At 52.7% G+C, this 503,679-nt stretch overlaps 4 protein-coding genes, 4 long non-coding RNA genes and 1 other non-coding gene across 31 annotated transcripts; 4 read left to right on the top strand and 5 right to left on the bottom strand.

Moving 5' to 3' along the window:
* The first annotated feature begins 17,610 nt into the window (after positions 1-17,610).
* LOC138847280 (uncharacterized) lies at positions 17,611-30,066 on the top strand. Of its 2 annotated transcripts, XR_011385015.1 has the most exons (3): positions 17,611-21,193; positions 23,783-23,946; positions 25,776-30,066. It is a non-coding gene; the product is annotated as an uncharacterized lncRNA (long non-coding RNA). The 2 variants fall into 2 exon arrangements; XR_011385014.1 differs by having other exon boundaries at positions 17,611-23,946.
* A 6,692-nt stretch (positions 30,067-36,758) lies between these two features.
* TTC7B (tetratricopeptide repeat domain 7B) lies at positions 36,759-280,358 on the top strand. Of its 16 annotated transcripts, none has more exons than XM_070065533.1 (23): positions 36,759-37,041; positions 55,987-56,141; positions 61,019-61,187; positions 102,162-102,292; positions 117,238-117,359; positions 118,363-118,386; positions 149,068-149,146; positions 154,886-155,058; positions 160,032-160,095; positions 164,247-164,384; positions 180,836-180,919; positions 181,605-181,709; positions 185,082-185,199; positions 186,999-187,056; positions 193,686-193,758; positions 196,268-196,428; positions 214,917-215,033; positions 222,195-222,292; positions 226,462-226,626; positions 228,748-228,798; positions 236,760-236,900; positions 248,002-248,204; positions 260,077-260,458. In XM_070065533.1, exons 1-23 carry the CDS (start codon positions 36,921-36,923, stop codon positions 260,377-260,379), a joined length of 2,853 nt encoding a protein of 950 aa, XP_069921634.1. In that variant the 5' UTR covers positions 36,759-36,920; the 3' UTR covers positions 260,380-260,458. The 16 variants fall into 16 exon arrangements, with proteins under 16 accessions (XP_069921634.1, XP_069921633.1, XP_051682099.2 ...); XM_070065534.1 differs by lacking the exon at positions 260,077-260,458 and adding an exon at positions 279,445-280,358 and having other exon boundaries at positions 36,835-37,041; XM_070065532.1 differs by lacking the exon at positions 228,748-228,798 and having other exon boundaries at positions 36,833-37,041; positions 260,077-260,457.
* LOC108178639 (uncharacterized) lies at positions 76,909-80,924 on the bottom strand. The gene is made up of 3 exons (XR_011385013.1): positions 80,624-80,924; positions 80,125-80,277; positions 76,909-77,148 (listed from the first exon to the last, which is right to left on the bottom strand). It is a non-coding gene; the product is annotated as an uncharacterized lncRNA (long non-coding RNA).
* Positions 80,117-80,280, top strand: LOC127484670 (U1 spliceosomal RNA). Its single transcript, XR_007911839.2, has one exon. It is a non-coding gene; the product is annotated as a U1 spliceosomal RNA (small nuclear RNA).
* Positions 280,359-292,501: 12,143 nt separating the features above from the next.
* LOC103351668 (uncharacterized) lies at positions 292,502-313,930 on the bottom strand. Of its 2 annotated transcripts, XR_011385069.1 has the most exons (5): positions 313,750-313,930; positions 309,536-309,692; positions 308,034-308,238; positions 293,051-293,247; positions 292,502-292,831 (listed from the first exon to the last, which is right to left on the bottom strand). It is a non-coding gene; the product is annotated as an uncharacterized lncRNA (long non-coding RNA). The 2 variants fall into 2 exon arrangements; XR_011385068.1 differs by having other exon boundaries at positions 292,514-293,247.
* Positions 313,931-369,691: 55,761 nt separating this feature from the next.
* Positions 369,692-379,172, bottom strand: CALM1 (calmodulin 1). Its single transcript, XM_051826152.2, has 6 exons — positions 378,953-379,172; positions 376,641-376,671; positions 375,655-375,798; positions 373,794-373,900; positions 373,288-373,423; positions 369,692-373,119 (listed from the first exon to the last, which is right to left on the bottom strand). Exons 1-6 carry the CDS (start codon positions 378,953-378,955, stop codon positions 373,091-373,093), a joined length of 450 nt encoding a protein of 149 aa, XP_051682112.2. The 5' UTR covers positions 378,956-379,172; the 3' UTR covers positions 369,692-373,090.
* Positions 379,173-394,390: 15,218 nt separating this feature from the next.
* Positions 394,391-478,216, top strand: NRDE2 (NRDE-2, necessary for RNA interference, domain containing). 4 transcript variants are annotated; one of them, XM_070065525.1, is made up of 21 exons: positions 394,391-394,913; positions 397,287-397,398; positions 415,925-416,040; positions 420,564-420,618; positions 422,817-423,343; positions 435,346-435,454; positions 437,135-437,359; positions 440,649-440,798; positions 447,552-448,002; positions 448,791-449,196; positions 450,775-450,908; positions 453,829-453,949; positions 458,563-458,738; positions 460,632-461,018; positions 462,047-462,981; positions 464,394-464,532; positions 470,726-470,797; positions 471,117-471,237; positions 471,561-471,776; positions 474,712-474,767; positions 478,156-478,216. In XM_070065525.1, exons 5-19 carry the CDS (start codon positions 423,280-423,282, stop codon positions 471,569-471,571), a joined length of 3,501 nt encoding a protein of 1,166 aa, XP_069921626.1. In that variant the 5' UTR covers positions 394,391-394,913; positions 397,287-397,398; positions 415,925-416,040; positions 420,564-420,618; positions 422,817-423,279; the 3' UTR covers positions 471,572-471,776; positions 474,712-474,767; positions 478,156-478,216. The 4 variants fall into 4 exon arrangements, with proteins under 4 accessions (XP_069921626.1, XP_069921629.1, XP_069921627.1 ...); XM_070065528.1 differs by lacking the exons at positions 471,561-471,776; positions 474,712-474,767; positions 478,156-478,216 and having other exon boundaries at positions 464,399-464,532; positions 471,117-471,422; XM_070065526.1 differs by lacking the exons at positions 471,561-471,776; positions 474,712-474,767; positions 478,156-478,216 and having other exon boundaries at positions 471,117-471,422.
* Positions 430,869-435,307, bottom strand: LOC138847279 (uncharacterized). The gene is made up of 2 exons (XR_011385011.1): positions 432,194-435,307; positions 430,869-432,036 (listed from the first exon to the last, which is right to left on the bottom strand). It is a non-coding gene; the product is annotated as an uncharacterized lncRNA (long non-coding RNA).
* On the bottom strand, positions 476,125-492,081 carry PSMC1 (proteasome 26S subunit, ATPase 1). Of its 3 annotated transcripts, none has more exons than XM_008271926.4 (11): positions 491,472-492,081; positions 488,515-488,568; positions 484,628-484,724; positions 482,846-482,970; positions 482,511-482,696; positions 482,264-482,392; positions 481,102-481,198; positions 479,171-479,360; positions 478,347-478,498; positions 477,769-477,923; positions 476,125-476,451 (listed from the first exon to the last, which is right to left on the bottom strand). In XM_008271926.4, exons 1-11 carry the CDS (start codon positions 491,472-491,474, stop codon positions 476,317-476,319), a joined length of 1,323 nt encoding a protein of 440 aa, XP_008270148.1. In that variant the 5' UTR covers positions 491,475-492,081; the 3' UTR covers positions 476,125-476,316. The 3 variants fall into 3 exon arrangements, with proteins under 3 accessions (XP_008270148.1, XP_069921631.1, XP_069921632.1); XM_070065530.1 differs by lacking the exon at positions 491,472-492,081 and adding an exon at positions 491,187-491,469; XM_070065531.1 differs by lacking the exon at positions 484,628-484,724 and having other exon boundaries at positions 491,472-491,524.
* Positions 492,082-503,679: the final 11,598 nt, after the last annotated feature.

The following is a 503,679-nucleotide window of genomic DNA, read 5'->3' as shown; positions in this document are numbered from 1 at the left end:
TTGGGTCTCCTACTGGGGCACTTGACAGTGAAGCTGTAGGAAGGCAGCAGAGTGGGAGGGGCAGGTGAGGCCACTGGACCGAGGGGCCCGCCTGGGTAATCCAGAAAGCCCCCAGGGAACACTCAGTGCGCCTCGCTTTGTCAGGTGCCCTCGCAGAAAACCAGAAAGACGCCCTCTGCTGTGCGTCGCGGCGGCCAAGTCGTGTGCGGTCTCTAAGACTCACCAAGCTCTTCATTTAGTCACATCAGAAATAAACACTGAAAAATACTGATTATCAAAGTGTCGCATGAAAGGACTCTTTATTGCTATAAGTAGTAAAATGAAGTAGATGTAACGAAAATAAATACAACACTGAATTCTCTTTATGACATTAATTTCAGGGCTTCCTCCCTTCTTGATGAGATTAGATACAGTTTTCATACCAACGTAAATTCTGATTTTGTAATTACTTATGCCTAATACATTGAGAGTCAAGAATAAGAAAATGAAGACAATAGAGGAAACAAATTAAGAAAGACCAGTTTCTTCTAATTAGTAACCCGGATTCTGGCTGAATGAGGTAAATTCACTATTTTGAAATTCAGTAATTTTTCCAAACCTCTATAAAATAAGAAATCACAGAACTACTAGAATAGAAAAAATCAGTCTTCTGAGTTAATTTAAGCATACAGGTCTCTCTTGGAGTCACAGATTTCATTTATCCATCCAAGACTGCTTCTTGTTTTTTGTTTTTGTTTTTGTTTTTGTTTTTACATTGCAGCTGATTTCTTAAGTATGTAAATGGCTGCATTTTAAATATAAGGTAAATTATTTTAAAGAAGCCTACTAGGATAGCATTGGGGACTTTTTTTAAAAAAAGATACAAACCCTACTGTATCTCACTTTATTTTTTTAATAGTATATTCTCAAATACTTTATGGAAGTATTTGTTTTATTATCTAGTTTTTCATCGTGCCCCATTTCAGACACCTGTTTTTGTCATATTTATTAAGGACAGAGTGCTTTGCAATGTTGAAAATTTCTAAATTACTGATTCTACAAGTATGCATGACTTTCAACATTTTTGGCACCAAAATAAACATTTTAATTCCATTTTCCACAAACTGTGAAGTACCCTCATACGTATGCCTTAGAGCACTTGATGTATAACCTTGGGGTTCTCCCAGTGGTCCAGGCTGAGTATCTTTATCCAAAATACTTGGGACCAGAAATGTTCTGGATTTTAGATTTTTTTTCAGAGTTTGGAATATTTGCATATATGTGAGATATTTTGGGAGTGGCACCCAAATCTAAACAGAGAATTCATTTTTGTTTCATATGTATCTTACACACATAGTCTAAAGGTAATTTTATACGGCACTTCCAGTGTGTCTGCATTTTGACTGCAACCCATTACGAGAGGTCAGCTGTGGAATTTTCTAGTTGTGGATCATGTTGATCCTCAAAAAGTTGTGGATTTTGGAACTTCTCAGAGTTTGGATGATCAGATTAAGGATGTTCAGCTAGTAGCACGATTTGAGTGGTAACACTTGCAGTATTTCTTGATATCTAAGTAAGTTAAATCCAGAAATGCCATTTACATGATGTCAAAATAGTTGTCTTTTAAGTAAATTACCATAATGAGGTATCTTAAAATGTCTTTGAACTATCTGACACCCTAACACCCCAGTTTCTGGTCTTCAGTTAGTTGTATCCCCCACGTTAGTGGCCATCAACACTTGATACCTTTGTCTGTCACTGAAATGAATGGGAGAGGCTCTAGTGAAATTTGGAATTCAAATGTAAAATTATTGTAAAACCCAAGAATGAAACAAAAACTTAGATCAACAGAGGAAGTATGTATCAAGTATTTTAAATGGAAACGACTGAAAGATAATTGCAACTCCAGCAATATAAACTTTTATTAGCTGTCTTGTTAGGGAGCGCCACTCCAAATTGTGACGTTCTTCAGAGAGAATATTTTATGTAATTGTGGTTTTTAGGGGAAAAGGATATTTTCAAAGAGGTAACATCTTCTTAACATTTTATAAGTCTCACTCCAGTCTTCAGCTTCAGCACTGCTTACTTTTGGGTTTTCTAAACTATTTCTTCTGTGCTCTTGGCGTTGTGTGCCCAGCGCCCTGATACATCCGGTAAGCAGTCGCTGGCTGTTCCCAAAGCTCTGCCACCCACGGCTGCTGTTTCTTGACTGAACCAAGCAATGCCATTGCTGAAATGTTTTCCTTAGGTGAAAGGAGGAAGAAACTGCCGTGGCTGCCTAATGTCTGTGTCTTAGCGTCTTCCTAGGGGTGAACAACGGGTGCTAGTTGTTGCCAGCTGTGTCCTGTTCCTTATTACTTCTAACCACAGGGCAAAACGCTGATATTTCGTGTTTGGAAAGAGACTTCTATTACAAGACAACAGTCTTGTACTAAATAATAAGGTTACCCATCAGGCTTGATTCTCCTGGTGTGTTTCTGCTGGGATAGACAGAGGGACAGATGGTCGTGCTTTGCTGGTTTCAGTGCTACTTGAGTGACGAAAGCTACTGTGTAACGCGGTGGCTGCTGCTGAGAGCCAGGAAAGTGGGACAGTGTGTTGCACTGTGTTTCCTTTCCATTCGTTTCTGTTGTATAACACTTTTCATTTGTATTGTCTCATAAAATTTGTCCCTTAAACAGTCCAGTTTCATTTTTGTTCCTTTCATATGTTGAGCAGTTTCTAAATCTCATTTATATTTTGAAGTCCTCCTAACTTCAAAAAAGAACAAAACAGAAATAATAAATGTCATGACTTAAAAAAGGAAATTTAAGTTATATTAGTAGAATGCCGTGGTTTCATTCCCTAGCGGTTTCTACTTAGAGACAGACTGAACAAGTCATTTCTCTTTGCTTTATTTTAAAATCCAGTAAGAGGAAACCGGCCTGCAGTTTTAAAGTGCAGTTCTGTTAGTAACTGTACGAGGCTGGCCCCGTTCAGTGTGCCTCGCTGTGTTGGAAGGGGTCTGTGACAGTTACCACTAAAGACCTGTTGCTGGGGGTGACGTTTGGCCTCGTTGTTAAGACACCCACATCTCTTACCGGAGTTGCCTGTGTTTGAGCCCCGGGTCCAACTGCCAATGCCAGCTTCGTGTTAGCATAGAACCTGGGAGGCAACAGTGATGGCCAAAGCAGTTGGGTTCCTGCCCGGCGACAGGGAAGACATGGATTGGGTTCCTGGCCCAGCTGTGCTGTGGAGAGTGCATCTGGAGAGTGAACCAGCAGTAGATGGGGGCTCTGTCTCTGCTCCTTAACAACAACAATGAGCTACTGCTATGGTGGACCTTCGAGTATGCAGAGTAGGTTTTTCATTTTAGAAAGTTTTTATTTATTTGAGATGCAGAGGGAGACAAAGAGCTCCCGTCTCTGGTTCACTCCCCACATGCCGGTAACAGGACTGGGACTGAAGCTGAAGCCTGGACCTTGGTCCGGGTCTCTGACGTGGGTGGCAGGCGCTCAGGCACTTGTGCCATCACTGCTGGCTCCAAGGTCTTGGTACTGTACCACTATCCCATTGGCTAAAATTACAAATCCCAGTACGAGGAATGACTGAATATACAATAATTCTCATTCTTTGGTGAGTAAGAAAGGAAGCATAGGGTGCTTTATCACATAAAACGTTAATGCTTCAGTACTAACAGTTTGAAAAGAATCCCTAATAACTGATAACTTGACTGGCATGGGTTGTTGAAACGAAGAGGGAAACACATACACATAGCTAGAGGAATTTCTGCCATTTTACTATGTAGCTGGTAGATATACTTCTGTCTAAAATGATAGGCATCCTTAGGTGTGGAATTGAAATCTGGTTGAAAGTAATTTAAGCTGCAACAATCTAAGTAGCTGTTCTTCCACAGCTTTACAGACATAAGAATTTGTCTTCCTGGAAAGCATATGGAAGATGAAAAACGCTATTTGTTTTGTTCTCTGTGGACAGTCGAGTAAAAAGATCATCAAGCTTCAGCTCCAGGGAACGCCGTCCCCGTCCCCTGCGTGTGGGTTTTGTTCCTTGACCACGTCTGCGGAGTCCACATTCAGTGCGTGCCTCTTGCGTGAACTTTGCTTTGCTGTAGTGGTCCACACACATCCACGTAAACCCACGCTGAGTACTTCTGCGAGTCTCCAGTCTGATGTACATGGATAGACTGTAATTAAAATCAGAGACACAAAGACTTGATTGGGACAGAGAACAGGAATGTGAGATGATTGGGACAGAGAACAGGAACGTGAGATGAGGGGCTGGCATTACGGTGTAGCAAGCTAAGCTGCTGCCTGTGACTCAGCATCCCATATGGGCACTGGTTCATATCCTGGCTGCTCTGCTTCCCATCCAGCTCCCTGCTAATGCACCTGGGAAAGCAGCAGAAGGTGGTCCAGGTGCTTGGTCCTTGGCCACTCACATGGGAGACATGGAGGAAGCTCCTGGCTCAGCACTGGCCATACAGGCATTTAGGGAATGAAACAATGGATGGGAGAGCTTTCTCCCTCTGTGTCTTTCCTCCTCTCTCTAACCCTGCCTTTCAAATAGATAAATAAATCTTTAAAAATAAGAAAAACGTGGGATGAAAATCATTTAGGAATAAGGAAATACGGTGCTGTTGTGAGATGAAATGAGTGGCTTTAACTCTAAGATATGAAAATGCGATTCCAGTGGCTATATTTTTTAAAATGTTGTCTACTCTGGGAGTGAGGGAACATGTTGGGTTTTTTTAAATTACTATAAAGAGAATGATTTTGTTGCATTCCATGGGGGCAGTTCCAAGAAGACAACCACAGTTCCTTCACTCCCTTTCTCCTCCCAATCTCCATCCCTCTCTCCATCAGTTTTGCAGACACATAACTTCAATCCATGCTGTATTCACATGCTTAATTTGCTACTAATCCTGTATTCAAGCAGTAAAAAGTAAGACTGTGTTCCACAGGAGTAGTAACACGAGCTGAAAATGACAGTTGTATCCCAAAGTGACCATTTCATTCCTGTACATTTTTCTGTATTCCATATTAGTTGCCACTTACCAGAGAAAATATGATATCTGCCTTTTTGAGACTGGCTTATTTCACTAAGTGTAATGGCTTCCAGTTGCATCAATTTTGTTGCAAAACAGAGTATTCATTTTTATGGCTGAGTAGTATTCCGTAGTGTATATATACCACATTTCTTCATCCAGCCATCGGTTGATGGACATCTGAGTTGATTCCATATCTTAGCTGTTGTGAGTTGAGCTGCAGTAAACGTGGGAGTGCAAAATAACTCTTTCACATGCTGACTTAATTCCCTTTGGGAAAGTTCCCAGGAGTAGGATGGCTGCGTCTTACAGTCGATCTGTTTCAGATCTCTGAGAAATCTCCATACAGTCTTGAAGGAACTTGTTTAACGTGTCCACATGGGCTGTCTCAGGAGGTCCTTTTCTCCCAGGAGGCGCATGTGGTAACTTTCTCCTCTTTGCTTCCCCAACTCCCCCAACTTTTTCCAGTGTTCCATGCCCTGACCATGGACACTGCATGGCCAGAGATCAGTCCAAATAAAGGACTAAGGCTTCATTAGCTAGTGATCATATTTTTGTAAATTCATTGTAATATGGCATGTAATGTGCCCAGGTCTCAGGCACCTGGCGACCTGGCGTGGTGAGTTTCTACACATGGATCCGCCCGTCCACCCAGTTCCTGAATCAGGAGGAGGCTGCCGCTCCCTACCCAGACGGGGCCCGAACTCTGACTTCTGTCGCTGGGCTTGTTTCCTGTCAATGGAAGTAGCAGCCTGCAGTATTTTGTATTTGGGTTTATTTCATCAGCATCATATCTGTGAAATTCTTTGTTATTGCATGTGTTGTCTTAATTGCTCTTTCTCATTGCTGTGTAGCGTTCCGTCAGATGGATATATTGCAGTTTATTTATCCTGTTGATGAGCATTGGGGTCATGTATCATTTTGGGTTGCCATGAGCATTCTTGGACATGTCTTTTAATGGACATGAATGCTTGTTTCTCTTGCTTTAGCCATAGGAGTGAAGCTACTGAGTCATGAGATGAATGTTTATTTAGCTAGAAGATGTTACTTAATAGGTTTCAACATTGGCTGTACAAATTTACACTCTTACCAAGAGTGTCTGTGAGGTCCAGTTGTTTCAAATCATCAATATTTAGTACTACCAGCCTTAGTAGATTTAGCAAGTGTATTTTTCATTGTGGTTGTCAAATCCTGTCAAATCCACTTCAGAGTGGTTTTAGCCATTCTGGCAAGGGTTTATCTGTGGTTTTAGTGGTATTTCCCTGATAAGTAATGATATGTGAAGCACCCTTTATATTTCTGCTAACCATTTGGGTACCCTCATTTATCGTGTGCCTGTTCAAGTCATTTGTTCACATTTATTGGGTTTTCTTACTGATTTTCAAGGGCCCTTTATGATTCATGGGTATGAGGGGTATTTTCCCTGATATATTGTTATAGATACCTTGTTTTTGGTTTTTGCTTTTCCACTTTCCTAAATGGTTTCCTTTGGTGACCAAAAATTGTATCAAGTCTAATAGGCCAATCTTTAACTTAATGGTTTATGGGTTTTATACCCTAACTTGATAAATATTTATCCTGAGATTATATTCTTATTTTCTTTTTATTTATTTATTTATTTATTGTTTATTTAATTAATTTTTTGACAGGCAGAGTTAGTGAAAGAGAGAGACAGAAAAGGCTTCCTTCCGTTGGTTCACTCCCCTGATGGCCACCACGGCCTGCGCACTGCACCGATCCAAAGCCAGGAGCCAGGTGCCTCCTCCCGGTCTCCCATGTATGTGCAGGACCCAAGCGCTTGGGCCATCCTCCACTGTACTCCCGGGCCACAGCAGAGAGCTGGACTGGAAGAGGAGCAACCGGGACAGAATCCAGCGCCCCGACCGGGACTAGAACCTGGGGTGCTGGTGCTGCAGGCGGAGGATTAGCCTAGTGAGCTGCGGCGCCAGCCGTTCTTATTTTCTTTTAAAAAGCCTTATTTGTTACTGTTCACTTTAGGCCTGGGATCCACCTACTGAAATCGGTGTCTGGAGTGAAATAGTAGCCAATGTCTATTGACCCAGCAAATACATGGAAAAGCCCAGGATTTTTACAGTCTTCGTATCTGATAGTGTAAGACATCTCCTTTAGGTTTTCTCCCAAATATTTTTGGTTATTCTTAATACTTTGCACTTCCATGTATGCATTTTAGAGTAAGTTTGTCGGTTTCCTCAGGTTGAATGTTTGGGTTTGATCAGTGTTGAATTAAATATACAGATCGAATTTAAGAGAATATATCGTTGGAATTTTGTGTTTTCTAATCCAAAGACATGGTGTATTCCTATATTTATTTAGGTCTTTGCTTTGTCTTAGCAATATTTTATAAATTTATATGTAGAACTAAGATTTATTTCTAGGATTTTGATGTTTTATTTATTATTTAATTCTTCTCTGGTGTGTAAAAATATAATTGATTTTTGTATGTTGTCCTTACATCTTGTCCTTGCTAAATCCACTTTTTAATTCCAATACTGTGTAGATTCTTTAGAATTTCTTCATGTATACAGTCACATACTTTGCAACTAATGATAATTTCATTTCTCTTTCCAATTTTTATTTTTTTTTTTTTTTATTTTTTGCCTTATTGAGCTGACCAGGATCTCCTGTAAAATGATTAACAGAAGTAGTGATAAGGGACTTCTTTGACTTGTTCTTGAACTAAAAAAAAAAAAAATCAATATTTCACCATTCAGTTTGGTGTTTGCTGCATGTTTTATAGGTATCATTTATCAGATTTTTTCTTTTATTCCTAGTTTTCTGAGAGTTTTTTACTAATGCTTTTTCTGCCTCAGTAGAGGTGATCCTTTGGTTTTTTCTCCTTTATTCTATAACAGTGATAAATTATATGTGTTGATTTTCAAAGATTGTGCACTTGGAATTAACCCCACTTGCTCAGATACATCATTCGATTCAACTTGCCAATCTTTTGCCTGAGACTTCTTCATAAGAAGGATAGACCTGTAATTTTTTCTTTCCTTATTAACTTTGTCAAGTTTTGGTATCAGCATTATTCTGGTCTCATAAAACAATTTGGTGGAGTGTTTCCTCTTTTTCCATACTCTGAAAGAGTTTGTAGCTGGTGTTATTTTTTCTTAGGTTTATAGTACTTCACCATTAAAGCCACCTGAATGAGACGTTGTCTTTGTGGGAAAGTTTCTTTAATTGGAGTATCTAGTCCATTTGGTTAGTGTGATTGGTGATTACTGTCTCTCTTTTTTTTTCCGTTAAGATGTATTTTATTTACTTGAGAGGGTTACAGAGAGAGAGAGAGAGAAGGAGAAATAGAGAGGTCTTCCATCCATTGATTCACTCCCCCAAATGGCTTGCAACAGCTGGGGCTGGGCCAGGCTGAAGCCAGGAGCCGGGAGCCTCTTCCAGGTCTCCCATGTGGGTGCAGGAGCCCAAGTACTTGGCCATTTTCCACTGCCTTCCCAGGGACGTTAGCAGGATGCTGGACCGGAAGTGGACTTGAACCAACACCCATATGGAATGCCAGCACTGCAGGTGGTAGCTCAACCCACTAAGCCATAGCACCAGTCCCGATTACTGGTGTTAAGTCTACCATCTTACAGTTTGTTCACCATTGTCCTGTTTCCTCTTTGCTCCTGTATTTCTCTTTTTCTCTCTTCTTTAGCATAAACCAAGTATTTTTCTATTGTCTGTTTTTCCTCCTGTGTTAGTTTGTTGGAGATTTTTAGAAATTCAGTTAGCAGTTACCTTAAAGATTACAACATGCATCTTACCACAGTCTGCCTTAAATCGGTACATTATTATTTCCCAACCTTGGAAATACTTCACTACAATTTAAATCTGTTTACCTCCTCCTTCCTTTTATGTTATTAGTGTCATATGTTTTTACTTATACATTCTAAATGTACTTATATTTTAACCTTTACAAGACATTAATTTTAATGTTAGTATAGTAGTTCTATAGGTTGAGAATCCTTTATCCAAAATGCCTGAGACCAGAAGGGCTTTGGATCAGAGTTTTTGAATATTTGCATGGACTTTTTCAGTTGAATGTACCTAATGTGAAAAATCTGAAATCCAGAGTTCTCCAGCATTCAAAAGTGTTTGTGCATCGTTGTCAGCTCTCAAAAATTTCAGATTTGGAAGCCTTTCCAATTCAGATATTTTAATTAAGGATGCTCTGTACTGCTACAAGGGTCTGTATTCAGATTTGTTTATCCACATATTTACATTTTCTAGTGTTTTTCATTCCTCCTGTCATTTCTTACTTCCATCTGTTATTGTTTTTCTTCTGCCTGGAGAATTCTCTTTACTATTTATTTTAGTGCCAACTCTGCTGTCAGTGAATTCTCAGCTTTGTTGTATGAAACCTTCTTTTGCCTTTACTTTTTGCGAACACCTTTATTGAGGTAAAATTCATGCATCATAACATCCACCCACTTGGAGTGTACCAGTCATTTTTGCCTCTATTTCTGACGAGTGTGTTTGCCCGGTGTGAAATTCTGGGGTCATGGTTTGAGGACGTCATCCCATTCCTTGTGCTCTGTGAAGTCTTCCTTGACATGTCTAACGATTCGCTCATCTGTTCTGCTAGGTCTAATGGGTCTTAAATATATTTTCAGTTCCAAAATATGAATTGACTGTTTTTTATCATCTCCAGGTCTCAGTCTTCTCCTCTCTCTTCTTGAGCATATGAATCAGAATAACTTTGCAACTCTTGTCTGAGAAATCCGGAGTCTGCACTGCTGTCACCTGATTGTTTCTCTGGTGTGCATTTTCTCCTGGTTTTCAGTTGTTTGTTCCTGAGCTTGGCTCAATGCCATACAGTGTGTATTAAAGATTGTAGAGGCTGTGGGTGATGTTATCTTCCCCTAAGATGCTTATGTTTTCTTCAGGAAGAGAGGTAAAGAACAGGTGGTCACTGTAATCCCACTGAAGCTTGATTGTAGGCTTTGTTAGGGCTTGTATATTTCAGTTTTGCTCTTACTCTTAAAACATAGCCTGCTTGGGGTCTCAGCTGGAATCGGGGGTGTTTAGCAAGGCTTCCCCTTGGTGGCCTTGAATCCAGCCTCTGTCTCCTTAGCGTCCAGAGCTGCTGAAACCTCGGCTTAGTTCTGCAGCGTCCCAGCTGCTGCTGTTCTGCTGGGTTTCCTGAGGTCCCCACTGTGCACCTGAGTGGAGGATGGGTCAGCAACACCTCTAGGGTTGAACTGGGAAGTGGGTTGATTGAAGCAGCCTTTTGGGTGCAAGTCTCTTGAGGTTTGTTCTTCTCTGGGATTCTGGCACCAGGTCCTGGCTACTTTCACAACCCAAACACCAGCTTCTGTGTCTTCGGCCAAGCGGGCCTTCTGCTTCGGCGAGGCCCTGGGTTGCCTGTGCTCTGACCACACTGCCCTCAGGGGACTCAGGGTGAGGGTGGAGCCTGCTTCAGGGGCTTCCCGTCAGGAACTGTCACTCAAGTCCTAGCTGCTCTGCTTTGCCCGATGTCTAAAAGATGGCATGTGTTTCACTGAGCTTTCATAGGTGTTTTGAACGAAAGGAAGTTTCAGTCCGGTTACCAGCCCGCTCTGTGGTGGCCACATGCAGCAGTAGGGTCCCAGCCGTTTCAGTCACCATGGTGGTTCCCACGTTGGCGTCTGGCAGCGATCGCTAGGCTGTCAGGAATTCATGGGAGGGCACCAGGTTCATTCATTTGTTGCCTCAACCACTGAAGGTTTTTAACTGACGTTTCTCTCTCAGGCCAGGTGCTGTTCCAGACATAGGCGGTATAGCAGTACTTAAGATCAGACCTCTGCCTCTTTGGGACTTAGAGCCTATTTTTAAATATCTGTTTATTTATGTTTCATCTACTTGAAAGGCAGAACAGCAGCGGGAGAGAGGTGGAAGGGTGAGGAGAGATCTTGTCCCTCACTGGATCACTACCCAGCTGTTATTCTTACAGATAGGTTACCTAGTGATTTCTGAGACCTACTTGCAGTAATTAAATGTAGACTTTTCTTATGGAAGGAGGGTGAGAGGGTAAAACAGACCTTTTGGATGACTGTATCTTCCTTTAGGTATTTTTAGCCTTTTTTTTTTTTTTTGACAGGCAGAGTGGACAGTGAGAGAGAGAGAGAGAGAAAGGTCTTCCTTTACCATTGGTTCACCCTCCAGTGGCCGCCGCGGCTGGTGCACTGCGGCCTGCGCACCACGCTGATCTGAAGGCAGGAGCCAGGTGCTTCTCCTGGTCTCCCATGGGGTGCAGGGCCCAAGCACCTGGGCCATCCTCCACTGCACTCCTGGGCCACAGCAGAGAGCTGGCCTGGAAGAGGGGCAACCGGGACAGAATCCGGCGCCCCGACCGGGACTAGAACCCGGTGTGCCGGCGCCGCAAGGTGGAGGATTAGCCTAGTGAGCTGCGGCGCCGGCCAGCCTTTTTTAAAATGTAGCAATCAACCCATTTCACAGTTCACTCCTTCTCCATAATATTTGGCTCCCCTTTTGAAAGCTAAAAGTGATGCTTAATTCCCTGTCTGTGAGTTTGTACAGCACACACGCTAGGCAAACAGGAAAAACTCAACTCGGAGCAGGCATTTGACAATTGGAGTTAAAATTCTTGAAGCTGATTTATGGAGAACAAACTTAGGTCTTAATTTTTACATGTGTCAACTCCAGAGCTCATAAAGAATCAGCCTCCTTGTGGTTTCCCATTTTAACTTCAGTTTTTGAAAAACATTTCACATGCAACTAAGCACTTATTAAATACTTTGCAATAATAAAAAATGGCTTGATGTTCTCAATCTTCCAGAATAGCTTAAATGTCAGTGTTACCAAGAGAAAACTACTACTGCATGCATGTGACTGTGAACATATTAGAGGCAAATCAGAACTTTGACTCTTCTCTCTTTCCCATTCCCTGTGATGGGTAGCGTTTGGATAGAGCGAAGTGGTGACCACCTCCAGCTGTTGTTACTTTCCTCTCTGCTTTAAAGGTTGGGCCTTACTCTCGGTCTCACTGACTTGGTGGCACTTCTGGGCTCTTTCACGTACGTTTTCTTCAGTAAGTGCTTTTCTAAAGTCTTGCTTTTGGACAGTTATTGAAAATTCTGTTTTCTATTCGAGCAGTCATTTGAATAAGTGTCTTTTCATCACACAACGCCCTTGAAATGTCAGGAAATTAGTACAACTCAGGATTCTGCCATTTTGCTAAAGTCAGTGGCTGTATTATCTCCCTAAACCGACTGTATACATGTAGAGTGTCCTTATCTTTGACCACTTGCATTCATTGGATGCAAAAGTTGTATCAACATGAGAGCGAACTTATGCCTTTTATCCATTGACGCATGAGTTTGAGAATTCCAACACCTAATTAGTAAGACCCATTTCTGACGTTGACCCTCTGCCCTGCCGGTGATACTACTCGTACTGAAGTACTCTAACAATGATCAGTCAGCCAAAAGGGTGTGAGAAACTGTGTTCATTTCTTAAATGAAGGCTGTAGGTACAAAGAGTGCCAACTAGTGACACCACATTGGTTTCCTGAAGACCTCATAGAGCTGTAACAGGTGCTGACATTCCAGAGTTCTAGGATTATTTGAGCTTAGCGTCACAGGCAGTTTGGAATTTGATTAAAACAGACCTCAGAGTATTTAAAACATCCACAGGTAGTAGGTACTTTGTTTTAAGTAAGGAATGCTTTTTATTTACTTGGCTGGTTTTATCTACACATTATTAATAGATTGCTTATTTTTTTATTGACCACTTCATTGTTAATATCTTTTTTGAAAGGTTTATTTATTTATTTGAAAGGCAGAGACAGAGATCTTCAATCTTCTGGTTCACTCCCCAAATGGCCACAATGGCCAGGGTTAGGCCAGGCTGAAACCAGGAGCCAGTAGCTTCATCCAGGTCTACCACATGGTGCCGGGGCCCAAACACTGTGTCATCTTGCACGGCTTTCCCAGGCACATTAGCTGGATTGGAAGTGGAGCAGTCAGGACTTTAACTGGTGCCGTGTGGGACGTGGGCGTCACAGGTGGCAGCTTTACTCACTGTGCCACAGTGCCGGCCCCCACTGTTAATATTTTAATAAGAAAGTTATTAGTCTACTCATTTTGCTAAGTCTGGGAGTTTGTTTTGTTTTGGGGGGCAATAACCTGATAAATATCTAACCTTTGAAAATATCATGAAAATGCCTTTGTCCCTTAAAAAGGTGTTAAAGCAGTTTTTCAAAGCCTATGTTGGGAGATCGGCAAATGAACAAATTGGCGAATTCTTTTTCCACAGTGGGCTCGTGTTACCTACGGCATGACAAGCACAGCTGGCACTCCTCACTAACACGGTGGGCCGCTGTCTGTGACTCCTCTGCAGACGAATGTTCTCCCCAGCAGAGGAGGACGGAAATTCACTTTTGTTTGAAGATAAATATTTTTAACATGCAGAAAGTGAAAGTGTATACTCGCCTCTTGTGGCACCCTCTAAATTAGCAGTTCCCTGGGGCGGCATCAGACACCGTAAACTGTATCAGAGCACGCAGACGTAGGGTGCTGATTTCGTTTTTTATTATTATACTTAGCACTTGACATGGAAAGTGTTTTCAAGGCAGATCTTATTCTGGAGAGTTTCACACAGTTGCACTAAGACATAAATATTTGCTTCCTTTGAAGGCATTTAGACATTGGAATCAGTGGCTTGTTTATGAGCCATAGATTGAGGAACCAGTGAGATGAAGTTTGCATTTTACAAACGTGCAGAAAGGAGGCAGGAATGCAGTTATGTGCTGTGCATCCAGACTGACCAGTTGGTGACTGAGCGCGTCACTCAGCCTCTCTGGGCCTCCAGTTCTTTGGGTCAAGTAGCCTGACTCCCTGCCTGGGTACTGGAGGGAAAACAAAGAGGAGGAGAACCCGTACGCTGTGTTGGTCCCAAGGACGGGCAGATATCGGTGCAGCGGAGACTTACTAATGAAGACTTCTGTTGTATAGCAGTTCAATTAAAAATGTCTGCTCTTGATTCTGTGTAGTGAATATTCACTAGCATTGGAAGTAGAAGCTGAGAGTAAGGTATGTGTCTGTTACAGATTTTTGATATTATCCTATTGGTCTAGGTATGGGTTTAAAATAGATCCCTGCACTTAGCTATTTTGTAGGATGTCCTGCTGTGTGAGCCGGCTTCACTTCAGAGGGCCACATAGATGATCAGATTGAACCGTGGTCATGGGGCTGCTGTGGCACAGTGAGTTGAGCCACTGGCTGCAATGCCGATGTCCCACGTTGGAGCACTGGTTCAAGTCCAGCTGCTCTGCTTTGCAACCAGCTTCCCTGCACCTGGGAAGGTCGCAGAGGATGACCCAAGCATCTGGGCTCCTGCTACCCACGTGGGAGACATGGATGGAGTTCCTGGCCCCTGGCTTTGACTCGGCCATTGAGGCCATATGGGGAGTGAACCAAGTAGAAGATTTCTCTCTCTTTCCCTCTGTCACTCCCTGCCTTTCAAATAAATAAATCTAAACAAACAAATAGAAAGCGGTCGTCATGGCAGGATTTGAGCAGATCGCAGCAGCTGGAGTCCGGGAGCTCCGCACTGCCCAGTGTAGTTCCCAGCAGAAGCGAGGCTCCCCCTTGGCGACCCCACACTCACTTCCGCTTGCACAGCTCACCTGCAGCCTGCTCTGGAAAGGTGGGGCTGATGCCTTGCTGCTTTGATGTGCATCTTTTGTGCTGGGACGTCCTAGACTTGGAGCTGCTCATGTGTTGTTTTAGAACATGGGGGCACTTTCGGCTTTGGCGTGAACACCATCCTATTTAAGTGGCCAGGCTATGTAATGTTTTCTGGGTTCCTTCCCCCACTTTGGCTTCCCTCACTGATTAGGTTGTTTTCTCCTTTTTCTTAATAATTTGAAAATACTTCTTTCTCTTTTTATCTCTTCTCCTATTTAGTATTTATGGAAGCAAGAAAGAAAAGTGTCAGTGTTTAAAATAGACAGCAGTCGTGACTTTGGTTCTTGTCCCAGCGACAGCAGCTAGGTTGATTTATGGTCCTTAAAAATGGGGAGAAGGAGTTCATGTCAGGTCAGTGCCTGGGGGAGTGCAAGCTCAGGGCATCCCAGAGGCAGGCATCAAGGCTGTGGCTCCCTTGTAGGAAGCCCGCAGAGGACCAGCTCTTCCAGAGTACAGCCGAGTGTCAGAAGGTCTGGAACCTCCTCCTGCAGAGGACAATGGTCTAGTGTATGCCAGCGTAAGACGATGTGCACTGTGTCCTGGGGCAGCTTTGGGGACGTCACCCAGCGCTGACACAGAACTCCACCTTCTGTTCCATCAAGGGGAAATGTTTTTGTCCCAAATTAACATCCATAAGTAAATTGTCTTCAACGTCTCCTCTCTTTTGGTCTATACATCTCTCTCTCTCTCTCTCTCTCTCTCTCTCTCTCTCTCTCTCTCTCTCTCACATACACACACACACACACACACCCTGGTATTCCTTCTTTCTTCCACTTACAGGAATCTGCTTGCTCTCGCTGCATCCAGATTACCATGTTACTGTGTGAAGAGGAGCCGTAAACACCACATCTTTTAGCCACGGTTGTCTTGTGTGCAGCCGCCACAGTAACTGATTTGGACAGCTAGAAACAGCTGTTTGCTGTCCAGTCGCATCAGTACGTGGCAGTCCGAGGTGGCCTGTCAGGCAGAAGAATCACCAGTCTGAGTGGCTCTGTTTATAAAATAAAGATCAGTAGTCGGTGCCCTGCTTTCAGGCTTTGTCTTAGACCCGGGACTGTGGGTCCATCTCTGGCAGAACTTCGCTTCCGGTGTCCCAGGGCTGGTTCTCGGGGTCCGCGCAGCCTTCTTGCTGCTGTGTGGGGCGGCTGATGCGCAGTGGCTGATTTGTTCTCATCCATCAGGTTGAGACCAGCGAGCCACCCGGCACACACGTCCTCCTGGGCAGCAGGGGTCCAGCCCACGCGGCGGCGTGAACTCCTCAGGCTGACGGTCACTCACCTTTTCTTGGGCTGTTCCTGCCGTGCTCTGCCTGGCTTCCTGGGGTTCCTCACCTGTGTGTCTCCCTGCTTCCACCTTCCTCCTGCTTGTCCTCTCAGATGCCGAAAGTGTTGTTAAAGTGTCTGTGGGACAACAGAATGAAAGGACATGTTTATTTTGGTGCAAAAAATTTTTGAAATCCATGCATAGTTTTTTTAATTTATTTATTTATTTTTTTTTTTTTTTGACAGGCAGAGTGGACAGTGAGAGAGAGAGAGACAGAGTGAAAGGTCTTCCTTTTGCCGTTGGTTCACCCTCCAGTGGCCGCCGCGGCCGGCGCACCGCGCTGATCTGATGGCAGGAGCCAGGTACTTCTCCTGGTCTCCCATGGGGTGCAGGGCCCAAGCACTTGGGCCATCCTCCACTGCACTCCCGGGCCACAGCAGAGAGCTGGCCGGGAAGAGGGGCAACTGGGACAGAATCCGGCACCCCGACCGGGACTAGAACCCGGTGTGCCAGCGCCGCAAGGCGGAGGATTAACCTATTGAGCCGCGGCACCGGCCGCATAGTTTTTACTAATACCACTTCCCATGAACTTTTTGAAGACCCTTTATACACACAGATTTCAAAAACTGCCCATAGCAACGTGTCTTTTAATTCTCTTTTTCCACAAGTTGAAGTGTGAGACTGGGAAGTCCATAGACAGAGCTTGCCTTGGGAGCCGATGATGTCATCTTATTTGGGTGTAGACATCAATTTGGGTGGCGATTGAGCAGGTCTGCAGCACCTCGGGAAAGCCCCCTGGGCCCAACCTGGCACCAGGCCCCTGCTGGCATGGGATCCGATTGGCGTGCCTGGCCTTCTTGCCAAGTCTGTCTAGAACTCAAAGCGTTCTAAAAATGCAAGAAATGCGGTGAATCTCACACCAAGAACCAAGTCTGTTGTGCCACCTTCTGTGCTGTTTACTAGCCTTAATTCCCGAAAGGAGTGACTTTTTAAATTTTGTTTGCCTTGATGCCCCTGCATTTTGTAAGGAAGAGATTTTCATTACCTGCTTTCCTGAATTCCATATTTATGAATTTCATGGCAATTCTATTTTGGAAGTTGATTGATTCTAGCTGCACTAGAACCTTCAAGTATTGATTTATAGTGAACTTTCCTTCTTGGATTATTCAGGAAAACTAAATGGTACATATTATTTTTGTTGCTGTAGATATGCAAGGTCATTTTAATGTTCTTTGAATGCTTTATCCTGATGATAATTGGCACTGCCTTTGATTAAAGGTAAGCTATGTGGAGTTAATCATTTTTATACTGTGAGTTACTTACTGCTTGTCTGACAGTTACCAGAGGTGTGCATTTTTCCCTGAGTGGTCTTCATGCTGATTTTCCCTTGTTCAGGCAGGTCTGAATGAGTTACAGCATCTTGAAGACACACGTGAGTGAAAAGAAGTGCGTGTGTTTTAGGATTGTGGGGTTTTCTTGCTTCAAGAGTTTAGCCAGAAAGCTTTGTGTATGGGTTTAATTTTTAACAAAGCAGTAAGGGCTTACTTTTTACCAGTTTGTGTGTGTATAAAGTTGTATTTGTTCAAGCTTTAAGAAAAGAATAAACCTCTCAATGTGTAAATACCTGATACTTGATTTGGATTTATGGGCTTTTTTCCTGGGGATGGGGAGTGGAGGAGAAGGGCTTCTGTTGGTTGTTCTTCAGTCCCGTAAGATCGTGAGGGGTCATTGTTGTCGCGCAGTGAGTTGAGCTGTTGCAGTCGGGCGTCCTCTATGGGAGTACTGGTTTGAGTCCCAGCTGCTCTGCTTCTGATCCAGCTCCCTGCCAATGTGCCTGGAGAAGCAACAGAAGATGGTCCCGGTGCTTGGGCCCCTGCACCCACGTGGGAGACCAGGCTGGAGTTCTTGGTGCCTGGCTTTCGCCTAGCCAGGCCCCAGTCGTTGAGCCATTTGGGGAGTGAACTAGTAAATGGAAGATCTCTCCTTCTCTCTCTCTGTCCCCACCCCCATGCTCTGCCTTTTAAATAAATAAATGAATAAAGTTTAAAAAAAAGAGTGTTAAAGAAGCAGCACAGTACACATCAGCAGTTCTCCATGTCAGCAGCCCGGACTGACTGGTAGTGGAACTCTAGCTGTGTGCAGACCGCTGAGGGCAGAGCCCTGACTGGAGAGGGGAGCCAGCCCCTGCCCAGTGTGCTCCAGGGCCCGCTCCTTGCTCTCTCACAGAAGCCCTGCTGGGCTTGCACGGCCTGAGGACCCCAAAGGGAACAAGCCCCTGAGCCAGTCTTCAAGGGAGGGAGCTTCCCCAAGCTCCCTGAGAAATCGTTACATCAGCTGAGGATTGTGGAGGCAGTGTCCGCTGACAGAATGAGTCCAGGCTCAGAGCTGCGTGAGGTGCCCATTGCTGTGTGCAGATGACCCCCCGTGTTCGTGGCTTACAGCAGTAGGCGTTTGGAGCAGCTGAGCTGGGCAGTTCTGCTGGGTCACTCAAGCCTGCGGTCTAGATGAGGTGTGGCCCAGGCTGCCGGCATTCAGGGGCTTGCCTGGGGCAGCTGGATCCGCTTCCAAGGCTCACCTGGGAGGGAGCTGCCCCCCCCCCCCAGGCCTCTCAGGAGGGTTGCTTGAGTGTCCTGACAATACGAGGAGACTTCAAAGAGTTCATGGAAAAACAGAGTCCAAAAGTAAGTTATTTTGGTGTCCCCTCCAAACTTACAATCCATGCGTAATCTGTTCATAGTAAGCACTTTCCGTGAACGTGTGAAGACCCTGTAGAGCAGCCAGTTCCCCTCAAGCTAAGGATCTGCTGCCGGGCCTGTTTCGCAGGGCAGAGGCTCCACACTGGGTTGCAAGTCCAGAAGACCTGAGCCTGCGGCCCCTGCCACTGTCCCCTGCAGGCACTCGGCTCTGAAAGCAGGAATGTCACTCGGAGGGAAGCATGCCATTGTCCCCAGCCCCAGATGCGTGGTCACCCAGGACTGAGGGACTTGGGAGAATGAGGGATGATTGCTAAAGGGCATACGGCTTCTTTCTGAAGTAATGAAAATACTCCAAAACTAGAGGTGTTCGTGTGTATCTGTGACTGTTCTAAAAACCATTGAATTGTACACTTTGTATGGGGAATTATGTGGTGTGAATTATATCTCCAAATATCTGTTTGCTAAAGAGAGCTAGTAAAAACATAGCTATGTTGTTGCAAGCCGGGGAGTTGGTGGTGCCGTGTTAGGTACCCCCATCCCGTCCCCACCACCCCTGGATTTCCAGTGAGGTGGCTGCTGGCCTCGCTGCTTGATTCCTCACTGTGTCCTATCTCTTAGAACTTGCTTTTCCGCTCCTCAGCAGGGCCTGGCTTTGTGGGGAGACAGGCGTTACTTCACACCTAGCTGACTACAACACGAACATTACTCCTCCCCCAGCAGGGACCAGAGGGTGCCCTTCAGTGGGCAAATCTCCCCGCCTGCCCTCCTTTCGAAGTGGCAGTGCTGAGCACGAGGCCCGAGAGCTTTGCTCCAGACATGTTGATCCTTAGCCCAGCAGCTAACAGGAGAACTGCAGAGTGAAGTCAGCGTGCCCTCGACCAGCAGGCGAGTCTCTGTGTGGCCCAAGAGGAAGGTCTCGTTTGTGTACCAGCTAGGTCTGGCCTCCCTGCAGCTGGGCCTTGCGCAGTGCATGTATTTGTTTGTATTTTGCCTCCAGTTTGAAATGTCAGAGCATCTTTCCTGCAGCTTTGTTTTAAACTGGATACATGCAGAAGACTGTGGGCTCCCCAGACTTGCCAAGGAAGAGGCTGGCGCAGCAATCGCTCACAAGGGCCTGGCGTGGTCCTTTCTGCACACTTCGGTTTTTTTAGTTCTTGGAAATTATCGTCCAGGCTCCTGCTTCTGGGATGAAGCTCCTGATTCCTGTCCCATTCTCCTCCCTCTCTCTAGGCCCTCAAGTCTCCTGACTAAATGGAAGAAGTTTACTTTTGCCACAAAGAATTGCCAGCGAAGGTGCAGTCTTCCACAGCACAGGGGACTGTGGCCCGGGGCGATTAGAGCTTAGCGCAAGCAGGGTTGCACCGCCAGGGCTGTTCGCAGGCTGCATCCTTTGATCAATTCTCTGAGCCAACCGCACGCTCAAAACTGGGCCTCCACTTCGCATTTTGTGCTTCTTTGGCTTTGGTCAGCTACGCTGTGTTCCTCCCACTGAGGTGGACCTGATTCCACAGCCAGAGAGCCAGCCCCATTAATAGCTCACCCACGCACATGTCTGATTATTTTTTCTAGAAAGTTTTATTTTATTTTATTTTTGACAGGCAGAGTTAGACAGTGAGAGAGACAGAGAGAAAGGTCTTCTTTCTGTTGGTTCACCCCCCAAATGGCCGGCGCTGCGCCAGTCCGAAGCCAGGAGCCAGGTGCTTCCTCCTGGTCTCCCATGCGGGTGCAGGGCCCAAGCACTTGGGCCATCCTCCACTGCCTTCCCGGGCCACAGCAGAGAGCTGGCCTGGAAGAGGAGCAACCAGGACAGAATCTGGTGCCCTAACTGGGACTAGAACCTGGGGTGCTGGTGCCTCAGGCAGAGGATTAGCCTAGTGAGCCGCAGCGCCGGCCAAAAGTTGTATTTTTTGAAAAGATTTATTTTATTTATTTGAAAGACAGAGTTAGAGAGAGAGGTAGAAACAGAGAAAGTGGTCTTCCATTCGTTGGTCCACTCCCCCAAATGGCCACAGCAGCCACAGCTGAGCTGATCTGAAGCCAGAAGCCAGGAACTTCTTCTGGGTCTCCCATATGGGTACAGGGACCCAAGGAGTTAGGCCATCTTCCAATGCTTTCCCAGGCTCATTAGCACGGATCTGGATCTGAAGTGGAGCAGCTGGGACTTGAACCGACTCATATGGGATGCTGGCGCTGCTGGCAGGGGCTTTAACCCACTGTGCCACAGCACCCGACCCTGTCTGATGATTTATAATGCAAAGATGCTGCAATCCTAAGGTTGAAACAACCAAAGGCCAAACACTGAGCTGCCATCCAGAGGTGACAGGGCTAACCTCAGACCCTCTGATTGCCTGCAGAGGGGTAGCCCTGGCCTGCTGCCGTCCCCATCTCTGTGTTTACATTGCAGAACGTTGAAGTGGCAGGAAAACAGCCACCTGCTCAGCCTGAGTCCAGAACCTCACTTCTGTGCCATTGTACTGACTAGAACACACCCATGGATGTTTCTGGTAAATACTATCAGTGTTTATTCTCTCCAACCTGCATAGTCACAGATGAAAACCACCAGTATGTTCCCCATTATGCCCTGGTGGAGGTTTGAGGTTCCGCCTGGTGTTGACGTGTGCATTGAGAACTCACCGAAAACACCCATCGAGGCCACCTGGCTTTCTCCATCAAGCAAGTAGCTAAAGAACAACCAGAACAATGCTTGAACCTGCCTAGCAAAAGCAAGGCTCAGCCTAGGGTGGCGGAAGGCCTGGAAAGAGCCCTGCCTGGAAACCTCACTTTCTCAGCAAGTTCAATAGCACCTGTAATATTGGCTGATTTCCACTGGAGAGTCAAACCTTTCTGGGCCTCAGTTTCCTTAGCTGTAAAGTGGGGGTAATAGTATTACCCATTAGTCTCTCTCCAACAGGCCCTTGTGCTGTAGAAGACTGACGCACTCTCTGGAGTACATAATTGAAAGCAGAGTGTCAGCAAGAGACGGAGGGGGTCAGAGAGAGAGAGAGAGCACTTCCCTCTACTGGGCTGTTCCCCAAATGGCTGCAACGCCTAGGGCTGGGCCAGGCTGAAGCCAGGAACCAAGAACTCCATCCAGGTTACCCATGTGGGTGTCAGGGGCTCAGTTACTTGGGTCACCTTCCTCTGCTTTGAACAGGGAGCTGGGTCAGAAGTGGAGCTGCCAGGACTTAAATCCACACTGATACGGGATGCTGGCATTGCAAGTGGTAGCTTAACCCGCTGTGTCTTAGCATTAGTCCCAGTGATTTTTAATTTCATTTTATTTGACAGGCAGAGAGAGAGATACTGTCTGTCTCCTGGTTCACTTCCCAAAGGCCACAATAGCCAGGCTAGACCAGGCCAGAACCAGAAGGCCAAGCCCCAGTCAGGGTCGCCCATGTCAGTGGCGGGGACCCAGTTATCTGAGCCACCACCTGCTGCCTCACTGGTTTGCAGGAAGATGGAATCAGGCAGAGCGTGGACCCAGTCCAGGAGCTCCCGCGGGGGATGTGGCTGTCCCAGCGGCGTCAGGTGCTGTGCCATACGCCTTCCCCTGGAGCAGTTCCTTATAGTGTAAAGACTGCATACACAAAGTAGCTAATCCATTTGGGGTGCTCCAGAATCATAGATCACAAATATTAAGAGAGAGTCTAAAGCCGGCGACACCCACTACAGTCCTGATGGGGAGCCTAAAGCTGGAAGAGCCAGCACGGCCCACAGGTGTGGGGCGTGGCGGCCCTGCAGGAGGTGTGGACAGAAGGGAAGTTGTGGGCCTGAAGCAAACAGCACAATTTGAACCTGAGTGTTCACCTTGACTGTGGTTATCATGAGGCTGAGTGGGGGGTGCAGTAGGCTGCAGCAGAATCCTCCGCTCCACACGCAGGGCTCCCTGTGTCGCTGCCGATGACCCATTTTGGATGCAGGGAAATCAGGTCGCAGTGAACAGTGTCAGCAACTTTAAAGTCCCATAGCAACTGGCCAGTGTCTCACCAGAGCGCACGCACACCCTGTGTTTACTTGTGGCCTGCCGAGGGTCGCCAGTGATCCCGTATAGATGAGCAAGTTACGAGGCTCCAGCATACAGCTTGGGGCTCTTTAAATAGATTTTTTGCACTGGGGACTCCAGCCATATTTCTTATTTTGGTTTATTTATGTTATTCATTTAAAAGGCAGAGAGAGCTCCCAACTGCTGGTTCGCTCCCACATGCCCACGGCAGCCAGGGCAGAGCTCCGCCGAAGCCTGGAGCCTGGAACTCCACCCAGCTGTCCAGTGTGGGTAGAAGGGACGCAGGCACTTGAGCCGTCACCCCTGCCACCTAGGGAGCAGAGCCAGCACGAAAACCGGGCACTCCGATACGGAACGCGGGCATCTCAAGCAGTCTTCACCACGGTGCCAGACGGCTGCCCACAGCTGCATGTGTGAAGTTTTATTTCTCGAGCTTAGTGGTAGCTCACAGATGCTCATTACAGGAGTCCTTTTGCCTTTCCGCGTGTCTGAAATAGTTCATGATGACTGTCAAGGACAACATAGGCCTAGGTCCCCTCAGCAACTAGCAGCCTGAGCTTGCTTCCAGCAGGGCTGCAACAAAAGGATAAGCAACAGAGTTGTGTGCCAGCGGTCTGTCCACACCAGCTCCCTGAGCAACTGGAGAGGGGCCAGTCCGCCCTGAGCACGCTGAATGGCCAGAGAGGCCGCCAGAGGATGAACAGTTTAGCCCAGATGATCCCGGGGCGCCTGACAGATTGTACGAAGTTCAGTTCAAGCAGCTGTGTGTGCTCACCCGTGCAGGCCCTTGGGGCACAGGGTCTGGCAGAATGAGTGACCCCTGGAGCTAACCAGTCCACAGGCCCACGCTGAGCAGTGAAGGCGTAGGGGACGCCTGACAGTAAACATGAGGGTGTGGTGAGGGGCAGGGGTGTCAGGTCCCGGGCCTGAGGCGGAGCACATGGGTTCCTCGCTCTCCACGTTCAGGGCAGTTTTGCTTCTGTTCTCACGGCTCCCAGTGCCAGGGCTGGCACCGCTCCGCCTGGGTCTGGGCTCTGGTTAGCTCTGTCCCTCTCCCCGAGTGCCGGTTTTGTTCGCTGATCTCTTCCAGGTCTGAAGGCCACCAACATCACTCACCACTCAAGTTCTGTGTTGGAAAGCAACAAAAACCACCTCTGAGGAACCTGAGCCACGGGGCTGGGTGACAGTAATGGAGGAGGCGGGACCGCAAAGCAGTAGACAGCCAGGCTTGGGAAGAGCAGGCTGGGCTCCCAGGTCTGGGGACAAATGTGACGAGTCTCGGCAGTGCTCCGCGCGCACACACACTTCCCCCAGTGTGCGCGGGCCATGGGGCTGGGGCTAGGAGGAGTGGGGGTAGGGAAAGGGTCCCTCCCTCGGTGTCCCTCCTGGCAAGCCTGAAATCCCTGGGCATAAGGGACATGCCTGCCCCCTGAGTCACAGGCCTACCCTTGGCTGGAGGGGCCAGGGCACTCTCCTCCTTGGCAGGTGCTAGCAAAATGGAAGCCTCACCAGAAGCCAAGCAACTAGAAGCTGGACAGAAACACCAATGGCCAGTGCCTCAGGTGTTCTGGTCTGCCTTGGTTTCACCCTGGCCTTTTGTTTGTTTGTTTGTTTTTGTTTTTGTTTTTGTTTTTGACAGGCAGAATGGACAGTGAGAGAGAGAGAGAGACAGAGAGAAAGGTCTTCCTTTACCATTGGTTCACCCTCCAATGGCCGCCGCGGCCGGCGCGCTGTGGCCAGCACACCGTGCTGATCCGAAGCCAGGAACCAGGCGCCTCTCCTGGTCTCCCATGGGGTGCAGGGCCCAAGCACCTGGGCCATCCTCCACTGCACTCCTGGGCCACAGCAGAGAGCTGGCCTGGAAGAGGGGCAACCGGGACAGAATCCGGCGCCCCGACCGGGACTAGAACCCGGTGTGCCGGCGCCGCAAGGTGGAGGATTAGCCTAGTGAGCTGAGGGGCCGGCCTCAACCTGGCCTTCTTTTTTTTTTTTTTTTTTTTTTTTGATAGGCAGAGTGGACAGTGAGAGAGAGAGACAGAGAGAGAAAGGTCTTCCTTTTGCCGTTGGTTCACCCTCCAATGGCCGCCGCTGCAGCTGGCGCACCGCGCTGATCCGATGGCAGGAGCCAGGAGCCAGGTGCTTATCCTGGTCTCCCATGGGGTGCAGGGCCCAAGCACCTGGGCCATCCTCCACTGCACTCCCTGGCCATAGCAGAGAGCTGGCCTGGAAGAGGGGCAACCGGGACAGAATCCGGCGCCCCGACCGGGACTAGAACCCGGTGTGCCGGCGCCGCAAGGTGGAGGATTAGCCTAGTGAGCCACGGCGCCGGCTCCAACCTGGCCTTCTTAACAAAGCATCTGTCACCCCAGTCCAAAGCCGGGAGCCAGGAATTCAACCCAGGTCTGCCATGGGAGTGGCAGAGACCCAACTACTTGAGCCATCACCTACTGCCTCCCAGGATGCACATTATCTGGAAGCCATATCAGAAGCAGAGGAGGGCCGGCGCCGTGGCTCACTAGGCTAATCCTCCACCTGCAGCGCCGGCACCCCAGGTTCTAGTCCTGGTTGGGGTGCCGGATTCTGTCCTGGTTGCTCCTCTTCCAGTCCAGCTCTCTGTTGTGGCCTGGGAAGGCAGTGTAGGATGGCCCAAGTGCTTGGGCCCTGCACCTGCATGGCAGACCAGGAGAAGCACCTGGCTTCTGGCTTCGGATTGGCGCAGCGCCGGCCATTTGGGGGGTGAACCAACAGAAGACCTTTTTCTCTGTCTCTCTCACTGTCTAACTCTGCCTGTCAAAAAAAAAAAAAAAAAAAAAAAAAAAAAAAAAAAAAAAAAGGTGGAGGAGCCCAGACTGGAAGCAGACACTCCAGTGTGGGATGCAGGCTTAACCTCCACCCCAGATGGCTGCCTAAGGCTTTTAGAAGCGAGAGTGCCTTCAGCAGGCAAAGGCAGTCTGTCCTTGCTGCTCGGACCCCCTGTGGACCCGCTGCGCCTGGGGTGACGCCCAGGGCTCTCTGGTCTTCTCACCTCTCTCCCTGCCCACCGAGCTAGCTTCCCTTCTCACCCTTCTCCCTGTGCCCTGCAGCCTCTCGGGGAGCCAGGGGGAAGAGCCCCATCTCGGCACCCCGTCTTCAAGAAATGATTCTGTAACTAAGGAATACGTTTCTTCCCGCACTGAGCTGTCAGCTCCCCCTGCATGTCCCCAGCACCACAGTCGACACTGGTACGTACCTGATGGGCAGCTGCGTGGATAGAGGGCAGGGAGGCAGGAGTCCTGGGCTCTGGGGCCCTCTCTGGCCACAGGCTTACGCCCAGGCTGCAGACGGTCCCTCTAATGCCCTCACCCGTTCCATCCCTCCGGTCCTCTCTGCTCTCTGCAGCCCGGCCAAGTCCAGGCCTGGTCTTGGAAAACTCAGGACCGCAGCGAAGCTCTCGGCAGGGCCCTTCCTCACCTCCCTCTCCTCTCGCTTCCTCGCTTCTCTCCCAGCTGCCTGCGGGACCTCACTGGGCAGGAGCAGCTCCCTGCCCGTGGCAAGGGAAAGCAGCACAGGAAAGAATCCGAGCTCGGCAGACAGTGGCTTCAGCTGTCGTCTAAAGACACCTTGGTGTGTGGGCAGCCCCTGCCCAAGGCTGGAAGCGCGAAGGACAGCGGGGCTGTTGGAGGAGAAGGGTGAGGCTATTGGGTGGAAGACTTGATGCTTCCAACAGGCCTCGAGGGTCAGTTTGCCTGGACGACTTGATTGCGCAACCAAAATGTTTGAGGCCTGTGAGTAGGAGGAGGCCTGTGAATGGCGCTGTTAGTGTGGGGATCACCTGCTCCTCAGGCCTGGGAGGTGGCATCAGGTCAGGGCCAGGATCCCCGGAGTGAGGCAGGAGGTGATCCTGCGGGGAGCGGAGCTGGATCCTCACGGTGCTGGGGGGGAAGCAGATCTCTGCTGCAGGACCCACTGCTCCGGGCCACCGGGATCCTGCGAGCCGGGCTCCTTTGCCGCTTTGGGACAGTGGAGCTCTGCAGAGACGAGAAAGGAGGAGAAGCAGGCAGGGTGGGACTTAATGTTCTTGTGCTTTTTCCCACGTGGACGGGCAGACTCCACACAGTCCTGGCCAAAGCCCAGCTGCTGCTGTTTCCAGAGGCTGACAAACTTACCTAGGTGCTGGTATGGAAGTAGAGGAATTCCAGATAGTCACAGCAATGGTGGGACACAGGAGTGACGTTCAGAACTCATGTTTCCCAGTTTCAGTTAATACAGAGCTACAGCATCAAGACGGTGCAGGCCAACAGGATAAGATTCAGAGCTGACGACGGAGCTCATCCAGTGAGGATCAGGTGACCTGAGAGGGTGCCAAGATCATTCGGTAAGGGAAAGAATCGGTTTTCAGTAATTGGTGCTGACCAAAACATGGGTGCCATGTGCAAATAAATGACACTGGAGCCCTTCTTCAGACCAGATACGCAATGTGAATTCAACGGATCCGAGGCCTCATCGTCAGACCAGATACACAATGTGAATTCAACGGGATCCGAGGCCTCATTGTCAGACCAGATACGCAATGTGAGTTCAACGGGATCCGAGGCCTCATCGTCAGACCAGATACGCAATGTGAATTCAACGGGATCCGAGGCCTCATCGTCAGCGCTGACACTGCAGGCATCTTAACAGAGGCCTCAGTCACAACCTTGAAGCAGGCAGTAGTGTCTTAAGTACCACACCAGAAGCATAAGGGACAGAAAAATGAGGTGAACTGAGATGTATCCAAGATAAAAACATTTGCATCTCAAAGGAAACTGCAAAAAAAGTGGAAAGATAACCCAGAGAGTGGGGGAAAATATTTGCAAATTACATATCTAGTAACGGATGTCTAGAAATATAATGAATACTTATGACTCAATAATGAAAAGAGTCCAGTTTAAAAATGGGGTGGAGTTGGAATTCTCCAGAGGCAGACGGCCAGCAGGCACGTGAAAGTTGTTCAGCATCATTGGCCATCAAGACAAGACAGATCATAACCTCAGTACGGTGCGCGTCACACACAGGATGACCAGGGTCACAACTGTTGTGGAGGAGGGCCCGGGCGGGAAGCCTCGCACACTGCTGGTGAGAGTGTGAAACGGTAAACATCCTGACAGCTCCTCAGCGTGTAGGCCCGGAGTGACCACTTGACCCAGCAAGTCTAGGTCCACACCCACGCAAATGGAAATGAATGCCCACGCAGCAGCTGGACACACACGAACACAGCAGCACCGCTCAGCCCAGCAGCTGGTGAGTGGATGAACGCCCACGGTGGCGTGGTATTTGGCCGTGAAACCGACTGGAGTGCTGATACGGGCTACGCACGGAGAAGGCACCTGGCACAGCAGCTTCCACAGTGCGGGCTGAGATGCATCAACAAGACGGGATGAGCTCCCCAAGTCACCGCGAAGCACCACAAAAGGCCGCTCTTCGCCCGTGAGTAAGAGACTGACCCTGTCCTGCTGCTGCCTGTCTTCCCTGGCCAGCACAGGCCTACCGGCAGCCATAAACACCACATCCAGACCTGCCGGGCCCCACGCTGAGTGCAAGGCTCCCACTTCTTGAGAAAGGAGTGTTCAGCCCACAGAGCTTTCAGTCGTCATTTCTCTGGGCAAAGGTGAGCGTGCTTGGAGTGGAATAAAATGGAGGTCTTGGGTACATCTTTGAAAACAGTTCTGGGGGCTGTCATTCTGGCGTAGCGGGTAGAGCTGCCATCAGCGATGCTGGCATCTCATATGGGAGCCAGTTCATGTCCCGGCTGCTCCTCTTCTGATCCAGCTCCCTGCTCATGCGCCTGGGAGAGCAGTGGAAGGTGGCCAAGATACTTGGGTCCTTGCACCCATGTGGGAGACCCAGAAGAAGCTCCCGGCTCCTGGCTCCTGCCTGGCCCTGGCCATTTCCTTCATCTGGGGAGTAAACCAGTAGATGGAGGAGATCTCTCTCTCTCTCTCTCTCTCTCTCTCTCTCTCTCTCTCTCCCTCCTCCTCTCTCTCCTAGTCTTTCAAATAAATAATTTCAAAAAAGAGAAAGAGAAAGAGCAGTCGGCGGGGCGGGGCCAGTGAGATACCGGCTATGCTCCTTCAGCCGCAGACATCCAATCACCCACTCCCCTGCAGGGCATCAGAAAGTAACCCCTCCGGGAGGGAGACACATCTTTCTACTTTGAAAAGGCCCCTGACTTGTTTAAAGCTCACAGCCGTGCTTGATGGCTTTGCTGGTCGGGGGAGCCTGGGCTGTGGCCCAAGGTCATGAGGGTCAAGTCCCCTGGGGACGCAGAGTCTCCCCCTGGCCGCATAATGGGGCAAGTGTCTTCGGTCTCAGCTCCCTTGTGTGGAAAACGTGAGCAAACAGGTGGTGTGGCCACCTGGGGCAGGGGCCCCGCCTAGCAGGAAAGAGGCCCGTGAAGACGGCAGCATCCGGATCGCAGGGCCCGGCTTGCACCCCAGTGCTGGCGCCGGACTCCTGCTGTCCGGGACTGCACACCCTGGGAGGCTGCCCGGGACCGACCCCACCTGTCGCAGGCATGGGGGCGGGGTGCGAGCCCGCAGATGAGCGCTCTGGCTGTGTCCCTGCTTCTCTGCCCTTCCAAACGTAACCATCTTACAAAGTGACCGGCCAACGCACGTTTAACAACGCCCTAGCTGGAGTGTCATTAACCCGCGTGTCCGGATGAACGCGCGACAGTCCGCTCCGGCACTTTGCCCCACTCCGCCCCGCGAATGAGTGAACGCAGACTCGGGTGGTGAAGGCTCGTTTTCCCGGGCATTTTATGCCTCCCCGGGGGCAGGCCGCGCTGCGCGCGCTCGGGGTTCCCCTGAGGGGGCACGCGTGACCCGCGCTCCCGCCCGCGCGCGCGCGCCGGCCGCCTCCCGCCGCAGCGCCCCGGCCAATGAAACGCCGCGGAGCTCAGTGAGCTCATCAGCACACGCGCTCATTGGCTGCGGCCGCGCCGCCCGCACCCCCCCGCCCCAGGCCGCGGGAGCTGGACCCGGGTCCGCGCGCCTCGGGCTTCTCTGGGAGCGCCGTCGCCTGTCTCACAAAGGCCTGAGCGTCCTCGGGCTCCGGCCCGAGCGCCGCTTTCCCCTGCTGCCCGCGTGGCTGCTGTGTCGCTGGGACAGCTCTCTTACCCTAACCGTGTTCTCACGGTGCCGAGAGCACTCACCCCCGTGCCCAACACGTGTAACGGGGCGCCATCACCCCTCACACACGCACGCACACGTGTAACTGGCACGATCACCCCCCCCCACACGCACACGTGTAACCCGGGCGCAATCACTCCCGCACACTCACACACACATGTAACCGGGGTGCGATCACCACCCCACACACGCACACGTGTAACGGCACAACCACCCCCGCACACACGTGTAACCCGGGCGCAATCACTCCCGCACACTCACACACACGTGTAACCGGGGTGCGATCACCACCCCACACACGCACACGTGTAACTGGGGCACAATCATCCCCGCACACATGCACGCACACGTGTAACCGGGGCACAGTCACCCCCACACACGCGCACACACGCAGATGTGTAACCGCGGCACAGTCACCCCCACACACGTGCACACACGTGTAACCGGGGTGCGATCACCACCCCACACACGCACACGTGTAACTGGGGCACAATCATCCCCGCACACACGCACGCACACGTGTAACCGGGGCACAGTCACCCCCGCACACGTGCACACACAAGTGTAACCAGGGCGCTCACCGACATGGGAGCTGTGGCCCGGAGCCTTCGCCTGCTGGGAGATCCTGGGTACCAACAAGGGAAGCACCGGGGTCCCTGCGCTTTCCAGGCGTCCCCGCAGTGCCAGGACATAATCCCGGAGGGCGCGGCAGGCATTTGGTTTGAGAGACCCCCCCCCCAAGTGTCTGTCTGCTGCCGGCCAGCCAGCAGGTGGATAAGCTTCATCCCCAGCCCTCCAATCAGCTGGAGCTTTGTGGGGAGGGGAAGGGGGGGAGCACCTCACAGTGGGGGTGGTCTAGGGCTGGATGGTCTGAACTCCAACCCTATTTTGAGCCCAGCACTGCTGAAAATTTAATACTACCGTTAGATGGTGACTGAGCACACACTACCAAGACCTTGGAATTCTTTTCCAAAGCTTGGCTCAGAGACCACCTCCTCCAGGAAGGCTTCCTGGAACACCCCTAGCTAATCTCCAGTGCTTCGCTCAGTCAACTGGCAGAGCTGTCGCTCTTTTGTCTCTTTTCCCCACTAAGCTGTGAGTTCCTTGGGGGATGGGACCACGCCCCATCCCGCCGTGTGTTGTCTCCTCAAGGCCTAACCTTGTGTCTGGCATGCAGTAGGTGCTCAATAATTGCTTGTTGACTGGAGCAGTGGAGCCTCAGCACCCTGGTGGCCGTGTGCAGGGGCCCAGACTCCCGAGTGTCTGTGAAGCCCCTTCACACAAAATGAGGATTTCTGGAACCAAAGTGTTGGAGTGAACACTTTAGAACCATTTGCTGATAGAACCCCCTAGAAACAGCCTGGCCCCCTGCGCCTCCCTGGTTCCTGGATTCTCTGCACAACCCCGGGTGCGTGGGTTGGTCGGAGCATTCAAAGTAAGCGTCCCCGTGTGTTTCGCCCTGCACTGCTCGGATGCTCGGATGCTCAGACAGCAGTCGCGTCTCGCTCTGGGTGTCAGCCCCTCCCTGTCGGCCAGTACAGCGTCCTCTCCTGTCCCTCATGCTCATTGACACGTGCATGTAGGTATTTTATCAGAGGCTCCCTCTTTTTTATTTTAAATTTATTTTATTTATTTGAAAGAGTTTTAGAGAGGTAGAGACAGAGAGGTCTTCCACCCACTGCTTCACTCCCCAAATGGCCGCAACGGCCGGAGCTGCACCGATCCGAAGCCAGGAGCCAGGAGCTTCTTCCAGGTCCCCCATACGGGTGCAGGGGCCCAAGCACTTGGGCCATCTTCTACTGCTTTCCCAGGCCACAGCAGAGAGCTGGATCAGAAGTGGAGCAGCCGGGACTAGAACCGGTGCCCATATGGGATGCCGATGCTTCAGGCCAGGACTTTAACCCACTGTGCCACAGCACCAGCCCCAGAGGGTCACTCTTTGAGAAAAGGTAGGACAGGAAAGTATTCTGAGTGTGAGAAAAACACTCACAAAGACTCCTATTACAAGCATTACTACAAGGTTTATTATTAAGAAGAATTCCTACTACCCAGGCTTAAACCGCAGTTAGCTAGATTGCTATGGCATCTGGAGCTTAGGTGGGTCGAGGAGAAAACGCCCAGGGCTGCTGCGGCCTCATCGTGGGCGGGGGGACACAGACAGGGGACATGACAGCCCAGAGAGGGGACCGACATGGCGCTCGGGGATCTTCCAGGGTTACGTGATGAGTTTTCTGAGGCTTTTCCCACTCTGAGTCCATACTCGCTAGGCACGGCAGTATTAGCTAAGATCCATTTCGGCGGGGCGTGCGTGCTGGCACTGGGAGTGGGGGCCCTGGGTGTGGGACGCTGGAAGTGGCTTCCAGTGTAGTTGAGAGTGAGTGTGGAGCTTAGCGCTGGTCTCTGGCAGGCTTCATTATGGGGGTTAGCGGAGCACCCTGCAGCGCCAACCTACAGTATGTCTACACTCATAAAGCGGAAGTCACCCCCAGACCACAGCTTGCACACGGCTCTGGCCGTGCTGGGGCTCGCCCCGAGCTGCCGGCCAGCCAGCCGGCCTCCTGCGCCTGGCTGTGCCTCTTGAGTGGGTGGCGCCGGATGGTAACTTAGAAATAGCAACTCCAGTGCCACTGCAGAAACCCAGCGGGTTTCCCGCTGACTTGTCCCCTAGTGGCGGCCATGGTTCTGGGCAGCTGCAGGTGACCCTCGGGGAACCCCAGCAGGAGTGGCACAGAGTCCTGTTGAACCCGTCCTCAGAACCCCTGCTCAAAAACAGCCTGAGACAGCTTTGGCGAATGGCCGCCTCGTTCCTACAAGCACACGTGGGCACTGGGGGGGTCGATAATCCACAGGTGGCCGGCAGGCTGTGGGACATCACACGCCAGAGGGGAGGAGGAGACACAGTCACGCACAACCACAGATAGAGCCGGAAACGCGATGAGCCCGGGAGGAAGCTGCATTTGCAGAAGGCCAAGCCTGCGATAGCACGCGGATGAGAAGTGGCGGTCAGTCTAGCGGTCAGACAGTTGGAAGAGGAAGCCGGGCTGCGATGGCACAAGGCTCAGGAGATGGTTCCGCCAGGACGGCTGGGCTCTTCACTGGTGCGCACTGATCATCTTACTAGACAGATGCATCGTGGTGAAATCCAAGCCCAGCCAAGGGCACTACCGTTCCCAGTGCCTTGTGCCGGCAGGCCTGCAGGCTACCCTGGAGCACTGCCGTGGCGACCGCCCAGGGCACCCACTGGGGATGGCGCGTCCCTCCCACGGTCCCGAGCAGCTTCTCCTTGGTGCTGGCAGCCAGCTGACCGGGCTGCTGCCGCGGCAGGGTGAGCTCCAAGGTCAGGAGGGGTGGTTCCGTTAGCACGCTGAGGCCCTGTTTCTGGGTTTCCAGATCCTTCTTAGAGCTGCACCACTGGCGTCAGTAACTGCATTCCCACTCCCCTCTGGGTCTTTACGTTGGGATGCTCAGGCCTGGGGTGCACCTGTGCAACCGCAGTCTCACCACCTTCCTTCTACTCCTGTATTCAACAGCGATTTACTGAGCAATTACTACGTGCCAGGCACGGCTGCCAGTGCTGGGGACACCGCAGTGCACAAAACCACACAGAAATCCCTGTCCCGAAGGCGCTTACGTTTTTGTGAGGGTTCAGTGGTATCAAGAAGAGAACTGTGGCACAGCAAGGTGGTGGGGAGAGGATGGCGGAGGCGGATTCGGATCAGGTGGTCTCAGGATATGAGCTGGGGCAGAGGTCTCGAGGCAGGGAGGGTCCACGGAAGAGCCTCACAGGCCAGGCCAAAGGAGCAGTGGGGGAATGAAGGCCGTGGCACTCTCCTCTCACTGGGACTCCTTCCAGTGAGGTCCCCCAGTCCCCCCAGCCCCGTCCCCAGCCCTGCCCAGAGTCTCTCTTGCACTCTGTTCACCCCCTCCCCTGTGCTGGTGGTGCAGGGAACCAGGCATCCAGGGGAAGAGGACTGGGAGGTCTGCAGACCACCCAGGTCCCCCGCTGGCACTGCCCTTTGGCCCAAGCCTGCAGCCCACCTCTGCTGCTCCTGGCCACCCAGCCTTCCTCACTGGGCTTCTTTCCTGCCAGGCACGGCCAGACCTCTGGGTTGGATCTGGCCCACGGGCTGTGATTTTTCACATCCTTGTCAAACCTGTCATACCTGAATGCCTGGTGGAAAAAAGATACTGGCTTAATTGCTGTGATTTGCATGAGTGCCACCCGCAGGTAAACTCACGTGAAAACCACTGGGACTTCCCCGTGCGGATCACACCTGCCCGGGGCAGAGGCCTGCAGAGGTCGCAGGCCCAGTGGTCTCCCTCCCACACAGCGCAGAAGGCTCCTCCGGCTGGGTCAGGCTGACCGTGTGTGTCATCTTTTGCTCCCAAGCCGTGTCCCCAGCGACCTCAACGCTCAAGCACATGGGTCCGGGAGCACTCGGATGGGTGTGGGCTGCTCAGGGGGCCTGGAATGTGGTCCCTGTGTTTGCTGTGTTGTACACGAAAGCCCTGCATTGCGGACTGCCGCCAGGGGCTTAGCTCATTCACACTCCTGCCCTCCAGAGGTAGGGAGACCCAGGAGAGCTGACGTGTGTTACTTTGTATCAGTGCACACTAACCTTCTAGTGCTTCCCTGTCTCCCCTCATTCAACACTGATCTACATTTTTACTTATTTATTTTCCTTTTATTTGAAAGGCAGAAAAAGAGAAAGAAAAAAAGAAAGGATAAAAAGAGAGAGAAACAGAGATTTTTCATCCTCTGCTTCACTCCCCAAATGCTCACAACAGCCAGGGCTGGGCCAGGCTGAAGACGGCAGCCCATAGTTCAGCCTGGGTCTCCCACATGGGTGGCAGGAACCCAGGTTCTTGAGCTGTCACCTGTTCCTTCCCAGATTGCGTGAGAGCAGGAAGCCAGATCAGAAGTGGAGGAGCCGGGTGCCCCCAACAGGCCCCCAGGAAGTGAGCTTTTGGGCTCTGGGGCAGTGAGGACGGAAACCCCAACCTCACGGCGCGGCGGCGGAGGCGGCCCGAGGCTGGTCACCGCTTGGCGGCGCGAGGGGCGCCGGGTGACCTGAAAGAATGAAGGGGGGTTTTTACCTCCTTGACCAGAGCGGGGAGAACATTCCAGGCAAACGTCTGGAGAGACAGACGTCTGTGCTGGGGTTAGGAGGAAAGCAGCAGGGCCTGGGGGGGTGGGGAGGGGTTCTCTCTTGCAAAGACCTCGCTCTGGCCCTGCCTGTTCCCTCTCCGTGGAAGCGAAGGCACCAGGGAAGCTAAGGGCTGCCTGCTGAAATCCCGACACCCCGGGGCCCGCCCCGTGCCTGAGGCTGGCACTCAATTTCCCTCACCTCCGCGGGCCCTTGGGTGCCTGCAAGGTGAGCTGCTCCCCACAGAAAACATCTCCTCGCCCCTTCTCACAGCTCTCCATGTCTGGTTCAGGCTCCTCGTAAACTGAGATCCACAACGATCATTTCTACCTTTCTTTATTTGAAAGGTGGAGAGATAGGGAGAGATCTCCCCTCCACAGGTTCACTCCCCAAATGCTCACAATGGCCTGGTCACCCAGAGCTTGGAACTCAATCCGGGTCTCCCACGTGGGTGTGAGGGACCCAAGGACTTGAGCCATCACTGCCGCACTAGCAGGAAGCTGGCCTCGGGGGTGAGCTGGGACTTAAACCAGGACATCCCAAGTGGGGTCTTAACCCCATACCAAGGCTCAACCTCAACGCTGCGAGGGGAAACCCACAGGGAGGCTCCGGGACAGCCAGCACAGAAGCCGCTCCGGCCCGAAGGCTTCCCTCGCACACGACAGACGTGCAGGACGCGGAATCCAGCACCCTCACCACCACCCAGACATGTCCCTGGCCCAGCCCGGCCGCCTCTGGGCTGAAGGAGACGCAGCATTCTCAGCCCCGCGCCACAGTGCGGTCCCTAAATGTGGGTCGGATGACGACACCCCCTGTTTCAGAGTAAAAGCGGGGCAGGAAGGCCACCCCCACCCCCGACCCGGTCTCTCTGAGCACAGCTCCTGCTTGCCCCCCCCCCCCGCCCCCACTGCAACTGCTCTGGCCTCTTGGCTGTTTCTGGGACTCACCACATACACGCTAGTACCAGCGCCCGTGCACTTCCTGCCTGCCAAATGTCACCCCAGGGAGGCTGACCCTGGCCATTCACGGACAACCCCAGCATCCGCACCCCCTCAGCTCTGTCCTCCCCACTGGACCCTGTGTCTCCAAACGGTGGCGTCCACCCTCTCGGCGCCTGCGTTGGTCGGCCTGCTCTTCCCTAGGGAGGAATTCTGTTCCCAGTTGTGCCTCCAGCACCTGCCACACTGCCCAGCGAGGCAGGTGAGAGAAGGCACAGCTCAGACCCCTGCCCGCCCCGCTCTCCATCTACAAGGCCCACACACCGAGACCCCTGCGGTCTCCTCAGAGGGCCTGGGGCTGGCACCCGAGTTCCCAGCGGGCTCTGGCCGGCCCCATTCCCACGGATGCCTCTGGAACCCCCGCAGGTGTCTGCCCCTGAGTGGCTCCTCCCGGGCCCGGAGCAATACCAGGACAACCCGGGGCGGCAGCACTGGCCCAGGGAGGCCCCGGCCCCGCACCGCAGCACACCGGTCCCGAGCCCACTCGTGTCGCCCGGCCGGGGACCTTCCCCGGGGCGCTGCCCTTGTGCGTGGCCTTTATTCCCGAAGGCCCGCCGCGCTCCGCGCCCGCACCCCGCCGGACCCTTCCTCACGTCCTCTGCCGCCCCAGCTGCCCTATTCCCCTCGCCCCGGCCCCCGCCCCGGCCCCGGCCCCGGCCCGCGCTGCCGCTCCGGCCCTGGCCGGCAGGGGCCGCTCCTCGCGGCGCCCGGGGCCCCGCCGCGCCCGCCGCCGCCGCCGCCGCCGCCTCCCGCCTCCCCGCCCCTTCCCCGGCCGGCGCTCCCGTTACGCCGCGGAGCCGGGAGCCCGAGCCCGAGCCCGCGGCGGCAGCGGGAGGCGGCGAGGGGGCGCCCCGGCGGCGGCGGCGGCGGCGGCGGCGGGGCCTGCGGGGCCTGCGGGGCCTGCAGGCGGGCGGGCCGGGCCCGGCCAGGCCGCGATGGCGACCAAGAAGGCGGGCTCGCGGCTGGAGACGGAGATCGAGCGCTGCCGCTCCGAGTGCCAATGGGAGCGGATCCCCGAGCTCGTCAAGCAGCTGTCGGCCAAGCTCATCGCCAACGGTACGCGCCGGGCGGCCGCCTGGGCGGCTGGGGGCGCCGCGGCCTCCGCCCGCCGCGGGCAGGGCCCGAGGCGCGGGGCGCCGGCAGGGGCGCGGCCGGGCCACGGGGGCGCCGCGGCCCGGGGGATGTGCGCGGGGCGGGGGTCCTGGGCAGCCCGGTGTCCCGGGAGTCCTGCGTGTGGGGCCCCCGGGGGCCCAGGGGTTGTGCCCGCGTCTGGGCTGGGACTTGCAGGGCGGGCTTCTGTGGAGTCCGGGGTGCAGGGGCTCACGGTGTCAGCTGCAGCGCCGGGCCCCCAGGTGCTCTGGGGCTGGCCTTGGGCTTCTGAGAAGTTGGAGGTGCTGTGCTGTAGGAGCGCCGGCAGGACATGGGCGCCAGTGAGTGGAGGGAGTCCAGAGGCCATGCGCGGTGTGCCCGGGCGTCAGGGTGTCTATATGGAGATGTTGAACAGAGACCCCTGGGCAATAGGGTTTGTAAACAGAGTGGACAAGGGGTCCCGGGGGAAGCTCCAGCGGGGGGTGTGTGGGAAAGCAGGTTGGGGTTCAGGTGTCCTGGGGTTCAGGTTGCACACCTGGAGAGGCCAAGTTGAGAATCCAGGGGAAGCAGAGTCAAACGGGAGGGTATGGTGCAGAGAGCTGGGAGCGTGGTTGAAGAATGCTGGACTTGGAGTTGGGTAATGGGGGGGCCTGGGGCCTGCAGGTGCCTCTGAGCAGGAGTCTGGAGTTGGTCCATGACCCCGTTGACTGAATTGGTTCTTGCACCCAATCGAATCAAAATTGCATCCACAATCCCATTCCAGAGCACAGCTCCACGTGGCCTTATTTGTTTTGGAAGCAAGTACCGTTAATATTTGCTTGTCTTTTAGTACCCGCCAAAACCGCAGCCACCAGTAGACGGGTGGGAAGACTGAGGGCTTGTCCTGTGTCACCCCTGGCTTCCCCGGGGCCTGGGTGAGCACATGCTGGCTGAACAAGTGAATGAATGGGTGGCACTGCCCATTCAAGCAAGGACTCCAACTCTGTTTTTAACCTTCTCGCTGCACACTACCCAGGAATGGAGAAGGATGCGTGCGCGTCTTCTGTGGTGGTAGTGCCTCGGAATAGGAACTTGGTTCTCGGTACTCCCCGCTGTGGTACTTGCTTGGGGCAGGTGTTTCTCGGCCGTGATGGTGCCGGGGCGTGGAGGAGGCACAGCCCCTGGCTGGCTCAGCTTGGTGGGAAGTGTCGGCTCCTCTCAGTTAAACCAGCATCTGAGGGAGGGGTCCCTGGGCCCCCAGAGGCAGCCTGCCCTGCCCACCCACCCCCGTCAGGTTCCTTGGCTCGTGTTCTTGATTCTCACCTGCAGCCTTTTCTCTCTCTCCTTGGAGTCGGATGGCCCTGGGTTTACTCTGTTGCTTCCCAGCTGTGTGGGCATAGTGATGCCTTCTGTGTGGGCTGATGCGAGGATCTGATGGGCTCATTTGTGAGGCTCCTGTCTTTTCTCTTCCAAGTCCACTTGTTTCCTTCTCTCTGCTCGTTCAAACAACCCATGTTTACACGCCCACCTGTGCCAGCCGCAGTAAGTGGGGAACAGCACTGACCAAGCCCTTGCCCGCGTGCCCTTACCCTCCTCTGAGAAGGAGACAGAGGAGAAGCAGATAGGAAATAAACAGCATAGCTCCAGACACTGGATGGGGATTTAACAATTCAGAGAGTCAATGTGATGAGAAGAAAGGGGTCTCGGGTCGCAGTAGACTCCGGCAGGAGAGGCAGCTGGGCTCTTGGTGGCCTGGGCCTGCCTCGCTCACCGTCACAGCTCCTGCAGGGCCCAGCTCTCCTCCCATGGACTGCTTCCTGTGACCTAGGCTCATGCAGTCATGAGCGGGCCTGGGGGGCGTGAGGTGTGCAGGGCACTGTGGCTCCTGGGTCTGTGTGCAGGTTTGGTTTTGGGAAACTCCAGATCTCATGCCATATGAAGTTTTGTCCCGAAGACCCACATGCTGAGCAGCAGCCGCGTATGACAAAAGGTCACCCAGGCTTGAGAAGGTCGAAGAGATTGCTCAGGAAGATAAAAAAAAAGCAAAGGAGGCTGGCTCTGCGGCTCACTAGGCTAATCCTCCGCCTTGCGGCACCGGCACACCGGGTTCTAGTCCCGGTCGGGGCGCCGGATTCTGTCCCAGTTGCCCCTCTTCCAGGCCAGCTCTCTGCTGTGGCCCGGGAGTGCAGTGGAGGATGGCCCAAGTGCTTGGGCCCTGCACCTGCATGGGAGACCAGGAGAAGCACCTGGCTCCTGCCATCGGATCAGCACGGTGCGCCGGCCGCGGCGGCCATTGGAGGGTGAACCAACAGCAAAGGAAGACCTTTCTCTCTGTCTCTCTCACTGTCCACTCTGCCTGTCAAAAAAAAAAAAAAAAAAAAAGCAAAGGAAAAGATGAACGAAAACCCAGAGAAAACCCAGAATTATTATGGCCCTCTGTGGGGGTTCAGAGACGTGTTTGAAGATGCTTCCTCCCCTTTCTTTGGCTGGTGGGAGCTGGTGGTGGGACATCGCCCTGGCTTTGGGGACACTGGTTCCCCTTAGGCCTCGTGGCTGCACCAGCACGGGGCAGACCTGCTTGGAGAGAGGAAAGCCAGTGAGCGCATGTTTGTCACACTGACAGCTGCTCTGAAGGCTGCCTCGGGCAGGAGGAGCGCAGTCTTTAAAGCTGCCCGGGGTCTGGTCCCCGGCTCCGCCACTTCTCGACTTTGTGACTTTGGCTCTATCATTTGCCTCAGTTTCCTCCTTTTAGGATGGGATTGTAAGACTTACCTGTGGGGGTTGTTGTGAGGGCTAAAGGAGCTAGTGTCGCCCAGGGCTGGCCACGGAGCCTGACATCCCAGTAGGCAGGCCATGCGTTTATTATTCATTGCACAACTATTTAGTACCTGCTGTATGCTTGCTGTTTAGACACTGGGGCTATTCCTGTGCATGCAACAGACGGAAGCAACACAAATTTCTGTCGTGTTGAAGCCCACACTCCAGGGGAGGGAAAGGTGGGGAGACAGACAGGAAGCCAAGACCTTGAATGGAACGCACGGGCTGTCCTGTGGCGGTAAGGGCTCTCAGAAGAATACGGAGGCGAAGGGGAGGGGGCTGCGGTGGGGGCACAGGGACTTCTAGTTTGCACCAGGTGGTCCAGGAAGGCCACACGCAGAGGGCAGCACCTGAGCTAAGATGCAGGAGACAGACGTGTGTTCCGGCAGGGAACTGGATCTGGGCGGTCTCGTAGGCCAGGGTGCAGGCTTTGGCTTTCCTCAGAGCGAGCTGGGGGCCACGGGAGGGCTGTGAGCAGAGGAGTCGCTGGTTCTGAGCCGCTGCTTGCAGAGGGCCTCCGTGCCCAGCAGCCGGAGCCCCCTGTGGGAAGGCGGCTGGCGGCCCTTCCTCTCTGCCCGGCCCCTGGGATACCCAGTGGTTTGAACGCTTTCCCAGAGGAGAAGGAAGTAAAGAGCAACCAAGTTGAAGACAGGACCCAGAAGTCCGTCTCCTGCCTCATCCCCCCCCCCCCACTGTTACCGTTTTAATCACCCGTCTCAAAAACCAGGTGGCGTGAGCGCCAGCCCTGCGCCAGGCCCTGACGAGTCCCAGCAAGAGGGCAGCATCGTGTCGCCCGCCCTCCCTCCCTGAAGCGCGTCCAGGCCAGCAGCGTGGACACCAGCGAGAACGTGAGACACTGTGAACTCTCGGCCCAGAGGGGGGGGCAGAGGGCATATGGTGGCTGCTGCTGGCTCCACGCCGCCCTGGCCCCTGGGAGCACAGCGCCAGCTGTCCCCTCTGCCCGAATGTCACCCTCCAGCCCGAGTGGCGATCGTTTGACACTGCTGTGTGTGATCACGCGGATACCGGGACCTTATCCGTAGCCGGCTCGGCGACCTCTCAGAACCCACCCTTCCTCACGGGTAAGAGAGGGCCCAGAATCCGTGTGCCTTCAGTGTGGCTGGGCAGTCCGTGGGTGACATATGCAACCTCTGCACATGGGAGCTACAGGGGGCCTTCTAGAGTGTGTGGGAAAATGGAATTAAAACATTAATTTTGGTGCAGGTTTTTCCTAACCTGCATTTTCCAGGACCTTTGGCATTGCCCTTGAACAGGTACCATTTCTGCAGCTGTCTCCGTGTAACCCCCGGGCACGGTGGGCGGAGTCCGGGTGCCACCCTGGCTGGGCAAGAAGGGAGTGGGAGGCCTGGAAAGGACACAGTGCAGCTGGCGCCTGGTCCAGACTCCCTGTGTAGGTCAGTGTCCGAAGCGGGCATTTCGAGGCCTGCGCCAGCCCCGGCGCACAACCTCCCTTCCGAGGCGTGCGGGCCTCTCCTGCTCTCCCCCTGGCAGCCGACCCTCTCAGGGAGCTCAGAACTCTTAGGCACCGAATGGCGGTTTCTGCTTCAAGGGACCATGGTCCATCCGACTCAGATCTGGAGCCATCTGAGTTGTTTCTTAGTGATGGGTCGGTGAGGAGATGGTGGCTCAAACAGGCCATCGGGGCAAAGCTGCTTACTGAATGTGTCTGGGCCGCAAGGTGGGAGAGAGGCCGCAGTCCTTGTTGGAAGCAGGGCGGGTTTGGCATGGTGGCTTCCCCTTCTGGGGCGGGACTGCTCGTGCCTTTGCAGTCTGCCCCGAGCGGTGACATGTCGGTGGTGCGTGAGGGTCCTCTGTGGAAGCAAGGCCTGGGTTCTGCCGTGGGTTCCCCTGTGAGGTGAGGAGGTGGCTTGTTGGTTGGCTCTGGCTTCTTGGCCCCTTCTTGGGGCACGCAGACCCCAGGGAGTCAAACTGCTCCAAAAAGTGGGGAGGACACCCGTGGGACCCCAGTCACCTCCATCCTGGCCTTCCTGGGTCGCACCTTGGGGGAAGGCCATGTGTCCTACTCTTTGGATTCAAAAGGGTCATTCATTCCGTTGAACTGAGCACGGCGGTCAGGGCAAAGGACGTTGACTTCCGAGAGCTGCAGGCAGGGGGGCAGGACTGCCCGGCCGCCCGCTGGCCTCAGGCTCTTCTTGCCCGGGGCAGCCTGTCCAGCACATGTTCCCTCCCCCAGAGAGTGGGGCCTCCTGGACCCTCCTACGCTCCTTGCTGTCTTCCTCCCAGCCTTGCTCACGCTGCCTGATCAAAACCTTACCCATCTGCCAAGGTCTGCCTCAACTTCTGCCCACCGTCCCTGCGTCCCTCCACCGTCCCTGCGTCCCTCCACCGTCCCTGCGTCCCTCGGTCACAAGACAATGCACGGGGTCAGGACCACTGGGGGCCCCAGAGGATGCTGTGGGGGCCCCGCGGGAAACAGAGTGGGCGCGCTTCGACGTCTGAGGGTTTCCTCTGAAACAAGGCCCAAGATAGTGAAGAAGATAACAACCGAAGGCCAGAAGCCTCAGAAACCCATCGGACGGCGGGGCTTCCCGGAAGCCCCCAGCCAGCGAGTGGCAGAAGCCTGCAGAAGAGCTGGGTGCGGAGCTGCTGGTGCTGAGGGTGAGGGCCACTTGGCCTTGCGGAGCCCGGCGGTGACGTGGCGGCACGCACGCAGAATGCGTTCTCTGCGGTGTGCCCCGGGGCGGTGCGGTTGTCAGCCTGTGGGACACTCGCGGCGCGCCCGGGGCCACCAGCGGCTCCGCATCGGCGGGGACCGTGCACCGGCAGTAGCCCTGCACCACCTCAGCCCAGCAAGTGAGCCACAGCAGAGCTCTGGGCTTCCGAAATGTCAGATGAAGCATCAGAAACCCCGAGAGCGGCGCCCAGCCAGTCAGGAGGACGTCGGGGCCAAGCGAGGAGGAGAACCAGACTCTGACGGTGGAAGCGCGTGGGCGCCGCCGGCCGCCTGGCCTGCGCCCCGGCCCGCCCCGCCGGCGATCCTAGCAGCCCAGGGGGCCTGGGGGAGCACTCCTGAGAAGCAGCCTCCCTCCAGCCCCACGTGTGCCCTTGGGCCTGCGGGGTCACGGGAGATGGGAGCCGGCGCCAGCCAGAGGCTCCCGGGGTGGAGTCGCCACGGCCCTCCTCACGCCAGCGCGTGCTGCGCCATCTTTCCCGAGCGCCACACAGCCCAGGCCTGGCCCGCCCTCAGCGGCTCTGCTTGCCGCGTGCTCCCGGGAGGGCGGAAGCCCCTGGTCATTCGCTGGTCTGTGATTGGCTGGGCCTGAGCATGTGACTTCGTTGTGCCCAATGAGACATCGAGGGCGTTTGCGCTGTGATGGGCGTTGGCAGTCATGTCCCTGGCCCAAAGGGAGCAAGGGGCTTTCTTCTCTTCCGGGAACTTGTTTTGTTGACGTCGAGTGACCATGCGAGCCCCTGGCCCTCCGGTAGGCCGGGCCGTGGAGGGAGGCAGGCCCAGGCCCCGGGTGGCGTCGTTGAGCAGCCCTTCCTGGACTTCCTGTTCTGTGAGAAGGCGTCGGCCGCGCCGCTCCGGTTGTCGCCGGCTGCTGCCGGTCCTACAGCACCCCCCGGGCCAGCTTGACACAGGGCACCCAGGAACGGCCTCTGCTGGGGTTCCCATCAGCCTCGTGTGGGTGGGCCCTGCCCTGCTGGGTGGCCTTGTGTGTGGCAGGTGGTGGAGGACTGCGAGCCTTGGACGTGGGTGTCAGTGGTGTTTCCCAGCTGGGCAGCCCAGGCAGAGTCGGGGGTACTCGGAGACCTGTCAGAACCATCCCCCCAGCCCTCGAGTCGGGAGTGTGTAGACGGCCCTAGGACGCGGCGCTGCCACCCTCAGGGTCTGTCTGTAGTGTGTCGGTGGCGAAGGTGCCGGAACTGGGCAGAGCAGACCGGTTGGGTTTTCGGAGGGCTGGGATCTGGATCCTCATGCGCGTGCCCTCCTGCGGCCTTGGGCGTGTTCCTGACTCCAGGAGGTGAGGGAGAGCAGCGCTGTTCCCGGGGCTTCCGTGAGCCAGGTTCCGGGCGGGGCTTCCCTGTGGCCCCAGTTCATCCTCACGGGGTCCTGATCCTCACGCAGAACGAGTAGACCGAGGCTCGGAGGTGTGACCCGAGCTGGGGTCCAGCAGCCCATTTCTGACCGGCAACGTTGTTCTAGCGCACTTGTGTTTTCCTACGCTGGTGGCATCAGAGCTTCGCTGAGATGGCCTCTCAGGTTCCAGGTCGTGAGCCCCGCTCCCTGAGGCCCTGCCGCAGCAGTGGGCCTGGGGCTCTGCATTCCTAGGAAGCCCCAGGTGCTGGCTGCGATGAGGGGCCATGACACACTTTGAGTAGCGCTGAACTGTGGGTTCTTGGACCCAAGGCCTGGAAGTCTGCATTTTCACCTGAGCTGTCTGTCGGTGCCCTGAGCTGTCAGCCTGTCGTGAGCACCCGCTGTGTTTTAGCAAAGGGGAGAGGAAGCCTGGTGCAGGAGAGAGCCACGGGCTATGCTCGGTCAGGCCTGATTCAGATCCTGGTTCCGGCTCTTCCTGCTTGCTGGCCTTGGTAACTGTGGGGTCTCCAGCCTCTCCCTTCATCCCAGTGGTGGTTTTGAGGAGAGGATGAGGTAATGCAGTTTTACACCAGCATCATCTGACTGCAGCCCTGGCCGAGTATCTGATGTGGAAGCAGCAGGACGGAAGGGTCCAGATGCGTGCTTCTTTGTTTAAGAAAAGAAAAGAGGTTTAGTTTGAAAGGCAGAGTTAGAGAGGGAGAGACAGACAGAGCCTCCATCCACTGGTCCTCTACCCAAATGACTGCAATGGCCAGGACTGGGCCAGGATGAAGCCAGGAGCCTGGAGCTCCATCCAGGTCTTCCACATGGGTGACAGGGTGCCAGTTACCTGGGCCATCTTCCACTGCTTTCCCAGGCGCGTTAGCAGGGGGCCGGGACGTGAGCCCTCGCTCATGTGAGATGCTGGCATTGCAGGTGGCTTAACCTGCTTCTTTACGGAGAGCATCCAGGGCAGGAAGGAGTGTGACAAGAACCGCAGTTGCAGGCATGGACGGGGGCGGGGTGGGGAGGGTGCTTTTCTTGTGTGGAATCAGCATTGTGGTGTTAGCCAGGCTACAGAACTGGGGCTGGAGCCTACATCTGAGGACTCCACGGCCCCCACTTGCAGCCGTCCATTGGGCACTTGGGAGCGGACATGGGATGTGGGGGTGCCGCGTGTGTAACGGGGCAGCAGAGCTGAATGTGACGGCTGCTGCCAGCTCCCAAGGCTGGGGCTTGGCTGTGTTCTAAGTTTGTATAGTATGCAGTCGGCGCTCAACCAATGAGTAAAGACCAGCTTGGCCCCTGCCCGTGAGCGACGTACTTGGAGTATTTACTCACAGACACTTTCTGATTTCCGACTGTGTGCAAGCCCCCGTCCCGAGTGAGCTCGGCTCCAGCACAGCGTGGAGAGACTTAGACTTAGAGGATGAGGGCTGTGGAGGCCCCGGGAAGGAGTGTCCACCTGCCACCCGGCCCCACCCCCAAGACTGCTGGGAAAGTGATTCTCTGAGACACTTGGCAGCTGGCCCAGGCCCTGTGGAACCCCCCTTCCTGCCTCTGTCCCACCGCACTCACAACCGGGTCGAGTCTCCTTCCTGCCTGCAGCTGCACTTGGAGAAATCCTGCCTCCCTTGAAGCTCCTGGGCCCTGTCTCTGACCTCGCTTGCTCCTGACCTCCTCGGAGTCGCCGTGGGGTGGCCCCACCATGGTCCCTGTCTCCCAGCAGACCCTGCCCCTTGCAGACAAGGCCCGGGCTGGGCTTGGCTCTCCAGGAGGTGCCTGCTGCTCCGTGTGGGTAGGGTGGGTGTTGAACTTGTCTGCGGAGCTGGCTTCCTGAGAGAGCGTTTCTACGGCTTCTGGGCTGGCCTGATAACACCCCCTGCCCCTGTGGTCACTTCCTGCCCTGTTGAGCTCTGGGGACAGGCAACCAGCTCTGAGATAATGACTTTCACAGCACCCTTGCTGTCCTCACTGCGGGTTCTCTGGGAGGTGTGTGTGTGAGCCCAGCGCACGTGCCCATTCAGCCAGCGTCACAGAAGCGCGGTCTTTGTCCCTGCGTTTTCCTCTCCCATCCTGTCCTTCCAGCTTCTGCGCTGTGTGTGGACGTAGGGAGGGACTTTGGCATGAAGCCTGGACTCCAACAACCAAGATCTTCCGTAGATGGTTTCTGCCAACTGCTCTTGGGTTCCTTAATCTTTGACTTTTGCCATCTTTGCTTTTCAGTCAAGAGGTCCAAGTAGCCAGGCATCCATATAGGGCCACAGTTGAAACAAGGACAGTCAGGGAAGCAGGGAGGACCCCGCGGGAGCCCTGAGTAGGGCTTGGAAGGCCTGGTGCTCGTGGCCGGCCTGGCCTGGGCCACCCTGTTCCAGCCGAGTCTTGTGAGACCAGGGCTCTTGGGTGGGCCCAGGCCATGAAAGGGAGGCATGATTGACTGGTTGTCCAAGCGCAGGGGCAGAGCATGAACGTGAGAGGGCTCGGATGGAGATGGGAGCTGGGATGGTGGGATTTGACCTTCAACACGCTGTGTGTGTGTGTGTCGGGGGGGAGGTGGCAGGGTGACGCTCTGAAACAGGCAGGGGCAGCCAAGCCTGTGTGCCCCTGTCTCATGGGCTCGCTGCTTAGCAGAGCCCGGCCTTGGTCCCCACCCCGCTGCTGGGGTGGCCCGCCTCTGCCGACATGCACCGCTGATGGCCCGAGGGCCCCGGCACTCCTCAGTGGGCCAGCGTCCTGCTTCCCAGCGAACAAGCCACAAGCTCTTTTCTCCTCTTCCTCTGGCGGCCACCCGTCCGTGACCTTGCCGTATGCTTCATGGAGGACAGACAGCGCCTGGGAAGCTCGTTGCTGCCCGGAGTCTGCCCGCTTTCCGTGCTGCTTGGGAGTGAGGCTCCTTCCCGGCCAGCAGCCCCTCGCCTTCGCTCTGAAGCCCTGTGTCCTCACCTCCTCAGGCCGTTCTCTCCTGGGCGCTGGCCCTGCTGGACTGCCCTGCTGAAAGCTCCGTGGCCCCGTGTGGTCTCAGTACCGCCCGGCTCTCCGTGCCTTTTCACAGCAGGCCAGCTCCCACGGGGCCTGGCTCCTGACACCACTCCGCCAAGGTCACCTTGGTGTTGCCAAATCCTGTGGCTGTGTTGGTGCTCTTATCTCACTTGATGTTCCGGCTGCTTTTAGCCTACTTGGCCCCTCCCTCTTCCCGGAAACGCTCCCTAATCCCCGTGTCAGTAACCTTCATGGTCCTGGTTTCTTTCTCAGGGCCTTCTTGTTCCACAGCCTGGGCTGGGCCAGGCCAAAGTCGGGAGCCCACGGCTCCACCAGGGTCCCACGGTCTCCACCGGCTCTGCTCTGGACCTGAGTTCTTGCTTGGATATTACCCGTCCTCTCACCCTGAGCTGGGTTTTATTCCTCCTCACCCCATCACTGGCCTGCGGTACCAGTACCCACTCTATTGTGCAGTAATCTAAGATCTAGGATATGCCTTCAGTTCCTCTCCTTATCCATCGTGTGTTAGTTTTCTGTGGCTGTTGCAACAAATGATCACCCATTTTCTGGCTCAAAACGCACCTGTATTCTCTGAGAGATCTGGAGGCTGGGAGTCACATGTGGACCTCCCTGGGCTGAAGCCAGGTGTCAGCAGGGCTGGGGACAAGTCTATCTCTCACCTGTTCCAGGTTTTCACGGCTGCCTGTGTTGCCTGACTTGAACTCTCTTTTCTTTCTTCGAAGCCAGAGGTTTAACCTCCTCTGGTCTCCCCACATCTCCTCCTCTGACCCTGACCCTCTGCTGCCCTCTTCTAAGAACCCAGAGGGGCCCACCCAGCTAATCCAGGATAATCGAGATCCTTCCCGTTCATCGCATCTGCAAAGTCCCCTTTACCGTGCAAGGTGCGTGTTCACAGGTCCAGAGGTGAAGGCGTGCACGATTTGGGGCCGTCTCTCAGCCAGTCTTGCTGATTTTATTTCACACCGTGACCTCGCTCAGCCAGTTCCGCCCTTCCAGCACCGTTTCTCACCTTGCCTGTGTCCACGTCGCAGCCACCTGTCGCCTGACTGCTGCAGCCACCTGTAACCACTTCTGTACTTGCCTCTGCTCCTCCCCACCTGCGTCTGTTTTCCACACAGAACAGAGGGAGCTTTGGAACTTAAATCAGAGCATGTCATCCCTGTTTACAAACCCCGTTTACAAACCCCGTTTACAAACCCCGTTTACGAAGTCTGCTGGTTGCACTTAGAACACACGGCAGGCTCTCAGCAGGCTGCCCACGGCCTGCTCCTCTGTCCTGGCCACCCGGCCTTGCCGCACTGAGAGCATGCCAGCTTCCCCTGCAGGCCATTCCCAAGCCCTTCCCTCTCCTGGACTCCCCTCTCAGATCTTCCTCTCAGTCGCTCTGTCCCTGGACAGTCTCTCTCAGATCTAAGGAGCCACCAGGCACTCCTGTGCCAGCCCGTGTTCGTCCTCTGCACGTCTGAGCGCTGTCTGTTTCATCTGCCTGCCTCGTCCAGATTGTGAGCTCCTTGCAGGCGGAGGCCTCTTCTACGCGCCTTTTGCTGGCAGGTGCCAAACAAATGCTGGTGATGTGTGAGTGTGCACAGTGTTTGAGCAGCATGGTTAGCTCAGCCCAGGGAGCTGGAGGAAGGCGCTCCTGGCTGACCTGGGGTTGTCTTTGAGGATGCCTGGGATTTGGGCAGGAGAGAGGAGGGAGGCACAGCATGTCCAGCACCCTCGAGTGGACAGATGGCCAAGGCCTTGCAGGACACTGAGGACCCAGAGCACGCGCGTGCAAGAGGCTGGTGGCCCAGGGAGAGCGGGAGGTGATCCCCTGGGAGTGACGCTGTTTGTAGCACTCCCTCCCTGGGCCCTGAGATGCTGGGTGAGGCTTGGAGCTCCTCTGGGTGGCCAGGCCGGACCCCTGAGATTCAGAGTGCAGCAGCACGGCGTGGGCATCTTTCTTGTTAGATGAACTGGCTGATGTTCCGTGTAGGTAATAGATGTCGACGGTAGCAAAAGTCAGATAAGCAGAAGGGCAGCAGATGCTCTTTGACTTGGGAGGGGCTACGTCCTGATAAATGGACAGTATCTGAGGTTGAAGTGCGTTGAATACTCCTAACATGCTGATCATCATAGCTGGGCCTCGCCTGCCTCACACCTGCCCAGACATTTCTCTTAGCCTACAGTTGGGCAAAGTCACCTAACACAATGCCTACTTTACATATGGTGACTTGTGATGGCGAAGACCTGCCATACCCAGCCTCGTAAGAGAGCACCATACCGTGTGGTGCTGGCCTGGAAAAAGTTCAGGCTAATCTGAAGTATGGTTTCTATTCAGTAAGCACTACTTTTATTTATTTGAAAGGCAGAGTTTTAGAGAGGCAGAAAGAAAGAGAAAGATCTTCATCTACTAGTTCACTCCTCAGATGGCCACAGTGGCTGGAGCTGTGCTGATCTGAAGCCAGGAGCTTCTTCTGGGTCTCCCATGTGGGTGTAGGGACCCAAGGACTTTGACCATCCTCTACTGCTTTCCCAGTAGAGAGCTGGATCAGAAGTGGAGCAGCTAGGACTTGAACTGACACTCATATGGGATGCCAGCACTGCAGGTGGTGGCTTTACCCACCATGCCACAGCACCAGCCCCAAACATTACTTTTATAGCATTGTGAAGTCTAAAGCATCGTAAGTTGAGAACCACTATTTCTATAGAGAAAAATACTCCTTCCTATATTGTCTGCATGTCCCTTGCTCCCTTCCACAGAAACACCCAATCTTAGGAATTTCTTTTTTTTTTTTTTTTCGACAGGCAGAGTGGACAGTGAGAGAGAGAGAGACAGAGTGAACGGTCTTCCTTTGCCGTTGGTTCACTCCCCAATGGCCACTGCTGGATCTTTTTTGAAATATTCTCTTTGTATAGTTGTAAGAAAGTATGTTGTCTTTTAGATATGATTTCTTTTCCTTATTTATTTGAGAGGCAGAGGAGGAGGAGGAGGAGGAGGAGGAGGAGAGAGAGAGAGAGAATGCTTCCATCTGCTGTTTCACTCTCCAAGTGCCTGCAATAGCTGGGACTCAGTGGGTTGAAGCCTTGAGCTGGGAACTCGATCCAGGTCTCCATATGGGTGGTAGGGACCTAACTACCTGAGTCATCGCCTGCTGCTTCCCAGAATCTGCCGGAGTCAGGAGCCAGGAACTGAACCCATGCACTCTGATGTAAGCATCCTAGCAGTTTCCTAATCTCTAGGCCAAATGCCCTCCCCTGTTACTGTTTTCATGCCCAGAAATGACATATGATATACCTTCTTTTGTATCTTGAATTTACTGGTTATTACTGTGTAATAAACTATCCCAAACCTTAGTGCCTTAAATAGCCATTGTTATAAGGTTTATTTTATTTTATTTATCTGAAAGAGTTAGAGAGAGAGGTAGAGAGAGAGAGAGAGAGAGAGAGGTCTTCCATCTGCTGGTTCACTCCCCAGATGCCTCCAATGGCTGGAGCTGAGCCGATCCGAAGCCAGGAGCCAAAAGCTTCTTCCAGTCTTCCCTGTGAGTGCAGGGTCCCAAGCACTTGGGCCATCCTCTGCTGCTTCCCCAGGTCACAGCAGAGAGCTGGATCGGAAGTGGAGCAGCCAGGACTCAAACCAGCACCCATATGGGATGCCAGCACTGCAGGTGGCGGTTTTACCTACTATGCCACAGTTTTATTTATTTATTTACACGGCCCCAAGATTTATTTATTTATTTGAAAGCCTAAGTTACACAGAGAGAGGGAGAGAGAGACAAGACTTCCATATGTTGGTTCACCCCCCAGATGGCCACAATGGTTGGGACTGGCCTAGGCCAAAGCCAGGAGCCAGGTGCTTCACCCAGGTCTCCCACAGGGATTGCAGGGGTCCAAACATTTTGGCTATCTTCTGCTGCTTTTCCCTGGCCATGAGCAGGGATCTGGGTTGAAAGTGGAGCAACTGGAACACAAAGCAGCACCCATATGGGATGCCGGCTGCACCAGAGGCGGCAGCATTAGCTACTACGCCACAGCGCTGGCCCCTGATTTATTTATTTGAAAAGCAATGAGAGAGCGAAAGCGAGAGAGGTCTTCAGTCTACTGATTCACTCCCCAGATGCCCATAACAGCCAGGGCTAGGCCAGTCTGCAGCTAGGAGCCAGGAACTCCATCCTGATCTCCCATGTGGGCAGCAGGAGCCCACTTGGGCCATTATCTGCTGTCTCCTGGGTATTAGAAGAGAGCTGAATTGGAACTGCAGAGTAGCCAGAACTTGAACTAGGCACTCTGATGCGGATGCAGGCGTTCCAGGCTGCAGCTTAGCCTGATGTGCCCTAGTGCCTGCTTCCAAATCCTGCCTTCTGCTGTTTGTGACTCTGGGCTTGCTGGGGCTTGCTGATGCGTCTGTGGCTAGCCGTGGGCCATGGGGTCACCTCGGCAGGGCTCTCTGACTGAGCTCTGCTGCACGCATGTAGCCTTCCAGAGGGTTGGCCGGGCTTGGTCCAGGCTGGCCCAGGCATGTCTCACGGTGCTCACAGACAAGCAAAGGGAAAAAGTAGTGAGAAGCCCCTTTCAAAGCCTCTGTGTCCATCAGGGTGGCTACTGCCCTGTTGGCCAGAGCAGGTGCTGTGGCTCAGTCCAGGGTGTGTGAGAGAGGCCATGAAGTGGGCGGACTGTGGAAGCAGGAAGACATGGCCGGCTGCCATGGCTTTGTGTTGAGCCCTGTTCCCTGTGTTGTTTTCAGTGAGAGCGTGGTCTCCCAGAGCATGGCGGATGCGGATGTCATTCATCCAACAGGTCCTCTGTCAAGGACACCCAGCGTGGTTTTCCACCCTGTGCTGTTGCCAGTCGGGCTGTATGTGCCTACAAACTGGTCCCCAAGAGTGCCTGTGTCTCTGGGCTCAGTCCCTACAGCCGCCATCTGTGGGGCAGGTGGGACACATGGTACAGTGTATGAGTTGTTTTACGGATAGTGCTCACCTGGTCCCACAGACCCTGCTCACACCCCATGGCAGTGTGCTTTCCTGTCGCCATTCTGCAGGGGCAGGGCTGGGCCGCAGTTCCTTGTGAGGGTTTGGTTACCTGGGACGGACAAGAAGCCCAGTCAACAAGGAAGTAGAGTCCACGTGAGACCGAAGGAAATGGAGAACGTGGCTGGCTGTGCCGCGGGACTGAGGGTGTGGAAGAACCAGCTCCTGCCTGAACAGGGCTTTGTTTTCTCCTTGGACACCAGTCACGGCGGCCAGGGCTTGAACAGGAGCAGGCTGAGCAGGCGGCAAGGGCGGACGCAGGAGGGGCTGAGACTAACACGGTATCAGGTTCTCCCTAGAAACCCCGGGAACAGAGGAAGAGCGAAGAAACCCTGTGTTTTCTCTTTGCCATCTGATCACATCTCTGCCTGTCAGCTGCTTATCCTGCAAGGAAGAAATGGAGGAAGGGGCAGCACTGCCACAGGCCACGGCCACAGCCCTGCCTCCCTGGGGGCGTCAGGGAGGCCCAGTGGGGCCAGTTCCCCGTCCCCTTCCCCTTCGTGGTGAGGGCTCTTACGAGCGAGCGGTCTGTTTGGCTTCGGGCTGAATCTCTTTATAGGTCACTGGGGGAACTGGTTCCTGCAGCCTCATTTAACACTGCCCCCCAAATCCTGCCAAATGCCAGTGGGAAAGGGGAAACCAGCCCAGGGTACCCTAGCCCCTCCTCACTGCGGTCCCCCAAGCATCCCAACACCTGGAGCAGGAAGGGAACTGCGAAACCACCTGTGCAGCCCTGAGCAGCGGCAGCAGGGTTGAGGGCTCGGCCGGGGTCACACTGCTGACTGACAGGGAAGTGGGGCCCTGCTGAATGCTGTTGTCCAGATGCTTTGTGCCTGGAGGGCAGTGGAGACAAAGAAGGGCGACTGCATGGGTTCAAATCCCAGCTCCAGGACAAACAGGCTCTGTGCCCTTTGGCATGTGGCTTCCTCTCTTGTGGCTGCTTCCCTGTCTGTGGGGTGGAGATTCATATTCCCAGCATCACATTGCTGCTTGCGGATTCTCCAAGTCACGGGAGCTGCTTCGCGCCGCCTGGCGCTTAGGAGGTGCCCATGTGCCTAGGCGGCTGGACTTGAGCATTGCACGGCGTCTGTCTCCCCCTACTAAGTGCAGGCCTGAGCACAGGGCTCACGTCCCACAGCACTTCCTGGCCCTGCAGGATCCCACATCACCTGGTAGCCAGCTTTTCCTGAGTGGAGTGGAGCCCCGCAGGAGGGTTTATTTTTGGCTCATGGTGTGGAGGCTCACAGCCCAGGGCTGGGCACTGGCATCTGAGGCAGGTGGAACGTGTGGGGGAGGGTCAGGTGCGCGCCTGGGAGCAATGGAGCTTGGCCAAACTCTGCTTAAATGACCACTCTTGTGAGAAATGCCTTCCCGGGGCACTGCTGCAATGACCTAAAGACCTCCCACTGGACCCACCTCCCAGATGCCGTGATTGGACAGCTCTGCTCTTAGTTCATCAGCCACTCAAGTTACTCCATTAACCATTGACACAAGGCTTTGGGCTTTAAGCACGTCCGTCAAAGCATAGAGATAACTGTTCTGGGCAATGGCAGATCCCAGCAAGTGCAGGAAAATAACTGCAGTACAGCTGCTGTTTTTTGGTACCTGCTTCATGCTGTGTACATTACACACTTGTACACCGTCTCTAATCCTTGCATTGGCCGGGTGAGGAGGCAGGTTCAGAGAGGGTTAGCATGTTGCCGGCTGCCATGCAGCTGCAGGCGAGGGGGCTGGGATCAAGCCCAGGGCTCTTCCCTCCACGTGGAGCTTCCAGGGCTTCTCTACTCTGCAAGCCTCATGCCCAGCCCCACACTGCAGGCCTGCTGTCCCACCTGCAGCTGTGGGACAGCAGCTGTGCGCCGCTGTGCCTGGCGAGGGTGGACGCACTCAGATCTCGGTCTTCGGTGCACAGAATTCTGCTGCAAGGCCTCAGTGCAGGAGTGGGATGGGGCCACTCCAAGGGCAGTTGTGGGGCTCCCCTGTCTGTCACCCAGTTCTCAGGACCCACTGTCCTTTCCTGCTGTTGCCCAGTGCCCTGGAAGCTGTTCTTTCCCACAATTCACCCTGCTGTGTGCCTGTTTCAGATGGGAGGATAAATTCGGCCCTTGCCGAAAATTCTTTGATCCATCTGGAATTAATTTTCTTATGTTCCTTGGGGACCCGTTTCCTTCCTGCCTCACTGTCATGGTGTGTACCTGGATATGTTATTAGGCACTGAAAGCTGGTTAGGTGACAGCTGTTCCTTTTCTTGCTCATGGCTTCCGGATTGGGACCCCATGGGGTCCCGAGTAAGTGCCAGACCACCCAGAGGCCCCCATCACTTGTGAGGGGCCTTGCAGCCTCTGTGTGGTTTCTCTGACATGAGCCCTCCCAGCCAGGAATTCACCTTTTATGATGGGGAGCCAAGAAGACGTAATTTGCTTGGGAGATTACACTGGAACCTAGGGGTTTTTCAGAATTTCAGATAAGCGTTTTGAAGCCAGCATGCTGTTTCCAGTCAGACCGTGAGCCGCCTGTGCAGAGGAGCCGGCGGCTGATCCTTGCCCGCCTGGCCAGGAGCTCCCTGCCCGTCCCTGCTTCCTCTCCCAGCACTGCCTGACTCGCTCCTAACAGCCCTCTTAGAGTTCCTCCAATAGGCTGGGCCTTGTCATGGCTTTGCACACTCTGCTCCTCCTGCCTGGAATGCCTGTCCCCCCATTTCGGAACTTGGGAATCCTGCTCCCCAGGAAGAACACGAGTGTCAGGGACAGCCAGCAGACTGTGGCCCAGGCAGCCACATGCCTGAATCTGGAGGCTCTGTCGTGGACTTCGCTCACCATTTACTGGCCAGGCACTGTGCTCGGCCTGGGGTTCAGAGATAGACGGCACACGGGTTCCTCCTTCAGGCATCAGCCTTCTGTGCCTGGACGGCTAGGGGAGGTTTGGGCCAGGGCTGGGCCAGGAGCCAGGAACTCACTCCAGGTCTCCCTTGTGAGTGGCAGAAACCTGATCATTCGAGTCATTATCTGCTGCCTCCCAGGTTTCGTGTCATCAGGAAGCTGAAGTCAGGAGCTGGAGCTGGGTGCCAAACCCAGGCACTCTAATGTGGGACGTGGCATCTTCACCGCTAGGCCTGGGCTCTGAGAGGAGACCATGGTGCCTGGAAGCCCCTCCCGATTTTTGATACGTTGCTCTTTTCACATTGTGTTGGTTGCTAGTGTCCACGTCCTGTTCCGTGACCGTAATTGCCACAGGCATGTCGCCTTCTGTTTATCCATGAGTGCCTGGTGTCCGGCAGGCCTTTGCCCCCCGGCCTTCGCTCATGGCTCCTGCAGGGCTCTCTTGGTGCGCTGGCTCTCCTCTGCACGATGGGCTCCTGTTTCTGGGAGGTTCCGCACGGCGCCCTGCTCCCTGACTGCCACGTTGGCTGCTTCTATGTTCGGGGCTCGCACTCTGGGTCCCCGGGCACCCTGGGCATCGTTGCATCATCTCCTGGCACTGATGCCGCCACGGGCCCACCTGGTTTTCTTCCCATCTCGCAGGAGATTGGCTTTTTCTTCTCGGGCACCTAAAGAATTCTTGCGTCCAGTAACTTGGCTCCTCCCGGGACTCCAGGGCTCCTCTTGGGAGAGTATTTGAGGCTTCTCAGAGCACAAGGCAGGAGCACTGCAGGGACCGGGAGATGTCCCCTTCGGGGCTGCCCGATCCTAGAACGTGGAAGAGGCTCTCTGGCCAGCTCTGGGCCGTTGGTGAGCCTAGCCTGCCACCCAGAACGTCAGCAGGTCCCGCTGAATGCATCATAAGGCAGCCCTGCTTTTTCCTGCTGACCTGCCATCTCCATGTGAATACTATTCATCTTTCTGGATCCAGTGAGTGCTGAGCCAACACCCACCGTGTGCATTCCTTCTCATGATCAGAATTCACGCCCAGACGGTGCCCACTTAGATCCTGTCTAAGGTTGTGAAGTTCCGAGGGGGCCTTGCTGGGGGCCTGGGGCCTCGGGGCTCCGGCACACAGACCCCTGTGTGTGCCACTGAGCGCCTCGCTTTGTGTTCACAGATGACATGGCCGAGCTCCTCCTCGGGGAGTCGAAGCTGGAGCAGTTCCTGAAGGAGCACCCTCTGCGGCAGGGGGCCAGCCCCCGGGGCCCCCGGCCGCAGCTGACTGAGGTCCGCAAGCATCTGACCGCTGCCCTGGACCGAGGGAACCTCAAGGTACCCGTGGGCCTCTGGGTCGGGGGAGGGGGCAGATGGTGGGGGGATGCTGGCCTCCCCTCCTCCGGGCTGGGTGTGGGCGGGAAGGAGGCCCGGGGACCAAACGGGCAGTGTTTGGGGCACCATGAAGTGCCCTCTGAGAAGCAGGCCAGCCCCCGAGCTGCCCATGTGTCCCCCGAGGCTGGCTCACCACCACGAGGCTCTCTCTGATGCATTGTTCTGCACGACGGCGCTGACCTCCCCACGTCTTGAAATCAACTTTCACGTAGGGCCCGGAGCTCAGTGGGGCTCCGGCAGAGACAGGCCTGTCGGGGAGAGGGCAGCACACAGCTCCCTGCCCAAGCCGTGTGCGTGTGACGGCCCCTCGGGCCCAGAGCTCTGTGAGCTCTTGTACTGGTGCCCCAGCGTGGGCAGGAACCAGGAGCTAAGCTCTACCCCAGCAAGGACCCCCTTCCTGGCCCCCGTCTACATGCTGTGCTCTCTGGTCTCCATTAACACTCAGATTTCTGTCCCTGCTCACGTATCTTTCCTCCTTTGTCTCTCTGAAGCCTCTATACCCACTTCTGCTTTACACAAGGGCCTCCTTTGCCTGCCCCGCCCCCTCACCCACTTAAGTCAGGTTTGCTGGCTCCGGACACCTCCCCACCCTGAGGTCCTGCTTTTCTGGTCTCTCTGCAGGCAGTGCACTCAGCCCCGGCCTGCTCATCCTGTAGGGCCCTTTGTATCCCAGGATGTGTTTTCCACAAGGACACGAGTGTTCCATGAACGACAAAGCTCTGACGTCTTTTTCCTTTTAACCTGGACAATTTCTGCTTCGCTTTTCTCCTCTTCCAGTCTCAGAATCCTCCTTCGGCCTTTACTGTTGTGTCTGTGTGCATTTCTGTGCTTTCCCTTTCTCCTCTGCATTGGGAACTTGGGCCTGTGAGGGGCTGCCTGCCTCTGGGAGGCTCCCTGGACCCCTGCCCCACCGCAGCCCAGGGCTTGGGCCACAGGTGGTACGTCGACCTGTCTTCATGTCTGCCAGTTGTGAAGCCGCTGGCTTCTGGAAACCCTGACCCAGCTGCCTTCCAGTGATCTGTGTGTGTCTGCACTGGCCCAGCGCCGGCCGGGAGGCGGCCAAGTGTCCCTGCGCCGTGGGCAGGGTGGCCTGCCGTCTTCAGGATTCGCTGCTGCGTGTGGGCCTTGACACCCCGTACTCCACTCTCCTTGCTCTGTCTCTTCCTGAAGCCCGCGCCGCACACGGGCTCGAAGCTGGGGAACAGTTGTCCCCACATCCACGGGTGCTGCAGGGTTGGGGTGGGGGCAGGCGGGCAGCCGGCACACGGGGCTCACGGTGATGGCTGCGGGGTTCACATGTCCTCCAGGAGGTGTGCGGTGTGACTGGGTCTCGCTCATCCCTTTCCCACGTGTGAGCCCGTTTATTGTACCGGATGCTGGTAGCTTTTTGCTCCGCCCCCTCTACAGCCCGGTGTGGCAGAAAGAACACTGGAGTTCAGGCGTCCACCGGCGAAGCCGTGTGAGCTGGGAAGCTGCTCAGCCTCCCAGGCTTCACGCTTCCCTGTGTGCTTAGCTCGAAGCTGATTCGGGCAGTTTTTTCAAAAGTGAGCAGCGCTAGCGGCTAGCGGCGGGTCGTTTACTGCTGCCTTACTGGTTCTGCCTGGAGAGCCCCCCGCCCTTGCCGTTTTTCCCGCCTCGTGCACAGTCGCCCGCTGTGGCGTGGGGTGTGCCCCGCTGGCACCAGTGCTTGAGGAACTTCCTCTCTCCTGGCACCTGAGTCCCGTGCGTTTCAGCTGGGCTGGGGCTGGAAGAGCAGAGCCAGAGCAAGAAGTCTGACTGAGGCCGGCGCCGCGGCTCACTAGGCTAATCCTCCGCCTTGCGGCGCCGGCACACCAGGTTCTAGTCCCGGTCGGGGCGCCGGATTCTGTCCCGGTTGCCCCTCTTCCAGGCCAGCCCTCTGCTGTGGCCCGGGAGTGCAGTGGAGGATGGCCCAGGTGCTTGGGCCCTGCACCCCATGGGAGACCAGGAAAAGCACCTGGCTCCTGGCTCCTGCCATCGGATCAGCGCGGTGCGCCGGCCGCAGCGCGCCGGCCGCGGCGGCCATTGGAGGGTGAACCAACGGCAAAGGAAGACCTTTCTCTCTGTCTCTCTCTCTCACTGTCCACTCTGCCTGTCAAAAAAAAAAAAAAAAAAAAAAAAAAGAAGTCTGACTGAGAGCGCCCCGGTCCGGGTCAGATCCCTGCTTCTGAGTGAAGGCAAGAAAACCCTGCGTGAGCACGGCGGCCGCTGGCAGGCTGGAGCCCTGCTCGCGCCTCAGGCAGCTGAGTGACCTCGGCCGCACAACACCAGGGCGGCTCACCAGCGGGGCTCGCCGTGTCTCCCCTGTGCCTCTAGGCTGGCAATTTTCTTCAAGCTTACTTTCCACCTGGCCCTTCAGTTTGCTTTGTTTAAAGATTTTTTTCTTATGCTAAAACATACATAAAATTTAACAATATAATCATTTAAAATGTCATTTATTTTTTATGATTTCTCTTTTTTGCTTATTTGAAAGGCAGAGCAGGAGAGGGAGAGGGAGAGGGAGAGGGAGAGGGAGAGGGAGAGGGAGAGGGAGAGGGAGATGTCTTCCATCTGGTTTACCACCCAAAGGCATGCAATAGCTAGGGCTGGGCCAGGCTGAAACCAAGAACCTCGAACTCCATCCAGGTCTCCCATGTGCATAGCAGGAGCAGAAGCTCTTGGGCTGTTATCAGCTGTCTTTCCAGGCACATTAGCAGGGAGCTGGATTGGATGTGGAGCATCCAGGACTCTAACTGGTACTTTGATTTGGGATGCCAGTGTTGTAAGGGGTGGTTTACCCTTGCAACACAACACTGGCCCTTGACCTTTCCTTCCTTCCTCCCTCCCTTCCTTCTTTCCTTCCTTCCTTCCTTCCTTCATTGATATTTGAATGAGAAGGAGAGATCAACAGAGACATCCCTTTTGCTGGTTCACTCCTCAAATGTCTGGTTATGCCAGGCTGAAGTCAGGAGCCAGGAACTCGATCTACGTGAATGACAGGGACCCAGCCTTTTGAGGCATCACTCTGCTTCCGAGAGTGCACATAAGCAAGAAGCTGGACTCAGACTGGGGTTGGAACTCGAACTCACACACTCCAGGATGGCAGGTGCACCCTGAGCAGCGTCTTAACCGCTACACCAAGTGACTGCACACTCAGCGATTTCCGAGTGTCCCGTTCCCCGCTCTGTGGCACCAGGTGCATTCCTCGTGCTGTGCAGCTGTCACCACCATCCCTGTCCAGAAAGTTGGTGTCTTCCCCATCTGAACCTCCCCATGCACTGCCTCCGCTCATTTTGCCTTGAATCTCCTGGGAAACCTTCCCAAAATTCCCAGGCCTGGCCTGGCCTCACCTGGTGGAGGCCCTCTGTGGTGGGTGCTTCCCCCCACCCCATAGCTTTTTTTTCTGTCCTCTTAAGTCTGCTCTGATTTGTGTCCACAAATGTAATTTTAATTCTTGCAAATGGACCTCTGCCTTGGGCCACTAACAAACCCCTTTTGCTTTCTTCAGCTCCTTTTGTCTGTCCTGCTGCTCTGCCCAGTTCCACCTGTTGTCCCTGCCCCTTTGCAAGAAGTGCCCCGAAGCTGACCCCTGGGGAAACAGCTGCCCGCCTGTGAGAGCTGTGGTTTACACACAGCACAGCTCCGCGGTGCGCTTCTGCAGAGTGAGAAACCCAGCCTGCGACAGCCTGGGGTCCGAGGAGAAGCAAAATGAGTGGCCTCCTCTGTGCCCAGCTGACGAGGGGGGGAGAGGGAAGGGCGGAGATGGGCCTGTCGGGATGAGAGCATTGGAGCCATGACGGCCTCAGCCTCCCGGAGGGCTGGATCTGTGACCTCAGCTCCCCAAGTTTGCATGTCTCTGGAAAGAAAACAAGTCCTGATTTTTGCACCATTTGGCAAGTGTTTACTTGGATTATTTGGGCTATAGTCCAGGGCCAGGACTCCTGTGCTGTGGACAGAACCCGCCAGGGTGTCCAGGCAGCTTCCTTTGTGAGACAGGCGCACCTGTGTTTTCACTAGGAATCGGTCCTTCTGTCCTGGGCCCAGCCCAGCCCACAGCACCAGGGGAAGCCGTGGGGTTTGTGGGTTTTTTTTTTTCCACATCAGCTTTTTGGAATATCCTTTACCCAGAATGCTTCGGGCCAGAAGTGTTTTTGATTTATGTTTTTCTGATTTTGGAACATTTGCATAGGCCTTGCTGGTCAGGCACCTTTAATCCGAAAATCTAAAATCCAAACGCTCCAGTGCTGAACAACTTTTGGGTTTTGGAGCATGTTGGATTTCAGGTTTCAGATCAAGGACGCCCAGTCTGTATAATGCACATAACGTACAATTTACCCAGCTAAAGTAGGTGATTCAGTGGTTTTTTAATATATTCACAATTGTGTAATCATCACCAATTCTAGAGCATTTTTATCACCCCAGAAAGAAATCCTGTAACTGTTAGTAGTCACGGCCTGTTCTTCTAGTTCCCCAGTCCTAGGCAAACGCTTGTCTTTTTTTGTGGCTAAATAGGGTGGACCACTCTGGATATCTCATATAAATGGAGTCTAGTAGTATGTGACCTTTTGTGATCGGCTTTTTCACTTGGCGTGATGTTTTTGGGTTCATGCACATGGGGTCTCTATATTTATTATGACCGAGTGGTATTCCACGTGGTAGCTGGCCCACATGTTGCTGTGTGCAGGGGCCATGGCCCTCTCCGGCTGTAGTGAACAGTGCTGTGTGAACAGCCATGTTTGGGTGTCTGTCCAGGGTGCTGGGGGCTTCACAGCGGGGCCCACGCCAGGGTAGGAAGACATTTGTGTCTCTGTTTTTCCTTCTAGTCAGAATTCCTACAAGAATCCAGTCTGATCATGGCCAAGCTGAATTACGTGGAAGGCGATTATAAGGAAGCCCTGAACATTTACGCACAAGTGGGCCTGGATGACCTGCCGCTCACGGCGGCGCCTCCGTACCGGCTGCGGGTGATCGCTGAGGCCTACGCTACCAAAGGTGAGGCCTTGCCTTCCCCTGCCTCGTCCTGCTCTGTGGAGCCAGCTGGGCCCTGGAGCCTCCTGTGGGTCCCCGTGCCCCTGGCTAGGGATGGACTCGGCAGCCGCCAGCACTGTGTGCCCTGGGTCACGGTAAGCCCACAGCCTGGTGCTTCTCAGAGCCTCAGTCCTTCGTTACCTGGAAGGAAACGCGTGGTGGTAAAGGTTCTTCCTAGCTATCGTGTGACATAAGAGCGGCTGTTGGTGGCAGCTAATCAGTGTACCACACATGCAGGGGCTCCCATCCAGCCGTCAGCGGGCCGGCGGCTGGCTGGGTTTTTATCTCTTCATTCCACCTCTGGGTTAGGACGGGTGATTGGTTGAGGTGTGGCAGTCACCGTATCCATCAATCCTGCAGGGGCTACCGTGGTCCCTACGCAGGGGCAGGACATATGGCTCTGCCTGAAGGAGTGGGGAGCTGGGGTGAGCGGATGCAGTCCCGTGGAGAGAAAGCCAAAGAAGGGCCTGAAGCTGCTGCTGCGTCATCTGTAATGGGCATCATGACAGCCTCCTCAGAGAGTTGCTAAGAGGATTAAGTCAAATCATGCGTGCAGTGCACTTACTTAGGACCTGGTGTACGCTAAAATGCCTAGTAAATGATTTTTTCCAAATGTCAGCACAAATGAGGCAGCAAATGGTGAAAGTCAGTAGTGGGTCACAGCTTTTCAGAGGCCAGTGGGGCCAGGAAAGCTTCCTGGAGGAGGAGGGACACTTTACACCAGACTGACTGACGCAGCTCCTCTCCTTCCTGCCACCTGCCGTCCCAGTCACGCATTGTGCCTGACCACGGCTGGCCCCAAGGCCAGGGCCCTTGGTGGCTTGGCCTGTGCAACAGCAGTGAGCTGGCCACCCCTGTGCTGTCCACATTTTGTGGCTGAGTCGTGGGCGGCCAATGGCCCAGCCTGTCAGGCTCCATGGTCCCGTGCAGTCTTGAAAAACCAGGGATGTGACAGGGATGATGTGCTCATCCTTTCCCTGGGGTGGGGGAGGGGTGGTCCTCAGGATCAGCCAGGTTCATCTGATTAATCCTCTACATGTCCTTGTGGGCTGTGAAAGCGTGCTGTGGCCCTTGACTGGCTACTCTTGGTTTTTTGAGGCCGTTTCTGGGGTCCTGAGAGTGCCTGCCTGTGGGGTGTCCTGGGGCCTGTGCCACAGCTGCCCTGTCTCTCTCTGGTTCTCACTCAGCTATCCATGTGACTGAGGCTTCTGGGAGGTGTGTGTGTGTGTGTGTGTGTGTGTGTGTGAGAGAGAGAGAGAGAGAGAGAGAGAGAGAGAGAGACTGATTGATCGATTGACTGATTTGGGGCCAGGAATGATATTTTGGAATGAGGACAAATCCTCATCTGGGGGCAGGTGTTGTGGTGCAGTGGGTTAGGCTGCCACTTGACATGCCCACATTCCATATCTGAGTGCCACCCCGAGTCCTGGCTACACTGTGCTCCTAATCCAGCTTCTGGAGGCACTGCGTGATGGCCCGCGCACTTGGTTCCTGCCACCCGTGTTGGAGACCTGGATGGGGTTCTTGTCTCCTGGCTTCTGTCTGGCCTAGCCTCAGCTATTGCAGGCATTTGGGAGGGAAATGGATGGAAGAACTGTCTCTCTATCCTTCTCTCTCTGCCTTTCAAATAAATAAATACATTTCCAGTCACTTGGTTGAGCTGATGCCTGGTGGCGTGTAGCCAGACTTGGTTTGTTGGGGGAAGGAGTTGGCTCTGGGGTCTTCATTTTGGCTCAGCAACAGAATGGAGGCTGACTGTCTGCAGGTGACTCTCATGCCTGGCCCTGGGTGGTTAGCCGTGGGCTCCCAGCTGTGACGCCGTGGCACTTGGCTCTTGGGACGCTGGCTCACTTGTGGGAGACCTGGCTCTGGCTAGTTTCTGCCCAGAGGAAGTGGCTGGTGGTTCCAGGAGACCCAGGATCCTGAGAGCCAGGTTGGCCAGGTGAGAGGCAGTGGCGTGATGGTTATAAGCACCCTAGATGAACCTCGCTCAAGTCCGTTTCTGCCATGCACTGGCTGTGTGGCATTGTGCCTGTGAACTCTTTGTGCCTCAGTTTCTGCATCTGTCACGCTTCCGTTGGGTTTTCCTGAGATAGTAGCTGTAAAATGCATACAACAGTGCCTGGCACAGAGGGAGTGTGACGGAGACGTTAGGGCATCAGGGGGACTGGAAGTGACATTCACAGAGATGTCCAAAGACAGGCCAGTTCTCTGTGAGGCAGTTAGGAGGCTTTCGGTCCTAGCTCTCTGTAGGCAGATGCTTGGTGTATCTTTGTTTACTGAGGTCTTAAGAATGTTCAAGGGGATGGGGACGGACCTTGTAGTGCAGTGGGTCAATCCGCCACCTGCAATACCAGCATCCCATATGGGCGCCAGTTCAAGTGCCGGCTGCTCTACTTCTGATCCAGCTCCCTGCTACTGTCCTGGGAAAGCAATGGAAGATGTCTCAAGTCCTTGGGGCCCTGCACCCCTGTGGGAGACCCAGATGAAGCTCCTGGCTTCAGCCTGGTCTAGCCCTGGCCATTGCAGCCATTTGGAGAGTGAACCAGTGGATGGAAGATTTTTCTCTCTTTCTCTGTCTCTCCCTCTGTGTCTCTAATTCTGTCTTTAAAATAAATAAAATCTTTCTAAAAAAAAAAAAGTAGAAGTTTCAAGGGGAGATTGCCAACAAGAATGCATGGGTGTGGGTGGACAGGGTGCCCCTGAATCAAAGCTGTGCACTGCTGGCCCGCAGGCTGCCTGAGATGGGCTTGGCTCAGCACGTTCAGTGCCTTTGAGAGCGTCGCTGACATTTCAAAATCGGGGCCATCAGTTAACACTTGACTCTCTGCCTTCTTTGGGAAGAAGAAAGGAACTATCTCCTCATTTCCCAGGGCAAGATCAGGTCAGAGCTGAGTGGCAGCTGTCCCCAGCCCATGTCCTTCCTCTGTGCCACCTGCACACTGCTGTAGGAATTCGTCTTCCACGGTGACCAGACCCTGCGACTGCACTGGACTCCACATCTGCTTTTCCAGCCACAGCCTGGAGCTCTTGGCCCAGCCAGGGCACGTTGGCCTGGGCTCGCTGGGAATCGGTTACTCAGAACCCCTGAAGGGCCAGCACCGTGCCAGGGGCTTTCCTGTCTCTCGACTCCTCTAAACCCCTCATTTACAGACAGGAGAAACGAGCCTGGGTGAGGTTGCCAGGGTAACAGTGGCCCAGGTAGACTGTGAGATTCCTGTGTGCATCGTGCCCCCACACCCTTTGAGTACCCCACTCAGTCTTCACAGTCATCCTATGGGGCAAGCCCTGGTTTTTCTATTTTACTAACAAAGAAAATGGGCCCAGGGAGGTTAGATGGGCTTGCCCAGGTTCCTACAGCTGGGATGCGGTCCAGCTAGGGCTGGGCCCTCTAGACGGTTCCGAGCCCGTGCTGTCACCCTGAGTGGCGGAGGGGACTCAGAGTGAGTACTGTTTAACTCCAAAGCTGTGCTCCTAACACCTTGCTCTGCTGGCACATGGGCCGGGGCACACCTGGGCCAGGGAACAGTTCCTCAGCGACAGCACGGGGGTCCCGAGGTTTGCATCTGCACCTTCTCAGCACCGCCCCCGGTTCCTTTGCCTTAGCTCTCGCCCTTGCCTGGGTTTCATCCTGCGAATTCTGACCTTCAAATCACTTGTCTTGTCTGCTCTGAAGCCCTCTGAGACGCACCCATCATATTCGGGGCTGCCAGGGCACAGAGCCTCAGGATTGCATGGGGAATAGGCTAGATTAGTGGTAACGGCATCAGGTGCCCCTGCCAGTCTGAGCTCCCGCAAAGAGGCAGCTCTGCCCCGACCACTTGCCATCCCGGGGACACAGCCCGGTGCCTCGCACCTAGCTGCTGTTCGAGATTACTGAACGCAGTTTGTGGAGGTCCCCTGCTTGCGTTTCTGCCTGAACGCCCACTGCCCCACCTAGGTCAGGCTGTTCTGGTGCCTTTGCTCCGAGCACGTCATGCTCACATGTTTTCTTTGCCTGTAGGTAACACACTGACTCAGCCTTCCTGCTGGTTCTGCGAGCACCTGTAGGAGCCTGCTGACCTCATGCCCTAACAATCTGCCATGGGCCCCTTCCCAAAGCCTGCACGTTGCCGTTCATTGCCCCCCCGGGGGGCTCCTGTGCCGGCCTCCCCGCTCTCCCCCGTCTCTTCAACCTGAGCAGATGACAGAGGATGGGGACGGAAGCAGTGCGGCAGCTCTGCAGCTCGCGGTGGTGCTGGGTGCTGGAGCGAGCGGAGGCCCCTGCTCTGCTACACACTGGGGAGATCTCAGGCACACTGATGTTCTCATGAGGGGGAGGGAGGCTGGGGACAGCGGGCAGGTGTCCGCCTCCACATTGAGCCCTGGACTACCGCAGCAGGCGTCCTTCTCTAGCGAGGACAGTGGGGGCTGGAAGAGGCCAGACTCCCTCCAGACAGCCTTTCTCAGCTGCCCTGGGCTGTGCCTCGCCACGGTAAAGGGACTGCAGACACCTCAGCCAACGTGAGGAGGTCTTGACAGCGAGCGGGTCTAGGCGGGCAGGGCAGCTCAGCCCCCTGAGGCCCTTGTCCCTCCTGGCCCTTAGGGTGCAGTGCACATCTGCAGGCTGGAGCCCGACTGCTGGCGTGCTGCAGCTCATGGAAAGGGGAGGAGAGAGACGTCAGGGGTGAGCGGAAGCCACACACAGGCCCTGCTGACAGCCAGTCTGTCGGTAAGAATGACTCCTGGGAGTGTGGCCACCGGACACCAGGGGACAAGGAGGAAGAGGTCGGGGCAGGCAAGCCTCGTGCTACACTTGTTTTTTGGGGCCTAGGAGAGAGGTCGCTTGCACTCAGGAAAAAGAATGGGGCACCGAGGACCACGGGACTGGACGGGGCTTGGTTCCCGCCAGGAGGAAATCACGGCGCTGGAAGCAGCAGGTGCTGCTCAGCTTCCTCTCCGGCTGCCTGGGGGCACAGCAGAGAGCTGCCCCGAGCAGACGGGGTCTTCCCTACCGTCGTGCACACCAGCGTTGTCTTTCCTACTAGGGAGACTGCCAGGGAGGGGACGGGACCTGCCTGCATCCCGCATCAAGCCAGGGACAGGGCTGGGACTAAGGGAGGTTTCTTGGTAGAAAACCTGCCAAGCTCAGGAGCTCTGTGCCAGGTTCGAAGGTAGTACCACGTGGGGAGCTCTGCAGGGCCCCCTTCTCTGCTCCTCTGTTGTCCTGGGCCTGGCGTCTCCCTTCATGCAGTGACCAAGGGCAGGGGGCCTTCGAGCCCTATTGCCCACGTCTGGTCACTGACTTTGTCACTTATTAGCTAAAGGATCTTGGGCAGAATATTTGCCCCTGGGGTGTGGCACCAGATGGATAGATTCTCCAGATGCCCCAGGAGCAGCCGGTTGTGGCGAGAGGGGCGAGGCTGCCTTTCTTCCACGAACTTGTCCATGGTCTTGCTGTCTGGCAGCTGGTCTGGCTGTTGAGCTGTGAGACCTGGATCAGTAAGTTTAGAGGGCAATCTTTAGGGAGGATCAAGGACACCCCTGGGGCCTAGAGAGCTGCCTAGGGAAGGGAGAGTTGGTGGTGGTGCTGAAGGATGACTCAGGGGTCGGGGGCAGCTGGAGGTGACCCTGATGGGACTGCTTGAGGGTGGGGCTGACTCCTGTGTCATGCACTTCACCAGTCTTGCCCAGGGCTGTCCAGGGAGCTTAGAAGTCTGGAGTTGGGCCATGTTAATGATTTTGTCACAAAAGGCTGCTCACATTGGGAGGGACCAGTTGGTTCCTGCTGTGTTCCTTTAAGAGGCCAGAACAACTCACACAACCGTCAGACGCTGGTTTGTCTGCATCCAGAAGTTTGGCAAGAGGAGCCCTCAGGGGAGGAGAAGCCATTTCTGGATCTGGGAGCCGGGGGCTCATCCTGCAAGGCCACGCCTCTGCAGTGTGCTGGGTGTGGTGGGAACAGCAGCCGGAAGTGGGCACAGATCACTTAATGACCTCCCCTGGGGCTTCTCTCATTGCCTGAAGGTGGCTCAGGCACTCTCTCTGGACCACCCAAGGATGGAGTCCCTGCCTCTGCAGCAGGCAGCCCCAAACCCTGAGAGCGGTCCCCCAAAGCTGCTGTGCTCTCTCAATATTTACAGAAAGTTTGGATCTCAGGAGCCCGTAGACCTCAGCTTAGTGCCATCCACCTTCAGGCTCATGGCCAGAGACTGTTCTCCAGTGAGATGTTTTGGGTTAAGGTGCCTGGGACCTGCTCACTGCCTTCTCTGGGCCCTGTGGATAAATTGACCAGAAACAACCCCTGAGGATTGATTTCCTGTGTTTTTCCACCACACTTGCTCAGTCCTGGGCACAGGGGTTGTCTAAAAAAAAAATTTGGGACAAGATGACTTGGAATTCTGCAGAGAGCAGTGGCTTTGACTTGAGGATTGTGGTGCTCCCAAAACGCTGTGCCATCCTGGGAGCGCAGCGAAGGCTGTGGAAGACAGCAGAACGAGGGTGGGTCTGCTCCTGCTCCTGCGGGCTGATTCCAGCTGCATCGGGGGAGGTGGGCCCCCGACTGCCTGACCTGGGGATGAGTGTCCTGAACATGCTTTCCTTTGCTGCTTCAAAGCTCCTTTTTCTGTCTTGAAATGAAAAAAAAAAAAAAGAGTTATTTATTTTATTTGAAAGGCAGAGTTACAGAGAGGCAGAGGCAGAGAGAGAGAGAAGTCTTCCATTTGCTGGTTCACTTCCCAGTTGGCTGCAGCAGCCGGAGCTGCGCCGATCCAAAGCTAGGAATCAGGAGCTTCCTCCAGGTCTCCCACGTGGGTGCAGGGGCCCAAGCACTTGGGCCATCCTCCACTGCCCTCTCAGGCCACAGCAGAGAGCTGGACTGGAAGAGGAGCAGCCTGGACCCAAACTGGTGCCCATATGGGGCAGGTGGCAGCTTTGCCCACCATGCCACAGCACCGGCCCCTGTCTTGAAATATTGAATACAGGCAGCAGCCCCAGGGCTAGTACCGAGAGGACCTGAGGCCGTGTTTGGATGTGGTGGGAGAGGGTGCTGCAAGAGAGGTGTGATGGCGGCCGGTGACAGGTCGGGAAGGTGGACAGGCCCTGCCAAGCCCTCTGCCCAGCCCAGCCATCTGCTTGGCAGATGGAGTAAAGGGGAGAGGTGGATGGTGCCAATCCAGTCTGCAACTCAGACTCCATCCTCCAGGGCCCTCCAGGGAGGGCCACAGCTGCTGGCTTGGGCACACGCAGAGGGGAACCATGTGCGGAGAGGGGACCCAACCCAAGTCAAAGCTCTTTTTCAAGGTGGGGGTGAAAACCCAACCACACCGACTCCTGCGGCCCTGGGTCCAGGACTCAATATGTGGTTCTGTTTCTTGGGCCACCTTCCCTCCGGGCTCTAGACCCTGGTTCTCTGAGGTGTGATGCTCCAGAATCTCAGCCAGATTGTCCTTGTGTCACGGAGGCCCCGGCTGGCTCATGGCCGGCACTGGCTTGGCCCAGCAGGGCTGTGGAGGAGAGGGCTGGCCCCACTAGGGGAACCCCAAGGAGGGCAAATCCCTCTGACAGATGTCCGCAACCGTGGCTCCTCAGAGAGGAGGCCTCTGCTCAAACAGGCTGTGCCCTTCAGCCCCGGATTCCTACAGGGCAGCCACTGCCCTATAGGAGGAACAAAGGGCACTTGGGACAGCCAGGGGACTGCTCTGAGTCTCTGCCGCCTGGAGATGGCCAGGGGACCTGACTGTGTCGGGCAGGTGAATGCTTCAGGATTGGGGCTAGGGGAGAGGTCGCCAGGAAGGAGGAGCCGGCCATGTGTTTGGAGGGCTCCTCGCAGGAAGCAAGGCTCCTGTGTCCTGACCTCAAGGATAGGGAGAGCCGGGTGGTGGAAGCTGCCCCACGTCCAGTGTGAGTCCACCTCTGGAAGGATCCCTAGCCTGCCCCGGTGCCCCAGGGTTGGGCTGCTCGGTGAGGTGAGGGTTCCTGTGGATCAGCGTTCGTGGAGACCTACCTGCAAGCCAGGTGTAGCGCTGGGTGACTTACTGGGTTGAGTGTGCTCTCCCTGAGAGCAGTCCCCCACCTCGGGATTTCCATTCCCTGCAGAGGAGTTGAGAAGCCGTATGTCGGGGGGGGGGGGTTCACAGCAAGCCCTGGGGACTCTAGAAGCCATGCTGTCCCCACGATCGAGCTGCCTCAGTGGGAGCAAACCCCCTTATTTGCGGCGGGGTGTTGTTGCTGAGGCTTGTATCGGAGAGCCTGCCAACCCCGGGTGCTGGTCATATTCATCGTTTAAGGCTCACTTTCTTGTCTACATGGTGGGGCCCATGATACTGTTACAAGAATACTGAGCAGACCGATGAGACCAAAGGGGAAGAGTCTGACATGCATAAATGTGAGGTCAGAGGAGACTTGTGAGTCTGACCCACCTGTACCTGAGTTGGCAGCAGCAGGTTGCTGTGAAAATCATACCCTCTCCAACTCGGGTCCCCGAAGGTACCTCTAGCTGTCCCTGGTTGGACTGCTTGTCCCTTCTCTTACAATTTTATTTCATTTTTCTTAATACACACAAAAGACATGTCTGAAGAACAACAACAAAATGCATTGCTCTGTCTGCCCAGTGAGTTAGCTTCTGCATCTTCCACTCACGTACTTGAGATTTTTTTTTTTTTTTTTTTTTTTTTTTAGTAAAAATGGGGTTTTGTCACATGTAGCTTTGTGACCTGCTTTTTCCTCTTCCCTATGATCATGAACACTTGCCAGGACAGCCGATGTATCTCTGCATCATTTTAGCTGCTGTGTAACATGACTGTGTGGATGAGGTATAGTCTCTGTTTGGACATAGAGGTTGCTTTCAGCTTTTCCCTGTTAACCCCCAGGCTGTGAGGACCACCCTCGGACCTAAAGAGAGCTTTCCAGAGGTGGAGTTTCTGGGGCAAAAGAGAACTCTTTCCAGACGGCCCTGGGGCATGGCTGTGGCTGTGTGCTGCACCCCTGCAGTGCAGTGGCCAGCACCTCCCTTCTGAGGGGACCCCTTGGACTGCGTATGGACCTTTATTCACCAGTTGTGTGTTGAGTGTAGACTACTTGGCAAATAAAAGAAACACATACATAATGTATAATTAAATCCTATTTATATCTATTTAAAATATTTTTAAAAGATTTATTTATTCATTTGAAAGATAGTTACAGAGAGAGAGAGAGAGAGAGAGAGAGAGACGGAGAGATAGAGAGATATCATCCATCCACTGGTTCACCCCCAGATGGCCGTAATGGCTGAAGCTGCGCCGATCTGAAGCCAGGAACCTGGAGCTTCCTCTGGGTCTCTCACTTGCGTGCAGGGGCCCAAGGTCTTGGCCCATCTTTCACTGCTTTCCCAGGCCACAGTAGAAAACTGGATTGGAAATAGAGCAACCAGGACTTGAACCAGTGCCCATATGGGATGCCAGCACTACAGATGGCGGCTTTACCTGTTATGCCACAGGGCCGGCCACTTTCTGTGTTTTTTTTTAATAGCTGTGCAATGGTGTGCCTTGTGGCTATATCTTCTTCTTATTATTTTTTAAAAAGATTTATTTATTTAGGAGGCAGGTGGAGAGAGAGGTCTTCCATCTGCTGGTTCACTCTCCAGATGGCCAGAGCTGGGCTGATCTGAAGCCAGGAGCCAGGAGCTTCCTTCTAGTCTCCCAAGTGGGTGCAGGGGCCCAAGCACTTGGACCATCTTCTACTGCTTTCCAAATCACATTAGCAGGGAGCTGGATTGGATCTGGAGCAGCTGAGACTTGAACCTCTGCCCATAAGGGATGCCAGTGCTGTAGGCCATGGCTTAATCTGTTGCACTACAGCACTGGCACCCTGTTTGTTCTCATATAATTAATGTGCTCTGTAGCTTTTTTGTTCTCCCAATTTTTTTAAATTGTGGTAAAATACACATATAACACCCCCCAACCTTGGGGGTCTAGTGTTGCTCAGCGGGTTAAGATACCGCCTGTGACACTAGATTCCCATATGAGCACTGGTTCAAGTCTTGGCTGCTCAACTTCTGATCCAGCTTCCTGCTACTGTGCCTGGGAAAGCAGTGGAGGATGGCCTAAGTTCTTGGGCCGCTGCACCCACATGGGAGACCCAGGTGGAGTTCTAGGCTCTCGGCTTTGGCCTGGTGTCGCTCCCCCTCTTCGCAGAGGAACGACACAGGACCCTGCGCTGTTCTTTTGTATGCTCGGCCCTTCCCGGGTTTGCTGCTGGTTCTTCCCGGGTTGGCTACCGTCCCTTCCACCTCCGTGGAGGGGCGGCTCCCCCTGCCACTTTCCCCACTTCCGCGGAGAAGCGGCACACCGTCGGCCGGCTCTCTCGGGGGCTGCACAGGTGTTCCTTCAGATGTTCCCCGGTACATGTTGTCTCTCTCCTCCTTTATAGTCCTCTTCCACCAATCCCAACTCTGCTGCCCACATGCCGAGCACGCTGCTCTCCTCCAATCAGGAGCAGCATCAGCTCCTGCAGCTCATCAGTCAAATTGGCGAGAGGCAGCTGCGTAGAAGCTGTTTTCTCCTCTCCCAGCGCCATATTGTGGGAGAGCAGATGCATAGAATAAGTCTTAATTCCAGTAACTTAGTCTAGTCTCAGTTGCTCCCCACAGCCTGGCCCAGACCTAACCCAACTGTTGCAGCCATCTGGGGGAGTAAATCAGCAGATAGAGATCTCTCTCTCTCTCTCTCTCTGTCTCCCCCTCTCTGTCTCTGTAACTCTGCCTTTCAAGTAAATAAATAAACACATCTTTTAAAAAAACTTACCATCTTGACCATTTTTAAGTATACAACTCAGTAATATTAAATATTTCACAAGTTTGTACAGTGATTGCTACCATCCATATCTAGAACTCTTCCATCTTTTAAAACTGAAATTTTTGCCTGTCAAAGACTCCCCAATACCTTCTCTACCCTTCTCCACCCATCCCCCACAACCATTCTACTTTCTGTGTCTCTGTCTGGCCACTATATTTGACCTCATATAAATTGAGTCAGATGATATTTGTCTTTGTGTGTCTGGCTGATTTCATGTAACATAATGTCCTCAAGCTTCATCCATGCTATCGGCATGTGTCAGGATTTCCTTCCTTTTCAGGCTGAATAATATTCCAGTGTATGTGTGTGCCACATTTTAGCTGAATCTGTGGCCTAACATATGACCCATCCTGCACAGTGTCCCATGTGCCCCTGAGAAGAACATGTGTGCTATTGTTGGGTAGAGTGGCTGTGATGTGTCTGTTAGATATAGTGGGTTTATTGTGTTGTTTAATCTTCTGTTTCCTCACTCATCTTCATTACAGTTGTTCTATCCATTATTGAGAGAGGGGTACTGAGGTCTCCAACTATGATTAAGGAACTGTCCTCTATTCTGTTTTTCCTTCATATATATGTGTGTGTGTGTGTGTGTGTGTGTGTGTGTGTATATATATATATATATATATGAGAAAGGCAAGAGAGAAAAGAGCGCTGACTCCCCTTTGTGTAATGGACCCATTCCTGCAGTAACTAACCCACTCACACACTGATGGTGTTCATCACTCACTATGCCTTGATGGCCTAATCACCTCTCCTCAGGCCCCACTTTCCAACACCGTTGCATGGGGATCAAGCCTCCTTGACATTTTGGGGGGACACATCCAAACCACAATGTTCAGACTTAAACATTGTCGCTCCCCCTCTTCGTGGAGGAACGACACAGGACCCTGCGCTGTTCTTTTGTCTGCTCGGCCCTCCCCGGGTTTGCTGCTGGTTCTTCCCGGGTTGGCTACCGTCCCTTCCACCTCCGTGGAAGGGCGGTTCCCCCTGCCACATTCCCCACTTCCGCGGGGGAGCAGCACACCGCCGGCCGGCTCTCTCGGGGGCTGCACAGGTGTTCCTTCAGATAGATGTTCCTGGTGCATATTGTCTCTCTCCTCCTTTATAGTCCTCTTCCACCAATCCCAACTCGGCTGCCCACACGCCGAGCACGCTGCTCTCCTCCAATCAGGAGCAGGATCAGCTCCTGGAGGTCATCACTCAAGTTGGCAAGAGGCAGCTGCGTAGAAGCTGTTTTCTCCTCTCCCAGCGCCATATTGTGGGAGAGCAGATGCATAGAACAAGTCTTAATTCCAGTAACTCAGTCTAGTCTGAGTTGCTCCCAGTTGCTCCCCACAAACATTTCCATTATTTTCTCTGAGTTCACTGAGTCTTTCTCTTCCCTGCCTGACTTAACCTCGGACACCCCCTTGTGAGATTTTCATTTCAGTTACTGTATTTTCCAGCTCCAGGATTTCTCTTTAGTCTTCCCATCCGTTTACTGATTTTCCATTTTGACCGGTCTGTATTTTCTCGGCCTTCACGTCTTCCTTTGGTTTACAGAGAATCTTTTTTTTTTTTTTTAATTTTTATTTATTTGACAGATAGAGTTAGACAGTGAGAGAGAGACAGAGAGAAAGGTCTTCCCTCCGTTGGTTCACCCCCCAAATGGCTGCTACAGCAGGTGCTGCATGAATCTGAAGCCAGGAGCCAGGTGCTTCTTCCTGGTCTCCCATGCGGGTACAGGCGCCCAAGCACTAGGCCATCCTCCACTGCACTCCTGGGCCACAGTAGAGAGCTAGACTAGAAGAGGAGCAACTGGGACTAGAACCCAGTGCCCACATGGGATGCCAGTACCGCAGGTGGAGGATTAACCTAGTAAGCCATGGTGCCGCCCCCTCACTGAGCATCTTTAAGCACAGTTGTTTTAAAGTCTTTGTCTAGTGGATCTGCCATCAAATCTTTTTCAAGGACAGTTTCTGCTTTCCTTTCAGTGGTTCATACTTTCCGCTTTCTTTGTATGCTTGGTGATTTGTTGTTGTTGAAAACTGGACATTTGAAACTAATAACGTGATAACTGTAGGAATTAGACTTTTCCTCTTCTCATGATATACTGTTTGGGTTGTTGTTGTTGTTGTTGTTAATGCTTTTTTTTATTTTTATTTTTTTTATTGTTGGTTGTGTACCAAGGATCAGCCTGAGAGGTAGAGATCTTCTCAGGTTTTTTCAGACTGCCTGCCTATCCTCCCCACCGCCCCTGCCATATATAGTTGGAACATCCTAGTCTCTAATGAATGGTTCCAAAATACAGAGAGTGAGTGAACAGAGAGAGAGAGAGTGAGAGAGAGGTGAGCTGGGATGGGGGTAGGGGAGGCATTGGCCCTTTAAATCCTTGGGAAGTCACTTCAGCTTGAGGGAGAGGGGCTTGCAACAGTGAAGGGCTGGTTCAACTCTCAGGGCTCCTGTCTCTCTGTCTCCACCTCTGTGACCAGAAGCAGCAATTGGAGATCAGAACACAGACTCCCGGTGTTTATAGGGCAGGTATTCCTTGCCCACCCTGGCTCCCACATGCCGCATGTTGGCTGTTCCAGGAACATGTGCACAGCAATTTGCTAAGAGCTGAGAACGACTGTGATTTACCATCCAGTTTTCCTGGGAAGCTGCACGCCTCCAATAGACGGTAGAGCACCAACATAGTTACACCAGACAGATAATGCCAGTGCAACTGTTCTGTGTGGGGAAACAGATTCCTGGTGCTTCCTACAATACCTTCCCAGAATCCTGTTTATAGCTTTTTAAAACATTTACACATTTATTGATGCATAGATCACACCCTGTAGCATGAAATCTGACCTTTTAAAATGTATTCAGAGTTGTGTAACTATCACCACAGTTTTAGGAAATCATCACCCCAAAGACACCTGTACGCATTGCAGTCATTTCGCATTTCCCAAACCCAGTGCTTAACCAAAGCCCTAGTCCACACTAATCTGCATTGTCTTTACAGATTTCCCCGTTCTGAACATTTTTATATAAATGGAGTCATGCAATATTTGACTTCGGCTTCTTTTTTAAATTTATTTATTTTTATTTATCTATTTTTTATTTGACAGGTAGAGTTATAGACAGTGAGAGAGAGAGACAGAGAGAAAGGTCTTCCTTCCGTTGGTTCACTCCCCTAATGGCCGCTACGGCCAGCGCTGCGCCGATCCGAAGCCAGGAGCCAAGTGCTTCCTCCCGGTCTCCCATGTGGGTACAGGACCCAAGCACTTGGGCCATCCTCCACTGCCCTTGCAGGCCACAGCAGAGAGCTGGACTGGAAGAGGAGCAACCGGGACTGGTACCTGGCGCCCTGACCGGGACTAGAACCCGGGGTGCCGGCGCCGCGGGTGGAGGATTAGCCATGTGAGCCGCGGCGCCGGCCTGACTTTGGCTTCTTTCACTCAGCATGTGTTCAAGGTTTTTAAACGTTAAAGCCATGATTGATTCCTGTTTATGGCTGATTAATATTCCAGGTATGAATATACCACATGTGAGACATTTTGTTAATCCTTTCATCAGTTGATGGACAGTGGGCTGTTTTCACTGTTAGGCTACTATGAGCATTATTGTACAAGATTTGGAGTAGATGTATGCCTTTGTTTCTCTTGAATATATACATGGGAGTGGAACTGCTAACTCATGTGGTAACTCGTGAGGAACTGGAAACCGTTTTCCGGAGTTGTCAGAAGTTAGGAACTTGAAAATAAGACAAAAGGCAGATCACAAACTCACCAGCCTGAACAGAGACAAACCCGAGAGGGACTCACTACTGGCAGGAATAGACAGTGCTGTTCTTGTACAGACTAGGTTTTCATATAGTCAGAGTTACTCCTTCCTCTTAACTGCTGGGTGAGCGGGCGACAGGCAGGGTTAAGCTGACTTGCCTGGGCTCTGGGGGTTTTGGGTGGGGTTGTGTTAACTGCTGACTCAACCATCCTAAGACGGCAGTGTGGCTGTAAGATGGCAGTACTCCTGTTCACAACCCATCACGGAGCAGCCTCAAGTCCTCAACCCCTGGAGGCTTCCCGTCTCTCCACATCCTGTCAACACCTGGTACTGTCTTTCCTTGGATGAGCGCCATTCCACAGTGTGTGAAGTGCAGCCTGCGACTTGTATTTGCCTTTCCCTATTGATACTGAGCAGTGTTTCTTGTGCTTATTGGCCATTTGCTTATCTTCCGTGCTGAAATACCTATTCAAATTATTTGGCAATTTTTAAAATGGGATCCTTTGTATTATTGAATTGTAATTATTTATTTATTTATTTAAAAAGCAGAGTTACAGAGAGGCAGAGGCAGAGAGAAAGAGATCTTCTATCTGTGGTTCACTCCCCAAATGGCTGCAACAGCTAGAGCTGCGCCAGTCTGAAGCCAGGAGCTTCTTCTGGGTCTCCTGTGCAGGTGCAAGGGGCCCAAGGACTTGGGCCGTCCTCCACTGCTTTCCCAGGCCATTTGCAGAGCGCTGGATTGGAAGTGAAGCAGTCCAGTCTTGAACTGGTGCCCATATGGGATGCTGGCACTGCAGGCGGAGGCTTGACCCACTATGCCACAGTGCTGGCCCCTGTAATAGTTCTTTATATATTCTAAATGCAAGTTATTATACAGATATTTGGTTTGTAAATATTTTCTCCCATTCTATAGGTTGTCTTTTCATCTTATTAATGATGTCCTTTGAATATAAAACTTCTTAATCTTGATTGAGTCCAATTTATGTATTTTCTTCCTTTTGTTATTTTTGTGTTTGTGGTTTTATGTCTAAGAAACCACTGCCTAATCAGTATTATGGAGATTGACTCCCAGGGCTGAGAATTTTATAGTTTTAACTTTTAAATTTATGTCACTGACACATTTTGAGTTGATTTTTTAAAAAAATATTTATTTATTTATTTGAAAGGCAGAGTTACAGAGAGGCAGAGAGAGAGAGGGAGAGAGAGAGAGAGATATCTTCCATCTGCTGGTTCACTCCTCAAATGGCCATAATGGCCAAAGCTGGGCAGATCCGACACCAGGAGCTTCTTCCGGGTATCCCATTTGGGTGCAGGGGCCAAGTGCTTGGGCCATCTTCCACCACTTTCCCAGGTGAATTAGCAGGGAGCTAGATTGGAAGAGGAGCTGCCTGGACTCAGACTGGCACTGCAGGTGGTGGCTTTACCTGCTACACCACAGCCCCAACCCCTTGAGTTGATTTTTGTGAGGCTGGGGTTCAACTTCATTCTTTCACATCTGGATCTCCATTTATTCCAGCAGTGTTTGTTGAAAAGACTATTATTTCCCCACTGTATTCTGCAACTTTGCTGAGCTCACTAATTAGCTCTCATAATATTTTGGGAATTCATGGAGAATCTCATATATAAGATTGTGGCATTTGCAAATAATAATAGTTTGTTTCTTCCTTTCCAACCCAGATGTCTTTGTTTCTTTCTGTTGCATAGTTATAGTGGCTGGTACTTCCATTACAATATTGAAGTAACCAGAATGTACAGTCTTATTTTAGGGGTAAATCAGTTTTCACCATTAAATATGATGTTAGCTGTGACTTTCTCATAGACTATCTTTATCAACTTGAAGAATTTCTTCTATTTCTAGTTTATAAGTGTTTTTATCATTAAAAGATGTTACATATTGCTAAATTCTTTTTCTATGGAGATGTTCATATAATTTTTGTGCTTTTTCATTTAATATGGTGCTTTACCTTGATTTTCATATACTAAATCAACCCTGCATTTATGGGATGAATCTCATTTGGGTGTGGTATGTAATCATTTCTATATGTAGCTGGGTTTGGTGTGCTAATATTTTGTTGAGGATTGTAACATCTGTATTTGTAAAGGATACTGACGGATTTTTGGTGAAGTCTTCAGTTTTGGTATCAATGTGCTACTGGTACCATTGGGTGAGTTGTGACATTGTGACACGTTCCCCCTCTTCTACTTTCTGGAAGGGCTGTGAAGGATTAGTGTTAATTCTTTAGGAGTTTTATAAAGTTCACCAACAAAGCCCTCTGACCTGGGCTTTTCTTTTCATTCTGAGTCTTTCGGTTACTCACTGAATCTTGCTCCTCTATTGTTGTAGTAGGTTTAAACAGCCTCCCCTTGCTCCCCACATCCTTCTGTATGGCATATTCCACTGGCTCACTGAGCCCTTCATCATGGCCATCAGCGCTGGTCAGAAAGTAGCTGTCTTCAGCGAGTTTCCAGTTTCATGGTTGATGAATTTGAAGTCTCCATTCTGTTTTTTGGTAATACTTTGAGCAGTAGTTTATCTCATGTTATGGAGCAAACCTAGTACTTTTATAGCCAAGTGAAGTAGCACTTCCTTTATTTGTAAGTGACTGACAAAATCACCCTGGTGGATAAGTCCTATTTTTTTTTCTTGCCAGGAAACTTCTAGCTGCTGCCAGGTTTTAAGCAGGAGGAATGACTTAGTTAAGTTTATATGCAAGAAAGATCTTTCTGGCATAGAGTGGAGAACAGATTAGAAGGAATGAGAGATTATAGGGATGGAGACTGGTTTATATATATGGAGAGGCAGGGGGCTGGCTCTGGGCCCTTCCTCTGTTGTTCTGCCTGTCGGGGGCCTAACTTCTACAGGCTGTTTCCCAGGTGCCCAAGTCCGGCGATTTTGATGGGCTTGGCCAGCAGGAGGCACTAGCAGGGAATTAGGGGGCAGGAGGAGCGTCAAGCCCGGTTATGTCCCCATCTGCTTCAGGCAGCACTTTCGGCAGCAGTTCTGTCTCTTTGGTTCCTCCAGCCCTGTTGGTTGTAGCTCCCATCTTACTGGCCCCGGCATCCTGCATCAAAACTCCACCTCCTCCCCCTGTTCTTTCCAGCCCTCAGGATGTTGGTGGCTTCCTGCTGTAGCTGGGCTCTGGGATGCAAAACCATCCTATGTGGCTTCTTAACTCTTTCATCTCCTATACAGACAACTCCACACATTCAGTCCCTTTTACCTGGGAGAACTAAGAGTGCTTCCTTTGTCCTCGCTGGGGCCTGACAGATGTCAGATACTGCAGAAACCTAGACTCTAGGTACAAAGGGGTGAACCCAGGTGGAGCAGAGTCAGCATCAAGAGTATTTAGAAGAGATTCAGGCAGTGTGTGTTGGGCAGCTGGTGTGGACAGGTGGCTGAAGGAGGCATCAAGGCAACTGAGATTTTCAGCTGAGCTCAGTGGACAGGTAGTGATGTTAAACCAGGAGGAGGGGCCATTTTCCTGGGAGAGTTGGGGAAGAGACTGGATTGGAGTTGAATATGGTGAAATCTCTGTGTCCACCAGGGGGTGCTGTCCAGAGACCCACCGGAATTCTGGATGGCTGCTCTGCCTAAGTGTTTCTGGGCTGTTGGTTTTGGGGGTCAGGATTCAGGGAATCCCTGTCTATAGGCGTAGGATGTGCTTACAGCCCAGGAAGGTCTTCAGAAGACAGAGCGAGAGGGCAGGAACTGAGCCTGCAGCCCTGTGAGCCCCAGCAAGTAACAGGGCCCAGCAAGGCTCAGGGCTAATGGAGGGGGAGGCACCCAGATGATACAGAGCCTTCACCGGGAGTTTGCGGTGCCCAAGACACACGAGCAATGGAACACTTGTGGTAGATTAATAGTCTCAGGGTGACATTGAATGTGGCCAGGGCAGCAAGTAGACTATGGCCTGAGTGTCAGGACAAGTCAGTCTGAGGTTTAAATGTACCATGGAAAAATCCACACCAGATTAATCAAGAGTTGATCCAAAAAGTCATCTCAGGTTCTCCCTGAGTTCTCCTACCAACCATGGCAAGTCCAGACCCAGCCATGATGTCTCTGGATTCCAGACCGTATGTAGTCTTGGGGCTGGCTGGCCACGTGTCCTGCTGTGCCTCACCCATGCTCACCACTGCTGCCTGTGCTAGCTCCCCACTCAGGGACACCTGCTGTCGTATGCAGACCTCTGCAGCTCTGTTGGTCCACACGTCTCACTTTCCTCTGGTTCCACCCCTATTTATAGTTAGTACCATCTAATCTGGCATCCCGTCTGATTATCTCACACCCGCCACTTGCCTCTTAAGCTAGACTGTGTAATTATCAAATCAGCAAATATACTTACCTGGCAGGGGAGACACCACGATCAGGCAGGTGCTTTTCCCAGGGCTAGGCTCTTCCATTGCACTGCGGGAGTGCTGACCCCTGCGATTTCCCCACATGTGGGAAACTCGACTGCATAATTTGTGGTAGTGGGGGACTGCATGCACGCTCTTCCCTGAAAAGAAAAGAAAAAAATGAATCAGCAGATATGTGGGTACATGTCCTGGGCTGGGCACTGAGGCCGTGTCACATCTAAGCTGCTCGCCGCCTCCCTGCCTTGGCGCCAGGCACACTGCCTGCCACAGAGGACTGTCTGCGGTGGACCATTCTTTAGACATTTCACCCCGCAGTCAGAGGCGCACTGTTGAAGACAAACCCTTGCTGAGTGGCATGCGGAACGTATATTCAAAAGTACACCACTTTCCACGTTTGCTGAAGTGCTTTCCATTCTAGATGTCAGATTTGGAGCCTGACACACAACAAATAACCTTGCCTCTGACTCCTCCTGGACGCACGCTCACCTTCAGCTTGGACCACCCCGGGCTGCGGGCTGTCTGTCTCCGCAGCTCGTCTTTCTTGAAAGCCGGTGGCTCCCTGGCTTCCTTCCTGCAGGTCTCTCCTCTGCCCTGTGCTATCGGCTGCAGTTTGGGTTTTTAGGATTTGGGTCCTTCCTTGGGGTCTAGGCCTGCACAGAGCTGGCCAGGTTAGGAGAGGTGCTAGTTTGGACAAGCAGGACACCTGACTCCCGGAACTGGCTTGTTCTGCCGCCACCACTGCTCGGCTTCTATCATTTGCAAACCAGGTCGGGTGTTCATTTTCATCTCCCAAATGTTCCTGCCGCTTTGGGAATGAAAAAAGCCTCCATATTTGGAAAGCTCTGAGCTCTCTGGGGGCGGGAGCAGAGCACGGACTGTTCTGTGGAGAGAGGCGGGGTGGCAGAGTGTGGCTCCTGGCGTGGCTCTCCCGAGTGGGCTGGGAGCCACGGGGGTCCTGGCTGGGCCTCCCTGCACTGCCTGGCAGGTGGGGGTGAGCCGGCAGCGGCGGGCAGCCGTGGGCAGCTGCGCTCAGGCCACAGGGCAGCCTGCCAGCCAGAAGGGCTGGGCTTTGTGGAATGCCTACCGTGTGCCGCATCTGGGAGCAACGGTAGTAAATAACAACCACAGCATTTAAACAGTGTTCTAAGCACCTGCCCTTAACTTCCTTCGCCTTCACAACCACCCGAGAGACAGACGCGGCCCTCGGCCCTCCCGGCCCGTGCGGCCAAGTGCTTGTCTCCCCCTCTGGCGCTGGCTGGCCCCTTGTGCGGGACCTCCGGGGCAGGCGCCGCCGACCCCGGCCCGAGGGAGGCCCAGGCCGTCCTGGGTGCGTGGCTCTAGAGCCAGTGTGGACGCTGCGGGCCATGGAAAAGACGCTTTCTTACAGCGTAGACGCCCCTCGGGCTGCTTTAACAGCAGGGCACTGCGGTCCTCTGCGCGCGCTGGGAGGCCGAAGCCCACCGAGGGCTCGGAGGCGACGCGCCCCACGCGCTGTCCAGGGGCCCCAACCCGCCGCTCGCCGCCGCCCCGGGCGTCCCGCAGCGCCACCGCACCGCGGCGGCTGCCGCCAGGGGGCGCGGGAGCCCTGTCTTCGCCCGGCGCGCGCCACGGCCGCGCACGCGCAGAGCCGCGCCTCGCGTCCTCGGCCCGCTGTCCCCCCGCACCCCGGGGCCCTGCCCCCTGCTGCCCGCCCGCCTCAGGGCTGGGGCTGCCGCGGTCGGCGGGAGCTGGCCTCGCGGGGCCGGTGTGTGGTACAGCTCAAGGCAGGCGGGAGGAGGAAGGTGCGCCTGGCAGCCGTCCTGCCTGACCTTGAGTTCAGGAGAAGCGCGGGCTGAGCGGGAATGGCGGGCGGGCTGTCCCGGTGGGGCTGGGCCTTTGCCCCTTGCCGCTGTCCCCGACTCTGCCCGCGCGGTCGCTGAGAGGCCGTGTCCAGGTGCGGGAGAGAAGAGCGCCCTCTTTCTTCCTGCTGCAGGACTGCGGGAGCCCGGGCGGAGTTCTCCCGCGGGTTGAATGCAACAGAATCTGGTCCCAGCCCTTGGGACTGGGTATTTGCGGTGTCGTCGTGGGGCTGCGGGGCAGACAGGGAACGGCTGACCGGATCGGGGCGGCCTCTGTGAGTGTGGGCAGGTGCCCGACTTTCTCACCTGCAGAGGGGAAGCAGAGAAGGCCGGGGACGAGAACTGCTCTCCAGTGTTCGAAGCTTTGAGGCCCCTCCGGTGCGGTGGAAAAGTGGCTTTATCACAGGTCCACCCGTGGAGGGGAGGGCGGCGCGCCAGGGGAGCCCCGGCCCAAGGCCTGGCTTCTGCCTTGTGTGCCAGGCCCAGAACATCCCCGGGCACTCAACTGAGGGTAGAGCTGTGTGCTCGTTTGCTTGATGAGGAGCCAGCGGTGCTAGGAAGTCACGGAGCCGGGCAACGAAGGAGCCAGGGGCTGCGGGAGGGACGCTGGGGGCCGTGGGGCACAGGGGTCCGCCCGGAAGCCTTGCTGGCCGCTTCTCGGACTCTGATCTGGAGTTAGTGGCCGGCCGGTGGTGGGAGGTGTGCTGTGCTGCACGTGGCCCTCCTCTCGGGTTGCTGGTCAGCCTGCCTGTTTATATCTAGACGGTGTAAGGGGAGTAGGAGCCCTCTGTTGCCACTGCCCCACATTCGTGTTGGTTGTTTGTGTCAGGGCTCATCACTGGAGCTTCTGGTGAGGGTGGGCCGAGCACCTGGCCTGGCCCCTCTGGTATGGGGTGTCCATGGTCACTGCCTGCGTGTGCAGTGTCGTGTCTTGTCCTTCTCCTCCACTTCCCTGTGCCCAGCCCCAGCACTGCACACAGTGGGGGCTCAGTGAGAATCAGGCTGCTCTCTCCTTGCTAGAGAGGGTGTCCAGGGGCTACACTTGCTCTGTAGGACCTCGTGGTTTGCTGACTCTGCTCTTGCCAGGGAGGGGCCGAGAGCCAGGACCACAGCTGCACCACGCCGTGGGTCGCTGCCGTGTGGGTCTGTGCCACAGTGTGTTTGCTTCTGCGCTTCTTTCCGATGCTTTTCTGCAGTTTTTCAGAACCCTTTAAAATTGGAGGAAGATTGTCGTTGTCCCCAAGGGTGGTTTCTGTTACTGAGTGTTTGCCACTTGTCAGCACTGCGCCAGGCCCCAGAACAGTTGAAGCAAGTGCCCTGTGCTCATTTGCTCGGTGAAGGACCAGAGGCCCCAGGGGTTGAGCAGCTGGTGAATGGGGGAGTGAGGATCTTACTCCAGGTCTACGTAGGCGCCCATGTGTTTTCACTTCCTGTAAGTTCACCCAGCAGTTTTGGTGTTAAGTAATAGATGTGATTTTTAGAAGATTAAGAATAATGCAGCATAGCACGGGGCTCCCAGATGATCCACCAGTTTCATTGCTGGGGAAACAGCTGAGAGAACTGAAGCCGGTGTCCATACAAGAACACGCGTGTTCCCCGCAGCAGTGCTCATAAACCCCCAGAGAGGGAGCCACTCCGTCACCTGCTGACAAATGAGTAAAATGTGGGACTTCCGTACAGCGGAATAGTCAGCGAGAAAAAGGAACCACGCGCCGGAACAAGATGCACATGCTGATATGCTGTTATGAGTGTGCTACATGACGCTGAATTATTAGTTTTAAATGATTGATTTTTGTGTGTGTTTAACCTCATTTTTTTTTAAAAAAACGGAATGCAGTTCTGATGCTTGTATGACAGCAGAACCTGAAAACATTATGCTGAGTCAAAGAAGCCACACACACAAGCTCACATACTGCGGTATTCCGTTTATATGAAATGTCCACAACAGGCAAAGCCACAGACACAGCAAGTAGATGGTGGTTGCCAGGGCCTGGGAGGAGGGCACCATGGGGAATAATAGCAAAATGACTCGGGGTTTCTTTTGAGGTGTTGAGAATGTTCTGGAGTTAGCTGATGGTTTCACAGCTATGTGAATATACTGAAACCGCTGCATTGTGCACTTGAAGTGCATACACTTTTTTAAAAAGATGTATCCATTGATTTGAAAGTTAGAGTTACATAGAGAGAAAGAGAGACGGAGATTTTCCATCTGCTGGTTCATTCCCCAGATGGCCACAACAGCCAGTTCTGGACCAGGCCAAAGCCAGGAGCTGCATCTGGGTCTCCCACGTGAGTGGCAGGGGACTAAACACTTTGGCCACTTTCTGTGCTTTCCTCAGGCCGTTAGCAGGGAGCTGGATCAGAAGTGGAGCAGCCGGGCACAAACTGGTGCTCTTATGGGCTGCTGGTGTTGCAGGTGGCAGCTTTACATGTTACACCACGGCGGTGGCCCCAAATGTGTGAATTTAATGGTATGTGAGTAATATGTCAGTAAAGCTGTCACTTCAATATCTATAAAAATAGCAGAACAGGAGTAAAATGCTGCCACTTGGAGACTTTCCAGACTATTGTTGCCTGAGGATGATAGTGATGCAAGTAGTACTCACGGTTGTCAGTTTCTGGTTGTGGAGTGCCAGGCACTGTTCCAAGCACGTAGTGTTCTTCACATGCAGCCAGCGGTGGATTCAAAGGCAGGAGGCTGCTTCAGAGCCCACGTTCTCCACTTCCATTATCCTGCTGCATGTGTGGAGACACCCAGGTCCAAGATACGAGACAGGGAAACATAGAGGCCAGAAACAAGACCGTCCGCTTTGGACCCGGCTCTGCTGCTGTCCCCGAGGTGCTATCTTGGATGATACTTAACAGCTCGGAGACCTGGCTCCTTCCCCTCTGATCTGGGGATGGCAGCAAGTGCTCCCTGCTAGGGTTTTTGTGAGAGTTAGATAAAAAGGACACCCAACTCTGCGAAGGGGTGTAGTGTGGAGCCAGCACCTGTACCCATTACTGTAGTACCCATGGTGTGGAACCAGCACCTGTACAGGTTACTGTTGCTCCCATGGTGTGGGACCAGCACCTGTACCCGTTACTGTAGTCCCCATGGTGTGGAACCAGCACCTGTACCCGTTACTGTTGTCCTCGTGGCGTGGAAGCAGCACCTGTACTGGTTACTATAGTCCCTGTGGTGTGGGACCAGCACCTGTACCCATTACTGTAGTCCCCATGGCGTGGGACCAGCACCTGTACCAGTTATTGTTGCTCCCATGGCGTGGGACCAGCACCTGTACTGGTTACTGTAGTCACCATGGCGTGGGACCAGCACCTGTACCAGTTACTGTAGTCCCCGTGGTGTGGGACCAGCACCTGTACTGGTTACTGTAGTCACCATGGCGTGGGACCAGCACCTGTACCAGTTACTGTAGTCCCCGTGGTGTGGGACCAGCACCTGTACCGGTTACTGTAGTGCCCGTGGTGTGGGACCAGCACCTGTACTGGTTACTGTAGTCACCGTGGCGTGGGACCAGCACCTGTACCGGTTACTGTAGTCCCCGTGGTGTGGGACCAGCACCTTCACTGGTTACTGTAGTCCCCATGGCATGGGACCAGCACCTGTACCGGTTGTTGTTGCTCCCATGGCATGGGACCAGCACCTGTACCAGTTACTGTTGCTCCCATGGTGTGGAACCAGCACCTGTACCCGTTACTGTAGTCCCCATGGTGTGGGACCAGCACCTGTACCCGTTACTGTTGTCCTCGTGGCGTGGAAGCAGCACCTGTACTGGTTACTATAGTCCCTGTGGTGTGGGACCAGCACCTGTACCGGTTACTGTAGTCCTCATGGTGTGGGACCAGCTCCTGTACCGGTTACTGTTGTTCCCATGACGTGGGACCAGCACCTGTACCGGTTACTGTAGTCACCATGGTGTAGAAAGCACCTGTACCGGTTACTGTAGTCACCATGGTGTGGGACCAGCTCCTGTACCGGTTACTGTTGCTCCCATGGCGTGGGACCAGCACCTGGTTACTATGTGGCATGGTGTCTTCTCACACATCCCAGTTGCAGAGTCTGCTTTAGTCACAATTTCAGGTTGAATGATAGTATCTCATTTGCTCACTGAGGCATTGAGCTGGAGTGGATTTTCAAAGATCCTTGCTGTGGCAGGTGTCTAATCCAAGGCATGACATCTTTTGTGAGGGTGTGTTTGTGTGTGTGTGTGTGTACTCATACCTCCCAAGAAGAATATACCGACTCCCAGAGGAAACTGCCATTCCGCCAAGGGACCAACCATGGCTCCCAGCCCAAGATTCAGATAGAAATCACAGAAGCTCTGGATTGCCAGGGACCTCACAGGTGATCTGGGCCAGCTCCGCCCACCTACCTCTCTGCACACCTGCCCGGGGCCTTGTCCTCCCTTTGACACCTGTGGGAGCTCAGCCATTCTGGAGGTGGGACTGCAAGGACAGCGGTCCGAGGCTGCCTCTGCCAGGGATGGGCTTTGTGTTTCTTGAATCTCTTTCCTGAATTTCTTTTTGGCCTTGGAAATGGAGATCCCTGGAAATTGCCTTGTTGCCTGTGAAACCTGCGCTGCTACCTGCTACCGTAAGGCTTTCCTGTGCTCCAATTAGAAACTCTCTCGTGGGTCACATTACAGCATCAGGATGCGGCTCTCCAGGGCGTGGCTTCCAGAGGTGCGGTGAAGGTAAACGAGGCAGCAGTGCCAGTGTTGCACTGTGTTACAGCGTTCCTGCCATTATATTTTATAGCCATTGACTGCAGTGCGTAACTTTATAGGAAATTAACTTCCTGTTCAATGTGACTTAAAAATATCAAAATATCTGCTGTGCCTGTTAGTGTTTTAGAGGCACGCACTCGGCCTGGCGTCTGACGTGATTTCTCAGCAGCCCCACTCTGTGTGACACAGATGAGGAACAGGAGGCCTGGCCGTGGGGGGGTGGGGGGTTGCCCAGGGCGATGCAGCTCTTGGTGCAAGAGAAAATCATACCCTAGGCTCTTCTGGACTTCGATTTCTATGCCTTTACAATTTGTCATTCATTTTTATTGTCATTGCTGTTATCGGGCACTGAGAATGCTGCTGTCAGCAGCTCCGAGAGACAGGACGTTGTGACCAGAGCTTGGTAGGCACTTAGACCGGGTGGAGGCCTGGCTTGATTGTTTCCTGGCTGTGCATCCCCGGGTTCACGCTGATCTGCAGGGCGCGGTGACACCTTTGTTGCAGGGCGGCTGTGGGGGTTAGAAGCTGTGCACAGCGAACCCCAGGCACAGGGCTGGGTGCCCAGTGGGGCTTTGACAAAGGAACCTTTATGATTATTCAAGCTATTCTGTCTCTCGTGTGCATGGGAGGCTTCTCCGTGAGAGATCTCAGAGGTAGACAGAGCTGAGAGAATGTGGGGTGCTCACGGCCCAGCGACACTGGATTTTCTGGCACTGAGATGTGTAGCTCCCCACCGTCTCAGCCCGGCCTCCAGGAATCAGCACCCCTTGGGGAAGTACAGTGCAGATCCCCGTCAGAGGCTGTGGATGTGTGATGTGGAGAGGAACAGGCCGCGGACTCCGGTTTGTCGTAGGGTGCTCTGCAGGTCACGTCCAGGTTGGGTCATGCAGAGGCTAGTCGTGCTTGAGGCTTTAAAAGTGCAGAGAGGCCCTCAGCCTGCCTCTCAGCTGCCCAGAGCCTGCCGACTGTGACCCACCGACTCCTGGTGTGCGTGAAGCACCTCTGCTTTCTCCTGCTTTCTCTGCTTTCTCTGCTTTCTCCTGTGGCCTCTTTCGGGACTGCACCGAGGGCAGGATGCACTGGTCCCGGCTCACAGGCTGCCTTGTGATTTCCAGTTCTGGCTCCAGCACAGAGCTGGGACAAGTCACCCAGCTTCCCTGCGACTCTGTGTCTTTTCTCACAAGGTTGGGATGGTGCTGAGACAAACAGTGTGAGGCCAGGGAAGAGCTTGGAGAGCAGCTGAGTGTAATGAAAACGGTGTTATCGTTGCTAATTTATTTAAACTATGTTACCTTTTTTTTTAGAAAGCTTTTATTTAATAAATATAAATTTCATAGGTACAACTTTTGGATTATGGTGGTTCTTCTCCCCATACCTGCTCTCTCACCCCCACTCCCCTCACACCTCCTACTCCCTCTCCCGTCCCATTCTTCATTGAGATTAAATTTAATTATTTTTACATATAGAAGATCAACTTTATACTAAGTAAAGATTTCAACAGTTTGCACCACAAAGTATAAAGTACTGTTTGAAACTGTTGAAATCCTTACTTAATGTATACTAAGCTGATCTTCTGTATATTAAGATAATTGAAAATGAATCTTGATGTGAATGGAAGGGGAGAGGGAGTGGGAAAGGGGAGGGTTGTGGGTGGGAGGGACGGTATGGGGGGAAGCCATTGTAATCCATAAGTCGTACTTCGGAAATTTATATTCATTAAATAAAAGTTAAAAAAAAAGTACTGTTTGAAGACAAGTTTTAATGTTAATTCTCATAGTACAACTCATTAAGGACAGAGTTCCTACATGGGGAGCAAGTGCATAGTGACTCCTGTTGTTGACTTAACAAATTTATGATGTGAGTGACCACCCGAGGCTCTTGTCATGAGCTGCCAAAGCTATGTAGGCCTTTTGAGTCCGCAGACTCTGACATTATTTATACAGGGCCATAATCAAAGTGGAAGTTCTTTCCTCCCTTCAGAGAAAGGTACCTTCTTCTTTGAGGTCTCTTCTTTCCACTAGGATCTCACTCACAGAGATCTTTCATGTAGGATATTTTTTTGTCACAGTGTCTTGGCTTTCCATGCCTGAAATGCTCTCATGGGCTTTTTACCCAGATCTGAATGCCTTAGGGACTGATTCTGAGGCCAGAGTGCTGTTTAGGGCATTTGGCATTCTATGAGTCTGCTGTGTGGCCTGCTTCCCATGTCAGATCATTCTCTCCTTTTAATTCTATCAATTATTATTAGCAGACACTTGGTCTTATTTATGTGATCCCTTTGACACTTATTCTTATATTTATGATCAGTTATGCACTTAAAATGATCACTTTAATTAGTAAGATGGCACTGGTACCTGCCAACTTAATGGGATTTGGAGTCCCATGGCAAGTTTTAGCTTCACTGTGCTACCGTACATAGAAAGTTATTCTCTCCTGTGGCAGTAAGATAAATTTGGGATCCCAAGGCTCCTCTGCATTCTTAGAGTCACACAGCATGGCCCACTGACCACTTTTATTGCTTGTGCTTTCAACCTGGCGTTGATGAGTCAGCATTTAATCGCCACTCTTTCTGCACACAGCTTTGATTTTGGAAATGCAGGTTTTATTGAGATATTTATATTTACTGGGCAATGCATTGCTGTTTATCAAGTCTGTTTTTTCACTTTTGTCTTTGTCATGTATTTCTGTGGAAGAAGAGAGTAACAAAAAACATTGTTGATGATGTCTTTCCAACTTGCAAGGCATCATCTGACATTTTTTTAAAGACTTATTTATTTATTTGAAAGTCAGAGTTACAGAGAGAAAAGGAGAGGCAGAGAGAGAGAGACAGACAGACAGAGAGAAAGGTCTTCCATTCACCGGTTTACTCTCCAATTATCCGCAATGGCCAGAGCTGCGCCGATCCAAAGCCAGGAGCCTCTTCCCGGTCTCCCATGCGGATGCAGGAGACCAAGCACTTAGACCATCTTCTACTGCTTTTCCCGGCCACAGCAGAGAGCTGGATTGGAAGTGGAGCAGCCGGGACTTGAACCGGTGCCCATATGGGATGCCAGCACTGTGGGCGGTGGCTTTATCCACTATACCACAGCGCTGGCCCCATCTGACATTTTAATGGCCAGTTTGGGCTGTGGCCTCAGGACCCTGCTTCTCAGTCTGTGTTGATGCGATTGCAGATCCTTGTAAACTTCTCCCCTTGTCCCAAGGGCCTGTAAGTGGCTTTGGACAGAGAGCTAAACATGGTAGAACCCAGCTGCCTCGGCACGGATTCACCATGATAAGTCAGTTCTGACTCAGCCTGCTGTCATTCCGACCTGTGCACAGGGGCACATCGATGGATTCCCCAGCCTGGGGAGAAGGAAAGGACAACACTTAATTCATTTAGTGCCACACAGGGCCTCCTGAGCAAGAACGGACTCCTTGGGGCCAGGGGGAGCCCAAAGTCCAGACCTTGAGGGTCTACATCTAGAACCCTCCTAATTAGAACATGACCCGCAGGGTCTGAATACCCATGGCCCTAGGTGGCAGATACTTGAACTCAGTAAAATACATACAATAGTTAGACTGTATTGAAGTAGATTCGATTGTTCTTTGATTCAGTGGGCTGGGCAGATCTCTGAGGGCCATGGTCATCTTCACGAGCGTTGGTGGCCGGAGTCCAGGCTGCAGTGGTACAAATTGCTTGAGAGTAGACCCAGTTTTTCTGGACCTTTGACATACTCTGGGTGTCGCTCCCCCTCTTCGCGGAGGAACGACACAGGACCCTGCGTTGTTCTTTTGTCTGCTTGGCCCTCCCCGGGTTTGCTGCTGGTTCTTCCCGGGTTGGCTACCGACCTTTCCACCTCCGTGGAAGGGCGGTTCCCCCTGCCACTTTCCCCACTTCCGCGGGGAAGCGGCACACCACCGGCCGGCTCTCTCGGGGGCTGCTCAGATGTTCCTCAGGTGTTCCTCTTAGATGTTCCTGTTGCATGTTGTCTCTCTCCTCCTTTATAGTCCTCTTCCACCAATCCCAACTCTGCTACCCACACGCTGAGTACGCTGCTCTCCTCCAATCAGGAGCAGGATCAGCTCCTGCAGGTTACTGGTTGAACTGGAGGCAGCTGTGTAAAAGTTGTTTTTACTCCTCTCCCAGCGCCATATTGTGGGAGAGCAGATGCATAGAATAAGTCTTAATTCCAGTAACTTAGTCTAGTCCGAGTTGCTCCCCACACTGGGGAATTCATTTTCTTCATATTAAGTCCTGGATACCAATTTATGCATTGTTTGGTTATTTACCATGCACACAAAGGGAAGATTATAATAAAGCTTATCTGTTTTTGTTTTTGTTTTCTCTGGTGGCTTTAATTGTGTCTAAGTGAATTCTTAAAGCACATTTAAGAAACTAATCTAAAGTGCTTGCTTTTGAGGAGTTGTGGAGCAATTGTGCCAAGTGGTGAATTTATTCAGTTTTTCTCATATTTTTTTAAAAAAGATTTATTTATTTATTTGAAAATCAGAGTTAGAGAGGAGAGGCAGAGAGAGAGAGAGAGAGAGGTCTTCCATCTGATGATCTGATGGTTCACTCCCCAATTGGCCGCGACAGCTGGAGCTGTGCCAATCTGGATCTGAAGCCAGGAGCTTCTTTCAGGTCTCCCACGTGGGTGCAGGGGTCCAAGGACTTGGGCCATCTTCTACTGCTTTCCCAGGCCATAGCAGAGAGCTGGATCAGAAGTGGAGCAGCCAGGTCTTGAACCGGTGCCCATATGGGATGCCAGTGCTTCAGGCCAGGGTATTAACCCTCTGCGCCTCAGCGCTGGCCCCTAGTTTGTCTCATATTATCCTTCAAAGACAATTTTTACAACATCTTTTATTTATTTATTTGAGAGGCAGAGTTACAGACAGTAAGAGGGAGAGACAGAGAGAAAGACCTTCTAACCCCTGGTTCACTCCCCAAATGGCCACAACGGCCGGAGCTGGGCCAATCTGAAGCCAGGAGCCAGGAGCTTCTTCCAGATCTCTCACATGGGTGCAGGAGCCCAAGCACTTGGGCCATCTTCCACTGTTTTCCCAGGCGATAGCAGAGAGCTGGATCAGAAAAAGGAGCAGCCAAGACTAGAACTGGCGCCCATATGGGATGCCAGTGCCGCAGGTGGAGGATTAACCTACTGCACCGCAGCACTGGCCCCTGAATTTGTTTTTAAAAAATGTTTATTTACTTGAGAGGCAAAGATGCATGCGCGTGCACACACTGCTTTCCTCCATCGGTTAACTCTTAGAATCCCCACAATGACTGAGGCTGAGCTGGAGCTCCCATGGGAGGTGAGGGCTCCACCCAGGTCTCCCACACGGTGGCAGGAGCCCAAGTAATGGAGGCATCACCGCTGCCTCCTCGGGCCTGCATTAGCAGGAAGCTGGAGTCAGGAGTCAGAGCCAGGGATGGGACCCAGAGACTTCCATGTGGGGCACAGGCATCTTAACCACTAGACTGCAAGGCTAGTGAATTTGGAGATGTAACAACAGAAATTATGCAAAATGAAAAAGTAGAAAGAACATAACTGAACTGTATGATGATTGAAAACCATAAAGTGTTAGATCTAGGAAGCTGAGTGAAGTCTATATACTTCGTAATCCAGACAGCTCACAACCAGTGGTGAAGAGGAAATCGTCAGGGCCAGTGTTGTGGCACAATGGGTTTAGCCACCACTTGGCAGTGCTGGCATCCCATATGGGCAGTGGTTCTAGTCCTGGCTGCTCCTCTTCCAATCCAGCTCTTTGCTATGGCCTGGAAAAGCAGTGGAAGATGGCCCAAGTACTTGAGCTCCTGCACCCACGTGGGAGACTTGGATGAAGCTCCTGGCTCCTGGCTTCAGCCTGGCCCAACCACAGCTGTTGTGGCCATTTGAGGAGTGAACCAGCAGTTGGGAGAGTTTCTCTTTCTCTCTCTCTCTCTCTCCTTCCCTCCCTGCCTGCCTTTCAAATAAATAAAATATATAATTTTTTTTAAAACAGAGGAAATCTTAAATACATCATTAAATACAAATGAACCAACACAAGGGTGACAGCAGATGTGTCATCAGAGACTATGCAAGTGAGAGTCCAGCAAGCAGAACCTTTACAGTGAAGGGGAGGGTAGGTGGTGAAGGTACACAAGGCCAGCATTGTGGTGTAGCAGCTGAAGCCACCGCCCGAGACTCTGACGTCTCGTGTGGGCTCTAGTTTGTGTCCTAGCTGCTCTATTAACAACCCAGCTCCACGCTAATGGCCTGAGAAAAGCAACAGAAGACAGCCCAAGTGTTTGGGCCCTGCAACCCATGTAGGAAACCCAGATGAAGCTCTTGGCTTTGGTCTGGCCCAGCCCTGGCCATTGCAGTCATCTGGAGAATGAACCATTGGATGTAAGATTGTTTCTCTCTCTCTCTCTCTCTCTCTCTCTCTCTCTCTCTCTCTGTGTGTGTGTGTGTGTCCTCTCTTCCCCCTCTGAAACTCTTTCAAATAAATAAATCTTTAAAAAAATGATGGGGGGTGTGGGGAGCAACTCGGACTATACTGTTACTGGAATTAAGACTTATTCTATGCATCTGCTCTCCCACTGTGGGGAGCAACTCGGACTATATTGTTACTGGAATTAAGACTTATTCTATGCATCTGCTCTCCCACAATATGGCACTGGGAGAGAAGAAAGAGGCTTCTACACAGCTGCCTCCAGTTCAACCAAGGAACTGTAGGACTTGCTCCTGATTGGAGGAGAGCAGCGTACTCGGTGTGTGGGCAGCCGAGTTAGGATTGGCGGAGGAGGACTATAAAGGAGGAGAGAGACGGCATGCACCAGGAACATCTAAGGGGAACATCTAGCTGGAGGAACACCTGTGCAGCCCCCGAGAGAGCCAGCCGGCGGTGTGCCGCTCCCCTGCGGAAGTGGGGAATGCGGCCAGGGGGAACTGCCCTTCCACGGAGGTGGAAGGGATAGTAGCCAACCCGGGAAGAACCAGCAGCAAACCCGGGGAGGGCCGAGCAGACGAAAGAACAGCGCAGGGTCCTGTGTTGCTCCTCCACGAAGAGGGGGAGCGACATAATGGTGCCGTGACTCGGATAGGAAACCTAGCTCGGATAGGAAACCTGACTCGGATAGGAAACCTAGCTCGGATAGGAAACCTGACTCGGATAGGAAACTTAGGAGGGAAGAAACGGGAAGAAGTGGGAAAATACCGGAGAGAGAGACTAGCAAAGAGCCTAGGTGCCGGAAGAAGCTATTGAAAGCCTAGGCATAGACTCGGATATGGACTGTGGGAAAGAAGTTAGGATTGAAAGCGAAAGTGAAAGCTTTCATAGACTCGGATGCGGACTATGGCGGGGAAGCTAGGAGATTGAAAGCGAAAGTGAAACCTGGAGGAGGCTTGGACTCGGATATGGACTGTGGGAAAGAAGTTAGGATTTAAAGTGAAAGCAAGAAGAAACTCAGATACGGACTGCAGGTTGAAAGTGAAAGTGAAACCTATAAGAAACTTAGACTTGGATACGGACTGTGGGGAGAGGCCAGGAGAAATGAGGGAGGAGTATTGTTGGAAGAAAACTTAGGGAAACACACCGGGTAGAGAAAAATGTTAGGGAGGATGAAGCCGCGAGTGCAGGCCAAGCCATCTTGGAATTCTTCAAGTCACCCCGGGGAGCAAGAGGCGAAGATCTGGAACCAGAGGCAGAGACGTGGGCCGCCAGGATTCGCCAGGTTAGTCCGGGGAACTTGGACTGAATGCCGGTAGTGGCGGAAACATTCGCGGAAGCCGCCGCGTGCAGAGAGAGCACGGGGCGTTGGCGCGAGGCCGTGGTGCGGGCGCGAAGTGCGTGGAGACCGCGGAGCGTGCGCGCAGAGCCGGGAACCTGCCGGCGGGGCGAGGCGCCAGGAAGCCGCGCAGAGCTGTGAAGCCACCGCGGGGCGGGCGCCGGCGGGGCGAGGCGCCGGGAAGCCGCGCAAAGCCGTGAAGCTGCCGCGGGGCGAGGTGCCGAGAAGCAGCCTCGGGGCGGGCTCAGCCGGGAAGCCGCCGAGAAGTAGCCTCGGGGCGGGCAGCGAGAAGCTGCGGGGATAAGAGAAACAGAAGTTTAGAAGTAAAAGAGAAATAGGAATGCTGGAAGATAGAAGTAAAATGGGAGAAATAGGAATGCCCGGAGATAGAGAAATAGAGAAATAGAAAGGCCTCCCCTCATCATGGCAGTGAGAAAGCTTGGATTCGGTCTGCCCAATTAAGTGAGGCGATGAGCACCTGCGGGCAGCTAGCAGCTTATGCGCCGCAGGTCACCGAAGACAGGCACGAATTAACATCAGTAAGGCTTCCCCACAATACAACAATGAGAAAGCTTGGATTCGGTCTGCCTAATTAAGGCGATAAGCGCCAGCAAGCAGCTCGACCAGAGTATGAGCTGCAGGTCACCGAAGATAGGCACAAACCAACACTAATAAGTCTCCCCCACAATACGGCAATGAGAAGGCTTGGATTCGGTTTGCCTGATAGGTTTTGTAAGCACCTGCGGGCAGTTCTAGCAGAGTAGAGCATGCGCTGCAGGGCACCGAACACAGGCACGCATCAGCGCCTAAAAACCTCCTCACAACATGGCGAAGAGAGGACCCGGATTCGGTTTGCCTGATTGATAGGACTTGTAAGAGCCTGTGGCAACTCTAGCAAGTAGAGCAGAGTGTGTGCCGCGGGACACCGAAGACAGGCGTGTATCAACGCCAAAAATAAAAAGAAAGGGGGATCTGTGGGGAGCAACTCGGACTATACTGTTACTGGAATTAAGACTTATTCTATGCATCTGCTCTCCCACTGTGGGGAGCAACTCGGACTATATTGTTACTGGAATTAAGACTTATTCTATGCATCTGCTCTCCCACAATATGGCACTGGGAGAGAAGAAAGAGGCTTCTACACAGCTGCCTCCAGTTCAACCAAGGAACTGTAGGACTTGCTCCTGATTGGAGGAGAGCAGCGTACTCGGTGTGTGGGCAGCCGAGTTAGGATTGGCGGAGGAGGACTATAAAGGAGGAGAGAGACGGCATGCACCAGGAACATCTAAGGGGAACATCTAGCTGGAGGAACACCTGTGCAGCCCCCGAGAGAGCCAGCCGGCGGTGTGCCGCTCCCCTGCGGAAGTGGGGAATGCGGCCAGGGGGAACTGCCCTTCCACGGAGGTGGAAGGGATAGTAGCCAACCCGGGAAGAACCAGCAGCAAACCCGGGGAGGGCCGAGCAGACGAAAGAACAGCGCAGGGTCCTGTGTCGTTCCTCCACGAAGAGGGGGAGCGACAGGGGGAAGCAAATTATCAACCCCCAATTCTGTGCTCAATGAAAATCTCCCTGAAATGAAGGCCAAATAAAGCACTCCTCAGGAATACAGTAGCTGAAAGAAGCAACCAGCAGCAGAATTACCCCGGAAGAAATGCTAAAGGAGTTCCTTTAGGCAGCAGGAGAACACTTCTAGAAGGAAATGTGAATCTGCCAAGGAATAAAGGACAAGGAAATCATAGCTGTACTGGTATATACGGAAGAGTTCTTCCTTGTGACTTAAATGCCTTTAAATGGTAGCTAATTTGATTTTTTTTTAATTTGAGAGACAAAGAGACACACACAGAGAGATGTATAAATAGACATTGAGAGAGCTCCCACCCATTGGTTCACTCCCCAAATGCCCACAATGGCTGGGCATGGGCCAGGCTGAAGCCAGGAGCCTGGAATCGATTCAGATCTCCCACGTAGGTCACAGGGACCCAACTACTGGGTCCCTGGGTGTGCATTAGCAGAAGGCTGGAATTGGAAGAAAAGCCAGGGCTCAAACCCAGGTACTGTGAAATGGAATCTGGGTGTCTGAATCACCAGGCGAAATGCCTGCCTTTACAAGTTTATATTTTAAAATACATGAAACAGAAGCTGATATAATTTCAAAGAGCAATCGGCAAGTGCGCAGTAATGCTTGGAGACTTCAGTGCGCCTGTTCCAATAGATGGTAGAACAGGTTGACAGATGATCGGTAAAGATCCAGAGGCTTGGAGCACCACAATCTACCAGGTCGACTTCATTGACATTTCTACGACATTCTACCCAACAACAGCAGAATACACATTCTTTTCCAGTATAACATTTACCAAGATTGGTCCTATTCTGGGCCAGAAACAAGTTTTAGCAAAATTCAGAGGATTCAGGTGTGTTCTCTGATCTGTGTCAGAGGTCCCCAAGACCACCCTCAGGCCACTGATTCATGAGAACGTCTCCCATATCTCAAAAAAAAAAAAACCTGCCCAGCACATAGTTATGGTGTCTTGGAGCAAGGGATCACAGAATAAAACCAGTAAAGACACAGAACAGAGTTCAGGAGGGTCTGGGCTAGACTTCCAGTTGTCTTTTCCCACTGGAATCCTGTGGCTCATGCTTAGTTTTCCCAGCAGCAGTGTGTGGCGGCACATGTGGAGCCCTGCCAATCAAGGAAGCCCACCCGAGCCGCCCTGGGTGCAGGGATGTTGTTGGGGTCAGTCACAGGGGAAGGCGCACTCGGTGAGTTGATTCTCAGTCTCCAGCCCCTCTGGAGGTCAAGCTGGCAGAGCACAGCCCAGTCCACGGTAGTTCACAGGGTCAGCATAAACCTGAGGCCCCAGATAAACAGAGATGTTCCTTTCTATGTTTCTGGGAACATACTATATGTGAAAATTAAAGCTGTGCTAGGGGCTGGTGCTGTGGCATAGCAGGTAAAGCCACCGCCTGCCGTGCCAGCATCCCATATAGGCGCTGGTTTGAGTCCATGCTGCTCCTCTTGATCCAGCTCCCTGCTAATTTTCCAGGTCCTTGGGCCTCTGACTCATGTGGGAGACCCAGAAGAAGCTCCTGGCTCCTGGCTTCAGATCAGCCCAGCTCTGGCTGTTGCAGCCATTTGGGAAGTGGACCAGGGGATGGAAGATCTCTCTCTGCCTCTGCCTCTGCCTCTGCCTCTGCCTCTGCCTCTGCCTCTCTGTAACTCTGCCTTTTTTTTTCCCCAAGATTTATTTATTTATTTGAAAGTCAGGATTACACAGAGAGAGGAGAGGCAGAGAGAGAGAGAGAGAGAGAGAGGTCTTCCATCCACTGGTTTACTCCCCCAATTGGCTGCAATGGCCAGAGCTGCGCCAATCCAAAGCCAGGAGCCAGGAACTTCTTCTGGGTCTCCCACATGGGTGCAGGGGCCCAAGGACTTGGGCCATCCTGTACTGCTTTCCCAGGCCACAGCAGAGAGCTGGATTGGAAGTGGAGCAGCAAGGTCTCGAACTAGCGCCTGTATGGGATGCTGGCACTTCAGGCCAGGGCATTAACCCACTGCACCACAGTGCCAGCCCCTGTAACTCTGCCTTTCAAATAAATAAATAAATCTTTTTAAAAAGCTCTAACAGTTCTGGAAGAATACATAGGATAAAACCTTTGCAACCTTAGGTTAGGCAAATATTTCTTAGATAAAAACCCAGAAGTGGGGGCCAGCATTGTAGTATAGCCACTGCCTTCGATGCCAGCATCCCCTATGGGTGCCAGTAAGAGTCCCAGCTGTTCCACTTCCAGTCCAGCTCCCTGCTAATGCACTTGGGAAAGCAGCAGCAGATGGCCCAAGTGCTTGGGCCCCTGCACCCACATAAGACACCTGGATGAAGCTTCTGACTCCTGGCTTTGGTCTGCCCAGTCCTAGTCATTTGGGGATTGAAACAGCAGATGGAGGATCTCCCTCTCTCTCTTTCTCTGTTTCTCCCCCTCTATGTAACTCTGCCTTTCAACTATATAAAATAAATCATAAAAAGGAAAAAAAAAAAAAGCACAGTCCACAAAATAGAACATTAATAAATTTCTCTTCATCAAAATGTAAAGTTAATGATTTTCTAAAAGATATGTTAAGAAAAAGAAAAAAACATGAAGTAAAAGGAAGAATTTGCAGATCATAGACCTGAGGATTTGTATCAAGAATATATAAAGAACTGTCAAAACTCAGCAAGAAGACAACTGTACAAAAATGGGTGAAAGATTTTACTGGGTGAATCTTCAAAGACGACATATAGATAGCAAGTAAACAAATAAAGATTATGGAAATTCAAATCAAAACCACCATATTTCATATCCACAAGGATGTGATAATTAAAAAGGATAAAAAGTGTTGGTGAGTATGTGGAGAAATGAGCCATTAAACATTGCTAATAACAGAGAACATAAAAAGGTGCAGTTTCATTAGAAAGCAATTTGGCAATTTCTTAAAATATTAAAAATAAAGTTACCACCTAATCTACAAGTCGATTCCCAGGTATCTACTTCTGAGAAGAACGCTTGTCCACACACACACACACACACACACACAGTTGTCTGTGCTGACACACACAGCTGTCCTCTTCATAATAGCCACAGTGGACACAACCCACAGGTCTGTAACTGGCAAAGGGGTAGAAAAGATATAGCATATCCACACAGCAGTAAAAAGAAATGGAGACCTGGTAGATGCTATGGCATGGATGAACCATTAAAGTATTATGCAAAGTGGACAAGATAAGACCACCTAGCCCATGATTCCATCTGGATGAAGTGTCCCGAAGGTAAACCTACACACAGAAAGTAGGTTAGTGGTTGCCCGAGCTGATAGTGGGAAAAGGGTTAATTTTATTAGTGTAGAAAGGTTCACATGAGGATGATGGAAATGTTCTAAACTTGAATTGTGGTGAATTTATTAAAATTGTTAAATTGCACACATAAAGTGGGTGAGTTTTATGACATGTAAATTATACCCCAATAGAGCTGTTAAAAATGATACACAGTAATTAGGACGTTGTCATATTGGCCACAAAAACTGACAAGTAGATCAGTGGAACAGAATGTAGAGCCCAGAAGTGGAGCCACTCAAATGCAGTCAACTGACTTGACAAAGGAGAAAAGAATTGAGTGGAGAAAGGATAGTGCTTTCAATGAATAATGCTGGAACAACTAGATAGCCATGGCGGGGCTGGAGAAATCTAAACACAGACATCGTACCTCTCCCCAAACTCAAAAAGGATCATTGACTTAAAATGTAAAATGCAAAACTTGAAAACTCCTATGAGATAACATAGGAGAAAATCCATGTGACCTTGAGTTTGACAATAAGGTTTAGATACAACACTAAAAGCATGATCCATGAAAGAAAAAAATTTGCTAATTTGGAATTTTTAAAAACTTAATGCTCTGGGAAAGACTTTTAAGAGAATGTAAGCAGAAGTCACAGACTTAGGGAAAAGATTTGAAAAATAGTTATCTGTGATAAAGGACTTCATCTGAAATATGCAAAGAACTCTTAAAGCTCAACACTAAAAAAAAGTGATCCATTTGAAAAAAGGACAAAAGATCCGACTGGACACTTCACTAAAGAAAGATTTGAAGGTGGCAAATAAGCATACAAAAAGATGCTCAACATCGTATGTCACTGGGAAGTGCTAAATAAAACAATGAGATACCACTGTATACCTATTAGAATGACTAAACAATAACACAGACACCACCAGATGCTGGCAAGGATGTGGAGCAACAAAAATTGTCATCCACTGCTGGTGGGCGTGCACGATGGACCTTGAAAGACAATGTGGCAGATTTTTACAGTGCTGAACTTCCCATTCTTACAAAGCTATTCTAAATAAAAATGTATTTAGCTATTTCTTAGAAACATAAATCTACTCTTACCAAACAATCCGGCAAGTGCACTTCGTGACATTTACCAAATTGATTTGAAAACTTATATCCACAAAAGCTTGGCCCATGAGTGGTTGTTATAGCTTGATTCATAATTACCAAAACTTAGGAGCAACTGAGATACCCTCCAGTAGATATATTAATAAATAGAGTATTATTTAGCAACTGAAAGAAATGAGCTATCAAGCCATGAAAAGACATGAAGGGACCTTAATTGCACATTGCTGAGTGAAAGAAGCCAGCATGATTCCAGCTGTTTGACTGTCTAGAAGAGAAAAGCAATAGAGACAGCAATGGGATTAGTAGTTGCTGGGGTTCAGGGAGTACTAGGTGGAGCTCGGGGCACTTTTAGGGTGGTGTATCTACTCTGCTGTACCTTGGTGTGTCGCTCCCCCTCTTCGTGGAGGAACGACACAGGACCCTGCGCTGTTCTTTCGTCTGCTCGGCCCTCCCCGGGTTTGCTGCTGGTTCTTCCCGGGTTGGCTACTATCCCTTCCACCTCCGTGGAAGGGCAGTTCCCCCTGGCCACATTCCCCACTTCCGCAGGGGAGCGGCACACCGCCAGCCGGCTCTCTCGGGGGCTGCACAGGTGTTCCCCTTAGATGTTCCTCTTAGATGTTCCTGGTGCATGCCGTCTCTCTCCTCCTTTATAGTCCTCCTCTGCCAATCCCAACTCGGCTGCCCACACGCCGAGTACGCTGCTCTCCTCCAATCAGGAGCAAGTCCTACAGTTTATTGGTTGAACTGGAGGCAGCTGTGCAGAAGCTGTTTTCTTCTCTCCCAGCGCCATATTGTGGGAGAGCAGATGCATAGAATAAGTCTTAATTCCAGTAACTCAGTCTAGTCCGGATTGCTCCCCACATTGGTGGTGGATACATGATGTGATGCATTTGTCAAAACCCTGAAAATGTATACCACAAAGAATAAACCCCAATGTATGGACTTTAGTAAATAGTAAATAAAACAACAACAAAAGCCCTATCACAATGAAATAGTGCAAGAATATACGGTTTATAGACCTATTTTACCCCAAGCTGCTTAAAAAGTAACAAAATCTTTGGCAGAGCCACTCCTGTGATGAAAGGGTGACCGCTGGGCTCCCAGCATGCAGTCGCGGGCTCCTTGCCGTAGCAGCGGCTTCTCCTCTGTGGCACCTGCTCTATCCCCACCTCTTGTGGTTTCCACAGCCTGCAGGGACTTCTGCTGTTTTCCAAGGGCAACGTGGCTGCAACTGTTACCAATTGGTGCACGTGAGGGGAAGGATTGTTCCCTGGTATGTGTTTGATCCCACCACTTGAGTGGTGTCCACTCTTGAAAATATTAACTTACATCTTGGCTGTGGGTTGGGAGGCCGTTAACTGTCAGATTCGGGCAGCTCCCTTCATCTATCACAGAAGAGCTCAGCTTGTTCGTCTCTAAATGAGCGGGTTGGACTAAGGAATCGCTCTGGCCTCTTCCAATTCCAGGCCTATTCTGTTGCTGTTCTACCTTCTCCCACTGTTCAGCAGAGTGGACCGCGTGTGAGGTGTGCGTCCACACACCACAGGGTGCTTGATGCAGCAGTAGCCATTCTGGGGAGAGAGACGCTCACCGGAGGTCCCCCTGCCGAGTCTCCTTGGTCCTCATCTCAGCCCTGGAATCCCTGTTGTCAAAGAATATCTGCTTCTCTAGTAGCCTGTGAATATCCCAAGACCATCTTCTGTCCTCTGGAGCGAAGTTGCAAAATTAAGCCCTGTTAACAAACCACTCACCCTGTTTGTGTGTTTGCTTGTCTCTAGGACTGTGTTTAGAGAAGCTGCCTATCTCGTCTTCTACCAGTAACCTCCACGTGGACCGGGAGCAGGATGTCATCACCTGTTACGAGAAAGCGGGGGACATCGCCCTCCTGTACCTCCAGGAGATAGAGAGGGTAAGTGAGGGCCGTTGTGTTCCAGCTGGTAACGTTTCCCCCCAAGTCAGATTGGGGACAGCTGTGGTCAGCCTCTGGGAAGCCTTCAGCTTGCTGCATCTGGGTACAGAGCGTGACTCAATGCTGAGGAGAGGATGGTGGAGGATGTGGTACCTTGTTAAAAACAAAACAAAACAGGTGCTTCCTTGAGGCACTTGGGCCTCCTCTGAGCAGAGGTGACAGCAGGCATCTGGTGACACCCTCAGCACCCTGGAGCTGGTGTCATTCCTGTTTCACGCAGAATCCGTCCTTGTGTGGACTGTGCGCCAGCCAGTGTCCAGCTGTAGCCTGGGAGGCTTTGCCTCCGTGGGTAAAGCAGAGATCTGAAGACTGCAGCCAGCCTGCTTGGAGCAGGTGTGCTTCTCCGAGGCCATCTGGGGTCATCCTCTTCCAGAGGTCCGTGGTCTGGAAGGCAAAGCTGACAAGAGAGCTGAGACGGAGTGAGCAAGAGACCCTGAGCTCATAGGCAAATGAGGCCAGAAGGCCAGTTGGGTGAGTTAGGGGTGGGCATCTTGTCTGTTTAGAAAGATCCTTATCTTGGTTCTGCTCTTAATTAAGTACTTTTCATTCTCAGCCTTGATGTTTCCATCCACAAAGAGTGTAGTAAGAATTCCTGCTTCATGGAGCTCCTGTGGGGATTATATAAGGTCATGCAAACAAGGCACTTAGCCCAGATTTGAGAACATAGTGCGTTCTTGGTAAATGGTACTTGTTTTTGTTGATACAATACCTCCTGGCAGTGCCTGCTGCTTGCAGACTCTCCTGGAGTTCTAACCAAGGCAGGACACTGACACCAACCCCTTCAGACCCAGAGATGTGAGGTTGTTAGAGGGGATCAGAAGTCCTCAAAATAATGAGAAGTCCTGCTTTTTATCAATTTTCTGGGCTCTCTGTTTCCATACAGATTAAAGCAGAGAGAGACTAGCAGAGTGTCTTGCGAGTTTTTGTTCTGTTCTGTCACGGGTCTCTGCAGTGTGTTGGCGTGTGCAGTGAGGACCAGAATTGCCTTCTAGGAGGCAGGGGAGCAGAGTGAGGATCCCAGAAGAAGAGGAGGAGGAGAGAGCGGTGGGAGCAGTGTTTGACCTGACCTTAACCACAGCATCTGGGAATCCAGGAAGATATTTGATTGTCTTTAGAAAAACGTTGTTCTGTCACAAAGTTGCTATGACAAGGGCTTTTTCTTGCTGTTAATCAGAATGTGTGATGTGCTCTTTAGGGAAATGAACGTGCAGACTGCTTTCAAAGCCCACGTTACTTCTGCTGAATCCTCCTCATTGGCTGGTGCTTGAGCGTGGACACGTCCATTGTCCCAGCTAAGCTGTTGTAGGTGACTACACAGCCATGGCCACGTAGGGGCCCTTATTATGCACTTTACTCTCCAAATGTCAGCTGGCTCTAGCAGGTTGGAACTGTCTTCTCGTGGCTGGGAGAAGAGGTCGTCTGCTGTGTGTCCGTGCTGATGGAGGATTGGCATATTTGCATGTACTTCTGCTGTATTCATTCCTAACTCCCCATTTGCTAGGAGGTTCTTCAGCCAGACCTTGAAGGAGACTCATATAATCAAAGAATTTGAAAGAAACATGATTTCTATATTAAAAAAAGTAGTTCTGTACATTGATAACAAAAGCTAGCTAGAGACTCTAGTGATTTTTTTTAAGATTTACTTATTTATTTGAAAGGCAGAGTTACAGAGAGAGAGAGAGAGAGAGGGAGAGAGGAAGAGATATCTTCCATCCCCTGGTTCACTCCTCAAATGGCTGCAATGACTGGAGTTGGGCCAGACCAAAGCCAGGAGCCTAGAGTTTCATCCCAGTCTCCCACGTGGGTGCAGGGGCCCAAGGACTTGGGCCATCCTCCACTGCTTTCTCAGGCACACTATCAGGGAGCTGGATTGGAAGTGGAGCAGCCAGTACTCGAACTGGCATCCATATGGGAGGCTTAACCCACTATACCACAGTCCCAGCCCCTCCCTGTCTCCTTTAAATATATGTTTTTTGGTTGGGACAAATGAAGGTCCTAGGATGTTAGATCTGAGAAGAAAACTGAAGTCCAGAGAGGGAGATCCCGGAGGGACACGGGACCTCTGGCCAAAGCTTGCAGTCCGACCCAGCTCTCCCGACAGCTGGCTCAGTTCCTTCTCCCAGGCATCTTTAACGGGCACAGAGCCTCACTGACAGGAAGCGCTCTAAAAGATTTGACCCTGGCGAGCTGTGGCTTCTAGTAGCACAGGGAGCAGCCTCCTGGCCTGGGGTTCAATCTCAGCATGTGTAGACTTTCAGGTTTCTGGCTGCTTTTTCAGGATGAGTTTCCTTTAGGGAAAAACCACCTGGGGCCTCCCCAGATCTCAGCATGCTGGGGTGTCAGCGATGAGAGACTGAAAGCAGCAGATCTCCGTTCTGACTGCAGCAGGTACTCGGGAAGTTCTCTGCTGGTCACTCAGGAGTCTGTGTGGAAAGTGGCCCCTCCCTGAGTGTGGTCTGTGGGCCTGGGGAAAGGCCAAGTTTTTTTTTTTTTTTTTAATTATTATTATTTTTTTTTTTGACAGGCAGAGTGGACAGTGAGAGAGAGAGAGACAGAGAGAAAGGTCTTCCTTTTGCCGTTGGTTCACCCTCTAATGGCCGCCGCGGCTAGCGCGCTGCGGCCAGCGCACCATGCTGATCCGATGGCAGGAGCCAGGTACTTCTCCTGGTCTCCCATGGGGTGCAGGGCCCAAGCACTTGGGCCATCCTCCACTGCGCTCCCTGGCCACAGCAGAGAGCTGGCCTGGAAGAGGGGCAACCGGGACAGAATCCGGCACCCCGACCGGGACTAGAACCCTGTGTGCCGGCGCCGCAAGGCGGAGGATTAGCCTAGGGAGCTGCGGCGCCGGCCAAGGCCAAGGTTTTTACGTTGTCGTGGGCAGGATAGTTACACGCTGCGCAGAACTTACATGAGGAGCCCCTTTCTTATCGAGAATGTTGAACTCAAGGTGATTTACACTCACTTAAAACAGAAACATTCGAGAAGCAGAAATAAAAGCCTTGCTGTCTGAGCTGCCCCAGGAAGCAGAAACCCCGTGAACTGACCCCACGCTTGTGCTGCTGCCCGGAGCACTTCCCGGCCGTTCCCCAGCAGGCACTGCTGCGTGCCGGGCCTTCTGGTGGGAGGATGTGATGTGTTGGTCCTGGCGGGTGGTTCCCCGCACTGGCGAGAATCAACTTTGGGAACACCTTGGAGGCCAGTCTGGAGTGTCACTTCCAGTGCTCTACACGGCTGGAACCCCTGGGTTTCTTTAACAGCGGGTGCGGGCAGTGGTCAGTGACGCTGAGAGACTCTAACAACAGTGAGGTCTCTGATGCTTTGCTTGTGTGTTCCCTGCCGTGCGTGCCTGAGCGTCCCCTCATGTCAGCTGACCTCAGCTGTGAGAGGCAGCAGAGCGTGGAGGAAAGTGGCCACTGCTGGCGGAGTCCCGGCCCTGCCACCGCTCAGCTGTGGCGCTTGGGGCAGGCTACTCAACCTGTCTGGGGCTCAAGAGCCACATCTCTACAATAGTGCTGATGGTTGCAGTGTGGCTGTTGTGAGGATAAAGCGGTTAACTGCTGTCCTTCGCAGCAAGCTGTTGGCACGCGTCAGCATGGTGTCTCTTCTTCTGTCACCCAGCCACGGAATCTCTTCTTCCTCTTCTTCTTCTTTTTTTTTTTTTTTTTTTTTTTTTTTGACAGGCAGAGTTAGAGAGAGAGAGAGAGAGACAGAGAGGAGAGACAAAGAGAAAGGTCTTCCTTTTTCCGTTGGTTCACCCCCCCAAATGGCTGCCATGGCCAGCGCGCTGTGCCGATCCGAAGCCAGGAGCCAGGTGCTTCCTCCTGGTCTCCCATTCGGGTGCAGGCGCCCAAGCGCTTGGGCCATCCTCCACTGCACTCCCGGGCCACAGCAGAGAGCTGGACTGGAAGAGGAGCAACCGGGACAGAATCCGACGCCCCGACCAGGACTAGAACCTGGGGTGCCAGCGCCGCAGGTGGAGGATTAGCCTAGTGAGCCGTGGCGCTGGCTTCGGAATCTCTTCTAACCTTAGAATATTTCAGACATTCAGATACATGTCTGGACTGTACAGACCTGCTGTTTTACTAGGAATGTTCGAGAATTTTCAGAGCAGTGTTTCAGGAAAGCTTGGTTTTTCTCTTGTACTAAAGCTCCTGGAACCGCATTTTGCCTGGAGTCTTCCCATCTGGGCTCTGGACTTGGGCGTAGCCCTGTTCGCCCTTGGCCCAGTCGTTTCCACGTGCCCCAGCTGCCTGACTTCACAGCGGGCTGCTTCTGCATGGCCTGAGTCCGTGGGCGCGAGAACCAGCGTCTGCTGAGGTTGGCGTGGGTCCTGGCAGGCCGCCAGCAGCTTGCTACGAGCTCTGCTTCCCCCTGGTTCCAAACACAGAATCAGGGCCAAAGAAAATGTGAACACATGGAGGCCGTGTGCAGGAAATACCTGTGTAGTGTTGTCCTTATTCCCTTAGACTCACAGAGACAAAGACTAATAGTAATAATGCTTCCACTGTTTGTTTTCTGAAGGAGAATAAAAGATGCATCTAAAATTGTGCACATCGGATGATTTAATCAAGCAAATCAAATTAGAGCCGAAAGAACCAGAGATGAGGTGGGTGGCCTTGATCAGTTTAGCTTAAGTGATGGCATCATGCCAGCAGTGAGGAGAAGTTTCTTCTCATGGTACAGTGATGGGAATAACGATGACTTCATCCCTGCTCTCCTAACACGAGCCCAGCGTTTGGCGAGCGCGGCCGACCTGCCTCTGTCCTTTGCAGGCAGCAGCCGGCTGGTCACGGCTTTCTTGAGCCGGGCAGTGCCAGGGTGGAACTTTACCTTCTGCTGACCGCTCATTTCTTTACCAACTGGTTTAGAAAACACGGTCAAGTGAAATTAAGGGGCGTCCACCACTGTCCCCCGGCTGCTTCAGTGCTCAGCTTTCAAGCAGCAACACCAGGTCCCTGAGTTGTGTCATGGCCAGCGTGGCTTTCCTCTGCCCACCCAGGGATCGGTCACTGGGCAGCACGGTCACACCTCAAGTTCATGATCCTGTCCTCCCTGCAGGAGGGACTGGCAGGGACATAGCCGAGGTGTCGGTCCCCAGCGGGATTAGATTAGGCTTACTGTGTGTCTTCAGTTCAAACCTGGTGTCCCGAGGACCTCAGTGCAGTGCAGCTGACGGGAACAGTGCTGGGGGCACGCCCAAGGTCCGCAGCGCCACACTTTTGGCTTCAGAATGTGAGGCAATGGGGGAAAGGACAGATCCTTCCTCCCCGCCTTCTCCAGCCCCTGACTGTTCACTCAGGCCACAGCAGCCTTGTCGGAACCGTGTGGTGCACCTGCGTAGCTGCTGCCTTACAGAAATGTCTGGAAACTGAGCAGCCCGGCCGTGGCTTCTCCCCGGTGCCTCTGACCCGCCGCCGTCTTGGACGGGTTGAGCTGGGAGCTGCGATGTGCCTCAGGCTGTCAGCAAAGCCCACAAAGCAGGAGAGAGCACGTGCTTGGCTCTATTTCTGTGTACTTCCTGTCAGTGTTTGCAGCTTTGAGGGGGGTTATGTCTGTCACAGCGTTTTCGTGGTTGTGCGGTATTTCAGGTGGAAGGCCTCTGTGGTGTAATTAGCCTATTATTGGGCATGGCCTGTTGTTATAAATAACATGGCCATGCCAGCTTCCCTCAGGTGGCTCTTCCTGTTGCTTTCTATTATTTCCCAAGGGCCGAGTCCCAGCATGGGAGTATGTTTCCCATTAAAAGTGTTTTTTATATATGTGCCCGAGAGGCGTAGAGACAGAGAACGCTCCTGTCCACTGGCTCATTCCTCAAATACCGTGATGACCAGGGCCAGGCTGAGCCACTGCAAAGCTGGGATCTGAGCACCCAGTCCAGGTCTCCCATGTGGGTGTCAGGGACCTGCTGCCTCCCTGAGTGTGTATTAGCGGGAAGCTGGGGTCAGGAGCTGGAGGCAGCTGTTGAAATCAGGTGCTCCTTCAGAGTGGGGCATGGGCGTGTTACCTGCTAGGCCGAATGGCCACACGAATGTCTTCTACTCTTGGCAGTGCAGGGGAGCAGTGGTGGTTTTGTGATGTTGACAAGGTTGCTATTGTATGGTACTCGTTTGGTTTGCTAGGGGTAAAGTGTACTATGTACCTTTAGTTTGTATCTTGTTTTCTGACTAGTTAAATTTCTTTCTGTTTGCAGCAAGCATTTGGCCTAGTGGTTTTAGATGCTGCTTGGGATACCCATATCCCATATTGGAGTGCCTGGGTTCAAGTCCCAGTTCTGTTCCCAGTTCCAGCTTCCTGCAAATGCATACCCTGGGAGGCAGCAGGTGATGGCTCAAGTACTTGGGTTCCTGCCACCCATGTGGGAAATCCAGATGGAGTTCCCAGCTCCTGGCATTGGCCTGACCAGCCCTGGCAATTACAGGCTTTTGGGGGAGTGAACCAGTGTATGAGAGATTGTTCTGTGTCTGGTTCTCTTCCATTCAAATAAATAAATGAACACAATTTTTATTAAAAAATAAAAAGTTATTTTGAAAAATGTAACATTGAGATATGTCACAAATTACCTACTTAAATTATACAATTCAGTGGTTAATATATTTGCAGAATTATATCACTACTACCATTTAATTTCAGAAGACTTTTATCACTTCCAAAGGAAGTCTTGCTCCCATTAGCAGTCACTCCCCTTGCACATCCCGCTTCCCCACCTCTGACAGCAGCTAATCTAAGTTCTGCTCCTATGATTTGCGCATTCTAGATGTCCTATAGAGAAAGCATACAATGTGTGATCTTTCACGACCAGCCCCTTTGACACAACGTAGTATTCTCAAGACTCATCAGTGTTATAGTGTGTATCAGAACATGGCTTCATCTTATTGCTAAATAGCATTCTCTTGTATGGCTATACTAGATAGTATTTTTCCATTCACCAATTGATAGACATTTGGATTGTTTTTCACTTTTGGCTGTGATGAGTATGCTGCCATAAATATTCCTATACAAGTTCTTGTTTGGACAAGTGTTTTCATTTTTCAAGAGTGTATTCCTGGGAGTGAAATTGCTGGGCCATATGGTAACTTAGTTAAATTCTTTTTTGTCCATTTTATGTCCAGTTTTTAGAAGTACTGCTTTTCTTACAGTTTGAACAGACTATTAACCTTTTATCATATTCAATGTGACTATTTTGTCAGTAATTTTCCATTTTTAAGTTGGTCATGAATTTTGGATCCGTATTTGGTTGAATCTGATTGTCTTTTTATTATATTTCATTTTATTTTTGGAGCTTGAATGTTGAGATAAATACCTTCTAAGATTTGACAACTTTTCAACCATCTTCCATGTTTGATTTTATTTATTTATTTAAGAGGCAGAGTTACAGAGAGAGCAAGAGAGAGAAAGGTCTTCCATCCACTGGTTCACTTCCCAAATGGCCACAATGGCTGGAGCTGGACCAATCTGAAGCCAGGAGCCAGGAGCTTCTTCTGGGTCTCCCACGTGGATGCAGGGGCCCAAGCACTTGGACCATCTCCCACTGCTTTCCCAGGTGCATTAGCAGGGAGCTAGATCAGAAGAGGCGCATCTGGGACACGATCTGGTGCCCATATGGGATGCTGGCGTCGCAGGCGAAGGCTTAGCCTTCTACATCACAGCCTACTACACCAGCCCCTTCCATGTTTTTTAAAAATAACTTTTAATTCCCAGATTTGTGTGGATTTTTTTGGTGTATGACATTGGATATGACTCTAAATTAATTTTTCCCAAATTTCAGTGCCACTTTAAGTTGATTGCATCTTCTCTTTTCATAATTTCCATTATTTATTTTTAGTGACTCGATAAAATTTTTGATACCACAGTAATTTATAACTTTTCTCTTTTATTCTACTAGTATTGTATTACACTTTTGTGATATTGTTTAATGAGTACTTCTCTATGACATGTTTTATTATCTGAAGGATTAGTAACTACTTATTACTTTTAGTTTTCAGAAAATCTATTGTTCGGTTTTTATACTTCCTATGAATTGTGGAATAATTTTGTTGCATTCAAGAAAAATTCTGCTGAGATTTTGTTGACTTTTTATTAATTACCTTATTGATTCAGAAAATTATATTTAGTCTTCTCCCTTCTCTCTTTCCATTTTATCAAGATTTTTTGTTTTGTTTCCAGATCTTTTTCATTTTTATTTTGCTTTGTGAATAGGATCAGTTTTCATTACATGTTCACATTTAAAAAGCCTTATGATTTTTAATTCACGTACACAAACATTTATGGAGTACTTTCTGTGTTCTGAACACTGTGCTTAACTCCAAGGGCTCCAGAATGAGTAAGTACAGAGCCTGTCTCGTGAAGACACAGGTCCAGGCCGGTGTGGGTGCTTTGGTTGGGAGTCCTCTGGAGCTCTGTGAACCCAGAGGGGAGCTCAGACTAGTGAGCAAGCTCTGGGACAGCTCCTGGAGGAACAGCACCTGAGTGGAGCCTGGCAGGATGGCAGGAATAGCAATGTAGGGTCACTGACTGCAGCACTGAGCTCTTATCTTCCTTCCTTTCTTTTTCTTTTAATCTGAAATCTGAGAGAGAGAGAGAGAGAGAGAGAGAGAGAGAAATATTTTCCATCTGCGGGTATTCTCATTTTCCTAAGAATACCCATTATGGCAGAGAAATAGTTTCAGTTGTACTTTCTTCCTTTCCAATATTTTTCCATCTTCTTTCTCCATTATGCCTTATTGCAAGAATTTCTAGATCAGTGTTGAGAAATAGAGGTGGTCCTGTTTGAAGGTCACTCTTTATGTCTTCATTAAGATTTATAATGTTTATATGCTCATTTTATTGGCATGTATATATTTGTAATCCAACCAGCCATGTGAGGTAGGTATTGTTATCTCCATTATACAGATGAGGACAGAGTAGGCTGCAAGATCAGAGAAGTTACCCTAAATCCACAGGAGTGTCAAACTGGATCTTGGACCTGAGCCTCAGACCAGAGTCTCGTGGTGGAGGGTGGAGGGTGGAGGGTGGGAGTGCGGTGTATCTTCCCAGAATGGAGTCTCGGGTGCTCCAGCATGGAGTCCCTACTGTCTAGGTGTTGAACATGGAGTCCCTACTGTCTAGGTGTTGAACATGGAGTCCCTACTGTCTAGGTGTTGCTTCAAGGTCTTTGGCCCCTTCCCCAGGGCTGCCCTGCTTCCTTATTTGCTGGGTGGGGCTTTTGCCAACAGGGCAGGCTGCACCTTCAAGGACACCTGTTGGTAGTTTTCTCATGGGGAAGCGTTTCTCTACAGAGCAGGTGGTGACCTCAAGACTGCCAGAAGTGCTGCTGCCGTGTGGGCTCTCTGCAAGGAAGGGGTTAAGTTAAAGAGAAACGCTGAGCCATGCAGTTCCTCTGCTTCACCTCTTGCATCTTTCCTGTGTGTTATGGTTCAGGTAATAGTTGGGTGTCCCTAAAGGCCAATGTGTTGGAGGCTTGATCCCCAGAGTTTTTGTTAATGGATTAAGGATAGAAATGAACCCAGTTATGGTGCCTGAAGATGGGCCTTGGAAAGGCATTGGATTAGGTGGATTAGGCTGTTGGGATGCCAGCCCTGTGATCGAGTCATGGTGACTTTATAAGGAGGGGCAACACGGAAGGCAAGTGTGCCCCATGTCTCCCTCCTCACACTGCCACCCCCACTGCCTTCATCAGACAACAGAATGATGGGGCCTCCTGGTGTTGAACTGTGAACCTGCACAGCCCTGAGCCAAAACACAACTCGAAATGCCCAAAGTAACAAAACATGGCAGACTGCACACAGGGAAGAAAAAAACATTTCTGTTGAAGATCAGCCAAGTGAAATTATTCAGATGGAAACACAAAAATTTTTTTTTTAGAGAGGAGGTGGGGGAGAAACAGAGCAAAGCATCTAGTAGTTGTGGGAAAATTCCATGTGTGTCCTTGGAGTCCCAAAAGAAGAAGAGAGAGAAAGTGGGACAGAAAAAAACATGAAGAGGAAATGGCCAAAAAAGAAGCACAGCAATGTGCCATACACAAGAATCTCAGAGAACCCTGGTGGGATGAATACAGGCTCGCACCTAGATGGGCAAACTCAAAACACAAGACGAAATTTCAAAGGTAACCAGAGAGAAATAAACTTTACATACAGAGGCGTGAAGATAAGAGTGACAATAGAAGCCCGGAGGCAGTGGAGTGACACTTTCAAATACCAGAAGAAAAGCTCTAAGACATTTTAAAAACAAAATGAAGTCTTTTTGTATTTTTAGGACAAAACAAATTGAGAGAACTTGCTGCCAGCAGACCTACACAAGACACATTAAACAAAGAAAACTGTGTGGCCCTTCGTGCTGTCCACTCCCTTCCAGGCAAGGTCATGCTCCAGGTCCTGCTTGGGTTTGCTTTTGGCAACATGGTTAGACTGTATCTGGCTTAACTGTGCCACTTGGCTAAAAGCTGGAAGAAATTAAAAAGGACTTGGATGCCAAGGAGAAACCCCTGAGTTGTGAGACGGATGCCAGCCAGCTCTGCCTTCTGGATACAATGATTCTGTCTCCACCACCTGATCCCAGGCAACCTTGGTGATTTTCTTCTTTGCCTAGACCCTGTGTTGCCTCAGAAAAGGTGGGGCCCCGAGTTCAGAACTACCCTTGCATTCCCAGCACCCTGGCCTTTCCCAGTTCCTCCTTCCAGCTGCTCTGGAGGTCCTAAGGCTGGAATTGTGTGCCAGGTTAGTCAACACGACCTTTAATGGGTAATCTCTCCCTTATTCTTTGTGATTTCTACTACCTTTTGTCAAAGGAAAAATGGATGAGTTTTGTATAGCTGATAAGTTAGATATAAATAATACTTATTTTATAGTTTGGCAGTGATAATGGGTGCTTTTTAAGCATTCGTTAGTAAATTTTGTTGTTTTGAAGTAATTAATATCTAGAAGCCAGTTTTTGATTCATTTATTTTATATTGTCAGGAAGCTCCATAGTTGCTAATTTAGCCAGTAAATTAATTTACTTTTCATTAACGGAGAAACTATATTCTAAGAATCCTGCCAGGAATATGCAGAATAGTAGTCTTTGTCTCAGAGTTCACAGTTTATTTATCATGCATGTTTTCCTTAATGATGTATTTGATCTGACTTGTCTCTCAAAAGAATCATACTTGGGGTTGCAGGTGCACTTGACATTACGTGATAGATAAGTGAGAAATTGTCTATACAGGAAATTTTATGCATTTTCATGTTATAAAAAAGTATGAGTACATTATAACTTCATAGTGATTATTATAACAAAAACAGGGTCCAAACATACAATAAAACCAGCCTGTCAAGAAGAATTTCTGTTTCTCTACAGTTGCTGTTTTATTCTCAAATCAGAAGTTACCCTTGTGGTTTGTCAAATATCAAGTCATCAGTCCTTTTTTTTAATTAAAAATATTTGAATAGTTAACTTTTCCCATGGGTCGAGATACAAAATTTGGTTCCTGGTTCCTAGCTCCTCTTCCTCAGGCAGGCACTGGTAGCAGTTTGCCATGTGCTTCTGAGAAACGGCCTTGCCTAAACAAGTGGTACAGCCATGCACAGAGGTCTGGCCCTCGCCTTGTTATTTTTAATGGACATCATCCCAGGTCAGCATATAAGGAACAAGAACCCTCAGCCTTTGTTGGCTGCAGTAGGTTCTGTTGAATAGGCACCCCACAGATTGTTCAGCCTGCTGCTGGTGAATGTTTTGGTTGTTCTTTTGCTCTTACAATGATAACCTTAAACTTACTGTTAGTATAGATATCAATACAAGGGCATACCTACAAGATAAAGTCTAATGTTCGCATTAAATATAAATGCCCCTTTCATGAGGTGCTTTGTTTCAGAGGGCTTATTGGGCAGCTCACTGATAATGCCATTTCTGGAGTATCAACAATCTGCAAGAATTATTTAGAGACAACCCCTCCTTTTTAAATCCAAACAGAGATGACACTGATTCTATATGTGATTATAAAATAAAGGATTTTGTTTCTCTTTGAAATCATTGATCTCTCATATATGGAGATAAATTTTATCCCTGTCATGGTTGTCTTTATGTGTTCAACAGATTAGGATAAAATTATGGTTTGGCTTCTTACTTAACAGTATGAAATTAGGCAAATGGCTTATTTTTTCTGAAACTCTTAAGTTATCTGTAAGATGTAGGTATAATACTTACTTACCTCATTAGGGTTTTCATGGGAAATAATTGAGGTAATGTATGTGATATGTTGCTTTGCATATTTTCCAATAAAAATAGATACTCAAAAAAATAAAATTTGTATCCACATAATGATATAAAGATCATCACAAATGGTGACTTTCTTATTTTGAATGTCTTTAAAAGGTAATTAACTACTTAAATAAAATGTAGTAGCAATGTATAAAAGGATTTATAACATAGACATACACCGTGTGATGAATATAGCACAAAGCAAAGCAAGGGGAAGAAAGTGGGTGTATATTGTCAAAAAGTGCACATGAACTATTGTGGTGTTATATGAGGACAGACTATGCTAAGCTAAATATCTGTGTTATAAATCCCAGGGCAGCCCCCCCTTGCCCCAACACACACACATACGCACAAATACACATATACACAAAAGAGAGAAAAAGCCATAATTAAACAGCTAGTAGTGGAAATTAAATGGCATTATCAATCCAAAAGTAAGCAGAATTAGAGGTTAAAAAAAAGAACAAGGAACAGATGGGACAATTGAAAAAAACTTAGCAACATAGTTCCAGTCATGTCAATAATTATGCTAAATGTAAATGGCCTAACTACCTTAATTTAAAAGGCAAAGATTTTCAGATTGGGCAAAGCCATATAATCTGTACCAGAAAACCACTTTAAATGTTAATATAGAAGTAAGCAAACAGCAAATGTAAATACCATGCCCATGATAATAATAAAAAAAAAAACTAGAGTTTCTATATTATATTGGAAAGTAGATTTAGAATCAAAGAATGTTACAGTGTACAAAAGAAAACATTTTATAATGAAACGAGTCAATTCATCAATAACCCAGCATGAGTACTTAGTAGTAGGACTTTTAAACATACAAAACCAAATGTAGCACTAGACATTGTGATGCCATGGCTGAAGCTGACCCTGGGACACCTACATCTCAAGTCCGAGTACTTTGGATCAAGTCCTGCCTGTTTCTCATCTAGTTTTGTGCTAATGTGCCTGGGGGGTAGCAGATGATGGCTCAAGTACTTGGGTTCCTGCTATGCACATGGCAAGGATAATGGCTCCTGGCTTTGGACTGACCCAGTCCTGCATGTTGTAGCCTGGCCCAGTGCTGGCTCTGTGGGCATCGCAAGTTGAGGGACATCTGTTGAAAAGATCAGACGCCATGATGAAGAGAAAGTCCTTTCAGGAATGCAAAACTGTGACATAGCATTTATTAGTATAATGAAGAAAGAAATCATATTATCTCACTAGATGCAGAGAAATAATTTGATAAAATCTAGCACTCATTCATGATTTAAAAAAAGATACAATAAACTAGAAATAGAAAGGAACTTTAGCTTTTTCAACCCAATACTGGGCATCTATGAAAAACCCACATCTAACAACATACATAATGGTAGAAGACTAAATTCCTTCCTCCTGAGATTAGAAACAAAATGAGCATTTCTGCCGTTGCCACCTCTCAGTACTGAATATATAGAATACTAGGCATTCTAACCAGTGCAGTTAGGTGAGAAATAAAAGGCATCAAGATTGGACAGGGAGAGAAAGGAAACCTGCCTAGGATAGTGCTCTGTCCAGCTTCAACACTGAGATACCCTGGAGGAGAGGTATGCCGTGGTTTGGTCCCAGAGAGGAGGGATGCCTGGACAGTGCCAAGTTGGGAAGGAACCCTGGAGTTTCACTAAGATGCTGGGTTGTGGACCAAATGCAGGCATCGTTCACCTGGATGCATCCTCGGTGTCTTGTTCACTGTGTGCCGTCCTCTCTTCTACTCTGCAAGCTCACAGCTTGGAGAACCAGCAGTTTAGCTTCACCTCCACTTAGAGAATACTTTCAAGACTTCTGGGATATTTGGAATTTGGCTAACAACTGGGTCTTTTGAAGAGCTGCTCACTCACAGCAAACGTGAACAGCATGTTTGCAGAACACTTGTGTGGTTTTTAAATGGGCTGCAGTGGGTTTCCCCTTGACGAATGCTTTCTTTGACTCATGAGTTTAAGGGAGCAGCATATGTGTGCTTGCCCTCTGCTGGAACCAACCCAAGTGCAGGACTTTCTCCTGGTTGCTTGGCAGTGTTTCTTGTAGGGCTGGGCAGTTAGGCCTTTAAAGCCCTGACAACTGTTGACAAGAGGCCAAGTTTGATGAGAGAGGGGGCTTCGGTGGTTCTTCTTAGGTCTCCCGCTGAGAACAGATGACTGCTGCTCAGCCTGCAGGCCTCAGCTTTGCATCCTGGGCCGTGAGCCCCCTCCGGTTAATCCTAGCGCGGTGCTCAGCCTGTGTCGGAGCTCATCAAGCCCACGGAGGATGGAGGCCGTAGTCTGCCTGAACCCTTGGCACCCGATGACTCTCCTACCCTTTGCTGGGACCTGCTGCTGAGTCACTCAGCCTCCCTGTCCTGTTCTGGCACTCAGCAGAGCCACTCGGCTTCCAACACTTCTCCTGGCTCCATCCCTCACTGTGCCCTTCACCCCTCAGCTCCCAGTGATGGGAGGGGTGCATGTCCCTGGGTGGCTTGGTTGCTCCCTGTCCTGTAGACGCCATTCTCTCTGCTCTTGTGTTGCCTGTGCCGGTGCACAGATGTCTGTGTAAGGTAGACGGTTCTTGAAGTCGTGCCTTTAGAGCTAGGGATTGGAGGAAGTGGGCTTGGATGTGGATCTGATTAGTTTTCCCGTTTTCTCCCCTTCTAGGTAATACTTTCTAATATTCAGAACAGAAGCCCCAAGCCTGGCCCTGCTCCCCACGATCAAGAACTAGGGTTTTTCCTAGAAACAGGACTTCAGAGAGCCCATGTCCTCTATTTCAAAAATGGGTAAGCTTTCTTCATTTTTATTAAGCACTTCCTAAAGAAGGAAAGTAGAGCCTTGGAATGCTGTCTCCAGTTTAGTTATGATGATAAAGCAACTTTAAAGATGAGCTACAATTGAAACTCTTTTTTAGAAAAGAATGAGCATTGAGTCTATTTGTCTCTTTCTCCACCTGTTTGTCTTGCCTTCCCATGAGATTTGAAAGTGGGAGAAGGGGGTGGGGGAGGCACCCACATGAGTATGAGTCGTAAGCGTGGGACACCGAGACCAGGCAGGCGAATCTGTTGGGTACCATGCCTGCCCTCCATGGGAGGGCACTGTACAGGTCTCCCCATTTGGCTGAAGAAAAGTCTGATGAGCTGGAAACCCTGGCCCACAGGAGCCTCTTCCTTTTAGAGGCTGGTCTGGTCACAGAATTGGATTCGCCACGTGTCAGATGACCTTTATAAAAGTGAGTGTGGCTGTGGTGCCACACAGAACATTGTATTTCTTTATGTTTTAAAAAGATTTATTTATTTATTTATTTGAAAGGCAGAGGAGAGGGAGGAGAGGCAGAGGGAGGGAGAGACAGAGACAGAGAGAAAGATCGATCTTCCATCCGCTGGTTCAGTCCCAAAATGACTGCAATAGCTGGGGCTGGGCCAGACCAAAGCCAGGAAGCAGGAGCTTCCTCTGGTCTCCCACATGGACGCAGGGGCCCAAGCACTTGAGCCATCTTCCAGGGATTTCCTGGGGGCATTAGCCGGGAGCTGGATGGGAAGTGGAGCGGCTGGGTCTTGAACTGGTAACCATATAGGTTGCGGCCGCTGTAGGTGGCAGCTTAACCCACTGCACCGTGCCGGCCCCAGAAATATTTTCTATTTGAGAAGGGTTCCAGAACATGAATGGAAGGCATAGGTCTGTAACGCATTCAATGTGTATTTTCCTGTTTGTGTCGCTCTTGTGGGAAATGTGCTGGTTCCTTTGCAGACCTTCTCATTTGTGCCTTGTTTTGACTTTGTGCTGCAGGATAGCCGTGCCTGAAGACCAACAGTAGGTGCCTGGTTCCCTGTAGCTCCTCCTAGGCTTTACGGGGAGGCCCTTAGGGGCCTGTTCCCCTTCTTCTAGGAATAGAACAGTAGTGCTGTGAGTGGTAGATAGCACACAAATCCCAACCTTTGAGTGAATGAACAGTGGCATTGTTCCCTCTTCATTTTCAAGTTTTGCAAACCTTGGGGTGTAGCTCATGCAAGTGGTGCCTAGAGCCACCTGTATCCATTTTCCATTTCTCGAGAATAAATACTCATTGCCCACATCCTGTTAAATTCCATGTGAGAGGGGCCTGCGTGAGCTTGTGAATGAAGCTCCATGTGGCCTCAGAGGCCCAGGATGAACACCCCAAGGTTCAGACGTGGGTTGGAAGCCTTGACACGAAGCTGCCACTCAAGCTGCATCTCAGCGGCCATTGACTGAGACCCCCTGAGCGATGGCACACGTCCCCTGAGCCGAGACTGACTGCCTTTTCCTTGCTGTTATAAACAGCGGGCGAGAACTCAGAGTATCTGTCTAGTGACCTGGTGTTCAGAGGGACCGTCCCTTGCTCACCCCCCCCCCCCCCAGCTGCAGGTGTGCATGTCTGGAGACAGCAGTGAATTCTCCTGGGGCTTCCTAGGTGACAAACCAGTGCCTGCCACTGAAAATGCTTTCTGTGAGAGTCATCAGGGTGGGCTGCAGGGCTTGTGCTGATGTGTGAAGCCTGTTCCTGAAGGAGGAGGGAGTGGAACTCTTGGGCTCTGACCTCACCTTGAGGAGCACTGGTGGCCTACTGGAATCGAGCAGCTTGTGCTGGATGATGGATCACAAGCAGTTTTGCTTGCTGACTCATTTCTCATTTTATGTCCCCAAGCCCAAGGAAATGTCCATTGAGACAGCCTCAGGGACCACCTAACTTTGCAGCCTTTTCTCTTCTCTTATCCTCTCTGGGTGGGCTCTGAAGACCAGTGATTGGATTGGGCCAGGTACTCTCAAAGGTGCAGGTGGAGGTGAGGGCCAGGAGGGCCAGTTTTGAGAATGCAAAGCTTGGACAGAGGAGATAAAACAGTGGAGGGGGTGGGGTTGGAACATGCTGTGTCCCTCAGGCTGCCTGACTCACACTGGGAGGTTTACTCTGGGCCTGAGAGCACTGGGAGGGGTGGGGGCGGTCATTGGTCAGTGGACTCCCACAGTGAATACCTCTGCAGATCAAGTTGGCTATAGGGGACAGAATGGAGGTAGCTGCCGTCCCCAAGCCCCAGTGGCTTCCTGCAGTTGCATCTTCTGATGTGTTTGCACTTTGTTGTCTCACTTCTGCTTTCCCGTCTTCATTATTCTGTGTTTCTGCAAGGATGTGATGGACAGCACGGACTGATGTTCAGTGCTAGGAAAATGCAGCGTAGACCAGCTTAGCTGTAGGGAGGGCAATGGTGAAAGCCCATGTTCTTCCCGTAGGGACGCACCTACGTATGTACTCTGCGGCTTGGCTGTCATCATCAAGAATCGAATTGTGTAATGCGTCTCACTCTACCATAACGCTCCCATCTTTTTCGGAGGTGGCTGCCAAACGGATGGTCTTGGGCATCTCGCTCAGAGAACCTGGAACCAGCGAGACTGTTCTGTGCACCCAGTGTTCTGACATCTTCATTGGTGCTCACAACATCAGCTCTGTCTTCCCCGTGCCCACCCCGGGAAGTGGACAGTGTTTGAAGAGGTGTCCCTGTGTGCAGAGTCTGAATCAGAGGGGCAGTAACTTGCTGCAGGTCACACAGCAGGTCTCACCTGGATTCCAGGTGCCTGGCTTCAGTCCTGTCACCTCTGTGGACTGCCAGAGAAGTGCTGTTACTCCGCATGGAAGGACTTGGTTAGGCCCTCACATGGTGTCCTTTACTCTGCCTCTGTGAGAGAGCACTTTTCTCAAGTATTTATTTATTTATTTATTTGAAAGTCAAAGCTATATTTATAGAGACAGACAAAGACAGAGACACAGAGGTCTTCCTTCTGCTGGTTCACTCCCCAAATGGCCGGAAAGGCCAGAGCTGTGCCAGGCTGAAGCAAGAAGCCAGGAGCTTCATCTGGTCTCACACATGGTGCAGGGACCTACTTGAGCCACCTTCCTCTGCTCCCAGGCCATTAGCAGGGAGCTGAATCAGAGGCAGAGTAGCCAGGACACGAACCAGAGCACATATGGGAGTCCCATGTCTGTGTCCCAGGCGGTGGCTTAATCTGCTGTGCCACAAGGCCGGCTCCTGTGAGGCAGCTCTTGACCTCCAGAACTATACATTGCAGGTGGTGGATCCCAGCTCTGCTGGTGTGGTACCTCTCTGCAGGCTGTTCTCCTGTCTCACCTCCAGCGGGTCACCGAGCAGGAAGTTGGGTGGAGGTGGTTTGGACTATAGGCTCCCCCGAGGTATGTGCAGCCATGTCAGTCAAGGAGGTGTTGAGGAAGGACTTTGGGAGTCCTGTCATTACAGTCAAACAGATAGGCCTCTCTTCACCACTGTGCGTTGACTTCAGAGAGTTTTTCACTTTCCCAGATAATCTTGTTGGCCTTTTCAGCTGTTCATCCCTGCTCAGTGTAGCCCAGACTGAGAAGGCAGAAAAAGGGGCCACGAAGCCCAGCATACCCTGTGGGCTGCCAAGAAGGGGTGCTTCCTGGGTTGATAGCCTTGGAGACAGCAATGGCAGACAGGCACCTACTGCCCATGTGATCATGGGGAGTGGGCCAACCTGTTGACACGCTGGTCTCCCTGGGCGCCAGAGCAACTTGATCTTTGCGTTCTAGCACTCAGGTCATCCTCCCCTTTGCTGTGGTAAGTTTTCATTTCTTAAACCACACACTACTTTTGCCATCACTGCCAATGCAGTGAATGTGAGAGAATTCAGACATGTTTCCTGCGGGCACTAATAAATACCAATTTGTTATGCATGAAACTCTGTAGGAGATACGGAGATGAAAAAGAAAGGACATTGCCCTCTGGGAGATGGTGGGGAAAAAAGAAAAACAGGACACATAGACATTAGTAACTTTAAAGATTTTAATATGGTTCTTTTTTAAAAGATTTATTTATTTGAAATGCAAAGTGACAGAGAGAAAAGGTGGGGGGATCTTCTGTCCGCTGATTTACTCCCCAAATGGCTGCAATGGCTGGGACTGGGCCTCCTATGTGGGTTGTTGCAGGGGCCCAAGTATTTGGGTCATCCTCTGCTGCTTTTCTAGGCACGTTATCAGGGAGCTGGAGCAGCCAGGACTTGAACCAGTGCTCCAGTATGGGATGCTGGCTTTGCAAGCGGCAGCTTAACTTGCTGTATTACATTGCCAGCCCCTATATTATGGTTCTATAAAATAATGAACAGTGAAAAAACAACTAATCACTTCAGATGAGCTGAAGTGTCCAGGCCTGTTTATTCATTCCATAAGGTCATTTGTTCATTGAATGATGATTGATTGTGTATCTTTTAGATGCCAAGTGTTTGTTAGTGGGTGAAGAGGAAGGACAAAGTGCCTGTCCTCCTAGAACTCATGGAAAATTAAGTCTCCTGGGGAATTAAGAATTAAAACAAGCCATTTGGGGGGTAATCTGTTTATGTTGTGAGAAAGACAGACCAGGTTGCCATAGAAGCAGATAAGGTGACTACCATGCTGGGGTGGCCACATGGTTTGGAAAGGGGGACACGTATTTGAAGAAGTGGGCTTGAAATGGGATAGATGCACACATCCTGGGGAGAGCCAGGGGCACATCTGCATGATTGGTGGATTGTGGAGCCAGGTGTGTTTCAGTGTCGTGTGTATTCTGCAGGGTATACATTGACCAGACTGAGTGGAATGAGGGTGTACAGAGAGACTTTCAACACAGAATCTGTTGTCTAACAGTGTTCACTGAGTTCTGTTCTGTGCTAAGCACTGTCCTTAGTACCAGTGTGCACTGACCAGTGTACAAGACAAGTCCAGGCTCTCTGTGAGGAAACTTAATGTAATATAGAGAAGAAGATAGCTTAAAGAAATGAAAACAATTGAGGGCATGAATGAGGGATTTACTAAGGAGATAGAAATCATTATAAAGAACCAAACAAATTTTGGAGCTGAAAACTTCAACCAACGAAATAAAAAATTACCATTGAGGCCGGCGCCACAGCTCACTAGGCTAATCCTCCGCCTTGCAGCGACGGCACACCGGGTTCTAGTCCCGGTCGGGGCGCCGGATCCTGTCCCGGTTGCCCCTCTTCCAGGCCAGCTCTCTGCTGTGGCCAGGGAGTCCAGTGGAGGATGGCCCAGGTCCTTGGGCCCTGCACCCCATGGGAGACCAGGATAAGTACCTGGCTCCTGCCATCGGATCAGCGCGGTGCGCCGGCCGCAGCGCACTGGCCGTGGCGGCCATTGGAGGGTGAACCAACGGCAAAGGAAGACCTTTCTCTCTGTCTCTCTCTCTCTCACTGTCCACTCTGCCTGTCAAAAAAAAAATTACCATTGAGAGGTCAAAAGCAGAAAAGACCATGTGGAGGAAAGAGTTTCTGCTCAGGGGGTGACCTTGAGATGAGACCGAGACCTGAAGGATGAGAAGGAACCAACCAGGCCAAGAGCAGGGATGGAGTATTCCCAGGAGAGGACCCCAAATATGCAGTGATCTTGACCCAGGGGAGAGGCTGATGTATTCAAGAATCTGAAAAGAGTGTGGGTAGCTAGAGTGTAGTTAGAAGACGGAGAGTCACAGACCTTCTTTGTCTGCCTTCTCCTGAAGAAGAGAAGTCCACCATGGTAGTGCGAGATGGGAGTGTGGTGATTCCCCAAGGGAAGGTCTCAAAGTCACCATGCCCAAGGGAAGATGCTTGCAGGTGGTTGGCCATGAAGGCTCACCTTGAGGGTGGCAGTGGGTGGTAGAGACGTGGTTGGAGTTGTGTTAGAAGAACTTGTGTTAGGACCTGCTGATGATTGGATCTGGGGTCCCAGGGTCAGGGAAATGGAGGAATCAGAGGAGATTCCCAGTTTCCATCTGGAAAAATTGGTTAGATGGGGTAGGGACACGTTTTAGGGGTCAGTTTTGGAAAAGAATTGGCCTGAGTACATGTTATATTTGAGATCTCTGTGAGACATCCAGTTAGGAAGATATTTGTGCACAGAGGGGGCTTTGAGTGTGTGACGGGGAGTTTGAGTGTAGTGATTCTGTCTAAAGTCCTGGGACTGGATGCGGCCGTGAGGGGCAGAGTGTGAAAAGAAGACAGTCCCAGGCCCTGTGTGGAGATCTGCAGGAGCTGGGAAGAGGAGCGCCAGTGGTAGGAGGGAAGCCACGAGGGTGTGTCCTTCTGAAAGCCAAAAGTGGACGTGTGCAGGGAAGGGGAAAGTGGCCACCTGAATGTTCCTGAGGTGTTAATAAAAGAGCCCAAAGCGTGGACATTGGGTTGGACAACACAGAAGACACCTGTGACCCCAAGAACACTTCTGCTGGGGTGATAAACGCAGAGGGTAGATTGTGGATGGCGAGGAACCACTGATACCTGAGGGACTCTGTAGGCCACTTTCACTTTCTTTCCCAGGTTACAGTTCATGCTGGAAGGATGGATAGTAGGAAGATGGTGAACTATTCAGTAACAGGCTAAAGAGTAAGGAATTTATACTCCAAGTGTGGAGAAGCCATTGTGCTACCAGAGATGGCTGCTCCAAGATTCTTTTCATCACGAAAGGAAGAATTCAGATATGAGACAGAGAATAGTGGTAAGCAAGGTGGCAAAGTTCAATGAAGAGAAATACACCTGACAGGCCAGGTGGGCATCTCGGGGATGCAGACTGGAGTTTTTATGGATATAAGTGTGGATCCCTCCATTTTTCCTACCCTCCTCCCTCTCCTGGGAAATTGTGGGGTGGAAGGCCTTATGGGCGTGGAGTTCCCCGAAACCCCGCAGGACCTCCTCAGCACAGTGAGATGAGACCTAACAACCTGTGGGTGCGGGGTGGGGAAAGAGTCCCCCAAGCTGCCACCGGGGAGGGACTGGAAGCCACCTAAGAGGGAAGGAGCAAGAGCAAGACTTCAGATGTGTAACTGCCGACCTGCGCTCACGCCTGCTTCTGCGTCTGTCCCCGTTCCACCACACAAAAATTCTCATTTTCTTTAAAAAGCCCCACTTTCTTTGGCCTTTCTTATACACATAGGGTAATATCTACCTAGCTACCTAACAGCTGGACCACAAGGGTGGGGAAGAGTTAGGAGTCCAGTGCCACCCGGCCCGCGTCCCCCATTTCAGTTAGACTTGGCTCATTTACTTGGCTTTGTGAACACCAGCCACGTTGTAACTGCAGTGGGAACGATGGTAGGATGGTGGAGGTGACTGACGGTGTGAGGAAGAGGGGGGATTCCCTTCTACAGCCGCAGAGCAGCGTGAGGTAGAGGCTGCAGCCTGGGCCACCTTGGGAATGCCGCGCATTGCTGCAGCGCACACGGGTCTGGGACTTGACTAACCCAGCTCACTGTATCATTTCACTCTGAAGTCGAGCTGATGATGTGGTGTCGATCCCAACCATCCTGGAGCTCCCCTGGCCACTGGAAAGCATCTCTCTGCTTCTTGTGGTGAGATCCAGAGAAAGCCAGTTAGGTAATCATCCAACAAACATTCATCGAGACCCTTACTCGGTTACTCACTAGAGCCAAACACCGTTCTGCATGAACAAGTCAGATTTAATCCCTGCCTTTGTGCAGTGTGCGTTTTATTCAGGGTCACCCAGCTGGCTGGTGGCAGAGCCAGGACCTGCTGCTCCTGACACCCAGTCCTATCACGTTGCTGCTTGGACCACACTGACCATGCCCAGTCAGCACCGTCGTCTTGAAAGTGGGGCTTCGAGCAGCATAGCTCAGTGGGGTGCATCACACATAGTAAGACCAGTGTAACTGTAATTATCTATGTGACAAAAAGCGTTAGCCAGGTATTCCCTGTTTCATTTAAATGGGAGCAAGATCTGTCTCGTCCCTTAATGCCTCAGTATAAAACAAAGGCATCGTCTTCAACTTTGATTATGAAGCCCCAAGGCTACTTTTTTCAGTGGAGGATTTATAGGAGAAAGATCATTGCTTTCCATATACTATTTTTTTTAAAGATTTATTTTATTTATTTGAAAGGCAGAATTACAGAGAGAGAAAGGAAGAGACAGAGATATTTCATTTGCTAGTTCTCTCCCTAAATGGCCTCAATGGCCAGGCTGAAGCCGGGAGCCAGGGACTCTACCCAGGTCTCCCACATGGCTGGTGACTTGGGCCATCGTCTGCTACTTTCCCAGGTGCATTAGCAGAGAGCTGGTTGGGAAGTGGAGCAGCCGGGACTCAAACCGCTGCTCATATGAGATGCTGGCATCACAGGCGGTGGCTTAACCCACCAGGCCACAATGCTGGCCTCTTTCCATGTACTTGAGCATCCAGAACTTGTGCCATCTGAACACTTTTCACAACATTCAACAAGGTAGATACATCCGGCTTGCCTGCCCTTGGCTTCAAAAGAATGGGGTAGGTCAACACAGGCCTCCAAAGTGGGCGTGTTTAGTGAACAAATTGTCAGTTTAATTGCATCTCACAAAGGACCCTCCTCACATGGTTTTACCCAACTCTATGCTCTTGGAAGGCCCACTATAATTCCTTTAATCAACATTAAGGAACTGGAATTCCCTGACCTGGGAATTTTTCTAGAGTAGTGATTTTCAACTTTAATGGAGATGAAATGGGAGGGGAAGGTGTTTCACTTGTTTCCTTATTCGTTCATTTATTTAGTCATCTGTCAATATTTGTGTGCGAGGACTAGGGTCAATTGATCTCTGTGGAATTGCCAGTCCAGCAGGAAAATAAATAATTACAAGGGGGCTGAGCCTTTTAGCCTTTTTTTTTTTTTTTTTTTTTTTTTTTTTGGCATGCCTTAGCTTTTCACCTTGCAGTCCTTTCTTTTAAAAAGGTGGTTATATAATGTAGTGTCTAAAAGTGAGAGTTAGCTTAATATTTTTTAGCATTTCCCAATGAGTCTAATATAACCAGACTGATTCCCTGGGAACTGCTGGTTCAAGACCTTACCAGGTGAGAGTATTCGCAGATGAAAGCTCGGCCGTGCTTTGGATGGGAGTGTCGTGAATGGACATGCACTGCAGACACACCGTGTGGCCCCAGGGAAGCAGCCCACCACTGCTTTCTAATGACACACCAAACACCCCATGAATAGTGTCTGAGAGCGATCTTCTTAAGTAGGATTAAACACTCTTTTTAAAAAAACAAACAAAAAAGACCGATTTATTTATTTTTTTTGCGAGAGAGACTTTCCATTCACTGATTGACTCCCTAAATGGCCAGAAGAGCCAGGACTGGGCCAGGCTGAAGCTAACTCCATCCTGATCTCTCTCCCACTTGGATGGCAGGGACTTAAGTACTTGAGCCGTCATCTGTTGCTTCATAGACACAGTGGCAGGGAGCTGGGTTGGAAGTGGAATAACCAGGACCAAACCAGCACTCCCATATGGGATGCAAGTGTCCCAGAGGTGGCTCACCTCACTGCAGCACAGCACCTGCCCCTCGGCTAACCATGCTTACAACAGTTTCCTAGGCCACACTCTGCACTCGTCTGGTAGGAAGATGCAGAACCGAGCCACCAGTCACCAGCAGGGCAGTGTGTTCTTAGCAGTCATATGGTCCCCAGGAACTTTTCTCTGTGTCCTCCCTGCCTGGAGTGACAGCTCAGAGCTAGGGAATGGGACGCACGTGGACAGATATGCAACTCTGACCCGGGATCTTATGCGCCAAATTTTCAGGACCTCCCAAAGGCTCTGCTCGGTTTGGAGTCATCACACTCGAGGCAGCCCAAAGCCATGATGTCCCTGTTAGGTATTTATAGTTCCTCCCAGTCCAGATGCAAGTGATCAATCAGGGGTCATCTTTCTCATGAGCTCTGCTGCCCAGTAACATAACTGACGTTTTATCTCAGTAGGTTTCCAAGGGAACAGAACTGGAAAGTTAACCTCAGGTCATATTCTCAAATGGAGGAGAAAAGGAAATTGTTAACCCTTTGCCCATATTGTTTTTTGTTTTTTCCTACTTGTTTACCTCTGTTCCTGTCCCTGAGAGGTAAACTCCACTTGGGTAGGAGTTTACGTCTGCTTTGTGTGGGGATTGGAGCTGTGCCTTGGTCAGTACCAGGTATACACGTGGCTGTGTATATGTGAATGAGTGAGTGAATGCACTTCTCATTTTTGGCTGAGATGACTGTGGCTCGTAGATGCCTACTGACGGTGTATATGTTCTATAAAATTAATTCGCTCTGCATATGTTTAAAGCTTTATTTATTTAAAAGGCAAAGTGGCAGAGAGAGACAGAGAGAGGATTTTCCATCTGCTGGTTCACTTCCCACATGGCTGCTATAGCCGGGGTTGAGCCAGGCCAGAGTCAGGAGGCCGGAACTCCTCGTGGGTCTCCACAATGTGGGATGCCAGCTTACCCCGCTGCACCACATCTCTGGCCACTGTGCAGCACAGCACACGTTTGTTGGAAGCCAAGTGTGCTGAGCACTGTGTTGGGTGCCAAACAAGACAACCTGGCCCGGCTTCCTGGAACTCACTGCTGTCCCCATGCAAGTCTTCCTGGGTGCGACCTCATTGTGTTAAAGGAGCCTACAGGGGTCAGGAGTCAGACCTCGCTGAGACATGGTCTGTCCTGGAAAGATCACAGGGGCCTCTGCTTTCTGCTCTGTCTCTGAGATTAAAAAGAAATTCCCTGAACAGGCCCTGCCCAAGTCTTTATTCCCAAGAAATTCCTCACTTGGAGGTATTTTGGCGCTTGTAGGCCTCCTTACTCACGCCCAGCTTGCACAGCTGGATTGGGAAGAGAGCTGTCATCTTCCCTGGTTTGGCGGAGAACGTTTGATCCCCCTGCCTCCCAGAGCTGAGTTAAGGCTTCAGGTGTGTGGCCCTTTGGGGCTGAAGCCTCACGGGGGGCCTTTGGATGCAGGAGGAGGGGAGAGTGTTTAAGCTGAGCCTCTGCAGGCAGCCCCTTGGGCACAGACCTTTGAAGTGACACATGTGTGTGGAGAAAGAGGAGTTCACATCCTCTCTGGGCCTCAAGGAAGCCAAGTGTCACCCTCCCTGCGCCTGGCAGACCGTGGGGAGCTGTCTTGGAAAGTCGGTGACGTCTGCGTCCAGCTGTATCCACGCAGGAAGGAGAGCGTGTGGGAGCAGCTGCGCCCCTCTTCTGGCAATGGCTCCGTGCAAAGCTCGCTCGCCTGCCTCTTCCCTCTGCTGGCTCAGGGGCAAGCACGGTCGTGTTTTATGTGAGGGTGGCTGGCGGTGGAGACCCCTGGCTCTTCTTAAGGGGTATTTCCTGCCTGCTTTTAACAACCATCCTTTTTCTCTCCGTTCTCCCTCTGCGGAGAGCTGCTTCTAGTCAGCTCTCAGAGGCGATTGCAGGGAGATTGAACGAAAGCCCAGAAAATGATGAGACACGCTGGGCGAACGTGTGACTTTCCTTGGGCATGACTGCAGCCTTCTAGGGGGAGAGAGGGGCTGCCGCTTCTCCCTCGGAAACCTCCCTCTCCGCGTGGCACTGCCTGCCTGAGATCTGCCCACCAGGAAGGAAATCTTGAATCTGACTCCGTGTGCTCTGGGCCAACTCCTGTATTCAGCGACAGCATTTTTAAAAATCAATTATTTTTCTCAATTGACATTTGGCTTTCCCGCCTTCCTCTCTGATTTGGGTTTACATTTTTACTTTCTCCTCCCAAGTGCCTTTGGTGGCGATCGTCTGGGTTCGGCAGGAACACACTGTACCTTTCTGCTGCCAGCTCTTTCTGCCTGCCCTCCGCGTAATCTGCGTGCTCCCTGCCTCTGTGCGGCTGATGACAGTGGAGGAGGCTGGTTCTCCTTTGAGTCTCCCTGACAAATTAGCATCAGACCCAGCACCCCTGTGTGCTGGAAACAAGTACCAGGAAGGACCCAAAGCCGTGTTTCTTCTGAAGAATACCCAAAAAACTCATTAGCCAGACTGAGAAAAGTCTGAATTTCAGATGTTTTTAAAAAGGTGCAATTATATTGCTTTCAAGTACATTTTGAACCAGTAGATTAAATAGCAAAAAAAACAACTCTTGCCTACTCAAACACATGAATGTCTATTGCAAGCCTGCTGAGTAAGCCGTGGGAATATGAGATGAATAAAAGTGTCCTCTGAGCTTACGGGGAAGATGAGCCTGTCAGCGGACAACGTAACACACCATGGGAAGCACAATAATGAAGGGTTGTGCTGGCCAGGAGGGTGGGGAAATGGAGCTGATTGCTTGGGGAGTTCATCAGGTGTCCTAAAGAGCTGACATTTGTACTTGTTCTTGGAAGGAAGCTGAAGGAGAGGGGAGGTGGGCTGGTGATCGTGGCTGAATGCTGGGTCGACCAGGCAGGTGCACTACGTGTGACTTTGAGGGGTAGCATGGTCCATCGTCCATCCTCACTCTCCCGTTTACTGGTGAATGACCTTGACAAGTTACTTGGTTCTCTGCTTCAGTTTCTTCATCTGTAATGGGGTATAATAACAAAGCCCACTTCAAAGGGCCATTGGGTAGCTTGAGTGAGTGGGTAATTGTAACATGGTTGGACAGTATCTGGCACAGAGTGAGGGCCATATGCATTGAATGAATGAATGAATGAATGCCCCACAGGGTATTCACATGTCCTCTGTGTCCCCATGAACAATATGAACAACAACACTACATGACAGGGTATCCTCATGAACCCCAAAATTCAAGCTGAGGGGGACAAATTGCCAAGAACTGCATACCTGGCATGTCTTGTGGGTTTATATGGGAAGAAGCAACAGGGCAGCCGAGGGACCTGACAACAGGAAATACATGGTAGCACAGAGTGCTTTGCAAGAAATCTAGGCTGGCCAATTGGAAATCGGTGGCTCAAAAGGAGGAGCTTTGCCAGTGAGGCAGAGGGGAGCAGAGCAGCCCGCCCTCCTGAGGACTCGAGACGAGCCCACTGTTGTCTCCCTTTGCTGTCTAAAGATTGACACAAAAGGTGACAGAGGCTGAGCCTGCTGTCTTTGATAAAACCCAGAGTCAGGCGGCCGATCTCCTAGTGTACTTCCAGCGTGCTGACTCGCTCGTCTTCAGCCTGAGCGGTACAGCAGGCGTCAACGTTCCTCCTTCCTGGGCAGGAGAGCCTGAGGGGAGGTGTTGGTGGAGAGCCTCAGAGCCTTGTTCTTGCACATTATTTTAAAATATCAGTTGTCATGACAATTTAGAAACCTGAGATACTGCAAATTATGAACAATTTCACATAAAGATAGAAATGAACAAAGCAAGCATAAGAAGAAAGGTGTTAATAGATCTATAGCAAGAAAAGAGATTCAATTAAAATTTTTCCTGTAAGTAATATCCTGGATCCAAGTGGCACCCTTGATGTGTTCTGACTTGGGCCCCTTTATGAGGAGAAACTACCTGGAGTGGGATAAAAACTGACCAAGAAGTTAATGCAAGAGGCAGAAAAAAGAGAAGGTAGAGACGAGAGTGGGAGAAGAGGATACAGTCATAAAGCAAGCTGTTTTCAGGTATAACATGTATAAAAATCACCTTTTATAATTGTAGATAAGTAATTTTAAATAAATTTCCACAATTCAGGTTTAGAACATTTCCATCCATCTAAAATATTCCTTGTGTCTGTTTCCAATTAATCTCCACTCTCACCTCCAGCCCCAGGCAACCACCTTGCTGTCCATCTCTCTAGATTTACCTTCTCTAAAAATGTCACATAAATGTAACCACAGAACATGTACCCCACCGTGTCTCACCTCCTTCACTGAGCTTCGTGTTTTTGAGGTTCACGTACATTGTGGCGTGTCAGTGAGTTTTCCCCGTTTGTTGCTATGCAGTTATGCTCATTGTATGGACATGCCACATCTCATGCATCAATTCCCCAATGGATGGACAGCTGGATGGTTCCTACTTTTGGACTATTATGGATAATATATCCTTGGATATATTATAATAATAAATTCCCATGCATATCTTTCTGTAGATGTTTTTTTATTTCTCTAGGGTAGATTCAGAGGTGTGGGATCGATGGGTCATGTGGTAAGTTTATGTTAACTTTTTAAGAAACTGTCTGGCTGTTTTCCAAAGTGGCTATAACATTCTACATTTCTACCAGCCAGGTATAAGGATTTGAGCTTTTTTCTGTTCTCTTCAACACTGGCTATTGTCAGTTTTTCAAATTAGAGCCTTTCTAGTGAGTTTGTAGTAGTACTCCATTGTGGTTTTAATTTGTGTTTCCTGATGATTAATAATATTTAGCAGCATTTAAAAAATGTGCTTATTAGCTATTCTGTGTCTTCTGTGACAAATGTCTATTCAGGTCTTCTGCCCTGTTTTCACTTGGATTGTTTTCTTATTATTGAGTTGCAAGAGTTCTTTATATATCCTGGATACAAGTGTTTTACTAGGAATATGTTTGGAGAATATTTTTTGCTGCTTGTGTTTTATGTTTTCATTTTTAATACGGTATTATTTAAAGAAGGAAAGTTTTTCATTTCGATGAAGTCCAGTTTATCAACTTTTCCTTTTATAGATCATCCTTTTGGTCTCATAGCTAAGAAGAATTTGCCTAATCTGAAACCACAAAGATTTAATCTCATGTTTAATTCCAGAGGTTTTGCAGTTTTGGCCTTTGCATTTATATCTCTAATCTGTTTTGTGTTAATGTTTGTATATAGCATGAGATAAAGGCTAAGTTAAAGCTGGCGCCATGGCTCACCTGGTTAATCCTCCACCTGTGATGCTGGCATCTCATATGGGCACTGGGTTCTAGTCCCAGCTGCCCCTCTTCCAGTCCAGCTCTCTGCTGTGGCCCAGGAGGGCAGTGGAGGATGGCCCAAGTGCTTGGGCCCCTGCACCCACATGGGAGACCAGGAGAAAGCACCTGGCTCCTGGCTTCAGATCAGCGCAGCGCCAGCCGTAGTGGCCATTTAGGGGGTGAACCAAAGGAAGGAAGACCTTTCTTTCTCTGTCTCTAACTCTATCTGTCAAATAAAAAAAAAAAAAAGGCTAAGTTAATTTTCTGAGTATAGGTATCCAGTTGCTTAAGCAGCATTCATTGAAAAATCTACTCTTTGCCCTTTCAGTTGCCTTGTGTTATTAATGTCTTCATGTTATAAGTACAATAATGCTTGTACCAGTTTTTCTTTATCAAAATTGAGCATAAATGTAAAGATTTATTTCTTGGATCTCTATTTTATCTTACGGATACACATGTCTATCCTTAAATCAACACCTTTATGCCTTAGAAACTGTAGCTTTGTATTGTTTTGAAATTAGATAGTATAAGACTTCCACCCTTGTTTGTTTGTTTTTTTTTTTTTTTTTTTTTTTTTGACAGGCAGAGTGGACAGTGAGAGAGAGAGAGACAGAGAGAAAGGTCTTCCTTTTGCTGATGGCCGCTGCGGCTGGCACACTGCAGCCGGCGCACCACGCTGATCCGAAGCCAGGAGCCAGGTGCTTCTCCTGGTCTCCCATGGGGTGCAGGGCCCAAGGACCTGGGCCATCCTCCACTGCACTCCCTGGCCACAGCAGAGAGCTGGCCTGGAAGAGGGGCAACCGGGACAGAATCCGGCACCCCGACCGGGACTAGAACCCGGTGTGCCGGTGCCACAGGCGGAGGATTAGCCTAGTGAGCCGCGGCACCCGCCCACCCTTGTTCTTTTTCAAAATTATTTTGGCTATGTTCTGTCTTTGAAATTTTCATGTCAATTTGAGAATCAGCTTGTCAGTTTTTACCCAGAAAAAGCCTGCCAGGGTTCTGATAAACATGGCAGTGAATCACAAGATCAGTTTGGGGAGGTCGCAGTAGAGAAGCTTTCTATCGGCATCTCTCCATTTGTTTACATCTTTTATTTCTCTCAGAAATGGCCTGTAGTTTTTAGAGTGTGGGTTTCCTGTGTTTTATTAAACGTATCTTTAAGTGTTTTATGCTATTATGAACAGAATTGTTTCTTAACTTCACTCTCAGTTTATTCCTTGTTATCATACAGAGATTCTGTTGGTTGTTATACGTGACCTTGCTAATCTCATCACTTCATTGTTGTAACTTTAGTGGATGACTTAAGATTTCTACGTAGAGGATCATGACATCCATGAATATAAGCGGTTTACGTCCCCCGTTCCAATCTGGGTGCCTTGTCTTTCTGTTTGTTGCCTACTGCTCGGGCAGGCACCTCCCGCCCCATGGCAAATAGCAGTGCTGAGAGCAGGCATCCTTGTCTTCCTCCTGATCTCACCCTTGATGTTAGCTGTAGGCTTTTGGTAGGTACTCCTCCATCACTATAATATTTCTGAACTTGAAGTCTTTCTCATCTGATGTTAATATAGACATTCCATCTCCGTTATGGATGCTGTTTACTTAGTACTATATATTTTTCATTCTTTGACTGTCAGCCTGTTTATCTTTGAATGAGTGACTCTGCAACTCTGAGGACATGTAGTTGGATCTTGCTTTTGTCTCTCACATAGAATTTTTGATTTTGAAATCATATATATTTAGTTAACTATTGATATGATTGGATTTACATCTGCTACTTTGCTCTTTATTTCTATATCTTTCTCATGTGTTTTTCATTCTTCATTCCTTTCCTAGCACTTTCTTTTTTGTTTAAAAATACTTATTATTATTCCTTTTAATTTCTGTCTTATATTTTTTAAACTATTTTTTTTTATTTTATTTATTTATTTTGACAGGCAGAGTGGACAGTGAGAGAGAGAGAGACAGAGAGAAAGGTCTTCCTTTTGCCGTTGGTTCACCCTCCAATGGCCGCCGCTGCAGCTGGCGCACCGCGCTGATCCGATGGCAGGAGCCAGGAGCCAGGTGCTTTTCCTGGTCTCCCATGGGGTGCAGGGCCCAAGCACCTGGGCCATCCTCCACTGCACTCCCTGGCCACAGCAGAGGGCTGGCCTGGAAGAGGGGCAACCGGGACAGAATCCGGCGCCCCGACCGGGACTAGAACCCGGTGTGCCGGCGCCGCTAGGCGGAGGATTAGCCTAGTGAGCCGCGGCGCCGGCCTAAACTATTTTTTTTTAAAGTTGCTGCTAGGGCCCACAATGTAGCATAGCAGGTTAAGCCGCTGCCTGTGTTGCTGCATCCCATAGGAGCACCTGTTCGAGTTCCAGCTGCTCCACTTCCAGTCCAGCTCCCTGTGAATATTCCTGGGAAAGCAATAGAAGGTGGCCCCTGCCACCCACTTGCGAGAACCTGGTGAAGTTCCTGGCTCCTGACTTATTGTAGACATTTGGGGAATGGCAAATGGAAGATCTCTGTGTCTCTCCCTCTCTGTAACTCTTTCCCTTCCGATAAATAAATACATCTTTTTAAAAAAAAATGTTGCTTCTTTTTCTGTGGACTACAATCTGCATTTTAATGATCACAATTAATTTAGGATTAATACTAATTGAATGTCAATAAAATATAGCGACTTTGTTCCCACGTAGCTTCGTTTCTTCCCCTCTTGTGTTATTAATGTTTTTGTTAGAAATACAAAAATGCCATATAATAATTTCATTTTATATAAGCTCATTTTTTACAAAAGCTATAAGAAGAAAAGATAAAATATTTATATAGGCTTCTGTATTATCCTTTTTTATGTTTCTGGTACTCATTACTTTTTTCCTATGGATTCATATAATGCTCTGGTACATTTTCTTGTAACTTGAAAACTTCATTGAAATTTTATACGGGGTAGGCCTACCGTGAATTCTTTCACTTTTTTTTTTTTTTTTTTTTGTAATCTGAGCTTATCCTTATTTTGCCTTCATTTTTGAAGGATAGTTTTATCGGCTTTAAAACTTAATAGGCAGTTTCTTCTTTCTCCTCCCACTTTGTATAACTTCCCCTGGGCCTCATGAGAAGTTACGGTGAGTCTTATTGTTTCTCTGCGTATAAATAATTATTTTGGAGTTGTTGTTTTCGAGATTTTGTTTTTGCCTTTTCCTTGCTACAGCTTTATTAGCACGCATTTCTGTTCGTTTTTCTTCAATCTGTTTGCTCTCTTTTCTTCGGATGGTGTAATTTTTATTCACGTGGCTTTTCCACCATCTGGAAGTTGCCGTTGAGCCCATTTAGGGTATTTTTTGGTTTTAGTTATACTTTCAACTCTGTAATTCCCATTTGGTTGACTTTTGTATTTTCTGTTTCTCTGTTGGCAGTCCTGTTTGTAAAGTCATTGTCATCTTATTTTTTTTAACGTTTAAGCATAGTTTGCTTTCGTCTGATCATAGTTAAAGTCGATTCTGTGAAGTCCCGAACTTGCACCACTTGGAATGGGTTTCTATTGACCACTCTTTGAGCAGGGTCATGGTTTCCTGTCTTCTCATATCTTTTTTTTTTTTTTTTTTTTTTTAATAGGCAGAGTGGACAGTGAGAGAGAGAGAGAGAGAGAGAGAAAGGTCTTCCTTTGCCTTTGGTTCACCCTCCAATGGCCGCCGCTGCAGCCGGCGCACCGCCCTGATCCGATGGCAGGAGCCAGGATCCAGGTGCTTTTCCTGGTCTCCCATGGGGTGCAGGGCCCAAGCACCTGGGCCATCCTCCACTGCACTCCCTGGCCACAGCAGAGAGCTGGCCTGGAAGAGGGGCAACCGGGACAGAATCCGGCGCCCCGACCGGGACTAGAACCCGGTGTGCCGGCACCGCAAGGTGGAGGATTAGCCTATTGAGCCACGGCGCCGGCTCGTCTTCTCATATCTCATAACATGCGTGGTACAAAATGGAAGCACATGTAGTACGTGAATTAAAAATGGAAGGATACCGTTGATAGCAGATGTAGAAAACATGTTTTTTATTTGTTATTTTTTAAAAGATTTATATGTTTATTTGAAAGGCAAAGTTAGGGAGAGGGAGAGACAGAGAAAAAGAGATCTTCCATCTGCTGATCACGCCTCAGATGGCTACAATGGCCAGGACTGGGCCAGGCCAAAGCCAAGATATTCATCTAGTTCTCCCAAGTGGGTGGCCAAGCACTTGGGCCATCCTCCGCTGCCTTCCCCAGGCACATTAATAGGGAACTGGATGGAAAGTGGAGCAGCCAGGCCACCACCCAGTGCCTTTATAGAACACCAGCATTGCAGGTTGCGGCTTAACCTGTGCCACAACACTGGCCCCCAGAAGCTTTTTTTTTTTGCTTGACATGGAATATAGCAATTGAATGATTATGGAATGTTCTGTCATTTTCTGTATCCTTGAGACTCGGACTCTTAGTATGGGAGGAAGACAAAACAGATTTGGGACAAAAGAAGCCAAGGAAACACTTCAGTCCTGATTTTGAATGATTGAGTTGGTGATCTGGGGTATCTGTGTGTAAGCATGCATGCATGCATGTATGTAAAATATGCGCTCTGTGCATACACATGAATATGCTGGGGAGTGGGGCGGGTAAGAGACAGAGAGAGAAGTCTGGCTGCAGTGATTGACTCATTAGCAATGAACCTCCCTAGCTCCTAGACTGTGATTTTGAAATGTCATTTTCCAATAAAAGAAACTTCATCCTAGTTCTGGGACAGGAAATGTGTAAGATGAGCCTGGAACATCTTTACATGCATCCAAGTAACCAGGAAACTCTCAGAGACTTCTGTGTCATGTTAAAAGGACAGGCCAAATATGGGCAATTTGAATTTTAAGAAGTATAAAAATTGCAAAAGAGTCATCAAATGTATTTAAATTTATGAGTTCTAATTCAGTATCTTGAAAACTAAGTAAATGAAAGAATGAAACATTTTACTCATGCCAAACAGAAAGCCAAGTAGTAGATGAAAGGGAGCTCCTTCCTGTGAAATCATTCCAGCTAACGAAGGAAGACTCAGTGAGAGAATCGGGCTCTCCCCGTCGGGGAGCTCCCAGGGGCCGACGCCTCCGAGCAGTGACACCGCAGACCCCGCACACGCTGCTGCCAGCGCCTGGCCAGAGGGCTGGACCTTGAACTGAGGGGTGGTCAGGACCCAGCTGCCCACGGTGGAACTGCAGAGAACATAGGTGTACTGAACTGACCCGCGAGCGTGCAGGTTTTCCAGAAACCACAGGTCAAACCGTGCAGATCTGTCGCGGATGAGTAGGAAGGGAAAGAAAGAGGTCAAGGTGGAGAGATTTTAAAGAATCATCAAGTACTTTAACAAGTGAGCAAGACTGAAGTATACCTTTAGGGATGCGTACGTGAGTAATTGACCCAAGGAAACAATCCACTTTGGATAGAGGGGCCTGTTAATTCCCGCGGGTTGAGTGGCAATAGTCTTTTCTTTCACTTGGATGGTGGTCACAAGGGTATTTATCTTACAATGATCCCTTAAATATGTTGGTTTTAGATAGTGTTCTATACCTATATGTTATGCAATGAAAAGGTTAAGAAAGAAATGAGAAGCCAGTGAAAGATGGGCTGGAGCAGTGCCCTGTGCTGGGCAGGGCAGGGAGCCCTGGCCGGGGAACCCGGAGTCCTGCTCTGCATCACCCGCCCAGCTCTTGGGCTCACCTCCTTCTCTCCTCTGTGGGACTCAGTTTCCCTCCTTGCTGAGGGTCATGTATTCCTGCCTGCCATTTACAGTAACCGATTGCGGGTGGTGTCTCGCAGAAAGAGGGAGAAATGCTGACCAGTGTTTGCTGAGCAGTGGCCGTTATCTGCTGCCGGCTCCCCATGGCCCTGTAAGGTGGTTTGCACGAGGGTCTTCCTCTGTCCCAGCACGTGGGAACCCACTCTGGGTCCTGAAGGAACCCAAAGTCTTATGGAGATGGGGATTTTGTTGACAAGAGAGTGGAATAAAGGGCTGGCCTTCTGGTTGCTTGGAAGCAAATGAAATATTCCCCTCACTGAGCACATAGGGCCTGCTCGTATGCTTAAAAAGGCTTGTTTTTTTCAGGGGGGGGGGACTTGGGGGAGACAGCGTTGTGGTGTAGCCAGCCAGTTAAGCTACCACTTAAGCCAGCATCCCATATGGGTGCCGGTTCATGTCCCAGCTGCTGCTCCACTTCTGATCCAGCTCCCTACTAATGCACCTGGGGAAAATAGCAAAAGATGGTCTGAGTGCTTGGGCCCCTGCCACCTATGTGGGTGATCTGGAAGAATCTTCTAGATCCTGGCTTCAGCCTTGGCCCAGCTCTGGCCATTGTGGCCACTGGGAAGTGAACCAGTGAATGGACCATCTCTCTCTGTCTCTGTCTCTCTCTCCCTCTCCCTCTTCCTCTCCCCCTTCCTCCCTCCTTCCCTCCCTCCTTCGTTCCCTCTTCCTCTCCCTCTCTCTCTGTAACTCAACCTTTCAAACAATAAATATTTTTTTAAAGAGAAACTTTTTTCTTTCCTTTTTTAAATATGGACAGTGTTCAGGTGAACTTGAGTCCACTGCCTGGGTGAGTGATGGTGTATTCCTACTGGGAAGAGCCAGATACCCATGGTGCTGTGTGGTGGAAGAACCCGGTTTAGGAGCTTGTCCTGCTGACCTGTGGGCAGGCCCACTTCCGTGTTAGCATTATCTCGTCAACAGCAGTGTCTTCGGTAGTCACCCTCTTGCTTCCTGCAGAAATTCTCACCTCCAGGGAGGGGTCCATGGATCCCCCCCATCTTTGGACCAAGTGCTCCCGGGCACGGAGCTGTGCTCTGGCCTGCGCTGCTCCTGGCTGCCCTCCTGCCGCTGGGATGCCTTTGCTGGTGTGCCGTGGAGCCAGTCTCCCCGCCAGTTCCTTCGCCAGCTTCTGCTCAGCAGGGATCGCCGTCGCCTTCTCTGGGCCCTGGCATCAGGTGGGGCAGGGTTCAGCCCGCAGCTCTCACACGTGGGCCGCAGGGTCCTGGGAACGTCACCTAGCCCTTCTGAGCCCCTGATTCCTCAAGTGCAAAACCACGAACGGGAAGGAAGCTGTGGCAGGGTATGTCTAGAGACCAGAGCGGATTTTGCACTGTCCTGTGTCAAACCAAAGATGGCCCTCTCACCACTGGCTGCTTTAGGCTTTCGTCCAGCAGACGTTTATATGTGGAGTGAAAGGCCGGATGGTGGGGGTGGTGAGGGGCTGGGAGGGGGAGAGTTGACTGGGTTTCGAGCACCAGGTCAGGCACTTTCCAGTTGCCCCCTCGTTCACACATCAGGTAGGCATTGGTCCACTGCATGATGGGGACAGGCCAGGGGAAGCCGGAGGCCCCGCTCTGCCCTTCCCGGCGTGAGCCCAGCATCAGAGACCTGTTCCCTCCGCCAGGCTCCGTTGTCTCACGTTCCACCCTCTGTGATCACCCTGACCTCTACCCTTTTCTTCTCCAGCGCGTAAGCCTTTCCCAGGCCCGGGTCAGTGATGTGGTGTGACTCACAGGATGTGTGAGAATCCCATACAGCACCATGCTGCCACCAGCCAAGCAGTGCCGCTTCGTTTGTTTCCTTAAGAAAAATATGGGCAGCTTCTGTCTACCAATTCAATGGCAAGGATCCTTCCTGCCCTGCTGCATTGGCCTTTATGGCTTCGAGTTAGATACCTGTGGGCCAGGCCAGGCCCTGAGTGCCCCAAGTTACCGCCTCTTCCTGGGGTCTCACAGCCCCCCATACTTGCCCATGCTACCGGCTCGCTCCTCGTGCCGTTTGGAGCAGCGAACAGAGGTCTTTTCTTTCAGTTGATTCCCTTGGAGTTTTTTCTCACTTGTCATAGCTTTACAATACCCCGAGGCGTTTTGGAAATGCAGTTCTCCTGTTTTCTGCTCACTGAAACAGAAGAGAACACTGTGCTCTCACTGTCCATGTGAACTTTCAGCCTGGAGACTTGTGATGCATGGGCACGGGCCCTCCTCCCCTGACACCCCTGCTGCCTGCCTCCCTCTCCACAACCCTGTGGGCTGCGTGCGAGACCAGGATGACTGAAAGTCCTTTTTCTGTGTGACTTTCTTGCCTAGAATTAATTGATGTTTGAAGTCCTATCATTAACAGAACAGTTCTATGCTCTAGATTACCACTCTGCTACACTGTTTCTGACTTTTTAAATGAATACCAGATTGGCCTGGTGCTGGTCAGTGCTCTGTGTAATTGACCAAACCCCATCTGAGGAGGTGGGCTTGGTCTGGTGGAAGTAAACTACACCTGTGCTCAGCTTTCTGTCTCTAGCTCTGTATTTCAGACTCATAGAGTCTTGGTGGCTCGCCACTCAAATTCACATTTTTCAGTTTGGTCTGGCTCATTTTTTTTTAATAAATATTTTGTATTCATTTGAAAGACAGAGTTAAGGAAAGAGGAGAAGAGAGAAAGAGAAAGAGATCTTCCATCCAGTGGTTCACTCTCCAAATGGCTGCAATGGCCAGAGCTGAGCCAGGCTGAATTTCTTCTGGATCTTCACGTAGGTGTAGGGGCCCAAGAACTTGGGCCATCAGCTGCCGCTTTCCAGGCACACAAGCAGGGAGCTGGATCGGAAGTGGAGCAGCAGCGGCCCTGGAACCGGTGCTCATGTGGGATGCCAGCATCGCAGGCAGAAGCTTAACCTGCTTTGCTGCAGTACTGGCCCCAGCCTGGCCCTTCTTGATTCACTCAGGATATTCTTTGAGTGTTTCCTGTGCTGGCTGACACGGCACAGTGAGGAATCACTTGCCACCGACTCCCATGCCTCTCTTGGTCAGCACTGCATTGGCCCTGCCCTGCCCTGCCCCTGTAGCACTGGGTGGAAACTCTTAAGAGATATCACCGTCATCTCCAGGAGGGTGATGATGGGGTCCAAGAGAAAGAGTTTTTAACTATCACCTGACATCCATTGTCTTTTTTTTTTTTTAAGATTTATTTATTTTATTTGGAAGGCAGAGCTACAGAGAGGCAGAGGCAGAGAGAGAGGGAGAGAGAGAGAGGTCTTCCATCCTGTGGTTCACTCCCCAGATGGCTGCAACAACCAGAGCTACACCAATCCGAAGCCAGGAGCCAGGAGCTTCTTCCAGGTCTCCCACGTGGGTGCAGGGGCCCAAGCACTTGGGCCATCTTCCACTGCTTTCCCAGGCCACAGCAGAGAGCTGGATCTGAAGTGGAGCAGCCAGGACTAGAACTGGCACCTATACAGGATGCCAGTGCGGCAGGTGTCAGCTTTACCCACTAACACCAGGGTGCCGGCCCCATGATATCCAATGTCTTTTGTCATTGTGGCCCAAACCTGTGCATTAGCTAGGGGTTTTTTTGGACATAGTAGGCTTTCAATAAATAGCAAAGTGAATGAATGAATTAAGCTGGAAATTATCTTTTTTCTCCTTAAAAATTAAATGACACCAAAGAAGTAAAATAGGTTTCCATGTGCTGTAAATTGATTGGAAATCTAAAAGTCTCTTGAATGATGGCACTACATGAGAATCACGGACCAATGGCTTAAATTCTTAACAATACTTAAAATACTTACTTTACAATACTTAAAATGTGCTTCCTATATCCATTAACTCGTTTGATTCTTACAACAAGCCAGTTAGGTGGGCCAGTGGCTATTTCCATTTTGCAGATGAGAAACTGAGGCACAGGCACTTGCCCAAGGTCAACAAGTTGTAAGCTTGGATTGGAACCTGCACCGTCTGGCTCCGGAGTCTGTCCCTCTAAGTTTAAGTCCACAGATAAGTCCATGGTTCCCCAGGGGAATGCTCTGAAGCACAATCCTCATGCAATACACAAGTTTTGGTTCATTTATTAAAAGCAGTGTTAGACCAAGGAGTCCAAGAGTGCGCTGGATCCTGTTGGGCTTCTGGGATTAAACCGAACATAAAAATTCAGGTTCAAGAGGGACCACACCTGCTGCCTGGCTTGCTGCTGCACTCCCTGTGGCTGACCCCTTTCCTGCACATAGTAGGCACTCAGCTCATGCGTTTCTTGGGAATGAGCATCATTGTTCTTTGAGTTATCCCCAGAGGTTAAAGGGAAGAAGGACATGGGATGGGGCAAGACTTTCCATATTCCTGTTTCCTCGGAGACTCGGGCTTGGGGCGTGGAGAGGAACTGGCAGAAGGATGGATTATTCTTTCAACTCCTTCTGAGCTCCTGGGACAGCTGCATGCCTCTCATTTGTAGGCGTCCGCGTGCCTTGTTGGAAGGACTTGTTTATGTGTCCCTGCCCTGACCCACTAAGCAGGAACTCTTAGAAGCTGTTCTCCGTGCCTGCCGAGGTGCTGGTATGTCACTGCCTACTCAGTGCACTGCGTGCTGCCTGGCCAGCTGACCAAATGGCTAATTTATTCCACTTTGTCACAAGGATGCCTTCATCGCTAAAGAAATCCAAGAAATGTTGTTAAGCCTCGTACATCTCTCATTAGGTTTGAAACGAGAGCTCTGGAAGCTGCGCCTGCTTGTTCACATCCCAGCATGGATGGCTGTAACACCCTGTGCCACTAGATGCAGGCAGCAGCTGGCTTGCTGCATTGGTCAGAGAGAGAGTCCTCTGCTAAGGAGGCCAAGGTTGCAGGTTTGATCCCTGGCCCCTAACGGCAGCAGCCATCTGTCTTCACGAATGTGTGTCACTGCATCTGAGGCAAACAGTGCATGCAGCGGAAAATCAGAACCCGTTCTGGGAAAAACCCCCGACAGCCGGCCACAAGTGTCCTTTTGGATCACAAAGGGTGTCTTTTTCTTCTCCCGCTTTCCGGATCTGGGTATCTGGTTCTGATTGCAGACATTTTTTTCTTCTTTTTTTCTTTTTTATTTTTTTTTATTTATTGACAGGCAGAGTGGACAGTGAGAGAGAGAGAGACAGAGAGAAAGGTCTTCCTTTTGCCGTTGGTTCACCCTCCAATGGCCGCTGCGGCCAGTGCGCTGCAGCCGGCGCACCGTGCTGATCCGATGGCAGGAGCCAGGTACTTATCCTGGTCTCCCATGGGGTGGTGCTTGGGCCATCCTCCACTGCACTCCCTGGCCACAGCAGAGAGCTGGCCTGAAAGAGGGGCAACCGCGACAGAATCCGGCGCCCCAACCGGGACTAGAACCCGGTGTGCTGGCGCCGCAAGGCGGAGGATTAGCCTAGTGAGCCACAGCGCCGGCCTGATTGCAGACATTTTCAAAAGAAATCATACCAAGGGTTACGTAACTGAAGCAGTTGCAAGCCAAGAACTAACAAACAGCAGTGGCCCTAGAAGATAAACGGTGTATTTCTGTTCTAGTATTGTGTGGAGAATGCCCAGAGTACACGGGCTGCATCTCCTGACGGAAGGCGTGTCTGCTTTTAGTGGTCTCTCTTGTAAGCAAGTAAGCTCCTTTCAGCAAGGAGATGGGAAAGGGATTTCAGAGCCCAAGTTGGCGTCAAAGCTCCCTGGACGGCAGAATGAGAGTTTCCTGAAGCCCTCTTGCGTAGGAGTGCGCTCACTCTGGTCTCTTTTGGGGTCCCCTGGCCTGGCCTGTGTGGTGTCTGAGGCAGCTGGGACCAGGAGAGGTGGACCCAGTGAGGATCTCTGTCCTGAAGACGATGGCAGACAGACACACAGCAAGGTCGGTGTGCAGACTTGGGAGCATGCGGGAAGCTGTGCCTGACTCCTGGGGAGGCTGGGGATCTCCCGTGGGTGGCCTTGGCCCCGTGAAGGAGGACAAGGAGAGTTCCTGGGAGCCTGCTGACAGAGGGAGCAGTGGGTGTGGAGGTGCCGGAGCAGGGGAGTTTCCTGTACTGCCTGAAGCTCTCAGTCCTCGTTATCCACACGGCGCTCTGGGCGCTGTCGGGCCAGGTGCACCCGGCTACCGTGTAGTGCGGGAGGAGCGCACCCTACGGCCCTGCGCTATAAGGAATGCTGCTGCGGGCAGAAGAGATGCGTCCTAGTTGAGGGCGTGGCACTTGGCTGCCTGCTCCTCTGTGCTTTGTGGGAAAGAAAGGGAGAGAGAAGAGGTGGAAAACACATTCCCTGTGGTCTTGGTTGACTCAGCTCATGGTGATTCTCACTTTCATTCATTCAGCAAATATCTGAGTGCCTCCTGTATGCCAGGCAAGTGGCGTGGGGTACGCTGGTGAAGCCCACCCCAAGGTCTCTGTCTCAGAAGCGCCTGCATTCCTTGGCGGGGGGCGTCGGGGGAGGGGAGATGCAAGGCTCTCTGGGCTCCCAGAGGCAGGCAGGTGCCCCTTGTTCAGCAGTGTGTCCTCAGGGGCCAGCCTGGAACCTGATAGCTAATGTTGCACAATAATTATTGGAACAACCTGCTGCGTAAGTGTTTCAGAAGTGCTAGCTGGTAAGAAGGAAGGTGGAGAAAGCCAAGCAGTTTCTCTGCTCTGAGAGATCTGTTGGGTTGATTTGTTCTGCAGTTGATTTTTAGTTACAACATTCTCAGCCACCGAGGAGGGAGCATACTGGGTTCACTCTGGCAAGGCTGCTTTTTCCTTATTGCCAAAGAACTTGGCATCTGATGTGCAAGGTCCTTCCTTCACATCACAACAGTGGCGGGTGGTGTTGCATGTAAGCGTACTAGTGGCTTGGCTCAAACTTTGCAGTCAGAAGATGCTTCGGAAGGGCAAGTTTAAAGGGGAGAGTTGTCTTTCCCCACGCTCCTGCCAAACACACGTGCTGAGCTTGGCGTTCAAGCAGCCACCCTGACCCCGCTGAAATGGTTCTCAGGTCCTTAAGCTTCCCCGGCTTTCGGTACCCACTTCGATTCTGCAGCTCTGGCTTCTGTTCTGCGTGCATTTCCTCATTGGTTTGGTAGCGCAGAGGGGCCGGTGACAATATCAAAGAACTGAAACTGTTCCCACTTGTAAAACAGAGCAAGACAGAGTTGGATGCTGTGTATGTCAGAGTGTGGACGTGGTGGTCTGGCCTTGGAAAATGCTGCTGCAGGGCCCGAGGGGCACTGGAGCCTGTCCCAAGGATGGAGAGTCGAAAGGGGAAGGCCAAGTGCTGGGGTCTTAATGCCCTTCCTGGGGGTTCCTATGGCCCCTGGGAGCCAGCACTGATCCTCAGGACATCATATGTTTGAGCTCCGATAATGGCAGCAGACAGGCCTCGGGAGGAGGAAGAACAGATAGAAAAGGGCGGAGAGAATTGAAAATGGAAGTAGGTTGCAGGAGGAGCAGGCTGTGTACCAGGAAAGGTGGTGGGCTTTCCGGCCAAGCAGAGAACAAAGATTTGACCAGGAAGCAGGCCTGAGCTCTGATCAGGAAGCCGGGAGCTGACAGCGGTGGGGGCGTGTGCAGACAGGATTCGCTTGCTCGTCTGGCTGAACAGGCAGCCGGCCCCGGGGAAGCTCGCCGGCCCTTTCCGCCTTGGGAATGGCCAAGCAGCTGGGAGGGAAACGCACAAGCTCAGGAAGCTTCCTGAAGCAGAATGCAGGGGCTGAACCCGAGCTCTGGCAGCCTGCCGGAGTGCCTGCTGCTGGAAGCCTGGCGGGAGCACTCGCCTTCAGAGGAGTCTGCCATCCTGATTCTGACATCACCGCGCTGTCTCAGTCAAGGGCGCTGAAGCGGAATAAGCAGCCGCATGTCCAGGGTGTGCAGAACCCTGAAAACCAGGGCGCTTCCTCGCCTCTCTCGTCTGGGTTTGGAGTCAAGGTTTTAAGCAACAGCTCACGCTGAAGTTTAATGGAGCTCAACATTTTAAGAATAAACTAATATTTTAGAAACATGTGGGTTTTGTTTATGTCCCTCAAGTTGGGTTATTTTGTAGCATTTAAAATGTAATTCTTGCAAGTTAATTTCCCTTTTTTGTTCCTTTCCATCTGGCTAGAAAAAAAAATTGTTTCCTGCTCTGATGGCACCCATGGAGATGACTGGTTAAATAACGCGATTAAAAATATTTGAGTACTATGGGATCTGCCAAGAATTGTGTGCTCACACACTTGGGACACTTTGAGCCTTTTCTTGTATGAAAATGTGCCGTCTTCCACCTCCCACCCTTTGCTTGGGTCGGATTGATCAAGGTCGTCCTCTCTGCCTTCCTCTGAGTGAGCCACAGCTCAGGCCTCCTGCACCCCTGCCCACCGTGGAGTCCTCGTTGAACCCTAACTTCTCACCAGGAATAAGCCCAAACCGTTAGGGAAAACTCATTTCTCCTTCAGAGGCTTCACTGGGGAGCCACGCCCCCTGGCTGGCTTTGCTGCTGACGTCAGGCGTGGCATCCTTCAGCCACGGAGACTCCCTCTGTACCTCCAGCAGAGGGCCTCGGTCCTGCGCGGGACACAGCACAGCACCCAAAGAGGAGCTGCGTTTCCCTGCCCCTCGTTAATCTCTTGAGGCCGCCGAGGCCGTTCCCCTCAGGCACCGGACTTCTTCACCTGGGTCAACGGTTTTGCTTTCCAATTTTGAGTCAGTTCATAGAGTATCTCGTTACCCGTCATCACTGGAACACACAGAATTTATTTTAAATAGATATAAAGTTCATGGAAAGTGAGATTAAATTTTAAGTGTTTATTTTGGTGCCAAAAATTTAAAAGCCACACATATGAAGGATCTTCAAAAAAATAATGAAATGAATATTATGAAACAATTGCATTGATTTTCATCTTTTTTGCACCAAGGTAAATGTTTTAATCTCATTTTCCATGAGCTTTTTGAAGTGCCTGTACACACATTTATATACACACACACACACACACACGCATTCAGTAATTTGAACACTAGTGGCACTAAATATGCACCTGAGCTCTTGAGTTCACATTCTGTTCACCTGGAGTTACATTTCTGTTCTATGGCTTCCACTTCTTATGCCCAGTAAGACAGCAGAAAATGATAGGAAGCTCCCAGCCCGCTCTGTACCAGGCTTGTGAACCCTAGCAAGCCCCTTCACTGCTGTGCCATCATGGACTGAATTGTGTTGGGTCATTTTCACCTAGAAAGTTCTGTGCTTCTGTTACCATGTAAGTAGCCCATCTGCACGGAAGGCACAGGAAACATCCGAACAACCCATTCCCACGTGGGGTCTTCCTGAGTTACGGTGTTTAGATCTGGCCCTGCCATGCAAGGGTAATTTCCACCATGGGAAAGCAGCCCTTTCTTCCAGGGTCTCCAATTCACACTGCCTCAGTCACACCCTTTGTTCACACATTCAAAATGCCATTCCTTTTGCACATGGGAAGAGCTTAATCAGTGATCCTGGAATAAAATTAGACCTCCCTGTCCATACCCACCCCTTTTTTAGCTGTAGCTTAAGAGAACCGAGCTTCAGTCCAAAGCAAATGTACTTTGTTGCCTGTGAACACAGATCCTATAAAAACAAATGAAGGAGAACATGGAGTGAATTGCATGTCCCCGGCCTGTTCTCTAATCTGTATTCATGTCTGTGTTAGATTTCCTTCAGTGCTGCTTGGCGTCCTGAGCACAAGCTTCTCTTTTTACGCCACCATAAAGCTTCTGCTCTGATATCATCTGCTACGTGTGGGTGAGAGGAATATGGAGTATTTATGTACCTGTGCCAATAAAGCATTCCCTCAAAGCTCTGAGGCTGGTCTTGTGGAAGAGAACCCTGGAGATGTCAGGCAGGCATAAGATACAAATTAATAGCCCTCATGAGTGCTTGTAACTTAGAGAACACACATTTTGATTTAATACCTTTGTATGATTTAAAATGTCATCCAAGAAGACAGCTTAATACCTAGAGCACCTGCTGCAGCCCACAGAGCCTGGCTGACCTGCTCTGTGGCTTTTTGGAAAGATGAGATGTGTCCTAATGAGCAGGTTATAAATATCCCTGAGTTATGTCATAGGAGGTGGCAGCACTCAATGTAAAGGGACTGGCTGGGAGGTGTTCCCGGCTGAACAGACCAAGCACAGCTTTCAGTGAGAACAATATGTGCCTCTGTGTGTATGTGTGTGTGTGTGTGTGTGTGATATTATTTATTTCATTTGAAAGATGGAGCAAGAGAAACCAGGACACAACAACCAGGCACGGACCAAGTTGAAGCCAGAAACTCGATCCAGATTCCCACATGAATGGCAGGGTCACCTGCTGCCTCCCAGGATGTGCTTTAGTGGGAAGCCAGAATCAGAAGCAGATTTGAACCCAGGCATTCTGATATGGGATGAAGGTGTCCCAGGTGACATCTTGGCCACTATGCTGAAAGGCCTGCCCCAGGCCCGGATATGTTGACCGGTTGTTATTAAAGAAGTACTCATCCCCTAATGAAATGTGTCAGCAAACATGTCCCTGTGGGGTGTGCTGGGGATGAGATGAGATGTGGTCCCACTCAGGAGTCCCCAGATCCCAGCTGTCACACCTGTGCTCTCAGGGGGACTTTGATCCTTTCGCATGTTTTTGTCAGCGCAGGGCTGGGAGGGGAGCTGGCTTGATGGATTTACTGGCCAGTGACTTCCATTTGGAAAGACCCAGAATGGTCGCTCAGTTTTCCTCCCTCTTATCTTTGTCCCGCCCATAAAAGTTGCTACAAGCAGCCTCTGTCCTCATGGCTGGTGATGCCTGGGTCTCCGTGCCGGTGTCGCCACTCGCCTTGTGAACGGAAATGCAGCTTTGCAGGCCACTCTGGCAGCGCTGCTGTAAGCTTGAAGACACCGCCATCTTGCTTTTCTCTCCTCTTTCTTCTGTTTCTTAGTGAACTTAGAACTGATTTTCGGGTTTTGTTTTCTTGAGAAGATGTGATTGGGGTTAGGGAGTACAAAAGAGCATCAATCTTAGATCACAGTTTTCAGAGTTGACCAAAGATGGATGCATGTGCGGGAAAATAGCTTAAAAACTAGCCAGCATCCTTCATGTAGACAAAAATGCATTAAAAGACGTGTATAAAATATGTGATGTTAACACAGTCCAGATGGAAACCCTGTCAAATTCTTTGTGCACACAGGAACTTGACGAGAGGAGTCGGGAGATTCAGAGAGATCCTCAGAGCAGTCGAAACAAGGACCACTCAAAACCTGCGAATGGTGAGTGTGTCCCATACCCAGCTGGGGCAGCAGGGCACCTGTTTCATGTGCGTGTCTTTACATTTAACATATATGTAAATGTATGTATACACACATAGCTATTCACCCATTTAAAGTATACAATTCCATGATTTCCAGTATATTCAAAGAGTTGTTCAGCTATCACTAATATTTAGCCTTTGAATATTTTTAGCATAAATCAAAGAAATCTTATACTCATTCATAGTTAGTTCCCAATGTCTCCTTCCCTCAGCTCCTCGAAACCACTCATTTATGTTCTGTCTTAATGGATTTGCCTATTTTGGACATTTTGCATTAGGGGAATCTTGTAACATGTGGTCTTTTATGCCTGGCTTCCTTGCTTTCAAGAGTCCTTCGTGTTACAGCACATATCAGTGTTCTTTCTTTCCAGATAATACTCCTTTGTGTAAATACACCGCATTTACGTGTGTATTTGTCAGCTAAGTCATTTGTTTCCACTTGGTTGTTCAGTGACACGCTCTGAACCCTCACATGCAAGTTTTTCTCTCTACTTACGTGTTCTTTTCTCTTGGGTCTATACCTAGGATTGCAATCACTGGGTCCTATGGCAACTCTATGTTACCATTCTGGGAAGCTGCCATACTGTTTCCCAAAGGCAGCAGACGTGCTGAGGGTCCTGATTTCTCCACCCCCTCCCCAAAATATGCCGTTGTCTTAGCTGCAGCCATAGTCGTGGGTGTGCCGTGCTACGTCACTTGCATTTTCCCGAGGACCAGTGATGTGCGCATCTTGTTCTGTGCCTGTTGGCAGTGCTCTCCTGGGACATAAATGGTATCCTGAAAGGTAGACAGAACATAGACCCTCGGGATGCCAGTGTGTGTTGAAGCGGGGGTTGTGTTCTTATGATTCATACAAAAACTCAGAGCAAGGCAGGTGTTAGATCCTGGAGGGTAATACTGTTTGGGTATTAAGCTTAGAAGAGAAATATAAAAGATGGTTAAGTTAGCTGGTTGATCAGTAACTTAGCTCTCCTGTTGACTTGAATGTTCTGACTTCCTTTTTAATGCTTTCACTTTCCTGGAGCATTCATTAATTGTACATTTGCAGGTTGCCCCGTGGAGCCGTAGCTCTCGGATGTTTAGGTGAAGGCCTGAGGCTTACTAGAACCTGCACAGATGCCACGTGTCATATTTGATGTGGCAGCGCCATATAAGAAAGCCGTTTCTTCTGTCTTTTGTCATCCATGCTGCTTGTCTCCCTTTTATTATGAATCCCATAAGTCCTATGAGAAAACATTCATTTGGACAAGACTAAGAGATTCTTGTCATGAGAAAGGAAGCTATAGCTTTGGTGGACATCTCCAGAGTTTTAGGACATAGCTGTATAACTCGTGGGGCCAGGGCTGGACCAGGGCTGAGGCTGGGAGCTGGGGACTCACCCAGGTCTCCCACATCAGTGCAGGAACCCAGTTACGGAAGCCGTGACCGCTTCCTCCCAGGATCTGCGTTGGCAAGAAGCTGGAGTCAGGAGCTGGAGCCAGGAATCAACCCCAGGTCCCCTGCTAGGCTAAGGGCCTGCTCCCTTAGGGTCCTCTAAGGGGAAACAGCCTGCGACAGTATGCGTTCAAGTTGTGCCGGGCTTTTCTCTCAAACTGACCTCCTGCCAGCATTGCACAGCACTTCTCAGCTGGTCAGTATGAACAGCTTCTTCCAAGCTTGGAAGCACAGTGAAAGAAACTGATTAAATTGCCAAGTGTTTCATAACCATTTTAAAAGCAAATTGAAAAGGCCAGCCTCCAAAATCGTTTAAATACAGCGCATTTGTTCATTGCCCTCTCTCAAGAGGATCTATTTTATTAAGGAAATGCATGGTTTCCCCATGGAGAGGTCTGAGCACACCGAATCGCTGCGGGAGCCTGCCTGGGGCTCGCCTCCATGATATTTGCATGAATTATAGAACATCTTCTATTGGCTGGGGGTTTGGATTTTCAGATCAATGTATTGTAGCTTTTAGAAACCCTGTGAGGTACAGTTGTGAAGCAGATATGTTAGGAAGGAGAGGGGAGGGGAGGAGTCTCCTTAGGATTTTTCTTTTTTTCAGAGAATGTAGGTGAAGAGGACCCCAGAGAGCACTGGGGAGGCGGGAGCTGCCTGGACAGCTGGCTGTGAGCCGGCTGGTCAGTGCACACGGGGCACTTCCTATCTAGGTCACTCACACCTGTGGTCTCGCTGATGACTATCAAGTGACTAAAGTTAACTGTTTCTGATGTTTTGAGTACATCACAGGAACTTTGGACAAATTTACATCCCTGTGTCTGGCCCCAGAAATTCCAGGGGGACGGCCTGGGGCAGGGTCTGAAGTGCTGTCTGAGGTCTCCACAGATGGTTCTTTGCCCACCCTCGTTGAGAAGCACACCTGGGGTCTCGCTCACTGGTGCCTTGGTTTTGGACATCAGAAAGCTGCTCTGAGGCACTCAGGAGACAGTTTTTCCCCAGCCTTCATGACTGTAGATTCTTTTTAGGTTAGCTGATAGTAACTAATGTATGATATTCTTCCGAGATGGAAAAGTCCCTTTGTAAATTTTGTCTGGTGCAAGGCTGTAGCAGAAAAGGATTTGGAAATACATCTCCAGAACTTCTACTCTTAGATATATACCCCAAAGAGCTGAAAGTAGACATTCAAGCAACAATATGCAGGGAGTATTGTAGCAGCGCTGTTTACAGTAGCTGAATAATTCTGTGAACTGATGAGTGCATGACAAAGTGTGGTATTGTCAATGCGAAGGGATTTGCCATACAGCCACAAAAAGGAGAGAGAGCATAAACTTTCTATTAAGTGAAGGAAACCAGTGGGAAAGATGCGTATTGTATACTTCCCTTGCTGTGAAATTCCAAAATAGGAAAACCCATGGAGGCAGCAAGTCCACAAGTTGTTCCCAGGACCTGGAAGGAAGGGACTGGGGAGTGACAGCTTAAAGGGTGGGGTTTCCTCTTGCGGTCATGGAAACATTCTGGAAGCTGTTGGTGGTGATGGCTGTGCCACATGGTGAATGGACTAAATGCCATTGGACTGTGCCCTTTAAAAGGGTTTAACATGGTGAATTCCACCAAAAGGGTTTTTTTTTTTTAACACACACACTGCACTTAATGATGAGTGTGTCCATGAACACCCAGGACGGACCACAGGCTCGCTTCCTCCCCTTGACTCCAAGTTTGATAGCCGTTGATAATGTTTAAGCAATCAAACGACGAGCTAAACAGAGACTGAGCGAGCTCGTTGGCAGCTGTGTTGCCCTCCCTTTCTGAGCCTCGTCTGATCCTCAGCAGACAGGGCCGGGTGTCCTTCCCAGCCCCAGGTGTGGAGGAAGTGATGCCTGATGCGCAGTCACACCAGAGTCCCTTTTAAAGCCCCACGCCCACCCCTGGAAGCCGACCCCCGAGGGAAAACGGCACCTGGCGTGAGCTGTCCAGCAGCGCTCAAGCAAGTAACAAGGAACAGAAATGAAGCTTCACGATTCGGAGTGCCTCTATGCCAGCTAAAGCCAGAAAATGTACTTTCTGGTGTTCGTTAGTTTTTCCTTGAAGATTTATTTCTCAGCTACAGTGAGTGGAAGTTATTTTTGCCCGTTGAAGTTTCCAGCAGAAGTCATTAGCTTATATAGCTGCAATGAGATCAAAATGAAACTATAATGAAAGGTTTAAGAAAACAGCTCAGAAATTGTTTAGGTCCTGAAAATCGTGTTCTTATGAGATCTTTACAGATGGCTCAGTTGGGGATGATCAGAGTGCATTTAATTCCCCAGTTTTATAGACATTGAAAGCCAGTGGGTCTTGCCTGGGAGTAATCAAGAAAATTTGCCTCCACCCAGTGCTTATCAGAAGCCACCAAGCTAGTGATTTGGTTGCATTTCATTTTCCTTGTGGTGTTGTAAGAGATTGCCCATGGAGGAGAGTCTAGCAGCATTCTCTTCTGGAACATGCTGATTTTAAGAAAGCCTCCATCTCGGGGAAGATCAGCACTCTTTGTCTACATGTTGCAGAGCCTGGGAAAGCCTGGTGGAACCTCTGCTGGGTGCCGTTGCTATCCCTGACCTGTCCTGGGCAGCCTGAACTGCCCAGGGCTGCGTATGTCTCTGGGGGGATTTTTTTTTTTTTTTTAACTTCTGTTCTTTCTCCCTGGAAGAGGATGAGCTAAATGAACTCACATCAGTGAGTCAATCAATAAAATCTTTCCTAGTACACCCCCGCCCCATGCAGTCTACACGTACTGCTCCAGGCGGTGGGGTTACCGAGTGCTTGGGGAAGCCTGGCAGTCTGCATCTGATCCAGGAGCTCAAGAGCTGGAGGCTTCTGGGTTCTCCCAGCGAGGAAGGAGGTACCCATCCAGCTCTGGGACAAGATCTTTCTCAAGCCGGCGCCACGGCTCACTAGGCTAATCCTACACCTATGGTGCCGGCACCCGGGTTCTAGTCCCGGTCGGGGCGCCAGATTCTGTCCTGGTTGCTCCTCTTCTAGTCCAGCTCTCTGCTGTGTCCCGGGAGTGCAGTGGAGGATGGCCCAAGTGCTTGGGCCCTGCACCCCATGGGAGACCAGGAGAAGCACCTGGCTCCTGCCTTCAGATCGGCGCAGCGCCGGCCGTGGCAGCCATTTTGGGGGTGAAACAACAGAAGGAAGACCTTTCTCCCTCCCTCCCTCTCTCTCTCTCTCTCTCTCACTGTCTAACTCTGCCTGTCCCCCCCCCCCAAAAAAAATCTTTCTCAGTCAGGAGCCGTAGTCCCACCTTTGCGCTTCTCTCCTGCACGAAGCCGGGGATGCACTGAGAACAGGACACTCAGGTGCTGAGTCCCCAGGTGGGATCGTGCGGGGCTGACCCTTGGTGCTTCTGGGAAGGAGGACACGGGAAAGAGCTACAGCGGCCATCTATTGTCAGTGAAGAGATTCTTCAGGGATGGCCTGAGCTTAGCTGAGTACTGGCTTTTGCCAGGTTTGAGCTGGAGCAGGCATCAGCTAGGAGGTTATGAAAATACCTGGGGGCCAGCACTGTGACATGGCGGGTAAAGCCACCACCTGCAGTGCTGGCATCCCATATGGGTACTGGTTCAAGTCCTGGCTGCTCCGTTTCTAATCCAGTTCCCTGCTAATGTGCCTGGAGAGCAGCAGAAGATGGCTCAAGTCCTTGGGCACCTGCCACCCATGTGGGAGACCCAGCAGAATCTCCTGGCTCCTGGCTTCAGCTGGGCCCAGCTCTACCCTGGCCAATGCAGCCAGTTAGAGAATGAACCAGCAAATGGAAGACCCCTCTCCCTCCCTCTCTCTCTGTCTCTGCCTCTGCCTCTCTGTAACTCTGACTTTCAAGTAAAACAGGTAAATCTTTAAAAAAAAAAACAAAATGAAATAAAATAAAAATCTCTGCAGGTCACCTGGAATTCCCAAGAGCTCTTGGGAAAGGGTTTAGCTTAAAATTCAGTTGTTTCGGATGGGAAACGTGTTCCAGAGTATAACAGAGACAGAGCAGCATAGAAAGTACATGAACCTTCGTTAAAAAAAAAAAAAAAAAAAAAAAAAAAGTTTGGGCATCTTAATGTATCATTTTATCTTTTTGTCATAAACTGGTATAATTGTCCTCCCAGAAGTAAACTTTCTAATTACGAGTCTTGGAATAGTACCTCGCATAAAATGATGGCCGAGACACATTTGTCAAACGGATGCCCAAAGGACACGAGAGAGATTCACTGCTGCGCTGCTCCCTCTCTTGCAGACGATAGCCAGGCAGCTGGCCGAGATCCTGCTGCGGGGCATGTGTGAGCAGAGCTACTGGAACCCCCTGGAGAGCCCGCCCTGCCAGTCGCCTCTGGACGACCCTCTCCGGAAAGGAGCCAACACGAAAACCTACACCCTCACCCGCAGAGCCCGTGTCTACGCAGGAGAGAAGTATGGGGGTTGATGTCCTGACTTGTAGTTTAGGGCACAGGAACACGGGGCAGAGGTCCCACGTGCAGGGCAGTAGGGAAACCTCATGGCTCATGGAGCAGGTGTCTGCGTGCTGCGGGGGACATTTGAAGTGGGAGCATGGCCCTCTCGGCCAGCGCTGCTGGGGTTGGGGATTCTCAGAACCCCGGCACCTCGCAGCACTCAGGGCAGAGCTGTTTGTAGGCCAGAGCTCACGTTTTTTCTTTTCTTTAGCAGTGGCTGATCCTTTTATTTACAATCTTGTTCTAGACGGAATTGGACGTAAGGGGGAGATTGAAGTAATTTGCAAGTGATTGGAAATATCTCTTTAGAACTTGTTTATCCTTGTAGGATTTGAGTTATGACGGGGACCCAGAGCCTCTACACTCTCAGTCTCAGTCGGGGCGGGAGAGGGGAAGAGGAGGAGACAGGAGGAGAGAGAGGAGAAGGGCTGGGAGCGCGGTGGCTGACTCTCCCCGACTTCTGCCATCGGAGTGCCTGTGCCTGCAGGGACAGGCGTGCTGGCTCCTCCAGATCCCTAGTTAGGCAGAGGAGAGTGTGCCTGCGTGAGTGCAGAGAACCTCTTTGGTGTTACTGAGTTGTACAAATGGCTGCAAGACCCAGGCTGCTGCTTCGGAAGTCCCAGGGAAGGCACCGATGGAGACGGGGCCCCAGGGAACGCCACACTGACGTCCCAGACGAATGTGGCGACCTCCAGGGGGACGGCTGCCTCCGCATTGTCTTGAGCCGACCCCGACGTCTGTCCCCCTCACCGCTTCTGCTTCCGTTGCGGATTTAGACGAGGAAGCAAATCCTTAGCTTTCCCTGGGCTTTATTTTAGCTTCGTGTGCACACCCCTCTTCCACGCCCTGTTGAACCAGGAGTTTGTGTCATCCCCAGCCTGTGTTTACTCCTTGGTCCTTCTCTGAATTCCTAAGACATCTGTTCCAGCGATTCCCAAACTCGCACTGTAAAAAGCTGACCTCCCATTGCGAACTGTGGAGACGTGGGTTTGGAATTCACTGTTTCAGAGACACTTAGGTTTTCAAAAATAGACTCTAGATTTGTTTTCCTGTTTTAGATCCTTCCTAATAACCAAGAGGCCAGGAACATTAAGGAGCCCATCTCTCACTCCCTCCCCAGTGCCCGGGACGTTAGGGGGGTGTTGTTGGGGTCAGTGCTGCTGTGAGCCTTCCTGCGCGTGTTTCTTCACACATTGCAGTCAGCTGTGCGAGGCTGCTGCAGGAAGCTCATGGGAAAATTGAATTAGAAGTTAAATTTATTTGGGTGCAAAAAACCCAATGTGAAACCTTTGAATAGTTTTTTCATAATATACACTTTCCATGAACTTTTTGAAAGGCCCTCATATTTCTCCTTTCATTTTATTCCTCCCTGGTAAGACATGTCTGAGGTGGCTTAGAAAATGAAATTCATCTAGATGAGATAATTAGCAGAAAGCCAAGCAGGAGATTAAAAACCACTGCCGTGCCAGAGAGTGGATGATGAAAAGATGTCTTGAATGCTGGTGCATGCCAGGCTAAACTCCTTTGCAGGCACAGAAGGTGAAAATAATCCTCATGAAATACTCCGTGTGGGTCTGAGCCCCCGTAGCCGGTGCAGCAGCTTTTGGTAAGACAGAAAGATGAGGGTTGTTGGAGGCAAGCTGACTTCCCGCTGGCAGCAGAGAAGCCGCATGAACAGCCAGCTGCACCGCCAGTGGTGCACCAGCCCCCCTCCGAGTCGTCCTGTGGGGCCTGCCCTCTTGCCAGGAGCGGCAAGCCCTTGTGCAAGCTGCCATGCCCTGTGGAGTCACCGGGTCCACCCCACAAGCACAGCTCAGTGGGCCTGGGTGCATCCGCTGAAAGTCCCTTCTTGCTCTGTCATGAGGGGCACTTTTGCCCCACATGCATTGACACGACAGGGAAAGTGGTGGGAGGGCCTAGGTGGTCCTCGGAGTAGACCAGCTAGTCTCCAGTCATCACGAGGCCCCCTTGATGTTTAGTTGAAATTCCTTCCCCTTCCACATCCTTCCGCGCGGACGGTGATTCTGTCTCTGCATGGGTAGCAGACGTGTGACTGCAGCTGCGGTCTGGCCGTGGGCCAGAGGCTGCTTTTCTCCAGGAATTTCCCCAGTGCCCATCCAGGCACAGTCAAGCGACAAAAGGAGCCATCCCTAGACCATTGGGTTGACGTTGTCGTCATTGACAAACCGACCTTTGTGAGCTGGCCGTGCCCAAGGACTTGTGTGCACAGAGCAAAGCTGCTTCCACTCCCAGGGGTGCCACTGGCCTTTAGACGTCCATCTCAGCACTGGGCGCGCAGTGGCCTCAGATGACAGAAATAAAAGAGTTGGCTTCTTTTGTGTAATTGTTTCTGTCATATACAACCTATCTGGAGAATACTCTAAGAAAGCCATTATCAGAGCGCCCTGGCAAACCTTGATTGCTATTTATACATGAGAATTCTCACCCTCGTTCCCTGCGGCTTCTGTAGGATCACGTCATGAGTTGGCAAATGCATCCCAAGTCAGGAAGTGAGCAGCTGGCTGCAAGGCAGCCCTGCGTGCACACGTGGCTGGGTGAGCAGGCAGCCCTCCCAGCCTTAGCCCAGCAGCCCGGCCACCACCTCGTTGCTAGCTGCCAGCCCTGGGGAGCTCGTCCTCACCGCCTGCCGCTCCCATTGATCTCCCAGCTTGCCCTGCAGCCTCAGACCTCAAAGAGAAGAGCGTCAGGAAAGGAAGCCCAGCCATGTTGAACATCTCCCACTGGGCTCCCACCGCGCTGAGCAAGCAGGGGGGCGGAGCGGCCAGAGAGGAGTCTAGAGAATTCAGAACCATGACGAGGAGGCATGCCAGTATGGTTCTTCAGGCACGGCTCTTAAAACCAGCCCTTCTGGGGCTGGTGTTGTGGTGTAGTGAGTTAAACCATCGCCTGAGATGTCAGCATCCCACATGGATTCTTGTACGAGTCCTGGCTGCTTCACTTCCAATCCAGCTCCCTGCTGATGCACCTGGGAAGGCAGCAGAGGACGGCCCAAGTGCTTGGGCCCCTGCATCCATATGGGAGATTCAGAAGATATTCCTGGCTTGGGGAGTGAAACAATGGATGGTAGATGGATTGATCGCTCTCTCTCTCCCTCCCTCTTTCCCTCCCTTTCTCCCCCTCTCCCTCTCCTTTTTCTTTTCCCTCTCCCTCTCTCTGTAGCTTCAATTTTCAAGTAAATAAATAAATCTTAAAAAAAAAAAAAAAAAAAAACAGCCCTCTCCCGGTACCGCCCCCACCTCTCCCCGCCAGCCCTGGGAGCTTTGCAGTGCTCCTGGGCACCCATCTCCCCTCCCACAATAGGGAGGGGGAGAGGAAGTGGAATTAGAATTAGTTAATGTGCCACTTGTTAGCAACACTGGTAAAAATAACACAACCTAGCATTTAAGCAGGCCGATGGCTCAAATGGAATTTGGAGATTATCCATGGGCTGAATTGGCTGGTGTTAAGTCACAATTAGCGTGGGCTCTCTGCCTTTTCAATTAGTCCGGACAATGCAGAACTGGCTGGCCATGAAAGAGTAATGAAGGTTACTGCTTTATTTGCCAGGTCCAATTGCATGGAAGCACAAGCCAGGATATCAGGAAATGATTGCTGGATACACACAGACACAGGGTGGTGGGAGGCACTGCTGGAGCCTTTAGATTCTGCTTCTGAGTTTAAAGGCAAAGGAATGTTCTGTCTTCTGAAAAACCCAAATCCCCCCAAGCCAGTGCCTTAAGGCGGTCACTGCAAATCCAGGAGTCTTTGCTCCTGGTTCCTAGGCCAGCCTTGTTGTAAACCCACAGCCCTGGAAGAGCAGCCCAAACCTTCTCAGAGAGGTTTCCCTACCTCTAGTGATGCTGGGGTTGGAAAAGGGGATCAGGTCCTGTACTTGGTCTGGCTTGTTCTTATCCTCTTTGATGCAGTACAGAAATTTCCAGCACTTCAAAGAGCAAGTATTTATAATTATTTGGAAAATGGGATGGGGTTTTTTTTGGCCTTGTAGGAGGGAAATCTTTTAAATTAAATGATCATATTGTTACTCCTGGAAGATGGAAAATTTTTCATCTTCAACGTATTCAGGAGCCTTTTAAAACAAAATCATTTTTATTTATTGTGAACTCTTCCATTCCATAAAAACATAGTGAGTTTGGTCCAATTCATGGTAACATTGACAATTCTACTCCAAGGATTCTAGGGCTTTAGAACAGGCAAAAGAAAGAAAGAGGGAAGACAGAGAGAGAGAAGGAAAGATGCTGCACGGCTTTAAAAGTGCCCACAGTATAAAAAAAATAGGATATAGAGAATACAGACTGGGGTTATGCTTGGGTTTTTATTGTTCTGTAATCCTGAGCAACATTGAGCTTAAAAGCTTTTTTTTTTTAATCCAAGATTCCAGAGTTCAGCCAAGTTCCATAAACTAGACCAAGGAGGCAGCACTTGCACGCCGCCCCTTAGGAAAGCATGTGGGCTTAGGTCAGACGGCTCATTGAATTCTTATCGCGACTCTGCTCAGACTCTGGCCTCGCCTGCGGGCTCTTCACCCGGCTAAGTGACAATGCCAGTGCGCGGGTGAGGAGCAGGAAGAGCACAGCTGAGCGGGGTGAGCAGAGGGCTTGTGGGGTTGAGCGACTGTCAGGTGCGCTGGTCGGAATCTGCCTCCATCGTAGTGCTCTGTTCTTTGGGCTGATAACCTGAGGCTTACAGCTTGCTTTCACCCGTTTGCCTGCCATTCAACTGTGTAGCTAACATGTATTAGTTCCATGGTTTATCATAGAAATGAGCAAATCAGTTCAAATGTCAAGTTATACAGTATTTTTAAGGGGTTCTGGTAAAAATCTAGATGTTTTTAGCATTCAGTTCCGCTCATCCATCGTGTATTTTGTGTCGTTTTGAAGCTGCCTTGGATCAAAGTTGGTTTTCTTTTTACAGCATTTTTTGTCCTCAAGAAAACACTGAAGAAGCCCTGTTGTTACTGCTGATTAGTGAATCAATGGTGAGTGGAATGTGGTTTTCCGTCATTCCTTCCTCTGTCCCTGTTGTCCAGGGTTGGATGAGTGGTGGGGGAAAGCAGGAGAGCTTTAAAATGAGAGAGGTTTGCTAATTCTTGGACAAGCCAGCAACATCCCTTGGTCAGCTTGGAGCTTCTCTTCCCTTAGCAACTAAGGTACCTTACTTCCTTTGTCCATCAAGTATCGACGGACTGCTAACATGATTGCGTGTCAGTGGACTGCAGCTAAATGTCCATCCAGGGGGTGACTTTGCCCCGAAGGGAGGGAGAACTGGGAGCCGCGTACTTGCAGGGGTGAGTATATGAGCCTCTGGTCCTTGTGGCAGAAGCCTGGTGAGACAGCCAGTCGTCTCCCGAGCTCCCACCTGTTCCCAGGCTGTGCGCAGTCCCTGTGTGGGAGAGCTCCCTCCTGCTACCTGGCTCTGCAGCTGCTTGGTCAGTGTCACACGTTCTCACCTGACTGACATGAGGAAGTAGAGGGGACAGGACAGAAATTTAGTTTCAGCCCTGCCCTGTGCATTAGCAGATGCAGCCTTTTCTAAAAAGTCTACTGAGGTCTGCAAACCACATGGTGTCTGAATCCTTCTGGAAGCCATACCTCCATGAAATCCAGGGAATAGACCATTTGCAGAATAGAACTGGACCAGAAAACCAAAGATCAGAACCAGAGAAACACATGGGTCCTGAGGAAGTCTAGGCCAGGGGTGTCGGCAGAGCCAGTGTGGAGGCTCCTGCCCGACTGCTGCGGAAGCGTGCTGGTGAGCATCGCTGTCCTTGGAATCCTTTCTCACGTGTTTCTTTGGGAAAATGGCGACATTGGCTGGGACGTGAGAGAGTTTGGTCCAGACCATCAGATTCCTTTGAAGCATTTTTTAAATGTTTGACCAGGATATCAAAATTTGTTTCTAAAATTGCATTACTCATCATGTACTGGGTGTTTGGCACTAGGCATCACGGCCCTGGCTGGAAGCCTGCAGCAGTGAGGTCCGCTGTAGTAATTAGCACCTTAGCAGGAGGAGGATATGTGCTGAGCACCTGAGCTGGGATTCAGAAGGACCCGGAGTTGGGGGGAGCTAGGTGCATTCCTTCCTTTTCCAGGTGAGGAGCCTGGGGCCCAGTGCAGGGCCCACCTCTTTCACCCCACCAGGCAGGCAGGAGAGAAAAAGATTCATAACCCCCTTTGCCTCCTCAGACACACAGTTAAGTTGGAGGTGTGAAAAAGACCTCAACATGGATCGCAGGAAGAAGGGCCGCGTGCTGTGAGCAGGGGACCAGAGGGGCCGGGATCCAACAGGGAGGGTAGCTTGCTCACCTCTGCTTGAAACTTAAAATCCACGAAATGGCTTGGAGATGTTTACAAGAGCCAGGGCACTCGAGTTACTGCTGCTTCTTATTTGGAAGCCGTTTGACGTCATTGGGCTCACTTCCTCTCCAGGAAACAGGTTGCCCCCTTGGCTCATCTTTCCACGTCAGCTGCTAACTGAGGATGGTGTCGTTTACGTTCTTCTCCGCCTGGGCATCCAGGTGGCCAGGCTGGCCCTCGGTGGCACTCAGTTCCTGCTTTTCAAGTGAGCAAGTCTCACCTTGCGTTGCCACCAACTTGTCAAAGGGGGCCAGCTCATGGTGGCCTCCCCGCAGACAGCCCCTTGTCCCAAGCTGGACTTTTCACAGCTTGGCAGGTGGTTTCCTGTGGACAAACGTTGGTTATAGAGCAAAATTCTGGGAGTGATGACCACACATTTTTAGATTACTTGGACAACTGCGATTGAACATGTTGTGTTCTGCCATCAGATCACATGATCCAGTGTGGAATTTGGAAAATATGGCCACATCTCTAAAATACCCCTCTTCGTGTGGCGTGAATGTCTTTGGAATGCTACTGCCACCTCGCCTGTCCTTAACTGAAGTGCTAGACACTGACAATCCTCAAAGGTTGAGATCCCTGGAAGACATTCTGGTTTGGCTCTGTGGTATTTAGTTCCAGAAGAACCTCTTCGGGGGATGGTGACACCCAGTGGCATCATCAGTGAATATGAGGGACCAGGTTTCCAGCCATGATGGCTGTGTCCCTCATGGATGTCATTCCATAATCATGGAGGCAGAAATCTAACCCAGTGACCCATGGCAGCCTTTTTGAAAATTATCCTTGGACTGATTTTTCTGAGACAGAAAATGACTGCTTGACATTGCATGTGTTTTGGGATGTCTGAGAAGAGGGTATTCTTCACTCGTTCTGATGTCACCTTAGAAACATAAACTTGTCCAGTCGGTCCACCTGCAAGAAATCATGCGGAGTTGTGTGCACTGCTTTCCCACCACACATGAAAGTGCTTTTTCCCAGGAGAGGGAGCGCCAGAATTATATTTGCACACCTACCGCCCAGACGATTTCCTGGGATATTCGCTGCTTGTGGGTCTGTTTCAGGTGCTATATTATATTTTTTAACCAAAAGAGACTCATACTTTCTCTAATAAAAATAATTTAAAAAGGAATACATTTAGTGCAACTCGAAAATCTCTCCTAAATAGTATTTTGGGTATTTGTTGTTGTTCTCTTCCAGGCATTGGTCTCAGTGTGAACAGTTATAGCAAATTAAAAAAATGAGACTTTTTTTAAAAAGTGTATTTATTTACTTGAAAGTCAGAGTTTTGAAAAGAGAGAAACAGGGATCTTTCATTGCTAGTTCACTCCCCAGATGGCCACAATGGCCAGGGCTGGGCCAGGCCACAATCAGAAGCCTGGAGCTTCATCTGGATCTCCCATGTGGGTGGCAGGGGCCCAAACACTTGGCCCAACCTTTGCTGTTTCTCCCAGGCCATTAGCAGGGACCTGGATTGGAAGTGGAGCAGCTGGAACATGAACCGGCACCCATATGAGATGCCCATACCTGCTTGCCACTACGCCAGCCCCATAACGAGACCATTTACAGAAAGCTCTGTTTCCTTCAATGCTTCTTTTGTTGGGCTCCAAAGACACTCAACAAGAAAACTTAGAATGAAATCTTCCAAAGCAGCCTCGTTTCCCTGAGATGATGCACTTTGCAGGAAGTGGCCTGTCTAAAATATTCTCATTTGTCTTTGACATTTCAGAGCAAGGAGTTTTAGAGTAAGTGAGTACTGACGGGTGACTAAAGGCAAATGCCTTGGACTCACACACACAGAAAGCACTATTAGCGAGAGGGGGAGTGTGTATGCATGTGGCCTTTCCCGGCGTCGGGCGGGAAGGTGGACGAGTGACCCTGGAACCTCGTGGGCCACATTCACAGGAAAGCCAGAGGGACCACTGCTCTGCTCCTGGGACAGATGGGTCTGGAGTCATGTGTTAGTTAGCAGGGAGGAAGAGGCAGGCGAAATCAGGTATGGATGCTGAACTCTGCTCGCGCCGCGTCCCTAACGCACATGCTGTGTGTGGGGAGTCGGCAGAGACACTGAGTCTCAGAAGTGATGAAAACAAGCTGCAGTCAGGAGCCCCTGGTGTCTGGGTAGATGGGATTCAGCAGCTCGGATCAGCCTGATGCCCTTCCGCGGTAAGCAGTAGAGATGGGAAATCAGCAAGGTGCTCTCTGGGGCCCTCGGGGGTTAACATTCAGACAACCCGCTTGCTTCTGGCTTTCTCTGCACTTCCCTGAACGAGATGGATTTGGCCTCTGTGGCTTGTCCTACTGACGATGTCACATGGGGACCTTAGCGTTGCTTGGGGAGAGAGCAGAAGAGTGCTGTGTCTCTGAGTTACCACAGGTGATGGGAAGTCCGTGGTGGGGGATTTCCCCCGCTCTCTGACAGGGAGTAGGAGCAGGACCACAAGACAGGTGCAGCAGAGCCTCAGACGACAGATGCCCAGAGTGCCGCATGAACCCCAGCCCAGAGAACTTTCCCTCTTTTCTCAGCTCCTGAAGCTTCCTCCAAACACCTGCCAACAGGTCTCACCTCCAGGACCTCCATGTTTGGATCACACCACCTGCCCTGGGCTATAGTGGTTGGGGGATTTTAGATAAATGACCCAAGGTGCCAGGTTCTGTAGTCCCTCCTGCCCTAGTCTCCTGCCCCTCAGCAAACTGGCTGGGGCAGGAGGGCCCAGGCAGGGCTGCAGGCATGGGCTGGCTCACCACCTGCTTCCCTCTTCCCCTTTGTTTCCAGGCCAACCGGGACGCTGTGCTGAGCAGGATCCCCGAGCACAAGAGTGACCGCCTCATCAGCCTGCAGAGCGCGTCTGTGGTCTATGACTTACTGACCATTGCTCTGGGAAGAAGAGGCCAGTATGAGATGCTGTCGGAGGTACAGCCGCTGCGTCCGTGTGGCTTCCGGGGCTGGCTGGGGGGCAGGAGGGAGTGGCTGGGGGCAGCGGCAGGTTGAACTTGGCAAAGAGCTACACGACCTGGTCCTGTGCCCCCTCCATCACTGGCAGCCACGTGACCTTGGGCCAGTCATTTCATTTTGGCAAAAAGGGAGTTGAGCTAAATGACTGGGTAGGGGGGTTGATGAGTGGTCTCTTACTGCACGTGGTCCATGAGGCCCCAGGCTGTGAGTCCGTGTGTGAGCAAAGGCAGGCATGTCTCAAGCCCCTTCTCTTTCAGGGTAACGTCCATGCAGGCAGAGCCTCCCAGCTGTGATGTTAAGGTCCTTCTACAACAGGGCCCGTCTGCGGTATCAGTGCGTGACTCCTGGAGACCTGGCAGCCTCAGGCAGGGTGGATCGTCAGGCTGTTAGAGCTAGAATTAGTCCTATGAGCTGGAATTAGAGACGAGCAGCTTTCACTGGTTCAGAAGGGGCCCTGGTAGACTCCAGACTCTGGTCTTCTCATTCCCTCAGCTTCTGAGAAACACTGAGAACGGAAGCTTGCCTGTCGCCTGCTTTCAGAAGAAGCTGCTTCATCTCAGGCTGCGGTGGTGCTGTATTATTGAGTCGCTGCCCAGAATGACAAATTCCACCATGGGAGGGCTAAATAAACAACGAGATCATTTCATCTTTCCTTTGGCAGAATAAAAAGATTGAGGTTAGAGAGAGCGCTTATTTGGTTAAAACGAACGTTTCTATGTGATTTATCTTTCTCTTTCTAAATTTATACCCATTGCAACAGCCCCTGGGCACGAGGACAGGGAACAAAATGCGGTCACAGACTGGCTGAAATCAGATAAGTGCCCGGCTGCCTGCCTGCCGGTGCCTCTGCACGTTGGGCAGGAACCTTGGGGAACAGATGAGCCTGTGTGGCCGCGTCTGTTTTTAGTCTTTGGTTTGGTGACTCTGCAGGGCAGTGGTTACTCAGCCTTCAAAACAGCCCCTCACGCCCCCGCTGTGTAAAGCCACGCCAGATGCCACCCCCACCCCTGTATCTTTGGCAGGTGCGCCGGGATCAGGGGTGGTCTGGGCTGTTCATGGCTGAGTAGTTCGAGCCCTGTCCAGGTACCTTCTCCCCTGGACCTGTCTTCCCTACCAGCTTAGTTGCTGTCAGTCAGCTGTGTCCAGTGGGTCGACTGGGGACGGTTGTGGGGACAGTGCCACCCAGCTTGCAGTCCCGTTCTTTTGAGGTAAACTTCTTGCCTCCAGACAAACCACTTGCCACCCACCCTGGGCCCAAGGCTGAGGAGGGTTGTGTCTCTGCTCTCCCCAGCTTGAAAGTTGCCTGTGTCCTGAACAGGTGCAAGGAGCCCTGGGTGGCCGGCTCGGTTGACAGGCTGGATGCCCCCACCCTGGGCTTCTTGTCATTCCTTGAATGGCTCCAGGGGGACGGCTGTCACCTCAGCACCATTCCTCTGCCAGCCGGCAGCCCGGTGGCATGTGCCTCCTCCCGGCCCAGAATACCCAGGCCTTGTTTTCACCCAGATGGCTTTCATCCCCATATCCCTTGTGGCGGTGCCCTAACGCTTGCACCTCCGGATGGTCTGGTCGCCTGGGGCCTTGCAGCTCAAACTTTCACCCTGCAAGCCACATTTAAAATGGTAGAGACAGGGCTGGCGCCGTGGCTTACTTGGTTAATCCTCCGCCTGCAGCACCGGCATCCTATGTGGGCGCCAGGTTCTAGTCCCAGCTGCTCCTCTTCCAGTCCAGCTCTCTGCTGTGGCCCGGGAAGGCAGTGGAGGATGGCCCAAGTGCTTGGGCCCCTGCACCCACATGGGAGACTGGGAAGAAGGACCTGTCTCCTGGCTTCGGATCGGTGCAGTGCCAGCCACGGCGGCCATTTGGGGAGTGAACCAATGGAAGGAAAACTTTTCTCTGTGTCTCTCTCTCTCACTGTCTGTAACTCTACCTGTCAAATAAATAAATAAATCTTTTTAAAAAAATGGTAGAGACTGAGCCAAAGCTTAGACAGATGGGGGACAGGGAGACATACCATGGAGTATCTCTTGGAGCCCCTTGGGTTTTTGTATCATATCTGTGTGTTATCTATTAAAATACAAGCCAAGTTATCAGATATATCAAGTGGTGGAGAGCATTTACTTCCTGAGCGCCTGCAGATGCTGTCACATGCTTCATGCCAGGGGCCGTAACGAAGGCCAGGGAAGCAGCCATGAGCCAGGCGTGGCCCCTGCCACGGGGACCAGGGAGGGCACAGCGCAGGCCGGGCGTCTGGCAGCTTCAGCTCCCTTGCTCTGTCTCCTCGGGCAGTTGAGCTTCCCCCAGCAGACATCTGACACCCATGCTGTCTCAGATGTGGCTCGAGAGAGACGCAGGCTCGCAGGGTCTTGAGGCCGCCTGGGCCATCCCCGGGTAGCTCAGTTCCTGGACACTGGGCCCGGCCCACCCTCTGCTGAGTGTGGCCTGCTCCCCCTTGCTCCCGGGCCACACGTGGGTCCTACTTTCCTTGTGTCCTCCGAGACTGGCCTTTTCTTGAATCCATTCAACCGTGTTTTCCTCATCTGCCCTTGTATTCTGGACTCTACATGAAGACTTGTACACTTGGATTTGTTTTTAATTGAGGTAAAATTCATGTAATAACATCTTAAAGTATATAATTTGGTGGCACTTGCTACATGCACACTGTTGTGCAGCTGTCCTATCTAATCGCGAAGGTTTCTATCACTGCCCAAGGAGACCCCGTGCTGTCACCCCCACCCTCACACCCCCTCCTCTTGAAGGTTTCTATCACTGCCCAAGGAGACCCCGTGCTGTCACCCCCACCCTCACACCCCCACCTCTTGAAGGTTTCTATCACTGCCCAAGGAGACCCCGTGCTGTCACCCCTACCCCCACCCCCCCACCTCTGTTGACTGCTGCTCTCCGTGGGCCCCACCAGCGGTTGCTGTCGCTGTCATTCGGCGCCGCGGTGTATTATGGCTTCCGGTCTTCACCTCCCGTGCCGTCCCGAGGGTGATCTTTCCCAAGCCGGGAATGAGTACATCACCCTTCCATGCCGAAGCACTCCGTGGCTCCTCCTTCTTTGCTTTCTCTTTAATTTGTGTTCTTTCCTTTTCCTCTCCTCATGGAACCGACTTCATCGTTTACCTTTCTGCCACAGGCAGCAGCCGTGCGTGCTGCTCGAGGAATCGGAGAATCGGATGGCGACAGCAAGCAGGCGCGCGTCGCTTGGAACCCAGCTGTCCTCATGGTTCTCCCATGTCTTCCGCAATGGCGCATGCGCATTCTGTGCATTTCAGGAAGGCTTTCCACGCTTTCAGTTGCCCACAGCCAACCACAGCCTAAAAATATTAGGTGGAAAATTCCAGAAGTTGAGTGTCATTCTGGGTGGTGTGATGAAGTCTCATGCCGTCCCACCTAGGCCGTGAATCACCTGTTTGCCCGGCGTGCCCATGCTGCATACCCTGCCCACCTGTAGTCACTCAGTAGCCATCTTGGGTATCAGATCCTATTTCGGAGCTTGTGTGCAGGTGGCCCTTATTTAACTTCCTAACAGCCCCGGAGCACAAGAGCAGTGGTGCACAGGAGGCACTGGGGCACACCCGGGGAAGGACATCAGCTCCGGTGCTGGGGGGGAACGCCGCAGGGCATGTAGGGAACACCTGGCTAAGTACAGGGTTTGGTACTGTCTGTGTTTGCAAACATCCATGGGGGTCTTAGAACATATCTCCCAAAGGTAGGTGGGGGAGACGCCCTTCCTCTTCCAGTTTGCAGAGGTAGGTAGACAGTAGGCCTGAGGGACAGGGAACCCAGGGCTCACTCTCGGGAACCTTAGGGGGAGGAGGAGTTGGAGAGAAAGGCTGGGGCCAGACTGCTGAGTACCTGGCCTGGCTTCAGGCTGTGCTTGCGCCCCTGCTGCTGGGACCCAGCCACGTCACCTGGCGGGTGGCCTGGGAGCGGGTCCTGTTTGCCTCGGAAACATTGCGTAGATGTCACTTGATGCAGGTGAAACTTCCCATGGAACACCCACAGGGCTCACCCCGTCCTGGCCCCTTCCTTCCTTCCTTCCTTCCTTCCTTCCTTCCTTCCTTCCTTCCTTCCTTCCTTCCTTCCTTCCTTCCTTCCTTCCTTCTCGTGTCCCCACCCACCATCCACACCTCCACTGCAAGACACAACATGTTTTCCTTCTCCCTGGCTCCTCTCCCTGGCTGGCCTGGGCCCATAGGCCCCAGAAAGGGAAGCGGTGTGCCTCTGCTGCGCCTGCCAGCACGCCTTCTTTCCTGCTGTCCTCGGAGCCCTGAGCACGGGGCAGACCCAGCCCTTGAAGACCTGGTCCTCCCTCTGCCACCTTCCTGCCTGCTCTTTCAAGACCGGGGCTGCTTTCCCATCTCAGGCCTGGCTGCCGTGCTGTCTGCACACATCACGTCTTCCGTCTCTTCAGGGCAGATACCGGGTTGTACAGAGGAGACGCAACCCCAAAGCCCACAGCCTTGTCCTGACAGGTTTAAATATAAGCACGATGTTTACCATATCTCCAGTGCTAGTTTTCATGGTTTTTGGCTTTTTTTTTTTTTTAAAGACTAGCTGTGAGCCCTGCTGAAAGGTTTGTGTAGGAAGGAGCACTTCTTTTTTCCCCTTCAATTTAAACAGCAGCCCTGGTTGCCATGACAACCCGCGCTATTAAAAGTGAAGCAGCCAGTGCTTCTTCCTCTCTTTTTCAGAATGAACCCGGGCTGCCGAGGGGATGTTTCTTGAACCTGGCTGCTAATGGCTCCGTTTCGACAGCATGTTGTGGGGTCCTGGGTGAAGGCTGCGTGTGTGTCCCCCTACCTAGATGGGCAGCTTTAAAGTCAGAGGTGGTGTTTTTGTCTTTCCTGCTGAACTCGCGTTCATTCGCTTGTGGTGAACCCAGCAACAAGGCGATTCTCTGGGTAGAGCTGTGTGGCTACTGGCTGGACCTCTAACCAAAATAACGACTCAGCAGGGGGCCTCTGTGAAGCGCAGGGCACCGTTTGTTAGTTTACCTTAGAGTCGGGCCTCTCATGCAGAAACCCTGTCTCCAACTGCCAAGGTCTCTAGCGGGCAGCAGTGGGCGTGAGTGACATGAATGGAGCCGAGGCAGAGTGCATGGCTCACGGCTGGTGCTCAGTCAAAACTTGCTGACCACACCAGGCTGCCCGAGCCAGGGCGTGCTGGCCTCCGGCCCCCCTCTTTGCATTTAGAGGTGAACTGTCCCCGAATGTGCCTGGGTTTGTCTTCCCCAGGCAGGGCCTGCAGCCAAAGGTCATTTAATGGGAATTAGACAGTGGAGGAAGAGTGGGCCCAGCCAGGGCAGTGTCCCTGGGCTGATCCCCGCCCAGCTCTGCCAGTCAGCCCGGCAGGACCGATGATGTGTTTGTGTGACAGCCTCCCCTGAAGACCAGCAGCCCTGACAGGGCCACTGGCATCCCCCTTCCCACCATCCTTCCTTTGAATGAAGCTCTTCTTGCGGCCCGCAGTGAAAATGCTGGTGGCTGTGGGAAGAACAGGCTGGTTTAAATCCTTGAGAGAGATTTAGTGCAGAGAAACAGGTATCTAGATATTTAATCATGTTTTTGTTCTTATGTTTTGCTTTAATTTAAAAAAAAAACACAAACCTCTTTTCAACCTTTTCTAAAGTGTACAGGTCCGTGGCGTTTAATGACATTCCCAGCGTTGTACAGCCACCGTCCCTGTTTCTAAATTCTTCCATCATGCCACGTAGGAACCCTGTGCCCACTAAGCAGTAACTCCCAGTCCTCTCCTTCCCCCACACCTCTGTAACCTCTAGCCTACTTTCTACCTCTGTGAATTTGTCGATGCTTAGGAACTTGGTATGAATGGAATCATGCTGTACTTATGCCCCCTTAATGCCCTCTGTGTCTGGCTTAGTTCATTCAGCCTAACATTTTCAAGGTTTGGCCGTGTTGTGATGATATATCTGATAGTGTCTCACAACTTTACTCCTTTTATGGCGGCTGAGCAGTTCATTGTACATATATGCCACATTGTATGTATCTAAATCCCTTGCTCATTTTTAAATTGGGTTATCTCTTTGTTGTTGAGTTACAGTTGTTTATTTATTGTGGATAATAAATCTGATCAGATACATGACTTGCAAATATTTTCTGCCATTGTATAGGTTGTCAGTTCAGTTTCTCTATAAAAAATACAACAATGTTTATGTATTTATTCTACTTGAAAGGCAGAGCAACAGAGAAAGACAGAGACAGATCATCCATCCATTGGTTCACTCCCCAAATGTCTGCTGTAGCCAGGCCTCGGCCAAGTTGGAAGCCAGGATCCAGGAACTCGTCCAGGTTGCCCACATGGGAGGCAGGGACCCAAGCACCTGCTCCTTCCGGGATGCATCAGCAGCAAGCTGCATTTGAAGCAGATTCTCTGGGACTTGAGCCAGCACCCCAGCATGGGATGCAGGTGTCATAGCTGGCATCTGAACCCACCGCACCAGAGTGCCCACCCCCACCCCTACTTTCTGAATGATGCCCTTCGACGTTATCCGAAGGTTTTGATTTTGGTTAAATCTAGTGTACCTGTTTTTTTTCTTTTGTTGCTCATGCTGTTGGTGTCATGAAGATTGATCCCTGTGTTTTCTTTCTATGAGTGTCACAGAAGTATTTCTCTTATATAAGTATTTAAGCTATTGATCCATTTGAATTAATTTTCATAAATGATTTGAGGTAGGGGACCAACACCATTTGTTGAAGAAACTATTCTTTTCCCTATAGGGTGACATGGCACCCTTGTAAAAAAAATAAATCAGCCATACATGCATGGGTTTTGTTCCTACACACTTAATTCTGTTTCATTGCCTGTATGTTTATCCTTGTGCAGTATTGTACTGTTCTCACTTCTGTAGCTTTTCAGTAATCTTTGAAATCAGGAAATATGAGTGTTCCTTTGTCCTTTTTAAGATATTTTGGTTATTTGAGGGCCCTTATAATTCTATATAAATTTGAGGATTTGCTTTTCTTTCTGAAAAAATTAGATTACTGGAATTTTTGTAGAGATTGCACTGAATCTCTAGCTCACTTTGGCTAACGTTGCCATCTTAACTGTGACTTGTGTTCTGCTGATTTGAGTTTGCATCTGAGTTCTGCTTTCCCTACTATGCATTCCTTTACTTCTCCTACTTGTCCTCTTATAGGGAAACCAGGGCAAATTAGAATCCACCCTCAAGGATTACTGTGAGGACTGAGAGCACGTGGAGTTCCTGCTTCTCTTGCTGGTGGTGTCAATAATCTTTCTATTGGAAAAATCCCCTCTGTAATGACCTTGTGGGGAATCTCTGACCCTCTGTGAGGAAGTGTCCGTTGTATAATGAAAGTCTCAGCTTTGGAGCCGGGCAGATCTGGGCTCCGATGCTGGCTCTACCCTCTCCGGATATGAGACTTCAGGGAAGATGCTTGGCCACTCTGAGCACAAGGCTCAGCAGGCACAGTGGGTGTGAAGTGGCCAGCACACCCAGTTTGTAACACATACCATTCCATCCCCTTTGGGTTCTAAGGGAGGATCCATCTGAACTTTGTCTCTCTGGAACTAAAGGGCTCCTCAGTAACAGCCCTCAAATTTCAGAAGACGGTTGTCACATTGTCCCTTTTCCCAGTATCAGGTGCCACCATTCCTTATTCCAGGGCTCAGCAAACATTCTGCATAGAGAATCAGATAATAAGTATTTTAGCCTTTGAAGGCCAAGGGGCAAAATCAAGGACAATGTGTATGTATAAGAGAGAGAGCAAATCTCCCTGAAGGTTTGATTGATAAACTTCAAAATTTGAGTGCCGTTTTCATGAAAAGAATGAGGTTGTTTGCACGACACGGGGGATGACATTTCAGTTCAAAGTTCCTCTCACCAAGCTGATGGCCGATGTTCATCCATAAGAACCATTCTCCGCTCTGAGAAACAGGCGGTAACTCAGATGAGGCCCTCAGGCCGTGGCACAGTGACCTCTGCCCTGGTCTGTTCTGATTGGCTGCCATCCACAGACTCTTTGTGATTCACCCCCGTGGCCCTCCTTCAAGGACAGTCAAAACATTGGATCTTGACCCAATCTGTATGGATCCCTTCATGCGAGCACTTAGTGGGCACTTGCGTGTTTTGTACACAACAAACAGCCCATGTGTCCTGCGCTCAGCTCCTTCCTTCTCTTTGTAGTCTTTGCCGGGGAAGCTACAGCACAGGTGAAGGGCAGATGGGTGGAGACACGATGATCAAAGGTGAGAGGCATTTGAGGAGGGGTGGGATAGGAATGGAATGCCCATTTCTTGGACTTAGTGCGTTTTCCAAGAATAACAAGGAGCAGCCACTTCAGCGGAGTAGCAGGTGGCGTTGTGTTTGAGTAGGGCCCTGGAGCCCCCTGCTCACCCCACAGACATGGTCAGGTCCTCGCAGATTCCACGAGAGAAGGGCGTGTGGGCAGGCGGCATCCAGCGTCCACCTTCTATAATAGAATCTGTGACCTTTGAAGAACAACCCCCTCTCTCCTCCTCCACCACAGCCAGAGGCAATGCTATCCTTTAATTTAAGTGTTTGCCAATGCAGTGAACCCCTGTGACTCCTCTTTCTGAAGCAGTCTTGCTGTTCTAAAGGAAAGAGAAAAAGGGGGAAGAATGAGGTACAGACTTTGCTCTGTTTTGTTTCCACTGTGAGGGGAGAACACTTGAGCATGCCTTGACGCTGACTGTGTTTGCGCACAGCCCGGTGAGGGCAGGGGTAGGGTCTTGTGTCTGTAGCTGAGAGTCCCAAAAGCTCAGCAGACCCTGTAGAGCAGGTCTCTCCCACCCCATTTGAATTTGTGCTTTGATGTTCAGCTCATTAAGAAATCAGAACTCAGAACTGCGCAGAGCTGAGACTGGGTCTGCCCCCTGATGACCCTGTCTGCGTTCTGGGTCTTCGTTTCCACACCTGTCAATTAAGACGGGCCTAGATGAGCCAGCGCCCACTGAGACGTCTCAGCAGCTTGGAGAGCTTCCACTGCTGAAACACGGAGACAGGAGCCATTAGCCATGCACCGCGTGAAGCTTAAAGAAAAACATGGTCCACAGCCTCCCAGGGTCACATCCGTCAGCCCGAGTGCTGTGGTGTGGGGCACAGGCCATCCTGAAGCCTCGGAGGGTCTGTGGGGGCTCCAGGGTCCAGCCATGCTGTCCCCACGCGTGAAGTGTGGAGCCAGCTCGCTGTGTCATTTGCTCCCTTCCTAGTGACAAAGTTTGACCTGGGCTTCTGGCTGTGTGAGGGGCTCTGGTTGTTTTCTTATTGCCCCTTCCCCCATGGGTTTTGGACGCTGAATCTCACTCTGAAGCTCCAAAACCAGACTTTGGCAGCTCCGTGCCTGTGGTGCCGTGCAGCTGTCGCTGCCACGCACTCAGTGTGTGTAGCCAGGCTTGGCACACGGGAAGGCGACTGTGGAGTCCCCTTCTCGCGCGCTCTTGTTCCTGGAGCCCCTCCGAGCGGCCGTGTACAAGAGGCTGCAAAAAGAGACTGAGGCATTTTCGCGAGTGACATTTTGCCTGCCACTCAAGTGATGAGGATGCCATTTAGGGCCTAATTATTGCTCTGCCAGATAGTCATGGTGTTACACGAGTGCTCTGTGGCGTTCAGAGAAGGAGGCAGTGGTGTGGTTACAGCAATGGACCTATCTTTCCTGGTAGAAATAACACTGCTACCAAATCCGTCGTCTTGTCTTGCGAGGGAGGTGAGTCAGAGATGTCACCTGCTGCTCTGTGTGGGTGACTCAGGGATCTGAGCTGTGCATCATTTCCCCCTTCCCGGCCTGCACTGCCCTCAGCACGAGTGCACCCGGACCAGGACCTCGCCCTCTTCCCCGCCCCCTTCGCCATCTGCCGGGGTCCCTGCCCCCTTCCCAGGGGCTCTCCTCCCACCTTCCGTCGGATCCTGCAAGAGCTGCTCCTGCGGACTCTCTGGAAAGCAGCTCGGCTTCTAGAATGCTGGTGCCTTCAGTCTGCGCCAGACTTCTGGTGAGCATTTCCCAGGTGTTTCCTCACTTGCCCCTGGAACCACCCTGAGCCCGCGACTGGGCTCCCCATCAGCACGCTCTGCCATGCTGGCCTGGTGATGCCGCAGCCTCTCACCCAGCCCCGTGCGCCAGACAGGACCGTCTCAGGAAAGCCCATAGTCAGCAGTGCCCCTCCCTCTCTCCAACTGTTGTCCAAAGGGGGTAGGGGGATGCTTTCGTTTTACTGCTTGTGTTCCTGTTTCCAACCTCCCAACAGCCTTAACACCGGGCGTTTTCACTCTGACACATGCAGATAGGACTTAGGGTTCTTAAAAGGGCAGCCAAAAGGAATCGGTGAGCAGACAACCCATGTTAGGGGTGGGGAGCCAGGTAGCAGGTGTTCCTAGGGAGAAGCCAGCCTTTATCCTCAGTGCGCTCACCTGGGGCGTCTGCCTCTAGACAGAGGGATGGAGCAGCTTAGGGCGTCAATCCTCTTGATGTTTGGGAAACCTAGGGGAGGACAGGTTACAGATCCACGCACCACGCATGATGACGGGCATCAAGATTTCGGGAACATCTGGAGCTCCCTGGGCGCTTTTTCAGAGCCAGTGTGTGTTGCCGTGTGTCTTAAGATGCCTGGAGCCCACACAAGGCTCCTTGGGGCCAGTGTTGTGGCCTGGCAGGCTAAGCCACCTCCTGCAATGCCGGCATCCCAGGTGGGTGCAGATTTGAGTCCCAGCTGCTCCACTTCTGATTAAGCTCCCTGCTGTTGTGCCTGGGAAAGCAGCTAAAGATGGCTCAAGCGTGTGGGCCCCTGCACCCATGTGGGAGACCTGGGTGGAGTTCTTGGCTCCTGGCTTTGGCTTAGCCCAGCCCCCACTGTTGCAGTCATTTGAGGGAGTGAACCAGTAGATGGAACTCTCTCTCTCTCTCTCTCTTTTTTGTAACTGCATTTCAAGTAAATAAATCTTAAAAAAAAAAAAAAAAAAAGGACAAAAACCCTCATTTGAACTGGACTAAAGGCCTAATTGGTACAAGGCAATTTTTAGAAAAGTTCATGGAAAAAAAGTTCATTATTAAAAAAAAAAAAAAAAACTGCCCATGGCTTGCAAAGACTTTTTGTACCAAAATAGAGTATCTTTTAATTTCACTTTTCCATGAGCTTTTTAAAATACTCTTTATAATTATTGACTCAGATGTTTTAACTCTATGACACGCCATGGATTTCTGTGGGATGTTGGTTTTTATTTGTTTGTTTTAAGATTTATTTATTTATTTGAAAGTCAGATTTACACAGAGAGAAGGAGAGGCAGAGAGAGAGAGAGAGAGAGAGAGAGAGATGGAGATCTTCCATCTGCTGATTCACTCTCCAGTTGGCCGCAATGGCCAGAGCTGTGCCCATCCGAAGCCAGGAGCCAGGAGTTTCTTCCGGGTCTCTCATGCAGGTGTAGGGGCCCAAGCACTTGGGCCATCTTCCCCTGCTTTCCCAGGCCATAGCAGAGAGCTGGATCGGAAGGGGAATGACTGGGACTCAAACCGGCGCCCATACGGGAGGCCAACACTGCAGGCAGTGGCTTACCCACTATGCCACAGCGCTAGCACCAGGGCATTGGTTGTTAAAGTGAGGAGAGAGAGGTCCAGACTGGGGGGATGTGAACTGTGAATGAGGCTGCAGAGTGTGGAGGACAAGCCCGCCCTGCCTCAGCCTGGCTCCAGTGGGAGATGGGCTGTGTGTGCCGCCGGCCGCCCGGTGCTGGAAGGTTCTGCAAGCCAGAGGGACCCCCATCCTTCCCAGCCTCAGGTTCCCAAACAGGCCGCAGGAACAGGGGCCCCATAGGCAGTGGCAGTATCGCTGAGTCTCAGAACTAGTTTGGGGAACACGTGGCCCCTTGAGGAGCCTGTCTTAGCTGTCGGCAGCCTGAGCGGGCCTGGTAAGGGGGTGTGCAGAGGCAGCAGGGGTGCTGGTAGACATGCACACTCCAGAACTGCACTGCCCCGGCTGCATCTGGCTTTGCCACTGCTTGCTGAGGCCTGTGGGGTCGCTGAAGCCTCTGTGCTCGCGTGTCCTCACTGTGCGTGGGGGGCGATCCCCCACCTGCCTTGACCCTGGCCTCTCATGCGGGTGCCCGTATGCCGCAGTACTTGTAAGTCGAGCCTGGCTACAGATGCAGTGTTCCCCACAAGCCTGTTAGAGAAGTAAACAGACACATGCATTCTCACCCAGTTCTGTGCATTTGTGCCCTGTTTTCAGGGCTCTCAGATGGAATCCTTTTCTAAAGCGAAGCAACGTTCTGCGAAAGGAAGAGTCATTTCTGACCCAGTAAACGTGAGGGTTCACGCACTGGGTGTTGTTACGCGGGTGTTGTTTTCTTTCTGATCACAAGAAGGCAAACATGACTGGAAGCGGTGATGGCTAGCCTTGACTTAGCGCTTCCAGGCCCACACCTGAGGCACGGCGGGAGCACACGCAGCCCTACAGGTCGGGAAATGCTGGAGCAGAAGCTGTGTGGCTCCTTGTTGGGGGCTGGAAGGTAGGGGTTGTTGGGAGAGGGGCTTAGGCGTTTGCTCAGGGAACCAGCAGGGAGGAGAGGAACGTGTGGATCTGCCCGCTCGGCTCACGGCACCCACCTGGCGTGCAGGCTGCAGCAGACACCCAGGAGGCCAGGCCCTGCCTGCTGGAAGCCCTCCTCAGGCCTGACCACCGGAGTGACATCCGCAGCCCCTCCCCTTCCTCCCTGCTCCCAGGTTCAGGGCCTGGCAGGTGTGTGACACACCCCTGCTGCTGCCCTTCTATCTGGGCGCCCCTCTGCCCTTACAAAATTGGGAGGGTTTTGGAGAGATAGCAGCCAAAATGGCAAAGGTCTTCTTGGGGTGCTCAACTGGGTGCTCCCGACATCCCCACTGGCCCTGTGTTCTGTGATTCCACTGTTGGCGAGGGCGAGGGCCACCCCTTGGTACTCTCCTTCTGCACCGGGATGGACGTATCCCAGCTTTCTCCCGTGGGCTTTCTCCCCTGTGGGATAATGAGCGTGCTAGCCTTTGGCAGGCAAGGAAATAGGATGCGCTCTTATTTATAGCATCCGGCTTTCTGATTCTGAAGACAGCTTCAGCTGCTGAGCTCCTCTGTTTACCAGGAAAACAGTTGAGATTTTTCATTCCTCTTGGCAAAAGGAGGAGAAAAAGGCACCTGAACACTGCCGTGTCTGGGTGTGCGTTGAATTCCTAGTGGTTGTGCTGTCTTAAGTAGTTGAGTGCAGCTCCCGGAACCACCCCCATCTTTGGTGGCTCCGTTGCCTGATTTCAGCCGCGGTGACATCATTCTTCCTTCCTCTCCTCCATCATCCACCATTGCTTGCCTTCCTCTTCCTAATCCCTGTCCTTCCTGCTCATCCCAGCCGGGCCACCTCTGACCTGCACCAGCTACCCCCAATCCCTCCTTGCCATCCTCCCCCCTTCCCCTACCACCCCAGGTGCTTCCTCAAGGCACAAAGCAGCTGCTTGTCACTTGTCACTGTAGCAGCAGGAGTCAGGTCGGATCCCAGCCCCACCACTCCGTGTCCGTCCTTTTTGGGGGGGGTGGGTGTCCAGATGGTATGAACAAAGCCAGGAGGTTGCAGCTTAACCACATACGAGTTGATTTTGTAGCCCCTACAAGAAATCTGGTGGGTGGTGGCAGTTCGAGGCCTGAGTGGCAGCCTCAGCTCTCTGGCATCAGAGGCCAGGCACTTCCTGTTTCTGCCACATCATTCTGGATGCTTGTGATAAGAGAGAGTTAGCCTAGGACCACGAAACTGGAGGTACAATCACAGGCCCCCACCCCATGTAAATTCTAGCTGTCTGCTTGTCGGTCAAGCCACTCCCATCCTGGGATGTATTTCCATATTCTCTCACCTGGGACTGGGTAGGGGTGGTGGTGGTGCCGTGTAGCCATTCTCCTCCTGACCTCATAAGAGGCTGGCAATTAGGAAGGGCCTTTTTCTTTCTGCAGGCCAGGAGCAGATGGGGTGCTGAAGGGGCTCTCTCTCTACCTCCCCTTCCCACCCCTTCCCCACTCCTCATCTGTGCCCACACGTATGTGTGTGTGTGTGTGTTTGCTTTCTCACCTTTTAAATAAACCTTATCACTTTGTGCACCGCATGTATGCCTATACTTCTAGTGCTTCTCCAGGTAGAAGGCATAGACCTAGAACAAAAGTTAGACCCCACTTCAGTTGTCCACAAGCTTGTCCCTCCTGGCAGCCTCACCTTGCTGCTCCAAAGGCAGGGCTGGGGCCGAGCGTGTGCTGGCCGAGGGCGCGTTTCTCTGCAGGGCTCTCCTGGGAGCCTCACCCGGAAGCTTCTGGCTGCTCCCCAGTGCTCAGCGTGGAGTTCCGGGACTGCCCCTGTTGTTGGCTCATGCTGTTGTCCGTGTTGCTTGTGATCTGTAGATACCCGTCCTGAACCATCACCAGGCGTGCAGTAGGTGCTTATCCCCTGCTTGTCGCTTCAATTCTGGGTGGATTCTTACTAGGACAGATTTTCACAGGAAACCAACCAGCACACCGTGTCCTGTGATTTTTTTGTGTGTGTTAAAGATCATTTAAAATTTTGGAATTTTCTCTTGTCTCTGACTACCTCGCTTTACTGTTGTCCTGCCGCCTGTTCCCTGGCCCTCCCTCCTTGACCTTCCGTATCCTTGAATCCTGACAGCCCCACCTGCACCCTCCTCTGCTGGGGCTGGTGTCAGATCATCACAGAGAGAAGGCAGCGGGGCCCACCCGCACCAGTGTCTGAGGGGACCCCGCAGTGCGCCTCTGTCCCATGCCCCCGCGGCTCTGGTTGTCATGTAAACCTTTCCAGTTCTCTGTTTAAACTCCCAGCCCTGCTCTTTGCCTCCCACCCCCTCCCCACCCCCCGACAGGGAGAGCAGTGCTAGGCGAGGGGCTGATGGCAGGGTACCTCTCAGGGACCTGCTCTGTCCACTCCGTGAGCCGATTTCCCACCTCAGTCTCCGCTCTCTGCTAGAAGGACAGGGCTGACGTCCCTACATAGGACCAGGGACTCCAGGCTGTTGCATCAGTGAAGGGCTCAGGAGGACAGGAACAAGGGGTTCCCCCACCCCACGCCCCACCTTACCGTTCACCCCAACTCATCTGCTCATCAGCCTAGAGCCCCGGCACACCCCTCCTGCCCCTCCCCGAGCTCCATCCCCGGTGACCTCTGTTGTGACACCCCTGGTCCATCCCCTTCCATAGAGATGACGCCCAAGGTTCTGGCCTGGTGGCATTCTCTCGGGAGCTCCGGGGGTGTGGGGTAGAAAGGGGGGTTTGTTCTCTTCCAGTAGCTCCCCCACTTTTCTCAAGTGTGTGCCTAGATTGTCGCTGCTCGTCTCCAGTCCTTCCACCTGGCATTTCACACTCTTCCCTCTCGCAAACACACGCAAGGCCTTCTGTGCCATGGGTTTCTCCCAGGTGTGCAGGCAAGAAACTGGGGGGCCTCCTTCAGCCCCTCTGCTCACCAGTGCCCCCTTCCCCCCACAAAGACCTCCTGTCCTTGATTCTAACTTGGACATATTTCTTGGTTCTAGAGCCCCTGACCATTCTCTCCACCTTGTCCCTGGCCTGCCTTCATTGCAGCTTTAAACCTCACCACAGTCCTTATGATCTTTCTACAGCTCTGACGGGACCGCATCACCCTCTGTGCAGGGACCAGAGGCTCCTCCCTGGGCAAGCTCAGTGCCAGCACCAGGGAGACAAAGAAGCTGTGATTTAGTGGCTTCTGGCAGTGGGGCAGGGCTGCAGCAGGAGGGTGAAGGCATGACCTTCACAGGGGGTTGTGGTGGTGAGAGGTGCGGGGGCACGGAGCAGGGAGAACCAAAGCTGGGGGAGGGAGTGAGATGGGACAGCGTTGAGACAGAGCTGCCATAACGTGCCCTGGGACACGGCTCTGCCTGTGCCCTCCAGCCTGGTTTTCTGTGGCACCACCAGCCACAGCCAAGTCAAAGCCAGTGAAAGCTCGCCCTTCGTGCCCTCGCGTCTCTGTGCCGCCTCTCTTCCTGCAGCTCTGCTTCAGTCAGTCAGGGCCCAGCTCCGCTTCCCTTTTCCCTGGGTGCCGTTCCCGACTCCTGGGGTCCCTCCCATGGCGCTTGCTGTGTCTCACCCTCGAGTCCCTGAGCAGTTCTGGCCTGTTTGAGTTGTTGCATGCCTGCCTCTTTCCCTGTACCAGACAGCTACCTGAGATCAGGGACTGGGTTTTGGTGGAGTGAGTGTTGTCTGGCCTCGGGCAGGGTGCACGGTCCACGTGCAGATTCCTTGGCAGGAGGGGCAGGTGGAGGGTTACAGTGTAAGCGTTCAAGGGCAGGGGATCTTGTAGGATTCTCTTAGTGTGTACACGCACGAATCCACACTGTCCAGTTGAGACAACTCTTAGATGTCTGTGTTTGTTTTTCTTCCCAAACCAGTGCTTAGAAAGAGCCATGAAGTTTGCCTTCGAGGAGTTCCACCTCTGGTACCAGTTTGCTCTCTCGCTAATGGCTGCTGGGAAAGTAAGTGGTCCTGGGCAATGTGCTTTTCTTTATGTCCGTGGCTGTCATTGGCTTTCCTGGAATGATACAAGCCACGCGGAAGGCTGACCCACCGTGTGCAGCTCTCCCGGCCTGCTTTCTTCATGAGCCGTCAAACTGAGTTGTCTGGGGGCCGAGAGGACATGTCACTAAGAACAATTCTGAAACATTTGCCTTTTTCTAGCCCCTGTAACTTTGTCTGGGCCTGATCTAAAGCTTGGTCTCCAGGCTGACCCCGTCTCACTTGCAAATGTTAATGTATTCCTGAAGGAGACACTTTGATTATATTTGGCAATACAGTGTATTGGGCCACATGTGACACTGGTTGGAAGTGTGGGCTGGGAGCCCAAATGGACGTCTTATCTTTTATGATCACAGAAGCACCCACTGTCTGTTTTTTCTTATTGGTACAAGGGCTTCACCTGAAAGGAGCAAAGTTAAGGCAATGCCAGGGGGCACCTCCACTTGCTCAATGCATAGTTTACTCCCTGGTCACTCAGAAGCCCCAGGCTCTGGTCCTCACTGTCCCCAGGCCCCTGCTGGGTCAGGCTCACAGTTGGGAAACCTTATTCAGAGGGCACCTGCCCACGCACCCTTCTGGGAAGGTGCTAGTATTTGGTTCTATCGACAATTCTGAGTTTCACAGAAATAATCTCCTCTTGCCAAGTCCGCCCGAGCCGTGAAGGTGCTGAAGGAGTGCATCCGCCTGAAGCCCGACGACGCCACCATCCCTCTGCTCGCCGCCAAGCTGTGCATGGGCTCCCTGCACTGGGTGAGTCGGGCCATGGCCTCCAGGGCAGCTGCCGACCTTCGTCACATCAAGGCACAGAGAGATAGTGACAGGCATCCTTCAGCAACCCAGAGACCAAGCTGCCTCGGGCCCCAGAATGTGGCCCCCTGGACTCCTCAGGCCTCCCACCCCACACTGAGGCGACTGATATGTGGGCCACTCTGGGTTTTTCTTTTTCATGAGAATGTGCTTTAGAAGTAGCAATGGGGCGAGAGTGTGGCTCCCTGGGCAAAGATGCTACTTGCCACACCAGCATCCATTATTGGAGCACCAGCTTGAGTCTTGGCTGCTCTGCTTCTGATCCAGCTCCCTGCTAATATGCTAGGAAGACAGCAGAAGATGGCCCAAATACTGAGGTCCTTGCCATTCATGCGGGATGGAGTTCCTGGCTCCTGGCCTTGCCCTGGCTCAGACCTGGCTGTTGCTTGCATTCACAAGGTGAATGCAAGATCTCCTCCCTCCCTCCCTCCCTCCCTCCCTCTCTCTCTCTCTCCCTTTCTTTGTGTCACTCAACCTTTCAAATAAATAAATGTCTTTTTTTTACATAGTAGCATTGGTGAGATAGAATTGGAATTCACACTCAGATCCATCTCTGCAAGGATTGCAGGCCCAGGAAGCTGTGCTCCTCGGATTGTTCTCCGTTGTCCAAGCCTGGGTGTTGCTATAAGGTAGAAGCACCCAACCATCTTCATTCCAGTCCCTCACACACCTTCTTCCTCAAATACTCTTGATCAAGCTTGATTTTGGCATTAACCTGACTTGTAACCATTCTGATACCTACCTCAAAAATCTGAGTAAGAAATAGAAAGCTCAGAGCAGTCACTGAGCCAGTGCTGTAGGTAACTGCCGCATAGGATGGAGTTTTAATTATGTCCTCTGATTTCATATCAAGATGAGTGACAGGAAGAATGTGCTCCCTGCTCACTTGGGTTTCTCCCAGTCAGGGGCCTGCTGCTTGCTTTTTTCCCACGTGTGCTCACCTTGCAGGGGATAAGCCTTGTGAAGAAAGTGCTTCGTTTTTGTTCAGTTTTGCTTGGGAAAATGTAGAAAGAAAAAAGACATCTTGAGAGAGCAGACTGTCACCTGACAGTCAGGGAGTCGGGTGTGGCCCTGTAGGTTTTGACAGTCTGCACATTGTCAAAGCAGAGGGCCCAACTCGAGACTTCCAAGAGTGGGTGGAGGAGTGGACCCTGCCTTTGGGTTTGGAACTGGCCGTATCCAACAGCGACTCTGCTGCCCTCTGTCCAGCCAGGGTTGCTTTATTACTATAACCTATGCAGCCCTACGTGTCCAAAATAAAACTGTTTTTAAAAAACATTTATTTATTTGAAAGGCAGAGAGACACAGTTCTTCCATCTACTGGTTCACTCCCTAAATGTCTGCAACAGCCAGGGTTGGGCCGAGCTGAAGGCAAGAGCCAAGAGTTCCATCTAGGTCTCCCATGAGGGTAGCAGGGACCCAAGTACTCGAGTCATCATTTGCTGCCCCCAGGGGCATTGGCAAAAGCTAGACTGGAAGCACTGAGCAGCTGGGACTCAAGCCAGCACTCAGTTTGGGATACAGTGTCCCATACTGCGGCACAACCCACTGCACCGTAATACCTGCCCCAACTTCTTCTTTATTTTTCCTAAAGATCCAAGTACCAAGCCTTGTGTGTATTTTTTCTTACATTTTTGCTATTAGCAGTTTCATGTATTGAAACATCACATAGTATCCCATTAATATGTACAATTCGTATATGACTGTTGAAATTTTTTAAATGAAATTATTAAAGATGGGAAAAAACCAAGACTTTCCAAAAGCCATCACATGTTGAAATCTTGCTAATTTTAAAGCTAAGGAATTGAGCAAGAGGTCTTGTCATGGGTAAAGTTCACAACATGTACATTTCCTCACTAGAATCTGCTGGTGCAAGGTCCATGTGTTGTGTGTTATAAAACAAATAGGTAAAGCTTTGAAATTTTTTTATTAAAGGTTTGTTTATTTGAAAGGCAGAGTGAGAGAGAGAGAGAGAGCACTTCCATCTACTGGTTCATTCCCCAAATGCCCACAATAACCAGGGCGGGGCCAGGCAGAAGCCGGGAACCAGGAACCCCTCTGAGTCTCCTAGGTGGTGGCAGTGGCCCCAGTACTTGAGGTACTGGTACCATGTGCCACCTTCCAGGTTCAACAGCAGGAAGCTGGGTTGGAAGTGGAGCAGCCAGGACTCCAGCTGGCACTCCGATATGAGATGTGTGCATCCAAGTGGCTGCTTATCCCACTGTGCCACAACAGCTACCCCCTAGTTTTGTAACTACTTGTCACAAAAAGAATCCAAACCTACTTGCATCCTTAATATCATTTTCTTAAAAGGCCAAAGCATAAAACACCACCCAAGAACTTTATTCTTTTTTTTAAAAAAAGCTTTATTTATTTTATTTGAAAGACAGAGTTGCAGAGGCAGAGACAGAGACAGAGAGGTCCTCCATCCGCTTGTTCACTCCCTAAATGGCCACAACAGCCAGAGCTGGACCGATCCGAAGCCAGGAGCCTGGAGCTTCTTCCAGGTCTCCCATGCAGATGCAGAGGCCCAAGGACTTAGGCCATCTTCTACTGCTTTCCCAGGCCATGTAGAGAGCTGGATTGAAAGTGGGGCAGCAGGGACTCAAACCAGTGCCCACATAGGATGCCGGCACTGCAGGTGGTGGCTTTACCCCCTACGCCACAGTGCTGACCCCAGGAACTTTTTTTTTATATGACAGGTAGAGTTATAGACAGAGAGAGAGAGAGAAAGGTTTTCCTTCCATTGGTTCACTCCCCTAATGGCCACCACGGCCAGTGCTGCGCCGATCTGAAGCCAGGAGCCAGGTGCTTCTTCCTGGTCTCCCATGCGGGTGCAGGGCCCAAGCACTTGGGCCATCCTCCACTGTACCCCCTGGGGCCACAGCAGAGAGCTGGAATGGAAGAGGAGCAGCTGGGACTAGAACCCGGCGCCCATATGGGATTCTGGCACCGCAGGTGGAGGATTAACCAAGTGAGCCACGGTGCCGGCCCAGCCCCAAGAACTTTATCCTTACAAAATATATTTAATTCTGCTTTTTAGTAGCTAGTACAACTTCATCACAGAACCAATCCATAAACAATAAAGATGGAAAGAAACAAAAAGCATGAGCATGACTTTGGAAAAGAAGGCAAAAGAATGATTAGGGAAACTTTAAGGGGCAGAGGGCAGGTGGGCATCCTGAGGAGGCTCAGTGGGAAGTCGTCCTCAGAGAGGCACATCAGAAATCCTTCTTTGGCAGGAGATGCTTATGGGAACTGATGCTAGGAATTCTGCAGGTTTTGTTGTTGTTTTTAACTTGTCTCATTTTTCAGCTGGAAGAAGCTGAAAATTTTGCCAAAACTGTTGTCGATGTGGGAGAGAAAACATCCGAGTTCAAGGCCAAAGGCTACTTAGCTCTGGGACTCACGTACAGCCTGCAGGCCACTGATGGTGAGAGAAGCCCCGCCCCCGGGGGGCCCATGTCTGCTCGGCAGGACCCCACCGTCCCCTTCTGCCTTAGGAGAGTGCAAAGGATCATCCTGAGGCACCAGCAGAGAGATGGTTCTCTCAGCCCAGCCTTGCACCTGTCCCAGCCTAGTTCCTGGCCCACGCCATCCCATGTGAAGGGGCATTAAATCTTAGGAAGAGGTGCATAGCAGAGTTCAAGGGCAAACACTCCCACATGGCTTCCCTTAACTCCCTAACTGGATGGAAGCAGCGTTGTCCCCCTTCTCACACCTCCATTCACACACGCGTGCAAGTGGGGCGTCTCCCCAAACAGCTAGGCTCTGAGGTGCTATGCTTCATACCCCTCGCATGTGCTTAGAGCTGTGTTGTAAGGGCTTCTGTCTAAAAGCCAGATCTTAATTATAGTTTGCTTGATGAAGTTTCAGCCATATGTTTACAGGAAATACAGATTGTTTTTCTGATTTCTTATTATTTGAACATGTTGTTAAATATAGCACAAATACCGAAAAAAAAAATCTCTGAAACAAATGTATAACAACGAATGAGTATGAAGCAAAATACCCTGCTCAAGAGCTCGAACCCCGCTGGCCACCCAGGGAGGCCGCCTCCTGTTCCTCCCATTGCAAGCCTGCCTCCCCACTTTAGGGAAAGTACCATGCACACTTCTGCAGTACTTCCTTCTTTTTATTTACTTTGTAGTTTTGGAATCTATTTAACAAATTACTTCGGTCCTTTCCCCAGGTCCTAAAATATCAAAGACCCTGGGGAATCTGAGCATTGCAATTACCTTTGGGGGCTGAATCTCTGACTAAGTTTCCACATTCATAGGCCTCATTGGCCGTACACAAACCTTGCTTCAAATGTGGTAGACTTCCAATGAAGAGAGACTTTAGTGTCATGGATTTGTCTCTGTACAATATTCTTAGTTCAGAGCATACCCCTAATGGGCCCTGGAACTTTGGGAGGGTCACTTGGCCCCACTGGGTCTCCTCTTGAACTCGTGGTTCAGTTGAGTAGCCCTGCCGTTCCCTCCTGCGGTCACTGTTGTTCTGTGTTGGGCCTGGGCGGTAGCCGTGCAGGGCTCTTGGTCCCATGTCAGACTGGGAGCTGCCAGGCTGGAGTTATTGGACAAGCGCCTCGTGTGGCTTGACCACAAACAGGTTCCTCCAGGACCTTTCTTCTTGCCCCTTTTCCTTCCTAGGCAGGCTGAAGACTCTCACATGCCCTGCAGGGGGATAGTGTCAGCTCACAGCCAGGGGCCTCACAGTGTGGAGCTGATTTCCCAGTACCAGTGTTGGATATGCCTGCTCCTTCCATGTGTGCTCACCAGAGTATCAGTGGGCCTGGCCATTGCCCAATTGGGAATTAAACTGGTGTTTCATAGCATCAAGCTGGTGCTGTTGGCCCAGGGTCATCACTTGCTGGTGGTCTTGATCCAGCCCCACAAGGGCCACGCCTACACTCAGAAGGACAGACATGCCTCCTGGGGTTCCCAGCTGGTCTTTGGAAGATGCCCCCATAAGCCTGAGGCTGCAGAGAGTGACTTCCAGCTCCCACTGTCCCCTTGGCATGGTTCATGTGATAGCCACCAAGTGCAGGTCTCTCTGGGGCGGGATCGGGCTTCATGTCCTGTCTTCTACAGTGCCTGCTCTAGGACTGGGCACAGGGAATCTTAGAACTTGTTGTCTTTAAGCCAGTTGCATGTGTAATTTTTGTGATGGCTTATTTGTCAAAAACTCCCTGATCTCCCATGCTCCTGACTAACTGAGACTTTTTCTTAGCTTCTTTGCGAGGGATGCAGGAGGTCCTGCAGAGAAAGGCGCTGCTCGCGTTTCAGAGGTGAGTGGGAGTTCATCTTCTCACTCGGCTACACACCATGACACCAAGTATGATAAGCATAAAAAGCAGAGATATTTATAAAGATTATGCAAACAGTGTGTTACCCCTGGGAGGCTTTGTCTTGAGCACTGAACGTGCATTATCAGAGCTTGCTAGATCACTTGTTGCCACATAAATCTGCCTTCTTAAGCTGTTTATCCATTTGGGGGTATTTTATTCACCCCAATAAAGCAATTCCAGCCTGAGAAAGATAGACGCTTTGTATGTCTAGAGAGATGATTCCTTTATTAAAGACATTCATCGTCATCTAGCAAAGGGCTCATTCCTTTATTCCTTTCTAGCTTTTTTTTTTTTTTAACATGCCAAGCTGTAGGTTTTTGAGTTAAGAAATGGAAAAGCCAGATATTGGAAGCTGAATTGCTGTTAGGTCAGCCCAGAGAGCCTCTCACCCTCCACCACACCTTATGCTTCTCTCTTGTCATGCTTTCTGAAATAAGGATGCTTTATAATTACAAACAGTGCTCTTTCACGTCCTCGTTAATTTGCCCCTCACCCCACACAGGTAGACAGGACCAGCAGAGAGACGCAGAAGCTGAAGGCGTTACCAGTCAGGGAGATATCGAGGCCAAGGTAGAATCAGTGGTTCCCGACTCTGACCCACCACACTGTACTGCCCTAGTTATTTTCCTCTGAAAGATATCATGAACCATTAAAATGAACTCGCTGCCTGAAAGCATAGCTCCTTGATGTGAAGTCTAGACTTGGTACTGATCCTGCCACCTTAAATCTATCTGAATTTCCTTGATTTCTTTTTTTTAAGGTTTTTTATTTTATTTATTTGACAGGTAGAGTTACAGACAGTGAGAGTGAGAGACAGAGAGAAAGGTCTTCCTTCCATTGGTTCACCCCTCAAATGGCCGCTACGGCCAGTGTACTGTGGCTGGCGCGCTGCGTCGATCCAAAGCCAGGAGCCAGGTGCTTCCTCCTGGTCTCCCATGTGGGTGCAGGGCCCAAGCACTTGGGCCATCCTCCACTGCTCTCCCGGGCCACAGCAGAGAGCTGGACTGGAAGAGGAGCAACCAGGACTAGAACCAGGAACCCATATGGGATGCCAGCGCCACAGGTGGAGGATTAGCCAAGTGAGCCATAGCACCAGCCCCGAATTTCCTTGATTTCTTGGAATCTTGTTGGAAACTTAGTTATTAAAAAGTTTCATGAAGTCCCTTGATGCGCGATGCCCTTTATTAGATTCTTTCCTCAGTGCTGGGGTTGCCGTCACTCCCATCGAGGTGTCCTTGCACCTCTTGTTCCCTGGTTTGGGTTTGTCCGCGGCTCTCTCATCTCGTTCCCATCTGTTTTCTGTCAGCCTTGTGCACAGCTTCCTCTCTCTAGCCGGCCTCTGTCTGGTTGATGACACAGGCACCAGCCGACACCTGCAGACAGACCTCCTGTCTGCCTGCGGCTCCTGTTGACGTTCTTCAGCCAGGAGTGTAGAAAGCATTTCCATTTCAAATGATGGCGAGTTTTGAATTCTGCAGTCCTCCTCTGTAGAGCCCACACAAGGATGCCCAAGAAAGCAGTCACTGCATCTGCTTCGCGTTCCTGCGATGAGCACGTCCTGCGGCTCTCTCAGAACAGCCGGGCGGTGGTCTGCCGGGAGCTGCCAGCGTCCCTTTGCATTGTGTGACAGCTGTTCCCTTGGCCCGATTTCCCTTTTCTCTCTCTTTTTAGCTGAGGTCTCAATTCAAAGAGATTTTTTTTTCAAATATTAGAATAAGGAGTAATAAAAGCCCACTGACCCAACTGATTATATGGTGGAAGGCAAACCTGAATTGAAAAAGAATGTTTTCAAAGGAATAAAATTATTTTGGTTCAATCATACATTAATTAACTAGGACTATCCTAGTGAATTGCAGTCCTAACAAAAATCTTTAAGGGAAATATTTTAAGTAAATAACAATGATTTTAATTACTTTTTAAATGGAAGTGCATAATTTAAAACTAGTAGGATGATAAATACTTTTTCTACTATGTATTTTGAATATTCTCCCCACAATTCTGCTGATACTATTGTTTTGCATTTTTTAATTTAAAAAGAATAATGCAACTCAAAAGGAATGGAATCACAGATCCAGCAGGTGAAAAGTAACTCTCCATTATGACTGCAGCCAGGATGCAGACGATTTTCTTTCTAGTGAACTCAGAGGTGATTTTTGAAGACATCCAAATTGCATGGCTGAGTCTTATTATGATAATGTCAGCTGTTCTTACAGAAACTGAACCCAAGCAACTGCACCACTTCCTTTGTGCTGTACAAAAGTATGGTGTAGAGAAACAATGTCGCCCAGCTTTGTGGAGGTGATGCAGTGGGTCTCAGTGGCCGCTCCTGTGGGCTCTCATGGCCCGCTGAGCACAGCAGGCCCCAAAACAGGTGCATCAGTCTGCAGTGCACAGAAAGCCGGGGCCTCTCCCCCAGGAAGAGGCGGCATGATGTCATTCGTGTTTGTCACTCACGGTGGCAGTCACACTTTGCTGTCCCCTGTCCCTCCTCACTTCAGTTTGCTTTGGTTGTGTGGTATACTTTGTGTGTGGAGGGTGACAAACCATTCCGATCTGTCAGAGACTGAGCAGCTTCCCAGAATGTGGGACATTCGGTGCTAAACCAAGAAAGTCCTGGGAAATCCGGACAAACTGGTCACCCTCTGTGTGTAACTAACGGCAGGTTCCTGAGAATTCTATCTAACCAGATTTGCAAGTTTCCTTTGTTAATTCATATGCTAACCCCACATCTGCTGCACTCAGGACTAAAGGACACCTCAGGGAGACGCGGCTGAGCGAGGTACACTGCACAAAATCCAGGCCTTGGAACGACACATGCTACATTCCGCTCCATCTCCACCACCTCTTTTGCTGTCTGGTCTTGGCAAAATGCTATGTAGTAGAGAAGTCAGGGATTGTAGTTGTTGTTAGAAAATGCCTGATGGACCAGGGTCTAAGGGATCAGCCTTCTCCATACTCTGGGTTCATTTCCACAGAAATTTGGAGCTTGAGTCCAGGAGAGTGCTGGGCTGGACCTCGCAGCATCTGGTATCTAGCCAGGTGTTCTGGCGGCCTCATCCCATGCCCCCACCAGCGGCCCAGCATGCTGCTCCCTGGGCTCTGCTGCCACTGCACTGTGGTGACCACTTTGGGTCTCCCCTCAAGAAAAGGCACTTGTATGATCATCTGCAGGCTCCCTGGAGGCTGACATAGTGCCTGTTATCCTAGTAGACACGGCATCATGTAGACAGATGTGCTTATGGTTGGGTGGATGGGTGGATAGATAGGGTGGCCTCTTCTTCACAGGAGAGAACTTGAATTAATGGGCACGGAAGTGCTTTGACAAGGGACGCATTTTGTGAGCATCTTTGTGACATGCTTAAGTCTCTGGACTTCTCACAGCAGCCTGGCCAGGTGCCCGCTGTGTGCGAATGGAGCGTTTGGGCTGCTTAGATCCCCATGCAGAGTTCGGCAGGCACAGCCTGCATCACTTGATGGCTCTGCCCGTGACACTCCAGAGGACCTTTGTCACAGGAAGCCTTGCTGTGGAAGGAGTTGCACGTGACTGACACGCGTTTTCCGAGCCTTCTCGGCATCGCTCACAGCACTCTGTCAGGCTTGGTTTGCCATGCCCCTTGTTTTCTTTTCTCCTGCATGGACAAAAGTGGTCAGTTAAATTCATTAGCCAAATTAGCAAAGTAAGGTTTTTAAAATGTTGAAGTTGGGCCTCACTAGGAACCTGGCAATGGGATGTGCAATGTTAGCCAAGTTGGAAGTCCTTCAGATCTTGCCCTGACGCATTCCAGAGACGCCAGGGTCTCCAGCACTTCTGGATGCTGTCTCACAGTGCAGGGTGGGCAGGCCCTCAGCCACACCCACAGCTCGCCAGGCCACCACGCAGGTTAGCCTTGTCTGCTGGCAACCGTGATTTGATTTTGCTTTATTTGTAGAAAACATGAATAAGGCTGAGAAAATCAGAGCTCTGAGAAATATTGTTGAGGATTCTGGAAACCTGGCTTCGTTATTTGTTTAAGAAGACAAGATAAAATAGATTATTCCAACTAATTCAAAATCTCTTCTTATTGAATTTTGTATGCATGTTCCCTGAGTAATGGGGAGAGACAGAAGCCGTGACATTCCAATCTCAGTCATTATGAACACCAAAGAAAAAGATTCTTTGATGTACAAATTCATGAAAAATAATGAAAGCTGGAACATACTAAGTAGGGCTTTGATAGAAATGAGATGCTTAAAAGGGCCACACAGGCAAACATAGTCGTCCCTCAGTATCTGTGGGGGGCAGGGGCATTAATGCTAAGGCCACCACCTCCAGGATGTCCAAATCCTCAGATGCTCAAGTCCCTTACACAAGAGGCGGTGGTGTTTGCGTGTAAACTATGCACACCCTCCCACATACTTTAAATCATCTCTAGGTGACTTACAACACCCAAAACCATGTAAATGCTATGGGGAGAGTCGTTCTGTTGTATTAGGGAAGGATGTCAAGGTAAAAACTGTGCACATGTTCAGTACAGACATAATTTTTTAGAAGATTTATTTACTTGGCTGGCGCCATGGCTCACTTGGCTAATCCTCCGCCTGTGGCGCCGGCACCCCGGATTCTAGTCCTGGTTGGGGCACCGGGTTCTAGTCCTGGTTGCTCCTCTTTCAGTCCAGCTCTCTGCTGTGGCCTGGGAGGGCAGCGGAGGATAGCCCAGGTGCTTGGGCCCTGCGCCCGCATGGGAGACTGAGAGGAAGCACCTGGCTCCTGGCTTCAGATCAGCGCAGCACCGGCCGTGGCGGCCATTAGGGGAGTGAACCAACAGAAGGAAGACCTTTCTCTCTGTCTCTCTCTCACTGTCTCTCTCTCTCTCTCTCTCTCTCTCACTGTCTAACTCTGCCTGTCAAAAAAAAAAAAAAGAGATCTATTTACTTGAAAGGCGGTTATACAGAGGGAAAGGGAGAAAGAGAGCGTGTGCATGTGAGAACAAGAGAGCGAGAATGAATCTTCCATCCACTGGTTCACTCCCCAAATGGCCACAATAGACAAGGCTGGGCCAAGCTGAAGCCAGGAGCCAGGAGCCAGGAGCTCCTTCCTGGTCTCCCACATGGGTTCAGGGGCCCAAGCACTTGGGCCATTCTCCACTGCTTTCCCAGGCTCATTAGCAGGGAGTTGGATCAGAAGTGGAGCAACCAGGACTCGGACTGGCACCCATATGGGATGCTGGCATCACAGGCAGTGGCTTAACCCATTGTGCTACAACACTGGCCTCTAGACACAATTTTTCAAAATATATTTTCCATCCATAGCTGGTGAATCCATGGACATGGAACTCATGGATATGGAGGACCACTGTACTCAGCCTCAGACCCTTAAACTAGGGGGAAAAAGTCGCACAGCCATGCAGGGGCCCCATTCTGGTCGTGAAGGGCAGAGGCTGGCATCCGCTGCACTGCAGTCCTGCACAGGAGCTACCACACTTGCCCAGGCCGTGCCTCCCCACAGTGGGCTTGGCACGCTTTCTGATGACAAATCCTGGGAGACCTCCTGTCTCCCGTCCCCACATCAGACAGGCGAGTTAACTCCAAGGCCCGGTTCCTGCAGAGAGCCCTCCTTGGCACGTTTGCCACAGTTGAATCCATACTGATTTGGTTTTCTTTTTTATCTTGGATTTGCATTATGCTCATGGAAGACACTCTTGTAGTCCCAGAATGTTGACACATCAACATGATGGTGTGTTTACGATCTGGGCCCCACCGTTCGTAATTAGTCTGCTCCACGGTGCCTTTTAAAGAAAGTAAAAGTTTGTTTTTCTCTTCCCACCAGACTGCTAAACTCAGAATTATGTCTTGGACATAGGCACGTTTTGAATGGCTCGTACTGAAATTCAGTTCACTTGCATGTAAAGGCGAAGGGGATCATGTTTGCCTCAGGAGGCCATGGCAGCCTCGTCCCTCTCAGTGTCAGTGGCCAGTTAGTAAAACCCAGCCTAGTGGCTGGCCACAGAGTCTCACACATTACAGTTACGTAGACAGAGTTAGCCGACTGCATGCAGTCCAACAGCTTCAAAAGACTGAGCGACTGTCCTTCTCTCCCCTCGTAGTTCATCAAAACCAAAGCCCCATTTTACAAGCAAAGCTGGAGCTTTGATTTTCATATGGGTTCTCTGAAATCCAGAAATTTGGATGAAGTAGCGTAAAAGCCATGCCAGATTTAACCAAAGCAGCCTTGCCAAGGGCACACACGGCTTCACCAGAGTCCCAGCGAGGCACCTGGGCTCCGCCTGCTCAACCCCAGGGAAGTGACTCCTGGGGAAGTCAGACCTCAGGGCCTGGGGCTTCTCCCCGCCAGGCCCCTGCTCAAAGCCTGCAAGCTTCAAGGCTGTCATTTTGGATGCTAGACAGGACTCAGAGACATGTGCCTGCCTGATGCTGTGCCGTGGGGAGAGGAGCAACGCTTCCCGTTCGTTAACGGACAAAGGAGAGAACATGAGTGGGCTGGGTATAGACGCAAATGTGAACAAGACTGGTTTGATGGGGGAGGTGAAAATGGCCTCTCCCCCATACTGATTACCATCCATGCCTTGCAGGGCCCACAGCCTGTCGCCTACAGATCACCAGGCCGCCTTCTACCTGGCTCTGCAGCTTGCCATCTCCAGGCAGGTCAGTCCCCGAAGTGTCCCCTGCCCGTGACTGCTTCTGCTGCCCGGATGGAGGAGCGCTCACCAGAGGTTGGCTGGCAGCCGGAGGTCCTCCGAGGTTGCCGACCCCTCTCCGCTGTGTCGGGGAGGCTCAAGCATTGGCTGTGAAGACACAGGGGCTCCAGCCTCCGCTTTTGCATCTTACGTCCAGAACTGGGTGGGCCCAACCTGGGGTCAGCTGGCGACAGGGAGGGCAGCGCAGGAGCTATCCACCAGCCTTTGTCCCCCCCAACAGGAGTGGGGGAGCAGAGCCCATTGCTGAGGTACAAGGTGGGGATTTAGTCACTGGTTGGGGCCTGGCTGTCGTCAGGGTATTAGTAATTGACTGAAGATGCCAGTGGGTACAGACAGAAGAAATCAGGCTCTTTACAGTCCACAGAACACAGGAACAAAGTCACACACAGTGGCCATGTGAGGTAGGAGACTCAAGGAGTATTCTCCTTGCTGGAAGGACAGCTTTGCTGGACTTCATCGTCCCCCAGGAAACTTCCGGAAGCTGCCTTGGCCATTCTTGAACAGTCCTGTGCACTCTCAGCTGTTTTGGAAGTCCAGCCACTTGGCCTGCCCACCAGGTGCAAGACACTGGTGGTGACCCCAGCATCGTCCAGAATGCTGAGCAAGAGGGTGACTCAGAGGTCAGCTCCTCAGACGAGCCATTTCCTGGCAGCACTGGGCCACAGCGTGAGTCTGACTTCCAGCTGCTGGGAGTGGTAGGGAGAGTGGCTCCCACTGGCAGGCTGGGCACTGAAGAAACCAAGATGCCTTCCCCCCTCGGAAGTGCTCAGCTGCATGGGCTGGTCAGGAGCTTCAGCGGCAACAGGTGTGGGCTGACGGCTCCCCTCTGGGCCCTTCACTGGGAACTTTGCTCCCCTCGTCCCTGAAGGGCCTTCTGGTGGCAGCCTGGACTCCCCCTGCCCTTATTCAGCTCTGTGCAGGGTCCGCCTTGCTCCCTGGGCTTGGGGAGCCCTGGTCATCACTTTGCCCTGGCACTTGGAACACTGTCTGACGTGTGGTCAGCATTCAGTAGCACTCACTGAATGGGGGAACCAGCTTCAAATTCCTTCAAGTCAGCTGTCCCTTCCAGATACCATTTTGAGCTCCGTATCAGTTTGTCCCTGATTGCTCTGGCCATCCCTGCCTTCAAACCTTCTCCGTGACAGCCCGCTGAGTGCCATCCACGCGGCCGCTCGTCTCCCTGGGGCGTGGATAAACTGGTGGAGCCTTGTCAGTGCAGCCACGGCCTTTACGGCATCAGAACGGCAGAGCTCTGAGCAGTGTTCCCGGTGGACCCGGGCAGAGGCTGTGACCCTCTTGTCCTCGGAGCCTTTGCATTTGACCAGCAGAGCACAGGGAGGAGCTCAAGATCCGGAGTCGCACTTGGTGGCTGGGTGGCCCTGCACCTCTGCACTTCCGCTTCCTCTCTGTAAACCAAGAGTGGGGCCAGATCATCTCGCTTCCGGCTCTGATCAGGACTTGGTGGTTCAAAACAGAAAGCCCCCGTAGGCAGCATTTATAACCCAAATCCATCAAGAGGGAGCGAAAACTATAGGAAAGGGGAAGAGAAGTCACATCTTTCTACAAAAGGGGACAGTTACTGAGGGTTTGGGAAAATGCCAGAGAGCTAAGAGGCCCCTTGCACAGGGCTGGAGTTGGAGGCGAGACAGGAAGGGGTGAGTTCTGATTCTCCTTCGTCACTGTCAAGCCTGCAGGGCCCCAGGGTTATCAGCCCTGTGCATGGGTGACTTTGAAGAGTTTTACATTGTAAGGTTCAGATGTATCCGTTCCTACCTGAATTTGGGGACATCCCTTTTATATGTAACATTTCAGTTTGTTCCAAAGTCTAAGTTATTTTGGGTTGTGGTTTGGAAATGTGGGATTTATTTGCTTATTTTGATGTCTAATGCAGACCCAGGACAAAGGAACCAAGAAAGAACCTGGGGCTCTGATGGTTTGGAGAGCTGTGTTGAAGGCTTTGTGACTTATTGAGCACTTTAATTTCAGTAATGCTTTGAAAAAAAATGAGAAGAGTTCAGCTAAGGCAGCTTCATTCCCCTAAAAACCCCTGGCAAGTTCTGTGCATCTCCATATGCAGTGAAACCATCTTGGGCATAATCAAAAGTAGATCCGTTTTTGGAAAAAATGAGAAATGTTTATTTGGGAAGAAAAAGGAGGTCTGGTGTTGGCAGTTATATAGAGAAAGGGGTCTCTCCTATCACTTCATCCGTCAGAGGCTCCGAGCAGACGAGCAGGCGACTGTTTTCCTGTTTGTGGTGAAAGTCCTGGGGCTGCCATAAAGGCTTGGCTTCCGAAGCCAATGTGTCACAATGTGAAACAAACTCTTGGTGCTTACAGAGAGTCCCGAATCCAAAGGATGAGTGCTTCCTTGTGTTTCTGTGGCTGCAATTGTGTGTGTGTGTGTGTGTGTGTGTTGTGTTTTCAAATTCTTTTTTTGTGCTTTCATTCTAATTCAGATACCGGAGGCTTTGGGGTACGTCCGCCAAGCTCTTCAACTTCAGGGGGATGATGCCAACTCCCTGCACCTGCTCGCCCTCCTCCTGTCAGCACAAAAACACTACCACGACGCTCTGAACATCATCGACATGGCCCTGAGCGAATATCCAGAAAATTTCATGTGAGTGACCCTGAGCTTTTATCTTCCGTAGCTGGGAAGTTGCTTCTCCCTTCCTCCTCGCCGCCCCCTGCCCCCCATCCTCTCCAATCTAGTTTAAATCCTTCATGAACAGCCTCTTTCCTCCTCGTTTTTTCCTGATATTGAAAAACAGACTCACTCTGCTAGGTCATCTTTGTGGAGTTAAAATACTCCATCCACTCCTTCCCCATGGGAACTCGTGGGACACATGAGACGATTTTAGATGGATTGTGGGTGAACATTTTTATTTTAGTTGTGAAAAAAAAAACGCATATCAACAGTGCATGTAACAATGTATTGCTTGGGAGAGGCTTAAGACTTTTTAGAATGAGTTGTTTTCATGTCAGTTTAAAGAAAAACATGAAGTAAATGCTAATTCCCATATAGTTGGAGATGGCAAAAGTGATGTGAAACCATGCCAGTGGCTTAAACATGGAGCGTGTTGTTCTGTAGCTTGTGTGTCTGGTGTTACCAAGGCTTTCACGGGCTCTGGGTGATTATTCTGTTTTAGGCCGCTTTCAGCAACAGACTTTACTGCTTTGTGCGTTAGTTTAATTCTCTGGGAGGTGGGATTCCTTACTTTAACCTCTATTTGCATATAGCGTTGCAATGATCATTGTCGGCTGTCATATGCTTGACTTGTCTACTATTCGTCACATCGGTCCTCTGAGTCACATTTTGATTGAATCCATGAATTTGGAATTTGCTAGGCTTTTTTGAGTACTTTGTCTTTTGGGCTTCTGGGCTACCATTTGATCTTCAGCAGTAGTAGCTTAGTAACCAGTACACAATGGCCAGAAATAGGAAACACTCCTGAGGACTGGAAGCTTCTAATTGTCTGCATAGCTGCAGGGTCAGTAATGAGGCAGGGGAGGCTTGGGGCACAGGACGAGGGAAGGAATGCAGAAGGTGGCCGTGGCAACCTCCGAGTGGATAGGCTCTGGATCAGCTCTGGCTCGCTTGCTCTCTGCCTTGTCAGCTCACTGCGGTTGTAATCAGTGCTTGGAAAAGTGGTTCACACATTCTGTTACAGACATCTCTTTGTCTTCAAATGAAATGCTCAGAACCCTTGTGAAGGTGCAGGAGCCCCCTGGCTTGGGTTCAGCTGTTAATGCAGAGTGAATTCAAGAGCTTTCCTGCAGTGCTTTCCCCCTTGCAGATCTCAAACTTGCTCATTGGCTCACACGCACACGAATACGCTTTCCCAGCTCTGCAGCCCCCAGAACCTTACATTGGTTAAAACACTTTTAAATATTTGGGGTTTGTTTGGTTTTTTTTTTTTTTTTTAACCTTTCAGGAAGTGCAGCCGATAGAATTGAAGTCAGTTTCTCCCATCAGTACTTATGATAAAGTGCTCTTCCCGCTTCCTACCACACAGCACACACACCTTTGTTGGGGGTTAGACCTCAGCCTGTGGTTTCTGCTGCCGTAGCCCAGGGCGGCCTCAGAGGAAGCTTCCTAGAGGAATAGCCACCCCACGCAGGAGCCGTAGAGAGTGGTGGCTGATACGGTAACGCCTCCGAGTGACAGCGGCTGACAGCCTTTTCCTGCAGTGGAAGGAGGACCAGCAGCAGAGACGTTGTGAGGCACGGAGCCTGTTGTTTTCATGTTACGGCAGAAGCACAAGGCAGCAGGTCTGAGAGCCGCCCATGGCTTGTGTGCTCTTCACGTATTTGCGTTTCTTCCTCTGTGATGAGACACTTCTTCTGAGGCATCCTTCAGTAAAAGTGGTCCCCAGATCCCATGGTCTCTTACCTGTCAACACCAGCCTAAACTTGGGCGACTGCTGGGTTGTGTTGTCTGTGACAAGCCCGTCTCCTGCAGACTACACCCCATGTGTCCCCCAGCCACACCCACCACGGCCGAGCACGTGGTCAGTGTTGCTGCAGGACCTGCTAACTAGCAGCAAAAACCCTTTGCCGTTAGGGTCAGTGCCGCCCACCTGTTGAACAGTTTTCAGACAGCTCAAGGCCCTCTTGGAGTGGCTGGTCCCTCCAGCACCTCTCGTCCTGCTGTCACCGTGGGATGAATAAAAATGTCAATGTAGAAGTCCTTTGAAAAAGCCCACCAGGGCGCAAGCAGTTCTGAGCTCAGAGGCGCCTTCTCAGCTCTTCCGTCCCCCTCAGCCCTCAGGAAGCACTTCCGAACCGTAGGGATCCTGTCTGCGGGGAACGCGGGACTAAGCTCACTGCTCTGGGGAAGCAGCCGGTGTCTGGGGTGTTCTGGGCTCAGTTCTGCACGGGAGGAAGGACCAGGGACTGGTGAAGAGCCGGGCCCTAGATTCAGACAGACCTGGTGCGGTCTCCAGATTGTCCAGACCAGCCGCTGACCCCCGAGTCTCCTCGGCTCATCTGCAGACTCTGAATGATGACATACCTATCTCAGAGGGTGCTGGTAAGAATTGATTTAGCTCATGTCCTTGAAAGCATTCGTTCCTGGTACTCACTCAGTGATTGGTAGGAATTCATATTACTACTACGGTAGTGTTTTCAAATACATGATATTTTAGCATCCATTAAAATTATTATTTTTAAATATTGACTAGAAACAAAAGAATGGGTTTTTTATAGCTGCTTTATGTAGCTCTGTATTCATAGCCTGATTTTTTTTTAAGATATTTTTTATTTATTTACTTGAGAGGTAGAGTCAGACAGAGGAGAGACAGAGAGAAAGGTCTTCCATCCACTTGATTCACTCCCCAAATTTCCACAATGGCTAGAGCTGGGCACATCTGAAGCCAGGAGCCAGGAGCCTCCTCCAGATCTCCCACGTGGGTGCAGGGGCCCAAGCACTTGGGCCATCCTCCACTGCTATCCCAGGCCACAGCAGAGAGCTGGATCGGAAGAGGAGCAGCCGGGACCAGAATCAGCGCTCATTTGAGATGCCAGCGCTGCAGGAGGAGGCTTAGCCCGCTGCACCCCAGCCCCCACCCCAAGAATGTCTGTTACATACATATAAAACAGAGAGTGGACTTTCCCTCCAGCAGCTAAGACACCCACGTCCCACGTTAGAGGGCCTGGGGTCGACTCCCAGCCTCGGTCCCTTCCTCCAGCTAATGCAGGCCCACCACAGGCAAGGCTGATAGCCCAGGCGACTGAGTTCCTGCCACCCCCTGGGGAGACCTGGACCGCCTCCTGGCCCCACCCTCAGCCCCTGCCCCGCCCAGTGCCAGCCTTGTTCCAACCCCAGCCATCTGGAGAGTGGGCATTTAGACAGTGAACTAGTGGATGGTAATGTAATCATGCTCTCTCTCTCTCTCTGCCTCATAAATGCTTAAAACGTCAATAATACAACTAAGAATGTATACCTAATTCTTAGCTTAAGAAAAAACATTAATATTGCTTATGAATTTTCTGTGTATATTTATATGTATACAATTCATGTGTGTTTATATATTTTCCTGTGTATATTTCTTTCTACATGTTCATATATATATGTGTGTTTTCTGTATAATTCTATTAATTTCTTCCCTATCTTTGTCCCTTTGTCTCTCACCTGACAGGTTAATCACCCTTCTAAGTTTGGTAGTGATCACTCTCACTCTCATATTTCTATAGCATATATGTTTGTACACCTAAAAAAATTGAATTTTACATAATTTTTAATTGTAAATTTTTAAGTTAAATTTTTAAAATTAAATTAAGTTAAAATATGTAAATTTTACATATTTTTTAACAATAAGTCTTTCTATGACTTGCTTTCATTGCTCAACATGACGTTCCTGAGGTTCATCCCTGTTGCTCACAGCAGTTCGCTCATTCATTCACACTAGAGAGTAGTGTTTGATTATTTTAATATCCTAGACCCAGCTGTCTTCAGGTCTGGGCTGTTATGAAAAATGCTGCTGTAAATATTCTTGCTAGGTCTTCTGGACATGTTGGAGAATTTCTCCAGGTGTATGTCTAGGAGTGAAATTGTTAGGTCATAGGATATGTGCATGTCAACTTTATCCAGTCCTTCCAAACTGTTTCCCAAAACACTTGTATCAGTCTGCACTCCCACCAGCAGAGCCAGAGCCCCTGTGGCCCCATGGAACAATTCTTAGGGTTGCCACGTTGACCACGTGGTTGCAGGCTGATACCACCTTGTGAGCTAGAGTTGCATGTCCCTCATTACTAATAAGGATTTGTTTCCTGGCTATGTAGTTTTTCTCTTTTCTGAGTATGTGTAGAGGTCCTTCCTCTTTTCTAATTGAGTCGTCTTTTTCTTACTAATTTCTAAGATTCCTTTATATGCTGTGGCTACAAGTCCTTTTGTTGGTTGTATATATTGCAAGATTCTTCTCCCAAGTTGTGGTCTGTCTTTGCTTTCTTTGAACGCTGTCTTTTGATGAATAAAAGTTCCCCACTTTAAAGCACTTGATTTGTCATTCACTTCCTCTACGGATGGCACGTTCTGTGTCTGGTTTAGGAAACCTTTTCCTTTCCAAAAGTTATGAAGATCATCACCCCATTCACCTTTTAAAGGCTCGCATGTGTTCTCTTCCAAACTTGGATCTGGGAGTCCACCTGGAGTCCATTGCTTGGGGTGTGTTTGGTGGGCAGGATCCATCATAAACCAACCCCCATCTCCACCACCATGCACGGATACCCAGCATCCCATAATTAAGAAGCTTTCTGCTTGGCTCCGTTGATCCTGGTGCCCGTTCTTGTACGACTGCCACACTTTGGTCCCCTAGCAGCTGTCTCACATGGGAGCCCCTCCCTGGATCTGATTCTTCAAGAGTGCATGGCTAATCTCAGGTCATTCACATAAATTTTCAAGTCAGTCTGTCAGATTCCATCAAAAAATTAAAACCTCTTAAGATTTTGGCTGAAATTATACTTAATGTAATACCTTAATTCGGGAGAATTGTATATTTATGACAGTGGGTTTTCTAATTCTCTCTGGCTGCAAGGATTACAGTTTCAAAAAGTATTTTTATGAAGTTTCACAGTTTCTGTGAAGGTTTTGCTTGTTTATTTTACCAAATTTCATATGGAGTCAATTTACTAATTTTTAAATAGAATTTTGCATTGATGTTCGTGTGTGAAATACATCTGCAATTTTCCTTTCTCTTTATATTCTTACCAGACTTTGGCATCAAGGTTAGGCCTGTTTCATAAAATGAGTTGAAATGGTTCTTTCTTTCTTTTCATGCTTCGAAATAATTTGTGTAATGACAGAATTAGTCCTAGAATACTACGTTTTAGTAGAATTCACCAATAGAACCATGTGGGGCTGTTCTTTTTTCTTGGGAAAAAGTTCTGCTGCTTTTTAAAAAATTATTGTAGGATATGCAAGTTTTCTGTTTCTCATTTTAGTAAGCTAACTATATGCATATGTAAACCATAATATATAATATCTGTTTTTATATATGATCTGTTCATCCCATCTAAATTTAAACATTTATTGACATAAAATTGTTCATAAAATGTTTTATTTGTTGTCACACATCATCTATTGTTAAGCCTTTTCATTCCTAATAGGGTTTAATGTGCCTTTTCTTTTCTTGAACAGCCTTGACAGAGAATTGTTGCACTGATCTTACCAAATCACTTTTTTTTTTGGTCATCTCAATTGTATATTTTCTCTTTCCTAAATTTCTGTTCTTATTTCCACTCCCTGTCTTTGTTTGCTTTGTTTTATTTTGTTTACCTTCTTAATCTCTGACGTTGGGTGTTTGGTTCATTAGTTTTTTTGCCTTTCTTATTTTCTGACATTAGTGTTTTAAGACTAAAAATTTCCCTCTCTAAGTACTGCTTTGGCTGTAAACCCCAATTTCAATATGTGATGTTTTATTGTTTAGTTCTAAATATTTTTAAATTTCTATTATTCTTTTTTGGCCCATTAGTTGTTGTAGAATGTTTTGTGATTGTCAAATATATGAGTTGTTTCAACTTGTCTTTTGTTACAGATATTTAACTTCATGGACTTGTATTAGACTTGTAATATACATAAATTTGAAATTGAATTTGTTTTATGGCTCAGCATGTGGCAGTTCTTGTAAATATTCTATTAGTGCTTAAAAAAAATGTCTTATGCGTTTGTTGGGTAATTTTTTTATGTGTTTTGTTAGTTTAAGCTATTTTAACTATGCTTTTTAGATCTACATTCTTACTGATGTTTTTCATCTCCTTAATTTATCAGTTGTTGAGAGGAGGAATAGTGAAATCTACCAATAGGAGGGCACACGGGCCCATTTCACCACATATTTATAGCAACTTTTCTTTGTATATTTTAAAGCTATGTTATTAGATACATATAAATGTTGAATGCTAAGTCTTCCTGTTGTATTCTACCCCTCAACAATATAAGGTATACAGTGAATTTAGGTTCAGTCTATACAGGATATACACATGGACTATATCTGTAAATATGTGCACACATACTATAAGTATATACAAATGCTTTTGTGTGCTCACATATATAAGCTGAGAATGTTTTTCCCATTCTCCTTCAACTCTTTTCTGTGTTTTAGATAACTCTTGTGCTCATTCTGAATAGCCGATTGCTTTTTTAAATGCAGGATACTGGTCTTATCTGGAACATTGAGTGTATGTTCATGTCCTCTAACTACTGCCATGTCTTTCTCAATGTCTACCATCTAATTTGTGTTTTCTCTTTGGCTTTTTTCGTATGTTATTCTTTCCTTCCCTACCTTCTAGATTGATTATGTTTTTATTAAATATTTTTTCTTTACTAATATGGAAAAGAATATTTCTCTTTCAGTTGTGTTTAAGTGAGTGCCCTACGAATTGTAGTGAGTGTCTGTTGCTAACAAACTTTCCCAGTTGGTAGCTAAAGGTTTATTTGGCTTTATTCTCAGAAGAGATTTCCAAGCTGGACATACAACTCCGGGCCTGCACATCTCGTGGCACAGTGATCTTGCTCCTTCCATAGTTGTTGAGCACATGGTTCATTTTCCTCTGGGCTGTTTTTACTTTCATAGCTGAGATTTTGCATTTTCACTGTGATGCATCAAAAGGTAGATTCTGCTCAGGACTCCTTGGGCTTTTAAAACTAGGTTGATGTTTATTTTCTTTATCATGTCTAGAAAGTTCTCATCCACTGTTTCTTCAGCTGTTACTTCTCTTCTTATAGAGAGCGTGTTGTACTTTTTGTCTCAGTGTTTTGTCTATTCACAGTTAGTATCTTTAGTGGTGTGGTGGGTCTCACATTGCCATTTCCATGCCTGTCTTGTATTTTGTTGTTATTCCCTCTAAACTGCCTTCTTTTCCTGTTGAAAAAAAAATGTGCTTTAAAATTTTCCAACTATTAGATACCTAAACAAAAGGATGACCAGTTAATATTAACTCATTAGATATTGATTGTCTCTGACATACTGCAAATTTTTCCCAAAATAAAATTTAACAATGTGAACATTTTTGTAATGAACAGTGCTCATGTATTCTGATAGATTCACTGTCTACTATATTTGGTATGAGAGCCCTGATCTTGCTTCCTTTGAAATACAACTTTGCAGAAATTCCCTTTGATTTACATATTTTACTTAGTGATTTTCCTTATTGGCCCAAGAAGGTAGAAGCAGATGCCAAGTAATATTTAGAACGATCATCCCTCCTAAAGACAGTGAGGTAGTCTGGGGTCTAGGCTTTGGGGAGGCCCTTACACTGTATTCCTTTCTCTCTCTCTCTCTCTCTCTCTCTCTCTCTGTCTCTCTCCAATTTATTAATTTTATTTATTTGAAAAATAGAGAGATATAGAGAAATAGAGATCTCCTATCCTCTGGTTCACCCCCTAAATGCCCATAATAGTCAGAGCTGGGCCAGGCCAAAGCCCAGAGCCTAGAACTCAGTTTGGATCTCCCGAGTGGGTGGCAGGGACCCGAGCACCTGAGCCATCGCCTGCTGCCTCCCAGAGTGTGCATTAACAGGAAGCTGGGATTAGGAGCTGAACCAGGGCTTTGAACCTGGGCACTCGAATTCAGACATGGTGCTTCTACCACTGAAATTTACTTTTAGATAAAATATTGAGGTGAGACTGACAATTCATTATTTTTGGTCTTTGGAAGATGTGTCAGCTAACATCATGCTTAGTTTGCATTTGCACACCTTGGTGTTAACAAAATGTTAGTGTTCTGACTCAGCAAGCTCAGACTGGCTGCCAAGGCCAGGGGTGCAGCTCCTTGCCCTGAGACACATTGAGGGAGAGTTACACAGACAGAAGGAGAGGGGGAGGGGGAGGGGGAGAGGGAGGGAGGGAGGGAGAGAGAGAGAGTTCTTCCATCTGCTGATTCACTCCCCAGATGGCCACAACAGCCAGAGCAGAGCCAGGCCAAAGCCAGGAATCAGGAGCTTCTTCCAGGTCTCCCACATGGGTGAGGGTCCCAAGCACTCAGGTTGTTTTCTGCTGCTTTCCCAGGCACATTAGCAGGGAGCTGGATTGGAAGTGAAGCAGCCAGGATACGAACCAGCACCCATATAGGATGCCAGTGTCGCAGATGGTGGCTTTACCACTATGCCACAATGCTGGCTCCTTCAACAGATTGTGAATTGATTTGAATGCTTGTTTTTTTCCTGTTTAAATAAAATACACCCTCACCCCATTCCTGTGCTGGCAGAGAGGTCATCACATCAATAGCAGACTCAAGAGACGTCAGATGTCACCACCAAGCCAAAGAAAGTGACTCTGAAACCACTGGAGATGGCTCTGGTGCGGGAGAGCCCTGGGGAGTGCGTTCTGGTCCATAGCCGTGACCCGAGGACGGTGACCCGACCCTCACTCAGCTCCCCCACAGTTCTGCTGCTGTGTGCGAGCTCCGCTGCTCTCCTTCATGGGGAAGCAGATTTTGTCAGACGATCCCACTTCTTCTTTCCCCACTGGAAACTAACTGTACAGACGGAAGTCAACATGTGTAACACTCATTCCCTCAGTCACTCATTTAGCATAACATCCACTAACATTTGTACATTGCCTTGTGGCAGGCACTCTTAATAACAGTTCACACATTTTTAACTAATTCTCATGTGAACCATCTGAGGGAGGTACTGTTATTATTCCCATTTTACAGATAAGAAAACTGAGGCGCAGAGAGATTAAGTAATCCATCCACCAGTGAGAACCCAGTAAGTGGCAGAGCCATAATCTGTACCCAGGCAGTTTGGTCTCAAAGGTGCCAGTCAGGCGTCAGGAAGCGATTTCTGCTCTCTCAGAGCTCACCACCCAGATGAACAGCATTTGTATGCTACCCCGCCTCCCCCGTTGAACTCATTAATAAACTGAAAAACACAGGATCATTCTTTATGTGACTGGAATGTGTGAGTTTAAAATGATCAACACTTAGCCGATGAGACAGGATCTTTCTTAGTCTGTCCTACTCCCACGCACACACACTCAGAGAAATTAAGTTCCAGCTGAAACATTGTAGTGAGCACTGCTTTGATTAGTGAGGGCTCAGAGGGCAGATATTGAGGGCTATTTTTATTCCTAGCTGAGTGGTAAAGTAATGAATTTGCCCATTAAATTTGTACTTGATGATATAAGTCTGACCACAAGGAAAGAGGTTGTTCATGTCATTAATAGTGGAGAAGCGATCTCTAATTCCCAGAGGCTGTCTGGGAGGGAGGAGCACGGGGTCACCGACCCAGGGAGGCCAGGCCCTCAGAGGCACTCTGGGAAGGGGGTCTTTGTCCGAAGGAGAGTGGGTGGCAGCCTAGAAGACTTGTGGAATGGGAGTGGTGCAGTCGCTTATTTAAAATCACAATAACAACAAAAAACAGATTTAAAAAAACGGGCCAAGGAGTTGAATAGATGTTTCCCCAAAGAGGATATACAATAGCCACCACACGCGTGGTAGGACTCTCAGCATCACTAGTCATTAGGCAGTGCAGATCAAAGCCACACAGCGATACAACATCTTGCCCGTTAAGATGACTGCCATCAAAAATCAAGGTCCTGAGCACTGCAAGAAGGTGGAGGAGGTAGAACCCTTGTGCAGCCTCTAAGGAGAGCAGCAAGCTGCCTCCTCCAAAAGTTAAAAACAAAGCTGCCGTATGATCCAGCAGCCCCACTTTGGGGCAAGGTCTTGAACTAATGCCGTGTGCGTATTCACAGTAACCCCAAGGTAGAGCTGACTCACGCGACCATCAGTGAGTGAACACTGCTGCACTCACAGACACAGCCACTTGAATAGCACACACACTGGAATATTATTCAGCTTTAAAAAAGACGCTTCTGGCATATGCACCAGCGTAGATGAGCATTGGGGACATTTTGCCAAGTGAAATAAGCCATTCACAAAAGGGCGAAGAGTTTACGATTCCGCTTACAAGAGGTACCTGGAGTGGTCGAATGGAAAAAGGGTGAGACAAAAATAGGATGGTGGTTGCCGGAGCTGGGAGAGAAGGAATAGGGAGTGGTTGTTTAATGGTCCAGAATTCCGATTTTGCGAGATGAAAAGGGCCGAGAGAGAGATGGCGGTGAGGGTTAGGTGGCAGCACGGGTGTACCTGTCACCACTGAACTGCACGCCTAAACATGGCTGAAATGGTATTTTATGACTTGGTTATGACGGCAGCCTCCTGTCCTCTGGTTATCAATGCATCCTGCATTCTTGGAAGATGGAGGAGGTGAGATTGTTGGAGACCCTTCGGCCTTTGACTCTCGGGCTCTGGGTCATTGAGCCTGCGCCCTTCTGGGATGGACTTGCTGGCTCAAGGAAGCACCCGCCATCGCCCACAGGCAGCTGTGTGAGCTTCCCTGGAGGCCACAGGTGTGTGGTTTGGCTGCAGTCAGCACAGATGCTTGTCCAGAGACAGAACCCAAAGGCAGTGCACAGTGGCGTGGAAATGGAAAATTGGCTTTACGAGGCACAGGGAGAAGACCTGGAAGATGGAGAGGTGTGGCTGAAGCCAGTATGTTGGGGGTGGGATCGGGCCATTGGGGACCCTTTTCTCTTCAGAACTAGAAACAGCCATGGCCTGAGATCAGGAGTGGAGCTGGCCCAGATCCCTTGCCGCACACTGTGGTGACCAGGACCAGGCGCGTGTGTGGCTGTTTGTCCCCAGGTGAAAATTCTCATGGAGCATCCTGCTGGAGAGAGAGCCTTCAGGGCATGCAGTCTGCCCGTTGGGCGGAGGGGGCTCAGGTGGAGCAGCTGGGGCAGGAGGGGCCCGCACCACGCCATGGCTCCAGGAGGCCCCTTTATGCTGGAGCCAAGTTCTCTGCATATCAGCCAGCAAGTCAAGGTCTAGAGGATCGTCTTGGGGATTCACGCAGGGTTTCCTGGAGAACTCGGGGTCCCCAGGACCTCACCAGCACTCAGCATGCTGCAGACCTGTCTGTGTCCATGCCACGAGTGGCTGGAGCCAGCAGCCCTGTCGGGGAGCCTGCACCCTGGCTCAGAGCTGGGCACATGTCTGCTTGTGCGGCTGCACTTGTCCACTTTGGATTTCCCTCTGACCGGCTGTCCTGCCTGCGCCAAAGGTTCTCCCTCGCTACCTCCCAGCCTCCCACCACACTGAGTCCCCCGATTGGTGTTGCCACTGTTGCTGCCATGCCCTTCTTTAAAATGCCACCCTCAGGGGGTCGGAGGCAGCCACCCGGCCAAGTCATTGCCAGTGCAGGTGCCACCTCCAGGATGCTCTTGAGAGTTGAGAGAATGGCTGAGGCGGGAGGGGGAAAGAAAAGCCAAACTGGGGTTTCTTGAGGTTATTTATTCCGGCTCAATATGTCAGTTGTTTGTTTGTTCTAAAAATACCACCAGAAAGATGGGGGAGAATGCCAGACTGTTGGCACTCTGACTGAAATGAGAGGCAAAGTGTAAGTGATACGGGCTCTGACAGGAGTTTCTGCCTGTCAGAAAGAGAAGGCAGGGTTAGGAGAGCAAGTGGTGTGCCCGGCTCATCAGACCTGGCCGTGGGTGCGTCCCCAGCCCTGGGCCCCGTGGGCAGCCTCCCAGCCCAGGGTGAGGTACTGCTCAGCTTTGAAGCGTCCCCCCTAGTACTTGGGCCCCCAGAAGCTGTTTTGCTAAATACCTGTGGCTGTGTCATTTCCCCAGAACAGCAGGTCCTGGAGTCTGGATTGGGAAAACATCACACACATGCACACACACACACACACACACACACACACCGATGAGGGAGGCCAGGGGGCGCGAATGGCGAGTGAGCTCCCCAGGTGTCCCCTTCCCCAGCACCCTGGGCCCCAGAAGCAGTCACGTTTCTAGAGCTTCCTTGTTGGTTGAGTAACTCCCAGACAGCAGTCTGGAGGGGCAGGGTCACCCAGGCCACTGGCTCACCGGGGCTTTGTTCTTGGGCAAGGCAGATGGGCTATGAGAAGGAGCACCCTCCTGGGAGCCCTCTCTGGGGGGTTCTGTGGGCTGACCGTGACCTTTCGCTAGGCAGTCATGATTCCCAACACTCCGTGAAGCCCTGAGCCCAGCGCCTCTTTACCTGTCTGTTCTGGAGGTCGGGTATGTGAGGAGCCACAGGGGCCGGGGGGTGCCGCTCCGTGTTCTGCAGACCCCCGGACATGCCCTCCGTGTGGGTGACACCGTGAGTGGTGCCCTCTGGGCTGCTGTGCTGTGGCCGCCCTTACAGACCCTCACTGGGGACATTGGAGGCCCTAGGCAAGGTCACAGCCCAGGCTGCAAAGAGATCCAGGCAGCCCCTCCTGAAGGCAGGCACCGGCTTCGTCGGAATGCTCTCTCAGAGTCCCCACTGAACTTAAGGACAGAGTGGACCTCCTGTGTTCCAGAAATTCGTACTGGAATGAAGTATCAACACAGGAGAGTTTAAGTGCAGGGGTCGTAGGAACGCGTTTCGCTGGAGATCGGCTCTCCCTCCCTTCCTCTCCCTTTCTTTGTGAAATTAAACTACTGAAGCTGAGGATGGAGAGTAAAGAACTGGGGTGATGCGCACACATCACCTGGGTGTCTGGTTGCCCACAGACCCCGATCCTGTGAGTGGCAGAGACAGAGGTTCTGTTTCCCATCATCCCCGGGGGATTCGGCGCTACCTGCCCCAGCTCTCGCTCTGAGCAGCCCCGTGTCAGGGGACCTCCCGTGGCCCTTTCCACTTCGGGATTAATTGGAGAAATCTGTTTTTCCTAACGAACCTATGACCAGTGTGTCCATATAGCAATTAGGTAAGCCAGGAGATCTAAGAAGTTGTGTATTTCCTGTGTAACAGTTGAGTAATTAGATCATTCATTCAAGTGACATTTATGGGGCATTTGCCATTCGTGAGGCTCTGAGCAGTACTTGATACCTGGCGAGAACGCGGTGGGAGCCAGCTCTACCCCTCCGCAGCCCTCCTAGCTGTTGTCAGAGGGTAGGGTGAGGTCTCTGAGCTCTAGCACCTGCCCAGCTGTAAAATGAGAAAACCCCACTGCGCTGTGTCCGGCCAGGCCTGGTGTGACACCAGTGACAGTGACAGCCTGGCCCACAGGTTGCTTGCTGCAGAAGCACCACCTACCAGGATTGGCCCGCTTAGGGAACCCAGCCAGGAGGGCCGAGGCATCAAAGCCCAGCAGAAATGTCGGTGTCGGTGCATTGAGATGGGTTTCCTTTAAGCCACACTGAGACCTAAAAGAAACCGTGGCCAGCTCTGCGGGGTCGGTTGGATGGATTTGCTGGCGTATGCCTCCTCGCATGGCGCTGGGCTGCACACAGCCTGTTCTCCCTGCCTTTCAGACTGTCTGTTCCCAGCTGACTCATCTGGCTTCAAATTTCCATCCCTTTCCTCGTCACCACATGCTTCTTGCACATCGCTTTTGACTTCTCTTAACGCTCTGATCTGTCGGCTGCCAAACGTTCTTCCCAGCTTAAAATTTCATCTCAACGTCCTTGCCCCCCGCCCACCCACCTCTGCCTGCTCTGTTCTTTCTTTTACCTGGTGACAGATGCTCCCCGTCCTCCGTGTGGTTGGCAGCCAGCCCCTCCCCAGCTCTCCCAGCAGGCTCCCTGGCAGCGAGAGATGAGGAAGGTATTCAGGCCCCCCCCCCCCCTTGGCAGTGTCCCACGTGCTTTTCTGCACAGCTGTTTTGAACCCTTGCCTGCGTTCGGCAGGTCAGCAAAGAGCAGGTCCCCGGAAGGCTGAACCCAAGTGCTCACAACAGATAGCAGCTCCAAATGCCACGTGCTGCAGGCTCCCAGGATTTCATTTCTAAGATCAGCTCGTGAGCGAGGGTCTGGCGTACTCGCAGGCGTGTTTCCTGCCTGGCGGGCTCCTGGAGCGCTTTTTTCAGTACTGCCGAAGAAGGCGGGAGCGAGGGGTTACTTCAGTGGGTCTCCAAACTGGGCCGATTTGTCTTCACTGAGAGTTCTCTGAATTTACATGTCCAGAAATTAGTAATATCCGCCTTCGTAGCTGTATCTCAGAGTCTGAGACTCATGGGGGCAGGGCCCCCGCATAGGACTGAACTAGAGGGAGGTGCCAGAGGCATTCTGCAGCTGGGTGGGGGCAGTGCCCAGGGAATCGGGATGCCTTCCCGTGGTGGCCACCGCGCATGAGCCCCAGCCCTGATAGGTGGCGCTTTGATTCATCCCACGGCAAGCAGGGAAGTCACAGTGCCCCAGCCCCCAGAGCCTCACCAGGGACACTGGTGGCTTCTTTCTAAGCTCAACGCTGAGCCAACCATAGTTGTTGTTTCAAGAATTATCTTGGGATTTCTTAAAAATAAAATCCCCCAGATAAGGCAAAACATTATTTTGGTTAGTCTTAATGAAAAGTAAAATTTTTAATAACTGAGTCCTTCAAACAATTTGAGTTTTGTATGCAGCAGGCTTTTGGGTGGAAGGCAGTTCACACACACACACACACACACACACAGCTGAGATCATTCTTTAGGGAACAGTGTGTGATACGTCCCAGAAGCAGCACAGTACACTATCCAGTTTCAGGGCTGTAGTTTTGCCCTAAGCTGGAGATCCAGCCTCACGTTGGTGGCCTTTCTGATTGGACTGGACGCTCCTTGCGGGCAAGGGGCTGTGTTTTATTTCCTCTTGTGTTCCACACAGCCTCTCACAGCAAGACTTGCACATCATAGGGCAGCCATTTGGCTGTTTCCCGCTCCACGTTTGTGTCTGTTCTCTCAGTCCCTCACTAGTGGCATGAACTGGGGCAGTTCACTCATTTCCAGGGATTTGTAAGGATCAGTGACTGAAGTGGCTGCCGCTGTTGGTATTGCTTACTTGCCTTGCAAGCTTACTTGGCTTGCAGCTGATCCTTCCCTAGATCGAGCTCCCGTTTCCTACCAATGCGTTTCCATTTGGAAGGCTTACTCTGTGTACCGAGGGGGCACTGTTTGCTCTGAATCTTGAAGGATGAGCACGTGCTTAAAAGACAGAAATGTTGGAAAAGGCGTTTCACAAAGAGGAAGCAGCATGTGCAAAGACCAGGGGCACAGAGGCAAGTGGCGGTGGCGGTGGGGGTGGGGGTTGAGGACCGCAGCTCCAGTGGGGGACGTGTGTGACCCCTCAGTGGCTGGGCATGTAGCCAGTGGCATATCACGAAAGGCATCACGCAGGTAACATGTAGGTTTCTGTCAACACCAAGTTGGTGTTTTGGAGTCAAGTTGGTATTTTGGCAAGATCTTTCTATTTGTCATTAACTTTCTATAAGTTTTCCATGAGTCTCTGAACAAAAATATTTCTTTTGGAAAAATTGGTTTATGGACTTTGAGGCAGGTGTAAGGGGCGAGTACCCAACACTCACTGAGCCTGTGACTTGTGACTGTGCTTGGAGGCACAGCTGACTGGAGTCAGGGCTGGACCTGGCCATGCGGCCAGCGCACGGCCTCGCCTGGCGGGCGCCCCCCCCCCCCCATCAGGATGACAGTGACGCGTAGTGAAGCGTTTCCGACGCTGCCAGTTTGTCCCAGGCTTTCCCCTCCCTTGTTTCGTTGCCTCAGGGCTCCTCAGCAGATTGAATCGACAGCATCTTTGGACATCAGCTGCAGCCAGCTAGCACTCGTTGTTTGAGTGCTGTTTGTTGCTGTGCTAATGTGCCACATGCCCGGCCGGAGAGAACGGTGCTAAAACATTTCCCATTCTGGGGAAATGGTGGAAAAGCCACGCCCCCTTTTCCTGCTTTTCCTGGGATACCCAGGGAGAGTCAGAGCCAGGCCAGGCCGCAGTGGGGCCACCACCTGCCCATGATGGGTGCCCTCTGCCTCCTGTCCTCTGTCTGCCCGTCCATCATTTGTGCTCAGCAGTTCTGCGTTGCTTTCCCTGTCGGGCCCCCTTAGATCCAGCCACACCTTTTCAGCTCCGTATCCTGAGTCAAGTGTTTGAAAGCTGTTATTTCATGATAATTAGAAGTTCTTTTTCCAACCGAAAAGCCTTGCACAGAGCTCTTCCCCCCATACTGAGGCTTGGGGATGCACTCTGGCGCCCTGTCCTTGGGTACAGCCGCAGGAGTCCTGCCTCATTGCCGTTAGAGCCACGCTGCTGCCTGCTGGCAGGAACCCTTCCTCCTGCCCCCACGGCCCTCCATGGGGCAGGCCAGCTCTGAGCTCCCCACAGCCAAAGTTGCTTGGCAGCCAACCCTCATCCAAGAGTCTCTGGGCCTCTGAACAGGTGTCCACTGAACGCGGACTGATGACCGTTCGACTGCTCCTCCTCCTTCCTCCGTGTCTCATCTCTCAGCTGACCCGGGATCTGGTGGGAAAGTGCCTCCACCCCGGTCAGGCCTGCTGTAGCCTTCGGCTGCAGCTGTGGCTCCGTGTGGCTGGTCCTGGTAAGGCTTCAGGAGTTTGAGGGCAGAAGCCAAGCCCTGTTCTCACACCTGGCCTTGCTCTGTGCCCACCTGCTTGGAAATTGGGGACCGTACCACTCCTATTACCTGGCCTGTCACCCATCATTGCAGGTTTCTGAAAACCAGGGCTGGGGAGGCTATAGCCCTGACCCTGCGGGAGCCACCAGCATACCCTTGGCTTCTGTTGTTCTGTGTGGAGGCCATGGTTGGCGCTAGCCCACTGCTGAGCTCGGTGGCCATGGCTTAGGACCCGTCATGCCGTCTGTCACAGGGGAAAAACACTGTGGTCTGCTAGGTGCTTTTGAGTGGGGGCATCACCTCCTGCACAGTTGAGAAATTCTGAATGCTACCCTAAATCACAACAGTTACCTTTTCCTTATCTTCCACGGCTCACGGAGAAAGTAACCAGCAAGCAATGCTTATTAAGGTCAACTCAACACAACTGGACAACTGGAGGTACTGGGGGAGTGAGGCCAGAGAGGGAGCGCGAGGGAATGTATGGCAGGAAGTCACATCCGGAGAAGCTGGAGGTTGCTGGGGTAAAGCCCCCGGCCCCTGCGTGACCAACACCACCCCCCAGGAGGGCTGGGTAGGCACATGACATGGACAGCATTTGTCAAGGGCCAAACACAAGGCCCTTTGATAAACGGGAGCTCCTCCCTCTCTTCTTGTCTTTCTTGGCCACAAACTCTGGCGCAGGTGGTCCCTACTGAGCAGAGGATGAAAGTGGTAGCAGTGGAAGACTTCTCTGGTGAGGTGAGGTGAGCTTTAGCTGCACTGGGGAAGCAGTACAGGGATCAGGTGAGTAGAGATTAAGATTGGGACACGGCGCAGATCGCCGTCGAGCTGTGAAAGGAGCGGCCGTTGTCCAGCGCCTTATGTTTGTAGGAGTGAAGGGTCCAGCGGGGTGCACAGCACGGAATAGGGTGGGGAGATCGAGAGCGAGGTGGAGGTCCCGACTTTTGTGTTGTGAGTGGTAAGGCATCATGAGCGTTTCTCAAGCTGGCAATGAGAACGGTTTCTGGAGACGTCGATCAGGAGCTTTCTGGGAGCTGGGAAGTCGGAGGACAGGGCTGAATCTAGGGGGGTGGTGACGAGTCCGCGGACCCAGACAGCTGACGTCGGCAGAGGGGCCAGGTGGGCTCTGGGAATGGGCCACAAAGGAAAGAGGGTTCTAAGCTTAGCCCTCAGATGGTCTGCGTGGAGGGTCACAAAAGTAGGGATGGTGATGGTGGAGGGAGTAGGGGAGTCCTAGGCCTTCCCTGGCAGGGCTGGGGCGGCTCGGAGGGGAGGCCTGAGCCAGCGGCCCTCTCTTCATGTGCCTTGAATGCAACTTTCTGGAGCGGAGGAGGTGCTGAGCGCCATCGCGGAAGCTGACCCGTGTGTGTTTAGGTCAGCTGAGTCTTGTTCCCCATGTGAGCGTGTCAGTAAGGTTCACTTTTAATGAATTTTTCAAAATCTCACAAATAAATTGGTGTTGTCCTGAAAAGCATTCTCTTTGTAAAACCCCTGTGTTCGGGTACAGCGGGCCCCCCTGAGGCCTTAGGCCTGAGCACAAGGGCCCTGTTGTTCCGCGTCTGCCTCAGCAGTGAGACCGCACGGCCTCACCTTGAGCTGGGGCCCCGCAGACCCTGCTTCCCTGGGAGCGGGCGCCGGACGCCCCCCTCCTAGCCGAGTAGGGACACCCCCACCCCGGGCCTGAGCCCTGAGCCCACCCCTTTGTCCTGGTGGGGCTGCGACTCTGGCCTGAGCTGTTTTCTGCTCTCCACAGACTGCTGTTCTCCAAAGTGAAGTTGGAGTCGCTCTGCCGGGGCCCGGATGAGGCGCTCCTCACCTGTAAGCACATGTTACAAATATGGAAATCCTGCTACAACCTCACCAACCCCAGGTAAGAGGCCGGCCGTGCCTGTTTTGCGTGATTTTTGCATGGGCCCCTGCCTGTCAGGGCCGCCTCTGCTTGCCATTTGCAGGTGCTGACTCTGTCACCCCTGTGCACCCCCAGGTCCCCACGAGGGGCAGAGCGTGGAGCTTCACACTCCACTTATGGGAGGCTCAGAAGCAGCCACTGGAGCCCCCGGTGGTGCCATGGGGACCAACGAGACCCAACTCTGATGTCTCTCTGCTGGCCGTTTGCCTGCCTCCTTTACAAGCCAGCACTTGTTCTGTGACTGTGCAGATGGCGCACAGGTTCCTGCGATCATGTTAAAGACCTGGGTAGTTGGAGCAAAGGGTTTTCTGCAATCATGTTAAAGACCTGGGTAGGCACCGCGCTGCATCCTACTAAGAAGAGAGACGAGATGGCCATTACCAGGAAAAAGTGTCATTGTCAAAAGGTTAAAAATCATGACTCAGACAGATCAAATCAGATTTTACTTAGCTCACTTCCTAAGGGGGAGCCAGCAAAATGTTAAGACTTGATCAGAGCATTTGGAAAACAGGTGTGTGTAGGCAGGAACACGGAAATGGTTCGGCAGGTGGGTGTCAAAACAGTGTCCTATGCGGCAGTGGAATGCATAGCTTGGGGTCATCGCTTCTGGGCGGCAGAAATGAATTGCATGCCTACCCAGCAGAATTCATGTTAGCTTCTGCCCTTACAGAGCCATGCCATCACCAAGCCAGCAGGGAGGCAGTCAGGGGGGACCCACCCTGGGCTCCCACAACGCGGGGAAGGCAGGCTGGCAGAGGCCAGTACCCCCGACACACCAGAACCTCTTTGCCCGCTTTCAAGTCCTGGCCGGTTTTTCCTGATGGAAGCTAAGGTGGCGCGTGTGCCTCCTGTGAAGGCAGTGAGTTGTGAGAGGGAGCTAAGGAGCCCAGGGGGCTCTCAGGTGTGATCGGGGATCAGCCAGCTGGGGGTTCCGACAGCCCACCCTAGGCTCCTGAGAGTCTAGAGCCTACAGATGTGTCACTCAGTGGTAAATGGTCCTAAGGGCACAGCCTGCCCAGGAAGAGGCGGGCAAGTGCGCTGTGGGGGCTGGGGCGCGGGAATGCAGGCTGGGCCCCTGTGAAGTGACACTGAGCAGACCTGGGACCCCTGTGGGCCGTGCAGCTGGAAGGGAGGGAGTGAGCCTGGAAGAAGCCAGTCCACACCCGGCAGGGAGCCACACACAGGACCCCTTGCAGCATTTCGTTGGGGGACCCCCTTGGGTGCAGGGTGCTCCCCTTCCCCTAGGTGAAAAGTAACCATGAGACCTTTCAAGGGTTTCTTCTAAGAGTCAGTATCATTTAAATGAAAAGACAAGATTCCACCCTTTTCTAAAAGTACACACAAAAACCAGAAAGTGCCTGTATTCTCTTCCCCCCAGCCCCGAGGCCCCCCGTGCTGGCCTGTCAAGTGCGCCGGGACAGGGGTCCTCCTTCCTCCCAGCCTCAAGGTGGGGCCCATTCCTCTGCCTGTCCCCCCTTCAGAGAACAGAAACCCATCAGCGCCGCGGCTGCTGCCAGCTCTCGCTCCGCTCTCCACACCTCTCCCACCTCCCCACGTTCCCTCCCACTTAGCAACCAAGAATATTGAATGTGAGGAGAAAAAAATAGCAGAATTGGGAAGCTTTTTAAAAATACCTAACCAAATGCCTGGGCTGTCGGTCCTTCCTCCGTTTCCTGAAGGAGCTTTCAGGGCCAGCACCGGCAGGAACCCGGCCCCAGGCCCTGGGGGAGGTGGGACGGAGGTGCCCCCCAGCCAGGGGCAGTGATGGAGCAGCACCTTGGTAAGGAGCTGCCTGGTGGTCTCTGTAAACTGTATTTTCTCTGGGATATAAATAAATGTTTCCCCCACCGCCCTTACCATTGTACAAATTTAGACATCCCCTCCTGTCTGCTGGGGTAAGCAGTGACCCTGGCGACAGAATACAGCCTCAAGGAGGAAGGGCGGTGGGCTCAGGGGCCCCAGGTGGGGGCGTCTGTGGGTGCCACACCTGCAGCGTACTCTCAGGCCACACCGGGCTCTAGAAGAGGATGGAATGGCAGGAACAAGCGTCACGCACAACAATAAAGCAAAAAAGGAACAGAACGCATTTTGGCAGGAGGCGGTTGGTTTCTACCCGGATTAGTCCCCTGCCAACTTCCTGGCTCCGGGTCCCCTTTTTCTGAGCACGCTCGGTTGTGGTGGGACCTTTGCTCCACCTGCCAGCATCTCCCAGTCTCCCCCACCCCCTTCCCAATCCGTCCTCATCTGCATAGGCCTCCAGGGCAGGAAGACAGCAAGGCCAGAGGCCGGGAGGAAGTCGTGGGCAGCACCAGGCAGCTGGTGACCAGACTGAGGTCAGCCCCTAGCTGCAGTGTCCCCGGCAGCTGATTCCCTCGTCTTTATTTCTGCTTGAAGGAAAAACCAGGCTGTGAGCTGGTGGCTGAGCTGAGCCTTGGGAGGCTTGCGGCTGGCGTTCCACCTGCACCTGGAGAAGGCTGGCCTCGCTGTGAGCAGAGTGGTGGGCGGCGCTCTCTAGAGTGCGCATTTGGCGAGGTGTTTGTCATTTCAGAAGCCTGGATTGTATTTCCCTAGGTCTGCAGTCTTGCTCGCACTGAGGACAGAGATCTGCCTCGTGTGAGAAGCAGCAGGCTCCCTCCGTTCTTGCGCCACTCAGGACAGTGTGAGCTCCCACCAGAGCCTCCCCAGCAGGCCCCTGAGCTGCAGCGTCTCGGCAAGGCACGCTAACAGCCACGCTGATCGAAAGTTCCCTGTGCCAGCCTGTCCTCGGCCATCTGAGCGTGACCTCCGGTCCCTGGCAAGGGAGCCACTGCTCTTTCCATTTTGTAGAAAGGGAAAGTGAAGCCAGAGGCGGCTAAATCACTCGCCTGAGTTTTCCCAGTGAAATATGTAAAGGAGCAGTGATTCAAGCCCAGTTCTGTCTCACATCAAAGCTTCTTCCGTGACAGCACGGGGCTCTCTCCCGCCGACGGCCAGGTTCTTTGCCGTCCTTTTTGTTTTTTATTTTTAACCATGTCTCTCCCCCTCTTGTCACTGCTACTTGAACCATCCCCATAATCAGCCACAGGTTGTTGACGTGACCAACTGACGGGGAGAAGGTTTCTTCTTTCTAAGTCCTATTTTAATCACTCACCAGCACATTGCATTGAAAGTTCACTCAGCACACGCACACGCACACGCACACTTCCTCTGCTCTAAGCTCAGTTGGAAGCTGGAGACCCCATTTCATACTAACAGGCACCAGTGTTTTCGTGGCGCGTCTCTTTATAAAGCATGTTCTCATTTCTTCTCAAAAGTGTCTCCACATTACTGGCAAATGTCATGTTATACCCATTTTTCTGATAAGAAAATTGAGGCTTGGAGCTATTAGGAACCTCCATTGCTTTTTTTTTTTCTTTAAATTCATGAGGCAGAGAGGCAGACAAAAAGAGCTCCCATCAGCTCCAGTGCCTGGGAGAAAGGGAGTGGTAAAGGTGAGAGACCAGAAGCCAGCTAGGAGCCAGGGACTCAGTCTGGGTCTCCCAGGTGGGTGGCAGAGACCCAGCTACTTGAGCTATCACCTGCTGCCTCCCAGGACCTGCAGTGGCCGGAGACCAGAGTGGAGAACAGGACCGGGATCCACCCAGGGCACTCCAGTGTGGGATCCAGGCATCCGCATCAGCATCTGAACTGCTAGGCTGGGCGTCTGCCTCACCTTGCTCCTTACAAACCAGGCCGGGGAGGCCCGGAGAGAAGCAGGAGTGCTTGTCCCACCTGCCCGCTCTGGTTCCCACCCAGGGCCCCTCTGAGCCGACGCTCGGTGTGTGCCATTGTTCCAACATTCCCGGAGCTGGGAAGGGGCAGAGCTGTGACCAGAACTCGGGTTCTGGCTCTAGTTGACCACTGCCTGCTGCCTCTTCTCAACCTCGGTGTGGCTCTAGAAGACGGGATTTCCAAGGGAAGCCTCCCATTTCCAGGGCAGCTTCCACCTTCGTTATCGTTTGCTCCGAGTCTTCTGCTCTCATAGGCCACAGAGTTCCCAGGTGTGGACACTTGCACACGTCTGGACCTGCAGCATCTGGACCATGGATCAGGGTCTTTCCAGTGTCCTCCTCCCAACCCCTCTGCTAGCACCCTGCCCGGGAATGGTTTTCTCCCTTCCTGCCCTCCGCCAAGCAGTGCTCCTGGCAGACAGAGGAGAGGTGAGGGAATGGGTGTCCCAGAGCAGAAAGGGAGGCAACCTTAAAACTCACACGAGGGAGGCCGGCTGGGGGGAAGAGTTACAGAGACTCAGGCTGGCCCAGGCTGGCCCAGGCTGGCCCCTGGCCCTCCTGCCACACTCCGTGGGTTAGACCCTGCACCATGAATGTGAAGAAGTAACAATTGCTTGAAGCATCCAGAAAAGTTCTCAATCAGTCATAAACCCTGATTATTTTTAGAGAGAAAGCATTCAGTGTGGAAACAAAGCCTATCCATTCTGAGTGGTTCATTGTTGCTTGTGCACTGTTTCCAGAAGGAGGGGAGAAGACAAACTAATGAACGTAACCCAGGGTAGCGTCTCAGCCAGCGGAGGGCAAATAGATCCTACGTCGCTGTAAGTGGGTGAGGCTCACGCATTAAGAGCATTGGTTTAGGCCGGCGCCGTGGCTCACTAGGCTAATCCTCCACCTAGCAGCGCTGGCACACCGGGTTCTAGTCCTGGTCCAGGCGCCAGATTCTGTCCCGGTTGCCCCTCTTCCAGGCCAGCTCTCTGCTTTGGCCCGGGAGTGCAGTGGAGGATGGGCCAAGTGCTTGGGCCCTGCACCCCATGGGAGACCAGGAGAAGCACCTGGCTCCTGCCTTCTTATCAGCACGGTGCGCCGGCTGCAGCGCGCCAGTCGTGGCAGCCATTGGAAGGTGAACCAACGGCTAAGGAAGACCTTTCTCTCTGTCTCTCTCTCTCACTGTCCACTCTGCCTGTCAAAAAAAAAAAAAGAGCATTGGTTTAGTTGGGGTTTGTTTTGTTATTATTTATTTGAAAGGCAAAGTGACAAAAAGAGAGGGAGAGACCGAGAGAAATATCTTCTGTCTGCTGATTCACTCCTCAAATGGCCACAACAGCTGAGGCCTGGCAAACCAGGCATGAGGTGCCAGGAGCCAGGAACTCCATCCTGATCCCCCTCCCAGAGGGAGGGTCCCGAGTACTTGGGCCATCCTCCAGCCTCTTCCCAGATGCGTTAGCAGGAGGATGGACTGGAAGTAGAATATGCAGGATCCCAAGTGGTGGCTTCGCCTGCTGTGCCGCAACGCCGGTCCCAGGGTTTCCGACCTTTGGAGTAGATGGTCCTTAATTCACCCCCCACACCTCCTACAGTTGTGTCACACGGCCAGGAGTCAGCCAGCCATGGGTTGTTGGGGCTGTACTGACAGAGACCCCTGCAGTGGCCAGGAGTTGTGACTCTTCACAACACTCCATCTGCAGACAGTCCTAATCCTCAGAGGGCCGAGGCAGCAACAGAGGCACAGGGAAAGTGGCCTTTGCCCAAGTGTCCCACTTGTTAGTGACAGGTTAGGATGAGAGACCAGAGGCCCACCAGGCTTCCAGGACCCTGGTTTCTGGGTCCTTCCCAAAGCCTCACGCACGGCGGCCACGCCTGTGCCCTGAAACCGGATGTGGCGGGCAGCCTGGCTCTGTCCTCCAGATCTTCCTCTGCAAAGCCACTGCTCGTTGTACACCCCGTGATTCACGGCGCTGAAGGTGTCACTGTGCTGCCAGGCAGAGCCCGCGCAAGACTCCCAGGTGGTGAACCATGGCAGTATTCAGATAATTAACTCTTGGTAACAACCACAGTGAAGAGGCTGCACGGACAGGCCGAGGCTCGAGAGCGTCCGTTATCCTGACTGATGAAAATGTGCGTGTACTTGAATGGTTTTTCCTGCTCAGAGACACTTACTGTTTCTCAGTAGTGGAAATAATTGCTAAAGCAGCCCCCAGAAGCACGTGTGTGGGGTGACGTCACAAGCGTAGGCTGACAAGGCCTCTGTGCCGAAGGAGGCCCGAGTTTCCCGAGGTTCCTCCAACCGCCTTGCTGGAGTGGAGATGGCAGCCATGCTGAGTTCCGTGCCAGATCTTGTTTGTACCCCTTTCAAGCAGCAGCTGCAAGGAGGAAGGAAATGGGGTACTTTTATTGTAAAACCTGAACTTCTTCACAACACGAAAAATCACTTGTAGCACCCCCCTCCCCCCAGGACTCAGAGAAACGCATTAAAGACTCCAACATCCAGGAACGAGTGGGGATCGTTTTAGAGCTGCTATGGCAGAATGTCATAATAGAAGGGGGAAAAGCAAGAGTTAAAAAAAAAGAGCAAGAATAAAAAGGAAGTCTGCCCGCCTGTTTCCTTCCCAGGGAGGCCTGATGTGGTCTCTGTGTGGCATTGCCAAGTGGATGGTGCCAAGCATGGCAGGGAGGCGCAGGCTGGAGAGGGGGCCTCCGGGAAGGTGGGCCGTGCAGGAAGCCAGTGGCAGTGACGGTCTGGGGCTGGCACCCAAGTCTGCTCTGTTCTCTCCAAGTCCCTCCATGTCCCCTCGGGCCAGCTTCTCCAGCTGGGGAACACCAGACAGGATGGTGGCTCCCGTGCCACCCTGTACTACACCTCCCTCAACCATGAAATGGAGTAACGTGCCAAAGGCTGGCTCTGGGGACCCAAACGAGGTTGTCACTGTGATGGCCCATTTCAAAATAGGGGCCTTAGAACCATCTGGAAAGCGTTGAAAAACGCAGCCTGCCCCAGCAACGCTGGTGGATGCAATGTGAAGCAGGCTGCCCGCCTGGGTGACTGGCAGAGGCTGCCTCACAGACAGCCTGGAGGACTGTCGGGGCTCCCTGGGTTCTAAGCCTTCCCCAACACAGAAAGCCAGCCCATGAGAACCTGGCTTCAAGTTTTCATCCTTGTATCTTAAGACTGGGGCAAGGGCCTGTGAGTGCGGCATGGCGGAAGGGACGTTGGTGATGTGGGCAGGAAGCAGGACGCCTCCTGAGCAGGACAGGAGGAGAGGCACTGAGGGCCGTCCCAGGGCGCGTGCCCTGCACTGGGGGAGCTGCTCTGCTGCCTCTCCGTCCCTCCCTCCCTGCCTGCCCGGGGTCTGACCGGAGCTGTGTTTTGCAGTGATTCGGGACGAGGGAGCAGCCTCTTGGATCGGACCATCGCAGACAGACGGCAGCTGAACACCATCACTTTGCCAGACTTCAGCGATCCCGAGACAGGTGAGAATCCGAGGCACAGGGCCAGGTGGTGACCAGCAGAGTGCCACGGGGCTGCCAGGCTCGGGGCTGGGAGAGTTCCTTATGCCGCTAGGTTAGACGCTCGGTCGAGGTGCGCTTTCTGCAGTCTCTTTCTGCAGTGGGGGAAGTGATACTGTTTGCCCCACACGGCTCTCTGAAATCTGTTCTCCCCTGGCCCTGAGAGCCTAGAGATTCAAGCGAAGATCAGACGGTTCCGTCCCCGTCAGGTTCCCTTCAGCTTTTCCGTGTCTCCTCCACTCTAAGTTTCGGTTTCTAATCAAGGTTTCAATTTCTAATCAGCTGCATGTGAACACACACACACACACACACACACGCACACACGCCAAGCAGGAAAACCCCATAGGGTGGCGGCAGGCTCTGCGCTGCCAGTTCTACTGTCCCCACGTTGAAGCCCAGGCACCTGCTGACTCCGAGCGAACATTCACCATGCCGGCTGCTAGCAACGACCCGCGGGACTCGGCAGACCCACACGCCACGTTGAACTTCACTCTGAGTCTTAAAGATAACTCTAGAGCCTCCTGGGACGCCTGCTCTTGTTGCTCGCTCTCCTCCCTCAGGAGACCCTGTAGGTTGACGGGCTGGCCGGCTTCATGAAAAGAGCCCCAACCCCAACGTCCTTTTCCAATCCCGAGCCACGTGCTGTCCTCTGACAGAGCCCTTCCAAGGCAAGCTGAGAGCAGCCCTGAGCCAGGCCTCACCTGCACCTGTGCCCTGGACACCTGTCCCCAGGTGGGAAGGGAGGACTCAGCCCAGCTGCCCTCACACCTGCCCACCTAGCACCCTTGCATTCCTGCACTAGGCCCCCTTGCACCAAATTCAAAGTCCACTTGAGAAATCTGATCCAAGGGCCCCAGGGCCGCTAAGTCAAGCAATTGTTGGATATTAGAACTGGAGCAAATGGTCAGTTAGAGCAGTTTCACCTGGCTGGCAGCCATTGCTCTAAATGCAGAGTGACCAAATCACCTTACCCCCAGAGGCCTGAGCCCTGGATTGGTCAGCAGGCACTGGTGGGCTTAGCCTGCAGACGAGGCAGAGCCCTGGCTGGTGCGGCACAGTGAAACTGCCTCGGGGGCCCAGTCCTGAGAGAGGGCCCTGCCGGGAACGGAGGGTCGGGCTGCTGGCACCGGGCACTGCAAGGTGAGGCCAGCGCGGGGAGAAGAGCAGGAGGTGAACCGCGTTCTGGCCCGGGCAGGGATTTGCGCTGATCCAGAACGGTTGCCGCAGCTGCCCCGCCGCCTCCTCACGCCCTGTGTGGACAGGTGTGCTGAGTCCTGACCCCCTTTCCTTCCAGCTGGCCCGGCATTAATTTCCCTAGAGGTCTCTCCCTCCATCACATGGCAAACAGCAAGTGGCAAAAAATAAAGGAGGCCCTTGCTATTCTGTGGCCCCTTGGAACATTTTTCCTGGCACCCCCAGGAGCCGTGCAGGCCAGGTGTGACTGGGTTCTGCCCAGCCCTCCCCCCCCTCTTTGCCCACTGGCATAGAGGCAGCCATGCTCTGGGGAGATGGGAGAGGTGCCCACGCACTCCCCCAGGGAGTCTGGCCTGCTGGTTCCTGTGCCCTTCATGAACAACAGGGGAAAGCCACAGCCTTGCAGGCCCGGCCAGGCCATTTGCTGTTACTGTAGAACACACAGGAATCCTCCCGATGCCTTCCACCGGCCTCGCTCCCAGGGCTGTGAACGGGGCAGGGAGACAGACGACGAAGGCCGAGTTCTAGGCCTTCCTGACTGCAGGTGATTTGTAAACGAGGGTGGAACGTGCTGAAATGGCTGTGTAAGTCAGAGACTTGAAAAGTAGGCAGGCCTGCCCTAGACGGCGCAGTTTTGTGTAACCGCTCGTCGTGTGGTCACAGGAGGGCGGCGCCTCTCTCACTCACACAGCTACGTGGACGGCTGCCTATGAGCCACCCACGGAGTTTATTTCCCTCATCTTGATTTCTTTGCAAGAGGAAGTACATTTATGTAATTTACCAGCCGAGACTCTTAACTTCAGACGGGGCCCTAGAGAAGTTGGGCTCCCGTCACGGACCCTCCGTCCGGACGGACCCTCCGTCCTGACGTTCCCTGGAGGTGACCATGCTCGTTGGCTTTCTGTTCCCTGTCCCCGGTCTTCGCAGCATTTGGCATTCTCCCTGCCCCTTCCGTAAGCAGGCACACGTGACAGACGCTGTCCAGCACCAGACCCCGCTCACTGAGGGTGCCTCCCCATCTGTCCCTGGAGAATGTTCCATGACCCCCATATTGCACACTCCAGGTTCCTTCCCATCCGGCGAGGTCTCAGCCACTTTCCTCTCCTTTGTCATGCTTCCAGCTCACGTGGTACCGAAGGGCAGTGGCTAATTTTGAATATCCAACACTGCTCATTCCGAAAAGCAACTGAGCTGTAGAGACCAGAACAGGAACCTTCTCCAAGGTCAGCCTGGTCCTGAATCAAACACAAGTGACCTGAGATTGGAGTCCGTCTGGGAGACCCCAGCCCTGGCAGGGGCAGCGTGTCCATAGCCCTGGTCCAGGCCACGCCCCGTGTTTCACTGCATTTCTAAATCCCCTCCACAGGGCACCGGCATCTGAGGGCAAAGCCAGACAGTGTCAGCATCAGGAAGGGTCATGGCCAAAGCGAGGTGAAATCCACTCTCATGTTCCTGCCAGCTCTGGGCCCCTGGGCCCAGAATCCCCTGTTGTGTGGACCCCTTTGTGAGGCCACAGGCCCCCTGGGAGCAGTTCTGGGTTTCCCCAGAACTAAGTTTATTTCCTCTTATTTGTTATTTCTGGAGAATTTTCACACATGCCAGAATAAAGGGGCTCACGCGGTAAATTCCTGCTACCCGGCCACACTCCAACAAGCAGCGCCCTGTTCTGTCCTGCTCTCCTGTCGTGTGACTTGGCTTTTGCAGGATATTTTACTGCAAATCCAAGACATCACGTTCTGCTTGTTAAAGTTTCAGGGTCTGTGTCTAATAGATAAGGATTTCTTTTAAGACTTACTTTATTACGAATTTTTAGATTGTACCATTATCATGCACCACGAGGTCCACAGCTCAGGTCCCATGTTCCCGACTCTGGAAGAGGCTGACTAACTGGAATATGGCTTCCCACCTCTGAAGCTGTCCCCATGCAGACCTGTGCAGTGACACGAAGCAGCAGCCACGTCCGCAGCTTGGGACCCGCCAAGTCCGCTGCGGCCAGCAGAGTGGGATTCTGCTTCATTAATTAGACGGATGTGTCACGCTGAAAAAGCCCCCTTTGCTGAGCATGATTTCCCTTCTGATGTCACCTCTGGCTTCACTTCCCACCCCCACCTCTGCCATTCTCAAAGCCCCAGCCGGTGAGAAAGAGGAATCCAGTGGAGTGACAGTCTACTTTGAAGCTGTGAGTCATTGTCTTTGATTTGGAATAAGTTAGTAGTTCCTTAAATAGAGGATGAAAAAAATTTTTTTCTTCCTTTTGCCTTCAAAACAGGATGTAGGGTAAGGGGATTTGTCTTTAGTCATTGGTAGGTATTACCGGACAGCCACCAAGAGCAGGGCAGTTGTTCTCACTTGCAAGGTTGACCCATTGTATTTGGGAAGGGGTCTCACCGGAGCTGTGGTGGTCTTCACTGTTGCCAGGTGTGCAGGGGACAGCACCAGCTTCCTTTACAAAGTACCCAGCCAGCACCCCCAGTGTAGACCCCTGGGAAAGCCTAGCACCCCATCACTCTCACTGCACCTTGGATCACCTTGGTTCATATGAGTGCTTCTCACAAAAAACAAATCCATGGAAATTCACATCCTAACGCTCTCCAGCTAAAAGGCAAATAGTGTTCTCTAGAATGTTCTGGGTATTGTAGGTTAAGGATACATTACTTCAGTGGATCACCCTGCTGAATCTGTGCCCAGGTGAATCTGAGTTATTTTTATTCCATGGTGTTATTGCAGAACAGTTAAATAACCAGCAGAAAAACAAATTTGTTTTCTTCGAAAAGCACTTGTATTTTCATGTAGAAGAATGATTGTGTATTACATGACCTCATTTTCTTTGCAGCTTTATGTGAGTATATTAAAAGCTCATTGATTTTTTTTTCTTTGTTTCTAAAGGTTTTTTTTTTTTTTGCTTTTACCTTTTTTTTCTCTCTCTCTTGCTTTTTTAGTGTCAGATTCCTCCTCCTCCTCCTCTTCTCTCTCAAGAACCGAGTCTTCCCTCCACCTGTTTGTGTCTTCTCATCTTCATTCTCATCCCAAACCCGACACCTTTGTGTGGCCCCCTGCAGCTCATGCAGTCAGTGACTCTGGTCCCCGCCGGGAGCCCTCTCTCTGTAAACATGGTTTTTCCTTTTTTGTTCGACCTGCTTCATGCCTGATGTTTTGTTTGCTGATAATCTTCCTAACTGATAAGCTGGACTGGAAACTCCAACAAACTCCTTAGAGAGAAAACCTTGCAAACTGGAAAACACCGAAGCTGTTTGGGGCAGAGGGAAACCTGAGAGTCCCCGCCCCCTGCTGGGAGCAGCGCCACCAGGGGCTTCTCTGCTTCCCTGGAGTTGATGTAAACACATAGAAGTTAATCCCATTGACATTTAGAAATCACAATGTCACCCTAAACATTTCTAGGTTTCCATTTAGACGTTCATTCAAAAATTGATTTTAATTTAGAAATTAATCTATGTCAACCAGCCTATAGTAGTCCAGGCTGTAATCTGGAGATAAGGACTGTGTGTCTTTTACATGTGTAGTTGGCAAACTTTACTGTGCATCTAAAGCACTTGAGAAGTTCTGGAAGTCACCGCTGCCCAACCCATAATCCCACTGGCCTGGGTGGAGCCCCGGGGTCGGGATTTGCACCCTGACCCCCGTGATCCCAGCGCCCCTGGGTCTTGGGTCGCGTTCTGTGACAGAGTGCTTGCACTGTTTTCCATTTGCAAGGAAGGGAGTTGTAGAGCTTGTGTTATGAAACAGTGTGGGGAAATTGGACAGCATTTTAGTCTAATCTTGCTTTTAAATAATACGGAAATTTTGAAAGTCTGCTTTAGCGAGCTCTAGGACCTGTCAATTAAAAAAAAAAAAAGATCCCTGTATTAAAATGCAAGCCTGGTTGGTAAGTCCTTAAATGGGACCTAAATGAGCCTCACCGGGCAAGTCCATCCTGATTCCCTTTCCCTCATTTATTTAATGTTCAATTTGCTGCCAGCACTGCCGGAAAATCTGCCCTCTGTGATTTGTAAGGGCTCGTCTTGTTCCAATGCTCAGTTACGTGCCACACAGAAGCTCCTAGGGGGAAGGGAGCTACAGGGAGCTCCTTCCTCCCAGGTGCTCATCCTCAGGTGGCAGCCGCTGCCCTGAACACACCCACAAAGTGGGCGGAAGTGGGGCTGTCACTCAAACAAACCATACCAAGAAACATACCAACCCCGCCTCTCCGCTTGTTACAGGATCCAAACGCTGCTTTGAAGGCAACCCCCAGCTTCACACAGTGTCCTTTTTAGTTTGCTTCTTAAAAATAGGCCTGTTCCCTTAATGCAGTGCCCAGGGGCTATTGGCAGCTTTGTTTTTTACAGAACAATTGATTTTTCCATTGACTTCTGCTGCGCTCATTGTATTCCAACGGCCTCTTACAGTTGTGGCGTGGCACTGGGTCTTTTCTGTTGCTTCCTGGCGGGCCCTGTGTTCCTTCAAACCTCTGAAGATGGGAGTCCCGGCTCTCCCAGTGAGGCACTGGGGATTGGTTGCTTTAGTAAGTGGGTGTGGCCAGGAGCGCCCGTGGGCCATCTGCCGGATGCAGCCCGTGCATCCCAAGCAGAGCTGACTGCTTAATTTAGGAAGCTGTGATTCACCTGCCTCCCCTCGGTGAGTGCCTAACCAGTAACCAGGTATCTTCAAGAAGCCCGAGCACCCAAGAATCCCTTCTCTTTTGCTATAGATTGCACAGTAGTTGGAGAGGGAGCAGACATCTGACAAACACAGAATTTCCTGGTTTAAATTGCAGCGAATTTGAACCCCAGACCTTCCACCAAGACAAGCAGATCTCCAAGGCCTGCTGCCCCGGCCCTCCCAACTGCTGGGATCCTGATGAGGGTTAACGTGTGGAAGGATCTGAAACCTGCCGGCTGGATTATTTTTTCCCTTCCCTTTGGAATTTCCTGCTCTGGGAACAAAACACGTTACACAGATTGGCTGGCTCCTGTGTGCTGGGTGAATGCTGGCGTGTGGAGGGGAATGCCCAGTCGGCCTTCCTTTGGTTTAGGAAAAAAAAAAAAAGAAAGAAAACCATTGTTAGTGGGAAAATGTCGGTCATTCTTGAAGTGAAGCCTGAGTCCTGACAGCCAGACTTAACAGTTGGAAGGTTATTAGAACTCTGTTTGCTTTCCTTAGCCTTGACTTTGATTTCCCAAATGTTTTGTTTCTCGGTTTTAATTTTTGGTTTGATTTGTTGTTCCAAGGCAGCTCACCAGAAGCATACTTTCATGGTTTTCCCTCCCTCTTTTCAGTTAGTAAGTAGCTTGCCGACTCGTTCACCCTTCCGAGCTCCCCAGAAGCACACTGCCCTCCACCGTGGAATGTGCACTGTGGTTGTTGAGTGTTGGGGATGCTGAGATGGTGTGGACGTCCCGCTGCCGCCTGCCTGCCCACTCCCGCCCGCTCCGCCTCCTGGGGCCCGGCTTTCCTGAGATTCCAATGCATTCTGCCACAGCTGGGGTTCCATTGCCGAGGAGGGAGGCAGTACTGGTCCAGGGAGGACTACAGCAAAGGCAGTGTACCGCCCACCCAAAGAGGGGAACTGAGGGGAGGGCTGCCACCCTCGGAAACTCTAGGCAGAGGGAACCCACTGCCTCTTGCCATCCCTATCCAGGGCAGCCATGACCAATGCACACAAGAGCAGTCGTAGCCATCAGTTTTCCTGGAACAAGCTAAGTAGGCCTCATAAAACTTAAAACTGCATCTGCCAAGATTTCAAGGAGACTGCACATTCCCTTGCAGGTAGGAGCCGTGCTTTGCATGGTGGTTTGAAGCCATTGGTAAATTGTCACATTTCCCAAAGACTAGCTCTTGGACCGCCGATTCTTCTTGTCTGATATTTTGGGGCAGTAGTCGTCTCCCGCCTAGAGGTTCACAGTGCTCATAACACATTAGGGGCACCAAGAAGCCCTGAGATGGAAAGAATCCAAGACTCTGTTTGACCTAATGTTTCCAAGCTAATTCCATTGCTCCTCTCCCCACTCCACCATGACTGCGTTTTGGGAAATGCTGATAATGTACATGGGAATCCAGTGCACACTTGAACCATCTGAACCTTCTGCTTGTGGTCTCAAGAGCTGGTTCCCCTGCTCAGACTAGATGTGCCTTTATTTCTGGCTCAAAAACATCCCTTAATGGAAGAGATCTGTTCAGTATTAGCGTCTCACTCAGATTCTTCATAAAGAAAGATTTCACTGCCAAGTTCCTTTCACTGTCATCAAAAACACTTGCTTTTTGGAAAGATGGGCTCCTTGGAAATCTTCAAGCAGCCCTTGCTGGTTAAAGGGAGACCTGATAGGTTTATGTGAGGGACTTCAGTACTTTCCGAAGAAACAGCTGCATCACTCTGAAAGGCCAGGACCCGGAGCCCAGGGCCAGTCCTGGAGGGGCCCAGGCACCTCCTTTAAACTCCTGGGACTTTAGTTCCCGTGTCTGTCAAATTGCAGGTTTGACTACAGTTCCGTGAACACACACCTGCAGGAACTGAGCCTGACCTTCGGCGCCATCAGGTGCCTTCTCCCTGAGTGGCAGCCAGGATGGAAAGCAGGGACGTTGGTGAGCAGGCCTTGAACCAGTCACTTATTTGAAAGGCAAAGCGACAGAGAGACAGGGAGAGACAGAAAGACATCTTCCATCTGTGGGTTCATCCCCAGCATGGCTAAAACAGTCAGGGCCGAGCCAGGCCAAAGACAGGAGCCTGGAACTCCATCCGGGTCCCCAACGTGGGTGGCAGGGGCCCAAGGACTTGGGCCATCTTCTGCTGCTTTCCCAGACCATAGCAGGGAGCTGGATCAGAAGTGGAGCAGCCAGAACTTGAACAGCTGCTCCGATATGGGATGTCAGCATCGCAGGCGGCAATTTCACCTCCTGCACCACAGTGCCAGCCCCAGTAGCCCCATTCTGGAGTGCTCCCACAGTTGTCATTTTAGAGAGAAATGTGTGTTGATGTTTTATTCTCCTCTGCAAGCACACGCTAAAACCAAGATTGCAACTAGGTTTTTGGCTCAGTTTTTCCCATCGCTGATTCTGGTAAAAGTGCTGCTCCCTTCGGCAATCAATCACCAGGAGAAGAGAATGAACAGATCAGTGAAAGACACACCTCTCAAGTGAGCGCAGATTTAGAGGCCAGTTCAAGACAGGGGTGTTTTTCTTTCCATGTGGTTAGCACTTTATTACTGACTGTATTTTCTAATGTCCAGGAAGTGACTAGTCAGGTAGCATATTTCACCCCCTGCTCCTGCTAAGTAGAATCAAGTGGTTTAAAAAAAAAAATCCATGTACATGTGAAAACATTACTCACCATGTTTGAGGGCTGGCAGTTTTTAAATTTCAGCCCTAATATATATAACCTTTTTAAACATAACCTTTTCTTGCTATTTCAATCCAATTTAAATTAATATAGTTCTCCTTAATTAGTTCTGTGGTGCCTTTGTTTAAATAAGATTGAATGGAATTATAGGAGATTGACAAGTCAACCATCAGTAGCACTCAGCCTCTCATGGATGTTGTGGCGTGTGTGTCTGGAATTAGAATTCCATCATCCCCGTGGCACGGCACTCAAAGCCTCGTGACCGTGTAGGGAGAGGAGGGTTTAGGTAGAGACGGAGCATCTGCCCCGTGTAGTCCTCCAGAAGGTACTATCTCCAGCTTCGACAGCTGGTGTCTCCCCCCACGCTTGTGCACGGCTTCCTCCCACGCTTCCGTGTGTGTGACCACCTGCCGGCAGCATGCGTGCTGGCCCCTGCATGGCTTCTGGGGACGACGTGGCTCCGTCCCTCCTGCCTCCATGGGATCCCTCCCTATAGCTTTCCCTGGGAACAGTTCTCCCCTCCATCCAGGAGATGACCCGTCCTGGGAGGTTTCAGCTGTGATGGGCATTCTGTTCAAGTCATTTGGGAGTGGGATCTCGTCCATTGCCCTGGGGAGTGTGTACTTAGAATTGTGAGTGAGAAGAACCCACAGCAGGAGACACCACTATCAGTGGGACTGGGTGGAAGGCAGCGGGGGCCAAGCCACCATCAGACACGCCACCGAGAGGGGCATGGGCGCTGTCACAGAAGTGGAAATATAGAAGGGAGACATGGGCTGGTGCAGTGTGAACACACACACACAACCAGCCTCTTCAGCAAGAGAACCACCTACAGCAAAGATGGGAGTGGTCCCAATTCCTAGGGAAGGGTCACCAAAATTCTTAATTTTTTTTAAGCACAGAGGAAATATGGCTAACTGAGCACTGAGATGAGAGTACTCTCCTATGCCTTCCTCTCCCTTCAAAGAAGAGACGACCGTTGCCCCTCTCCGGGCCCCCGCGCAGCACCGTCAGCCTGGTTCTTCCAGCGCAGGCAGCAGGTGTGCAGAGGGCGCTGGGCTGCCAGCTGCCTGCACTGCTGCACCACTCCATTCCCAAGCCCTGTGTTGAGACACAGAAATTCTTTTCCTGGTAAAAGTGAAATGTCTCGAGCCAGGCCCACCGGCAGAATGCTGAGTCATTGAGACCGCTGTTCAGTGCTCAGCGTCTTCAGGAGACGAGCGGCTGCTTTTCCCTTCTTCGTGTAACCAGAGGGCACGGCTTCTAAGAACTGGAAGCTGCATGCATGCTATTGGCAGGTGCCGTCTGGGGACTGAGGGCTACAGCAGAGTGGTTTCTGCATGCCCCGCCCAGGAGCGGCTCAGTGTCTTCAAAATCTGTGGCGAGGTCAGGTATCTGCTGCGGGGGCCTCAGGCAGAAAGCACGTGGGGGACTGAGATGGTACTTGGGGTGCGCGCATGTGTGCATCTGTCCCCCATGTGCGTGCACGGGAGGTGAGTTACTCCTCCAGGGCTGGGGAGCACAGAGCCTCCCAGAAGCCTGGGCAGCCACTGGAGCAATGTGTCTGCGGATTCTTTCCCCATCCCAGTTGTCCCTGGCTCCTGGCACACGGGATGTGCACCGAACCACTAGGTGGGCAGGGTTCATCTGAGATCTGGTTCCTCTTCTACAAGCCGTGAAGGCCCGAGGGGAGAGGCCGTTCCGTGCCACAGGACAGTAAGGGGCCGCCGGAGTAGGAGCGGAGCCTGTAGTCAAAGTACAGTTGAGCAAGCACAGCCAAGCCACTCCCTGACGGTGACGCTTTGCCGAACAGAACCATTCACTCTGCGATCCTGGTGAATGGTGAAATGTTGTTGCCCTGTCAGGGGCTGGGTGAAACTGACCACAGGTGCCTTTCTCCACATGTGGGAAAGCGTTTTTGGAAAGGCTTCGGCTGCAGAGGCACCAGTGTGCCGCTGGGGGCAGCTTTCGCTGCAGCCTTGGTTCTTGGTCCTCTGGGCCATGGAGAAAAGGCATTGCACCCAGGTCCCAGGGCCTCTGCAGCTCCCCCAGTCCCGCTCTGTCACCCACAGAGGTAGTCCAGAGAGAGCCAGGATCCCTCTGCTCCATGGCCTCATGTGCCCTTGGGCAGTTCAGCCACAGACTTGAGTTCATGCTCTTCCCTGCCTGCAGCGGCGCGGCTGGTGTGGCAGTGGCTTTTCCAAGGCACGGTGTCCTGTGCCGCATTTTCTCCCTGGGGGAGCACCGCCCGGCCCGCAGCCGTCAGCTACAGCAGGGATACGGCACCTCGAATGAGCCCACACCCTGTCCCTGCATCACCTGTTGAACCTGGTTGCTTGGAAGCTTATTTCTGCAGAGTCTTGGATTCCAAGTTGGGATGCGTCCTGGCGTCTTCCCTCTGATTGCTTTCTCGGGCCCCCGTTTGTCCATGCCCCCCTGCCGTCAGAAGTGTCCCTCATCCCCATGCCCTTTGCCTCGGCGAGAATGAAAAAGGCTCTGTAAAACTACAAGGGGTCTTCAGAAATGCCATGGAAAGTGAGGACTGGGAGAAAACCTTACGTGGATTTTCAATTTTTAAAAAACGATTTATTTTATTTATTTGAAAGCTAGAGTTACAGGGAGACAGCGGAAGAAGCAGGGATATCTTCCATCCACTGGTTCACTCCCCAAATGCCTGCGGTGGTCTGGGCTGAGCCAGGGAGCTTCATCAGGATCTCACACGTGGGTGGCAGGGACCCAACTGCTTGAGTTATCACCAGCTGCCTCCCAGCGAATGGACAAGCAGGAAGCTAGAACTGAGGGTGGAACGAGGACTCAAACCCTGCTATGGATGCAGACGTTCCAACAGGCAGCTTAACCGCTAGGCCACATGCCCACCTGTGTTACTTTTAAGTGAATAAATAACTAAATATTTTAAACATGTCTCAGTTTTAATATTGTGCATGTCAACATATATATAACCCACATAAACAATTTTTCGGAGTCCAGGGGATTCTGAGATGAAGAAATCTGAGACAGGGGCAGGTGTTGTGGTGCAGCAGGCTAAGCCGCCACTTGGGACGCAAGTGTCACGTATCAGAGGGCCAGTTTGAGCCCTGGCTACTTTGCTTCTGATTCAGCTCCCTGCTAACGCACCTGGGAGGGCAGCAGAGGATGGTCCGAGTGCTTGGATTCCAGCACCCATGTGGGAGACCCCAGTGGAGTTCCTGACTGCTCGTTTCCACGGTTGCAGGCGTGTGTGGAGAGGACCAATGGATGGAAGATTCTATCTATCTATCTATCTATCTATCTATCACTCTGCCTTTTAAATAAAAGTTAATAAAATTTTTAAAAAGCACCCACCCAGATGCACTGTCCTTGACAACAGGGTCTTCCCGGGCTCTGCTCCCCAGATGACCGTTGGGCCCGGGAATAGTAGAAGAGTCCAGGCTGGCTGGGCTGGTTTTGTAGGCTTCTCTTGACCAGGTCTTAGTGACTGCAGTCCCTGTCCCTCCGGGGAAGTGGTTCTTAGTCTTGGCTGCACACCAGAGTCACATCAGGGAGTTAACAGACAGATGCCCAGCCCCACTCCTGGAGTTGGTGATTGACTTGGTCTGGGGTGGAGCTGTGACATCATGATTTTTTAAGATTTTTATTTATTTATTCGAGTGATAGAGTTATAGAGAGAGGTAGAGACAGAGAGAAAGATCTTCCATCCACTGGTTCACTCCCCAAAAGGCCACAATGACCGGAGCTGGGGCTATCTGAAGCCAGGAGCCATGAGCTTCATCCGGATCTCCCATGCAGGTGCAGGGGCCCAAGGACTTGGGGCATCTTCCACTGCTTTCCCAGGCCACAGCAGAGAGCTGGATCGGAAGAGGAGCAGCCAGGACACGAACCAGTGCCCATAAGGGATGCTGGCACTGCAGGTGGAGGCTTGGCCTACTGTACCCCAGTGCCAGCCCCAACGTCATGATTTTTTAAATGCCCAGGTGATTATGATGTGATGTCAAGGTTGAGAACCACTGTTCGGGTAGTCAGTGAGAAGGTGATGATTCTATTTATTTATTTATTTATTTTTTTGACAGGCAGAGTGGACAGTGAGAGAGAGAGACAGAGAGAAAGGTCTTCCTTTGCCGTTGGTTCACCCTCCAATGGCCGCCACGGCTGGCATACCGCGCTGATCCGAAGCCAGGAGCCAGGGGCTTCTCCTGGTCTCCCATGGGGTGCAGGGCCCAAGTACTTGGGCTATCCTCCACCGCACTCCCAGGCCACAGCAGAGAGCTGGCCTGGAAGAGGGGCAACCAGGACAGAATCCGGCGCCCCGACCGGGACTAGAACCCGGTGTGCCGGTGCCGCAAGGCGGAGGATTAGCCTAGTGAGCCGTGGCGCCGGCGGTGATGATTCTATTTAAGTAATCCTTGCAGCTAAAAACAAAAGCTCAGGAAAACTACATCAAGTCCTGTAACCAAAGTCAAAATGTCATTTTCCATAAAAAGGTTAAAAATAACATAAACCTAGAAATATCAGTGGCTGCTTAAACATTTTGCTGTTTCGTGTTTTGAAAATGAGTAATTGGACGCACGTGGCCTAAAGCAGAGTGGATTCTCAGCCGGACTTCAGGTTCCCCTCGTGCCGCCGGTTAGAATCCTTCCACTCTGCCTCAAGACCGCTCTTGTCTCACACATCCTCGCAGGCTGTGTCTGAATTACTGGGGAAGGTGGATTTCCACCTGCCAGACCCCCCTGAAGGATTTGAGGGTACTGAGGGGAAGGGCTGTTCCTGTCCTACGAGGCAGTCAGGACACAGTGGGGAGGACCGGCCCGTTGCTGCCAGTACGCTTCAGGTGAATTCGCAGTGCTGCACTCCCACCCCCACTGAAGTCACACTCGTGCCCATCGTCTTTGCGTCACCCGCAGGATAAGCGCCAGGAGTTTCTGCACACTGGGCATTTCCCTTTGTGAACAGTCACCATTTTAAACTCCCCAGTTAGTTGATAGTTACCGCTCGCCATGCCAGAGCATTCGTCTCCATGGCAAACTCAGGCGATCACAAGTATGAACAGTTTTGAGACAGAGAATCCTGCTGTCAGCTCCGAAGCCCCACGTCCAAGAGGGCAGTTTGAACGGGTGAGCAACATGCCCGTGTTTCAGGGGTGATCTCTGGTCCTCAGCCCGCTGCAAGGTCAACACGAAGAGATGCAGGCTTTGCCGCATGCACTGCACCTGCTCCCTGGACGGGCACATGTGCTCAGTCCCCTCCCTTAGCCTGTGAGGACAGCGGGTCTACGGAGAAGCCAGGCAGGTGCGTCTTCTGAGCTCCAAGTGTCTTTGGTAGAACTCCCCCCTCCCTGGTGGCCTGGTGTTAGCCCCAAGAATGGACTTCTGCTTAGCCCCAAGGCAAAAGCGTGTTCTCCCTGCAGTTTGTAACTCGTGTTCCTGATCCTGGGGTGTGACAAGCTGCACCCAGGGAGGGGGCAGTCGCCGGGCTTGTCTTGGCCACGGCCAGTCCCTCTTCTCCACATACAACCCCAGGAGGCACACGTGACCCTCCCTGCTGTGGAGCGTCTAGGCAGGGGTGCTTTGCAAGGTCCCTTTTGTTAGCCCTTGTCTCACAGCTGTGTCTGTAGCTCTCCCCCTGCTGGCCCCCGACACGCGCACGGTGCCAGACTGAGCTCCTGGAGGGAGCACGTCGCCTAGCATGTGCTCTGTGTGTTGACTAGATTAGCTACAACAGCAGGATGGAAACCCAGGTTCCAGGCAGGAATGGTCGTCCACATCTCTTACGGACACGAAATCTCAGGAACGTGCCGGGGCAGGGGTGCGTGTGTACGTGTGCACCTGTGTCTGTGTGTGGGAGGAGGTGGTTTCGTGGTTGGCTGGGTGACCGTTTCCCTCCTGATTCTGTCTTCTCCAAAACCTCCCACAGGCTCTGTCCACGCCACGTCAGTAGCAGCCTCCAGGGTGGAGCAGGCTCTGTCAGAAGTGGCCTCGTCTCTGCAGAGCAGCGCCCCCAAGCAGGGCCCACTACACCCCTGGATGACACTGGCACAGATCTGGCTCCACGCAGGTACCACCCCACCCCACCCTGCCCGTGGGCCCCTCGACCCCCACTGCCGGGCCTGGGGCTGCAGGACCCTCTAACCCAGGACCCCTGCTGCCTCGGCAGCCACGCACCCCGCTGGGAGGCTCTCCGTGCTGGGACCGTGAATTGCTGGGCAGCTGCCTGGCCCTCCCCTGCCTCAGCATCCTGACCCAGAGCCTAGCACACAGTGGCATCCGGGGAGGAGGTTCCAGTGGGGGTTGGGGGTGGGGCTGGTGAGGGTACATGGTTGAGGGGCTAGCGGGCTACGCCCCAGACTGGCTGCCACTAGCCAGCGGCACAGACCAGAGTTCTGGAGTTCCCTGTCTACCTCTGAGTTTCCATTTCTTATCTGTACCGTGGGGTTGAGGATAGCCCCTGTCTCCAAGGGTTGACGTATCTGTACAGTGGGGTTGAGGATAGCCCCTGTCTCCAAGGGTTGACGGGCACTGGGCCTGGCGCATCTTGCCAGGAAGTCTTAGAGTCTCTCGGAGACACATGGGCCCCACTCACTGTTCTGGTTGCACTCCTCGTCATCCACAGAGGGGAGGCAGGTAGAAGCAGCTGCTGACCTGGGCATCAGCCCAGGGCAGGGGGTGGGCACGCTTCCCCTGCCCCAGTCACACGTGGACGTCCACTCATTTATGCCCCAGGGCTTTTGTGTAGCTGGGGATCCCAGCATGCATTATCCGGGCAGTGCGTACCTCTCCGTACAGAGCCTCCTGGCCAAATAATGGCTGTTGATTCACGGACATACTTAGATCTCTCCATAAAAGGTGGCTTCTCTTCCTCCCATTCTGTGCCTTGGTCTGCACAGCCCCGGCTGGGCCTCCTGGGCCTGGACTCTCAGGGTGTGGGGAAAGCCCAGATTTGGCTGAGAGCAGTGCTCATTATGCCCTGGTAGCCCATCTGTGTGCTCCATGCTTGCCAAGGCTGACCGCGTGATGTCCAGCCTTGCTGCACACGACAGAGGACCTTCATGTAGGAAAACACGATAGGATTTGCCCGGCTTGGGCATGGAACAAAGCCACAGCCAGTCAGCCTTTCCTGTCATCCTTACCTGAGCCCTGACAGCTACCGTAATTTCTGAAAAGGAGAGCTGGGCCGTGAGCGTGCGATTGTTCCTCCCTGCTGCAGACTGCACTGGGCCTCTGGCAAAGAGAGGTCCCAGACAGGCTGCCTCCAGGCCAGGGGGCCGCGGGCATGCCTGTCCGCAGCTCAGGCTTCTGGCCCTGTCCTGCACAGTCACCTCCACGGACCGCAGCTCAGAGAGCAGAAAGGAAGGGAACCCAGCTTCGCGAGTGGCCCCCGTGAGCCTGGCTGGGCCGGCAGGGCCGGTGTAGGGAGCACGGTTGTCTCTCAGATCCGGCTGCAAGATGAGTTTTTGAAAAGGCTGAAGTCTAAAACCCCGGAGGGCTGGGGTCCTCCTTCTAGCTCCCTGACCTGACGTCGGTGCTTCTCAGAAAGCACGTGGCCTGATGGCCCCCAGGCCCTGGAGAGCTCCCTGGAGAGCGTTCCTCCCCACCATGGCCCTTGGGGAAGAAATCCTGTAGCTGCTTTTGGAACACTGAAGAACTCCGTGGCTGAAACTGTTAGGAGCAATCCTTGGATTTTTCTATAATCACATAAGACCCATCTCTCATGACCTTGGCCTCTGGGTCAGAAAAGTCTTCATTTGCCAGTTAAGGCAAACAGGCTACAGTGCCTGTACCATTCTACAGGCTGCTGGCATTCAGGTGTGGGAAGCGGCTTTCCGCGTGGGCCCTGGGTAAAATGCGCCTGGTGTGTGCAGTTGACGTGTGGCATGAATGAATGGAGTCGGCCAGAATCTTCTCTTGGAGGGATGACTTTGTCTGAGTCAAGACCTTTTCTTTGAAAGGTAATTTCAGGAGAAAACAGCTTCCACGGACTCACAAGTTTTACCACATGTGGTTTGAGCTCATCTGCTCTGAGAGGCGAAAGAGAGGTGACTGCACCTTTTGATGAGTCATGGAAACCAGATAACTGGTGCCCTGTGTCCACCATTGGCGCCAGCAGCGCTTCCAGATTCCCTGGACTTTGCAAAGCTGTAGGAGAAGTTAGTGGGATCGAGGCCTCACGCCCCCAGGCCCTGGGTTCCGGTGGCCCTGTGGATCCCCTTTCTCTTGGTGCTTTTTTCTGGGGCTCTGAGTGTTGAGGGAGCTCACGGTGGGGCCACATAGTGGAGAGGGCCCCAGATTGGAGCCTTGCAGGGGCGCTGTCTCTAAGACAACCTCACATTTCCAGCCGGTTGTATCCAAGGGTCTCTGGGCCGCTTGTGCAAGCACGTGAAAGACAAGGAGATCATAAGCAGACCGCCTGAGGCTCCGCTGCTGTGAGGGGCAGGCCGGGGCCCAGCTGGGAGCACGGACCATGGAAGGACAGCTGTGAGCACCTCCTCTTCTGTCCTGACACCCCTGGCCCCAGAGCTGCAGAGTCTTTCATCAGGACCCACTCGGGGTGTCCATGTTGGTCCTTTGGTTTGTCTGGACCTATGTCACAAGTTGTTTTCAAGTGACACAGGCACGTGGCACACCAAGAGGTAGGACTGACATAAAGCGAAGAGGCTCCATCCACCCCTGAGCTTCATCACCCTCCCAGCAGACACCTCTGCCAACCGTGCTGTGCGCCTTCCAGTCCTACTTCCCTGTGCCTTGTCCCCACCAGCCATCCCTGGAGCCTCAGGGTTGCTCACACGTCCACACCTGGAAGGCTGTGGAGTGTAAGCGGGCCGTGTGTCATATCCAGCCCCCAGCGGACAGGCCGTGTGTCATATCCAGCCCCCCGCGGACCCGTGTCCAGCTCGTCTCTAGTGTTTTGCCACTGCAGACCTGGCTTCGGGAAGTCCCCCTGGATGTGTAAGGCAGACTCCACGGGTCAGAGGCTGTGCACTCCTTAGCTGTGGTGAACTTTGTCGCGTTACCTTCCTCGGAGTTGTGCCTGTTCACACTCCAGTCAACAAGGCGCGCCTGTCCATATCTCACATTCTTGCCACACCAGGAATGATCACATCCTAGCGCTGTGCGGCCCCACATGTAGAAGCCGGTGTTTCCATTGTCCATGCCTGGCTTTCATCCAGTTGTCTTCTTAGATACCGAGCTTCTCTTTTTCCATTCGTAAGCATTTATTAGTGTCCATAGGAATTTGCCTTGAGCCTATGATAAGCGCTGTAAATATTTCCCCCAGTTTTGTTTTGTCTTTTTTTATGCTCACTTTCCTGAAAGTTTGAAATATCTCCGGTGCCATTTGTATGTGCATTCTTTTTTTAAAAAAAAATAAGATGTATTTGTTTATTTGAAAGGGAGAGCCATAGAGAGAGAGAGAGAGAGAGAGAGAGAGAGAAATCTTCCATCTGCTGGTTCACTCCCCAAATGGCCTGAACAGCCAGGGCTGGGCCAGGCTGAAGCCAGGAGCCCAGAACTCCATCTGGGTCTCCCACATGGGTGGCCAGGGTCCAAGTCCTAGGGCCTTCCAGGCACATTAGCAGGGGAGCTGGATGAGAATTAGAGCAGCCAGAATGCGAACCCGCACCAGTGTGGGATGCCGTTGTCACAGGTGGCGGCTGCACTCTCTCATAATGGAAGTCTGGGGAGGCTTTTCCCCCACTGCGCAGTAGGGACCCAGGCTGGCAGAAGTGGGTGCCTTTGCAGTCTCTCTGGGGCAGAAGTGAGGGGAGCTCCGTTAGAACATCTGATGTCACAGCTCTGAGACACCCACAGGTGCCCTGGGGAACGCAGGCCCTCCTGCCGGCCATGCAAACCCACCGTCACAGCAGCTCAGAGCCGAGCCAGAGCCTTCCCGGTGCCCGTCTTTCCACCTCCACATTGGGATGGCAGCTAAAAATGACTTTGCGGGAGGTGGCTAACTCCTGCCTGTCACTTGCTAATAGTTACAGCGTTGGCTTTGGCACCTCTCTCAGTTGAAACCAGCAGCTATTCTTAGATGTGCAAGATCAACTTTTCTGATTCCTGCTGGGGATGTAAAGCTATGATACTGTCACAGTCCCTTGCCCCTGGCACAGCCTGTGCCCTCCTCCCGCCCCTCCCGGGCCCCACCCCAGCACTGGGAGGTGGCATCAGCAGCAGGGTGGTGGGCGAATCCTGTGACCTGACCACCGTGCAGAGAGACAGCTCCCAGGAGTGCTTGGAGCAGGAGCAGGCTGTCCCAGGGCCAGGCCTGCCCAGAGGTGGGGCCAGTCTGGATGAGTCCACTCTGCCACACCTGCCCATTCTCCTTCCCTGGAGAGTTCTGATGAATGGTTAAACTTGCAGGTCGCTGTGTGTGTCACATGTTATTCCAAGGACTTTGTGTGTCTGACCATGTGTAGTCCTTATAACCTTATGAGGTTTATTTATTAATTTTTTTTGAAAGACAGATCTTTTATCCATTGGTTCACTCCCCAAATGCCCACAACAGCCAGGACTGGACCAGGAACTCAATACAGGTCTCCCATGTGTGTGACAGGGACCCAAGTACTTGAGCTTCCACCTGCTGCCCCACCCCCACCCCACCCTGCCAGAGTGTGCATTACAAGAAGCTGGAATCAGGAGCAAAACCAGGACTCAAAGCCTGCCGCTCCGCTGTGACATCCCCGAACATCTACCCCTCAGGTTTAAATAACCTTATTCACCCCTTTTTGCAGATGAGAAGCTGAGACTCTTATCTAGGGTAACATGACTAAGAGGCTGGGAAGCCAAGATTCAGACCCAGCTGGTGTGGCCCCAGCAGGCACTTAGTGGGGCTGCACTCCGCCCGTGGGCACCTCCCACACGCTGGCATCCAGCTGGGCAGACTCCCGCCCCCCTGGGGTTCACAGGAGCTGACTGGTCCCCTCCCAGGGAGCCACTGAGAACTGAAAGCCTCCCCCAGGCACATGAGAACAGAGGCCTGAACAGAGGTCAGCTCTTGACGGGAGGCACAGAGGAAGGCCTCGCGGCCGCGCGAGCACTGAGAAGTGGCAGGGACCCTGCGCTGGAAGCCTGAAGAGCGAGCAGCGAAGGGGGCGGAGGAGAGGCCAGGAAGGAGCGTGCCCCTGGGGGCCAGGGTGAGAGCTTCGACCTTGACCCCCACAGCATGGAAGAGCTCTGGGAGGGCTGCAGGCAGAGCAGGAGAGAGTCAGGCTGAGCGCTGTGGAGTGGTCTCTCCAGCTAAGTGGTGAGCCGAGTGAAGGAGCAGAGGAAAGCTGGGAGCAGGTGCCAGAGGAGGGCGGCGTCGGTGCCTGCGTGGCGTTTCTGAGGTCGAACTGTCGGGAGTGGAGCCAGATGCAGGGGAGGGGGACAGGGACAGAAAGAAGAATCCTGCACTGGGCCTGAGCTGGGGGTGACAGGTGACACTGCTTGCGTGGGGCAGCCTGGGAGAGGAACTGACTGCTCGGTCAGGGAGCTGGAGAGTCCAGCGCCTCGGGTCCTCGGGCTGTGCTGGTGACGATGCCACGCAGGCGCCTGCGTCCTCAGGCCCCCACATCCCACCTGGGCGGGAAGCAGTGAGGTCAGAGGGGCCTGTGGCCCTGAGCAGCCCCTTCCCTTCCATCAGAGGCTGTCAGCATTTTTGTGCCTGCGCCGTTTGCAGAGAGCGGCCTTTCGGAGCCCACCCTGTCGCCGGGCTCTGCTCTCGTGCCCAAGTGCGTTCTTACTGCTGGCTGGTCTGCTGTGTGCTTCCAGAGCCCACTTCCCTCTGCTACAAGTTCCCGCAGCCCCGAGTAGGTTTACAGGGCCCTGCGTTTCACTGTGTAAATGCCCCTGGAAGAAGGGACTGGAAGAAGGGACGGGGACCCGCCGCTTGTGCTGCGCCCCTCGGTGGAGCTGTGCACAGAAACCACGCCCCGACTCCGCCCCTCGCTTTGCATTTATGCATCTGCAGACTTTTCCTGAGCACCGCTCAGTGCTAGAGCCTCTGCTAGGAGCCGCCTCTAGGTCGGCAGGCAGCACAGTCCAGGCCATGTGTTTGGAGGCTTTGGGGAGCTCAGAACAATCCCCCTTCGCTCAGCTCCTGAGCTCGGAACCAGCTAAGACAAAGGAGGCAGCTGGAGTGCAAAGACCTGCCGCGTCCCAGGGGAGACTGACGTCACAGCTGGGTGGGAGACCCCATCCCCGCCTGCTGGCCTGCCGCTGCAGGGGCAGAGCCCGGGGTGGCCTGCAGGAGGGACAAGGCACTCAGTGACTGCACACAGGAAGAGCAGGCCCGAGTCCTCCCCGAATCTCCCGTCCAGTGGAAGCAGGAAGGGGCCTGGGGAGGGCCCAGGCCCCTGCCAGAGACAAGGAGCAAGGACTGGTGCATCCTCTAGCGCAGTGATGTGACCGCGGTGGTGACAGAGGCCATACCAGGTGCCGGGGGAGCACAGAGGCGGCAGGGTGCCGAATCGCAAAGCCCTCTTCTGGGGGGTCCTGGGCTTTGAGCCGGGGACTCCCGGCGAGGGAAGCTTCGGAACGGCGCAGGCTCACAGGAAGTACCACCTGGCCTCCTTATGTTCTGGGGCCCAGCACAGTGCTGTGCACAGAAGGCTATGTGCAGGGGTGGTCTCAGGGGCTTCCCTTCTCTTCCTCAACCCCATCCCAGACTCCTTGATTGGATCAGGAAGTCCCACCACCAAGGCCTCCTTCCTGGGGCCTGAGGCACTGTGTCCGGGAAGCTGTGGCTTCCTTCAGAGAGGAGTCACTGTTCCTTGTCATTGTCTTAAAGGAGCTGTGATAAAATGTAGGCTGGGCCTGGCTCCGCCTACTGTCCTGAGACTCCCTGTACCTCGTGCACCTGTCTTCTCTTGCAGCCTCCAGGAGCAGCGTCCTTGCCCTGGCTTGATGCCACTCAGGGCTCGCAGCCTCCGCTGGCTGGGTTAACCCTTAGCACTGCCCTTGGAGGGTGGAGGCAGGATCTGCCCCCGTCTCACAGCTGAGCAGGCCTGGAGCAGCTGGCAGGCGAGCTCAGGGATACTCTCGGGACGCTGTAGCTTGCAGACTGGAAGCCATAGCTACAGGCAGGGGGAGGGAGATGAACCCAGAGGGGACCCATGCTGCCTGCTCTTGGGAATCGTTTTGTAGATTTCCAGAAATACTTCTGGGGAAAAAAAAAAGAGAGAGAGAGACTCCATTGGCAAAGATGGTTTGAAAATCACTGCAGAACTTTGTGCCCTGTCTCCTGCCCTTGTTTTTTGTTTGTTTGGATTTTTTTTTTTAAGATTTATTTGTTTATTTAAAAGTTAAAGAGTGACAGCGAAGAAAAGAGAGAGGGAAAGTTTCCATCTGCTCGTTTAATCCCCAAATGGCTGCAAACAGCCAAGGCTGAGCCAGGATGACGCGAGGAGCCGGGGGCTCTAGTGGGTCTCCCACAGGGGGACAGGGGACTCAGACCATCTTCCACTGCCTCCAAGGGTTCATATGAGGAAGTGGAGTCAGAAGCAGAGCAGGGGCCTGTGCTGCGGCTTGGTGGGCTAAGCACTGGCCTTCCGCACAGGCCATGGTTTGTATCCCGGCCACTCCTCTCTGATCCAGCTCTCTGCTGTGGCCTGGAAAAGCAGCAGAAGGTGGCCCCAGTCCTTGGGCCCCTGCACCCACATGGGAGACCTGGAAGAAGCTCCTGGCTCTGGATTGGCCCAGCTCTGGCTGTTGCAGCCATTAGGGGAGTGAACCAGCGGATAGAAGACCTCTCTCTCTCTCTCCCTCTTTCTCTCTCTGCCTGTAACTCTACCTCTCAAGTAAATAAATAAATCTTTAAAAAAAAAAAAAAAAAGGTGGAGCCCTCTGAAATGGGCTGCCCACCTCACAGGCAGCAGCTTAGTCCCCTGCACCACAACGCTGACCTGTGTCTCAGCTCTTGAGCTTGAGAGGAAGGGCGCGGGTCCGTGCGACTGCCTCGGGAGCCCGGGCCTAGACAGCCGCACAGGTTTCCTCCCTCAGCCTCCAGGGCCCTGGAAACGAGTCCGGAGGCGGATCTCTCCCAGCTTTGCGGCCCCGACGTGAGTCCATGGGCCACTTCCACTTCCTCACCCCGAGAAGGGCGCCTGAGGACACGGTGATAGATGAGCCACTCGGCATCGCGTTTGGTCTCCCAGAGGCCCCTCCTGGAGCAAGCCTTATGTGTCCTGTGCCATGCTGGTAATTAAGGCTCCTCCCCACCTCGACTCCCGTGACAAGAATTCTGGGAGCCTGCGTCCCGGCTCCCCCAAAGCAGCCTTTCTGTCACAGTGACCTGGGCGTGTGCCCTAAGGTAGCTGCAGGCCTGGAGAGCTCGTGAATGCACACAGCCGCTCATCCCCAGTGTGGCAGCAGGTGTCAGGGACAGGGACGTTCTGTACAGCCCTCCCGAGTGGCCACCGCGCTCAGGTAACCCAAAACCGCAGCAGGTCCCTGTTGGACTCTCTGGCGAGAGCTTCGGGAGAATTATGTTACTGAAGGCAACAGGCATTCCTGACTGTGTCGTTATGAGGGTTGTTTATCTCCCAGGAGGGACAAGGCCTGGCCCGGCCCATAATGAGGGCCAGAGAAACGCCCTTTGATGGTCCTGCGGTTCCCTTGGGGGGCGCAGGTGCTCAGCAAGGACCTCTGGAGTCGAGTCTCGTGAGAGGCATCGCCCCCGTAGGACCCAGGAAATTGTGTGGGGTGGCCCGAGTTTCTGTGTCTGCAAGGGTGGCTTGGGTCCCTCGGTGTCCCTGGGCCGGTTTGTCATTTCCCTGTGCTCCTGTTAGGAGGGCCCTGGCGGGCAGGAGGACAGACAAGGTGCAGGCTGGGCCTGTGCCAGGCTCTGGCCTGGCCTGGGGAGCCAGTCTTTGCTATGAATAGGATCGTCAGGGAAGAGGAGGTGGCTGTGGAGGGGACCATCCCAGGCGAGTGAGGTCAGGAGGTCAGCAGAGGGAACGCACCTGCCCTCACGCAGCCCCCGGCTCAGTGCTGGAGAGGAGCACTGGCTGTCCGGGAGCACGCCCAGGACCCCTCAGCCAGAGAGCTGCAGGGCTGGGGAGGGGTCAGGTCAGAGAAGGCAGAAAGGCCTTGAAGAGGGCTGGGGGTCAGGGAGGCAGGCAGAAGCCACAGAACGGACAAAATCCAGAGCCGAAACACCTGCCGTGTGTGGGGGCAGCACTCAGTGCCGACAGGCCCTGGTGGTGCGGGGAAGCAGCTGAAAGGTCACAGGTCAGGGAGGGCAAGGGAGCCTGTCGCCACGGGTGCCCAGTGCCAGGCAGAGGGATCTGGTGTACTTGGGCAGAGGAGATGTGCGCTCCATAGAGGCCTCAGGCAGAGGCTCCAGGCCAGGCTGCCTGTGTGCTGCTCTGGCTCTGCCTCTAGGTTGTCATTTTGCTCTACCCTGGGACGGTGGGTGAGTCAGCCTCTCTGGGCCTCAGTTTCTTCATCTGTACAATGGGGATAAAGCAGTATTTCGATTGGATCACTGTGCAGACTAAACAGGAAATGAGAAGACTTCCTGGTTCCAGGTGCACTTTTTTTTAAAGGTTTATTTACTTATTTATTTACTTGAAAGGCAGAGTTACAGAGAGAAAGGGAGAGAGCTTCTGTCCACTGGTTCACTCCCCAGGTAGGGACAACAGCTGGGGCTGGGACTGAGGCAGGCCAAAGCCAGAGGCCAAGAGCTTCATCTAGGTCTCCCCTGTGGGTGCAGTGGCCCAAGTACTTGGGCCATATTGTACAGCTTTCCCAGGCACATTAGCAGGGAGCTGGATCGGAAGTAGAGCAACCGGGACTCGAACCCGTGCCCATGTGGGATGCCAGCGCTGCAGGCAGCGGCCTTTCTATGCCACAGCGCCGGCCCCTGTCAGGTGCATGTTACTGAGTGTCAGCTGTTGTCATTACTGCTGTTATCCACCATTCAGCAACCACATACTGCGTCCCAACTCCACGCCAGACTCTGTTCTCAGCACAGTAGTCTGGGGCATGGGACACACAGGTGGGAGGACCAGGAAGGAAACAGAATGGCTCGTGCTGGGGGAGGGGAGGGGCAGTGGTGTCAGGAGATGGCCACACAAGGCCTCCTGGGAACAAAGACTGGAAGGCTTCCTGGAAGGGGTGTGAACAGGCACCAGGCCTCTGCCCCAGGGCTGGCTGGCCAGAGGCTGAGAGTTCACAAAGCGGACTCCAGGAGGCAACTAGGTGAGGCCTGTGAGAGAGCTGGTGAGACGTTCCCATTCTGCATTGTCATGTTCTGACATTGCTGCTTCTGAGTGTTCTGGTTTGTGCTGTCATGCACGCTCTCCGTATGCGTATGTACAGAACTCGGAGAGACCGGCACGGGAGTCTTTCACTGCCAGAGTGAGGCGGGGGGCCCAGGCGACAGTGATGAGATGGGCTCAGTGACCCCAACAGGGCAGCCTGTGAGTAAGGGCAGAGCAATGGAGCTGACCGCTGTGGCTGCAGAGGGGAGAGAGGACTCAGACGCGAAATGCTCCCAGCCTGGGGCCCCTGGAGTGCGTGAGGGGTTCCTGGGGGAGGCCAGGGCTGCAGGGCCGCTGGGGCGCCCCGCGGAGAGCCTGAGCCTGGCAGGAAGGTCACTGCCCTGCTCGTTTGGAAAGTGGCGGCCTGGTATTGCAGAGGGTTCTGCTGGTGTGGCGCAGTTAAGAGTCTCCAGGGTGCTGTCACTTGCCCTGGTAGGGCCTGTGTCAGATGGAGCAGCCGTTTCACTTCCTCCTGTAAATGCGTGAGCTGCGGCCTTGCCGTGCTGCCTGGCGTCAGGAGAGCAGGCCCGGGGGCAGAGCCGTAGCCCTGCAGGGCCCTGCATCTCTGGTGGGCTTGTCCCTGTGCTCACCCGGCCCTTCCTCTGTGGTTGTTGGAGCCGAGGGCAGGGCTGGGCCAGCCTGTGTCCAGACACAGAGGCGCCCCGGGTGGGCCCTGGGGGTGGGAGTGCCACTGTGCCCTCTGCTCGGGGATGACCTGTGCCACAGCAGGTGGAACCTTCGACAGCAGCCGGCATGAGGGAAATGTCAGCCTGCGCTGTTCCCGCAACGGGTTGCATCAGCCAGCTCTGGGCCCTGCTCGATACTCACAGGGGCAGGCAAATGTCCCCAGCCAGGCTCATGGCGCCTCAGAAGGGCAGTGAACCAAGAAGGCCTCTTCTCTCTGCTCTCCCCCAACAGCGGAAGTCTACATCGGCATCGGGAAGCCCGCGGAAGCCACCGCCTGCACCCAGGAAGCTGCCAACCTCTTCCCAATGTCCCACAACGTGCTGTACATGCGGGGCCAGGTCGCTGAGCTCCGCGGCCACCTGGAGGAAGCCCAGCGCTGGTATGAGGAAGCCTTGTCCATCAGCCCCACCCACGTGAAGAGCATGCAGCGACTGGTGAGTGTGAGGGCCGGGCAGGGACCCCACTCTTCTGTGGGGGCTCCCCCTGGAAGCAGCAGGAGGCTCGTGACCCTCAAACCCTCTGCTTCCAAAGGCCGCTGCACCTGACTGGCCAAGCTGTCACAGGGCACACAGCCAGCACGCCGTTCGGCTTGCCGTCGGTGCACGTAACACCCCAGGAGTCGGCAGCGGCTGACCTAGCGTCCCACGGGAGAGCTTTGGGTCAGTGGGCTCTGGCCCAAGCCACCCTGTGGCCCAGGGTCTGATAAAGGCCCTCTGTGGCCTAGGGACTGTCACGGTCATCTTGGGCTCTGCACGGCTCACAGCAGCCACCTCAGGGGCGTGCACACCCCCAGGGATGTCAGTACCAAGGTCAGAGCACTCTGTAAACGGGGGGCCTGGGTAGCTTGGCCTGGGCCCCTGCTCAGTCACTGCGGTTTCCGTACTGCTAGCCCTGTGGCCCCAGAAATGCACATGGCCCTCTTCTGGACGCCCGGACAGAACCTGGGGTTGTCCCGCCGCCCCCTCACTGAGGACCACCTTTGAGAGGTCCTGGAGTGGCCGCCCCGCTGTCTCAGTGAGCCGGGAGCAGCCTGGTCTCAGGAGAGCTGCGTCTGTCTCCGGAGTGCAGCGCCGCACAAGCCCCGGGCCCCCTGTCTTCCCTCAGAGTCTGAGTTGGTGCCCACAACATCAGCCAGGTCCGAGGGCTGGAGAGGAGCCGCCCTGCCCACTCTGGGCCTGCACGCTCGGCCTCGGGGCTGAATTCCTGTTTTATTCTTAGCGGTAGGACGTCTCTGGTGTGGAAAGGAAAGTCTCATAATGGAATTGGGGTGCCCTCCACGTTGCCGGCCCGGGAGCCCTGCACCCGTGATCTCCAGTGTGTGACAGAGCGCGAGCACCGCACAGGGGCCCAGGGGCGGCGCGCGGTCCCTGTGCGGTCGGCCGCTTGCTCTTCAGCCTCAGGCGGGGCGAGTGCGTGTCCATGGTTTCCTACTGAGCAGTGAAATACTGCAAGCCAGGGCAGAGGCTAAGCCGCAGGACCGCTCCTGGGGGCCGGGCAGGCGGCTCTAATTTAGACCTGCGCTCCCCTGGCCTTGGGCCCCAGCCTCCCTCCAGGAGCCTTGGGTCCCTGTGAGCTGGGCCAGTTCTTCCCCTGCTGTGCTGTTGCGGGAAATGCTTTCCCTAGCGGGGAGCTGAGCGGAGTTCCTGGCACCCACTGGGTGCTTATCAAATACAAAGCCAAGGCAGTCCTTTTCAGTTGTAAAGATAAATTAGACCCTATAGTACTCACAGCTACTCCCTCCCCCATTTCCTTTTATGAGCATTCTGTAGCCCCATACGGCTTTATAAATAATTTTACGTATTACCCAAACATTAGTGTGTTTGATTAAAAATATTACCTGGGCTTTTAATTTTTGTCTCCCTATTGTAAGAGGAATTTGTAAAGAGCTTTTCGGATCTCCGGGCTTTGTCTGGAGCTTGGGGAAGAGCTATAATCAACGCCAGGAGCCCAGCCTTTGTGTTAAATAGAGGCAGCGGGTTTCCACCCCAGGGCCTATGAATCATTCAGAGAAGCGGTTCTTGTTCATCCGCAGGGGGAACACAGGAGACAAAACACCGCAGAGGAAAATGGCACCGCGAGAGTTTTCTGTTTCACCTTGGAGCTTTTCAGGACACCTGAGCTCCCTGACAAATGCCAGCCACTTTCCTTTCTGAGAGGGGCAAGCAGGGCCTGGCGAGCGCGGGCCCAGGCTGGTGGCAGGGCCATGCCTGCTGGCACCTGGGCAAGCCGCGGCCTGAGCCCCTCCAGGCCCAGACACGTAGGCCTTGGGAGATCTTGCTGGTGGGAAAGCGGAGTAGTGGTAGACTTTGAGACCCTGCCCCTGCGCTCTGATATGGTGAAACCCCTTCCTGACCGCAGGCAGGCTGAGAGCAGTGTGCCTGCCCAGCTCAGATTCCTGCCGTCAGACATACGCCCAGTGACTGCGGCCGGGGTGATGGCCAAGGGGGCCTGGAGCGGTGTTTCTTGGGAAGCTTATGAATGATGCACTATGACCTGTGTCCTCCCCAGCCTGCCCCCTGGGACCCAGCCCATAGCTGGGGGAGCCCTGCTGCAGTGCAGGGGAGGGGGTCCCCATCCTGCTGGCACTGCTCGGCCTGCCGGGCCCAGGAAGGGGCAGCCCCTGGTCTCCCCTGGTTCTTTGGCCCTGAGCTGGCATGACCCCTCCCTTGCCTATGTGTGTTTTTGTGACCCTGGGGGGTCACAACAAAGGGGGTGGGAGGAAGGGAGGCAGGGAAGACACCCTGAGGCAGAATCCCCCTCTGAGCCTCGGTCCTGTGGACAGGCGGGTGTTAGCACCGAGATGTCCCAGAGACAAAGTAAACATGAGAGCTGAAGTCTCTTGCCAGTGACACCAGGACTTGTCTATCCTCCCGGAAACCAGACTGCATGCAGGCCCCCAAGTGGACAGGAAGGAAGGGACGGGGGTGAGGGGGAGCTCTCCACAGGGAGATGAGGTCAAGTCCAGGCCAGAGGCAGGGCACCAGGCCCCGAGGTGGCAGAGGGAGACAGGGGCAGCCATGTGCATCAGGGAAGCGTATGTGAGTGAGCAAGGGGGTGGCCTGCCCAAGCCAGGCTGAGCGAGGGCCGGGTATCAAGACTGGAAAGATTCTGAAAACGTGGCACCAGACACCAACAAAGAACCAACCAAGGAGGCCTCATGGGAAGGAACCAAGTGTGAGGCAGAATTTGGGCCCTGGAAGAAAACCCCAGGAGGCAGGCGCTTCTGCAGTGGTCTTAACTCTCAGAGAGGAAGGCGAGCCCGAGGGTCAGTGCTGGGCAGGGCCGGGGCAGGCCGGGGGTGGCAGTGAAGACGGGAGGGAAGGAGCTGTCCGGCACAGCAGTCACAGCGGGGGACTTCAGAGAATTGCAGAGGAAGGTCCACGCTGGGCTTGCTCCATGGAGAACACTTGTGAACTTCTCAGCTCGTAAGTGCAGGACATGCCCCAGTCACGTGGTCACAAAGCCGTGGTGATGGAGGGTGGGGTCCAGGGACATATGGTAGTCATGAAAGCAAATCAAAGGTCAGCCCTTGGCCAGAGAAACATAAATTAAACCCCAGGGAAACTGACACTTGTCTAATAGCTTTAGCATATTGTGTGTGTGTGTGTGTGTGTGTGTGTGTGTGTGTGTGTGAACAGTCCCACACAGTGAGAAGGGAGAAGAGAAATCGTATGTTTAGTGACAATGGTGAGTCAGGACAAGGCCAGGGGAGCCCCAGGGTGCCAAGTGTGGGCAGCTGTGAGGGGGGCAGTGCGCTGACGAGGGGGCAAGTTACAAAGTCACGTTGTTGGCAAGGGGAGGAGTCTTTTCCAAGAAAATAAAAGCCTATTTTCATTTTATTTTTGCCTAAGTATATATATTTACATTTAACTACCTGCTCTGTTAAAAAGCCTTTAGCGCCCAGTGCCCAAAGTGAATTACTGAAATCCAAGCAATTTTTTTTTCCAAATCAGTTCCTGCATTCCGAAGTTGGGGGATGGGGTGTGGCAGTCCAAGGCAGGCTGGGGGCCCAAGGACCTGCATGCTGGGTGCCCCTTCCCAGGCCAAGGGCAGGTGCAGAGGCTCCGTGTAGCCGAGGACAAAGTCACCAGGGCGGAGACAGACTGGTTGCCCTCCGATAAAGTCAGTCTGAACTCTGGAGGGCAATGCTGAGACTGGAAGGTGGGAAAGGAACCAGGGCTTTCGGCAGCGAGAAGGTGGCCGGGAGCCAGGAGAGCTGCAGGGCAGGCCGTGCACTAGCAGGACACTCGGATCTGCCCGCCACGCATCTGACAGGTTGCGAAGAGTGCAGAACAGAAGCAGATGGCCAAGGTCAGCACGGTTTGGAGAGGGGACGGCACAGGAAGAGAGGATAGGAGCCCCCAGGCGGCCTTGAGGAGGCCTGGAAGCTGGAAAGGCCCTGTGCAGAGAACCACGGCAGGGGCAGCAGGGGCGCCTGTGAGACAGGTGCCCCACCCCACAGCCAGGGGAGGAGGGGGATGCGTCCCCTGCGGGGCGGGGGACCCCACCCTGCCCCTGCCAAGCCTGGGGACTAAACCATGGAATTTCAGAACCAGTGTCAGTCCGTCAATGAGAAAAATCTGGATTCGAAGTGCAGAGAGGCCACCTCCCAGGCGCTGATGTTCCCAGGATGAGGCTGGGGCCCGTGAAGGGGGCAGCGGGAAGTCCAGGGCTGCTGAGCTTCAAGCCGCCTCCAGAGGAAGCGGGGTTCCAGAGCGTTCAGGGAGTGTGGGGTGGGGCCCCGCCCTGGCTCCCAGGAGTGTGGCTGGAGGAATGGCCTCCATGTCGAGGGGTCCTGGGGATGGCATGCAGCCTGGGGGAGGGTGTATAGGAAGATACATCCTTGTGCCTGGGAGCGTGTTTTGCCGATAGAACACGTTTGTCAAGTCTCCATCAGGGGTGTCTAAGAACCGATGCAGCTTTCTGTGCGGGGCGTGGGGGCCCTAAAAGAGCTTGCACGTGTTCTGTGGATAGACTGGAAGCCAGCAGACCTCTCACAAGCTGGAGGGCTTCAGGCTGGGGGTTCACGTGCAGACTGCCTTCCAGGGCTTTCTCCAGGATCTGAGGTTTTTGGAAACATCAGAAACCCAGAGCGACACCAAATACAAAACCTTGAGAAGTGGCACTGCCATTCTGTCCCAGGGGACTGCAGCAGCAGAGGACGGCAGAGGTGGGCTGAGCTGAGAAGGCACTGGTGGAGGGGGCTTCAGCAGCACCAGGGCGTGGGGTGCAGTGGGGTGCCTGTGACGGCTTAGTTGCTGCAACAGCTCTGCAGGCTGACCCGACAAAGCAAGGCCTGCCGTGGGAGCGGCCTTTACCCTGCCTCCCGGCTGGCGCGGCTATTCACCGTGTGAACACACATGCAGGGTGGCAGCCAGGGCTTTCCCAGGGTCAAAGAGGAGCACTTCCGCTCCACTCCGGCAGCTCACGTGGCCCAGCCATGAGGCTCGCTGTCCCTCTGTTCGGTGAGACTTGGCAGGGAACTGCTGGGTCCCACATCTCATTGGTTGGCTGTGCGTTGTCCAACCTGTGCCCTATTGGGGGTGAGAACAGCGTGAAAATGTGTTTCTCCAGAATCAGGCAGCCTGCATCTGTGCGTCTGTCAGGGGACCAGGGCCCAGCACACGGGACAGCTTCCCGGCCAGTGCCTCTCGAACCGTCCCTGGGAGAAACAGGTCTTCTGTCCCTGCTGTTCCCCTGGGAAGACCCAGGCACACTGAGGCAGGGTCGGTGCGCCCTTGCTGATCTCAGGAGAGGATCTCTTCCATCCAAAGTGTCAGTTTCCTCCGGGACGTGGAAAGAGCGACTGGCAGGAGACAGAACTCCGTGACAGGCCATTGAGGGGGCTCCATCCACTACCGATTGCGTTTTCTTTCAGAAATGAAAACCGCCCTTAAAATTAAGCCGTACAACCTTTTCCCTGAAGAAAAGGCTTAGGAAGCATTTGGGTGTCCCCAGCCTGTGCACCTGCGGGCTGGCCGATCATACAACAGCCTCGGTCCGTGCCGCCGTTACTTGCTGTGATTGGGGTTCAAACTCGCAGTGGAGAGGAAAGAGCAGTGTTTCCTGGCAGGTGTGTCAGCCTTCGCTGCTGGTTCCATCTTCCCTCCCTCTCCCTAATGGCACACACTGGCGCCTTTGATGGTTTGATGTCCTTTCAACAATTATCAGCGCTTGGCACAAACACGGCTTTTTATCTGCAATGACACCTGAAACCTCAGACAACCCTGTCTGCACGTTTGTTCTTAAGCTGTGCGGCGAGAGGGGGAGTTTCTTGTTTGCCGATGGAGGAACCTGCCTTGGTGACCTGCCCCGGGTCAGAGCCTTAGTCAGCGGCTGAACCAGCACAGGGAGGGAGTCAGGCTGTGTCAGCGAAGCCACTTGAGAGTGCAGGACTTCGGGGACAAGACAGCGTGGAGGTTAAGAGCGCTGGGGCCAGCCTGCATGGGTTCAAGTCCCAGCGCTGTCGCGTGCTAACGGTGTGACCTGGAATGAGTTCTTAATCCTGCTGGACTTCCGTTTGCTTGGCAGTAAAACGGGGATGATGATGGTGTCCCTGACGGTGTTACTGTGTGGGTTAACCCGTCAGCTCGAGTGTTACTGTTGTGCACTACAGGTGGGGTCACACCCAGGGTGGACGCTCCTTTGTATCACCTGACACCTTTGGGACAGGAATGGCTGAGTTTCATTGGCTGGAGGAGGAAGACTTGCCCTTGACCTGGTGTTGGCCCAAGGCTTCTCAGTATCCCTGGATGAATGTTCTAGGGCGCCTGGAGCCCAGGCTGCCAAGGCTGAAAGGAGTCCAGGGCAGGGTGGAGGCCCCGCTGGCATGGGGGGTCCTCAGGAAGAGACTTCTGGCTGCTCTCACCGGGGGCCGGGCCGGGCCTCTGTGCTGCACCGTCCCCTCTGGGCCACCCCAGGGTTGCCACAGAAGACATCCCCACACAGGTCAGGCCCTGGAGGGCAGCCTGGCTCAGAACACATGTCCGCTGAGGACCTCTGCCCCAGTCTGTTCACTGTTCACTGATCTGTCCATGCCTGGACAGCACGGTGGCCGGCGCAGACCAGGTGTGGGAGTGGCTGGGGATCAGGAGCCAGAAGCTGGGTGGGCATCATCAGAAAATACCATTTTTAAAAAATTTATTTTATTTTTCTTTTCAAGATGGGGGAGTGGAATCTTCCATCCTCTGGTTTACTCCCCAAATGGCTGCAATTGCCAGGACTGAGCCAGGCTGCAGACCAGAGCCAGGAGCTTCACCTGAGTCTCCCATGTGGGTAGCAGGGGCCCAAGTACTTAGACCACCATCTGCTGCTTTCCCAAGCACACAGCAAGTAGCTGGATTGAATATGGAGCACCCAGCTCTTGAACCAGCACCCATATGGGGTGCTGACGTCATAGGCCACACCTTAAATCCACTGCACCATGTTTACATGGCATTTTTTAAAGATTTATTTATTTATTTGAAAGTCAGAGTTACTCAGAGAGGCAGAGAGAGAGAGAGGTCTTCCATCCACTGGTTCACTCCCCAAATGGCCGCCAACGGCCAGAGCTGTGCCAGTCTGAAGCCAGGAACCAGGAGCTTCTTCTGGGTCTTCCACATGGGCACAGGGGCCCAAGGACTTGGGCCATCTTCTACTGCTTTCCAAGGCCATAGCAGAGAGCTGGATTGGAAGTGGAGCAGCCGGGACACGAACTGGCACGCTCATGGGATGCCAGCACTGCAGGCGGTGGCTTTACCTGCTACACCACAGCGCCGGCCCCTACATGGTGTTTCAAATAGCCAGGTTAACTCTCCTGGTGTGCAAAGAGCTCTGGGTATCTGTGCTTTGGCCCTGGCACTGTCTTCTCTGGCCATGAAGACAGGAAAGACCCTGAGGCTGAGCTGGAGGGTGCAACCACGTGGTTCCACGTGAGACCACAGACCCCTCTAGTGCCGTGGGCTGTCAGTGTGTTCACAGCTGGATCTCAGGAGTACCTGTTGGGCTGTGGGGCAGGGCTTTTGCCAGGTGTGTGTGGCACAGCCAGATCCCCAGCTAGTGCACAGCGCCTGCTGCAGGGCCCGAGCCTGGGAGAAGACAGTGACTGCCCCCCAACGTCCTATCCTGATGTCCCCAAGCACATGCCTCCTTGTCACATTTGGGAAGTGTAGTGGAGACTGCCGTGGGACAGTGTCCCAGGGGCCCCGCAGTGGTCTGCCCAGGCTCCTTGCTCTCTGGCCCCGTGGGTGGCCTTCAGCCAAGGGCAGCCTGCCACCTCGTGGGCCTCCAAGCCCAGCCTGCAGCTCAGTTCAGATGGGGTCACACTCTGCGGAGTTGCTCAGAGCACTAATGCTCATGAGAGACTCGGGGCCGCCCAGCCCCCAGAATGCTCACCTAGAGGAAGGACACATTCCTGTGCCACCTGTGCATGCCCTCCCCACAGGAGCCCTCCCCTGGGGCCAGATGCCAGTCCCCGGGCCTGCCCCACAGGGAAGTTACCTGGGAAGCTGAAGTGGCCTGTGGCCCCATTGGGTGGCTGGAGGCACTGAGTCGCACGTGTTGGTGTGGCAGCCTTCAGGGGTCCAGGCCACGCAGCTGCAGTTACACCCCCTCCTCTGCTGTAGCTGACGTCCGTGTTTCCACGGCACCAAGACCGTCGTTTCACATCCGGGTCAGAGGGTGGACCACGCTGGCCACTGGATGATCGCGGTAGCCATGACCAGACTCAGGCAGTGGGGGAGGCTGCAGTCAGGGGTGCAAACCCAGCAAAGAGGACTGAGCGGGAGGCACTGGCAGCCGCCTGGGGTAGAACGGGTCACTTCTGCCGTAGCACCTCGCATCCTTTTGAAACTGCCTGTTTGTACCTTGGCGCTCTCTTCTGGTTGCTGGGTACGTGTGTCCTCCTTGCAGCAGAAAGCACATCCCTGGGGGTGGAGGACTTGGCTCTGCAGCCACGTGACCGTTGCTCGGCTGTGGCTCCTGTGCGTGCCCCCTCCTGCACTGTGGGGCTGCTCCCGGCAGCTGCTTCTCCTTGGCTTGGGCATCCCTCTGCCGCCAAACTTGTCTCTGTGCTGGGCAGGGAGGCATCGGCCACTCTGCTCTCGCCAGGACAGACGCACAGACGCCGTCAGGCCCCGCAGCACAAGCCCCATGGCGCCTGGTATCACCAGGCGTTCCTTTCCCTGCAGCCTAAAGACAGAATGATTTCTGTGTTTATTTCATTTTCGGTTTTGGAGTCTTGGATGCCTAATTATGGGCTGTGCAGTTCAGTCTCTCATTAGTAATTATTATCTAAAATCATTGAAGAATCTGACCTACTCTATCCAAGCCATTTATCCTTAGAAAATCTGCCCCACGATTCCAGCCGGAGCTGACACTTGGGCTCTGCCATGGTCCGTGCTCCCTGGATTGGATCTGGCTGCTAGGTTTCACTTTCCTGGGTTTTCTGTGTCTCAGACCCGGAAGGTTGCAGATTCCTCTTCCGCTGTGCCCCTCCCTGGCTTCCCCAGCAGCCTCTGACCTCAGCCAGCCTGGAAAGGTGGCATGTGGGGCCCACCTGGCCTACAGGTTCAGCCCATCTCACATCTCGATTGCTTTCCCATCACTGAGAGCTGGTCCCAGAAGACCTCGCCTACTCTCTGTCTCTACCTCTCTCTGTAACTCTGCCTGTCAAATAAATAAAATAAATATTAAAAAAAAAAAAAAGATGCAGATGGAAATCCTCAGGCCTAATGCTCGCCAGGTGTTGTGGGTTTAGAATCCCATTTTAATTCCCTAACCAAGCACTCCTTTTTTTAATTTACTTTTTTTTTTTATTTGAAAGGCAGAGTTACAGAAGCAGAGGCACAGAGAAGTCTTCTATCTGCTGGTTCACTCCCCAAATGGCCACAAAGGCCGGAGCTGAGCCAATCCAAAGCCAGGAGCCAGGAGCTTCTTCTAGGTCTTGCACACGGATGTAGGGGCCCAAGGACTTGGGCCATCCACTATTGCTTTCCTAGGCCATAGCAGAGAGCTGGATCTGAAGCGGAGCAGCCAGAACTCGAACCAGCCCGTATGGGACGCTGGCACTGCAGGCAGCGGCTCTACCCACTACACCACAGTGCCACTCCTCAAGCACTCCTTTTGCAGATGGGGAAACTGAGGCTAGACAGGGGAAGGAAAGACCCACGTGAACCCCTGACTCTCAGTTTTGAAGGTTCCATGCCTGTGAAATGGGGCAGTAGCAGTGGCTTCATGAGGTGGATGTGAAAGAGCTCTCTGGACTGCTGCAGGGCAGACCCTGCCCCCACCCGGGACTGGCCCCCTGCTGTGATGGGGGACAGGACTTCTCAGGGGCCCCTCCCCAGGCAGCGCCTGCTGGGCCCCGCCCCATCCTCCTGGGAGAAGTCTGTCCTCCTGCCTCTCTGCCGACCTGGAAGTCTCCCTCCTGCCATGCTGATTTCTGAGCGCAGACGCAGTCCCCAAGCTCACCCGGGGCACCCTTCCTATTGCCAAGGGGTAGGGCCAGGTCTTCTGAGGGAGGAAGGAACAACAGATGTGCCCAGATCACTGAGTGTCCAACCTCTGGGCCCCCGGCAGGTCCTAACAGAGCCAAGGCAGGAACGCCTTGGGAGCATTTCCGAACGTCACGGATCAGTCCTGCGCAAGGCTGGGCGTGAGCACCTGTGTGGTGGCAGTGCTGTTCCCGCTCCCCCTCCAAGCGCGGTCCTTCAGTCCCTCGCTGCTGACTCAGGGAGCCTGTCTCCTGCTGAGCGTGGAAGGATTAACGCGACGGTACAGGCAGGCGGCGGGGGCCTCATTGTGTGCTGGGTGCCAGACTCGGTGCTGGGGACACAGACGTGACCCTGGCCTCCCCTCTGGCACTGCCTTGCCGTCCAGAGGGAGGGGCAGGAGCTCCCATAAGCTGGGGGCTCTGACAGGCAGCTGGTGCAGCGCACGCGTGACCGGAGCTTGCGGGCCGTGTTCTAGCAACACAGTGCGGGTTCAGGCTCTCGTTCAAGTCCAGGGACAGATGAATGTGAAGTAATAAGCCAGCTGTCGGCGAGACCACGCACGGCTGGAGACATGAGCTGGCGACAGGTGGCAGATGGTGGCATGGAAGTCCTGCTTGGTGTCTAGCTGTGCTATGGCGCCGTGGTTGGGTGAGAAAACGTCCTTAGTTGAAGTACTCCGGGGTAAAACCTCCCATGCCTGTAAACTGCTGTGAGCACGCTGACCCTCACCCCCAACGCTGACGACACAGAGAGGACAGAGGTTCACGGTTGCCATGCTGCGGGGATGAGTGTGCACAGCTGTCCGTGGTGTTAGCCTTGCTTCTTGGCTGCAGGCTTGAGGTTTTTCATGATCAAGTTTAAACCAGTAAGTTGATGCGATCAGCCTCGCGTTTGGGAGAGCTCGCTCTGGAAGCTTTGGAGGGCAGACTGAGGGGCTTGTGCGACCTGCCGAGGGCTCTGCTACAGGAAACGTGTGGGCCGCCCACGCTTGGCAAGGGGAGTGAAGGGCTGGAGGCTGACCCAGGCCTCAGCTTTAGTGCCTGGGCAGACAAGATGCCTTCAGCCAGAGGGGCACAGGAGGAGGGCCGGCTCTGGGATGGATACTGGGAGGCCTGAGTGGTCGTGCTGAGAGGGGTGACCTGGGCCGGCCTGGAAGAGATGGCCCACGGCATGTGGCCACGTGGGCTGGGGGGCGGGGGAAGCAGCATCCACCAGTGGCAGCAGAGGGGAGACGAGAGTGCCTGGGATATAAATCCCAGAGAAGAAGAAAAGAAAGGAGGCCGAGGCCAGTAGCCCAGGGAGAGCAGCCGATGTTCAGGTTCTGATCTTGGGAGCAGGTTTCTACATCCAGCTGCGGCTGGGCTGGGGCCTGGCTCTGCCACACGTGTAACAGCCCACTCTGCCCCCGGCCTGCGGCTGCAGCAGGCCCTGTTCCCAGCAGCGACTTCCGTGGTGTCCACAAAGCCACCTGCAGAAGAGTGCCGGAGGCAGGGAGGGGCTGTGGGGCATGTGCTGCGCTTTGCTGAGCCTGGCTTCTTCCCAGTGAGAGGGGACGTCGGCGTCCACCCCCTCCCCAGCCAGCCCTGCCTACTGGGGGTGGGGCCTGGCTGAGAGCACAGGTTTGGGTGTAGGTGTGGGCATGTGTATGAGCCCCAGGGAGTTCGCAGGTGTACAGGGCGCATGCCGTGCCCTGGCTCCTGGAGGAAGGATTCTCTCAGCAGCTGTAACAGCAGTGACAGGTTCTGACGCATGTACAATAAGTCTGGCTTCCAGCCTCGCCAAGAGGTCAGTGGTCATCAGTCCTTCACTGAAATGCTGGCCATCGCCCTTCCAGATGAAGCTGCTGGCCTGCCCCGTGGGGGAGCCCGTGTGTCTCTCCAGACACAGAGGAGCCGAGCTGCAGGGACGCAGGGCCCCGCAGGGTCGCTCATCCTCAGCACCCGCTGCTGGATCCAGACAGATGCCTGGGGCTGGAACCAACGTGCAAGCGAGCCACCCCTGCAGCAATCTCCCAGAACAAACCAGAAGCAAAACCGGCCTCCTCCTAAGGACAGTGTGTTTCTCCAGGCCTCTCAAAGCAAGGCAGGTCAATGGAGTTATAATTGGCTCTCTAATTAGAACTCCCACAAGCTGTTAAGTTCTTTACCTGCTGCCTGGCATCTCACACAAAGGTGACAAATCTGCCTCTGCCTGGCAATGATTAAAGGAAGCCAGCTCCAGTCCCACCCCTCTTGCCGACAGCAGCCCCCTCCAGCTCCTTGCTCCCGCCCACACACCCACCAGCAAGCATGACAGGGGACACAGGCTGGCTTACAGGAAAATCGGCTGTAGGGAAATGGGCTCCGAGAGCGGGGCTGCTGGGTGAGCTTTGGAGACTGAATGGGAGGAGGCCAAGCCCTCGTCCCCGACTCGCAGGTGTGGCAAGTGTTCTGAGGGTGTCTCAAGAACGCATTAAGTCTCCCACAACGAGTCGCACCCCTCCTCTCCCTCCCTGTGTCCTCAACACAGCACTGTCAGGACCGCGGTGTGCTTTGTGTGACAGGGCCGGGTCTGTCGCCGCCCCAGCATCTCCTGTGCCCGCTCTGTCCCTTTGCTCCGGGGCTGGCGCCTCGCCATCCCTGGCAGCCAGCAGATGCAGCGGTGCACGCCGGAGCCAGCAGCCCCGTCTGCTCAGCCCTCCGCAGCCCCACCTGCAGTGGCTCCCCTTGGCAGGTTCACATCAGCCGTGGGAGGGGCATGTGGATGGTGGAAAGACAAGTGCTGCCGACCAGGGCGTTTTTCCCTCAGGGAGCCCTGCATCCAAAGGGTGGGAGGGGAGGCAGAGCCAGGGGGCGCGGCGGACACGAGCAGAGGACCCCCACCCCCACCCCAGCCCTGACTCCCGGGACAGAGGGCGCTGGCCGTGCACAGATCTGAGGGAGCTCGCCTGCCATCCAGGAGGAGACGGAGCAGCTGCAGAGCGGGGGAGGCAGCACAGCTCAGGGTGCCCAGGCCAGGGAGGGGGAGAGCCGAGCTTGAGTTGTGCCCTCACCAGACACTGGCAGTGGGGGTGACTCGGCTCTCTCACTTAATCTCTGTAGCACAGAAGTGAACATTCCCACCTCGCAGGTTCGCCCAGGGGCCACACGTGGCCCTCAGCACTTGCCCTGCCCAGGAGCTTCGCCTGGAGCCCCTGTGCCTCCCTCCCCCTGGCACAGAGTGGCTGTGAGAATCGTGTGTGGAGTGGAGAGGCCTCAGGGGCCGACGAGGAGGGGTGTGGGCACCCCCGTGGGCCTGTCCCTCCCCTCCCCTTGAGAGAAACCAAAGCAAAGCAGGGAAGGGTCCCCATGGGCTTCCGGGGTGCTGAACCCCTCAGCTCCGGGGGACAGCCAGAGCTCGCAGGACAGGTCACCTCTGGCTGTCGGCAGGCGCTGTGTGGGCCCCGGTGCCTGCAGTAGGAGCCGGAGAGCAGGTGGCCACAGGAGCAGTATCTGCAGGTGCCTTCCAGTGTCTCTGTCTCCTCCAAGTCATTGTTTAAGCCCCCAGGGACCGTTTCCGAGCTCCCTGCCTGGGGATCTGGCTCCTGGGAAAGCTAAGGATGCGCTCGTTAGCCGTGAACCATTGCACGGTAGGCGGCCTCGCGTATTACTCAGCTCGGCGCAGAGGAGCGGCCGCTTGGTGGGGCTCATCCCCGCGGCGCTGACTCGCGGCTTGGAGGGAACGGCTCTAATCTCGATGCTGATTTATTCCACGTTGAGTGGCAAATGATAGGCACGCAACCGTGTGGGGGAGAATGTGCCAGGCTGGGCCTCCGCTCCTGCCCAGGGCTCCAGCCTCAGGAGTGCATCCATTTCTGCACCGCCACACGGTTCCCCAGCCCGCATCTGGGGGCCCTGAGGAGAGAGCTCCCGGAGCAAGAGGCCCAGTTTCTGAGCGAAGGGCCTGCTTCTCTCGCCCTCGCTGGATCGCAGCCTTGGCTGTGCTGGTGCATCCGGGACTGCTGTGCGGTGTGTGCAGGAAGTGGCCAAGGCCATCGGCAGGGCTGCTGGCCTGTGAGGTCCCTGACCCCACCTCCCACCCAGACTTGGTTCTTTGCATTCCAGCCCTCCCTTTGTTGCAGAGTGTCTTGTCACTTCTGGTTGTGCCACCTGCAGCGCACCAGGATGACCCCACCCACGGTGGCAGGATTCAGGCCCCGGGGTTGTCCAGAGAACTGCTCCCTCCAGCTGCAGCAGGGGTGGAGCAGGAGGGCCTAGGGTGTGCAGCTCCAGCAGGGCCCATCCTCCTCCTTTCTGGGGAGGCTCGGGCTGTGGGGAGTGCTGTGGCCGGCCTGGCGTCGTCCCGGCAGCTGCTCGGCGTCCGGCATTCACCAGTGGAGTCCAGATGCAGGCTGCATCCCTCGGTGGCCTCAGGGGTGCCGCCTGGAAGCCGTGCCTGCTGTCCTGGCTAGGGGAGCACCCTCATTCCCACCGCCCCCACAGCCCTTCCGCAGTGGGCCCAGAGGTAGTTTCCACGCTGGTTCTCAGGGTAGATTCTGGGCTGAACAGAGGAGGCGGCTGGGGCAGGCCTGGGAGCTGACACCCACTCCACATCAGCTGAGTGCCCCCAGGATGTGCCAGGGGCTGGAGTGACTTGCATTAGTGAGTATGCCTGCCAGGTCCCAGGGACCACCAGGTGTCAGGGAGGCAGAGATGAGCCCCACAGCCCCTGCCTCCAGGGGCCTGAGCCGTCTCCGGCCAGCAGCCGCGAGTGCTCCTTGCACCGAGCTTTCCCGAGCTCCCTGTAAACCCCACAGCCCTCTTGTGGCTCCACTCCACTGCTTCCTTTCATTTTTGTTTTCTTTTTTAAAAAACATTATTTGGAAAGTCAAGTTACAGAGAGAGAGGGAGGGACAGACAGAAAGAGAGAGATCTTCCATCCACTGGTTCTTTCCTACAATGGCCCCAACAGCCAGCACTGGGCCAAGGAGCCAGGAGCCAGGAGCTTCTTCCAGGTACCGGGGCCCAAGCATTTGGGCTATTCTTCACTGCCTTCCCAGGCCATTAGCAGGGAGCTGGATCAGAAGTGGAGTAGCTGGGACTCGAACCAGCACCCATATGGGAGCCAGCATTTCAGGTAGTGGCTTTACCTGCTATGCCATAACACAACTCCCTCCTCCCCCGTTTTTAATTTTTTACTGGAAAGGCAGAGAGACAGAGAAAGAGACATTTGCTCTCAGTGTTGAGTGATAAGCGGTCAGCCCCAGAACAGAGAGCACCTCCCACAGTTGCACCCTACCCCACCTAGGGACAGGCTGAAGCTGAGGCCAGATGAGGGTGTGTCAGCGTCAGGGGGGAGGGATCCCAGCCGCCGAGCCTCAGGACCTCAGCTGTGGTCCCCAGACCCCACACCCCCCGGGCCTGGTGCTCTCAGGGTTCCCCTCAGGGCAGCTCCATGGTGGTTACATGTGAAGGATTTCTTTGACTGTAGGGACCCACAGGGAGCCCATCCGACCCTCCCCCCATCAGAGCCCTGCAGTCGTGCCCCCTCCCTCGTGTCCCCACCCTCTGCCTGGGCCTGCGGCTCTCACCTGTGCATGCAGGGCCCCCCCCACCCAGCCCCTAGAAGCCTGGGCCTGAGGCAGGGCCAGGGTCACCCAGAGCCTCCTAAGTGCCTCCACTTCCCAGCCAGCGCTCATGCCTGGGGAGCAGCTGCCTCCCCTGGAGGTGGGGAGGGCTCCCCAGGAGGGTGATTAGCACCAAACTTTCCGCTGTGTAGATGTCGGGGCCGTGGGGAAGCGCTGACTTCCAGGCCACGCTGGGCTGTTACTGGGGAATAAGTCAGCCAGGGAGATGTGGGAGCGAGGCAACAGGCGTTCCTGCTGGCTGCCAGTGGAAAAGTGCGGGCAGGGGAGCCCCCGGGCAGGCGCGGCAGGTCCCAGGGCATTGCACGGGCTCTCCTAGGAGCTGGCAGCCCCGCCTCGGAGCCACTGCAGTGGCAACAAAGCCAGGTTGGGGGCGGGGAGGCCAACTAAAACTTACCAGCCAGGGCCCCTTTGGGGGACCCCAAGGCTTGCTCCTCCCAGGGACCCCACACACGCAGGCACACACAGCAGGCCTGGGTCCCTGCTCACCAATTGTCATGGGCTGCTCCAGGGGCCTCGCTGGCCTGACCTCTCTCAGTTAGGGCCCTGCAGCCTGCAGTGCAGGTGCCTGTGCTGGTGCTTCCAGTGTGCTCATTGCATTAGCGAGAGCCACGCCCCAGGCTGCAGCCAGCAGGGAGCTTGCTCAGACCTGGGGCCCTGGAGCGCCTGCCCCCTCCCCGCCTGGGTGTCCACAGACTCTGTCTGTGGCAGCATCTGGTACCCAGGTGCTGGAATGTGGGATGACCTGTGACTCTGGCAGGCTGGAGCGGGACAGCCCCGGGCTTGCCTCTGTTCTCTTGTCCAGTCTTTGCAGCTCTGAAGTCCAAGCAGACCTATGGCTGCTGCCATGAAATCATCCGACACTATCGAAACCATCTCTCCCTCTCACTGTCCCGACCATTCAAGGGCCAGTGAGGGGATTCTGAGTTCTTGGACAGGTGGGTTGTGGCTGGGGCACAGACAGCCCCATGGCCTAGATCCTTGGGTGGCAGTGATGCACAGCTCCCATACCTCGTGCATGACTGGGTATCTGCATGAGCTCATCACCCAGCAGAGAAAACAGAATTGGGGGAGGGGGTGTACTCTCGGCCCCAGGCAGACGCTGCCAGGGCGAGCTGCAGGGGAGGGAAGTGGCGGCCCGCGCCCCATCCTGCTGCTCTGTCTGGCGGCACCCAGACTGTGAGGCTGAAGGGGCTGCCCTGCGGGTGGCCCTCCTGGCCCCTGGCGGGTGAAGTGGGCGTGCTTCAGGCTGCCCAGATAGGGACATCACCATCAACCGCCCCACCCCAGGTCCTCTGAGTGACCTTGGGTCCCGAGAGCCCATGGCCTGGTTCTCCTGGAACCTGGCACCGTGTGTGGAGAAAGGACTCGTGGGGCCCGGACGGACCAGCAGGGCACCAGCGCGCCTAGCACTCTGCGCCAGGAGGATCCCTCCCTGGGCAGCACCAGCCGTACAGGGAACCTTGGCCCGTGGCGCCCAGAGCCAGCTGAGCCATCAGAGAAGGCGCCGGGCTGCATCCCTGCACCGCCTGGGTGCCTGACTGCCCTCCTAGAGATCCTGGGAGTCTGACCCAGAGCAGCGGGCCCTGACCTGGGCCTCAGGAAGCCTGGGTTCCGAGAGCCACCTCTCCTCTGCCTGGCCAGGGACCTGAGCCCGTGCTTTCCCTCCCAGGAATGAGATGCATCACTTCCGGGCCCCTCCCTGGCCCTGCCCGTTCAGCTGTGAACGCCGAGGGGCAGCTGCTGCCGGAGGACTTGGGCACGCAGGGCCCGGCGTTCAGGGTGCTTCTAGGGCAGGAGCGGCAGCTCCCACTCGGGTTCCAGGTCTCCACTAGAGCCGTCTGGCCATGAAGCAGCCACCCCCACCCAGAGCCTCACACTTCCCAGTCACTGTGGGAAGCACAGGAGTGTGGCTTTATTTCTGGAAGGTCCTCCCCTACCTCCCCTCTACCTCCCCTACCTCCCCTCTACCTGCCCTACCTCCCCTACCTCCCCCCTACCTCCCCTACCTCCTCTACCTCCCCTACCTCCCCTACCTCCCCTCTACCTCCCCTACCTCCCCTCTACCTCCCCTACCTCCCCCCTACCTCCCCTACCTCCCCTCTACCTCCCCTACCTCCCCTCTACCTACCCTACCTCCCCTACCTCCCCTCTACCTCCCCTACCTCCTCTACCTCCCCTCTACCTCCCCTACCTCCCCTACCTCCCCTCTACCTCCCCTACCTCCCCTACCTCCCCTACCTCCCCTACCTCCCCTCTACCTCCCCTACCTCCTCTACCTCCCCTCTACCTCCCCTACCTCCTCTACCTCCCCTCTACCTCCCCTCTACCTCCCCTCTACCTCCCCTACCTCCCCTCTACCTCCCCTACCTCCCCTACCTCCCCTCTACCTCCCCTACCCCCTCTACCTCCCCTCTACCTCCCCTACCCCCTCTACCTCCCCTCTACCTCCCCTACCTCCCCTCTACCTCCCCTCTACCTCCCCTCTACCTCCCCTACCTCCCCTACCTCCCCTCTACCTCCCCTACCTCCCATACCTCCCCTACCCCTACCTCCCCTACCCCTAACTCCCCTCTATCTCCCCTACCTCCCCTCTACCTCCCCTCTACCTCCTCTCTACCTCCCCTACCTCCCCTACCTCCCCTACCTCCTCTACCTCCTCTACCTCCCCTACCTCCCCTTTACCTCCCCTTTACCTCCCCTACCTCCCCTACCTCCCCTACCTCCCCTCTACCTCCTCTACCTCCCCTCTACCTCCCCTACCTCCCCTACCTCCCCTCTACCTCCCCTACCTCCCCTACCTCCCCTCAACCTCCTCTACCTCCCCTCTACCTCCCCTACCTCCTCTACCTCCCCTACCTCCCCTCTACCTCCTCTACCTCCCCTCTACCTCCCCTACCTCCTCTACCTCCCCTCTACCTCCCCTACCTCCCCTACCCCTAACTCCCCTCTACCTCCCCTACCTCCCCTCTACCTCCCCTCTACCTCCTCTCTACCTCCCCTACCTCCCCTACCTCCCCTACCTCCCCTACCTCCTCTACCTCCTCTACCTCCCCTACCTCCCCTTTACCTCCCCTTTACCTCCCCTACCTCCCCTACCTCCCCTACCTCCCCTCTACCTCCTCTACCTCCCCTCTACCTCCCCTACCTCCCCTACCTCCCCTCTACCTCCCCTACCTCCCCTCAACCTCCTCTACCTCCCCTCTACCTCCCCTACCTCCTCTACCTCCCCTACCTCCCCTCTACCTCCTCTACCTCCCCTCTACCTCCCCTACCTCCTCTACCTCCCCTACCTCCCCTCTACCTCCTCTACCTCCCCTCTACCTCCCCTACCTCCTCTACCTCCCCTCTACCTCCCCTACCTCCCCTACCTCCCCTCTACCTCCCCTACCTCCTCTACCTCCTCTACCTCCCCTCTACCTCCCCTACCTCCCCTACCTCCCCTCTACCTCCCCTACCTCCTCTACCTCCCCTCTACCTCCCCTACCTCCCCTACCCCTAACTCCCCTCTACCTCCCCTACCTCCCCTCTACCTCCCCTCTACCTCCTCTCTACCTCCCCTACCTCCCCTACCTCCCCTACCTCCCCTACCTCCTCTACCTCCTCTACCTCCCCTACCTCCCCTTTACCTCCCCTTTACCTCCCCTACCTCCCCTACCTCCCCTACCTCCCCTCTACCTCCTCTACCTCCCCTCTACCTCCCCTACCTCCCCTACCTCCCCTCTACCTCCCCTACCTCCCCTCAACCTCCTCTACCTCCCCTCTACCTCCCCTACCTCCTCTACCTCCCCTACCTCCCCTCTACCTCCTCTACCTCCCCTCTACCTCCCCTACCTCCTCTACCTCCCCTCTACCTCCCCTACCTCCTCTACCTCCCCTCTACCTCCCCTACCTCCCCTACCTCCCCTCTACCTCCCCTACCTCCCCTACCTCCCCTCAACCTCCTCTACCTCCCCTCTACCTCCCCTACCTCCTCTACCTCCCCTCTACCTCCCCTACCTCCTCTACCTCCCCTACCTCCCCTCTACCTCCTCTACCTCCTCTACCTCCCCTACCTCCCCTCTACCTCCCCTACCTCCCCTACCTCCCCTACCTCCCCTCTACCTCCCCTCTACCTCCTCTCTACCTCCCCTACCTCCCCTACCTCCCCTACCTCCTCTACCTCCTCTACCTCCCCTACCTCCCCTTTACCTCCCCTTTACCTCCCCTACCTCCCCTACCTCCCCTACCTCCCCTACCTCCCCTCTACCTCCTCTACCTCCCCTCTACCTCCCCTACCTCCCCTACCTCCCCTACCTCCCCTCTACCTCCCCTACCTCCCCTACCTCCCCTCAACCTCCTCTACCTCCCCTCTACCTCCCCTACCTCCTCTACCTCCCCTACCTCCCCTCTACCTCCTCTACCTCCCCTCTACCTCTCCTACCTCCTCTACCTCCCCTCTACCTCCCCTACCTCCCCTACCTCCCCTCTACCTCCCCTACCTCCCCTCAACCTCCTCTACCTCCCCTCTACCTCCCCTCTACCTCCCCTACCTCCTCTACCTCCCCTCTACCTCCCCTACCTCCTCTACCTCCCCTACCTCCCCTCTACCTCCTCTACCTCCCCTCTACCTCCCCTACCTCCTCTACCTCCCCTCTACCTCCCCTACCTCCCCTACCTCCCCTCTACCTCCCCTCTACCTCCCCTACCTCCCCTCAACCTCCTCTACCTCCCCTCTACCTCCCCTACCTCCTCTACCTCCCCTCTACCTCCCCTACCTCCTCTACCTCCCCTACCTCCCCTCTACCTCCTCTACCTCCCCTACCTCCCCTCTACCTCCTCTACCTCCCCTACCTCCCCTACCTCCCCTCTACCTCCCCTCTACCTCCCCTATCTCCCCTACCTCCCCTACCTCCTCTACCTCCCCTCTACGTCCCCTACCTCCCCTACCCCTACCTCCCCTACCTCCCCTACCTCCCCTCTACATCCCCTACCTCCCCTTCCTCCCCTACCTCCTCTACCTCCCCTACCTCCCCTACCTCCTCTACCTCCCCTACCTCCCCTACCTCCTCTACCTCCCCTACCTCCCCTACCTCCCCTACCTCCCCTCTACCTCCCCTACCCCCCCACCCCTACCTCCCCTCTACCTCCCCTCTACCTCCCCTACCTCCTCTACCTCCCCTACCTCCTCTACCTCCCCTACCTCCTCTACCTCCTCTACCTCCCCTACCTCTCCTCTACCTCCCCTACCTCCCCTACCCCTACCTCCCCTACCTCCCCTCTACCTCCCCTATCTCCCCTACCTCCCCTACCTCCTCTACCTCCCCTACCTCCCCTCTACGTCCCCTACCTCCCCTACCTCCCCTCTACCTCCCCTATCTCCCCTATCTCCCCTACCTCCCCTACCTCCCCTCTACATCCCCTACCTCCCCTTCCTCCCCTACCTCCTCTACCTCCCCTACCTCCCCTACCTCCCCTCTACCTCCCCTCTACATCACCTACCTCCTCTACCTCCCCTACCTCCCCTCTACCTCCCCTACCTCCCCTATCCCCCTACCCCTACCTCCCCTACCTCCCCTTGCTCTCTGGCGGATGCTGGGACTGCACCCACCAAAGACACAGCCCCTGCCCAGCTCAGGGAGCATCGGGGCAGATGACAGCCTGTGTCCCTGAGTCCCTAGTACCCAGTACCAAGACACCCACAATGCTCAACAAGCATTTGTAGCAAGAAGGGAAAGAACCACAAATGGCTTTGGTTGGGCTCATTGTGTGGGCTCCGTTTGCCCCGGCCCTGTAGGGAATGCTCACTCACTGCACTCTCCCACCCCCTGCCCCTCTGGACACCTGCACAGACAAGGGCAAGCCTCGGGGCTTGGGAGCTGTTGGCACCTTGGCTGTGGTCCTCCTCCCCTAAGTGTCCCCCACCCATTGCTAGCGACTGTCCGCTGACAGCCATCACGACCTGTGGGTGTTTTGGCACCAACACTAAAGTCCTCAGTTTTAAAGAAATGAGACCAGAGGGAGTTCAGGGCTAGGTCTGCAAAACCCACTGGAGGCTGGCCAAGCCCTTGGCTTCCAGCCAGGCTACCTTCATCCTGGCTGCTGGGGTTTGCACCAGCAGGGTAAGTGCCTCCAGAATATTCCAGACCATTCTAGAAGCAAGCAGCTTCAGAAGTTTCTGCCAGCTGGATGCTGTAAAAAGGAAGAGCCGTGCTCACCTTTTCCTGGGCTTTCCGGTGCCGTGCGCTGAACCCGTAGCAAGGCCTGCTTTGGGGGACTGCGAGAAGCAGCAGCACTCAGAGCCGGGAGGTCTGCCGCTCCGTTCCTCTGAAACCCCAGAGGAGAGCGGTCTGTCCGGGAAGCCGCCGCGTCCTCGAGGGCCCCAGAGAACACGAGGGGTCAGAGCCCACGCGAGCTCCGCGTTTTCAGCTGGCATGCATGCCGCCCGGGGAGGTAGCAGGCTTCTGCAGGCCGGCCAGCTGGCTAGCAGCAGCAATGGGGACCTGGGCATCCCCTCCCAGGCCCCGGGATGTGTGCCTGCAGCCTGCGGCTTCTGTCTCAAGGAGATAAGAGGCTTTGGAAACACTGAGTTCTGTTTCCTTCTGCGTGGTGCTCAGCGCTGCAAAGGCCCGGCCCCCAACAAGCACCTGTCTTCAACCCCTGACCTGGAAAGGGGCCTTATCAGCTGTGTCTGTGGCCCCCAGGGTGGGCATGGGGCTGGGGTCTTCCTGAGATGCACAGCCCAGGCTGAGGAGGAAGAGGCGCCTCCCCTGCCCCACGCTCCCTAGTGGGTCCACGGGGCTCTGAGTCGGGGCGTCTGTGTCCGTTAACCGGAAGGAGAGCGAGGGAGGAGCCGGCCCACGCTTTGGTTGACACTGGAGCAGGGAGACTGGGGGACGTTGGCCTGCCCAGCCCCATCCTAGATGGAGGGGGCCATTTAGTGCAGGAACCGGGCTCCCACTCACCGCCTCAGTGCCCGTCCCCAGGGGGCGGCAGCCTTTGTCCCTGCCGCCTCTGCCCTTCAGCCCGGGTTCCTGCAGCAGGACACGAGCTGCCTTTGTTACCCTGAAGGGTGAGTGGCCGCAGGAATGTTCTGTCCCGGCTGGGGGCCTGGCGTGGGAGTGGAGGGGCTCAGAGGGCGGGGATGGCTGCAGCAGCCGCGTGAGGCGCAGGGGCCGCGTGCAAAGTGGGGCGTTGCTAGTTCTTTCCCTCCTTGCCACAAACACTCGCTGAGTGCCGTGGGCACCTCAGCGCCACTGTGCCACTGCGCCACTGCGCCGGGTCCTGGGGAGCTCCTGCCGTGTGTGGCTGAGATGGAGACGAGGTTGCTGGCTGCAGGGGGACTGCGTCAAAACTGGGTGAAATGGCCTGAATAAGAAGCCAGTGTCGCCTGTCCCACTGAGGAAAGGGTGGAGTCACCTGACTGCCAGAGGGTCCTGCTCCAGGGAGGCCCCACTCAACCCTAGCCTGGCCTGGGAGGGGCTGAGCGGCAGCACATGGGTCCCACTCTGGTGGGCGAGAGCCATGCAAGACGTTGGGGGAGCCTTGGAGCCCCTGGCCTGGGGAGGGTGGCCTTCCAGGCTGGCACAGGGCCCAGGACACACACAGGCCCCCAACCCTTCCCTGGCAAGCCAGCGCCATTTCTGAATGCTCAGAACAGAAACGAAACACAAAACAGAACCCCGTGGAGAGCAGGCCTCGCCGTAGCTGCTGGAACCCACGTAGAGCAGCCGGCCCAGCCGCCAACCCCACCTCACCCATGTGTTTCCAGAGCTTTCTCAAGGTCATGGTGGAAACAGGGTGGGACTGGGGGCTGGCCCCTCAGCGGTGCCCACGAAATGCCTGTGCACAGAACTCGCAGTGCCTTTGACGCTTGCCAGGGAAGCAGGTGCCTCCCTGGGCTCTGCGCTCCCACACAGCCCCCAAGGCATCCCTTCAAAGCTGTCGTCTCCAGTGGTCCCCCTTTGGCAAAGAGGAGCACCCCCATCCCGACCCGTAAAGCTTAACCTCAGCCAGCTGTACCAGCTGCTGGCCCACGAACACGTGTGAAACCCTTCAGCCAGAGTCTCTGTGTGGGGCTGTAGTGGGCCACAGCACGCCCTGCGCTGGGCAGACTTGCACTTGGTCAGTGGTGGCTTTGAACGGTGTTCTGTCTCTCAGAGCGCCAGGAGCAATTCATTTATCCCGCTCTAATTTCTGGCCTCCCGCTCAGGGTCCAGCCTGGTGGTGCAGAGGTTGGCACGGCTCACCCAGGCCCTGCCCTCCAGGCGCTCGGAGCAGAGCCCCGTGGGTTCACAGAGCTGCCGCCAGGCCCCTGTGATGAATGCTGCACGGGACAGTTAGGAAGGCCCTCTGTGACCGGTGGAGGGTGCGGGTGACACGCATGCACACGCGCACGTCGGCAGCCTATGTCTTGCAGGCTCCTTGTATTTGGGGAAGACCCCGGGCAACGCTGCGGTGAGCCACCCCTGTGATGGTGGCGTTTCTGACCCAGGAGTAGGCAAGGAGAGCCTGGAGTGCTCCTGCCCCACCTGTGACACCAGAGCCCTCCCCCATCCCTGGCCCAGAAGCCCCTGCAAAACCCAGGCTGGCTCTGACATGGCCAGGGCAGTTCCTGCCCAGAGAAACTGTGTGCGAGGCTAGGGGTAGGGGGTCTGCAGCATCAGCCAGGCCCTGGCAGCAGAAGCACCTGGGGGACCCCACCCCACCCCTGCACCCGAATGCTTGTTCTCCAAAAGGCTGTGCCCGGGGAAAAGCCACAGCCGCCCGAGGGACGGCCTGGCCCCCAGCAGGGGCCGAGCCACGTGCCTCTGTTTTAGCCATGGCTTCTCTTTGGGAAAGAGGCTTTCTTCTGAGGATATTATCTCCCTGTCCCTGTACCCTAGGGACAAGCATGGTCCGTGACATGCCCCTGAGCCCAGCTGAGGGCCCACTTTGCTCCGGGGCCGAGCCCCAAGGGGATGTCCAGGCGCTCCCGAGGGCTTCTGTGCTGCTAACTTCTGACTTGGAGCCGATGCAGGCCCTGCCGCTGGCCCGCCGCCCTAGGGCTTCGATGCTTCCAGAGCCAGGGCTGTGGGCCCGGCAGCCCTCCCGGGAGCCCCCACGTGTGCCCTCAGCCTGCTGCGAGCTGTTTGGTCCTCGGGCAGTAATTACCACGGCAACAAATGAGAGTGAGGAAGATGCTGATTGCCCTCAAACTAGCCAAGTCCGTTTTGTCTCATTTGAAATCATGGGTTTAATTTAATCCCTTATTTCCAATTTGGTGCCTCACCGAGGTCTTATTTCTACAAAACACCTGATTATAATAATTACAGGCTTGGAAAGCCGTCTTCATCTGCGCCTGATGAGACAGCTTAAAAGTTACCTCCCCAGCGACTCCCTCTTCCCGCTGCAGGCCGGCCCCGGCTGGCTCCAGAGGGGCCAGGGCTGGGACAGATGGGGGCTGTTTCCACGCCCCTCTGGAGAGGAGAGAGGGCCTGGCATGAGGGCACACGTGGCACGGGTTCAGGTCTCAGCTCTGCCATTCATTGCCTGTGCAGGTCTTCCTGTCTATGAAGCTGAGCCAGACAGCACCCGCTCCTGGAGGTGGGCGTGGTGGACACAGAACCCAGCGGCAGGCGTATTCCAAACTGCTTGGTGTCCTTAGTGATTTTCACTGGGCCCTGAGCCCTCCAGGAGCTTCCTACCCTCTGTGTTGTCACAGCCGCTCTGGGCCATCACTTGGTGGCTTTGTGTTGGTTTTGATACAGAGGTGGGAGTGGCAGGTTACATGGTCGTGAGACAAGTCAGCTATCGGTATCGGTATCTCTGCCTCCTGCCAGGCTGGGAGCCACGTGCCTCTGCGTAGCACTGCCTGTTGGGGGAGCGGAATGTATTGTGGCCTGGGCTCCTGGGGACATAGGAGGCTCAGGGTCTAGGGCAGAGAGCTCTGGCAGGAAGGGCCAGGCTGACTAAGGTGAGGGAGACTGGGGGGTCGAGGGATGCTGGGGGCTGCATCCTGCAGCAGTGCATCGGCTGCACCAGCGGGAGGGTGAGCCCAGCTGGCCGTGAGAACAGCTAACTGCCAGCCTCAGGAGCCAGGAGAAGCGGGGAGACAGGCCTGAGGCCTGGAGACTGGGAAGCTCTTCTGTAGTGCAGAGGTGCTGGTGGCTGCCAGGGAGGGGGGAGGGCAGGCCCCTGGCCGGCACGGAGGGGTCTCGGTGCTGTGTCACTCCTGGCAGCAGACACGTCCAGTCCCAGCCCAGCCCTGGCCGACCTCCTAGCAATACTGGCTCCAGGCAGCGGCCCAGCCCCCTGGTCCTGGTGGTTCCCGTCGTGTGACTGATCTCCAAGCTGCTCTCGGTTCACTGGGGAGAGGCCTGTTTTCCTTTCGCATGCCAAGCCCACGCTGGCAGCCCCTGGCACGTCTGCGAAGCCTGCCTGAGAAGCCCCAGTGTCAGGAATTAATTCCACTGAACAGATTGCTCAGGAAGCTTCAAGGTCGCCTGGACACAGCAGCCTGTTCTGCGTCAGGAATGCAAATCCAGGTGCATGCGCTGGACATTTCCAAGCCCTGGGAACCCTGGCACGCTGGAGAACAGCCAGGGCTCCGAGCTGCCCTGCTCAGAGCGTGACGGGGCAGGTGGGCTCATCAGGCTGGTCTCTGCAGGGCTCTTGGGGGCAGGCGGACGCGCCCCTGCTCCGGACCCCAGCGCAGACTGTGCCCAGATTCAGCAGCCCAAACAGAACTCCCAGCAGAGGGTCTGTGGGCTCTGCCCAATCCCAGCAGAGTGGAGCAGCCCCTGCTCCGGGAGCTGTGGCCCCCGCCTCTTCCTGGGCCGAGGCGCTGGTGCTCTCAGGTCTCCGCAGCTCCCTGGTCCACTTTCTGGCTAATAAATGCCCTGTCCTTTGGCACTTGCGACTGTCCCCACGCCTCCAGATCACAGCCAACTGTGGGCTGCCAAAGGGCGACACGCAGCCCTCCATGAGCCGAGTGCGGGATGCTCCCAAGCAGCAGGCAGGAGCCAGGAACGCGGAGCCGTGGAGAGGAGCCACTGCCCGCCATCGCATGGGAAGGAGCAATAAAGTCAGCAGTTAGTGGTGGGAGAGACGGAAGGCGCCGCGTGGCGGATGCCCATTCGCTGCTGCCTGCTGTAACTAGGTGACTGCCTGAGCGCACTGGGGCGAGAGCCATGCAGAGCTCTCCTCCAGGGTCCACGGGCTGCCTCTTAAAGCAACAGAGGCCCCAGGCATGTGGCGGGAAGAACAGGTGTCTTTGGCATCAGTCGGGCCCAGGCTGGCCTGCAACTCAGTGTTCACCAGCGCTGTGACCTTGGGCAAGAACTTGGTCCCCCTGCATGTTGTCTCCTCCTCTCTAGAGCAGTGGGAAGGGGAGATGAGCCTAGCAGGGTGCCTGCCAGGGAGGAAGGAAGCAGCACGGGGCTGAGTGGACAGTGGCAGAGCCCAGCGGACCCGGGTCCTAGTCTCCACCTGCAGCCGAGCCAGCAGGGACACCTCCCCCGGTTTCCCACGCTGGCTCGCCCCTCACCACCATCTGCCAAAAGCCTGTAGGGTGTGTCTTCCTGGTGGGGTCTTCTCTGAGGGCTGTCTTTGCTGTCCTGATGGCCTGGAAGGGACGGCTGCTGCCAGGGCTCCCTGCCACACCCAGGCCCCTCCCCACCCTCACCCGGCTCCTCTGTCCGTGATGTTGGAATGCTCTGGGGCGAGCTGGGGCAGGTGCCTTCCCCCGGAGGGGAGTGCAGCCTGCTCTGCCTGGCCCCTGAGGTCGGGAGGGGAGGGTGGAGCGTCAGGTTTCTCCCTCGGCAGTGTGGGTCTGGTACGGGGGCTCACTGTTGGGACATCTGCATCCCCATATCACAGTGCCTGAGCTTGGGTCGCAGCTCCTCCGCTGCAGACTCAGCTTCCTGCTAATGAGAGGCAGCAGGTGGTGGCCCGAGGACCTGGGAGACCCGGATGGAGCTCTGGGTTCCTGGCTTCAGCGGACCCAGCCCTAGATGGTGCAGGCATTTGGAGAGTGAACCAGTAGATGGAAGATCTTCCTCTACCCATATCTATCTCCGTATTCCTTTCAAATAAAGTGAAAAAATGTTTTTAAAAAATCCTCCCAAGGAGTCCAAGGTGGTGAGTGTACTCCCCACCCAGAGGATTTCCAGTTGCGGGCCTGGGGGCAGGAGGCGGGGCCTCAGGACCCGAGTGGGGGTAGGAGCACCCAGTGTGTGGGGCCTCCACAGCTGGGACTCTCTTCGGAAGCACTAGAGACAGGCCTTGCCCCCTACGGGTGTCCTGGCTGTGCCCTTGGGAAATTGCTCTGGGAGTCCCCCCTGAGTTAAATGCACAAACCTACACAAGCACTCGCCTGCTGCCTAGGAGCCTTCGCTTCAGCACAGGCGCTCCTTGACTTTGGCGGTTACGTCCTGTAAACCCCCACATAAATGGAAAATACCGGAAGTCGAGTGCATCCTAGCTCCGCGAGGCAGCGCGGTGGAGAGCCCCAGTGGCCTGCCCTCGAGACCAAGACCACGGGGCTGACCGGGGAGCTGCCCTTGCTGCCGCCGTAGAAAGCGGCAGATGCTTAGCATGAGCCCCTGGAAGGATCCAATTTAAAATCCCAGATACAGCACGGGAGGAAAAGAAATCACAACTCAGAATATGAAGTGTAGTATGGGAGATTAGTTTACAATTCAGCCTACAGTCTCCTCTGCATCCATTTCACTTTTTCTCTTTTAAGATGTATTTATTTATTTATTTATTTATTTAAAAGAGCAACAGAGAAGAAGGGAGACAGAGATTTTCCATCCATTGGTTCATTTTCCCAAATGGCCACAGCAGCCAGGGCTGGGCCAGGCTGAAGCCAGGAGCCGGGAGCTTCTTCCTGGACGCCCGTGTGGGTGGCAGGGGTCTCAGCACTTGCGCCATCTTCCGCTGCCTTCCCAGGTGCAGTAGCAGGGAGCTGGAAGGTGAGTGGAGCAGCCGGGACTTCAGCTGGCGCTGTGATCTGGGATGCCAGGGGCACCACGGCCCCAGGCTGATTGGGTTTCCCTCTGGTGCTACTGTGCAGTCAGCTCAGTGGGACCGGGGACACTGTGGTCGGGGTGTGGGGTCCTGTGCTGTCAGGAAGCAGGGTCCCAGGTTTGTCCCCTGTCACACCCAGTTAGTTCCCTGCTTCTCCCGCAGAGAGATGGGGTGGGGGGTGGCACGAGGAGCAGACCTATAGAGAGGGGAATGGGTCTCGTGGACCGAGACCCTGTGCACTGCGGCCCAGCCAGCCTTGGGAAGCAGTGAAACACGTGCACATTTCAGAAGCCAAGGCGAAACCCACCTCCCTCCCCCCACCATCCCCCACCCCCACCCCCCACTGATCCTAGGTCTCTTCCCCAGGAGGGCTCCCTGAACTGCCTTCCCCTCCCAGAGCTGGGGTCCCTCCCCAGCTCCGCGGGCCGTGGGTCTCCTTAGCTGTCACTCACTGACCACAAGCCCCCCCCAGGCAGCGTCCCAGCTCCTGTGCCCGGTGCTCATGGGTGCAGGCGACCCCCGCGGGCCAGCCTTTCTGAAAGCGCGCACTAACCCCCCCTGAACCTTCCTGAGCCGCCTCCTTGTTATTCTCCTGCCATTTCTTCTCTCACCTCCTCTTCAACGCTGCGTTCCTGCTCCTATTCCATCACGGAAAAGTCATCAAATACGGGGTCTGAGTTTTACTAAACGTGGTCACGTGGCTCAAGATGATAGTTAAGGCAAATTACAAAGAATGGAACTGAGCGTGTGTGCCTTTATGAAAGGGTAACTTCCTAAGCTTGGAAGTAACAAAATCACCAAATACCAACTAATTTAATTTTTTAAACCAAAAAGACATTTTTAAAGAAAAAAAAAGTCAAAAAGTCCAATGACCGGACTAGATAATTATGATAGCAGGTAAGTATTAATTAATCTTCCTAAGCAAAAGCACAGAAAATGTTTAACCTCAAATGCTGTTCAAGAGATGTCAGTTTCAGCAGGGAGTTACATCCTGCACTCGGGCATCAGCAAAAACAGAAAGCAGTGAGAGGGGCCAGCACTGGTGCAGCGGGTTAAAGCCCCGGCTTTAGTTCGAGTCCCAGCTGCTCCACTTCCGATCCAGCTGTCTGCTATGGCCTGGGAAAGCCGTGGAAGATGGCCCAAGCCCTTGGGCCCCTGCACCCACGTGGGAGACCTGGAGGAAGCTCCTGGCTTTGGATCAGCTCAGCTCTGGCTGTTGCAACCATATTGGGAGTGAACCTATGGATGGAAGATCTCTCTCTCTCTCTCTCTCTCTCTCTCTCTCTCTCTCTGTCTCTCTGTCTCTACCTCTCTCTGTAACTCTCTTTAAAATAAATAAATAAATCTTAAAAAAAAAAAAAAGCAGTGGGGATAGGAGAATCATCAGCCCAACCCCTGACTCTGCCAGTGGCTGAGGCACTGAGGCAAGCCTTTGGGAATGAAATTGGCAAGGTGTTTGGGGAACCCTAAAACGTCACACCTCTTACCCCAACCCCACGCTGGCGGAACCTGCCCTAAACAGAGGATCTCCACAGGATGATCTATCGGAGTCTTTTTTTTTTTTTTTTAGATTTATTTATTTGAATGCCAGAGAGAGAGAGAGAGAGAGAGAGAGTGTCTTCCATCTACTGGTTCACTCCCCCAAATGGCTGCAACAGCCAGAACTGCACCAATCTGGTGCCAGGAGCCAGGAGCTTCTCCGGGTCTCCCACGTGGGTGCAGGGGCCCAAGGACTTGGGCCATCTTCTGCTTTCCCAGGCCATAGCAGAGAGCTGACCAGAAGTGGAGCAGCTGGGACTCAAACCAGCGCCCGTATGGGATGCTGGCACTGCGGGCGGCAGCTTTACCCGCTACGCCACAGCGCCAGCCCCTGTCTATTGGATTCACTGAGCCTCCCACTGGCCACCGAGGGGGGGGGGGGACATTGGGCTCCCCGCCCCCACTGACCTACGCCCAGAGCAGTTCCCTTGTGCCTGTTTAATACACAGACTGTGTAAGTATTCTCAGCAAGATTTCATCTAGCCGAAGGTTTCCACGTCTATAAAGGAGATTTGAAATCCATTGATCTAAAAGAACAGAGCGCACTGTCTGAGAAGATGTCCATCACAGTGTGACTACAGCAAGGGCGAGCCTGGGCTGAGGGGACGCCCACTGCAGACGTGCCCAGATGCCTCATGGGAGTGAGCGCGTGTGTGGGGGCCAGCCCTGCAGCACAGCTGACACCGCGCGGTGACGGCTCTGCGGGGCGGCGCTCCAGGCCAGCAGGGGCGTGGTCAGGGTGGAGGGTGCCAGCCGCTTCACAAAAATCCATTACAGCATCAGAATACCAAGACCACAAACGGCGTTTCTATAGGCTGCGCAAAAGGGATGGCAGGTGCCCCTCCACGCAGGCAGGCGTCAGCGGGCCATGGGGGGCGGAGCCAGTGCAGCCCGGGGCCTTCTGATTGGTTTACTCCTTGTTAAGTTCTCAGATGAACCCCGGGGTTCGCGGGACTGAGCAGCACCTGAGAGCCTCCTGTGTGCCCCGCCCAGCGGAGGTGCTTTTCCCCCAGGAGAGGTAGCGCCCAGAGCCCCTCGATCTGATTGTCTGTCTGTCTGCACTGCCTGCAGGCCCTGATCCTGCACCAGCTGGGCCGCTACAGCCTGGCGGAGAAGATCCTCCGGGACGCGGTGCAGGTGAACTCCACGGCCCACGAGGTCTGGAACGGGCTGGGCGAGGTCCTCCAAGCGCAGGGCAACGACGCGGCCGCCACCGAGTGCTTCCTGACCGCCCTGGAGCTGGAGGCCAGCAGCCCCGCCGTGCCCTTCACCATCATCCCCCGCGTGCTGTGAGCGTCCTGCCGCCCCGAGGGCGCACGTCTGCCACACTGAGGCCCCGTGGGTGCCCCAGGGACCGCAGTGAAGGAACCAAACCGACCCCGCTGTGTCCACACGCACCTCCCTGTCCTTTGCCAGCCCGGCGATCGTTTCTGAACCAACACGTTGTGCTCAGTGGATGATGTGCCATATTTTGTCAGCTAGCATCGAGTTTTCAGTAAAAAAAAAAAGATGATGGAATTAATCAGCACATGTAGGAGAATCTATTCCAAGTGGAAGGCGAGTGGCAGAGCAGATATTTTTATCAGAGCTGTCCCCTCCTGCCCACCCCCGCTCCTGCCCCAGCGCGGCCCAGAAACCAATGTGAATTTTCTGTTCCCCACCTCAGCACTAGTCTATGCCGGGACACCAGCTGACAACTTCTTGGTTTTATTGTCAATGATTGTACCACGTGATGAATTACTGTCCTCACTTAGAACAAAGCGCGAGTCCAAGAATATTTATATTTTACCAATATATGCCTGTTACGAGAGAAGGAAATATGAGTTATTTAAGTTTAACTTTTTTATGTGAATTCAGAGTTTATTTATCGATGGAAATATGTACAAAGAAGCTGCAAATGGAATATTTACCGACATTCCTTATACATGACAGACACTTGGCTAAATGGGAAGATGATGTTAATAATAAAATGATTTTTAAATGGACCCCTGGCCCGTGTCATCCATAAAAGCTCGCAGACCAGCGGGAGGTCGTGGCTTTGTTCCCCGATGGGGGGAGCTGCCCGAGCCTGGGTGCCCGCCCTGGACAGGTCAGCCTGGGCATGAGGGGGCCCAGCAGGCTGGGGAGGACCCTACACGGGGGTGGGCCAGTGAGGCAGCTGCAAAGCAAGCCCTAGGCCTGGGCCTGGCTCCATCTCTCCCGACCGGAGCCGGCCCGGCTGGCTCGAGACTTCTTTCATCCAAGCCTCTCTGCCTCCTGTTTGCAGCAACAAGCCTGGTTTGGGTTTGGGAATTCTCCTTTCCCGACTCTCCCCATGTTGTCTGGATGGGGCTTTGGGATTGGAGCATATGGCTTGAGCCTGGCCAATCAGCATCCTGCATTCACGGGCACGGAGGTTCAGAAATGAGCATGTGACCTCGAGTGGTCCAATCAGGATGGGAGCTGCAAGGACAGGCACCTGCTGCTTCCTGCTGGCCCTGAAGCTCCCAGGTGAGGCTAAGAACACGGCAGCCCTCCTGCCGCCGTGATGGGAGGACGCCGAGGTGTGGGAGCCAAAGACGGTGTCCAGCAAAGTGGACAGCAAGACCAGGAACCCCGGAGAAGCTGAGCAGGCTTCTGTAACCCCGGAGCTGTCGGCTGAGCGCTGAAGGGCTGCCCCGCCAGGGCGGTGTGCACATTTAGGTACCCTGAAGCCTCGGAGACCCCGTCACAGCCCCTCCGACACCGAGGCAGGCAGGCGAGGGGTAGCTGAGCTCTGAGGAGGGACAGCCATTGTGGGTGTGGCGGGTTGGCACCCCAGCCTCAGCCCGGACCCTGTCGGGCAGTAGCTGGGGCTTTGGGAGGTCAGGAGTCATGGAATTGTCAGTTAGACCCTGACAGGAAAGTGCAGGTGCACCGTGTGGGGTGGCCTGCTCCGGGTGGAGGTCCAGGGCCCAGCCATGCCATCCACGCAGATCAGAATCAGGCAGGCAGGAAGTTGCCCCCCACCCCGGCTGGTGAAATCCTGCACACATCAGCCCCTGCAGGGCGCTGGGGACGGGTCCCAGTCACCTGCCTGACATCTGTCCCCTCTGTAGCATCCCGCGTCCCTCAGAAGGGCATCTCTCTCTGACTCTGCACCCACATGGCTCAAGGGTGGCCATGGGGGCATGGCCTTGGCCACCAGAGCCCTACACCCCGCTCCAAGTTCCATGACGGGTTCAGGTGTACATCTGTAACCCATGCTCAGCTAGTGAGAGGCCCTGGTGGGAACTGGTTTGGGAAATGTTAGAGAGCTCTTCCTGCAGAGTGTGCTCGCCTAGTGTCACGTCAGGTGGGGCTGCTGGTGATTGTTTGGCACCAAGTGGGACAACCTGCCTGCGAGTGATGCCAGTTTGGGAAACGAGGAGAAGGAGCAGGAGTCACCGTCGGAGCCCTGGAGCCCGAAATTTTCCCATCGTCCTGTGAGGCCGCACAGCCCCTGCTTTGCCTACAGCGAGCCTGAGTGGGCTTCTAGCACTGAGCCCCAGAAAGATGCCTGAGAATTGCAGGGGCTCCCTCTCCCCCACCTGGGAACCCCTCCAAACGCCTTGGCCCACTTCCTTAATCCCACGCACTCCCAATTCTGCATTCCAGTTTTTTCCACTCAAACTCAGCCTCTCCGCCTCGCTCCCCAGCACCCCGGCCCAGCCCCCACCTCACTGGCCCTGGCCGTGCTGTCCCCACTTCTGCCCTGACCCCCCTCAAGTGCTGTGTGGAGAGCTGGATAGGGTCTCCGTCCTCTGCATCCCTTGCTAATCTCTTGCCTGGAACCAGACTCCGTGTCCCGGCGCCCTGGGGAGCCTGGCCCGGCTGCATCTCCCCCAACATTCTCGCTGTTCTACCTACCCTTCTGGTCTCCAGTGTGCTGAGCCTCCTGGCTGATGGCACGCATGCATCCACCCATTCATTCAAAGCGAGAGAGCAGCCCAGGCCCCCCGCAGGGCCTCTCGGGTGGAGCCAGCTAACTGTTTGCGGGTTACGGAGATCAGGACGCCAGCGGCGTCTTCAGGGGTGAGGGCCACATGATTCTGCTGTCCACAGGGTGGAACCTGGGAGACGGGGGCCGCTGCGTGTGGGCAGCCACAGTAGGCGGCCGAGTGGAGAAAGTGCTGAGGCGTGGTGGGCGGCAGTGCCGTGAGGACAGAGCCGGGGGCTCTGCCCACAGCGGGAGGCTGCGTGTGAGGGGAGGTCCAGGGTGAGGGGAGGAGGGAGCTGTCGGGTGCAGAGAGGGGCCAGGTTCCTCCCAGGAGAGACCCCAGGGTGCAAGCCAGGGCAGCTCTCAGTAGTGGGGACCCCGAGTCAGTGAGCAGGCGCTGCCCCCCACCAGACCCCCAAAGCCGTGAGAAAGATGTCCCCACTGTTTGGTTAGGGCAGCCCAGGCTGACTGAGCCCAGGGTACAGGCAGCCGAGAGTGGGATCAGGAGAAAAAGAAATGGGAGGGGTTGGCACTGAGACACCACCTTCTAGAACCTTCCTGCAGAGAGGCACAGAGAGCCCCCATGGGGAGCAGGCGAGGCAGGGGCTGTGTCTGAAAGCACCCGCCGAGGACACTGGGGTGAAGGGAGGGTGCTGGCAGGGCGACCCAGGGACGGGAAGCTGGGGGGAGGCCAGGCGAGCCTGGAGGTGAGGGTGGGCGGAGCCCTGGGGACCCCAGGGGAGAGGAGGCCCCTCTTTAGGGCCAGGGCAGGCCCCACCTGGCTGCCTCCCTCGGGCCGTGGGCCTGGGCATGGCTGGGGCTCTCAGACACTCGGGGCTGGGAGAGGTGGAAGCGCAGCACCTCCCCAGGTGTCGGGAGACCAGACCTCCTGTCCTGTGTGCCCGAGGGAGGGCGTGCATGGACATGTGTGTGCATGTGGACATGCATTGGATACGTGTGACTGTGTGTGTGTGCGTGTATGGATACATGTGTGCACCTGTGGACATGCGTGTGCAAGTCCAATCTGGGACCAGCGGCAGCCACGCACGGTCCTCCTCGATGCCCCCTCCCATCTGCCCACCAAGGCAGCCCCAGCCTTTGCCAGGCTCCCCACATCTCAGGAGTCCTCCGCCCCCGCCCCCAGTACAGGCTGCTGGTCACACGCTGAAGACTTGGGGGCCGCAGAGGGAGCACCAGGGCAGGGGCGGCCCCCCAGGGCACCCTCAGCTCCCTCTCTCTCGGGGGCTCCACCTGCCTCCGTCCTGCCCTTCCCTGCCTCCTCCCCATGCCAGCAGGGGGATGGTTGCCCAACATAGGGCCGCACTGGTGTGGCATTGCAGCGAACAGCCTGGCCACCGCCCCTCTGCAGGCTGCTCTCATTGCACACCCCCCCCCCCAGGATTCTCCCCCAGGCCCCCTCTCCCTGGCTCCTCTCCCGCTCCCTCCTGCCCACATGACCACAAACCCTAGAGACCTGGTTTGAGTCCTGTCAAGGGGAGGCAGCAGGGGGCAGGCCGTGCAGGCTGCCAGGACCCTCAGGGCTGCCCCCACCTCCACCGCCAGCAGTCACTCATTTCCGGGGTGGGGCAGACAGGACTGGGCCCGGGACCTCCCAGTCCTGGCTCTGACAGGCGTGGGCCCCTGCAGGGTCTTCTGAGGGCCAAGCTGAGGCTGGGAGACTATGTCGGCACTGTGCCTTCCGGGGAGCAGGGGGGTCCTGACCAGTACCTGGCCCACTCTGGCAGTCTCCTGGGCTGAGGCGTGAGCCAGCGGACGTCAGGGGCGGCGGGCTACCAGGCAAGGGCCTCAGAGCCAGATGATCTGGCTTGAAGTGGGGGTGGCCATGGGGGCAGGGATGGGGGGGCAGGAAGGTGGGGAGGTGGCTTCTGCAGGTCCGCCTCGGGCCCGGAGCCCCAGCTGGCGTCTGGGCTGCCCACAGCCTGCGAACGCCTCGGCTTCTCTGACCACTACTGTGCGGCACCTGACCCCTGACCACAGCGGGCTTTCCTGCTGACCTCTGGGCTGTGGGTCGAGCAGACCTGGCTGGAATCCCAGCTCTGTCTGGTCCCGCGACTTTGGGCCTAGAAGGCATCTCAGGGAGTGGCAGGGTGAGTGTGCCACATGTGGGGTGTGTGGCCCACAGGGTGAGTGTGCAATGTGTGAGGTGAGTGTCCTGCAGGGTGAGTGAGCCACGTGTGGGGTGTGTTGTCCACAGGGTGAGTGAGCCACGTGTGGGGTGTGTTGTCCACAGGGTGTGTGCCACGTGTGGGGTGCGTGGTCCGCAGGGTGAGTGTGCCACGTGTGGGGTGCGTGGCCCGCAGGGTGGGTGAGCCACGTGTGGGGTGTGTTGTCCGTAGGGTGAGTGTGCCACGTGTGGGGTGAGTGTCCTGCAGGGTGAGTGTGCCACGTGTGGGGTGTGTTGTCCGCAGGGTGAGTGTGTCACGTATGGGGTGCGTGGCCTGCAGGGTGAGTGTGTCACGTGTGGGGTGAGTGTCCTGCAGGGTGAGTGAGCCACGTGTGGGGTGTGTTGTCCGCAGGGTGAGTGAGCCACGTGTGGGGTGCGTGGCCCGCAGGGTGCGTGGCCAGGGACCAAGGGGCCCTGGAGCGGGACAGAGAGGGGAACTGCTCTCCCCCTCCCCCCACCCCACAGTGGTTTTCTGCAGAGATGCGAATGGAGGAGCTGAGGGTCGGGTGGGGCTGGGGTGCACCTGGCCCACCCTGCCTGCAGTGCCAGCGCAGCGGGGCACGGCCGGGGGCCTCTCCTCATCTTGGCTGCCTTGGCCTGGGAGAGTCATCTTGGCCTGGGGCCACATGAGGCTGAGGGGGCAGTGCAGGGCAGCCCCGCACGCCCGCACCACCTGAGGCTGCAGCTGGGCGAGCTGAGGGCGCAGAACTGGGGCCACCTGGGCTGGGGCTCGACTCGGGGCCGGGCCACCTTCTCTAACGAACCTCAGCTGAGTCACGCGTATCTGTGGGTCTCAGTTCCCCTCCCTGTGGACGGGGAAAACACGGTCGCTGGAAAGATCCAGAGTGTGTACAGCGCAAGCACAAGGTAGGGCATCCAGCGTGTTCTCAGTCAGGGAGCCTGCTGCGCTGTTGTTGCTGTGTATTTGAAAGGCCGAGAGACAGAGAGGGAGAGAGAGGGAGAGAGAGAGAGATCTCCCATCTGCTGGTTCAGCCCTCAAATCCCACTAAAGCCAGGGCTAAGGCAGGCCGGAGCCAGGAGCCTGGGAGCCCCGTGCAGGTCCCCGTGTGAGTGTCAGGGACCCGTGTGCTTGAGCTGTCACCTTCTGCTTCCCAGGAAGCACATTTGCAGGAAGCTGGAACTGGAAGCAGAGCTGGGACTCGAACCCAGGCACTCCGATCTGGGAGGCTGGCATCTTCACCACTGCCCCAAATGCCAGCCCCTGGAGCCGGCTCCCAAGTGCCTTTCCCAGCAGTGTGTTGGGGTTGTGTCAGGCTGGAGCCCAGCCTTACCCTCTCATGCAGCACCACCGGTGATCCACTCCCCAGACCACACAGGAAGCCGGGGGTTCCAGCCTGGGCCGCAGCCCCCTCCCCACCCCACCCTGCCCACCACCACCAGGAGAGCATGGCTACTGTACAGGTGGACTCCCCGGACCCACCCCAGCTTCTGGGGCACCTGGCCCAGCCAGGCCGTCCTTCCTGTGTACCCAGCAGACTCTGGCCAGGCACAGCGACCTTGACCTCAGCAGCCGGTGGTCTAGCTGGGAGCTGGGAGCCAGGCAGCCAGCAGTAGCTGAATAAGCCAATAAGTAAGGCCATTGGGAGAGAGGTGACATGGGTAGGGACAGCTGGAAGTGATGCGTAGGAGGCTCCCTGAGGTCCCAGCAGCCACCTCGGTGAGGCTGTGACACCGAGTGGCAAGGTGTCCCCCGCAGAGGAGCCTGGGTGCTGCCCGTGGGAGGGGCTGTGAGCTGACCTCCCAGAAGTGAGGTTCTGCCGCTTTGGCCTGCCTGACTGGGCCCGGCCAGTTAGCAAAAGGCCTGACGCGTCCTCCAACCAGCAGCAGGGACGCCACCACGAGAAGAGGAAAAGGCCACAGTGTCCACACTGGGACTGTGGCCACCTTAAAATCCTCTCTAGAGGCTGGCTTGCTTTACTTTAGACACAGTGGTCCAAGGATAGCTACATTCATTTTTGCAAATATTTTTATGTAACCAAGAGTCGTTTTAAAAGCAGTAAAGTTAAATAACAATAAGTACAGCTCAAAAACAATGAGACTTTTCAGCAGAAGTGTCTTCGAATTCCCTGGCTTGCTGCTCTACAAAGTTTACAAATTAAAAGTCCTTGTTTTAACATTTTGTAGGATTTATTTATTTGAAAGGCAGAGCAACAGAGAGAAAAAGAGAGGGAGGGAGGGAGGGAGGGAGAGAATTCACTCCCCAAATAGCACAACAGCCAGGTCTCTGGTTCAGGCCCAGGCCGGGAACCAAGAACTCCGTGTGGCTGGCAGCGGCCCAGATACTGGGCCTGCATTGGCTGGTTTCCCAGCTGCATTAGGAGGGAGCTGGGTCAGAAACAGAGCAGCCAGGGCTTCAACTTGCGCTCCAGTACGGGACGCGGGCTCTGCAGCTGACAGCGTAATCTGCTGCGCCCTACACCGGCCCCTGAGTATTTTTTTAAAATATTACACTAGCCGGCGCCGCGGCTCACTAGGCTAATCCTCCGCCTTGCGGCGCCGGCACACCGGGTTCTAGTCCCGGTCGGGGCGCCGGATTCTGTCCCGGTTGTCCCTCTTCCAGGCCAGCCCTCTGCTGTGGCCAGGGAGTGCAGTGGAGGATGGCCCAGGTGCTTGGGCCCTGCACCCCATGGGAGACCAGGAAAAGCACCTGGCTCTTGGCTCCTGCCATCGGATCAGCGCGGTGCGCCGGCCGCAGCGCGCCGGCCGCGGCGGCCATTAGAGGGTGAACCAACGGCAAAGGAAGACCTTTCTCTCTGTCTCTCTCTCTCACTGTCCACTCTGCCTGTCAAAAAAAATAAATAAATTAATTAATTAATTAAAAAAAATATTACACTAAACATTTGTTCCCTGTGTGATTTTTTTTTTTTTAGTTTTTTTAAAAGATTAATTTATCTACTTGAAAGGCAGTTACACACACACACACACACACACACACGGCAGAGAGAGAGAGAGAGAGAATCTTCCATCTGCTGATTCACTCCCCTAATGGCCACAACGGCCGGGACTGGGCCAGACTGAACCCAAGAGTTTCTCCCAGGTCTTCCACACGGGTGGCAGGGACCCAAGCCCTTGAGCCATCTTCCACTGCTTTCCCAGGCACATTGTAGGAAGTGGAGCAGCCAGGACTCAAAACAACACCCATACCGGATGCCGGTGTCGCAAGTGGAGGGTTTACCCACTAGGCCACAACCCTGCCCCTGGTGTGTTTTTAATGAAGTCCTACTGTCTATATAACACTTGGTGGGCCTTTCCACTTAAGTCCTCTGTCGTGAGACTCTTTATAGACGAGGCAAAGACTGCACAACCGTGGGTCACAGGCGCCCGCAGAGCATCTCACCCACGGCTTACGTCAGCCACCCACGTGCTTCACGTGGAGTCGGTGGTGCAAGCTCACGTTGGCTGAGCACGCTTATGCAGCCGGCCTCGCTCTAAGCGTCCTGCATGGATGACCACACCTAACCCTCACGGCAGTCCCGAGACAGGACTGATGGGAAATGAAGTCTTCCTCACAAGATAATCCAACTTCGCCCAAGGTTGGGTGATCAGTACCATGAGGGTCTTTCATTAAGTTCGTGGCGGGCCACGCTGTGGCATAGTAGGCTAAGCCTCCACCTGCAGTGCCAGCATCCCACAGGGGCGCCAGTTCGTGTCCCGGCTGCTCCTCTTCCTATCCAGCTCTCTGCTATGGCCAGGGAGAAGCCGTGGAAGATGGCCCGAGTGCTTTGACCCCTGCTGTCACGTGGGAGACCCAAAGAAGCTCCTGAATCCTGGATTAGGATGGGTGCAGCTCCAGCTATTGCAGCCGTTTGGGTGTGAACCAGCAGGTGGAACACCTCCCTCTGTCTCTCCCTCTCTCTCTGTAACTCTGCCTATCAAATAAACAAATCTCTTAAAAAAAACTTAATGGAAAATGAAATTAGATGGTAAGTTTGGGGCAGACACCCCTTGGAACGCCCACGTCCCATACTGCACCACCTGCTCAGGACCTGGCTCCACTTGTGATGCCAGCTTCCTGCTCTGCACACCCTGGGAGGCGCAGTGGTGGCTCAAGTACTGCGATCCCTGTCATCCTGGCCTGGACGGAGTTCCAGGCCCCTGGCTCCTGCGTGGCCCCGCCCTGGCTGTTACAGGCATTTGGAAGTGAACCGGCCAATGGCAGCTCCCTCTCTCGGTGTCTCTCCCTCACAAATTAGAAACATAACAAGTGCATCTGAGTGCACACAATTTTGAAATCCATGCTTCTTTTCACAATACACATTTTCCACAAACTTACTTTCTTTTTATTTTTTAAAGATTTATTTTATTTGAAAGACTTCCACCTGCTGGTTCACTCCCCAGTTGGCTGCAATGGCCAGAGCTGTGCTGATCGGAAGCCAGGAGCCAGGAGATTCTTCTGGGTCTCCCACACAGGTGCAGGGGCCCAAGGTCTTGGGTCATCTTCCACTGCTTTTCCAGGCCATAACAGAGCTGGATCGGAAGATGAGAAGCCGGGACTCGATCTGCTACCCCTGGGATACCAGTGCTTCAGACCAGGGCTTTAACCCACTGTGCCACAGTGCGGGCCCCTCCACAAACTTTCTGAAAACCCCTCGTCCATAGGGTTTGAACCCAGGTCACCCGACCCCAGAAGGCACACGCTCAGCCACTTGTCTCTCTCCAGCATCTCTGCTTGTCCGTCTCAGGACAGGCTTCCAGGGAGAGTCCTGGTTCATTGGCTTTCACTCACCGAAGGCTCAGCGCGTGCACGTCCCGTGGCTCATCTCACTCCTCCCAACTCCACGCAACTGAGCAGTACACTGGCTGCTTGGTGTGAGCGGGTGGGGTCTGCGTGGCGGCCATGCGTGGCTGCCAGTCATTCCCGCTAGAGAGGGGAGGGAGGGCTGTAGGCTCCTCCCCACAGGCTCAGCTCCCGGGCGGCTGGTGCTCCAGGGAGCGGGAGGTACAGCCTCCCGCCAGTGAGCAGGTGCGCGTCCTGGCAGGGCAGGGACCCAGCTTGTGTGCTCACAGGGTCCACACTGGAGGCTGAAGGCTCAGGATGCTGCTGGCAGGATTCAGGGTTCAGATCCCTCCCTGGTCAGGTCAGGCAGCAAAGTGTTCACAGGGTTGTAGGCCCAGGACAAAGACCCTGGGGCCTGGAGCCTCGCTGGGGGCTGCTGGAGGCACATGCGTGGTGTCGCTGGCCGTCCTGGCCCATCGCGCAGCCGGAACACCACAGAGCCGGCCCTTTACAAGGAGCGGAAGCGGCTTGGCTTATGGTTGGAGGCGGGATGGCCGGAGCCAGGGGCTGGCACCTGCAAAGGCCCTCTTGCTGTGTCATCCCAAGGCTGACGGTCAAGAGACAGGGCAGGAGAGAGGAAGAGGGGCCCGGCAGTGATAATGAGCCCTGGGTACTCCCGCCATAAAAGTGTCAGTCCACTCACACGGGCAGAGCCCTCGTGGCCTACACATTCTGAGAGCCCCCGCCTCTTGATGTCATTACAGTGGCAGGTACTTTTCTTTTCTTTTCTTTTTAAGAGTTCTTTATTTACTTGAGAGGCAGAGTTATGACTGAGAGAGAGGTCTTCCATCCACTGGGTCACTCCCCAAATGGCTACAATGTCTGGAGCTGGGCCAATCTGAAGGCTGGAACCAGGAGCTTCTTCCTGGTCTCCCACGTGAGTGCAGGGGCCCAAGCACTTGGGTCATTTTGCACTGCTTTCTCAGGCCATCAGCCGGGAGCTGGATCAGAAGTGGAGCAGCCTGGACTTGAACCAGCGCCCATATGGGATGTGGTACAAGGCGGAGGCTTAGCTCACTACGCCACATCCAGCCCAGGCAGGTACATTTCTAACACATGTTTCTGGGGAGACAGATTTAGACCACAGCCCCACCCAGTCAGTGTACACACCCATGACCCCGTAACTTCACACACACACACACACACACACACACGGCCTGAGGGGATAGCGCCGCCTCCAGCCCCAGGGCTTTGGCGGGGTCCTTTGAGATGCTGCCTCACTGGCCCTGGGCGGTGGCGTCTCCCCGAAAGGCCAACCCCTCACCCCTCGATGACACTGAACTAGACACACAGATGCATTGCACCGTCCTTGCCAAAGTCTGTCCAAGAAACTGAAGACAACTGGAAAGGGGGACCCATTGTGCAGCCTGGCAAGCTGAGACGCAGAGCGAGGAGGTGACCTGGCAAAGAGAACAACTGCGTTCCATCCAGGACCCACCTGCTTCCACCCTGACCTCCCTGTGGGAGCCCTTCACATTGCGAACGCCTTCATCCGAATCACTACATCGTCCTGGCCTTCCGCTCCCACCTACCGGGTGCAAGTGTGTCCGCCCAGAAGGGCCCTAGCTCCTGACTGGCCCCTTGGAGGGCCATTGTAGCCACGGGAGATCTGGACTCCAGCTTCCCTGGGGGCTCCCAGCAGGGGTGTGGGCCCGTCTGCCTTTGGGCATAGCCCATGTGTGCAGGGAACGGGCAGGCAGCAGGTGGCCCACACAGTGTCCACATTGTCCACAGCGAAACCTTATTAGATACAGAAGTCTGTCATTCACTCAACACTGCTGACCTCCTGGGGCAAGCCACACCCACTGAGCATCGGCCTGGGCGTCCCCCCAGATCTCTGCCCTGCGCCAGTGCCCCGAGCCGTTCTCCTGTCTTGTTCCGACACAGGGTCGCCTGGCTCCGGGCCTCAAAGACCTCCTCTGGAAACACGGGGAAGGAGGGTTTCCACTCAGCGACCCTTGGGCCTTTGTCGCTGCGATATGGCCGCGGTTAGACTGCTGGAGCCTGCCCCGAGGGACTGAGGTAGGGCCAGGGATCAAGTGAAATGTCAGCGTGGACTGCCTGCTGTAGAAGTCTCAAGTGACAGCTAGGCCAGGCTTAACCACGAGAGGGTGGGCGGGTCTTAGTGACTGGCACCTGTAGCGCCCTGTTAGACAGGGGAACGGGCGTGGCCTCCCAGCGAGCGGCCCGCCAGGCAGGTGCTAAGAGACTGGCGAGCAAGGCGCATCCTCCGGCCCAGCGCCCCGCCCACCATGAGAAGAATTGACCAAACCAAACCCAGGAACTCGCCCTGAAACCAACCAGCTCTCTCCAAAACTACTCAGAGTGTGAACAACAAAGAAAGGTCCAATGCCCAGCAGGGAGGCCTGCGGAGAGGCAGCAGCCTACCACGGTGAGGCCGGTTAGCGACCGACATGGAGACAGCTGGGTGAAGCCTGGGGCTCAGTTGTCGGCGACGGGCCAGTGTGACGGATGCACCAGCCTGTCTGAGGGCAACCACAAGGCGCACCAAGGGACGAACTCACGGGAGCCCTGCCGTCCTTTGCAATTCTGCGGTGCATTTAAATTTTTCTAAAACTAAAAGTCTATTTTAAAAAGAAAGAAAGAAAAGCAGAGTGAGGTCTGGGCCAACGAGCCTATGAAAAACCACTTACTGTCCTGGGTCACCAGGGAGATGCAAGGTCAAAACCACACACAGTGAGAACAGCGAGACTGCACTGCACACCCCCACCCCACCCCCACTGTCTGCAATCCGAACAGCTTGGAGCCGGCAGGGCTGTAAGACAGTACCGCCACTTGGAGGACATTTTGGCAAGTCTTAAACAGTTAAACGTAGAGGTACCAGGGAATCGCTTTCCTACTATTCCCCCAAAGAAAATAATGTCTAGGGGCTGGTGTTGGGGCCCAGAGCTTACGCAACTCAGGCGGGGCCGGCATCCCGGATTCCAGTCCCCGCTATTCCGCTTTGACCCAGCTCCCTGCTAACGTGCCTGGGAAGGCGGTGGAAGATGGTCCCAGTGTTTGTTCCCTGCCACCCGCGTGGGAGACCTGGACGGAGTTCTGTCTCCTGTCTTCAGTCCAGACCCGGCTGTTTAGAGAGTGAGCCAGTGGATGGAAGGTATCCCCCCCCCACTTCTTTCATTCTTTCATCTGACTTTCAAATAAATAAATAAATCTTTTAAAAAAAAAATACAAGTCTACATGAAGATTTGTACAATAATGTTCACAGTAGCTTTATTTATAATGTCTCCACGCTGGAAAGCAATGCAAATGTCCATCACAGAAGCGTGGGTAAGCGGGCGCCCTGAATCCTAACCGTGGTGCTCCCTGGGACACAGCCCGCACCTCCCCGCACTGCCGCCCGGCGCTGTCTCTCTTGGAGAACAGGGTGTCTTAGGCGGAAGCTCCTCCCGGGCCAGCTGGTTGGAATGAGTGAGATCCCAGACAGCCGCCAACATGTCCTCCAGTAGACCTCATTTCCAGGCTAAAACTCAATCCTACCGACAGTTGACAGTCGTCATGACAACCAGCGGAGACTCTGAAAGGACAAAAAGAAGGCAGCTCCGGGGCTCAGAGAATTACGAAGCCCCTCTCCCAGGAAATCCACAAGTACCCCTCCCGCTAATTAGCATGCCCCTCCCCCTCATCCCTGCGGCCCCATATCCGGGGCTCCGCGGCCCAGCAGGTGGAGAAGTGGACGCCCTAGCTGGGCCCCGCTGCTCCACGCCTTGGAGCTGGGTAAGCCCATGCTGTTTACGCTCAGCTTCGGTCTCATCGCTGGCTCCAGGACGCGACGTGGGGGCCACGATGGGCTACCGCTCGGCGAGGGGAGGCATGAACTGTTGGCAGGTGCAGCAGCCTGCGTGAATCGCAGCCCAAGGCGGTGAGGTCTCAGGGCCAGGCAGGAGCGCTCGCGCTGTGATGGCGTGGACAGGAGACGGCAGGCAGCGAGACCTGCAGGGACAGGAGAGGGCAGATCCGTGGCTGCCTGGGGGTAGGGGGCAGGAGGAAGGGGCTGCATAGGTCACGTGGAAACTGGGGGTGATGTGTGGAACTGGGTGAGGGCTCCATGGGGGTACACTTGTGTCAGAGCACATCAAACCACACACCTTATGTATGCGCCCTTGTTACATGGAGACCTACACACACACGTGTATACACACATACAGCAGTCTCCTCGCTGCAATACGGGGGGTCCCCACGTGCCTCACACCCCCTACCCCAGTGGCTCCAGGCTGGCCAGAAGCCCTCAGCCCCTAAAGCCCTGGGGCCCAACTCCTGCCCCTCCACGACAGTAGATGGGGGCTCCCCCCGGGGGCATGACCCGCGGGTGCGGGGAGTCCATGTACTCCCCGTCTTTCTTCTTCCTCAGGAAAAAAGCCTACTTGATGCTCCGCACAATTGTCTAAAAATAGCCCGGGTCACCACGGCCCGATTCCTTTTTAGGAAGGGTTTCGGCAGCCCGACCCGGCCTGGCCGCTGCCTCAGGAAGTGGTGGAGGCTCGGTCCAGTGGGGCTTTGGGCAGGGGCCGGGGACGAGGGCCATGAGGACCGTCCCTTGCTCCGGCCAGGCTCCCCCGCCCCTGTCTCCGTTCTCACCGAGAGCCAGGCTGCCGGCAGCACGGGAGCAGGCCGTGGCCTCCATGTGCTCGCGCCTGGGCCGGGCCTGCAGCCCCGGGGGGACTCAGCCCTACCAGCGCCGGGGGCCTCAGCGGCCTCAGCGGCCCCAGCGGGGAGGTGGAGCTCTCTGCTCCCTTGCACTGCCCACTCCCGAGCAGGGACAGGCCTTGGAAAGCACAGAGCGCCAAGCCCTGTGTGCGGATTATGGAATCCACCGACCGCGTTAGCCAGGGCCCACTGGTTTCCACTGAGGAGGGGTTCGAGAGGCAGCTGGCACCCATCCGAGTCACTGTCCTTCCTGGGAGAAGTGTCCAGGCATCCCGGGCCACTCTGCCACCTCCCTGTCCCCCCCAGACCTCCGGACCCAGAGAGAGAAAGGACACAGCAAGTCCGGACTCCCAGGGCCCAGCAGCGGCCTGCTCAAGCCGGCTCCCCTGCCACCTGTGGCCATCACGGGGCAAAGCAGACGGGAACCCTGAAGGCAGGGCCCGCGCGCGGCCTCCTCGCTCTCCGGTTCTGGTTGCCAAGCAGAGCCTGGGGGCTGGGGCCTTTCCCAGAGGCTCCTGCGGCCTCCACGCCACACGGCCCGTGGCAGAGCCTGGACGGGGTCAGAGCGCCTTCTCTCAGCACCTGTGTTGCTCTTCTTAACCTGAGTGCTGAGGGTGTTTTTTTTTTTTTTAATCTATTTGATTTTTAGTAAATTTATTTATTTTTACTGAATGCCTGCAACAGCTGGGGCTCGGCCAGACTAAAGCCAGGAGCCAGGAACTCCCTCTGGGTGGCGGGGGCCCGGGTACTTGGGCCATCACCTGCTGATGAGCCAAGTGAGCTCAGAGCGACTCAGCGCCTCGCCCGTCTGCCAGGCCCCAGCGCCCAGCCACCCCACCTCCCCTGCCCCTCCTGCGGGGAGCCCTCCTCTCCCGCAGGGCAGGCCGGGAGGGAGGCGTCTCTGACCGCAGGGCTCTCTGGCTGTCTGGGAATAGCGGGGACCTGCCCATCCCCCAGAGGAGCCCCAGCTGAGAGGGGCGAGGGGGGATTTCAGCGTCCCTGTAACCTGACAGCCCATGCCTTTTCCCACCTTTAAAATTTCAAAGCGTGCCTTTGCTATACCCATGGAGAAGCGCTCTGGAACGCAGCCCCTCGAGCCTGGGCCCTCTGCACCCTGCCCCCTCAGTTGGGAGGGTGGGCACACCCCAGCCAGGGCCCCCCCTGAGCCAGGCACTGGGCTCTGCACCCTGTGTTTCTGGGGGGACCCGTGCACCCCCGAGGTGTGTAGCACCCGGTACAGCTGGCCCGGCGGCTATGTTTCACAGTGAACCATCCTCATGAGAAAGCTACGAGACAATGCCTAGCTTGTTTCCCATCCCTGTAACCCTCGTCCGTGGAAGTCCCGAGTGTGACTGTGTGCAGACAGGGCCTTTTCAGGGGGGGCGGGAGGGAGTGAAGTGAGGCCAGCGACTGGCAACCGTAGGAGGAGATGAGGACACACACAGGGACCACGCGAGACACAGGACACGGGCTTCCCAAGACGTCCACTCTGTTGTCTCCTGAGGCTCAGCGTTCCACCCTCCGGAACCGTGGACTCGCGTGGCTGATGGCGTGGCCACCGTGTCAGTCTTGGTGAAGCCGCCCTCAGCGGCGAACGCCTGCCCCACTGCAGACACAAACACTGAGGCCTCGCAGAGCGGTTCAGAAACTGATCCAGGACCACCCAGCCACGAGTGGCAGGAGCAGGCTTGGCAGCCAGGTCGTCTGTCCCCGGAGCTCTTCCCATCGAGTTCCCTCCGTGCCTCCAAGGCTCACTGGCCCTGCCGGCTCCTGGGCTGGGTCCGGCGTCCCCGCGCGCACACAGCCCCAGGCACACAGCTCCCCTTCGAGCCCCTTCGCACCCCACCTCCCGCCTCCTCGCAGCTGTCAGGGTGCCTGCCACGGGCTGCTGTTGCCCAGGCAACCACCACAGGCCCAGGGCCTGGAGCCAGAGTGCCAAGTCCCCCATCACCCAACCCAAGAGCCACACAGACAGGGCGCCTCTCAGAGGACTCACGAGGGCAGGGCAGGGCGCGGGGCGGGGCCCAGCTGTGGCTGCACTGAGCCGGGGGTCAGGGAGGAGGCTGCCCTGCCCTAACTCCCTCTGAGAACATCCACCTCCCCGGAGAGACCCCGGGGCACAGGCATGCTCGTGGTACAGGGGCTCCGGAGGCCAGGGAGAGAGGACGGCCCCTCCTCGGTCTCCACCATGCCCACCCCCAGGGCCGGGTGCTGGAGACCGCAGCCCCTCAGCCCCCACCCTGTGGCTTCTCCCACTGCTTCTGGCCGGTTTACCTGCAAGCGTGGCCCCGCGCTGCCTGCCCCAGGCAACCACAAGGACACGGGTGCAGAATTTGCCCTGCCCGTGCCCACGCCACAAGCCGTGCCCGGCTGCCGGCTCAGGGAAGGCCCTTGAGCCTCTTCGGTTTCCTCCATGGGAAGGCGCAGGCCAGCGCCACGCTCACCTGGCACCAGCCACGCCCTGAGCACGCAGAAGGGACTCAGCAGGTGGCCCTCCCAGACCCCCGCCTCCCAGGCCTGGGCTTCCATCCGAACTCTGCTGTGTGACCTTGGCCCTGTCCCTTGCCCCCTTGATGCCCCTCCTTCCTCCGCAGCGACTGAGGGTAGTAAAGGCGCCTGCCTGATGGGGTTTGGGTGAAAGCCCAACATGGTTGGGGACAGGAAGCCCAGAGCCTCCACGCTGCACGCATCCGCTGTTGAAGCCGGGGTGGGGCTCCGTGCAGACAGGGGTTGGGGGCCAGCTCCTGGTCCCCTTTCAGCCGTCGAGGGCCCGTCCGCTTTCCCACCCCGGCCTCAGTTTCCCCAGTGGGTTGCAGCGAGGGTGAGGGTCTCCACGGATGCTGCCTCGCTGCTGCCACCTCTGTTGCAGCCCCGAGTGACCACGTGATGCCAGCAGGTGCCCGGCCCCTGCTCGGTGCCCTGACCTACGAGGGGCTCAGGCTGGCCCTGGTCCCTCCCGAACACCTCTGTGAGTGCGGGGAACAGATCCTGCCAGCTGGGGCCCGCTCCGAGCCAGGCCTCCACGGCCCCTGCCCTTGCAACGTCACCGTCCCCAAGGGCTGGACGCCCACCCGGGCCCCGGGGATAAAGAAGCTGCGATCAGTCCCGAGGCCCCCATGGCCACCCCCAGCCCTGCCCCAGAGGTTCCTGGTGGCTGTGTGACTTGCTCCTGGCAGGGGAACAATTTCCCCTCTCCTCCGCCACTCTTTGTTTTAATGACCTCTTGGCTCAGGGCTCAGGCTGGGTCAAAGACTCCCTGGGGACGAGGACGGCAGGTTTGGTCGTGCAGGGGAGGCCTGAGGCTCCCCCGGCAGGTGCAGCTTCCGCAGGCCCCAGCAGACTCCGCAGCCTCCACTCCGTCGGCCAGAGATGCAGGAGAGGAGGGGAGGGCCGGGAGCACCAGGAGGAGAAGGGAGGCTTCCCCTGGGGCGTCTGCCGCGGCGGGACGACCTCTGGAAGGAGCCCGAGGTCTCCAGGGAAGAGCGTGGCCGTGGGGCCCGGAGCCTGGGCACTGCCTTCCGCCGCCTCCCCCTGTTGCAGGTCCCCTGTCGACCCCCAGGCCGGGCCCAGCGGGAGAAGCCCAGAGGCGCCGTGAACATGGGCACAGGGAGAGGGAAGCTTCCGGGGGAGCAGCTGGACCAGGGCTGCAGCTCGGAGACCGGTGGGGGCTGATGGGGGCCTGGGAGCTGCACCTGCTGGCGGCAGCCAGGAGCCTCCCGCGTGGTAAACAGGAGCGCGGCCGCTCTCCCTCCTCCCCTGGGGCTGTTGCCCATGCGACTGCGGGTTGGAGAAGGGAGCGGAGGGCACCAGTGCCGCCCTGGGGCCCCGGGGAGCCGGAGGGAGCAGAGGAGTCTGGGAGAGTGGGGGGGGGGGAGGGCGGGGGCAAGAGAGGCCCACCCGCATCTTGGGGGCAAAAGAGAAACTCCCTGGGAACACGGTGGCCGGGGTTTGTCCCAGTGGGCTCGGGTTCAAACACACAGGTCGAAGTGACTGTGACACACACACACCCTGCACACGCACACGCGTCCCTGTAGGTATACACGGCCCTGCACCCCGGCACACAGCCCTGCCACACACACACCAGATGGTACTCACGGCCAGGCTGTATCAAGGGCCCACCCTGCCCAGGCCGGCACCACACTAAGGGCTGCACATGGGCTCACACTGAGCGCCTCCCCCTCAGGGCCCCACAGATGTTTTTGGTGGCAGGAATAGAATCCAACTAACCCGCAAACACAGTGATTGCTTGTTTCGTCAGACCCTCGGCACGGGCAGCCTCGGGTGAGATCCTCCAGTACCCAGGTTCTTCCATCTCTCTGCCCACCATCAGCACAACCAGGGCCTCATGGTTGCAGGACGGCTGCTGCAGCACCAGATATCATGTCTGCACTCCAACATGAAAACCAGGGACAAACAGCCTAAGAGAACTTTCCTTTCATGCCCATTTTCTTTACGAAGCCTGCCATAGATGCCCGAACGTTTTCCCTTACACGTCATTGCCTGAAATTGAGTCAGTGGCTGCCCCCCTTTGCAAAGGAGGCTGAGAAAGGGCAGGGCTGGCAGAGGGGCACGGGGCCTCCACGACTGACTTAGGCTGTGTCCCCCGGGGCTGGGCACCAGCTGCCCTGTAGGAAATCAGGAAGAGGCGGGGAAGCCCCTGAGCGCCCTTCACCATCCCTCCTGCAGGGGGCAGTGTGAGGGCAGAAGTCGGAGAAGGCACCAGGCCCTGAACTCCCTGGGGAGGGGGCAGGGCGCGCCCCCCCCCCAAATCCCAGTGCCCCAAGGCCTGGGGCCCACTGGGCGGGTCCTGCATTCCCCCTACCCAAGCTCAAGACATCTGGCGCTGTGGCCACCCCCTGGCTCGTTCTCCGGGGTCCTTTTTTGCTGTCCAGGCCTCCCGGACACACACCTGGCCACCCAGCTCTTATCATGAGGGCAGCCTTGCTGATGGGGTCATGGCCACCTCACTCCGGGAGTCCTGGAGCCCGCCCAGAGCCCCTTGGGGGGCACTGGAGAAGGTGACCTGTGGACCGTGGCTGGCCGGACGTCCTGGGATGAAAATGGGTGGCTAACCCTCCCCGGGGACTGTGCCCCCACTTGGATTTGCCCCAGAGCTCCCTCTTGGGGCTCTGCCCGTGCCCTGCGCGGGCCCTGGGAGCTCCTGGTCCCGGCCGCGGGTGCTGGCGGGAGCCCTGCGGGAGGCAAGGCCCCATCTCTGTGTGCACAACCTTCAGTGTCTCCGGGGCCAGCAAATGTTCTGAGTTCTCTTCCGGGCTGGCCCCGGCCCGGCAGCTGTCAGGGAAGCCGACTTCCTCCAACGTGCTCGGCCCGCCTGGCACGGCTTCTGGCCGCGTCCCCTGCCGTCACCTGACCCGGCCAGGGCGAGCACCTCCAGTGCCCTTCCTGGGGGCTGTCGCTCCCCGGGTGAGTGTGGCCGTACACCCAGGAATGTGTGTGCAGGGGCGTGGGGGGCGGGGAGAGGAAGTCCTCGCAGGTGTGCAAGTAGGGTTGTGGGGGAGGGGGAGTCAGACGTCTAAGGTTACTGAAGGTCATTGCTCTCAAAGGATTTGGCTTTTTGCCTGCAGGTGACTTGGAGCCCTGAGCTGGGGGAGGTGGGAGGACCCAGTGGGGTGCTCAGCTCATCTGCCTGGCCCTGGGCAAGAGCTGCCCACCCTGCAGAGAGGGAGGGAAGGGGTCGGGTGAGCCCAGCTTCCCATTCAGCCACTCACAAGCTGCTTGGGGCCCTACTGTGTGCCCAGCCTGTGCTGGAGACGGGCTGGTGGCATCGCGCGTCACCATCATGGCGCCCCGGTTCCCACTCGCCGGGTGCGACTGTGCCCTCCCCGGGGCCTTTGGCGATGGCTAGAGGCCTTCCGGTGGACAGCTGGCAGGGGTGCCCGGCATCCGTGTGTGGAGGTGCTGCCAAAGTTCCTACCACGCCCAGGACATGAAGCCACCCAACACCCCCCAAGGTCAGTGGTCACCTCTGGGCCCAGCGAGCTGCTGAGGGCTAGCGTCTGCCTGGTCGAGTCACGGCCCAAAGCTGGGGGTAGCAGGAAGCGGATGAGCACAGGGACCGGAGTGTGCAGCCACCCGTCAGACCCCGTGGGGACGGACTGGGCAGCTGTGGAGCAGGGCATGCGGTCTGTGGCTCTGGGGTGGCCAGAGCCCGCTGGCCGTGCGTCAACGGATGCGTGGGGACCGCCGGTCACGGAGGGTCCCAAGGTCGCCAGGCCCTCCGGGAGCCTCCGCAGGCTCCAACAGGGAGGATTTGTTCATGCGTGAACGTCCAGCTGCCTCCCCTGCCGGTCGCCTTCAGAGAGCAGGTGGGAGGCCCGGCCTGCGCCCCCCCCCCCATGCCTTTCCTAACCACAGCAGTGAGGCCCAGCAGAAGGCAAGGGGCCAGAGCAGAGCCCACCCTCGTCCCAACCCCCCGGAACCTTCCAGCTAAAGCTCACGCCCTGCACCTGGCCTTCGGATCGCTTGGCCTTGCCTCAGCTGCTTTTTTTTTTTTTTTTTTTTTTTGACAGGCAGAGTTAGACAGTGAGAGAGAGACAGAGAGAAAGGTCTTCCTTCCGTTGGTTCACCCCCCCAAATGGCGCGCTGCACCGATCCGAAGCCAGGAGTCATTCCTCCTGGTTTCCATGCTGGTGCAGGGCCCAAGCACTTGGGCCATCCTCCACTGCACTCCCTGGCCACAGCAGAGAGCTGGATTGGAAGGGGAGCAGCCAGGACAGAACCGGCACCCCAACCGGGACTAGAACCTGGGGTGCCGGCGCCGTAGGCAGAGGATTAGCCTAGTGAGCCATGGCACTGGCTGCCTCAGCTGCTTTTCTAACCACACCCCCGGAAGTCTCTCTTGCATCCCTAGACTCCTCGGGGGCCTGTCTGTGCAGGAGTCCAGGCCTCTCCCCGAGTGCTCCATCTGCTGGCGCCCCCTCTGCCAGCCCCTGCCAGCCTCCCCACCCGCAAGGTCACTGGGATTCCCATATCCAGGTCTGCCTGTTCCCGCTCCGTGCCCCAGGGCTCCCACTTCCAGACGCAGGCCCTAGTGAACTGGACTTTATTGTAAGTGAAAACGAGTTTGTAGATTGTGTTTGTTTAAGTAGCACAGAAAGGGACCCAGCGTTGTGGTGCCGTGGGCTAAGCTGCCACCTGCCACGCTGGCATCCCACATGGGAGCACTGGTTTACGTCACAGCTGCTCCACTTTTTTTTTTTTTAAAGATTTTTATTTATTTATTTATTTGAAAGGTAGAGTTACATTCAGAGAGAGGCAGAGACAAAGAGAAAGGTCTTCCATCCACTGGTTCACTCCCCAGGTGGCTACCAGTGGCTGGAGCTGGGCCCATTTGAAGCCAGGAGCTTCTTCCCATCCTCCACTGCTTTCTCAGGCCACAGCAGAGAGCTCTATCGGAAAAGGAGCAGCCAGGACTTGAACTGGCGCCCATATAGGATGCCGGCACCGCAGGCAGAAGCTCAGCCCACTACGCCACTGTGCCAGCCCGCTGCTCCACTTCTGATCCAGCCTCCTGCTAATGCCCCGAATGGAGTTCCTGGCTCCTGGCTTTGGCCTGGCCATTGCAGGCATTTGGGGAGTCAACCAGCAGATGGACAATCCCTCTCTCTCTCTCTCTCTCTCTCTCTCACTCTGCCTTTCAAATAAATAAATTTTTAAAAAATAGCACAGAAGATGTCAGGAAGAAACCAGAGCCGTCTTAGCTTCACTCAGAAAGTCCCGCGCAGTGGAGAACCCTCTGGGGGCCTCCCTGCCCGCGTCCGGGTGCGCGCGTGCACTGACCCGCCTGTGGCACGGCTCCACGGAAATGGGACGGCTCTGTGGGTCCGCTGCCCTCTCATCTGTCCACGTGACACGCAGAGCTTTCCAGGTCCCCACGAGCAGCTCTGCCCGAGCTGACTCGAGCTGCTGGAAAGTATTCCACTGGAAAGAGGAACAAAAATCCGATGGCCCAGTTCCCCACCCACGGACACGTGCTTGTCTCCGAGCCGTGCTGTTAGCTGGCGAGCGCCTGCGGGAGGCACTTCGCACACCTGTCCGATTATTTCCGCACGGCTGGAACAGGTGGGACACCGGCCCCACGTCAGCTTTTGGAAGGGCAGTGCCACTTTGTACTTGGAGCCAACAGTAAGAACACAAGTTAATAATGGCCACTGTGCATTTGCGCCTTTTAGGTGCAACGACTCGGATAATCCTCCCCACCAACCTACAGGGTGGCCGCTCTCACTGCCCATTTTACAGACGAGAAAACTGAGGCACGGCTGTCTGCAGGAGGTCACAAGCTAGTGAGTGGCAGAATGCCTGTTAGCAACTCGCCCACACTGGGGAAAACGCTTCTGAGCTTTGGCGCATCCAACAGGAGGGGGAGGTTTCCCGGCTCGTGTCTCCATTTGTGCCCAGGGCCAGGGGCGCCTTGGCCGTGGGCATCCGTTCCTTTATCAATGGCTTTTCCTTGTTTCTTCACTGTTCTGTCGATGGGGAGTAGCGCCTCACACACACACACACACACACACACACACACACGACTCAGCCAGGCCTGGGGGGGGGGGGCGGGGGCGGTGCAGGGAGGTCCCACGCTCAGGTTCCCAGGCTCAGCCCGGCCTGGAGCACGTGTCCCACAGCAGGGGGCTCTGGGGAATGAGACCCTTGTGTGAGAAGGGACCCTGGAACCCGTGGCACTCTGCAGGGGCACAGCTAAGTCATCGGTGACTGGGACCGCAGTCCGCCCTCTCGGTCTGAAGTAACAGCTCCTTGTTTGCCCAGGCTTATCGTTTACCACGTGAAAGGCCTCACACATCCATTGGATTTGAAGCCCAGGTGGCCCGGCCCTTGTTACAAACGAAGAAACCGGGATTTATAACAGAACACACAGGAAGTGTCCCGGCCAGGACAGGCATGGAACCGCACCTGCTCCGCCTGATTGACAAGGTCAGCTCAGAACCCTCCCTCTCAGCCTCGGTTTACTGATCCAGAGAACGGGAGAATTTCCTACCTGTAGAGGCCAGGGGCCGCCACGTGCCTGGCTCCCCAGCATGCCCCAGAGCCAGGCACACGGCAGGCCTTGCCCTCACCCCCCTCTCCCCTTCCCCCGCGCAGGCCCTGGGCCAGGTGGCCCTGCCTGCCAGAGAGCTCCCAGCCGGGCTGAGCTTGGGGAGGGCGCCCAGGGAGCAGCGGGCGGGCGGCACAAGGGCTCCTTTGTGCCGGTTGCTAGGGGCCCGGCTGTATTTACTCAGCCTTGGTAAACAGGAGGTGCCCGGAGGCCCCGCTCTGTTGTGACAACTCCTGGAGCATTTGCTTCCCTCCCAAGGTGCCAGCTCCGGGTGCTGTAGGTGAGCCCCACCATCCCACCACGCGGCGGCTTCCTCCGGGCTGGAGGGCGGGCCAGCACCACCATCGTCGCCACTCAGCGCAGCCCTTGTGGCTCAGAGTGGGGGGCCAGGGCTGGCGGCGGAGGGTCCCTAACCCAAGGTCACAGAGCGGGGACTGGCGGAGACCGGCCAGACCGCAGAGCTGCCCGGGGAGCTGTCGCCCTTGCTTGGCTCTCACGTGCTGCTCGCCAGCCGTGCCCAAGTCCCCGTGCCATTCCCGGAGATCCACCCCGCCCACTTCCACTGAGCAGGGCCTAGAACCAGCAGGTTGTGGAACAACGAGAGCCACGGCCAAACAAGGGGCTCACCAAACAAGACACACGGAGAGAGGTTGTAAAAGCCCTGGCGTTTCTTTGTAACGCTTGGAGTGAACACAGGACCACTCCTAACTGCCGCCCCAAGGTGGAGGCAGGACAGGGCCAGGGGTGCTGTGAAGGCCCTCTCCACTGTGCCTGGGGCCGGAGCCTCCTTCCAGGGACGGTCGAATGCTACCCTGCAGTCCCCAACGTACCAGAGGCCTCCGGTGACAGGCCCAGGCCAAGGTGGCCAGCAGCCAGGGCCCCTGCGTGCCCTCCAGTCTGTGTCCTCCCCCAGCGCCCTTCCCCTCAGGGAAGGACAAGCCATGCTCTGGGCCCACCTCATCCCCCCCTGGGGCTCGGGAGGGCTGGGAACTGGTTTCTGAGAAGAGCCATGGCCCCTGAGCAGGTGCCCGCCAGGTGCAGCCTGGGTGGGGTGTGTCTCCTGGCCCGGACCCCGCCCTGTCCTTGCTGCACACCCCGGAGTCCACAAACAAAGGCTCTGTGTACCTTGGCCCAACCTGCACTTGCTGCAGGGAATCCTCTGCTGTGTGCACTTCCGCAAAGGTGGGGGCCGGCCACATGGGGAGGCCTCCTGACCCCAGGGTCACCCTATCCTGGCAAGCAGCCCACAGCTCAGGGCCGGAGGTTACCAGGCTCCTGCCCTGGCGCTCAGCCTGGCAGAGGAGGGTCGGGGCGCGCAGGCCCCCGCACCTGGGGAGGCATACCCAGGGAGAATGTGCTTCCTGGAAGGGGGACTCCTACTGGCCCTGCTCGCCCCGCCCCCTGCCCACCTCCAGCACCCTGTTGTAAGAAGATCCTGTTGGCCTCAGCCAGATGGTGGGTAGGAAGGAGGGAGGGGAGCGGGCCTCCTCCCCTGTGCGACACCCCACCCCTGAGAGCTGGCCATTGCCCTCACCTACAGTCAGGAACGGCGATGCACGAGGTGCTGTCGGTGTGCAGGGCTGCTGACCGGACAGTGTGGCCCACATTCTCCCGCAGCTGCCTTGCAGAAGAAAGCAGAGTCTCTTTTGTCCCATTAAGCCGGGGACATCCAGGGCAATGCAACCCCCCTGGGCCTCGGGGCTAACAAACAGTCCCCAGCCTGCAGGACTCTCGTAGCAAACGCATCCGGGCGTCTAGAGTGCCTCAATAGCGCCTGGTGTATCACAGTCACAGCGTGAGTTTGTCAGATAAAAGTCAAACATGGTAATGGGATGATGACAATGAGAATGACAAAGATTACAGGATGAATCTGCCGCGGGACAAGCAAAACGGCTCAGGCCTGTGGGTTCCTCAGAATCCTGCAGCTGACACCTGTCCAAAGTCCCTGGGTTCTGGACAGGGCAGTTAGTCACTCTGAGTCATGCTGCCTGAAGGTCCAGCCTGTCCTGGTCCCTGGACAACTGCCTAAGAACGCTCCAAAGGCCGGGTGAGCTCAGGTAAGTGCCGAGCGCGCCTCCTCGGCCCTCCCTGCCCCTGCCTGGTGACTCACTCAGGCTTTTTAATCCTGGGCGTTCAATCCCAGCTGCAGGTGTGAGAGCGCAAACCCATCACCATCAGCTGATGTCATTAATACAAGTTGGCTCTGTGCAGGGTGCATACACGTGGGAGGGTCCAGCCCCCCAGGTCCTCACAGGTGAAGGAAAGACCCGTGAGCTCATCACCATCCTGGGACATCCGTGTGGCAGGGCCTGCGAGGGGCTAGGGGCTTCCTCACGCCATGACGGCTGTGTTCCCAGGGTGGGCATCCCGAGACCGAACAGAAGCTGTGTCACCCTTTATGGCAGTCTCAGAAGTCAAATACCCTCACTTGCGACATGATCATGGGCCCACCAGGATTCGAGGGGAGAGAAAAAGACCCCACTTCGCAACGGGAGGAGTATGGGCACCACACTGGAGAAGAGCAAGTCTTTCGAAGCACAACTTCCGTATCTAGGAAACAATTATTGTGCACCTGCTATGAGCCCAGCACCAAATACTGGGGGTATAGCAGTGGTCAAGGAGACAAAAGCCCCCGCCCCATGGAGCTGACACTCCAGTTGGGCAGTGAGGTCATCAACCAAGTCAGCAAGCAAGCTGATGACGCCTTCAGTGAAGGTGCGTTGGGAGACAGAAAGCCGAGAGGCAGGTGGAGGGCCAGTGCACATGCGCACAGGGCGGCGTGAGGATGGGCCGTGGAGAGCTCTGGGGTCAAGATTCCAGGGAGGTATCAGCTGAACCAGAGGCACGGAGGAGGCGTGAGGGGGGCACCCATCAGGGGACTCAAGACACAGCCCAGTGGCCAAGGGGCTGGAGTTCAGAGAGGGAGGGAGTGAGAGGCAAGGAGAGTTGAACCTCCAGGCCAATTTCTCCCAACTCCTCGTCTCTGTTCCCACACCTCTAAGAACGTGGCACTCACCCTTCTGTGGCTCATGGGTTTTCTCCTTGTCATGAAGGATAACGAGCCTCCTTGTAACCTCCTCCCCATGATGGCTCGACCCTGCAACCACTGAGTGGCCCCCATCATCCGGTCATGTTCTGGGGGGTTGCCTAACTCCCTGTGTCTTCTCCACACTAAACCCCACCCCATTCTTCCCGCAATCGGTATCCACTTCAACCTCGCCCACCCTCACCATGCCAGTCATTTGCATCTGTGCCAAACCACAGCCCAGGGGCCGAACCTGGCCCACGGCCTGTTGCCATAAATAAAGTTTTATTGGCACAGAGCCACACCCACTCATTTGCTGTTGTCCCTGGCTACTTCTGCGCTGTCGTGGCAGGTCTGAGTCGCCGCGGCGCAGACCGGATGACTCACAGAGTGTGAAACACGGACTCTGGCCCTGGACAAGGACAGCTCTCTGTGCCTTAAGTTTCTGGCTGCTTGGCAGAACATACACTGTAAGGGGGAGGAGCAGAGGCAGAGGCCCGTCAGGAGGCTCCACCCCCTTAAAGACATACCATAATAAAATCCCAAAATGTGGTATTTTCACACTTTCGCTACACATGCACAATTCAAGTGTTAATCTACACAAGCACGCATGTTTTAATTAGACTTTGGAGGAAGGCAGCCTTCCCAGCAGGTAAGACACTACTTGAGACGCCTGCATCCCGTACTGGAGTGCTGGGTTTAAGTTCTGACTGTGCCCCCAACTCTAGCTTCCAGCTAATGAGCACCCTGGGCAGGTGATGGTTCACGTGGCTGAGTCCCTGCCACCCACGTGAGAGACCCAGACCGAGTTCCTGGCTCCTAGCTCTGGCCTGGCCCAGCCCTGGCTGTTGCGGGCATTTAGGGAAAAAATGGATGGATGGGAGATTCTCTCTCTCTCTCTCTCTCTCCATCTTTCAAATAAATAATTTGTAAATGAAACAATGAGTTTGACTTGACCCTCGAGCTCTTGGGAAGGATTTCAGGCCACGTCTCTACTTGAGCCGATGCAGGCTTCCTTGTGTGTCCATGAATGACCAACACACAGGGCCTGCGCTCTGCCCTGAATCCCCCCCTCCCACCTGCCCGGAGAGCCACTGGATGGGAACAGAGCAGGGCAGCATCCGGAGTGAACATGAAAACCGCAGATTCTTAACTCTGCAGAATGCAGCTGCTAAGAACCGCAGGAGCCGCAAGGCCCTCAAAGGGCAGGGTGCTGAGCCGGCTGGCAGGGACCGGCCGTCGCGTCCACACCGAAGAAAGCGACAAACTAGCACCCTACCCACCCAGCCAGCCAGGCCGGCCTCCCTTGGAAACTCGGGCTCTCCCCCAGCTTTCCAAAGCAGTTTTTTTAAATTGTCACTATGGTCATGAGGCATGAAAAGAAAGCCCTGGATTGTTTTCAAGGGAGAAAAGGCGTAGAGCGTTGCGATTTCAAGCATGCGCACTCGGTCCCGGGCCCGCGGTAGGGGGAGCACGCGGTAGAACTCACCCGCTTCACCTTGACCTCCTTGGATGGTACCTCCCAGAGCCTGTGCCTCTCCGCAACTAGACCTGGCCTCTTTGCCCTGGACCTGGGCCTGTGCATGTACAACGGAAATTCCAGGCCCCTCCATGCAAAGGCTGCTAGAAGGCTCCATGGGACGGTGGAGGGGGAAGCTCAGGACAAGCACCGCCCGTGTCCCAGCGCAGGGCCGTGTGCAGAAGGAGATCGTGGAAAGAGACAGCCGGCGTCCTAGGCACGGCGCTCCTGGGTCACAGCCGCCCACACCGGGAGAGAGGGACGGTGGGCGCTGGGTGGGTGCCACAGGTGTGCCAGCACCTTTGCAAAGCTCCGTGAATGAAGCCCACGGGTGAAGAGCTAAGAAAGAGAGCGGGGAACGCTACCTGGGGAGGGTCAGCCTCTGCTCCTTGGCCACAGAGTGCGGATGGGAGCAAAAGGACCCCCTGCTCCCCGGGGGGCGCCCTGACCTCCCTACTCACCTCCCCCGAGGTTCTCCGAGAGCTCAGACCTCGTGCATTTTCTGTGTCTTGGGCCTGGCAGGGTGCCTGGATGCTGGTTCTGAGCCAAATTTGCTTCCACCTGCTCAGGAATGTGCCCAGGGCCACATCGGCGTGGGGAGGCGGCTGGCCCTGCCTGGCCCCTCCTTGGCTTCCACCTTGGGTTGAGGTCATTTCCCCTTCTCATCTGTTCCATGAAGAAAAAAAAATCACCAAGTTAATGGACAGACACACACTGGGCAGAACGAGGCTCCACAGAGATTTGGACAAACCCAAGGGCAGCATGCTGAGCTCTGGGTGGGGTTTAAGTAGCCAAGGTCAAGTTGGGGTCTGGCGATGACCTAGGCAGCTTCCTTAGAAACCTCTGAGCCCCACTTCCTCTGAAACTCCCTGAGCACCAGTATTTGAGGGCTTCTTCGTAACCACAGACAGATGACTGGTTTACTGTCTAAGGTCAAAACAAGCAATATAGACAAGGTCAAGCAGCTGGGACCAGCAGCAGCAGGTGCCCCCTGGGAGCCCCAGACTCCCTGTGAGAGCGCTGACCAGCTCAGGGGGAGTGAAAACCCAAGCACGTCTCTCCGGGAATCCAGCCACCCGTTCACCCATCCTCCTGTTTTTCCTCCTGTCTGCCCTCACATCCATCCGTCACTTCATCCCTTCTTGTTTCCTTTAGTCCTACCATTCTGCCATCCAATCCAACTCTTTACGTCTGGTCGCCCCTTCTCCCTTCCTTCCTTTCTTCCATTTTTCTATCCTTTGTTCCACCCATCCACACTTCAGTCTTTCCTTTATCCACCCACCCACCTATCCATCCATCCACCCACCCACCCACTCATCATCCATCATCCATCCACCCATCCATCCTCTATCCATCCATCCATCCATCCATCCATGCACCCATCCATCCCCCCATCCACTCACCCATCCATCCATCCACCCATCCACTCACCCATCCATCCACCCACCCATCCTCTATCCATCCACCCATCCATCCATCCCCCCATCCACTCACCCATCCATCCATCCACCCATCCACTCACCCATCCATCCATCCACCCATCCATCTATCCATCCATCCATCCATCCATCCATCCTCTATCCACCCCCTTCCATTCAGGACCCATCCATCTTTCTGTTCTTCCATTCACATGCCCTTCTTTCCTTCCATCTCCATTGTGCACTACGTTGTCTAACCATACATCAGTCTTCCCTCTCTCCTTCCTTCCATGTGCCCATCATTCTGTCATCCAATCTCCCATCCTCCCATTTGTCCCCTTTTCCTCTCCATCCATCAGTGTGCTCACTGACTACATATACATCAGCCTCTACTTGAGTTGCATACTGCTTATCCCTAAATAGGCACATCTATATTCATGTCTAAAATTTTCAATCTGAATAAACCATGAGTATATTCTAGAAATATCTCATAGGGAAGAGAGACTCAAAATGCTTTAGAGATGCAATATAATACATGCACTCACCAGAGCTAGTGCAAGCCAGCAGGGGCGCTCCAGCACTGTTTCCCTGGGTGCTGTTGAGGGATTTGAGGAGAAGGTGCGCATCACGCAGACAAGGAAGGCACTCCAGTTCAGAGGGAATGGGCAAAGGCACAGAGGCAGGGAAGGATCAGGGAGGTTCCTGAAACACGAAGGAGAGTGTGCAACTGGAGCACGGGAGTGTGGGGAGGGAGGAGCCTGGGGAGACGAGTGGGAGTCCCTCCAAGGGCCATGCAGGCCACGTGGAGACATCTGGACTTTGTCCCAGGGACAATAGGAGCCCCAGAAGAAAGACCCATCTGGCTGCAGAGGGGAAGTGGAGTGAGGGTGTGAAGGGGACTGACCACTGGTAATCTGGAAGGTCCCTCGGGTAAGGAGCAGGGGAGAGGGGATGTGGTCTGGCCAGGTGCCTTCTGAGCACCAGGTCCTGACTCCACTGTAGGCCCAGAGATAACACAGCAAGCAAGTCACTGATGGCCCTGGCTTCCTGCGACCTGGCAGTTCCCACTGGGCAGGTGAGGTACCTGAGGCTGAAAGAGGCGAAGCCACCAGCCCCAGGATGCACAGGGCACTGGTGGCCGGGCACGAATGGAGCTGAGGCTCCAGGGAGCTGCTGGGCACTAAAGTGGAACTAAGCAGGGGCTCGGGGAGCTTGAGGAAGCTTGGGAACCATCCCAGCTGTTGGGTGACTCAGCAAAATTGCTCTTCTGGGTGACTCAGCAAAATGGCTTTTCTGCTGGGTGACTCAGCAAATAGCTCTTCTCTTACAGCCCAAGACCGAAAGCCGAGGTGGGAGAGGCGTGTGAGACCATCTGGGTAGCCAGCTGTCCATGGCAGGGCTGCCCCTGCCCTTCCATAGGGCTGGTCAGCATCCCCACCCTCTTCCTGCTGGAACCTACCTGCCTCTCTGTGACCCCACAGAACCCCGCCTGCCTCCTCTGCTCCCTGCTCCCTCCCTAAGTTCCCACCACAGCTCCACTGGGTCCCTGGGCAGCTGCCTCTCCCCTCAACCAGCCCCTGGACCTCTGGCTGAGCTCGCCCTGGACCAGCTGTGGGGTCAGACCTGCCCTATGACCATCTGAGCTCATGGACTGGAGTAGGCTTTGTGACCCTGGGCCGGCCTGTCGGAGCTTGCTGAGCCCAGCGTGGGTCAGCCTGACTGTGATGATGATGGTGATGTGTCTTGGGGGTCCAGACTCTCCAGGGGTCAGCACACATCCCCTTCACAATAAGTCTCCAAAGTGGGTCCTGTTACTCTCCCCTCATCTGGAGCTGAGGAACAGAACAGCAAGGGGGTCAGTCACTTGCCCAAGGTCACACAGCTAGGAAGTTCTGGGACTTGGGTCTGAATTCAGACTATGTGGCTCCAGTCTCCACAGCCCCAGTGCTGCCACCACCAAGCCTACCTTGCGTGTGCCCAGCCCCTCTTATCCTGCTAGCCTTCTTCCTTTTACCCCACACTCTGACCACTTTTAATCTACTATAGAATTTTAGATTATGTTGTCTCCACTTTATTGACTATACATTCTCTGGGGCCATTCTCTGGCTATTTTTTCTGCTCACTGATGAACCCTAAACATCTACGACAGGGACTGACACAATACAGACGCTCAATGCAGGTGATGAGGGAGGCACGGAGCTGCAAGCCAGGAGCCAAGGGCCTGGGGATACCCCAGCAGCTGGCCAGGAAATGGAGTCCCCCAGGGGCTGGCTTCCTACTCAGTGTAAGGGATCCAGGCAAACTCAATCCAGTTTCTGCCTCCTCCTCTCCTACCCTCCCCACTCTCAGGCAGAGTGGTTATACCTTGGAGGGGACATTCCTCACTATACCCATGTGCACAAGCATTCCAAGAACCTCTGGAATTATACCAGAACTTTGGGGTCACTTGTTTTTTAGGGAGAGGAGGAGGTTTTTCTTTTTCCCACAGCATCTATTGCCTTCTGATGTGCTATATAAGGGACTTACATCTGTAGTGTTTCTGCATTTATTATGTATTATTCCCCAGGTTATCGAAGGGCTTTCTGATCTCAAGCAGGAGGGAGCCGCTTGTATCAACCAACCCACTGCTTTCCTTCAGTCTGCAGGGTTCCTCGTGTTGCTCACCTGGCTCCCCTTGGGCCTGTGACTGCAGCCTTCTCCCAGGTGCAGAGGTGGGGGTCAGCATCGGGAACCTCAGCCAACCCCCACAGACTGCCCTGCCTAGGCTCCTAGTGCAGCGGTTTCTCCACCCCACCCCACCCTTCCATGTCTCAGCCTTCGCCTGGGCTGCACTCTTGGGGTTAGCAAGAGCAGGTGGCCACCATGTCACTGTGGTGCTCTCCGTGGTCCTGAACCGCCCTGCGGGTCTCTGCTGGGGTAAGGTGGTTTCTTGGTGAAACAGATATGGAGGAGGGGATCACATGAGCCCCTCCAGGTGGTTCTTCTCTCCTTCTACTTCCTGGAACTCTAATCCTACTTCTTTTGTTTCCGTTCGATCTTCATATCTCTGAGGTCTTGACTGAATCAGCACCTTCTCAAGGAAGATTTCTTGGGTTCTATGAAACTGAGGTGCCCACGGGGCTCTGCGCCCTGTGCTTCCCACATTCTGGTGCGTGGTGATCACCTGTCCTATCCCACCACTCTGTCCCCCTCACTGCTGGGTCCTCTGCATAGAGATGATGACAGTGCATCTTGGTTGAACAAGTGCATGAATTCATGAGCGAAATGAGTACATGCTGGATCACCTGACGGTTTGCTTCTACCCTATGATGAGGACAGGACTACTCTTCCAGGTTCTGTGCTAGGAACATGGGAGAGAAACAAGAGTTTGGCATGGTCCTTCTCCTAAGACGTAAAAAACTGTTGGAGGAATTTACAGTAGTTGATCACCCAAGCTCCATTTTACAGATGGGAAGACTGAGGCTCAGGGAAGTGGTGTGATTTGTCTGTCATTGCATAGCTTGGGAGTAACAGGGATGGGACTTGACACCCTTCCCTACCCTTTGACTCTGGACCTTGTCCCTATCCCTTGCTTGTGCCATCATTTCCCTCTCTCTAGACATTGAGTAATGAAGGCATGGGGCTAGATCTATCTCGAGGGGAACATCTAAACCCCAAGACTCCATGGAAAATTAGGACCCTTGGGCCAAGGCTCTATTTTCAGGGTAATAGCAGGGAAGGCCCTTGGCTCCCAGTGAGTCCCCTACAGACCAAGTTTTATCTTGGGAAACTGGATGGGAGGCCCCTTCTTTCCAAGAGCTGCATTCTTGGCAAGAACCATAATGATCTTTCATACTCCCAAAATGTCTGGACAGTGGAGTCTTGCAGGAGGTTAAGGTCAGAGCTCCTGAGACAGCCCCTGTCCCATCCCCTGGTGGGCCCGTGGGCCATGGGGGAAGTTTCTTTGGTCTCTACCTGGAAACCTTCACCTGCAATGTTCTGACAGGTGGGGAATGTAGGCCCAGAGCTAGCATCGGTGTCCAAATGAGGGAACTGTCCCAGGTGGCCATCACACAACCATGAAAGTCCCAGAAGAGTCTCATGTCTGCCTCTGGGGCAGTCAGCATTGGCTTCAGTGGTCAAAACTGGCCCAGTGTATATGCAGTTACTGAACCAAGGTTGTTGGCTCAAAGGACGAAGGGTTAGACAATATGGCGTCTCAGTCCATTTGAGCTGGTTTAACAAAATATCATAGCCTGGCTGTTTATGAACAAGAAAACTCTCTCGCCATCCTGCAAGTTGAGAAGTCCAGTAGCAGGTGTCAGCATGGCCAGGTTCTAGTAAGGGCTCTTCTTCTGGTTTGCAGACAATGCCTTCTTGCTGTGTCTACACCAGTGAAGAGAGAGATCATTCTTCTAAGGGAGCAAATCCCAACTTGGGGGCTCCACTCACCACTTAATCACCTCCAGAAGACCCCGTCTCTGAGTCCCAGCACAGTAGGGGCGAGGGGGTCCACCTATGAATTCTGGGGGGGGGACACAAAAGTTCCATCTGTAGCCCCCCTCCACTGCTGCATCTGGGGGCGGGGAGCAGAAGGCCGAAATGGTCTCCCTGGGGAACTTCTGCTTCTCTGCATCCCCCCTGGCTTTCAGCAGCTGGCCTGCTTCTGTTGGTGACGCCCCCGGATGCACCACACCCACAAGACTCACAGCCAAGCCCAGGAGAGAGACCTCAGGGGATTCGGGAGCTGTGAACTGAGGGACTGCGGGCCCAATCCCACCTGTAAAATGGGGTGGGCTGCATGCTCTGCAGAGGCCCTGGCTTCCATCCCAGGTCCCGCGGGGGCAGGGCTGGGGCTCCACAGAAAGTGGCGCTGGCCCCGAATCCTGGAAGCAGTCGGAGCTGGCCGCCCACGCTCCGGCAGGCAGGAGGCCGGGTGCTGCAGCCTCGTTGCCAAGAGCACAGAGAACTTTCCACTGAGTCCAGGTTTCCATCACCATGGCAACAGCTGGGGGGGTGGAAGCGAATTCCTCAGAATTCCTGGGAGCTTTATAGGGGGGAGGAAGAACAAGAGAGGGAGCCCTGAGCCAGCCCTGGGAGGTCAAGGGCAGCACCCAGTGGACCCCACACTTCCCCTCTGCCATGCTTGTTCTCTCCCCTGTAGTCTTTGTTGTGTCTCCTCTGCTCCCCTCTCCGTATCCCTCTTGGCTTTCTCCCTTCCTCACACCCTCCCTCATGGGAGCCATAGCTAATACTCTAATTACAGACAAGTGCTATGCCCCGGGCATCGTTCCCAGGGCCTCGTACCTGCAAACTCGTCCTCTCAGCCCTGTGAGGTAGGCACAGGACCAGCCCCACTTTGTGGATGAGAAAGTGGAGGCCCACAGAGGTCTAGTGACTTGCTCAGCTCACACAGTACGTGGTGGGCTCAGGAGTGCACTTGGATTCCAATGGCCTCAGCCTCAGCCACTCTTGGGCCAGGAGAACCAGGGGCATAGGAGGGGCGTAGGAGGGGTGTAGGAGGCGCAGTCCACGCTCTGCAGTCTCCCCAGAGCCTCCCTACATCCCCATTCCCTGTGCACCCCACACCAGCAAGGGCAAGGGCAGAGGGCGAGCTGGGCTTCCCGCACCTGGCCAACGCCTCATGTTGGCTGCTGGATGCTCTCATTCAGGTCCTGGAGGCTCCGGAGCTTAGCAGTGGCATTGGGAACTCTGGGAGGCTACAGACATGAACACCATCACTGCACCGCCCCGACCACCAGCCTGGGGAGACACAGGCTGACCCAGGGAGCCCGGTCGATGCTACCCCATCTTTAAGATTCTGGGGGTTCCCTACTCCCTTCAAAGACCCTCAAGTAATGGGGAGGGGCTGGTGGGAATCAGAGACCCCAGCGTTGTGGGGACAGCAAGGATAGCAACTCAATCATGCCGGTCACTTGGTCCGACCTCCACAGTGAGCCATACAGCCAGGTGAACAAAGACCAGAACCAGCAGGGGACTGGGAAAGATCTGTGTCACCCTGGGGACACAGGATCTGCTCTTATGACTTTGCTGATGGCCGACTCAGGGCCCACGTTGTGGAGGAGTAGGTAAAGCTGCCACCTGCGATGCCAGTAACCCACATAAGCATAGGTTCGAATCCCAGATGCTCCACTTCCAGTCTGGCTCCCTGCTCTTGGCCTGAGAAAAACAGTGGCAGATGGCCCAGGTGCTCGGGCCACCCATGTAGGAGACCTAGTTGAAGCTCCTGGCTCCTGGCTTTGGCCTGGCCCGGCCCGGCACTGGCCGTTGCAGCCATCTGGTGAGTAAACCAGTAGAGAGAAGGTCTCTCTCCCCCACTCTCTGTAACTCTACCCTTCAAATAAATCAATCTTTAAAAACAAAGAAATAGAGATGGCCGACTCCCTTGCAGCCTGGCTCTGCCTGTTCCGCACTCCCTCCTGGTTTCTGTGTCTTGAGGCTGTTGCTACCCTGTGCACTGCGTGCCATGTGTGTTTGTCTTCTGCGCCTCTGCAGACTGCCCGTACTTCCAGATCTCTTGCTCAAATTCCCAAGATAGAGAGCCAGCCTGGACATTTTCGTTACTGGCACCATGATTGGGCAGCACCTCCCCTCCAGGCCATCCCATTGGCTGCTTGCCAGGCTACTGATTGGCTGCCCGTGGTCAGGTGTTCCTCTCTGTTCCAATCCACTGTGGCCAGGGAGGCAAGATCTCATGTTACTAAGTATTGTTGCTAAGGTAATAGAGAATAGTTCCTCATGGGGGAAGCCGTTTGGAGTTGGGGGTTGTTCGACCTGAGGATCCACCATGCCAACTTACAGCTGGGCCCTATGCCCACTCTTGGTGTTGAGTCTGTCACTTGTCTACATCGGTGTGGCCGGTCATGTGGGATTTCCATGATCTGTAACCAGAGCTCTGTGGCTGGGTGCCCATTTCACAGGTTCATTGCAAGACTGCATGACTCATAACCCACTTCAAGCTTTGTCATGACCTTACAGAGTTGAGGTGAGGGGAACCAGACGTAGCCCCAAGAAGCCCTAAGGTCCCACCAGCAAAATGTGCCTTGAAAGGCTCGCGCTGCATCTGCAGTTGGTGGTGGCTACTCCAGGTCCAAGGGCCAAGGCTGGAAGGGCCCAGACATCAGCTCATCCAGCCCCCTCCCACCATTTGCAATAGAGGAGGACCCCAAGCACATGCCAGGCTCTGAGAGCCCGGTCCTGAGCCGGGGCCCCCATGAGGAGTCTGCTTGCCGTCACCCACGTGGGGGGCCGGCTCTGCCATCAGAGGCCTCCCTCGCCCCACGGGGCTTTTGCCACACTCTCCCATCAAGCCAGCCCTGCAGCTGTCTCCCCGCTCCTGGAGTCTCATGATCAAAGGAGCTGAGGCTGCATCCCCAATGTACTATTTGTGCCTCGCCGTGTGGGCAGGGTGTACCAGCTCCGCGCCAGGACGGGAAGGGTGGGAAGACACGGCTGTCGCGGGAGGCGGAGGACATCTTGCTCCAAAGGGGGACTACATCGAGCGCCCAGCCCGACTTCCCCGCCCCCCAGACTCCGACGATGCAGAATCCCCGCTTTGGTCTAGGCCGGGGTCCTCCTCAGCAGGAATGAAAACAAACCTGCTTGCATGTTCCTGCCCCCCAGCTCTCCGGGACCGCGGAACGGGCCTGCATGACTTTCCACACTGAGCTCCACCCAATCTTTCACCCACCCAGGTGTGTCTCAACCTCGAGAACCTTCACCGGTTCTCGATGCCTGTCCTGTTCGTCTAAAGTAGGGGCAGTCGACAGCCCAAAACCAGCCAAAGCTGGCTTACCACCTCTGTCTTTTTTAAATAAAGTTTTATTGGAACACAGACATACTCATTTGCTTACTGTTATCTGCAGTCGCTTTTGAACTACAAAGCCCAGGTTAAAAGGTTGCCTACCTGGCTCTTGGCAGAGCAGGTCTCCTTGCCCTTGTTCTGAAGCCCCCGTGCTCCCCTAGGGGGTACAGGAGACCCGAGGCAGGACTGTTTATGGGGGGTACTTCCTCGCTCTCCTTGAGCCCCACATGTAGCCCTTGGTGTGGCCTCAGAGGCTGTGCCCAGTATGGACTCCCAGAAAATGTGTGTTCAACAAAACTGCCGGGTCACGTTCGCACAGCCTGTTGCTAGGGCCTGTCGCCAAGACAAACTCCCTCGGTGCATGTATCTTGGTTCCGTTTCCCTTTGCTGCCTTGTCCCAACTTCTTGCCCAGAAGAGATGACTTGGAAGGGCGGCTCTCTCATCCATCTCTGAGCTGGCCATCCTGGCTTGGTGTTTTCCATATATTTTCTCAACTGATTTTCTGGGTGTTCATCCAAGCTGTCAACTTTAGAAGAGCCCTGTGGCCTGTCACCGGAGACCTCCACGCCAGGGTGTTATTGATCGGCTCATCAATGCTCCTTGATCGCCATCACTCAGCCTGCTGTGACCCGTTTCCGCCTGCAGCATCCAAGGGGCCATGTTGCCTTCTTGTCATTGTGTCAAAGACCAGACTGGGTTCCTCTCCCAAATCCAGGGGCCGCCTGTTAGAAAATGGGACCGCAGACTAAAGGGGATTTAATAGCAACCTAATTGATGTTATTTTCTTACGGAGGGCAGGGGACTAACTAAGTCCAGGAGAGTGCTGGTCCAGGATGACGGGGGAATTGGCGGGAGCGCCAGGAGGGGGCGCTCTTCACAGACATCCTGACATTGCAGATGGCGCATTGGGTAGGGTTGCTAATCGCCACAGCCAACAGGCCCAGACACGCCGCAGATGCCTGCCATAGTTAGTCCCCACTCCCACCAGTCCTGGGGAGGTGTTCAGAGTCAGGGGGGCCAGCTGTCCATTGGTGACCCAGTGACCCTCCTATGGCTTGGCCATCCTGTAAGGGCCTCTTCCACCAGCTGACTGAAGAACTCACAGCCCTGGACCACACAGGAAATCCACTTCCACTTCAATGAAAACCTAAAGGACCCTTTCCTGGCTTTCACTGCCTGCTCCTCCTCTTGCCCTTGACCATGCCTCCAGGCTCAGCCTTGGTTCCCCTGGTCACGTGCACAGCCTCTCTGTGCACCCAAGGGCCTGGTCTGGGGTCTTGGCTGCCGTCCACATCACCCAGCACAGGGAGGCAGAGCCCCTGTGCAGCTGGTGTGCGCCCCATCATCCTCCCGTCTGCGAGGAGGTGGGCGTTGTCCCCCAACCCCATCCTGTGTCGCGAGAGAGCAGGAAGCAGCAGCTGGCAAGCTCACAATTGGAGTCTGCCCACACAGAATCACAAATCCCTCGCTCAGAATTTAAATGTGCCCAGCACCATGGAGAAGGCAGCCAGTCCCACCGTGGAGAGGAATCCATCAGACTACGGGAGCTGCAAGCCAGGTCCCATGAGGGGCTGAGGCTGAACACTGGCAACCTTGGCTCCTCTTGGATCTTCCCTGTGAGCGGTTTTCTTGGAATCTGTGTTGGCAGTTTGTGCTCCTGCTCCTGGCATCCAAGGCCTTCGCCTTCGAGCCCACCCCTATCTTGGTTCTCTCTAGCAACTCCTGGAGTCACGCTCTTCCCTGAGACGAGGTCACGTAGGGTCCCTGCTCAGCAATATGAGCTGGGGCAAGCTCTCTGTGACTCCAGTCTCTATCCGTGTGCGACAGAGCTGGGCATCACCAGTTAGCCAGGGTGTCGCGTGGATAACGCGGCGTGACCTGCTCCAGAAACGCTCACTCCCGCTGAGTCTTCCCCTTTCCCACCTGGGTTCTTTCTCGCAGCCCCCCCCCCCCCCCACCAGACCTCTTTGCCAGGGTGCCATTCAGTGAGGGAGAAGCGCCTATTTGTGATCTGGGTAAAATGCAAGGCTCCATGTAAATTTCTCTTTGCATGAAGCTGCAAGACTCAGCCCAAAAGTCAGCTCAAGGAGATGCCTCCTCCTGACTTCCGACTGGAGAAAACAAATCAAAATCCTCACCCTCAGCAGACTTCTCACAACGGCTTGGCTGCCCCAGCTTCTCGCACGCCCTGAAGCTGCAGCCCTCCCCACCCTGCAAGCCCACCCCGGCAGCATTGCTGGGAGGAGTGGGGCGCTGACCACGCCCAACTGCTACATCTGCTCCTCAAGCCCTTACCTCTACGGGGGGCTTCCCATGGGTCTCTGGCCCCCTAAGCAGAAGGCACTGTAGATGGGGGGGCGGGGTTGACTGCTTACTTTATACGATTTCAAACGGACAGAAAATGCACAAGAACAGTACAAGCAGTTCTCTCATATCCTTGACCCAGATTCACTAACTGCTCACTTTCTTGCCCCATGTGCTTTCTCTCTCCTGCTATACATGTGTAAATATATAGTACACATATTCTATTGCTATGTAGTAAACATATTTACAGCACATATTGTAATTCTTAGATATGCATTACCCTCGTACATGTAACTTTTTCCTGAAAAAAAAAATACATGCAAAGAAGTTGGAGCTATCGTGTCCTTTATTCCTAAAATTTCCATGGGAATTTCCAAAGCAAAAGACCATTCTCTTATAGAACCACAGCCCAGTTATCAAAGTCAGGAAGTTAAGCATTCTAGCAGCGCATCATCATCCAGTCCTCAGACCACAGTAAATGGCGTGAACTGTCCCAAGGCTATGCATTGCTGTTTTCCCAGTTCAAGACCCAGTTTGTGGTTTTGAATTGTATTTAGCTGTCATATTTCTCTAGGAGGAAATATTTTATATTTTGGGTTACTTGTCGACATCCTTACCCCCACCCAGAAGTGCCTAGAGCAACACTGCGAACTGAATAACTCAGTAAACATTTGGCCTGAATTGTAAACCAAAGGTTTAAACGTAATAATTGCATGGGACTGGCACTGTCGTGCGATAGATTAATCCTCCTCCTGCGGTGCCAGCATTCCATATGGGCACTGGTGCTAGTCCTGGCTGGTCCTCTTCCAACCCATCTCTCTGCTGTGGCCTGGGAAAGCAGTGGAAGACGGCCAAGGTGCTTGGGCCCCTGTACCCTCATGGGAGACCGGCTCCTGGGTTTGGCTTGTCGCGGCTCCAGCCGTTTTGGCCATTTGGGGAGTGAACCAATGGAAGGAAGACCTTTCTCTCTGTCTCTCCCTCTCACTGTCTGGAACTCTACCTCTCAAATAAATAAATAAAAATCTTTTAAAAAAAAAGGTAATAATTGTGGATTCTCATACTGCATAGCACACACTGTTGGTTATGTCCTTCATAGTGGTTCCTCCTGGATTGATGGGGATGCAGGGGGTTGGATGAAAGGATGGGTGCATGGATGAGTTACAGGTCAGGGATGGGCAGTGTGGGGCTAACTGGGTGAATATGGAACAGCTGGATAGAGGGAGGAAAGGCTGCATGGATAGGTGGTTGGACGATGGATGGATGGATGGATGGGTGCATGCATGCATGGATGGGTGGGTGCATGGATGGGTGGGTGCATGGATGGGTGGGTGCATGGATGGGTGGATGCATGGATGCACAGATGGATGAATGGATGGCGGATGGGCAGGCCAATGGGATGGGTTCAATGGATGGAGAAAGGCAGGAACTTGTGGATATGCGGATGGGTGGTTGAGGGGGTGCGTGGTTAAATGAGAGGAAGTAGTGGGTGGAATTCTGTGTGCCTGATGTTCACAGTGGTTCAGTAAATGCGGTATTCGTTCAGGCACCAACTCCGCGTCCTTCCAGCTTGGACACTTGGAGAGTCCCTACCCCACTGGGGACTCCACAGTGCTCTCTGTGAAATGACCGGCCAGCCTTCTTCGTCTCTTCATCTCTTCCTGCTTGGACCAACTCTCGTCTCAGAAACATGAAGTGACTTCCCCAAGATTGTGACAGAGTCCAGATTTGAATCCAAGCAATCTGGTTCTAAATCAACTGGTTTTTTTGTTTGTTTGTTTGTTTTTACTATTTTCCTTAACTGCCACTTTTGGGACGGAAAAAAAAAAAAAAAAAAAAAACAGCTTTTGGGGCTGGTGCTGTGGCACCACAATGGTCACCAGGTTCAAGTCCCAGCTGCTCCACTTCTGATCCAGCTCCCTAGTAATGCACCTGGGAAAGAAGTGGAGAATGGCCCAAGTGCTTGGGCCCCTGCACCCACATGGGAGATCTAGAAGAAGCTGCTGGCTCCTGGCTCCTGGCTCCTGGCTCCTGGATTCAGCCTGGCCCAGCCTCAGTCATTGCGGCCATCTGGTGCCAAGTCCTCCACTCTCCACACCCTCAAGCCACTGCCCAGCCAACCACTCTGAGGCCCCCAACCCCAGGAAGCACCTGGGCTTGTTCCACAATTTTCTGCCTTCCCCCAGAGCCGGAGAGATGATGCAAGAGGCATTTTCCACGGGCCCCTCCCTGCTCACTGTCCTCGTAGCTCAGTCTCCATCCCTGCCTGTCCCTGTCCCCAGTGCCCTCTGGCACACCTCACCCCCACATGCAGGGCAGTGTGCAGGACCACCTGCCTCCTGCATACGCTGCAGGGAGCAGGAAAGGTACTGCAGCCCAGAGGCCCGGCCACCTTCCAGCCTCGTGGGAGGGAAGTGTGTGCACCTGCCACACGGCCAGGCCTTGGGCTCCACTCCCACGGGTCTCAGGGACGCGAGATCTCCCAGGTGTGCTCAGATGAGTGTCACTTGCCCCCTGGATGCTGCGACAGGGATGCTTACCCCCCTGAAGATGGCAGCAAACAGGGCCACTGGAAATAAACGAGGAGAAATGAAAAACGGTTTTAAAAAGATTTGATATTTAATGTTGCAGAAGCACTGTCAAAGTAACAGTCATGAAAATTCAGCTGGACCGGGGTCTTCCGGGCATGGCACTGTTTCAGTTTTGCATGGTGTGGGGAGGGTGCTGGAATCCCTTTGAAATGTAGGGGCCCAGAAAGTCTTCACGTAGGGCTGCCTTGGGGAGCTGGTAATAGCTTGGCTGACGGGCCTGAGCCGCCTGGGGCAGGTAGAGCCAAGGCCGGGGTGGGGGGGCCCCTGCTTCAGGGGTTCCAGTGCCTGCTGTGACAGCCACACCCACATGGGGCTTCAAAGAAGTCCAAGGGCTGCTCCCCCCCCTTCAGTTCCCTACAGCTTAGCCTGGCTAAGGGCACCCCCTGGTCAGGAGTGGGCTCACCCCCCACCCCGCCCCCAACAATTCACAGCTCTCTGAACCAGACAGGGCTGCCAGGCCCAAGACCCTGAAAGAGCTGAGCCAGGAACTGCACGCGCCGTAGGAAGTGAAGAGCCTGTGAAAGCCAACCTACGTCACTTGTTCCAATGCGGAACCAGGAGCCTCTGCTAAGAGCTGTCTTTGGCAGTGACCCAGAGCTGTCGCTAGGCCAGGAGTTCGCTTTGAGATTGGAAGTTGGAAGAGCCGGTTGCTGTGCTACCGCTGAACACTTCTGCAGACATGTATCCAGGGCGTGAGCTCAGTGCACCCTCATACTGCATCCCCCAGCTGAGCTCCTGCTCAGGGCGGACAGCCTGCCATGGCAAGAAGAGGTGTAAACAGAGAATGCACACCCTTGTGTGCGGCCGGGAAGAGCTTGTACTAGATGCCCTGGAAACAGAAGACAGATGGCGCCTTCTCCCCCCCCGCCCCCCGGGGAGGTTGGAGTCTCAGCAGGGAGCTGGCATCTTGAGATGGGCTGGCATCTTGAGAAGAGGGAGGAGTGGGAGGGAGAAGTCGTGATTCATGAACTTGGTATTCCTCAGGGTAATGCTAGTTGCTGCAACAAGCAAACCCTGAAAAGGACAAGGGGTCAAACACGATAGAAGATTTATTGTTTATCCATGGGAAATCCAAAACCACGATCCTGATTGGCAGGTGACTCTCTCCACGTGCTGACACGGGACCCCCCCTCCCTTGCATACTGTGACCCATGGTCTCCACCTTGTTCTTCTGCATAAGAAACAAAAGGCATGTGGGAGACGGCTCAGGGAGGTTGGTCATGAGTCAGCCAGAAGTGGCACACGCCACTGTGGTCATGTCCCTTTGGCCAGCACACTGCAGGTACCTGGGCACACCCAGCTGCATGAAAGGGTGGGAAATGCTAAGTTTATCCTCAGGAAGACGAGACGGGTTCAGTGAGCATCTCTCTCTCTTCAGTGCTGGTACCCTCATCAGCAGTCCCGTGGAATAAAACACTATCACCATCTCCATTTTACAGGAGAGAAAGCTGAGGCTTCGAAAGGTCCTGCAGTCTGCCGGAAGCCCCAGAACTGGCAAGGGTGGAGCTGTGATCGCACATCAGGTCTGTCTGTGCGGGTCCAAGTCCTCCCACTTCGCTGTTTATCAGGATTCATAGATCCTCGGGAAGAACACGGGCGACTCACCGACCAAGGGAGGGTGAGCCAGGAAGGAGCAAGGACGGATGAAGAAGCGAGGGCAGGAGATGAAGTCCCCGAGGTCTTTGCGGTTTGTGCTGTCACCCCTGCTTGAGTCATGGCTGCATGACCACATACAGGCTGCAGACAGGCCCCACCCGTCTCACTTGTGAACACAGGTCGAGAAACCTTCAATAAAAGACTAATAAAAGTAATAGCAAGCGAACACCAACAGCAATTAAAAAGTAGCATATCATGACTATGTAGCATATGTTGGAGGTGTTAGCCAAAGCAGTTAGACAAGAGAAAGCAAATAGAGGTGTAAGAAATACAAATCTCTATTTGCAGATCATATGATTAAATATATTGGAAAAAGCTGAAACAATATGGAAAAACTACTGCAAGCAATGAAAATTTACTAAAGTAGTAAACTATAAAATTAATAAGAAACTGAAACTAAACAAATACAAAAGATTAGCAATTAGAAAAACTAATGGAAGTACATACTCCAATTATAATAGCAAAAATCAAAATAAAATATTCACACATATACTTAATGAGAAACTTACAAAGTCTATAAGAAGAAAACTAAAAAAGATTCTAAAAGACACAGATGTGCACTTAAACAAATTGATCTATCTACTATGATCTTGGGGGAAAGTGGATGGAAAAAAATCAACATCATAAAAAAAGTAAGTACCACAAGTAAACTTCTAAATTTAATAAGAAATCTCCATCCCCCCATCCTGAAGCAGTAGAGGTTGATTATAAAATTTACATGGAAGAAAACTGGTAGGAGTAGCCAGAAAAAAGTAGCTAAAAATGAAGAGCAACCAGGGGTCTTAGCATTGTAAGATATTAAACACGTATTTTCCACCTCTATAATTATAACTCTGTATAAATACAAATCAACCTATTTATGGTACATAGATTCAAAATCCAGGGATGGCTCCGTATACACATGGAGATTTAATATGTGAATAAGGCAGCATTTCATGACAGTGAGAAAAAAGATTTTAGTAAGTCTCATTGGGACAACTAGATAGCCACACAGGAAAAGAAAAAAAAATCTTGACTCCCATCCTCACACTACACACCAGGATAAATTCCATGTGAATCATAGACGTGATTGTAAAAACTAAAGCAATACAAATACAAATAATAAAGCAACTACAACTAAACATCCAGAAACATTTTCAAAGTCTTCATTTTTAAAAGTTGTAAACACAGTGAAATATCACTGAAAAGAACTCATTAGGAAAATAGAAAAAAAGACATGAATATATAGTTCCCAGGAAAAATGCAAATGGCTCTTAAACCTATGAAAAATAGAGAAACCCAGATACCGCATCACACTGGCAAAATTCCAAAATTTGACAACATGCTCTTATATTGGAGAAGCAGGCACTCTCACACATGTTGGTAGGGAAGCAGAAATAAGCGACTTGGGAATATCTAACAAAAGCACATAGCCAGTTACTTTTTGATCCAGAAATTAATTCCATTTCTAGGGTTCTATCCCAAAAGCACACTGAAAATGATACAAAATTATGTAGGCATTCTTCAAAGCATTATTTGTAGCAAAATACAATAAATGATCTATATATGTCTCAACCAAGAATCAGCTGAATAGACAATGCACATCCATACCGTAGACTACTATAAAATAGAGGAGTTATATAAAATAATGAGGACTATCTCCAAATAAAGCTACGACACAATTTTCAAGACGTAGGAAGAAGCAGGGTGTGGAGTCGGGTGCAGAGTCCGCTTGTTATTGTGTACAAACAGGGAGAAATACACACTCACACACACTTGTATTTGGTAATATTTGCAAAAAGAAATGATTAAAGGAATTCCAAAACTAATGAAAACAAAGGAAGCAAACTTAGCTACAAGCACACATTCCTGAATGGACCTTGCTTAATAGTTTTGTCTTGGGATCAAGTGGGAAGAAGCAGTCACCAAAGAAGGAGGTACCTTTCTCTGAAGGGAGGACAGAACTTCCACTTTGTTAGGGCCTAAATACTCATGGAGTCTGTGGATTCAAAAGGCTTCCATAGCCTTGGCAGCTCATGTCAAGAGCTCCGGGTGATCATTGACATCATACATAAGAGTGTTAATTGTTAAATTAACAATAGGAGTCATTGTGCACTTACTTCCCATGCAGGACCTCTGTCCTCAGAGAGTTGTATTATAACAATGTCTAAGTGCTCGCAAAAGAGGTATCATTCTTGGGTGCTTCTTTAAAGTTAATTAAGTTTCTAAGAAAAGTGAAATTAACTTCAAGATGCAATGACTTTGAACGACCCTTGTCTGGACTGTTGAGGAACAGATTTTTTTGTTTTGTTTTGCCTTGTTTTGTTTTTTTGTGCAAATTGTTGAACTTTTTACTTAATATAGAGTGGGTCTTCTGTGAATAAATTTAATCGAAAATGGATCTTAGTGGAGAATGGGACTGGGAATGAGAGAGGGAGGAGGGTGAGGGGCGGGAGGGAGGGTAGGGTGGGAAGAACAACTGTATTCCTAAAGCTGTACTTATGAAATGCATGAAATCTGTACTCCTTAAATAAAAAGTTTCTTTGGGGGGAAACTTTTTAAGAAAAGAAAACCAAAGAATCTGTAATTAAAAAAAAAAGCCACATATGAAGCTGGGAAAAAATGAACCTAATCATGCATCATATGATTTCATGAAGTTGACAGTGTAATCATAGGCAGAAAAACTGTTTCAAATGACTTTAAAAGGTGCTGGTATGGTTATTTTGAAGCTATTCTTTTTTGTAAAGATTTATTTTATTTATTTGAAAGGCTGAATTACAGAGACAGAGGGAGGCAGATGGCCACAACAGCCAGGGCTGGGCCAGGTGGAAGCCAGGAGCCCAAGCACGTGGGCTATCCTTCGCTGCTTTCTCAGGTGCATTAGCAGGGAGTTGGATGGGAAGTGGAGCAGCTGGGACTCAAACCAGCGCCGATATAGGATGCTAGCACTGCAGATGGCAGCTTTGCCTGCTGCACTACAGCACCAGCCCTGAAGCTATTCTTATGAGTATATGTGTGAATAGTTGGATGGATGGATGGAGAGATGGATGCCGGATCAGAGAGGGACAGAACAAGTTATTTATGGAATTAAAGAAAAGTGATGTAAATGTTCTACTTAACAGTCAAAGCTTTACCACAGTCTCTGTAATTCAATCTGAAATGTCAGGATAACTCCAAATTTATTTTCCTCTTCAAAAAATATTTTTTCCTTAGCCTTGTCCACTGAAAAGTCTTGGAAGCAATAATAACCAAACAGCAATAAACACAATCGATGCCTGGATTGTGATCGCAGTACATCCCACTGGGAGAACCTAGGGCTCCTTTGGAGAGAGGACTGACATTAGAGCTACGGCTGAACGTGAGCAGAATGAGCCACGATCTGATTCTGAGGCTCGACAGCAGGAACTGAGCAAAGATTACGGCAGAAGCACACGAGAATCACCTTGGATGAGCTACCACTGGCCCACCACGGGAACATTTACTTGTCAGGACTAATAAAGACTCACATGGATCAAAACACTTCAGATGTGTTTAAAAATCTGCTAATCATAATGACAATTTTAAGAAAATCCTTATTGACTGCTTGGATCAACTGACTCAAGTGTTCATTATGTCTTTCCTGCACACAAACTCATCTTTGGGATAACCACATGGTTGATACAAGAAAGCTCGCCTACATACAGGATTAGAGCTAAGAAAAGCAGGAGAATGATAGGATGTTGCCATGGTGACACTTTGTGACATAACAGCTGTGTCTATTCTATGACTGCTGAAAACACTAGGTAAAAACTCATGGAGGGGTGGGTGTTTGGCCTCGTGGTTAAGATGTTGGACTGGGATGGGAGCTTGCTCCCCCTCTTACTGTACACTCATGGCAGACGGAGTGTACTTCACCCATTGACTTTGGGCTTGCCCATGTGACTCACCCAAGTAACACTGGACTATTAGTGGCCAGAAAGTAAGCAGAGGCCTGGAACGTGCTTGCCCTGCCAAACTCTGAAGAATGGGCCCCCTCACTCTAAGCCCTAGGACAAGACAAGTGGCGTAGATCCCATGCCCCAGGTAGCCAGTGGGCCATGGAGAACGAGTACTATGGAGAGCAGATTTGAATCCAGCAGACTGGGTCTGGAATTAGAACCCAGCCCTGCATAGCTGAGGTGCCCTTGACCTGCAGACCATGAACATGATAACCACTGGGTTTAGGAGTGGTCTGTTAGCATTATTGTGACAATAGCTGCCTAATACAAGACTCCTTTCAAAATGTTCGTGGGAAAGTAGAATTAAAAGATCAAGCACATTTTCCATGAACTTTCCGATTACCCCAGTATACCAAAGAACAAAAAGGGGCCAGTGTCGTGGCACAGCAAGTAAAGCTGCCGTCTGCAGCTTATGGGTGCCGGTTCGAGTCCCGGTTACTCCACTTAAAATCCAGCTCCCTGCTATGGCCTGGAAAAGCAGTGGAAGATGGACCAAGTATTTGGACCCCTGCACCCACGTGGGAGACTCTGAAGAAGCTCCTGGCTCCTGGCTTTGGCCTGGGCCAGCACTGGCTGTTGTGGCTATCTGGGGAGTGAACCATTAGATGGAAGACCTCTCTCTTCTGTCTCTCCCTCTCTGTCTCTGTAACTGACTTTCAAACAAATAATCCATGTCTCCTGGTGGTGGCAAGGAACCAACAATTTCAGGCGTCGCTGCCGCCTCCCAGGGTCTGAGTTGGCAGGAAGCTGGAATCAGACCTGTCTGGCACCCAGGCACTTCGATGTGTGACACGACTGTCTTAGCCAGCATTCTAATCACTAGGCCAAATGCCCATCCCTAAAAGGCCTGCTTATTTTTTATCCAGTTCCGCCATTGTCTATCTGGATGGCCTTAAATGTCAGGTGCCTCCCCTGTTAAATCTCTCTGCGGGTACGGTGGGAAGAACAACTGTATTCCTAAAGTTGTACTTATGAAATGCATGAAATCTGTACTCCTTAAATAAAAAGTTTCTTTGGGGGGAAACTTTTTAAGAAAAGAAAACCAAAGAATCTGTAATTTTTTAAAAAAAAGCCACATATGAAGCTGGGAAAAAAATGAACCTATTTGGGAGACTTGTGCACAGTTGGACTGACTGACCATGTAATCCTTCTAGCCAACCATCACTCACGCACTCAAGCTCACCAAAGACCCCCACCTGTGACTCTGTGAAAGCCCCCTACAGGCAGGAGGGAGATGGGGGCTGTTCAAGCTCATCATCCAAGGCCACCACCTGTGACTCTGTGAAAGACCCCCCCACAGGCATGGGGGAGGTGGGGGCTGTTCAAAGGAATTGTAAGCCCCTCAGAGCATTTGTCTCCTCAACCTGTCCAAATCAAGCTTAGAATTTCTGTCATGTGTAGTGTTAAACACAGATCATCGTTTTGAACCTAATACCACACACAAAAGGGTTTTGGAGAACTGTTTGTGTTTCTGAGCATGTATTTATCTAATCAAATAATTTTCTGTGGCTATTTTTAAGTGCTTCTTTGGCTGCCTGAAGGTTCCAGCTGTAGGAAAATGCTGAATCCTAGGTAAGGATTCTGGAAGCCGTCGACGGTACACTAACGAACCTCAGCAAGATGAGGAAGTGGACCATCATCGGGGGCAGTACCCCAGGGAGGGCAGTGCCCATGTCCTCGAGGGCAGGAAGCCCGTATTAGCATTCTTCTGTAAGAACTAGGAAGGAATTGAAGATTTGCTGGTAGGTTACAGGCTGACCTGGACGTGTCCTCGGCAGGTGCATACAGTGCGGAGGGATTAACTGCAGCACCTCCCTCGTCACTGCCGGCACGTGTGGCACTTCTGGTTTGCCTGGGCAGCGGGCGCTATGAACTATCTAATTTTCATTAAATCCACCCTCACCACGGGGACAGATGGCTTAAAAAGGCTGCTGCAAAGAATCGATGGGCAGAAGCTGGTCCTCACCGGGTAGGGAAAGAGCAAACAGCGGCACTGGCCCCGCTCTTCTGAGGACAGCCCTCGCTCCCAGCCACACGGGGAACTAAAACCGGAGACAAACCTGCAAGCAATCCCCTCCCCCACCCGCCCCGCCCCCGGATGCGGAACTCTTGGGCAGACTGTTGGAAACGTGGATTTATGTCCACCACCGCAGCCCACGTAGAGCGAGCAGGGAGCTGTTCATTCCTGATAGTTCTGCCGGTGCGTGAGTCCCAGGCACGGAAGCACACACCCCTGGAGGACAGCATGCTCAAACACTTTCCTGGGGTGGGGGTGGGGGGTGTGCGGAAGGGTGCAAAATCAGAAAGTCTGATGGGAGGGGGCGTTTTGTGCAGGGTTGAAGTGTCTATGTACTTTCATTTTACTTAAAAGGCAGAGGGGAGTGAGAGAGAGATCGAGAGATCTTCCATCCACTGATTCACTCCCCAAATGCATGCAACAGCCAGGGCTGGGCCAGGCTGAAGCCGGCAGCCAGGAGCTCTACCCAGGTCTCCCATGTGGGTGGTGGGGACTCAGCACTTGAGCCATCATCTGTGCCTCCCAGGTGCATTAGCAGGAAGTAGGATTGGAAGCGGGGTGAGGTAGGGTGCTGGTGTCCCAAGTAGGGGCTTAACCTGCCACACCACAACACCCACCCCTAAGAAAGTGTTTTTGAAAAGAATTGGATGATGGTCGAAGACCTCCAGGAGGGAGGAGAACAATTGGAAACGGGCAGATCAGGAGAGGCAGCTTGGCCGAGGGTTAGAGTGTGGGTTTGAGCCCCAGCTCCTTAGGTAACTAGGATAAGCCAATTTACTCAACTCCCTGAACTTCAACTTTCCGAACAACGTGGATAATGACTGTACCTTTCCCTGGGCCACTGTGAGGCCTCAACGAGTCAACCTCTAAACCCATGCCTGGCTCGCGGTAAACACTCCCACAGAGCCTGCCATGTAAGTGCCAAAGTCCCAGAGGCTCTCACCAAGTGGGAACCCTGGCTATGAATAAACAACACGTCAGAGCATCAGCCAGCACGGGCACTGTGCATCCCAAGCGTGACCCGCTGGAATGAGAGTCCAGAACAGCACACACCAGGCTGGGCACCGCCACTGGACTCTCCCCTCCTGTGCGGTGCACATGACATCAGCCACTCTGTCAAGTCCCACGCTGGCTCCCTGGACAAGGAGGGTGAATAAAAGGCAAGTGACACTGGAGCCCCCAGCCTGACGGTGGAGGGCAGTAATGCCAACAGAGCCAGTAAGAGTGGGTGGCCTTGGTTCAGCATTGCCTGGGTGGACCTGCTCTCCATGGCTTGGATAACTCCTGCTGACACGGCTTTTCTTCCTCCCCAGCACTGGAGCTCCGGGCAACACTCCCCCCAGTAATCAGGTGCCCCAGGAGAAGCTCTGACCTCAGCTGCAGAGGCCACCAGCTGCGGCAAGCACCCCAGGAGAGCCCACTTGAAGGGGTAAATGACAGGGAACGTGGGTCCCCATGTGCCCACCTGAGCTTCCCATGGTGAGAAGCTATTATTTATCCAAGCGGCGTGGGCTGGAAGTCAGTTGGTTTTATAGGCGCCCAGAGGGCTGGCTGCCTTGTTCCATCCATCAAAATAATAACTGAGCTATTAGTAAATAATAGAATGGAATTGATTTTTGTGAGACAAGTAGTTTCGTGACCTGTTGCCTTAGACAATAAGATTTAGAGGCTGGAGTGGGCACTGGGGCCCTAAGGAGCGGGGAAGCGAGGGGAGAGAGGTTGTGAGTGCATGGGGGCAGAGGCCACAGCTGCAGTGCCTGCCCCCTGCCCCGAGCCCTGTGGGTGGTGGTGCGGTGACCTCCCCTACTCAACTATGTATGTTTGCCGGGGTGGATGGCGGGGCGCTGGTGCAGATGTTAGGAGTCGCTCTTCAGTGTTGATCTTGCAAGAGAGGCCGGTGTTCCCACAGGGGCAGCCAGTGAGGCCTCCACGTCCATCTTCAAGGCTCTGTCCTGGCCAGTGACACCCTTGGATTCTCTGTGCCCAACCCCAAGTCTGGCTCAGGCCAGGGCCTCGTTGAATATTGGATGAGATGAATAAATAAAAGATGCATTGGCGCAGAAACTGAAGAGGCGCGGGGCCCTGGAGCCAGACTGTGCTCGTGTTCGGGCTGGCTCACGTCCCAGATACATGGCCTTGGCTGAGCGACTGAATCTCTCGGTGCCTCTGTCTTCTCATTGTAAAATGGGAGGAGGACTTGAATGCATCACGAACAGAAAAGTCTAGAACAGTGCCTGGCACATGGTAAGCTCTGGATGCTGTATCAGCAGGACCATGGGAGATGGTACCACAGCATGCATGCCACCCCCTGCCCGTGGCATATGTGCCAGTGTCGCCAGGCCCTGCTGTCTGTGACAGCGTCAGGCCAGACCCGCCTCCCCACCTCCCTACCTACCATCATCCAACAAACCTCCTTTCTGGCCTGCAGACCTCATTGGAAGGGCATCGGGTGCCAGGCCAGGGCCCCCTCTGGTCACCCTGGGCTCCGTGGACCATGGCAATGCGAGGGATGCACTGGCCCAGCCCACCACTGCTGGATCAGAATCTGGGCACTCAGATCCCAGGGGCGGGAGCCTTGAGGATGTGCGGACGAGAGCCAGGGACGCTGCCAGAGTGGCTCTCAGCCCTGGCTGCCTGTTAGAATCGCCTGGGAGTGGCTGAGTCGGGATCACGGGGGAGGCATGTGGCTCCCCATAGTAGAGGAGCAAAGCACCACCAGAACCAAAAGCGACCCAGGGGCAGAGAAGGGCAAAGAAGCAGCCTCCTGCGAGAGCTCAGCCACTTCTCCAGGTGCCTTGGAAATGCTAATGAGAAGCTGTCCTGACCCTACGTGGCTCCCTCCTGCTCTGCAGAGGGAGACGTCAAGGAAAGAGCAGACAACAAGGCAGTGTGGGCAGGGCTAGGTCCAGATGCAGCCTCAGACGCTCAAGGGAGCCCGCCTGGGGGAGCCAGGAGGGAGGCGTGGGGTGGGACGCTTCTGGAGGTTGCCAGGAGGGTGGCAAATGGAGGAAAGCAAGAAAATTCCAGAAAGAAGGGCCAGCATTGCAAAGGTGTAGATTCGCAGCCGTCTCTCTGGCGAGTGTGTGGGCTGGAGAGCAGCTCGGAGGTCTGAAGCCAGAGCGTTTGCAGCCTGGAGAGGGGGCGAGATGGGGATGGCCAGGGCAGTACCGGGGAGGGCAGCCCACACACCAGCACTGCAAGAGGGTGCAGGGTCAGGACCACCCTCGACCTTCAGGAGGGAGGGGGGAGGGAGGGCATGAGCCGGATGGGGACGGGGCACCGGGGCAGGACCAACCTCGAGCAGAAATCAAGGAAGAACACGTGGGTGGAGACAGCCAAGCCCCAGCATCCGGAGCCAGGCTCCTCCCCTCAGATGGGACTGCCTGGGTCCCTTTATGCTGCTGTCATAGAATACCACAGACTGGGTCACTTATTTCTTTTTAAAGACCAATCTATTTAAAGGTAGAGTGACAGAGGGAGAGAGAGGGAGATTGCTTTCCCATCTGCTGCTTCGCTCCCCAGATGGCCACAACCGCTGAGGCTAGGCCAGGCCGATGCCAGATGCCAGGATCCATGCCCGGTCTTGCACAGGGGTACGAGGGCCCAAGCACTTGAGCCATCTCCCACTGCCTTCCCAAGCACCTTAGCAAGGAGCCGGATCGGAAGCAGAGCAGCTGGGACTCGAACCAGAGCTCTGGTCTGAGTTGCCAACATGGCAACTTGCTGCTTAACTTGCTGCGCCTCCCGCAGACCCCTGGGCTACCAGTAATGAACAGAAATACACTGGCTTACAGCTCTGAAGTCTGAAAGCCCAAGACTGATGTCCGGTGAGGGCCTTTTCACAGCATCACAACACGGCACAAGGCATTACCTGGTGGAAGTGCGAGAAAAGAGAAAAGAGAGAGCAAGCGCACAGCAGCGCCCCTACACCTCCAGGGGAACAGCCTCACAGCCTCAACACTGCTTAAGGTCCCACATCCCGATGCTGATACGACGACAATTGAATTTTGCCAAGAGTTTAGGAAGGGAAAACATGCAAACCACACAAGGCCATGTGGTGAGGATTACATGCATCAACACGTGTGGAGCCCTCGAAACCTGCTTAGCAGATTGTCAGCACTCGGCACGTGTCGGCTGTGGCAGAGATGACCAGCAGAGCAACAACCACTCACGCACCTGTTTCTCGGTGTGCATGGTTGCAAGAGAAACACCTGGCTAGTTGCGGACCCAACGTCCCAGGCACACTGCCTCGCAATGGGACCACGTGTCTGAGTTCTAGCCAATGGAATGCGGGCGGAGGTGAGGCACCTCCCTTGGGTTGCCCGTCCTCTCTGTTCTCCTACCAGGGGCTGAGGCACCTCCCTCGGGTTGCCCCGTCCTCTCTGTTCTCCTACCAGGGGCTGTCAAAGCCCAGAGTGACTTTGGGGTGCCAAATGATGAGACAGCATTGACTGTTCCCCTCCATAATGTAATTCAAATTCACTTACCTGTCCTTCCTCTGACATCATGGAAGGAACAGCTGTGCCACAGAAGAACTAGAGTACCATCTCTCATTCTAATTGCATGACCTTGAGCACGCCACTTGACCTTTCTGAGTCTTATCAAGAAAATGGGGGGAGAGAGGGGAATTCCCTCATAGGGCTTTCCGGAAAATTAAAGTGAAAGTTTTTTGTAAACTTACATAAGACACAAAATGTTCTTTAAAATGTGATCATCTGGTATGCCTCATTTAAACAATGGATCCAAGAGATAATTTAAAATTTGGATGGCCCAGAATTGCCTGAAATATGATTGGAAAAACTCCCCCTGGGCTTGTAGAGATTCAGTCTGACTGTATTGAGTGACCACAGTCAGATTGGCCACACCATCGTGTGCACGGATTTAACCAACCACAGATCAAAAATACTCAGGAAGAAGTTGCGTCTGTGCAGAGATTTGTCTTGCCATGATCCCCGAAACAATACAGTAGAACAACTATTTACATAGCATTTACATTAGGTATTTTAAGGAACCTAGAGAGGATTTAAAACATAAGGGAGGATGTGTGTAGGTTCTATGCAAATACTAAGCCGTTTTAGGCAAAGACTTGAGCCTCTGTGGATTATGGCATCTGCAGGAGGTCTTGGGATGATCCCACAGACACCAAGGAATGACTGCAAGTGTGTGTGTGTGTGTGTGTGTAAAAATAATTGCTGTCATCTCTGGGTCGTCCAGCCACGGTTGAGAAAACCAGTCTCAGGAAGTCACCAAGATGACCTTCAAGGTCCTTGCTGTCTTTCTGCAAAACTCAGCTCAGCTCAAGGGTGGCCTCCGTGCTGTCAATCATTTCCAGGTCAGGTGGCGCCTCTGTCTTCCTCCCCGGGACAGTCAGCACATCTCAGTCCACCTCTTGTGTCTCCTTCCTCACTGAGCTTAAGCAACGTGCAGGTAGGAGCTGGGTCAGCTTCATCTCCAGATGAAGGTTTGTCCTAGCACAGAGCTTGGCACTCGGGACACTGAGGAAACGTTGCTCAAGGAATGACTCAGAAAGCCAGTAAAGTTGGAGAGCGATGGTGATTATATCACCTCCCACTGACAAATCCATTGCTCTCCATTTTTTAAAGTCATGCTTAAAGAGTCTGAACGATTCCCTTCATTTCAATTACATTAGCTAATTACTTCAGTGCTTAAGCTTTTTCTTGGACATTTTCCACCAAAGATATAGTTCCATAAATAATTAAGGCGCACACTGCATACCCCACTTCGAAGGCAGTGAGCGCCTCCCAGGACTTCTGAGCGGGCTGGGACTGCTAAGAGCAGGCAGCCACTGGGCGCTGACAAGGACAGAGCTTCCTTGGAGCTTGCACAGACGGCTGCAATGCATCTCCCATCCCGCGTGTTTTTCCACAATGTGACCTTGATGCTCCTCCGACTGAGAGGTGACACCTATGCCTGCTCCTCCGGAGCCTGCAAGGACTCGTGATGTCTTTGATTAATAGGGGCAGAGGTGGCTTGTCAGGCTGCAGCAGTAACAAAAACACCCCCCGACACCGCAAGGCCAAGTGCCCTCGTTTCCAGGGGCCATCCGGAGCCTCGCTCACCCAGACGCCCCTGGACGCTTTATACTGCCTCAAATTCAAGAACACTTCTGAAGCCCTGGCTCCTGGAATACGATTTATTGAGCTCCTTGGGGTAATGTCCAACCAGCTCTCCCAGCCCTTCTCATAGCCTCCATACACACTCCAGAGAAAATTCCATCGAGTCAAGTTGATTTACAGCTCCCATTGCTCATCAGCTCAGCTGCATTAACCTTCGAAAATCTCGCTCTGCTCCCAAGACCTGAAGAGCCTTCTCCTTGGCTTTCTCTCCCCTTTACTCTCACTCTTCTTTGTCGCGGTTAAGACTAGACAGGGCTGGTATTCCACTGGCTCGCAGGTGATGGGCAGCGATGGCTGAACGGACTGTTAAAATATTAAAAGGCATCAGTACTGGTTGGCAAACCTCTGTAGCTCCTGTGCCCCGCCCCCACCCCAGTCCCTTCCTCGGCTGCTGAAGCAACATCAGAGTCTATTTGCTTTATTCCTCAGTGCCCAGGCCACTCTGGGACTCCAAGGCGGATGCTGGGCCTCGAACCCTCACATCAGACATTTCCAGCAGCAGAAAACACATGAGAGCAAAGCGTCTCTGCCCCCAGCTGAGCAGCTCCTCTTCAGCAGCCTTGCCGGGAGTCTCACAGAACACTTGTGCTTCCGTTTCATTGGCTAGAACGTAGTCACATGGCCATTTCTAGCTGCAAGGGAGGCTGGGAAATGGAGACTCAGTTCTGTTATTTGAAAAGGGAAGAATCAATATTGGAAGGCGTCCAGCATTTCCAATCCCTTTCTCCTTCAAAGTTTAGGATGATTTTCCTGAGACATCAGACCCCAAGGGTGTCTTACATCACACAGAATTCTGAGCCAGAATCCACATTCCTTGTGTAACACTCATGGTTTCAGGTACTAGCACTACTAATAATAGTAACAGTAGTAGTAATTACCACTTAGTGAGCTCTCAAGGTGTGAAATACTATTAAACAGTTTACCTGCCTTATTTAATCCTCACAAAATGTTTATGAAGTAGGCACTAACTGTCATTACCCCCAATTTGCAGTTAAGTAAACTGAGTCTCATATGCAAGTTAAATACTTGCCTGAGGTCACAAAGCTATAAGAAGTGGAGCTGGGATTTGACTTAGCTCAAGATAAAAAATTAAAAAAAAAAAAAAAAAGAAGTTGTCATCCAAAGCACCCAGTACAGTGCTCAGCAAAGACAAGGCATTAGTTACAAATACAGAAAAGCTTGTGGGTTGATAAGATGATTCAACTCAGCATCAGAGACAAATGGGAACTAGACAAGGAAGGGACTTGATAGAATGACTGGAGATGGGAGGCCACACGGTGGAGAAGCAGGTAGGGGTGCACAAGGCCACAGAACGAGCGAAGCAGGGCTGAAGCCCCGTCTTCGCACTGCGGGCCCATCCAAGACTGGCCTCCACTCCCACTGCGGCCTCTCCCAGCCCATGTTCTCAGGGATAATCTGTGCTCCGGAAATGACTCTGGGAGCCTCCTTCAAGAAGTCTTTCGGGGGCAGGCGTTGGCCAGCAGTGAAGACACTCCCCGGGATGCCTGCCTCCCGTATCAGAGGGCTCCTGCTCCAGATTTCAGCTTTCTGCTACCACACAGCCTGGGAGGCAACAGGCAGTGAGTAAGGGACTTGAGTCCTTGCCACCATGTAGGAGGCCTGGATTGTGTTCCCAGCTCCTGGCTTTAGCCTGGCCCAGTCCCAGCTGTTGAGAGCTTTGGGGGAGTAAACCAGCAGATGGGAGACGTGTGTGTGTGTGTGTGTGTGTGTGTGTCTACCTTTCAAACTGACTTTTCAAAAGACTTTTTTTAAAGGAGAATTTCATTGCATGCCTGCTCTACTGCTTGTCCGGATTCCTCTAGGTTTTGATGGTTCCTTACCGAGCAACGAGAGCACTAACGAGGCCATGTCGTGCAGTTCAGACACACCAGGCACATGGCTGGGGCTTGCTGTCAGGGACTAGTACATCAGTATCAGCATCCTCGTTAGTAGTATCACCGTTACTATTCGTGCAGCAGAACTAATTCATGCAGGTTACAGTTCCTTCTTTGGACCTTTCCTGCCGGTCCTACGGACTTTAGTGCCAGCCCTGGGTGCCTCTTTCTTACACAGAGCCACCTGGGAAAACAGGCTTGGTTTTCCTCTTTCACTCCAAAAGAATATTTTATTGTGCAAAATTTCAACCAGATACCAAAAGGTTACTTTTCACTCTATGGAATGGCCCTTGTGAAGGTCAAAATGGGCCACTGTCAGCAATTTTGCATGACTCTAATTAATGACCCCATGTGCCTGCAACCACCCAGCTATAGCTGATCAATCCTTTCACTCCCTCTTCTCCCCATCACTGAGGATTTGAAAGCGCACCCCAGGGCCGGCGCCGTGGCTCACAGGCTAATCCTCCGCCTTGCGGCGCCGGCACACCGGGTTCTAGTCCCGGTCGGGGCACCGGATTCTGTCCCAGTTGCCCCTCTTCCAAGGCCAGCTCTCTGCTGTGGCCAGGGAGTGCAGTGGAGGATGGCCCAAGTGCTTGGGCCCTGCACCCCATGGGAGACCAGGAGAAGCACCTGGCTCCTGCCATCAGATCAGCGCAGTGCGCTGGCCGCGGCGGCCATTGGAGGATGAACCAACGGCAAAAGGAAGACCTTTCTTTCTCTCTCTCTCTCTCTCTCTCTCTCACAGTCCACTCTGCCTGTCAAAAAAAAAAAAAAAAAAAAAAAGCGCATCCACAACAGCATCCCATTTCTGAGTGCTGGTTTGAATCCCGGCTGCTCCACTTCCAATCCAGCCCCCTGCTAATGCACCTGCGAAGGCAGCAGACGATGCCCCAAGGACTTGGGCCCCTGCCATCCAAGAGAGAGACTTGGAGTTCCGGGGTCCTGGTTTCAGCCTGGCCTGGCCCCAGGTGTTGTAGCCATTTGGGGAACGAACCAGTGGATGGAAGATCTCTCTCTCTCTCTCTCTCTCTCTCTCTCTGTTTCTAATAAATCAATCTTTAAAAAAAAAAATAAACACTCCTCTGACATCTTATTGTTTCATCCACGAATATTCAGTAAGAATCTCTGGACCATCAGAACTCTTCTAAAGCAGAATCCCAATACCACATTCACACCACTTGGAAATTAGAAACAATTCCTTGAGATCATGACACATCAGTGTGTGTTCAGGTTCCCCAATTTTCTCACAAATGTGTTAGTTCTATTGTCAGTTTTTTCGTTCGTCTGTAAGAATCAGGATCAGATCAAGTCTATGTGTTGTCATTGGTTGATATTTCTCTTAAGCTTCTGTTTTATAAACTCCCTTACTGGGGTTTTTCTCTTTTTATTCTTTTGCTCTGCAGTCTTTTGTGGATGAAACCTGTAGCATTTTTTTTTTCCCTACAAACAAAATCTGAGCACCCTGTGCTGCAGGTGAAACAAATTAACGTCCCCTTCTGGCACCTGGAGTCCCCTCTGGAGGTTTGATCTGCTTCAGGCTTGAGTCTGGGGACGTCAGAAGGAACACAACACCAGCCATCCATCTTTGCATGATGGCAGGGGTCATTGATGACCACTGTCCAAATCCATTGCATTCTAAACGGTGATGACTTGACCTTGGTGGCAGGCAGGTGGCATATTCAGTTAAGGGACCCTCCTTGCACCCCCCCCCCCGCCAAGCCCGTCTGTGGCTGTGTCATGGAAGAGGGTGGACCTGGGCTGTGACAGGGTTAAATGTCGCAGCTGCTGCCCACCGCGTCCCTCTCACCCCCCAGGCCTCCACCCCCGTGGCAAGGCTCACCATTAGGAAAGACCCCGTGTCTGAGCCTACCGCTGCGGATGCCAGCCTCCAAGGTTGCTAGGATACGTGGCTCCCAGAGCCTCATCAGAGCTACATCTTTCTGGACTGGTTTGCTATGCATTGCGGGGGTGGAGGGGACAGCGGCTCAGACAAGCCTGCCAAGGAGGTAGAGGTCCAGGCCCCTCGCGGAGCTCCAGGAAGCGGGGGGAAACACCCCCCTCTAAGCAGCTCTACTCAGGGATCAGTTCTGACAGCCTTGGTGAAGGCCACTCTGTGAATGTTAAAATTCCCAGCCCCAGCCCCCTCGGGTACTTGCTCTTCTTCTGCAACACACTCGTCTATATATAATTCAGAAGCATGTAACCTGAAGGAAGGGAGGAGGGAAGGAAGGAACGCCAGTCCTCTCCCCAGCCCGTGCCTGCACAGCAAGCTTCCGCTCCACCTTAAGACTTGGCAAAGGGCTGTAGCCCCACTGTCCACCCATCCCCAGGGGCCCCTCCCTGTGCTTCCAGGCGCCCCGTGCTGGCTTTCTGCACACACTCACAGGGCAGCGCTGCAGTCGCCTGTCATAGTGCCTGGCTCCCCACTGGGTCTCCCTCTCTGTATCCCTAGCACTCGGCACAGCGCCTCGCACAGGTCGGTTTGCACGGATGAGTCAAGCACTCTGCACACATCCCCCGGGGGACAGGGAGCTCACTCTCACCCACAGCTCCTTCTGCGAAGCATCAGAGCTCCTCCTTAGATCAGCTGTCATCTGCCATCTAGAAACGTCTGCCTGGGACCCCTGTTGGGCCCACCAGTGCCACACTGGACCACCTTCCAGAGCTCCATCTCGCCACACCTCTATGGCACCTACCAGGAAGTACCGGGGAAATGGGCCAGACACACTCGCTGTAAGGAACAGAGAGCATGGCTCCCTGGAAGCTCTGGTTAGAGGTGGGGTCCTCTGACACGAGACACAGGCATCATCTCCCCCCGATCGCACAGGGACAGCAACCTCCAGGCCCAAAACTGTAGGGCACAGGTCTCACAGCCGGGGGGCTCACAGTGGGCCCCACGGGTTCTCCTTGGCATCAGAGTGTCCACTCCCACTCTTTCCTGGTGCAGGTTAAGGGACCCCTGAAGCCTAAGAAGGAGGCACGGGTTTCATAAGATCCCCCAGAGAATTTGTGCAGTGCTCAGAATAGAGCCGAGAGATAGACTGAAGGGGGTGTGGGGGTGGGGGGTGGAGGCAAGCATGCGCTGGCATCGAGGCGGCCGTTGACCAGACCCACAGCTCACAGCGACTCAGGCGCCACCCCCGGGGTGCCAGGGGAGCCGAGATCCTTCCTGGCATCTCAGGAGCGGAGCTCACCAAGTCCCAGCTGCAGCTTTTCCCATCAGAGCCAGGCTTGGTGGAGTCTGACAAGCCAGCTCAGGGAAGGCCTCCCGTGAGGCTACAGAGTTGAAACCAGAAGCGGGCGAGGGGTGGGCTCCTCGCTCGTTCCCATGGCATCAGGCACGGCCTGGGAGCCAGCCTGCCCCCTCACCAGCTCCATGCCTTGGGCAATGGCTGATCCTCACCCAGCCCCAGTGCCAGCGCCATTGTAAACAATGAGGACTGCAGGCTGCGTGCAACAGCTGATCTTGATGTTACGATTCCAATAACAGGGAGGGGAGACCTTGAGCCTAGGAGTTAAGCTGCCAGGCTGACTCCCGGCTCCGGGCTCCAGCTTCCTGCTGTGAGGGACCCTGGGGGGCCGTGGTGACGCCTCAAGTCACTGAGTTCCTGCCACCCACATGGGAGACCTGGACCTGAGTTCCTGGTTCCCAGCTTCAGTCTGCTCCAGTCCTAACTGCTGGGGGCCGGTGGGGAGTGAACCAGCAGGTGGGAGTTGTCGCGTTCGCGCTCTGAAATAAATTAAAATTTAAAATGGTTCAGAAAGCATAACTCGAGGTCTGCCCTGCAGGAAAAGCTCTGTTAACATTATTATCACGCATGCCCACCTCCTGCGGGGCTCCGGGGATGAGCCTGCGACCCCCGCAGGGAGGGTGGGTGACCTGCGGGAACCTGAGCTCGCGGGCCCGAGACTGGGGGCTGACAGGGCCACCGGCGCCCGCACCACGGCTCGGCCCTCACGAGGGGCCTGGCGCACCGCACCAGCCGCCTCTGCCAGCCTGGCCCCACGCTCGGGGCTGGGATGCGGGGCCCGGAGCTGGCTTCCCGGCCAATGGGAGCCCTGGGTGATGATGTCATGCGCTGCCTCCGCGGCCATTGGCTGGCTGCTCGGGGCTGCGCCTCTCCCCGCGGGGGGTTTTTCCGCAGAGGAGGGTGTTGGGCGGCAAAGGCGGCGGAGCGCGGCGCGGGGGCCTGAGGACCGCGCCCCGGCCCCGGCCTGCGCACGCCCGGGCACCGCCACGGCAGCCTGCGGTCTCTGCGGGCCTCAGAGCTCCTGGGGCGGCCGGCGAGCGGACTCCATCCCCTCCTGGGGCCAGCCCGGCTCTGCGGGGATGCAACCCTGGGAGTTAGCTGGGGACCAAAGGGACACCCAGGCCCTGCAGAAATAAAGCGCGCGGTTCTCACACCCATCTGGGTTGAGTTCAGGGCTGCGTCCAAAACAGGGGACCCAAACCCGGAGCTGCACCGCGCCTGGGTTTCCCTTGAAGCCCACTGTGCTTTAAAAAAAAAAAAAGTAAAGAAAATAAAGAAAAAAGGGGGAAAAAAGTCATCCAAAAGGCCCGGGTGCGGCGGAAGCGATGGGGGAGGTGGGGGTGGGGACGGCCGCAGCTTTTGCTTCTGGATGACTCCAAAACGCAGACGCCAAAGGCCTGCCCTTCACCCCATCCTGTGAGGTGGCCTCTCTGTAGCCCCAAGTCACTGAGGAGGAGCCGGAGGCACAGAGCGGTGAGGTGGCAGGAGTCCAGGACCAAGCGTCGGTGTGCTGGGCTCGGAGGCCGGCGCAGTGGCCAGAGCCCGAAGAGGGGACCCTGAGCCCGGCACTGGCAGAGACAGAGACCTGGGATGGGGGCGTGGCTGGCTCCCACCCCAGAGTCAGGGAAGTAGCAGCCCCAAGGGTTGCTGGGAGGCAGACTACCTGGGCACCTAACCCGCTGCGTGCAGGGGGAGCCACAGGGTCTCCCTCCCAGCCTCTCACACAATCCCACCCTGGTCCTGCCCAGTTCCCACCTAGCTCCTAGCTGTGCTTTGCTCAGAGGTGGGTGCACCCACAGGGCCTGCGGGCGCAGCAGGAGCCGGCAAGACTCTGACCTCAGCCGCACCCCAGCAAGCCCCCCTGAGTTCCTCCTGATTGCCCACCTCCTCCGTGGCAGGTGCAGTGAGCACCCACACATGTGGCCTCCTTCCCTTTTCTTAAAAACACAAGTACTTGTTTTCGTCTTATTTGAAAAGGTGGGGGAGAGAGAACGCGAGGTCTGGCATCTACGATGCACTCCCCCTAATGCCTGCCACAGCCCACACTCGGCCAAGTTGAAACCAAGAGCCCAGATCTCAGTCTAGGTCTCCTCATGAGTGGCAGGAACCCAACTTCATGAGCCATCCCTGCTGCCTCCCAGATTGCACACAGTAGCCAGCAGCTGGAATAGAGAGTGGCCCAGCACTTCCCCCAGGACCTGTGGGCACCGAGGGATGCATCTCTGTGCAGGTGGACCCCACTTTCTGGCAACCCCATTCTACCCAGCGAGGAAAGGATGGGAGGCTGTGCTCCACTGGCGTCCCAGCCTCTGTGTGTACAAGTGGGGCCCAGTGCTGGGTGTAGGTGCTGGAGGCTGGGTGGGCAGAGGGAGCTCAGGCCACGTCAACAGCAGAGCAGGGCGCGCTTGGCTCCGAGGCTCAGTGCACAGGGGAGTCTCCGGGGGCCTTCGCTCTCCGCAGACCACCGGCCAGGCTGTACCCCCAGCCCGGCTGTTATTGGCTCATAATCTCATGATGTCGAGGAAGGGAATCAGGTTAGCCTGACAGGCTCGTCCTTCACAAAGCCGCTTGTTTTTTTCCGAGGTTTGCTCTGTTGCCCTGGGTGACCCCAGGCTGCAGTACAGTCGGGAGAGATCGCTGACCAGGCTGGCCTTGCTACCGGTGGAGGGGAAGGGCCTGCATCTCACCTGTCCCATCTCCATGGTTTCCAAAAAAGATAATTTTAACAAAAGATCATTAAGTAGGCTCCGAATTCTGGCTCCGCCACTGCTGAGCGGCCTCAACCTTGTTATCTAACCTGTTGTGCCTCAGTTTCCCCCCCGTCAACTTCCCCTCTAAGGTAATGATGCTAGTAAAACACGTGGGGTTGCTATGAGTGAACGCAGGGGCACACAAGGCCAGGGCTCCCAACTGCGAGCCCAGCACTGGCTTCTCTGTCCACAGGTCCTGGGGGAAGTGCTGGGCCTGCCTAGAAGGGTCAGCAAGGAGCACCCCAGATGACCTGCACCCCCAAACACTCTGGCCCATGCTGCTCTGTGGGGCCCTGCCCCCTTCCCACACCTCAGGCTCTGCCAGCCCCGGGGTCCTCAGATATTCCACTCCCTCCCTCAACAGCTCCGTCTCCAGCCAAGAATGCCCCTTCCCATATCTAACTGGAGCCCGCCCCTGTCTGCAGGCGATGATGTCACTGGCTTGCCCGGGACTCTACAGAAGAGGCCTTGGGGAAGCCAGTTTAAACCACTGATGGAAACTGGCCATCAAGGTGTTGTGTGTTTACTTCTTTGTTTTATCTTACTTGAAAGGCAGACTGACCAGAGAGAGACAGAGAGGTTTTCCATCTGCTGACTCATTCCTCAGAGGCTCACAACAGTCCTGGCTGGGCCAGGCCAAAGCCAGAAGCTAAGAACTCATCAGATCTCCCCCGTGGGTGGCAGGCACCCAGGTACTTGGCCCATCACTTGCTACTTCCCAGGGTGTGCATTAGCAGAGCCAGGACGCGAACCCCAGCACTCTAGCATGAGATGCGGGAGCCCCAGGCAGCGCCCAAGCTCTGCACCGCAACGCCTGTCCCCGGGGGCTTTTCAGCCTTCGACAGGTCCCTGGCATGACGTCGCCAGGCAAGCAAAGGTGGGATGGGTGGCACGGAAACACAGCTCCACAGGTGGGAGCTGGGAAGTCCATCCCGCGGGCATCCGGCTGCCATCAAGTGCCATGACTCCATATTGCTTCTGTGCCAGCCTCATGAAGAAGAAATTCAGAAATGGATCTTTCCATCGGCTTAGTTTGCTAACTGTTCAAGTGAGCATCAAGGAAGCCTGCGGGGACTAAGGCGTTCACTTGGCACGCTGCCCTCACTGCGGACAGCTGTGGGACATGTAAAATTTGGGTCGGCAGCGGGCCGCAGATACGATGGTGGCCCCATTAAGGTGATAAAGGGGCTGAGGGATCCTGTCGTGCTGTCAGAGTGCCAGCATCATCCAGGTGCGCGTGGTGATGCTGGTGTAAACGCACGGACTGTGCTGGCGGTCGTGTCAGAGCACAGCACACAGGCCTGGCGAGGAGCACCCCAGACGACCTGCACCCCCAAACACTCTGGCCCATGCTGCTCTGTGGGGCCCTGCCCCCTTCCCACACCTCAGGCTCTGCCAGCCCCGGGGTCCTCAGATATTCCATTCCCTCCCTCAACAGCTCCGTCTCCAGCCAGGAATGCCCCTGCCGTGCCGGCATCCCGCACGAGTACTGGCCCAAGTCCCGGCTGCTCCACTTCCCCTCCAGCTCCCTGCTAATGGCCTGGGAGAGCAGTGGAAGATGGCCCAAGTGCCTGTGCCGCTGCACACACCTGGGAGAGCCGAATGGAGTTAGCCCTGACCATTGCTACCATTTGGGAAGTGAACCAGCAGATGGAAGATCTCTCTGTCTCTGTCTGTCTCTCTCTCTCTCCCTCTCTGTATGACTCTGCCTTTCAAATAAATAAATATTGTTTCTAAAGAATACAGCACAGGCCGGCGCCACGGTTTAATAGGCTAATCCTCTGCCTGTGGCGCCGGCACCCCAGGTTCTAGTCCTGGTCAGGCCGCCGGATTCTGTCCCGGTTGCCCCTCTTCCAGTCCAGCTCTTTGCTGTGGCCAGGGAGTGCAGTGGAGGATGGCCCATGGGGCCCTGCACCCCATGGGAGACCAGGAGAAGCACCTGGCTCCTGGCTTTGGATCAGCGCAGTGCGCTGGGGCATTGGAGGGTGAACCAACGGTAAAGGAAGACCTTTCTCTCTGTCTCTCTGTCTCTCTCTCTGTCTCTCTCTCTCACTGTCCACTCTGCCTGTCAAAAACAAAAACAAAAAAAAAACAAACAAACAAACAAACAAAAGAATACAGCACAGACAGTGGGGTATAGTACATGATGCTTGGTCATGCTAATAAGCAACTGCATTACTGGCCTGTGTATCTACTATTACCATTAGTTTAGAATGTCCTTCTACTTTGTTAAAAAAGGGTTTGCTGTAAAGCAGTGTGCAGTGCTATGCCGGCAGCAGCCTCATCTACCCCGTGTGCGCCAAGCCTCGTGATGGCCCCCTTTTCTCACGTGCTTAATGTCATCTCGTGTTGTTGTGTCCATCGCAGCCCCAAGAGCAGCAGGTTATGCCACATGCTCGTACATGACCGTGCAGTGCATGTGCAGTAGGCTGTGCCAGTTTGCTTTGTGGAAGCATGCTGTCTGGGGTTTGCACAGCCACAAAAATCGCCTAACATTGAACTTCTCAGAACAGAGCCCACGGGGCGGTGCTCCGTCAGCGCATTAAGACGTGAAGCAGGAGGATGCAGGATCCCCAGCTCTACTGGGAAAGCACAAGTGAGATGTCATGTGCTGGTGTCGGCTGGTCAGTGGCCCCCGGTTCGAACAGCACCCCAACTTCGGCAAGGGGAGGACTGCCTGTCCCCCATGTCTGTGGTCTCAGTGGGTGATTCCAGGCACAGAGGCACAGGGCACAGAGCGCCCTTGTCTGGGGGCCCATGTGTGGAGCATGGGCCTGTCCCCTCCATGTGGGCAGTGGAGGAGCCGGAGGCATGGCCTCGTGCTCAGCGGTACCAGGATTAGTTACATGACGTCACTGGACATCTCTGGGGCTCCTCTTGTCCATCTGGAAAATGTTACAACCCTGATTTTCAGTAAAAGAGACTAGACATAAATGGTACGTATCTGTTTACACACAGTTCAGAGATGGGCGAGACTCAGCCTTATGATTTAGGGATGCATATATAATGCAAGACTATTTTTCAAACCAAGGAAATGATTGTCATGGAGGCAAAGCAAGGAGGGCCTGGAGGACAGGAGGGACCCTCGGGGAGGCTGTGCTTGGTTCCATCCTCAATCTGGAGCGTTATTGTTGGTTCCATGGGTGTTTGCCTTGTAATTATCTGAATTACAACTATTCACAGCACATGGCGCACGCTTGTGTCTTTTTTTTTTTTTTTTTTAAGAAAGATTTGCTTGTTTGAAAGGTAGAGTGAGAGAGAGTGAAAGACACAGAGAGATCTTCCAGCTGCTGGTTCACTCCCCAAATGCCCACAATGTCCAGGGCTGGGTGAAGCTGGAACCCAGACCCAGAACTCCATCTCTCCTGTGGCTGGCAGGGACCCATTCGTTGGGGCCATCTTCTGCTGCCTTCCCAGGCCATAGCAGGGAGCTGGATCTGAAGTGGAGCAGCTAGGACTCGAACTGGTGCTCATATGGGATGCTGGCATCGCAGGTGGTGGCTTTACCTGCTATGCAACAAGTCTGGCCCCTGTTTATGTCCTTTTCTGTATGCCTTGTATGACAATGATGGTGATGATGATGCCACCTTTGGGGTTGTGAATAACCTTCTCTTCCTGCCTGCCCGTTTTCTCTAGGTTTGTAATCCAGAAGGTCCAAGCTAGAAGGCATCTTTCACATCCAGCCTCCCAGATCCCATTTTACAGTGAGACAAACTGAGACCCGAGAAGACAAAACACTGTCTGTTCCTGAGTCTTCTGACTCTCATGAGCGCTCCGGCCCCGAGAGGCACGCTGGCCTGAGCCCTGATGCCCCCTTCTTGCCCGGAGCTGCTGGAAGGTGTGGGCACAGAGCATTTCCTTTGGAATTGGTCCCAGCTCTCTCCATCTCAGGCTGAAAAATCCCGGCAGCAACCTCCCCCCGCCCACCGCTGCCTTCCGATGCGCTCAGCCGGCAGTGGTAGGGGAGGCGTGATTCTGTAACGGATGCACACACTCCCTCCGCAGAGCCCGGACGCCTGAGCAGCAGTGGACAGCGCCCAGCCGAGGCGAGGACATCCGAGTGTCCGGCTTACACTCTGCAAGCTGCCGGGGGACTCCATTGTCAACTGTCATCTCAGCAGATGTGGCCTATTTCCCTTTGGATAAATTGCCTCTAACTTGGAACAGCCAAGAACTTCCCCCGCAGTCCAGCTCCCGTGGCCAGCAATTGGCCAGCAATTGGCCAGAAATTGGCAGTGCCTGAGAAATACCAGCTTCCCTTGGTTCTAGGCGGTGGGGCCCGGCTTGGCCTGCAGTGGTCGCTTTCAGCACCGGTCAGAGAGTTGCCTGGGGCTGGGGACTTACCTTTCCCGACATGCACCTGTGTCCTCCTGGCCTTACCAGGCAGAGGAGAGAGGCGTCTTTGACTTCCCCACGTGTCTCCCAGAACAAGAAAGAAACAGAGTGGGCAGACTGGAGGCCATCGGCAGTGCTTTGGTAAAACTTGAGAGTTTTTCAACAGCCTGATGAGGATCTGTAGCCCCCTGGCCTCTAAGAGCCAGGAGGACAGGCCCCCCGGGTCTGTGGCTGGCCCTAGAACCGTCCACTGGCAGGCCCAGCCTAGGCTCCAGGCTGCAGCAACGGGGCCACCAGCCCGTGAAATCCTAAGGAAGGCCACGCATGGGCCCTGCTCTGTGATTTAAAGGCTGGGACATGCTGTGTGAGTCATTTCATCTCTCCCAGCCTTTGTGTGTGCATCTGTAGAATGGGTATGCTCCATGGGGCCCTTTGAGGAAGTGGGACTGGATCTGAAACTCAGTGCCCAAGGCAAAGGCAAATGTGGGACCCCCTGCTCAAAAATTATTAAAATTTTCAGCTGGCACTGTGGTGTAGTGGGCTAAGCCTCTGCCTGTAGTGCTAGCATCCTATATGGGTGCCAATTCTGGTCCCAGCTGCTCCACTTCCAATTCAGCTCTCTACTATGGCCTGGGAAGGCAGTAAAAGATGGCCTAAGTGCTTGGGTGCCTGCACTGCATGGGAGACCTGGAAGAAGTTCCTGGCTCCTGGCTTCGGATCGGCTCAGCTCCTCAGCTCCAGCCAATGCAGCCATTTGGGGAGTGAACCAGCGGTTGGAAGACCTCTCTCTTTCTCTCTGCCTCTGCCTCTCTGTAACTCTGCCTTTCAAATAAATAAATAAATCTTTCAAAAATTTATTTAAATATTTGAAAGTCAGTTACACACACACAGATCTTCCATCCACTAGTTCACTCCCCAGATGGTAGCAACAGCTGGGGCTGGCCCAGGCTGGATTCAGGAGCCAGGAGCTTCTTTCTGGTCTCTCACATGGGTGGCAGGAGACCAAGCATTTGAGACCATTTCCACTGCTTTTCCCAGGCCATTAGCAGGGAGCTGGATCAGAAGTGGAGCAGCCAGGACTCCAACCAGTGCCCACATTGGGCGCTAGCATTACAGTCAGTGACTTTATCTACTATGCCGCAGCACCGGCCCCAGGCGTGGGTCCTTTCTGAGTGTGACTGTGCAGGTGGCACACCCATGACCCTGTGAGCAGGTTTTAATTCATTCAGACAGACAGGTTGCAGATCTGCCATCTGTCAAAGCAAGTCACAAAGTCAGCCTCCACGTGAGAGGGGTAGAGAACCTGCTCTGCCTCTGTGAGGCTGTGTGTGGCAAGATTGGGAGTGTGTCCAAGCACAGGGGAGTGAGAAACCACAACCAATAACCCCATGTGACAAGGTGCTGAGCCATCAAGTCAATCCAGGACGCAGGTGACCGACAGCAGGTCCCCGGGCTGCTATCTCCCTCCAGCCTGCACCCCAAAGCACCTGCAGGCAGATGCACCCCCTCCAGGATCTCGGGGTTGGGGGGCAGTCTCAGACACAAAATGAGATGGATCTTGAAGCGTTCTGCGAGCATAAAATGTGGAACGTAGAGACGGAGTAGTTTTTCCGTCTGCACTGAAGGATGTTTGTACAAACCGTTCCTACCAGAGTGTTTCGTTTCAAGCAGCTGAAAGTTGAGCTGACAGTATGCGGTTTACGAGTAAATCCAGGGTCTGGGAGTAAGACGATATTACAGTTTAGATCAAGGCTCTGTTTTATTTATTTATTTAATCTTTTTTTATTACAATAACTTGAAAGGCAGAGAGACAGATAGATTCTTCTATCTGCTGGTTCACTTCCCAAATGCCTGCAAGAGTCAGGGCTGAGCCAGGCCATAGCCAGGGGCCAGGAGCTCCATCCTGGTCTCCCGCGTAGGTGGCAGACACCCAGGTACTGGAACAGCAGAGCTGGGGGGAGGGTTGCAGCAGCAGAGCTGGGGGAGGGGGTGCGGCAGCAGAGCTGGGGGAGGGGGTGCGGCAGCAGAGCTGGGGGAGGGGGTGCAGCAGCAGAGCTGGGGGAGGGGTGCAGCAGCAGAGCTGGGGGAAGGGGTGCAGCAGCAGAGCTGGGGGAGGGGGTGCAGCAGCAGAGCTGGGGTAGGGGTGCAGCAGCAGAGCTGGGGGGGTGCAGCAGCAGAGCTGGGGGGGTGCAGCAGCAGAGCTGGGGGAGGGGGTGCAGCAGCAGAGCTGGGGGGGTTGCAGCAGCAGAGCTGGGGGAGGGGTGCAGCAGCAGAGCTGGGGGAAGGGGTGCAGCAGCAGAGCTGGGGGGGTGCAGCAGCAGAGCTGGGGGAGGGGTGCAGCAGCAGAGCTGGGGGAGGGGGTGCAGCAGCAGAGCTGGGGGAAGGGGTGCAGCAGCAGATCTGGGGGGGTGCAGCAGCAGAGCTGGGGGAGGGGGTGCAGCAGCAGAGCTGGGGGAGGGGGTGCAGCAGCAGAGCTGGGGGGGTTGCAGCAGCAGAGCTGGGGGAGGGGTGCAGCAGCAGAGCTGGGGGAAGGGGTGCAGCAGCAGAGCTGGGGGAGGGGGTGCAGCAGCAGAGCTGGGGGAAGGGGTGCAGCAGCAGAGCTGGGGGGGTGCAGCAGCAGAGCTGGGGGAGGGGTGCAGCAGCAGAGCTGGGGGAGGGGGTGCAGCAGCAGAGCTGGGGGAGGGGTGCAGCAGCAGAGCTGGGGGAGGGGGTGCAGCAGCAGAGCTGGGGGAGGGGTGCAGCAGCAGAGCTGGGGAGGGGTGCAGCAGCAGAGCTGGGGGGGGCTGCAAGGAAGTCTGGATTTGCTTCCTGGCAGCAGCAGACTGTTGAGCTCCGAGTCTGTTTTTCAAGGAAGTGGAGAGCAGCAGAGGAAACCGCCCTTGTGAAAACATTTCCATGAATTTATGCTGTTCATCTGGAGAGCCACAGCCCCTCAGGGAGGCCTGGGGCGGGGCGGGGGGGACATGGTCAGGGTGAGGCCGGCTGGCCTCTGGCTGTGCAGCACGCACACCCACCTGCTAAGCAGCCAGCTGGAACCAGGATGGAAAATCCCAGCCAAGCGGTGAGATGACAGGTGCCTCCCGGGCGGGGCCGGGCAGGACCCAGAGGAGAAGCACACACATCCCCCACCCCCACCCCGGGACCCTCATCAGTGTACCCACCTCTCATCAGCGGAATGAACGAGGGAGTGTGGTGCAGCAGAATCAGCAGACCTGGCTGCAGGTGCCCAGTGCACAAGCGTACGTATCACAGCGCTGAGCCTCAGGGTCTGGTTCTCACGGTGGGATTCAAGTCTTGCCCTTTGCAGGGCTGTCGCGTGAACCACACGACAAAATGAGTGTAAAATGATCATGTCAGGGCCAGGGCCCTCGCTGGAGGGGTTCAAGGGACTTCCAGAAATAGGTTCCAGGAGGCTAAGCTAAAGGAGTGATTGTTGGGGTTCATGGCCCACCTGGGGACTCAGGTGTATTTCGTGAAATCAAGTAGAGCAGAGAGAGCACGAGGCGATTTCCAGGAGCTTCTCCCTGGGGCTGGGAGAAGGAGCCTGGGAGAGGAGGAGAACCTTAGAGAAGCCCTTAGCACCCACAGTCCCTCGTGTACAAGCGGTGTGGTGTTTATTTGCGTAGAACGGACTGGCAGCCTCCTGTATACCTTAAATCCTCCCTAGATGACTTAGAATACCTAGTACAATGTAGAGGCTGTGCGGATAGCTGTTACACTGTATTGTTTAGGGAATAATGAGGAGGGGGAAACCGTTCGTACACATTCCGGACAGACGCGCTGTTTTTTCCTGGATATTGAATCTGCGGATGTGGAACCTGCAGATCAGAGGGGGAGATGGGAGTTTCTCCCAGCCACCGGCTAACTACAGGGCACTTTCCCTAACTGGATGTCTTGCCTCTCCTTCCAACCATCTTTGTGGCCAATCAGGCCTCTGCCCTGCAACTGGGGGGTGGGATTAAGTCCTATACACACCGGACGGCTGAGTCTGGGGACGGTGATTTCCTGTGGACCGTGGTTTCCTGTGGACCTTCGGGGAACCACGTCCAAAGAAAGCAAGCCACAAGCAAGCTCCAGAGCTTCGGCCTCAGCCTGGCAGCCGTGGGGAGGGATTGCAAGGGGCCGCAGGACAGCAAGGAGGCCACGTGCACGCGCAGGAGGGGACCCCGCACTTGGGCGGTGGCTCGATGACTCCCCCTACCATGACATACCAGCTGGGCTCCGTGCTCCCTGACCCCCTGCAGCCCCACGCAGTCCTGGGGACGTCTGAGGCCCTACAGACAGGGAGGGCGACAGGACAGGGTGGGCCTGGTGTGATGGCTGAGTCTGAGACAAGCGGTGACTCCTGCCTGGCCCCTCCCCCACCCTGTAATCCAACAAAAAGCTTTCGCCTGTCCTCGTCTGCAGGGGCGCGCGCAGGGATTTAGATCTTTTACATTTCAAATGTTTGTTCCTGTTTTAACTCAAAGCCCTAAAACTAATTCTGGGCACTCCATGACCCCCACGGCCCCCTAGGATCCTGAATCCTTTCCATCCCGGCCAGTGCTACATCAGACTAACGCTGCACAATAGGATTTGTGTGTGTTTTTAAGAGAGGGGGGAAAAAAGAGGGTTTTTAAGATATTAAATTGTTGCTTTGGTCTTTTAAATTGGGGGTGGTTTCTATGGTAACCGGGTAAGCTTGCTGCTTTGCTGTCTCCAATTTTCTGGGGAAACCAAAGCAGCTCTCTGGAGCTTTCCTAGCAGGTTGGGATCAAAGTCCAGGAAGGAGGCAACAAGCCGCCCTTGGAGCCCACTGCCGAGTGGGAGGAAGGCTGCAGCTAGCAAGCCCCTTGTGGGTGCCACGTGCCCTCCCACAGTCTCCCCGGGGCTTAGGAGGAAGCCAAGGAACCGAAAGCTGCAGACTGCAGGACGCGTGGAACAGGGGGCCCAGCCTCGGCTCCCTGGGCTGCCCGTGTGCATGCTCGGGACCTCCCACTGCCTGCTTAGAGGTCAGCTGCCTGGGGCTCTTCCTCCGGGGAGCCAGGCCGGGTCACCCTCTCTGTTTCTGGTCTGTGCTGGCCCCACGGCTCATCCCCAAGGCCCCAGCTCAATGGGGGTGGCTGCTGCATTGGAAAGACTTGCTCCCCAAAGGGGCCTGTTCTGGGGTTGAATCTCTGCTTTGCCATGGGGTTTCCCAACCTAGTCTCCGGAGTCCCAGTTACAATACAGCCATGGGGTTTCCCTAGGGGATGCCTGAAACCGCAGATCGCGTACGTGGACTGTTGTTCTTCTGCGTGCACATCTGTGAGAAGGTGACTGCTCACCAAGGCACAGTAAGGATATGGGCAAGGCAGGGATCAGGAGCCAAGGACTGCCAACGGCCGTACCATGTGCACTGCCCGAAGCTCATCATCCTCCATGCCAACTCAGCATGGCTGGAGGATGGGCGTGGCCACTGGTCAGCATGCTCCATGGCGCCTTCTTGGGGACCACCACGTGTGCTGCAGCCCCACCCCGAGTCCTGTCTCCAGATCTTTAATCAGGCCCTGCCCTGAGCACTACCTTGCCCTATAAAAGGATGACCCCAGCCTGCGAAGGGGACAATTCTCTTTCTCAGAGTTGCCCACACTCGGGTTGGAGTGGATGCTGTCTTCCTGCCTCCCAGTGAATCCCGCTCTTGTGTTCACTTCTAGCTATGTCTCCTGGTTGTTTCTTACACTCGGGAAGACAGCAACAAGGATTAAGTCTAGCTGGGCGTCTCCCCAAGTCCAACCAAGGCTCTCGATTCCCACTACATAATCTGGAGAGCTCCATCCACACACAGAGGTCAACACTGATATCTAATAGGAAATGTAACATTGTACTGTAACAAAAACCAAGTCTGCCACAGGCATCTGAAAACCAAAATGACTACTAAGTAACTAACAGGCAGGTAGTGCATACAGTGTGGAGCCGCTGCACAAAGAGAGGATTTGTGTTCCAAGGCAGGATGGAATGGGAGGGTATGAGATTTCATCACACTGTTCAGAATGACATGCAATTTAAAATATATGAGCTGGTGTGGTATTAGCTACAGAGGTTAAGATACTGCCTGGGATGCCCACAACCTTCATCGGCTCCCAGTTCCAACTTTCTGCTATTAATGTATACCCTGGGAGGCTCAAGTAGTTGGGTCTCTGCCACTCCCAAAGAGACTCGGATTGAGTTCCTGGCTCCCAAGCATTTGAGTGAACCAGTGGATGGGACAGACACCTCTCTCTTTCTCTCTCTCTCTCTCTGCCTCTTAAATGATTTTTTTTATTTAGAACTTTTAATTTTTGGAACTTTTAACTTTTTTATTTCTGGAATTTTCCACTTGATTCTTCTTAAGATTTATTTTATTTATTTGAAATACAGAGTTACAGAGAGAGGGAGAAACACACAGAGAAAGAGATCTTCCATCCACTGGTTCACTCCCCAAATGGCCACAACAGCCAGAGCTGAGCCGATCCTAAGCCAGGAACCAGGAGTTTCTTCCAGGTCTCCCACATGGATGCAGGGGCCCAAGCACTTGGGCCATCTCCCACTGCTTTCCCAGGCCACAGCAGGGAGCTGGATCAGAAGAGGAGCAGCTGAGACACGAACCAGCACCCATTTGGGATGCTGTGCTGCAGGCAAAGGCTTAGCCCACCCCACCCCTCACAGCACCAGCCCCCATTTGATATTTTCAGACTACAGTTGACTGCAAGAAACAGAAACCGTGGAAAGTGAAACTGCAAATAAAAGGGGGCTACTGTCCTGTAGCTGCTGCTTTGGGCTCCCCCCATCCTCTCAAACCATGTGTGTGGGCTCTGGGTCCTCACACCCAGCAATGGACTCCATTTAATGGGGACATGGCCAGGGCCCTGGCAGAGGCAGAGGGCACTGTTTGTACAGAGAGATTGGCACTTATAACAGGGCTGGACCAGGTCGGGCCCAGCCCCAGGCATGAGGGCACAAAGGGTGGACCAAGACGGAGTCGCAGGAGCCTGGGGTCCCCCTGTAAGGGCCAGCAGCCCCCACTCAGGGCCAGCAGCAGGCCTGGCTCTCCTCTGCCCTCTGTCGCCCATGGTGCTCCCCTGTGACGAGCCCCACCCAGAAGCCATTGGTCAGGGGCGCTCACTGGTGCTGTGCGGATAGAGCAGGCTCCTGGGCGGCACATAGGGCAGAGGGTAAGCCTGGGAGGTCAACAGAGACCCAGCATATCAGCCGCTGGTGCTCCCCGCTGTCCAGGAGTCACAGCAGGGCACTCCTCACCCCTGAATCCTCCCAAACCCCTCCCCAGGTCCCCCGCTCACAGTCAGGGTCTCCTTGGGGTCTCGGGCCTTGCTGTACCCGACCCGCCTGCTCAGAGCCTGGGCCTGTGCTGGCCTCTGAGAAGAAGATGGGCTAGGCCAAGTCCTGGCCTCTGAGCCCCTCTGGGCCCAGCACGCAGGGGTGGGGGAGGAGAGCACTGGATGTGAGCACAAGAGACCTAGCCTCTGCAGGCACCTGAGGCCTCCCCAGCTACCACTCGGCCTTCCGTCCTCCCGGGAGCCCAGGCCGTGAAGCCGCTTGGCAAAGTGTGGCCCATGGGCCAGGGTAGCTGGGAAGGCAATTTGGACCTAGTGTCGAAGTAGGACAGAGAAACCAGTGAAGAACCAGGGGGGGCGTTTGCAGCGGGTACCTGTGGGTTGTGGCTAGAGGAACTTCAAGGTACAGGCAGCAATCCATGAAAGACGCACCCCCCAGCTCCCGGGAGGCACAGGAAGGGCGAGGCTGGACTCTGCGGCCACTCTACTGGCCTGAGCAGGAGAGACAGGAGCAGGAGCCCTCTGGCTGTCCTGGAGGAAGTTTTACACAGAGGCACAGCCAGGACAGAGGCCCTGAGGCGAGAGCACATCTCGGGAGGATGAGAAGCCATGAGGAGAGAATGTGACAGGTCAGAGAGAGGAGGGAGGGGGGCCGGGGCCAGGATGAGTGGGTCCTCAATGGAGGTACTGAGAAGGGCGGCCACTGGGGGACAGAGAGTGAGGAAAACGGCATTTATTTGACAGGCAGAGTTAGACAGTGAGAGAGAGAGAGACAGAGAGAAAGGTCTTGGCCAGTGCCGCGGCTCACTAGGCTAATCCTCCGCCTTGCGGCACCAGCACACCGGGTTCTAGTCCCGGTAGGGGTGCCGGATTCTGTCCCTGTTGCCCCTCTTCCAGGCCAGCTCTCTGCTGTGGCCCGGGAGTGCAGTGGAGGATGGCCCAAGTGCTTGGACCCTGCACCCCATGGGAAACCAGGATAAGCACCTGGCTCCTGCCATCGGATCAGCGCGGGGCACCGGCCGCAGCGCGCTGGCCGCGGCGGCTATTGGAGGGTGAACCAACAGCAAAAGGAAGACCTTTCTCTCTGTCTCTCTCTCTCTCTCACTGTCCACTCTGCCTGTCAAAAAAAAAAAGAAAAGAAAAAGAAAGGTCTTCCTTCCATTGGTTCACCTCCCAAATGGCTGCTACGGCCAGCGCTGCACCAATCCGAAGCCAGGAGCCAGGTGCTTCCTCCTGGTCTCCCATGCAGGTGCAGGGCCCAAGGACTTGAGCCATCCTCCATTGCCCTCTCGGGCCACAGCAGAGAGCTAGACTGGAAGAGGAGCAACCGGGACAGAACTGGCGCCCCAACCGGGACTAGAACCCGGAGTACTGACACCGCAGGCGGAGGATTAGCCTAGTGAGCCGCGGCACTGGCCAAGGGCAAACTTTTAACAAAAGGCCAAAGTCCCAGGGAGGCCGGGGCAAGGGGTGGGCAGAGGGGAGCCTTTTCCCAGGGCTCAGAGCTGAGTGTCCCCAAGCCCTCAGCGCACCTCTAGGCAGCCCGGGACAAAGGCTCGGTCCATCTGTTCCTCTGCTCCCAGGAACTTTGTCCCCACAGCTGTGACAACACTGACCTTGAAAAGGATCTCTGTGAACTTGGCTCGTATGCCCCTTGAGCTATAGGCCCCTGACTTTCTGCTAGATGAAGGGGTCATGGTGGTTCATCGGCCCCAGGGTCAGGGCCTCTGGGGCAGTTGGCATCAGCTGGACCTGGAGGCCACTCTGTTCCATGCAGGCCTTGTCCAGGGTCACTCAGTGCTAGGACACAGCGCCCTGGAGATTAAGTGACAGATGCCATGGGTCTACAGAGCAGGTGCAGAATGACGCTTGAGTAGACTGATGGCCTTGGACTCTTGCTGATGTCCACAGTAGGCCACAGTCAGGGCTATAGTGGGGAGGGACACACACATCCCCAGCTACCTACAGCTGGGTAGAGGTGGGGTCTGTAGCTCAAGCCTGCTCAGGAAGACACTTGGTTTCAGGGCTGGGGGCTGGGGGTAGTCAGGCTGACTCCTTAGAAGACAAGATAGGTAACCTAGAAAGACCAGTATGTTGTCTTAGCAAGTCTGAGCACCCAGCTCAGGGGCTGGGGTTCTGTGTGGGGAGTCAGCATCTCAGGTGATTCTCAACGGGGGCCCCTTGGGCAGAAGGTGCAACTGAAAAAAAGAGCCCCAGCAGGGCATCTGGCCGAGTGTGTCTGGGGGGGCCACACGTGGAGCTGTGGCATTGACAAGGAGAGGCACAGGGCAAATGGCTCTGGAGCCTTGAGCACGCATGAGTGCACTAATGAACAGCATGGCATGCCCAGGGCACACAGCTGCCACCGGTGCGGGCCTGGAGGATCCCGCAGGGCCCCCTTGCTTATCGGAATTCCTCCCTGCACTGTGTCCCAGAGTTTTAACTGGCCAGGCAGGTGGACTCATTCACTCCTGGACCTGGAGCACCGGTCACACGCAGGTAAGTCCAGGTGGGAGAAGAGAAGGGTGGGCGCCTAGCAAGGCGAAGGCAGAGCTGGAAGACGCACCTGGTCAGTGAGGCATTTCGTCCGCGGGAGACCGTCCTGGGGGCAGTCGGAACACCGCCACACGGGGGAACCCAGGAGTGTGTGGCCGCGGGGAAGGGAGGTGCCGGCTGGGGTGACGGAGGCCTGGGCTCTGCCCTGGTCTTCCCACATATGGCTTGATTGGTTCTCCCTTCCCTCTCTTTGGGACCAAATCTTGACCTGTTCCAGAGGAGCCCGGCCCTGTTATCTCAGAGCACCCTCCCCACCTGACCCCACCTCACCCCGAGGACCATGCAGGAACTCTGTGTGGAATGGGTTCCTCGTGCCTGGTCGGAGCAGGAGCTTGGCCCGGAGGCCGCCCCACACAGGTGAGCGCTCAGGATGTGAGTGGGTTTTTCCCGAAAGCATTTCAGGCCAGACCAGAGGGAAATACCAGCCGGCTGGCAGTTTGCCACCTGAGTCAGCTCAGCTCCGGCCTCGTTCGAGGAAACCTGACTCCAGGAAGTGTGGTGTTGGGCGGGATGTACGCGCATATGTGTGTGTGTGCACACGTGTGTGGGTGCACACCTGTGTGCATGCAGGAAGAGGTGCACAAAGGAGTGAGACCTGGCATGAACCTAAGCAGAAGCCAGTGTCACAGGTGTGCAATGCGACCACTCATACATATGAGGGTCCCTCAAGGAGTTCATGGGAAATGCATAGGATGAGAAAAGTGTATGGATTTCATTTTTGACACCCAAAAATTTATTCTTTTCTTGAAAAAGTTATTTATGTATTCATTTTTTTTTTTTGACAGGCAGAGTGGACAGTGAGAGAGAGAGACAGAGAGAAAGGTCTTCCTTTTGCCATTGGTTCACCCTCCAATGGCCGCCACGGCCGGCGTGCTGAGGCCGGCGCACCGCGCTGATCTGATGGCAGGAGCCAGGTACTTATCCTGGTCTCCCATGGGGTGCAGGGCCCAAGTACTTGGGCCATCCTCCACTGCACTCCCTGGCCACAGCAGAGAGCTGTATTTATGTATTCATTTAGAAGGCAGAACAACAGAGAAGGGAAGAGAAGCGAGAGAGAGAGAGAGAGAGGTTTTCCATCCACTGGTTCATTCTCCAAATGACTGTAAAAGCCAAGTCTGGCCATGCCAAAGGCCAAAACCAGCGCCTGGGTCCTCTCTCTGGGTCTCTCGCGTAGGTGGCGGGGTGCTAAGCCCTGGGACCATCATCTGCTGCTTTCCTAATTACATTAGCAGGAAGGTGGATTGGAAGCAGGGCAGCAGCCAGAACTCGGATATGGGATGGCAGCCTTGCAGGGAGCAGCGCCACAATGCCAATTCCAATTTCTAGGCCCCGATTTCTACTTTCATTGCATGTGGGCAGAATAGACAGGAAGTATAATTTCAACCTTTTTTTTTTTTAATTTGTTGAGACTTGGGATCTACCACATGACCTAACCTGGAGAACGTTCTGTGTGCTGTTAAGAATGTGTATTCTGGGGCCAGCGCTGTGGCATGGCGGGTATCCCATATGGGTGCTGGTTCAAGTCCCGGCTGCTCCACTTCTGATCCGGCTCTCTGCTATGGCCTGGGGAAGCAGTAGAAGATGGCCCAAGTCCTTGGGCCCTTGAACCTGCATGGGAGACCCGGAGGAGGCTCCTGGCTCCTAGCTCCTGGCTTCAGATTGGTGCAGCTCCAGCTGTCGTGGCCATTTGGGGAGTGAACCAGAGGATGGAAGAACTTTCTCTCTTCCTCTCTCTCTGCCTCTCTGTAACTCTGCCTTTCAAATAAATAAATAAATAAATCTTTAAAAAAAATGTTTATTCTGGGGCCAGCGCTGTGGTGCAGCTGGTAAAGCTACCACCTAGGACACCAGCATCCCATACGGGCACAAGTTCAAGTCCTGGCTGCTCCACCTCTGACTCAGATTCCTGCTAATATGCTTGGGAAAACAGCAGGAGATGGCTCAAGCCCCTGGGCCCCCGCACCCACGTGGAGACCCAGAAGAAGCTCCTGGCTCCAATCCAACCCAGCCCTAACTGTGCAGCCATCCGGGGAGTGAACCAGAGGATGAGAGATCTCTCACTCTCTCTGTCTCTCCCTCTCTCTATCTCTCTTTAACTGTGCCTTTCAAATAAATCTTAAAAAAAAAAAAAAAGAATGTGTATTCTGCAGCTGTTGTATGGCCCTGGAGCCTTGGTTTTATTAATCTGGGATACAACTCGACTGTTTCTTTGTTGAATTTCTGTCTGAATGATTTGTCCATTTCTGAAAACGAAGTGTTCAAGTTCCCTACTGGTATTGTGTTGGAGTCTATCTCTCCCATTATGTCTATTAAAATGTGCATTATGTATTTGGGTGCTCTGATATTACTGGATTAAACTCTTTATCATTTATAATGACCTTCCTTATCTCTTTGTACTGCTTTTAACTAAAATCAATTTTACCTGTTACAAGTGTGGCTACTCTTGCTTTCTTATGGATTTCATTTGCATGGAATATCTTATCTTAGCCTCTCACTTTCAGTCTATGCATGTTCTCGGCGCTGAAGTGAGTTTCTTGTAAGCAGCATATAACTGGGTCTTCATGATTTTTTTATCCATTCAGTCACTCCATGTCTTATTTATTTATTTAAAAGACAGAATTTCAGAGAGAGAGGCAGAGATCTTCCATCCACTGGTTCACTCCCCAAATGATAACAGCCCGGGCTGGGCCAGGCCAAAGCCAGGAGCTTCATCTGGGTCTTCCACATGGGTGGCAGGGGCACAAGCACTTGGGCCATCCTCCATTGCTTTCTCAGGCACATAAGCAGGAGCTAGATTGGAAACAGAGCAGCTGGGACTCGAACTGGTGCCCATAGGGGACGCCGGCACTGCAGGTGGCAGCTTAACCGGCTACGTCACAATGCCCAGCCCCACTCTGTGTCTCTTAACTGGAGAATTTAATCCATTTACATTTAAGGAAACTATTGATAGGTAAAGTCTTACTGCTGCCATTCTGATACTTATTTTCTAATTTTATGACCCTTTATTCCTTTCTTCTCCCTCTCTTACAATCTTGCTTTGTGGTGAAGTGCTTTTCTCTAGTCGTGTGCTTTGATCCCTTGCCTATTATTTTTGGTTAGGCTATTACAGACTTTTTGCTTTGTGGTTAACATGAAGCTTACAAAAAATGCCTTTTGTCTGTAACAAGCTCTTTAGAAATAACTTCATATTGCTTATAAAATAGGGAAAGAGGCAAAAGCAGAGATAGGAAGCACAAATAAGACCTCTGCACTTGAACTCCATTTCTCCCTGCATGTGCAATTTCTGATGTCCATTTTACATCTTTCTGTAATGCCTGTCTCTTTTCACATACTAATGTAGTCGCTACTTCTCATTGTTTTAGTGTCCATACTAAACTATGCTAGGTTTATGCCCACATTTACAAGAGCAGAGCATCTGAATCTGTGTAGCTGCTCTTTTGGGTGATTTTCTGCCTTCTGGCATTTTCATCTTGACTGGCAGGTTTTTTCCTTCAGTCCTGGGAAAGCCTCATCCCACTCCCTCCTGGCCTGCAAGGATTCTGTTGAGAAGTCTGCAATCAGGTAAATTGGGACCCCGTATATATTACGTGTTTCTTTTTCCTTAAAGCTCTGAGCCTCCTCTGTTTGTCTGTAACCTTGGAGAACTTGGTTATATCTTGGGGTAGAGTTGAACTGGATCTGAGTGGTGACACCTGACCTCGCTGTACCTGGACAGTTTCCTTTCTCCAGATTTAAGGGTGAAATAATATTCCATGTGTATCTGTGCCATGTTTTGTTTGTCCTTCTACCCATCAGTGGACACCAGCTTCTTCTGCCTCTCGGCTATCTTAAATAATGTCACCATGAATGTCAGTGTACAAATATCTATTTGATGGCCAGCGCCGCGGCTCACTAGGCTAATCCTCCATCTGCGGCGCTGGCACACCGGGTTCTAGTCCCAGTTGGGGTGCTGGATTCTGTCCTGGTTGCTCCTTTTCCTGTCTAGCTCTCTGCTGTGGCCCGAGAGGGCAGTGGAGGATGGCCCAAGTGCTTGGGCCCTGCACCCGCATGGGAAACCAGGAGAGGCACCTGGCTCCTGGCTTCAGATTGGCACAGCGCCGGCCATAGCAGCCATTTGTGGGGTGAACCAATGGAAAAGGAAGACCTTTCTCTCTGTCTCTCTCTCACTGTCCACTCTGCCTGTCAAAAAAAATATATATATCTATTTAAGTTCCTGTTTTCAATTTTGGGGTTCCTACACCCAGAAGTGAATTGCTAGATCATATGGTAATTTTGTTTTTAATTTGTTAACAAACTGCAGTATTGTTTTGTAATAAGTCTTTCTTTTAAAGGTTTATTTGAAAGTCAGACTTACAGAGAAGGTGAGGCAGAAAGAGAAAGCAAGTGAGAGATCGATTTTCCATCTGCTGGTTCACTCCTCAAATGGCCACAATGGCCAGGGATGAGCCAGGCTGAAGCCTGGGGCCAGAAGCTTCATCCGGGTCTACCACATGGGAGCAGGGGCCCAAGCACTTGGGCCATCCTCTGCTGCCTTCCCAGGTGAAATAGCAGGGAGCTGGATCAGAAGCGGAGCAGCCAGACTCAAACCAGAGCCCACGTGGGATGCAGGTGCTGTAGGCGGCAGCTTTACCCCCTACACCATGGCGTCAGCCCTGGATAATCTTTTCAAAGAGCTAATTTTTGGTCTTTGTTGATCTTCTTTACATTAAATTGAGTTTGTGCTTTGTGAAATTCTATGGTTATCTTTGATATCTCCCTTCTACAGTACTTTCTTTGGATGTATTCTAGTCTTCTAACTCTAGTTAGATGCTCAGTTTATTTATTTTTAGCTTCTCTTCTATTATAAGTACTTTAAGGCTATAAATTTCTAAGTACTACTTAAATTGTATCCTAGTTTTGAAATCTATAATTGTTTTTTTCATTCAGTCCTAAACATTTTCTAGATGTTCATTATGAATTATTCATAGACCCATGTGTTATTAGAAGTGGATTTTAGGGGCCTGCTGTGGCATAGCAGGTAAATCCACCATCTACGGTGCCGGCATCCCATATGGGCATCAGTTCAAGTCCCGGATGCTCCACTTCTAATCCAGCTCTCTGTTATGGCCTGGGAAAGCAGTGGAAGATGGCCCAGGTCCTTGGGCCCCTGCACCTACGTGGGAGATCAGGAAGAAGTGCCTGGCTCCTGGCTTTGGATCAGCGCAGCTCCAGACTTTGCAGTCAATTAGGAAGTTAACCAGCAGATGGAAGACCTCTCTCTCTCTCTGCCTCTCCTTCTCTCTGTGTAACTCTGATTTTCAAATAAATAAATAAATCTTTTTATTTATTTATTTATTTATTTTTGACAGGCAGAGTGGACAGTGAGAGAGAGAGACAGAGAGAAAGGTCTTCCTTTTGCCGTTGGTTCACTCTCCAATGGCCACCGCACCGCACTGATCCGATGGCAGGAGCCAGGTACTTATCCTGGTCTCCCATGGGGTGCAGGGCCTAAGCACTTGGGCCATCCTCCACTGCACTCCTGGGCCACAGCAGAGAGCTGGCCTGGAAGAGGGGCAACCGGGACAGAATCCGGCGCCCCGACCGGGACTAGAACCCGGTGTGCCGGCGCCGCAAGGCGGAGGATTGGCCTAGTGAGCCGCGGCGCCGGCCAATAAATAAATCTTAAAAAAAAAAAAAAAAAGTGTATTTTAGGGCCAGTGTTGTGGTATAGCAGGTTAAGCTTCTACCTATGATGCTGCCATCCCATGTGGCACCACTTCAAGTCCCGGATGCTCTAGTTCCGATCCAGCTCCCTACTGATGTGCCTGGCAAAGCAGTGGAAGAGGGCCCAAGTGCTTGGGCTCTTGCACCCACGTGGGAGACCCAGAAGTTCCTGGCTCCTGGCTTCTGCCTGACCAGCCCTGGCCATTGCAGCATTTTGGGGAGTGAATGAGTGGACAGAAGATCTCTCTCTCTCTCTCTTCCTGTCTCCCTCTCTGTAACTCTGCCTTTCAAATAAATAAGTAAGTGGATTTTAATTTTCAAAAACAAATAGGTATTTGTAATTCTTCTCTATCCATTGCATTGTTTTCAGATGATGGCATTTTTTAAAATATGAGATTTACCTTATGACCTAATATGTAGTCAATCTTAATTCTCTAATGTATTATTTAACTTTATTACATTAATATAATTTAGTGCTATATAATTATATTTGTCTTTATAACTTATTGTAACCATATATTTATTGCTTTATGATAACGTTGACTAATATTTAATTAATATCCCAAATGTGAATTCTCTAATTACTGAGGTAATGTTCCATATACATGAGAACAAACTTGTTGCATAGTTCAAATCTTCTATAATCTGCTTGATTTCTCAATTATCAGACGGACATTAAACTCTCTGGTGGTAGATTTGTTATTCTGGCTGTTAACTCAGCCGTTGCAGATTTAAGCTGGCATGCGATATTCATTGCCATGCTGCCTGGCAGTTACATTTAATAATGTTTCTGTCGGGGCCGGCGCCGTGGCACAGCGGGTTAATGCCCTGGTCTGCAGTGCCGGCATCCCATGTGGTGCCGGTTCTAGTTCCGGCTGCTCCACTTCCGATCCAGCTCTCTACTATGGCTTGGGATAGCAGTGGAAGATGGCCCAAGTCCTTGGGCCCCTGCACCCGCGTGGGAGACCCGGAAGAAGCTCCTGGCTCCTGGCTTTGGCACAACTCTGACCGTTGCGGCCATCTGGGGAATGAACCAGCGGATGGAAGACCTCTCTCTCTGTCTCTGCCTCTCTCTCTAACTCTGTCTTTCAAATAAATTAATTAAATCTTAAAAAAAAAAAAAAAATGAACTCTTAAAAAAATGTTTCTATCAAAAGCTCGCAAGAGTCCCTCAAAAGATAGAGCCCATGCCTTTCAGTGTTTTCACATTCTCTAATGCAGAGCTCTGAACTCTTGTAGACATCCAATCTGAGAACAACCAGAATGCAGCTCGCTCTCCCTGCAGGGAAAAAGAGCTGACTCCTCCCTGGTCCCAGGTGGCAGCCTGCGTGGGCGGGGCGGGGCAGTCATTTGCAAGGCTGAGTTGGAGGGATTTACACTGTTGGAACAGCTGCATCCAGCACCCTTCAGGGATCTTGCAAAGACTGAGCCGCTGGGGCTCAACCACGGGGGCATCACAGCCCAGCCTGTGGTTGTGACAGGTGTGACCTGGAGCCGCAATCAGAAGGCCTTGGGAGAGGTATCACATACTCCCATTGGAGGTCGAGACCTCAGCAGAGAAGAGCCAAGGTGAAGTGCAATGAGTTGGCTGGAATACGTGGGCCTGATGCAGCCAGCAGGGCTCCTGGCTAGGGGCTGCAAGCACCTCTCAAGAACTGCCAAGAATTCTGATAGACTCACATTCCCCCCACCCCCACCCCCAGGCAGAGAGAGGCAAGCCTCTGGCAGGGAATGGCGGGTAGTGGGGTGCCAACACAGAGTGAGGAAGGGGCCTGGCCAGCAACCCCTCCTGTACTTGGTCAAGTGCCTCCAATAAGGAGACTGCCCTTTAACAAGAATGAGGCCTCCCATTCTCTGGAGCTTACCAAGCCTCAAGTGCCCAGGAGGCTGCAGATGCTCCCATGTGGACATGCCAAGGACAGCTAGCGCATCTGGCCCGGTTCATCAGCTCTGGGGGGCAGGAACCTGAAGACTGGACACTGGACACTGCCAACCGTCTCTGTGATTTCCAGTGGAATGAGAAATGGGTGCTTTTAATAACCAGGAAAGACGAGCTGGACCAAGCACTGTAAAGTCACCATAAAACTGGCCTCATTTGCTTCCAAGGTGACAAAGTCACAGCGGGTGGGACAGAAGAGGTGCCCTCAGGCCCTCCCATGTGCTGGCACCCATGCCACGCAAGGGGCTTCACCACCCCACTGGCTCTTACGACTACCTGTGAGGAAGGCGTTTTCTCATCTTTTAAAAGATTTACTTTTGGGGGGGGGCCAGCGCTGTGGCGTAGCAGATAAAGCTGCCACCTTCAGTGCCGGCATCCCATATAGGCTCCAGTTCAAGTCTCAGCTGCTCCTCTTCTGATCCAGCTCTCTGCTGTGGCCTGGGAAAGCAGTAGAAGATGGCCGGCGCCGCGGCTCAATAGGCTAATCCTCCGCCTAGCGGCGCCGGCACACCGGGTTCTAGTCCCGGTCGGGGCGCCGGATTCTGTCCCGGTTGCCCCTCTTCCAGGCCAGCCCTCTGCTGTGGCCAGGGAGTGCAGTGGAGGATGGCCCAGGTGCTTGGGCCCTGCACCCCATGGGAGACCAGGAAAAGCACCTGGCTCCTGGCTCCTGCCATCGGATCAGCGCGGTGCGCCGGCCGCAGCGCGCCGGCCGCGGCGGCCATTGGAGGGTGAACCAACGGCAAAGGAAGACCTTTCTCTCTGTCTCTCTCTCTCACTGTCCACTCTGCCTGTCAAAAAAAAAAAAAAAAAAAAAAAAAAGCAGTAGAAGATGGCCCAAGTCCTTGTGTCCCTGCACCCGTGTGGGAGACCTGGAGGAAGCTCCTGGCTCCTGGTTTCTGGCTCAGCTCTGGCTGTTGCGACCATCGGCAGAGTGAACCAGCGGATGGAAGACTCTTTCTCTTTCTCTTTCTCTGCCTCTGCCTCTCTGCAACTCCGCTGACCTTCAAATCAATCAATCAATAAATCTTTTAAAAATTTTTGTTATTTATTTATTATCTAATAGAGTGAGAGAGAGGGAGAGCCAGAGAGCTTCCATCTGCTTGTTCACTCCTCAAAAGGCCACAACAGCCAAGTCTGGCCCAGGCTGAAGCCAGGAGCCTGGAACACCATCCAGGTCTCCACATGAGTGCAGGGGCCCAAGCACTTGGGCCATCTCCCACTGCCTTCCTAGGAGCATTGGCAGGAAGCCAAATCAGAAGTGGAGCAGCCGGGACGAGCGCCAGCCCAGTGGTATGGGGTGCCGGCATTGCAAGTGATGGCTTCACACAGTTTTCCTGTTTCTTCCATGAAGACACTGAGCCACAGAGCTGTCACCTGCCCCAGCCACATGGCACTTGGCAGGACAGGATCTGAACAGACGTATCTGACTCTAGCCTGGGTAAACTGCACTCTATTTTACCAATTCGTCTCAAAGAGGGCTTTTCTTCAGTGTTTGTTCTTTAAAATAAAGGAGTCAGCATTAAGTGGACGAGGGTGTCTTGCAGAAGCGGCGTGAGATGTGCAGAGTCCACTCGGGTGGGAACTAAAAGGAAGATTTCACCATTGTTAAGGAGCAGAATGGGCCATCAAAGAAGGAGGTACCTTTCTCTGAAGGGAGCAGATTACTTCCACCTTGACTATGGCCTTGTCTAAATAAGGTTGGAGTTTGTGAACTCAAGAGGCTTCCATAGCCTTGGCAGCTCATGACAAGAGCCTAGGGTGATTGCTGACGTCATAAAGAAGAGTGTCAATTGTTTAATCAACAGGAGTCACTGTGCACCTGCTCCCCATGTAGGACCTCTGTCCTTAATGTGTTGTACTATGTGAATTAATGGTAGAACTAGTATTCAAGCAGTATTTTATACTTTGTGTGTCTGTGTGGGTGCAAACTGTTAAAATCTTTTAATTAGTATATACTAAGTTGATCTTCTGTATATAAAGATAATTGAAAATGAATCTTAATGAAGAATGGGATGGGAGAGGGAGTAGGAGATGGGATGGTTTGTGGGTGGGAAGGTGGTTATGGGGGGAAAACCGCTATAATCTAAAAGTTGTACTTTTGAAATTTATATTTATTAAATAAAAATTTTCTAAAAAAAAAAAAAAAAAGAAGCCAGCGCCGCGGCTCACTAGGCTAATCCTCCGCCTTGCGGCGCCGGCACACCGGGTTCTAGTCCCGGTTGGGGCGCCGGATTCTGTCCCGGTTGCCCCTCTTCCAGGCCAGCTCTCTGCTGTGGCCAGGGAGTGCAGTGGAGGATGGCCCAGGTGCTTGGGCCCTGCACCCCATGGGAGACCAGGAAAAGCACCTGGCTCCTGGCTCCTGCCATCGGATCAGCACGGTGCGCCGGCCGCAGCGCGCTGTCCGCGGCGGCCATTGGAGGGTGAACCAACGGCAAAAGGAAGACCTTTCTCTCTGTCTCTCTCTCTCACTGTCCACTCTGCCTGTCAAAAAATAAAAAAATTAAAAAAAAAATTAAAAAAAAAAAAAAGAGCTCAGCTGGAGCCGGCAGTGTGGCACGCATGTGGCAAACGGCCCTCATTCGGGTCCTGGTTACCCAGGCCATGCCTTAGGAAGACTGTCAGCTCCTAGAAGACAGCCAAGAATTTAAAGAGATGAAGCAATGTTCAGGATTAAACGTGCAAAAATCTATCTCTCACTAGAAATGCAGTAACTGAAAAATTATCATCGCCAACTCAGAGCCAAAACGGCGAAGTGAGTGAGAATCATACCTGCCTCCACGTAGTCAGCATCCAAAGGTTACACTGTTAACGAATCCTTCAAGAAACGTTTTCACTAAAGGAGACTCCAGATTTTCCATCTTTGTAAAAACGAAAATAAAACTGTAAAACGCGACATATGAGCTACTGAGCGTGTCGACTCATACTCATTCCAAAGGTTGCTAACACATGGGGCGGAACTAAGGCTCGCGAGGGCCCTGCTGCTTTGTCACCAGGGGCTGGGCAAGCCCATCGGCTCACACACTCTGAGCCGGGGCTCTGGGCATTGGCCGACTCCTCCCTCGCCGCGGTGGAGGGTTGTGGGAGAGGAGCAGCAGCAGGCTATAAAAAGCTTTATGCTTTATTTCCTTCTAAGGCTTCCTGAGTCACTGCTCCAGCCCCCGGTGCCCAGCAAGGTTCAGCTCAAATCGGAAATGTGTGTATACGGTTTCCTCTAAACCCAGATGATGTCACTTGGACCCAGTCTCTTCCAGGCCCAGGGGGAGCTGCCTGTTTCCGTCCTGGGAGGGGAGATGTCACTTAAATGTTCGTTGCCTGTGACCTAGGTTCCACGGTTACATCACAGTCTTCAAAGCGAGCCTAAGCCTCCGCGCCACCCCCACAGGGAGCTGCTAAGAACTCAAGAAGTCCCGTTTGTCATCTCAAAGGACACAGGGCTCCTACACGACTTTGCCTCCCACACTGTAGCAGCTGAAACAACAGGCGTCGCCAAATCAGGTGGGCCAGAATCCTAGAAAGCCACAGGCCGACAGCACCCCATCCGGGAATCACTATTCTACCATGGGAAGCAGCGAGGCCCGGACAAGGAAGGACCCTGCCCAAGGGCCCAGAGCACGACCCCACGGTGCTGTCCCTGTATACAGCAGGAGCTGACTAAATGCCCCCTGCAGGCGTGTCTCAAGTGTCCTGGCCGACAACACACACAACTTTGCCCCAAGATTTCCCCCTTTTCAGTCCATTTCTCTGCAGAGGAAGAGGAAACCTTGGTGCTGACAGAAGCCCACTCCACTTCCCCCACTCGCCCTCTTCTTGCCGTGGGCCAGCGCAGGGGCTTCTGCCATTTAAAATTACCAGAACACAGTTTTTTTTACACAAGTCCCAGAGACTTGGATTAACATTAAGGTTAAAGGGAAAGGAATCTTTTCATAGCAGATTGTCTGCATAAAGCAAGCAGGGGATACATTAGTGGTCCCAGAGGCTGGGTTACAATGCCAGCTGTAGCCCCCAAAGCACCTCCACTCCCGAGGCAGGCGTTTGGCCCGCAGTTAAGACACCACATTCCGTTATCAGAGGGCCTGGCGGAGTCTCATCTCGGCTTCCAATCCCAGCTTCCTGCACTGCACACTCCGGGAGGCGCAGCTGATGGCTCAAGCACCTACGTCCCCGCCGCCCACACGGGAGAACCAGATTGAGTTCCAGGCTCCTATCTTGAGCCTGGCTGTTGCCAGCATTGGGGGAGTAAATTAGCAGATGGAGGATCTCTGTCTCCTTCTCCACCTCCCCCACCCCAACCCTGTTTTAAAATAAAAACAAAACACGAAACACAGATCTGAAAAGAATACCCAGCTTAAGCCACCACAGGGCTGCAGCGGAGGTGCCCGTGCTACGTCTCTCGCTCTTGCCTCTGGAACCGCGGCCCAGGCAGAGCCTGGTGGAGCAGGCAAGGGTATGGGGACGCTGCTCACACAGCACAAGCGACCGAGAGCTATGCGAGCTAAAAACCTACACGGTTCGCAGTGTAGAGATGAAAGGCTGCAGAAATGTTTATTGAATACAGTGCCAGGTTTATAAATAAAACTTATTTACAATTTCCATAGAGTTGGTCCCCCAGCAGAGAGGTGGTTAAATCTCCAGACAGTTTACCGCGAGATTTACAGACACGTTCAAGTGCATCCCTTTTCCAAATCGCCACGCTGCACAGCAACTTCAGTCACAAAAGAACCACCACCATCTTTGCTACAGAAGTGTTTAATGAACATTGCCACAGATTTGCAGAAAGCACACACACTCGGCCAATGCCGCCTGCTTACTCCAGGGGGTACAGACAGCAAAGGACTTCTGTCTCCTACGGGACAGCTCCAAGGGGTTGGAAGAGAAGATAGTTCACTGCCAGCCAAAGGGTAGGTTTAAGACACGTTAGTGGGAACCTAGTCACTGCCCAGAAGGATAAATGGATTGAGGATACACAATAAATAATTCAAATGTGTAAAATAATTGAAGGAAGAGTAGACTTGACCAAATTTACATTCTTTGTTCCGGAAGAAGCGGAAGGGCTCATCATATGCTATTCCTCTGATGTGACAGCAGCGCTAGGCCTACTGGACAGCTGTTCATCACGATATTGTTACAAGTACAGTCACACATGCATTTATAAAGAGAATATAAAAATATGTACAATAGCTCATTTCCAATGTGTTTCAAGTTGCCGAAAGACACCAATTTAAAGTGTGCAAAAATTTGTCAAAAAATCAGAAAAAGCCTGCCCTGGCAACAGTGCTTCATCAAAAGCCCATCTGAAGAGTTGAGATCCGCTTGCCTTAACGCCTACCCCAGACAGATGGAGAGCAAAACTAGCAGAGGGTTTGCCAAGTACTCAGCAGTTTCTTACGGCAAGTCTCAGGCTAAAGCAGGATGCCAGTTAAAACTAGGCGCTTTCTATATATAAATATATGTATATATGTATAGAGTGGTTGGAAGTCCGGGCAGGAGTTCACAGCGAGGTGCGAACCAGCTTCGCAGTCCTGCCACGACACCCAGCTATCTCCTTGAGGGCCCAGACCCACGCAGGCCGCCAATGCCTGACCCTGCGGGGCTGGCTGTCCCCTCGAAGGGCACAGCGCCGCACCGGACGCTGCCTCACTCCTGCTCCACGCTGGAACTCGGCACTCCTGGGGCACGGGAGTAGGGCTTTCAGTCCCCACAACAACCCTCTTTCAAAGGCTTAAGTCTTAAGACAGGCTGTGGACCCATAAAATGGAGTTCACCCAGCTTCTAGAAAGACTCGGCAAGAGGTTAGAAGGCTGAGTGCTGAAAAACCAGTCACATCACCCACTACACTCCTTTGAAAGGACAAGCAGCCATGTGACCCCCACCCTCACTCAAGCCAGAAGCCCGCAGTACTCCCCAGTTCTCCAGGAGAAACGCCAGGGTGTTCCTGGGTGCTCCGTGCCCAGTCAGGGAAGCTGCAGAAGCCCGCCTAGCCCTGGGCATCAACTTCTCCTCTGCCCACCACCATGGCCCAGCGCTACAGCACGGGCACTTGGGTAACGGGTCCTCTCCACCGCTCGGACCTGTTCCTCCGGCAGAGGATCTGACAAGCTGCAAAATGCCGGAGGACAGGGAGTAGGAGAGGGAGGAGCAGCCAGGGTCTCCAGAACCAGCCCCGTCTCCAGAACACACCCATTTGGCCACCGAGAGCTGCTCACTGCCACAATGGCAGCCCGGCCCCCAGCAAATTAAAGCCACCCACACATACCAACGCACAACCCGCAAGTCCTGGCTGAGATACAACCAGTTAACACCTGAAAAAGAAAAAGCACACCCAGCTTCCACCTCAACAGCGAGCAGTTTCTTAAGGGGGCTTTTTCAACAGGCCAATCCCACCGCAAGGAGGACCAGCATGCCTGCTTTGGGTTGCAGGTTTATAATTAGACAAATTCACCCTGGGCTGCAGTGACTCTCACGCCAGAGGCTAGCATTAGTTCTAGTTTTCCTTTTTTTTTTTTTTTTGGGGGGGGGGGGGACACAAAGCGGTCAACTTTTAAGAAAAAGGTTTAAAAAGAGGCTGAGTATTACCACACATCAGAAGCCAGCAATCAGAGGTGACCGGTGGTGTCTTTTAGGCATTTAGACTGGCCTAGAAGTTGACTACTGCTTCCATCACACACAGCAGAGGATTAGAGGATTCAATTACACACACACTAAATCATGTCTCCTGCAGATGGTCTCGGGGAGTTACGTAAAACAGGTACTCGGCAGGATGCCCGAGAGCCCCGAAACGCGTGCTGGAAGGAAGGCGGCTGCCCTGCGGGGCGAGCTCCAGCTCAACAGGCCTGTGGCTTGCTTCTCCCCCTCTCCCATGGCGATAGTGCGTGCAGGGAGCGACTGCTGTCTGCTGTTTTATAGGCAAGGTCTTGGGCTCAGAGGTCAGCGCCAGGATCCTGGGAGAGAGGGGAGGAAACCCAAGGCAGGCTGGGGGCGGAGCTCAGATAGAGGCTGGCCTCGTCCCCATTCAACCTCAGCTTTACAAAGCATTTAACACCACTTTAAGTTAATGGTCTTTTTATTGGAAAAAAAAAAAAGGACTAGCATTTACAACTTGGAATGGACGTAATCGTAGTTTCTTGAACAGCCACGTTGATGGTTGTGCTGGAGTCCACAGCCACAGCCTACTCTGCCGGCTCCAAGTCATGCTGCAGGTTTTTAAAACAGAGAGTCCAGAGATGCTCCCTTGGGAAAAGTTTCTCATTAAAAATTTGCGTGAATGGTAACAGCCCGGCAGACGCTAAGCCAGCGCAGGCGGGCGTGCCACGAGGCTGCGTGGCTGTCACCGTGGGCCGGAGCACAGAGGGACAGGAGGACCATCCTGTAGTGGGCCTACATCTCAACAGCTCACCCCTCAACCGTCTCAATGCACGGCGTCCTGACGTAAACCAATTTTAAACGCATTTGTTTTCAGGAAACCAGCTATTTATCCTAACAAATCGAACGAGAACCCATCTGGGTGAGTTTTGAATTTGTTGGTTTTTTTTCTTTCATTTTTTGGTTTTGATACAAACGCCTGACTGTACTGTCATCAGGCCGCATGCATGACGGACTGGCCAGCCCACACGCGTGTTAGGATCATCAGCAATGGAACCTGAAGGAGTCCACTAAGTGCTTCCTTATCGTTAAGGTAGTACAAGTATGTATAGTGTAAAACGGATGTGTAGCTTGATCGTTAGGGACAGGACCACCAACCAATACATGCAGATTGTGTGTGTGTGTGTGGACAGAAGGTATTTTTGACATTCAGTTTTGCTATATAGAAACAGAATGAATAAATGAACTTTTTTCTTTTTTTTTTTTTTTTTGCAAGAGGTAAGTAAAAGATTCAATTTGATTCTTCTAGAGGGGGAAAAGGAGTTGAAAGCAGGTCTTCATTTTGCGGTCATCATCTGTACGAATTCTGAAAAGACAAATAATCATAACTTGTGGTTATCTTCAGGAAAGCAGCTTCATGGAGTGCAGCGTTTGTCCTGTGTGCGGCGACACCGGCGCGGCGAGCAGAGCGGCTCTCGCGCCTCGGGTCCTGCTGGCCGCGCCCGGGCACCAGGGACACCGACGGACGCCTTACCTTCGTAGTTGACTTGTCCGTCTCCGTCGATATCTGCTTCTCTGATCATTTCATCTACTTCTTCATCTGTGAGCTTTTCCCCCAAGTTTGTCATGACGTGGCGCAGTTCCGCCGCACTGATATAGCCGTTTCCATCCTGTGAACATGCAGCGCCGGTTACTGGTGTGGCTGATAGTGCCGGGGGGGGGGGGGGGGGGGAGGTCCCTGACTTTAATTAGGCGCCGTCAAGGGCCTGCCAACTCTGCTCACGGCCACGACTCTGCCACTTCCAGCTCCCACCCTCTACCTGCTGCAGACACGCAGTTGGCTACCGCAGAAGACACAGGGAGTGCTCACCAGCCAACAGAAGCCAAAGGTTAGCAACCAAACCTCCCGTGCACTACTGCACCTCCCCTGGCTGGACAGTCACCACCAAGTGAGGACGGCTGACGGTGAGACCAGAGACTGTGCAGAGCGAGAGCCCAAGCACCACTCTCAGGGGCCCGCGCCGCGCCGGGCAGGGTTACCTTGTCAAAGACTCGGAATGCTTCGCGGATCTCCTCTTCACTATCTGTGTCCTTCATTTTCCTAGCCATCATAGTCAGAAATTCTGGGAAGTCAATGGTGCCATTACCTCAAATCAAAGAACAGAAAGCTCATGTAAGATAAGCACTCCATGGGCGCTGCTCCGGAGGGAACGGCTAAGCACGGGCTAGCACAAACTATCTCATTAGCATCCACCGTCCGCAGGTCTGAAATGCTCAAGTACTCCACAGGGCAAAGCCACGGGATTCAAAGCCCGCAGCAGCGCCCGGGAGAACACTGAAAGCCGCAAAGTCACACACAGCTCCACTTCACGACCAGCGGAGGGGGCTGTGCAGCTCAGAGCCGGCTGCGGACTGACCGCCTCCACTCCCCGGCTGGGACTTCACTCCCACTAGGAAAGCACCTCATGGTTAAGGGCTATGAGGGGGGAAGCGTCTTCTCTGCTCTGCCAGGAGCCATAGACTTCTAGGAGACACTTTCTCAGCCATACCACGTTCAAGTCACTGGATCACTTTCTCTGCACCCCACCCCCCACTCAGGCACTTCCCGACGAGTGAAGTCAGCTTAGCCGTGGGCACGTAGGAATCCGTTATGACCAGTGTCCCAAACAGCAACTCAAACACAAACACCCCCAAGTCTCCAGATGAACATGAATTAAGTGGACATAAAATTAGAAAGAAAAAAAAAAAAGCCTGAAGTTAACTCATTTCCACTAGTGGCTTTAAAACCAAATAATTCAGAGAGCTTTCTAAGTTTTTTGAGTGCCCCAAATTTTACAGCATTGCTGGTGTTTGTACAAGACCAAACAAACCACTTCAAGCGTCCTCTCAACCGTGCAGAAAAGGGCAAACACAGAACCTGCAGCCCGGCCCCCTGGCCCCTGCACAGGCCGCCCAAGCCCAACTTCCCAGGAGGTACCCCACGTTCCCATCCCAAACAGCGCTCATCCTCTTGGGAGTCAAAACTCAGAGTACTATGGACAACTTTTTTTCCAAAGCTCCATTAAGAATGAAAACCATCTTCAGAAGTAACACGAATGGGCCGAGAGCTTTGTCAAGGGGCTGCATCAGGGGCCCGGCTTCCAAGCATTTGGGACCAGGCCAGCAGGATGCTGTGTTCACTTTACAGCGCCATGTTTTTAAAACTGGCTCCAGTCACGTCAGTCATCTAGGAGGTAGAGGGGCTAGATCCAAACTGCTGCCTCTTAGCTCATTTGAAAGGAAATGTGTACGCTTTATAAAGCAACAGAGTGTATTAAGGCATGTTTCAGTTACAAAAATGTGTTTTGGGGTGCGGACACCCGGACACTGTTTACAGCCGGGAGTGAGAGGACTGCAGCTCCTTCTGGCTCGGCGGCCCACACAGCTTCCCCTGGTCTCGGGTTCTGTAGACCCAGGCTCTATAGACAGTTGCCAGGTGCCAAGCCTTGCGCGACCGCCTTCAGCCAACACCCACGGCGTCCGCTGCGCTCAGCTCTATTAACGGCTGCAAGGGCTTGTCACCCACTGCCCCGCCCCTGGGGCTTCTCCTTAGAGACAAGGAGCTTCTAAAAAGCAGGCTGTGTTGGGCTCTTTACTTCTACTTCCCCCACAGGGAACTCAGCGCACTCATGGGCCAGGTGATGAAAGGGCTGAGCGGTGGGTCACGGCAAGTCGGCAAAGAACAATACAGGGACCCGATCCAGGAAACGTTCCGGACGGTGAGCAGGGCGAGAGGCAGGCCCACAATCTCCTGTTTCAATCTCAATGGCAGAAAGCATCTTCGCCCGTCTGCTCCACGAGACCTGAAAGGCAACCCTGGGACGCGTCTGAACTCGAATGACATGGCTCTGGCGCTCATTACCGTCAGCGTCCACTTCGTTGATCATGTCCTGCAGCTCCGCCTCTGTCGGGTTCTGACCCAGTGACCGCATGACAGTTCCAAGTTCCTTCGTTGTGATGGTGCCATCACCATCTTTATCGAATAAGGAGAAAGCCTCCTTGAATTCTGGAAAGAAACGTTGGCCCTTTAGAGCGAGTGTCTTTACCCAGCCAGCCACCACGCACACGCCCCCGGGGGCTTCCCAGAGGAGACCAAGCAGGTTATGCAAGTGACCAGCAACCACATACTGAAGCAGACACCACAGGGTCCTGTCAGCCACGCCAAGTAAGGCAACGGCTGCTCCTGGAAACCATGTCCATGAAGCTACAAGACCCTCAGGTTTTTCAACACTAAGCTTGAATGGGCTTCCAATCCGCCACGAGAAGACCCGCTGGCATGTTTCCTGTTAAATTTCTGTAGCCCCAAGAACCCTGGTTTCACAGCACCACGACAAGGTTCCTGGAAACGTGGTGCGTTTCCCACACAGCCAGCTTGCGCTCTCCACACCACCTCCACTGCATCCCAGAAGCACCCCCACCTCACGACAAGTCCTCCGGGAAGATTAAAGAGCTAAAACCTGAACGGATGCAACTCCCCTCCAGTAATTCCAGGGATGCTCCCTCTTGTCTCGGGACAGCAAGCCCCAAAAGCTGTCGAGTGGCCTCAGAGCTGTGCACGTCTGAGAGCTGCAGGCTCAGGGCGATCTCATTACAGGAAAAGCTCTGCGTGTCGTGACACACGCGACGACTCCCGAGTGGGGTAGGCAGGAACATCCCCATTCCATTTCCCTCACTTTAGCTCCACTCTACTATCAAAGAGTAATGCTGACCGAAATGTTCCTGCCGTTTCCATTTAAATCAATTCTTAAAAAACGGCTCAGATGTCGATGGGAGGGGACAGGACTCCCCAGAACTGAGCCGGTGCCCTGTTCTGGCTTTCCTGGGGACTCCCCAGAGACGCCAACTCACCAGCAATCTGTTCTTCGGTCAGTTGATCAGCCTAGAGAAAGAAAAGGTTATCATTAAATCCATGACAGCCAGAAGCAATCGGTACCACCTTCCCAGGAGTTTTAATATTGTGTTGAAATCCCTGGTTTGAGACCATCAATGCTCTCAGCAATGACAGCCATTAAAGGAAGCGCTCTGTGCCGCTTCGACAACAAGGATGGAAAGTGACAACATCTGCTCTCCACTGGGTCCAACGCCTAGCGCACACTCCGGGCTTCCCTGGGGACGAGGATCAGCGCACAACGTGAAAAGGGCGCCTCTAGCGGCGGCCGGCGGCAGTGCACAGCGGGCCCCGAGAAGGACGAGCGCCACCTACCGCGCCACCAGCTGCCATCCAAGGGGGACCCAGCCCAGCCCAGCCCAGCCCAGCGCACGGCCACTGCGGCCACTGCTGCCGGCTGGCGCGGGACCCTGTCCAGCTGCTGGAGTACCCTGCGCAGTGCTCCGGGCCTTCGGAAACCTCCAAACTGGAAGGTTGTTACGTAATGGCATTGGGTTGGATTAAAAGGCTTTTCTACCCCATTTTATGAGAAATAATTAAATGGGGGGAAAAAACCAACAACGCAGAAATGGGCTACCCCACCGACTTCATGTCCACGTAATGCATGCTTTCCAATCGTTTAAACACGCAGCTATTTGTTAAAAGCCTACTGCTCGCAACGGCTAATGCCCTTGCACAAATTACCCCGCGACTCAGAAGCCAGAAAAAGACTGGAACCACCTCAGCGGCACCGTGCGAATCAGGTGCACGGGGAAGCGCTCGAGCGCCCGGCCGCAGTGCGCACGGCCGGCATCCCCGCCCGAAGAAGGCAGGAGAGCCGCTCCCGAGCGCACCCGCCACGCGCGGGGCCGCGAATCTCTGCTCCAACAGAACCCGGGCCTGCGGGTCCGCGGCAGAGCACAGCCAGCGCGTCTGCATGGACATACATATTTTAATACAGGATGCCTCGCGAAGCCAGTTACCAAGTCAGCCCTGAACACGGCTGAGGCGTTGGGTTTATCCTCGCAAACGCAAACTTTCCCGGCTCCCGGATACCCGCTCGGGGGTGGGGCGGCGTGCGGGGGGCGGCTGGTTTATTTTATTTTTTTGCGAATTGCAAGCAGGTCTTCCTCTTTCCCCGATCTCTCAAGCCTGAATCTCCTTTCAGATCGCATGTAGACGGCGCGCTGGTTTATGTAACGTCAGGGCACCGCCTAGCTCGCAGCACCCTGTCACCTCGCCGGCCTCGGGGTGGACGCGTCCGGAACCCGGCCTGCCACGCCGGACAACGCTGCCCGCCCAGGGACCCAGGGCGCCCTGCAACACACGCCCCGCGGGGCGCACGGCCGCCTGTGGCCGTGCAGGGGCCGCGCAGACGTGCAGACCCCGCTCCCCGCCCCGCACCTCCCACCCGCGTCTGCTCCCCGGCCCGCCCGCCCCCGCCGCCTCCCGCAGCAGAAACTTTGCGTCTCTCCTGGAAACCGAGCCGCGCGCCAGCTCCCGCCTCCCCCGCCCGCCCCAATTAGCGCGCGCGCCCCGCGCCTCCCGCGGGAAGGGGCCCCGCACGCCCGGGCCGCGGCTGCCCCGCGCAGGGGGCCGCACGAGCGCCAGCTGCCCCGCAGGCCCCGCCCGGGCGCAAGGGGCCGGCCTGCGGCTTCCGCCCCTCGCCCCGCGCCTTCCTGCCCCCACCCCACCCTTCCCCGGCTCCTTCCTTCCCAGCCCACGCCCGCGCCGCGCGCCCCGGCAGGACGCAGGGCACCGCCAGGGGAGGACGCCCCCCGGCAGGACGCAGGGCACCGCCGCCGGAGGAGGACGCCCCCCGCCCCGCGCGCCCCGGCCCATTCATTCTCCGCCGCCGCCCTCGCGCCCGGGGCGGGGCGGGAGGGGCAGCACCGGGGGGCGTCCGGCGTCCGGCCCCGCCCGGCTCCCCCGCCCCCGGGGCCCGGGCGCAGTGCTGCAGGCAGCCCGGGTGCGGCGCGCTGGGTGCAGTGGGTGCGGGGCTGCGGGGGGGATGCGGAAGGCCCCGAGGCAGCGGTGCCCGCAGCCACGGCCCGCACGCAGCTCCCCGCCAAGTTCAAGGGGGGGGGTGGGGACCCGTTTAATGAGGACCCCCGGCGGAGGACGCCAAGACGCAAACGCGAAACGCATCGTCTCCTCACCGCAGCTGCTGCGTAACGCCCGGAAAGGAGGTGTGGGGGGAGGGACCCAACCAAGGGGGCAAAAGACCAAAACTGAACATGCGGGGAGACCTCGGGCAGCCGCTACGCCGGCCGGGTGCCACCGCCGACCTTACCATGGCGCGGGCGAAGGGAGCGCGATCGGAGGGAGCGAGGCTGGCTGCACCCGCGCAGGGGCTGTGACGGCGAGGGGGCCTCCCGCTGCTGCTGCCGCCGCCGCCGCCGCTGAGGAGCCGAGTGCGCTCCGCGCTGTGCCGCCGCCGCCGCCTGCGCCGCCGCCCGACTGCGAGTAACGGCGCCGCGTCCACGAGCCTCCCAGCGCCACTGCCGGAGCGCGAGCCGGCGCCCCGCCGTATATATATAAGGCACGCCGTATCCCTCCGCCGCGGCGGGGCCCGCCTGGCGCACGGCGGCGCTGCGGCGGCCGGGCCTCGCGCGCCGGCCCCGCCCCCAGGCCCGCCCGGCCTCCCGCCGCCCCCTGCGCGCGCTCCGCGGCGGGCCCAGCCCGCGCCCGGGCCCGGGAAGGCGGCGGGGGGCGGGGGCGCGGGGTCCTGAGGGGACTCGCCTCCGCGGCAGGACCACCCCGAGCCCCTCACACGGCCGGACCTGGAGGAGGTGGCGGCTCCGGGAGTCGGAAGCCGTGCGCCCCGCGGCCCCTGCCCCACCCTTCCTGTGCGACCCCTCCCACCTCAGCATGGCCAGCGTCCCCGAGGGTCGCCCCTCTGTCTGGGCTCCTCAGGGTCCGCTTCCAGTTCGGGGAGGTCCGGGGGCTGGCTGCGGTGCGGGCGGCTGCGGGGGGTGGGGGCAGAGGAAGGGTCCGCACACCCTCAGCTGCCGAGCGGAGAGGGGTCTGTCGGGGGGCATTGGCGCCGGTCCTCGTGGGAGAAATTGGTCGGCGTTTCGCTTTTCAGGTTTTTGAGAAATAGCTGAGGAAGATGGTCATTTACGCTCGATTGGTAAATCTGCGTCGTGCGCATATGCTTAGCAAATTGTGGGTTTTTTTTTTTTAACGTTTCCACCGGATTTTTAGAGGATGTCGGGGGTATCTCTCCCCTACCGTCTGGTCCTCATTTTCCTCTGGAAAATACCACTCGTCCAGGCTCCGGTCTTACTAAAGTGAATGTACCTGTGCGGCTACTGTGAGGCCTTACCACTCATGCTTTAAATTCTTCACACTTTTCCTGGTGGGAGAGGGATCCGAATCTTTTTATTCATAAATCCATAGACCGAAAAAAGAATACTTAGGACGCCCCTAGATTACAGCCGGACCGCAGGCCGATTTGTGGAACTAGACTTGAGTATTAACCTGCAGTCTCGATGCTACTGCTTTTAAAAGAATCATCTTCGTTAAAATCAGTTTGCTGGGGCCATTTTTCTGGAAACCAGACGAAGGGCACTCCAGTCGTGAAGTCGAAGCCCAGGGCTCCTGGAAACCTGGGCGACATGCTGCCGGTTCTCCTGCCAAGGCAGACCACAGAATTTGATCTTTGTTTACAGGGCCCGGGCAACCGCAGCGGGTTATCGGTTCCCTTCCAGAGAGCGTGGCAGAGGGCTTCGCTTCGCCGTGTTTGCCTCTGGCCCTGACAAACTCCGCAGAAAGAAGTTGTTAGAGGACGGGCCGTGTCCGGCTCCTGGGCTGGGCTCAGGCCGCTCAGCATCTGTGGCGCTGCAGGCCGCGAGCCTGGGACACCTCGGCAGGTGTCAAAGGTCCTACCCCGCCGCCACCCCCGGTGATACCCCTGTGCTCACCAGAGAAAACCCTAGTGCGAATCAACAGCACGTATTGATGAGAGAACTGGAAGCGAGGAAATAGATGGCGAGAAAATAGGAAGGCGAGGACTACCCCATAATCCAGTGAGCTGTGAGTCTAGATGGCCAGAATCATTAAACTACTTTGTTTACAAGGGAATTTGTATTCCATCTATTGGATTTTTCATGTAGTTGTTAAATACATTTTTAAAACGTGATATGCATTTCTAAATTCAGAAAATCAAACGAGTTTAATTTTTAAGGATGGGCTAGTTTCTAGTAGTCTTCCATTCCTTATAATTATTTTGGTTAAGTTACTGCAATTTATGATTTTGTTAAAAAAATTTTTTTTGAAAGATTAAGATCTTCCTTCTGCTGGTTCACTCCCAAATGCCTGCAATAGCAAGAGCCTGGCCAGGCTGAAGCCGGAAGCCAGGAGCTCAATCCAGGTCGCCTTCATGGGTAGCATGGACCCAACTACTTGAGCCATCACTGTTGCCTCCCAGCGTGTGCGTTAGCTGGAAGCTGGCATTGGAAGTAGAGCAGGTCTCGGACGCATACGCTCTGCTATGGGATGTAGGGGTCCCATGTGGTGTCTTAACCACCGTGCTAAATGCCTGCCCCATACATTCTATAATTTTGAAAGTCAGGCATTCTCTAAAAAATAAATTATTTGTCTGTCACTTAACATTATTTCACCCAAGTAAAGTACTTGGAAACTTTTTCATTATTTTACTTGCTAAAAGCTGTATGGTTCAGAATTATTTTTAACTGTTCTAATAAAATTTATTTTTTCGAGTCTTCATATTCTACAAACTAGAGCTCTCTTCTGGTAGCTCTTTAAGGTATCAAAGCACATCTTAGCTTTCAAGTCTGGGGGTTTACAATGAGGTCATGCTTTACCCAGTTTTATGGCTAGTTTGACACACTGAAACATAAGAAGGCCAAGTGACTCGCCCCAGGGCTTCCCGTGAGTCAGTGATGCGGCATAAAACAGAGCTAGCACTTGCTCACCAGCCCTCCTAGTAGATCATACATCAGGGAAACAGTATCTGAAACTTGTAAAAGTACTGTGTTAGAGATTTGTCTATTTCATAACACATTTTCTTGACTGCAGAGTTGGTCACAGGGTCTTCGTTATCAAATGGACTCCTTTAAGTGAATTAACATCCTAATTTACGAAGAGATTAGCATCAGAGAAATGAGCTACAACATTATTGTGATAGCTTAAGTGATTGTGATTAGGGCTGTGCTGTGGTGTGGTGGGTGAAGCCGCCACCTGCGATGCCGGCATCCCATGTGGGCACCAGTTCAAGTCCCAGCTGCTCCATTTCTGATCCAGCTCAGGACAAATGGAAAAATGGCAATGGTTTTAAAATAACATTTACTGAACAATGACCATGCCAAGCCCTGTGCCAACTGCACTGTTTCATCCTTGACCCGTCCTGTGAGGCAGGGATCCGTGTCACCCTTAGGACACTGCGACACTAAGCAGTTCAGTGGTTTGCCGCATTTAATGATGGAACCAAAACTCCAGCCAACAGCGTAAGCACATAAGCATTATGCCATAACCATCTCCTGCAACTTAATAGTTTATTTTCCATTTAATTGGAGGGAAGCAGCAAAGATTGAGATAAGAATTTTTAAAATTTTTTTTTTAATTTATTTGAAAGAGTTAGAGAGAGAGGTAGAGCCAGAGAGACAGTGAGGTCTTCCATCCACTGGTTCACTCCCAAGATGGCCGCAAAGGCCAGAGCTGAGCTGATCCAAAGCCAGGAGTCAGGAGCTCCCTCTGGGTCTCCCATGCGGGTACAGGAACCCGAGGACTTGGATCATCTTCCACTGCTTTCCCAGGCCATAGTAGAGAGCTGGATCAGCAGCAGAGCGGCCGGGACTCGAACCACTGCCCATATGGAATGCCAACACTGCTGGCCAGGGATTTAACCCACTGCATCATAGCACTAGCCCCTAGATTTCGGTTTTTAGGGGCAGGCGTTTGGCATAGCAGCTAAGATGTTGCTTGCCATGTCTACCCACATCCCATATGGGAGTGTCTGGGTTCAGGTCCCAGGCCTGTTCCCAATTCCAGCTTCCTGCCCATGCACACCCGGGGAGGCAATGGTGATGACTCAGTAGCTGGGTCCCTGCCACCCACATGGGAGACCCGGATTGAGTTCCTGGCTCCTAACTTTGGCCTGGCCCAGCCGCAGCTGTTGCAGACATTTGGGAAATGAATCAACGGATGGTAGTTCTCTTTCTCTCTCAAATAAATAATTTAAAAAGCAAAGCTGATAATTTCTTTTTAAAAAAATTATTTTAAAGTTAAAATAATATCACAAGAATCTAGTGATGATTTTACCTCCCACACAAAGAACAGGAAATCAAGGAAAACCCAAAGCAAAACCTTTGCTTTGTGGTGCGTTCTGGCTGGCGCAGATAGTGCTCATTTTGCCTCTGAGGCCTAGAGCAGTAAAGAGAATTGCTGTCAGTCATTCAGCAGGTGACTGAACTGTCAGTGAAGGAGATGACTGATAGCTCCCCATCCCAGTCCTGTTCCATTAATATTCACTTGTTGTACCCTACATTCATCTAGACACCATGAACACAGCAAATCTAATAATATATGTGTATTAGTATATATATGAGTGCGTGTGAAATCTCTTTTCATTCTTTTTAAGATTTATTTTATTTATTCGAGAGGCAGAGAAAGAGAAGGATCTTCCATCCACTGGTTTACTCCCCAAACGGCCAAAACAGCCAAGGCTGGGCCAGGTCGAAGTCAGGAGCCAGGAGCTTCATCTGGATCTTCCATGTGGATGCAGGGGCCCAAGTACTTGGGCCATCCTCTGCTGCTTTCCCAGGTAAATCAGCAAGGAGCTGGATTGGAAATGGAGTAGCCAGGATTTGAAGCAGTGCCCACATGGATTGCAGGCACTGCAGGTGGTGGGTTAATCCGCTGTGCCACAATGCAGGCCTCCTTTTCATTCTTTTGAGAAAATGCGTTTGTGTGTGTGTGTGTGTGTGTATGAGAGAGAGAGAGAGAGAGAATATGAGTTAATTAGATGGTAAATAACCATCCTAAATGCATTCAGAGCGTGCAACTATAGTCAGTATATCTTCATGGTCAGATTATCAGTGAAGATTTTCCTTAAAAAATTTGCAGTTTCAAACTGATGCACCTATCCTGAGCTATCTTGTAGGAAAAACAAACAAAACTTGTTTCCTATCTCTCCACTAACACCAACCCCCTCCTCTGCCCGTGGTCCCTCAGTGCACTGATCAGTGCCCACGCTCTGGGATTCGCTGCCTCACTCATCATCCCCAGTCACCAAAACAGGTTCTTGCTGTTTGTATGTCCTCATAGAAGTACACTTTATTAAAATGCATGTCGGCTTATCATAAAACCTTTATCATCTCTATGAATAAACAAATGCCTCATTATTTTTCCATTTGGAATTTTGCTAATATCTTTTGTGGTTGTTCTCATTATCTTCATGGACAGTTCTTATGGGTAAGGAGTACAGGAAGCATTCTTACTTACATTTCAATTGGAAAATATGCTACCATAAGAACATGATAAGTAAATGTTGGGCCATGACTACTCACCATGAGAAAAACAAGATCACGGTTGCATATAGGGTATCTCTGTAGTGTTGCATGTGAGGTACAACCAGGGTAACCATGTAGCGGTATGTCACAGAATGCTGTGTGTGCCAGCACGCAGTGGTCATCAGTGTGTGCCATTCACCTAGCTCTGTGTGCCTCGCTAGTGTTTTTTCATACTTTACTTTGTGCAGTAGAGGACACATCTTGCCCTCCATTCACAGGGCTATTGATTGTTTTGTTAGTAGCTGTGGTGATGGATTTGCACTCTTCCCTCTCTGGCTGGGCCACCCTTGTGGCCAAGGTCATGAATATGCAACACAATGAGCTGTGGTCAGGGATACAGAACCAGAACAGAGCAAAATAATTGGCCATTAATGGGACTGGACTCATGACTCATGACTGGATCTCATTAGCTTTGTGCTGTAACCATCCGAGCTTAAGCCATAAGGCACCCAAAGGCTACACAGACATAGGGACTGAGTATGTGAATTCACGTAAAACACCCAGTGGGGTAAGAGCATAGTTTTGTGCTTTAGTTGTTAACACTCAATTCAAGTTCGTTTTTGAAGAAAAAGTGCAGCTGACCTACTGAGCAATGTCTTCTAAAGTCATACTATATTAGAAATTTCTTAAGTTGTCCTCATTAATCCAAAATCCTAGCACAAAATTACTTTAATCAGCAACCAAACGATAACCGACAACTTCTCATTTCTACCATATGTGCTGGAACAGGAGACAAACCAGCGAGCACGTCTGACTTATCCATGCAACAAGATGCATGTATCAGCTTACAAGACTTTTCACAGTTTCTGAGTTAAGGGGTATGTGGCCACAGCGGTGAGCTGAATGGCTGGTTTTGGAGTGACACAGTTTGCCTGTGAGTGGCACAGAAAACTGAACTGTATTGATCAATCAGATAAATTGATGCTGATTGTGGATTAGACCTCACCAGTTGCGGCTCAGCCTTACCAATTCCAATCAAATTAAGATCTACTATGGCAACTGTGTGGTTTGGTTTCCAGTTGTAATGAACAGACTTTTTCCTGACTTCCAGAGCTGCATTGTCCAATAAGAGTAGCCACTAACCACATGTGGCTATTTAAATAAAAATTTTTTAAAATTAAAAATTGAGTTACTCAGTTTTGCTAGCCACATCGTAAGAAGCCAGGAGGCCCGTATGGCTAGTGAGAACCATACTAGACAGCATAGAACATGTTCATCATTGCAGAAAGCTCTGTTGGACAAAATCGTTCTGGGGATTTTTTCAAAAGGAACGAAACATCCATGTTTGTCTGGATCAGGAATGCCGATGAAATCCAAGCGTTTAATACCACATCAATGATTCTTTGTTTATTCCAATTCTCTTGTGCCCTTCTGATCCACCCAATATGCAGCCACCAGGTTAGTTTCTTCATGTCATTCCCAGGTTTAAGACACTGGACTGTGGCCAGCATTTTGGCCGCAGCGGGCACAGGCGCCACTGCCTGTGGAGCCAGCATAACAAATGAGCTCTGGTTCAAGGCCCGGCTGCTTCATTTCTGATCCAGCTCCCTGCTCGTGTGCCTAGGAAGGCACTGGAGGATGGCCGAAGTAGTTGGGCCTCTGCTACCCACATGGGAGACCTGCGTGGGGTTCCAGGCTCCTGACTTTGGCCTGGCCCAGCCTTGGCTGTTGCAGACATTTGAGGAGTGAATCAATGGATAGAAGATCCCCCCACCTGCTGTGTGCGCGCGCGCGCGTGTGGGTGTGTGTGATTCTCTCCTTAAATAAATCTTTTTAAAAATGCTTTTCTACTTTACTTTTATTTTTTTAAAGATGTGTTTATTTATTTATTTATTTGACAGGCAGAGTGGACAGTGAGAGAGAGAGATACAGAGAGAAAGGTCTTCCTTTGCCCTTGGTTCACCCTCCAATGGCCGCTGCGGCCAGCCTGCTGCGGCCGGCCCACCGCGCTGATCCGAAGGCAGGAGCCAGGCACTTATCCTGGTCTCCCATGGGGTGCAGGGCCCAAGCACTTGGGCCATCCTCCACTGCACTCCCTGGCCACAGCAGAGAGCTGGCCTGGAAGATGGGCCACCGGGACAGAATCCAGCGCCCCGACTGGGACTAGAACCCAGTGTGCCGGCGCCGCAAGGTGGAGGATTAGCCTAGTGAGCCATGGCGCCAGCTAAAAGATATGTTTATTTATTTAAAAGGCAGAGTTACAGAGAGTCAGAGGCGGGGGGGTGGGGTGGTCTTCTATCTGCTGGTTCACTCCCAAATGGCCTCAACGGCCTGAGCTGCACTGATCTGAAGCCAGGAGCCAGGAGCCTCGAGCTTCTTCCAGATTTTCCACTCAGGTGCAGGGACCTAAGGACTCGGGGCATCTTCAACTGCTTTCCCAGGCCATAGCAGAGAGCTGTATCAGAAGTGGAGCAGCCAGGATTCAAACCGGCATCCATATCAGATGCCGGCACTGCAGGCAGCAGCTTTACCTGTTATGCCACAGTGCCAGCCCCCAAAATCTTTAACAATATAAAGATTTTCAGTGGTTCCCCAGCATCTACAGGAGATAACGCATGGTGCTCAGCATTCGATACCCTTCAACAGTTTGTCAGTCTACTTTGCATCCTTCCTAATTCTATGAATGTGAATCCTTTGCTTTAGACAAAATCGCTTACTCTCTGTCCTCTGAATATTGTGCCCTCCCACTTTTTGCCTTTTCCATGCCATTCTCAGTATCCAAATGCCTGTTCTCATTGTCACTAGTTGTCTAAATCCTATGAGTCCTTCATCCCCAGTTTAAGTAGCATATCTTTCAAACTCTTGGGATTTTCACAGCTGCAAATGAACTTCTCTCCTGAATTCCTACATCTCCTGTCCATTTCTGCCTATTGTTTCCCCATTTATCTCCCCAACTAGACAGTAGCAGAATATTCTCAAACTCTTGAATTCAGTGTAGTATCTGATTCACCAAACACTAATCTGATGTAGTGCTAATTTAATCAAATCACATGCTCTCGGTTCAATCATGGATAGAGAGGATGTTATAAGTGAATTCTCCAAAATGAAAAAGGGAGAGCCCTTTCCAACCTTCCTGGATTTGAAGTGGGCCACAGCACCCCAGGAACACGCAGACTGCCCCGGCTTTGACTCCGACCTGTACCCCAAGCCAGCGTACACGAGGGCTGCTCGGTCTTCCTTGGCCTCTCTACACCACATCCATTCCCTGCTCCTTGTAACAGAAAGAATGTGGCCAGGGGAAAGCTGCAGCTGAACAGAGAAACTCTGCTTCGTGAGTTTTCTTACTTCTAAGCAGAGACGCTGAGTCGTTGGCTAACAAAGCAGCTCCAGCTCCAACACCTGACTGAATCAGCCATCCCTGAAAGGGTTTGCCCCAGGAAGGCCAAAATTTCATCTCATTTCAATGAAAGTTTACTCAAGGCTTTGTGATTTTTATTGTTTTGGCCAAGAAAACCATTATGACTATTTCCCAAGGAGAGGACAATATTGCAGAATGGCATTTGCTAGGTCAAATGGTTGTCCCTCGACCACATTGCCAAGAAGACTCAACAATCCCATCTGTAAAATGGGTACAATAATAACATACCTCAGGGGCTTTATGTGAGGGTCACATCAGAGGAAACAAGTATTGAATTCATTTGAACACAATATAGCTCCAAATATAAAGCATGGTAGCTTGTAATTTTTAAAATATCAGTCTACAAACTATGGCAAAGAGTAGGTCAGAAATGAATGCAGAACCAAAGTCAGGAGTCTCTGAGTCTAACCACTAAGCAGTAAGAAAGATCCCACCAGGTCTGCACCACTCGGCGCCCCCAACAGGCTGGTGCCTGGGGTAACAAGCGGGCAGCAGCCTCACTCCCTCCACCACGCCTACGGAATGCCGAGTCATCAGTGTCTGTGACTCAGAGAACTGATTTATAGTTTCATGTTTCACTGCTCAGCTCCTCCAGCCACAAAAAGCTGCAGAGCTGCACCTGTTTCTCATAAAGTTGGAAACCTAGGAAATGACCTCAAAACTGAATTAGAGGATCCGGCGCTGTGGCGCAGCAGGTTTAGCCATTACTTGTGACACCGCCGGCTCCACTTCCGATCTGTCCCCCCGCTAATGTGCCTGGGAAAGCAGCAGAAGATGGCCCAAGTGCTTAAGCCCCTGCACCTACGTGGGAGACCCTGAATAAGCTCCTGGCTCTTGGCCTCACCCTGGCCCAGCCCTGGCTACTGCAGCCAGTTGGGAAATAAACCATCAGATAGAATATATCTCTCTCCCCCAACCCCATAACTCTGCCTTTCAAATAAATGAATATATCTTAAAAAAAAAAAAAAAAAGAAAAAAAAAAAACTGGCCAGTGCCACAGCTCACTAGGCTAATCCTCCACCTGCGGCGCCGACACCCTGGGTTCTAGTCCCGGTCGGGGCGCCGGATTCTGTCTTGGTTGCTCCTCTTCCAGTCCAGCTCTCTGCTGTGGCCCGGGAAGGCAGTGGAGGATGGCCCAAGTGCTTGGGCCCTGCACCCGCATGGGAGACGGGGAGGAAGCACCTGGCTCCTGGCTTTGGATTGCCTCAGTGCGCTGGCCGCAAGGCGCAGCTCATAGCGGCCATTTGGGGGGGGTGAACCAACGGAAAAAGGAAGACCTTTCTCTCTGTCTCTCTCTTACTGTCTAACTCTGCCTGTTAAAAAATAAAATAAAAAAATAAAAAACCTGACTTAGAGCAAAACGCAGACACCATATGGTAAATGGTCTATTGACACAGCGAGTCCAATAGAGGCACTTCCCATTGTTGAGTCCCAAGAAAGGGGGAAGAACCCTTGTGTTAGGAGATACCTTGTTTCTTGAGCACATATTTCAACCTGTGTTCTGTACAGTGATTCCATAGGCTCCACTCACACTCAGCCATTCCTTTCTCAACTCATTTTGCTGTGAGCATTTCCGAAGGCAGGCAGCTCAGTTAGGGTGTTACGGTGCTGCTGGAGTCACGGGACAAGTTTTTCTTTCTGTGAAAGAGCATACTGCTTTAAACTAGTCCTGCATACCTGATTGAACCACAATGTTTAGAAGAAGCAAATGATCAGAAGCCAGCCTGCATACTGCATCCTGAGAAACGAAGCTATAACCATGATTAGTCTTTAGGAACACTTTGCAATGCCTATGCAATACTTTAGAATTGATGAAAGAATTATAATTGTGTTCCTTCATTCATTAGTTACCCACCCCAAAAACCAAGCTTCTCTGAGCTCTTCTAGGAATGAAAGGGAAAACTTCCTGCCTGAGGAAGACAGAGGTAAAGAATTATGATCAAGCTTAACAACAGGGAAGTGTCAGCAATTTAGACGAAGGTCGAAGATTTTAAGCAAGCTGTATAGATAAGGGGCACCATGGGGAACCATTCAGCACTGCCAGTCCCGAAGTGGAAAGCCAAAGTCCAAAGCAAAGTCAGCTCAAGACTTTCCACAGCCTCTTGGAGCCCTCTCGGCGATAACAGGCCTCCACTCCCCTGGTTATGACTGCTGTTGGACTAAAGTGCTTTCAAAGATCAAGGGAAAGACCAGTCTAGGATGATCCTAGCACCCGCTCTGTTTCTAACTAGCCTCTTCTCAGGACTCAGTTTTCTTATCTGTAAAATGGAAAAGTTGAGCCATTCGGAGGTTTCCTGGTTTCTCTCGAACTTGGAATTTCATGATTCTCAATATTTTGTCTGTGAATTTTATGAAGAAATGTGTGTGACATCCCCTAGCAGTCAGAAGACTCTTGGAGATGTGGAGCCAAAGTCATGATGAACTTGACTCAAAAGAATTATATAGGGGCTGACGTTGTGGCACAGTGAGTTAAGCCACTGCATGCAATGTTGGCATCCCATATGGGCACCTGGTTCATGACCCAGTTGCTCCACTTCTTCTTTTTTTTTTTTTTTGACAGGCAGAGTGGACAGTGAGAGAGAGAGACAGACTGACCCAGCTCCCTGCTAATGCACCTTAGAAAGCAGCAAAAAGTGGTCCAAGTGCTTGGGCCCCTGCTCTCCACATGGGAGGCCCAGAAGAAGCTCCTCTTTCTGGCTTGGCCCAGCTCTGGCCATTGTGGCCATTTGGAGAGTGAACTTGATGGAAGATCTCTCACTCTGTCTCTCCCTCTCTCTGCATAATTCTGCCTCTCAAATATATAAACTTTTCAAATATACAAAATGTTCAAATATACAAACTTTTAAAAAGTTACATCTTTTTTAAAAAGTTTAAAATTAAAATCCATATCGAATTCTTACTTTGTTGAATTGTCTACGATACTTAGAATGGATGAGGCCGTATTTGCCCAAATGGACTGACGGATTCTGACATTTATTCTCCCCCCATTTTTTTTTTAAAGACCAATAGCTGGGGAGAGGACATTATCTCTTCTCAAAGACCAGAAAGGCAACAATAGACAGGGAAAGTGAGCAATTTTCTCTGAGTCACACATTTTTTTTAAAAAAACAGTTCTTCTAAATCTTTGTATTCTTCAAAAAATGTAATAGAATATATACAAAGGAGAGCTTGGAGGTAAGGCCTGACATTTAAGGCTTATGAACATCCTAGAAGGATGATATTTCCTTATTTTAAAAATAAAAAATGGAGGCAACTCAAATGCAGAAGAAATTGCGGCGCTGAAAGAGGAAACTACTAGGGGCCGGTGCTGTGGTGCAGCGGGTTAAAGCCTCGGCCTGCAGCACCCGCATCCCACAAGGGCACCAGTTCGAGTCCCGGCTACTCCACTTCAGATCCAGCTCCCTGCTAATGTGCCTGGGAAAGCAGCAGAAGATGGCCCAAGTATTTAGGCCCCTGTACCTTTGTGGGAGACTGGGTTAAAGCTCCTGGCTCCTGACTTCAGCCTGGCCCAGACCCGGCCATTGCAGCCATTTGGGGAGTAAACCAGTAGATGGAAGATCTCTCTGTCCCTCCCTCTCTGTGTCTGTAATTCTGATTTTCAAATGAATAAATGCATCTTAAAAAAAAAAAAAAACTTGTTGAGTTTCTAAAATGTTAAAGGAAGTTCACTAAAAATAGTACAAGAATGAATTATATTGGCCTGACCTTAAGGAACTCACAATTCAGTGAACTAATTTCTGACCTCCAAAAACGAGGAGGTTTTGTAGGTAGTAGGACCGCAGTAATATGCCCCAGGGAAATGTTTTAGGCATACCTGTTCACATTAGAAGAACCTTAGACAGGCTTTGTGGTACAGCTAGCTTATTTGGAAACGGGGATTCCCCCTTCAGGAATATGAAGATTGAAGGAACTTGAAAACCAAGGTAAAAGGGATCTGAAAAGCCTAAAGCACTGTGAACAAAACTGATCAGCCTCAATACAAAGACACGCACCAGCTAAGCTCCAACTTCTTCACAGCAGAATCCGCATCAGAGCCGCAGGGAAATCTGAAACCCTCTAACCCAGTCCTCCCAGCCTGCACCCTGGACCGCTGAGGCTCCAGGAACAAAGGGACTCACCCAAGAATTCCCCAGTTGTCTGGCACTGTCATCTCCCGCTCTCTTTTTACATGGTGATTCACATCATCGCTTGATACAGTCACAGTACATATTTCCCATACCATATACATTGCAAAATGAGTACGATATATTGTTCATTTGGAGCAGGACTTTGTTTATGAGAGAAAGGGAAAGGGAAGGAGTTCCCCATCCTCTGGTTCTTTCCCTGAATGCCCACAAAGTGTGTGGCTGGGCCGGGCCGGGCCGGGCTGGGCTGGGAGCCGGAAGCTCCCAGGTAGTACCAGGGAGCCCGGTAGTTGCGTCTTTGCTGCTATCTCCCAGGCTCTGCTTTGGTGGGCAGCTGGAGTTGGCTGTTGAACTCAGGTACTCCCAAGTGAAGCAGGGGTGTCAGGATCTGTGTCACACCCGCCAGGCCAAACACCAGCCCTGGGCTGCTATTTTTATGCAGAGATGCTCATTTGGAAGTTCCAAGATATTTGCTCACTCGCAAAGATCTTTGGGGATGACTGTTAGCTGCCTACAGACAGAAAAATATCTCTCCATTTTGAACAAGACTTTGAGTAAAAGTTTAAGAAGCAGCAAAAACAGCAGCTAGCAACTACAGCTATAGATCAAAGAACAACTTTTTACATGTGCAGTCACCAAATACTGGTTCTGAAACTTCAAAAAAGACCATTAATAACACAACCTAAGAAACAGGATGAGGATATAGAAGACCTGAATCACAAAAATTAGATCATCCAAGACCTTTTGGTCATAGATGCTTTGGAGTTACATGAAACGGCAGTTTCGGGAAATCTATGAGACTTAATTTTCTGCTTTAGATTCTCATAGCACTGACAATACCCAAGTATCATTTCTTCCCTGTAACTTCCTCTATAGGACACCGCCTGAAAACTGTGCTCAGAGCAAACGGTTCTCTTTGTTCCTAATCTTCCGTCAGTTATACAATCAAGTTCCCCAAATGTTCGTCCCATCTTCCGCCTACAGCCTCAGCTCTAGAAGATGAGATCCCCCCCCCCATGTTTATTTATTTATTTTATTTCACTTGAAAAGCAGAGCAATAGAGACACACAGAGAGGGAACGTCCATCTGCTGATTTACTCCCCAAACGCTCTCAAAAGCCAGGGATGAAGCCAGGAACTCAAAACTCCATCCAGATCGCCCAGGTCCGTGGCAGGGATCCAAGGACTTGAGTCACCATCTGCTGCCTCCCAAGGTGTGCATTAGCAGGAAGCTGGAACGGGCACCCTAGCCAAGACTTGGACGAACCGCAGCTCTCCAACATGGGTTGTGGGCATCCCAAGCAGTGTCTTAACCTGCTTTGTGGGTGCGCAAAGCACCCACCTCTAAATTTTTTGGAATCATTTTTTGAGTGGCAGAAATACATGGAGAGACAGAGATCGCCTGTCCACTTCACTCCTGTAACAGCCTTGGGGGGAGGCGGGGGGACAAAGCTGGGAGCCTGGAACTCAATCCAGGTCTCCCACGTGGCGGGCACGGATCCCAGGACTCGAGCCACCACCTGCTGCCGCCCAGAATCTGGCGTCCTAGTGGCTGCCATAAATGGGGGGAGCCTTGGAACGGAGAAACAGGCCTGTTCTGTGCTCTGTGGCCAAACCGCGGTGACTTCAGGCTGTCCGGGGAGTCTGCCGGGTACTGAGGGCTCAGAGGACCAGAGCAGTAACAAGGGGCTTCCCACGCGGGGCTTCTGTCCCGGGCCCCATTCTGCTGCGACTGAGCTAACAGGAGACAAGAAAACCACAAAGGGGAAATGGACACGCGCCCTTCTCGGGCTGCTGGGCCTTGAGCCCCTAAAGCAGGAAAGGTCGGCTCCCTGGCCGACGGGGTCAGGGGCTTGGCATCAGGGCAAGTGTCCCAATTTCTCCAGTGCCCGGGACAAATGGCAAAGAGCACCGCCCCCTCGAGCCAGGGAGCGTGCGAGGGGGGCTCCCAGATGGCCCCCAGCACGGGAATGTTGCGCTGGCCTCGGAGGGGCCGCCCCCCGTCCAGGGGCGAAGCCCCCTAAGGCCTCGGGCCCGCGGACCCGCAGGAGGCCCGGCGGGGCGGGGCGGGGCGCGGCGCGGCGCGGGCCGGGGCACTATATCTCCCGGCGGAGGAGCACACTGCAGGCCTGTCACACACGCCGCCCCCAAACGCGCTCTTTAGCTCGTTGCTTAGTTGGCGCTGCTGAGGCGTCTCGGCTCATTGAGTTTAACAGGGACGCTCTGATAGGCCAGAGCGACTCTGCAGTGGTTGACCGGAAAGAGTCGAGCCTCCTGATTGGCTGCGCCGCACCTGCAATGCGTCAAGGCGCGGCGGGCGTGGAGGGCTCCGCGTGAACGGCCGCGGCTGACGAGGCGGCCCGCGGCCCTCAGAAGGGAGCGGCAGCGCCCGGTGGCTGCCATCTTTAGTAGTGGCAGCGCGGGCGGCCGCGGGCGCCGGGGGGGTTGGTTTTCACGGCGCCGTTTTTGGCTCTGCGACAGAATTTTTGTGTGTGGGGGGGGGCTCTTTTCCCTGAGCGGGGTGTGGTTTTGTTTTTCCTCCGGACGCAGAGATGTGGTGGGCGGCGGCGAGGGCTCGGCGCTTGGGCCGCCACCCGCGAGGACGGGGGTCCGAGGGGGGTTCCGCCCTCCCGGCCGCGCTGGGGTCGCGGCCTCTCGGCGTGCGCAGCGGGGTGCGAGCTGATTGCATTTCCGCAGGCTGAAAGGAGATTTGCCGCCTGGGCGTCTCGCTGGAGCCGGGGAGCCGTTCTGGAAAGCTCTCCCGAATACGTCATGCTCCTCGCTCGCGCGGCGCGCCGTCCGGGTCCGCGCCCGCACCCTAGTGCGCCCTGAGTTTGCTTGTTTCCCCTCCGCGAACTGTAAATCGGCTGTGTTGGACACGATTTGTCGGTGCCGAGGCAGTGGCCTGCAGGGGCGAAACAGCGCTCGCCTGACAGCCGTGGCGGGGATTATTTTGATCGTATCGGCCTGTTTGCCTTTTCAGGCACGGGTTATCGCCGCGTGTGTATCCGGTTCTCACTCGCCTGTGTCCACCCCCGCGGGAGAAGCCGGGGAACCTCCTGTCCTTATCACACGGGGTCGTGGGTGTTCGGGACTCCCCCTTCCTGCGGTGGATATGGGTGAAAGAACTGTAGGTGATGTGCCTTGGATGAGTTACAGGGTGGGGAAGCGGAAGAGGCCGTGGGGACTTCGTTTGGCAGGTGGTGACATCTTGCTTGGCGTTCGTCGGGCTGCACAGGTGCAGAAATTCAGTGGGTTGTGGATCCCCGAAGCTGCGTGGTGGGGCCGGCTTGGTGTGGGCGTTGCCATGGCTACAGGGCGATGAACCTGGCCCGTCCCTCCCCTGCGTCGTGATTGGCTGCCCTGGTTTATCCTGGCTCTCCGCATGCCCACCCCCATCCAAGATTCCTGGATTGATTAATCCAGGCACACACAGGGGCGTGTGTCTTTCTGTGCTAATACTTACAGGCGTGCTCACTGCAGTGCAGATTTTCAGAGTAGATGCTGCATCCAGGAGCAGAGATTTTGTTTTTTATTTTTGTTTGAGAGACCAGGAGGGGCACAGATCTTCCATCTGCAGCTTCACACCGCAAGTGCCAGCAACAGCTGGTGCTGGGCCAGGCAAACCCGGGAGCCGGGCACTCCTTGGTCTCCTGTACGGGCCGCCCATCACCCTCTGCCTCCCCCAGTGCACATGAGCATGAGGCCGGGATTGCGAGCAGAGCAGCGACTCAAACCCAGGGACTCCAGTATGGACCACCCAGTGCCCTTGGTGGCACCTTCACCACCACCCAAATACCAGCCCCTGGGAGCACGGTGTCTGTACCACTTGCACCCATTTTGCCATGCAAGTTATTGCTACTCTTACATAATCTTGCTGGTTTTGAGCAATCCATTATTAGCTTTTTTGCCTTTTCCCATAATTTAACCATGGCTCTACCTTGAGGTTCCTCTGCCAGGAACTAGCACTCCATTTTGTTGTGTATCAACACACTGAGCACTGAGGTCAGGGACGTGGCAAAAGAAAGGAACCTGCAGCTTTGCAGCGTCTCCAGTAGGGCAGCCGGCACCCCTGCCTCTGGAACACGCAGCATCTCAGTGTTCTCTGCCAGCGGAGGTGCTTGCTGTGCGAGGTAGAGCAGCACACATTGGGCAGAGCCTTGTGTTTTTCTTCTGTGATAGCAAGACCGATCTGTCTCCCAGAGTTCTTGTGAGGGTTGCTGGATGCATGTATGTGCCAGTGCTGTGTAAAGTGCTCTCTGTAAACAGAATGATCCACGCTGACTAATTCTGTTACCCTCTTACCTTTGCAAGGAAGAGTTTCTACCTTGTGGGAAGAACAGATGAACAAACTCAGATCCAAAATAAACTTTAAATAGCAGAGTTTTTTTTCTTGGTGTAGGTAGTATTAATATAGCCTTATTAGCATACGTACATTGCCAGATTTGAAGGGTTTTTAGGGTAACCAGCTCATCAGTTTGTCTTGGGTTTTCCTGGTTCTAGTATTGAATGTGTCCTGGAAAGCCCCTCTGTCCCAGGCAGACCCGGACAGTTGGTTGTCCTTGGACTGTTTTCAGTGCTTTGAGAGGGGAGGATGAACAGAATGGGAATGCAGACTCCTGCTATAGGGAGACAGTTTGGGTTCCCTGCAGCTGGAGGCTAGTGGGCACAAGAAACAGGATGCTCTGTGTAACATGAGCTTGGTCAACACCTGAAATTCAGCATTTCCATGGTCAGACTTACCGTTTTATTAATCTTGAATGCTCTTCCAGCTCTCAGTCCCCACACATGGTTGTTTTTTTTCTTATTTTAAGAATTTTTTTTTTTTTTTTGACAGGCAGAGTGGACAGTGAGAGAGACAGACAGAGAGAAAAGGTCTTCCTTTGCCGTTGGTTCATCCTCCAATGGCCGCCACGGCCGGCGCACCACGCTGATCCGATGGCAGGAGCCAGGTGCTTCTCCTGGTCTCCCATGGGGTGCAGGGCCCAAGCACTTGGGCCATCCTCCACTGCACTCCCTGGCCACAGCAGAGAGCTGGCCTGGAAGAGGGGCAACCGGGACAGAATCCGGCGCCCCGACCGGGACTAGAACCCGGTGTGCTGGTGCCACAAGGCGGAGGATTAGCCTAGTGAGCCATGGCACCGGCCAAGAATTTTTTAAAATGTATTTGAAAGGCAGAGAGACAGATCTTCATCTACTGGTTCATTCCCTAAATGCCTGCGACAGCCAGGGCTGGGCCAGGCCAAAGCCAGGAGCCAGAACTCCACCCGTGTCTTCCATGAGGGTCGTGGGGGCCCAACAACTTGAGCCATGGCCTGCTGCCTTCCAGGGCAGACAGTAGAAGGAAGCTAGAGCTGGAACTTGAACCCAGGTCCCCACTATGGCATGTGGGCATCGGACGTGGTCACTTAACCACCGCACCAAACTTCTAAACCAGCTTTTGTTTTCAATGTATTCAAAATGTATTTAATTGTGATATTTTCCAATTGAAATGTAAGAATGCTTCCTGTACTCCTTACCCATAAGAGCTGTCCATGAAGATAATGAGAACATTATTTAATTGTGACCTGTGTCTCTAACCAAGGCTTTACCGAACTTTTTCCTACTTCAGATTCCACTGGTTCTTTTCACAACCTGAATATCTATCAGTCTGATGAAGCCTACTGCCTCCGTGATTTGGTGCACGTGTTTGTAATCGAAAACATGCTACATTTCATTCAGAGGTTAGTGAAAATAAGCATGTTCTGTTTTTCTTTTTAAATATGTTTATTGACTTATTTGAAAGAGTATAGGAGAGAGACAGAGCACCCATCTGCCAGTTCACTTCCTAAATGCTCGCATTAGCCAGGACTGGGCTAGGCCGAAGCTAGGAGCCAGGAACCCCAGTCAGGTCTCCCACGTACGTGACACGGCACCTGCTGCCTCCCAGGGTGCGCATTAGCAGGAAGTTAGCCCTGGAGTGGAGGGAGGGCTGGACCACAGGCACTCTGACACGGATGTTGGAATCCCAGGAGTGGCTTAACCCGCACCACAGTGCCTGCCTCAGGACGTCTTGTTTTTCTGCCCCAGTTCATAGACCCCCGTGTCGCTCTGTGGAGTCCGCCCCTTCCCACTGCCCCGTGGTGGTTATCTTCCCACCAGCTCCCTCTTTGCCTTCTTTCACCTGGACTTTCTCAGTGCCACACCTGGCTGCCTTCATAACCATCACAAGTCTGTCCCTGCCGCCAACAGGTACCTCCGCCTGGTTCACTTAAACAGCAGAAATGTTTCTCACAGTTGTGGATCTAGGCATTGGTGGATTCTGTGTCTGCTTCCAGGATGGCCCCTTAGGCTGCATCTGCAGACGACAGAAGGGCACAGTTATATGTCCTCAGTGGCAGGAGTGACGGGGCCGGGCAGCTCTCTGGAGCCTCTTTCTAAGGGCGTTAACCCCATTCCCAGAAGGCCCCAGCACCCAGGGGTCTAAGTTACAACAAGCGAGTTTTGGAGGGACACAGACTTTGAAACCGGAGCAGTTTCCCATGTCTTGGTCATCATGTCCCTGTCCCAAAAACTTCAGCTTCCTGTGGCCACTACGATCAAGTCTTTCGGAGATCCTCAGGGTCCTCTAACCGACCACCCTTTGCATCTTCTAGATTTCAGCTACATGAGTTCTGCTTCAATCTTTGTGCTCTCCCTCCCTGCATCCTTTATTCCTGTTCCCATCATCTTGAACCTAACACAGTTCTAAGGTCCTTGAACTTCACTTTAAATGTGATGTCAGCTAAGATAAATCCTCCCTTTAGCAGGCTCCTTCAGCACTTTGCTCTTCTGTTGCCATGTGCTTATTTTATTATGGATATTTCATTAATCATTCTATAAATATTTGTCAACATTTGTGAATGTGGCCCTATACTAGGGGGACATGAGGATGTAAAATGAAACAAATTTGGACCTTGGCTTTTAAAAGACTTAATATTTTAGGTTGGGCAGTAGACAATGTGAACCTAAGTAACAGTTCTCCAAGATGAAAGAAAATAAGTATTTCAAGAGTCCAGAGAGTACACTCTGCTGGAGGGATCCAAACAAGCTTTCTGGAGGAGGTGGCACCCAGCTGGGAGGATCAGCACCCTATATGGATGTACAGGTAAGGCATTCCACAGAGAGGGAGTGCCAGGAACACAGGCAGAGACTGGAAAGAGCAGAGTGTAGGGAGAAGGGAAGCGGTCCAGTCTGTTATGATGGGGCATCATGAACGATGAGGCTGCTGTCAGTTTTGTTAAGATAGTGAGTGGTGGCTACACCTTCCAGGCAGAAGGTGAGGCATCCTGTAAGCATGGAACTCAGAAGAGACTGACAAAATCAAGATTGATTTTTAAAAAAGATTTATTTATTTATTTGAAAGGCAGAGTTACAGAGAGAGAGAGGTCCTGCATCCACTGGTTCACTCCACAAATGGCTGCAACTGCTGAAGATGAACCCATCTGAAGCCAGGAGCCTGGAACTTCCTCCAGTCTCCCACTTGGATGCACGGGCCCAAGGACTTGGCCATCCTTCACTGCTTTCCCAGGCCACAGCAGAGAACTGGATTGGAAGTGGAGCAGCTGAGACTTGAACCGGCACCCATATGGGATGCCAGCACTGCAGGCAGTGGCCCCAAAATCAAGATTGATTTAAGAATAATGACTTGGTAGCAAAATAAGAGGTGAATTCTACAGGGAGAGATTGAGACAGATTACTGAAGATAATAAGGATAATAGCAACCACCGAGCATGTGGAGTGTGCCATGTAGTGTATTCACTTGCAGTGCCACATGCATTGCTCATAAAAACCCTGTAATTTGCTCCTTTTAACAAATAAGGAAATTTGGACTTAGATAAGTAACAATCATTCAATAAATAAGTAAATAAAAAGATAAGTAACTTGTTTGGGTTCACCCATGATAACAGAACTGGAAGTTGAACTCAATTACTGTCTGGTAGTTGGTCCAAGAGTTCACTATAGTCTGAAGATGTTAGCAGTGAGTTTAGAGGAGAAGACACTCTGTATTTTTGTACTCTAAAGTAGAGAACAAAAAAGCAACAGGTATCACCATAGCTGGACTGAATTTCTGGACCTTCAATTTTTCTCTCTTCATATGTCTTCTAGATCTTTTTCTGTAGGAAAGAATTAAGGGGCAGGTGTTATGGTTAGGTTAAGCTGTTGCTTGGGACACCTGCATCACATCTCACTGGAGCAGTTCAAGTCCTGCTAAGCACCTCGGAAGGCAGCAGGGGATCGCCAAGTAGTTGGGTTCTTGTCATCCACATGGGAGACTTGGATGGAGCTCCTGGCTCCTGGCTTTGGTTCTGGCCTAACCCTGGCTATTGGAGGCACTTGGAGAGTGCACCAGTGGATAGAGGATCTCTTTCTGTGTGTCATCTGCCTTTCGAATAAGTATATCAATCTTAAAGATTTAAGGTACCAGGGCCGGTGCTGTGGTGCAGTGGGCTAAAGCCCCAGTCTGCAGTACCGGCATCCCATATGGGCACTGGTTGGTGTCCTGGCTGCCCCTCTTCCGATCCAGCTCTCTGCTATGGCCTGGGAAAGCAGTAGAAGATGACCCAAGTCCTTGGGCCCCTGCACCCACGTGGGAGACCTAGAAGAAGCTCCTGGCTCCTGGTTTCGGATCAGCTCAGCTCTGGCCATTGCGGTCATTTGGGGAGTGAACCAGCAGAATGGAAGACCCCTCTCTCTCTGGCTCTACCTCTCTCTGTAACTGTCTTTCAAATAAATAAAATAATTCTTTAAAAAAAAAGATTTAAGATATCAGTAAGCAAAATACATGACTACATAAAGTGTATTGCCTCACTTTAAGGAAACTCAGAGGCAAAACAGAGAAAGTGTACTGTGATACTGTGAAATACAAAGTTGGTTTTTGGCCCCTTTTTCTTGCATATTCCTAAAGTCTTTGGAATCTCCAAAGTGATAGCATCTTTTTCTGTGCTAGCGAGTTCCCTTGTTGGCTGGCAGCCTGACTTCCCAGGCTCTGGGCAGGGGGAATGACTGAAGGTTAAGTTGATCCCCAGCGGCCACTGATTTAATCAGTCATGCCTTAAATGGTGAAACCTCTATTAAAACCCAAAGTAGAGGGTACAGAGGCTTCTGGGTAGCTGAACATATGGAGGTTTCTTTCTTTCATTTATTAAAGATTTATTTATTTATTTGAAAGAGTTACATAGAGAAGGAGAGACAGAGAGAGAGAGAGAGGGAGGGAGGGAGGGAGGGAGAGATCTTCCATCTGCTATCTGCTGGTTCACTCCCCAGTTGGCCACAATGGCCAGAGCTGTGCCAATCTGAAGACAGGAGCCAGGAGCCTCCTCCAGGTCTCCCACGCGAGTGCAGGGGCCCAAGAACTTGGGCCATCTTCTACTGCTTTCCCAGGCCATAGCAGAGAGCTGGATTGGAAGTGGAGCAGCCAGGACTAGAACCGGCACCCATATGGAATGCCAGCACTGGAAGCGGCGGCTTTACCTGCCATGCTACAGAGCCGGGCCCATGGAGGTTTCTTGAGAGTGCCTTGCCCAGAGAGAACATGGAAGCTCTGCACCACTTCTGCCCTTCCTTGCCCTTTGTGTCTCTTTGTGTCCCATAATATTCTTCATAATAAACCAGTAACTGGTAAGCGTTTCCCTGAGTACTCTGAACCATTCAGTCACATTAATCAAACCCCATCAATGGGTATTGGGAACCCTCTTTTATAGCTTGTTGCTTCAGCACAGATAAAATAACCTGGAGTTTGTGGCTGGCACCTACAGGGGGGATATTCTTGGAAACTGAATCCCAAATTTGTGAGATCTCCACATAGATAGTGTCAGAAATGAAATGAATTAGAGATACCCAGCTTGTCAGACTGATTTCTTGCCTGCTGGTGGGGAGAGATCCCCACATACCACAGGAATCTGTGGGGACTGTCATGGTGTGAGAGCAGGGGAACAGATGCCAGTTGAGCTTGGCTTGCTGCTGGATGTCTCATAAACAGAAGGAAGTAGCAGGGGCCGGCGCTGTGGCGCAGTGGGTTAACACCCTGGCTTGAAGCACCGGCATCACATATGGGCGCCAGTTCGAGTCCCGGCTGCTCCATTTCTGCTGTGGCCTGGGAAAGCAGTAGAAGATAGCCCAAGTCCTTGGGCCCCTGCACTCACATGGGAGACCCGGAAGAAGCTCCTGGCTCTTGGCTCTTGGCTTCAGATCAGCGCAGCTCTGGCCATCATGGCCAACTGGAGAGTGAACCATTGGATGGAAGGCCCCCCCCCACTCTGCCTCTCCTTTCTCTGTGTAACTGTGACTTTCAAATAAATAAATAAATAAAAATCTTAAAAAAAAAAAAAAAAGGAAGTAGCAGCAATACTGGACTGGAGATATACCTTTATGCTTCCAGAAGCTCTCATTGGGCACATTTCTTTTTCTTTTCTTTTCTTTTTTTTTTTTTGACAGAGTGGATAGTGAGAGAGAGAGAGACAGAGAGAAAGGTCTTCCTTTTGCTGTTGGTTCACCCTCCAATGGCTGCCACGGCCGGTGCGCTGCAGCCAGCCCATCGCGCTGATCCGAAGCCAGGAACCAGGTGCTTTTCCTGGTCTCCCGTGGGGTGCAGGGCCCAAGCACTTGGGCCATCCTCCACTGCACTCCCTGGCCACAGCAGAGAGCTGGCCTGGAAGAGGGGCAACCGGTACAGAATCCGGCGCCCCGACCGGGACTAGAACCCGGTGTGTCGGCACCGCAAGGCGGAGGATTAGCCTAGTGAGCCATGGCGCTGGCCTGGGCACATTTCTTAAATGTGAGCTGGAATTTTTCAAGCAAGACATCTCTGGGTGAAAATACCTTTCTTGGTGGGCCGGTTCTACAGCTTATCAGTTTAAGCCACTGCCAGTGATGGCGGTATCCCATATGGGCACCGATTCAAATCCAGCTGCTCCACTTCCAATCCAGCTCCCTGCTAATGTGCTTCAGAAAGCAGTGGAAGATGGCCCAAGTGCTTGGGCTCCTGCACCCACATGGGAGACCCAAAAGTTCCTGGCTCCTGGTTTTGGCCTGGCCCAGCTCCAGCCATTATGGCCTTTTGGGGGTGGTGGTGGTGGTAAATCAATGAATGGAAGATCGGTCTCTAACTCTGCCTTTCAAATAAGTATTTAAAAAAAAAAAGATGGTAAAAAAAATGTTCTTGGGCTAGCGCCTGTTTTAGGATGTGTAATGGTTTCACAGCACTGGGGAGTGATTTTTCTGTCCTCTTTCAAGTGTGGAAATTTTCACATTGTTGACAGAAAAACTAAAATTGAAGTCTGAGTATATCAAAAAGCCCTTCAAACCTAGTGGCGGCCGGCACCGGGGCTCACTTGGCTAATCCTCCACCTGCGGCGCCGGCACCCCGGGTTCTAGTCCCGATTGGGGCACCGGATTCTGTCCCGGTTGCTCCTCTTCCAGTCCAGCTCTCTGCTGTGGCCCGGGAGGGCAGTGGAGGATGGCCCAAGTGCTTGGGTCCCTGTACCCGCATGGGAGACCAGGAAGAAGCACCTGCTCCTGGCTTCGGATTGGTGCAGTGTGCCGGCCATGGTGGCCATTTGGGGGGCGAACCAACGGAAGGAAGACCTTTCTCTCTCTGTCTCTCTCTCTCACTGTCTAATTCTGCCTGTAAAACCAAAAAACAAAACAAACAAACAAAAAAACCTAGTGGCACCCGGAAGCAATCACCTTCAAGAGTGCTAGTATACTTTTTATAACACATCAACTGCTTTCTCCCCTATACTAATATTCTTATATTGTTTAGGTATGTTTTATCATTCCAATTATATCACAAATTCCTTAGAAATAGAAATTACATTTTTTAAAAAAGATTTATTTGTTTATTTGGAAGAGTTACAGAGAGAGAGAGAGAGAGAGAGAGAAACAGAAAGAGAGACCTTTCATCTTTGCTGGTTCACTCTCCAAATGGCTGCAACAGCTGGAACTAGGCCAGACTGAAGCCAGGAGCCAGGAACTCCTTCAGGTCCCCACATGGGTGCCCTGGACTGTCTTCTGCTGCTTTTCCCAGGCCATTAGCAGGTAGCTGGATCAGAAGTGAAGCAGCTGGGACATTGACCTGCGCCCATATGGGATACTGCTATGCCACAACACTGGCCCCAGGAACTCCTACCACCTGCATCATTTCCTGCATATGATTATTCAGTCTTGATCTGCTGTTTCTCTCAAGTTTTCTCTGATTTATCTTTCCTACTCAACACTTTTTTTTAAAAAAGATTTGTTTATTTTACTTGAAAGTCAGAGTTACACACAGAGAGAAGGAGAGGCAATGAGAGAGAGAGAGACAGAGAGAGAGAGGTCTTCCATCTTCTGGTTCACTCTCCAATTGGCTGCAACAGCTGGAGCTGAGCAGATCCGAAACCAGGAGCCAGGAGCCTCCTCTGGGCCTTCCACGTGGGGCAGGGGCCCAAGGAATTGAGCCATCCTCTACTGCTTTCCCAGGCCATAGCAGAAAGCTTGATCAGAAGTGGAGCAGCCAGGCCTCAAACCAGCACCCATATGGGATGCCAGCACCGCAGGCGGTGGCCTTACCCGCTACGCCACAGCACCAGCCCCAACACATTTTTTTTTTAAGTTTTTTTTTTTTTTAATTTATTTGAAATGAAGCATGAGAGAAATCTTCCATCTGCTGGTTCACTTCCCAAATGGCTGCAACTGCTGGGACTGGGCCAGGCCAAAGCCAGGAGCCTGGAACTCCATCAGGTCTCCCACATGGGTAGCAGGAGCCAACCAATTGGGCCATATTCTGCTGCCTTCTGAGGCCATTAGCAGGGATCAGGAAGGGAACAGCCAGGACTGGATCCAGCGCTTATTTGAGAAGCCAGTGTCACAGGCAGCAGTTTCACCTACCACAGCAGTATTTTCTAACTTTCATTATAGGGAGATTAATGAAGAGGAACCCTGTCACCTGATGTGTGTATATGACAGCTATGAATCTGTGTCAAATGTGTGTTGCAGAGCACACAGAACAAAAGCTGTCATTTGAGAATGTTTCTGTACATGAGTCAACAGTGGGATAACTGGACATTGAAGTATGTTTACAGTAGTTCACAGTTCCTTCCTTCACCTGGGAATTTGTTGCAATTTTTATATTTAAGTAAGACAAGGGTACAAGGGTATTGAGATGCCCCAAAAGGAACAGGTTCCAAATGGCTTTTAGGAATCTTATATGATCAATTTTTCTTGCTAGATGAGGTCCATCTTAAATGATAAAATGATCTAATCATAGCATAAAGAGTTCTGCAGGCAGTGCACACATCATCAGAATCATCAGTGAACATTACTATGGTTCTGTTGCAAAGTCCTTAGGAGGTACCAAGTTTGCAAAAACTTACACATAGCCCTGCACCTGAGTGCTCAGGATTGGGCTGTAACCTGCATGAAGGCAGACACCATGATTTTATTCATGTTGTTTTTGTTACACCTGTGTTGCCTGCACCTTCAATACCTAGAACCACGTCTGGCATACAGTAAGTGCTAAATCAGTACATGCTGAGCACGTGAATCACTCATGTGGGTTGCAGGGGCCCAAGTACTTGGGCGTCTTCTGCTGCTTTCCCAGGCCATTATCAGAGGGATAGGTCAGAAGTGGAGCAGCCAGGACTCAAACTGGTGCTTATATGGGATGCCCACATAACAAGCAGTAGCTTAACCACTGCGCCACAACACCAGCCCTTGGGTAAGTTTCCACATATATTCTGAATGAAACTCTTCCTGTGAGTTGTCTATGAAGAGACTTTAAGCTATAAAACCAGCTATAGGTAAAGATTTACCACAACAGAATGTGAAAGAAAAGAAGCTACAAACAGAATGAGATTATAACAGTATTTATTAAATAAGAATTCCTAGACCACTGTGTTTACCAGGTCCATCCTTTAATACCATATACAATGTGGTTTGTTGTGTCTATTATGTAAAGTTTTTTAAATTCCAAAACAATGTAAATGAATAGGGAGGGCTCTTTTCTGGTACAATTTTGCACTTCCCATTAATCTTTCTACATCTGGTTTCCAATGAAGTACTATATGTAACCATCAAACAAGTTGTCATTCAGATGCTCATCTTTTTTCTTTTAATTTTTTATTTTGACACAATTTCAGATTTACAGAAAAGTTACAAGAATAGTGCAAAGAATTGCCAGGGACCTTTCATCCCAATTTCCCAAATGTTAATGTTTGCCACCTTGGTGCACGTGCATGCTCTCTCCATGGCAGATGTGAGGCACCTTGGTCCCTAGATGTTGCAGTGTATAATTCTGGAAACAAGGTCATTTTCTATTATATAATCTAATCCTAGCACAATGATCAGAATCAGGAAATGGATACAACACTGATATCTAATACTGTGTAGCCAGAGTTCCTCATTCAAATGTTGCCAATTGTCCCAGTTAGTGCTCTTCATGGCAAAAAATCCTGGACTATTCATTGCATCCAATGGTGATTTCTAATCTCGTTTAATCTGCAATCGTTCTTCCACCTTTGATTTTTAAGACATTGGCTAATTTACTGATTTCTACCAGTCAATATGCTGAGAATTTTTAAGGAAGTGAATATATTTCAAGTAGCTGAATTAGTCATTGTCAGAATGTACAGGAAAAGGTTTAGGTGCTAATTATCTTATGTTACATGCATTCAGAAAATCATGCCCACAGAAATGATAAGAGCAAAGGGTGAGAAAAAAACAATTTAGAATTCTAGACTTCCCTGTACTAACCCAATCCAGTCTCTCTATAGATGGGAGAAAATAGAACAAAACAGGTTTTATCAAAAGTCCGCCAGCTGTCCTGCTTCCTGGATCTGTGTACCTTTCTCTATAGCATGCTGCATGGAGAAAAGTTATCACAAAACTCTAAAAGCAGTTCCTTGGTTTATTTTTCATGAATTCCACCTACTGTGTTTAACTTGCCCATAAGAATTCTGCTTAGCAGTGATCTCTGTATGTTACCTGTTGTCATACGTAATGATACTTGATTTATATCGTAGTGTTTATAATCTATCTAATACTTGTTCTACGTAGGAGTTAAATGTATATTAGGACCATGTACATAGTATTTCAATAGCACTCTGACAATTTTTCAAAGATACAGTGTAACATGATTATTATGTAAGTCCTGGAGGACCAGGTGGGTTGCAGGCTATGTCCTGAGGAAGAGGAAACTTAACCAGGCAGGTACCTGCTCTAAGTTTCCCATCAAAGTGTCCCTGACAACCCAGAACGCTGAGCGGGGCTGACCGCTGTTGGCCTGCAGGAGTAGTCTGATTTTGCCTGCACAAAGCTGTATAAATTTCCTTGAAACATGATGCATTTTGTGTTTAGAAGTCATATATTTTATATGCCAATTCAAAAGATACTCCCCTCCCCAAATCAGCCAAGAGATAGTACTGATTTATCCTGTGGCTTCAAGTACTGCTGTACATCACACCCTGCTGTGAGAACTGCATTTTCCAGGCCCTGGCAGTTCTGGCCCTAATCAGTGAGCAGACCTGACAGGAGCCCCTCCCTCTCCTTCCCCCGCTGTAGTAACGGCAAGAGGCCTTGTCTCCACTTGGTGGAGCCACAAGACAGAAACAGCCTGAATCCCCAGGTGTCCCTGCTTGGCAGCTCCCTGGATGACTTGCAAATCAAGGCAGGTTTTGCAGGAGGGACAAACAGACCTGAGTGTTTCAGCTTTGTCTGTTACTGCGGCACAGCCTAGTCAGTCCTGATCATACAGCCTGCCTTCTGTATGGCCCAGAAATCGGCTTTCCACACTTGCACTGTTGGCAAACCTGGTGCAGTGGCCCACTCACTACATTTTGTGACTGATGACCAATTGGCCTTCTGTGATAGCACAGGTGTCGAAGGTACCTTAGAAGCTATCTTAGTACCTAGAACATTAGATCTGCCATAAGGGAGGTTTGGCTGACAAATGGTGTCCCCCTTATTCAGAAAAGTTAATAATGTAAGTCTTTCAAGAAAGCGTGATCTTCGCTGTAATTCATGTGCTGACCACAGATTGCTGAGTATTTGCGGTGCCTGAGTTGGAGGTCTGACTTTGGCTCCTGACTCCAGCTTCCTTCCAACACAGACCCTGGGAGGCAGCAGTGGTGGCTCAGGTAGCAGTGGGCCTGCCACCAATGTGGGAGGCCTGGATTGAGTTCTTGGCGCCCAACAATTAATTACAAGTGTTTGGGGAGTGAACTAGTCTCTCGCACAAGGCCCAGTACTGAGTGCCACATTATCTTGTCATTCCCACCCTTACAGGATTGTGTACAGCCTGCAAGTGGTAGGGTGATTTGAGTCCAGTTCTCTCTGGTTTCAAACTTCTGCTTGCTTTTGCTTCAATTTGAAAATTTCTCTGATGTTGTGGAGTTGGGGACCCACAGTTGAGGGTGGCTTCACTCCTCCTATGATTCAGAACGGTCATGGTGATACTACAGATTGTGTCATTTTAAGTACTAAAAAATTCCTAAAAGCCTACTACCAGATTTTAGCTAACCTTCCTCCAGGCTCTGGGGACAGCTCTCTAGCATACTTTCATTTTCCTAGCAATAAGAAAAAAATTTTAAATTGTGACAGCTGCAGAGGAAGTTTGTGTGGAGTCACAATTCCTTCTACAGGGGTCTCAGCCTCTACTGAGTTTGTGTATCAGCAAACAATTGATAGCACAAATTACTTGTAATAATACTGCTTGACAAATTCTATGCATGGATTATGTACAGAAATCTAAAATCTGCTCTCCAAAGCAAGGTCAATCTGGGTCATTCTCTCTTATTCTTAACAACTCAGTGTCCTCATTTCCTTAAAAGCAAAGTGGGGGGTGAGAGTTTGGCCTAGAAGTTAAGCTGCTGGTTAGGATGCCAACAGCCCACATCAGAGCCCCTGAGTTCCTCTCCTGGCTCCACTGCTAACTGAGCTCCTTGCCCATGCAGGCCCTGGGAGGCAGCAGGTGATGGCTCCAGTATTTGGGTTCCACCACCCACATGGGAAAACCTGGACTGAGCTCCTCACTCCTGGCTTTTGTTGGCATTATAAACCGGTAGACGGGAACTCTTAAATAAAAACAAAATCACCAGAACTGCCTCTTGAAGTGTTGAGCTTAGGTTTTCCCAGTCATATAATTTTGCATTTGCTGCCTCTTTAGGACAGGTGGCAGGTGGCAGGCCATGTAGACAGTGTTGTGTGGTGGCTCCTGGCTCTCAGGGGTGGGGCACCTTTTTCTTGCCAAGGACCAGTTAGATTTTTAAAAAAAGATTTATTTATTTATTTGAGAGGCAGAGTTACAGAGAAGTATCTTCCATCCATTGGTTTAGTCCCCAAATGGCTGCAACAGCCAGAGCTGGACTGATCTTTAGTCAGGAGCCAGGAGCTTCTTCCGGATCTCCTACGTGAGTGTACAGACCCAAGCACTTGGGTCATCTTCCACTGCTTTCCCAATGCACTTAGCACTTAGCAGGGAGCTGGATTGCAAGTGGAGCAGCCGGGACTCAAACCAGTGCCCACATTGGATGTGAGCACTGCAGGCAGCAGCTTTATCCACTATGCCACAGTGCGGCCCCCATTTAGATATTTATAACATCATTCATGGGCCATACAAAATCATGAACTTGAAAAATTAGCCTGCTATAGATGTATTGAATTTTGAATTGACAGGGCCAGACCAAATGTTTTCGAAGGTCTCCCAAAGCCTGAGGCCAGACATTCCCTACCCCCATAGGTTCTTGGTCTCCATGCAAGAAAGAATTCAAGGAAGAGACCTAGATGAATGCAAGCAGGAAAGCGAGATTCCTCTGAAGCAAAAGTACACACTCAAGGAATGAGCACGGGCAAGCTTAAGAGAGAAGGAGCAGCCATCAGCAAGGTTCAAGCAGTCCTCTAGGATCTGGAGCCATAGGGGCTGCTGTCTGGACAGGGCTCAATCAGACGTTCAGAAGGGTGGAGTTGGGGATGGGGCTTGAGTTGCGGCCATTTCTGTGCTGTTTCTGGATCTCTCAGAAGTGTCATGGTGTCAGGTACATGATGGGAATGAGAACATCAGCCATGGTAATTATGATGAAGTGGAAGTCATCACAGGGATGCAGACTGCAGCCATGGTGGGTATTTATGAATGGCACTGGTTATAAAGCTGCAGCATCACAGACCTTGTGGTTTCCACTGAAGCAGAAGGGAAATTTGAGCGGTACCTGGAAGAGAGTTTTGGAGGTGCTGACTGGGTTGTCACATGGGTCAGCCAGCTGTAGCAGCTGGGCAGGGCAGTTCCTCTGGCTATCACCACCTCCCTGCCTCCGTCAAAAGAAATAGCTGTGACCCACTCAAACCAGACTTCCTATTTGAGGTGATGGGTATCATTTCACACTGAATATATGTATATTGAAAAATCACACTGGAGGCCATCAAGATGTACAACTATGGGTCAGTTAAAACACCAAACTAGCAGATGGCCTATGGTGGGGTAGGAATGTTTAAATAACCATAGCAGTAACAAAACACCTCGGAAGCTTCAGCAAGAGACACTATTGACCCACAGATCGTGGCTGCGATTTTAAACTCAAGTCAAAACCAATTGATAAAATCTTTAAATAATAAACCTGAAAGGGTCAAATATTGACAAACATTCAAAAGGAGTTTTTCCTATCAGAGAACCTTATTTTTGCAAAAACCATTATCTACCTTAGACAACAGTTGGTGGTCTCAGACAGTCTGAGGCAGAGGCTCTCTGCATTTAGTCTGCCTTCATGTTCCCTTCAGACATGATGTGCGTGGAGGGAGGAGTTACTGTGCGATGCCATGACTGGGAAAGTGATGCTCCCTTTCACTGCTAACCAGATTGGCTGGTGGGTCTCATTTAATGCCAATTCCCAGAGCAGTTGAGAATTCTAGAATACGTCTGTGCAAGCCCATGAAATATCCCCAAGTGTGATTTGCTCAGGTGCATTTTCAGACAAAGCACAGGAGGAAACACCCATGCAGCTCCAAGTGCCCCCTTCCAGGAATCCACTCCTTGCTCCCGTGAGGAGCCACGGGAGAGGGAATTTACCCAGGGCAGAAAGTTCACTGAACGGGCTGTGCTGCCTGTCTGAAAATTACTAGTTTCCAAGGCCCTACAGAAACCAGGAATCCTATTAGCATGGGTTATGGAACAGTTTCCTACCTGCAGTGAAAAGTAGTCACATCTGTCAGTCAGCACATCATTGCTCCAGTGTCTGAGTGAATGGGATTTCTCCTCCAGAAGGAATCACTCGTCCTAAACGAGTCAGCTCAGCCCAGTGCCTCTCCCTTGGTTGCTGGCAAAGGCCCAGCTGCCGAAACCAGTGAGGAAGGCTGGAAAGGGTGAAGGAGCTTTCATTGGTTGGGCAGGGCAGGGCAGGCTACCCAGAGCCATGCGAGGGTGCAGGCCACTGCTCTGCCGAGCCACCTTCAAGCCTTCCCTGAAGACACAGGCACCCGGGCCAGGTTTCAAGTCCAGGGTTCTGACCACTGGCTGCATCATAAAACCACTGAACTCTGACCCTTTCTTTCCCTTCTTTGCCAGTGCTGACTAAACTTTCCAGTGGAGCCTCATGGATTGGGGTCCCTGAGCACACAACAGGGTCACTGTAGAGGGGCATCAAAGTAGCCCACTTTCAAGGGACGTGGATGGCACAGGTTTGACAAGGTTAGAAAATCAATTTGTATATGGAGAAAATTCCAGTATACTCGGACAATGTCTTTCCAATCAGACTCCAAAGCCCCAGGGTTCAGAACTCCTGGAGTTGCACCTCCTGAAAAGCCAGCTCTACCCTGTGCCCCTGTTCATCTGAAATGCTTGAGGCTGATCAGCGCCCTCTCAAAGTTTTATTGAGTCATTGCAGATGCTAGTCAGGAAAAGGACTAAGCCCTGGGACAGCTTCCCACACATCCGGAAGCAAGGCCAGTCAGTAGTTGGAAAGATGTCCATTAGCTCTAGAGCTGAGAGTATTTTTGTCACAAAAACATGGGGGAGGGAAGAGATTCACACTGAATCTAAATTGACTAAGAGGTAAGAGAGGCGGGGGCGTGGGGAGTGGGCAGAGCTCCGGGACAGGCAGACAGGCTGCGAGGAGGAGTGATGGCAGCTTCTGGATCGGTCAGGGCTACACGGAAACGGGATGCAGTGGCCCTGGTGGTCAGCTCTGATTTGAGCTCAGCTTTCCACACACCTGCAGGAATGTCATGCCATCTGCTGCTGACTTCGCCCCATAGCTGTTAACGGCTAACTTCCCCTCTCCATCCTCTAGCCCCTGTAATTCAATGTAGGACATTTCAGATTGTTTTTTTTTTTTCCTTCTTGTCACCCCTGGCTGAAAGGACTGGGACGCATGGTGTGTCTACTGCCCGGGAGAAGTCAGGCCAGGGCCCACGGGCAGTCCTGGGCCCAGGCTCAGGGTTTCTATACCTCAGTTTCTCCTAGCATGAAAGGAGAGCAGCAGGGAGTGCGGAGGGCTCTCCTGTGGTGAAACCCTCCCCTCGCCGTGGGCACAGTTGGTTGTGCAGTCTGAATGTGGGCGGAACACTACAGGTGCACCCTTTTGGGAATAAGGGTGTGGAGGAAGTCTCCAGAGTTTGCTTTTTGGAGCTCTAAAGAGCTTAATTGAAAGGTTTTAAAAAGGCTCCTTGAGGGTGGCAGGCAAAGGGCTTGACTAAGTCCTGGGGGAAACTCAGTCGTGTAGAATTACCGCAAACTGGAGTCTGAGCAGATCAACGAGGTGGGTGTGCGTCAGTGGTAGCTGGAGGTGTTCCTGCCCTGGGGGATTCTCCATTATCGGCTGCAGGTGAAGACAGTGCTCGCTTGCCAGAACCTTCTCCGGCTGAGCACTGTGGGCACGAAGAACAAGCCTGCCTGCTGAGCCACCTGCTTCCTGGTGGGTCTTCTGCTTCAGGAGCAGCTAATTGGACCTGCATAAATAACAGGGCTAGCACGGTTATGCAGCGTGCATCAGCCCCTGCTGTGTGTTCTCTGTTCAGCCCAAGTGTAATATTAATACTGACCAGCACAGTGGACACCTACCTTAGCTGTGGACATGTTTACGCTCTCCGTGTAGAATGTGTCAGCAAGAAGACAGGAATTCTTTCAACATCATGCCTGGGGTGAGGTACGGGTTCTAATGGCCATTAAGCAAATGCCTGAGATGATTATTTGCCAGTTATTAATTTGAAATGTATTTTGTTTCCACTTTAGATTTACTTTGTGATCATATCAATGAAAAATGGTAACAGGAAGATGTATACTTTATGGGCACCTATTAAGCTTGTCCCCTGACTCTCAGTGCACTGCTGAGAGCAGCTTGGCAATGACAGTGCTTCCCTAAATAACAATTTTCACCGTAAGAACTCGGGCAATGATTCACCTATTTTTGACAAAGTACTTTGTTCAGCACCTTTTGTGCACAGATTTTGACCCTTTGGGGTGGACGTTTTACCTGCTTTGACTCCTGATTCTAGCTTCCTGCTAATAGAGACCCTGGGAGGTAGCAGGCGATGGTTCAAATGATTGGGTCCCTGCCGCCCATAGGGGAGATCTAGATTGAGTTCCATCTCCTGGCTCTAGCCCTGCCTCAGTCGTGGCCATTGTGGGCATCTGGGCTGTGAGCTGGCAGATGGGAGATCTCTCTGCCTGTTGATCTCTTTCTGCCTCTCATAAATTTTAAAAACTATTTGTATGTTTGATTTTCTTCTTTTTTATGGTTTATATATTTATTTGAAATGCAGAGTTGCAGAGCAAGAGAGAGAGAGAGAGGGAGAGAGAGATCTTCCATCCACTGATTCGCTTCCCAAATGGCCAGGAGCATCTCAGATGATTCTTCCGGGTATCCCACATGGGTACGGGGTCCAAGTACTGGGCCATCTTCTACTACTTTCTCAGGCCATAGCAGAGAGTGGAAGTGGAGCAACCAGGATATGAACTGGTGCCCATATGAGATGCTGGTACCGCAAGTGGTAGCTTTACCCACTATACCAGAGCACTAGCCCCTGATTTTCAAAGTAACATTCCATATTCGTTCTGTGAGTTTCAAGTGCTACTCTTTGCTGAGCGAGGATGGAACACCTAGAAATTGAGAATGAGAGAGTGAGCACTTGACTGCTTTCTGCCTTTTTTTTTTTTTTTTTAAACCTTGGAGAGCTCTCATCTTTCAAGGTTAAAGCATTGGAGAGCTCCTTCTTTTCCAAGTTTCTGAACTTCTGTGCAGACAACTCCCAAACAGACATTTCCAACTCTCAAGAGCCTCAGACCCTCATCCCCCTCAGTTATTCAGTCATCAAAACCAGGCCCTCCATTCCTGGTCTTTGGTTTGGCCTTGAAGTGCTGGGTGTGGTCGGGAATGGAGAGAAGGCCAGGGGAGCCATTCCTGGTATGAAAGCGGCAAACAGGAATCAGAGTGATGTGGTGGTGCCATGATGCCAGCCTGGGAGGAGTGGAAGCAGTCAAACCTTGTATGCAAGCGATGGATACAGAGAGTGGCACTGCTGTAGAGAATGGACTGGAAGGAGACAGGAGACCTGTCAGGAGGCTGCTTGAATGTTACAAGTGTAGTGTAATGATAGTACTGGTCAACACAACGGATCATTTCTAGTCTTTTGAAGAGGAGAGGGTCATGGGCCCTTAGAGGATAGAATGAAAGCTATGCTCATCTTCACAGAAAAACCTGCATTCATGTAGCAGGTATTATGTAAAAACTGAGGGAGTTCATTGTTCCAGCGGTGATGAAAGAAGTGGGATCGCTAAAGGAGACAGGAATATTTGCATTGTGTGAGTGCTGGGAATCAGCACAGAGACTTGGAAGGGGAGGGAGCTGGGGAAAGAAGGTGATGGTTCAATTTCATACAACAGAATGTGGGAGTGGAGGGGACGGGGAGATCCGAGTTAGGCCATAAGAGTTTCCCTTCTGAGCACAGTGAGCTCCCTATGTTAATAAAAAGGCAGAAAGGAATCAAGCATTTCCTGGTGTGGATACTGGAAGTAATATTTATGCAGCTAGTACTCCTAGGAGAATTTGGTATCATTGAGATAATAGCCATACATAAAACATAGACACTAGATGAATGGCAAAATACGTCATTTCATTAGTATTAACAATAAGCTTAAATAATAAACAGAAGTTGTGGGATTTAAAATCAGGATGGGAGCTGAGCATTTAAAATTATGGCTATAGGGACAGGCCTTGGCACAGCTGTTACATCACTGTTTGGGATGCCTGCACCCCATATCAGAGTACTAGGATCAAGTCCTGACTCTCCAATTTTGATTCAGCTTCTTGCTAATACACACCCTGTGAGGCAGCTATGATGGCTCAAGTACTTGGATGCCTGCCACCCATATGAGAGGCCTGGATTGGGTTCTTGGCTCTTGGCTTCAATCTAGCCCAGCCCTGGTTCTCGCAGGCATTTGGGGAGTGAATCAGAGGATCGAAGATCTGTCTCTCTTTCTTGTTGCCTGCAGTGCTAGCATCCCATATGCTCACCAGTTCAAGTCCCAACTGTTCATCTTCCGAGACAGCTCCTTGCTATGGCCTGGGAAGGCAGTGGAAGATGGGCCGAGTGCTTGGGCACCTGCACGGCATGGGAGACCCAGAAGCTCCTGGCTGTTGCGGCTATTTAGGGAGTAAACCTCTCTCTGCCTCTGCTTCTGTGTAACTCTGACTTTCAAATAGATCTTAATGAAAAGAAAAAGAAAGCAGGAGGGAAATAACAGCCAAGATTCCCAAACAGGCCAGTTTCTCACACATGATAATGAAATTTCCTCTGCTTTCCTCCTTATGGAAAAGGTAACCTCAAGTAGCCTGGTGTTAATCAGTTGCTTTTCTATCCTTCTGTCTCCCTGCTCCTGCCTGACAAGGAGAGTACCTTTGAAATGACCAATTTGCTTTTGCTTCTGCTTTCTCCAGCACTTTTCTGTCCCTACCACCAAATTCCACAGCCCAGCTCGTTAGAACACTTACACTATTTTATGAAATGAAGTGTTGTCCTATTCCAGAATCACACATAAAGCCAATGGAGAGCTTTACGTTTGTTGTCATCTTGTCTTTTGACCTAGATGACCTCTGCACTTGACTCTTCCGGTCAGAATTGCTTGTTGGATCTCTGTACATGATGTTGGACACAGTGTGGACCTTAGCTGGGTCAGCGTTTTGTGGGGCTTTGCTTTGACTCTTCGAGGTTATATTGTCCTTTCGGAAAGTGTCGCCTCGCTCTCCTCGGCTGATCTTTCCTCGTGTTCAGTCCTTGTGCTCTGGTAGCTGCCGCTCATCTTTACAAACACCCGTCCTGCTACCGATGGACAAGCTACCACCTAAGATCCTGTGACTGACCAGCCTGTCCAGCAACTTCCTGTTTGGGTGAGTCCATGGATAACATGGATGAGATGACACAGGGAATGAGGTTTGCTAAATACCTAGCCATAAGGAACCATTAAGTCCCACTGTGATTGGATGACATGTCACATGTTTAATACATGTATATGAGGTTTGGAATGCAACAGAAATGCTCACATACAACACTAAGAGGAGAGTTATAACTGTGATGAGACATTTACCCTATGATAATGGAAAAACATGAAAGAAAGAAAAGGCCCAGGAAGGGTAATGGGAAGAGGAGTGATAATTCCCCATCTTCCTTCTACTTTCATGCATTGAAAGATTTCCTGCATCCTGCTTAGACAGGTAGGAGAGGATAGTTCCTGTACGTATTCCTAATTAAGTAAGCAAAAGTGGACATTAATTTAGATACTTTCACCTATAACTGGAAACTTTATGTGAAAAAATTCATACGTCTGCTCTTTTTACAAAAGATCTATTTATTTACTTAAAAGCAGAGTGACAGGAAGAGAGGGAGAGAGGGAGAGAGAGAGAGAGAGAGAGAGATTCATTGATTTACCTGCTGGTTCACTCCCAAATCCCTGCAACAACCAGGGCTGGGCCAGGCCAGGAATCCCTTCCAGGTCTCCCCTGTAGGTGGCAGGAACTTGGTCCATCATCTGCCGCCTCCTGGGTGCATTAGCAGGAAGCCTGTAGCTTGGAGTTGCTTGTGCTCAAGCCAGCGCTCTGATACAGGATGCAGGTGTCCCAAGTGACAGCTTCACCCACTGCGCCACACTTCTGCTCTTTGGAGGAATGAGAGGAGGCCATGAAATGGAGGTGCAGATGGGAATAAAAGGTGGGGGGGGGGGAGATAAACTAGCCAGCTCCTACAGTCACACTTAAAAGAGAAACACCTACAAGCTGGAAGAGCAGTGAATAGTTGCAGAGATAAAAGCTGACATGACAAAGGAGGTCTTAAAAGGAGACTGGGACTAAGCCAGTTCTTAAAATATCACTTTTATAGTCAAAGAAAACCAGCCTGAATAGTGGGGATTTAACTATTTGCTCTCTTCAAAACTATTTGAGAAAGGTATATGCTGTTTCATTGATCTTTTTCATGATCGATATAACTTACAAACAACACACATCACTTTAGGAAAGCTGTAATCCCAACATAAGCTGAAAATTCAGGTAATTTTGAGAAGTACTAGTTTAAGAGTGAGCTACTCAAGAATATTCATTTAACCTTTTTAAACCTTTTGTCCAGGGGCTGATATTGCAGCACAGCAAGTTAAGCTGCCATCTGCAAGGCTGGCATCCCATATGGATGCCAGTTCCAGTCCTAGTTGCTCCAAAGGTCATCTCTGTCAATCCAGTTCCCTGGTAAAACACCTGGGAAAACAGCAGAAGATGTCTCCCCAGAAGGCTGCAATGGCCAGAGCTGGGCTGATCCAAAGCCGAGAGCCTGGAGCTTCTTCCAGGTCTCCCATGCGGGTGCAGGGGCCCAAGGACTCGAGCCATTTTCTATTGCTTCCCCAGGCCATAGCTGAGAGCTGGATTGGCAATGGAGCAGCCAGGACTTGAACTGGCACCCATATGGGATGCTGGCACTGCAGGTGGCAGCTTCACCAGCTATGCCACTGTGCTGGCTGCTCTGGTGTGTTTTTAAAAAATGTTTATTTCTTTTTCTTTTTTTATTATTTTATTTATTTGACAGGTAGAGTTATAGACAGAGAGAGAGAGAGAGAAAGGTCTTCCTTCTGTTGGTTCACTCCCCAAATGACCGCTGCGGCTGGTGCTGCACCGATCCAAAGCCAGGAGTCATATACTTCCTCCTGGTCTCCACAGGGGCCCAAGCACTTGGGCCATCCTCCACTGCCCTCCCGGGCCACAGCAGAGAGCTGGGCTGTAAGAGGAGCAATTGGATTAGAACCTGGCGGCCATATGGGATGCCAGTGCTGCAGGCAGAGGATTAACCAAGTGAGCCATGGCCCCTATTTATTTTTCATCTACTTGAAATGCTGAATGAGGGAGGGAGGGAGGAAAGGGGAGGGAGGGAGGGAGAGAGAGAGAGAGAGAGAGACTGACTCTTCTACTGGTTCACTCCTAAAGACTGGGCCAGGCTGAAGCCAGGAGCTAAGAACTCCATCCGGGTCTTCCACATGGATGGTGGGAATCCAAGTTCTTGGGCCATCACTGCTGCATTCTAGGATGCATTGGCAGAAAGCTGGATGGGAAGCGCAGAGCATCAGGGATTTGAATCCGGCACACTCATATGGGATGCTGGGCTTCACCTGCTGTGCTACAGTGCCTGCTCTCTGGTGCATTTCTTTTTCTTTCTTTTCTTTTTTTTAAGATTTATTTTATTTATTTGAAAAACAGAGTTGTAGAGAGAGGGAAAGACACGGAAGTTTTCCATCTGCTGGTTCACTTCTCAAATGGCTGCAACAGCTGAAGCTGAGCCAATCCGAAGTCAGGAGCTGGGAGCTTCTTCTGGGTCTCCCACATGGAAGCCGGGGCCTGAGCACTTGGGCCATCCTCCACTGCTTTCCCCAGGCACATTAGCAGGGAGCTGGATCAGAAGTGGAACAGTCAGGACTCGAACCCATGCCCATATGGGATGCTGGCGCTGCAGTCTAGGCTTTAACCTGCTGCACCACAGCACCAGCCCTTTGGTGCATTTCTTGACTAAACTAGACAGAAAGTAGGCCCACAGTTTTGGGTGTGTAATACTTACAGGATGGTAAACCCAAGTGGAGCCCCATCTAATAATTATTCTATTTTGTAATATCATTACCAAGTGCTGTTGGTGACATCCTTCTCTGATTTCTACATGACTTCTCAAAACCTTACGTATCTGAGACATATTCTTGAGTATGTGAATTGTGAGTTAGGAACAAGTATGGGGGTGTTCAAGTAAAAGCTACATTTATTTTGGTGAAAAAATGCTTTAAATCCGTGCATATGGAGGGCGTTTAAAAAGCTCATGAAAAATGTGTACTTTGAAAAGGCCATGCATGAATTTTAAAGTTCAACCTGTGTGCACGTATTAGGGTATTTCCAGTGAAATCCTGTCCCCTTCTTCTCCACACACACCCCAAAACAAAACAGAAAGCAGATGGAGCCAATGAATCGGCTCAGGCTCTTCTAGGTCCTTGCTGATGCCTTGGGTTTTCACAGGACCCTTTTCTTTGTTTTACTTCATAGGGACTTCCCTTAGAAAATTCCTTGAGACCTGTTTCTCCAGTTCGCCTGAGTTCGTGGTGAGTGCAGTCTCTCCCTCTGAAGATGAAAGGAGTTTGCTTTTAGATGTTCTGGGTAGACCAGTTTAAAACTTCATACATCATGCAAACTAATTGGCACACCTGCAGGCCCTGGGATGGTGATGCTGGCTGTGGAAATGGCCTCACTTATGCCTTCATTCACTCATTCACTCTGCTGTTTAGAAACTCTAGGTTCCAAGTGACAGAAAATCAACTTGAATTAGTTTACTGAAATGGGAAATGTATTATAAGCATATTGGACTGTTTCCTAGCACCTGAGCCTAAGAGCAAAGCTGAGCTCCAGGGACAACTGGAATTAGAGTTCCGGAGCCCCTGGGACCCTCCTCCTCTGCTCACATTGGTGTTGAAACCCAGCCCCTGCACTGTACCTTTGATGCAGATGCTAGGTACTATCAGGTCCAAGTCTCCCATGGTCTCCCAGCATCCCCCTCTAGGGTTAACACTTCCTTGCTATGCTTTTGCTGAAATTAACACACTAAATTGAGCTAGTGGGGACCACCTTGTGGTGCAACAGGTGAATAAGCTGCCACTTGTGACATGGACATCCCATATCAAAGCGCCAGTTGGAGTCCTGGATACTCCGCTTCCAATCCAGCTCTGTGCTTTCGTATCTGAGAAGGCAGCAGAGGATGACCTAAGTGTTTGGGTCCCTGCCACCCATGTGGGAGATCAGGATGGAGTTCCTGGTTCCTGGCTTGTTGTGGTCATTTGGGGAGTGAGCCAGTAGATGGGAGGTTCTTCCAAAGGTGTTTCTCTCTCTCTCTCTCTCTCTCTGATACTCTGCTTTAAAATAAATAATTTTAAAAAATAAATTGAGGGAGTGGCACAGCTGCCCTACAGGGTTTCTGATCACAAGGCACATGAGATCATTGATCTCACCATAGGTGGACATCTTGATATTTGGTCTTGTTTTTAAGGAATTCTTTTCCAGGAAGTCCAGGTCCTGAATAAGAAGTAACCACCACCTCTGACCAGAGCCCAGTTTTCTATCATCAAAATTCCTTAAAGAATACGATATTGCCACGCAATAACCGAAGGGTCAGGAGCACTGCAGACCAAGCTCAGTACTCTGATCCCTCATCTCAGTAGGAACCTTCACCCCTAACTCGTCAAGGATCCCAGCAGTTAGGTCATCACTGCCCTGCTTCGTGCCCTGTGCTTTGCAAGAAACACCTGCTTTCTTCTACCTCGCGGCGTGAGTGATTGGCTTCCTGTGTTATACGAGTGGACCCAGTTTTGGGAATATTCTATAAAAGTTTTACCCTTCTCTTTCTACAGGCAGCTTTCCTCTGCTTCTCCACCAGCTCTGGGCTATCACATCTTGGAACACTGAGTGAGTGTTTCTTTGACAGATCATCTGGCCCATAAAGATTAATCTGCTTATTAAAAAAAAAAAATAAGGCGGGTGTTGTGATGTGGTGGGTTAGGCTACAGTCTGGGATACATGCATTCCATACTGGAGTGTCCAGTTTCAGTCCTGGTTACTCTGCACTTCCACTACAGCTTCTGGCTAATGTGCCAGGGTGGCAGCAGATAATGGGCCAAGGGCTTGGGTTCCTGTCATGTAGGAGACTCACATGGAGTTCCTGGCTCCTGGCTTTGGCTCAGCCTAGCCTCAGCTGTTGCAGGCATTTGGGGAAGGAACCAGTGGATGGGAGATCTCTCTTTCTGCCTTTCTAATAAATAGATAAGCCTTAAAAATATTATGTGGCCCTTTAGGAAGAAGTTTCCTGACCTCTGCTCGGCATTTATCTATTTCATACACATTTAATACATTTTATTTCCCTCTCAGGTGCTTTAGTTACGATAACATCAATTTTCTTCTAGCTTTAATCCTTAAAATCTAATCAATCACACTTACAAATATGGCGACCTTTAGAGTCTCTTAGATGTCCTGAAACTGCTCAGGCTCCACTAACTTAAATCCTGTCAGTTACGCGATTGCACACTTTAAACTGCTCACGGGAGAGGGTCACTGAAGCCAAATTTTCTTACACATTGGCGAGTACACAAAATACCTAATATGCCAAGAGCTATTACAGAAACATTATTTTTGAGGGTTTAGTTCCCTATTAATTCTTCTTGTTCTGGGGTGGAAAGGCAAGAGGCACTGGGGAACGCTGTTGGCATCCCCGTGCCCTGACGGGATGGGCTGAGGCAGGCAGATGCCGTTCTGCTAGCTGAGGTGACTCAGGGCCATGCCGGCAGCGCCTGAGGCCTAAAGCTGCAGACGTGCGGCCCTGCCGTCCCTGCTGCCTCGTGACTGCTGCCTCAGGGACTTCAAAGCTTGAAGGGCTCCCACGACCTCGGTCTCCGCAGGTCTGCAGCTTCCCGGGTCTGCCTATTTTTTTCATTGATTTGCACCTCTGATTTCTAATTTCCTGCTTAACGCTAAAGATCTTTAAACTCCTTGAGATCCACACACACAAAAATCTTCATTTTTCTGTCTCTTTACTTGCAGATGCTTGTTTGTATCTTTACTATGCAAGAACTTGAAAAAATAACCTCAGTGTATTAATCTAACAGTCTATCTAACAGAATTAAAAAGAATCATTTGGTGGTGCAGCGGGTTAAACTGCCTCCCGTCTGTGTCTCAGCTGCTCCACTTCCAATCCAGCTCCTTGCTAATGCACCTGGGAAGGCAGAAGATGGCCCTAGGGCTGGTGCTATGGCATAGTAGGCTAAGCCTCCACCTGCAGCACCAACATCCCAAATGGGCGCCAGTTTGTGTCCTGGCTGTTCCTCTTCCAATGCAGTTCCCTGCTTATAGCAGAAGATGGCCCAAGTACTTGGGCCCTGCCACTATGTGGGAGACCCAGTTGGAGTTCCGGGCTCCTGGCTTTGGCCTGGCCCCGCCCCAGCCGATGTGGCCATTTGGGAAGAGAACCAGTGGATAGATTTGTGTCTGTCACTCTGCCTTTCAAATCAATCTTAAAACACACACAGTGAATCACAGTGAGGCCATATGTTGCATTTGGTGATTTGTCTTGTCCTCTCAATGTCATCCAATTCCTCAGAGAAACTTGCTTATTAGTTGTCTGTAATTTCCCCCGTTCTGAGTTTGGCTGACTGCTTCCATGTGGTGTGAAATCTTGTAAGTTGTCCTTTAGCCCCTATAGTTCTGTAGGAGGCTTGATTCAGAAAGGTATTTCCTAAGAGAGCTTTGACCCCCATCGGGCCTTTCCGGGGTGTTAGACCCATCGGAGCTTGGCCGTCTCACGTGGCTTTGACTGGAGCCAGCTCGAGTTTTCATGGGCCAGACACAACGCTTGTGCGTTCAGTCTTCCTCCAGGATGAGGAAAGTAAAGCATTTTATCTTTATTTTTAAAAGATTTTTATTTATTTATTTGAGAGGTAGAATTACAGACAGTGAGAAGGAGAGGCACAGAGAGGGCTTCCATTCGCTGGTTCAGTCCGCAGATGGCCGCAACGGCCGGAGCTTCTTCCGGGTCTCCCACGCAGGTGCAGGTGCAGGTGCAGGTGCAGGTGCAGGGCCCCAAATACTTGGGACATCTTTTTCTGCTTTCCCAGGCCAGAGAGCGGGATCGGAAGAGGAGCAGCGGGGACCAGAACCGGCGCCCGTGTGGGACGCCAGTGCTGCAGGTGAAGACTTTAGCCCACTAGGCCACAGCGCCGGCCTCTAGACCGTTTTATTAAACTGACTTGGCAAGCCACGCTGCGACTTCACGGTGGAATCGGAATCCCGAGGACTCCGGCTCTGAACAGCGCGGTCTCCCGGTCTCCGCGCTTCCGGTATTCACAGACACCTGAGGCTGCAGCCACTAGGAAGCCGCCCTGCCCCGCCCCTCCCTTTGGCCCCGCCCCTTCCCCGCCCCCTAGCCCTCCGCCCACTCCGCCTGGTCTGAGGTCAAGCCCCAGCCCGCACGAGGGAAACCACGCTTCCCAGCATACACCGCGACGGCGGAGGCTTCAAACCGGCGCTTGGCCGCCGCCGCCATTTCTGTAGAGGGGAACGGCGGAGAAAGCTGCGTTGATGGCGCTGTTCCCGGCCTTTGCGGGCGTGAGTGAGGCCCCCGGTGGTGGGAGCTCCCGGAAAGGTAAGCTCGCAGAAGGACCGGCGGAGGTACTCGGTGGGTCCAAGCGGCAGTTTAACCGCCCGGTCTGGGCTGTGGCCTTGGGATTGTTTATCCGTTTGTATCCCAGAGTTCTCCGCGGCGCTGCAAAGCGTTCTGGGAAGGGCTCTAGGCTTCGTTCCGGTTTTGGAACGTAAAGGTTTTCTCCTGGGGCTCGAGTAGTGGGGTGGTGGAAGGGGGAAGGAAAACGGAGGAGCGGCCTTGGGGCTGGGGCTAAGATGTTCCCGTATTGCTGGCGTCCGTTCTTTCTCCGCTCCTAAGCGACTTAGTCGTTCAAAGGGGGAACTCTCCACCTGTCAAGGAGACGCCTGTTGCAAATACCAGGCGTTTTCATTACAGCCGAGGGTCCTTCACAAAGTTGTGGCGAATGGGACTAAACGGCAAGCTTGTTTGGGCGCAGAAAATGTTGAAATCCATGCATACGCGTGCAAACGACAGTCTTCAAAAAGGCCACGAGGAATGCGACTCATGAACACACTGCGCATGGGCTTTCAAAGAGTTTTTGGGCACAAAACTTTTAATTCCCGTTTTCCTCACAGTGTTTGAAGTGCCCTCGAATTTTCCACTGCCCATTTTTAACTTCTAGAGTCCTCATTGGGTTCTTGTCCTTTGGTGAGGCATTGGGATCCAAATCCTAACCAGTTTCCAGATGCGCGCAGCACCAGGCCAGAGTTTGTTTCTTGCGCGTCTGTCGTGCGCCCGGCTCACAGCAGTAAGTATGTAAGCTTCGGGAGCGCTGTTAGAAATTGAGGCCGCGCGGTGAATTCACCTACCTGGTGAATGTCTGACACTCCTCAAAAGACAGCATTACAACGGGATTAAAGATCTCAGTTGGCTTTTATTCCTGACTCTAGAATCGGACAGGCCCTGAGCCACGCTGAGCTCAGAAAGTGGAAGCACTTGACAGAGCTTAACGCCTTGTATCGGGGTGTGTGCCGCCTGTAAGCGAAGCTAAGTGGCTGTGTTGGCCGGGGCTCAGCTGTTACAAGAGTCTGCTGCTCCCGTGGGCCTTGGGTTAGTGGCCGCAGCAAGCCTGGCTGGGGTTGGCCGTGTGAGGATGCTAGTCCCCGCGGTGTCTGGGCTTAAACTTGGCTGTGACCTCTGCTTCTGTCCTCACAGTGTGTCCACCGTGTGTGACATTTCTCACAACCCTGAGGAAGTTCTTTTGTGATTGATGGGATTGTGGTTTTCTTTACTCATTGTTGCATACTTAGTTCAAAGTATAGTAGGAGCTAGGAGCGAGTGCTGTGTCTTAGTGGATTATGCTGCCACCTGCGGCGATGGCATCCCAAGTGGGTGCCGGTTTAGGTCCGGGCTGCTCCACTGTTGATACATCTCCCTGCTAATGCACCTGGGGTAGCAGTGGAAGGTGGTCCAAGTACTTGGGACCCTGGCACCCACGTGGGAGACCTGGAAGAAGCTCCTGGGTTCAGCCTGGCCCAGCCCTGGCTGTTGCAGTCTTTTTTTTTTTTTTTTTTTTTTTTAATTATTTGAGGGGTAAAGCAACAGGGAGAGTGAGGGTGAGAGAGAGAGGTTGGTCTTCCATCCGCTGTTTCACTCCCCAAATGGCTGCAACGACCAGAGCTGGCTGATCCAAAGCCAGGAGCTTGTTTTGAGTCTCCCACGTGGGTCCAGACACTTGGGTCGTCTTCCGCTGCCCCTGTTGCAGCCTTTAGGGGAGTGAGCCATTGGATGGAAGACCGCTCCCTCTCCACTGTAACTGCCTTTCAAGTAAATAAATAAATCTTTAAAAAATAAGTGTTCAGTAACTATTTGCTGGATGGGCAAATAGTTGATCTTTTTTTAAAAATTTCTTTATTTGAAAGAGTTACAGAGAGAGGGAGAGTTAGTCCTTAATTATGTGTTACATAAAAATGTAAGTGTACCTGAAAAGTAACGGTACAAGGTAAGATGTTACAGATATCACAGGTGAACTACATGGATAATGGCTTAGACTAGAAGGTTCAGAGAAGGCTTTATGGGGGAACTCAGTTTCGAGACAAAGCCATCAGGAGGATAGGATTTTGGGCAGAAACAGTAGAAGGACATTCCAAGGCTCTCAAGACTAGAGAACTGCAGAGTGTCCAGTTTGTCTGGACATTACAGTGGCATGGGGGCACCATGGGACGTACGGTTGGGATGGTAGACATTACAGTGACCTGGGGGCACCAGGGGATGTACAGTCAGGGCGGTGGACATTATAGTGGCATGGGGGAGCCGGGGGACATAAGGTCGGGACGGTGGACATTACAGTGGCATGGGGGAGCTGGGGGAATGTAAGGTCGGGACGGTAGACATTATATTGGCCTGGGGCCACCGGGAGACGTCTGGTCAGGACGGTGGTGAGGGGGATAGTGGCCTTTAGTAATTGGCCTGGGGTCTATCCTATTTTGGGAAGGAGAAACTGAAGTTTCTAGGGAAATGTTATTGTTATTTATTTGAACCAGTATTTATTGCACATTTTCTGCATGTCCAATATGCAGGATGATGTCTGTGTAGACACTTTTTTTTTTAAACTAGTCTCTTTTTAAAAAGATTTATTTATTTATTTGAAAGAGTTAGAGGCAGAGATTGATAGATCATCTTGTGCGGATGCAGGGGCCCAAGCACTTGGGCCATCTTCCTCTGCTTTCCCATGCCATAGCACAGAGCTGGATTGGAAGAGGAGCAACCGAGACTGGAACTGGTTCCCATATGGGATGTTGGCGCTGCTGGCAGAGGCTTAGCCCCTCTATTATTATTACCAAACACTTAATCCTATTTATATGATCACTTTAACACTTAATCCTATCTATGTGATCATTCTTAACACTTAATCCTATCCATAGGATCATTTTATCGCTTAAGATGGTATTTTTGTCTCTCAGCTCAAGGGGATTTGGAGTCCCATGGCAAGTTTTTAAATTGCACCCTTAGAAGTAAGTCTGTAGGAATACATGCAGACCTGTGCGGCTTTACAGTTACAAACTTACTGCATTTCATAATCGCAACTTTAGGAACATGGTGATTCTTTCCACCATGCCCTCCCACCCACACTCCCACCCCATTTATGAATTTTTAGAATACATTTATTTATTGTATTTTTTTTTTGCTATTTGTTTTTTAAGTACTTAAGATTTTTTTTTTTTAATTTGACAGAGTTAGAGAGACAGAGAGAAAGGTCTTCCTTCTGTTGGTTCACCCCCAGATAGTCGCCACAGCCAGTGCTGTGCCAATCGCCAGGAGCCAGGTGTTTCTTCCTGGTCTCCCATGCGGGTGCAGGAGCCCAGGCACCTGGGCCATCCTCCACTGCCCTCCCAGGCCACAGCAGAGAGCTGGGCTGTAAGAGGAGCGACCGGGACTAGAACCTGGTGCCCATATGGGATGCCGGCTCTGCAGGCGGAGGATTAGCCAAGTGAGCCATGGCGCCAGCCCCCTAAGTACCTAAGATTTTTAAAACAGGTTTATTTGTTTATTTGAAAGGCAGACAGGATGAGAGATCTTCTGGTTCAAATGGCTGCAACAGCCCAGGGCTGGCCAGGCTAAAGCTGGGAGCCAGGAATTCCCTCTGGGTCTCCCATGGGGTGGCAGGAGCCCACGTTCTCGGGCTGTCATCTGCTACCTTGAGGAATTGGTTTATTTATTTATTTATTTATTTTGTTTTGTTTTGTTTTTTTTGACAGGCAGAGAGAAAGGTCTTCCTTTTCCGTTGCTTCACCCCCCAATGGCCGCTGTGGCCAGCGCGCTGCAGCTGGCGCACCGTGCTGATCCGAAGCCAGGAGCCAGGTGCTTCTGGTCTCCCATGCGGTTGCAGGGCCCAAGGACCTGGGCCATCCTCCACTGCACTCCCAGGCCACAGCAGAGAGCTGGACTGAAGAGGAGCAACTGGGACAGAACTGGTGCCCCAACCGGGACTAGAACCCAGGGTGCTGGCACCGCAGGCAGAGGATTAGCCTATTGAGTGGCAATGCTGGCTAATTTTTTTTTTTTTTTTTTTTTGACAGGCAGAGTTAGACAGTGAGAGAGACAGAGAGAAAGGTCCTCCTTTTCCGTTGGCTCACCCTCCAAGTGGCCGCTATGCCGGCACGTTGCGGCTGGCACGCTGCACTGATTTGAAGCCAGGAGCCAGGTGCTTCCTCCTGGTCTCCCATGCGGGTGCAGGGCCCAAGCACTTGGGCCATCCTCCACTGCCCTCCCGGGCCACAGCAGAGAGCTGGCCTGAAGAGGAGCAACCGGGACAGAATCTGGTGCCCCAGCCGGGACCAGAACCTGGGGTGCCAGCGCCACAGCCGGAGGATTAGCCTAGTGAGCCGCAGTGCCGGCTGAGGAACTGATTTAGAAGCTGAGTAGCTGGAACCCAAAAGGCACTCACTTCCATGTGGGATGTGGATAATCCCAGGTATTGGCTTAACCTGCTGTGCTGCAATTCCTACTACATTTTTTTTTTAATGTTTTAAACTTTTTTTGAGAGAGATAGGGAAAATGCATGCTTCCTTATGCTGATTCACTCCTTAAAAGCCAGCATTGCCTGGGAGCTGGAAACTCTATCCAGGTCTCCTCCATGGGTAGCAGGAACCCTATTTCTTGAATCAGTATAGTTGCTTCCAGCGCCTGCATTAGCAGGAAGCTAGACTCGGGAGCCAGAGCTGGGAGTTGAACTTGGCCACTCCAGGGTAGGATGTAGGCTTCTTCACTGGTAGGCTGAATGCTCACCTCCATATCTGTATTTCAGTCTGGTGTGGGTAGTATCTTCCTCGTCCTCAGATTGTTCCATCTTTGGCTGTTGGGAGCCTAATCAAGTTGGTGCTTGTGTCCTTTGGGTGTGACCCAGTCATTGGCAGTTTCCTTGCTTTCTGTCAGAGATGCCCAGGATTTATTGCTTAGGCCCGAACTCAGCCATTTCTCCATGGACCCCTGATTTCTTTTTGTGTAAAATAGAATAGGTATGTTAAAACCACAGGCTGGCTTTTGGGGGTATCATTGCTACAGGGCTGTCATTACCTCTATACTTTTTCAGTAGATAGACCAGGAAGAGAAAAATACATTGTGCATTCACACTGATATTTCCAGGTCAAATTTAAGATTGTGAAGTTTTTACTTCATTGATTTAACTTTCTTTATGCTGAAAACCTATTCCTAGTGCTGTAACATAATTAAGTGTTCAAAATAACAGTATTAATGTTAATACTAATGTAATAATTTTTAATAATCATTAAATAATAAAATAATAACTAAGATGAATAATAGATTTTTGAAATTCTGTTCTTAGGGCATATCCCATAATGGATATACAGTCAAATCTTTTTTTTTTTTTTTTTAAGATTATTTACTTATTTGAGAGGTAGAGTTACAGAGACAGAGAGTGAGAAAATCTTCCATCTGTTCAGTCATTCCCCAATTGGCCACAATGGCCAGAGCTGCACCAATCCAAAGCTAGGAGCCAGGAGCTTCTTCCAGGTCTCCCACACGGGTGCGGGGGCCCAAGCACTTGGGCCATCTTCCATTGCTTTCCCAGGCCATAGCAGAGAGCTGGATCAGAAGTATAGTAGCCAGGACATGAACTGGAGCCCATATGGGATGCTGTCTCTGCAGGTGGAGGCTTAACCTACTATGCAGCAGTGCCAGCCCGTCAAATCATTGTTATTTGTTTGTTTTTTAATCACTATATTTTAAGATCACTTAACATATTGGTATGGTCACTAATTTGATTTATAGTTTGGTATATTTGGTTTCATTTGTTTTCAAGTTTTAGAGATTGATTTTTCCTTTAAGATCTTGTTTTATAATGATGTAAAATATTTATGTAGTTCTAAAATTAAAAATATAAATAAGTTATATTCAGGGAAAAACCAAGCAGACTCCCATCTCTGTTCCTGTAACCCAGAGGTGTGGGGAACTTCTGGCCTGCATATAAGGTTCACAAAATCATTAGGCTGGGCCCTGCCAAGGCAGCCAAAGTCAGGACTTGAGATGCAATAAATCTAAGGCAGCCTAATTTTTTTTAAAAGATTTATTTATGCCGGCACCGCGGCTCACTAGGCTAATCCTCTGCCTAGCGGCGCCGGCACTCCGGGTTCTAGTCCCGGTCGGGGCGCCGGATTCTGTCCCGGTTGCCCCTCTTCCAGGCCAGCTCTCTGCTGTGGCCCGGGAGTGCAGTGGAGGATGGCCCAAGTGCTTGGGCCCTGCACCCCATGGGAGACCAGGAAAAGCACCTGGCTCCTGGCTCCTGCCATCGGATCAGCGCGGTGCGCCGGCTGCAGCGCGCCGGCCGCGGCGGCCATTGGAGGGTGAACCAACGGCAAAGGAAGACCTTTCTCTCTGTCTCTCTCTCTCACTGTCCACTCTGCCTGTCAAAAAAAAAAAAAAAAAAAAGATTTATTTATTTGAAGGGCAGAGTTATAGAGAGGCACAGGCAGAGAGAGAGGTCTTCTATCTGCTGGTGCACTCCCCATATGACCACAATGGCCAGAGCTGTGCCAGGATCTAGGAGCTTCCTCTGGGTCTCCCATGTACGTGCAGGAGCCCAAGGACTTGGACCATCTTCTGCTTTCCCAGGCCATAGCAGGGAGCTGGGTCAGAAATGGAGCAGCCAGGATTCGAACTGACACCCATGTGGGATGCCGGCACCGCAGGCGGCAGCCTTTACACCCTATGCCACAGCACAAGCCCCAGGCTGATTTTTTTTTTTTTTTTTGACAGGCAGAGTGGACAGTGAGAGAGACTGAGAGAAAGGTCTTCCTTTGCCGTTGGTTCACCCTCCAATGTCTGCCGCGCTGATCTGAAACCAGGAGCCAGGTGCTTCTCCTGGTCTCCCATGCGGGTGCAGGGCCTAAGCACTTGGGCCATCCTCCACTGCACTCCCGGGCCACAGCAGAGAGCTGGCCTGGAAGAGGGGCAACCGGGACAGAATCCAGCGCCCTGACCAGGACTAGAACCTGGTGTGCCGGCACCGCAGGCTGATTTTTTAAGTTGATAATTTTGTATGGCCTGCAAATAGTGTTTTAAGTATCCACATGGCCCTTGACAGAAAGAAAGGTTCCCACCCCTGCTCTAACCCATTACTCTCCTAGTACTGGTTAGAAATGTCTGCTATTCCGTATTTTACTTTAAATACGGAGATCACTCTTAGAGCAGAGTATAGGGTCTTGCACATTCTTTTTACTGGTGCTCAGAACTCCATCTTGTGAATATTGCATACTTTATTCAACCAGTCCCCTACTAAGGACATTTGGACTGTTTCCAATTTTGTGCTATTATAAATAGAGCATTGTACTTTTTCCTTACGCTGTAAAAAGTTATTTTAAAAAAACTGATAGTAGTAGTGGGTGCAAAATTTCAATTAAGAAAGCACTGAACTCCTGGACAGGAGAGTCCGGCAACACCTAAAGGAAGAATGAGAAGGACCCTGCTCTCACTGCACCGTTGGGGGTTAGGCTAGGACTTAAGCAGGCATCCCATTCTCCCATTCGATAAGGAATCTGCAGGGGCTACACATTCAGCAAGGTTTTTATTTTTTTTTTTATTTTTTTTTAAGGTTTATTTATTTGAGAAGCAGAGGCAGAGAGAGAGGTCTTCCATCTGCTGGTTTATTCCCCAAATGGCCACAGCGCCTGGAGTTGTGCCAATCCAAAGCCAGGAGCTTCCTCCAGGTCTCCCACATGGGTGTGGAGGCCCAAGCACTTGGGCCATCTTCTGCTTTCCCAGGCCATATCAGGGAGCTAGCTGGATCAGAAGTGGAGCAGTCCAGACTCGAACCAGCACCCATATGGGATATCGCCATGCAGGCGGCAGCTTTACTCGCCATGCCACAGCACTGGCCTCAACATTCAGGAACATTTAAAAGCTCACTGTTGATCTGTGGTGTTGCCAGACAGGTATAGTGCATTCATTGTGGCGAGAGCTCTTAAGTGCTGGGATATTTTTCCTGCCATCAGACTGTTTGTTATGATTGTGTGCCTAAAACAGTGTTGCTTGGGAGTCAACTGTTTGGACAGGGTTGGAATGGGAAGGTGGCCTGTCAGTTCACTTACCTTTGTAATAACATGAAGCAGGTGCATTCCCATATTTGGGGGAAGAAAATAAACCTGATTTTCCTCCCCAACGCTACTTTTCTTTCTCTCTGTATCAGAAAATGGCACCACTGTTCACCCAAACCAAAACTTAGACACGTGCCCTACCACTGTTCACCCAAACCAAAACTTAGACATGAGCCCTGCCTCCCAGGTCCCCAGTTTAAGTTCTCTGTCTGGTCCTTACCAACAACTCTGAGGTTCATTAGGTTCTCTCTGCTCTCAGTACCACCCTGTAATCATTGTCATGCCCTGGATTGTAACAACCTCCCAAAACGATAGCCTTGTCTTTAGCCCTATCTTTACTCCTGGAGCTCTCTCCACATTGTAGGAAGTATGGTGTTTTTTTTTTTTTTTTTTTTAATTTTTAAACATTTATTTATTTATTTCAAAGGCAGGGTTACAGGGAGGCAGAGGCAGAGAGAGAGAGATCTTCCATTTGCTGGTTCGCTCTCCAAGTGGCCACAGTGGCCAGAGCTGGGCTTATCTGAAGCCAGGAGTCAGGAAATTCTTCTGGGTCTCCTATGTGGGTGCAGGGACCCAAGGGTTTGGTTCATCTTCTACTGCTTTCCTAGGCCATAGCAGAGAGCTGGATCAGAAATAGAGCAGCTGGGACTGGAACCAGTGTCCATGTGGGATGTTGGCACTGCAGGCAGTAACTACCTGTTACGCCACAGTGCTGGCCCCTGTAGCAAGAATTTTAAAGGGGGTCAATGTTGTGGTGTAGTGAGTTACAGCCTGCAATGCCAGCATCCCATATGGGCACTGGGTTTGTGTCCCAGCTATTCCACTTCTGATCTAGCTCTCTGCTAATGTACCTAGGAAAGCAGCGAAAGATGGCCCAAGTGCTTGGGCCCTTCACTCACATGGGAGACCTGGATGAAGCGCCTGGCTTTGGCCTGGCCCAGCCTTGGCTGTTGCAGCCATTTGGGTAGCGAACCAGTGGATGAAAGGTCTCTTTCTCTCTCCTTCTCTCCCTTTCTCTCTGTAACTTTCTTTCAAATAAATAAATAAATGTAAAAAATTGTTTTGAAGTCAAAAAAGATAAACTAAAACATTGTATGCCATTCACTGGGCTAAGTGATTTGCAATTATTAACTCATTGAGTCTTTGTATCAATTGAACGACATTGGTTCTGCTACTTGCATTTTTACAGAGGAGCAATGGAGGTATGGAGCAGGTAGGTAGTTTGCTGAAGGTTATATGGCTTGCCTTTAAGTCACAGAGCCACAGGCAGTCTGACTTCAAATTACATGCCCTTGAACACGGCTTTGCTACTGGTGTTTTGAGCACGATAACTGACTTTGTCACTCTTATTCAAAACTCTTGGACCAACTGCCCATTCCTTTCAGTGTAAACCCAAAGTCTCTGAGGAGTTGAAGGCTCCATCTGACTAGCTCCATGGGCACCTTCTGCATCTCAGCGCCTGTGGCCCCGCCACAGTCACTGCTGACTCCCCGAGTGTCAGGCGGTCTGTTTCGGGCCTTTGCGCAGGCCAGTGCTCTCTGCCTGTGCGTGTCCTAGCAGCATGTTTGCTTTCCTCCTCAGCCTTGGGATTTTAGCGGACTTGTTCTCCCAGCAGGTTTCCTGATCCATGCCTTGGTGAATTAGGGACCTAGTCACGGCTTCGTTAGACCCTGGACTTGTTCTTTATCTTGGTTGTTGCCACGTTGCATCCAGGTGGCTGCCAGTCTCTCAGCTCTGTGAGCATAGTGTTGTGTTTGTCTTGTTCTCATGTATCCCCAGCACCTGCAGTAGTACCTGAGTCTTGCAGGAAAAAATCCTGAATGAAAAACAAAAACCTCCGTGAGGTCAGTGTTTTGTTGCACAGCTCATTTGAGCTCCGGCTCTGCTGACTCCAGAGCCTGTGTTAGAAGCGCCCTGCGCTGTTGCAGTGTTGAGGTTTGGTCGTTTCTTCCTCGCTGTTGGAATCTTGAGCCTTTTCAGGTTAACCGCAGGTTCCCTCCCACAGCAGGCTGCACTTCGCTCGTAGTCACTGTCTCACTTGCTGCTGCTTTTGCACAAATAAGTTTGTATTCTTAGACTCTTTGTCAGAAAATAGGGTTTTGATCAGAATGAGGAGGTTGGTTTATTCTTTTGAAAGGAACAAACATCTTCCCTAATATTTATGGTAATTTACTTACACAGTTGTCCCTAGAAATGTTGTTTTTAAATTATCTCTGGATATCTAGATCTCTCACTTACCTCTGGGTTCATTTAAGGAAACTATTAATCAGTGCTATTTTGTGACAGCAGAATGAGGAATGAATGTAGAACTTGGATATCTTACCCAATTATAATTCAGAATTTATTTTAAAGTTTAAGCCTACTCGTGAAAGTCTTTCTTTCCTCTCTCCAGGGTAGAATTGAAGTATTTTCACTAGTGAGGAAGAAATAGAGTTATATTTTAGCAAAAAGCATTCAATGCTAATTCATTATGTTCTTTTGTGTTCAGTTTCTTGGAAAGGTTGTACCTGCTGCAGTTATCCCAGGTAGCTGCCCATTTTTATTAAGCAGTGGTTCTGAAGTGGCTTCTTGGCCCAGGTTTCCACCTTTCTTCCTTCAGAGCCGTGTATGTGCCACAGTACCAGCGTCCAGGCAAGTTGCAGCCACAGTCTGTTTGCCAAGCCACAAGACCCAAATATCTGTCAGCAGTTAGATCCTCTCTCTTAAACCCTAGGCATTTGGTATCTTGCTGGTCTTCCCTGTAATCTGTTGCATTCTGCTTACTATTGACACAGTTGTCTAAACATATTTGATTTCTGTCAAGCACTGTAAATTATATGAGGATAAAGTAATTTTTGAAAAGGACTTTGCAATTTGATTAATAAAGCATCTTTAATCTGACAGCTTTCTCCAGGATTCTGTTCAACTAAAATCAGATGTATTATTTTATTGTTTATTTCTTTGAAAGACGGAGAGACAGAGGAGAGACAGAGACTTTCCATCTGCCAGTTCATCTCCACATGGTCACAATGGCCAGGGTTAGGCTAGGCCGAAGCCAAGAGCCAGGAGTTTCAGCCAGGTCTCCCACATGGGTGGCAGGGGCCCAAGCACTTGGGCTGTCCACTGCTTCCCAGGTATGTGAGCAGGAAGCTGGATAAGAAGTGGTACCCCCAGTGCTCACATGGATACCAGCATCCCAGGATGTGGCTAACCCGCTGTGCCATAGCACTGACCCTGGGATATTTTTTAAAAGATCCTAATCTTCTGTCACAGCAGCTTTTATGCATGGTTTGACTTTTTAACTTAGGAATTATCTGAATCAGATTTGAAGTCATTGGAACGGAATGCTTTGGAACATTCGTGCTCATGAGCCCGTGTCAGTGGAATATGTAAAGCCTTGTTGCCTTTTGGGCTGTGCTTGTTAGAATGACTTTTGCTTAAGCTGCAGCCTAATATACCACAAAACGATTTCACTCTTAAATATTTTACAGTGTGTTTAAACGGGCCATGCTCTGTGAAACACAGATTTCATGGATTCCACTGGGCTTTTGTGGGCCGTTCAAAATGTCTGCTGCGGCAAACGCTTAGTCTGGCAGTTAAAATGCCAGTGTCCCATCATGTAGTAAGTACCTGGGTCAGTACCTGACACTTTGTCCTGCCTCCACCTTCTTACTAAAGCAGATTCTGGGAGGCAGTGGTGATGGCTCAAATAATTGGGTTCCTGTCACTCACATTGGAGACACGAGTTGAGTTTCTAGCTCCCTGCTTGGTCCCAGCCCAGCCTTGACCTTTTTGAGCATTTATGGAGTGAACCAGCAGATGGGGTGCTCTGACACGTGTCTCTGTCTCATAAATAAAGTGACTGACATCGGCCATGAATTAGGAAGTCACCTGATAAGATGGGTGGATTTCTTGCTTTAGAAGTCACATTGAGCTAATTTCATTGATCTCTTGTCCCTTTTGCATGTGCAGAATTAGACTGGCTGAGCAACCCTAGCTTTTGTGTTGGAAGCCTGCTGTCGCTGAGCCACCAAACTGAGGAGCCCACGGCCCTGGTTTCTGAAGGGGCACCACTGCCAAGGTAGCCTTCTCACCAGGTGTTGGTATTCACCGGATCCCTGTCTGCAGCGTGGCTGAGGTGACACCCCTGAGAGACCCTGTGGTAGCAGAGCTCCATCAGCTCTTCATCTGACTTCATTTTCCCAGACCTCATTCTACCCATCATGCCTCTGTCCCTTTGCATTGCACTGGTGAGGACCTGTCACAGTTAGTGCCTTTAAGTAGCCATGAGGGAATTGGCCTCATTGTGCTTCGTGAGTAACTTTACTAACTGTGTGAGTGACCCTTAGGATATTGTAATTCAGGTATTTCTTTAGTTGGCTTTCTTTTTCCTGTAGAAATAGAAGGAGCTTATATAATGTGGGGTAAGATCTATGAACACATCAGGGGAAGCATAATCTGTACCCAGCTGTGAAAGAATTTTGTTGTAAATCATGGAATTAAGAAATGTCTCTCGCAGATATAGACTAAATGGCCGTATTAATAGGTGAAAATCCTGTGAAACCCTGTACCCAAAATGTTCATGAAACCTTTGGAAATGGAGACCAGTTGATGCCCAAGAGAGCGTTTGCAGATATTTTAGTAATGAGGAAGAAGTGCTCATTGTCAGCTTTCAAGATAGGGACCATAATTAACTTTCTACTACACTAAGGACGTGTTAGCCTATAATGTATGGCATTGAAAGAAGTCTTTTATGAGGTTACTTTAAAAATACTGTATCTGATGGGCTGGCATTGTGGCACACCAGGTTAAGCCTCTACCTGCGATGTGATGCTGGCATTCCATATGAGCGCTGGTTTGAGTCCTGGCTTCTCCACTTCCGATCTACCTCCCTGCTAATACAACTGGGAAAGCAGTGGAAGATGGTCCAAATACTTGGGCTTTTGCCATCCATGTGGGAGACCTGATAGAGTTCTAGGCTCCTGGCTTTGGCCTGGCCCAGTCCCCACTGCTGTGGCCATTTGGGGAGTGAACCAGCAGATAGAAGATCTTCCCCTATCCTCCTGACCCCTGTAACTCTGCCTTTCAAATACGTTAGTTTTAAAAAATTGTTTCTAATAGTATATTTGATAAAACAGCTGGTAAGTTATTTTCACCTAAAGTTGAATATAAAATCTTGAGAAAGTTCATGAGCTAGAAATAGACAGAGATATTGATCTTCCATCCACTGGTTTATTCCCCAAAAGTCTGCAACAGCCAGGATGGCCAGGCCAAAGCCAGGAGCCCAAAACTCCAACTAGGTCTCCTACATGGGTGGCAGGGACTCAGGTACTTGACCTGTCGTCTGCTGCCTCCCAGACGGCATTAGCAGGAAGCGGGCTTGGAAGCAGAGGGGCTGGAAATCAGACTGGCACTCTGATGGGGGATGTGGGCATCCCGAGTGGCAGCTTAACATGTTGTGCCCTCGTGCCTGCCTCAGGTTTATTTTTTAGTTCCATTTTTGCAGACTTTTTAAGTACTCTCATGTACATGTAAAAGTATGTATTTAGAAACTATTAAAATCAGAATTTCTTCATTTGTTGTGCCCTTAGTTCTAATTGTTAAGTCTAAGGTGAACCGTAGTTCTGGGAGGCACCATGTCACATGTAGGCAAATGGTAAATCTGAGCATTTAGCGTTCCCTATTGCATGTTTACTTTCTTACATGTTATTTTCTGAGTGTCTCTTTTAAAAACAATACTAAAGTCGATTTTCTCAATCAGGAGTTCTCTGAAATCAGAACCTGCAGATGAAAGTGACACCGACCAGAAGCTCATCCAAACGAGCAGAAAAAAGAAGAAAGAGAGGAAGAAGAAGAGGAAGCATCAGCATCACAGGAAGACAAAGAGAAGACGCGGGCAGTCTGGCAGCAGCGAGTCTGCGCCGGACACTGATTCTGCCGAGGACGGGCCCTCCAGGGGCAGCAGGAGGGCCTCCGAGAAACCAGGGTAGGTTGGAGTCTTGGGCGCTGTGACGGGTAAATCTTGGACGTTCTCCCGTGATTGCTGCTCCAGGATAGGTGTTTGATTATTCAGCCATTCTGGCACAAGAGGGCTCTAGCACTACGGCAGCTTCTGAAGAAAAGGGAAAATTAGGGACACGACTTTATCTGTGAAATGTTACTAAAGTAATGGTTATGTTAGTACCTGATTCAGATCAGAAGTCTGGGGGGTTTTCAGAGACGGGAGCTGTGCCACTTGGTAGGTGGATGGGGCATGCGTTAAGGGGTTGGGGCTTCTGTGTCTGAGGGCTGCTGGCCTTCACCTGGTCAGAGAGTAAGAGGAAAGTCTCGCATCTCCTGTGTGTCTTCCACTCAGCACTCCTGTCAGCACCCGTGTGTGTGCGCACATTCTTGCCGGAAGAGGTTAGTGCAGTGCCGAGGTAGTCCTTGCTTCCCTTCGCCTCCTCTTCCACTGCTTTCCCAGCCCATAGCAGAGAGCTGGATCAGAAGTGGAGCAGCCGGGACTGGAACCGGCACCCATATGGGATGCAGGCACTGTGGGCATCAGCTTTACCTGCTGCGCCAGTTACAGCACCCCCTTCTCCTCCTCTGGTTCCACAATGGCTCAGGACCACTGTGTTGAAGATGTAGAACAGCTCGTGACCAAAGTACTCAGACTCTTTCCTTGGGGTCTGTGTCTCTCCCGTGTGTCACTCTGCTGTCCATGCTGAGCAAGTTGAAGTCACTGGACACAGTGGTCACAGCTTAGGTGCTCAGTCTAGCTTTCCCTCTGCCTTGTTGACCAGCCTCTGCATAGACAAGTGCTTTGCCTCCACGTCAGGTGAGTGGTGTGTGGTGAAACCTCCTGGATCACCGCTCATTTCACTTTTTTATTTGCTCATATGGTTTACAAGAGAGAAAATTCAAGTACTTTTCCAGGGCATACTTTAAAAATATCAGTGCCATTGAGATTTTTGCAGCTCTTCAGAGATTGTTTCCTTTGTTATGTGCTTGGAAGTCCCATGGATGTCAGGGAGAGCTCTGTGTGGAACACGTCTGGAATCAGAGAGGCACGCACTGCTGTCTTCTGAAGTCTTCGTCATCGGTGGGGACAGTTGCAGGCCTCTGTGGCTCCAGGAAGCCAGGTCATGGACCTCTGTGTACTATGGGTGCTATACCCACAACCCAAGGTTGCCCTTAGGAAGAAAAAGCCAAGGAGTGAGGAAGGATCCAGCTGGGATGAATGTCCAGTTGTGTTCCATGTGTGTCTGGATGTGAGGACAGGAGCCAGGCTTAGCTTACTCAGCACTGTGGCCCCAGCACTTGCACAAGGCCTCCTCAAGTGGTATTCTGTGGGTTTTTGTTTACGAATGAATGGATGTCTAGATTATGAATATTTATCTTAGTATGTCTTCAAGCAAGCTCCTTTAATTATATCTTCTGAAAACTCAGCTTTCAGTTACTTGTCCTTTTTTCTACCTGAGGAAATTGATTTTAAAGGATTTCCCCAGACCACAAAGGAACTGCCATTAGAATGTGAAAAAATTCATTGCAGCCTGCGCTTTAACTGCATCAGAGGGGCTTTTGACAGCCTCTTGCTTGTTTTATGGCCCAGATAGCATTTTTAAGTTGCTCCTTCACTTTCTTGCTGTTAACTGTACAGTCTTTCTGGAAGGTGCTTTGGAAGAATTGCTTGTTTTTCCCCAAACAGGGACTGAGGGAGTCGCTTGCGTGAGAGGCTTTTGGTGATGTCAGGGCAGTGTGTTCACAGGGGTGGCGGTGGGCACACCACAGGGACAGCTTCCCGGAGACTGAAGCTGCTGACTTCCCTTCGTTTCTTAGCCTGAGCTTTTCTTCACCCTTGGGTGCGGCAGAGGCTTTCTCGCGCACAGCCCAGCACTGTTTCCTGACCCCAGAACCAGAGCCACCCCGGGGGTGGTCTGCAGCTGGCCCACATTTTATTTTCTTGCACAGTTGCCTTTATAGTTCTTTCTGGAATGCATCATTGTGTTGCCTTTATTTTTCTTTTTTTTTGGGGGGGGGGTGGTTTGGAAGACAGTTACAAAGAAGGGAAGAGAAAGAGGGGTCTTCCATCTGCTGGTTCACTCCACAAAGGCTGCAACAGCGAGGGCTGGGCCAGGCTGAAGCCAGGAACCAGGAGTTTCTTCCAGGTCTCCCACGTGGGTGCAGGGGCCTAAACACTTGGGCCACCTTTTGCTGCTTTTCCAGGTGCATTAGGGAGCTGGATCGGGAGCAGAACAGCTGGGTCTTGAACGGGTGCCCATATGGGATGCTGGCATTGCAGGTGGATGCCAAACCTGCTGTGCCACAATGCTGGTCCCATCATTGTGTTTCTAGTGGGCTCTCTCTCCCACCTTTCATGGAGCCCTAAGGTTTGGTGGACAGAAAACCCTCCACAGTTGTTCTGAAGGTGAGCGTGTTAAAATCACCGTGTGTTGTAACCTGAGGCTCACTGCCTGACATACTTATTAGTAACCGCTTTGGGTTCCTGAACTGCCATTGCCTTGTACTTGCTACCAAGAATGATTTGGAAACCTGGAGATCTTTGTATCTGGGCTGAGCTAAAAAGCAAGGATTGAACGACGGTGAAGGGCTGTTCTCGTGGCCTTGGCAGCTTCTTGTGTCAGCAACATTAGAAACTGATTTTCTATAGAGGAAGAAAGATGCTGGGTGCCGGAAAATCCTCTTCCTCTCACGTGACTCCTAGGGAGGAGGTTCCCTGTGTGTCTGTGGATTGGGTCTCAACCTGCCGTGGACTGCAGCCTGTTCCCTCCCTGCCTGCTGGCCAGGTGTGGGCAAAACACTGGGCACAGAGCCCAGACTCACAGTGAGACTGGGACCAGCTCAGCTTACACAGGAGCCTGAACCAGTCAGAGCAGTGGCTCTTGGTTTTCAGTTGGAATAAAATGAGCACTTTGAGGTGAGTTAGGTGAAGGAAAGATGGCCGACTTCAGGGTCAGTGGTTTTTCACCTGTGAAGTTGTGGTAGTTCCCTCTGCTTAGCACTCTGGTGCCTTGGAGCAGGAGTGTTTCTTAGAAAAATCCCTTGTGTAAAGTGTCATTTGTGGCGATGGGCTTTGCCTGCTTTGGAGAACTCTTCCCAGAGCTAGAGTTGCCCTCCCCTCTCTCTGGCAGGTGCGCATTCTGTGGGCTTAGGTGTTCCCTGCATGAGTGGTGTGAACATTTAGCTTGCATATTTCTGAAAATGCCATGTCTCACTGAGAGATTTCTGAAGTATGTGTCCCTTTTCTTTCTTCACTCTCTCGTGTCCCACAGTCCAGGAAGTAACTCTGCTGCCGAGACTGGACGTCGCCTTGTTTGGCTTGAGGATGTCCAGGCTGTGACTGGAGAAACCTTCAGAACAGATAAGAAGCCTGATCCTGCCAACTGGGAGTATAAGTCTCTCTACCGCGGGGATATAGCAAGGTATCCGTCATGTTTTCCCTCATTTCGCTGGTGACGTTCTTTCTCCTCTGAACTCTCAGCACTGACTGCCTGTGTGTCTCTCGTGGGTAGGTTCTGTTGGGCTTCATGGATTACTGAGTTTTTGAGGCACAGTTCTCATGTCGTGTTGGGAAATGAGAGCTTACACCTGAGGTCATGGGAGGCCTTAGTTAGTCCTAGTGCTTGGCCTAGTGCCTGGCATGGCACATGTTCAACATTGGTTGATTTAACTTTTACAAGGTATTTTTAGATTCATTCATTGTGATAGAAGTGTCTAATCTGTATGCTGTTTTACAAAGTGATGGGGGCCTTTTATTTATCTGCCTTCCATGTGTGTCCTTAACAAATGAGATTTAATGGCCGGCGCCGTGGCTCACTAGGCTAATCCTCCGCCTAGCGGTGCCGGCACACCGGGTTCTAGTCCCGGTCGGGGCGCCAGATTCTGCCCCAGTTGCCCCTCTTCCAGGCCAGCTCTCTGCTGTGGCCAGGGAGTGCAGTGGAGGATGGCCCAGGTACTTGGGCCCTGCACCCCATGGGAGACCAGGATAAGTACCTGGTTCCTGCCATCGGATCAGCGCGGTGCGCCGGCCGCGGCGGCCATTGGAGGGTGAACCAATGGTAAAGGAAGACCTTTCTCTCTGTCTCTCTCTCACTGTCCACTCTGCCTGTCAAAAAAAAAAAACAAAAAAACAAAAAAACAAAAAAACAAATGAGATTTAATGGTAATGACTTTTTCCAAAATGTTTATAGCACATGCGATCAGATAATTATAAAAATAAGTGAAGGTTTTTGCTTCAGTAATGTGTTTGAAGTTTTCTGATCTGTCAGTCAAAAATATTTGAGGGTCAGGGGTTTGGCATAGTGGTTAAGATATGCTTACAACACCGACATCTCATGATGGAGTGTGGCTGCACTCCCTGTTCTACCTTCCTGCTTATGGTGCCCTCAGAGGCAGCAGGGGATGGCTAAACTACCTGGGTCCTTGCCACCCACCTTAGACCCTTGGATTGAGTTCCCGCTTCAGCCTGGCCCAGTGCTGGCTGTTGTAGCCATTTGGGGAGTGAGTCAGTGCATGGGAAATTCTCTTAGTCTGTTTCTAACACACACAGTGTCTGTGTGCCCATCTTTCTGCCTTTCAAATAACTGAAATTTTTAAATTTTTTTTTACTTTTTTTAAAAAGATTTATTTTATTTATTTGAAAGTCAGTTACACAGAGAGAGAGAAGGAGAGGCAGAGAGAGAGAGAGAGGTCTTCATTCTGCTACTCCCCAAATAGCCATAATGGCCGGAGCTGTGCCCATCCGAAGCCAGGAGCCAGGAGCTTCTTCTGGGTCTCCCACATGGGTGCAGGGCCCAAGTACTTGGGCCATCTTCTACTGCTTTCCCAGGCCACAGCAGAGAGCTGAATCAGAAGAAGAGCAGCTGGGACTGGAACCGGCAGCCCTATGGGATGCTGGCATTGCAGGTGGAGGATCAACCCACTGCGCCACAGCGCTGGCCCCTTACTGCATTCTTATCTTGTTCAATGCTCCTGTGCCACCACTGTCCAGTGCCACAGATGTGGGGGGTGCCCAGTGAAAGATGGGGAAGCCAGCAAACTCGGCTAGGGTGTGCAGGCGTATCGTGGTCCTGTGCTCATTCTTTCCCTGCCGTCACGCTGTCTGATCCTCGCAGCTGCTCCGTGAGCATGAGCACAGCACTCTTGCTTTGCAGGAAGGAAGAAGCATCTCAGAGAGTTAAGTAGCTAACTGCTCGGGGTCTCGCAGCCAGGAAGTAGCAGGCTTGGGACTTGAACCTGTTTCTCTGGCCTCACATGTTCTTTCATGCTCCACAAGTACAGCTGAGACAGGTAGTGTGGAAAGGCATCGTCTCGACCTGGAGGCAGGGACTCGGGTTCTTGCTGGGACTTTGCAGCTTCTTAGCGCTGTAATCCCAGGCAGGTCCCCCAGAACCTGAGTCTTGTTTCTCCACTGTAAGTTGAGAGGACTGATTCTTGCCTGCTGTGTCCTCAAATGTCAGAGATATTTGGTAAGGAGTTGGAAATTGGTGTGCAGATATTAAGGGTTATTATTAGTAGGTCAGAAAGGAAAAAAAAATTAACAAAGAATGGCTTCTAAGCTTCTGCTAATGAACGGCTGAGGCCTTAGCAAGAGAGCACTTAGAGACAACGATATTAAACAGCAGAGATCCTGCTGTTACAGAGATGGCGTGGCTGTGCGTCCCGGTAACTCAGTGCGCTTGGGTGAGGTCCACCTGTGTTAATGGCTGTGTCACTGTTGTGTCCAGGCCTAGCATGGTCTTTAGCCCATGGCACTGGGAGGTGGTCGAGGATGGTGCAGACGTTGTCAGGGACTGAGCTTGCACACTTCAAGAGGGACACTGATAACTGGGGGCTCAGGAGGGTGGCAGGACCCTGGGGTGCCAGATGTGAGGATGTGGTCTGGTCGTTTAAGCCTTGTTGGACTGTCTTTGGAAAGGCAGAGTGACAGTGTGCTTTGTGACTTGTAAGATTAGCGGGTAGAAGTTTCAGGGCCCAGCTTTGGCTTTGTATAAAAGCGTACCTCATGCTAGTGTGGGCCTCCCAGCAGTGACAGTGACGTGGTGTGTGTTGGAGAAGTGTGGTCAACAGGGGCTGGTTTCTGATAGTGTGAACGTTGGAGTCAGATCACCCTCAGAAAATTGCTTGGCACTTCAGCTCAGTCTTCTCTCCATTTTTGAAATAGATCATTATTTCTTTGACTATAAACCAGATAAAACAGTTGGCTTCCATTGAGGAGCCATGTTGTTGTTGTTGTTGTTTTTTAAGATTTATTTATTTGAAAGGCAGTTAGAGGCAGAGGCAGAGAGAGAGAGGTTTTCCATCCACTGATTCACTCCCCAAATGGCCACAATGGCCAGAGCTGGGCCAATCCAAAGCCACGTGGGTGCAGGGGCCCAAGGTCTTGGGCGGTTTTCTTCTGCTTCTCCAGGCACATTAGCAAGGAGCTGGATTGGAAGTAGAGCAGCCAGGACTCGAATTTGCACCCGTATGGGATGCTGGCTCTGCTGGCAGAGGCTTTATCTGCTTTGCCACAGCACCAGCCCCTGAGGAGCCGAGTTTTATAAAATGATAATTTAGACTTACCTAGCACTTACTGTGTAGTAGACATTGTTCCAAAGTTCTTATATTAATACACTGTTGATCACCCCAGCAACTGTGTGACATAGGAGCTGTTATCTCCAGTTTACAGATGAAACTGAAGCACAGATTTAAGGACTAGATCAAGGCCACTCAGCCTACAGTGTGGGAGCTAGAATTTGGAGCCAGGCAGTCTGGCACTGTGAGGACTCTCAACGAAAGATTTATGGTGCCCGGTTCTCTCTGCTCCTGGGCTCAGGCCCACCGAGGAGAGGTGGGGCAGAACAGTAGCTCCATTTACCCATACTCCCCCCCCCCTTTCTCTTGTCTCATAAGCCTTCAGTGTTTATTTATTTATTTATTTTTATTTATTTATTTATTTTTTTTGACAGGCAGAGTGGACAGTGAGAGAGAGAGACAGAGAGAAAGGTCTTCCTTTGCCGATGGTTCACTCTCCAATGGCTGCCGCGGCCGGCGCACCGCGCTGATCCGATGGCAGGAGCCAGGAGCCAAGTGCTTTTCCTGGTCTCCCATGGGGTGCAGGGCCCAAGCACTTGGGCCATCCTCCACTGCACTCCCTGGCCACAGCAGAGAGCTGGCCTGGAAGAGGGGCAACCGGGACAGAATCCGGTGCCCCGACCGGGACTAGAACCCGGTGTGCTGGCGCCGCTAGGCAGAGGATTAGCCTAGTGAGCTGCGGCGCCGGCCCTTATTTTTTTGTTTTGGTCAGATGCCTATGGCTGCATCCATTTAAATAAATGTATGTATGCCATTACTTAACTGCCAAAGTAGGGGTTCCTGTCCTCTGGAGTTAATCCAGTGAAGGCTAGCTGATTATTTGATGAGAAACAGTGCCTTCATTTGGGGGAATATTGCATTATGATACATCCTAGTCCTTTCCAGTTATTAAGATTCTATGGTAGGGCTGGCGCCGTGGCTCAATAGGTTAATCCTCCACCTTGCGGCGCCAGCACACCGGGTTCTAGTTCCGGTTGGGGCGCCGGATTCTGTCCCGGTTGCCCCTCTTCCAGGCCAGCTCTCTGCTGTGGCCAGGGAGGGCAGTGGAGGATGGCTCAAGTCCTTGGGCCCCACACCCGCATGGGAGACCAGGAGAAGCACCTGGCTCCTGGCTTCGGATCAGCGCAGCGTGCCGGCCTTGGCGGCTATTGGAGGGTGAACCAACGGCAAAAAGGAAGACCTTTCTCTCTGTCTCTCTCTCTCTCTCTCTCACTGTCCACTCTGCCTGTCAAAAAAAAAAAAAAAAAAATAGATTATATGGTAAATGATAAATTGAATACAATCTAAATATCCAACCATAGGGAAAATGGTTAAATAAGTTATGGCACATCCATCCGATGGAACAGTTTGAAGTCCATCAAATGGTATTTTCTGAGACTAACGGTATAGGGAAATGCTTACAAGTGGAGGGAGAAGCCCAAGACTGACAACAATTGTTGTTTTCCTAAAGATTTATGTATTTATTTGAAAGGCAGAATTAGAGATCTTCGTCCTCTGGTTCACTCCCCAAATGGCCACAGTGGCTGGAGCTGGCCTGGTCTGAAGCCAGGAGTTTCTTCTGGGTCTCCCACGTGGGTAGCAGGGGCCAAAGCACTTGGGACATCCTCTGATGCTTTCCCCAGGCACATCAGCAGGGAGCTGGATCAGAAATGGAGCAGCCAGGTCTTGAACCTGTGCCTAGGGGATGCCAGTGTCACAGGCAGCATCTTTACCTGCTATGCCACAACTCTGGCCTCAACAACTGTTTTTAAAAAGGATGTGGGGGTGGGCCAGCACTGTGGTATAGTGGGTTAAGCTGCCGCCTGCAGGGCCAGCATCCCATATGGGTGCTGGTTCGAGACTCGGCTGTTCCACTTCCGATTCAGCTCTCTGCTATGGCCTGGGAAAGTAGTAGAAGATGACCCAAGTCCTTGGGCCCCTGCAGCCGTGTGGGAGACCTGGAAGAAGCTCCTGGCTCCTGGCTTTGGATTGGCGCATCTCCGGCCATTGTGGCTAACTGGGGAGTGAACCAGCAGATGGAAGACCCCCACCCCCCACCCCGCCTCTCCTTCTCTCTCTTTCTGCCTCTCCTTTCTCTGTGTGACTCTGACTTTCAAATAAATAAATAAATCTTAAAAAAAAAAAAACAAAAGGATGTGTGTACCTATAATGTACTCAAATGTACCTATGTATGTACTCAAATGCATGTCTGAAAGTAGCTAATAATGTAGGAAAATAAGATTTTTCTATCAGTTTTTTTTTTTTTTTTTTTTTTTTTTGACAGGCAGAGTGGACAGTGAGAAAGAGAGACAGAGAGAAAGGTCTTCCCTTTGCCGTTGGTTCACTCTCCAGTGGCCACTGCAGCCGGCACACCGCGCTGATCCGAAGGCAGGAGCCAGGTGCTTCTCCTGGTCTCCCATGCGGGTGCGGGGCCCAAGCACTTGGGCCATCCTCCACTGCCCTCCCTGGCCACAGCAGAGAGCTGGCCCGGAAGAGGGGCAACCGGAACAGAATCCGGCGCCCTGACCGGGACTAGAACCCAGTGTGCCAGCACCGCAAGGCAGAGGATTAGCCTAGTGACCTGCGGCGCCGGCCCTATCAGTTTTAAAGTCAGAGAACTCAGTAAACATTTTTAAAGACACTTGAATATCTAAAATCTTGCGCGTTGTTAGTGATACGGATGAGGAAACAATGCTGTTGAAATAGTATTAGTTAAGGAGACCAAAGCCCGCTGTGTTGAAGTTTCTTCCTTAAGGAATGACAACTGTATCTAGAGTTCTGTTAGCACAGTTTTCCCTTGCCACCCCTTTGCTAGAGCTGTTTGACTTAGGTGGATGGAGAGGGATTATTGTGAGGTGTCCTAGGAGGAACTGGGAGTGAGGCTAGAAAGGGGTGGAGAGAGCCTTTGGGTGATGTGTGAGAGGAGCCCAGCCTGACAGGCTGAGGCAGAGAGGTGCTGGCGGACCACGCAGCAGCCAGGAGGCTGTGCTGCTTGGGGTGAAGGGAGGCAGAGCATGTGGCAGTTACAGAGGATGGAGGTAGCACTCCCCTGCGTTTCTACCCACAGCATTTTATTCTGAGAACTTGCAGATGTACAGCAGAAGTTGAAAGAATTTCACAGTACCCACCTCTGTGTTCTGCCATTGGCACCCTGCTGACCTTGCTTTGTTGCACAGCTGTCCATGCACCATCTTTTCCTGGTGCATCTGAGAGTGAGCTGCAGACAGTAGACACGGGACCCCGTAGGTTCCAACATCTTAGTGTCCTCCAGGAACAGGGCGGCACAGGGAGGACAGTTTCTGCTGGCTGATGAAGTGACAGACTGCATGCGGGGTGCCTTAGCTGCCTTGCTGCAGGGGAGTATACGCCGTTCACCTTTAGAGGCTGGCTTGGTTCAGTTCAGGAGATGGTGAGGAAGAGTCGAAGTGTTAGAGGAAGCAGTGAGGGCAGGCAGCCAGGGCTCGTGGTCTCTGAGTAGACACAATTTGAAAGGAAGATGTGTGGTCAGCTCACGTCACCGAGGGTTTGGGTCCATGAGCCTTTGCCCATCCAGAGGCAGTTGGCTATTCATTCTTTAGGTAACTGTTTTTTTTTTTTTTTTTTTTTTTTTGTAATACAAGATACAGGAGGAAAGGAGATTCCTGCCTTGGCATAAACCCCAAGAAACAGTGTATTTCTTGGGAAGGGGCTTCCACAGAAAAGAAGCGGACCCGTAAGCATGTTGAACGCTATTTTACAAAGAAGAGTGTGGGATTGATGAACATCGATGGCGTCGCCATTACCAGTAAAACTGCATCTCCCTCCGCTGAGCCAGGCCCCTTTATCCCAGTGAGGGACTCGGACGATGTGACTGCTCCTGTTGCAACCTGGCTGAATCCTCTAGGGGTTTATGATCAGTCAACCACACAGTGGTTACAAGGACAGGGTCCTTCAGAGCAAGAGTCAAAGCAGCCTGACTCACAGGCAGACAGAGAGAATGCTGCTCTCAAGGCCAAGGTCGAGGAGTTTAACAGGAAAGTTCGGGAGAATCCTTGGGATACTCAGCTGTGGATGGCATTTGTTGCTTTTCAGGTAAGCATGGCTGTCTTGGATCTGGTCTGTTAGGATTCCATTCCCGCTTCTGGGCAGCACCTCTTGAGCTGCCGTGAGGAACCCTGGCCCTGGGCAGACAGAGATGACTGGAATACAGCCCTGAGCTGCTCACAGCCCGTGAGGAAGCCTGATGTGACGAATAAACACAGCCTGGGTGGTCCGTGCTGGGTGTCACTTGGGAGTAGAGTGAGGGATTGACTCACTGCTGGGGAGGAGAGAGGGGGCTGCCACGAGCATGTGATGTGGGAACAGAATCTTGAAGGAGGAGTGGCCGCCCCTGGCAGGGAGAGGTCTTCCCAAAGGACAGAGTGCACAGAGCTGAGAGGAGGCTGCTCAGGACGTGGCCTGGTTAGAGCTGGGCACTCGCCTCCTCCAGTACCACACGGAGTCGTCTGAGTCCCGCCTTGTGACCCGCTCGCACACTTAGCCCTATTTGTCCTACGTTTGTTTGGTCGAGTCGTTGGTAAGGTTAGCCCTTCAGAAAAGCGTTCCAAGGATTGTGTGTCAGTTATCGGTACATAAAGCCAAGTTTAAAATGGCAGCTCTAGACAGGTGGGTCAGGTGAAATAAACACAAGATGAAATACACTAGGTGGCGTGGATACCCTGGGCGCCAAGCTTCACTAAAAGCAATTGTAATAAACACATCTCTACGGAGAAGGTCTGAGTACAGTTCATTGGAGGGGTGGGGAAGCCACTGGGGCTGTGTGCAAGTCTGTGAAGGCACTGTGGAAACTGCATTGGTAAGCTGGTGTTTTTGTTGTTGAGGATGAGGTCATGCGGTGTCCTGGCCTATACGCCATCGAGGACGGCGAGCGGGAGAAGCGGAAGAAGTCCCTGAGGCTGCTCCTGGAGAAGAAGCTGGCCGTCCTGGAGCGGGCCGTCGAGAGCAACCCGAGCAGCGTGGAGCTGAAGCTCGCCAAGCTGCAGCTGTGTGCCGAGTTCTGGGAGCCCTCCGCTCTGCTCAAAGAGTGGCAGAAACTGATTTTTTTACACCCTAATAATACAGCCCTTTGGCAGAAATACCTTTTATTTTGCCAGAGCCAGTTTAGCACCTTCTCAGTATCAAAGATTCACAATCTGTATGGAAAGTGCCTGAGTACTTTGTCGGCTGTGAAGGACGGCAGCGTCTTGTCTCACCCCGCGCTGCCTGGCACGGAAGAGGCGATGTTTGGTAAGGAGACCGCGAGATCCATGGGCTGGGAGGGGGACGTGCCTGTGACCCCACTGAAAATGAGGGTTTATGTGTGCTTCACGTTTGAAAAGTCCAGCTCATGTGATACAACAAATTTTTTTTTTTTTAAGTATTCTAATCTTGTTGATTACTATGGATTACCAATCCTCCCAGTGCTCTCCTGGTGTGTGTTCGAGCCAGGAGGGTTAAGGAAGTGTCAGTGACAACAAGTTCAAACTCTCCTGCTGTTTAACCAAGTAAACGTGGTCAGGCCGTTTGGCTGCTTTGGCTCTGGGCGGCCTCACCTGTGGGACTCCTGTGCTTGTCACCCGGTTGCTGTCTCCGATGGGAATGTGCTCGCAGGCCCCCTTGCCAGCCATCACTGCACAGATGAACACTCTTGGTGTTGTGCCATTAATGCATTTGGTGTCCCGAAGGAGCCTGGAATAGACATCTTGGTAGAATTGAGGTTAGGAGTTTGCTTGGTATGCAGGAGCTGGAGAATATCACTCTTGAACTTGAATCCTGTGTGCGTCCCATATTTGGCTGTGGCATGGCCATGGGCAGGTTCCTGACCTGTTTGAGCTCCAACTTCTCCATCTGGGACAGTAGTGCTTTAATGTTGTGCCCATTAAGTGAAAAGGTCTCCGATGAGTGCAGCTCAGGCATTTACTTTACTGACGCTCCTGCTAATGAGTAATAGTGTTGGCATCTAAAAGTAACAGATCTTTTGCCCTAGAAATAGCATCACCACAGTGACAGAGGGAGTCTCCCATGACACCATTTGATTAATGCTGTTTATTTAAAAAAAGTTTTTATTAGAATTCCCCTCTGCTGGTTCATTCCCCAAATGCTTGAGACAGCCGAGGCTGAACCAAGGCTGAAGCCAAGGACTGGGAACGCAACCCAGGCTCCCTCCTGGTGTCAGGAACCCAGTTACTTGAGCCATCACCGCTGCCTCTCAGGGTCTGCATTGGCAGGAAGCTGGAGTCAGGAGTGGAGCCAGGAACTGAACCCTGGCACTCTGATGCGGGATGTGGGTGTTTTAACCACTGGATCAAAAACCATCCCGACTTATTGCTATTTAGCAAATGGAATTATGCTACACTGCAGGTGAACTGAGAATTTCAGACCTGGAGCCTTGATTTAGTCACAGCAGACTCTAAACATGTGGTGAAGGTAGCTGGTGCATAATGCCATCTAGTGATGCCTTGAGGAAGATCTTTGCTCTCTGCTAGAAATCTACAACGTCATTCTTATCCTGCAATTTTGTGGGTAATAATGAGCTTTGAGAATTTGGTAGCCAATATTCAGACCACCCCTTGACTTGCTGTATTTGCTGTGTGGCTTTTATTTGTCTGATAGCTTCAGACATAGAATTCCTTTACTTGAACTATAGCACTGTTGTGACTGCTTTTACATCAGGACATGTATGTGTCACAGCTTTGAAAATACAGCAGTCATGGCAGGCCGGAGGTGGTGTCGGCCTCGCATTGCGTGCTTGAGCGGTTCGGGTCCTGCCCTCGTGTGGGATCAGCGGGACTCTGACCTGTGCCCTCCCTGTTCTCCCTGGTGCAGCGCTCTTTCTTCAGCAGTGCCACTTTCTGCGGCAGGCTGGCCACTCGGAGAAGGCCGTCTCTTTGTTCCAGGCCATGATTGACTTCACTTTCTTCAAACCCGACAGCGTGAGAGATCTGCCGACCAAAGTGCAGGTACCACGTTCCGCTTGCATGTCCTCTCTCTCTCTCTCTCTCTTTCTCTTTCCCTGCCTCCTTGATATTTTTAGAAATACCCTTTTCCAGTTCAACTGAGGATGAATTCTTTGAAATATTCCTGTAATCCAAGGAAAATGGCTTAATAAAAGCAGTGAAATATATAGAGATGAAAGTAAATTCCTCTTCCCCCTGTAAGTATCAAGACACACTGATGTCTCTCTTACTTTGGCTGTAGTTTAAATGCTAATTATTGCCAGCAGTCAGGGGAACAATTGTGACATTTTATTGATTAGTTGATGCCCTGGTCTGAAGCGCTGGCGTCCCAAATGGGTGCCGGTGCAAGACCCGGCTGCTCCACTTCTGATCCAGCTCTGCTATGGCCTGGGAAAGCAGTGGAGGATGGCTCAAGTGCTTGGACTCCTGCACTCACATGGGAGACCTGGAAGAGGCTCCTGGCTTTGGATCAGCCCAGTTCTGGCCGTTGTGACCATTTGGGGAGTGAACAAGAAGATGGAAGACTTCTCTTTCTGCCTCTGCCTCTCTGTAACTCTGCCTTTCAAATAAATAAATATATCTTTTTTTTTTTTTAAGTCTGTTTGGAAAGACTGAGCTCACCTTCCTGTGGAGTTTTTATGAATTGCTAGTACAGACAATTTTGATTGTGCTGCCTCTGAACAAAATTATGTGAAAGAATTATACCTGTTAAGGCTGGCACCGCAGCTCAATAGACTAATCTTCTGCCTGTGGCGCTGGCACACTGGGTTCTAGTCCCCGTCGGGGCGCCTGATTCTGTCCTGGTCGCTGCTCTTCCTGTCCAACTCTCTGCTGTGGCCCTGGAGGGCAGTGGAGGATGACCCAAGTCCTTGGGCCCTGCTCCCGCATGGGAGACCAGGAGAAGCGCCTGGCTCCTGGCTTCGGATCAGCCCGGTGCGCCGGCCGCAGCGCACCAGCCACAGCAGCCATTTTTGGGGGTGAACCAACGGAAAAAGGAAGACCTTTCTCTCTGTCTCTCTCACTGTCCACTCTGCCTGTCAAAAAAAAAAAAATTATACCTGTTAATTTTGGTATAACTGATTATTAGTAAGGTAGTTAAGGTAACTTAAAGACATGCTTTGATATCTTAAGGGTATATTGTACTATAGAAGTGATTTTTAGCCGACATCAAAGAGCACTGTGGGTCAGGATCCAGAGCTATCCTGCCCCACGCCTTTACAGAGACCACTGTGATGAGAGCAGCTACTGGTGACTATGAGGCTACTGCCCATGCCTGACAGCTCTGACGGCTCCGAAAGGTCGAGAGACTGATGCCATGGTCTTGAGATTTTAAATGCTAATGGCACGTGGGTTCCTGCTTCCAAGGCATTTACCTGAACAAGGCTTCTTACAGAACAGTGTTCCCTGTGGCCTTTCTAACTGAGAGACATTGTTGCCGCAAGCTTGGTAGCACAGCATAAACAGTGGAGTTTGATACTGCTGGTCTGTGTCTGTGGGATAAACAAATTGGTTATAACCACTTATCACATCTTTTTTTTTTTTTTCTTAATACACTTCTCTTTCTTGAGGGCATTTTCTTCCATCACGGTTCTTAGAGCAAGACCTATGAAGAGGGGCTGTAGTCTTCCAGGTCCCCTTCCTGAGGCTGCTGTGTGCCCTTGGAGTAAGGCCCATGTGGGAGGCTCGTGCCCTGCCCTGACTCTCCTGCAGATGGCACTCTACCGGGCATGGGTGGTGCTGCCTGGACTCGGGCTGGAATTACCTGTGGCTCCCAGTACATGGTGTGCCTGTTGGAAACCTGCTTATCTTCTTCCAAGGATCTCTTACAAAAGCTTTGGTTGAGTGGGTTGTTGGCTCACGTTGAAAGTCTGCTTGTCAGTTGGTGATACAGCCCTGTCCCTGCTTCACTGCTGTGCTCACCCTCTCTTCCTGGGCAGACCCAGTGCCCAGGCGAATGAAGGAGGAGCTCCCTGGGCAGCCTTCACAATGCAGACCGTTTCACTCACTGGACACCTGCCTTTAGAACTCTGTGCTGACAACTTTTATTGAGTCCCTACTGTGCGCTGAGCTCTGTGCCATGTGTTAGGAATATACTTCCGAGGTTGTTTCCTCAAGGGCTCATGGTCTGTCCCATTGGAACTTTGTGGCACCTTCCCCTCACAAGGGCTTGGGAGCAGCATGACTTCAGTTACTGTGCAGGGGGTCCAGTGGTGTTCGGGGAACTGGCAGTGCTGCTGTCCCTGGTTAGGCTGGCCTGACAGGATCAGAACCAGGAAGCCACCCCTCTTTGTTTTTTTAAAGATTTATTTATTTGAAAGAGTTCACTCCTCAAATGGCTGCAGTGGCTAGGGCTGAGCCAGGCCAAAGCCAGGAGCTTCTTCCAGGTCTCCCATGTGGTTGCAAGGGCCCAAATACTTGGGCCGTCTTCCAGTGCTTTTCCCAGGCCATTATCAGGGAGCTGGATTGGAAGTGGAGCAGCCAGGACACATGAACTGGCACCCATGTGGGATGCCAGCGCAAGTGGCAGCTGTATCTGCTACGCCAAAACACTGGCCGTGAAACCTCTACTTTTGGCCCCAGCTGCAGTCCCTTCTCGCCTCTCTGCACCTTGGCTGGTCTTGTATAACCTCATCTCGGAAGCATCAGTCCGTCACTGTGGCCATATTCTGTCAGAAGTCAGTAGGTCCAGCCCATGCTTGATTTGAATGCCACCAGGCAGGGAGGGTAATGGGGGGCTCTCTGGGTGTTGCCTACTGCACTAGATAATTGTTTTGGGGGTATGTGTCACAGATCAACTTCAAAGGCTGATGATGGACATTTCAGGACCCTAAGCTCCCATTTTGCCCACTAGCACTTATTTTGCCCAGTGACTCAGCAGTTTTGTTCAAGGTAGGCCTAACTGCTCTTTTCTGAACCTGAACAGGTGGAATTCTTTGAGCCCTTCTGGGATAGTGGAGAGCCCCGGGCTGGGGAGAAGGGAGCCCGGGGCTGGAGAGCGTGGATGCACCAGCAGGAGCGCGGTGGCTGGGTGGTCATCAACCCAGGTGAGTCACCTCTCAGTGAAGATGGGAGTGGTTTTCTCTTCCGGGATTTGTTTTTACCTCCTTGTGATTGTTTCTAAGCTGTTAGTGGCTTAAGAACTTTTTATAAAGCACAGAATGTCAACTGTACATTAAGCGGGAGTCCCGCGAGAATCGATTGTTTCTCCCCCTTGGAGGTGGTAGAGCCGGCTGCGTCCCCTCCCGCAGGACGTTACTTCCGGGGATTGGCGTCTCCGGTCGTTCGGTGCAGGAGTGGGGAATATCCACCTGCGGGTCCCATCGGGCCCACGCAATCACTGGTCTGGCCCTGCCAAGGCAACCACAGGCAGCACTCAAAATGCAGGAGATCTCTAGCAGGCTAATCTTTAAGTTGCTGATTTTCCACGGCCCATGAATGGCGTTACACATTTTCAGAGGCCGTGGGCAGACAAGAGGTTCCCCCCCTCTGCTGGAGTTTGCTCCTGAAGAGGTGATGTTGCTGCTTCCCACCCCTCCTCTCGTTCTTTCTCCTGGGCGTTTAGGACGGTGTCTTGGCATCGTACTAACCCACAGATCCTGTGGAAAGGACTTGGCTTTTTTAGGAGAATTATGAAATTATTTCCTAGCATTGGTGTAGCTGTTACTCTGCATGACCCCAAAGTACTTCCCAGGTGCATGCTCTAACACAGAGTTGTGTGGTAGACTGTAGTAGGAGCCACAAAGGTGATTTTAAATCATCTGGGACCCACATTAGAGAGTAGAAAGTAACAGGTAGGGGCTGGTGCTGTGGCGTAGCAGTTAAGCCTCATCCCGCGACACATGCATCCTATACGGGTGCTGATTTGAGACCTGGCAATCAATATTTAAAAATTATGAGATTTTGCCTTGTTTTTCATACTATTTGAACTTGAGTGTGTATTTTACACTTGTAGCACCTCTCAGTTTCAAGGAGCTGCTTTCCACGTGCTGGGAGCCACACGCTCATGGCCGTGACTTTGCAGCTGTCAGACTGCTGTGGCACTTCTGGCACTCTGCTTCCGGGCAGGTGTTGGGGGTGGGGTGGGTGAGGACAGCATGTAGGTGGCCCTTCCTGTGGCTTGGCCTGCCCTTCCCAGACCTTTCTGGGCTTTGGTTTCTTCATTGCAGAGTGACAGCTTTGGATTTGGCAGTGTCTGTGTGGCAGCTCAGAGCTCTGGTCAGGTGGCGTTTCTACCACTAAGTCCAGGAAGAGGCCCTTCAGGTGTCTGGGTTACTTTTGCTCTGGGCAGCACCTACCGGGGATGATCCTGCAGCGCTCGGGTTGTGGGAGGCTGCACGCTCAGGTTTCTCTGGAGCGCCCTTTCCCAGAAGGAGCCTGCACTTGTCCTGTATGTGCAGAGAAGCCGCCTGCGTGGTGCCGGGGAGGTGCTGCTGCTCCTGACCACCGAGTCTGCAGACGCAGCGAGGACCAGAGACTGAAGTCCTGGAAACTCCGCTTCCTCGGGGGGCTGACGCAGCCTGGGTCTGCGGTTTTAGGCTGTTTTGTTTGTGTTTTTGTTAAGGAGTGAGAGTGTGACTCTGTGGAACCTGTGTGGGGCGATCGCTGCATTCTGCGTTTCTGTTGGGTAGAAGCTGTGGTTTCATCCTGGTGTCCCGAGGCTGAGTTAACACTGCTTCTCTAATACGAGTCAGATGTCGCTTGTCACTCTGAATCAGATGGAAAGTTAGTTTTCTTTGAAAGTTAGTGCAGCTGTCTGCACCTTAATTTTTGGTATCAGGTTAAGGAATGTGTTGGTGCTTGCATTCCCTAAATCTTTGCAGATATCTTCATTATGGGAAATCTTGTACTGAGTTTAATGAATTTATTTTCAGTTAGTTACAGAATCCTTTAGAAAACTAGCAGGATCAAAAGGTTGTGCATGTAAAAGAACAAGTGGACTCATGCAGTATGTAACTTTTTGAAAAAGCCAGTTCTGGTTGTAAGAAAGTGTCAATTTTATATACTTTATTTGGACATTGTTTGTTAGATAGCTCTCATTTGCTCGTTCACTTTCGAAATGCCCTCAGTCGTTGGGCTGTGGCCAGGAGCCAGGAGCACAGTCCAGGTCTCCCATGTGGGCCACAGGGGCCCAAGTACTTGGGCCATCCTCTGCTGCTTTCCCAGGTGCATCGGCAGTGAGCTCATTTGGAAGTGTTGCAGCTGAGACTTGAAATGCACTCTGATACGAGGTGCTGGCATCAAAGTGATGGCTTAACCCACTGCGCAACAATGCCTGTCCCTCTACGTTTAATGAATTTTTTTGAGGAACTGCCATTTTCCATCACAGCCCACCATTAATGCACAAGGTTCCCATATCTCCCATATCTTGGCAACACTTGTTTTCTATGTAATTTTTTAAGTAATTATTTAAACATTATTTGGTTCTTGAGAGGCAGAGAGAGACAGGACTTCACGTTTGTTGGTTTACTCCCCAGATGCTAGGGACCTGGGAACTCAGCCCAGGTGTCCCATGTGGGTGGCTAGGACTCAGCTGCTTGAACCAGCACCTACTTCCCAGGGGATGCATTAGCAGGAAGCTGGGATCGGGAGTAGAGCTGGAATTCAGACTCCTGTGTGGGATGTGGGTATTCCAAGAAGGGTCTTAACTGCTGTGCCAGATAACCTGCCCTCTGTGACTGTCTGAGTGTCTTACTTAGCATAATTCTCCTTAGAGACATGCAAGTTGTTAGTGTATCAGTGGGTGGACATTTTTATTGCTGAGTAGTATTTCATGGTATAGATGTATGCTTGTATGGTTGTCTACCTACTGTAGAACATTTGAGCTGTTTCCAGTTTTGGGCTGTACAAGTAAAGCTGCTGGCAGTGATGAACAAAGTTGTTACGAGCATTAGTGTATAGGTTTTTGCTTGGGGCTGTGCCCAAGAGTGCAGTTAGGATAAGTGTGTGTTTAGTTTTAAGTGAGACTGCCAAAATGTTTCCTGTGTGGCTGTACCATGTTACATACCTCACTGGTTGGTTTCTTAATATTATACTTCACAGATGACTCAGTTTTTCTCTTCTATTCTGCACAGAGTATATTGTCAGTTGACTTCTTTTTTTCCTTAAAGATTTATTTATTTGAAAGGTTGAGTTAGAGGGAGAGACAGCAAGCTTCCATCCACTGGCTTACTCTCCGAAGGCCCACAAAGGCCAGGTCTGGGCCAGGCCCAAGTCAGGAACTTGGAACTCCACAGATCCCACATGACTGGCAAGGGTTCAGGCACTCAGGCCATCTTCTGCTGCTTTCCTAGGCACATTAGCATGAAGCTGAATTGGAAGTGGAGCAGCCAATTCTAACAGCTTAACCTGCTGTGCCATAATGCCAGCTTCTTATTTTTAATTTTAATTTTATTTTTTTTAAGATTAATTTTATTTGAAAGGCAGTTATAGAGGAGAGACTTTTTTAAAAAGCAATTTCAAGTGAGCCTAGGTCCTAATTAACTATAAGGCCATTGAAATATCATTGAAATATCATTTAGCTTTCTAAATAATACAGTACTTCTGGCTGGCGCCGCGGCTCAATAGGCTAATCCTCTGCCTGTGGTGCCAGCACCCCAGGTTCTAGTCCTGGTTGGGGCACCGGATTCTGTCCTGGTTGCTCCTCTTCCAGTCCAGCTCTCTGCTGTGGCCCGGGAGTGCAGTGGAGGATGGCCCAAATGCTTGGGCCCTGCACCCGCATGGGAGACCAGGAGGAAGCACCTGGCTCCTGGCTTTGGATCAGCACAGTACACCAGCTGCAGCGGCCATTGGGGGGTGAACCAACAGTAAAGGAAGACCTTTCTCTCTGTCTGTCTGTCTCTCTCTCACTGTCCACTCTGCCTGTCCCCCCCCCCCCCCCCAAAATACAGTACTTCTAACTACATGTGGTTATTTAAAATAAAATTTTAAAGAATTCAGCTCCTTGGGGCCGGCACTATGGCACAGAGGTTAAAGCCCTGGTCTGCAGTGCCCACATCCCATAATGGCACCGGTTCGAGTCCCCGCTGCTCCATATCTGATCCAGCTCGCCTTTTGGTGCATCTGGGAAAGCAGCAGAGGATGGCCCAAGTGCTTGGGCCCCTGCACCCACGTGGGAGACTTGGAGGAAGCTCCTGGTTCCTGGCTTTGGATTAGCTTAGCTCTGGCCATGTGGCCATCTGGGGAGTGAACCAGTATATGAAAGACCTGTCTTTCTCTGCCTCTCTCTGTAACTCTGTCTTTCAAATAAATAAAATAAATCTTTAAAAAAAAAATTCAGCTCCTTGACTAGCTACATTTCAAGTGCCCAGTAAGTCTGCTGTGGCTGCTGGCTACTGTCTTAGTGTAGGTGTGGAGCATGTCATCATTGTAGAAAGTTCTGTTGGATGGTGCTGTTCTAGAATATTTCGTTCCCATCATAATTCCTGCGATAGCATTAAAAATCTCCGGATTCCATCTCCTTACCTGCCTGGTTCTCTTGGGACCCCAACTGATGGTGAGAGAGACCTTGAACCCGCCGAGTGCCCTGGAAGGGCTGGCATGGCTCGGACTCTCCTCGGCCCCCTGGGTGCACGTGCGGAGGCTGGCCTAGCAGGCAGATTGGGTAGCGATGGTGGGTATTTGGCCGCTCAGGTGAACTTGAAGTTTCCTTCTTGTCTAGATGAGGATGATGATGAGCCGGAAGAGGACGACCAGGAGATAAAGGATAAGACTCTGCCCAGGTGGCGAATCTGGCTTGCTGCTGAGCGTTCCCGAGACCACAGGCATTGGCGGCCCTGGCGCCCTGATAAGAGCAAGAAGCAGACAGAGGACGACTGTGAGGATCCTGAGAGACAGGCACGTACGCTCCACCCTGGAGCTCTTTGCTGTCCTCCCACTCGTGTTGTGTCTGGCTGTCGGGACGCAGGTGGCTGGGGCTCTCCGAGCACGTGGCAGGCTTAGGAGAGGCTGGCCTGCTCCTGCCGGTGTCTGGGGAAACTTGGTGCTGCCCTGTGTCAGCACAGAGTGTGGCTGGCTGCTGACGGAGTGTGCAGGCACCTGAGCAGTCGCTGCCCCAGCAGGAGGGCAGGCTCTCGTGGTCACCCCGCGGCAGATCACCTGGCAGGTTGTTAATTTTTCATCTGGAAACCCATGGGCTCAGGTTCTAAAAACATGATCATTATCCTAGATCTCTACCTGTGTCTTCTTTCCCTAGCCCATTTTTGGATCTGTAAAGACAGCTGCTAGATTTGACTCGAAGATGAGCGACAGAATGCAGAGTCCGTTTTGGGACAGTCAGGCACAGCCTGTCATGCAGAGAGATAACTGGTGTTGGGTGCAGGCACTTGGCCTGCGTGGTCTTACTCACGGTCACTGTAAGATTTGATACATGTACATGCTGCTTTGTGTTTAGTGGCCAGCAGCTCTAGAGGTTTTGCATTAAAATGAAGGAAGAAGTGCTGTTTTGGTACCTTGAATTGACACAGTTTCACTAGATTCTGAAGGTTACTTGGCATATGACGTGCTGTACATGTGATGCCCTTCACGTACGACACAGGAATCATGGCAGCCATGCTCTGCAGGCAGGGAACTTGGTTTGCTGCCGTGTAACCATCACCAAGCCTGGAGCAGTGCTCGTCCCAGTAACATTCTTGCATGTTGAAGGAATCTTTATTTGGTACGAGGGCAAGGCTGAAGGCCCCAGGGTGCCGGCCCGTGTGAGGAGTGGGAATGGGGTAGCCAGGCTGCATACAGCACACAGAGAAGGGGGGCAGAGGAAGAGGGGCTCTCTGGGCAGAGGAAGGAGGGGTGACCTCGGGGAGGCCCGGTGCAGTGAGTGTTGTGGGAGACGTCTGCGTGGGAAGCCCCTCTCCTGGCTGAAGCTGCAGGTGTAGAGAGCAGGATCTCCTTTTGGTTTTGGGATTTTATGAGTTCCTGGCTGTCCTTCAGTGGGTTGGTTCTCATGGCAGCCTGTTGTCAGCTGGGCTTGGGAGCAGACTGCTGTGGGGCAAGTTCTGGTCATTCAGCTCTTTGTCCAGGCAAAGCCCAAGGGAGAAGAACCTTGTGATGAATTGATGGTTTGGTGAGTTCAGCCCAGACAGTCTCATTTATTGTGCTTATGTTTTGATTTCCTTTTTGCTGAGAGCCACAGAGACCAATCAGTTCAGCAGTGGCTTGAGTCAGAGGGTAGTCTGCTTGTCATTATTACATGAAACCAGCTGTGAACACTGAGAGTTCTTCTTGTGCTCTACTAATTGTTCTTACCCTGGTCCACTGCTCGTGTAGTAGTTTCTTACCTTACTCCTGTTCATCTGTTTGGAGCCTGTTTTTCATATCCTGAAGCAGTTTTATACAAAGAAGCTGTAGATTGTTACGTTCTTATCTTCCCTTCTAAAAAGATTTTCACAGTTATAATTTATCAAAGCAACTATGAAAGAATTGCGTGTGCTTTTGGAAGTGAACCTGAGTCTAGATTTTCTACAAATCCAGCAGGAGACTTTGAAGGCTTTGGGCTTGAGCCTGCTGGTGCCTTGCCTGTGTCCCAGTGCTGCCTGGATGTGTGAAAACGATAATGGCGCAGCAGGGCAGCTGGGAGTTAATCTCCAGCTGTCCACGTTGCTTTCTCGAATTTTGCAGAAAACTTAGTGCCTGCCTACTTAAAATGTAATGATGTTGAATTATTCCTACATCCATATAACAGTTGGAAGCTTTGTTTCATTAAATGGGCCACTGGTTCCGTCTCTGTTGCAGGTGCTGTTTGATGACGTTGGACAGTCTCTCATCAGACTCTGCAGTCCCGATCTTCAGTTCCGACTCGTCGAGGCCTTTCTGCAGGTCCTGGGCGTGCCTTCTGGCTTCACACCTCCCGCCTCCTGCCTTTACCTGGCTATGGACGAGAATAGCATCTTTGATAATGGACTTTATGATGAAAAGCCCTTGACGTCCCTCAGCCCTTTGTTTTCTGGTGTCAGCAGCGTTGGCCGGATGGACCCGCTGGGCTGTCGGCGGTGGACCAGGGGTCACGGTCGGGAGGGCGAGGACTTCATCCGCAACATCTTCCACCTTGTGATGCCTTTGTTTTCAGGCAAGGAAAAGTCTCAGCTCTGCTTCTCCTGGCTGCAGTACGAGATTGCCAAGGTAACTGCAGCGCCTGCCCGTGCCGGGGCCTCGCGGTGTCACGGCGGTGTTTCTGGAGGAGGGGAAGAGGTCTGGGAGTTCTTCCTCCGATGACTCCAGGGTGGGGGGTGGGAGTTTGTGGTCGTCCTCAGAGGGGACTCGGGGAGGAAAGTGGAGCCTGCCTTGCTCCCCGTGACTCTGGGGCCGCCTGTTGTGTTGAGTCTGGTATTAGCAGATGCCTGTGATTATATGAGCAGTTAGTGTTAAGAAGCAGCTTAAGCTAAAGCAGGGTTATAGGGCTTAGGGGCTTATTAACATAGATAAAATAAGCTACTTACTTTCCCTTACTGTGTCTTTCTGATGGAAGTTAGTCTGCATCGGCTGTTCTGCCCTCTGCTGGTCGCCATCAGTATTGACTTAACGCCCAATGTTCCCAAGCCTTGACTGTAGCTTACACACACCGGGTTGAATCAGAATAGTGACTTTTTTTTTTTTTTTAAGATTTTTTATTTATTTATTTGACAGAGTTATAGACAGTGAGAGGGAGAGACAGAGAGAAAGGTCTTCCTTCCGTTGGTTCAGCCCCCAGATGGCCACTACGGCCGGAGCTAGGCCGATCCGAAGCCAGGAGCCAGGCGCTTCTTCCTGGTCTCCCGCGCGGGTATAGGCGCCCAAGCACTCGGGCCATCCTCCACTGCCTTCCCGGGCCGCAGCAGAGAGCTGGACTGGAAGAGGAGCAACCGGGACTAGAACCCGAGGCCCATATGGGATTCCGGCGCCGCAGGCAGAGGATTAGCCAAGTGAACCATGGTGCCGGCCCCAGAATAGTGTCTTTTATAAAGTCTGGTTGGAGAAGAACATCATTTAGGGAGATTCCAGGTAGAAATCCGGGTGTATTGCTCTAGGGCCCTGGTCCTTCTCAGAGCGCTGGTGTTCAGCAGATGTGTGATGAGGAAGTGCAGTTGCCTTTCTGTCCTCAGTGCTTTCTAGCTGGCAGCTTTAGAGCTACACAGCCCCTGGAGTTATCCTTTCTTTCTTTTTTCCAATAGGTCATTTGGTGTCTTCACACTAAAAATAAGAAGAGATTAAAATCACAGGGGAAAAACTGCAAAAAACTAGCAAAGAATCTCCTTAAGGAGCCAGAAAACCGCAACAACTTTTGCCTCTGGAAGCAGTATGCGCATCTGGAGTGGTTGCTTGGCAACACCGAGGACTCCAGGAAAGTTTTCGATACGGCGCTCAGCCTGGTGGGAAGCAGAGACCTGAAGGACCATGAACTCTGTGAGCTTAGTCTGCTCTATGCCCAACTGGAGGTGGAGACGGAGCTGTCGCCAGACTCCACGGGGTCCGCCACGGCCCGAGCTGTCCACGTATTAACCCGACTGACCGAGAGCAGTCCCTACGCGCCCTACACGGGGCAGGTGTTGGCTGTGCACATTCTGAAGGCCCGGAAGGCTTACGAGCACGCGCTGCAGGACAGCCTGAGTGAGAGCTGTGGCCCCACTCCAGCGCCTGTCCCTTCCGTTAGCTGCCTGATCAGCTTGGTCAGGTGCTTTATGCTCTTCCAGTATTTGACTGTAGGGATTGACGCTGCTGTGCGGGTGTATGAGCAGGTGTTTGCCAGACTGAAGGAGTGTGTTTTCCCGGAAGGCTCTGGCCTGGAGGACAGAGCGGGCTCCCCGAGTCTGAGCGGAGTCCTCGAAGCGGTCACCCTGATGCACACGACTCTGCTGCAGTTCCACATGAGAGTCAGCGTTTACCCTCTGGCTCCTCTGCGAGAGGCGCTCTCAGAGGCTTTACAGCTGTATCCTGGCAACCAGGTCCTTTGGAGGTCATACGTGCAGGTGCAAAATAAGTCCCACAGTGCCAGCAAGACTAGAAGATTCTTCGCTGCAATCACCAGGTCTGCCAAACCCTTGGAGCCTTGGCTGTTTGCAATTGAAGCTGAGAAGATGAGGCGAAGGCTGGTGGAGACGGTCCAGAGGTGATTCCAGAGTCCCACAGACCTGGGGGTCCCTGAGCACTTGCACGGCCTCAGGAACAGGGAGCTCCAGGCTGCACAGGGCTGGAGCCTTGGCTGGGCTGCTCCAGGTGCTGTGCAGTGCCATCATGAGAGATGAAGCAGATGGGTACAAGGTAGCACCCTCTCTCATTAGGTGCCTCGGGCTGTCTGCTTCGGCCATGCTCTCGGGAATCCTGGGGGTTGCTTCTGGTGTGTGTGTGTGTGTGTGTGTGACCCAAGGGGCTGCAGTGAAAGCACACCAGCTGAGAGTAGGGGCTCTGGAGGCCAGTGCCAGCCGTGCCACCTGCTGGCTGGGGGACCGTGGGCAAGCCCTCACCTCTGAAAGATTCTCTTCTGTCCAATGGGAATAAGGAACCTGCCGCCTTGGGCGCTCTGAAAGGTCCTGGGGAAAGTGCTTGGCACAGAGAGACTGCATATCCCAGGCTAGCTTCAGTCAGTGTTGCTGCTGGCAACAACATCGTGGTTTAATGTCTTTATTTTCATCTACTTGGAAGGCACCGAGAGAGAGAAAGATAGATCGACTTCCCTACGCTGGTCACTCCCCACATGTCTGGCAGTAGTCAGGACGGGGCCAGGCTGAAGCTAGGAGCCCAGAACCTGAGCAACAGGGGCCCCAGCACTTGGGCCGTCTGCCCCTGTGTTCCAGGACCCCTTAGCAGGAGGCTGGGTCAGAAGTGGAGGTGCCTGGCCTCCCAGCAGGCTCTCTGATAGGGGACGCGCGCATCTGAAGTGGCAGCCTCCTCTGCCGTGTGCCAGAGTGTCCTCCCCAGGTGTCATGTTTTAATTGCCACCTTTTGGTATAGTTTTTTTTTTCTTAACCCGATTGTTAATGACAGTCTCGAGAAGCAGCTAGCTTGGGCATCATCATTGCTCCTAGAATCTTTCTGCTGCTACCCCCGGCCTTATAAATGAGGCAGAATCGCCTTGCCAGTGGTATTCCACCTGATGTGCCTGCTCGCTCTCCTCCTCTGGGATTTGAGTCACTCTGTGTGACCCTTCGTCCTTTCCTCCCTGTGAAGCAGAATTTGTGTTCTGTGGACTAAAGGGAAGGCTTCCTTAGACAGCAGGAACGTGCGGAGTTTGTGTGTGATCTCTTTAGACAGCAGGAACGTGCGGAGTTTGTGTGTGATCTCTAGATGGATGCAGCGTGGTGTAGCAGCCGCAGAGCGCTGGGTGCTGCCTTCCTCTGGCCGCGGCGAGGGCACGTCACGCCCGCCCTGCGCACTAGCTTCCCACCAGCGCTGGGACAGACACTGCCTCACACTGTCTGCTCGTGCTGGTGCTGGTGCTGGTGCCCGCCATCACTAAAGCGGCCCTGGCTGCTGTGGTGCGGGGGCAGGCCGTCTCCGGTGACACGAGCCTTTGCCTTGCAGGGTAGGTGGTGGAGAGGTCCACTGCACGATTCCCGAGACTGGCCTGACGCACCGGATCACGGCCCTGTTCGAGAATGCGCTGCGGCGTGATGATGGCAGCCAGTGCCCCCTACTGTGGAGGATGTATTTGAACTTTTTGGTAAGAAAATATTTAGATTTTGTGATTTTTTTTTTTTTTTTTTTTTTAAGATTTATTTGAGGGCTGGTGCCGCGGCTCACTAGGCTAATCCTCCACCTTGCGGCACCGGCACACCAGGTTCTAGTCCCAGTCGGGGCGCCAGATTCTGTCCCTGTTGCCCCTCTTCCAGGCCAGCTCTGCTGTGGCCCGGGAGTGCAGTGGAGGATGGCCCGAGTACTTGGGCCCTGCACCCCATGGGAGACCAGGATAAATACCTGGCTCCTGCCATCGGATCAGAGCAGTGGCCGGCCGCAGCATGCCGGCCGCAGTGGCCATTGGAGGGTGAACCAACGGCAAAGGAAGACCTTTCTCTCTGTCCACTCTGCCTGTCAAAAAAAAAAAAAAAGATTTATTTGAAAGGTAGAGTTGTGGGGAAAGAGGGAAAGAACCTCCCATCTGCTCATTCACTCCCCAAATGGCCACAATGGCCAGGGCTGGACCACACAGAAGCAAGGAGCCAGGAGTTTCCTCCCAGTCTCCCACATGGGTGCTGGGGCCCATGCACTTAGACCATCTTCCATTGTCATCCCAGGCACACTAGCAGGGAGCTGGATTGGAAGCCGAAGCAGCCGGGACTTGAACCAGTGCCCATGTGGGATGCTGGCGTTGCAGGTGGCAGCCCCACGACTGTGTTTCTGTGCTGAACTCTTCATCTGTGAGAAGATGCACGTACTCAGCAGGCACGCATGGGATGTTGGGAGGGACTCATTTTGACTCTCACACTTACTGGTGCTGGCTTGCCCTTACGGGGACTCTGATGGACTAAAGTCAGGTCTCCTAGGTCTTGAGAGGGTCGTGAGTTACATATTTACTCCAGATACTTGCTAGAAAGAATAGAACTTAACGTGGGTTATCTGGGTTGACTTCATTGAGTTAGCGTCTTGGAAAATGGTCTAAGAGCTTTCATTTGAAAGAGACAAAAGTCTTTGCCATTCTGCTCATAAGAAGTTCCAGGTCCTTATTAAAAAACAGGATTCAGTCTAGAACGTGGTTTTAAAAGTGGGCGTTTCCAAAGCAGCATCTGCACTTAGAAGTTCCTTGGTGATGGGATCAGGGAGCCAACATTTAATCTGAGTGTGCAGATGAGTTTTGTGAAGCCTGAGTTGTCTTGCCCTTGCATTAGAGACTTGCAAGTGGGTTGGGCCTCATTTACTGTGATAACATCTGTTGCCAAGTGGGTGGTGTTATTCTGTTTTTAAAAATTTTAATAAGATTTATTCATTTATTCACAAGGTGAGGAGGAAGAGACAGCTTCTCTCCATTAGTTCACTGTCAAATGTTTGCAACAGCTGGAGACTGGAATTCCATCTGGTCTCCCACACAGGTGGCAGGGGCCCAGTCACTTGAGTCATTTTCCACTGCTTTTCCCAGGCACATTAGCAGGGAGCTGGATGGGAAGTGGAATAGCTGGGACCTGAAATGGCACTCATGTGGGATGCCAGTGTTGCAGGTTCAGCTTAGCCCACCACAGTGCTGGCCCAGTATTCTAGAAACAGTCTTCGGGCCTCTCACTTGTGTAAGGCAGCTGAGTCACATCTAGGTGACCTCTAGTGAATGTCAAACTTCTCAGAAGCCAGGAATGGCTGTTGTTGTTTCTAAGTCTTGTCTATGTATTTGATTATTTCTGTAGGATAAATTCTCACAACCCAGAGTATTTGAGCATTTCCATTTGAGATAAGGCAAAGCTGGGGTGTAAAAAGATGGAGAGACCCTTGAAGAATGTGTGGTAGATAAGACCTTGATGGTGGAGTAAAGGAAAGACAGCCAGAACTTAGAACTTCCTATACTTCTATTTAACCCAAGAACATCCTGATGGATTGTAACAGAATACAGTTGGATTAGTTACATAATATTTTTTAATCACTTGTTTAGCCCTTGTGTATTCTAAAAACTAAACTTTAAAGCTGTACGGTATTACCTGCTAGGTATCTGTTCTTTAGTTAAAAAAAAAGAAGAACATTTCAGTCTGTACTCAAGAAGTACATAAAACTGATTAGTGTTGATTTTCAAGTCTTATCTAATAAGTATTTGTTTTCTGTGGTTATATATTAAAACAAACAAACAAACAAACAATACATTTAGGAGCTAGGAGAGGTGTGGGCCTCCTCTGGACTCCTGTCTTAGATCCCAGAATGTATCTGGTTGCTTCCCTGGACTCTAATGGGGCAGTGTGCTGAAGGCCCCGGGTCACTGCGGACATGTTACCTGGGCGCAGCTGTTGATCCGTACAGACACAGTGCTGGGGCAGACGCGGCATCAGAAATGAATTGCCACAGACATGTGCCTCTCCCTACTGTTTATTCTTCAGACCAGAGCTTGGATTTCTGTTGGCTCCTGGTGTGAGATGGAGGCCCTCAGAAGTTCTTAGGTGGTACGGTGCTTGTGGCACCCCGATGCCACGGCCTGTTCTTCAGAGTTGGCAGCTTAGGGCACAGGGCCGGGAGACCTGGGTTTTAGTGAAACCTCTCTGGTATGCACAGCACAAATATTCTGTCAGTCTTCTTTTGTTTGTTTAATTTATTTATTTGAGAGGTAGAGTTAGAGAGAGGGAGAGACAGAGAGAAAGGTCTTCCATCTGCTGGTTCACTCCCCAAATGGCGATGACAGCCGGAGCTGTGCCTATCTGAAGCCAGGAGCTTCTTCTGTGTCTCCCACGCGGATTCAGGGGCCCAAGCACTTGGGTCATCTTCCAGTGCTTTCCCAGGCCATAGCAGAGAGCTGGATGGGAAGAGGGGCAGCCAGGACTTGAACCAGCACCCATGTGGGATGCCAGCAACACAGGCAGAGGCTTAGCCTGCATCACAGCACCAGTCCCTGCCAGTCTTTCTACACAGAGGAAAGGCCTTTGCATGTGTCAAGGTCAAGCTTGACATATGCTGGCCTCCCCGGTTAGACTAAGGGTAAGGTACAGATGTGCTCAGTGTTTTTACTCAGAAGCTTCCGTGAACCGTGTTTGGTTGGGTTATAGACAACAAAGCCTGTTGACTTGGAAAAACATCTGGGTTGAGGAATTTCTGTAAAGTGGTGTCGGAACTCAGATTAATTAGAGCAGTGACTCACGAGCCGTCCTGAGGCATCTGTGTGGGCTCTGAATGCCTTGTTGAACACAGTGAAAACATCAAATTGGGGCCCACATGCCAGGCGGAGGCAGGGGAAGAGCTGGGGGCGTTGTGAGCACTCAGGTCCCTGGAGGAGGGTCGTTGGCTAGCTGGTGTGTTCGTGCCTTTCGTGGTCACACACACATGCGTCGGGCACACTTGCTTTGCTTGCTTGCCTTTCCCCTGCACCAATGACTCTTGGCTGTAGGGAGTACAGGGAAGGGAGGAAGGAGTTGGACAGAGAGTGCTAACATTTCCACTGAGGCTGGCACTTTGCAGGTTAAACCTATTTTAGGAGAGACCTGTTGTGTGTGGACCTTAACACTTTTGGCAAAACAGCTTGTTTTGACCAGAATTGCAGTTACTACCAGAATACTTAAGTTCTTTAATTTGGTCATCCACCTACATCATAGGGAAGGGAATTTTAATAGAGAAGTCAGCTGACTTCATGGGGCTGGTGAAAGGGAACAGTGGCATTTTAAAGTTGTGAATTTCCTTCCTGTTGACAGGTGGCAGAGTTAGGGTCACTTTACCAAAGTGGGTGGGAAGGGGAAGACCCTTCCAGCGAAAGGCCAGCCTCAGGAACACCCCCATGAAGTGTTAGAGAGGCGGGTTTATTTTTCTTTGGTTAGGGTTGCATATCAGTTGTGTCAAATCATTTAAATTGGTATCAGCTAAGAGTGCTCAGATTGGTTTAAAAAAATCAGATTTTGCGAAAGCCTGAAAACTCCGCCATCTCCCTTATTTTCCCAGAGTGGTTGCTTCCCGCACGTCAGACAGTACGGCACAGGAACGCCGGCCAGTGAGGGGCACTGCACAGGCAGCTTGTTTGCTCGGGGGCTCGCACGCGTGTCTGGATGGGATTTGTCGCACGCGTGTCTAGACGGGGCTTGCACACTTGCTGGGCTGTTGGGGCCCCAGCCAGATCAGAATCTGCCGCTGCCCCCACCCCTGCCCCCACTCCTGTAGGAGAGAATTGCTAGTGAGACTCAGGTGACTCAGAGCGTCCGTACCTGAGCGGCTCGTTGGCTGAACTCTTGAAATGCTGCGTGTGGGACTTGGTTCCTGGGCCGCTGGGCTATCACAGTTCCTGCCCTCACCGAGAGCATCCTTGGCCCGGTCCTGGGTGCCCTCCGAGGCCAGCTCTGCTCCCTCATGGGTTGAGTGCAGACTTGGGCAGAGCCCTGAGATCCCCCGCCTTGGCCAAGGTCAGTCGTTTACTGGAAGTGGAACTGGGGGACCGGGAGTACCACGGAGACTCCAGAAGAGGAGGAGCCGCGACAGGAGTGTTAGCAGAAGTCTGGGTCGTCAAGATGAGGATGTTTGGAAGACGAGGAAGAGGGAGCAGGAGAGTCAGGTGGAGAGCCAGTGACTCCTCTCCTGCCGGGCTCTGCTGTAGTCAGAGGGCCGGGCTGTCTGCAAGGCCACGCTCAGAGCACAGAATCAGGCGTGGGAAAATGAGCTGCCGCCTGGGGTTGAGCCCCCACACCTGATTGTGAAGCTGTCTGGTGGCTGATGGCAGGAGTGTGGGCAGCTGTGTACCTGCTGTGTTGGGTCCAGGATTAGCTGTGCGGGTGGAGAAGGCACAGTGGCACAGTTTTTCCTCCTTTCCAAAAAGAAAGTGAGACTTTGGGGGGTGGGGCGAATGTTTTAGGAGAGGACACTGAAGGGTGTTGGTGTGGGAAGGGAAGGCAGCCACACTGGCTTCCTGGTTTTTTTTTTTTTTTTTTTTCATTTTATTTACTTGACAGAGTTATAGACACAGAGAGAGAGAGACAGAGAGAAAGGTCTTCCTTCTGTTGGTTCACTCCCCAAATGGCCATTATGGCCGGCACTGTGCCGATCCGAAGCCAGGAGCCAGGTGCTTCTGATCTCCCATGCGGGTGCAGGGCCTAGGCACTTGGGCCATCCTCCACTGCCTTCCTGGGCCACAGCAGAGAGCTGGACTGGAAGAGGAGCATCCGGGACTAGAACCCGGCACCTACATGGGATGCTGGCGCCGCAGGCGGAGGATTAACCAAGTGAGCCATGGTGCCACCCTCTGGCTTCCTGGTTCTAACCCTCAGTGCTCTGCTCAGAGCCGGAGGCCCGCACTGGGGCCACAGGGAGAGCCCAGCCACGTGGCTGGTCTGTCGGGGGGGATGGGGACAGTCGAGTGGCCAGGGAAGACTGTGCTTTGCTTGAAGCAAGGTTGTCACAGGTGTTGGTGACAGCCCGTGATGGTTCCTGTGGCTGTGTGGGTAAACCTGGGAAAACTGAAAGGGAGTGAGGCCGTCCTTGGCAGGTGGAGGAGTCCTGTGGCAGTAGACTGGTGCCTTTGCCTTCTGTGGCCCTGGCTGCGTGTCTGAGAAGAGCCTGAGGCCGCGGAACTCTGTGCCAAGGGCATGGCAGGTGTGGCGGGCAGGTGGCCGAGATGGCACAGAGATGGAATGCAGCCGCATGCAGCCCGCATGGAGCTCCCTGGAGGAGCTTGCGGGAGGCCCCGATCGTGTCCCCTTCTCTGTCAGTCTGGGAGGGATGTCCTGGCTGTCGACACTAAGGGCTTCATGTTTAGAGGGAGAACCTGCTGAACTGAGCCCTCTGTGCACCCTCAGCCTGAGGCTGCCCGTGGGAAATCGGACTAGCTCACGGCCCTGGTGACCCCCTTTCTCTGAGATTGTTTCAGAAAATGCCAGTCGTTCAAGTAGATCTTCAGAGTTCACAGAAGTGCACATTCATTTTGAAAAGCAGTAGGCGTGGGCTCCTATCTTTTCGCACTGAAACACCGTATCTTTTAACTCCGCTTTTCCATGAACTTGGTGAAGCCTCGCTGTGGGGTTGGGAGCTCAGCTCCTGCACACAGCCCCACTCCAAGCTCCTGACTGAGGCCACGACGAGGTGGCTCGCAGGAGAGGAGGAAATAGAGGACATGGAGGGTCCCAGCGGCGGCCCTGCGGGGTCCCCGGTCCCTGCAGCGCCCCCGCAGCGTCGGCACAGTGCTGGGCGTGACTTGTCTCTGTCTGTGTCGCCCGCCCCTCTCTGTTTGTGCTGCTCACGTTGTGCCCTCCTCCCCTCAGGTCTCCCTAGGAAACACAGACAGAAGTAAAGGTGTGTTCTACAGAGCGCTTCAGAAGTGCCCGTGGGCAAAGGTAAGTGACGACCCGGCACCGTCAGCTCCCCAGGGCCTCCCTGCCTGCACGGTGCTTCCGGGGCACTGCCGTGTGGCTGCTTCCCCACCTTGGCACCGTGCAGGCCGGCGGGGCAGCGCGCGGGGAGTCTGCTGTTGGAAGAGGAGGCCTGTCGCGGTGGCCTTCCCGAATGTGCCCAGCCCGAGGCCAGAGGCCTGGGTGAAGGGGAGCCTGGGCTGCCGAGGGGCTGGAGGGCAGGCTCCCCTGGGGCCTGCTGCCTTCCCGGGCCCCTCCCCGCTGGCGGGCGAGGCTGGCTGACCAGCATGTCTGTCTCCGGTAGGCCTTGTACCTGGACGCTGTGGAGTACTTCCCCGATGCCATGCAGGAGGTGCTGGACCTCATGACCGAGAAGGAGCTGCGCGTGCGCCTGCCGCTGGAGGAGCTCGAGCTCCTGCTGGAGGGTTAGGACCACGGGGGGCGGGGCCGGGGGTCCAGCCTCAGTCCTGTGTGCCTGGGGTGGCAGGGCCTCAGGTTTTGGGATGTGTAAGCAATGCACAGCCTATGTTTACATATTATATATGTGACTGTAAGTATGTATGTGTGGAAGAACCAGGCCTGTGACCATTAAACCTGTCCTGGCCGAGGAGTGTGAACGCCTGTTCCTTCTGCTTGTCCTCTGCCCAGCCAGCCTGGCCCCTCGGCTGGCACGCGTGGACCCGCGAGCCCTCTCTGAAGTGCGTGGACTTCAGGTCCAGTCACTCAGCCCGAGGCCCTTCTCCCCCAGGCTGCGTGTAGAGGAGCAGGTGTGGCCTCTGTCTTCAGAACAGCGCGCTGGAGGGTCCTGGCCTGTGGCAGGTGTGTGGAACAGTTCTCATTGATCCCTGAGCTGCACTTGGTGACGCAGTTGGGACCAGCACTTGGGACCAGCAGTGCCGCCAGGAGGAGCAGTGCACGCTCTCTGCCCGTCCCAGCTGTGCTCAATCAGGATCCGCCCCGACAGGTGTGTCCAGTGACTTGCGTGCACAGTGGTGTGGGAGGCAGGCCCGGGCAGTCCCTGTCGCTCTGCGGGAAGCCTGCTGGTGGCCACAGTCCCGCAGCAGTGCGGTCTGTGGCCAGTGCCTTCGCGGCCGGCGGGACCTGCTACGGGGTACCCCACGAACATCTGCAGTGCTTCTGATGCATAGCCCAGACTGGCTGTGTAAACACCCACACTGGGACCAGTCTCTGCTTCTGAAGAGCTGTATTTTCTCTCAGTGCCTTGTCATTTTCCATGGCTGGGAGGAACTGCTCCTCTGTCTCCCTGTGCTCCTGCCCTAACGTGAGAGCTTCTCTCTGGCTTTTTAAACAAAATCGTCTGGAGAATTGCCAGTTGTTTGGTACCTCCTGCAGAAAAGCCAGTGTTGTGGATACACGTTCAGCTGGAAACTGATGGATGTAGGCTCGGGGCCCTGTCTCGGCACCCAGGAAGGCGCTGGGGGCTGAAGCCGCTGGGTTGCGGGCTCTCTGGTGCCTTTTGACAGAATGAGGTACAAGGACTTGAGGCAGTTGAGACCTTGGCCTGGAGTTAGATTCTCCTTCCGAGAGGCACGGGGGCTGGGGGCTGTAATGAGAAGCTGTGGGGAGGGCTGGCCTCTTGCATTGACTTCCCAGTGTCCTCTCCTTCTGTGTAGGGTGGCCAGCGCACACTCGCAGACCCAATGGGGGCAGAGGGAGGGAGCCAGGCCCCATCCGACTTGTGTGTCAGTTCTTGTTTGGCTCTGAACTTAGCAGGGAGTGGCCTGTGGGTAACTGGTCCACTCAGCCCCTTGTGGCAGCCTGTGCAGTGGCTTATACCGTCGGGCACTGAGCCAGAGACATGACAGAGCAGCTTCTGCAGCTACTAGCATGTACTTGCTGCTGCCTGGGAAGAGGCTGCTTTAAAAAATGAAGGATTCTTTGGGGGTGGCTCTTTCCTAGAGAAAAGGATGGTGAGGTACTTTTTAAATGATTTTACCTTGGAAGTCAGAGTTACAGAGAAAAAGGGAGATGCAGAGAGACAGAGATCCTCCATCTACTGGTTCACTCCTCAGATGGCTGCAACAGCTAATGCTGGGCTGGGCTGAAGCCAGGAACTTCATCCGGGTCTGCCGTTTGGGTGGCAGGGGTCCAAGCACTTGGGCCATCTTCCGCTGCTTTTCCCGGGAGCATTGGCAGGGAGCTGGATCGAAAGTGGAGTAGCTGGGACATGAACGGCACACATAAGGGTTGAGGGTTGCTGGTGTGGCAGGCAGTGGTTTTACCTGCTGTGGCCCAACACCAGCGCCATGTACTGTGGATTTTATTTTTTGACAGGTAGAGAAGAGAGAGAGAGAGAAAGGTCTTCCTTTTCCGTTGGTTCACCCCACAATGGCCACTGCAGCCGGCACACCGCGCTGATCCGAAGCCAGGAGCCAGGTGCTTCTCCTGGTCTCCCATGTGGGTGCAGGGCCCAAGCACTTTGGCCATCCTCCACGGCACTCCTGGGCCACAGCAGAGAGCTGGACAGGAAGAGGAGCAACCGGGACAGAATCAGGCGCCCCGACCGGGACTAGAACCCCGTGTACTGGTGCCACAGGTGGAGGATTAGCCTACTGAGCCGTGGCACTGGCTGGATTTTTTTTTTTTTTAAGATTTATTTATTTATTTGTAAGGCAGAGAGGCAGAGGCAGAGAGAGAGGTCTTCCAGTCTTCCATCTTCTGGTTCACTCCCCAGATGGCCAAAATGGCCAAAATGTGCCAATCCGAAGCCAGGAGCCAGGAGCTTCTTCCAAGTCTCCCACGTGGGTGCAGGGGCCCAAGGACTTGGGCCATCTATTACTTTCTCAGGCCATAGGAGAGAGCTGGATCCAAGTGGAACAACCAGGACTCGAACCAGCACCCATATGGGATGATGGCACTGCAGGCGGCGGCTTTACCTGCTACACCGCAGTGCCAGCCCCGATACTGAGGTTTTAAAAGGTTGTTGGAGCCGGTGCCGTGGCTCACTAGGCTAATCCTCCACCTTGCGGAGCCGGCACACCGGGTTCTAGTCCCAGTCGGGGCGCTGGATTCTGTCCCAGTTGCCCCTCTTCCAGGCCAGCTCTCTGCTGTGGCCAGGGAGTGCAGTGGAGGATGGCCCAAGTGCTTGGGCCCTGCACCACATGGGAGACCAGGATAAGCACCTGGCTCCTGCCATCAGATCAGAGCAGTGCGCCGGCTGCAGTGGCCATTGGAGGGTGACCCAATGGCAAAGGAAGACCTTTCTCCCTGTCAGTCTCTCTCACTGTCCACTCTGCCTGTCAAAAAAAAAAATAAATAAATAAAAATAAATAAATAAATAAAGGTTGTTGGAGACTGTTTGAACATCTGCCAGATGATCAGACTCTCGCTGAGACTAACAGCCATCCAAGTGGGTAAAGAAGGGCTCATTCAAGGCACTTGGACAGAGACAGTTTCAGCAGGGATGCTCCTGACCCCCAGGACAGGTTCTCATTACATCAGACCCCAGGGGTTTGTCCCAGCTTGGGTCTGGAACAGCCTTCTCTCTTCTGAACCAAGCAGTGTTGGCACCTCTGGGACAAGGATGGCTGGGCCTGGGGGCGGAGCTGCCACCACCCTCCGTGCCTTGTCCCAGGTAAGAGGCGGCAGCTGTGTGGGCTGCAGTCCCACTCGCTAGCTGCTACTTGCACCACACATACACTCATTGCTTTGCTCTTAGACACTGAAGATGGAGGTGCTCGCTGCAGGGGGAGACGAGTGTATGCTCCCAGGCAGTTCTGAGACGGCCGATTGTTTCCCCGGTGCTTCACCCTGCGTGCCCAGCACTTGGCCTTGGTGCCATCTGTGAGAATGGTCAAGTCAGCACTGGGGTGGGGCAAGTGCAGCCTGTGACCTTGCTGCCTCCCCCATCCTGGTGCTGGCTTTGGTTGTTTTTGTAGAATCGACACGGGGAGGCGATCCCTGGACAAAGGCAAAGGACACCCTGATGTGCCAGGTATGGCATTTCCATTTTGTAAAACCATCTCAGAGTTGCAAGAACAGTTGTCCCTCACTCTCCATGGGGGACTGGTTCCAACTTTTGAATGCTCAAGTCTTTTTTTTTCCCCCTCCCCCTTTAAAGATTCATTTATTTGAAAGTGAGGACAAACGAGATCATCTGTTAGTTCACTCCCCAAATGGTTGTAACAGTCGGGGCTGGGCCAGACCAGAGCCAGAAGCTAGGAACCAGGAACTGCATCCAGGTCTCCCAAGTGGGTGCAGGGACCCAAGCACTTAGGCCATCCTTCACTGCTTTTTCAGGCCCATTAGCAGGGAGCTGGATTGGAAGCGGAGCAGCTAAGACTCTAACCAGCACCCCTATGGGATGCTAGTGTCACAGGCGGCAGTTTAACCCACTGCACCACAACACTGGCCCCAAATGCTCAAGTCTTGTGTTCTAAATGGTTTACTGTTTGCACAGCCTCTTGTGTGTACTCTGAGTCCTCTTGATACACCATGCACACTGTGTTCAGTAGTGTAACTAGTTACTACTGAATTGAGGAATAATGACAAGGAAAAACAGTCTGCATGTTCAGTACATGGCAGTTTTTCCTGTGAATACACAGATGGGACTCTGTACGCGTATGGCCAGTTGCATGTTACAGAGAGCCCGTTTCCAGAATCACTTGAGAGCAAGCTGGTGATAGTTTCCTACATCACCACAATACAGATGACAGGAAGTCGGCAGGGATACAGTGCCGCCACCAGGCCCAGCCCGTGCCGGTTGTCTGTCACGTTCTCTGCAGGAAGAGGATTGGCTCGGGATCACAGGTTGCACTCGGTCTCCTGCAGTCTGGAAACTTCTCAAGTGTCCTGAACCTGTCGGATGTTTCTGCTTCTTTCGCCTGATCTTGCCTCGTAATTGAGTTCAGGCTTAGCAGGAGTATTACAGCAGTGACAAACAGAAAGGAAACGTTCTGAAGGAAATTAAGAAGGGAATTACAGCGAATATATGACTAAGAAAGCATAACAGCCTTATTGCTGACATGGAAAAAGTTTCAGTGATCTGGATAGATCAAACCAGCCCCAGCATTCCCTAAGTCAGAGCCCAATCCAGACCAAGGTCCTCACTCCTCTGCAGTCTGGGTGGCAGCACTGTTGTCTTCATTGCCATGTCCACGGCAAGGCCGGGCCCTCTGCTTGCTGAAGGCCCAGATGGTAGTTGGCACTTTTTTTTTTGCAATACTGTCTACACACCCACCAGTGTGGGAGCTGGGAAATAACTTCAAGGCTCCCCCAGGCTGACCCTCCCCAGCTCTGCCCACCCCTTGCTGCTGGTCAGTGTGGATATGGAGACGCCATGGAGGCAGGACTGTGTGGGAAGAGCACACTTTATTGGGAGGCAGAGTGAGCAGAGACCAACGGCCCCCTCACACACAGATACAAAGGCTGTTTGCTAGTAAAAATCAGCTGGACCGCGGGCTCCTCTGGGCAGCTCCCCCTCCGTACCTCCCTGGAGGGTAGGGAAACGCCAGCCAGAACGTTCTCCAGGCAGCTGTGGTCCACTAGAGGTAGAGCCCCTCGGGGGTGCCTTCTTGTTTTTTATAAAGGACATTCTCTTTCGATTTTTTGAAGTCTTCATTTGTTACTTTCATTCTGCGTTCTCTCAAGGCCATGAGACCAGCTTCTGTGCAGATTGCCTGCAGGGTTCAGAAAGTGAAGCAACTCAGAATGGTTCAAACTTGCACGTTAAAAAGGTGTTTCTAAACTAGGAAAATGGACTGCTCAGGAATCCCAGCTCTGGGTTCTCATTTTGGCTTAAGCTGCAGTGACCTCGCTGGTTGGTAGATTCTTACAGCTCCACCTTTTTAACAGAAGTGATATCCTTAGGAAACAGAAAATGACAGCCTGAAATTTAAGGCAACTGATGGTAGCTGATGGGAAATTGTTTGAAGTGAAGGGTCTTCAAAAAGTTCATGAAAATGCATATTATGTAAAAACTGCATTTGGGCCGGTGCCGCGGCTCACTAGGCTAATCCTCCGGTTGGGGCGCCGGATTCTGTCCCGGTTGCCCCTCTTCCAGGCCAGCTCTCTGCTGTGGCCAGGGAGTGCAGTGGAGGATGGCCCAAGTGCTTGGGCCCTGCACCCCATGGGAGACCAGGATAAGTACCTGGCTCCTGCCATCGGATCAGCGCGGTACGCCAGCCGTGGCGGCCATTGGAGGGCGAACCAATGGCAAAAGGAAGACCTTTCTGTCTGTCTCTCACTGTCTACTCTGCCTGTCAAAAAACAAAAAACAACAAAAAAAAACTGCATTTGAAAATTTTTGTGCACAGAATAAACAGTTCCATTTTCTACCAACTTTTGGAACTTCCTTGCATGTCCATTTCATTTAACTCTAAGAACCTACATACTGGAAAGTGGTATGTTTCTCAATTACCTGTAAAAGTAAAACAAGAAGCACTGCAATGCAGATAACAGAGTGCAGCGCTGGCACTGAAGTGTGTCTGATCCTGGAATCCGGTTTTGTACTTCAAATGGTTCAGGAAAGAGAGAGCAAGCAAATGGGGGGAGATGGGCGTGGCTTGTGAGTGTTCACTGCACTACTGTTGGAACTTGGGAAGATTTTGAGATTTTACTCACCAACTAAGACACGGATTCAGCTTTCTAGGACCCAGGCCAGCACACTGTGGGCGCAGTGCAGGTGACAGCCTGGAAATGCACTGCGTGTGCCATCCTGAAGGCCTGACAAACCCACGGCAGCTACATGGTGTGCTCTCCGAGCAGACCCTCTTTCTCTGACATGGGACTGGGCAGCTGGACCCCAGAGTCCCTCAGGCCGAGTGGAGGAGGCCGCAAGCTCAGTGCCAGTGACTCCTCTTGTGGCCATAGAGGGTTGAGAGCCACTCACTTGCATTAAATGGCCTCCCACAGAAAGCCATCTACTGTCCAGATGTAACGGCAAACCTGTGTGACTCCTCCCCCGCCCTGAATACCTACAGTCTCTGGGCCCTCACCTTGATGTCAGCACCCGAGAGGTCGTCCTTAGCCATGATCAAGTCATCCAGAGTTACGTCGTCGGCCAGCGTCATCCTGCTTGTGTGAATCTGGAAGATGCGCTTCTTGGTCTTTTCATCAGGCAGTGGGAACTCGATCTTCCTGTCAATGCGGCCTGCAGGAACAAAAATGCGGTCACACTTGGGCCAGGCCCCGCCCACCACGTGCAGTGGCCACACCTTGGAAAGTGAACACTGATTGTGTAGTTACACTGGAGAAGTTATTAGCACTTCCTGAATGACACATTTCAGGAAAAAGGAGTTTTGTTAAAAACGTTACAAAAAGATAGCAAACCAACTTTTTCTAGTGCCACTGGAGTGTAAAGCTATCATAACTTATTTTTTCAGGGAAAAGCAGCAATTCCTGAACCTGAATGAGGGAGTATTATGGGAAAGAAAAGATGAAAATGTAAGGCTGGAATTCAAAGGCCCACATCGCACAGACCTCAGGTGGACCTGTTTTTGGTAAATCACAGTATTGGCTCAATGCTCATTTTACAGAGCACACTTAGCACACATGAGACAAAACCAAATTTCACCTGGTCTGATAAGTGCTGGATCCAAAGTTTCTATTCGGTTTGTGGCCATAATAACTTTGACGTCTCCTCTGGAATCAAATCCATCCAGCTGGTTCAACAGTTCCAGCATCGTTCTCTGAATTTCTCGCTCACCGCCAGAATTTGAGTCATATCTTTGGAAAATAAGAGGAAGAATGAAGACCCAGTTGACCTGCTAGAGGGTAAGTACAGCAAAGACCTCGCCGTGACAATACCTCAGCACTCTGTTCTCAGCCCAAGTATTACTCAGCCGTCCTCCCTCCAGGGGACGTCTATGGCCTTGACCTCGCTGTGGGGCTCTCACTGTGGGGAAAGGGCTTGCACCTTACGAGAAGTGTGCTGGGGACTGCCTGCTCCTTTACTCCGCTGCTGTGAGAGGACACGGGGCCTGTTCCCTCTCCTGCAGCCCCTGAAGCCAGTGCCTGACCTGGGACTTCCTTCCCCCAGAATCGTGAGAAGTTTCTGTTCTTGAAGAAATTACCCAGTCTGTGGTATTTTCTTCAAGTGGCGCAGATGGCCCAGGGCTGCAAGGAACCAAGTTAGAACCACACCTCTTCCCAGCAGTTTCTGCACTGAAATTGTGTCATTTATTCTGTCTCCATGTTTGCTGTCTGACCCCCCAACCTGACTGCATGTGGGCCAGTCTCCAGCCAGCCACAGCTCCTGCATAGTTGTTATCCGGCCCCTTGGAGAGTGGCGCCTAGAGCATCCAAGGAGGCTGGCTCAGCCTGTGGCCACACAGGCAAGCCCAGTGACTGCGCTATGATTTTTGCCTCTAAACACAAAGTCGGTACAAGAAAGTCTACCTTTTTGTCCCAATAGCATCAATTTCATCAATAAACACAATGGATGGTGCGTGTTCTTCAGCAACGCGGAACAATTCCCGGACGAGCTTGGGCCCATCTCCTAGGTACTTCTGAATAAGCTCAGAGCCAACCACTCTCAGGAAAGTGGCTGAGGTTTGGTTTGCCACTGCTTTTGCCAATAAGGTTTTACCTGTTTTAGATACAAAGTAAAAGACCAATGAAACAAAACAATCTCAAGTGACCTGTTACCTGGGAAACTGTCCTCACCACCTCCAGTGAACACCACACATGGCTCTTCTCTAACCCAAGTTAGAGAACCAACCTCACTCTTACTAAACTATCAATGATGGAGAAAAAAGGTGTGGGGTCACTGTAACCGAGTGCCAGGCTGCAGGGCTTCAGTGCCAGCACAAAGTTAACTTCCAGGTGAGCTGTTGCCAGCCTAGCTCCTGATGAAGTGCACAGTGAGCACTGTAGAAATTTGGGAAACTCCTCTCATGCCTGAGGAGGCGGCAGTTCCTCACATCAGTCTCCTGGAAGACCTCCCCTATTTCCAGTACTGGTGTATCTCTGTTTCCCAGGTCCAGCAAGAGCAGACAGCACCCACTTCGAGAACAGTAGTCTGGCCTCTGATGGTGAGAGCGTAGGCAATGGCTGGGCAGTTGCCTCAGACAGAGGCAGTGAGGGAAGAACTGCCCACCACAGATCCATAGGAGGAGGAGGAGGAGGAGCTGGTGGTTGGCTAGGGAGTGGCGTGGAGGGATTCACAGAACGGCAAGAACAGGAGCTAAGCTTGTCAACAAGTGGCAGGGATGTTCCCTTGGTGGGCTAGGCAGAGTGGCAGGTGCAAAGACTGATGTTCTCAGGTGCAGGCCAGTCTTCTATTAAGGATGGTGGCAGACTACAAGGGTGGGATCTTACGGCCTAGAAGCAGGCAGCTCTAACTGCTGCTACAGCCAGAAGGCCAGGGCACGAAGGTGCTGCTCCGACAGTGGCCTGCAGAAGCCACATGACCTTGTGTCAGGAGCCTGCGTTCCAGTTTCAGCCCTGTCGTCAGCTCACTTCTCGGAGCTCCTGGGCCTTGCGTTAGTCACTGCCTCCACATGTCATTTCCTGAGCTGGAAGATGAGGGCCCACCAGAGAGCTCTTCCAGCTCCAGCCCTCTGGGGCCAACTGTCTCCCAGTCCCTCCTGCGTGGGCAATCCTCAGCACAGATCCATCTGAGCAAGCAGCGCTCTTCCTTTAGAGTTTGCGTAGCGATGAACTGCTAACTCCTGGACTCCACAAATCATTCAGGACGACTTACTGCATAGTGAATGCAACGAGAAAGGGCTCCAAAAAGTACATAGAAAAAAACAGAATTAAAAGATAATGCTGGGGCCAGCACTGTGGTGTGGCAGGAGAGGTTGCTGCCTGTGGTACCTTCATCCCACGTGGGTGCCTGTTCGAGTCGTGGTTGCTCCACTTCCGATCTGGCTTTCTGCTATGCCCTGGGAAAGCAGTGGAAGATGGCCCAAGTGCTTAGGCCCCTGCACCTGTGTGGGAGACTGGGGGGAGGCTCCTGGCTTCAGATTGGTGCAGCTGTGGCCATCTGGGGAGTGAACCAGCAGATGGAAGACCTCTCTCTCTCTTTGTAACTGCCTTTCACCTAAATCAATCTTTAAAAAAGATGCAAAATTTCCAGGCACTTTTTGAAGTACCCCATATGTATTCATATATTAATTCACCCAACATATTTATTCAGTACCACTGGGCCAGGAGAATGAACACCATGGGACAGTTTCTCAGTAGTAGCTGGCGGCCAGGCTTGGCCACACTCCACATGTTTAAAATGGGTGTTCAGGAGCGTTCAGAAATGCTGCAGTGTCATTACTTGCCAGGTCAGCAGTTACAACTCCACACAGGGTACCTGTAAAGGTCAAACAGCATACCTGTGCCAGGGGGACCATAGAGAATGACCCCCTTGGGGGGCTTTATTCCCATTTCTTCATAATACTCTGGGTGGGTTAGAGGAAGCTCCACAGATTCCTATAGAAAACACACACTCAGGTAAAAATGCCTTGCTGAAATTAGCATTAATTAGCATCATCAGTGTCTTGATTTCAATAAAATAAGTCAAAAAGTCATTGGCTCTTACAGATGCTACACTTGATGGCCATCAGCAGGAAGGGCGTGCTGACACTGGTCCTCCTTGAGCTCCCAGCCCCATCCCCTCTTCCTGAGCTCACTCAGTTTCCCTTCAGACTGAAAGCTAAAATTCACCCTCTTCAGGTAAAACCATACACAGGACTGCTGTTCTCACCTAGAGACAACATGGCTATTTCCCGGCTGCACGAGAGGTCCCCAGGGGAGCTCGGTGACTTCCCCACAGCCATCCTGACTGCCCACTGGCCCCCGGGATCTGCAGGGGCATTCCAGACCGGGCCTCCAGGTGAGGGTGTGCAGCCACTGCCACCAGACACTACGGTTCCACCAAACCCGAAGTCACCACCACTGCAAACTCCTCACAGAGACAGTTCCTGCATCGGCTGCAGCTTAATGCTTGGTATGTGAGATATTATAGGAACTATCAATTTATTGTTACTCCATTTCCTAATTCAAAATGAATATAAAATAGCCACAGCTGCCAAGCTCTGAGTCTGTTATTAGTCAGATCAATAAAGAAGCATGCAGCTGGCGCCGCAGCTCAATAGGCTAATCCTCCGCCTAGCGGCACCGGCACACCAGGTTCTAGTCCCAGTCAGGGCACTAGATTCTGTCCCGGTTGCCCCTCTTCCAGGCCAGCTCTCTGCTGTGGCCCGGGAGTGCAGTGGAAGATGGCCCAAGTGCTTGGGCCCTGCACCCCATGGGAGACCAGGAGAAGACCTGGCTCCTGGCTTCAGATCAGCGCGGTGCACCGGCCGCAGCAGCCATTGAAGGGTGAACCAACGGTAAAGGAAGACCTTTATCTCTCTTTGTCTCTCTCTCTCACTGTCCACTCTGCCTGTCAAAAATAAATAGTTAAAAAAAAAAAAAGAAAGAAGCATGCAACACAACTCCCAAGCACCCAGAGGAGGACAGCACTCGGAGAACGAGGCTGAACCCCAGGCCTACCTTAATCTCCTGGATCTGGTTGTCCAACCCCCCAATATCAGCATAGGTCTCCTGAGGGGCCTTTTCCACCTTCATCACTGTGACCAGTGGATCCGTGTCATCCATCAGCACCCCTATCACAGCATGCACCTAGCAGGGAGCACCACGTGTTAACCACAGCAACACAGGGCTCAGGGTGGAGAGCGCCTGTGTGGGACAGGCGGCCGCGCTGAGTGGAGGAGAGAGCTCTGCGAGACCATCTGCGCACCTTGTGGTTGAGCAGGACGGAGCAGCCAGGTTCCAGCAGATCTTTGTCCACGAAGGAAAGGATGCTGACGTAGTGTTCCGACCCCACAGATGTCGACACGATGGCGTGGTTGTCATCGATGATCTCTTCCAGGGTTCCCACCGACATCGGGGTCCCTCTCAGGTCATCCACCTTTGATCTTTCCTCCTATGGAGAAAAGACCCAGGAGAAAAAGTAGATCATAGCCAAAATGTACAAGGTCCTGACAGCTGACGAAAACCCGCAGTGCAGGTGGTGGTGTGTCACAGGCCCACAGCTGCATCTGTAAGACAGACCCGTGTCACTTTTCAGCTTACCTCCTGCTTTTCTTCCAGTGGTTTCATCTGTTCCTGATTCCTAATGAATTCTTCTTCCATGAGAAGATAGTCTTTAATCCTCTCTAACTTCAGTAGTTTTAGCCGGCACTGAGTGTGAGGTGTCACTGTAATTACAAAGTTTGATTATACTTGGAGCCAGAAGTTTGTAATTAAGGAGGAAAATATTACGATTTTTGAAATAAGCTAATTTTACTTAAAAACGGGGCGAGACGTGCAGTGCTTTAGGATCACTGGACGGCTGATGCAGGAACCTCTGAGCCCACAGGCCAGCCGGGTACATCACCTCCATTTGTAGTCTCGAAGTAGCGGGGCATTAACCCTCCCTGTCCCACAGATGGCAGGCAGATAGTTCCCATATTTCCCTTCTTTCAAACTTCACGCCACAGGGATTTTTACATTTACAACCACTCTTTGTTTTTTTTAATGGTTTCTGAGTTTCCTGACTTGACTTCAATAGCCTCTTCTGCTGTAAGGTTAAATATAGTTCTGAATTTTCATTTATTATTTTCATATATACATGTATATACATATTTCACATATATGCGTGTGTGTGTATATATATATAGAGAGAGAGACAGCGAGCGAGAGAGAGAGAGAGAGAGAGAGAAAGAGAGGAGTTAAGAGGAGTTGGCTATTTAGAAAATTAATGGGATTTCTTAAAGTGAAACACTCTGAGATTTACTGAAAGGCAGAGTGAGGGAGAGGCAGAGGCCTGGCCACTTGGGGAATGAACCAGTGGATGGAGGATTGATCTCACTCCCCGCTCCTACTCTGTAATTCTGCCTTTCAAATAAAATAAATCATAAAAGCAAAAAGTAACTCATGCCAACCTAGAAGAATGTCAAACCCGAGTCAGGCAGACCGCGTCGACCACCTGGCAAGAGATGGGGTCTGATTTCATTTTCCCTGGACAGAAAATAAGCATTTGTATGAATCTTAATCTGCACAAACTGAAATGGCACCATCACCATCTGACTCCATGTTTTCAAATATTTTTTAGTTTACTGTCTGCAACAACCATGTCTGGGCAAGGCCGCCACAGACCCCATCCAGGTCTTCCTCGTGCGTGCCAGGGCCCCCAGCACTTGAGCACTGCTGCCTCCCAGGGTTCCCAACGGGCACACTAGCAGGAAGCTGGCATTGGACTCACCCCGGGCACTCCAGGCTGGGATGCGTGCGTCCCAAGCAGCACGTGAACCGGGGCCACAGCGCCCAGCCCTGACCCCTCCATTCTCGACTGAGCAAGTTAGTTTCTCCTTCGGGGTGGGGGGGCCTTCATGCTGAAGCCTGAAGGAATGCGAAGGTGGCCCGCAGAGGGAAGAGTAAGGGCAAGGCCCCTCAAGGCGTGGGGCCAATGGGCGGGCGGTGCGGCAGGGCTAGGTCAGGTCCCCTGGGCGGAGACTTGGTCTGTGTTCACAGGAAGGCAGGCACCACGTGATCTGAACCCAATACGGAGGCAACTTCATTTCATGCAATAATGCGTGTTTCTGAGTTGCTTCTGTTTTATCTGGGTTTTGTAATTTAAAGCTCCACTGTTAATACACTAGGCGAGCTGGCTATTTAAGACACATGATACTGTATTTTAAAATAAAGCAATTTTCATGTCATAGCCAGAGGAATGCCACATACAGCAGTTAGGCAGAATGGAATCCCCGCAGGGCCTCCGCCCCTCCCCCTCATTCCCTGTCTCTCTGTTCACACTGGATGCTACAGGTAGAGATGGCTGCCCAAGGAATTGGAAAGACGGCGTCAATCTGTTACCCAGTGGCAGTTTGCTGGCAGCATCTGGTCCCTTTGTTTTCTTCTTCTTTTTCCCCACTCTGGTTGGTACAGGAGGTTCATATTTCTTCTTCTTGTCCTTGAGTTTTCAGGCATCAGGAAAAACATCACACAGAAATCATATTAACGATACAGTGTTCTGACCACCACCATCTATTTCCAGGTGTATGGTTTTCCTTATCTTTTAGGATGATATTTAAAAACTGTCTTCAAAACAAACAATCTGACTTGAAAATGAACAAATGACCTGAACAGACATTTCTCAAAGGCAATACACAAATGGCCAGCAGGTTAGGGAAACACGTTCACCATCACTAGTCCTCACGGAGTGCAAATCAGAACCACCATGAGCTATCATCTCTTCCTAGCTACGATGGATATTATCAAAAAAGACACAAAACAGTGATGGCAAAGATGTGGAGAGAGGGGAAAGAACATACACTAGTGCAACCTCAGTGGAAAACAGTACGGAGGTTGCTCAAAAAAATCTAACCAAAGAAACGAAATCATCTGTCACAGAAACATCTACACCCAGCATGTTCCTGTGGAATTATTCACGATAGCAAAGGCATGGCATCACTCTAGGTGTCTGCTGATGGACGGCTAAAGAAAATGTGGTATATATACACACTGGAGTAATAGCAGGCATCCCATATGGCCGCCGGTTCAAGTCCCGGCTGCTGCACTTCCGATCCAGCTCTCTGCTATGGCCTGCAAAAGCAGCAGCAGATGGCCCAAGTCCTTGGGCCCCTGCACCCGCATGGAAGACCTGGATGAGGTTCCTGGCTCCTGGCTTTGGAGTGGCACAGCTTTAGCTGTTGCAGCCAATTGGGGAGTGAACCAGCAGATGGAAGACCTCTCTCTCTCTCTCTCTCTCTGCTTCTCCTTCTCTATCTGCGTAACTCTGACTTTCAAATAAATAAAATATATCTTTAAAAAAGAAATCAGCCAGGCAAAAAAGACAAATATTTATATGGGGAAGCTGAAACAGGTGATCTCAGAGTATAGAGCATGGCTACCAGAACCTGGGACGGGTGGGAGGAGAGGAAGTTAACTGGTACAGGGGTGCAGGCGGACAGGAGTACCTCTAAAAAAATTCTTTGTTGTTGTTTACATGAAAGGTAGATTCCATTAGCTGGTTCGCTCCCCAGAGGCCCACCACAGCCAGGGACAGGCCCAGAAGTCAGGGGTCTAGCGCTCAATCTGAGCTTCCACGGGGTGGCAGCCCCCTGGCGCTGGAGCTTTCCCCGCTGCCTCACAGGGTGCGCATGAGCACTGGACTTAGAAACGGAGCAGGACTAACACTGGCGCCAAGTGCGTGCCCCAGAGTAAGCCTCGTGTCTGTAGTACTGCTGGCAACTATTAACAGTGTACTTCCTAATTTCCAGGAAGGACTGTGAATGTTTCCTAAACAAAAAGTCTCAGGTGATACATCAGTTATCCTGCTGTGACTGTTACACACTGTATTGAAATGCCACACTATATCCCGTAAATATCTACAAGTACTATGTGTCAATTTTTAAAAACTGCCCTTGCAATTTTATTTGCAAATTTCAAAAAGAAAAAAAATTTTTTAACAGGCAGAGTTAGACAGTGAGAGAGAAAGAGAGACAGAGAGAAAGGTCTTCCTTCCGTTGGTTCACCCCCCAAAATGGCCACTACGGCTGGCGCTGCGCCGATCCGAAGCCAGGAGCCAGGTGCTTCCTCCTGGTCTCCCATGCGGGTGCAGGGCCCAAGCACCTGGGCCATCCTCCACTGCACTCCCGGGCCACAGCAGAGAGCTGGAATGGAAGAGGAGCAATCGGGACAGAATCTGGCGCCCCAGCCGGGACTAGAACCGGGGTGCCGGCGCCACAAGCAGAGGATTAGCCAAGTGAGCCGCGGCGCCAGCCATGAAAAAAATTTTAAACCCATTGGCTTATTTGAAAGGCAGAATGGGAGAGACAGATTTCCCATCTGCTGGACTGCTGCTGGGCCAGGTCTAAACCAAGAGCTTGGACTTGTATCTGGATCCCACGGGGGTGGCAGGGTTACAAGAACCTGGGCCGCCTTCCTCTGCCTTCCCAGGAGCTGGATCAGAAGCTGAGCAGCCGGGACTTGACCTGGTGCTCCAACACGGGACGCTGGCGCTGCAAGCAGATATCCCACTGGACTACAACGCCGGCTGCTGCTTGTTAATTTTTATTTGAAAGCAGATATACGCACACAGAGAAGAGACAGAAAGAAAGAGATCTTCCATCTATCCTCTGGTTTACTTTTTTTTTTTTGGCCAGGCAGAGTTAGAGAGTTAGACAGTGAGAGACAGAGAGAAAGGTCTTCCTTCTGTTGGTTCACTCCCCTGGTGGCCGCTATGGCCGGCACTGTGCTGATCCGAAGTAGGAGCCAGGTGCTTCCTCCTGGTCTCCCATGGGGTGCAGGGCCCAAGTACTTGGGCCATCCTCCACTGCACTCCCGGGCCACAGCAGAGAGCTGGACTGGAAGAGGGGCAGCCGGGACTAGTACCTGGCATCCCGACAGGGACTAGAGCCCGGGGTGCCAGCGCTGCAGGTGGAGGATTAGCCAAGTGAGCCACGGCGCCGGCCTGGTTTACTTCTAAAATGCCTGCAACAGCTGGAGCTGCTCCAGGCCAAAGCCAATAGTCTGAAACTCAATCCAGGTTTCCAGTGAGGGTGGCAGGGACCCAAGTACTTGAGCCATCACCTGTTAGCTCCCAGGTATGCCACTGGCAGAAAGCTGGAATCAGAAGTGGAGCCAAGGGGCCGATGCAGTGGCGTAGCAGGTAACACTGCTGCCATCCCATATGGGCATAGGTTCGAGTCCCAGTTGTTCCACTTCTCACCGAGCTCCCTGCTAATGTGCCTGGGAAAGCAGCAGAAAATGGCCCAAGTGCTTGGGCCCTCATACCTATGCAGGTGACCCGGAAGAAGCTCCTGGCTCTGGTCTGGCCCAGCTCTGGCTGTCGAGGCCATTTTTGGGGGAGCAACAGTTAACGAGATGGAAGATCTCTTGTCTCTCCAACTCTGCCTTTCAAAAAAAAAAGTGGAGCCAGGTTTCTAACCCAGGTGCTTCAGTATGGGATCTGGGCATCCCAAGTGGCCTCCTGACCACCACTCTGAACACCCGCCCTGTCACTGCAGTTTTCAGACTGAAGCTGCTGTAGTAGGTAACTGAAATCTTTTTACAATCTACATGAATGACAGAGTACTCCAGGGGGGCGTGGTGAAGTCAGAGGTCTGAGTAATCTGAAGAATTCTTCACCTCAGGATATTAAGCCCTGAACTCACTCGCAGGGCACTGAACATTCCATGAGGTTACTTTTACCCATCTAAAAACCATCACTGCTTGACAGATGAGAACTTTTCCAAAATCATGGCGGTATTGCACCCACAGGCCAGGCCAGTTCGAGAACTGCTGGATCATCCTGCTTTTCAAATCCACGAGCCCCGGCGGCGCTGTGGCTCACTTGGCTAACCCTCCGCCTGCGGTGCCAGCACCCCAGGTTCTAGTCCCAGTTGGGGTGCTGGATTCTGTCCCGGTTGCTCCTCTTCCAGTCCAGCTCTCTGCTGTGGCCCAGGAAGGCAGTGGAGGATGGCCCAAGTGCTTGGGTCCTGCACCCGCATGGGAGACCAGGAGGAAGCATCTGGCTCCTGCCTTCGGATCAGCGCAGCGCTGGCTGTAGCGGCCCCTTGGGGGGTGAACCAATGGAAGGAAGACCTTTTTCTCTCTCTCACTGTCTAATTCTGCCTGTCCAAAAACAAAACAAAACAAACAAAAAACCCAAATCCCGAGCCCCACAGAAGCTCAGCTGGGCCTCGCGTCGTGCCCCACAGGCTGCCCACACCACAGCGCGCGTCCGGCTGCTCGCTTACCTTGTCATCCTTCTTGCCACCTCCAGGCCCGTGACCGCCACTCTGACTCTGACCCTGGCAGGAAAAGGGATAAACCACAGATGTAACTCAAAATACGGTTACCTCAAAACCTGTGATCCAACGCATGGACACGCCCCTCTTAGTACTGCTGAACCCAGGCTGTAACCGGCAGGCAGCGTGTGAAGTGACAGGCTGTGTAGACCGCGGGTGTAGACCGTGGGCACACCTGCAGCTCCCTGCATCTTGCACTCAAGAACAACTGCTAAAAGCAGACACAAGTCACGAGGCCACACTCCGAGGTCACCCCTCTTCGAGGGAAGCTTAGAGCTTAACATTCTTTAAAGAATGAGACTGAGCCCACAAGTGTTTCCGGAAATCAAGCTATGAAAGCTAAATCATCCTACACACTCAACAGTCCTTTAGTCTTACTGAGATCAACCAAGATCCAGCAACTTATCTACCCCACAGCCCTAGAGCCTGAGGCTCTTGGGCAGGTCAGGCTTCCCAATCTAGTTTTCTGTTGAATCACTTTAACTGTTAAGAATTTAAGCTTGGGGTTGGCACTGTGGCGTAGCAGGTAAAGCTGCCGTCTGCAATGCCAGCATCCCAAATGGACACTGGTTCGAGTCCCAGCTGCTCCACTTCCCATCCAGCTCTCTGCTATGGCCTGGGAAAGCAGTAGAAGATGGCCCAGGTCCTTGGTCCCCTGCACCCACGTGGGAGACCCAGAAGAAGCTCCTGGCTCCTGGCTTTGGATCGGCTCCGCTCCAGCCGTTGTGGCCACCTGGAGAGTGAACCAGTGGACGGAAGACCTCTCTCTCTCTCTTTCTCCCTCCCTCTCCCTCTCCCCCCCCCCCCGCCTCTGCCTCTCTGTAACTCTGTCTTTCAAATAAATAAATAAACAAATCTTTAAATAACTTAAGCTCATTTAAACCGAGAGATTTCTAGTTTAAAACAGACTCTTCAATTACAGGTCAGTGCGGAACACAGAGTATCTGAGGTGTGGTGGCACTGTAAGCCTGAGTTAATAACACACTTAACACACTAAGGGGCCCACTCGGCCCCGTAAATCAGTTCCACACGGCCACCTCTCAACACATACACTGGCAGTTTCCTTACTAAGATGAAACAAGTCTGTAGCCTGGTTCCCTGCCACAGCTGACCACCGAATACATCTCCTGATACGTGAGACGTGTAAAACTGTGCTTTACTCTGAAGAGGGTGATGAAGGGCTCAGATCCTGGGCAGAATTCGTTACGCTCAGTTAGGCCTTTTACACCTGCTCACCCAGGGAAACGTGCTCGTGGCCGGCAGCCCCTAATGGTGGGGTGCCCACTGCCCGACTCTCCCATTTTCCCTTCGCTGGCTCGCTAATCCCATACACTGCTCCCAGGGGGGGTTCCTGACCCCCACTTCAGAGATGAGTCATTGCAACAAGCTGGAGAGCCGGGCTGCGAATTCTAGGAACCGGGTTTGACTTCAGCTTGATCAGCGTCAGGCTGCACGGCCTCAGGCAGCCAGGGCAGGTCCCCTCTGGGGCGCTGGTGTCTAACTGCAAAGTGGGTGTGCCACCAGCACCTGCGTGCCCGTACACCAGCTGGCGGTACAGGACTGCCATGAGGCAGGCAGAGCCAGGACCTCAGTGGTCGGTGTGGGGAGAGGCGCCCTGCCCGCCCTCACGGCCTCCCTGCGCCACCTCTACCCAGCACCTCCACCTGTTTGTCTGCGCCCTCATCTCTTAACTGGGTGGCAGCCGCCTCGCGGAGATCCTGGTTTGGTTTCTCCCATCAGCAGCTGGCACTTCTACAACAAACAGCTGCCCCTTTGATCCTCCAGGACTCTCCCTTGCCCCCTAGCACGTGCGGGCCCAGGCCTCCCACGGTCGCCTCCTTTCTCAAGCTCCTGCAAGGCCGTCCCGGGCGAGGAGGTTTCCCTGAGGGGCCGACGGGCCCACGGTCCCGCATTTCTGGGCCACTGTGGGGATCCCTGCGTACAAGCAGCGGACCGATTACGATTACGGAGGCCTAAATACACGCCCAGCAGGGGGCCGACCGCAGCTATCCGTGCATCCGAGACCGGCTGGCAGGACCCCTCATTTACAGACAAGGAACCCGGCCCCGGGGGTCTCTCCAGGGCCGCGGAACAGCCTGACGGCCACTTCCTGTCCGTTTCCTGCTCAGCAAACCACCAGGTGCAGGCACTGCCGTGAGGAACAGATGGCGAAGCCCTCAGGAAGGCCTCTTCGCGTCCGGCCCGCTGCCAGGCATGTTCCCACGTCGAGTGCGGCTCTGGCAGCAGTGGCCCAGGGTTTCCACGGGTGCCTGCCTGGGCAATGGGACCTTCGCGGAGGCCCTGCCCCGCTCGCCGGTGTAACCCATCCCTTTGTTTACTGTCTGCCCTCTCCCTAGGACGTGAGCTCCTCGAGGGCAGAGCCTCGGCCGGCCTGCTCAGCCCCTGGATAGTCAGCGCCCGGAACAGGGGCCGGCTGCGGGCGGGGAGGGTGGGCAGTGGGCCGGCGCTCGGTGAGTGCTCCGCGAATTAAGGCGGCCGTGCTGGCTGTTTTATGGCTACGCATGCACCACGGCCCTTGCTCTCGGAGCTCCGCCTGCCACAAAAGCGCGGCCCCAGCGCCCAGCTTCCTTCCTCGACGCACGGCCCCTCACTCCGTGCACCTGTCCCGGTGGCCCGCGCGGCAGAGCCCGCTCCCGCCCCACAGGCGCCGGGGCACCCTCCGCGCAGAGCTCCGGCTCCAGGGCCTCGAGCCAGACTCCCTGGTCGGCCCCAGCCCGCGGGGGACCTGGCGCCGTTCTCGGAGGCCTCCGCTCGCCGAGCTGCCCGGACGGCAGGAGCGGGGAGCAGACGGCGCGAGCGCCTCGGGCGGACGTCTCAGTCGCGCCCGTCGGGCCGCTCCGACCCCAACGCACCACGACCACCAACCGAAACCCTTAGTCACTCACCATCTTGACTCGGCCGCTCCAGCCACCGCTGCCGGAAGTGCATCCACCCCCAGGGCCGCCGGAAGCGGAAGTTGTGAGGAGCGCTACGGAAGCCGGGAGGAATCAAATACCGCACGGACGAAATTGCGCTCGGCGGGCTTGGGCGAGCGGTTTGGGGCGGCGGAGTAATTTTTAATCCTGATGTGAACCTTATAAATATTTTACTTGAAAAAAAATTTACAATGGGGTAAACATAAAGCATTTAAATTAGACAAAAATGGTAACCGGGAAGAGCTCTGTAGCGTTTGGCGTCGCGAGGCTGACACAGACGTGTAGCTTCGCCGCGTAGGCTCCGAATTAACGCGCGCGTCTGCGACGATTTGTCAGCCTGTTTCTTCCTGATGGCTCCCGATGGTCGTAGTAAGATTCTGAGTCTTGAGCCCTCGTGGTTAAAGTCTGTCGTCTTACATCCCCCGGGACAGCAGCAGGGTGGGAGAACTTCCGAGCGCGGGCCCCGAACGCCCCGCCCCGCCGACCGGGAGACGGGGATGAACCGGGCATCCGCTCCGAAGCGCTAGAGCGTTTCACTCGCTCACGCGTCGCAGGCACACCCCTCCTGCTGTCGTCCCGCAGCGGCGTGGGGGGAGGTCTGCGCTCTGGCGAGCTCCGCCCGGGGGACCGGGCCAGGACGGCGGCCCCTTCACGACACCCAGGACTCCGGCTCTGACCCGGGGCGGGCCTCGGGGGGCAAGCCCGCGCAGCACCCTGCAGCCCCCAGCCCCTGCCTGCGCCCCCTGTCCGGTTTACCACGCAGATAAACTTCACGCTCGCTTGCCTCAGTTCTATCCACGGGTTCCCCTGAGAGAGGGGCCTCAGGGACTGATGGTCAGGAAGCCTTCCGCCTTGGGGAGGGGACAGAAATGATCAATAGTCACATCAGTTATTCTTGCGTATTTATTCTGGCGATTTGCCTAGGCTTCCTTTATGCAGGGAAGGAATACAGCATCGGATGCAAATACCCGAGTGTGCATAGTTGCATGTAGATTTTACATCTGCCTGTGTCTGCTACCGGTGTGTGCAGACATACACCTGTATGTATAAACAGGCTGTGGTCAACAGTGGACTGTACATGTGGCAGTGCTCCCAGAGTGTTCTATGGTCCAACGAGGCGGCCATCTTCGTTGGGTAGGCGCACTCTGTGGTGTGTGCCACCCATAGAAAGGTGTGCTTACTCACACCTCTCCTAGGTCAGACCGCTTTACCTAGCAAACAACTGCTCCAGGCAGGCTCTCCCCAGGGCAGTGAACAAGCAGACAGAAGTCCTTTTCCTAATGGATTTTCTAATAAACAAGTAAAATATGTAGCGTGCCACATGGTGAGAAACGAGATAGGGTAAGGCGCAGGCGTGGTAGGGGAGACCACCACGAAGAGGATGACACCTGGGTAAAAGCTGAAGGAAGGTGGGCTGAGTGATTTCCATACCTAGCGGAAGAACTTTCTAGGCAGGTGGGCTAGCAGTGCAGATGAGGTAGGAGCTGCGGGGGACGGAGACACCACGCCCGAAACAGACACAGCGCTGTGACTGGAACTCAGAGCCGTGGGACGGGCACAGCCACGCGGGTGCAGTTCTCTGGGCCACGCGCTTTCTCGGTTCCCAGGAAGGGCAGCCCCCAGCGTAGCTCGAGTGCCACGGATTACCTGCTGCGCTCTCACGCCTTTCTCTGCTCGCGGGGTAAACTGACGGCCTCAGAAATGTCTGCGACTATTTTAAAATCATAACTTCACCATGCCTTCAGAGAGAACAAGGTTTTTCAAAAGATGTGTTTATCACAGCCGGCGCTGTAGCATAGTAGGTAAAACTGCCACCTGCAGTGCCAGCATCCCTTGAGCGCTGGTTCAAGTCCCAGCTGCTCCAGTTCTGATCTAGCACCCTGCTAATGCACCTGGGAAAGTTGCAAAGGATGGCCCAAGTGCTTGGGACCCTGCACCCACTTGGGAGACCTGGAGGAAGCTCCAGGCTCCTGGCTTCAGCCTGGCCCAGCTCTGGCCATCTGGAGAATGAACCAGCAGGTGGAAGATCTCTCTCTACCCGTAACTCTGACTTTCAAATAAAGAAATAAATCTTAAATAAGATGTGTTTACCATATAACCTCCTTTAAATACATTTTTGTCAAAAGCATGGCCCTGCAGAGTTCTAGCACATTCTATCTTGGGAGAATGTCCAAGTGGCTGAAGTACTCAGCTTCATCTCATTGAACCAAATCAGATTTATTTCATGTCAGGAAAAAAAAGCCCCTGTGACTTCATTATTCAATTACATAAACCTCCTAGTTGGTAATTAAAGGCACATTATCTTTTAAATGAGCAACACACTATGGAAAGCATCTTGTAAGACGAATGATCAAATACAGTTCAGATAAAATTACGGTAAACCATGTGTCCACTTACAAATTGTAAAGCAAGCTGAATTAATACTTGTTTTTCTTAATTTGATTGCAATTGTGTGATATAACCAGGTAAAATATGAGTTATCTATGAAGCAAGGATTATAATAAAAATGTACCACAATCTTTGGCAAATGCATATTGGTGTGAAGTTTTGAATTTTGATGTTTGAATTTGAGAACACTTACGTGGTCATCAAGTGCAAGAAATCAAAACAATGGCATTGATTTTGTAAGATGATCATCAGGACTAAGCATTGTATATATACATATTCCATGAATGAAGAAAAACACACAGGATGGTTTAGTTTTTCTGACGCATAAATTTCAAAAATGGGGAACAGAAAGCAAAACATATGAGAAAGATAAAATGGGGGCTGGCGCCCCGGCTCACTAGGCTAATCCTCCGCCTTGTGGCGCCGGCACACCGGGTTCTAGTCCCGGTCGGGGCGCCGGATTCTGTCCCAGTTGTCCCTCTTCCAGGCCAGCCCGGGAGTGCAGTGGAGGATGGCCCAGGTCCTTGGGCCCTGCACCCACATGGGAGACCAGGAGAAGCACCTGGCTCCTGCCATCGGATCAGCGCGGTGCGCCAGCCTTGGCGGCCATTGGAGGGTGAACCAACGGCAAAGGAAGACCTTTCTCTCTGTCTCTCTCTCTCACTGTCCACTCTGCCTGTCAAAAAAAAAAAAAAAAAAAAGATAAAATGAGGGGGCAGCGCTGCAGCTGTGGCTTAACCTGCCAGTGCCCCAGTTGGGGACTTCCTGTGGGGTGATGGATGCGCCCTACAACTGTGTTGAGAGCTGCATCATCTGCGGATATCTAGAACCCCTGGAATTGCACACCGTGAACAGGAAAACCGCCTGACCCGTGACTCACACATCAATAAAGTTGCTCTAGTGGCCAGTGCTGTGGCCTAGCGGGTAAAGCCGCTGCCTGCAGTGCCGGAATCCCATATGGGCACCGGTTCAAGTCTCTACTTCGGATCCAGCTCTCTGCTATGGCCTGGGAAAGCAGTGGAAGATGGCGCAGTCCTTGGGTCCCTGCACCTACATGGGAGACCCGGAAGAAGCACCTGGCTCTTGGCTTCGGATCGGCTCAGCTCTGGCTGTTGTGGCCATTTGGGGGAGTGAACCAGCAGATGGAAGATCTCTCTCTCTCTCTCTCTCTGCCTCTCCTCTATGTAACTCTGACTTTCAAATAAATTAATTAATTTAAAAAAAATAAAACTGCTCTACTAAAATGCTGTGGCCCCGGGTTAGGAGCACACAAACCCCGAAGCCAGGCTGCCGCTCGGGGCGGGTCAGCGGTGAGCCCAGGCATCAGTTTCTTCATCTGGAAAACTGAATAACACGTCGGGTGGCATTTGTGAAGTGCTGAAAACCGCCTAGCAGGTAGTAAGTGCTACCTGTTTGTTCCATGATTCTTTCAAATGCAGCGCTTGTGTAAAATGACCCGAGGTGTGATCATCCGGCACCAAAACTAACCCCGGCTTTAGCGCCCAGGCTGCTGCCCGCGTCTGTCTGTCCTGCACTTGGCGAAGGAGCGAAGCGTGGGCGGGCGGGCCCATATCGCGGCATGCAACAGGTGCGTGCAGTTCGAGATCTCACCATCAGAGGGCGCCGCGCAACCATGTACCGCGCGGCGACCCGCGCCTCCTTCCCTAAGCGGCTAATTTTGGCGGGGAGTCCTCCGGCCCAGGGGCTTCCAAAGGGCCCGGGCGCTCTCACTGCTCCCCGGAAGGGGCCACCCTCTTCTCCCCGGGGCCCTTGTGTGCTGTGGCCGAGAAGCCTGGTCTGGGGCCTCCTGGCATCTCCTGGCTGCCTGCTGCTTCCTCCCTCTGTTCGTCTCTTCATCACTGCCATAAGCCAGGAGCAGGAACTCCATCCTGGCCTCCATGGGGGTGGGGGTGGGGGCCGGGGCCATCCTCTGCCGTCTCCCTGAGGTCTAAGCAGCACTGTTGGTCCATTCAGCCCTCACCGAGCACCTGCTGTGGGCCAGGCAGCGGCGCAGGGGTGAGGAGCGGGAGCCCTGAGCCCAAGGAACCACCTTGGATCCGTGTGCATCTCGCGCCTCTGTGCCGTGGCACAGCTGTCCTGCGTACCTGGCTGCCTTCCACTTCCTGCACACAGAGACTCCTGCAGAATCAGGACACGCACCCCTCCTCCGGGAAGCCTCCCCTGCTTTCTGCTGCTGGGACGGCGCTGGTCTGCTGAGCTCAGTGGCGCATGCGCCAGTCCCGCTCCAGCCTCAGTGATAAGGCACGCTGAGCTGGTGTGAGTGCACGGGCAACGCCTCCCCCGTGGGCTGGCTGCTTTCCGGGCCTGCGCACGCTGAGACTGTGCCCAAGTCGCTGCCCAGCTCAAAGCCTTGGGCCTCCCTTCCCCCCTCTGCGAAGTGGGCTCGCACTCCCTCCCTCCTAAGGTGCTGTGAGGACGGGTAGTGCAGCGTTTGGAGGGGAGTCCCCAGGGCCCACGGTCTTGGTGACAGTCTGCTGGCCCCTCCCCAGGGGCTGGTGGATCGCCCATCTAATTCGCAGCTTGGGGCTCCGGCGAGCTTGCGATCATTTTCTCTGTGCATTCCTGGATTTGGTCGTCAGAGAGGATGCTGGTCAGTATTACCTGTGTAGCCAAATTGGCAACAGTGCTGCTTCTTGTACATGCCCTGGGAGCCCCGCCTCCCTGCCTTAATTACACTTCTCATTCTGCTGCTGGCTGCTGAACTCCTACGCAACCATTAAGACCCACTCAGACACTACCCATCGCCAAAGGCTTTCCCAAGGCTGTGCTGCCGCCCTCCTCTCTGAACCATCTTCGCCCGCTGAGTTGACCAGGGAGGCTGTGTGTCCCTCATGCCCTCTCTGTGCCCAGATCGCCAGGGCCATGTCAGTTTTGTGCCTGTGTCCCGGGACCCATGTCTGGCCCAGAGCCTTACACATGGGGCAATTGCCAGGGACGCCCCTGAGACTGGAGCTGAGTGGGCCAATGTCTGAGCTGCCTTCTGCGCGCGGTACAACCTGCCCGGGGCCTGGCTCTGCCTGGACTCGGCCGCATCACAGCCGCAACTCCCCCAACTCCCAGGAGCCTTCCGCTGCACCGTAGGGAGGCCCGCTCAGAGGTGAGGCTGGGTGCGATTTGTTAACAAGAGTGTTCACCAAATGTCCAAACGTGGCCTCCCTGTCTTGGCAAAGGCTCTGGATGGAGCAGGTTCCCTGGGGAAGGCAGGCAGCAGGTCCCCCGGGCCCTGGGACAGCTGAAAGCCAGCTGCGGAGGAGCCCAGCCAGGTAGCCGCCGGCAGCCGACTCAGCGATGGCATTCGATTTGCTCTATTAACGGTCCGCACCATGACCGGGTGTGACAGCCCTGGCCCAGGCGGGGAGCTGCGCCGAGTGGGTTCAAAGCCAGTGGAGACCCCGGGAGCCAGGGCGCATGGCGGAGGAAGCTCGGGCTCCAGGCCTCTGGCGTCCCACCCTGGCTGGTCCTGCGGGCTCCACAGCTTGGTAGATGCCTGCTGGGTTTCAGATGGTTGGCAAGGAGCATTTATTGAGCATTTGCTGTATGCATGGCACACTGACTCAGGAACCAGAAAAGTGGGCTCTGTCGGCTCTGTCATTTAGGAGGTGACAACCAATGCTGCCTCTGGGCTGTGTTTCCTGCATTGAAAAGTGGGGACCTCAGTGGTGATGGGGTGGGGGGAGGGTTGGGGATTGGGGGCTGGCAGCTCCTGATTGATGAGCACTCCCCACGTGCCAGGTTCTGTCTCCAGAGCGCTCTTGCCACCTCTTGGCCAATTCTTTTTTAAAAATATTTTATATATTTGAAAGACAGAGTTACGGAGAGAGAGGGAGGGAGAGACAGCGAGATCTTCCAGCCCCTGGTTCACTTCCTCACTGGCCGCAATGGCTGGGGCTGGGCCAGGCTGAAGCCAGGAGCCAGGGGTTTCTTCCCGGTCTCCCACAGTGGGTGCAGGGGCCCAAGGACTTGAGCCATTCTCTGCTGCTTTCCCAGGCCATCAGCAGGGAGCTGGATTGGAAATGGAGCAGAACTGACGCCCATGTGGGATGCCGGCATTGTAGGTAGCGGCTTAACCTACCACGCCTCAGCGCCAGCCCCAAATCCCCGCCCGCACGCTCTGCAGGGCTCTGAACTGTGCTTGCTGTCGTGAGTTTCCACCTGCCCATCCTGCCTGTGCCACCCCCAGGAGAAGGTGGCTCTGGGCGGTTGGTGGTTCCAGGAGGAGGGTGAGAGGCCCCTGCTGCAGAGCCACCACAGCTGAGCCCAGTGTGGCTGTGCCACGCCCAGCTGCAGACACGTGACCAAGTCCATGCTCACTGCTCTGTGCCCTTGAGGTTCTGAGAAGGTTGATTATGCGGAAGTGCTGTAGCAAAAGCAAGCGGACTTCCTCCTCCGTGCGTCCAGGTCTGCAAATGCTGTGATGTCACCTAGAGCTGGGACACACCGCGGGGAGGGGACAGCAGCGAGGGGTGGTCACAGGGATGGCACCAAGCGACCATGTGACCCCAACCAGCACCGTCCCAGGTGTCCATCTGTAAGTGGGAATGAAAACACGCTCTCCTTAAGACGGCTTTGCAGTCAGCATCGAGGGCTTCTCGTGTGGTCCCTGCCTTGTACATGGTCTCAGTAAACTTAGCAAGTGCACTGATCCGAGTCTCAGCTGAGGGGCCTCAAGTGGCCAGCGGGGCCTGGTCTCGAGTCCCTGCCATCCTCCAGGGACGGGCATGACCTTCGGCAAGTTACTTAAACTCCCTGGGCCTCGGTTTCCCCAGCTGTAAAATGCAGATGAGCACGCCTTGCCTCGGCATGCTGGGCCGGCCACAGTTAGGACAGCGCCGCCTAGCCTTGACCTCTGCGGGACAGCCCCAACCATGGCCTCTTTCCTGCTGGGGTCTCACCCGACCTCAGGCACCTGCGCGGCCCGTCTGGAGAAGCATGACTCTCTGTCTGGAGGAAGAGGGCATGCAAACCGTGTCCTGTCTTCTACAGCCCCTCCTCAGTGGGTGGTCCCTGCAACGTCCAGCTCGCCCCCCATCCTGGGGACTCCCCCGCTCCCCTGCTCTCCTCCAGACCAGTGTCTGTTTCCTGCGGCTGGAGCAGACGCCGCAGCCTGGGTGATTTATAAGGCACAGGGGTTGATGCGTCACCTTCCTGGAGGCCGGATGTCTACACTCGGGACTGCTGGCATCCCTGCAGTGGCGCTGGACCTGTTTTTACAGATGGGGAGACCTGTGCAAGGTTCCCCAAAAGACTGGGAAGGGGAGGGAGGGGCGGGGGAGGGGGAAAGCAGAACCACACAGGGGTCATCTCAGGGACCATGCTCCCCAGGGGACTTGCAGCTCAGACAGAAAAAGCTGCCAAAGAGAAAGTTCTTTGGGCTGCAGTGGGCATTCTAACAACTTACGACGTGCCATTTTATTAGTAATGGTAACTATGATAGTGATTATAATGTCAGCTACTGGTGTCAAGTGTCTCCTCTCCACTGGGTGCTGTGGCGTGCTCTGCCTAGCTGGATCTAATCTTCACTATAGCTGGGAAGAGAGGTCTTGCCGTGCCCACTCTACAGATGTGCAAATCGAGGCACCGTAGCTGGCCCATGAGACGCAGCAGTGAGTGGCAGAACCAGGGCTTGACCTCAGGCCTCCTGACACTCAGAAAAGGGAGTTAAAGGATGACCAGAGCCTGAGCAGGCAGTGAGGCCACACCACTACTTCTGGATGCCCCGTCCGGGCCCCCGTCTGCCGTGTCTGTGTGGGGGTCCAAGCCCCCCAGCGCTGGGGGCTGGGGCTGGGGCTGGCAAGGAGCTCCTTGCAGGCCCAGCTGGTCCTGCCCTCAGGGCCGGCGCTCAGGAGCTGGGTGCACTGCGCCTGCCACCTCTCCCGTCCACCTGCAGCTCCCACCTGCTGCGTTCCTGCTGCTCTCTGCCAGGGCCACTGCTGGAAACCTTTCTGGAGCTTCAGCAGCTGCACTTGGGCTGTGGCCACATCCCTGCCGGGGTGCTCCCTGCAATGCGCGTGGTGTATGCTTTTCCCCAACCAAGCGACCAAGCATGTATCCATCCATCATCCATCCACTCTTCCACTCATCCTTCCAAACATATATCCCAGAACCCACCCACCCAACCATTCATCAATACATCCATCCATCCCTCCCTCCCTCCTTCCAAGCATATACTCATCTCTCTATCCAACCACCCATCCATTCATTTACCCCTCGATCCATCTGTCCATCCATCTGCCCAAGCAGCCACCCACCCTACATGTGTGTCTGTGAAGCCCACACCGTGTGTCAGATAGTCTGCTGGATACTGCGCTTGTAGCAGGAACTAGACAGGGAGCTCACTCTCACTGGAGCTCGTATGCTAGTGTGGAGAGGCAACGCACAGATAAAGCCATCGACACACAGCATCAAGGTAGGACAAGGCCAGACATGAGCTGTTGTTCTCAGCCTCGCTCCCTCCAGTCCTCTTCCCAATGAGGACAATGACAGTAGTGCCCACAGCTGTCAATTACCGATGGCTCATTCTGTGGGGACATTCGAGTGCGTTTGCATCATCACAAAACCCTAAAGGGCTGTGCTCTCACTGCTCCTATTTGACAGTTTCAGGGGCGCTAAAGAAGCAGCCCAGGGTCCCGCAGTTGCTAAGTCGAGGACTGGATGAAACCCAGACAGGTTCTCCGCACTTCAGCCCTCTCCTAGTGCAGCCTTAGTCTTAGTACAAACTCTCAGCCGCAAGTGCGCTTCTCCTCGTGGGGTTATGATTCCGAGAGGCCCATCAGGGGCCAGGAAGTGCACATCACTGTTTTTAGTCCTCCCGAGAGCTCCTCCGGGCAAACCGAGTCTCACAGAGTGCACCGTGCATCCCTGGCACACGATTGATCGTACAGAATCAGAACCTTGGTCTCTTGCACCCCCAAGCCCGTGTCTTTCACCCTCTTCCCTAGCTCCTCCGTCCGTGGACCCCTGCACATCCTCAGACCTCTCTTCAGATCCACATGCAAACTCCTCGTGAAGTCCCCCCACCCTCTGAGGAGTAGCTTCCTCCTGTGGGTGACGTTGGCCCGGGGTCACTTGTTTGCTGCTGTCTCTGCAGGAGGCGGGGCCTGCCCGCTGTGCTCTGTCTGCAGAAATCTCGCTCTTCCTCCAGCGACGAGGCGCTTCATTCCACTTCTGATTTTAAGCTAATCTAACCAGTTAGGCTGGCTGTCCATTTACGGCTGCCATTTTCTGCTAATCCAATTAGCATGGACCGAGGAGTCAGTCCCTGTGGAGCCAGCAGAACAAGGGTTCTCAAGGTCAAGGGTTCTCAAGGTCAAGCCTTGACCACTCCTTGGCCCTTTGACAGCGCCCCCTCCCTGCGGGCACCTGGGGCTCTCTGGCTCTGTCTGTCCTCTCGTTAGGAGGAACACTGGCTGGTGAGCGTCACCCCAGAGGACGCGGGACCCCCAGGTCCTCCGGGACTTGCATGACCTCTTTCTCCATAAAACTTTTTTCTTTTTTAATCTGAGAAGCAGAGAGTAGCAAGAGTGCCGTTAGGCTGGTTCATTCCGCAGATGTCCACGACGTCCGGGGCTCTTTCCTAAGCTGGGAGCAGGGAGTCCACCCAGGGGGCAGGAACCCAACTACTTGAGCTGTCACTGTTGCCTGCCGGCGTGAGCATTAGTAGCGAGCTGGAGTCAGAGGTCAGAGCCCGGAAATGAACCCAGGTGAGACGCAGGTGCCAAGCTGGATGGCTGCTCCTGGGCTGCTTTTAGGAGTGGCTTCTATAATGAGGAGCAAATAACCTGCCTCCCGTGAGGGCCACTCCCACCCCCAGCACTCCCGCAGCCCAAGCCTGTCTCCACCCCTGCTGGTTCCCACGTCCCTTCGCCCCTCCCATCCCGTCCCCTCCGGAGGAGGAGCTCGCTGGGCCCTGAGGCCAAGCGCCTGGGAAGCTCCAGGAGGGCCCCAGGAGTCCGGGCGCCCTGTTAACTCGGAGCTGCCGGGCTGGACAGTTCCCTTAGGGAGGGCCAGCTCTACGCTGGCCGCTGGGTCAGGCTTTCGGATTTGTGACCTCGGCGAGACTGCCAATAACCAGCAAGGGTGGATGTCGTTTCCCTGGGGGATCTGAAAGGGGGAAATGTCAAGTAACTTGCAGGTGCTGCCCCGGCTGGGACATGAGTGGACACACCAGGGCAGGTCCCCCTAGCGGCAGGGCACGCCCAGTAACCCAGGTGGCCAACGATGTCCCGCCTACTGTGGCCCCTAGGGGCAGTCCCCCCCACCCCGGACTCTGCTCAGCCCCTCGCCCACCATCCAGAAGCCTTGACTGCCACCAGCCCTGGCCCCATCCGCCCCCACTCCCTCCTCGTTCTGCTCTTTAGCTGTGCCCTCCGCTGCCACTCTCTCTCAGCCCCACCCATCCACACGCTGCCGGCCCCACCCAGCCCTGGGGACCTCCTGCTTTCTCGCAACCTGGTGAAAATGGATGGCACAGGGGCCCACAGGGGAGGGGATGGCATTTGAGGATGGGGTGCTGGGGGCCGGGGTCTGAGGTGGATCACCCCACCAGCAGCCTGGGGCAAGGAAGTGAGGCCCCGGCTTCCCCACGGGGGAGCCCGGCGCCGTGGGAAGCAGGACCAGCATCCAGACCGAGGACAGAGGGAGGCAGGCCAGCAGGGACAGAGGGAGGCAGGCCAGCAAGGACAGAGGGAGGCAGGCCAGCAGCCCCTCCCGCAGCACGAGCAGCGCTCTGGAAATGCCCTTTCTGGAATGTTTGCGACTCCCCTGCCCGTGCTGGGCGTTTCATGGAAGTTGCAGATGGTTAGGGTCTGCCCTGGCTTCAAGGAGCCCAGAATTTAGTGGAGGCGACAGACAAGTGAGTCTTACCTGGAACATCAGGTGGGGTGTGGGAAATGCTACCACCGGGATGGTGTGAGGGGCTGGCTGGTGGCCCCCTCAAAAAAGATATGCTGAAGGGACTGGTGCTGTGGTGAAGTGGGTAAAGCCGCCGCCCGCATTGCTGGCATCCCATAGGGACGCCGGTTCGAGTCCCGGCTGCTCCACTTCCTATTCTGCTCTCTGCTGTGGCCTGGGAAAGCAGCAGCAGATGATCCAAGTCCTTGGGCCCCTGCACGCGTGAAGGAGAACTGGAAGAAGCTCCAGGCTCCTGGGTTTGGATCAGCCCAGTTCTGGCTGTTGCAGCCGTTTGGGGAATGAATGGAAGACCTCTCTTTCTCTCTTTCTCTTTCTTCCTCTGCCTCTCTGTAAGTCTGCCTTTCAAATAAATCTTAAAAAAAATATATTGAAGTCCTAGCCTCCAGAATCTCAGATTGTGACTTTATTTGGAAATAGCCCTGTTAAATATGTAAAACATTAAGAAGAGGTGGGGCCAGTGCTGTGGTGTAGCAGGTAAACCTGCCGCCTGCAACGCCAGCATCCCATATGGGCGCTGGTTCGAGTCCTGGCCACTCCATTTCCGATCCAGCTCCTTGCTAATGCACCTGGGAAAGCAGCAGAGGATGGCCCAAGTGCTTAGGTCCCTACACCCATGTGGGAGACTGTAAGAAGCTCCTGGCTCCTGGCTTTGGTCTTGCCCAGCTCTGGTTCTTGTGGCCATTTGGGGGAGTGAACCAGCAGATGGAAGATCTCTCTCTCTCTCTCTCTGGCTCTCTCTTTTTCTCTCTGTCTCTCCCTTTCTGTAGCTCTGCCTTTCAAATAAAATAAACAAATCTTTTTTTAAAAAAAGATAAGGTCATCCTGGAGGGATGGAGGGTGCCTAATCCAATATAACTGG

Source organism: Oryctolagus cuniculus, chromosome 20, assembly GCF_964237555.1.
Source record: "Oryctolagus cuniculus chromosome 20, mOryCun1.1, whole genome shotgun sequence".
NCBI classification, from domain to species: Eukaryota; Metazoa; Chordata; class Mammalia; order Lagomorpha; family Leporidae; genus Oryctolagus; species Oryctolagus cuniculus.
The sequence above is the reverse complement of the archived record's forward strand: the minus strand, read 5'-3'. Positions and strand labels throughout refer to the sequence as shown.

Coding starts and splice junctions, on each gene's coding strand:
- TTC7B (XM_070065533.1), top strand. CDS start 36,921: ATGGCGACCAAGAAGGCGGGCTCGCGGCTGGAGACGGAGATCGAGCGC. Junction 117,360..118,362: donor GTCCTCTATTTCAAAAATGG/GTAAGCTTTCTT, acceptor TTTGTGCTGCAG/GATAGCCGTGCCTGAAGACC. Junction 196,429..214,916: donor GAATATCCAGAAAATTTCAT/GTGAGTGACCCT, acceptor TGCTCTCCACAG/ACTGCTGTTCTCCAAAGTGA.
- CALM1 (XM_051826152.2), bottom strand. Junction 375,799..376,640: donor GACCGAAGAACAGATTGCTG/GTGAGTTGGCGT, acceptor GTTTCTTTCCAG/AATTCAAGGAGGCTTTCTCC. Junction 373,901..375,654: donor CAACGAAGTGGACGCTGACG/GTAATGAGCGCC, acceptor CTTTGATTTGAG/GTAATGGCACCATTGACTTC.
- NRDE2 (XM_070065525.1), top strand. CDS start 423,280: ATGGCGCTGTTCCCGGCCTTTGCGGGCGTGAGTGAGGCCCCCGGTGGT. Junction 440,799..447,551: donor TACCGCGGGGATATAGCAAG/GTATCCGTCATG, acceptor TTGTAATACAAG/ATACAGGAGGAAAGGAGATT. Junction 450,909..453,828: donor ATCTGCCGACCAAAGTGCAG/GTACCACGTTCC, acceptor GAACCTGAACAG/GTGGAATTCTTTGAGCCCTT.
- PSMC1 (XM_008271926.4), bottom strand. Junction 482,393..482,510: donor CCGTCCTGCTCAACCACAAG/GTGCGCAGATGG, acceptor GCTCCCTGCTAG/GTGCATGCTGTGATAGGGGT. Junction 479,361..481,101: donor CTATGGTCCCCCTGGCACAG/GTATGCTGTTTG, acceptor TATCTAAAACAG/GTAAAACCTTATTGGCAAAA.